The 576,716-nt window shown below is 37.6% G+C and overlaps 3 protein-coding genes and 1 pseudogene across 3 annotated transcripts; 2 read left to right on the top strand and 2 right to left on the bottom strand.

Annotated features, from left to right (window-relative positions):
* The first annotated feature begins 445,220 nt into the window (after positions 1-445,220).
* Positions 445,221-449,253, top strand: LOC143619051 (putative linoleate 9S-lipoxygenase 5). Its single transcript, XM_077091079.1, has 8 exons — positions 445,221-446,102; positions 446,232-446,518; positions 446,735-447,302; positions 447,402-447,487; positions 447,567-447,674; positions 447,754-448,058; positions 448,138-448,401; positions 448,468-449,253. The coding sequence occupies exons 1-8, from the start codon at positions 445,880-445,882 to the stop codon at positions 449,219-449,221; spliced, it is 2,595 nt and encodes an 864-aa protein (XP_076947194.1). The 5' UTR covers positions 445,221-445,879; the 3' UTR covers positions 449,222-449,253.
* Positions 449,254-449,775: 522 nt separating this feature from the next.
* LOC143619037 (F-box protein At1g55000-like) lies at positions 449,776-450,803 on the bottom strand. The gene is made up of 2 exons (XM_077091067.1): positions 450,411-450,803; positions 449,776-450,310 (listed from the first exon to the last, which is right to left on the bottom strand). The coding sequence occupies exons 1-2, from the start codon at positions 450,720-450,722 to the stop codon at positions 449,945-449,947; spliced, it is 678 nt and encodes a 225-aa protein (XP_076947182.1). The 5' UTR covers positions 450,723-450,803; the 3' UTR covers positions 449,776-449,944.
* A 115,195-nt stretch (positions 450,804-565,998) lies between these two features.
* On the top strand, positions 565,999-566,774 carry LOC143619040 (ubiquitin-like protein-NEDD8-like protein RUB3; annotated as a pseudogene).
* A 321-nt stretch (positions 566,775-567,095) lies between these two features.
* LOC143619050 (long chain acyl-CoA synthetase 7, peroxisomal-like) lies at positions 567,096-573,477 on the bottom strand. Its single transcript, XM_077091078.1, has 23 exons — positions 573,264-573,477; positions 572,679-572,739; positions 572,527-572,604; positions 572,380-572,451; positions 572,214-572,295; positions 572,031-572,136; positions 571,883-571,959; positions 571,759-571,803; positions 571,589-571,675; positions 570,858-570,947; positions 570,697-570,776; positions 570,394-570,487; positions 569,893-569,981; positions 569,730-569,818; positions 569,127-569,256; positions 568,917-569,035; positions 568,698-568,821; positions 568,525-568,611; positions 568,125-568,228; positions 567,960-568,045; positions 567,804-567,890; positions 567,633-567,719; positions 567,096-567,331 (listed from the first exon to the last, which is right to left on the bottom strand). The coding sequence occupies exons 1-23, from the start codon at positions 573,412-573,414 to the stop codon at positions 567,236-567,238; spliced, it is 2,121 nt and encodes a 706-aa protein (XP_076947193.1). The 5' UTR covers positions 573,415-573,477; the 3' UTR covers positions 567,096-567,235.
* Positions 573,478-576,716: the final 3,239 nt, after the last annotated feature.

The following is a 576,716-nucleotide window of genomic DNA, read 5'->3' as shown; positions in this document are numbered from 1 at the left end:
TCTGTATAGATTTAAGGACCAAACAAACACAAGTGCATATCCTTCCAACTGGGCAAATGACATAATTTTCAGCAAAAAAACTACTTGAGTCTTTTCTTTAAAACTCCTTCTTTTAAGCTTCTTTAAAGCTTGAACTGAATAACCTTATCATATCTCAACACCATGAAACAACTTGCTCATGTTTTGACCAAAATAGAGTATTTATGTAAAATTCATTGGAAAATCTTCATTTCATCATTTAATTTTGACATAAAAACATATTTTGACACAAACAGTTGTAACATATTCAAATCTTAATCAAACATGAAATCATCAAGACAAGTAGACAGTACTAACAATTAAATTCCAACTTATCTTAATAACATCAGAAGAACAGATAAAGTACATATTCAAGCAATTAAGCAATGATATTAGCTAAGATTACATCAACAAGTAATTCATAACAAGAACACTTATCCTGACATCACAAATGCACATTAACTGAAAAAAATGCAAACATATAAATTCATTTAATCATTTCAAATTTTTCACACATAATCAGTCAAAGCACAAAGCAGTTAACATATTTAGTAGCATACTCAAGTAACATAATCAAGCATATTCACTAAATATTCAATATGTGTAATCTCTAGCAACATAATCAGTTAAAACAGAGAGACACACAGCTAGGCACACATCCTTAATCAGATTTCATCAGAGTTGATCATTCCTAGGGCTTTCAGAAGAAAGTTAAACCTGGTTCTATCAACTGGTTTGGTGAATAGGTCAGCCAAATTGTCACTTGTATCCACTCTTTGCATTTCAATCAAACCTTTTTCACTACAATCTCTGATGAAGTGATGTCTGATTTCAATGTGCTTAGTTTTAGAATGTTGAACTGGATTCTTAACAGTAAAATATGCAGCAGTATTGTCAATAAGAATAGGGGTGTTCAGAAAATTCAAACCATAGTCCAGCAACTGATTTTGAATCCATAGAATTTGTGAACAGCAGGCAGATGCAGCAACATATTCAGCTTCAACAGTAGAGATTGAGACTGTAGTCTGCTTTTTGCATTGCCATGACACTATCCTTTCGCCCAAAAATTGGCATCCTCTAGAGGTTGACTTTCTGCTCATGTTGCAGCCATCATAATCACTGTCTGTATATGCAATCAGATCAAAAGCTTGGTTCTTTGGATAGCAAATCCCTAAGTCTGGTCTTCCCTTCAAATATCTGAATATTCTTTTAACAACATTCATGTGGGAGACTTTTGGACTTGTTTGGAATCTTGCACACACACATACAGCAAACATGATATCTGGTCTTGTTGCAGTCAGATACATCAGAGATCCAATTTTGGCTCTATATTCATGTTCATCTACAGTCTCCCCCTTTTCAACTGCAATCATCTTTTCTTTGGTGTCCATTGGAGTTGAAGCAGTCTTGTACTCATGACAGTTGAACTTGTTCAAGATGTCCTGCACATATTTGTTTTGGTGAATGAAGATCCCTTCATCTTTCTGTTGAACTTGCAATCCAAGAAAGAAGTTCATTTCTCCCATAGAACTCATGCTGTATTTGGACTTCATTACCCCTTCAAACTCCATGCACATTTGTTCATTTGTAGATCCAAAGATGATGTCATCCACATACACTTGTAACATAAGCAAGTCTGATTCCTTTCTTTTGTAGAAGAGTGTTTTGTCAATGGCTCCTCTTTTGAAACCATTTTCAAGAAAATGATTTGACAGCTCATCATACCATACTCTAGGGGCCTGATGCAATCCATAAAGGGCTTTGTTTAGTTTAAACACCCTGTTTGGATACATTGGATCCTCAAAACCTGGAGGTTGATCTACATACACCTCTTCATCAATCTTTCGATTAAGAAATGCAGACATAACATCAAGCTGGAACACTATAATGTTCTTTGAGGCAGCATATGCAAGAAAAATCCTGATTGCTTCAAGTCTTGCAACAGGAGCAAAGACTTCCTCAAAGTCTATTCCATCTTCTTGAAGACATCCCAGTCCTACAAGTCTAGCTTTGTTTTTAATTACCAATCCCCTTTCATCCCTTTTGTTTCTAAAAACCCATTTGGTTCCTATTGCATATCTGTCTATTGTCCGATCAACAAGATCTCACACATGTAGATCTCTGAACTGTGCCAGTTCCTCTTGCATTGCTTCTACCCAACTATTGTCTTTTAGTGCTTGAGCAATGTTCATTGGCTCTATTTGGGATAGAAAGTAGGAGTAAAGACAGATGTTTGCAATTTCAGAATGACTTCTTGTAACTCTTTCATGCAAATCACCAATGATGTTTTCAGAAGGATGATTCTTTTCCACATAAGGAGTTTGTATAATCATATTTGTAGACAAATTTGTATCAAGATTTGTTTCATTGAGCTCTGGTTCTTCAATGATAAAATCAGCTTCTGCATCATGAAATTCTAGTACTTCATCATTATGTTTTCCTGAAGTAGATGCACCATTGTTTTCTAAGTTCAATCTTTGAAATAGATCTTGAAATCTTGCTGTAGATGCAGTTTCTTCTCCACTTGCTTGGTTGCTTGTGTCACTCTCATTCTGAACTTGATCATTCTGTACATCTTGATTATTCTCAGTATGATCATGTTCAACATTGTGATTGTTTTCTTGATCAGGTTCACCAATATCACATGAGGAATTCTTCTCAAAAGTATACTTCTTTTCTTTTCTAGCAACCTTTTTCCATAATTCTTCCAAGTCCAATGATTTCTTCTTTTTCTCTTCAATTTCACTGGTCTTGTAGAAAGATTCATCAAAGTCTTCAGGATAAATCTTGAAAGACCTTATTAACTTTTCATGATCAAACAGCCATGATGCACCATCAACTGTATTGAATTGGTTCTCATTAAAGATAATATCAGATGATTCTATAACATTTAAGTGGTCTTTCACATAAACTCTGTAAGCCTTTGAGTGTATAGTATATCCAACAAAGAAACAATCTAGGGACTTTGTTTGAAACTTGTTCAAATAGTCTCTTGTGTTTAGTAGAAAACATTTGCATCCAAAGGGCTTGAAAAACATGATGTAAGGCTTTCTGTTGTGAAATATTTCATATGGAGTTTTGCTATGCCTTTTGTTGACAAGTACCCTGTTCTGAACATAGCAGGCTGTATTTATGGCTTCAGCCCAAAACGTGACATGCAAATTTACTTCAGCTAACATGGTTCTTGCAGCTTCAATCAAGGTTCTATTTCTTCTTTCTGCTACACCATTTTGTTCAGGAGTTCTAGGAGCTGAGAATTGTTGTAGTATATCCTTTTCTACACAGAATTCTTTCATAACTCCATTCTTGAACTCAGTGCCATTGTCAGTTCTCATCATTTTGACTTTCTTATTCAACTTGTTCTCAATCATTGTCACACAACCTTTAATCAACTCTGTAGTCTCATCCTTGGTACTTAGGAAATAAACCCAAGTGTATCTTGAATAGTCATCAATGATCACAAGACAATATCTTTTCTTCCCTATACTTGGTACACTTACAGGACCAAAAAGATCCATGTGAAGTAATTTAAGTACTTGATCAATTGAGTTGATGAGCTTTGGCTTATGAGTAGATTTGTGTTGTTTTCCTTTTTGACTTGAACTACAGTGATCTTCCAATTTGAATTCTCTTGTGGGTAAGCCTATGACATGCTCACCTTTAACAAGTCTGTTCATGTTCTTCAAGTTCACATGACACAGTTTCCTATGCCACAATTTTGACTCATTTTCAGTTGTTTGGAAACAAAACATGCACCTCCTCTTGAAACAACATATTTCATATTCAATTCATACAAGTTACCCTTTCTTGGTGCCATCATCCTAATCATTTTAGATGGAATCACAAAATCAGGTTTTAGAATGAAATAGTGTGAATCATCAAAACTAACTTTGTATCCTTTATCACACATTTGTGATATACTAAGCAGATTGTATTGAAGACCTTCAACATGAAATACATTATCAAATGAGACTTTCCCATTTGTCAAGATTCCTTTTCCAACAATCTTTTCACCATTCTCATCACTCCCAAAAGCTACTGGACCTTCATACTTCTCTTCATAATTGACAACTTGTCACATGTCATGTGCCTAGAACATCCACTATCCATGTACCATATGTCATTCAGAGGAGTGGACTATTCCTGCACATACAAAGAAAGTTTGATTAGTTGAGTGATGAAGTGCAAGCCTTATCAACTTGCAGCTCATCAGATTCAGTTTCAGACACAGCTTGGGAAGTGAGTGTAGTTGGTTCCGGATCTTCTTGAGTGATTTCTAGGATCTTCTTGAGTGATTTCTAGATTGTCTGAATTGTCTGTTTCATAACAACACTCTCTTGGAGTTTTAACTAGTGATGTTGAGTTCTGATACTCAGCTGAGTCAGTGTCACACTCTTTTATCACATAGTCCTTCTTTTCAGAGTAGTCTCTTACATCAACAACTATCTCAACCTTAATCTCAGGCTTAGGTTTCCAAAGAAAACCTTGTGGTTCATATCCATACTTTAACAGAAACTTCTCATCACCAGTGAGTTCTGTTGGTTTCTTTTTAGATATCACATGTCTTTTTGTATTCTCACTGCTTGATGATCTTTGAGAACTATCAGATTTGACAAACTGATTATCCCTTTTTGGGATTGTTCTCAATGGATGAGAGTCCTTCTTAACAGTTTTCACATGCTTCACTGTAGATTTAACCTTGTTAACAAGTTTGTTTACATGTTTCTTGACTTTTAGTGAAGGCCTTTGGCTCTCTTTTTCCAGAACTACCTCTGCACAATCCTTTCCCATTCCCAAATATTTTTCATATTTCATTTTATATGCCACAAAGTCTTGTCCATATTTTTTTTCATCTGGGACATGAAAAGGCTTGAATTTAAGTCTTTCATTACAGTCTGTATGATAACCATATTCATCACACTTCTTGCACCAAACCTTTCCTTTGAATACTTCATGTTTTTTTGGTTTCTTGAACCTTTCACTTGGTCTTGGTGAATCAACTCCAATTGTCTTTTTAGATTTTAAACTGTCAAAATCAATTGAGAAGGGAACAAATTCAGCTATCGTTATGTCACTTCTTTCCACTTTCCCTTTAACAAAAACAATTTCTCTTATACTTAAAGGTTCTTCCTCTATGCTTTCCTTTTGTCTTGATTTCCTCTTTTCATATTCCTCCATTGTTTCTACTTCTCCAATGTCAAAGTCTTCAACACTTGAGAAAATAGGGTAAACAGGAATAAAATTTTCACATGCAACTGTTTCAACTTCTTTCAATTTTTTATTCTGTTTAATTCTTTCCAATAGAGCTTTGCTTGGAGGTCTCACTGCATTAGAACTTGGTTTTGATCCTTCACACATATCAAACGACAGATGTCCACTCTTGGTTATTTCATTTTGTTTCTTCATTCTTGATGTGACAGGTGGATACTTTGGGAGTTTTTCAATGGATTCTGGTTTCTTGAATCTTCTTCCTTATTCAGCAGCTTTAATTTCCTCCTCAGTAATTTGATCACTTAAATCACTCAAGTCATCTTGATTCAAGTCAATTGACTCAAGGTCATCTTCAGAGACTTGAACTCCAATTGACTTTTCTTTTTTCAGTTCTTTCATCACAACAAACTCTCATTCTTCACTCACCTCAACATTCTTATACAAATCCACAAGTTCTCCTTTATCTTGAAAGACATCTTTGAATTGTTGTAGATATGCATTTCTTTTCTCTTTATCAACTTTTGGCATAAAGTTTTTGTTAAATGATGGTGGTACTGCTTTGTATCTGTCTTCTTTCTTGACTTGATTCAGAATTCTACAGACGTTTCCAGTGGATACCAAGTTCTTCAAGAATTCATTTTCAGTTTGTAGTTTTGTGTTCAGTACCTTTTCTTCTATAATCATTTTCTTCAACCCATCAATCTCAGTTGTAAATCTTTTCTGAGCTCTGTAACTGTTCATGCAGTCATCTTCCAAGCTTTTCATCCTTTCTTCACTTATTAGTTCACTAGCATCATATTCATTGATGATACTTTGTTTCTTAAAACACTCACTTTCCAGCTTGCCTACCTTTGTTTTCAAATCATTGATAAGTTCATTTAAATCAATAGTAGGAGCAGAGTGTACCTGAGAAGTTGATCCAGTTTCTTTCTCTATTATGGCCATGAATGCTACATTTGCCCTCTTGATATCATCTGCAATGTCTTCTTCATGATTGCTCCAATCAAAGTTACCTTCATGTTGTGTAGTCACTGCCACATTTCCTTGATTTCTTGGTTGATTTTGGTTGACTGGAACAGTGTTTTTTGGAGCGTTTTGAACTGCTTGAAGGTTTTGATTGTTGTTCATTTGAAAACCATGATTATGTTGCATACTTTGATTAAGATTATTCATTTGAGGCTGAAATTTGTTGAAGTTGGGATTGTAGTTGTTGTTGGGATTTAAGTTGTTGTTGAAGTTTTGGTTGTTATTTCTTTGCGGATTTTGCTGATATTGCTGCTGACCTCTTGGTTGTTAATTCTTGAATTGATTCATCTGATAGTTCCTTGGCAGGTTGCATTCTCTTGCAAAATGTCCTGGCTGTTGGCAATTGTAGCAGATTGCCTTTGACTTGTCAAATCCAATCCTTTCAATAGGACAAGAAACCAGAGATATACCAGTTCTATTATACAACCTCTTACTTCTCAATGCTAACATGGCAGCTTGCCACTTCAAATCCATGTCTTCCAAATCATCAGCATCTATCTGCTCAAGATCATCTTGCACTACACTTGTGTGAATTAAATTCTTTGCAACAAATGCATTATATGACTCAGTGAACATTGAAAGCAAAGCCTGTGTATCACTGCTTTGACCATGTCCACTACTAGTGTGAGGAACATTTCCACTTGCCATAGAGGCAGAATCAGTGTCATCAATCAGATGCACATTGAATCTTTGCTGATTTCCTTGATTACTTGTGCTAACACCAACAAATGATTTTGGAGTATCAGAATTGAGTTCAACAGGTTCTTCAATGGTTGGAATCTGTTGTTGATTCTTTGTAGTCAAGTTACCCATAGGTGCAATCAATGCATTTGAAACATTAAAGCAGGGTCTTTCCTCCTTAATCATTTCATTTTCTATCATCTCTATTTCTGCAGCTTGAAGAAAACACACTACATCATCTACTTTTAGCTCATTGAAGTTGTGCTTTGTAAGAATGAACTTGCAGGCAGTATACCATTCCTTTGGCGTAGAGTTCAGCAACTTGGTGTTAAGATCAAAATCAGTCATGACTTAGTCTGTGGTACTGAGCTCATTCACAATTCCCAGAAACCTCTCTAGAATGGATTTCAACCTTTCTCCTTCTTTATACTTGAATCTTTCTAACTGCCGCTTCAGTCTCTGCTTCTTGATGTTCTTGAGTTCAACATTTCCCTCAAACATTTCAAGTATTGCATCATACATTGCCTTGGCATTGGGATGATGTGCCACCTTGGTGAGTATTTCCCAAGAAAGACCTAGCTTCAACATAGCTAAAGCCTTTTCATCAACCTTTCTCATTCTTTCTCTTACAGCAGCAGTTGCAGCTACATTTGCATCTTCTACAACTTCTCCTTGTGGACCATTCTTGATGGAGTTCCACATATCAACATCGTTGTAGCAAACGGCTGCCTCAAACAAAACGTTCCATTTTGTGAAATTTTCCTGTCCATACAATTTATGAATCTTGTTAGTAGACACCACTTGTTCCTCGTAACCAGACATTTTTTTGAAAACAAAAGTAATTTCTTAATAAAAACAGAGTTTTAAAAATTTTCAGATCTGAGACTCGATTGTTGTAACGATTCCGGCAAATTCAGGTATACCCTAGCCGGAATATACTATTTACGTGTTATTCAATACTGAATATATGAATTATAATGTGTTAATACGAGTATATAAGATTCACAGTACGAATTATACTCGAATGAACAGTTAGTCGTATTAGAATTACGATTAACCGATGAACGGTTATTGAAACCCGAACGAATCGGGGATTACGTCATAGATGAAATATATGATGTTTAGTAAGGTTTACGAAGTATTAAGGCTTCGGGATAAGTGAACTATAGCACAGAAAAAGGATTTCGATTTATTAGTGCGTCGGTACGTTAAACGAAACCCTTAACATCAAACCAAGCAAGAGACGATCGATCAAGCCGAAAAAAGATGCACAATGACCGACAATATGATGTGTTGAGTCAATAAATGTCATGGTTTAAGTTTTTAAAGATTTTAAATCGGTTTTATATAAATTTTATTTTTAAGCCGAAAAACGACCGTTTTAGCCTCGTTTTAAGCCGAATTAAGGGTTTAACCGAAAAACGAACTGAACCAGATTATCCACAACATTATCCGGATTACGCAATCCAAGTTTGTGGCCAAGAATGAAGATGTGGGTCCCACCCCACCCTCCAATATGGACCGATCGGTCCTTTGTGCACACACACACCTTTCATTTTCTTTTTTTACAAACAACCAACTCTTGATCATCATCCTCTCTTCAACATTCATCCAAAAAACTCAACTTTTTAAGCAAGAACACAAGGTAAAAACCGAGTTGTGATCGTGTTTATCTTCTTTTCTTGGTTCATTTACAAGGAAATGAGGTTTCAAATGAAAAATGGGTGAAAACCCGAGATGAAACCGATTCTTGGAGGATCAAGTGATGTATACAAGTTATACAAAGGATCTTGGTCCAAGAAAGTAGTTAGAAGAGTCAAAAACGAATTTTTACGGTCAAAATCTTTGTTTTGATGTTTTAATCGAAACCATGAAAGAAATGGCTTGATTTTGGGTATAACTTGCTTGGTGTCGTGTTGTTGTGCTTGTAAGTGTTGTATCTAGTGGCTAGCAAAGGCTAGAAACCAAGATCTTTGCGATCTAACGCTAGAAAACACAAGATAGTTCGGTTTTCGTGTGGTTTAGATAATTTGGACAGATTGTGATAGACTTAGAGTTGGGTCATGAAATTTCACAGAGATAATCTACACATAAAAATATGAGATCTGTGAATTTTTGGTAATTTTTGGATGAAGGATGAATATTTGGTGAATTTAATGCTCGGTTTTGGCCAAAAATGGTGAAAAATAGCTAAACATCATGAAAAATTCTGGAACATTTAAGATAAGCTTTTTATAACATATAAAAGTCACACACAAAATTTCAGGTTCATTGGAGAAGTCTAAGTAGGCTTTTCGGTAAAACGAGTTCTAGGGATTTCTAGATCGGTTTTGGTAAAAATGGCATGAAAAATGAGTTTTTGGTTCTGGAAAGATTACAGGGAACTATGTGGGTGACAGGGGTCATCCCAGAAAAAATTGGGATTTTTCGAAGGTCGTTTGGTATTTTCGACATATTTGGTGTTTAAATGACGTTTAAAAATGGTTAAATAAATTTTAGATATAAAAATTAATTCTGGAAAAATTATATAAAATTCCTTACTGTCAAAATATGGTTTGTACAAAATTTCAAGGTCCGAGACTAAACGGATATTTATTTGTCCTAAATGGAACTTAAAAACAAACTTTTAAAGCTTAAAACGTGTAAACCGGCAACTTTCGCCTAAGCGAGCTGACTGGTGCATAAAAACCTTAAAAATGGACTATTTTCATGAAACTAAGTTAATCAAGTAAAAATAAATCATCCGAAAATAATTCGGATGATTTGGGTAATTTTACCCGATTTAACCGTTTCCGGTGTATTAAAGGCGGAAACGGGCCTCGCGGCCAAACGGGGTGTCTAACCGAGCTCTAATTTCACAACTTTAATGAAAATATCAATAATAACTATTTTCGGGTCGTGTGTGGTCAAACTCATTTTGTAAACATAAAGACGGATAACCGTGCTAGGCACGCAAAACGAGAAAACAAACTAACGGTAGTTTTGACTTAAGAACTCTAGGTGATATCACAATCTAAGTCCTGAAAAGTATTTCGGGGTTAACATTGTCCCCGGATCGTGTACGGTACTGGGTTAACAGTGTCCCCAGACGTACCGGTTAACACGAATTTAAGTTATATTGATAGAAATTGTGTAGTAACGATTTGGGGATCGTATTACAGATCTGTACCAGTAGCCGTGCACCGTAGTACATCTTGCTCACAAGAAGGTGAGTTTTCACGAGCCCCTTTTTACTGAACTGTTTTAAATATTTTCCCGGGGCGGAAAGCATGTTTCTATTAAAGTGTTTAAGTACATGCCGATCGCATGGAAATGAATGTATTTATATAATGTTTATTGTACGGAAATCGTACGGTAATGTATTAAGATGGTAATTTACTGAGTTGCTAATATTGTAAGGCCCGAAACAGTGTGCTGGGTTAACAGTGTCCCCAGAGGTTATTAAATGTATTTCTGGGTTAACAGTGTCCCCAGAGGATATTGGAAATGTTCTGGGTTAACAGTGCCCCCAGAGGTTATTAAATATGTTTCTGGGTTAACAGTGTCCCCAGAGGTTATTAGATATGTTTCTGGGTTAACAGTGTCCCCAGGGGTAATTTGATGTGTTTCGGGGTTAACAGAGTTTTCACTTGTGAACTCAGTATAATTACATCGCTTATTTATGATTTTTATAATGATTTGTCATGGTTTATTTAAATTAGTGAAACTCACCAACTATTCGTAGTTGACCCGTTTTCTTTACATGCTTTCTAGGTACACTCAAATTGGAATGAGTGCGTGTTCGATGCCGTGTGCTATTTTGTGGAAGTCTAGAGATCTATATTTTGCATTAAATATGTTACTGTACTATCGGTAACACTTATGTGATAACGCTTAGATGGTTATGAAACTCAGAACAATGTAATACGTTTAAATTAATGTAGTGGTGTTTTCTTTATAAACAATGCTGTTGATTTCAGATGTGTCTGTTGCATCCCGTGTACGTTTCCGCTGCGGTTACTGGGTGTTACAGAACTTGGTATCAGAGCCATTGGTTAAAAAGAATTAGGATGTCTTTAAAAGATACCTAAAATATAACCAGTAGCTCAAGTATTATAGGATCTGAATATCAACTAATAATTTATTGTGACGAAATCGGGATGAACTTGGATGGACAAGTGGGTTATTATGGTCCGGAACATAATAACAGACTTGTCTGCACGAGGGAATTCGGGGAAAGTCACGGGGGACTTTAATAGGTAAAATTGGCAACATACGTGCAAATATGTGATAATATTGTTATGTGGTCAAGTTGTATAAGTAAGTGTATATTAATTTGATTATGATTTACACTATGGAAAGAACTATATGTTTGTTAACTTGTGTACAGGTAAACATGTCAAGATCACGAAGTTTATCTGTAGAAGAGGACCCGGAGGAGGCTAGTTCCGGGGACTCTAGGAGTGTACGCTTAGCTTCCAGCACCGAGCCTTCTGAGACTAGCCTTAGGAGTGCTAGCTTGTCCTCCCCTGCTAGGGTTACCAGGTCTCCCACCCCACCCGCACCTCAGGTCACCCTCACCCCTCCCAGACCCGGTCCCCGCCTCACGGCGCGGATCAGTGTCCCGTATGTTTCACCTACCTCTACCCCACCCAGATCCACTTACCACAGAGGCGAGTCCTCTCGCCCCCAGCCCGGGCCTGTGCCGCCACCTATGTGGGGTACCCCCAGGCCAGTGAGGGATGAGCGTCCCTCCACCGAGGCGGCGTGGCTCCGGGTGCTCACCGAGCGGATGAATGAGCACACCACCGCCTTGACGGTGGGTATTCAGAGGAGGAACCTCTTGGTGGATTGCATACTGGACAGCCAGCATGCGATCGCGCAGCTGAGGAGGGAGGACGCCTACTCCTTGGGGTTGATTGACCGGATGGAAACACGAATCCGGGGTTTAATGGCAGTGATTGTGGGGATGGCGGCGGTGTTGGTGTGGTTGGTATACCACCGTGTTTAGATCATGTTAGGGTGGTGGTAGTCAGGGACCGCATTTTGGATACTCTGTGTAAGCAGTTAGTGGTGATGCTAACATAGAGTGAATCTTGGGTAGTTATAATACAACCACTGGCCCTTAGGGTGGGTCTCTTTTGGGGCATATCAGTATAGATACTTTTGGGTATCATTCAAGCACTGACCCGTTGCGGGTTATGTCGAGATGATGCCGACATAGGCCCTATGTAGGAAAACTTATCTAATGTAATAGTGACAGGAAAGTAATATGAACGGATGTTTGTGTAATATGTATTAACGTTTATTAATGAATGGAATGTTTGTTGTGTTTTATGATTGGAACTTGTATTGATTATATATATTTTCTTGATGTTGTGTAGAATGGCACCAAAACGTTCAGCCCAATTGTCGGAAGTGGACGTGAGTCGTTTGATTGCTCAACAGTTAGAGGCGGCGATACCGGATATAGTATCGCGCATCGCCGCTAGTATTAACAATTCGACCAATCCAACCCCTCCGAGCAATCAAACGACCACCAATAATGACGGGGAACGAAATACCGATCCTCCGCAGAATGATAACACGATTCCGAGTAATGACGCACCGCCTAGGGTGGTCGTTACAGACAGTAATGGCCCTATACCTACGGTAGAGACGAACCGTACTGAACCGATTCGTGCATCCAGGGGATGTTTGATCAAGGACTTTATGTTGTGCAAATCTTTAGAGTTTAGCGGGTCTGAAGGACCAAATGGATTAGTTAAATGGATCGAGAAAATAGAATCAGTGGTGAATATCAGCAACTGCCCCGAGGATTGTGTTGTTAAGTATGCTGCCTGCACATTCACGGACCATGCCTTGACATGGTGGAACACGATAGTGCAGACCCGGGCCAGGCGGCGACAAACCGCATGACCTGGACGGAGCTCAAGGCTCTTGTACTGGAACATTTCTGCCCAAAAAACGAATTGCAAAAATTAGAAAATGAATTGTGGAACCTGGAGATGCAGGGGGCAGACCATTTGGGTTATACGAACCGGTTTAATGAGTTGTCGCGATTGGTACCATGGTTGGTCACCCCAGAGTCGAAGAGGGTGGAACGTTATATTTGGGGGCTAACTCCAGTTGTAAGGAGTATAGTCAATTCTGGGGGACACCAGACATATGAGGGTGCGGTGACGCAAGCGGGTATCGTAACGTACGATTTCGTAAGGAGCGGGTCACTGAAGGTGGCGGGAGAGTCCGCTGGAGGAAAGCGGGGTACACATGACCATAGGACCCAGGAAAAGCAGCAAGGTAAACGTGCTAGACCCACTGCCCAGAACTACGCCATGACTAGTTCGGGCGGAAGGCAAGAACCGCAGAAGGGAACGTTTCCTAAGTGTGGGAAATGTGGTTACCACCATGGTGGCGTGTGCAAAGAGGTGGTGTGCCACCGGTGCGGCAGGATTGGGCACTACGCACCGAGCTGTAGGACAAACCTGAACAACTTGAACCGGCAACCGCAACCTATCCGTGCGCAGCCATTTAGGACCCAATCAGCCCGACAACAAAACCCACAAGGAAATCAAGTGATGACCACCAGTCGTGCTTGCTTTGAATGCGGTAGCACAGATCACTTCAAGAAAAACTGTCCGAAGTTGAACCAGGGAGGAAATGGGCGGCAACCCGCGGGTCAGGCATCGTCGTCCAATCCGGCGCGAGGCCGAGCATTCGTGATTGGGGCGAACGAGGCACGCCAGGACCTCAGCGTAGTGACAGGTACATTCCTCGTCTCTGATCATTACGCTTCTGTATTATTTAATACAGGTGCCGATAGAAGTTTTGTCTCCGTTAGATTCCTTTCGATAGCAAACCTTTCTATTGGTGAAACCATAGAACCTTACACCGTAGAAGTCACTAACGGTAAAACCATGATAGTTAATCAGATAGTTCGGAATTGCCCTTTTATTCTGAACGAACAATCCTTTCTGATTGACTTGTTACCGGTAGAATTGGGTAGTTTTGACGTGATAGTGGGAATGGATTGGTTAGCACGTAACAGGGTAGAAATAAACTGTGAAAAGAAAATCGTCAAGATCCGGGTGTCGGATGACGAGGAGGTATTAGTGCAAGGAGAAAAATCCGGCACCATGATACCATTTATATCCCACCTCAAGGTGTTAAAATATATACGTCAGGGATGTGTGCCGTATCTAGCGAGCCTGACGGCCACTGATTCTGAGGAAAAACTGGTGGACGATATTCCCGTGGTACGCGAATTTCCACAAGTTTTCCCAGAGGAACTTCCTGGATTACCGCCAACCCGACAGGTTGAATTCAGAATCGATCTGTTACCTCAAGCTGGCCCTGTTGCTAGGCACCTTACCGACTTGCACCATCTGAGATGCAAGAATTATCCAACCAGTTGCAAGAATTGTTGGATAAAGGATTTATTCGTCCTAGTTATTCCCCGTGGGGTGCACCGGTACTATTCATGAAAAAGAAGGACGGGAGCCTTAGAATGTGCATCGATTACAGGGAATTGAACAAGTTGACAATCAAAAATAGGTATCCTCTACCCCGAATCGATGACCTGTTCGACCAACTACAAGGTGCGAGCTACTTCTCAAAAATAGATCTTAGATCGGGATACCATCAGGTTAGAATTCAGGAGGAGGATATCCCGAAAACCGCATTCCGGACTCGCTACGGTCATTACGAGTTCTTAGTTATGCCTTTTGGGCTAACAAATGCGCCAGCAGTGTTCATGGATCTCATGAATCGAGTCTGTAAACCCTACCTCGATAAATTCGTCATCGTGTTTATTGATGATATTTTGATATACTCGAAGAATAAAGAAGAGCACGAGCAACACTTAAGATTAATTTTAGAGCTTCTAAATCAGGAGAAGTTGTATGCAAAATTCTCCAAGTGTAACTTCTGGTTACAAGAAGTGCAATTCCTTGGTCACGTTATAAATCACCAAGGAATACACGTTGATCCAAGTAAGGTTGAAGCGGTTAAGAATTGGCAAGCGCCTAGATCGCCAAAGGAAATCTGCCAATTCTTAGGCTTAGCTAGATACTATCGTCGATTTATAGAGAACTTTTCCAGCATCGCCCAACCTTTAACCCTCCTGACTCAAAAGGATCGAAAGTATGATTGGGGAGAAGAACAGGAAGTGGCGTTTCAAACGCTAAAACAAAGATTGTGCCAAGCGCCGATCTTAAGTCTCCCCGACGGAGACGATGGTTTCGTCGTGTATTGTGACGCATCCCGTAGAGGATTGGGATGTGTGTTGATGCAGAATAATAAAGTCATAGCCTATGCTTCCCGACAGTTAAAAGTACACGAGAAAAATTACACTACTCATGACTTAGAACTGGGAGCAGTTATCTTCGCACTTAAAATCTGGAGACATTATCTCTACGGTACAAAGTGCACCATCTTCACCGATCATAAAAGTTTGCAACACATATTCGATCAGAAAGAACTGAATATGAGACAACGAAGATGGGTCGAACTTTTAAGCGACTATGACTGTGACATCTGTTATCACCCTGGCAAGGCTAACGTCGTAGCCGATGCCTTGAGTAGGAAGGATCGGGTTAAGCCATTGCGAGTGCGAGCGCTGGGGATGATAGTCCAGTCGAACCTTTCGGATTTGATTCGAGTCGCTCAACGCGAGGCGTTGGAAGAGGAACAATTGGAAAAAGAGGGACTTTACGGTAACGAGAAGAATTTCGAACAGCGCGTGGACGAAATTCTCTATTTCAAAAATCGGATTTGGATCCCGACCCTCCATGACCTTCGTGAATTAATCATGGACGAAGCGCATAAATCGAAATATTCCATACATCCGGGATCGGATAAGATGTACCAGGATGTGAAGGAGTTCTACTGGTGGCCGGGTATGAAAAAGGAAATAGCCACATACGTCGGCAAGTGTACGACGTGTGCGAGGGTTAAGGCGGAGCACCAGAAACCTTCGGGAATGTTACAACAACCGGAAATTCCGGAATGGAAGTGGGAGCAGATCATGATGGATTTTGTGACACATCTCCCCAAGACGTCCCGAGGACATGATGCTATTTGGGTAGTCGTGGATCGATTAACCAAATCGGCACATTTTATTCCGATTAGAAATAATTATAACACTGAGAGACTTGCGCAGATTTACATAAATGAAATTGTGTCTCGTCATGGTATACCCATCTCGATCATCTCCGATCGGGATAGCCATTTCACCTCCAACCTTTGGAAAGCTGTCCAAGAAGCGTTGGGAACGCGTATTGATCTAAGCACAGCTTACCACCCTCAGACCGACGGTCAGTCTGAGAGGACCATCCAAACACTGGAGGATTTGCTTCGTGCATGCGTACTGGATTTTAAGGGAAATTGGGATCAACATCTCCCACTCGTTGAATTTTCCTATAATAACAGTTACCATAGCAGTATAAAGGCAGCGCCTTACGAAGCATTGTATGGACGGAAATGCCGATCGCCACTCTGCTGGACTGAAGTGGGCGACACACAGGTTATTAGATCAGATCTGGTCCAGGAAACGACCAGCAAAATTCTTGAAATTAAAAACAATCTGAAGGCCGCACGGGATCGGCAGAAGAGTTATGCCGATACCCGTAGAAAACCGTTATCATTTGAGGAAGGTGATAAAGTGTATTTGAAAGTATCACCTTGGAAAGGAGTAGTCAGATTTTGAAAGGCGGGGAAGTTAGCCCCTAGATATATTGGACCATTCGATATTACTGCGAAAATCGGTCCTGTCGCCTATCGATTAGAACTTCCTGATGAACTGAGTGCAGTTCACAACGTGTTTCACGTGTCGAACCTGAAAAGGTGTCTGTCGGATGAGACATCGGTGTTACCCTTAGAGGGTGTCCAAATAAGTGATAAGCTCAACATTGTAGAGGAGCCCATAGAAATAGTAGACGGGAAAATCAAGCAACTTAGACACAATAAGATCTCGTTGGTCAAAGTTAGATGGAACTCGCAACGAGGCCAAGAATATACATGGGAACGAAAGGACGAATTTCGGAAGAAATACCCCCACCTATTTCCTCAAAAGGAAGTAGTTGACGCGTAAAATTTAGAGGACGAAATTTTTATAACGGGGGGAGAATGTAACGATTCCGGCAAATTCAGGTATACCCTAGCCGGAATATACTATTTACGTGTTATTCAATACTGAATATATGAATTATAATGTGTTAATACGAGTATATAAGATTCACAGTACGAATTATACTCGAATGAACAGTTAGTCGTATTAGAATTACGATTAACCGATGAACGGTTATTGAACCCGAACGAATCAGGGATTACGTCATAGATGAAGTATATGATGTTTAGTAAGGTTTACGAAGTATTAAGGCTTCGGGATAAGTGAATTATAGCACAGAAAAAGGATTTCGATTTATTAGTGCGTCGGTACGTTAAACGAAACCCTTAACATCAAACCAAGCAAGAGACGATCGATCAAGCCGAAAAAAGATGCACAATGACCGACAATATGATGTGTTGAGTCAATAAATGTCATGGTTTAAGTTTTTAAAGATTTTAAATCGGTTTTATATAAATTTTATTTTTAAGCCGAAAAACGACCGTTTTAGCCTCGTTTTAAGCCGAATTAAGGGTTTAACCGAAAAACGAACTGAACCAGATTATCCACAACATTATCCGGATTACGCAATCCAAGTTTGTGGCCAAGAATGAAGATGTGGGTCCCACCCCACCCTCCAATATGGACCGATCGGTCCTTTGTGCACACACACACCTTTCATTTTCTTTTTTTACAAACAACCAACTCTTGATCATCATCCTCTCTTCAACATTCATCCAAAAAACTCAACTTTTTAAGCAAGAACACAAGGTAAAAACCGAGTTGTGATCGTGTTTATCTTCTTTTCTTGGTTCATTTACAAGGAAATGAGGTTTCAAATGAAAAATGGGTGAAAACCCGAGATGAAGCCGATTCTTGGAGGATCAAGTGATGTATACAAGTTATACAAAGGATCTTGGTCCAAGAAAGTAGTTAGAAGAGTCAAAAACGAATTTTTACGGTCAAAATCTTTGTTTTGATGTTTTAATCGAAACCATGAAAGAAATGGCTTGATTGTGGGTATAACTTGCTTGGTGTGGTGTTGTTGTGCTTGTAAGTGTTGTATCTAGTGGCTAGCAAAGGCTAGAAACCAAGATCTTTGCGATCTAACGCTAGAAAACACAAGATAGTTCGGTTTTCGTGTGGTTTAGATAATTTGGACAGATTATGATAGACTTAGAGTTGGGTCACGAAATTTCACAGAAATGATCTACATACGAAAATATGAGATCTGTGAATTTTTGGTAATTTTTGGATGAAGGATGAATATTTGGTGAATTTAATGCTTGGTTTTTGCCAAAAATGGTGAAAAATAGCTAAACATCATGAAAAATTCTGGAAAATTTAAGATAAGCTTTTTATAACATATAAAAGTCACACACAAAATTTCAGGTTCATTGGAGAAGTCTAAGTAGGCTTTTCGGTAAAACGAGTTCTAGGGATTTCTAGCTCGGTTTTGGTAAAAATGGCATGAAAAATGAGTTTTTGGTTCTGGAAAGATTACAGGGAACTATGTGGGTGACAGGTGTCATCCCAGAAAAATTTGGGATTTTTCGAAGGTCGTTTGGTATTTTCGACATATTTGGTGTTTAAATGACGTTTAAAAATGGTTAAATAAATTTTAGATATAAAAATTAGTTCTGGAAAAATTTTATAAAATTCCTTACTGTCAAAATATGGTTTGTACAAAATTTCAAGGTCCGAGACTAAACGGATATTTATTTGTGCTAAATGGAACTTAAAAACAAACTTTTAAAGCTTAAAACGTGTAAACGGGCAAAGTTCGCCTAAGCGAGCTGACTGGTGCATAAAAACCTTTAAAATGGACTATTTTCATGAAACTAAGTTAATCAAGTAAAAATAAATCATCCGAAAATAATTCGGATGATTTGGGTAATTTTACCCGATTTAACCGTTTTCCGGTGTATTAAAGGCGGAAACGGGCCCCGCGGCCAAACGGGGTGTCTAACCGAGCTCTAATTTCACCACTTTAATGAAAATATCAATAATAACTATTTTTGGGTCGTGTGTGGTCAAACTCATTTTGTAAACATAAAGACGGATAACGGTGCTAGGCACGCAAAACGAGAAAACAAACTAACGGTAGTTTTGACTAAAGAACTCTAGGTGATATCACAATCTAAGTCCTGAAAAGTATTTCGGGGTTAACATTGTCCCCGGATCGTGTACGGTACTGGGTTAACAGTGTCCCCAGACGTACCGGTTAACACGAATTTAAGTTATATTGATAGAAATTGTGTAGTAACGATTTGGGGATTGTATTACAGATCTGTACCAGTAGCCGTGCACCGTAGTACATCTTGCTCACAAGAAGGTAAGTTTTCACGAGCCCCTTTTTACCGAACTGTTTTAAATATTTTCCCGGGGCGGAAAGCATGTTTCTATCAAAGTGTTTAAGTACATGCCGATCGCATGGAAATGAATGTATTTATATAATGTTTATTGTACGGAAATCGTACGGTAATGTATTAAGATGGTAATTAACTGAGTTGCTAATATTGTAATGCCCGAAACAGTGTGCTGGGTTAACAGTGTCCCCAGAGGTTATTAAATGTATTTCTGGGTTAACAGTGTCCCCAGAGGATATTGGAAATGTTCTGGGTTAACAGTGCCCCTAGAGGTTATTAAATATGTTTCTGGGTTAACAGTGTCCCTAGAGGTTATTAGATATGTTTCTGGGTTAATAGTGTCCCCAGGGGTAATTTGATGTGTTTCGGGGTTAACAGAGTTTTCACTTGTAATTACATCGCTTATTTATTAGGTACACTCAAATTGGAATGAGTGATACGTGTTCGATGCTGTGTGCTATTTTGTGGAAGTCTAGAGATCTATATTTTGCATTAAATATGTTAATGTACTATCGGTAACACTCATGTGATAACGCTTAGATGGTTATGAAACTCAGAACAATGTAATACGTTTAAATTAATGTAGTGGTGTTTTCTTTATAAACAATGCTGTTGATATCAGATGTGTCTGTTGCATCCCGTGTACGTTTCCGCTGCGGTTACGGGGTGTTACAATTGTTCAAATCTGAGGTGTCTGATTTGATAAGAACAAGATATGAATATAAAGATTATAACTTTAAATAAAACAAGGAAGAGAAAACACCAAATGATTGTAGATCTGGAAGAAAAAATGAAGAACATAGCTGCTGACGTCACAAATCAATGGAACTGTAGTCTGCTTACGTCATTCTTCTTCAAATCTTCAATCAGCAACAATCTTTCTAAAATAGCAGTAATAGAGCTCTAATACCACTTGTCTTGTCCCTCGATTTCAGCTGGATCTTATTCAAATCATGTCATAACTCACAGAGATTGATGTATCGACAAGGGAGTTAATGACGGGTTGCTATATTTAGAAAGATATCCGTTTGTTAAAGGCAGAATCAATAACAAACATACGTTTGCTTAATAAGTATTCAACGATAACCAACACAAACAAGATTCACTCAAAAGATTCCCATTTATATAACATTCATCATACAAATAGGATAATCGATTTAGGGTTTCTTGAAGGAGGGTTATATCCGTACGAATCCTAGGACAGCCGTCACTTTCAAGAAATATTCTTTCTTATCCGAAAAGTGTAAAGGCTCAAAATCCGTCTTAGGCGGCGTGCCCTAAAACATTCTATTTATAGGCCCGCCACCCTAGGACAGCTGCCATTCCTTTAAGAAACCCCAAACATACATACATATTCAAATTACATAATCAGAAAATATTCTAATTGTAAAACACGTCTTCCGGGTAGTCTCTGGATAAGTAAACTTCTCCGAGTAGACTATGTGCTTTGCCTGCCTTAGACTTGGTAATATAGAAGTGTGCTCGGGATCAGTTTCCGGGTAGACTTTACTTGAAGAGTATTTTACCAATGGTCCAATCAACTCCTTTCTTTGCCAGACTTTTCCTGACAAACCCTTACGAGCAACCTTGTTCTTCAATGGTCCAATCAACTCCTTGCTATACAATAACTTATTAGCAAAGTGTACTCGGGAGTACAGTTCCTTGCTTGAGTTTAACCTTGCCCGATGTTACTTAGAGATATTCAATTTATACATCAAGCTTGCTCGGACCATAATTATTAAATAATACCTTGCCCGGTCTTCCAATCACTTGGCTTCATGGACTTGGTTAGCCAAAAGCTTTCTCGGGAGTGAACCTTACTTGGCTATGAAGAACAGACTTGTTTGATAAAGTGAACCTTGCTCGGATTTACATAAACTAGTGAACCTTGCCCGGCAATGCACTAATTTGCAAACCCTGCTCGGTTATTCACTAAAGAAGACTACTTGAAGTAAACATTGCCCAACAGACAAAATATCGTACCCGGCTAAGTAAAAGCTTGCTCAGAAGTCTAAGGTGTGCCCGGATCCATACTTAGCGAATTCTGAGGAGGTTGAGAAGATTCCAATCTTCCATGTACTTCATTTTGGTTAAATCTTTGACTCAATACGTTAAGTAAACTTAGTGATTCGCTACTTTGATTCGTTACTTAGATTCTTGTTTCGTTAACTTGATTCATTAACCTATTTAGTCAAACTGATTCGTTAATTTGACCTGATTCGTTGACTCAGTTCGTGTGACATTATTTCAGATTCGTTAACACTATTCCTGATTCGTTACTGTCAATTTGTTATCTTGATTCGTTCTAAATACTGTTCACAATTCGTTAAAGGTACTATTCATAGTTCGTTAATATATTTTCAAGATTAAACATTGAAGTTTGATTGTCTTGTTACGTATCAAGATTGTCGGTTTTAACGCGTTAGCTTCTCAAAACGTGCTAATGCAGCAAACGTTTCAATTGGACACGGAAATTAGATCTCATTCCAAGTGTCCTAGATTGATGAAATTTAGTGACTTTGCTAAATGGGAACCTCGTTTTCGCGCTCATCTAGGTTCTGTTCACCCTATTTGTTCTTACTGTTTGAATGATCGGTGATCAGACAATTGGGTTCACACCTAAAGCTATCTCATAGTATTCTCAAGAAGAAAAGAAAGCTTTGGAGATTGAAACGAAAGCATACTCAACGCTTACAATGGCATTACCTGAAAATATATTACATCAAGTTGGTAGCATCAAAATTTGTGCTTCGTTGTTTCAACACATTCGTCTGAGAAGTATGGGTAACACTACAGAAAGCAAGAAAGTTATGTTAAAGTTTCAATTTAGAAATTTTAATTCGCTTAAACGTGAGACTGTTGAAGAAATGACAACACGATTTAATCATCTGTTAGCCAAAATGGACAAGATGAAGTTAGAAACTTCTGAAATTGATAAGATTGATACCATCAAGAGTGCTTTACCGAGTTGTTACTCAACTTTCTTAATAGTGTTGAAAGAAAATAATTATTTCAGTAATGAAGATTTGACTGCGACTGAGTTATGCAAAAGATTGAAGCTCGTGAATATGATCTTAGGTGTCAAAAGTCTTCAAAAGAGAATTAAGATCCAACTTTTTATGGTGGAAGTATGCCTTTGAGTTCTACAATTTCTCCAATCACCGCATTTCTGACACAAAATGCAAGTGACAATGCTACAACTATCTATAGTGATTCATGTGCTTGTTTCTACACTGCTGGAAGATCTGGGTCACCTGGTGCTTCTGGAAATTCAACTCCTGCAATTCAATTCTCATCACAACCAAATATGAACATGAGGGAGGCTGAACAAAACTTTGCTTTCTTTGATTCCTTCATGACTTCTTATGAGAATTTGGTTAGTAGTAAAATTGCCGCAAGTGATTTAACTGATGAAGATTATGACCTAATCGATCCTGATGATTTGGAACTCATGGATTTGAAATGGAATATGGCAATGATCGTCAAAAAGGTGAAAAAGTTCATGCAAAGAACTGGCAAAGATCTTCCTTTTCAAAACAAGAAATTGGGATTCGATAAATTGAATGTTAAGTGTTATAATTGTCAAGAGTTGGACATTTTGCCAAAGAATGTGATAAGACAAAGAAGGGGTATACTGGTCCTAGAAAACAAGATCAAAGTTCATACAGGAAAAATGGAAAAGATGTGGGTAAGTCTTCTCGAACTAAACCATCTTTTTCTGGATCACAAGCTATGCTGTCCAACATGGATGGAACTGATTGGTCACATAGATTGCTTTGCAATGATAATCAAGCTAATCTTGCTATGTTTGGGTTAAATGAAAATTTCCAACATGCAAGTGGGAGTGAGCTATCTTCTGATAATGATATTGAGTCTGATTCTGATGACTCATGTGAACAACTTCCAACTACTTTAATGATATTAGTACTTCAGTTCCTATTGCTGTTAATGTTTCTTCTAATGTGTCTTGTGTTGAATGTGAGAAAAACAAGCCTAAGTTAGAATCTTTGAAAAAGCATAATGACTGTTTAGTGAAAGAAATTTCTTCACTTAAAGACACTTATCGGCAATCTTTAGACTCTCAAATGAAATCTAGGGAAAAGATTGAAGCGTTGTCGACAAGTAACCATGATCTCAAAGCTGAATTGTCTGTTAAAATGACAATCAATGATCAAAATTTACAAGAAATCTTGAAACATAGTTCTAAGATAACCGAGCCTGAGAATGAAGTTCTTGAGTTGAAAAATAAGTTGGGCAAATTCAGAAACTCATCCTTTTTGCTAAATGAGATAATTGAAGTATCTGGTAAGCAAAAAGATTCAAAAAAGGGTATATGTTTTGTTGAGATACCACCACCATTTCAAAATGATTATAGAACAAATCCGTTTGCTAGAAAAGAAGAAGAAGTGTTTGTGAAAGAACCCGTTGTTTCTGATAAACCTAAACAAGTAAAATCTGAAAATGTTAAAGCCCAACCACCAACTCAAAAACCTCATGTTGAAAGGAACAATGTTTTTGTTGAGAATGTTGATAAAGTCATCATTGAGGATGTGTTTGATCCTGAAGTGATACACAAAAACCAGAACATTCCATGTTCTAATCACATTCTTTGTGAACCTCGTGAATTTGAGGAGGCCGTGTATGGTTCACACACAACTCATGCGAGAAAAGAAGATCAAGTTAAAGGTAAACTGGTGAAGGTTAAGAAATCAGAAAAACCCAAAATTTCTGATGAGGATTTGATGTGTTTTATTAATCCTATTGTTTCCAAGCCATCAACTGGTTGTGTGTTTAACTTAAAAGGAATAGACACGATGTTCACTGAGAAAGAGATTCCGATTAGCATTATCAAACCGGAGCTGATTGAAAATGTTTTTCAAAATGAAACTTCCAAGATACAAGATCCTGAACGTCAGTATACTTTTGCCAAAACATCAAACACCTCTAACCCATTGATTAGAGCTAAACAAGTATTAAAAAATTCTAAGAAAGTTCAATTTGTGAAATCAACTGGAACTTACACTTTGCAAAGCTTTTCAAACTGCTCTAATCTTGATATCTATTTGAAAAAGAAATCGGTGTCATATGATGATTTGGTCAATAGTTTTACTAAGAATGTGAGTTATCAACCTTCTGTGGCATCTGTTTTTGCTGAATCTCAAAATTATTGTGTGGACATGCGAAGTTGTTTTCTTTGTGGTCAACAAGGTCATGTTGTGAGAAACTATGGACAGAAGAAATCTCAGAATCTTCCTCCATTTGTCAATGAACAATCGAAACCGATTATTGTGATAAAGGAGATTTTGAAGCGACCTTTGTCGTGTGATGATGATACTCACATCATTCTTTCAAATGTGAATCCACGAAAGGTAGTACATGTGAGTGAAACTTATAGTCATATTAAACAATAGTTTGTTCCAACTTAGCCAATATGCAAGAATGTGAACTCAAATGTAGTTCAAGCAGCCTATCTGAGACGAAAGTCTATAAGGCCTGTAACTTATTCTCAAGTTGCTGGACAACAATTGAATTCGGCTAAATTTGTTTCTTTTAATGAAACTCAAAAGGTGCCCAAGACTGAGGCCTGGGCTGCCTTTTTGAACTAATCACCTTTACTTTGTGTGTAGGGTACATCCAAGACCGTGTCATGTGAAAACTGGATAATGGATAGTGGATGTTCTCGTCATATTACTGGAAATCTCGACCTTTTAACAAATGTCAGAAATATTCAAGGGGGTTATGTGGCTTTTGCTGGGAATTCTGGGGGTATGATTACACAAGAATGTGAAGTTTCAAATGGTCACATTACATTTGAAAAATTCAATTACTGTGACAAGGTGGACCATAATTTATTAAGTGTGTCACAAATCTGTGACAAGAAGTACACTACAATATTTACCAATAAAGAATGCCTGATTCTGAAACCGGGATACGTAATTCCCGAGGACATGGTTGTCATGCGATCACCTCAATCGAATGAAATTTATGTTTTAAATATGAGTTCTAAATTATCAACATCGATCGAAACATGTTTTGTCTCAAAAGCAACCGAGAAGGACTCTACTCTATGGCATCGTAGAATAGGTCACATTCATGTTTGAAAGATGAATTATTTAATAGCGATCGAAGGTGTTTCTTTGAAGAACTTTAAATTATCTGACCACTGTGTTGCGTGAAAGAAAGGCAAGCAGAAGAAAAAGTCACAACTGTCTAAGTTATTGAATTCCATTGATATACCTTTAGAACGACTTCATATGGTTCTTTTCTGTCCAGTGAATCGTGCTAGTATCTCGGGAGAATGGTATTGTCTTGTGGTTACCGATTATTATTTTGGATATTCACGGGTCTTATTTATGAGCTCGAAAGATCAAACACTCGTTATTGTTCAAAATTTAATCACTAAGATCGAATCACTATACGAGCAAAATGTGAGGAGAATTCGAAGTGACAATGGTACTGAATTTAAAAATACTGTATTGGATTTCTATTGTATACAAAAGGGAATTCATCGAGAATACAGTACCCCATATGTACCATAACAAAACGGTGTTGCTGAAAGGAAAAACAGAACTTTGATTGAAGCCGCTAGAACTATGCATGCCGATTCTAAGCTTCCTGTTCAATTATGGAATGAGGCTGTGAATACTGCTTGCTATACGCTTAATCAGGTTCTAACTGTTAAGAGACTCAAAAATACGAGTTATGAGCTTTTGAACAAACGAAAGCCTAACATAAAGTACTTGGAACCATTCGGGTGTCCTAGTACGATGTTGAAAAAGGATGTGGGTAAGTTTGAAGAAAAATCCATTTAGCAGTATTTCTTGGGTTATGCTTCTCAAAAGAAAAGGGTATTTAATTTCACTTTCGGTTGTGTTGAGAAGTGGTACATTTGGACTGTCAAAAGTAAACAACACCTTCTCAAGAGAAAGGTCCCGACTAAATGTTTGATTATGATGGTTTATTTAATTCATTTACTTCAACAACTAAGCAACCAGATGAAGAACTGGTTCGTGCATATTTTGAAGATCAATTGGCAATTCCACGATTTGCAAGTTCTAATGATGTTGAAGCTCCAAATGTTGCTCCAAATGAAGATCTTAGTGATGATCCTCCGGCTTATTTAGATAATGCTTCTACTTCTTCTGATGATAGTCAAGTTGTTGATCAGGTTATTGAACTTGATAGTGATGATTCATATCATGAGCTTGGAGAACATGACACTAACTTATTCGAAAATGTTGTTGTTCCTAAGAATCCCACTCTTAGGATTCATAATTATCATCCAAAGGAAAACATCATTGGAGAACATGATGTGGGTATTCAAACATGTCATCAAGTTGCTTCTTCGAGTGAGAATAATGTATTGTGTGCTAATGCAGATTTACATTCTTCTGGAATTGTAAATGTTGCCAATTGCACTTTTTTTTTTATACCAAATTGAGCCAATAACGATTAGTATGGCACTTCAAGATCGTTCTTGGGTAGAAGCCATGCAAGATGAATTGCAACAATTTGCACGTTTGGGTGGTTGGGATCTTATCGACAAACCCGCTAGAGTTAAGAAACCAATTCCAACTAAGTGTGTATTTAAATGCAAAAAGGATGATCGTGGGGTGATCGTGAGAAACAAGGCATGACTAGTGGTGCAAGGTTTCCATCAGCAAGAAGGTATAGGCTACACTGAGGTGTACGCTCTGGTTGCAAGATTGAAACTATACGAATTTTTCTGGCTTATGCGGCATACAAGAATATTAAAGTCTATCAAATGGATGTTAAAAGTGTTTTTCTCAATAGCGAATTACACGAGGAAGTGTTTGTGTTACAGAATCCTGGCTTTGAAGACCCTCATTATCAAGACCGAGTTTATCGCTTAAACAAGGCCCTTTATGGTCAACATCAAGCCCCGAGAGCTTGATATAGCACGCTTGCCGACCATCTGACTGATAACGGCTTCAAACAAGGGACTGTTGACTGCACTTTATTTTATAAAAATATTGGTGATGATCTTCTTCTCGTTCAGATTTATGTCGACGACATTATTTTTGGGTCAACAAACGACGCGTTATGTAAGGAATTCGAGATGTTTATGAAAACTAAATTCGAAATGAGTTTGATGGGAGAGATGAACTTCATTTTAGGGTTGCAGGTTCACTAGTCTGCGAAAGGAATCTTCATTCACTGGACTAAGTATGTGAACGATGTCTTGAGCCGATTCAAGATTACTTCCGGAAAAATCCCTTCAACTCCTCTCCCTGTGGGTCACAATTTTTCACCGGATGAATTGGAGGATATCGTCGATTCTATCCTCTATCGAGCGATAATTGGTTCATTGATGTAACTCACTGCTTCTCACCCTGATACAATTTTTGCTATTTGTTTATGTTCTATGTACCAAGCTAGTCCCCGAGTGACTCACCTGGCAGCGGTGAAACGTATTCTTTAATATCTGAGGGGCAATCCAGACATCGGGTTATGGTACCCCAAGGACGATAATTTTGAACTTACCACCTATTCTGACTCAGAATATGGAGGGTGCAAGATTAACTTCAAATCGACCTCAGCAGGGTGTCAATTCTAAAGAACCCGGCTTGTTACCTGGTAGTGTAAGAAGCAGACAACGGTCTCCACTTCAACCGCCGAAGCTGAATATGTTGCAGCCTCGAGTTGCTGTTCCCTGGTTTTGTGGATACAACAACATCTTCACGACTACGTTTTGAAGTTTCTTACTACTCCCATTGTAATTGATAATTTTGCTGCCATTAGCATCACCAAAAATCCCGTACAACATTCTTAAATGAAACATATCGAAATTGGATATCATTTCATACGGGATCGTTTTGAAAAAAGTTAATTGATCTTGAGAAAGTACATACTGATTTTCAAAAATCCGATCTATTTACCAAAGCTTTTGACAAAACACGTTTTCAATTTTTGCTTGGTTTAAATGGATTAAAAACTCTTGCTGATATCCTGAAACAAGGACGACTATATTTATTTTCGGTTTATTTTTATTTTAAATTTTGGTTTTGGATTTTAGGGGGTGAAAAATAGAAAATACAAAAATATTGTGCTTTTTTTTTTGTATAGATAAAACCCAAAAACATTGCAAATTTTGAAAAATCAAAAATATTGTGTTTTCTTGTCGTTAATGTTTTTGCTTTAAAATATTTTGAAAATCCACAAACATTTTAAAATCTTGAAAAACAAAAAAGATTGTGTTTTTCATTTTGTATAGAAAAATCCGAAAAATCAGAAAGATTGTGAACTTTTATTTTGTTTATAAGAAAATTGAAAAAGACAAAAATATTGTGTTTTAGGTAAGTAAAGAGAAAAACAAAAAAGATTTTTGCATACGTTCGCTGAAAAGTATGTCAATTACTCATATTTGAAGGACATATACTAGCATATGTTTGTCCTTATATTTACTCGTAAATGTTCGGGATAGCCATTTACCTGACAATGGAAAGTAGTTGGGGCGTTTGTTATAAGTTTTTACTTTATTTTCTCGCAGAAAATTATATCTGTTATTTAAGTTTGTGGAGCATGCTTGCATGTATTGGTCATGTTTTCTACTTGTAGATTGATAGGATAGCCATTAATCTATTGACTGAAAGTGACTGGGGCGATTAAATTCATTTTGTTTTATGCTCCTCAAAATTTTTAGTTTTTGAAGCAAAAAGAGAAAATGATAGTACATTGATTGTTTGACCCCATATCCAGCAAGAAATAAGCTTAAAAGACTTAGTGCTTAATTACATTGGCCCATTAGAATGTCTTAAACACGCTAATAGAGTAAAGTATGTGATATAAACATAAAGAAATGTCAAATTGAAAGAGGTGTTAGTCTCTTGCAAAAATCTCGGTGAGGATAGCAGAAATGTAATAACCTGTCATACTCAAACCTTATAGTTGTTTGATCACCCAAAAATAAAATAAAGCAAATAACAAGCGTTAGGCTTCTGGACACTGTGAGTCTTTATGCGACTTAATCATCTGGGTATTCTTATGCATGAATATTTCACTCGCTTTTAGAGCAAACCCAAAGTCATTAAACTTGATCACCTCTGTACTTCGTACAATTTAAACTACTGACTTGATCAAATCCGTTGTTGGTCATACAATTGTTCCTCCCTTGTGCGCGTCTCAATACCAATAAGAAACGGACCCCAGGGGATACAGTGTATGTAAGCCGACAGATGGACTCGTGCATACTCACTCACAGTAAAGGAAACTTGATGCATTGCTCAAAAGTTCTAAAAAACTTCAAAAACTTTGATCAACGCTATAATGGTTAAAGTCAAGTTGGGGTGATATGGCAAAAATCAAATTAAGCTTGAACCGAGATTAGAGGCTGATAGTTTCTGATATTCTATGCGCTAATTGAACCATTAATCACATCACAAAAACTCTTGAAAGTTTGTTATAAGATTTAAGTGGATAACAATATCAATGACCGACTTAACGCCAGTCACGATATCGCTGAAATATAAAACTGTGACCGATCCAGTGTATGTAAGCCGACAGATGGACTCGTGCATACTTACTCACAGTAAAGAAAACTTGATGCATTGCTCAAAGGTTCTAAAAAACTTCAAAAACTTTGATCAGCACTATAATGGTTTAAGTCAAGTTAGGGTGATATGGCAAAAATCAAATTAAGCTTGAACCGAGATTAGAGGCTGATGGTTTCTGATATTCTGTGCGCTAATTGAACCATTAATCATATCACAAAAACTCTTGAAAGTTTGCTATAAGATTTAAGTGGACAACAATATCAATGACCGACTTAACGCCAGTCACAATATCGCTGAAATATAAAACTGTGATGGAAGGGCAATTTAGTTAATATAATTCTCTGCTTAAACTCACCAAAAATCCAGAAATATGTACTGCTTTTGAAAAATCATGGAAAAACACAAAAACATTTTCTGTTTTATGTTTTTATTTTCGGATATTTTTTCTTGTCAATACATTCTTTCAAAATTTCAAAATACAAAAAAGATTTTGTTTTTCAGTTTACGTATTATTTAATTCTTTTTAAGTATTGTGTTTCAAAACATAAAAACACGTTAAGGTATTTGGTAATCGAGATATGGGTTCTCGTTGAGTTAATTTTATTTAAATAATTGGTCTTAATATTTAATTATCCTTTTATTTAATTATTTAATTTATTTATTTATTTATTAAATTTAAAATTACATAAGTGTAATTCGTTAGTCATGTATAACGAATCAAAGTCATTGATAACAAATTGGATTCTAATTCGTTAGATTGATTCGCTTCCACAACTCTATAATGAATGACTTCTAATTCGTGAAATATAACTTAACGAATCAAACACTAATTAAAGCTAATCCGTTATTGTTTTGTCTTAAACTTTAACGAAATGACTCTAATTTGTTATGCTACGTGTGCATTATAACGAATCACCTGATTTGTTATTTAAAAATTCAAACGAATCAAATGATTAGTTGCATTGAAAACCATGTCGTGTCAGACTATATAGGGATTAGTGAAGGCAGTTCGTCTTCACTATTCACTTTCTTATTCACTTTTGCTACTGTTACTCTGGCCAAATTTTTCATAAATTTCCACCATCGTTATATCGTGTTTTGATCATATATTTTGAATCATAAAGTATTGACGGTCATAACGTAATGTTTTCATCATATTTGATGACTGTTTGATGGGTTAATTGCTTGATTTCGTTATCCGGTTGTATGAGTTTAGTAAAACCTTAATTTAGTTGATTTGTACTACGATTTGGTACATAAGATTAATACCATTATAATCGCGATGTGTTTCCGAGATCTCAGTGATCACTTGTTCGGCTATACAGCGTTGATTATGATAGTATTGAATTTTCAGATTGACGTTTTGACTTTTGTTGTTCTTGGTGATTTTGACCTTGACCAAATTAGTCAAACATTAAGCTTAACAGGCCATTCGTTGCTGTGTAACGAATTGGAACTCATTCGTGTCCAATTCATTATACAAATCACACGAATCAGGATAATGAATCCTAATTTATAACGAATCAGATTTTCATTCTTTATTTATAACGAATTAGAATATAATTCGTTAACCTTTATTCTTGATTCGTTAGACCTAATTCGTTAATTATTTACTTGATAGAAAAGTAGCTAGTTCGCTATAACGAATCACCATTCGTTATAACGAATCAGAATTCTTAACGAATGACAATTTTTAACAATTATTTTAAATTAAAAGTTTATATATGAGTTAAATTTTATACTTTTAATTATATGATATAATTGTTATTATTATACATTGTTGTTGATTCTCTGGTTTATCTATATAGTGCAATGGCCGATAATATGGATCAAGATCCTCCGGTTGCTGATCAACAACAACAACAGCAAGAACAAGAGATTCCATTGCTTTCGTATGACAAAAGCATAACATTTACGCTTTTGTCGATACGAATTTTGCTGATGACGACGTATTTGGGGATATATTGACTATTATTAGATGTTCGGCTATTATTATGTTGTGACTACACGACTGAAAGTCTACTTCAGCATCATACGTCAATTTTGGAACTCATCACAATTTATTGAAGCTGAGAATCACATCACAGCTACTATCAACGGGACTCCTATCACTATCACACGAGGTATTATAAGAAGAGTGTTGCGGTTTGGGGATACTATAGATGATCCTTTTGAATACAATCGGAAGTTGATCCGTGGCTTATTTACCCGTGTTCGTTATACGGTTGATTTGGGCAAGTCCATGTATAAAAAGGCGTACTTGTGCCCACAATACAAGTACTTACTTCATGTATTAATTCATTACCTTGGTGGACGTAAGGGTGTCTTTGATGAATGTCGTGTCATGTTACAATCAGCATTTGTTTCCTTGACATTGAACAAGACCTTCAACTTCTCTGAGCTGATTTTCTATCACCTTAAGGAACAATCCCTTACGGTGATTCAACGAAGAAGTTCTTGATGTATCCTCGATTTCCTCAACTTATTATTGAAGTTCTGATTACCAACCTAGTGATTGATCAAAATCTACGAGATGATGTGATGGTGATGGATCACATGACTGCAGATACAGTTCATCGAATTAAGAGTTATAGGCAGACTCCACATCCACCATTCAAAAGATTGATTGGTCATCTGGTGAATCCAGATTATGTATGTCCTCCCGATGATCGCTGGATCCACGATGACTCGGATTCTGAGCATGAGGAAGGAGCAGGTGGGAACGAGGGTGATGATAATAATGATGATGGTGATAATAGTGGTGATGGTGACGCTCCAGCTCAACAAGAAGCTGTGGTTGAGGCTGCTTTAGCTGCTGCTATAGCTGCTCAACGTAAAAGGAAAGGGAAAGAGTTGGTTGGTGAAGGTTCGTCTAAGCGGCGTGTGTCGGCTGGTGCTGGTATCTCATTTGGAGTTCAACCTCCAAGGTAGTCCATTCCTCAAAGACCGGTGGTGCCGCTTACTACTAGCACCCCGAAATTAACTTTGACGACCACACTTACGTCGGATCCTAGGCTTGGTATGATCCCTCAATAGGTTCTATCTACATTACCAAGACCTACAACTTCTACATCGGTGGTTTCTCCAACACCGACGATGATGCCTCCCCAACCGATGGAATTTTCATTTCTGAGGCTTAACCGACCTCAAGATCCTGTTCAACCAATCCCGGCTTCGTTTCTTGCTATGTCACATGATCAAAAAATGAATATGGTCTTGATTTTACTTCATTTGTATGAAAAAAATGTTTGCTAACCGAATGACTCAAGAACGTATGATGGACAATCAACGAAAGCTGATGGCCAACATCTCCTATTACTAGAAAGAAACGAAATATCTTCGTGAGATTGTTAAGTCTCAGGGGGTGAAAATCAAAGGGCAAGAGGATCTTATCTTGCAGCTAACATGCAAGGATGATGCACTTATGAAGATCAAGAACGATGATGAAGATCCAAATGCTTCGGGTGCTGGAGGAAGTGAGCCTAAACAAACTCACGGCTCGTCCTCAGGTGCTGGTACAAGTGCTGTAGGTGATTCGGGAAAGCAGATAATTGTTTATCGTGATTATACAGCTGCTAAACCCATTGAGATGATCAAGGCTGATTCTGTCATATTTGTTGATGGTACGGGGGTGGTTAGAAGCATTGTTAATGCTGGTGAGATTGAAGAAGGAGAATTTGTTGAAAGGTCCCTAACACAAGAGCAGATTTCCATACTGCTTGGTCGAAACGATGATGAGTTAACTGTGTTAGAGGCTGAGGACGATGTGGAGGTTGAGAACGATGAAGAGATCTTAAATGAATCTACTATTGAGATGAACACGCCCTTTATTTATGAAGATGAGAAGGTGGAGATTGAGGACATGACTACTGAAGAATACCCTTATTTATTTCAACACACTAATGTTGATCAGGGTGCTCCTATATTTACTGAAGAAACCATCAAAGAAGCAGAAGATCATCTTGAGAAGGTTTCAAAGGCAAAAGCGTAATTGATACAAGATTTGATTCGATACGAGATCCGACTATTGCTGATATTCAGAGATGGTTTGCTTATCGGGACAAGAAATCTCGTAAGATTAGTGAGGCATACAGATACGTGGATAAAGAGCAGAAAGTTCAAGCTGTCGCTCGCACTCAAGCAAATCAGTTGGCATCCTTCAAAGCTGTATCTAAAGTTCAAGGTGATATGATTTCTTGTCTCTTTGATACTGATTTGAATGTTTGTACTATCAAATGGGATAAAAGGCGTTCAATATTATGAGAAGATTACTGGTGTTCTTTCGTTACCAAGCTGGGACGTACGGACCCTGGCGTACCGTCCTTTTATAAACCATGGGAGAAATCGACACGCAGAATGGTTTCATCAGCATCTGCTTTTCGAGGTCAATCACGGGTTTTAAGTTCTTTAAACCTCAGATTCCAACCCGTAAGCGTCTCGATGAGATTGATCCAAGGACAGGTTGGAGGAAGTTGGAACTTAAGGCAAAGACGCCAAAAACAATGAGGCGTGTACCGGTGTAGACGCTGAATCAACACATGTATTTATCTTTCAACCGCTGGTTCTACGACAACCGAACTGGCGAGGCAGTTATTGTGATGGGTAAGGGCTTATAGACCGAGCTGATAAAGATCATTGTTCCGATGTGGCACGTGAACTTGACAGAGACCTACAATAACGTGATATTCAAGAATAAGATATTAATTGAGCGTCGTTAAGAATATGACCGAGCAATGCAATTTCAACGCGTTCTTCGTGTGAGTCATTAACATGGTATTCACAACTGCAGAGATTGGCCGTCTAAACGCTTCAAGTAATTTAAAGACAAAGAACTCAAAACGAGGTGGTGTCAGTTAGTTCACGGTTTTGTGTCTCGAGTCTTTGTAATTATCGTATTGTATTTATCGTTTATTTTAATATAATATTTATTATTATTATATTAAGTTAGTTCGTTAAAGGAACAGTCTAGTTACTTAAGGATGTTTAACGAGTTAGACATTAAGTTAAGTTTCCTCCTAATTCGTTTAGGATGTTTAACGAATCAGGGGGTTCGTTATCATTTGTTATTTAATGTAATGTATCGAAGCAGGAGTCTAGTTCGTTACGGAATGTGTAACGAGCTAGATCCGTCTTCTATATATAGTGGGTTCGTCCATTGTTTAATTTAAGTTTTGAGATAAACTATTGAACCTCTGTCCGTTTATCCTCTCAATCAAAGGTTCACATCTTTAATCTATTACTTAATATATACACACCTAATACAATAATACTAATATATATGTAATCGAAAATCTATAAGAGTAATCATGAACTAGATCCGTTAAATCGTTTATTAGGCTCTAGATGTGATATCTTAGGCTTTCTCAAAGATAGATGACCAAGGAACTATTTAGTGGAAATAACGAAAGGGAAAAAAAGATATAACATGTATCATACATTCGGATTTTTGTGGTCCTTTTAAGTCAATGATAAGGAATGGTGGAAGATACTTCATTACCTTTATCGATGATTGTAGGCGTCATGGGTATGTGTACTTGTTAAGACACACGGATGAAGATTTTGAAATGTTCAAAGTCTTCCAAAATGAATTAGAAAAATAACTCAATAAAACCATAAAAGTACTTCGTTCAAGTAGAGGAGGTGAATGCCTTAGTTATAACTTTCAAGATCCTTTTAGGAGTTGTGGGATCATCTCACAACTCGCTCCACCCGGGGCACCACAACATAATGGTGTGTTCGAAAGGAGGAATCAGACTCTATTGGATATGATTCGATCTATGATGGCTAGAAGCACTTTGCCTCTATCATTTTGGGGTTTCATATTGCTCTCTGCTGCCCTTATTTTAAATATGGCCCCAACCAAGAAAGTTGACAAGTCAACTTTTGAAATATGGCCTGGAAGTGCTCCAACATAATCATATTTAAAGGTATGGGGTTGTGAGGCCTATGTTAAGCACAACACCCAAAACAAATTAGAAAGCCGATCCACAAAGTGTATCTTTGTAGGATATCCCAAAGACTATATAGGATAATATTTCTACAACTCAACCGAGCAAAAGGTGTTTATGTCACACCCCGATCGTGATGGCGGAAAAATCGAGGTGCGGCGACTAAGTCGTGATTGTTGAGCACAATAGTATAAAAGTCTAAATGCATAAACATAACCAAAATGTCAAATATTACATCAACCAGGTAACATGAAACAAATTGTTTTAATACAAAATATCAAGTTTCCAACAACTCCTAGTCTAGCCTTCATCTTTTCTAAGGCCTCTAAACTTGCTAGGGATTTCTTGCTGCATTATTTCCTGAAAACATGTAACAAACTGTCAACTACATAAAGTAGATGAGTGAATTCATAGGTTTAAAGAAAAGAGTTTTATACACAAACATACTAGTATAGGTTGTAGGGGTTTATATATAGGGTGTACCTGCGGCTAACCCACCACTCCTACAACTTATACTACTATGTTTGGGTATAATTCCCAGTTTTTAAAATGGTTTGTAAGAAAAGATCTCTTGGTTTTCCCACAGAGGTTTTTGTAGTAAGTCAAACATGAAATGTTCTCCTGGGCTCTCAACGGGCTTATCAATCTCCCATTAGAGTCGTATGTGATAAGATTACTCAAAGATTGCGGTCTCCCAACGGTACATGTAGCACATAACAGTTAAGCATAAACAAGGACATATAGATTTGAGCATGCTAAGTTTACTAGATAAACCAACACCAAAATCCCATTGTTTACTAGTATCCAAGATGATGGTGAACAAATGATGATGATGATGAATGATGATGAAACCCAATGATCACACAAGACTTGATTGAACTCACGCAAGACTTAAACCAAGACTACCTCGTTCTTGCCATCCAGGACTCAGCTAGGTTCTACCGAGAGTAGGATAGACACCCCAAAGAATCCTGGGTTCCCTTGGTCCCTACCGAGAATAGTATAGGTCCTCAAGAGTTATGGATTTCACCGAGACTAGTATGAAATCCCATGAGTTACGAGTGCCACCGAGAATAGAATGCCACTCATGGTCGTGAGTTCTACCGAGAGTAGAATAGACTCTCGCGTCCAATTCAACTCATGATGTTTTGATCTCTAGATTTCCATGCTGACACAATGACTATGATGATATGAATTTGATTCCCGTTCCCATGATGTCAATGTTCACAGAATTTCCCATACTCATTGATTTCCAATGTTCTTAGATCTCCATGAGTTAATGGGTTTTCCCCATGTTCATAGATTTCCAAAGTTTATAGATTACCAAGAAGCTCGTGGATTTCCGCACGTGTGTAGAAATCCAAATGTTTATAGTTTAAAGAATGTTTGCATAAATGATTTTATCCAAACGTGTAAAGTTACCATGTTTAATCCAAATGTTTATAGTTTAAAGAATGTTTGCATAAATGATTTTATCCAAACGTGTAAAGTTACCATGTTTAATCCAAATGTTTATAGTTTAAAGAATGTTTGCATAAATGATTTTATCCAAACGTGTAAAGTTACCATGTTTCCACCCCATAGTTTTGAAAAGCTTAAATAGGGGCTATGAACTCACCTTGATCTTGGGTTAGGATGGTGCTACAATAGATCTCCTTAGCCTAGAGTTGGACATATATATAAGGTTAACAACGTGCTATAAGTCTAAGAAAACAAGCTTACGTGACCTCGAGCAAAAACTGGGTTTTAAAGACGAAAACAGCTTGGTTCTGGCTTGATTCGATCGAATAGGAACACGTTCGATCGAATAGGAACTTGTTCGATCGAATAGACACACATTCGATCGAATAGACACACATTCGATCGAATAGACACACATTCGATCGAATCTGAGGCACACTCGATCGAACTAGAAACACATTTGGTCGAACCAGTTGGGAAAACTCGTTCGGTCGAACATGGAACTTGTTCGATCGAATAGACACTCGTTCGATCGAATACGAAACTCATTCGGTCGAATGAGTTGGAGACCATTCGGTTGCTTTCCTATTCGGTCGACCGGACTGGTTCGATCGACTGGTTCGATCGAATGGGCTGATTCGATCGACTGATTCGATCGAATGAGTCTGATTCGACTCCTTCAAGCTGGGCGACGGAGAAAACTACGGGTTTTTCAGATTTTCCAGATTTTTGACCCAAAATCGAAGTTTTTGACATGGAAATGCTCGGGATTGAAGGGACTATCGATTCCCAGTGATTTTAAACACAAAAGCCTGCATTTTGACACCAAAACAAGACGGTTTTTGACCCGAAAACTCAAGAAACGAAAATGGGTGTTTTTGCTCGATTTGAGGCCGAAAATGGTTATGAAAATGGATGATTTTCAAGAAGATCTTACCAAGAACAACAACAAACAGATTTGTGGACTCGGATTTGAAGTTTGAAGACTTTCTCTCTCTAGTTTCTCTCTCTAGAATGAGAGTGTTTGGGTGGGAAGTGTTGGTGGAAATGAAAGAGATGGTGTAAGAATACTTGATTTTCCGCTTAAATACTCGGGTGACTCGGGTTCGGGTTTAGGCTACCGACGGGTCAAGACTAGTCGAGTTCATAAGTTTTTAAACAAACTAAAACTTTTTCAGCAAAACTTTTATAAAACCATTTTCCGAATAATTATTTGAAATCTTTTTAAATAAGAATATTTAATTTTTCGAAAGCATAAAAATTAATATTTTTCAGGCGTAAATGTCGTTTTATAAAATAAACATTTTAAATGATAAAAGCAGATTTTTCCAATGATATGGGTTCCGAACTTATCGTCCAGAATCCCAAAGTCTATAGTTTCCGATGATTTCACGATCCTAGTTTACCAATCGAATTTCAGGGCGTTACATCCTCCCCAATTTAGAGGAATTTCGTCCCGAAATTTAGAATTTAGTATAGTTGATGCAATGATGTTTTAGATTAAATGATCCCATGATGACCACTATGCGCCACTACCCCTAATATTCGTCTTGGATACCACCCAAATCAAGTTGAAGGGGTTTATATATAGGGTGTACCAGCGGCTAACCCACCACTCCCTCAACTCCACTTGGGTGTTTCTTTCGACTCCTATTAGTTCAATGACACACAGGACGACACACTATTTTCCACTACAAGGCATCACCTTCAAGCTTTACATCAGACATATTCATTTCGGATTGAAGGGGTTTATATATAGGGTGTACCAGCGGCTAACCCACCACTCCTTCAATCTCCAATGAATAATTCCCTCAATAACTCTTGAATTTAACGCCTCACAGCTGCCACGCTAACTATGAGTCCCTAATTCCAAGTCTCGCTTCAGACATAATCAACTTGTGCCGAAGGGGTTTATATATAGGGTGTACCAGCGGCTAACCCACCACTCCTTCAACATTCATTGATTAATTCCCTACACGAAGCTTGAGTTCACGACTCATAGTTACACAATAGCATATTGTTTATACACGTATACACCTGTGAACTTGATGTTATTATATTCCGGACTATAATTACGAGTTCACCTTGTATCAATGTATAAACTCCATTGTGTGCGGCTAGAAAAATCGACACGACACCACACACACACACACAACCATGCTTCATGAATGCTAGAATGATGACAAATTTTGGCTCAATGATACATAGTTTACCCCAATGTTTACATGATTAAGTATGCACAACTTGTGTTTTCCAGCACGAGTCATGGGTAGCCAAACTTGGTGTTATGCAAATAAGAGAATATTTATAAGCAAATAAGAACAACATGATACTTCATTGATTGATATTGGTCCCTGATTACATGATTACGATTACATAGACTCCAAGATTTCTAGAATTACAAAGATGATGACTATGCGAACAGATGAGGGTATTCCTCCTTCATCTTATCCTCTCGTTCCCATGTGAACTCGGGTCCACGATGGTTGTTCCAACGTACCTTGACTATAGGTATCCGGCTTCGCTTAGTCTTTTTGACTTCTCGATCTAGGATCTCGACAGGTTCCTCAACAAAGTATAGTTTGTCGTCGATGTGAACCGTGTCGATCGGGATTTGAGCGGTCTCGTCAACGAGGCACTTTTTGAGTTGCGACACATGAAAAACGTTGTGAACACGGCTGAGTTCTGGAGGCAATTCCAAGCGATAGGCTACAGGTCCGACCTTTTCGATGATCTTGAAAGGTCCTACGTACCTTGGAGCAAACTTTCCCTTTTTCCCGAAGCGAACAATGCCCTTCCAGGGGGAAACTTTGAGCATTACGTGATCGCCTATTTGGAACTCCAGAGGTTTGCGGCGTTTGTCAGCGTAATACTTGTGTCGACAGCGGGCGTCCTTAAGTCTTTGCTGAATGATGGCGATACTGTCAGTGGTTTCCTGTATCAGTTCCGGGCCGAGGATTTGAGAATCTCCGGTCTCGGACCAACACAGTGGAGAACGACATTTCCTGCCATAGAGTGCCTCGAATGGCGCGCATTTGATGGTAGCATGATAGCTGTTATTGTATGAGAACTCTGCAAGAGGAAGGTGAGTCTCCCAGCTACTACCGAATTCAAGGATACAGGCTCTGAGCATATCCTCCAGGGTTTGTATGGTCCTTTCGCTCTGTCCGTCCGTTTCAGGATGATAGGCAGAGCTAAGTTTCACACTTGTCCCAAAGGCTTTCTGAAATGACTTCCAGAACCTTGACGCAAAAGAGGGGTCACGGTCAGACGTGATGCCCTTAGGCACACCGTGACGGGTTACGATCTCACGAATGTAAATCCGCGCCAGCTTCTCCGTAGTGTAGTCCTCGCGGACAGGGAGAAAGTGGGCAGACTTGGTCAAGTAATCCACGATAACCCAAATCGTGTCATAACCGCTGGGTGTCCGCGGGAGTTTGGTAATGAAGTCCATAGCGACTTCGTCCCACTTCCACTGCGGTATGATCGGTTTTTGTAACAGGCCAGATGGTCTCTGATGTTCAGTCTTGATCCGCGAGCATGTTAGACACTTACCGACGTATAAAGCTATGTCTTTCTTCATACCCGGCCACCAGAAATGAGACTTGAGATTCTGATACATTTTATCACTGCCCGGGTGAATAGAGTATCTGGATTTGTGCGCTTCGTTCAGGATAAGTTCTCGAAGTGGTTCAGAGTTTGGAATCCACATGCGATTTAAGTAGTAAAGTATACCATCAGACTTGGTTTCAAACTTCCGTTCGGCACCGCAAGATAGCATATTCTTGAGATCACCACCAGCAATCGCTTGCTTTTGAGCTTCAAGAACCAAGGAGGGAAGATTGGACTGAATACGGATCGCATGCAACTGGGTCCTTTCCTTGCGACTTAACGCGTCAGCCACTACGTTAGCCTTTCCAGGGTGGTAGCGGATTTCGCAGTCATAGTCACTTAGGAGTTCAACCCATCGACGTTGTCGCATATTTAGCTCCCTTTGGTTGAGGATGTGTTGTAGGCTCTTGTGGTCGGTGAAGATGACACATTTCGTACCGTATAGGTAGTGTCTCCATATTTTTAAGGCAAAGACCACAGCACCCAATTCCAAGTCGTGAGTGACATAATTCCTCTCATGACTCTTGAGTTGACGCGAGGCGTAAGCGACGACCTTACCGCGTTGCATTAAGACGCAGCCTAGACCTTGGCTCGAGGCGTCGCAATAAACAACAAAATCATCGTTACCCTCAGGAAGCGACAGGATTGGTGCATGGTAGAGTTTATGTTTCAATGTTTGGAAAGCCTCTTCTTGCTCTTGGTTCCAAATGAATGGTTCCCCTTTTTGAGTTAACAATGTGAGGGGCAACGCGATCTTTGAAAAGTTCGAGATGAATCGACGGTAGTACCCAGCCAAACCAAGAAATGAACGAATTTCGGTTGGCGTTGTAGGCGCTCCCCATTTTTTTATGGCTTCAATCTTGGCAGGGTCGACATGAATGCCTTCCTTGTTAATGATGTGACCTAAGAATTGAACTTCCCTTAGCCAGAATTCGCATTTGGAGAATTTGGCGTAGAGTTGCTCTTTCCTCAGCAGATCCAAGGTAAGCCTGAGATGAAGCTCATGGTCGGCTTTAGAGCGGGAATAAACGAGAATATCGTCAATGAAGACGATAACAAACTGGTCCAGGTATGGACGACAAATGCGATTCATGAGATCCATGAACACTGCAGGGGCATTCGTCAAACCAAAAGGCATGACTAGGAACTCGTAGTGTCCATATCGAGTTCTGAAAGCGGTTTTCGCGATGTCGTCCTCCATGACACGCACTTGGTGATAACCTGAGCGTAGGTCGATCTTGGAAAAGTAGGTGGCTCCTTGCAGCTGGTCGAAAAGATCGTCAATCCTCGGTAATGGATACCGATTCTTGACTGTGAGTTTGTTAAGCTCACGATAGTCTATGCACATCCGGAAAGATCCGTCCTTCTTCTTGACGAAGAGGACTGGAGCTCCCCATGGAGACGAACTAGGGCGAATAAAACCCTTGTCCAGTAGTTCCTGCAGCTGGCTCGATAATTCCTGCATTTCAGACGGAGCCAAACGATACGGAGATTTTGCCACGGGGGTTGCACCGGGAACTAACTCGATGTGGAATTTGACTTGTCGGCTAGGAGGAAGTCCGGGTAAGTCTTTAGGAAAAACGTCTGGAAATTCACGCACGACGGGGACATCAGAGAGCTTCTTCCCCAAAGATTTCTTGATGGAGACATGAGCTAGGAAGGCGAGACACTTCTTTCGAAGGCATCGCCGAGCTTTAAAGCAGGAGATTAATTTCAGACATCTGCCTGATCTTTCTCCTTGAATAATTATGGACTCGCCAGAAGAACAAGGAACGCGAATGAGCTTCTCAGCACACACCACTTCCGCGTGGTTGATGGACAACCAATCCATCCCAACAATTACATCGAAACTTCCTAAATGCATAGGGATGAGGTCAATGTTAAGAGACGTCCGATCAAACGTAAGCGTGCAATTGCGAACGATTTTGTTCACTTGGGTAGACTCTCCGTTTGCCATTTCGACAGAGAAAGCGGGGTCTAAGACAGAGGTTCCTAGATTAAGCAATGGGACCAACTCGCTAGAAATAAAACTCCTATCTGCACCCGTGTCAAATAGAATAGAAACCCAGAGATTGTTAAGGATGAACGTACCAGTAATGACGTCAGGATTTTGGCGAGCTTCAGCAGCGCCAATAGTAAAGGCTCGGCCTCGGGCCGGAGGAAGATTTGCAAGACGAGGACACCTGCTCCTGAAATGGTCCATGGCTCCACACTCGAAACAGCTTCGAGAGTTGCTGGGTTGGGAACTGCTGCTCTGTATCGCCAGTTGATTACCTTGAAATCTGCAGCGTTCCGCTAGGTGCCCCAAACGTCCACAGTTCGTGCATTTCCAGCACGGGGTTCCGGCAGGATGATGAAATTGGCAAGTGCCGCACTTGGGGTGAACCCCAGTGTACTCCCTCTTTGGCCTTCCTGAAGGGGTGGGAGCAGGAGCGACAGAGCTGATTGGGGTTGCGGGAGTAACCATCGCGTAACTGCTAGTCTTACGCTTTTTGATGCGGTTGATCTTTTTGGATGAGCCTTCAGCGGCCTTGCCCGTACCTTTGGCTAGGACCCCAGTCTTAACCTGGTCCTGGGTCAGTCGGGCAGCTAGTTCAATGGCCGCTTGTAGGGTTGATGGGTCAGCCCCGATAACGATTCCACGGACAGTGTCAGGTAGGCCATTGATGTAAAGCTCAATAGCCCGGGAGGGAGGGGTGACCAAGTGTGGTACGAGAAGGGAGAGCTCGTGAAAACGCTCCGTGTACCCTTGGTGATCGGCGCCCTTCATTTTGTGTACCCAAAACTCAGCTTCAAGTTTCTGCACCTCACTGCGAGGTACGAACTCGCGGGTAGCCAATGCTACAAATTCCGACCAGGTCATGGCCAAGGCAGCCTCACGCCCACGGGTTCTTATCTCGTTGTTCCACCAGGTCAGCGCGCGTTTAGACAACATGCTTGCCGCGTGCGTGACTTTCAGTGTCTCAGGGCACGAGCTAATAACAAAGGCTGCCTCCATCTTTTCGATCCACTGGAGGAGACCAACGGCGCCTTCTGTGCCGCTGAAGCTGGTGGGTTTGGTAACCATGAAATCCTTGTATGGCTTATTAGCTGGTTCATTTGCGTTCTGAGCTGGAATTTGGTTGGCCCCAGAGGTTCCTTCTTGCCTCAGCCCTTGGCTGATGGTTGTTACCATGCCTGGTAACACAGCCGCGATCTGCTGGGCTATAAGGTTGGCTAATTCAGCGGAGTCCATGGAAGCGGGTGCACGTCTGGGAGGCATTCTTCGCAAAACGAAAAACGAGCGTTAAATAGAATCAATGACACGCCAAAGATTATGAATAGAGGACATAGATTATACCAAGAACACATAATGACATGACTCAAGAGATTAACAGTTAATATGCAACACATAAGCACGTAGCACGTATATAAGTGTAGACATGTGATTGTGATGCATGAGCTATCTAGAGTCAAGGATCCTAGGTTATAGTCTAGGTCGGTTTCCTAATTCCCTATAACCATTGGCTCTAATACCAATCTGTCACACCCCGATCGTGATGGCGGAAAAATCGAGGTGCGGCGACTAAGTCGTGATTGTTGAGCACAATAGTATAAAAGTCTAAATGCATAAACATAACCAAAATGTCAAATATTACATCAACCAGGTAACATGAAACAAATTGTTTTAATACAAAATATCAAGTTTCCAACAACTCCTAGTCTAGCCTTCATCTTTTCTAAGGCCTCTAAACTTGCTAGGGATTTCTTGCTGCATTATTTCCTGAAAACATGTAACAAACTGTCAACTACATAAAGTAGATGAGTGAATTCATAGGTTTAAAGAAAAGAGTTTTATACACAAACATACTAGTATAGGTTGTAGGGGTTTATATATAGGGTGTACCTGCGGCTAACCCACCACTCCTACAACTTATACTACTATGTTTGGGTATAATTCCCAGTTTTTAAAATGGTTTGTAAGAAAAGATCTCTTGGTTTTCCCACAGAGGTTTTTGTAGTAAGTCAAACATGAAATGTTCTCCTGGGCTCTCAACGGGCTTATCAATCTCCCATTAGAGTCGTATGTGATAAGATTACTCAAAGATTGCGGTCTCCCAACGGTACATGTAGCACATAACAGTTAAGCATAAACAAGGACATATAGATTTGAGCATGCTAAGTTTACTAGATAAACCAACACCAAAATCCCATTGTTTACTAGTATCCAAGATGATGGTGAACAAATGATGATGATGATGAATGATGATGAAACCCAATGATCACACAAGACTTGATTGAACTCACGCAAGACTTAAACCAAGACTACCTCGTTCTTGCCATCCAGGACTCAGCTAGGTTCTACCGAGAGTAGGATAGACACCCCAAAGAATCCTGGGTTCCCTTGGTCCCTACCGAGAATAGTATAGGTCCTCAAGAGTTATGGATTTCACCGAGACTAGTATGAAATCCCATGAGTTACGAGTGCCACCGAGAATAGAATGCCACTCATGGTCGTGAGTTCTACCGAGAGTAGAATAGACTCTCGCGTCCAATTCAACTCATGATGTTTTGATCTCTAGATTTCCATGCTGACACAATGACTATGATGATATGAATTTGATTCCCGTTCCCATGATGTCAATGTTCACAGAATTTCCCATACTCATTGATTTCCAATGTTCTTAGATCTCCATGAGTTAATGGGTTTTCCCCATGTTCATAGATTTCCAAAGTTTATAGATTACCAAGAAGCTCGTGGATTTCCGCACGTGTGTAGAAATCCAAATGTTTATAGTTTAAAGAATGTTTGCATAAATGATTTTATCCAAACGTGTAAAGTTACCATGTTTAATCCAAATGTTTATAGTTTAAAGAATGTTTGCATAAATGATTTTATCCAAACGTGTAAAGTTACCATGTTTAATCCAAATGTTTATAGTTTAAAGAATGTTTGCATAAATGATTTTATCCAAACGTGTAAAGTTACCATGTTTCCACCCCATAGTTTTGAAAAGCTTAAATAGGGGCTATGAACTCACCTTGATCTTGGGTTAGGATGGTGCTACAATAGATCTCCTTAGCCTAGAGTTGGACATATATATAAGGTTAACAACGTGCTATAAGTCTAAGAAAACAAGCTTACGTGACCTCGAGCAAAAACTGGGTTTTAAAGACGAAAACAGCTTGGTTCTGGCTTGATTCGATCGAATAGGAACACGTTCGATCGAATAGGAACTTGTTCGATCGAATAGACACACATTCGATCGAATAGACACACATTCGATCGAATAGACACACATTCGATCGAATCTGAGGCACACTCGATCGAACTAGAAACACATTTGGTCGAACCAGTTGGGAAAACTCGTTCGGTCGAACATGGAACTTGTTCGATCGAATAGACACTCGTTCGATCGAATACGAAACTCATTCGGTCGGATGAGTTGGAGACCATTCGGTTGCTTTCCTATTCGGTCGACCGGACTGGTTCGATCGACTGGTTCGATCGAATGGGCTGATTCGATCGACTGATTCGATCGAATGAGTCTGATTCGACTCCTTCAAGCTGGGCGACGGAGAAAACTACGGGTTTTTCAGATTTTCCAGATTTTTGACCCAAAATCGAAGTTTTTGACATGGAAATGCTCGGGATTGAAGGGACTATCGATTCCCAGTGATTTTAAACACAAAAGCCTGCATTTTGACACCAAAACAAGACGGTTTTTGACCCGAAAACTCAAGAAACGAAAATGGGTGTTTTTGCTCGATTTGAGGCCGAAAATGGTTATGAAAATGGATGATTTTCAAGAAGATCTTACCAAGAACAACAACAAACAGATTTGTGGACTCGGATTTGAAGTTTGAAGACTTTCTCTCTCTAGTTTCTCTCTCTAGAATGAGAGTGTTTGGGTGGGAAGTGTTGGTGGAAATGAAAGAGATGGTGTAAGAATACTTGATTTTCCGCTTAAATACTCGGGTGACTCGGGTTCGGGTTTAGGCTACCGACGGGTCAAGACTAGTCGAGTTCATAAGTTTTTAAACAAACTAAAACTTTTTCAGCAAAACTTTTATAAAACCATTTTCCGAATAATTATTTGAAATCTTTTTCAATAAGAATATTTAATTTTTCGAAAGCATAAAAATTAATATTTTTCAGGCGTAAATGTCGTTTTATAAAATAAACATTTTAAATGATAAAAGCAGATTTTTCCAATGATATGGGTTCCGAACTTATCGTCCAGAATCCCAAAGTCTATAGTTTCCGATGATTTCACGATCCTAGTTTACCAATCGAATTTCAGGGCGTTACAGTTTAGTTCTCAAAAGGTCGAGTTCTTGGAGACTAAGTTCCTTAAGGAAGGGACTAGTAGAACGGTGGAACTCGAGGAGGATGGAGAACCACAAGCCAATACATGTTTGGTTGGTACTAGCAATCAACAAGAGGTTGTTGAGAATGATCAAATGGATGATCAAGACACACAAAACGTTCGCTGATCTGGTAGAATTGTTAATTCACCAGAAAGATATGGATTTTTCATGAATGGATGATGTTTCATAGATTCGGATAAACCCACCACATACCATGCTGCAATGTCACAATCTGATTGTGACAAATGGCTTGAAGCCATGAACGTTTAGATGCAATCCATGCAGGGTAACGAAGTATGGGATTTGATTGAACCACCTTTTAACACCAAACCGTTTGGAAGTGAGTGGGTTTCCACCAATAAAACTGATATGCATAGAAACTTGGATACTCAAACTCAAGGGGTTGAGTATTATGAGACCTTCTCTCTCGTGGTAATGATAATGCCGATTAGGATATTATTTGCCATCGCCGCATATTATGACTATGAGATTTGGCATTCGTCTCAATTCCATGCTCAAAGGATGAGCAAGAGAAAATGAAAGGAGTCCCATATGCGTCAGCTATAGGATCCATCATGTATGCAATGATATGCACTAGACCAGACGTCTCATGTGCTTTGAGCATGACAAGTAGGTACCAACAAAAGCCGGGAAGCAGCCATTGAAACATCTTAGAAGGACTAACGATATGTCTCTAATATACGGTTCTGATGAGGAGGAACTCATTGTAAAAGGTTACACAGATGAGAGTTTCCTAACAGATCGAGATGATTCTCGATCACAATCAGGATATGTTTTCATTATGAATGATGGAGCAGTCTCTTGGAAAAGCTCGAAACAAGATGTGGTAGCGTTGTCCACCACCGAACCGGAATACATCCCCGTCTTATTGACAGCACAAGAAGATGCGTGAATAAAGAAGTTCTTTGTCGATCTAGGGGTTGTCCGTACCATTCAGGACCCTTTAGAGATCTTTTGTGACAACGAGGGTGCGATTTCTCAAATCAAGGAAGCTCGCGCGCATCATAAGACAAGGCACATTAAGCGGAGATTCAACTACAGAAAGGATGAAGTTGAAAAGGGAAATATATTTATTCGCAAGGTTCACACCAATCAAAACATTGAGGATCCAATCACGAAGCTCCTTGAAACGTCGAAACATGGAACTCATATTTGCGCCTTAGGACGTCGATATTCTAGTGATTAGAATTGATCTACTTTGTATTTGTATATCGGAACAAATGAAACTCATATTTGCGCCTAAATCACAAGGATTTCATGCAATAAATTTGAGGGCTGGTCAATCCGAAATTTATCCCATAAATATCTATGAAACTTGTAGCAAAACCTTTGCTATATTCATACCTTATGAATATCTACCAATCCAAGTTCATAATAGTCTTACATTCATATTTGTTCCCACAAGTATGATCGACTACGGACGTTTAGAATAATTCAATTTTTCTCGGATTTAAACATGCAAAAATGGAACATAACTCAAAAGTCATAATCAAAAACCATAATCATATGAATATGTCAAAATAACAATTGTTCCGATATCCAAATACAAAATAGATCAAATCCAATCACTAGAATATCGAAGTCCTAAGGCGCAAGTATGATCCTCATGCTTCGGCCTTTCAAGGAGCTTTGTGAGTGGATCCGCATTGTTTTGATCAGTGTGAACTTTGCGAATTCGTATATTTCCCTTTTCAACTTCATCCCTTATGTAGTTGAATCTCCGCTCAATGTGCCTAGTCTTTTGATATGCACGTGGTTCCTTGATTTGGGCAATCGCACCCTCGTTGTCACAAAATATTTCTAGAGGGTCCTGAATGGTACGGACTACCCCTATATCGGCCACGAACATTCTAATCCATGCAGCTTCTTGAGCTGCCAATGAGGCGGCGATGTATTCTGATTTAGTGGTGGACAAGGCTACCATGTCTTGTTTTGCGCTCTTCCAAGAGACAGAACCACCATTTAGAACGAAGACATATCCCGATTGTGATCGAGAATCATCTCGATCAGTTTGGAAACTCGCATCCGTGTAACCCTTTACAACGAGTTCCTCCTCACCAGAGCCATATATTAGAGACATATCCTTACTCCTTCTAAGATATTTCAATATGAGTTTCATGTTCGAAGTTTCAAGGAACTTCGTGAGTGGATCCGCAATGTATTGATCGGTGTAAACCTTGCGAATACATATCTTTCCCTTTTCAACTTCATCCCTTATGTAATTGAATCTCAGCTCAATGTTCCTTGTCTTTTGATGCCCACGAGCTTCCACTAGCTTTCTTGAACTTCTTTATTCAAGAAGCTTCTTGTGCTGTAAATAAGACGGGTATGTATTCCGATTTGGTGGTGGAAAACGCTACAACATCTTGTTTGGAGATTTTCCAAGAGACTGCTCCATCATTCATAATGAAAACATATACTAAATATGATCGAGAATCATCTCGATCAGTTTTGAAACTCTCACCGTGTAACCTTTTAGAACGAGTTCCTCCTCATCAGAACCGTATATTAGAAACATATCCTTAGTCCTTATAAGATATTTTAGTATACTCTTAAACAACATCCAATGGCTACTTCCCGGATTTTGTGGGTATCGACTTGTCATGCTCAAAGCGCATGACACATCCGTTCTAGTGCAAATCATGGCTTACATGTTGGATCCTATAGCAGATGCATATGGGATTCCACTCATTTTGTCTTGATCATCCTTTGAGCTTGGACATTGAGAAACACTCTAACATTGAAAAGGTACCAAACATTTCTTAGAGTTTTCCATCTTGAACCTTTTCAAGATTTTGTCAATGTATGCACTTTGATTCAAACCTATCAACCGCCTTGATCTATCCCTATAGATCCTTATTCCTCGAATATAGGCGGCCACACCAAGATCCTTGATGAAAAAACAGCTTCCAAGCCAGGCTTTTACACCTTCAAGTTTGGAATGTCATTTCCAAATAGTAATATGTCATCGACATATAATACCAGAAAGGTAATGATGCTCCCACTAGCTTTCTTATACACACAAGCTTCATCAGCGTTTTTGATGAATCCAAATTTCTTAACTTCATCATCAAAATGGTGATTCCAACTCATAGATGCTTGTTTCAATCCATAGATTGATTTCTTCAGCTTGCATACTTTATTAGGATGTTGTGGATCGACAAAACCTTCAGGCTGAACCATATAGACATCTTCTTCAAGGTGTCCAATTAGAAAAGCAGTCTTGACATCCATTTTCCATATCTCATAGTCATAATATGCGGCTCTGGCAAACAATATCCTTATAGACTTTAACATCGCTACGGGCGAGAAAGTTTCATCATAATCAACCCCTTGAGTTTGAGTGAAATCCTTTGCTACAAGTCTAGATTTATAAGTATCCAAGTTTCCATGCATATCAGTTTTCTTCTTGAAAACCCACTTACTTCCAACCAGTTTAGAACTAAGAGGTGGAGCAACCAGGTCCCATACTTGGTTTTCATGCATGGATTGCATCTCAACGTTCATGACTTCCAGCCATTTAACACAATCAGATTGTGACATTGCATCTCGGTATGTGGTTGGTTCGTCAGAATCCACCACATAGCATCCATCCATGAAAAATTCATATCTTTCAGGTGGGGGTGCTAATTTTACCAGATTTACGAACGTTTTGTGTAGGTTTATCAACCAATTGATCATTATCAACAACCTCTTTATGATTGCTAATGTCAAACAAACGTGTATCGGCTTGTGGTTCTCGATCCTCCTCGAGTTCCATAGTTCTATCAGTTCCTTCCATAAGAAACCTTCTTTCCAAGAACTTAGCCTTGCGAGCTATAAACACTTTAGCTCATTTTGTGTGACACTTGACAATTTCAGGTTAACTCCGTTAATCCAAACTCCATCAATTCAAACCTAAGATCATTAGAACTATAACGCACATCTCATTACATTTAAACTAGGGTTTTAAATGACGCTTGACAATCACTACACATGTAGTCTTTCGGGATTGCACCGAAACGCAAACGAGTTGACTCAAACCATTGGTGAACAAACGACAAACATCAAAACAATAAGTATTTGATAATTATGTGTTAGGTTTATGTATTATTTGATATTTATACATAGAAAACTAAACACAAGAGACAAGGGTTATTAATTATACTAGAAATTGAATAACAAGAAGTAGAGGGACTTAAGTATAACAAGTTAATATATAATATTAACAAAAACCCTAACCTCCCTCCCTCTCCCCATAACTGATCGCCCCCCCCCCCCCCCTCTCACACCCCCTTGGCTGCCGTCACATCACACAAACATACATACAACCTTGTTTCAAGTTTTGTTGAAGAATTAAGGTGCTAGGAAGGTAATTAACAACTACTCTATGCATTCTAGAGTAGTTGGTATCAGATCCATTGGTTATAGCGAACTAGAATTTGCATGCATACTAGACTATAACCACAACGACCCATTAGTTATAATCTCTACGCACTGCATATATATTTTATTTAGTCTTTCGTTATCTTTATCTCTTTACCTCATTCACTCATACGCGCGCATACACGACTTACCTGTAGGGATGTCGACGCCACCATCATCATCATCCGACCAGGTGACTCATGCCCGTGGAAAGGAACATCAGCTACCTACCTCGTCGCCACCCCGAGTAACCCCGGAACTAGAAGCCCCTGCACCGAAGAGGTATCGCCTATCTGGAGGCATGTATGACGACGACGTTAACTGGGATTGGTACCCGGGTCTGATCAGGCGTATGGTTTACCGCAAGCAAGTTCCCCCACTACCTCACCCGACCCGTCCTGTATACCCCAACACCCTGCCATCCATAACCGAACCAATAGAGCGTGTTCTCGCAGCTGTTGTTTCCTGTTTAGAGTGTGACGCGGGTTTTATGCGCTCGGCGAGAGCGAACGTTTCGGATTGATAAGAGATGGAATCGAGGGTAGGGAGGAAATTTCCCGCCTGACAGCGGCTATGAAGGAAGTGCATGATGCTAATGATCAGCAGATGAAAGTTATGAGAAAAATGCAAGCAGAGATGATAGATTTGCAAGAGCAAACTCCTTGTGGCGAGATCCCGGACAGAGATAGCTCTAGAGCATTGCGATATCTTACAAACGCAAATTGCCCAGAATGCAGCAGAACCCGAGGAAGAACCTGAGGAAGAACCTGAGGAGGAACCCGAAGAGGAACCGGAGGAAGAACCGGCTGAGCCGGAGGCACACTCAGAGGTGTCCTCAGACGATGACATCCGAGAATGATAACACCTAGATGGAGGGGTTGTCTCCATCCAAACTATTATTTTCTATGATTTTAAGGATTGGTTTTAAATACTTTGTAGCGAATACAATGGTTTTAATCATGAATTATTATTTGGATTATTATATGGTTGTGATGTGATGTTTGCTTCTTTTTTTTTCTTTCTTACATACCTTTTATTACATGTATGGTGTGTTGCATATGAAACCGAGAATTCATGTCTAACATTTTATGCTGTGATTCTAGGAGATGGCTGGAAGAAAAGCTGGGCATGGTCGCGGTAACATCAACCTAACCGCAGCAGAACTCCAAACCCTATTGAATGACCATGCGGCGGCAGCTCTAGCCGCACATGTTCAGAATCAAGCCGGAGGTCCAGCCGGAGCCTGTACTTTCAAGAACTACCTGGATTGCAAGCCCAATTCGTTTAAGGGCACTAAGGGAGCCATAGGTTTCCTTCTTTGGGCTAAGAAGGCAGAGTCAGCTTTCGAGATGTGTTACTGTCCACACGCCCGCAGGGTCAAATTTGCTGCTGGAACACCGGAAGATTCTGCTCTCACTTGGTGGAACTCCAACGTGCAAATTTTCTTGGATTGGATTTAGCGAACGCTATGAACTGGGAAGAGTTCAAGAATATGATGCGAGAAGAGTACTGTCCTAGAGAGGAAATCGCAAAGTTGGAATCTGAGTTTTGTTCGTTGAAAATGGTGGGTTCCGAGATTGAAGCCTACACCACCCGTTCCCATGAGCTAGCAGTAATGTGTCCACGGATGGTTGACCCGCCGAGTTAGAGAATCGAGATGTATAACGATGGGTTGGTACCGCAAATTCAGGGTATGGTGACGTCTTCCAAACCGGCTACAATTCAACAAGCGATCCGAATAGCTCACAAACTGACGGACCAGGCAGTGACACAAGGTGCGTTACCACCTAGAGGTTCCACCTCTAAAACCTGAGACAACTCAATCACTGACAACAACAACAACAACCCGAGTAATGGAAAGAGAAAATTCGATAACACCAGGTCCTCATCATCGAACCCCTCATAGCAACAACACTACCGTAAGCCCGAACTCACTCGGAGCTTCAATAATCAGGGTTCCAACAATAACAACAACACTGGCGGGAAGGGTTCGAGTGGCTATGCTGGGAAGTACCCGAAATGCAACAAGTGCAACTATCACCATCCTGGCTCATGCGACAGTATGAAGTGTCTGAGATGCGGAAAAATGGGTCATCAGGCCAAAGAATGTAGGGGAGACCTAGCGGCAAAGGGTTCTCCTAAACAGTCTACGGCGACAAAAGGGTGCTTCGAGTGTGGTCAAGAGGGTAATTTCAGGAAGGATTGCCCCAAAATAAAGCAGAATGAGAACAATGGAGGCAGCAACAGTAGCGGAAGCAGTGGTAAAGGTAGATCTTTCGTCATTGGGTCGGGCCAGGCCCGCAACGATCCGAATGTGGTTAACGGTATGTTTCCTGTGAACGACTGTTTTGCTTCTATTTTGTTTGACACTGGAGCTGATAGGAGTTTTGTATCGAAAGCCTTTATTAAATTTTTAGACTTAACTCCAACCCCATTTGATGCTAAGTTTCCTACAGAAACAACTCATGTACTTGCGGGATGTAAGTTGAAACTGTCGGGTCATACTTTTGATACCGACCTCATACATTTTACACTGGGTAGTTTCGATGTCGTTGTCGGCATGGACTGGCTATCCTAGAACCGAGCGGAGATTATATGTCACGACAAGATAGTCCACATCACTACCCCTTCCGGCGAAATCATTTCGATCCAGGGCGAGAAGTGAGGCATGACCACCAGCATCATCACCCTCATGAAGGCGCAGAAATATTTACCAAAGGGTCATCCAGCAATTTTAGCCCATATTGTCGTGAAACCCGCGGAGGAGAAGCGAATCGAAGACATACCGATTGTGCGAGATTTTCCGGAAGTCTTCCCGGAGGACTTTCCTGGACTCCCACCAATTCGACAAGTCGAGTTCCAAATCGAATTGACCCCTGGTGCAGCACCCATAGCACGAGCCCCGTATCGGCTCGCACCGTCAGAGCTTCAGGAGTTGTCCACTCAATTGCAAGACTTGTTGGATAAAGGTTTTATTCGACCTAGCTCATCACCATGGGGAGCCCTTATGTTATTTGTTCGAAAGAATGAAGGAACTTTCCGCATGTACATCGACTACCGAGAGCTGAACAAGGTGACGATCAAGAACCGTTATCCCTTACCCCGAATTGATTACCTGTTCGACCAGCTTCAAGGATCGAGTTACTACTCGAAGATCGATCTGAGATCTGGTTACCATCAATAAAGAGAGCGCGAAGAAGATATTTCAAAGACGGCATTCAGAACTCGGTACGGTCACTATGAGTTTTCAGTAATGCCTTTTGGCTTAACCAACGCACCAGCCGTATTCATGGATCTCATGAACAGAGTATGCAAGTCGTACCTCGACAAGTTTGTAATTGTTTTTATTGATGATTTCCTCGTCTACTCCAAGAACAAGGCTGATCATGAAGAACACCTGAAGTTGATCCTAGAATTGCTAAAGAAGGAACAACTGTACGCTAAACTCTCGAAATGCGAATTTTGGCTTCGCGAGGTTCACTTCTTAGGACATGTGATCAATGAGAATGGTATCCATGTCGATCTCGGCAAGGTAGAGACCATCAAAAACTGGGAAGCACCTAAGACTCCGACTGAGGTGCGACAATTCCTAGGACAGGCTGGCTACCACCGACATTTCATCGAGGGATTTTCAAAGATTGCTCAACCCCTCACCGCCTTGACGCACAAGGGTACTAAGTACAATTTGGGTGACGCGCAGGAATCCGCTTTCCAACTGTTGAAAACCAAACTCTGCAGCGCCCCTATCCTAGCCCTTCCCGAGGGAACAGAAAATTTTGAGGTGCATTGTGACGCATCGATACAGGGTCTCGGTTGCGTGTTGATGCAACTCGAGAAGGTTATAGCGTATGCCTCTCGACAACTACGGATTCATGAGAAGAACTACACGACCCATGACTTGGAACTCGGAGCTGTGGTGTTTGCTCTTAAGATATGGAGACATTACTTGTAAGGTACCAAGTTTACCATTTACACCAACCACAAGAGTCTCCAACATATCTACGATCAGAAGGAGCTGAACATGCGACAGCGTCGTTGGGTCGAGCTGCTTAAGGATTATGATTGTGCCATCAAGTACCACCCTGGCAAGGCCAATGTAGTGGCCGATGCTCTCAGCAAAAAAGAAACCGATAAACCTAGACGAGTGCGAGCATTATAACTCACGATTCACTCTAACTTACCCGATCAGATTCGCGATGCGCAACTCGAAGCCTTGAAAGACGATATTCTCCCATCAGAACTCATGCGAGGCATTAACAAGCAACTTGAAACCAAATCGGACGGGGTCCGATATTTCAAAAACCGGATTTGGGTCCCTCGATACGGAGAGCTGAGAACCCTAGTGATGGACGAAGCACACAAGTCCCGATATTCCATCCACCCTGTCTCAGATAAAATGTACCATGACCTAAAAGCACTTTACTGGTGGCCAAACATGAAAGCCGACATTGCCATCTACGTGAGCAAATGTTTGACTTGTGCAAGAGTCAAAATAGAATATCTGAAACCATCTGGTCTACTACAGCAACCGGAACTTCCAACGTGGAAATGGGAACACATTTCCATGGATTTCATCACGGGATTACACAAAACACTGACGGGATGCGATACCATCAGGGTGATCGTTTATCGGTTGACTAAGTCTGCACACATCTTAGCAGTCAAGGAATCAGACAAATGGAAAGACTGACTCGCATCTATGTGAAAGAAGTAGTGTCTAAACACGGAGTGCCTGTCTCAATCATATCTGATCGATATTCCCGTTTCACTTCGCACTTCTGGAAGTCAATACAAAGTGCACTATGCACCCTCCTTGATATGAGCACAGCATACCATCCTCAGACGGATGGGCAAACTGAGCGCACCATTCAGACCTTGGAGGACATGTTGCGTGTATGCGTGTTGGATTTCGGAAAAAGTTGGGAACCTCACTTACCTTTGGTAGAGTTTTCGTATAATAACAGCTACCACGCAAGCATTAAAGCAGCACCGTTTGAAGCGTTGTACGGAAGAAAGTGTCGATCACCTCTCTGCTGGGTAGAGGTGGGTGATAGCCAAATCACTGGTCCAGAAGTAGTACTTGAAACCTTTGAAAAGATTGTCCAAATCTGAAACCGCATGGCAGCAGCACGAGATCGGCAAAAGAGTTACGCCGACAAGCGCCGAAAGCCTCTTGAATTTCAAGTGAACGACCAAGTATTACTCAAAGTCTCACCTTGGAAAGGTGTAGTTCGATTCGGAAAGCAAAACAAACTCAATCCATGATACGTTGGCCCTTACCGGATAACTGAGCGCATTTGTCCGGTAGCGTACCGACTGGATTTACCAACGGAACTCAGTAGCGTACACAATGTAATCCATGTATCCAATTTGAAGAAATGCATTTCCGATGAAACCCAAGCAGTTCCTTTGACGAGTTGCAAGTTGATGAACAGCTACGACTCATCGAAGAACCGGTCGAAGTTTTGGATTGGGAAACCAAAACACTCAAGCACAGCAAAATTCCAATCGTTAAGGTTCGTTGGAACTCAAGACATGGACCAGAGTTCACGTGGGAACGCGAGGAACAAATGATGAAAAAGCATCCTCACCTTTTTGAAGGGTTGACCAAACACCGAAAACCGCGAACGCCGTCAAACCGTCAGAAGTCACCAGAGGTATGAATTAAATTTCGGGACGAAATTTCTTTCTACTAGGGGATGATATGACAAACTGAAAATTTTTCTTGCTTTTTCAGATACCCATCGCGAATTGACTCAAATTTTTGCGACGAAAATTCTTTCAACATGGGAATGATGTGACACTCGACAATTTCAGGTTAACTCCGTTAATCCAAACTCCGTCAATTCAAACTTAAGATCACTAGAACTATAACACACATCTCATTACATTTAAACTAGGGTTTTAAATGACGCTTTACAATCACTACACATGTAGTCTTTCGGGATTGCACCGAAACGCAAACGAGTTGATTCAAACCATTGGTGAACAAACGACAAACATCAAAACAATAAGTATTTGATAATTATGTGTTAGGTTTATGTATTATTTTATATTTATACATAGAACACAAAACACAAGAGACAAGGGTTATTAATTATACCAGAAATTGAATAACAAGAAGTAAAGGGACTTAAGTGTAACAAGTTAATATTTAATATTAACAAAAACCTTAACCTCCCTCCCTCTCCTCATAACCGATCGGCCCCCCCTCCTCACACCCACTTGGCTTCCGTCACATCACACACACAAACATACAACCTTGTTTCAAGTTTTGTTGAAGAATTAAGGTGCTAGGTAGGTAATTAACAACTACTCTATGCATTCTAGGTGTTTAATTTTAATATTGAATGGGTTAATTAAAACCCTAATTCTTGAAATTGATAACTAAGATGAGTTAGGGTTTGATTGTATGTTTGATGATGAATTTCTAATGAAATTGATAACTAGTTGTGTTATTGTTGCTTGTTAATCACTTGTTGTTTGATTTTTAAACTTTAAAGAAAAACCCTAACTATATGTGTAATGTGAAATTGATATGCATGGTTGGTTAATTCTTGTGTCTAGAGTGTTATATGCATGGATTATGATTCATAGATTGTTGTTATGTTGAATTTTGATGTAAACTGGTACATGACAGATTGTTAAGTCAATGTTTAGACAACTGTAACTGAATGTTATTGTGGTAATTGGTAGAAATTATTAACACTACAGTGTACTAGGTTGAGTCTAGTTTCTAAAAAGTCCAGGTTTGTAATTTTTGGACGTGTAAAAGTTAACTTTTATTATTTTACAAAAATGTCTTGCAAGTCCGAATTGTGGGGTCTGCTGTTAGGCTGTTTTGAAATTATCATGTCTCATAAAATACAAGACTAAATAGGTTAGTTCTACTTCTGGAAGTTAACATATTGAGTTAAGAATCTAACCCAATTGGTCTTGTATTAATTGAATTTACCATTTAACGGGAATAACAAATATCATTCTGTTACGCATGATTTTGACTGCGGTGAGTTTACTGTAATGTTTTGGTCTTTGTGAGAAAACTATGTGGAATAAAAATACAATAAAAATAGTTCTGGAAACCTAACTCATGTGTGTTTTCGTGACGATAGTTGGTGAATTAATTGATATGTTATGATCTATTGAATAGAGTTATCTTTCAAGTAATATACAATGTTAGTACTTGATACTTAAGTAGTTGTTTACACATGTAACGTGTCACCAATGTGTTTATCGAGTCACACATAATTGACAAACGAAACACAAAACGTATCTCATGCATAGGTATTATGTGCCGAGTCTAGAGACTCAATAATAATTTAAATACTTAGAAAATCTCATTTCTGTTTTAGAGCACTAGTGAGGATTTTCTGTGACGCGCATCTCTCGGAATTGTTTTAGAATTTTTCGCAAACAGTGAGTTTCACGTTCCCCTTTTACTCATTTAAACGCTTTTTATTTGGGGGAGATAACATACTCCAAAACGCATTAGATTTTGTTATTAGTTATATATCACTTGTAAGGCTAAGTTGCAAACGAACCAACTAAAGTCCTTCATAACATCGAACCGTTTAGTATTTGTATAATAGCGAGTCACTGTTGAGTAGTACTACTGGGTTTGACAAACCCCACCCAACTCTAAACTCGACGGCAGTTCGAGTGGGTGTAATCTTGGCTAACACATTTTCCATGGTCGTGGTAGACATGGTGGCAAGGCAATTGATAAACAGTCAGCTTCGGTGTCGAACACTTAGTAATACTTGTTTTATAGGCTAGCTACCTATCGATATATAATTGACATTATCTGGTAACGCAAACGCAAACACTTAAACGTAAACATTCTCTTTATTTATATATGTGAACTCACCAACCATGTGTTGACACTTTTAGTATGTTATTCTCAGGTAGCCGAGGCGGGCGCGCGGTATAGGAACATGCATTTCATTGAACTCTATCGTTTTTGCAAACTTGTTTTTAAACTGTTATTAATTGGGTTTTAAGTCGTCCTGCGTGACGTAACACTTGGTTTATGAATTTACGCTTCCGCACTTATTTAAACTTAAATGTTTCGTGGTTTGGAAACTTTATTTATGGTGTTTGATTATAACTAATGATTCCGATCCTGTTAGTTCACACCCTCTGACGGTAAAACTCCGTTAGTGGATTTTGAGGGTGTGACATTTGGATTGTAGAAGTAATATCCCATTGAATCTTCGGGATATCCTACAAAGATACATTTAGTGGATTGGTTTTCAAGTTTGTCTGGGGTGTAGATCTTAACATAATCCTCACAGCCCCATACCCTTAAATGCGATAATTATGGAACCCTTCCATACCATATTTCAAAGGGTGTCGTTTCTAGTTTCTTGTTTGGTGCCATATTTAAAATACGGGCAGCAGAGATCAAAGCGAAACCCCAAAATGATAGTGGTAATGTGCTTCTAGCCATCATGGATCGAACCATATCCTATAAAGTTCGATTCCTCCTTTCAGACACACCATTATGTTGTGGTGTTCCAGGTGGAGTAAGTTGTGAGACAATCCCACAACTCCTAAGATGTTCTAGAAACGCATCATTGAGGTATTCACCTCCTCTATCAGAACGTAGTTCTTTGATTGTTTTGTTGAGTTGATTTTGTACTTCATTTTAGAAGACTTTGAACATTTCAAAGGCTTCATTTTTGTGTCTTAACAAGAATACATACCCATAGCGACTATAATCGTCAGTAAAAGTAATGAAGTATCTTTCACCACTTCTTGTCATTGTCTTAAAATGACCATATACATCCGAATGTATGATACCTAATAAGTCTTTCGCCCTTTCGTTAGTTCCACTAAATGGTTCTTTGGTCATTTTTCCCAATAAACAAGATTCGCATTCATCAAATGAATCTTCTCTTGATTTCAAAAGACCATTCTTTTGAAGTGTATGAATGCGATCCTTGTTTATTTGACCAAGGCGACAATGCTAAAGAAAAGTTTTACTCAAATCCAATTTGAGTCTTTTGGTGTTAGCTTGGTACAACGAGCTATCAATGGATGTATTATCATGAACCAATTCATAAATGCCATTAAACGGCGTTGCTTTAAAATAAAAAGACATCATTCATGAATACATAAAAACCATTGTTTACAAACTTGAAATCATAACCAAATTGTCTTAATACAGAAACAGAGATAATATTCCTAGTCAAACTAGGAGGGTACAGAATGTTTTTCAAAAGAACTTCCAAACCATTTGGAAGCTTCAAAACATAATCTTCTCGGGCTTGGACGTCAACCGTTGCTCCATTTCCCATGAAGACACTTATATCTTCTTTCTTGAAATCATTTCTTCTTTTGAACCCCTGCAATGAATTGTAGATATGAGTTCCACATCCGGTATCCAATACCCATGTGTTAGAAGAAACAATATTAAGATCAATATGGATTACGAAAGTTGTACCTGAGGTTTGCCCCGCATCCCTCTTAGCTTTAAACTCTTTGAGATAGGTCGGACAATTTCTCATCCAGTGACCTATCTCCCCACAACCAAAGCACGGATCTTCAGCTCTAACCTTTAGCATCTAGGTTTGGGTTTCGCCTTTGCCTTTCCCTTGAACCCCTTCTTGAATTGCACTTTACCCATGGCACCTTTGCCTTTGGTTCCGGGTGAAGCCTTTTCTTCAAGCCACCCTCATTGATCGCAAGAACGGGTAAAACTTTTTTACCCATGCCGGCTTCGGCTGTCATAAGCATTGCGTGAAGCTCATCAATGTTTTTTTCCCATCCGTTCATGTTGTAGTTCATGACGAATGTCTCAAACCTTTTAGTTAGGCTGTTCAGGATCAAATCCATGGCTAACTCTTTTGAGACGAGACACTTAAGCCGTTCAAGTCGATCAATGTGGCTTTTCATCTTAAGCACATAAGATGATACAGATTGGGTTTCTTCCATATGACATGCATGAATACATAAAAACCGTTGTTTACAAACTTGAAATCATAACCAAATTGTCTTAATACAGAAACAGAGATAATATTCCTAGTCAAACTAGGAGGGTACAGAATGTTTTTCAAAAGAACTTCCAAACCATTTGGAAGCTTCAAAACATAATCTTCTTGGGCTTGGACGTCAACCGTTGCTCCATTGCCCATGAAGAGACTTATATCTCCTTTCTTGAAATCATTTCTTCTTTTGAACCCCTGCAATGAATTGTAGATATGAGTTCCACATCCGGTATCCAATACCCATGTGTTAGAAGAAACAATATTAAGATCAATATGGATTACGAAAGTTGTACCTGAGGTTTGCCCCGCATCCCTCTTAGCTTTAAACTCTTTGAGATAGGTCGGACAATTTCTCATCCAGTGACCTATCTCCCCACAACCAAAGCACGGATCTTCAGCTCTAACCTTTAGCATCTAGGTTTGGGTTCCGCCTTTGCCTTTCCCTTGAACCCCTTCTTGAATTGCCCCTTACCCATGGCACCTTTGCCTTTGGTTCCGGGTGAAGCCTTTTCTTCAAGCCACCCTCATTGATCGCAAGAACGGGTAAAACTTTTTTACCCATGCCGGCTTCGGCTGTCTTAAGCATTGCGTGAAGCTCATCAATGCTTTTTTCCCATCCGTTCATGTTGTAGTTCATGACGAATGTCTCAAACCTTTTAGTTAGGCTGTTCAGGATCAAATCCATGGCTAACTCTTTTGAGACGAGACACTTAAGCCGTTCAAGTCGATCAATTTGGCTTTTCATCTTAAGCACATAAGATGATACAGGTTGGGTTTCTTCCATATGACATGCATGAAGTGCTCAAACCGTTTCAAAGCGTTCCACCCTTGCTTGAGTAAGGAACATTTCCTTAAGCTGGGTTATCATGTAATACGCCCCATGATTCTCGAAATCCTTTTGGATCTCAGGAATCACTGTTCCCAACATGAGGCAAGAAACTTGCACCTAATATTCGGTGTATTTCAGCCAATCCGCATAGGCATCCAAGTTATTGACATCGGGTTCATCGGGAATAGGATCATCTAAAATATATGACTTTTTTCTCTTGTTTATGAAAAAATCTCAAGTTTCGATACCAGCCCATAAAGTTGTTAAAGTTTAGACAATCCTTTTCCAGAATCGACCTAAGTGATAGATTATGCACATGAGGGATAATAGCGTTATGTTGATTGTTTGCGGCCATCTATAAAGAATTTAACAAAGTTCAATTTAGTATTTTCGATATCAATAAATTTTAATCTTTAATACCCTTTAATTTCTCCAAGACAATTAATGATTAAAATCTAGAATCCAACGTTTCATTCAAATAGTAGTTAGGTGACCTTTATCCTACTATTCAAATTAACAAGGTAGTCAACGTTTGACAATTGCAACCCTTTGCAACTTCTAGTTTTATGGGATCGGTTAAACATCATATGTTTAGTTGGCATGTTTAATCCCATCAACACCTTTGAACGTCATGTGTCGGTGACCCTATTCACATGGTTTCAAATCAAGTCGTCCTACTTACACACATGTGTGATTTTACACATACAAGTGGTTAGGTAACCCTTATCCCAAAAATATTGTAAAACCACCTTAAGATCACAAGTTTTCTTAAATGTGGTTAGGTGACCCCATTCCACGATTCAAGTCTACAAGTGACTTAAGTGTCGTATAAAAGGATGGTGTTCAACTTGTTAGAAAGGGATTTTAGTTTTCAAAATTCTAGATTGAAAAACTATATAATGTACCTTCCATTTGCATGCACTCAAATGTATGGTACCTTTGAAAACTGACTTTCAAGTTCCTTTTAATAAAACCCATTTTATTGTGAAATCATTAACCTTTAATAAAACCAATTTTTATTACCTAATGATTTCTATGGAACCAATTTTATGCAAGTTGTTGATATTAAGTTTGTTAATTATCCTTATTCAAATAATATAAACAAAATATAAATCAACCATGCAAGCATAAATAAACAACCACAAGTTCATAACTATAGCTACCTAAGATGACAACACTTGTTGACCGAAACAAGTGTGCCAAAAGGTCTCTCCTAAGGGACGAGAATGACACAAGGCATGTGTCGGTGAACTCCAACTTGATCCCGCATCCATATGATTCAAGTGTCCACCTTGTGTTGTGAGTCTTCCACCTTATTTGGGCTTCCAATTGGGCTCCTACTTCAGCTCCTTGCTTCCCATGGGCTTTCAAGTTTGGGCTTTGGTCATTGGGCTAGAATCCTATCTTGGACTATGAAGTCCATTAAGGCCCAAAACCAAAACCGTAACTTTGTTGCTTCTTCTTTTACAAAAAAAATATACGCTAATACATTTTTCTGTAGTAAAAGAAACACAACTAATCTACTTATTGTTACAAACCAATATGAATAAATAAATAAATAGGTTACGAATCCAAATAAAATAATACTACAACCAAATTGAATATTGAATAAATCACAACACAAACACACATCCAAACACAAGGTCATGGCTAGGTTATGAACATCCAAATGCACATCAAAATATGCAAGTATTACATCTCTAAATAGTTCCCCTTGTGAACCTCAAACTATCTAGAAGATAACCTTGCCCAATAGACAAAATACCTGGACAAGTAAAACCCTGCTCGGATGTCCAAGTGTGCTCGGTTTCCATACTTAGCTGTTTCAAAGGAGTGTTGGGAAGATTCCAATCCCTTAATCTTCCTTAGGTCATTTCAAGTCAAATCTTTGACTCAACAATCTCCCCCTACATTGGAGAACCTTAGCTGTCCAAAAACACCTCTAAGGTTACTTACACTTAGTCAAAATACACATCAAATCAAAATCAAATTTACATATCAAAATCAAAATATTACATAGTTGAAAATTTTGTCCGTAGACTTTACAAAGAAAACCTTATACTAAGAAACATCTACTTCTGGCATTGTGGGCTGCTTGTCTTTGTTCAACTATTACTGTTCCCGCCCTTTGCTGAATGATAGATAGAATTCGATAATGAGGGTGATTCTCAGGAATCGTCATTTCTATTATAACCCTCAAATCTTCTCTATGCAAAAAGGTCAGGTATTCATCATTTCTGATTAACGCCAAGATAATTACATCTAAGTTTCGAAGAATGTAGTGGCCATAATTTTCTTTGTATTCAATTTCAGCAATTTGGTCATTCTTCTGGACTTCATGGTTTAGGTGTGTCATTCTCCTTCTCATACTTATAAAGATGTTCATGTTGGACAAGGGATTGTTGTTTCTGACTTTTGAAACATAATCATACTCAACATCCCTTATACTCCTCATAGATTTTAATCTTTTGTTCCTCTCATGCTTGGTCAGTTCCCATTTCTTCATTTGATTAAAGAGAGGAAATCCCTTTTCAGCTTCACTTTTCAAATACTTTGACAAATCATTTTGTTGTCTCCCTGCCAACTTTCTACTATCGTGATAGTCATACAATTCAAGATTGGGCATTGCCTCTAGTTGCTCTCTCCTACACACTGCAAAATGATCTTTGAAAATTATCTCCCTTAGCTGTCTGCTCTGCATGATCACTTTCAAAGTTTGAGAGACTGAGTCATAATAGAGTGTCATAGGTAGATCCACATCTGGTTGTGGTCTTGCTTCTCTTTGAGTTCCAGAACTACTTGACTCACCCCTGGTTGTTGAAGTGTATCTCTTTGAAGCAAAGGGCCTTGTAGGAATAGACTTCATTGGTTTAGTAGGCCCTTTGACTCCAAAAGCATTTCTGTACATCCCTACAACCAACTTAGTAGGCAGTCTAATCAGTTCAAACATGTTTTCACCTGCATCCCTGTGTAATCTTCCAATCATATCTAAGATTTTCTCATCATCAAGTCTTCTTGCTGGTACAAATCTTCCACCAATAAAACTTCTTGGGTTCACACCTTCCAACAATACCTTTTCCCACTCAGCTTTTTGTTCATAGAATAGCTGTTTCAATTGTGCTTGACCCAATTTGTCAAAGACATTTTCATTCATTCCCTTTCTATTCACCATTACCTCCTTCATGATTCTTATCATTTCCTCATTATCCCATGGATATGTAGGTTCATCTGGTTCGTGTTTCACTTCCACTAGGATATGGATTTTTGTTCTGCAGTTCTTTTCAATTCTTCTTTTTCAATTTCAGCTTTTGTTTCTCTCTCAGAGTCATTAGCCTTCTTTTCTTGACAGGGGGTTCCCGTTGATCTTCCCTTGATTGTCTAACAGAGGGTTCAGGTTGATTTCTCTTTGATTTATCTTTCTTTGGGAGTCTGTTATAATGAGATTCAACAGCAGCTTTAGACAAGTTGTCCAACATTTTAGGTGTCATTCCCCTTTTAATCAAATATCCACACTTACCAGCATATCTTTTCTTTAATTCTTCAATTTTATCATGCAATATTTCCCTTTCTTCTCTTTCCCTTCTTTCTCTATTTGCATGATAAGTTCTTTCAAGAACTTTGAAGGTCATCTTGGTTAAACCTTTTTCATTGAGTCCACAACCTCTCAAATATTCTTTATATCTCAAAGAATCATGATTTTTCTTCTGCGTTATTCTTTTCAACTCATCATGTTCTTTCTTTATCATCCTCTGCAACTCCTCATCTGTGAGTGGAGCCAGGTCTTCAAACTTATGACCAAATGTGGTCAGCTTCACTATCAATGGATTTTTCTTTTGAGCTTCATTTAAACTTTGTTGAATGTTTGTCCTTTGCTCATCAGTCATTTCCACTTGTGGAGACAAAACATCAATCTTGTCAGATGTATCATCCTGGTTATCATCATCATTTTCTTCATATGTATCATCCTCCTCATTTAATTCATTCACAGCCTCAATCTTCTCTTCCTCAGGATTGAGTAAGTCCTCAGGCCTAAAAATCTGTATTGGACCATGCCTTATTAGACTTGGTTGACCTTCATAACTTGCAGCAAAGTATTCAAATTCATCATTCCATTTTGCTTCTTTCAGATTTGGTACATCTTCAGGCCTTTGAGTTTTAAGTGGAACATGCTTTAAGGCCATTGAGTTTAAGTTTCTTTTTCTGGTTGTTTTTGTGATTGACTGAACATGCTTACAACCATAGCCAATGAATTATCGATCTCTTCAGCCCTTTTCATATTAATCAGGGTCTCAATCACCTCCTGATCTTCAACCTCTTCTTAATCAAAGACTTTAGCAATGTTGGCCTGTTCAATTAGGTTTTCCTGCTCTGCCAGCTCTTCTTCAGATAAGGTTTGGGCAAAGTACTCCCTCTCCCTTGTTTCTTTTAAGACTTGCTCAAGCCTTTTGGCAGCAGCAGTATCCTCATCATCTTCTTCTTATTCATCCTCATTTGCCTTACCTGGCTCTTCTTCCTCCTCATCACTATCAACAACAGCTTACCTTTGTCCAATCTTCTTTTCATTTCTTCCTTTGTTTCTGGAGGAAAATCATCAATATCCTTTTCCAAATCATCCAACTCATCATCCTACTCTACTCTCTTGGAACTTACTTGATTTGTTTTTGGTTCTGTAAGTACCAGTTCCTCAGTAGCAGCTCCCTCATCCATCACAATATTTGTCTATACATTAGTGGCTTTCATCACGTCAGTTGGTACATCATCAGTAGCAATATCTGTCGTAGCCACTTAATCAGCATTCAGATTTTCCACTTTATCCTCCATATCCTTCTTCTTTCTCAACATATCATCATCAACATCTTCAACTACAGTATTCATTACTTCATTATGCACATTGTTGTTCTATTCACCCTCATCATCAGATCTATCACCTTCATAATCTTCATCAAATATCATCCTTTCACCACTATCTTCCTCATCTTCACTCTCCCCATAGGCACTCAATATGTTTTTCAATCCATCAACATCAACTACCTTATCAACTGTCTCCACCATCTTCTCATTATCAGCATCAGTTGCCTCATTCAATGGAATATTCTTCCCCTGTTTTGGGCAGCTGAGGTCTTCTCAACCTCCTGCTCCAGGGTTTGAATTCGTGAAAGTGGCTAGGCTAACTGATCTTTTAAGTCAATATTCTCTTTCAAAACCTCCTCATTCCTCTTCCTCAAAGTGTCATTTTCCAACAAGAGATCCAAATTTCTATCAAACAGATAAGTATCAGAGGGAGGGGTTATAGGTGGCGATGTAGAGAAATGTTCTGGTATAGGATTTGTGGTTTGGATTGTCGGTTGTGTCTGGGGTGGAGGAATTGGGTTGGTGAGAGGGCTTAAGTCTTCAATAATATTTTCACTTATTGAAGGTGAAGGATTAATGTTTGGTATTGTAAAGGTTTTGGTTTGAATAATTCTGAATGTAGGTTGAATGGGTTGGTCTGAGGTTTAGGTATGGGATGGGGATGTAATTGGTGAGTATGGAAGGTTTGTAAGTTTATGGGAAGAGGCTCTGGAATATAAGGTTCATGGGTAGGCTGAGATTGTGTATTGGTTTCAGTTAAGGGTTGGGATGTGGTTTGTGGTGGTGATTGGTGTAAGGATTCAGGTGGGCTTTGGGTTAGAGTAGGTGGGGTTTGAATGGGTGGAAATTGGGTGGTTTGGTCATTTGATGGTGGTGGGTAAGGTGGTGTTTATGGTGGTGTGTCTAAGGGTATGGTTGGTGGTGTTGATATGGGGTTGGAACTCCCCCTGAACTTGTACATTCTTAACAAAACTCCTTCTCCACCTCCTTCATTATCTTCTCCTTCATCTCCTCCATCATTATCTTCTCCACCATTTCCTCCATCATTATATTCTCCACCATTTCCTTCATCATTATCTTCATTACTACCTTTATCCTCAATCTCACCATCCTTTTCATCCTCCTCTAAGATTAACTCAGTACAGGAACAATCTCAAAATCTTCAATTAAAAGCCATGGTAAAATTTCAAACTCTTCCTCAGGATTGAACCTGCTTGTGCTACCCAGAGTTGCAATCTGTTTATAGGTATATGGATCTTGCAGCACATGTGTTGTACCAACTGTGGGCAATCCTTCCAACCCTTGGATGAAAATAATATGTAGAAACCTGGGATAGGCCTAATATTTATCTTTGTTTGACTGTTTCAAGTTGTTCACCATTCCTTCAAAGATCATCTTGGAAAAGTTTAATGGCAGATTAAACATAATAGCAACTGTAGCATTGGCCAAATCCCGACTCATAAGAGTCCATGAGCCTTTTCTTGGGGAAAAGCCCTGAATAATCTGGTGTATCAAGAATCTGTATAAATTGGGGAACATTCCCTTTTGGAATTGTCCTTCGTGCACTGTCCCCTGATATCCCATTGTTTGCACAAATATCTTGAGTAGATGTTCTGTTGTGAAGTGAATAGGGTTGGGATTATCATCATGTAGTTGGAGACATTTTCTTATAAGACCTTCAGTTATCCGTATCTCCTGGTTAGCCACGGTAGCATCTATCCGCCTACCGTTTATATTGTCATATAATCTGGCTGAGCGCCAAAAATCAAGTGAATGATTCCTGTAAATCACCGGACACTCTGTCAAAGCGAGACTTATATTTGACCATTAAAGCCATATAATCATCAGACCTATATCTTCATTATCAGGAATAATCTACAACAAGTCACACATGTTGTGCTTGTGCTCAAACGGATATCTCGGTTGATTGTTCGCCATTTCTGTTCAAACAAAAGCATATTCAAAGTATACATTAGTAATAAAGTTCAGAACATTGAATGATTTAGGTTAATAATTTGAAGAAAGAGAAATGAAATGCCCTTTTTTAACCTCATCTTTGACAAATTAATAACCTACACAAGAAACAGAGAGTTAGTAAAAATGCATAATCAAAGCCTGTTATCACATAATCGTGGTCGGGAAACACTTAATTGATGCTTACCAAGTCGGATTGTGTGTGCTAACAATCTAGGGTTTGGATTATTAGATGAAAGCGATAAGTCGGCTGTTTTTTCTAAAACGAGAGGGAAAGTGGAAGGAGAGAGAGAAATGAAGTGTGAAAAATTTCTCTAACTCCCTCTCTTATATCTTTTTGAATGTGGGTTTTAAAAGCATTTTGGCATGTAGTGAGTTAATAGCTATCATACAGTAACATTATCCATTAAATATATTCACATTTAAAACCTTGCATGATAAGGTTCATTTTCATTTAGCAAACCTCGCTCGGAAAAGTCGGTTTTTACAAAGCTTGCTAGGTATATTCCACTTTCACAAAGCTTACTCGTTTCAGAGTTATTTTATAACACAAAGTAATTTTTAGAAATAAATCTAAGTAAAATGACGGAAGCTTACTCGAAATACATGATTGCTCGAGAGACAAATTACAAGACTAATAATCAAGCATACATATCTGATAAGCAACCTTGCTAGGAATCAATTATGAATCCCAAAATAATCTCACACATATTCCTATTGTTAACCTTGAATGAATGTCTGACAAACTCAAACCTTACCCGAAAACGTATAAACAGTTAGCAAATAATCAGTCAAATACAATGTTATACATAGTATGACCGATACACTGTTGTATAAGAAAATTGTGCTAGAAGTGAGTTCTAGACACAAAGTGTACTCGAAAAGTAAAAATTTGAATGATTACCATGTCAAGAGAACACTTTAGGATTTCAAAGTATACTCGAAACATAAATTGTGCCTGGGAAACTAGGTTTGCCCGAAAATACTTGTAATTTCAAAGAAAAATATTCAAATCCACATAATCATTAAGTGTGCTAGAATTAAAGTTTTCTTGTACATAATAGGTCAAATTCACACTCAAAATCACAAAGCTTGCTAGAATAAATTCAAATAGTCAAACAATCACATAAGTGTGCTAAATAGTTTAAAAACATTAAAGCTTGCTAGAAGTAACATATTCATTCACAGAGTTTGCTAGATTGACTTAATCAACCTATAAAACAATTAAGTTTGCTAGAAAGTTTAAAGATCACAAAGCTTGCTAGTAAACACTGTATATCAAATAGCTTGCTAGAAACAGTTATACTTTCAATCAAAACACTAAGTATGCCCGAAAATCTTAACTATATAAAAGCTTGCTAGTAAACACTCAAAACATAATCAGATATCAAGCCTGCTCCGAGGGTTGGAATTTTAGATAAAATGGTAAACTCTACCTGAAAAGTATAAAAACTTCAAAGTAGGCTCGATAAGGATAAACTTAAGACAAAAATGACTAATATGCTCATAAAGGTTATAAATTATCAAACCTTACTCAAAAATACATATTCAAACCTTTTGAGGTAAAATGCAACTCTTTTTGACCTAAACCAATTATCAAACATATTTTTCATTAAAGATAATTGTTTAAGAACAAATGGTGCATTTAGAGATCAAATTTAAGTCATGATTCATTTCAAAACAGTTTCTTTCTTTTTCTGAAAAGATTTTAAGTATGGGATCATATTGACTAAGTAGTTTTCTCAGTACTTCATTCTCAGCATTATTATGACAGTATAAACAGGTTAACAGCAGGTCTAGACTTAGCATGAATTTCATTTCTATGGTGATATGATTAATGTTAAATTAAGATGCATAATACTCAATGGATAACACATATTGTTTTCTGATGCTCCATATTAATTCTCAAGGCGTATTTGGCTTTCTCTAGATCACCCCGATTTGACTTTGACCCCCTGGTTTTGGTTTAAAAACTTTTAATGAAAGAACCTATGGTTATTTTTTTTATGGTTGTGAGCACATAACAACATTGTGTTGTTTAAACTGTACTTCTTTTTTGCTCATCATTTGTTGTTTGTAATTTTCATATAAATACTTCATTTTGGGGACCAAATACCAACGGGCTCCTGTGTGACTGGATAATTACTCTGCTGCCTATCATTCGGAAAGATTTATCTTGGAACATGCATATACAACAATGTAACTCCACATAAAGCTTAGCAGATTATTTATGTTTATATCACCTTAGATTTTACACATTATGAGAAAGCAACCATGCATGTTAATGACTGTACTAAGTGCCCTTATATCCTATTAAATCCATATGATTGGCTAAGTAGTCAATGCACTACCATTTCCCAAATATAACAAATTCAATCACCCAGAGTACTCTTAGCTTCCAGGTTAATGGCTATCCTTTATGTCTACATGTAGTCAGCAGCACCACGCACATAAATAAATACATGTCCTTTTGGCTTAGATTCAATGGTATAATTTTAAGTGAAAGAACAAATTACTATTTCCCCAAATGCTTTCAGTCTTTGGACTAATGGCTATCCTTTCAAATCTACAAGTAGATGACAGGACCAAACATATACAAGTATATGCTCCTCAGACTTGGGCAAATAACATAATTTTCAGCAAAAGTAATTCTTTTGAGACTTTTCATTGAAATCCTTTTATGCTTCTTTAAAGCTTGAACTGAATAGTATTATCATATCTCTACACCATTAGCAACTTGCTCTGTGTTATCAAAAATTGTTTTGATCAAAAAATTTTCTTAGAAGTTTCAATTAAGCATAACATCTTGACACGAAAACACATTTTGACACAAAGACAAGCAAACATATTCAAATCTTAAACATAAATGACATTATAAAAAAAAAGCAGACTTTACATCATATATAGTCTAGTTCATCCAAACAACATCATCATATTAGATTACTTACATATTCATCAACTACATCAATTCAAAATGCTTATCATAACATCCTACAAGTCACTGATTGTCATACCCTCAAAATCCACTAACGGAGTTTTACCATCAGAGGGAGTGAACTAACAGGATCGGAATCATTAGTTATAATCAAACCATAAAAACGTTTAAATGAAAATAAGTGCGAAAGCGTAAAAACCAAAAGACAAAAGTTACGTCATGCAGGATGACTTAAAATCCAATGACAATAGTTTAAAATCAGTTTGCATAAACAAAAGCGTTTTCAACAATGCATGATCCTATACCGTGCGCCCGCCTCGGCTACCTGAGAATAGCATACTAAAAGTGTCAACACAAGGTTGGTGAGTTCACAAGTTTATGTAAAATAAAGTTTTTAGCGATTTGCGTTCAGCGTTCAGCGTTTTGCGTTTACCAGATAGTGTTAAATCAATTATATATCGATAGGTAGCTAGCCTATAAAACAAGTATTACTAAGTGTTCGACACCGAAGCTGACTGTTTATCAAGTGCCTTGCCACCAGGTCATCCAGACCATGGTAATGTGTTAGCCAAAATTACACCCACTCGACCTCCAGTCGAGTTTAGCGTTGGATGGGGTTTGTCAAACCCAGTAGTACTACTCAACAGTGACTCGCTATTATCCAAATATTAACCGGTTCGATGTGTAGGACTTCAATTGTTTCGTTTGCCACTTAGCCTTTACAAGTGATATATAATTTCCTAACAAAATCTTAACTGCATTTTTCGGAATATGTTATCTCCCCCAAGTGAAAAGCGTTTAAAGAGTTTAAAAGGGGAAAGTGAAACTCACTGTTTGCGAATAATTCCCAAAAATAAATAACCAAGTGATGCGAGTCACAGAAAACTCTCTCTAGCGTTCTAAAACAACAAAGAGATTTTCTAAGTGTCGGAACTATTATCGAGTCTCTAGACTCGGCACATAACACCTATGCACAAATTACGTTTCGTGTTTCGTTTGTGAATCGTGTGTGACTTAACAAGTACATTTGTGATACGATACATGTGTGAACAATTATTTACGTGTCATGTATTAATAATGTACATCACTAGCAACTATTCCCCGCAGGGGCAATTTGGTCAAAACACCACAACCATTTAGCAAGTATTCCCCGCAGGGGCAATTTGGTCAAAACATAACAATTAACTAGCAATTATCATGTTTCATGCATTTTCACAAAATTCAGCAGCTAGTTTCACCGAGACAGAAATTCTACTTGAAAGATTGTACTATTCCACCGATCATAGCATCTCAATTAATTTACCAAAAATCATCACAAGAGTATACATGAATTAGGTTTCTAGAACATATTTTATTATATTTTTATTCCACATATATTTCTCACATTGATCAAAACATTACAGCAAGCTCATAACAGTCAAATTCATGTGCAACAGAATTTTATTTGAAATTCCCGTTAAATGAAAAATCCAACAAATGCAAGACCAATTGGGTTAGGTTCTTAACTCAACAAGTTAACTTCCAGAAGTGGAACCAATCCATTTGGTCTTGTAGTTCATGAGATATAATATTTACAAATCAACCTAACAGCAGGTCTCACAATTCAGATTTGCATAACGTTTTTGTAAAATCATAAAAGTTAACTTTTTCACGTTTAAAAATTACAAATTTATATTATTTAGAAAGTAGACTCAACCTAGTTCACTGTAGTATCAATTATCTCGACCAATTTTCAAATTCACACCCCGTTACAGTCAATTGAACATCAATAACACAATCTGTCCAGAAACTGTTTGCATCCAAACTCAACATATTAACTATCTATGGACCATAATCCGTTCATATGACCTTCTAGACACCATAATCACTATCCATGCACATCAAATACACACCACATACATGATTAGGGTTTTACTTGAACTCAAAATCAAAGAAAACAAGCAATTAACATGCAATAACATCAATTCTAATTATCAAATCAACAATCAATACATAATTAACCATCATCTAATCAAAACAAGTCATATGAACATTATATGAAATTTTTCGGAATCTAGGGTTCACAATTAACCCATTAAAAATTGAAATTAAGCATAAAGGATGCATATGATAGTTGTTTATACCTTCCTAGCACCTTATTCTTCAATGAAGAGCTTGAAAATTGATTGTATGTATGTGTGTGTAGGTCGACGGCTTCCAAGGGAGTGAGAGGGAGGGCCGATCGGTTTGGGAGAGAAAGAGAGAAGAGAGTTTAGGGTTTAGGTTAATAATAATAATAATAATATATTACACTTAAGTCCCTCAACTTTCAAATGCTACTTTTCTAGCTTAATTAACTTAGTTTGCACATTAGAAATGTATAGTCTTCACCAAGCGCCTCGGGCGTGGTATGCAACTTTGACGGCTCATCTTCTAGGGCATGGTTACAAGAGATGAACCATCGATCAGACTGTTTTCCTTAAAATTGTTGGGAAATATTTTTGATCCTCATTCAGATATATGTGGATGACATCATCTTCGGGTCTAGTAGTACTGCACTATGTTATAAATTTGAAGAAGTCATGAAAAGAGATTTGAAATGACTTCGTTGTGGGAGATGACAACTTTCCTGGGATTAAAGGTTCGTCAGAGTTCAACAGGGAATTCTGCTACATCAAGGAAAATATGTTGAAGACATACTTGCAAAGTTCGAATTTCAAGATTCTAAGAGCATAGCAACTCCTATGGCCGAAAGACCTCTTCATGCTGATCCTAAAGGGAATCCCACGGGACAAACTTACTATCGGTCAATGATCGGATCGCAGATGTGTCTCATTGCCTATCACCCTGACATCATGTTTGATGTCTGTCAATGCACCCGTTTCCAGGCTAATTCTAAACTCTCTCATTTAATTGTTGTTAAACGTAATTTTTGATATCTGATAGGGTAACCGAAGCTACGTATTTGGTATCCCAAAAACTCACATTTTGACTTATACGCTTTTGCTGATAGCAATTACGGTGGAGATGATATTGACGGGAAACCTACATCTGCTGGATATCAGTTATTGGGTAATCGACTCATTTCATGACAGTGTAAGAAACAATAAACGGAGTTCACGTCCACTAACGAGGCTAAATATGTTGTTGTGTCGGCCTGTTGTTCACAAGTCATCTAGATGCAACATCAATTGCTGGATTACGGTTTGGAATTTCTTGACACCCAATCTTTTGTGATAATGATGCTGCTATTAATATTGTTAAAAATCATGTTCAGCATTCAAAAACCAAGCACATTGCAATTAAAGTTCATTTTATTCATGACTGTTATGACCGTAAATCGATTCATCTTGTGCAAGTTCACATTGATAACAATATGGCGGACTTATTTACAAATCCGGTCGGAACAGCCAGATTTAATGTGCTTGTGGAATTTCTTAAAATGCTTCGTTTCGATGATTGAGTCTTTTTTAGATTAAATTTTTACATAAATATGTGATTTTTCTTTAAAATTTTTGTTGCACAAATTTAGGGGGGAGAAAATAAAAAAAATCAAAAAGAGTGTGTGTGTGTGTGTGTGTGTGTGTGTGTGTGTGTGTGTGTGTTTTATTAAAAAAAATCTACACTTTCGCTTAAAATTACATCGGTTACTCAAGTTTGAAGGACATATACTTGTATATGTTTGGTTCTGTCATCTAGTTGTAGACATACATGATAGCCACTCACCTAAAGACTGAAAACAACTAGCGCGATTTTGGTGTGTTTTTGTTTTAATTCTTTTGCTTAAAATTATGTCAGTTACTCAAAGTTTGAGGGACACGTATTTCTATACATGTTTGGTCCTGTTATCTACCTGTAGACATACGGGATAGCCATTTACCTAAAAACTAAAAGTGACTAGGGCGACTGAGTGTTAAATTGTCTTCATTAATTCAATGGGGAAGTGATATGATAATTCAGTTAAGAGTTTTTTAGAAGCTTTATATATTTTCAATTTACAAATGAAAATTGATCCAACCTTTGGAAAATGATAGTAAAATTGAATCTGAATGCCTAACGTGTGAAGTTACTAGGCTTAAAAGGCTTTAGAACATCAATGATTTGCATGATAGCTTTCCATAATGCGTAAAAGTTGAAGTGATATGAACTAAATCTGCTAAACTTACAGTGGAGAGTCATTTTGAAGAAATGTGCATGTCTCTCAAATATATCTCTTCGAATGATAGGGAGAAAAGTAATTACACGGTCATACACGAGCCCGTTAGTGTCTTGATCTCCAAAAATATTATGCCTTTGCTATTGTTTTAATATATATATATAAGATTGTGTTACTAAATTTCATTTTTCAAAATCTTAAAGAGTCAAACTAGAACTACAAGGGTGGGGCATTCAAATAATTCCTAAACACTCTGAATGTAAGGCATGTAAGTCTGGATGTCTTGTAAACGTTCAACCTTAAAGCTTAAAATTTTTGTTTACACATAAAAATCTTTTGATCAAGTACGAGGGGGTTGGAGTCAAATTGGGGTGATCTGGGAAAAACAAAATATATTTTAAGAAGAGATAGGAGGCATCGCAAGTCCATAAGTGATGTCCATCTAAGATTTATGTCTAATTGAACATAACTCGTATCACTGATGAAAAGAAAATCATGCTTTGTTTATTATATCTACTATCAACCTTTCACTTTATGTCATAATAATGTTGAACATGAATCATTGTGAAAGCATCTTAATCAATATGATTCCATGTTCGGATCTTTTCTTAAGAGGTTGTGCGTTTATCGAAACTGAAATCTGGTCCTAAAAAATTTGGTAAATTACAAGAAGACCGAGTGATTAAATATTTTCTTGTATCATTATTTCTATTTTGTTTGATTTTAATCATTATTTATTTTTATTTTTACCTCTTAATTACTATTGTCGAAACGGATGATATAAGAGATCGGCTTTAAAATCATGGATCAAGCCCATGTTTGGGTATAAAAAAATTGTTCTCAACTCTTGCCTTTATTGCACATGTTGGCCTGGCCCATGTATTGCACATGTTTTTGGCCCATCAGGTTTTCAGGCTGATCTAAAGTTCCGAAATATAAAAGATTCTCATCTGCATTATTGGTTTTATTATTTTGAATATCAAATCTACAAACACTCTCCAAGCCGAAAATCCTTAAAATTCTAAGATTTCAAGTCATTCAATCTTCTTTTCTTAAAGATTTTACCTGATTAATGTTAATAAATAGGTAAATGACATCTTGGGTAAGGGGTTTTCGGGTCAATGTTGGACGTAACAAACAATTTGATTATTCTTTGTTTTGGTTAATTAAGTTGTGAAAACTGTTTTAGATGAAGAATTATGGTGGTGGAGAGTTTTATGCTTAACATTTTATGAGTGATTAAAGTTGCAGGTTTTGATATCAATGGTGATTTTGGTGTTTTGGAGAAGATGATTCATATTTCGAGAAGAAACCCAAGGATTTTCTTGGTCGAGATCTCCATAGATTGTCAGTCCCGTAACGATCACTCAAAATTCACAATAAATGTCACAACCCACACAGATAATTGTGTCGACAAGAAGGTTGGTGAGTGTGCTATTTAGTGTAAGAACAAATGTTTGTTAACAACGGAATTAGAAACAAATAGAAGTGTTGCTTAATGACTAATAAATGTAACAAACACAAACAATAACTCAAAAGATTTCCAAATATAGAAAGGCTTCATAGAAATATAAATCGATTAGGGTTTCTAGTAAGGAATGTTTATTTTTACTAATCTTAGGACAGCCGTTACACTCTATCAGGAATATTCGATTAGGTCTGAAAAGTGTAAGTGGCAGAATTCGTCCGTAGTCTCGTGTCTCTTATGGTAGGCGTGCCATAAATTATTCTATTTATAGGTCTGCCACCACCTGACAGCTGTCATTCCTTTTAGAAACCCTAATAATTGGTACATAATCATATTACATAAGAAAAAACATTCTAAGTGTAAAAACAGGTCTTCGGGCACACTTTGTGCCATTTGTCTTCTTCGAGCAGACCTGGTAACCTTGAAGTGTGCTAGTGAACAGTTCTCCGGGTAAACTTTACTTAGAGTATTTTCCTTAGAAAATACTCACCTAGCATACTTCAATCTTCTTGACCATAGCAAACTTTGATCGTTATGGTCAGACGAGCAAACTGTTCTTCATGAATCCCTTCAACTCTTTGTTAAATAATAACTTATTAAGCAAACCAAAGTGTGCTGGTAACACTATTTGAACTGTGTTGGTAGCACTGTAGCTTGCTAGGAGTTGAACCTTGGTGGAGAAAGTACTTAGAATATTTCTTGATCACTTTCAACAAGCATTCTCGGACTACTGTTTATTAATCAAACCTTGATAGATCTTCCAAATACTTGGCTTCAAAAGCTTGGTTTAGTCAAGGGTTTGCTGGTAAGAAAAATGTGCTTGACTTGAAGAACACCTTTACTAGACAAAGTGAACCCTGCTCGGATCATCACTTAAGAAGACTTCAAGAAGATAACCTTGCCCGATAGGCAAAATACCTTGCTGGGACAAGTAAAACCCTGCTCAGATGTCCAAGTGTGTTCAGTTTCCATACTTAGTCGTTTCAAAGGAGTGTTTAGAAGATTCCAATCTACCTTAATCATCCTTAAGTGATTTCATGTCAAATTCTTGACTCAACAATCTCCCCCAAGATTGGAACACCTCAGCTGTCCCAAGACACCTCTAAGGTTACTTACACTTAGTCAAAATACACATCAAATCAAAATCAAATTACATATTAAAATCAAAATATTACATAGTTGAAAAATTGTCCAGTGGACATTACAAAGCAAACCCTACACTAAACATCTTCATTTCCTTGCATTGTGGGTTGCTTGCCTTCTTCCAACTATTACTACACATTCCCTTTGCTGAAAAATGGATAGAATTTAATAATGAGGGTGATTCTTAGAATTGTCATCTCCATTATATCCCTCAAATCTTCGCTATGTAGAAAGGTCAGGCCTTCATCATTTTTGATAATCCCCAATATAAGTCCATCTGAGTTACGATGAATGACTGGCCTTCATTTTCTTTGTAGTCGATCTCAGCAATACTACCATTCTTCTGGACTATATGGTTTGGACGAGTCATTCTCCTTCTCATACTTATACAAGTGTTCATATTGGACAAGGGATTTTTTTTTCTGACTTTTGAAACATAATCATATTCAGCATCCCTTATGTTCCTCAAACGCTTGGCTCGTCTATTCTTTTCATGCTTTGTCAGCTCCCATTTCTTTATTTGATTCAGCAGTGGAAATCCTTTTTCAGCTTCATTCTTCAAATACATTAACAACTCATTCTGTTGTCTCCCGACCATCTTGTTTTGATCATGATAGACATATAAGTCAAGATTTGCTATTATCTCTAGCTAATATCTTTTGTATTCAGCAAAGTCATATTTATAAATGATCTTTCTTAACCGTCTGCTTTGCATGATTACTTTTAAAGTTTGAGAGATAGAGTCATAGTAGAGTGTCATTGGTATGTCTATGTCAGTTTGGGGCCTTTCTCCCCTTTGAGTTCCACCTCTACTTGACTCTCCACTGTTTGTTGAAGTATATCTCCTTGAAGCTGAGGGCCTTGTGGGAATTGACTTCAATGGTTTCGTGGCCCCCATTATTGCAAACTTCTTCTTATACATCTCCACAATCAACTCAGCAAGCATAGTCAACATGTCAAAGAGATTTTCTCCTCCTTCCCTGAACAATCGTCCAATCATCTCTAAAATCCTTTCATCTTGAAGTTGACCTGCTAGTACAAATCTTCCTCCTATAAAGCTTCTTGGATTCACACCTTCTAACAACTCCTTTTCCCATTCTGCCTTTTGTTCATAAAACAACTATTTCAACTGTGCTTTACCCAACATATTAAAGGCATTTTCATTCATTCATTTCTGCTTTACCATCACATCTTTAAAGATTTTTATCATTTCATTATTTTTCCCATTGGTCTGTTCTTTCAAATGGCTCAGGCTTTATTTACATAGGAATATCTTGGACATTTGCTCTTTTCAGCTCTTCCTTTTTCATGTTCAACCTTTTTCTTCTCTCTCAAAGTCATTATCCTTTGCTTCTTGGCATGTGGTTCAGGTTGATCTCTCTTTGATTTCTCATTCTGTTTCAGTCTATAGTAGTGAGTTTCAACCGCTTGCGTTGACAAACTATCCACCAATTCAGGTGCCATACCTTTATTAATCAAGTAACCACATTTTCTCGCATATCTTTTCTTTAATTCTTCAATTCTTTCTTTCAATCTTTCCCTTTATTCTCTTTCCCTTAATTATCTATTCATATTGAAATGTTCTTCAAGGTCTCTGAAGATCATCTTAGTTAAATCCTTTTCTGAGAATCCACAACGTCTCAAATAGTCTCTATATCTTATACACTCACGGTTCTTTTTCTGCATTATTCTTTTAATCTCATCATTTTCTTTCTCAATCAACCTCTGCAAATCCACATCATAGAGTGGAGCCAGATCTTCAAACTTGTGCCCAAATGTCAGGTCCCCGATTTCAGGTAGATCTTACTCCAATCATGTCATAACTCACACAAATAAATGTGTTGACAAGGGAGTTAATGACGGGTTGCTATATTTAGAAAGATTACCGTTTTTTAAAGGCGGAATCAATAACAAACAGGGTAATTGCTAAACAATAATCAAAGGTAACTAACACACACAAGATTCATACAAAAGATTTCTTGAAGGGAAAGTTTATCCGTACGAATTCTAGGACGGTTGTCACACTCAGAAATATTCTCTCTTATCCTAAAAGTGTGAATGCCTTTTTCCGTTCTTAGCGTCGCCGCAGGAGTTGTGACCTAAATTATTCTATTTATAGGCCTGACACCTCCTTCACACCTGTCATTCGTTCTAGATACCCTAAATGCTAAAATATATTCAAATTGCATATTCAGAATTATTCTAAGTGTAAAACAAGTCTTCCGGGTAGGCTGTGTGCTCTGCCATCCTTCAGAACTTGGTAACATAGAAGTGTGCCCGGGATCAGTTTCCGGGTAGACTTTACTTGAAGAATATTTTACCAAGTAAAATACTTACCGAGTAGACTTCAATCTTCTTGACTTTGCCAGACTTTGCCCGACAAACCCATACGAGCAACCTTGTTCTTCAATGGTCCCTTTCAACTCTTTGCTAGAAAATTGCTTATTAGCAAAGTGCTCGGTAGCACTGTTCCTTGCTTGAGTTGAACCTTGCCTGATGTTACTTTGAGGTAACCCATTAAATCATCAAGCCTACTTGGGCCACTGAATTATTAAAGAATACCTTGCCCGGTCTTCTAATCACTTGGCTTCATGAGCTTGGTTAGCCAAAAGCTTACATGGGAGTGAACCTTACATGGTAATGAAGAACAGACTTGCTTGATAAAGTGATCCTTGCCCAGATTTGCATAAACTAGTGAACCTTTCCCGGTAATACACCAATTTGCAAACCTTGCCCGGATATCCACTAAAGAAGACTTCTAGAAGATAACCTTGCCCAATAGACAAAATATCATGCATGGCTAAGTAAAAGCTTGCTCGGAAGTCTAAGGTGTGCCCGGATACATACTCAGCGAATTCTGAGGAGGTTTAGAAGATTCCAATCTGCCATATATCTCTCTTAGGTCAAATATTTGACTCAACAATCTCCCCCTAGATTGGAACACCTCAGCTGACCCAAAACTTTCTACAATTACTTACACATAGGTAAAAATACACATCAAATTAATGTCAAATTACATATTCATTAAACAGATTACAGAATCAAAATTCTGTCCGAAGACATTACATAACAAAGCCTATTCTAAGAATCTTGTCTTTTTCTAGCATTGTAGGCGGCTTGTCTTCTATTGACTATTACTGATGCAGCTCTTAGCCTAAAGATATCAAGGATTTGGTAGTGAGTGTGACTTTCTGGAATGACCAAATCCCTTATATCCATCAGATCTTCATCATGCAAATAAGTCAAGTCTTCATCTCTTTTGTTAGAGAATAGCTTATTAGCAAAGTGTGCTCGGTAGCACTGTTTCTTGCTTGAGTTGAACCTCGCCTGATGTTACGTAGAGATATTCCATTAAATCATCAAGCCTACTTGGACCACTATATTATTAAAGAATACCTTGCTCGGTCTTCCAATCACTTAGCTTCATGAGCTTGGTTAGCCAAAAGCTTACTCGGGAATGAAACTTACTTGGCTATGAAGAACTGGCTTACTTGATAAAGTGATCCTTGCCCGGATTTGCATAAACTAGTGAACCTTGCCCGGTAATACACCAATTTGCAAACCTTGCCCGGATATCCACTAAAGAAGACTTCTAGAAGATAACCTTGCCCAATAGACAAAATATCATGCATGGCAAAGTAAAAGCTTGCTCGGAAGTCTAAGGTGTTCGGGGATCCATACTTAGCGAATTCTGAGGGGGTTGAGAATATTCCAATCTTCCATATATCTCTCTTAGGTCAAATATTTGACTCAACACCAAATGTGGTAAGTTTTATAATTAATGGATTTTTCGTTTGAGCTTCATCCCGACTTTGTTGAATATTTGCCCTTGTTCATCTGTCACTTCAACATGTGGGGACACAATATCAACTTTTTCAGCCTCAGCACATTTAACGCCTTCAGTTGTATCTTCCTGTTCAGCTTTCTCAGTCTCCTTCTCAGGTTCCTTGTCAGGTTGTTTTTGGGATTGACTGAACATACTCACAACCATGGCAAAGGAATTATCAACCTCTTCGTCCCTTTTCATATTTATATATGTTTCAATTACCTCCTGCTCCTCAACACCTTCTTCATCAAGAACTTTTGCAATATTAGCTTGTTCAATCAATGTTTCCTGCTCTGCCAGCTCTTCTGCAGTCAGGGTTTGGACACTGTATTCCCTCTCCCATGTTTCTTTTATAACATTATCAAGCAATCTTGCAGCAGCAGCATTTTCATCCTCTTTCTCCTCATCAACATTTGCCTTAGCAGGCTCTTCATCCTCATCATCAGCAATAATAACTTTCCCATTTTCTAATCTTCTTCTTTTTTCCTATTCTGTTTCAGGGGGGGAAGTTATCAATATCCTCAACCAAGTCATCCATCTCCTTATCCTGCTCTACTCTCTTGGAACTTACGTCATTTGTTTCTTGTTCGGTAAGTACAAGTTCCTCCGTAGCAGCTCCTTCATCCATTAGAATATAAGTCTGTACATTAGTGGCAGTCATCACATCTGTCATGACATCAATTTGTACATTAGTAGCAACATCTTTTGTAGCCACCTTATCAGTATTCAAATTTTCCATTTCATCCTCCATGTCTTTCTCCTTCCTTAATAAATCATCATCATCATCTCTTTCAACAGTATTCAACACTTCATTGTTCACATCATAGTTCTTTTCATCATCCTCATATCTATCACCTTCATAATCGTCATAAAAAATCACTCTCTCTCCACTATCCTCATCATCACTATAAGCATAAGCACTTAATATACTTTTCAAACCATCATCAACATTCTCCTCATCATCCACATTTACTGCCACGCCACATTCTCCTCATCAGCCCTAGTTCTCTCATCAGCTGGAATATTCCCCCCCTGTTTTGGAGCAGCTGAGGTCTTCTCAACCTCCTGCTCCAGGGTTTGAATCTTTGAAAGTGCTTGGGCCAACTGAGTTTTCAAGTCATCATTCTCTTTCAAAACCTCCTCATTCCTCTTTCTCAAAGTAGCATTTTCCAACATAAGGTCCAAATTCCTGTCAAAAAGATAAGTACCAGAGGGAGGGGTTATTGGTGGTGAAGTAGAGAAAGGTTCAGGTATTGGATTAGCGGGTTGGTCTGTGGCTTGGGTCTGGGGTGGAAGGATTGGGTTAGTAGGAGGGCTTGTATCTTCAATAATGTTTTCACTTGTTGAAGGTAAAGTATTGATGTTTGGTATTAAAAGGGTTTTGGTATGGATAATTCTAAATGTAGGTTGAATGGGTTGGTCTGAGGTTTGGGAATGGGTTGGGGATGTAATTGACGTGGATGGGAATGGTTGTAAGTGTGTGGGAAGTGTTTCTGGAATATATGGTTCATGGGTAGGATGGGTTTGTTCTAAGTTGAAGGTTTGGGTAATAGTGTGAGGTGCACTTAGGCGTAAGGGTTCAGGTGGGCTTTGGGATAGGGTAGGTGGTGTTTGAGGTGGGGGTTGGTCATGTGGTGGTGGTGATTGGTTCAATGTTTCAGGTTGTGATGTGTCTAAGGGTGTGGTTGGTGGTGTTGGTATGGGTTGATTCTCCCCCTGATCGTGTACATTTTCCACAACAACTCCTTCTCCTCCTCCTCCTTCATTACCATCTCCTCCATCATTATTGTCATCACTATCATCATCCTCCATCTCATCATCAACCTCCTCCTCTGAGGTTAAATCAGGTACAGGCATAATCCCCAAATCATGGTTGACTAACCATGGTAATATTTCAAATTCAGCCTCATGGTTGAATCTGCTAGTTCTGCCCAGATTAGCAATCCGTTTGTAAGTATTGGGATTCTGCAACACGTGTATTGTACCCACTGTGAGTAGATATTACAACTCTTGATTGAAAATTATCTACAGAAATTTGGGATAGGACAAAAAAGTTTCTTTGTTTGACTTTTTCAGAATGCTCACCATTCCTTCGAAGATCATCTTAGAGAAGTTGAATGGCAGATCACAGACAATAGCAACTGTGGCATTGGCCAAATCCCGATTTATAAGAGTCCAAGAACCCTTTCGAGGGTAAATCCCTAAATAATATGATGAATAAGAAACCTGTAGAGGTTTGGGAACATTCCCTTTTGGAATTGTCCTTCTGCACTATCCCCTGGTAGCCCATAGTTTGCACAAATATTTTCAGCAGATGATCTGGTGTAAAGTGAATCGAATTGTGATCATCATCATGTAATTGCAAGCATCTTCTGATGAGTCTTTCAGTAATCCGTATCTCTTGCCTTGCCACGGTAGCATATATCCGTCTACCGTTTACATCATCATATAATCCTGATGAGCCCCAAAAATCTAGTAAATGATTTCTGTATATCACTGGGCACTCGGTCAAGGCAAAGCGTATGTTGTATCGTTGTAGCCATCTAATCATCAGAGCTATATCCTCATTCTCAAGAGTAACTTGTAATAAAGAACACATGTTGTGCTTATGTTCGAACAGATATCTTGGTACATCACTGTCAGCCATATCTTATCTTCGACAAATTGATAACCGAGTTGGATTGTGTGGGCTGATAAACTAGGGTGAGGAATTTTGATGAATGCGATAAGTCGGTTGGGTGTCTGAAACTAAAGCAACTTGGAAGGAGAGAGAAGTGAGAGTGATGAAAATTTCACTAACTCCCTCTTTTATACCTTTTTTGAAAGTGGGTTTTAAATGCGTTTTGTCATTTAGTGAGTTAATAGCTGTCAAACAATAACATTATCCATTAAAAACATTCACATTTAAAACCCTGCTCGATAAAGTTCATTTAGCAAACCTTGCTTGGAAAAGTCAGTTTTACAAAGCTTGCTAGGTATATTCCACTTGTACATAACATTCTCGTTTCAGAGTTATTTTAGTTAATCAAGAATTTTTAGAAATAAATCCAAGTAAATTCAATGAAGGAAGCTTACTCAAAATACAAGATTGTGCGAGAAGGAAATCACAAGAGTAATAATCAAGTATAACATATCAAATAGACAACCTTGCTAGGAATCAATTAAGAATCCCAAAATAATATCTTAGACATATTCCTAATTGTCAATCTTGGTCGAATATCTGACTAACTCAATCCTTACCGGAAAATGTATAAACAGTTAGCAAATAATTATTCAAATAAACTTTTATACATAGTATGCTCGAGACACTATTGAATAAGCAAAGTGTGCTAGAGATGAGTTCTAGACACAAAGTGTACTCAAAAAGCAAAACTTTGAATAATTACCAAGTATGTTGAGAGAACACTTGAGATTTTCAAAGTGTGCTCGAAACATAAAGTGTTCCCGGGAAACTAGGTTTGCCCGAAAACACTTGTAACTTTCAAATAAACATATTCAATTTCACATAATCATCAAGTGTGCTAGAACTTATGGTTACATAATCAGAATGACACATTCAAAGACACACTCAAAATCACAATGCTTGCTAGAATGAGTTCAAACAGTTAAACAATCACATAAGTGTGCTAGATAGTCTAAAAACATTAAAGCTTGCTGGAAGTAACATGTTCAATTACAAAGCTTGCTAGACTGACTGACAACAACCTATAAAACAATTAAGTGTGCTAGAAAATTCAGAAAGTAACAAAGCTTGCTAGTGAACAGTATAATCATACATATCAAATAGCTTGATAGTAACAGTTATACTTTCATTCAAAGTACTAAAGTATGCTAGAAAGTCTTAACTGTATAAAAGCTTGTTAGTAACCATCATATTCAGACATAATCAAATATCAAGCCTGCTCAGAAGGTTAAACTTCTAAGTTAAGTAGTAAACACTACCCTCAAAGTGTAAAATATTTAAAGTAGGCTCGATAAGGATAAACTTAGACCAAAATGTCTAAGTATGCTCGAAAAAGGTTATAAATCATCAAACCTTACTTGAAAATACATATTCAAACCTTTTGAATGTAAAATGCAACTCTTTTTGACTTAAACCAATTATCAAACATATTTTTCATTAAAGATCATTGTTTAAGAGAAAATGGTGCATTTAGAGATCAAATTTTAGTTATGTTTCCTTGCAAAAAATTTTCTTTTCTTTTTTTTTTTTGAAAAGATCTCAAGAATGGGATCATATTGACTAAGTAGCTTTCTCAATACTTCATTCTCAGAATTATTATGACAGTATAGACAGGTTAACGGCAGATTTAAACTTAGCATGAATTTCATTTCTTTGGTGATATAGTTAAGGTTCAATTACGTAGCATAATACAAAAATGGTTAAAACTATGTTATGATGTCTCATATCTCTTCTCAAAGCTTATTTCGCTTTCCCCAGATCACCCAATTTGACTTCAACCTCCTGATATTAGGTCAAAATTTTGTTTTTGCATGACAAAACTTATTTAATATTTTTGTATTTTTGATTTCAAACTTATAGAGGTTGAACAATGGACTTAAATGCCATCCGGACTTACATGTCTTTCATTCAAGATGAGACAGATTATGCCATCATCTCTGTAGTTCTAGTTAAAAACCCTGTTTGTTTGATAAAATATTTAAAACATATATCAACTTTTGGTTGATTTATTCTTGTTTATGACATTTTCTCAAATTTTCTCATGCTTGTTCTTTGTCATATGTAAAGATATTTCATTTTTGGGTTAACCAAATAGCAACAGGCTCGTGTATGACTAGGTAATCACTTTTCTGCCTATCATTCGGAGAGATGTATATTGAGACATGCAAAGACAACTATGAATCTCCATATAAAGATTAGCATTTGCATTATGTTAATATCACCTTAGATTTTACATATCATGAGAAAGCAACCATACATGTTAATAACTGTACTATGTGCCTTTTTAGCCTATTAAATCCATATGATTGGCTAAGTAGTCAATGTACTATCATTTCCTATATTTAAAATTTCAGTCACCCCAATTACTCTTAGCTTTCAGGTTAATGGCTATCCTGCCTGTCTAGAGGTAGTCAGCAGGACAAAACACATAAATAAATACATGTCCTTTTGGCTTAGAGTCATTGGCATAATTATAAGTGAAAGAACAAATTACAATTGCCCTGAATGCTGTCAGTTTTTGGATTAATGGCTATCCTTTTAAATCTATAAATAGATGACAGGACCAAACATATACAAGTATATGCTCCTCTGACTTGAGCAAACGACATAACTTTAAGCAAAAGTAACTCTTTTGAGTCTTTTCATTGAAAATTTTCTTTTAAGTTTCTTTAAAGCTTTGAACTGAATAGTATTATCTTATCTCTACACCATAAACAACTTGCTCTGTTTCATCAAAAATTGTTTTGATCAAACCTTTCCTTAACAAATTTCATTTCAGCATAACATTTTGACACAAAACCACATTTTGACACAAAGACAAGCAACACATTCAAATCTTAACCATAAGTGATATTATCATAATCAAGCAGACTTCACATAAAACATAGTCTTACAAATCCTAGAAACATCATCAGATCAGATTACTCACATATTCATATATACTAAATTATGACATCAGATAAGCAAATAAACAAGTATTTCAATTCAGAATGTTTATCATGACATCCTACAAGTCAACTAATAAACAAGCATAAGCATCAAAGATACCTAATTTGCACAAATAGTCAATTAAGCACGTATCAGTTAACATCAAAAGTAACATATTCAAACACATACACATAACATCCATTGAGACTTTGAAAAGATATTCAGTTTGCTCAACAAGCACACATCATTAATCAAACTTCATTGGAGTTGATCATTCCCAGGGCTTTCAGAAGAAAGTTGAACTTGGTTATGTCAAGTGGTTTTGTGAATAGGTCAGCCAAATTATCACTGGTATCAACTCTTTCACTTAAATTAAACCTTTTTTACTACAATCCCTTATAAAATGATGTCTGATTTCAATATGCTTAGTCTTGGAATGTTGCACATGATTCTTAACAATAAAAGATGTAGCAGTATTATCAATGTAAATAGAGGTGTTTAAGAAATTTAGACCATAATCCAGCATCTGATTCTAAATCCAGAGGACTTGTGCACAGCTGGCAGATGCAACGATATACTCAGCTTCTGCAGTTGAGATTGACACTGTGGTATGCTTCTTGCATTGCCATGACACCAATCTGTCACCCAAAAATTAACATCCTCCTGAAGTGGACTTTCTGATCATATTGCACCCATCATAGTCACTATCTGTGAAGGCAATCAGAACAAAATAATGGTTCGTTGGGTACCAAATTCCCAAATCACGTGAGAAACTTTAGGACTTGACTGGAATCTTGCATAGACACACACATCAAACATGATATCAGGCCTTGAAGCAGTCAAATACATCAGTGATCCAATTTTTGCTCTGTATTCATGTTCACCACTGGCTCCCCCCTTCATCATCTATCATCTTTTCTTTTGGATCCATAGGAGTTGAAGTAGTCTTAAGATAATTACACTTGAATTTGCCTAGTATGTCCTGCACATACTTAGATTGGTAGATGAAAATCCCATCAGTCTTCTGTTGAACTTGCAATCCGAGGAAGAATTTCATTTCTCCAATTGAGCTCATACTGTACTTCGATTTCATTACCCCTTCAAAGTCCATACACATCTTTTCATTGGTTGACCCAAATATAATGTCATCCACATAAACATGAAACAAAAGCAAATCTCTTCCTTTCTTCTTGTAAAAGAGGGTCTTGTCAATAGCTTCCCTTTGGAAACCATTTTCAATTAGGAGATTTGATAACTCATCATACAAATCTCTAGGAGCTTGATGAAGTCTATACAAGGCTTTATTTAGCTTATACACCTTGTTAGGATAAATAGGGTCCTCAAAACCTGGTGGTTGAGATACATACACCTCCTCTTCTATCTTTCTATTTAAGAAAGCAGATTTGATATCCAACTGAAATACCCATATATTCCTAGAGACAGCATAAGCTAAGAAAATTCTTATTGCTTCAGGTTTTGCAAGTGGTGCAAAGACTTCCTCAAATTCAATCCCTTCTTCTTTTAGGCATCCCAATGCAACAAGTCTAGCTTTGTTCTTAATCACAATACCTCTTTCATCCCTTTATTCCTGAAAACCTATTCGGTTCCAATTGCATACCTATTTCTTGGCCTGTCTGCAAGTTCCCATACATGTAGATCTCTGAATTAAGCCAACTTCTCTTGCATAGCCTCTACCCAACTGTTGTCTTTCAATTCTTGAACTATGTTCTTTTGTCACACCCCGACTAGGTAGTTGCGGAAGCGTAATACGGGAATGTAACAGATAACACTGGTATCAACCACATTGTTTATAAAGAAAATTCAACAACTAATTTACATCATATTACATGGGTAGGTACTATGTTTACAAACTTGGTGAAAAACACATAACCGGTTTACGAGCTTCTTAAACAGTATTATATCAGCGTCTATTCACAGCTATTCAACTTTCTTCCTAACACCAAGCATGTAAGCAAATCATTCCACTTTTGCTTTACCTGAAAAGCATGTTAAAACGGGTCAACTACGTCTAGTTGGTGAGTTTCAAGTTTCACGAGTTTCAATGAAATCAGTGCACGAGTTTGTAAAGTTTACAGTGTGTATGTATATATGTCTGTGTATGATGCATTATACTAAGCCACAAGTGAAACCGAAACGAGCTATACTGCATGGCCTCTCCTGCCCATGCACTCCTGTTGGCATTTAACAGCCAATTTTGCCCCATGTATGTACTATGTCTAACACCACATAGCAGTATGTAAATATATAATGACAATGTGCAACTGGTTTTACATATGTTCCGGCTTACCCCACCGGCTCTGTCACAGTTGGGTTTGTCAAACCGATAGTACTATCCACACGCCACCGGCACGAAGTTAATCACTTGTGTTTGTGGGGACTTGTCAAGTGTTAGTACTTAGATAATCCACATCATCACACGTTTTCAAGTATAACAGTTTATGTAAACATGCTTTTCACCCCAAAAGTTCGTAAAACAGTTTAGAAAGTGGGGGTCGTGAAACTCACCTTATTGTAGTTCGCACAGAATTTACGTGTCAGTAAATCAATTGCCTCGTTTATAGCCTGATTCCTATAAACGGTATCGTATCGTTAATACTAGTACAGTGTTCAAGCTAAGTCGGGCTGTATAGATAATCTGGGTATAGCTGTTAGGCCCAGAACATGACCATAGTCTTAGATTGTGACGTTGTATACTATAAAATGTTTAAAACTGGATTTGGCTCAGTTTCACCGTTTTCCGAGCCTAGCTCAGTTGATCGTTTATACGTTTCGGGATTAGGTAAGATCATATAAACTTAAGTAAATATATTGATTGATAAAATGATTTGATTTATGAAAGAATTTTAAAGTTTCGGTGTCTGGTTTGATTGCAGGGTTCGTTTCCGATTTTACACGGTTTTGATTATACAAAACGCGCACAATTCACCCGAATTGTCCGGAATTCTCGTAAAAAGTTCGTTTTTATTAATATCATTCAAAAATATGATATTTGACCACTTTTGATATTTTGACATACCAGTCAGTCCGTTAAACACAAAACTGTCGGTTTCGTTAAAACAATTATAATTTAAATCTTTGATAAATCATAACTAAATATGTAATTATATATAAATTATGCAAATTTTTGTAAAAATACATTAAGACATGGAGAATTTTATAAAAATATTTCCAGAAATTTTATGATTATTTATTTATTTATAAAAATTCATTTAATAGATTATAATCATGTAATAAATGGCCCGTTTATATTAAACGACCTCCAAAAATTCCCATAATTTTTACCAATGGCCTCAATGTGACTACATAGCCCCTGCAAAATTTCCAGAATCTAACTCTTTTGAAAAAATGCCTTTTGTGCGTTTTTCGGCTGTTAAAACTCAGTTAAACCATGGCTGCACAAACCATACTTAGACATTTCCAATGATTCCCAAACTTTACCAGTGATCTTACCATCCCATATCAAGCTCCAAAACCAAGTTTCATAATTTTTCAATAAGTTTAGCTATTTTTCCCAAATAAACGCTCATAAACGGGAATAAATTCACCAAATATTCTCCGTTTATCGAAAAATTACCAAATTTGAACAGGAACTCATTTATATGATCCCTAATGTCCCTGCAAATTTTCACAAGCTAACAATAAGCACGTCACAACCTAATACTAAACAGCCCCTAAACGAGTATTACGGGTTTACCTTGTCGGTTTTCGATGAATTTTGCTAGCTTAAACGACTTTCCGGGTCTCGGGTTGCAAACTCAGTATATCTACATATCATATAACATCAAACCAAGCATAAATCATCCATGTAACAGCCTTGATAATTAGGGTTTCGGTTTTGGGTTCAAACCGAACTTTCTAACCGTAAAAACGTTGTATTCATGTTCTAATCCGTGTTTTTGACCAAAAAAAGTATATGTTCCAGGTTTGTAAACATGTTTAACATCAAAACATAATTTTACTTGATTTTTAGGGCTTTTGGATGGTTAAACATGTTTAACACTAATCAAAACATGTTTATATGATAATCATATGGATCAAACTTTGTTAAAACTTGTTAGAATTGAATCTTACCTTAGGGTTTTTGAAAGGAGTTGATAGAGCAGAGGTTGGGAGCTGCTTGGACTTGAAAATGTGTGGTATCTTAAAATGAATAAGGAAGCTTGTGAAGTAAGCTTTATAAAAGAAAAACATGTGGGGGGGTTTAAGGGGCTGCGATCGGAACTGCTTGGAAGCCCTTAATGGGCTGTTTTGGCCCATTAAATTATACATACAAGCCCAAACATGAAAAGCCCACTTCAAGTTTAGTTCGGGTTCGGTTTTTCGCAAAAAAATTAATTCGGGTGTGAGAAATAACGTAAAAACGTGTGTTTTTCAGCTTGTTTTTGTAAAATAAGAAAAACGTACTGACTCGTTGTAAAATTCCAAAATATTTTCACGGATGGCTTAGAACATGTCATATAAGTGTTTTATAAATCTTTTTCGGCTTAACGGATGCTACAATGCTTGTTTTGATATTAACGATTGCGTTTAAGCTTATAGCGTATCGATAAACGAAACCTTTTTCGTTTAAAGAGTTTTAAACGTACCGAGGCCTAAATATCAATATGTTAGCCTCTATAACATATATATAACTCGCATATGACCCCTCAGTATGTATACGGGTCATAATTAGTATCGGTCGGTCACTCGTTTAAGCACTACGAATTAACCGATTTATCGTTTTCTTGTTACGTAAAGAATATAGTGTACCTCGTTTTGTCATGAATGTCACATTCTCCCCCCGTTAAGAAATTTCGTCCCCGAAATTTAATGTGTCATCGGTTTTCTAGTGAACAGGTGTGGGTATTTCTTTCGGAATTCGTCCTTTCTTCCCAAGTGTATTCGGGTCCTTGTTTTGAATTCCACCGAACTTTTACCAATGAAATTTTGTTGTGTCGTAACTGTTTGGTTTTCCCGTCTACAATTTCTACCGGTTCCTCTACGAAGTTGAGTTTTTCGTTGATCTGAACATCTTCCAGTGGTACTATTATCGTTTCATCAGTCAAACACTTTTTCAGATTCGATACATGAAACACGTCATGAATAGTGCTCAGTTCTAAGGGTAGTTTTAATCGGTAAGCTACGGGACCAATTTTTGCAATAATCTCAAAATTTCTTTCATTTCCATGTAGTTCTTCTTTTTCTAGCTGATCTGCCTTCAAGGCCTCATCTTGTGCAACGCGAACTTGTTCGGTTAGGCTACTTTGAACAATCATTCCGAGTGCTCGTACCCTTAATGGTTTGATTCTGTCTTTTCGGCTTAAAGCATCAGCTACTACGTTGGCTTTACCCGGATGGTATTTAATCTCACAGTCATAATCATTTAACAGTTCTACCCATCTCCTTTGTCTCATGTTTAGCTCTTTCTGATCGAATATGTGTTGTAGGCTTTTGTGATCAGTATAGATGGTACATTTAGTGTCATACAAGTAATGTCTCCAAATCTTCAATGCAAAGATAACTGCTCCCAATTCCAAATCATGGGTCGTATAATTCTTTTCATGTACCTTTAATTGTCGGGAAGCATATGCTATTACTTTCTTTCTTTGCATCAGTACGCATCCTAAACCTTTACGAGATGCGTCACAATATACCACCAATTCATCAGTTCCATCTGGAAGGCTTAATATTGGAGCCTCACATAACTTCTGTTTTAACATTTGGAAGGCCATTTCTTGTTCTTCTCCCCATTCATATGCTCGATCTTTTTGAGTTAGGAGGGTTAGAGGTTGTGCAATACTTGAAAAGTTTTCAATGAATCTTCTATAATACCCGGCTAGTCCTAAGAATTGACGAATTTCTCTTGGTGACTTAGGCACTTGCCAATTCTTAATGGCCTCAATTTTATTTGGGTCTACATGGATCCCTTGATGGTTCACAATGTGTCCCAAAAACTGTACTTCTTGCAGCCAAAACTCACATTTGGACAACTTTGCGTGTAACTTCTCTTGTCTCAATAATTTTAAGATTTCCCGCAAATGTTGTTCGTGTTCCTCCTTACTTCTCGAATATATCAAAATGTCATCGATAAACACTATAACGAACTTGTCAAGGTAAGGTTTGCAAACCCGGTTCATAAGGTCCATAAACACTGCAGGTGCATTTGTCAACCCAAACGGCATAACCAAAAATTCATAGTGACCATACCGAGTTCGGAAGGCTGTTTTTGGTACGTCTTCTTCCTGAATTCTCACTTGATGATAACCAGATCTAAGATCAATTTTTGAAAAATACTTCGCACCTTGGAGCTGATCAAACAAGTCATCAATTCGAGGTAAGGTGTATCTATTCTTTATAGTCACTTTATTCAATTCCCGATAATCAATACACATTCGAAAACTCCCATCTTTCTTCTTTACAAACAACACTGGTGCTCCCCACGGTGAGTAACTAGGGCGAATAAAACCCCTGTCCAGTAATTCTTGTAACTGGTTGGACAGTTCTTGCATTTCAGAAGGCGCAAGTCTATAAGGTGCCTTAGCAATGGGTGCTGCTCCCGGTATCAAGTCAATACGGAATTCAACTTGTCGGGTCGGTGGTAAACCAGGCAAATCATCGGGGAATACATCTGAATACTCGTGTACCACTGGGATGTCTTCTATTCGTTTTTCCTCGGGTTCCTTAACTGTTACACTCGCCAAGTATAACGTACAACCTTGGCGTAAATATCTCAATGCCTTAAGTTGAGATATGAGAGGCAGTACTGTACCAGAGTTCTCACCTTGAACAATCATAGCTTCATCATTCGAAAGAGGTATTCTAACGGTCTTATCCTTACAGACAATTTCAGCTTTATACTTAGATAGCCAGTCCATACCGACTATAACATCGAAACTTCTCAATTCCACTGGGAGTAAATCAATAAGGAATGGGTGGTCGTTTAGGATAAGGGAACAGTCTCGGACTATTCGGTAAACAAGTATAGACTTACCGTTAGCGAGTTCTATAGTATATGGTTTTGTTAGTTCACTAACCGGCATATTTTCTAAAGGTAAGACATTAACAGATAGGAAACTTCTATCGGCACCCGTATCAAACAAAACTGAAGCATACTGACCCGAAACTAAGAATGTACCTGTCACCACATTCGGATCATGACGCGCTTCACCCGGTCCTAATACAAACGCGCGTCCCTTAGCTGTGTTTGAGGTTGATGCTTGTGCTTGGTTCTGCCTTCTCACTGTACTCGGGTTCAAATTGGGGCAGTATCTCCGAAAATGTCCCATACTGCCACATTTATAACATGTATGAGGGTTCATTGTAGATGGAGTTTGCTGATTAGATTGTTGTCGGATTGGTTGGTGACTAGGTGTTTGTGAACGACGGGGTTGGGTTGTTTGAAACTGTCGGTTTGAAGTATTCATTATTGTTCTACCACTTGGGGTATTATGCCCAATATTTCCGCTTCTCTGACATATGATCGTTTCACAATTTCCAGTATGATGAAAATTACACTTTCCACACTTCGGAAATGACCCCTTGTATGTATCATGTTTCATGTCGAAACTGGTCATAGCATAGTCCTGAGTTGTAGGGCATAATCGTTTATTCTGAGATTTCACTTGTGTTCTAGAGGTATAACTAGTTCGTTTCAAACTGGCACTCCTGGAACTCTTAATACACCATTTCTTGTAAGGTCAAAAGTAGCGATGCTGGCTTGTAACACGGCACTCTCTAAAGTTGGGTGGGCTGCGGAATAGACTATACTTCTCACAGCTGGGGTTAGTCCCCAAATATAACGCTCAATGCGCTTGGATTCCGGAATAATTGACCATGGTACCAAACGAGTCAATTCAATGAAACGATTTACGTAACTTCGATGATCAGTGCCTCTCATTTCCAAATTCCAAAGTTTGTGTTCTAATTTCAGAATCTCATCTCTTGGGCTAAATTGTTCTAACATAAGGGTTTTTAATTCAGCCCATGACATACGATTAATGGCATCTTGTCCCCTTATTTGGACTACCGTGTTCCACCACATCAGCGCTTGGTCTAGAAACATACTGGTAACAAATTTGACCACGCGGTTCGGTGGACACTTACTGATATTAATTTCTAATTCGGTGTCTTCTATCCATTCGACCAGTCCACCAGGTCCTTCAATACCCTTAAACTCAATCGATTTACATGATGGAAATTGTTTGTATGAGTACTCCTGATGCGAGGGTTCTCGGTTATTATTATTAGTTGTGTTAACAACCGGTACAGGGTTCGGGTTCGGGATATTATCAGGGTGCACAACAGGTTCCGGGTTCCCAGTGACATTCATAGTTGGGAGAGTGTTATTATTATTTATGACATTATCAGTATTCACCGGGGTAGTAACACCCGGGGCTACATTAGTGTCCGGCGGAGGTGTATTAACAGTGGCCGTGGTGGTGCTCGTAGGTTGATTAACAATATTGTTAGCACGTATGCCTGCAGTGACTTGGGCTACAATGGTTGGTATCACTGCTTGTAGTTGACGAGCAATCATCGCGGCCACTTCCGCCTCAGACGAAGTGTTTGTTTTCTTCGGGGCCATTCTATAGAATAATCAATTATATAATAATCAATATCGTTTCACTATGATCAATACAACTTTACAATATTACACCTTCACAACACATAACTATGCCAAAAAAAAAAACACGTTTGTATTCTACATATGCATCCAAAATTAGCGCATAGGCTTAACATGGTATAGGCCAGCGCTTGTATATGCGTATCAAAATTTGTCACCAAGTGACATGTAGACTTAACCCGATAAGGGCCAGTGCTTGAGATAGTACTAAACCACAAACAACTTCCAAGCCAGCCCAACACGCTGTAACAAAATGCTGCTTGGGATATCAAAAGACTATATACATAAGACCAGACTACTAGGTCCCATCCATTCTTTGCAACATGGAACCACAACCAAATCACAGCAGCCACTAGGGCCGCATTAACCGCTAAACACGCCCCCAGTAGTATCATCGCTCGATCCTGACGCCCGTGGCTGTCAGCACTGGATCTTTGTACAATTCTGATTTCCTGCTGCATATACCTCATGTGATCATAAATATCGTGTCTATGCTGGTTTAGGCTATTTATCGTATGTGAGTGTTCTAAGAGCTGATCAGTTGCTAAACCAAACCATGCTGAATCAGAATGACGAAGTGGCTCGGGTACCGGGGCGGGTAAACCCCAAGTAGGAATAGGTATCTCTGTTACCCGGACACGCGATGTTTCTCCCCTATGGTACGTAGATCGAGGTGGGAAAGAAGTGTGCTCAGGTGGACGCACTGAAATACGAGCGGTCTGACGGTTTCTAATAGTGGGTGGGGGTACTGGTGTATACTGTACAGGTGGAGTAGGGGATCTGGGTGCTCTAACAGGTGAACGATAAGCACTAGTAGCTCCCTGTCCTGTAACATTCCTAGGGGATTCCCTAGGGGGATAGGTGTCACAACGATAACCCGATAAGTCGGGTTGATCCGCGGGTACCTCGTAAGGAATTACCGCATCTGTACCTTCTTCTATTTCCTCTGGGTCCTCCTCCGTTTCTTCTTCCGGATCCTCCTCCTCCTCCTCAGGCCTTGTTGGTAGGGTAGTAGGTAAACGATCAGTAGATCTTGACATATTCCTGCACAATTGTTAGTGATAAGAATAATATCCTTCTATATTAATCATAGTAAGATACGTGCAGGTATTTATACACATAAGCACAAATAATCGTTTATATACACAAATATTTATCTATTATTATATTTTATACACATATGTTGCTGTTTTTACCTATTCGATTGTTTATCGACTTCTTCTCGAATTTCCTCGTACAAACAAGTCCGTTATTACGTTCCGGACCATAATAACCCACTTGTCCATTCGCGTTCATCACGAGAATCATTCGTGTATATAATTTAATATTATTTTATTCCCAGAGTTAATCGAGCCTACGGTTATCTTAGGGTATCCTAAGGGACATCCAAATTCTTTATAACCAATGGCTCTGATACCAACTTCTGTCACACCCCGACTAGGTAGTTGCGGAAGCGTAATACGGGAATGTAACAGATAACACTGGTATCAACCACATTGTTTATAAAGAAAATTCAACAACTAATTTACATCATATTACATGGGTAGGTACTATGTTTACAAACTAGGTGAAAAACACATAACCGGTTTACGAGCTTCTTAAACAGTATTATATCAGCGTCTATTCACAGCTATTCAACTTTCTTCCTAACACCAAGCATGTAAGCAAATCATTCCACTTTTGCTTTACCTGAAAAGCATGTTAAAACGGGTCAACTACGTCTAGTTGGTGAGTTTCAAGTTTCACGAGTTTCAATGAAATCAGTGCACGAGTTTGTAAAGTTTACAGTGTGTATGTATATATGTCTGTGTATGATGCATTATACTAAGCCACAAGTGAAACCGAAACGAGCTATACTGCATGGCCTCTCCTGCCCATGCACTCCTGTTGGCATTTAACAGCCAATTTTGCCCCATGTATGTACTATGTCTAACACCACATAGCAGTATGTAAATATATAATGACAATGTGCAACTGGTTTTACATATGTTCCGGCTTACCCCACCGGCTCTGTCACAGTTGGGTTTGTCAAACCGATAGTACTATCCACACGCCACCGGCACGAAGTTAATCACTTGTGTTTGTGGGGACTTGTCAAGTGTTAGTACTTAGATAATCCACATCATCACACGTTTTCAAGTATAACAGTTTATGTAAACATGCTTTTCACCCCAAAAGTTCGTAAAACAGTTTAGAAAGTGGGGGTCGTGAAACTCACCTTATTGTAGTTCGCACAGAATTTACGTGTCAGTAAATCAATTGCCTCGTTTATAGCCTGATTCCTATAAACGGTATCGTATCGTTAATACTAGTACAGTGTTCAAGCTAAGTCGGGCTGTATAGATAATCTGGGTATAGCTGTTAGGCCCAGAACATGACCATAGTCTTAGATTGTGACGTTGTATACTATAAAATGTTTAAAACTGGATTTGGCTCAGTTTCACCGTTTTCCGAGCCTAGCTCAGTTGATCGTTTATACGTTTCGGGATTAGGTAAGATCATATAAACTTAAGTAAATATATTGATTGATAAAATGATTTGATTTATGAAAGAATTTTAAAGTTTCGGTGTCTGGTTTGATTGCAGGGTTCGTTTCCGATTTTACACGGTTTTGATTATACAAAACGCGCACAATTCACCCGAATTGTCCGGAATTCTCGTAAAAAGTTCGTTTTTATTAATATCATTCAAAAATATGATATTTGACCACTTTTGATATTTTGACATACCAGTCAGTCCGTTAAACACAAAACTGCCGGTTTCGTTAAAACAATTATAATTTAAATCTTTGATAAATCATAACTAAATATGTAATTATATATAAATTATGCAAATTTTTGTAAAAATACATTAAGACATGGAGAATTTTATAAAAATATTTCCAGAAATTTTATGATTATTTATTTATTTATAAAAATTCATTTAATAGATTATAATCATGTAATAAATGTCCCGTTTATATTAAACGACCTCCAAAAATTCCCATAATTTTTACCAATGGCCTCAATGTGACTACATAGCCCCTGCAAAATTTCCAGAATCTAACTCTTTTGAAAAAATGCCTTTTTGTGCGTTTTTCGGCTGTTAAAACTCAGTTAAACCATGGCTGCACAAACCATACTTAGACATTTCCAATGATTCCCAAACTTTACCAGTGATCTTACCATCCCATATCAAGCTCCAAAACCAAGTTTCATAATTTTTCAATAAGTTTAGCTATTTTTCCCAAATAAACGCTCATAAACGGGAATAAATTCACCAAATATTCTCCGTTTATCGAAAAATTACCAAATTTGAACAGGGACTCATTTATATGATCCCTAATGTCCCTGCAAATTTTCACAAGCTAACAATAAGCACGTCACAACCTAATACTAAACAGCCCCTAAACGAGTATTACGGGTTTACCTTGTCGGTTTTCGATGAATTTTGCTAGCTTAAACGACTTTCCGGGTCTCGGGTTGCAAACTCAGTATATCTACATATCATATAACATCAAACCAAGCATAAATCATCCATGTAACAGCCTTGATAATTAGGGTTTCGGTTTTGGGTTCAAACCGAACTTTCTAACCGTAAAAACGTTGTATTCATGTTCTAATCCGTGTTTTTGACCAAAAAAAGTATATGTTCCAGGTTTGTAAACATGTTTAACATCAAAAAATAATTTTACTTGATTTTTAGGGCTTTTGGATGGTTAAACATGTTTAACACTAATCAAAACATGTTTATATGATAATCATATGGATCAAACTTTGTTAAAACTTGTTAGAATTGAATCTTACCTTAGGGTTTTTGAAAGGAGTTGATAGAGCAGAGGTTGGGAGCTGCTTGGACTTGAAAATGTGTGGTATCTTAAAATGAATAAGGAAGCTTGTGAAGTAAGCTTTATAAAAGAAAAACATGTGGGGGGGTTTAAGGGGCTGCGATCGGAACTGCTTGGAAGCCCTTAATGGGCTGTTTTGGCCCATTAAATTATACATACAAGCCCAAACATGAAAAGCCCACTTCAAGTTTAGTTCGGGTTCGGTTTTTCGCAAAAAAATTAATTCGGGTGTGAGAAATAACGTAAAAACGTGTGTTTTTCAGCTTGTTTTTGTAAAATAAGAAAAACGTACTGACTCGTTGTAAAATTCCAAAATATTTTCACGGATGGCTTAGAACATGTCATATAAGTGTTTTATAAATCTTTTTCGGCTTAACGGATGCTACAATGCTTGTTTTGATATTAACGATTGCGTTTAAGCTTATAGCGTATCGATAAACGAAACCTTTTTCGTTTAAAGAGTTTTAAACGTACCGAGGCCTAAATATCAATATGTTAGCCTCTATAACATATATATAACTCGCATATGACCCCTCAGTATGTATACGGGTCATAATTAGTATCGGTCGGTCACTCGTTTAAGCACTACGAATTAACCGATTTATCGTTTTCTTGTTACGTAAAGAATATAGTGTACCTCGTTTTGTCATGAATGTCACATCTTTGGTTCTATTTAGGATAGAAAGTAGGAGTACAAACAAATGTTTGTAGATTCAAAATGACTTCTTGTAACTCTTTCATTTATGTATCCAATGATGTTCTCAGAAGGATGATTATTTTCAACATAAGAGGTTTGAACTATCATATCTGTAGACACAGTAGTGTCAAGATTTGATTCATGGAGATCTGGTTCATCAATGACCAAATCAGTTGTTGTCTTATTAATTTCATGTGCTTCCTCATATTTTTGCTGTGAGGTTGATGCACCATTGTTTCCTAAATTCAATCTATCAAACAAATCTTGAAACCTTGCCCCTGTGGCAGTTTCCTCTTCACCAGGTTGGTTGCTTGGATCTTCCCCATTTTGAACTTGATCATCTTGGACTATTTGATTGTCTTGATTACTATTTGCCTGATCTTGTTCCGGACTCTGATTGTGTTCTTGATCATTGTCTTGAACTTGCTCTCCGTTTGCACTTGAGGGATCCTTTATGAATGTATATTCACTTTCTTTACTTGCAACCATGTTCCACAATTTTTCCAAGTCCAATGTTTTCATATTTGTCTCTCAATCATTCTAGTCTTGTAAAATGATTCATCAAAGTCTTCAGGATAGATCTTGAAAGACTTGATCAATTTCTCAAGGTCAAATAGCCATGCTGCACCATCAACTGTGTTGAAATGATTTTCATTAAAGATTACATCAGAGGACTCAATCACACTCAAATGATCTTTAACATATACTCTGTAGGCCTTTGATTTTGTAGAGTAGCCAACTAAGAAGCAATCCAAGGATTTTGCTTGAAATTTTTTTAAACAATCCTTGGAGTTCCAAAGTGAACATTTGCATCCAAATGGCTTGAGAAACTTAATGTAGGGCTTTCTTTTAAACAAAATCTCATAGGGACTCTTGTCTTGATTTTCGTTGAGAAGCACTCTGTTTTGAACATAGAAGGCTGTATTGATTGCTTCTGCCTAAAAAGTAACAGGTAGATAAGCATCTGCTAGCATGGTTCTTGCAGCTTCAATGAGTGTTATGTTTATTCTTTCTGCAAAACCATTTTGTTCAGGAGTTCTAGGAGTTGTGAATTGTTGAAGTATTCCTTTTGTACTGCAGAATTCTTCCATAACTCCATTCTTGAACTCAGTACCATAGTCACTTCTCATTACTTTAACCCTTGCATCCAGTTGATTCACAATCCTGGTTGCACAATTCATAATCTACTCAACAGTCTCATCTTTTGTACTTTGGAAATAAACCCAAGTGTATCTTGAGAAATCATCAATGATCACAAGACAGTATCTTTTCTTTCCAACGCTTGGTACACTCACAGGACTAAAGAGATCCATGTGAAGCATCTCAAGCACTTGATCAATTGTATTGATGAGTTTATTGTTGTGCTGCTTTCCCTTTTGACATGAGATACAATTTTCATCCAACTATAACTCCCTAGTGGATAAGCCAATGACATGCTCACCATTGACTAGTTTGTTCATATTCTTGAGATTGACATGACACAGCTTTCTTTGCCACAATTTTGACACATTTTCAGTGGCTTTTGAAAAAGAACATGTACCACCCCTTGAAACAGCATCTTTCATGTTAACTTCATAAAAATTGACATTCCTTGGGGCCATCATCATAATCATATTTGGTGGAATAACAAATTCAGGTCTTAAGATAAAACAGTATGAGTCATCAAAACCAACTATATAACCTTTATCACACATCTGTTATATGCTCAAAAGGTTATATTGTAGTCCCTCCACATAGAAAACATTGTCAAATGTGACCTTTCGATTGGTCAAGATCACTTTTCCAACTATTTCTCCACCATTTTCATCACTACCAAATGCTACTGGACCCTCAAACTTCTATTCATAGTTAACAAGTGACCTCTTGCCACATGTCATGTCCCTAGAACATCCACTATCCATGTACCATACTTCATTCAGTGGAGTGGACTGTCCCTGCATATATCAAAGAGTGTAATTAGTTAGATGATGAACTGCAAGCTGACTCAACTTGCAGATCATCAGATTCAGTAACAATAGATGCATTGGTTGTGAGAGGAATGGGCTTAGGATCTTCATGTACAACTTCATAATCTTCAGATTTGTCAGTTTCATAACCACCTGTTGCTTGACTTTGCACACTAGGTATTATGCTTTGACAGTCTTGAACTACATAATCCTTTGTGCTTGAGTAATCTCTCACATCAAATTCCTTTTTCTCCCAAACCTCACCTGTTGGTTTCCAAAGAAATCCTTGAGGTTCAAATCCATGATTCAATAAAAAATTTTAATCACCAGTTAGTTCTTTTGGTTTCTTTCTTGAGAATACATTCTTTTTTCCCTTCTTATCATTGGTTGGTGATTCTTGAGAATCTTCATACTTAATTGATTTTGAGTCTTGATTGGGGATAATTCTCAAAGGTAGAAAGTTCTTCTTGACAACAGTTTCAAATTTCTAAGGAGATGTGCTTCTTTTGACTTGTTCAGCCACATTTTTCTTTGGTTTGTCTTCATCTTCCCCATCCTTCTTAACACTATTGTCAGCTTTCTGATCAGTTTTGCTCACATTTTCCTTTTCACACACTTTTCCTTTTCCCATTTATTCATTATACTTCTGTTTGTAAAGCTCAAAGTTTTGACCGAACTTTGTCTCATTGGGAACATGAAAAGGTTTGAAGTTGAACCTTTCATTGCAAGAATCAGTGTGGTGACCATATTCATCACACTTTTTACAACACACTTTTCCTTTGAAACTTTCATGAGCATTCCCTTTCTTGAATCTCTCACTTGTTTTAGGTAGTTTAATCCCAAGTGTTTTCTGAGTTTTCAAGCTATCAAAATCAATTGAAAAGGTAACAAACTCTTCAATCTTGATATCTTGTCTTTCAGTCTTGCTTTTCACAAAAATAATTTCGTGCATATTCATAGGCTCTTCATCTAGGTTCCCCTTATGCCTTGACTGCCTCTTCTCATATTCTTCCATAGTTTCAACCTCTCCTATGTCAAACACTTCATAACTAGAGAAAGCTGTTTCACCAACAGCTGTTTCAGTGACCTTTTTCTTGTTGTTGTCATTTATCCTTTTCAAAACAGCCTTGCTTGGTGGCCTTACTACATTATAGCTCACGTTTGTCCTTTCACATATGTCAAAGGACACATTTTCTCTCTTCATTCTTTCATTTTGTTTCTTCATTTTCGGTGTCATAGGTGGCAACAATGGAAGTTTATCAATTGATTCAGGTTTCTTCTGTTTTCTGTTTCTCTCTGCAGCTTGAATCTCATCATCTGTGATCTGATCACTTAAGTCACTTAAGTCATCCATATTCAGTTCAATATCATCAAATTCATCCTTAGAGACTTGCACACCAATAGACTTGTCATCTCTAATTTCTTCATTTACTACAAACTCTCCCTCTTTACTCACTTCAACCATTTTGTACATGTCAATGAATTCTTCTTTATCTTGAAAGACATCTCTGAACTGTTGAAGGTACCCTCTCTCTTTTCTTTGTCAACCTTTGATAAATAATTGTTATTGAATGGTGGTGGAACAGCTTTGTATTTATCTTCCTCTTTTACTTGGTTCAAAATACCACAAATGTTTCCCGTATATACCAAGTTCTTTAAAAATTTATTTTCAACTTGTAACTTGGTATTTTTCACCTTTTCTTCAACAATCATTTTCTTTAGACCATCAATTTCAGTCACATATCTTGACTGAGTTCTATAGCTGCTCACACAATCATCTTCAAGGCTTCTTATCTTTACTTCATTGATTAAATCACTTGCTTGATACCCATTAATTATGCTTTGTTTTCTAAAGCATTCACTCTCCAACTTACCTACTTTCACATTCAATGCATCAATTGTTTCAAGTAAATCGGTTGTAGGGATTAAATGTTCCTGTGAAGAAGAAGATTCAGCCTCATTCTTAATCATTTCCATCAATGCAACATTAGCCTTTGTGATGTCATCTGCATGATTACTCCAATCAAAATTCCCTTCTGTTGTGCAGCAAGTGCTACATTACCTTGGTTTCTGGGTTGATTTTGATTGTTTCTATTGGGGTTATTTGGAGCAGCTTGAGGGTGTTGGTTTTTTGGTAGTTTTGGTTCTGAGGCACAACTTGTTGATTATTCATTTGTGCTTGTTGATAATTGTTGAAATTGTTGGGGTTGTTGTTGTAATTGTTGTTTCTGGGTTGATTCTGCTGGTATTGCAACGAATTTCTTGGTTGTTGATTCTGGTACTGATTTACTTGGAAGTTTCTAGGCTGGTTGCATTCTCTAGCAAAGTGTCTTGGTTGTTGGCAATTGTAACATATTGCCTTGGACTTATCAAATCCAATTCTCTCATTTGGACCAGACACTAGAGATCTCCCAGTCCTGTTAAACAGCCTCTTGCTTCTGAGTGCAAGCATTGCATCCTGCCACTACAAGTCCATATCTTCAAGATCATCAACATCAATATGTTCTAAATCATCTTGAATGATATTTGTGCGGATCATGTTTTAGGCCACAAATGCATTGTAAGAGTCTGTAAACATAGAAAATAATGCTTGAGTTTCATTTTCTTGACCATTGTTTACACCATATTAAGGTGAATGTTTTTTGCCGCAAATGCATTGTAAGACTCTGTAAACATAAAGAATATTGTTTCCACCATAATAAGTTTCATTTCCTTGATCATGTTTTTGGCCACAAATGCATTTTAAGACTCTATCTCAGCAGCTTGTAGAAAGCAAATTACATCATCCAACTTGAGTTGTTCAAAATTTGTTTTCTGAAGGATGAATCTTCTAGCTGTATACCACTCCTTTGGCATTGAAGTAAATAATTTGGTGTTCAAATCAATTTCTGTCATTACATAATCAGTGGTTCTCAGGTCATTCACAATTGCTAGAAATCTATCAAGAATTGATTGCAGTATTTCTCCATCCTTGTACTTGAATCTCTCAAGTTGTTGCTTGAGTCTTTATTTCTTGATATTTTCCAGCTTAGAATTCCCAACAAACATCTCAACCTTGGTTAAATCTCCCAAGACAGACCTAGCTTGATCATAGCTAGAGCCCTGTCATCCACCTTCCTCATTCTATCACAATGTTAGGATTTGCAACATCAGCTACATGTGGACCGTTCTTGATTGAGTTCCACATATCAACGTCATTATAGCACACAGCAACCTCAAACAATCCCTTCCACTTGGTGAAATTTTCCTGTCCATACAACCTAGGAATTTTTTTAGTGGAAACCTCTTGCTCTTCAAAACCAGACATATTTTTGGTATTTTGTAAAATGATTTTAAAGAAAAATAGATACAACTTAAAAACAGATTCAAAGATCAAATTTGAAAATCAATCAGATCTGAGAGGTAATTCTTCAAATATGATGTTTCTGATTCGATTAGAGCAAGATCTTGTAATAAAAATACAAACTTTAAGTAAAAACAAGTGAAAGAATACACCAAAATTTGCAGATCTTGAAGAATAACGAAGAACAGAGTTGCTGACGTCATAAATGAATGGAACAGTACTCAGGTCACGTCATTCTTCATCTACAATCAATCAACAATAAGCAACGATTCTTCACCCAAAACAGCAACAACAAGCTCTGATGCCACTTTTTGGTCCCGTAACGATCACTCAAACTCACAATAAATGTCACAACCCACACAGATAACCGTGTCGACAAGAAGGTTGGTGACTGTGCTATTTAGGGTAAGAACAAATGTTTGTTAACGGCGGAATCAGAAACAAATAGAAGCGTTGCTTAAAGACTGATAAATGTAACGAACACAAGAAATAAGTCAAAAGATTTCCATTTATAGAAACGCTTCATACAAACGTGTGACATTCGTGACAAAACGAGGTATACTATATTCACTACGTAACAAGTAAACGATAACTCGGTTAATTCGTAGTGCTGAAACGAGTAACCGACCGATACTAATTATGACCTGTATATATACTGAGGGGTCATATACGAGTTATATATATATTATAGAGGCTAACATATTGATATTTAGGCCCCAGTACGTTTAAAACTCTTTAAACGAAAAAGGTTTCGTTTATCGATACGCTATAAGCTTAAACGCAATCGTTAATATCAAAGCGAGCATTGTAGCATCCGTTAAGCCGAAAAAGATTAATAAAACACTTATATGTCATGTTCTAAGCAATCCGTGAAAATATTTTGGAATTTTACAAAGAGTCAGTACGTTTTTCTTATTTTACACAAAGAAGCTGAAAAAGACTCGTTTTCGCGCTGATTTTCGCACTCGAACTAGTTTTCTTTTGAAAAACCGGACCCGAATTAAATTTTGGACAGACTTTTACGCGTGGCACGAAAACCGAGACACCATTGGGCCAAAAAAAAGAGGCCCAATGGGCCCTTATTAGTTGCGGCCGCAAGAAGGAGGGATGGACCCCCCTTTGTATAGCTTGTTAAATAAGCTAGGCCTTAAAAATATAAGTTATTCCAAATACATCCTAGAAACCTCTCAGCTGTGTTCTTCAAGTTTTAGCCAAACTTTTGAGGTAAACCCTCTAATTTTCATTGATTTCATACTTAATTAACATAGTTTAAACATGAAAAATTAGTTCTTGATTAGTTTTAAACATGTTTAACCATCCAAAAACCATAAAAATAAAGTAAAACCATGTTTTGATGTTAAACATGTTTACAAACCAGGAACATATATATTTTTGGTCAAAAACGCGGATTAGAACATGAATACAACGTTTTTACGGTTTGAAAGTTCGGTTTTAACCCAAAACCGAAACCCTAATTATCAAGGCTGTCACATGGATGATTTATGCTTGGTTTGATGTTATATGATATGTAGATACACTGAGTTTGCAACCCGAGACCCGGAAAGTCGTTTAAGCTAGCAAAACTCATCGAAAACCGACAAGGTAAACCCGTAACACTCGTTTAAGGGCTGTTTAGTATTAGGTTGTGACGTGCTGTTTTTTAGATTGTGAAAATTTTCAGGGACATTAGGGATCATTTAAATGAGTCCCTGTTCAAATTTGGTAATTTTTCGATAAACGGAGAATATTTGGTGAATTTATTTCCGTTTATGAGCGTTTATTTGGGAAAAATAGCTAAACATATTGAAAAATTATGAAACTTGGCTTTGGTAATTAATATGTAATGTTAAGATCATTGGTAAAGTTTGGGGATCATTGGAAATGCCTAAGTATGGTTTGTGCAATTATGATTTAACCGAATTTTAACAGCCGAAAAACGCACAAAAAGGCATTTTGTAAGAAGATTTAGGTTCTGGGGATTTTTCAGGGTCTATGTAATAACATTGAGGCCACTTTTTAAAATTATCGGATTTTTTGGAGGTTTTTTGATATAAACGGGCCATTTATTACACGATTATAACCTATTAAATGAATTTTGATAAATAAATAATTAATCATAAAATTTCTGAAAATATTTTTATAAAATTCTCCATATTTTAATGTATTTTTACAAAAATTTACATAATTTATATATAAGTACATATTTAGTTATGATTAATCAAAGATTTAAATTATTGTTGTTTTAACGAAACCGGCAGTTTGATGTTTAACGGACTGACTGGTACGTCAAAATATCAAAAGTGGTCAAATATCATAGTTTTAGATGAATTTGATAAAACGAACTTTTTACGAGAATTCGGAACAATTCGGATGGATTGTACGCGTTTTGTATAATCAAATCCGTGTGAAAACGGAAACGAACCCTGCGATCAAACCAGACATCGAAACTTCAAAATTATTTCATAAATTAAATCATTTTATCAATCAATATGTTTACTTAAGTTTATGTGATCATACCTAATCCCGAAACGCATAAACGATAAACTTGGCTAGGCCTGGGAAACGGTGAAACTGAGCCAAATCTGGTTTTAAACATTTCGTAGTATACAACGTCACAATCTAAGACTATGGTCATGTTCTGAGCCTAACATCTATAACCAGACTAGTTATACAACCCAATTTGGTTTAAACATTGTACTAGTATTAACAGTACGATACCGATTATAGGATACGAGTTATAATCGAGGCATAACACTTATTGACGTATAGTACCTGCTCAAACTACGATAAGGTGAGTTTCACGACCCCACTTTCTAAACTGTTTTACGAACTTTTGGGGTGGAAAGCATGTTTGCATATACTTATATACTTGAAAACGTGTGATGATGTGAATTATCTAAGTACTAACACTTGAAAGTCCCCACAAACACAAGTGATTAACTTCGTGCCGGTGACGTGTGGATAGTACTATCGGTTTGACAAACCCAACTGACAGAGCCGGTGGGGTATGCCGGAACATGTTAACCCAATTGCACATTGTCATTTAAACTTGTTACATACTGCTATGTGGTGTTAGACATAGTACATACTTGGGACAAAGTGGCTGTTAAATGCCAACGGGAGTGCATGGGCAGGGGTGGCTATGTGTTTTAGCTCGTTTCGGTTTCACTTGTGGCTTAGGATAATACATCATACACATACTTATATACATATGTATTGTGAACTTTACGAACTCGTATACTTATTTTGTTCGTACTCGTGAAACTTGAAACTCACCAACTAGACGTAGTTGACCCGTTTTAACATGCTTTTCAGGTAAGCCGAAGTTGGAATGATTTGCTTACGTCCTTGGTGTTATAAGGAAAGTTGAATAGCTGTGAATAGATGCAAATACGTAGTAATGAATAAGAAGCCCGTGAACTGGTTATGTGATTTTCATCTAGTTTGTAAACTTAGTACCTACCAATGTAATATGATGTAAATTAGTTTGTTGAATTTCTTTATAAACAATGTGGTTGATACCAGTGTTATCTGTTACATTCCCGTATTACGCTTCCGCAACTACCTAGTCGGGGTGTGACAGAAGTTGGTATCAGAGCCATTGGTTATAAAGAATTAGGATGTCCCTTAGGATACCCTAAGATAACCGTAGGCTCGATTAACTCTGGGAATAAAATAATATTAAATAATATACACTGATGATTCTCGTGATGAACGCGAATGGACAAGTGGGTTATTATGGTCCAGAACGTAATAACGGACTTGTTTGTACGAGGGAATTCGAGAAGAAATCGATAAACAATCCGATAGGTAAAAACAACAACATATGTGTGTAAAATATATTATTATATAAATATATATATAAAGGATTATTTGTGCTAATGTGTACGAATACATGTATGTACTAAATCGTAATTAATATTATACATTATTATAATTAATATTATTAAGAATCGTTATTATTATTACTAACCCTTGTGTAGAAATATGTCAAGAACTACAATATCGTCTGTCTAACAAAATACCGGTATTGCATGATGACTAAGAGGACCCCGAAGAGAAATCAGAGGAGGAAACGAGTGAACGCTTAGGGGATGTTATGGTCCCGCTCGAGGTACCTACTGACCAACTTGATTTATCGGGCTATCGTTGTGACACTAATTCCCTGAGGGAATCCCCTAGAAATGACTTAGGAGAAAGAGCCACCAATACTTACCACTCTTTTTCTAGATCTCCGAGATCTACCACACCATTATCACACCATACCCCGGTGACTACACCCACTCATAGAGCTAGTCAGACTGACCGTACGTGTGTACCATCACCTGATAGTATGCCTTCCTCACCCATAGTGACTTATCATAGGGGAAGAACCTTCAGTATCTATGTTACCGAGATACCTTTCCTTACATGGAGTATACATGTACTTGATCCAGAACCTTCCCATTTAGCCGACCCAGCCTGGTTAGCTGTATTGACTAATCAGATACTAAAGCACTTAGTATCTATAATCACCAACATATATAGAAGACGTGAGCTATATGATTACATGTTGGATATACAATAGGTAGTGATGAACACACATTGATCCGATACTCATTATTGACGGCTCTTATACAAAGTGACAACCAAGACATGCGGTTGTCAAGCAATTATTGCAGCTTAAATGGTTGTTTGTGTTGGTTATTGTATTATATACATATGGTTAAATATAAACAAAAGTAGTATGGTTTGTTATACGTAATCTTTTGATATCCCCATGCAGCACTAGTAGTAGCATATTGCACTGACATGGAGGATGTTTTTAATCTACTATTGTTACCAGCACTGACCCATACTGGGTTAAGCCTCTATATAGTGACAAATTTTAGCATATCTATTTAAGAGCTGGCCTACACCAGGCTAAGTCTATGTGCTGGGTTTGGATTACATACGTACAGTAACAATTATGTGTAATACAAATGTGTTCTTTGGCATTGTTGTGTGTTTATGATTATGTTATAGAATGGTCCCAGAGAAAACTAATACTATATTTGAGGCGGAGGTGAGCGAAATGATTTCTCGCCACCTACAAGCAGTGATACTGACTATTGTAGAACAAGTCACTGCAGGCATAAGTGCCAACAATATTGTTAACGAACCTACGAGCACCACTACGGCCACTGCTAATATACCTCCGCCGGACACTAATGTAGCCCCAGGTGTTACTACCCCGGTGAATACTGATAATGTTATAAACACTAATAATACTCGCCCGACTGTTAATGTTGTTGGGAACCCTGAAACCGTTTTGAACCCAAATAATGTCACGAATTCAAACCCCGTATCGGTTATCAACACAACTGCTAATAATAACACCCAACCAAATACTGGTAATGATCTTAATAATCCCGAACCCCAACGTCAGGATTACGCGTATAAACAGTTCACATCGTGTAAACCAACTGAATTCAAAGGTATTGAGAGACGGAACGGATTGGTCAAATGGATTGAAAAGACCGAGTCCGTGATAAATATTAGTGAATGTCCACCAGACCGTATAGTCAAATTCGCTACGTGTATGTTTCTAGACCAAGCGCTGATGTGGTGGAATACGGTAGTCCCAATAAAGGGACAAGATGCTATTAATCGTATGTTATGGACCGAACTTAAAACTCTTATGCTAAAACATTTTTGCCCGAAAAGTGAGATTCAAAGACTGTAACATGAATTGTGGAATTTGGAAATGAAAGGTGCTGACCACGTGGGTTACACAAACCATTTTAATGAACTCTCTCGCTTAGTACCGTGGTTGGTTACTCCATAAGCTAAACGTATTGAACGCTACATCTGGGGATTGACTCCTGCCGTGAGGAGTATACTTAATTCAGTAGCCCACCCAACATTGGAAAGTGTTGTATCTCAAGTGGGTGTTGTTTACTTTTGATCTTATAAGAAGTGGTGTGATAAGAATGCTGGGGGAAACATCGAGTTTGAAACGATCTGACTATGGGACAAGGATGCAAGAGAACCCTCAAAATAAACGATCCCGTCCGAATACCCAAAATTATGTTATGACCAGTTCGAATGTGAAACAAGAGACTTATAAGGGAACTTTACCAAAGTGTGGGAAATGTAATCTTCATCATACGGGTGATTGTAAATCAGTAGTTTGTCACAAGTGTGGAAGAACGGGACATTATGCCCCAAATTGCAGAACCCCCACCAACAATGTAAACCGACCACAACAACCAACCAACTACGACCTCACCCAACCCGACCACGACTCAATCAACAAACCCCACCCACCATGAACCTCCGTACTTGCTACAAATGTGGTAGTACGGATCATTTTCGGAGATACTGCCCCAAGCTGAACCAGGGTGCAGTGAGAAGGCAAAACCAAGCACAAGCATCAACCTCCAACCCAGCTAGGGGACGCACGTTTGTATTAGGATCGGGTGAAGCTCGTCATGATCCGAATGTGATGACAGGTACATTCTTAGTTTCGGGTCAGTATGCTTCAGTCTTGTTTGATACGGGTGCCGATAGAAGTTTCATATTTTGTTGGTGCATAAATGTCAGTAGTTCATATGTCTAGTGTCTGTAATCGAGTCTGTAATATTGTTTATGTATTTGTTTGTTTAAAGCGAAGTTGTTGACAAGTTCGCCTATGCGAACTTGTTAACCAAGCGAAGTTGTTGACAAGTTCGCTTAGGCGAACTTGTTAACCAAGCGAAGTTATGGACAACTTCGCCAGAGGCGAAGTTGTCGTGTATTTATATAGGTTACGGATTATGGTTTAGGAGTTAGTTCAAGTTCGTGTAAATCAGTGAGTCAAGTGACGTGAGGTCGAGAGTCTGTAACTGTGATTATATCACGTGTTGAGTTATTAATATAACGTGTGTTTGTTCGTATCGTATTCGTGTGTTCGTGTGTTTGTGTTCTACGTCCGTAACGATCTACACAGGGATTCCGAACCTGTGTATATCAGGATATCTCGTGTGATCCGTCCAGGGAACCTACAATTGGTATCAGAGCTTTTGCTCGATTGTGTGGTTCGGGATATTCACGCGGGTGTAGAATTCGTCCCGTTTCGACTATTCACGAGACGAGTTTTTGGTGTTTTTGCTCATTCTAGCCTCCTACTAGTGTGTTCAAGCCTTTAAACCGTCAAAAACCTCGTTAAAATCCGATTTTCAGATCTGCAGAAAGTTTGAGTTCGTCAGGCGAAGTTTCTGTTCATCAGGCGAAGTTGCCGTCAGCATACGTAGGGTTTCGGCGAAGATATAAGGAGAAGCGAAGTTATTTACAACTTCGCCTACCTCCTCAACTTCGCCTAACTCAACGAAGTTCTCATCAAGTTCGCCTAGCTCAGCGAATTTTTCTTCAAGTTCGCTTACTTTCTAAGTTCGCTTACCCTAAGCGAAGTAAGAAAGATCCAGCGAAGTTATTACTTAAGCGAAGTTATCCTTAACTTCGCCTACAGTACTGTTCAGAGGAAATTTTTTTAACTTCGCCTACTCAGAATTTTTCGGGTTTCTTAGTCTTCAAGAAGGATGTCATCGATCAACATTTCGGAGCTTGTAAAGATGGAAGTTGAAGCGGGGTCAGCTACAAAGGCCCCAAGGTTGCTGAAGGGAACCGATTTTGTCGCGTGGAATGATCGGTTCATACAATACGTTAAGTACCAGGATGCGAAAATGTGGGTATGCATCCAAGATGGATATATTCCACCAGTCGTGGAGTATGAGGGTCGAGACCAAATCAAGAAATACAGTAAAATGGAAGAGGAGGAGAAAAAGATGTATGAAGCCGAAAGTAAGGCTCATGCTGCAATCACAATGGCTCTTCCACAGGAGATCCTCCATACGTTCAGAAAGTATACATCAGCTAGAGAGCTTTGGGAAGCTCTTGAGAACAGATTTGAGGGGAATGTAGGTATTCGGGCTTCAAAGATAAAGTTGCTCAAAACTCAATTTTCAGTCTTTAAGTACTTGAAGAACGAATCTCTTGATGATATTATCACTCGATATTATCATCTAATGACTGAATTGAGTAACTACTCCATTTCTTACCGAGAAGAAGAGATTGTGGAAAAGCTTCTCGATGCCCTCCCACCAAAATGGGAGATGTATACTGTATTGATGAGGGAAGACAAGGACTTCCCTACTTATGATCTTGAAACCACTGTCAACAAGCTCAGAACTTTTGAGCTTAATATGGTAAGAAAAGAAACATCTATGGATCAGGTTCAAGATCCAGGCATGTACGGTGCTAAAGTAAACTCCAATTCAAGTTCAAAGACTAATTCTGCCGCCTACTACTCGAAGGGCGAGTCGGGTGCCAATTCTTCACATGAGAGGCATGTGTCAGTAAACTCAAATGGGGATGTTTGTTTTGTTGCGGGTGGATCAAGTGGTACTCAACAGACAGCAAGCAAGAGTAGTGGATCTTCAAGTTCCTCAAGAAATAATTACTCCAAGATGCCAATGAGCGTCAAATCTGCTGAAGAGCAGTTTGGCCTCTATGCTTCGTTTATTGCTTCATATGAAAACTATATTCAAGGAAAGGTTGTTGATCCAGCGATGCTGGATGAAGACTATGACCAGATCGATGCTGATGATCTAGAGGAAATGGATTTACAATGGCAGATGGCCATGATAGTGAGGAGAGTGAAGAAGTTTATGAGAAAGACGGGGAGAAAGTTTGTTGGTGGCAGGCCAGGGTTCGACAAGTCTAAGGTGAGGTGCTATAACTGTCAACAAAACGGGCACTTTGCCAAAGAGTGCAGAAACGAGCGAGTTGAACGTGGTCTAGGCCGGTCTGCACAGCACACTGGGAGTAGTAAAGAAGTCAATGCCATGATGTCCAGAGAAGCAGGTGAATACAACTGGAACCTGCATTCGAATGAAACTAGTGAGCAGGCAAATATGGCTAAGGTTGAAAATGAAGAATGTGAGAAGATTACCGGAGAAGAGAAAGCTACTGGTAAGGAAAAAGCTTTCATGGCAGATAACAAGGATCAACTCTCCGAGGTAAGTTCTAAACCTATTTGTACTAAATGTGAGAATTTGTCTGAGCAACTTGCAACCATAACTGATCAGTATGTTCGTTTAGATGCTGAATTTAAAACTCTTAAAGAAGATCATCACTTTATGAAAACAAGAGAAAACAGTTACAAAGTTAAAATAAAAGCGTGTGAAAAAGATGTTAAAAGCTTAAAAACAAAACTTGCTGAAAAAATTGAAGTAATTGATCTAAGTTATGAGGTTTTAGAAGAAAAGACTAAACTGATTGCTGAACGAGAAAAGCAGATTGCTGACCACCAGGTGAAAGTGGTGGAACTGAACCGAAAACTTGAGCAGTTCAGAAATTCCTCAGCTATTCTTGATCACCTTGTTAGTGGTCAAGATTCCTCTGCGAAGAGGGGAGGAATTGGTTATCACGAGGTTCCACCACCTTATAACCACAATTACACTTTTAACCCTAGTGTTCAGAAATCTGTTGATTTTGAAGTTCCACAGACAGTTCCAATCAAGGTTACGAGTAAAGAACCAAGTGTTAGTAGTGGCGAAACGAGTTCGCCTGTTTCAAGTGTGAAAATTTCTGTTACGAGTCCAGTCTCATCAGATTCGGATAAGTTGTCCGAATCGGGTAAGACAAAAGAGAAGGTAGTGTTACCCACTGGTGGAGAAAAAGATAAAACTTATAAAAAGAGTACTCCACTCAACCCATACGTCCCACCTTATGTGAGACGACCGGCCGGTAACACAGCCTCGACATCCAAAACAACCTTTGAAAAGAAAAAGGAGCATAGGTGTTGTTTTAGGTGTAATAAGTTAGGACATCTTGTTGCAGATTGCCCTCTGACGCCGAAATTCAGAGGTGTGAGGCCTATTAAATCTGAGCATAAGCCTAATGGTAATTTTAATACTGCTAAAAATGAAAACCCTTCAAAGTTCCGAAATGTAACTAATTCAGGTTTTCACAGAAACAAACCTCAGTTTAACAATGCTAATAACCAAACCACAAGATATAATACTTTCAATATACATAGGTTTGGAAGGCCTCACACTCAATTTCCAAGGAGATTTCCTAATAGGACTGACAGGAATTATCCAGATGCTAACTTTGGAAAGCAGAAGTACGGGATGTATAGATCCAAGACCAATTGGTCTTGGGTCCCTAGATTCTAATCCTTTGCTTTATTGTGCAGGAACAGTTGAACAGGGCTGCCCACAGTCTTTGGATTGTAGATAGCGGCTGTTCCCGGCACATGACGGGTAACAAATACTTGTTGCATGACTTAAAACCTGTTCAAGGAGCGAGAGTTAGCTTTGCCGGTGAAAGTGGAGGAAGAATTACTGGAAGAGGAACGGTGTCCAATGGAAAAATGACTCTTGAGAATGTGAACTTTGTAGAAGAGTTGAAGCACAATCTGCTGAGTGTGTCGCAGATTTGTGATAAGGAGTACACTGTTCATTTCACGAAGAATGAGGCGATCGTGTTGAAGCCTGGTTTTCAGATACCAGACGAGTGGATAGTGATGAAAGCTCCACGTGATACAAATACTTATGTGATGGATATGAGGTCTACTGAAATGGCCACGGAAGAATCATGTTTAATGACGAAAGCAAGCGAATCGGAATCCAAACTGTGGCACAGGAGGATGGGGCACATTCATCTTCGGAAGATGAACCACATTGTCAGGAATGGACTTGTGATGGGCATTCCCTTGAAAAGTTTTAACTTTGAAGACAAATGTATAGCATGCAAGAAGGGAAAGCAACACAAGAAATCCCATCTCACCAAGAAGGTCAACTCTATTGCCAGTACTCTAGAACTGCTTCACATGGATCTCTTCGGTCCCGTGAATGCAAAAAGTCTAGGAGGTACTTCTTACTGCTTGGTGATCACTGATGACTACTCGCGATATTCGTGGGTATATTTTCTGAAATCGAAAGATGAGACGGCTCAAATGGTGAAGAATTTGATTACCAAAGTTGAGAACGTCATGGGTAAAACAGTTAAGTTCATCAGGAGTGACAATGGAACAGAGTTCAAGAATTTTGAGATGGAGATCTTCTGTCTTCAGAAAGGAATTGAACACCAATACAGCGCTCCGTATACTCCGCAACAGAATGGAGTGGCTGAAAGGAATAACCGAACTTTAATTGAAGGAGCCAGAACTATGCTGGCTGATTCGAAGCTTACTGTGATGTTCTGGGCTGAAGGAGTTGCTACAGCCTGCTATGTTCTGAATAGAGTGTTAACAGTTAAGAGACTTGGTAAAACGTGTTACGAGCTTATGCAAGGAAGGAAGCCCAACTTGAGTGGTCTTGAACCATTCGGGTCCCCTTGTTCGATCTTGAAGACAAATTCTAAATTTGGCGAAGTAGCCGATGAAGGAATCTTAGTCGGTTATGTTGTTGGTACACCCAACAGACGTTTCTTCAATACTTCGACCTGCAAGGTGGAGGTGGTGTGTAACACCGACAGCACAAGTTACCAACCGCCAAAACCAAGCAATGGACCTGCTGAGCTTTTCGACTATGTTAAGCTTTTTAAGTCTTTTAACATACCGGATTTGGAAATTTCTGAAGAAGAAGAAAGAGTTGCGACGAAGATGATACTTGATGAGGAAGAAAATCTATTGCAAAGACAGCTGATTGATAAATGTCAACCTTCCTCATCAAACTCTACTGGTACCCCTGCTGCCTCGACTGAAGAAGAATTTTTCAATCCATTTCACTCTCAGCCAGAAACAACCATTGACGAGATCTCTTCTAATTTGGAAGATAATTTGCATGTCGGTTCTGTTCCGACCACGAGAATTCATAAAGATCACCATTTGGATAATGTGATTGGTGATGTGTCCTTAGGTGTACAAACGAGAAGTAGCTTGAATGAACACACCTGTGTTTATACAAGCATTAAGGAGACAGGAATAATCAATGAATGCCTGTACACCTGCTTTATAAGTCAGATTGAACCAAAGAATTATCAAATGGCTTTAAAGGACAGCTCGTGGGTCGAAGCCATGCAAGAAGAGTTGGCTCAATTCGAGAAGATGGAAGTTTGGACTTTGGTTGAAAAACCAAAGAATGTGCATGCGATAGGCACAAAATGGGTGTTTAAGTGCAAGAGAGATGATAAGGGGATTATTATAAGAAACAAGGCGAGGCTAGTTGTTAAAGGTTTTAATCAACAAGAGGGGATTGATTATAACGAAGTGTTCGCTCCTGTCGCCAGGTTGGAAGCCATAAGATTGTTTTTAGCGTTTGCTGCTTATGAAAAGATGAAGGTGTTTCAGCTAGATATGAAGAGTGCGTTTTTGAATGGGAAAGTTGATGAGGTTGTGCATGTTGAGCAACCTCCGGGTTTTCCTGACCCAGACTTTCCAGATCACGTGTACAGGTTGAGCAAGGCGTTGTATGGATTACATCAGGCACCTCGTGCCTGGTATTCAACTTTATCGGATTACTTGCTCGAGAATGGTTTTGAAAGAGGGAAAATTGATAGCACGTTGTTCTTCAAAAGAGATGGAAGTGACTTCCTGCTGGTGCAAGTCTACGTGGATGACATTATATTTGATGCATCAAAAGTCTCCATGTGTCAGGAGTTTGAAGCCGTCATGAAGAAAAGGTTTGAAATGAGTGCTATGGGTGAACTAACTTTCTTTCTAGATTGCAGGTTGATCAGAAGAAGGACGGGATGTTCATTCATCAGACGAAGTATGTTCATGATGTGCTCAAGCGCTTCAAGATGGAGGACAGTTCTCCATATGATACTCCAATCTGCGTCAATCACAAATTGGGTGCTGAAGTAGACGGTGATGCAGATGTGGACCCAACTCAATATCGGGCAATAATAGGTTCTTTAATGTACTTAACTGCATCTAGGCCTGATATAATGTTTGCTGTTTGTCTTTGTGCACGTTTTCAGGCAAATCCAAAAGAATCTCATTTGAAAGGTGCAAAGAGGATACTGCGGTATCTAAAGGGCAAGCCGAAGCTGGGGTTGTGGTACCCGAGAGGAGGAGACTTGGAGCTAGTCGCTTACACAGATTCTGATTATGGAGTGTGCAATCAGAGTCGGAAGTCAACAACTGGAGGATGTCAGTTTCTTGGTGGCAGATTGGTGTCGTGGCAATGCAAGAAGCAGACTTCAGTCGCAATTTCAACCTGTGAGGCAGAATACATGGCAGCATCCAACTGCTGCTCTTAGGTTCTTTGGATTCAACAACAGTTGCGCGACTATGGTCTGAATTTCTTACTTACTCTTATTTGCATTGATAACACAGCTGCTATCTCAGTAACTAACAATCCCGTGAAACATAGTAAAACTAAACACATTGACATACGTCATCATTTCATACGGGATGTGCTGAGGAGAAACTGATAGTGCTTGAAAAGGTGGATACGCTTGATAATTTCGCTGATTTATATACTAAAGCGTTTGACAAATCCAGATTTCAAAACCTTATTGAACTGAATGGGATGATCAATCCCGAGTAACCATGCTTTTATTGTGATATTTAAAAAAAAAAAAAAAAAAAACGTCACTAATCGCTTAAAATTATGTCGGTTACCTCAGTTTGAAGGACATGTCTTAGGATATGTTTGGTCCTTATTTCTACTTGTAGAATATGAGGATAGCTATTAACCAGATGACAGATAGTGACCGGGGCGGTTATGATGGGTTTTTATTCTTTCGCTGAAAATTAGTCGATCATAATTAGTTCGAATGACACATACTAGTATGTGGTCGGTCCAGCTGATCCATTGGATCTTCGGGATAGCCGTTTACCTGAAGACTTTGTTTTGGTCGGGGCGATTAATGTTAAAATTTTGAAAGAAATGGGAAATGAAATTACTTTTCAAGTCTACTACTTCGTAAGAAGTTCATTTGCTATGTTTAACAGAAAATTGATCCAACTTTGGAAAATGATAGTTATACTGATTCTGTGTGCTTAACTAGTGAAGTTATTAGGCTTAAAAGGCTTTAGAACAGTCATTGTATGTCATGGTAACTTTTTAATGGTGCGTAAAAGTAGATGTGATACAAACTAAATTTACTTGATTTTACGTGGAAACTCCTTAAGAGTTTTGCATGTCTTCATATATATCTTTCCGAATGATAGGCAGAAAAGCGATTACCCAGTCATACACGAGCCCATGTGTGTTCTGATTCCCGTGAAGATAGCGTCTCAAGATACTGCAGTGATCCAGATTCGGGACTTGCAGTTAATTTCTACTTTGAAGTCTATGTTTATTCAACAAAAAAAAAAAAAAAAGGTATTTGGAGTTAATTGAAACATATTAGAGATGACAAAATCAAGACTTCACAATCATTGAGTAAGAGAGAAGAACGGGAAGCAGATCAAGAATACTTACAAGTTTAATCAGACACTATGGGTCGAAGTCAATTCGGGGTGACTTGGGGAAAGCCAAATACGCTTTGAGAATAGATAGGAGGCATCAAAATCTCTGAGTTGTTGCCCACTTAAATTTTGAGGCTTAATCGAACCTAACTCGTATCACAGACACGATGAAAACCACTTTAAGTTATACCTGCTTACAACCTGTCTCTATATGTCATAATACAGCTAAACACGGATCTATGTGACAGTCACGTAGTTAGTATGATTCCTGTTCGGATCTTTTCTAAAAACGTGGTAGTCCCTAACTAGACTGAAATTTGATCCCTTATGCTTTAAATTTTTTAAGTTTTTGTACTTAGATAGTTTTATGATTTTTTAACTGGTTACTTAGAATTGATCATGTCATTTATTTCTTAAAGGAAAGTTTTATAACTTAATTGAAAAAATGTTAAACTTATAAGGTTAAGTTCTGTAAATATATAGGCGATGTAGTTGAACAGGCGAAGTTGTGGATAACTTCGCCTCCGTAACTTCGCCTGTATAACAGATCCCCTATATAAAGAATACTTAGAGTCAATTTGTTCATTATTCAGCGAACTTATATCCACCGTTATTTCACAGCGAACTTGTTATTACAAATCAATACTTGTTAACTTGTTCTTCGATTTCAAACCGATCTAAAGGTTGTTTGGGTTCTTTTATCTGATGTTATATGTTCTTTGATTAATCTAAGGTTGTTTCGACAACCGGGTAATAACCTCGGACGACCGACCATTAAACCCGATTTCAAAACTCGTTTTCACGTGGTCATGTACAAACTGATCGTCACCCTATAGTTAAAAGCTTGAGTTTAAAAGTCCTAAATCGTCAAAATACCCAGAAAACCTCAGATCTTCATGCTTGAATCATTCAAACTGTCGCCGTTTCAGATTCAGGCGAAGTTATGGTTTAGGCGAAGTTATCAGTAACTTCGCCTGAAGCTTAAGTTCGCCTGAGGCGAAGTTATCCGTAACTTCGCCTGAAACTTAAATTCGCCTGAGGCGATGTTGTGATGAGGCGAAGTTAACATTAACTTCGCCTAGATCATTTTTACTTAATATTAATTAGACGAACTTAAAGCTGAAGCGAAGTTGTTCCCAACTTCGCCTCATCTTTAACGTCGCCTATACAGAGTTTATCACAACTTCGCTCATGGTAACTAGCGAACTTGGGTTATTCATTAACGTTTATCTAACTTGGTTGGTTTGTTGCAGATATGGCTGCAGTAGCTGGTGCTGGAGGTGCAGGAGGAGACGACGGTGATAACCAAAGGCAATTTTTCCCGGGTCACAATATGTAGATCACCCTTGACCCGGAAGCGAGCGGCGTTGAGGATTACCGTGAGATTATTACTTTCCTCATACGCTCGAGGATTTTTCATGCTATCACGAACACTCTGCCGATATCCTTACCAAATATTGAAGACTTTTGGCAGATGGTAGAATACGATTGTCGTGTTGAGCCCCCGGTCATGCGAGCGACTGTGAACAATCAACAGGTTCAGTTCAATTCTGAAAATATTCGGGTGGCGTTACGGTTTGGAGAAGAGACGAGGGACGACCCAACTGAGTTTGTGGCTCCGTTTCGTGATGGAGCGTTTCTCCGAATGGGCTATTCTGGTCCATTAGGTGATAGTCAGAGGAGGAAGAGTTTTCTACTTGATCAGTGGCGCTTCCTTATGCACGTCATGATAGTTTGCATGTCAGGAAGGAAGGCGGGCACTGACGGTATGGGTGCGACCATGCAGTCCGCAATGACTGCACTGACTTACAATAAATGCTATAGTTTTAGTCAGATGGTCTTTTACGAGATTGACAGACAGAGAAGGGCGATGGCTCGGGAGCGGTTCATTATGTATCCACGTTTCATCCAGATGATATTGAACCATGTGGCTCCGAATCTACCTCAGAGACGACCGATCAGATACGTGGAATCTGTGAGCAAACGTATCTTTGCTCAATGCCGCACTTCGAGTGCGAGGAGCAACCCTGAACGTCGTCCAAGGCATACTCCACTGTTTGGGTTTTTAATCATCCCAGAGTATGTTCCTGCTGGTGGGGACGAGTTCAGAGATCCTCAACCGCGACAGGCAAGAGCAACTCAAGCTGCATCTGCTGTGCCTGTTGTGTCGGCTGCAGAGGATATAGATCTTGATGCTGTCTTTGGAGGTCAAGGTTATTTCGATATGGATCAAGTTGTTACACATGAAGAGGTGCAGGTCTCTGCTGCACAAGGTTCGGGTGTGAGTGTTACTAGAGCAGCTACGTCGATGGCTGACTCAGATTTGGATGAGATCATGGATGAGGGGAGACGGTTGATGGTGTCTCGAGAGAGAACGTTTGGGAAGAGAAAGAGAACGGAGGATGATGATGAGTCAAAAGAGGAAGAAGATATACATAAGCTGATAAGACGATCAAGACGGGAAAGGACAGGTGCTGGTATGGGAGCTGGAGAGACTTCAAGGATGGTACGTTTCGCTCCGGCTGCACTGTCTGGTATGTCTATCGTTCCTACTTATGTACAGGTTACAAATACAAGCGCTGCCGATGTTCCCGTGGTGGCTACATCATCTGCTGGCATTCCATCTACCACTACTATCCAGATGTTGACTCCGGAGATTGTGTCTCTACCACCTCAAACGCTTACTCAGTCGGTGGTAGCTGCACGATTTGTAGAGTCAACGGTTGTCACTACTGCAGGGTTATCAGGTATGGTACCACCTGCGGTTACGCCTGCTTCTGATGTCTCGCTTACGCCTATGTCAGACTCAGAGAGAATAGCTTCACTAGAGCGGATCGTGGCAGAGCAATCGAAGACTATTCAACGCCTAGTAGAAGCAAATCAACTACAGTCATCCCTCCTGGTTGAGCATGGGAAAATTATAGATGCCTTGAAGGAGTTCTTGGCATCTCAGGGGGAGATGAGCTGTAAGGGCGACGAGCTAAGGACGAAAAGAAGAAATGACCGAGACGATGATCCCAATGCATCGAAAGATGCAGGTGGTGAGCTGCCAAGAACTTCTCAAGCTCTTGGTACTTCCACAGCTGAGGGGGAGTCTGCCGACGCCGCTGGTGGTTCTGGTGGTGATGATGTGGTGTTGGTTAATGATGACGTGATTGATGCGTTGAAGGAACTTGACGATGATATGTTCAGCGATGATGTGTTGTTTGATGAAGATGTGCTGCCGAGTGATGTGATTGAGAAGATCGGTGAGCAGATTGAGATTGAGAATGAGATTGAGGAAGGAGAGATAGTAGAGGAAAATGTCGAACATGACATTCCAGAGGTTGAGATGGCCGATATGGGTGATCAGACGGCAGTTGAAGATACTGAATGGGAAGAGCAGCCGAGGTGTAAGGAAGGATACGCTCAATGGTTCGTCAAAACGAAGAAACCGGCAGTCCCTACCATGTTCAAAAAGAGTTACAATATTAAGGGCTATGCTGAAGCAAAGAAAGGGATTATATGCTGGATTTATGATGAGCAGTTGCGACTCTTCGTGATTAAACGATATGATGGAATTCAGTACCTTAGAAGAATGTTGAGATCGTTAAACACACTGCCTGAATGTGAGGTTAAAGACTTAGCCAGATTGGGGTTGATCAATCGAAGTGACGATAATATGGCTAGAGTCATAGGGAAAATCGTATGGAAAGAGAGCATAAAGGAAAAGAAGTTTGAGCTATTGAAATCATAGAAAGGGAAACTTGTAGAAGACAAGGATAGAGGTTTGAGAGCTGATGGAAAGCCTTGGATGGTTATGAAGTATAAACCAATCCGGTGCCTTAAAGAAGTACCGATGAAGCTTATGCCCAAGGATGTGCTCAAAGACCTAAATAGGTGGTTCGTTGATTGTGAGACAGCGGAGGCAGTGATGGAAGATGAGGATGAACAAGAGATCCTTAGAGTTTACGATCCGATGCATCTTGTTAACTTATCGCAAGCTGATTTGAAGATGGTTAACGAGAAAAAGATCTTTTATATTCCAGCTTGGAAGGACGAAGTAAGAAAGTATCAACGAGTTGTGCCGGTGTGTGTTAGAGAAGGAGTGCACGCGTGAAGATACAGGATTACGAGACAAGAGCTGAAAGATCAAGATATGAAGCTACTGCCAAGGGGGAGTCTGTTGGTGCATAAATGTCAGTAGTTCATATGTCTAGTGTCTGTAATCGAGTCTGTAATATTGTTTATGTATTTGTTTGTTTAAAGCGAAGTTGTTGACAAGTTCGCCTAGGCGAACTTGTTAACCAAGCGAAGTTGTTGACAAGTTCGCTTAGGCGAACTTGTTAACCAAGCGAAGTTATGGACAACTTCGCCTGAGGCGAAGTTGTCGTGTATTTATATAGGTTACGGATTATGGTTTAGGAGTTAGTTCAAGTTCGTGTAAATCAGTGAGTCAAGTGACGTGAGGTCGAGAGTCTGTAACTGTGATTATATCACGTGTTGAGTTATTAATATAACGTGTGTTTGTTCGTATCGTATTCGTGTGTTCGTGTGTTTGTGTTCTACGTCCGTAACGATCTACACAGGGATTCCGCACCTGTGTATATCAGGATATCTCGTGTGATCCGTCCAGGGAACCTACATATTTGTTAACTTCTCACCTTTAGAAAATATACTTGTGAGTGAGCTAACAAAACCATATACTATAGAACTCGCTAACGGTAAGTCTATACTTGTTAACCGAATAGTCCGAAACTGTTCCCTCATCCTAAACGACCACCCATTCCTTATTGATTTACTTCCAGTGGAATTGGTAAGTTTCGATGTTATAGTCGGTATGGACTGGCTATCTAAGAACAAAGCTGAAATTGTCTGTAAGGATAAGACTGTTAGGATACCTCTTCCGAATGATGAGGCTATGACTGTTCAAGGTGAGAAATCTGGTACTATGTTGCCTCTCGTATCCCAACTTAAGGCATTAAAGTATTTGCGCCAAGGTTGTATATTATACTTGGCAAGCGTAACAGTTAAGGAACCCGAGGAAAAACGAATGGAAGACATCCCAGTGGTACACGAGTATTCAGATGTATTTCCCGAAGAGTTGCCTGGTTTACCACCGATCCGACAAGTTGAATTACGTATTGATCTGATACCGGGAGCAGCTCCCATTGCTAAGGAACCTTACCGACTTGCACCTTCTAAAATGCAAGAACTATCTAACCAATTGCAAGAATTATTAGACAGGGGCTTTACCCGACCAAGTTATTCACCATGAGGAGCACCGGTGTTATTTGTGAAAAAGAAAGACGGAAGTTTTCGGATGGGTATTGATTCTCAGGAATTGAATAAGGTGACTATAAAGAATAGATACCCATTACCCCGAATTGATGACTTGTTTGATCAGCTCCAGGGTGCAAAGTATTTTTCGAAAATTGATCTCAGATCGGGTTACCATCAAGTAAGAATTCAAGAAGAAGATATCCCAAAAATAGCCTTCCGAACTCGGTATGGTCACTATGAATTTTTGGTTATGCCGTTTGGATTGACAAATGCACCTGCAGTGTTTATGGATCTTATGAACCGAGTTTGCAAACCCTACCTTGACAAGTTCGTGATAGTGTTTATCGATGACATTTTGATATATTCGAGAAGTAAGGAGGAACACGAACAACATTTGCGGGAAATCTTGGAGTTATTGAGGCAAGAGAAATTATACGCAAAGTTGTCCAAATGTGAATTCTGGTTACGAGAAGTACAGTTCTTAGGACACATTGTGAATCAACAAGGAATCCAAGTAGACCCCGGTAAAATTGAAGCCACTAAGAATTGGCAAGCTCCTAAATCGCCGAAAGAAATTCGCCAATTTTTGGGATTAGCCGGGTATTACCGACGATTTATTGAAAACTTTTCAAGTATTGCTCAACCTTTAACCCTCCTAACTCAGAAAGATCGAACGTATGAATGGGGAGAAGAACAAGAAATGGCCTTTCAAACATTAAAACAAAAGTTATGTGAGGCTCCAATATGAAGCCTTCCAGATGGAACTGATGAATTGGTGGTATATTGTGACGCATCTCGTAAAGGTTTAGGATGCGTACTGATGCAAAGAAAGAAAGTAATAGCATATGCTTCCCGACAATTAAAAGTACATGAAAAGAATTATACGACCCATGATTTGGAATTGGGAGCAGTTATCTTTGCATTGAAGATTTGGAGACATTATTTGTATGGAACCAAATATACCATCTATACTGATCACAAAAGCCTACAACACATATTTGATCAGAAAGAGCTAAACATGAGACAAAGGAGATGGGTAGAACTGTTAAATGATTATGATTGTGAGATTAAATACCATCCGGGTAAGGCCAACGTAGTAGCTGATGCTTTAAGCCGAAAACACAGAGTCAAACCATTAAGGGTACGAGCACTCGGAATGATTGTTCAAAGTAGCCTAACCGAACAAGTTCGTGTTGCACAAGATGAGGCTTTGAAGGCAGATCAGCTAGAAAAAGAAGAACTACATGGGAATGAAAGGAATTTTGAGAAGAAAATTGATGAAGTATATTATTACAAAAACCGGGTCTGGATTCCAACAATTCATAAACTCCGAAAGTTGATTCTTGATGAAGCACATAAGTCCAAATATTCTATTCATCCAGGTACTGATAAGATGTATAAGGATGTTAAAGAATTTTACTGGTGGCCTGGCATGAAAAAGGATATAGCCGTGTATGTAAGTAAATGTGCAACGTGTGCAAGAGTTAAAGCCGAATATCAAAAACCTTCGGGAATGTTACAACAACCCGAAATCCCACAATGGAAATGGGAACAAATTACTATGGACTGTGTGACGCACCTTCCTAAAACCTCCCGAGGACACAATGCTATCTGGGTAATTGTGGATCGATTAACCAAATCCGCACACTTTATTCCCATCCGTAACAACTACACCACCGAAAAACTTGCTCAAATTTACATCGATGAAATTGTATCCCGACACGGAGTACCTCTTTCGATTATTTCAGATCGAGACAGTCACTTTACTTCACATTTCTGGCAAGCAGTACAAGAAGCCTTGGGAACCCGAATCGACCTAAGTACGGCTTACCATCCCCAAACCGATGGTCAATCCGAACGAACCATCCAGACCTTAGAAGATTTACTTCGTGCTTGTGTACTGGACTTCAAAGGGAATTGGGATCAACACCTCCCGCTCATTGAATTCTCTTACAATAACAGTTATCACAGTAGTATACAAGCAGCACCTTATGAAGCCTTATACGGGCGAAAATGTAGGTCACCACTATGTTGGACGGAAGTGGGTGATACCCAAATTTCAAGGTCAGATTTAATTCAGGAAACCACCGATAAGATTCACCAGATTAAGCAAAAATTGAAAGCTGCCCGCGACCGACAAAAGAGTTATGCCGATGTTCGCAGAAAACCGTTATCTTTTGAAATAGGTGATAAAGTGTTTTTAAAAGTATCGTCGTGGAAAGGTGTTATAAGATTTGGAAAGACTGGTAAACTAGCCCCGAGATACATCGGACCTTTTGAGATTATTGCAAAAATTGGTCCCGTAGCTTACCGATTAAAACTACCCTTAGAACTGAGCACTATTCACGATGTGTTTTACGTATCGAATCTAAAAATGTGTTTGACTAAGGAAACGGCAATAGTACCACTAGAAGATGTTCAGATCAATGAAAAGCTCAACTTCGTAGAGGAACCGGTAGAATTGTGGACGGGAAAACCAAACAGTTACGACACAACAAATTATCTCTGGTAAAAGTTCGGTGGAATTCAAAACAAGGACCCGAATATAATTGGGAACGAAAGGACGAATTCCGAAAGAAATACCCACACCTGTTCCCTAAAAAGAAAACCGATGACACATTAAATTTCGAAGACGAAATTTCTTATCGGGGGGACAATGTGACATTCGTGACAAAACGAGGTATACTATATTCACTACGTAACAAGTAAACGATAACTCGGTTAATTCGTAGTGCTGAAACGAGTAACCGACCGATACTAATTATGACCCGTATATATACTGAGGGGTCATATACGAGTTATATATATATTATAGAGGCTAACATATTGATATTTAGGCTCCAGTACGTTTAAAACTCTTTAAACGAAAAAGGTTTCATTTATCGATACGCTATAAGCTTAAACGCAATCGTTAATATCAAAGCGAGCATTGTAGCATCCGTTAAGCAGAAAAAGATTTATAAAACACTTATATAACATGTTCTAAGCAATCCGTGAAAATATTTTGGAATTTTACAACGAGTCAGTACGTTTTTCTTATTTTACATAAAGAAGCTGAAAAACACTCGTTTTCGCGCTGATTTTCGCACTCGAACTAGTTTTCTTTTGAAAAACCGGACCCGAATTAAATTTTGGACCGACTTTTACGCGTGGCACGAAAACCGAGGCACCATTAGGCCAAAAAAGAGGCCCAATGGGCCCTTATTAGTTGCGGCCGCAAGAAGGAGGGATGGACCCCCCTTTGTATAGCTTGTTAAATAAGCTAGGCCTTAAAAATATAAGTTATTCCAAATACATCCTTGAAACCTCTCAGCTGTGTTCTTCAAGTTTCAGCCAAACTTTTGAGGTAAACCCTCTAATTTTCATTGATTTCATACTTAATTAACATAGTTTAAACATGAAAAATTAGTTCTTGATTAGTTTTAAACATGTTTAACCATCCAAAAACCATAAAAATAAAGTAAAACCATGTTTTGATGTTAAACATGTTTACAAACCAGGAACATATATTTTTTTGGTCAAAACGCGGATTAGAACATGAATACAACGTTTTTACGGTTTGAAAGTTCGGTTTTAACCCAAAACCGAAACCCTAATTATCAAGGCTGTCACATGGATGATTTATGCTTGGTTTGATGTTATATGATATGTAGATACACTGAGTTTGCAACCCGAGACCCGGAAAGTCGTTTAAGCTAGCAAAACTCATCGAAAACCGACAAGGTAAACCCGTAACACTCGTTTAAGGGCTGTTTAGTATTAGGTTGTGACGTGCTATTTTTTAGATTGTGAAAATTTTCAGGGACATTAGGTATCATTTAAATGAGTCCCTTTTCAAATTTAGTAATTTTTCGATAAACGGAGAATATTTGGTGAATTTATTTCCGTTTATGAGCGTTTATTTGGGAAAAATAGCTAAACATATTGAAAAATTATGAAACTTGGCTTGGGTTATTAATATGTGATGTTAAGATCATTGGTAAAGTTTGGGGATCATTGGAAATGCCTAAGTATGGTTTGTGCAATTATGATTTAACCGAATTTTAACAGCCGAAAAACGCACAAAAAGGCATTTTGTAAGAAGAGTTAGGTTCTGGGGATTTTTCAGGGGCTATGTAATAACATTGAGGCCATTTCTTAAAATTATCGGATTTTTCGAAGGTTGTTTGATATAAACGGGCCATTTATTACACGATTATAACCTATTAAATGAATTTTCATAAATAAATAATTAATCATAAAATTTCTGAAAATATTTTTATAAAATTCTCCATAATTTAATGTATTTTTACAAAAATTTACATAATTTATATATAAGTACATATTTAGTTATGATTAATCAAAGATTTAAATTATTATTGTTTTAACGAAACCGGCAGTTTGATGTTTAACGGACTGACTGGTACGTCAAAATATCAAAAGTGGTCAAATATCATAGTTTTAGATGAATTTGATAAAACGAACTTTTTACGAGAATTCCGAACAATTCGGATGGATTGTACGCGTTTTGTATAATCAAATCCGTGTGAAAACGGAAACGAACCCTGCCATTAAACCAGACATCGAAACTTCAAAATTATTTCATAAATTAAATCATTTTATCAATCAATATGTTTACTTAAGTTTATGTGATCATACCTAATCCCGAAACGCATAAACGATAAACTTGGCTAGGCCTGGGAAACAGTGAAACTGAGCCAAATCTGGTTTTAAACATTTCGTAGTATACAACGTCACAATCTAAGACTATGGTCATGTTCTGAGCCTAACAGCTATAACCAGACTAGTTATACAGCCCAATTTGGTTTAAACATTGTACTAGTATTAACAGTACGATACCGATTATAGGATACGAGTTATAATCGAGGCATAACACTTATTGACGTATAGTACCTGCTCAAACTACGATAAGGTGAGTTTCACGACCCCACTTTCTAAACTGTTTTACGAACTTTTGGGGTGGAAAGCATGTTTGCATATACTTATATACTTGAAAACGTGTGATGATGTGAATTATCTAAGTACTAACACTTGAAAGTCCCCACAAACACAAGTGATTAACTTCGTGCCGGTGACGTGTGGATAGTACTATCGGTTTGACAAACCCAACTGACAGAGCCGGTGGGGTATGCCGGAACATGTTAACCCAGTTGCACATTGTCATTTAAACTTGTTACATACTGCTATGTGGTGTTAGACATAGTACATACTTGGGACAAAGTGTCTGTTAAATGCCAACGGGAGTGCATGGGCAGGGGTGGCCATGTGTTTTAGCTCGTTTCGGTTTCACTTGTGGCTTAGGATAATACATCATACACATACTTATATACATATGTATTGTGAACTTTACGAACTCGTATACTGATTTTGTTCGTACTCGTGAAACTTGAAACTCACCAACTAGACGTAGTTGACCCGTTTTAACATGCTTTTCAGGTAAGCCGAAGTTGGAATGATTTGCTTACGTCCTTGGTGTTAGAAGGAAAGTTGAATAGCTGTGAATAGATGCAAATACGTAGTAATGAATAAGAAGCCCGTGAACTGGTTAGGTGATTTTCATCTAGTTTGTAAACTTAGTACCTACCAATGTAATATGATGTAAATTAGTTTGTTGAATTTTTTATAAACAATGTGGTTGATACCAGTGTTATCTGTTACATTCCCGTATTACGCGTCCGCAACTACCTAGTCGGGGTGTGACAAAACGTATATCAATTAGGGTTTCTGGTAAGGAATGTTTATCCGTACTAATCTTAGGACAACCGTCACACTCAATCGGGAATATTCGATTAGGTCTGAAAAGTGTAAGTAGCAGAATTCGTCCGTAGTCTCTTGTCTCTTATGGTAAGCGTGCCCTAAATTATTCTATTTATAAGCCTGCCACCACCTGACAGCTGTCATTCCTTTTAGAAACCCTAATGATTAGTACAAAATCATATTACATATTCAAAAACATTCTAAATATAATATTTATATATAATATATAGGTGACCAAGACGACAAATTCTAAACAATTAGTTCAATTATATGAAGGTTACCATCTAAGATCAAGAATGCACTCCATTTTCTCTTTGATAGTTAATATGTAAACATGTAGTAAACTTGTCGTAATAATATATGATACATAGCTCCTCATTTCTAAGCGAGCATCTATGACAAAAAGGGAGTAGCATGCGCATTTTAAAGCGACCTTTTCCTAATGTCATGCTACCTCGAGAATTTCAATTTAAGTTGTCGAGTAGTTTCGTAAAACAGAAAGGTTAGGATTGACTTCGATTTCTCAAATACCAATTCTAACAACTTCGGGTGGTTGTAGTTTTGTCACATAACCTCCGCTTGGTTGATTTAAATAGGTTATAATTACACACTCCGTTTACATGTGATTTCTTTAACTAGCACGATATCCTAAGCAATTGCGTTAGCGATGCCATTTTCAGATTACCAAAACTTAGAGAAATAGATCATAACTCATATATCATCATTTCTAAGTATAATATAAGGATCCATGTTTCGATAAGTTATCAAAGTATTTTTATCTTTCAAGAACATGAATTGATCATGAATGATTGCCTATAGATTTGACAATCACCAACTATGAATTGTTGAATTAAGATGGTGAAACATTTCTTGTCAAAAGATAATTGTAAGATAACCATGTACTTTACTATTCTAAACCACATTTTATATAATTATCAAGTAAAACAAAGCTTCTTCATAGATATTAGATGGTAAATGGAGTTTAGCTCATAATGAGCATAGTGATTAACATTAAGATGGATGATAATAACCAACACATGATTAAACTAGAACAATCTAACCAAATGTGGATGAATCTTCCTTCTTAATGATGATGATGATGGTCGATGATGATGACCTCCAAGCCTTCAAACTCTTCGCTAGATCTTCAATATGAGTGTTGGTGGGTGTTTTTATAAGTGAAAACCTGGCACACCAAATGAGTGCAACATAAGCCACTATTTATAGGCAATCTGGAGTGAGAAGCGCGGCTATGTGCCTTGGTGGGCATGCCACCGTCTTTTATTATGACATGTGCCAAATTTGTTTTGTCGTTTCTTGTAGATGACCACAGCCTCGTGGGAAAGGGGCACGACCCCGTGCTTTTGTTCCCAGTTTTTGTTTTTCTTGTAGATTTTCGTCTTTTCTGGTGTTCAGAAGCATGGGGGTGTGTTTCTTACTTTTCTTGTGTTTTCTTCCGTTTTTCTTCATCTTTTCGCTTTTTTCTTCGTTTGGGGCTTGGTTTCACCTGAAATTACATTTTATTACGATAAGTAGCCTTCTGTGCTATGTTATTTGATAGAAATTACAGTTTTTAGAGTTTATTTGATGCTAAAAAGATGTATAGTTTTATGTACATCAAACATCCCCACACTTGAACATTGCTTGTCCTCAGGCAATCTATTAATAAACATTCTCTAAAAATAGCAAGTTTGGATTATAGCCAAAACATACCCTAAAAGAGTTCCAAGAAAATGGAAATAAAATAACCAATCTTAATTCATAGGAATATATGTAGTGATAAATAAAAAGGTAATTTTGTTTTTATGAGCTTCTGTTAATGCAGAACGTCACGTTCTCACAATGTTCACTCACACTCGGGTTTGTATCTGATCATACCTGTGATGTATGTAAGTGAACGCTCTTAGCCAATATGTAACCTGTGATAAATAAGCTTGTAACAAGTTAAAATCTCCACCTTTTTGAAGAGTTGCATAAATCAGAAGGTAATAATGGTTGGCTTTGGGTAAGTAGGGATTTTGGTGTTTTGTGGTGGTTCAAGGGTTTAAGTTAATGATGGTGAGGATGATAAATACAACTTTTTGTTGATTGTCGGGAGTCTTAAGATGTCTTCAGTGATTAGCACTTTCTCCCAATTGTTGAATATATATATATATGTATGTATATATTTGAGTTTTACAAACCTAGTGACTCGTTTAAGGTCAGATCGTCAAGACTAGTTTTGTCGAGGATGTGGATCAATTCTTCCTCAATCCTGTTCTGAACATAATTTCAAACTCTAGTGGATCGTTCGGCTTTGAGCCTAATAGCTCCCACCTTTTTTGAAGGGTTACATAAATCCCAAAATATGGCGTTTATACCCAATCAATCCGTTCAGTATATTCACGCTGAGACTGAGTTTGACTTTTTCTACATCTTCCTTCGTGGGACCAGTTTCCGCAACCTAAGCATCGTTCGTATCTTTTTGCTCTTCTCTTCATTGCGCTTTTGGAAACTCCACAAAATGGTAGTCTTTGTTCGTTTTGGCACCACTTTTTCCTCACCTCATTGCTCAAGAGAAAGATTCTCTCCCTAAGTTCTGGAGGCAACCTAGGTTTTGCTAAATGTATGCAACAAAGGAAATTGAAATCGAAAGAATGAATTTCTAGTTATTAGGGTCTGCCGGTAAAAGATCAGTGTTGTATATTACCGGTGAGATGGATAAAGTTACGATTTTGGTTATGGTTTTTTTTTTTTTTTGAGTTTTGGGAAATGGTTTGAGTGAATTGTGGTAATATTTCCTTCTTCCTTATACAACGCTTCACGCTTTCTTGAAACGAATATTAGTGACAAGTTCTAAATTACATGAAACATATGACTCACTCAAAGCTTCCGAAATAATATTATACGGCATGAGGTTTTTTTCACTGTAACGGAAGGATTGGGTATAAACGTCATAGTTTGCATAAATTTCTTCTCAATATTACAAAACTTCTTTTTGCTTTTTCATCTTTTTAGTTATAGTAGATTAATAATTGGTTATTTGCAAAAAAATTTCTTGGATTTTTCTTTAGGTTTTGTTATAAAAATAATCCTTGTTTGCTGCAAAAAATTTCATTGATTAGAGAATTATTATAATTATTTGAACAAGCAATTGGTCAAGTAATTTCCCCTCCCCACACTTGAATCTCACATTGTCCTTAATGTGCAAATATTCATTGAAAGATAAAAATTCTAATGAAGTATGGTGGGTTAAAATGGAGAGGTAATTCCCTACGGGCTAACGAAATTTCGACAGAGCGTCCCCTGTATATCGTCCGTTTTCCTATTTTGTACCTGTAGATTAAAAAACTGCAAACAACCACAAAAAACCAAGCATAATTTGCTGAAAATTGGGTATGGAATCATCCATCCCTTGCCCTAATGGGCTAAATATGTACCTACTAATAATGTTTTGGCACCCACGGCCATAAAAAGTTTCCAACCAAACAAATAAACAAACAAATAAATGACAGAATGTAAATTGTTCAAACAGACATAATAATAATAATAAAAGTGTCATGAAACTACTACCAACTCATGCCCATGTCCGTACCCAACCTACCAGTGCCACGGCTCATCAGTTACCCGTATCCGGGTTAAATGATCACCACTGCCTGTCCATTCGATAGCCCAAACGATCAATCTCTCGCCTTGTCTCTGCATATTCGGCTGCTCGTTGTGCACCTGAGGCAACCATTTGTTCTGTTATTCTCTCAAATGAGGCAGTGAATCTTTCTGAGAACTTATCAATTAGGTCGTACAGCCCCTCGAATGATCTAATAGGCTTATTCAACCATAATAATCAAAACACCAAGTAAAGATTAAACATAAACCCTAAATCTAAAGAACACAATCAAAAGATAAAAGATCTATGTGAAGCAATAGTTAACAATCAATCAAGATAATAAATACTTATACGCATCATGAAAACAAAACCAAGTCTTTTACTATTAAATTAACAAAACCATAATCAAACAATTGTCCAAAGCTAGAATCAAGTATTAAACATGTTCATCAAACCTAGGTAGACATGAAGTCTAGCCTAGCATAACCATAATCAAATAACTAAACCAAAGAACAAAAGGAAACATCATGAAAGATAATGAACAAGAACAAAGATAAAGAACGAGAGAACCCGTCTTAATCGATCCTTGAACACTTGGATGAAAGCTTAATAATCCTCCTTAATTCCTAGCTCCAAGTAACCTTCAAACCCTTGGAAACCCTCTCAATTTCGGCTGCAATATGTTGTATATTCGGCTAGGAATGCAATAGTATATATATATATAAACGAGTTGGGCTTGGAATTGCGAAGATGGGCTGATCAGGAGGCCTAGGCCCTGCGCGGCCCCTTCCATTGTGTGCGGCGGCGCCCTCCAAACATAGCCTATGAAATTTTGTTGTTATTTCTTGTTAAATCTTGCATAAACTTGATAAACATCTCCCTTGATCTCCAAGTAATGATGAGAAGCTTCTAGAACTTGCTTCCTTTGCTTCTCCAAGCCACCATATATATGAAAACATAACAAAATATTAGTGAAGCAATCACGTAACCGTTTGACGAACAAAACGAACATAAGCACGAACTTAACCTTCACATGATATGATAGAAAAATTAAAGCTTAACACTCAAGACACCAAAAGATATAAAACATAACAAATAGATAAAACTTGACTCAAAACCTTAATTAATAAAAGACAAACGAAAACATGAACTAAACCGAACTCAAAACATTAAATAAACATAACTTTACACAGGATTTGAGATGTATAAATAGACGTATATCAGGGTGGTATGGTGTTGCCAGCCGGTGGTGAACTCCATATCGCGCTAAGACTTTGTCCATTAAAGCATTACGTAAGTGAGTACCTCTGTCGCTGATTAGGGCTTTTGGGGTACCGAAACGTGAAAATAACTGTTTCAGAAATCTTATTACAACCCGAGCATCATTAATGGGAAGAGCTCGTGCTTCTACCCATTTAGACATGTAGTCGACTACTACAAGGATGTACTTATTTCCGAATGAGTTAGGAAATGAGCCCATGAAATCTATTCCCCATACATCAAAGACTTCACAAATTTGAATGCCTTTCTGAGCAATATGATTCTTGGCTGAGATGTTTCCGACTCTTTAACAAGCATCGCATGCTTGGATCAAGGCATGTGTATCTTTGTATATGGCGGGCCAGAAGAATCCTTCATCACTTTTCTAATCGTGGTGGCGGTACTATGGTGTCCACTAGTTGGTCCTTCATGGCAGTGTTTAAGAATATCTAAGGCTTCCTTTCCTGATACACACCTACGAATAACCTAATCGGCACCTATCCTAAACAAGTACGGATCTTCCCAGGAGTAGAACTTAAGGTCGGAAAAGAATTTCTTCCATTGTTGATGAGTAAGCCCTTTTCATAGTATTCTACAAGCTAGATAGTTTGCGAAGTCGGCAAACCAAGGACTTTCGTCTTTCTGTTGTATGACTTCCAAGATATGCATGAGAACTTCATGTGGAAAATTATCGTTGATAATTTCCTTGTGATGCTCTTCTGCTCCTTTCTTGTCTTTGACTTCAATGTCAAATTCTTGGAATAGTAGGATCCATCGGATAAGTCTGGGGTTGGCATCTTGCTTATTGAAGAGGTAACATATTGCGGCATGGTCAGTGTAAACTATGGTTTTGTAAAGAACTATGTAAGATCTAATTTTTTCAAAGGCAAAAACTACTGCTAGAAACTCTTTTTATGCTGTGGTGTAATTTTCTTGTGCATCATTGAGAGTTTTACTGGCATAGTAAATTGGGTGAAAGTGTTTTTCTTTGCGTTGTCCGAGTACGGCTCCAACTTCAAAGTCACTTGCATCGCACATGATCTCGAACGGAAGGGTCCAGTCGGGTGTAGTCATAATTGGTGCATTGACAAGTTTTTCTTTCAATATGTTGAATGATTCAACACATTCTTCAGAGAAGACAAAAGGTGCGTCTTTCTCCAGAAGTTTGGTCATAGGACAAGCAATTTTTTAGAAGTCTTTTATGAAACGTCAGTAGAAGCCTGTGTGACCTAAAAACTTCTATTGGCTCTGACTGAAGTTGGTGGTGGAAGTTTGGATATGGTTTCTATTTTGGCGCTATCAACTCCTAGTCCTGCTTGGGATATCTTGTGACCTTGATCGATGCCTTCTTTGACCTTAAAATGGCATTTTTCCTAGTTGACAACTAAGTTTACTTCTTCACACCTAGCCAACATTTCGTTTAGGTTTTTCAGACAATGATCGAAGGAATCTCCAAAGACTGAGAAGTCGTCCATGAATACTTCCATAGAGTTTTCGATAATTTCATGAAAGATGTCTATCATGCAAAATTGGAAGGTGGCTGGAGCATTACATAATCCAAATGGCATTCTTTGGTAGGCGATGGTTCCGTATGGACATGTAGAAGAGGTTTCCTCCTAATCTTCAGGAGCAATGGGAATTTGAAAGTATCCGGAGAATCCATCAAGAAAACAGTAGTACATTTTTTCAAATAATCACTCAAGCATTTGGTTGATAAAAGGAAGTGGAAAATGATCTTTTCTTGTGGCGTCATTAAGTTTCCGGTAGTCAATGCAAACTCGCTAGCAGGTAATGGTTCTCATTGGTATTAGTTCGTCCTTCTCGTTCATTACAACTGTCATTCCTCCCTTATTGGGTACTACTTGAACTGGACTGACCCAAGGAGTTTGATTACTCCTTTCTTTACCACATCTTGCTTGTTGGGATTGAGACGTCTTTGATGTTGGACCACGGGTTTGTATTCTTCCCCTATGAGAATTTTGTAAGTACAAAAGGAGGGACTGATGCCCTTGACATTAGAGTTTAGCTCATAATAACCATAGTGCTTAACATTAGGATGGATGATAATAACAAACACATGATTAGACTAGAACAATCTAATCAAATGTGGATGAATCTTCCTTCTTAATGATGATGATGATGGTTGATGATGATGACCTCCAAGCCTTCAAACTCTTCATTAGATCTTCAATATGAGTGTTAGTGGGGGTTTTTATAAGTGAAAACCGGATAGAACTCTCTTCAAGGCACACCAAATGAGTGCAACATGAGCCACTATTTATAGGCAATCTGGAGTGAGAAGCATGACCTCGTGCCTTGGTGGGCACGCCCCCGTGTTTTATTATGACATGTGTCAAATTTGTTTTGTCTTTTCTTGTAGATGACCACGGCCCCATGGGCCAGGGGCATGGCCCCATGCTTTTGTTCCCATTTTTTGTCTTTTCTTGTAGATTTTTGTCTTTTCTGGTGTTCAGAAGCATGGGGGCGTGTTTCTTGCTTTTCTTGTGTTTTCTTTCGATTTTCTTCATCTTTTCGCTTGTTTCTTTGTTTGGGGCTTGGTTTCACCTGAAATTACGTTTTATTATGATAAGTAGCCTTCTGTGCTATGTTATTTGATAGACATTGCGGTTTTTAGAGTTTATTTGATGTTAAAAAGTTGTATAATTTTATGTATATCAAGCACCAAGAAGAAGAGACTGTACCTACTGCTGATCGGGTGAAAGATTTAGAGATGTTTAAAGATCAGCTCAAGTCGACTGCATTGAAACCTCCTCAATCAGTCACTGCGACACAAGATGAAGATCTTCCTGAAGAACCAGCGACCGATCTCATTCCACGAAAGCGAAGAAAAAAAAATCTGAGACCAGGTGTGATGGATACTGAAACTACACCAACAAGCTAACAACAGGAACGTGAGTCTAAACATACCGAGACTCAAGTTGATACAAGTCCATCTACTGCTAAACCTCAGACTCAAGACCAGATCTTTGATGATATTGCTCATGAATTTGTGTTTGAGGCTAATATTCAGTCCACTGACGAGCCAACAGGATCGTCTAACCCGATTGGTCAATCAAGTTCCAGCGATGCTGATTAGATTGCTCACATTCTCGCAATGCAAGATAAGTGCAAGGGGATCACCTTTGACGCTGAACCTGTCGATGTACAGTCCTTACAACGACGAGTCTTTGAACTTGAACAAGACTCGGTTGTGAAGGATGTACGCATCCAAGAGCTTGAAGTTAACAACACTAATAAATATTTGGAGATCAATGAACTTCAAGCTAACATAGGTGGTCTCACCACTATGTAGTTGGACCTCCAGCAAAAGGTTATTCAGAAGTTTGAAGATGAATTTAAATGCGGTGAGAACGTTGATGCAAAGACTCCTACTGATAGTCAAGGTAGTTGTTCCAGTTCGCATCCTGCTTCAAACATTGATGCTTCTGAAGCACTGGAACAATACCTTGATGCCCCTACAAAGACAACCGATGTAACGATTCCGACGAAACCAGGTATACCCTAACCGGTAGACGTTAATTACGTCATATGTAATGTCGGGTACATGAGTTACCATGGTAATTATACGAGAATACATGGTTCATTGTATTGATTGTACGTGAATATATAATTCACCGTATTGAATATGCGATCAATCGATCGATAGTTATTGAAACCCGAATGAATCGAGGGTTCAATTATAGACGAGATATATGATATTTAGTGATGTTACGAAGTATTAAAGCTTCGGGATAAGTGGATTATAGCACAGAAAAAGGATTTCGATTTAATAGTACGTCGGTACGTTAAACGAAACCTTTAATACCAAACCGAGCAAGAGACGATCGATCAGGCCGAAAAAGATGCGTAATAACTAATAATATGACGTTTTAAGTTAATAAATGTCATGGTTTAAGTTTTTAAATCGGTTTTATATAAATTTCAATTTTTAGACCAAAAACGACCGTCTTAGCCTCGTTTTAAGCCGAATTAAACATTTAACCGAGAAACGAACTGAACCAGATTATCCAAAACATTATCCGGATATCCGATATCCAAATGAGTGGCCAAGAATGAAGAGGTGGGTCCCACCCCACCCCCTCACTACCTCCGGTCGCAACTCACCCCCCAAACACACTTCATTTTCTTTTTTTCACAACACAATCCATCAAACCTTTAAGTCTCTCAAGATCTTAAATCAAAAACCGACAATTCTAGCAAGAAAAACCGAGGTAAAATCATGTTATATACGTTTCCATCTTCGTTTCTTGAGTTTGTTTGCAAGAAAATGAGGTTTCAAAGATGAAAACCGATTCTTGCATGATCAAGTGATGTTTACCAGTTATACAAGGGATCTTGGTCCGAGAAAGGAGTTAAACGAGCCAAGAACGAATTTTTACGGTTAAAATCTTTGTTTTAGTATCATAACCGTAACCATGAAAGAAATGGCTTGATCGTGAGTGTAACTTGCTTGTTATTGTGGTATGTTGTTTGTAGGCTCTGTATTTAGTGGTAGATAAGACGGAAAGACGAGTTTGTAGCTTGTAGTGGCGGAAAACGAAAGGTATATTCGGTTATGTTCGGTTTTGGGAAATTTGGACATATTGTTGATGCTTTAGAGTTAGGTCATAAAATTTTACAAAGGTGTTAAACACATGAAAATATGAGTTCTGTGAAATTTTGGTAATTTTTGGATGAAGGATGAATATTTGGTGAATTTAATGCTCGGTTTTGGCCAAAAATGGTGAAAAATAGTTAAATATCATGAACAATTCTGGAAAATTTTAGATAAGCTTTTCATATCATGTATAAGTCACACACAAAATTTTAGGTCCGTTGGAGAAGTCTAAGTAGGCTTTTCGGTTAAACGAGTTCTAGGGATTTCTAGCTCGGTTTTGGTAAAAAGGGCATGTGAAAGAAGATTTTGGTTCTGGAAAAATTACAGGGGACTATGTGGATGGCAGGGGACATCCAGGAAAAATTTGGGATTTTTCTAAGATCGTTTGGTATTTACGACATATTTAGTGTTTAAATGGTGTTTATAAATAGATAAATAAATTTTTAATATAAGAATTAATTCTGGAAATATTTTTATAAAATTCCCCACTGTTATAAAGTAGTTTGTGCAAAATTTCAAGATCCGAGAGTAAACGGATAATTAATCGTGCTAATTATCAAACTTTTAAAGTTAAAACGCGTAAACCGGTGAAGTTCGCTTAAGCGAGCTGACTGGTGTATAAAAACCCTAAAAATGGACTATTTTCATACAAATTGAGTTAAACAAGTAAAAATGAATCATCCGAAAATAAGTCGGATGATTTGAGTATTTTTAACCGATTTTAACAGTTTTCGGTACGCCAAAGACGGAAACGGGTCCCGCGGCCAATCGGGACGTCTAAACCGAGCTATAATTTCACATTTTAAATTAAATTATCAAACAACCACTATTTTCAGGTCGTGTGTGACCAAACTCATTTTTGAAACATAAAACGGATAATCGTGCTAGGCACGCAAAACGAGAAAACGACTAATAGCAATTGTGACCATGAAACTCTAAACGACATCACAATCTGAGTCCGGAGAAGTGTTTCTGGGTTAACATTGCCCCCGGAACAGGTACAGTACTGGGTTAACAGTGTCCCCAGATGTACCGATTGATAAGGTTAAAGATTATATAAACAATAATTGTATAATAACGATCGTAGGGATCATATTACAGATTGGACGTGTTAATCGATAATGATTGTTGTTACCTGCTTGCATGTGCTAAGGTGAGTTTCACGAGCCCCCTTTTTACTGAAATGTTTTAAATATTTTCCCGGGGCGGAAAGCATGTTTCTATCAAAATGATTAAGTACATGCTGAACGCATGGAAATGAATGTATTTATATAATGTTTATTGTACGGGAATCGTACGGTAATGTATTAAAACGGTAATTGTTTGAGTTGTTAATATTGTAAGGTCCCGCAACAGTGTTCTGGGTTAACAGTGTCCCCAGAGGTTATTGGAAGTTTCTGGGTTAACAGTGTCCCCAGAGGTTAGTGGAAGTGTTCTGGGTTAACAGTGTCCCCAGAGGTTATTGGAAGTTTCTGGGTTAACAGTGTCCCCAGAGGTTATTAAATGTATTTATGGGTTAACAGTGTCCCTAGATAATATTATATTATGATATGGATTTATCAGAGTTTACTAAAATTGTGAAACTCACCAACTATTCGTAGTTGACCCGTTTTCTCACATGCTTTTCAGGTACAACTAAGATAAAATGATTGATTACGTGCTAAGTGCTTGATGTGTGTAAGGTTTGCGTGCTGGACGTTAGGATACATTATAACAGATAGAATTATGAACCGTATTGTATGATGTGTGTATCACCTAGACGGTAATGAAAGATGAGATAATGTAATTTTGAAGTATATTAATGCATTCGGTTTTCTTTATAAACAATGTGGTTGATATCAGAGGTGTCTGTCGCATCCCGTTTACGTTTTCGCTGCGGTTACAGGGTGTTGCAGAACTTGGTATCAGAGCCAGGTTATAAATGAATTAGGATGTCTTTAAAAGATACCTAAAATATAACCAGTAGCTCCAGTATTATAGGATCTGAATATCAACTAATAATATATAGTGACGGGATCTGGATGAACTTGAATGGACAAGTGAGTTATTATGGTCCGGAACATAATAACAGACTTGTCCGCACGAGGGAATTCAGGGGAAGTCACTGGGGACATTAATAGGTAAAAATGGCAACATATGTGTAAAGTATATGATATTATTTATACGTGCTAATGTGTATATATATATATGTGCGTATCTTGTGGGTACAAGTATTGAGAAATAGGACCCGGATAAGGAACCGGGGGATGAAATAATAAATGTACCAAGGATGCTGAAATTTCTAGAGCATCGGTTGATGATAAGTCCGACTTATCGCGCCATAGTTATGATAGTACCAAGTTAGATCTCCCGTTTGACATTAATCACAAATATTGAATAACCGTCACTCCCAACCAAAAATTAGTAGATCCCTTACCCTACCAACACCGGTACCGTATATCCTAACAACCCCCTGTGTTCACCCACACCGCCGACCCTCACGTACGGATGGACCTGTACCTGACCCCATTCTTATTTCATTAAAGTAAAGGAGTAAATAAATAAAATAAAATAAAATAATATATTGAAATATATATATATGTATTGCTCACTCACAAACATATGAGACGGACCAACTTCAGATCGAGAATTACCGATTTTAGCAAACCTAGAACGCCTGAGGACATTGACTGAGCGAGTGTAGAGTTTCCCATAATAGTAATTAATAATATTTGAAGGCAACCCATGTTGCGCAATTACCTTGAACCTTGCAACTCCCTTTGTTATCCTTACATTCGTTAGATGTCTACACCCATGTATGCTCGAATAGAATGATTACCGATACACAAAGAAGTGTTGGAATCATTATAGTATAGTTGGTTGTTCGTTCGTAGGTGGTATACTGTGTATGCCGGATATACGAATAGACACGGATATTATAACTCCGTGGTATGTAATCGTTTGGTGATCACGGTGAGCATGCATCGGTTATGCTGGTATGCAGAAGGATATTGAAATCAAGTATATTAAACAATAATCTTTGTTGAGAAAAATCTATATGTCAGTTGGTGACAAGGGTTATGAAGCATATTTAAACATTAACCGACGTCAGGTTAAGTCCGTATGTTATTATATTTATGGGACATATATATGCTAGATGCCGGTATGTGTAATATATATGATAATATTTGGTGTGTATGTGTACCTGTTGTTATGATTGAACTGGCAACGAGCGATACGGTGAGATTAGTATTGATTACTGCGTACGGGATGAGTACGGCAGAATGACATAAAAAGAGTAACTCCAATAATGGAGATAGATATGATTCAGTTGATTGCTCAAAGATAGCAGATGATGATACCGAATGTTGTATCATAGATCACTGCTAGTGTTGATGCAAATGTGATCGCAAGATTGTAGACCGAGCATTCACATGATTATGAATATTTCAATTCTTAGTGGTATTACTAAGAGTGATAATGTCCCACCGAATGCTATTATGACTACAAGTATTAGTTATATACTAAACATGAATAGTAGTCGTAATGAATTAGATCCGGTGTGAAGAATATGTTTATCGGTTGTGTTAAAGGGATTATTAATAGTTGACTGATGGTAAAGGAAGGAATAGATTAGCAAGTGGATAGAAAAGATCGAAATGGTTAAGGATATTGGTAAGAGTCTAGAACATTGTGTAGTGAAATATGCTACAGATATGTTGGTAGAATATGTTGTATCGTGTTGGAACACGATGGTACAAAATTATAGTTAGAAAAATTATTGCTCAGATAATATGGTCAGGATTTAAAATTCTTGTGCCAGAGCACTTTTATTCGAGTAATTAAACTCAGAGATTGGAAAATGAGCTATGAAAGATAGAAAAGTTGTGTGCTGATCACTTAGAACACGCTAATCGTTTGAAGGAATTGTCATGTCTGGTAACTTGGCTGATTACTCCTGAAATTAAGCGAAGTGAGCACTAAATTGGGAACGAACTCCATCGATAAGGAGTATAGTCAACCCTGTAAAATATGCAACCTTTGGAAGGGTTGTGTCACAAGCCAGCATTGATATATTTAATTCTATGGGAAGCGGAATGGAAGGACGTTAGGTGAAACGTCGAGTGTTAAAGAAGGGAAATGATAAAGGTATAGTGCAAGATAGACTTGCGAATCAGTAGGTATGTCCTATAACCCAGAATTATACTAAGACTAGTTCTGGTGCGGAAACATGAACCGCATAAAGGGTCCTTCCTTAAATGTGAAAAATATAGTTATCGGCAGAAAGAAGAATGTCGGGTGATAGTAGGCCACAGGTATGGTAAAGATGGACGTAATGCCTCATTCGTAGAACCAACTGAAGCCATGAGAACCGGCAACCCCAACCCATTCATGTACAACCACACCGAACCCAACAACTTCAATAACAATCCACCCGAAGAAATCAAATTATGCCAAACAGTTGTACTTGCTATGAATGTGGCAGTACAGAACGTTTCAAGAGAGATTGCCCAAAGTTGAACCAAGGTGTCGTGGAAGATGAACCTCATAACAAGCATCAACCTCTGATCAAGCAAGGAGCCGTGCTTTTGTGAGTAATTCAAATAAAGCACGTCATGATCCAAAAGTGGTATTAAGTACGTTGTAGTTTTAAACCAATAGGCTTCAGTGATATTTTTACGGTCGTCGATAGAAGTTAGTTCCTGCTAACCTCCTACCCTTTGGAAAGGTACCGATTAGTGAAACTATAGAACCTCATACGGTAGAATAGCTAACGGTAAATCCCTAATGGTTAACTAAATTGTATAGAATTGTCCTATTATTCTGAACGATTAACCTTTCCTTATTGACCTACGACCAGTAAAGCAAAGAAGTTTTGACGTAATAGTTAGCATGGATTGGCTAACTCAACATGAAGCTGAAATCAAATATGAAAAGAAGATGATTAGAAGCTCTCTTTCGGACGATCAAGCGATTAGATACAGAGAAAAGTGTACGGTATCATGTTGCCACTCAAATCTCATCTTGAAATGTTATAATATTTACGACAAGAAGACATGGTGTATTTAACAAACGTGATTGCCAAAGTACTTAAAAGAAAACATATAGAAGATATCCCGGTGGTGCGCAAATTTCCACAAGTTTTCCCAGAAGAACTCCCTGGATTACCGCCAACCCGACATGTCGAATTCAGAATCGATTTAATGTCTCAAGCTGGCCCTGTTGCTAAAGCATCCTGCCGACTTGCACCGTCAGAGATGCAAGAATTATCCAATCAGTTACAAGAATTGTTGGATAAGATTTTATACGACCTAGTTAGTCACCATGGGGTGCACCAGTTTTAATTGGGAAATGAAGGACGGAAGTGTTAGGATATGTGTTGATTAGGGAGAATTGAATAAAGTGACAATCAAGAGTAGGTGCTCACTTCTTCGAAGTGAATGATCTGTTTAACCAACTGCAAGGGACGATTTATTTTTAGAAAAATTGATCTTAGATATAGTTATCACCAAATGAGAGATCCAAGAGGAAGACGTTGCAACAACAGTGTTTCGGACTCGCTACGGCCGTTATGAATTCTTAGTTATGCCTTTCGGGCTAACAAATGCGCCGGCAGCAATCATGGAACTCATGAACCGAGTCTGTAACTTTATTTTGACAAATTTGTCATAACATTCATTGATGATATTTTAACATATTCGCAACGTAAAGAAGAACACGAACGACGGATAAGGAAAATTGTGGAAGTGTTAAAGCAAGAGGAGTTGTACGCGAAATTTTTGAAATGTGATTTTGAATAAAGAATGCATAACCCCTTGGTCATGTTGTAAAGCAACAAGGATTTCACATAGAACCAAATAAGATAGAAACCATTAAAATTGTGCCAAGCGCCGATTTTAAGTCTCCCCGATGGAGACGATGGTTTTGTCGCGTATTGTGACGCATCGCGTAGAGAGTTAGGATGCGTGTTGATGCAGAATAATAAGGTTATAGCCTATGCTTCCCGCCAGTTAAAAGTACACGAGTAAGATTACACTACTCACGACTTAGAACTGGGAGCGGTTATCTTCGCACTTAAGATGTGGAGACATTATCTCTACGATACGAAGTGCACCATCTTCACCGATCATAAAAGTTTGCAGCACATATTTGATTAGAAGGAACTGAATAGGAGGCAACGAAGATGGGTCGAGTTGTTAAGCGATTATGACTGTGATATCCGTTATCACCCTGGAAAGGCTAACGTCGTAGCCGATGCCTTGAGTAAGAAAGATCGGGTTAAGCCATTGCGAGTGCAAGTGCTGGGGATGATAGTCCAGTCAAACCTTCTAACCTGATTCGAGTCGCTCAACGTGAGGCGTTGAAAGAGGAACAATTGGAAAAGAAGGAACCTTACGGCAATGAGGAGAATTTCGAACAGCGCGTGGACTAAATTCTCCACTTCAAAAATCGGGTTTGGATCCCGACCCTCCATGACCTTCGTGAATTAATCATTGACGAAGCGCATTGATCGAAATAATCCATACATCCGGGATCGGACTTGACTATTGATGATACGGATATCTGAAAGGATTTTTATTAATGGTCGAGTTTGGAGAAAGTAATGGTCACGTGTATTGGTGAATATTGAATTATGCAAGAGATAAGGCTGCACACCGAAAACCCTAGGGAACGCCACAACGACAAAAATTCGCCAATGATAGTGGGAATAAATTACAATGAATTTTTGCCTAAATTCCTGATGATGAAATGGTAACTCGTCTTGAAGTACCACTTTCAATAATCTCAGATCGAAATAGTCATCCTACTTTCATTATTGGAAGGAGGGGAAGGAAGCATCGAGAGCTTGAAGCTTTCTAGGGGTGAAGTAGTTATCACCAATTTGTTAAATTGAAAATGAGCGTCGATTGAGCCATAAGATTTGAATTGATCCGAGAAACAACCAATCGGGTTTATAATGTTTAAGAGAAGTTGAAAGTAGCGCGAGGATTGGCAAAGAATTTATGTCAACGTTCAAAGGAAACCATTGTCACTAAATAGTGGTGACAAGGCATTTTAAGGCATCACCTTAGAGAGAGGTGATGTGAGGTTTGGCAAAACTGAAAATAGCTTCTTAATATATTGGACTCCATGAGAACTATCTCCATGGTTGGTCATTTAGTCTATCAATTAAAGTATTCCAGGGGCTAAGTACTATACATGATATTTTGCCATGTACACGGATTGAAAAGTGCCTAAGCGATGAGGCAACGAGAGTACTAGTAATAGAGGTACTCATAGAGGACATGCTTGATATCATAACTAATTCCGTAAAGATAATAGAAGGGAAAACTAAACAGTTTGGTCATACCAAGCTTTATTAATTAAGCTTAAGTGGAATTCACAGTGAGGACCAGATTATACTTGGTAACGCGAGGGTGAATTCTGAAGGAAAAACCCCCCACCTTTCTCTCGAAGGGAGATTGTGGGCGTGTAAAATTTCGAGGACGAAATTTCTTAACGGGGGGAGAATGTAACGATTCCGACGAAACCAGGTATACCCTAACCGGTAGACGTTAGTTACGTCATATGTAATGTCGGGTACATGAGTTACCATGGTAATTATACGAGAATACATGGTTCATTGTATTGATTGTACGTGAATATATAATTCACCGTATTGAATATGCGATCAATCGATCGATAGTTATTGAAACCCGAATGAATCGAGGGTTCAATTATAGACGAGATATATGATATTTAGTGATGTTACGAAGTATTAAAGCTTCGGGATAAGTGGATTATAGCACATAAAAAGGATTTCGATTTAATAGTACGTCGGTACGTTAAACGAAACCTTTAATACCAAACCGAGCAAGAGACGATCGATCAGGCCGAAAAAGATGCGTAATAACTAATAATATGACGTTTTAAGTTAATAAATGTCATGGTTTAAGTTTTTAAATCGGTTTTATATAAATTTCAATTTTTACACCAAAAACGACCGTCTTAGCCTCGTTTTAAGCCGAATTAAACATTTAACCGAGAAACGAACTGAACCAGATTATCCAAAACATTATCCGGATATCCGATATCCAAATGAGTGGCCAAGAATGAAGAGGTGGGTCCCACCCCACCCCCTCACTACCTCCGGTCGCAACTCGCCCCCCAAACACACTTCATTTTCTTTTTTTCACAACACAATCCATCAAACCTTTAATTCTCTCAAGATCTTGAATCAAAAACCGACAATTCTAGCAAGAAAAACCGAGGTAAAATCGTGTTATATACGTTTCCATCTTCGTTTCTTGAGGTTGTTTGCAAGAAAATGAGGTTTCAAAGATGAAAACCGATTCTTGCATCATCAAGTGATGTATACCAGTTATACAAGGGATCTTGGTCCGAGAAAGGAGTTAAACGAGCCAAGAACGAATTTTTACGGTTAAAATCTTTGTTTTAGTATCATAACCGTAACCATGAAAGAAATGGCTTGATCGTGAGTGTAACTTGCTTGGTATTGTGGTATGTTGTTTGTAGGCTCTGTATTTAGTGGTAGATAAGACGGAAAGACGAGTTTGTAGCTTGTAGTGGCGGAAAACGAAAGGTATATTCGGTTATGTTTGGTTTTGGGAAATTTGGACAGATTGTTAATGCATTCGGTTTTCTTTATAAACAATGTGGTTGATATCAGAGGTGTCTGTCGCATCCCGTTTACGTTTCCGCTGCGGTTACGGGGTGTTACAACCGAACAATCCGAAAGGCTTCAAAAGAAGACTCTCATCATGAAGAATTCAAATCAGAACGTGGAATCTTCCGATCACCCAGATAAGTTTATTGTTGAATTCAAGAAGGGCTTTTCAGACAAGTATGGTGATAGATCGAGTGTCTTGTCTTGGGGATTTGATGTTGATAAAGCCATCTAGTGGGTGAAAAGAAGGTCTGGGACTACCGAATATTACAGGAAAATAAAGGATTTTGGATCCGGGACGAGGGTATATCTCAGTGACCTTATTAATGCTCCTTTTCACAACCCTAACAATGACAAGAAGGCTATAGACTTCTGGAACTTCTTGAGGAATCAAGTTGATCGAGGATTCCCGAATATGACTACCGCTGAGTCATTTTTAAAGAAAGCCAAATGGGTCCGAGATCCGAAGACGGGGAAGACGATGGTCAACGTTATGCAGCCTGCAACTAAGAAGGCAACTCGCATTCCCCTGTCTACTAGAATTCCATATGGGACTTTAGATGAGATGACGTTCTGGACGTTTGACGGTGAGACGGTGTGACACTCCGTAAGTTAAGTCATTTTCCGTACAATTACTAAACATGATAGTTTACGTTAATTCCCTTTAGATTAATTTTGGTTAAGTTTAATCACAACATGTCTAACACGGGACCACACATGCACGATACATTGCATCTAAGTAAAAATTTTTTATAAAGTAATTATTCAAACTTTCGAATTTATCTGACGAATACAGACGTTGGTGATAAGCTATTTAAATGGCTCGAAGCATATGTATTGAACCTATATATATATATATACAATAGTCATTTTATAAAATATTGGCATTGAATACGTGACAAGTTCGAGTGTTTATTATTGGTATATCAAGATTCTATATTCGTGAAATATTAACGAGATACAAACATATGAAAATTTATTTATCTAATCTATGTGTGCATGCAAATAATCTATATTATACTAAAATACGTATAGGGAGGACGAAATAATTATTTCATCAAAAACTCTTAAATCTAAGAGTTTTACAACTCTTTAAGCTACAGATAAAGCATATGGATGATTTTGGTGAAGGTCGGGATTCAGAATTCAAAAGGAGATTTCAAAATTCATATCTCAAAAGCAGGTTTTAATAATTTGAGAATCCAGATCCGATGACTATGTTCGTATGCTACTCTCATTATTCTTTCTTTTGCTCCCGTAGACTACCTGCTTTGTGGGCTCGCAATCCTTCAATTGATTGCAGATGTTAAGGTAAATGCTCTCAATCTTGATATCTAAATTAGTCATCTGCTACAGTCTCTACATTAATTTCTTCATCATAGATCTTGTTCGATTGCTGCTAAAAACCGGCAATTAAGATGGTGCAGCGGCGGTGGGGGCTTTACCCACGAGGCTGGCACTTTCCTCCAACATTTCAGACAAGCTACAAAGCAGTATACGATGAGGACATTAGGGTTCCAGTGGCTGCCGGCAGCCACAAACATTGGAGATGTTCAATATTTGGTAAATTATTTTAATTTTATGTCATGATCTTCTTAACTTATTTTTGATTTTTTTTTTCTTTTTTGTTTGTTAGGACACCAATGCCAAGTTTGTGGTTGGTAGTGAGTTGGTTGTTTCTAATTCAACTGGCAAGGTTAGCTTATTCACCATTATTAATTAAGCAAGTGTTGTTTTGTTGAATGTGGATTGCAATGGGTGTGGTTGTTGCAGATGGAAATCTTCCAGTTTTCTTGGACCTTAGGGTTTAATTCTAAAGGAGTTGTGGTGGCAGAAAATAATTATAAGTTTAAGCGAGTTGGAAATAGTTCGTTAATCTGCATCTTCTTATTCAGGTATTGTTTAATTCATTGCAAGTGATGCTAATATATGATGGTACTATTAGTTTAAGCGAATTGAATTTATCTTTACTTGAAAGGCTGAAAATTGATCATCAAACCCGTTTTATTTTGGACATGAATTTGTTCTCTTTGATTATATAGTTGTTAAATGGGTTGCGTTTGCGGGTTAACGGGTCAAACCCGACATGAACCCGAACACGACAGTGTAATCGTGGATTGACACAAACACGGCTTGTTTAATACGAAAAAAAAATTATTAAAAATTTCTTTGCATATTAGTTATTTAAAGTTATAATTTTACATATTATTTTATTTGTAAAAGTAGTCATATTTAAAATATGCCAATTTGATTTAAAATTCCAAATTTTTTACATGAAAGCACCCTAATAATTTTTATGTTGTTACATAAAAATATATTTAAGAAATAAATAAATGGGTCTACCCGTGATCACGTCACACGAACACAACTTGTTTCTATAGTTATCATCTGGCTTATGCTTTACATAGGTGTTATTTCTTTTTTGCTTACATTAGTATATAGTGTTTAATAATTAATAGTGTCTACTAAGCTACTAAGATTATTATTTATTTCAATGGTTTTAAAGGTTGAAGTTCATCTTCATCCGAGGCTTATACATATGCATCTTTTCACCCTGGTGGTCTCATTCTCAAAACCGGCACCGCTGGGCGTGTTGGGGATGCTACTACAATATCAAATTGTTGGTCAAGATGGTGCTAATTTGTGGGATCTTTGAAATCATATCACGAGAATACCCCTACACAATTTGGTAATTCTTTTGCTTGAAAAGATAGCTTTTGAGGTTCATTTTATGAACATTAGATTTATAGTATTGCTTTTTCAGGTTCATTTGCTTGAAAATATGTTTTAATGTATATGTTTGTTTTTTGTTTTATCTGCAGTGGATTCTGATCATAGTGAAAGTTACTTGGCGAAGTTTCAGACGACATAAGGTGATTCTTTGTTACAGTCTTTGCTGGCAATTATGTTTTTTTTTCATGATAATCTAATTTAAAGTAGATGATAATTACATCGAATATACGAAACTTATAATGATGTTGTTGATTTCTAGCGGTGCGTGTTCAGGTTCTTGCTTACACATATGGAAATGCTTCACTTTGGTGAGAGTGACTTCAGTATACATACAAGTACAAAGGTTTAAGTTTTTCACTCATGAAACATGTTTTTACATTCTAAATGAATTTGAAACAATATTTATTAACCGAGATACTAAAGTGTTATTATAACAGAACCCGTATTAAATTTCATTGCTTTTGCAGAGAAGAAACCAAAAGTTGCTTGAAGAAACATCCTAGCCAGCATTAACCTCGGAAAGGAAAGCCATTGGTGATGCAGTAGTTGCTGCAGCAGCCTCAACCATGAGACATTCAGCTCTCGGAAGGTAGCCACTCTTTAAAATCATTAGTTGTTACTTATTGGGTACATTTTAATTAACATGAAAGGCTTATGTATGCATGAATATGAACTTTTGTATATTTATTGATTATTAAAAGTGTGATATTTATGTAAATCTGAAAGGCATTTTTTATAGGTTGTTTATAATTTCAAACGAGTCGAATTGTTCAATCGGGCTGAAAACAACCAAACATATGTTTTTAATGCATACAACATAATGGCTTGCCCTAAATGATATACATGCAAATTCTTTAAGTTTATGATTGGGAAAATGGAATTAGGGAAATATCTTTTTATTATATTTTGGTTTCATTGATTTGTAAAAGTTATTTATTCTTCAATATAAATAATAAATTAACCTTTCGTACAAAAAATAATACTAAATATGAAAAAAAAAAACGATCAGATGGTCATTTTTATTATGCATTGATTCAGCTTTTGCTTTTCCAGATTTTGTGTTTAAGCAAATTTTATTACTATAGATTTTTGTTACTGCAGTTTAAAGTATATTTTATTATTCGTGAATAGTTTGATTTGGCTAAGAAGAGGTTTCTCAAGATTCTGAAAGCGTTGGAGAGAATGTCTAAAATGAACCGCAAAGGTATACGCGTTTGTTTATATATTTAGTTTGTGAGATTTGAGATGGTATAAAGTTTAACAAGCTTTGAATGTGATTCACATTTTGTGTTACTTTTGTAAATTTCAGGTACACATGTTAATACGAGCCTTAGATTGGACAATATACAAGTTTATAGTTTTGACTGACAATAGTTTGGCACATTACTCTCATAGCTTACAAAACTTTATCAATGGTCAGGTTAAACAACACTTAGTAAACGAGGTATGTCTTGAAATTTCTATAGATGCACTTTAATTATGTCGTTTTATGGCTCACTTTAATTGAACAAGTTTTTGTGTTCATTTTCTCTGCAACTTAATATTCTTCTTTTGAGTCGTGGTGCACCAGAGTCATACTCTTCTTTTGATTTATAAGTTGTGTTAGTAGTATCGGTTTGGTTCTTGTCAAAAAGGGGCGCTTTAAGAAGGTATCGGTTTGGTTCATGTCAAAAGAGAGCGTTTTAAAAAGGTATTGATTTGGTTCTGGCCAAACAGTTTTAAGAAGGTATTAGTTTGGTTCGTGTCAAAAGGGGCCATTTTAAAAAAGGTGTTTCAACGGGCCATTTCAAAATGGTATCGATTTTGTTCGGCTTCAAACTTGACATTTTTAAAAGGTGTCTGTTTGCTTTAGGTCAAAACGGGCTTTTTAAAACGGTGTCGGTTTGGTTTGGTTCGGTTCATTTCAACCCGGGTTGATCAGGAGGTCTGTCAAAACGTAAATCAGTGATACACTGCAAACCGAACCATTTTCTACCGTTTGAAAATTTTATAACCGTACGACCGAAAGTAAAAGCAAAAGCCAACCGTGAAATCAAATCGATAACCGGTTTTACGGCTTTAAACTGAACTGTGAACACCACTAAAAATAAGAAATATGTAAGTCTGATTTATGCTACTTTTACCCCTTTTTTGTTAGGTTGTTATATGATACGTTTTTAAAAATTATGATACAATATCTATCGTTATCATTTTTCTTTCATCATCACTATGATTTTTTTTGTGTGATTTTTTCATTCAAAAAGGATGTGAACACAATAGGCTAATTGCTCTTCAATAGTTTGTTCGGTTTCTTTTTGTTACCAGGTTTTTTAATTATTATAATCATCTTCTTATAAATTGTTATCATTTTTCTTTCATTATCACTAAGAGACTTTTTTTGTGTTTTAGGTTTTTCATTCAAAAAGGATGCTAAAACAAAGACAACTGCAAGGAAAAAGGTCATAGATCATGCAAAGGAAAAGGTCACAAAAGAAGGCCATGAAATGGTTAAAGTCGTCGTAGTAGTTTGAAGTGTTCATTTATATTGTCTTTTGTTTAAGTGTTACAATGGTTGTTTTTTGAATGCTTTATGGTTGTAAATAATGAACATTATGATGATTTTTATGCTTACAAGCAAAGTATTTATATTCAGGGGCATAATTGATAATTTGGTAAATTTTAAATTGCACTAGCATGAAAAGTTTGATATCACAATCTGTTTTGTATTGTACCATTTTCATATTTGTTTTGAATTTAGGAGTAAGAGAATGGTTTATTTTGGATATTACCATTAAAAAATGCCGATTTGACTCTACCCTTAAAAAACATAGTTTGACTTGGCCTTTAAACATAACGGCTAAACACTGGCTACGTTTCATTAACAAAGATGTAGTACGAGATTACATCATTAGCAAAATCGGTTACATTCAATTAACAAAAATGTATTACATGCTTACATCTAATACATTGTAAACATGTAGGGTCAATTGGTGGAAAAAAATAGATGGAAAACAACCATGTAACACCTAAAATAAACTTCATATTATGATTCGCAACATTTCAAGCCAATTTGTCATGACTATTGATGACTTGTAAAATGCCCTAATGATTTCAACAAATCTTTTGCTCAAGGGAGAATCAACCCATCCAACAAACCACAGTTTGGTAATTTATGAATTAAGTCAACAGTAATACAAGATTAAAATTGAACAATTATCACTCTTTTGTGACTAAAGAATCTCCCCACCGCATCGCGCGGGCACCTACTAGTATAAATATATACATATATGGGAGTATGCATATGACACGCATAAATTGAGAAACATATATATAACAAAGTTTGTTAGATGTATACACACATCTATTTTCACTCCAATAAACAAGTGACCATCTCCTTAAAGCATCAAATTTAGACGAATGCCGACATATATATGCATGCATACCCGTTAAAAACCAAGCTGTAAAACTATAACCATCACCATACACTAAATAAATTCACCACCTTACAATAAAAGCCCCTCCCTGGCTTGTGCATATGACAAATAAATACTTATCATTTATATTATTCAACCCAAAGTTCAAGAAGTAAGGATGATGAAATCAAGTGAAAGGCTATGGTGGGTCATAGATTTGTAAACTAAAAGATATTCATCATGTTTTTTTTGTCATTTCCTATGCTCGTCCCAGGCACCACACCACCCAAAACAAATTGTTTGTCTAAATAATATTGTAAAATAAGGATACCTACCTTGCTTGTTGAAGTAAAGAAAATCATTACCATCAAACCCCTACCATGCTTGTCACCAGCTTATCCTTTTCTTGTCCTTGATCTTCGGCCAATACATATCACAACCACCATTCTCATTTCATTATAAATTTTTTGTTTCCATGAAACTTACTATTTCCTTTTCATTTGTTTTGATATTGTCGACATTCACAGTCCCCATTTTCACCCTTTCACTTCAAATCCTTCAACCATGATATCCATCCTTTATAGATGATGTGATCTTGCTTGCAAATCCACCCGGTATCCAACCTTTGAACAAGATACAAACTACACCTAAAATCATGACTTGAAGCAAACGATAAACGATAACCCACAATAAATATCAATCCTCGATCTCTCTCTCTCTGCTCATGATGCACTGTTCACGTTTGCAATCCTCCACCACCAACAGTCACACCAACATCCATCATCACCACTATTATCTTCATCATGGCAGCAGTAGCACCATTGCACACCACCACTCCGGAGCCACATACTAACATCAGCTGCCACCTTCCTCTATCACAGCCTCTAACTCACCCTCGCTTCACTTGCGTTACACCGAGACACCACCAATATTCATCACTCTCTTGGTATACACTCACTTGCGATCTTTCGTCTCCTCCCCTCTCGGTTAACCAACGCCATAAACAACCAGAGGAACCACAACCTTCCAACGCCACCTTCACCGGTACTCCACCCAATACCAATGTTCTGCCCTGTTATACCTCAAAATCTGACTCGAAACACTCTTTGGCTCTTCCTGTACCGGTTTCCAAGCTAAAGCAAGGATTTGGAACTTTAATTTGTCGAACCGAAGTGGAGCCAGAAAGCATTTTGTCTGCCTCATCCCTAAACATAATCCTAATGCTAAGTGAGCTAAACTCCTTTACATGTATCTTTATATTTTTATAAGTTGTGTTTATGCTAAGCTACACACCCAAGAGTTATCCTCACGTAACTTGTTAAAAAAAAGTGGATTTATAAAGGAATGTGTACATGCTTATAAGTTAATGAAATTTGGGAGAATATGACGTTTAAATGGGTATATTGGGTTTGTGATATGAAATCAAACTTATTTGTGAAGTTAAAATCATATTATATATGAAAATCGTTTTTATAAACTACTTTGTTAAAAATATGTTTGCTTAAACATACTTGCTAAGTAAAAACTATATAAGTTTGGTGTTTGAAATAACTAATAATAACCATCATGTATTTATTATTGAAATACAAAGAAACTGAAGTAAACATTGAGATATTACCCGAGAAGAAAAATGTAACATTTAGACCAAAAAAAATAGTAATTGCTTTATGATATATGTTTTGGAAAATATATATGATTTAAACATAAAAATAATAAATTTTACAAGATAAACGACCAAAATGATATATGAACTCCGTTTTGGAAATTTATGAACAAATATGTAATAATATTATATTCATCAAAATATCCGTCATAACTTTGCAAATTAAATATATCATTTTATTACATGTTTATCTGTACCCAACCGAGCGAAACTATTAAACAAAACCACTATTAAACTAAAAGCCGACACGAGTGAATCAGAAATGAATGGGATAAGTCATATTCTTGACATTTATATAGTCATATAAATAATTATTTTCAAAAAGGACATAAAGTATATCATCAACGGGTCGTCCCAAAACTAACATGTGAAACATTATTTATGAAATAAACGAAACGATCGGTAGGGTGAAAGCAACCAACACCCTAAATGAAACGATCGGTTGGTGAAAGCAACCGACACAATAAACGAAATGCCTGGTTGGTGAAAACAACCGGCACAAACAACGAAACTACAAGTTGGGTGAAAGCGACTAGCATAAACCGACTTACGAGTCGATAACCAACTAACTGACCTTACGCGTTTAGTGCGTTTGAAGGCAACGAACTATGATTAATCTGAAATTGCTAGCGAACGACCACTGAACTCACAAGATGAGTTTCACCACCCCCTTTATACGATTTTACTGTTTTATTTATTCGGGGGTGGAAAACATACACAACTGCTTTTATATACGATAATTAGAAACAAAACACACAATCCTTATGCGAACATGAGTTGAACTATGTAGTGTTATAAGTCCCTTGCTTGCATACTATAACCATTAGCTAACGGAGTTAGCCACATGAATATACGAATAGTACTATTGACGTTGACATTTCCCACTACTGTTAGGTTAGTCGCGCTAACCTCCGATATTGCATCGAAATAGGGTGCGTATATTCCACCTGTGAGATTTGAACAGGGAAAAAAGGATATAAGCCGTGGTTTGGTTATAGGCTCAGGGTTCGTCATATTAATTCGTAGATTTAGCTAGTCTACGGAGGATTATCGTATTTGTTTCAACAGTTATCATATACTTATTTGTGAACTGATACAACGTTTTATGAATAACGTGATTTCATATCGAGTCTCAAAACCTGTGAACTCACCAACCATTGTGTGGACTTTTTAAACGTAAGGTTTTCAGGGAATTAACAACGCTCATAAGGAATTATGAAGACGGGACCTCAATGCATAATTAGGATACCATTTTAGAGGATTTTTGCTTGTATAACCCTATCGATGTTTAGGGTCATATACGAGAAATCTTCTAATTGTTTTCAATAAATTTTGTTTGAAAATAAGTTATGATTTGTAAACGCTTTTTAATGCTATTGGTACCCTAATACATGTATGTTGGCGATAATAATATGCTTACGGTATGCATGACGTCACTCACCTGCATTTCCGTTTTGGCGGGGTGTGACAGACGGCTACGGTCATCATATGTTTACGAAAAGGGCAATTTCGATTTGTCGACCCACGTGATCAGCTAAAGTTCGGTGAGAAAGAAATTAAAACTCTTAGCATATTTCAGATTATGGCTGAACCATTGTTCGAGCCTGCTGCTAAAGAGTATACAGGATGGTGGGGTCGATTATCACAATAGGTCTATGGGTTGGTTCTTACATGGAAGCAGAAGCGAATATTGTTGAGCACGATTAAAGATGAAGATACAAACCAAGGGGGAGATTGTTGGGCTAGTATTAGTATGGTTTGTACTTGGTATTGGGCTTATATTGTAAACCGAGATCTCTTGGATCTCGGTGGGCTTTTGGATTTTTTTGGGCTTGGGTGTAGTGCCTATATAACTACGTATCTAGGTTTATCATAGGTTGGCCGTTCATAATATAGAGAACGAGATATCGGTGTAACCATTGTGCTTAAGCACCAGACGTAATATACGTGTGTTTTCAAGCATATTATTTATGTTCTTCGTGTGTTTGTTTGAATAACATTGAATCATCTCTTGTTAGTTTCCGCATAACAATGAGATCGTGTGATGTCACATTGAAAAATCCGTCTAAACGACTTACAGTTTCCTATGTTCAAGAGAAGACTTAATGTTGATTAAAATGTTGAACCATATCTTGCTATAAGAAAAAGAAAAGAAAAAAAAGGAATAAGTGTATGAAAAGGAAGAGTCAAGGTTTTCTCCTTTTAACTAGTCTTTTATCAAAGCATTAGGATATTGAAAATACATGAGAAGACGTTCAAGAACTATCTATAGTTTGAAGTTTATGCCAAGCACTGGTAAGATTTTGATGTTCAACACAAAAAGGGTAGTGGGAAGAATTCACAGCAATGATCAAATCAAGTTTATTCATAAAGAAGACTTGTTGGATATTCTTAGCATCATCTTAATTTTCTTCTATCCACACTACACTTAACTAAAAAAATTCTAGGACAGAGTGAGAGTCAGACGGGAAGATATTGAATTATTTGAAGTTCAAATATTTGAATGGGAAGAAGAGTACTTCATAAGAGAGCTTGAGGAGAAGGATAGAAGATGAATTTGGTTGCGTATGTGTGCTTAGTTATAAAATCTTTTTTTACTTTCTTTTGGTGTAATTTGTTTCTATTTTCCCTATGTAATTTTCAAGTTTGAAATTAACGTAATTTGGACTTTAAGAGAAATTTACGGTGTATTTCAAAACTTGTAAGTATCTACTAAAGTTTTGGTCGCATCATCTGGTATTTCAATCAAGTGGGGACATTTTTAGGTCAAATGAATGATTGAAAGTATCTCAAGTTCCCTAAGACCACTAAGTACGAGCCTCGAGTACATTTATGTAAGCCAAACACTTGAACAACAAGAAGAAATGGTTAAGTGAAAGTCACGAGTACTTTCCTAACATGAATACATGGTCAAGATATGAAATAACCTCTTTAAGTTCCGAGTACTTGCACCTTACCGAGTTCATCTAAAAGTAATCCAAGAAAGTGTCATGAAATTATCCTTGCTTAACAAGTGCATGATCTATGTTGAAGAGTCATCTAAGTATGAACCTCGAGTACTTCACACTTAAAGAATAGATGATGAATTTATGTATAATTGCTAAGGATATGATCCAAGTCCATCGTGTACACTAGTAGTAACAGGGAGTTGATATATTGTCTTTGGTGATACTCCGAGTACATGATTAATCATGAATACTCATGGGTCTCGAATATATCTTAGACATGATGGATATTAAGTGAATATTAACCCGTGAACAACGGTTCACAGGTAGACGACCATATTTTCAACTCGTAATGGATATTGACTATATGTACATCAACTTGTGAACAACGGTTCACGATTTCAAATCCATGTGTTTTCTGAACGTATATTTGACTAAGTACTGGTTCTATTCGTGATAAGTATGATCTATTCATGAGGAATATGATATGTTCATGAACCAAGTTCCAATCGAAGGTATTTCTGACAGGTAATCAATATGTTCGAAAAGGAAAACTTGTGTTTGTAACAACACATGTATTTGAGAAGAAAATATGTGAAGTACTAGATGAGTTCAAGAATAAGTGATCGTGTGTTTGTAGACTCCTGAATACCTTAATGAAGAACCAAGTGTTCATAGGGTAGAATATGTGTTCGTAGTTGATACTTAATGATATTTAGTGAATGTTTGCTAGGGTTGACATGGCTCATTAATGTGCCTATAAGTAGAAAGCGATAGGTCAAATGTTAGAATGCTTTTGAGTGATTTCTTAGACATTACCAAGTATTCACAGCCACACGAAACCCCATAAATATTTTAAGCATTTATTGTAATATTCAAGTTTGTTAATGGAAATTATTGAAGTGAATCGTCTTTTTCTTTACTTATTACTAGTCTAGCTTAGTTATATTGTTTGTTTTGTGGATTTCGTCTTCGTACCAACAAGATCTTCAAAGTAGTTCACATTTATTCTGGTCGAGTTAGAGCACGAGACGTGACACCGACCTCTCATAGCCCAAGCCCATGTTACCCAACAACAAACATCAAGAACCACCCAATGACGTCAAACTCATAATCGCAAACCAAACTCATGTTATCATAATCCTACTTAGTTATACACAGCAAGTAACGATCCAATTACCAAACCCTCAACTATATCCCAAGAATTATAACATCCTCTATAGAGAAATTATATGACAGAAAAACACAAGGCCTTAAAGAAAAATAATACTTGGACTATAGTTCCCACCAACCATGCTTTAAATCTTGCCAACTCCAAACAGGTCTTCCTTACGAAGTATAAACCCGGCGGCTCCATTGACCTTCTCAAGGCTCTCCCCGTAGCAACGGCTTTCATAAATGTTCGTGAAATGACTACGCAAGATTTTTAGTTCGTTTGTAAAACCCTTTACCCTTTGTCTCATTTTTTTCTTAGTCGTATCGCAAAATAGGACCCTTCCTCAACTTGACGTAAATAGTGCCTTCCTACAAGGCACATTTTCCAAAAGCGTAGACATCGATCAACCACCCCTAACATAAACCTATCTTTTCGTTCTCATATAAACACCCTAAATAAAGCTATTTATGGACTTCGAAAAGTATCATGTGCTTTGTATGAAGAATTATAATCTGAGTTCCATCTCAAAGGTTTTCAATATACCTTCTCGGATCCTTCCTTGTTCATGTGAAGTTCTAGTTCCTCTCCCATGTATATCTTAGTCTAATGATATCATCAATATCGGCCCAACTAGTTCATTTCTTCCCTTGCCACAAAGTTCTCACTTAAGGTCCTTGGACCCTTATCCTACTTTCTTGTTGTTGAACCCCCACCCCAAGACTCATGGCATCTTATTCTCCCAAAGTAAATACTTACATGACATTTTTCATTGAGCCAATATGAGTGAATGCATGCCAATGACCACACCAATTACTTGCTCTTAGGCCATCACACTTCATAGTAGAACACCTCTTCCATCCCTCATGAAATATAGAGCGTTACTCATTGTTATACAATACCTCTCACTTACACGGCCTGACGTAGCATTCACAATCAACTAGCTTTCAAAATTTATGCATGTTCCCACCAGCATTCATTGGGATGCCCTTAAACGTCTACTTAGTGATCTAAACGAGTTGATAAACAAAGGTATTATACTTTACTACAAATCACCAATCAACTTCATGTTTTAAAGATACAAATTGGGCAAGGGAGAAAGACATCAGGTTATATAGTCCACCTAGGCTCTGATTCAATCACGCGGAGCGCTAAAAGACAACCCACTATAGCCGGATCCTCAATTGAAGCCGAATTCCAGGTTGTTTCATCTACAACTATAGAAAATTTTGTGGATAAAATCCCTCTTACACGAACTCGGATTCAACCCCACAATCACTATAACCTAAATGCCACACAATATTCCGACATTTCCATTTTTGACTCCCATGTGAGGCACCTTGAACTTAACTACAGTTTTGTGTGAGAATTAGTATCTGGTCAATCTATTCGGCTTACACGCATTGCTAGGGACGTTCAGTTAGTCGATGCTCTAACAACTCCACGTTCAAGATTTCATATTTTAATTGCTAATATTTGACTAACTCCGAGACCGTCTATCTTTTGGTGGAATATAAAGACTTGAAATATAATCATATTAATTCAAATATTTTGAGTTGATATTGTGACATTCGTGACAAAACGAGGTATACCTTATTCCTTACGTAGCGAGTAAACGATAAATCGGTTAATCGTAGCGAATAAACGAGTAACCGATTGATACTGATTATGACCCGTATATATACTGAGGGGTCATACATGAGTTATACATATATTATAGAGGCTAACATATTGATATTTAGGCCCCAGTACGTTTAAAACCATTTAAACGACAAAGGTTTCGTTTATTGATACGCTATAAGTTTAAACGCAATCGTTAACATCAAAACGAGCATTGTAGCATTCGTTAAGCCGAAAAAGATTTATAAAACACTTATATGGCATGTTTTAAGCAATCCGTGAAAATATTTTGGGTTTTTACAACCATTTAATATATATTTATTATTTTGCAAAAATGAATCGAAAAACGTCCGTTTTTGCGCTGTTTTTCACACCCGAACATATTTTTCTAGTGAAAAACCGGTCCCGAACTAAACTTTGGGCTCGAGATTTCACCCGGCATGCAAATCGAGGCAAGATGGGCCAAAAGAGGGGCCCAAAGGGCCTCCCCCTTTTGGCGGTCGCAAGTTATTGAAAACCCCCCTATTCACATTTTGGTTAAAATATATATATTTCCCTTATCCCTTTTCTCACAAACCTCACAACAACTCAAATTTTCTGCTGATTTCTTCAATTTAGCAGCCAAAAACATAAAGGTAATTTCTATTCTTATGAGTTTTGGACTTGATTAAAATGATTTAAACATAGAAATTTAAGGCTTGATTACTGATAATCATGTTTAACCATCCAAAAACCCTAAAAATCAACAAAAAATTTGTTTTGATGTTAAAAATTTTTACAAAGCAGAAACATATAGATTTTTGACCAAAAACACGGATTAGAACATGAATATGACGTTTTTACGGTTCAAAAGTTCGGTTTGAAACCAAAACCGAAACCCTAGTTTACAAGGCTGTTACATGGATTATTTATGCTTGGTTTGATGTTATATAATATGTAGATACACTGACTTTGTGATCCAAGACCTGGAGAGTCGCTAAAACCATCAAAATCTACCGAAAACCGACAAGGTATTACCTGTTAACTCGTTTAGGGGCTATTTGTGCTTCGATTGTGACGTGCTTGTTTTTAGGTTATTAAACTTTTCAGGCACATTAGGGATCACATAAGTAAGTCCCTGTTAAAATTTGGTAATTTTTCGATAAACGGAGAATATTTGGCGAATTTATTACCGTTTATTGTCGTTTATTTTGGAAAAATAGTTAAACTTCATGAAAAATTATGAAATTGTTTTGGGAACATGAAATGTGATGGTAATATTACTGGTTAAATTTGGGGACAATTGGACATCTCTAAGTATGGTTTGTGCAAGGGTGTTTATATCTCGTTTTAACAGCCGAAAAACGCACAAAACGGCATTTTGGCCAAAGAGTTAGATTTTGGAGATAATTCAAGAGCTATGTGATGATATTCAGACCACTTGGAAAAATTATTGGATTTTTCGGACGTCGTTTGGTATAAACGGGCTATTTATTACTTAATTATAACACAACAAATGAATTTTTATAAATATATAATTAATCATAAAATTTCTGAAAATATTTTTATAAAATTCTCCATATTTTAATTTATTTCTACAAATATTTTCATAATTTATATATTAGTACATAATTAGTTATGATTAATCAAAGATTTAAACTATATTTGTTTTAACGAAACCGGCAGTTTTGTGTTTAACGGACTGACTGGTATGTCAAAATGTCAAAATGTCAAAAGTGGTCAAATATCATAGTTTTAGATGAATTTGATAAAAACAAACATTTTACGAGAATTCCGGACAATTCGGGATGGATTGTACGCGTTTTGTATAATCAAAACCGTAAGAAAACGAAAACAAACCCTGCGATCAATCCAAATACCGAAACCTTAAAATTCTTTCATAAATCAAATCATTTTATCAATCAATATGTTTACTTAAGTTTATGTGATCTTACCTATTTCCGTAACGCATAAACGATCAACTTGGCTAGGCTCGGAAAACGATGAAACTGAGCCAAAACCAGATTTGAACATTTCATAGTGTACAACGTCACAATCTAAGACTATGGTCATGTTCTGGGCATAACAGATATACCCAGACTAGTTGAATTAGCTTAAACATTGTACTAGTATTAACAGTACGATACCGGTTATAGGAGTCAAGCTATAATCGTGGAACATTACTTACTGATACATATTACCAACTTGAACTACGATAAGGTGAGTTTCACGACCCCACTTTCTAAACTGTTTTACAAACTTTTGGGGTGGAAAGCATGTACTTATATACTTGAAAACTTGTGATGATGTGAATTATCTAAATACTAACACTTGAAAGTCCCCACAAACACAAGTGATTAACTTCGTGCCATTGACGTGTGGATAGTACTATCGGTTTGACAAACCCAACTGACAGAGCCGGTGGGGTATGCCGGAACATGTTAACCCAGTTGCACATTGTCATTTATACTATTACATTCTGCTATGTGGTGTTAGACATAGTACATACTTGGGGCAAAGTGGCTGTTAAATGCCAACGAGAGTACATGGGCAATGGTGGCCATGCGTGCGAGCTGTCTTGGTTACACTTGTGGCTTAGTATAATACATCATACACATAGTTATTTACATACGTACTGCGAACTTTACGAACTCGTATACTAATTTTGTCCGTACTTGTGAAACTTGAAACTCACCAACTAGACGTAGTTGACCCGTTTTAACATGTTTTTCAGGTAAGCCAAAGTTGGAATGAATTGCTTACGTGCTTGGTGATAGAAGTAAAGTTGAATAACTGTGAATAGACGCAAATACATAGTAATAAATAAGAAGCCCGTGAACCGTTTATGTGTTTTTCATCTAATTTGTAATCTTAGTACCAACCAATGTAATATGCTGTAAATTAGTTTGTTGAATTTCCTTATAAACAATGTGGTTGATACCAGTGTTATCTGTTACATTCCCGTATTACGCTTCCGCAACTACCTAGTAGGGGTGTGACAGAAGTTGGTATTAGAGCCATTGGTTATAAAGAATTAGGATGTCCCTTAGGATACCCTAATGTAACCTTAGGCTCGATTAGCTCTGGGAATAAAATAATATTAAATAATATATACCGATGATTCTCGGGATGAACTCGAATGGACAAGTGGGTTATTATGGTCCGGAACGTAATAACGGACTTGCTCGTACGAAAGAATTCAGGATGAAATCGCTGAACATTCAAATAGGTAAAAACAACAACATATGTGTATAAAATATAATATTAACTATATCTATATAAAAGATTATATGTGCTAATGTGTACGTATATGTGTAGGTACTAAATGATAATTAATATTATACATTATTATTACAATTAATATTGTCAAGAATTATCATTATACTAACCTTTGTACAGAGGGATGTCGAGAACCAGAGATGATGCAATTGATCAAGTACCAATACTATCTCTTGAGGAGGAAGAACCGAAAACAAACCTTGGGGAGAATGAATATGTAGAAATATACGAAAATGAGAGAAATGACGTGATTCCATATGAGGCGCCAATTGATAAGCCTGACTTATTAGACTATAGATGTGATAGTTATTTCCTTAGGACATCACTTAGATATGAAGTAGAAGCTACCAATACGTACCACTCTCTTTCTAGAGTTCCTAGATCTACCACACCATTATCACACCATACCCCGGTGACTAGACCCGCTCATAGAGCTAGTCAGACTGACCGTACGAGTGTACCATTACCTGATAGTATGCCTTCCCCACCCATATTGACTTATCATAGGGGAAGAACCTTCAGTATCTATGTTACCGAGATACCTTTCTTTACATGGAGTATACTTGTACTTAATCCAGAACCTCCCCATTTAGCCGACCCAGCCTGGTTAGCTGTATTGATTAATCAGATACTGAAGCACTTAATAGCTATAATCACCAACATATAGAGAAGACGTGAGCTATATGATTACATGCTGGATATACAACAGGTAGTGATGAACTTACATTGATCTGATACTCATTATTGACGACTCTTGGAAAGAGTGACAACCAAGTTATGCGGATGCCAAGCAATTATTGTAGCCTAAATTGGTTGTTTGTGTGTGATTATTGTATTATATACATATGGACAAATATAAATAAAAGTAGTATGGTTTGTTGTACGTAGTCTTTTGATACCCCATGCAGCACTAGTAGTAGCATGTTGCGCTGACATGGAGGATGTTTTTAATCTACTATTGTTACAAGCAATGACCCTTACCGGGTTAAGCTTTATATAGTGAAAAATTTTAGTATACCTATTTAAGAGCTGGCCTATACCAGGTTAAGTCCATGCGCTGGGTTTGGATTACATACGTACAGTAACAGTTATGTGTAATACAAATGTGTTATTTGGCATAGTTGTGTGTTTATGATTATTGTTATAGAATGGCCCTGGAGAAAACTAATACTATATTTGAGGCGGAGGTGGGCGAAATGATTGCTCGCCACCTACATGCAGTGATATTGAATATTGTAGCGCAAGTCACTGCTGGCATACGTGCAAATACAAGAGTTAACCAACCGTTGAGCACTGATACAACCGCTAATACTACACCTCCGCCGAACACTAATGCAGCTACGAATTCTACTTCCCCGTTGAATACTAATAATGTCACAAATATAACTCCCCCACTGTATACTAATATTTCTGGTAACACGAATTCCCCGCGTCGAGAATGTTCGTATGAAAAGTTTATGTCGTGCAGACCTATAAATTTTAGTGGTACTGATGACTTAGCGGATTGGTGAAATGGATTGAGAAAACCGAGTCTGTAATCAACATTAGTGAATGTCCACCGGACCGTATAGTCAAATTCGCCACTACTATGTTTTTGGATCATGCCTTGATGTGGTGGAACATAGTGATACAGTTAAGGGGACAAGATGCTATAAACCATATGTCTTAGACCGAACTTAAAGTATTTGAACATTTTTTCCCAAGAAATGAGATCCTGAAATTAGAATACGAACTTTGGAATTTGGAAATGAGAGGCGCTGATCATTTAAGTTACATAAATCGTTTTAATGAATTGACTCGTTTAGTACCATGGTCAATTATTCCGGAATCCAAGCGCATTGAGCGTTATATTTGGGGACTGACCCCAGCCGTGAGAAGTATAGTCAATTCCACAACCCACCCAACTTTAGAAAGTGTTGTGTCACAAGCCAGCGTTGTTACCTTTAACCTTACAAGAAATGGTGTATTAAGAGTACCAGGAGAATCGTCCGGTTTAAAACGAATTATTTATACCTCTAGAACACAAATGAAATCTCAGAATAAACGAATCTGCCCTACAACTCAAAACTATGCTATGACCAGTTCCGTCTTGAAACAAGATACATACAAAGGGTCATTGCCAAAGTGTGGAAAGTGTAAGTTGCATCATAGGGTGAATGTCGAACGGCCATATGTCAAAGATGTGGAAAGATCGGGCATTATAATGAATACTTCAAACCGACAGTCTCAAACAACCCAACCTCGTTATCCATAAACACCTAGTCCCCAACCAATCCGACAACAATCTAATCAACAAACCCCATCTTCAATGAGCCTCCAGACATGTTATAAGTGCGGTAGTGCGAAACACTTTAGGAGACACTGCCCCAAATTGAATCCCGATGTAGTAAAACGACAAAATCAAGGGCAAACATCAACTTCCTATCCGGCTAGAGGATGCGCTTCCTTAAATGGATCAGGCGAAGCGCGACAAGACCCACATGTAGTAACAGGAAGTTTCGATGTTATATTCGGTATGGACTGGCTATCTAAGTATAAAGCGGAAATCGTTTGGAGGATAAGACTGTCAGGATACCTCTTTCGAATGATGAGGCAATGATCGTTCAAGGTGAGAAATCTGGTACTATGCTGCCTCTCGTATCCCAACTTAAGGCATTAAAGTACTTGCGCCAAGGATGTACATTTTACTTGGCAAGCGTAACAGTCAAGGTCCCCGATGAAAAGAGAATTGAAGATATCCCAGTGGTACACGAGTATTCAGATTTATCTCCCGATGAGTTGCCTGGTTTACCACCGACCCGACAAGTTGAATTCCGTATTGATCTGATACCGGGAGCAGCCCACATTACTAAGGCACCTTACCGACTTGCACCTTCTAATATGCAAGAACTATCCAACCAGTTGCAAGAGTTATTAGACAAGGGCTTTATCCGATCTAGTTATTCGCCGTGGGGAGCACCAGTGTTATTTGTGAAAAAGAAGGATGAAAGTTTTCGAATGTGTATTGATTATCGGGATTTGAATAAAGTGACTATAAAGAATAGATACCCCTTACCCCGAATTGATGACTTGTTTGATCAGCTCCAGGGTGCTAAGTATTTTTCAAAAATTGATCTCAGACCGGGTTATCATCAAGTAAGAATTCAGGAAGAAGATGTACCAAAACAGCTTTCCGAACTCGGTATGGTCACTACGAATTTTTGGTTATGCCGTTTGGGTTGACAAATGCACCTGCGGTATTTATGGATCTTATGAACCGAGTTTGCAAACCCTATCTTGACATATTCGTGATATTGTTTATCGATGACATTTTGATATATTCGAGAAGTAAGGAGGAACAAGAACAACATCTGTGGGTAATCTTGGAACTATTGAGACAAGAAAAGTTATACGCAAAGTTGTCCAAATGTGAATTCTGGTTACAAGAAGTACAATTCTTAGCACACATTGTGAACCAACAAGGAATCCAAGTAGATCCCAGTAAAATCGAGGCCATTAAGAATTGGCAAGTACCTAAACCACCAAAAGAAATTTGCCAATTTTTGGGACTAGCCGGATATTACCGACGATTTATTGAAAACTTTTCAAGTATTGCTCAACCTTTAACCCTCCTAACTCAGAAAGATCGAACATATAATTGGGGAGAAGAACAAGAAATGGCCTTCCGAACGTTAAAAAAAAAGTTGTGCAAAGCTCCAATATTAAGTATTCAAGATGGAACTGATGATTTGGTACAATTGAGATTTGGTACAATAGCTCCAATCTTGGAACTATTGAGACAAGAAAAGTTATACGCAAAGTTGTCCAAATGTGAATTCTGGTTACAAGAAGTATAATTCTTAGGACACATTGTGAACCAACAAGGAATCCAAGTAGATCCCAGTAAAATCGAGGCCATTAAGAATTGGCAAGTACCTAAATCACCAAAAGAAATTCGCCAATTTTTGGGACTAGCCGGATATTACCGACGATTTATTGAAAACTTTTCAAGTATTGCTCAACCTTTAACCCTCCTAACTCAGAAAGATCGAACATATGATTGGGGAGAAGAACAAGAAATGGCCTTCCGAACGTTAAAACAAAAGTTGTGCGAAGCTCCAATATTAAGTATTCAAGATGGAACTGATGATTTGGTAGTCTATTGTGACACATCTCGTAAAGGTTTAGGATGCGTACTGATGCAAAAAAAGAAGTAATAGCATATGCTTCCCGACAATTAAAAGTACATGAGAAGAATTATACGACCCATAATTTGGAATTGGGAGCAGTTATCTTTGCATTGAAAATCTGGAGACATTACTTGTACGACACCAAATGTAACATCTATACTGATCACAAAAGCTTACAACACATATTTGATCAGAAAGAACTGAACATGAGACAAAGAAGATGGGTAGAACTGTTAAACGATTATGATTATGAAATTAAATACCATCCAGGTAAGGCCAATATAGTAGCTGATGCTTTAAGCCGAAAGGACAGAGTTAAATCGTTGAGGGTACGAGCACTCGGAATGATTGTCCAAAGTAGCCTAATCGAACAAGTTCGTGTTGCACAAGACGAAGCCTTAAAAGCAGACCAGTTAGAAATGGAAGAACTACACGGGAACGAATTTTGAGAAAAAAATTGATGAAATATTCATTTTACAAACCGGGTCTGGATTCCAACACTTCTTAAACTCCGCGAACTTATTCTTGATGAAGCACACAAATCCAAATATTCTATTCATCTAGGTACTGATAAGATTTATAAAGATGTTTAGGAATTTTACTGGTGGCCTGGCATGAAAAAGGATATAGCCGTGTATGTAAGTAAATGTGCAACGTGTGCAAGGGATAAGGATGAATACCAAAAACCTTCGGGAATGTTACAACAACCCGAATATTCCCCAATGGAAATGGGAACAAATTACCATGGACTTCGTGACACACCTTCCCAAAACCTCTCGAGGGCACAATGCCATTTGGGTAACTGTAGATCGATTAACCAAATCCACACTTCATTCCAATCCGTAACAACTACACTACCCAGAGACTTGCCCAGATTTACATTGATGAAATTGTGTTGCGACACGGAGTACCTCTTTCAATTATTTAAGATCGAGACAGTCATTTCACTTCACATTTCTGGGAAGCAGTTCAAGACGCTTTGGGGAACCCGAATCGACCTGAGTACTGCTTATCATCCTCAAACAGATGGCAATTCTGAGCGAACTATTCAAACGTTAGAAGATCTACTTCGTGCTTGTGTACTGGATTTCAAAAGAAACTGGGATCAACACCTCCCGCTCATTGAATTCTCTTACAATAACAGTTACCACAGTAGTATAAAAGCAGCACCTTATGAAGCATTATATGGGCGAAAATGCAGATCTCCACTTTATTTGACAGAAGTGGATGATACTCAAATTTCAAGATCCGATTTAATTCAAGAAACAACAGATAATATTTATAAGATTAAACGAAAGTTGAAAGCCGCCCGTGACCGACATAAAAGCTATGACGATGTTCGTAGAAAAGCATTATCTTTTGATATAGGAGACAAGGTATTTTTGAAAGTATCTCCATGGAAAGGTGTTATAAGGTTTGGAAAGACCGGTAAGTTAGCCCCGAGATACATTGGACCTTTTGAGATTATTGCAAACATTGGTCCCGTAGCCTACCGACTGAAATTACCCTTAGAACTGAGTACCATTCATGATGTGTTCCATGTGTCGGATCTGAAAAAGTGTTTGACTGATGAAACGACAATAGTACCACTGGAGGAAGTTCAGGTAAATGAAAAGCTAAATTTTGTAGAAGAACCAGTAGAAATTGTGTACAGGAAAACCAAACAGTTATGACACGACAAGATCTCATTGGTAAAAGTTCGATGGAACTCACAACGAGGACCCGAATTTACTTGGGAACGAAAAGATGAGTTCCGAAAGAAATACCCACACCTGTTCCCTAAAAAGAAAACCAATGACACATCAAATTTTTGGGAAGAAATATCTTAACGGGGGAAAAATGTGACATTCATGACAAAAAGAGGTATACCTTATTCCTTACGTAGCGAATAAACGATAAATCGGTTAATTCGTAGCGAATAAACGAGTAACCGAATGATACTGATTATGACCCGTATATATACTGAGGGGTCATACATGAGTTATACATATATTATAGAGGCTAACATATTGATATTTAGGCCCCAGTACGTTTAAAACCATTTAAACGAAAAAGGTTTCGTTTATTGATACGCTATAAGTTTAAACGCAATCGTTAACATCAAAACGAGCATTGTAGCATCCGTCAAGCCGAAAAAGATTTATAAAACACTTATATGGCATGTTTTAAGCAATCCGTGAAAATATTTTGGGTTTTTACAACCATTTAATATATATTTATTATTTTGCAAAAATGAGTCGAAAAACGTCCGTTTTCGCGCTGTTTTTCACACCCGAACATATTTTTCATGTTTAACCATCCAAAAACCCTAAAAATCAACTAAAGATATGTTTTGATGTTAAAAATGTTTATAAAGAAGAAACATATAGATTTTTGACCAAAAACATGGATTAGAACATGAATACGACGTTTTTACGGTTCAAAAGTTCGGTTTGAAACCAAAACCGAAACCCTAGTTTACAAGGCTGTTCTACGGATGATTTATGCTTGGTTTGATGTTATATAATATGTAGATACACTGACTTTGTGACCCAAGACCTGGAGAGTCGCTAAAACCATCAAAATCTACCGAAAACCGACAAGGTATTACCGGTTAACTCGTTTAGGGGCTGTTTGTGCTTCGATTGTGACATGCTTGTTTTTAGGTTATGAAACTTTTCAGGGACGTTAGGGATCACATAAATAAGTCCCAGTTAAAATTTGGTAATTATTTGATAAACGGAGAATATTTGGCGAATTTATTACCGTTTATTGGCGTTTATTTGGGAAAAATAGTTAAACTTCATGAAAAAATATGAAATTTGGTTTGGGAATATGAGGTGTGATGGTAAGATTACTGGTAAATCTTTGGGACAATTTGACATCTCTAAGTATGGTTTGTGCAAGGGTGTTTATATCGAGTTTTAACAGCCGAAAAACACAAAAAACGGCATTTTGTCCAAAGAGTTAGATTCTGGAGATTTTTCAAGAGCTATTTGATGATATTTAGACCACTTGGAAAAATTATTGGATTTTTCGGATGTCTTTTGGTATAAACGGGCTATTTATTACTTAATTTTAACACAATAAATGAATTTTTATAAGTATATAATTAATCATAAAATTTATGAAATATTTTTATAAAGTTCTCCATATTTTAATTTTATTCTACAAATATTTTCATAATTTATATATAAGTACATAATTATTTATGATTAATCAAAGATTTAAACTATATTTGTTTTAACGAAACCGGCAGTTTTGTGTTTAACGGACTGACTGGTATGTCAAATTGTTAAAAGTGGTAAAATATCATAGTTTTAGATGAATTTGATAAAAACGAACTTTTTACGAGAATTCCGGACAATTCGGGATGGATTGTACGCGTTTTGTATAATCAAAACGTAAGAAAACGAAAACAAACCCTGCGATCAATCCAGATACCGAAACATTACTTACTGATACATATTACCAGCTTGAACTACGATAAGGTGAGTTTCACGACCCCACTTTCTAAACTGTTTTACGAACTTTTGGGGTGGAAAGCATGTACTTATATACTTGAAAACTTGTGATGATATGAATTATCTAAGTACTAACACTTGAAAGTCCCTACAAACACAAGTGATTAACTTCGTGCCAGTGACGTGTGGATAGTACTATCGGTTTGACAAACCCAACTGACAGAGCCGGTGGGGTATGCTGGAACATGTTAACACAGTTGTACATTGTCATTTATAATTATTACATTCTGCTATGTGGTGTTAGACATAGTACATACTTGGGGCAAAGTGGTTGTTAAATGCCAACGGGAGTACATGGTCAAGGGTGGCCATTCGTGTGAGCTGTCTTGGTTTCACTTGTGGCTTAGTATAATACATCATACACATACTTATTTACATACGTACTGCGAATTTTACGAACTCGTATACTAATTTTGTCCGTACTCGTGAAACTTGAAACTCACCAACTAGACGTAGTTGACCCGTTTTAACATGTTTTTCAGGTAAGCCAAAGTTGGAATGAATTGCTTACGTGCTTGGTGATAGAAGTAAAGTTGAATAGTTGTGAATAGACGCAAATACATAGTAATAAATAAGAAGCCCGTGAATCGGTTATGTGTTTTTCATCTAGTTTGTAAACTTAGTACCAACCAATGTAATATGCTGTAAATTAGTTTGTTGAATTTCTTTATAAACAATGTGGTTGATACCAGTGTTATCTGTTACATTCCCGTATTACGCTTCCGCAACTACCTAGTCGGGGTGTGACAGATATCCATCCAAATTCATGCAAATAGTTGTAGTTGTTCTATCATTTACTTAGCAACGTTAGTTCCTTAATTTTAGCATATGTTTATACTATATAACTGTAACTTTATTATCAATAATACAAGTCTTTTCAATATTCAATCATTATTTCATTCTCAAAATGCATAAAACCTATTTTAGATGGAGAACCAATAAAACTGAAGGCCCAAAGCCTTGTCCTGGTTAGATGGTCTAGGTATTTTTGATTAAATTTGAATCAACTTGTTGGTCTTATGATATATCTCCAAATACGATTCGAATCAAATGATTCAAGACTGCCAGTATATCTTGTGGGTCGAAGAGCTACCACTTTTTTCTACACTCGAAAGAGCTACCACTTTTTTGTTCTTTTAAGACCCATAGTACTTAGGTTAACCCCATTTCTGTTCTTTTAAATTCATTTTCTACACTCGAAAGAGCTACCACTTTTTTCTTTTTACTTCTCCATGTAATGAGATTTCCACCATCCAAGGTAAAGTATCCTTATGTTTACCTCCGGTTGCCTTTATCTCATGCCTTGTCTGCATCAGTGTACTTTTGAATCCTTAAATGTCCATTTGGTTTAAACAAAACTCAATGACCAATCATCCCCTTAAGATACCTTAACTAACCTACTATTCCAACAACGTATGCTATATCAGGACGAGTGTGTGAGAGATAGATCAGTTTTCCCATCATTCATTGATACATCTCCCTATTAGTTGACTCTGCTTTTTTCCTTCATATACAACTTCTTATTCACAATCAATCATACCAGTTTCTGCTATTAATTCGAGAATATACTTCTTTTGACACATGAAGATTCATTGCTTTAATCTATGGACTTCAATCCCAAGAAAGTACTTGAGTCTTTCTAGGTCTCTCTTTACAAATTCTGTAAATAAGTACTCTTTTAGTTTGATCGTTTCTTAATTATCATCTCCTGTAATGATCGTGGCATCAACACAGATTGTTACACATGTTATGAGGTTGTTTCTATGTTTAAGAAAAAAAGTATGATTGGTGTGGCTTTGTTTGAACGCGTAGCTTCTCATGGCTTGGGTGAATCTACCGAACCATGCTCTTGGAACTAGTTTAGCCTATAAAGAGATTTCTCTAAAATTATCTTTGAATCCATGTGGGGCTTCCATATAAACTTCTAATTTTAGCTCTCCATGTAAGAAGGTATTTTGAGAATCAATCTAATGGAGTGGCCACCCTTTATTGTTGCTACGGAGAAAAGAAATTTGATAGTATTAGTCTTTACACTGGAGAAAAAATTTTAGAGTAATCAATCACATATGTTTGAGTGAAACCTTTGTCTACTAACCTGGCTTAATATCTTTCTATCATGCCGTTGGGTTTATATTTAATTGTAAAGACCCATTGACACCCGACTGTTTTCTTACTTTATAGAAAGACACATTCCCCCCATGTGTTGTTTTTCGCCAATGCTTTCATTTCATATTCCTACCTCTTTACAGTGTTTTGACTTGAAAGCCTGATCTGTATTAGTAGGGCTCACTTGAGATTATCGCGATGAAGTGAAGGCTTTGGCTTCTTCGGATAGATTTCCTTTCACTATGTAAGCCAAGGATATCTACACCTCAAGATTCCTTTCCTAGAGAATAACATTTTGGTGGAACTCCTCGTTTTACTCTTGGTATATATCTTTCTGGCTTGTCTTATTGTATTTTCTCTATCGGTATGTCTTCCTCTGTGGCGGGGTTTTCTTGTTCCTATATACTCTCACCTTGTTCTATTGTATCATTGGTTGTAATTTCAAAATTCAACAGATTTAGGCATAGAACAAGGATGAGTATCACTTGCCTCGGTTATTAGGTTGGGAGTTGTTTATGGGGTGGCACTGATGCTTGTATCTTCTACTTTTTTAGATAGAGGGGACTGAAGTTGGATACTAGAGCTCTTTCCTTCTCTATATGAGACATGTTTTTTTGACAAACTTAATGTGTCAAGACTCAAGACATGTTTCCTCCTCCAGTCAATTGTTTAGGGAAACATAAAAGTACTCATTTTCAAGGAAGTCACTGTTCATAGTGGTGAACATGTGTTAGGTTTTTTAATTGTAGCATCGGTAACCTTTTTGATTCACATCATAATCTACAAAGAAATATTTTTCAGCACACACATCAAGTTTAGTTCTATCGTATTTTGGTATATGAACAAACATAGTGCATCCAAAAACTTGTGGTTCAAGGGTAAGGATGGAGAGAAGTTTAGTGATTTCTAAAAGGACTTGCAATGGGGTTTTTAATTTTCATCATAGTCGGAAGTCGATTGATAAGGTATGTGGCAGTTTTAAGGGCTTCTTGCTAAAAAATACTTTGGAACTCATGACTTTACTAAAGGAGCTCGAGTTATTTCTAATAGGATGTGGTTCTTTCGTTCAACAAAACCATTTTGTTTTGGAGTATGTGGACAAGTGGTTTGATGAATTATGCCTTTGGTTTCAAAAGAATTGCTTCATATTGGTGTTAACAACTTCTCCTTTGTTATCATATCATGAAATTTATTCTTCTGAATATGGATTTAGATCATATTGTAAAAAATGGTGAATTTTTCAAGAACATCATATTTTTTTATAAGTACACCCATATCATAGGTGTACAATCATCTACGAATATCACCAAAAAAGAAACCGAAAATCCCCCCCCCCCCCCCGCCACAATAATTGGGGCTACTCCCCACACATGTGAGTTGATTAATGAAAAAGGTAAGTCAACCATTGTCTTATTCGGTTTAAAGGTTTTTGGTGGCTTTTAGCTAAAGCACAACTTTCGCAATGTGACTTACAACTAGAAGGAAACAGTTAAGGAAAAGAATATGCAAATAACCCGTAGATGGATGCCCCAATCTTATGTGCCATATCCAAGCCTCACATTATGTTTTCCTATGAGAAAGCATTACCGTACCATTTTGAGTCACCTCATCCATGTAGTATAACCCTTGTTTCTCATTGTCTTACCCAATTATCGATCATGTCCTAATATCATGTAGGATCTAAAAAGTGGGTTGCATAAGAGCTTAACATTTTAACTCTTTTGTTAACTAACTTAACAAAACAAGTGTATGAGACAATGAAGGAACATAAAAGCAATTAGAAAGCCACAATGTTGGAGAAATTTCGATAGTCTCCCTGCTTCTCACATTCATTGTTTCTCCATTTGTTGTTTGTGTGTTCGTTTTAGTAGGCCTAGTTGATATTGCAAATGTTGATAATTCGTAAGTCATGGTATTGGTGACTTCACAATCTAATATCTATGATTGTTCCCGACTTTTGTTATTTTTGGAGCCACATTTTCCATCCCACTAAGTTTTGTGTTTTTTTTTTCAGTTTATAAAATTTTTTGATTATAAATGAGATAAAACTAGTGGCTTTTTATTCTTCAAGGGATAAACATAAAGGTTGTTCAAAAAAATACACCAGGGGTTTTTAGATCGCTTTTTCAACCCCAATACACGTACTCATAAAAAAAACACCCATCTGCTATCTGGTACCGACTGCTGCTGTTGTTGGTAGAATCACTCTAACCCATGGTGGCGGAAACACTGTTCTTTGGTATGTTTTCAAATGTGAGCATCTTTTGAATGACGAACCATTTATTTTTCCTTCAAACCCTTCTGTTTCGGTAGCAATTTAACTCACCGCTATGCCTTGGGTGTCATTGATAGTTGCTCGGAGAAGAATATTCTGGTGAGCATCTTTTATACGAACGGCGGTGTTGGATGCCTCTGCAGGAGGAAGAGGTTCTAACCAGAGTATTTCCCTTTCAATGGGTTCATATCTCCCATGTAACTAGCATTTAGGAATTGGAAAAGTCTTTTCTCTGACCTGATTTTCGAGTATGTTTTGATTTCTTCTAGACATTTCATGGGATTTGGATCGATTCTATCAATTTCACCCTGTATCCCCTGTAATGTGATCCATAAAATTTCAAGAGAGCTATCATTATGTTTGATTTCTTTAGCCTTGACATGAATGTCAAAAGTATCTCTTCCGCTTTTGTAATTAATCACCAGGTCATCCCACAATGCTTTCGCAGTGGGAAACTCGGTTACGTTTCCTGTGAGTACGGGTTCGATATTCTTCACTGTTTTCATTTGGAGGATTTAGGGTTAGATGTGAAAACAAGGTCTTGGATTTTCCGCCTATGGCTACTCGTTCGGGTCATAGAGTGTAGTTTTGACTGTGGAATTTGAGATTGATTTGTAGATTATCGGATAGTTTTGGGTTTTGAGGCTAGGAATTAAGGCCAATTTTAACAGATTTGTGAGTTTTAGAGATAAATCTGAACTTAAGTTGTTATCTCCGAACATGGTAGCTCGGTTTGGAACTGTTCGGTCAGATCGTTTGGGAGGTATACAAAAATTAAATGTTATGTGATGAACATACCCGCTTTGATACAATGATAATCAAAGTGATTTGGACAAAATATTTCTTATTGTATTTAAGTTATATTACAAAGAAAGGAATTGCCTATATATAACAATTTGACAATGTTCATAAAAATGCAAATACTACTGTATTCTGCAAATCTTTCTCAATTAAGAATTTTTCCTTTGATTTAACACTTATACTTTGATACCGTATTTAATAATATCATTTTTATTTAGATATCAATTACCGTATGTGTCGTGTAGGATTCATTATTTTCATAGTACTATCAAACTAGTAGGCATACCCATGCTACGCGACGTGGATGTACATTCACAGTTGTTGGTGTCGTTAGTTATTATGAGTTAAAGTTTGCCACCACTTGTACGTGTTATCGGAAAATTATGATAGATGTCCCAACTAGGGGTGTGCACGGTTCGGTTATTAGTATTAACCCAACCTAACCGATCGGTTATCGGTTCGGTTAATAACTAGTATCATGTTGGAATTATGGACCGGGTCTGTTAAGTCAACGCGGCCAACAGGGTTATGACCCGTGAGAGTTACACCTTGGGTAACGAATGTGAAATCCCCTTAGGTTAGTTAACTGGGATTGACATATTATTGAGATAATATGGAATGGGCTTTGGAGTTAGAGATGGGCTTTGTGGCCCATATTAGCTTTAGTCATTATAATTAGTTAACCTAATATAATAAAAGTAATACACAAGTAGAAAACTCTAGCCACCACAAGTGCTACCATCCTCTCTACCCTAGTCGCCGGCCTCCCAAGCTCCGCCGGACACCGCCGCTTCTTGCCAGGGGCCGCCGTCGCTGTTGTATGCTCTTTGCTCTTTGCTGTTGTCATATACCTGTTGTTATCGCTGCTGTCCCAGACCACCACAGCAGCAGCCACCGCTGCCGCAAGCCACCACCGCCGTTTTCGCAGCCCTGTGCACCGCCACCATTGGTTTAATCTTGTTTGGTCACCTAGCGTTGTTCGTTAGCTCTCTGTGTCTCACCGGTTATTTATTAACCGAGGTAAACTTAATTATTTTCAGTTAATATTTATGTTTCTTTGGTTGTTTCGTTTCGTGCTCGTATTGTTTGTAACCGGATCCTGTACGGTTCCTAAAAAGTGATGATTACTCGTTTTGTATTCCGTTGCATATTCATTTATTAATATGATTAATAATTATGAAATGAATTTTTTAAACAAGGTTTAAAAGTTAAACCATTGACTGATCACCATTGGAACCCAAAAGTGGTATCAGAGCTTTGGTTACAACATACGAGTCGAATCCGGTATTTTCACCGGGTCTACATCCTAAACTTCAAGCTAGGTGAAGTTTTTGATCTAGATAATTTTTAGGGCAATCTTAGTTTGGTCAAAGTTTTTGTTTATTTTATTTGACCAAAATATTGTCCGATTTTATTTTTTTATTGAATATGTAAATCTGGCTCGACCATTGCGTGTTTGGTTGGTTGGTTAATTGGTTATATGGATTATTAAAAGTTGTATTTAATTTTTCGGTTTTATTTTATGGTTTTTTTGAAACTTTGATGGTTCAAAATTGTAATAGATAGTGTTTGGTTTTTCATTATATGTATTTTATAATATTGTAATGAAGAAGACCCGAAGAAAAACCGAGGACGAGCTCACGGATTTTTTGAAGTCGGTGGGAGTTAACAAATATAACGGGATGCACCATGAGTTCATCCTTGTGGTCGTTTTGTGTTGTGACCCATTGACCCATTGGTCTTGCTAATAGGCTCTAGCAAGACCAATCAACTACTTTCGCTATTTAAGATTTACATATTCTTGTTTGATATTGTGGTTGCTTGCTTTATTATAATAGGATATAATACCACAAACCTAATACCAAATATATTAAAATAAATTTTAATTAACCAATTATGTTTTTTGCAAATTAAACATTTTTTAATTTCCAAAGACTTATAACTTAATAGATTTTCAATTAACTTAAAATTGGTTAGTCATATCGCGACAAACTTTGTTTTAATAGTTTATTTTAAACTAAGTGTCTTGAGAGATGAAAGGGTTCATCATATAGTCCCGATTAATACAGTAAAACTGGATTTTTACTCTATTCATTAAATTCTAAAATTAACCCCAATTTTAAAATAAATAGTCTATGTCATCCTACCGTAAGCCACATTTAAGGCATACTGCGAAATTTCGAGTCTTTGGAGCTAAAGCACCGAACTTGTTTAATAGCCTATCCCTTCAAGGTGAAAGGGTTTCGTTGACACATCGGGCCCTTTCACACGTGACTGTACTTGGCCGACTATTACATTACTCTTATGTTACGTGCTACAGATGTCTGATGATTAAAGTGGGCGTAGATGAGGCTAAACATATCTATTTAGGAAATTGTTGTCTTAATAGGCCTCATAACCGAGAGTTGTGCTTTATTCATAATTAGCAATCTTTGTCAGTTTGCCTTACCACTTACTAATGTTGTGTGCTACAACTGCCACTACTAAATGGAAGCCAGATTCTCAACTCCCTATTTTATTATTGTTAATTGGGTCATTAATAATAGGATTATAACATCAAAAATACCAATTAAATTACTTTTGCTTATTTAAACGGATGTCAACTGATAATAACTCATCATTCAACATCAAGACTACTATTGTGAATGAAAAGCTGAATGGCACTAATTTTCTTGAATGGTACCGCAATTTGAGACTTGTTCTCAAAATGGCAAAGAAGCTCTATATTCTCGATGGACCGGTTCCATTAGAGCCTAAAAACAATACAATTGCTGCTACAAAGGTTCTTGAGAAGCATGATGACGACTCTGCTGAAGTCGCTTGCATTACACTAGCCACCATGTCTTACAAGCTTGCTAAAGGCTTGGAAGATTTTGGTGCCTACGAGATGCTTGTCAACTCAAGGGTATGTTCTAGAAACAAGCCCGTTAAGAATGCTATGACACCATGAAACAGCTTATTAGCTGCAAAATGGAACATGGATCCCCTGTTAGTGCGCATGTCGTCAAGATGAAAGGGTACATCGACCAAATGAAGAAACTTGATTATCCCCGGTCAAATGAAATGGCAGCGGACTTCATCTTGAACTCTCTCCCCAGCTCTTATGACCAGTTTGTAATGAATTTCAATATAAAATTCCTGGGTGAAGATAGTGCCGGAGCATCATGGTATGCTCAAGACGATTGAGATAAGTATTCTTATTAAAATTAATCAAGATCTGATGGTTCGATCTGTCGGTGTCAAGAAGCCTATACCCAAGAACCGGGGTTATAACGGTAAAGGGAAGAAGAAGGTTAATGTTGTTGCCAAGCATGCCACCAACACTAACAAGAGTGTTACAAAGGTACCACCTCCACCTCATGAGGAGCGCCAGTGCTACAAGTGCAATAAGATGGGGCACTGGATGCGTAACTGTCCCGTGCATCTAGCTGAGCTAGCAAAGAAGAGGGCCAATGGTGAAGGCTCCTCTAAAGGTATTTCTATATACGTTATTGAACTTTTCACTGTTTCTAGCAACACATGGGTATTTGATACCGGATGTGGTTACCACATAGTTCATGTCTTGCAGGACCCTGAAAATTGGAAGAAACTGAAACAAGGCAGCATGGAACTCATCGTTGGTGATGGGAAGAGAGTCCCAATTCTTTCAACTCGCACATATATTTTTTCTTGTTTGCCTGGCCTTGTAGTTACTTTGAATAATTGTTTTTTTGCACCTGGTTTGACCAGAAACACTATTTCATTTTCTTTACTTTTTGAACAAGGATTTAAGTACGCTTTTAAAGGTATTGCTATTTCTGCATACTTGAATGATGTCTTTTATTTTAAGGCTAAACCTCGAAATGGTATTTATGAGATTGATGTTCAAATTAACAATAATGTATTTAATCTTTCTAAACGTATCAAATCTGACATCAATGATACGTTTCAATGGCATTGCCGACTTGGTCACATAAGCAAGGCAGGAGTTCACTCATAAAAATGAACGATCAAGGGATCTGTTAGGACTTATACATACTTATGTATGCGGCCCTTTCATAACTATGTCTATAAATCATGAAAGATACTTTGTTTCTTTTATTAACGAGTATAGTCGATATGCGTACGTGTATCTTATGAAACACAAACATTAAACGTTTGTAAAGTTCATAGAGTATCAAAACTGAGTGGAAAACGAACTCGGAAAAACAATTAAAATGCTTTGATTAGGTCGAGGTGGAGAGTATCTCAGCTCAGAGTTCATCAATCATCTAAAAGAGCGTGGAATTGTTTCACAACTCACTCCACCCGGAACATCCCAACATAATGGCGTGAGCGAAAGGAGAAATCGAACCTTGCTAAACATGGTCCGATCGAGGATGTGTAGCCTCACTCCTTTTGGAGCTTTGCCCTTATGACTGCCGCCTGCATTGTTAATCTGGCTCCAACCAAATAGGTAAATAAAACCCCATATGAGATATGGCATGGGCGTAAGCCCAGTTTATCTTTCTTCAGAGTATGGGGAGGCGGTGCATAGGTCACTAGTGATTCAAATGACAAACTCGACCCTCGCGGCGTAAAAGTTGTTTTCGTCGGGTACTATAACCAAAGCGGATATTATTTCTTCCACCCTAATACAAATTAGATTTCTATCGAAAGGAAGGGCCACTTCCTCGAGAAAGAATTTTCGATCGAGGAACTGGAAATAATATTTTCAACCTTGAAGAAATTCAAGAACCACAAACAACCGCTGAGGAAGTTGGAGCGTCTGACCAACAAGATGTTGTTGCTGATACATTAGACATAAACACGAGCATTCGCGGAAGTAGAAGGACTCGCATACCAAATTCTAAATACCTATGACATCTAGATGGTCCCGAAGGTCTATTAGTAGCCGAGTCAAATGACGAACCTACTAACTACAAATCTGTTGTCTTAAATCTGGAATAAGAGAAATGGCAAGAAGCCATGAACGCTGAGATGAAATCTATGAATGACAATCAAATCTGGAACTTGGTTGGGCTACCCCGAAGGTCGGGCAGTAGGGAGCAAGTGGATTTTCAAAAGAAAAACTGATATGCATGAAAATGTACAGACCTATAAAGCACAACTAGTAGTGAAAGGTTTTACTCAAACTCAAGGGGTTGACTATGATGAAACATTCTCGCCCGTTGCTATGACTATGTCAATAAGGATATTACTTGTCATAGCCACGTATTATGACTATGAGATATGTCAAATGGATGTCAAACCGCTTTTCTTAGTGGAAAACTTTCGGAAGATGTTTGTATAGTTCAGCCTGAAGGTTTTATCGATCCTAAATATCCTAATAGGGTGTGCAAACTGAATAAGTCCATTTATGGACTCAAACAAGCATCTCGCAACTGAAATCTACATTTTGATGATAAAATCAAAGATTTTGGTTTTATCAAAAATGAAGATGAGCCTTGTGTTTAAGGAACTTCTAGTGGGTGCACTATATCATTCCTCGTCCTCTATGTGGATGATATACTGAACATGGTAAACAACATTCCTATGCTTAAGAAAGTTAAGCACCGGTTATGATCTTTTTTCGCAATGAAAGATCTTGGTGAAGCTGCTTATATTTTGGGAATCAAGATCTACCAGGATAGGTCTAAGCGACTTCTATGGCTAAGTCAAAGTAAATGCATATCTAAGGTCATGGCATGCTTCTCAATGGAAAATTCCAAGAAAGGAGTTGTTCCCATGCTAAAGGAACCGTGTTAAACAAATCGCAATCTCTGGAAACGGACATTTAGACAAAGCACATGCAAGCATTTCAATATGCTTCAGCGATTGGCTCTATCATGTACGTGTTAGTGCATAATGTCAGTAGTTCAGTATCTTGTGTTTTGTCTGTGTCTGTAATCGTTTAGCTTGTTTGTAATATTTTGAATATTGTTTATTGTATGTTCGCTAGTGTTAGGAGAACTTGGAGGATAAGCGAAGTTATGACAACTTAGCCTAGTATGTTAGGCGAAGTTGTCGAGGTCTATTTAAACCTCCACTTCGGCTTTTAGGAAAAATTTTTTTCCAGAACGTGTGTTAGTGATTATTGATATCACGTGTTGAAGCTTGGCAATATATCGAGTTTAAAGTATTACCCTGTGTGTTTGTTCTACTGATTCAACGTGTTATCTATCTTACACTCGTATCGTATTACGTGGGGATTCCGCACCCTCGTACTACGAGATATTCCTGTGTGATCCGGCTGGGAACCTTCAATTGGTATCAGAACATTTGCTCGTGATTGTGTGGTTCAGGATTATCACACGGGTGTTAAGATCGTTCCGTTCGACTATTCGCGGAACGAGTTTATGTTGAAATACCTAGTTTTTGTGTCTTGCCCATCTTCCACCATCAAATATACCCCAAAACATCTTCGCATACCTCGCAATACACCCAACTAAAACCTGCAAAACCTCGTGTTCATCAAGCGAAGTTGTCGTCAACTTACGTATGGTTTAAGCGAACTTATAGGGTTTAACCGAAGTTACTGTGAAGCGAAGTTAATAAGAGGCGAAGTTAGGAAGCAACGAGGTTGAGTGATCAGCGAAGTTAAGCTTCAAGCAAAGTTGTAACAACTTCTCTATCTGCTCACTGTTCACAGAAAGTAAATTTTTTGTAATTTTGAGTTTTGTTTCTTTCAACTATGACTTCAATAAACATCACAGAACTGGTAAAGATGGAGGTTGAAGCCGGTTCAGCAACTAAAGCTCCAAAACTGCTTAAGGGTACCGATTTCGTTGCATGGAAAGATCGTTTTGAACAGTATGCGAAGTATCAAGACGCTAAGATGTGGGTTTGCATTCAAGATGGTTACATTCCACCAACGTCCTTGTTTGAAGGTCGTGAACAGATTAAAAAGTACAGTAAGATGGAAGAGGATGAAAAGAAAATGTATGAGGCAGAGAGTAAAGTGCATGCAGCTATAACAATGGCACTTCCACAAGAGATTCTCCATACTTTCAAAAAATACAAAACTGCTAGAGAACTATGGGAAGCACTAGAAAATAGATATGAAGGTAATGTTGGGATACGTACTTCCAAGACAAAGCTTCTAAAAACCCAATTCTCTGTATTCAAGTATTTGAAAAATGAATCACTTGATGATATCATCACACGATACTATCATTTGATGACCGAACTAAATAATTACTCCATTGAATACAAGGAAGAAGAGGTAGTAGAGAAACTTCTTGATGCTCTCCCACCGAAATGGGAAATGTACACTGTTCTGATGAGAGAAGATAAAGACTTTGCCAAGATTGATTTGGAAACAGTGGTCAATAAGTTACGAAATTTTGAACTTAACATGGTTCGGAAGGAGACACCAATTGATCAGGTTCAGGATCCGGGAATGTATGGTGCGAAAGTCAATCCAAGCTCAAGTTCAAAATCCGATTCCACTGCCTACTACTCAAAGGGAGAATCAAACTCAACTCAAGATGGTCATGTGATTCTCAATATGGATGGTGACGTATGTTTCGTAGCTGGAGGTAGTAATCCTTCAAAACCTCAAGCCACAAATGGAAATTTCTCATCAAATGTTCCAAGCTATAATTACTCACAGATGCCCATGAGTGTTAAATCAGCTGAACAACAGTTTTCTCTCTATGCAACCTTCATTGCATCTTATGAGAACTACATCAAAGGTAAAATAGTCGACCCTGGAACTTTGGATGAAGACTATGATCAGATCGATGCTGATGATTTGGAAGAGATGGACCTGCAGTGGCAGATGGCTATGATAGTAAGAAGGGTAAAGAGATTCATGAAGAAAACAGGTAGAAAGTTCGTTGGAGAAAGACCAGGGTTTGATAAATCAAAGGTTCAATGTTACAACTATCAACAAAATGGTCACTTTGCTAAGGAATGTACAAAAGAGAGAGTCGAACGAAGTCAGACCAGGCCTGCACAACAGAATGGGGATGGTAGTGAAAATAAGGCTATGGCATCTCAACAGAAAGGTCGATACAACTGGAATATAAAAGTTGAGGAGATGTTCGAACAGGCAAATCTGGTAAACATTGAAACTGGAGGAAGTGAGAGGGAGACGGGAGAAAATCAAGCATACATGGCAGAAGTGAACGATCAGCTCTCTGAGGTAATTTCTGAACTTCATTGTGAACAATGTGAAAACCTGTCTGAACAATTGAAAACATTAACTGATCAGTTTGTTAGTTTGGACACACAATTTAAAACCTTAAAAGAAGATCATCACTATATAGCTAGAGAAAACAGTTACTCGGTAAAAATGTTGGGACTTATATTTTAGACCGACGCATCGAATTAATCTTTGGGTGAAAAATATATTATTTTGGTCTCAACCAAGGGTGGATGGCTTGAAGACCAAGTCATGCTAGGCTAGTATAATAGATGTTTTTATTCATTTGTCTAGTATGAGTGACTGTATTGTGTATGTGTGAGATTTAGGGTTTTATCTCTTTGAGAGAGTCTCTGCCTCCAGGATGAGCTCTCCTGGTGGCGGCTGAGATATTTCTTAATTGATTGTATGTATGAATGTATGTATGAGTGTTTCATCTTAATGAGAATCATTCGGCTAATATTTCATACTATTGTTTCTATCTTGTTTGTGTTTTGATTACAATTGTTTATCCTACTTTATTGTTGATTGTTAATCAAATCAGGCTCTCTCCCAATACACCTCATCCGTCCAACTAACATCATTCAAGGGTGAATACGAGTTAGATTCGATCCTAACCCTAGATCCGAGCTTCACACCGTTGATTAGTATTGACTATTATTCATGCTTCCGCACCGGGGCTCGGACCTCACAATTGGTATCTGAGCCTGGGTTACCGAATCATTCAGACTAACCGCTGAACAGATTCATTTCGCTCTTGAATCCACCATGGACGTTAAACGATGAAGTTCGTTGAAATTATTTTTGGGGATTTTGAAATTATTTGATGATTCGGAGAAAAGTATATGGATTGATGTTTGGGTTGATGACTCGATTGGAGATCCAACATTAATTTCATGTTTATTTGGTCAAAATGGTCCAGATCTGATGTAACAGTGTTATTTGGCTCGTTTTTGGGCAACACTGTTCATCTGATTATTTCTAGATCTGAAAAGGTTGATTATGATATGAAGATAGGTTTCTTTGATTTCAAGATAACTTGGACAAGGCTATAGTGATTAATTTCAGATTACGAAACTTGTTTCTGGATTTGAAAAATTAGGGTTTTGTGTGCTCGTGCTGCAAAAACAGTAGATGTTTGTTGAAAAATACTTCCAATGTTACAAACTGATAAGAAGAATGTACAAGTCAAGAATGAACAGGTACTAAAGGAAATTTCATCATTGTTTGTTGCAGCAGATGCAAAGTGAATATTCGAGCAGGTTCTGCAAGGGAAAATTAGTGACTGATGACGCAGAAATGAAGTTTTGATGTCTTGAGCACACTATGAAAAAATAAGATTGGACTCGAGTATGGAAAATGACTAAGTGCTGCTTCGAGCACAGGAGGTGTTTTGCCCAAGCACATCTTTGTTTGGCTCGAGCACAGGTTATTTCGAGCACATCTTATATCGAGCACATCAAATTCGAGCACACTTTGTCAAACCCAGAGCATGTCCTTTGTCTTCTCAAGAAAACTATCTTTAAGTCTCTAGCACACTTTGTTATTTATTCGAGCAGACTCTTTCTCGAGCATACTTTGTTTTGCCATGAACAATTATGCTTGTGAAGAGAAAACTCAAGTTTGTGTCGAGCACACCCTTGCTCCCGAGCACACTTTTGCTCCCGAGCATGTTTGGTGGAAAATGAAAAAGCACTAAGTAATCCGAGCACACTTTTGTTTCCGAGCACTAAGTAATCCGAGCACAGTTGTACTTCCGAGCACACTTTGTGCTAGTTGAAAATTGAAAAATCACAAGTGTTTTGACTTCCGGGTACACTTTGTGCTAGGAAAGTGCTTCCGGGTACACTTTGTGCTAGTGCTAAAATTGAAAAAAATTACAAGTATTCCCGAGCACACTTAGTGATAGTAAGTACTTCCGAGCACACTTTTGCTCCCGAGCACACTCTGTGCTCAGTGAAAAATTGAAAAATAACAAGTGTTTTGCTTTCCGAGTACACTTTGCTTCCGAGCAAACTTTTCTTTCCGAGTACACTTTGTTTCCGAGTAAACTTTGTTTTCCGAGTACACTTATCTTTCTGAGTACAATTTGCTTCGGAGTACACTTTGTGCTTGGAAATTGAATCAGAGTATGCTTTGTGCTTGGAAATGAAACCAAGCATACTTTGTGCTAGGAAGGTGCTCCCAAGCACATTGTGTGCTAGGAAACAGAGTTTGTGAAACATTTCAAAGTTTTGAAGAAACTTTTGAGATTTTTGGTGCCGTTGACCATTTGACCAAGCTGTTCTCTATGGAAGATATATATCAGGGGTATTTTGGTAATTTTTCTCCAATCATCAACAAGCTTATGGAATTCAAACCTCATCCAATTTCACGACTTCATCAAAAGCTTTACAAGAACAAGTGTCGACCAAGCTTAAGGATTTAATCACTTTTAGTGTCAACCAACTTTTGAATATGTTCATTTGAGATTTTTAAAATCTTGATGAGGATGATCAAGATTGTTTCACCCACACTTGATTTGAAGACACATTTATTAAAGACAATTGCAACGAAATTGGGGGAGTAAAAATCTTTGAATTTCATTGCAAATGGCTAGCTTCAAATCAAGTAAAAGACTCAAGTTAAGGAAAAGTTGATCAAGATCAATAATCCAAGGTTTTTCAAAGACGTTTCATCATTTGTAAGTTTTCAGATTTCCTAGTACGGATGAGAAGATGGAGTCATCACGAGCAACAATGTTGAAAGGATGATCAGTAGAGTTTAACCTCCTATGAAAATAGTCACTTGAACAGTCAAGAACGGGTTATGGTTGACTTGAATGCTATCTTAATTCAGGGAATGGTTTGAAGATGATTTACATGGGAAGAAACAGTTTTGAAGAATTGAAGATTATTTGATGATCACAATGAGTTTATTTCTTTTTGTGATGACCTTGTTACTTGAAGTTGATCTTTGAAGTTCAAAGCCTAGTTCATATGCCCATACAACTATATTCAGAAATGATATAAGAGTGATGATTCGAAATGAACAATAGGAGAAGCTTAACGTGAGGGGGAGAATTTCAATGAAAGGCAACGAGTTATGAGGTGATCGTGAAAGAAATTCAATGGCATCGGTCTAAGGGGGAGATTGTTGGGACTTATATTTTAGACAGACGCATCGAATTAATCTTTGGGTGAAAAATATATTATTTTGGTCTCAACCAAGGGTGGATGGCTTGAATACCAAGTCATGCTAGGCTAGTATAAATAGATGTTTTTATTCATTTGTCTAGTATGAGTGACTGTATTGTGTATGTGTGAGATTTAGGGTTTTATCCCTTTGAGAGAGTCTCTGCCTCCAGGATGAGCTCTCCTGGTGACGGCTGAGATATTTCTTAATTGATTGTATGTATGAATGTATGTATGAGTGTTTCATCTTAATGAGAATCATTCAGCTAATATTTCATACTACTGTTTCTATCTTGTTTGTGTTTTGATTACAATTGTTCATCCTACTTTATTGTTGATTGTTAATCAAATCAGGCTCTCTCCCAATACACCTCATCCGTCCAACTAACATCATTCAAGGGTGAATACGAGTTAGATTCGATCCTAACCCTAGATCCGAGCTTCACACCGTTGATTAGTATTGACTATTATTCACGCTTCTGCACCGGGGCTCGGACCTCACAAAAAATAAAAGCTAGTGAAAAGGATATCAGAAGTCTTAAAGCCACTCTAGCTGAAAAAATACAAGTAATTGATCTCAGTTATGAAGTTTTAGAAGAAAAGACCAAACTAATTGCTGAAAGAGATAAACAGATAGCTGATTACCAGGTAAAAGTGGTGGAACTGAATAGAAAAATTGAACAATTTAGAAATTCTTCTAATATGTTAGATCACCTAATCAGCGTTCAACGTTCCCCGGTTAATAAAGGGGGAATTGGATTCTCTGATGTTCCACCACCATACAACAATAACTATACTTATGATCCTAGTGATCAGCAATCTGCGAATGTTGAGATTAGTCAGACAGTTCCAATCAAAGTTTCTACTAAAGAAACTGAAGTTAATAAGAGCAAAACGAGTAAGTCAAGTTCTAATGTTGCGATTTCTGTCCCTAGCTCTGTCTCATCAAATTCGGACTAGTCATCCGAATTGGGTGAGATAAAAGAAGATGTTGTGTTACTAAAACGTGGGGAGGAATATAAGCCCGATGAAAAGAAATCTTCCCTAAATCCGTTCGTCCCACCATATGTTAGACAAACGGGTAGTAACGCAACCTCGACATCTGCAACAACTGTTGAGACGAAAGTTCAAAACAGAAGTTGTTTTAGATGCAACAGAGTAGGACACATGGTTGCTGAGTGTTCCCTGAAATAGAGAAAATCTAGAAACATGAGGCCTCCTAAAACTGAGAATAAAACGAATACTAAGTATGATGCAGGTAAGAACGTGAGCACACAAAATTTCAATCATTGGACTAATTCAAGATTTCAAAGAAATCAGTCTCGTTTTTTCCCAGTAAATTACCAAACCAAATGTTATAATTCTGTTAATTCACGAAGGTTTGGATGGCCTCATAGCCAGTCTTCTAGAAGTTTTTCGTTCAAAACTCATAGACACTATTCTCAAACTGACTGTGGGCAACCAAGGTACTGGATGCCGGATAACAGGTTTACTCAACCCAAGACCAGAAGGTCTTGGGTCCCCAGATTTTATTCTATTTCTTTAATTGTGCAGGAACAGTCAAACAGGGCTGTAAACAATATGTGGGTTGTTGACAGTGGCTGTTCCCGGCACATGACTGGTAACAAGAAATTGTTACGTGACTGGAAATCTGTTCAAGGAGGAAGGGTTAGTTTCGCTGGAGAGAGTGGAGGAAGAATCAGCGGTATTGGAACTATGACGAATGGAAGAATAAAGTTAGAGAAGGTGAATTTTGTGGAAGAGTTGAAGCATAACTTGTTGAGTGTATCTCAGATTTGTGACAAAGAATACACGGTGCATTTTACTAAAAATGAGGCAATCGTTCTTTATCCTGGTTTCAAGATACCAGAGGCCTGGGTTGTGATGAGAGCTCCAAGAGAAAAGAACACGTATGTAATGGATATGAGGTCAACTGAGATGACAACAGAAGAGTCATGTCTTCTGTCAAATGCAACTGAGTCTGAGTCAGAGTTGTGGCATCGAAGAATGGGACATATACATCTTCGCAAAATGAATTACATTGTCAAGAATGGGCTAGTACTTGGGGTTCCCTTGAAGAATTTTAACTTTGAAGATCAATGCTTGTCGTGCAAGAAAGGAAAACAACACAAAAAGCCTCATCACTCCAAGAAGGTGAACTCAATTATCAGCACCCTAGACCTACTACACATGGATCTCTTTGGTCCCGTGAATGTAAAGAGTCTAGGTGGAACGTCATACTTCTTGGTTGTAACCGATGATTACTCTCGATACTCTTGGGTATACTTTTTGAAGGCAAAAGATGAGACAGTTCTGTTGGTAATTAACTTGATTACCAAGGTTGAAAATATTGTTGGGAGAAAGGTTAAGTACATCAGGAGTGATAATGGTACAGAGTTCAAGAACTATCAGATGGAGATGTTCTGCTTACAGAAAGGGATAAAACATCAGTACAGCGCCCTGTATACTCCGCAACAAAATGGAGTAGCTGAGAGGAAGAATAGAACGCTAATCGAAGGAGCCAGAACCATGCTGGCAGATGCTAAACTTCCCATGGTGTTATGGGCTGAGGCTGTTGCCACAGCCTGTTATATCCTTAATCGTGTTTTAACTGTTAAAAGATTAAATAAAACTTGTTATGAACTTATGCATGGTAGAAAGCCAAACTTGAATGGTCTCGAACATTTCGGGTCCCCATATTCGATATTAAAGACTAACTCTAAATTTGGTGAGAAAGCCGACGATGGTATCTTAGTCGGATACGTTGTTGGGACCCCCAACAGAAGAGTCTTTAATTTATCGAACAGCAAGGTTGAGGTGGTCTGTAACACTGACATTACGAGTTACAAATCACCAAGGCCTAGCATTGGACCTGCTGAAGCTTTCGACTATGATAAACTATTCAAATCTTTAATGTGCCTTACTTGGATTTTGCAGAAGTTGATGAGAAAATTGCTTCACAGATTCTGTATGACGAGGAGGAAAATATTGTACAACGTCCGCAATACGATGAAAGTCAACCAACCTCGTCAATTGCTGTTGATACTCCTGCTGTCTCTACTGAAGAAGAATTCTACAATCCATTTCACACTCAACATCAATCACTCACTGATGAACTATCTTCAAATTTAAAAAACAATCTGAAAGTCGGTCCGGTTCAGACTACTAGAATTCACAAAAATCACCCTTTGGAGAACGTGATAGGTAATCCATCTGACGGTGTTCGAACAAGAAGAAGTTTGGATGAACACACATGTGTTTACGCAAGCATTAAAGACACGGGTATTATAAATGAATGCTTGTACACCTGCTTCATCAGCCAGATTGAACCAAAGAATTATCAAATGGCTCTAAAGGATAGCTCGTGGGTTGAAGCAATGCAGGAAGAACTAGCACAGTTTGAGAAGATGGAAGTATGGAAATTAGTTGAAAAACCACGGGACGTGAATGCTATATGTACTAAGTGGGTTTTTAAATGTAAGAGAGATGAGAAATGGATAATCATACGCAACAAGGCAAGATTGGTTGTGAAAGGGTTTAATCAGCAGGAAGGAGTCGATTACAACGAAGTGTTTGCTCCTGTGGCAAGATTGGAGGCAATTCGATTATTTCTGGCATTTGCTGCACACAAAGAGATGAAAGTGTTCCAGTTAGATGTGAAAAGTGCCTTTCTTAATGGTAAAGTCTATGAGGTGGTGTATGTTGAACAACCTCCGGGTTTCCCTGACCCAGATTTTCCTGATCATGTGTACAAACTGAGTAAAGCTTTATATGGGTTACATCAGGCTTCTCGTGCCTGGTACGCAACCTTGTCCGACTACTTGCTTGAGAATGGGTTCCAAAGAGGAAAGATCGATAGTACGCTGTTTGTTAAGAGAAAATGGGGAGATTTTCTACTCGTTCAAGTCTATGTGGACGACATCATTTTTGCTGCATCAAAAGTCACCATGTGTCAGGAATTTGAAGCAGTTATGAAAAAGAGGTTTGAAATGAGCGCCATGGGCGAATTAACTTTCTTTTTGGGATTGCAGGTAGATCAGAAGAAAGATGGGATGTTTATTCACCAAACGAAATATGTCCATGATGTGCTCAAACGCTTCAAGATGGATGATAGTACCCCATTTGACACTCCAATCTGCGTCAACCACAAACTGGGTGCTGATTTTGACAGTGATGAAGATGTTGATCCCACCCAATATCGAGCAATCATAGGTTCTTTAATGTATCTAACTGCATCTAGACCTGACATTATGTTTTGAGTTTGTCTTTTTGCTCGTTTTCAGGCAAACCCGAAGGAATCTCATATGAAGGGAGTGAAGAGAATCTTGCGGTATCTCAAAGGCAAGCCTAAGTTGGGATTGTGGTACACGAATGGGGGAGAACTGGATTTGGTAGCTTACACAGATTTTGACTATGGAGGTTGCAATCAGAACAGGAAGTCAACAACCGGTGGATGTCCGTTTCTCGGAGGAAGACTGGTGTCGTGGAAGTGCAAGAAGCAGACCTCAGTAGCCATTTCCACCTGCGAAGCAGAGTACATGGCAGCATCAAACTGCTGCTCCCAGGTTTTATGGATACAACAACAATTGCGCGATTATGGTCTGAATTTCACTCAAACTCCTATCTGCATTGATAACACTGCTGCAATCTCAGTAACTAACAATCCCGTTAAACACAACAAAACTAAACATATTGACATTCGTCATCATTTTATACGGGATTGTGCTGAGAGAAAATTAATTGTGCTTGAAAAGGTTGATTCATTGGATAATTTTGCCGATCTTTTTACTAAAGCGTTCGACCGATCCCGTTTTCAAAATCTTGTTGAGCTTAATGGGATGACTAATTCCGAGTAATCATGTTTTTCGTTTTTATTTAAAAAAAAAACCATCACTATCGCTTAAAATTATATCGGTTGCTTAAGTTTGAAGGACATATCTTCGGATATGTTTGGTCCTTACTTCTACTTGTAGATTATGAGGATAGCCATTAACCAGATGACTGAAAGTGACCGGGGCGGTTTATGATGGGTTTTTATTCTTTCGCTGAAAAATAGTCGTTCATACTTAGTTAGAAGGACACATACTCGTATGTGGTCGGTCCAGCTGATCCATTGGATCTTCAGGATAGCCGTTTACCTGAAGGCTTTGACTTGATCGGGGCGATAGAATTTTAAATTTTTTTTTGGGAGATGATATAATTTTTCAAGTCTGTAACTTCGTAAGAAGTTTCAATGATGTTTAAAAGAAAATTGATTCAACCTTTGAAAGTGATAGAAAAACTGATTCTGTGTGCTTAACTGGTGAAGTTATTAGGCCTAACAGACTCTAGAACAGTCATTGTATGTTATGGTAGCTTTCTATGGTGCGTAAAAGTAGAAGTGATACAAACTAAATCTCCTCGATTTAATGTGGAGAATCATTCTGAGTTGTGCTTGTCTCCATATACATCTTTCCGAATGATAGGCATAAAAGTGATTACCCAGTCATACACGAGCCCGTGAGTGTTCTGATTCCGGCGAAGAGAGTGTCAAGTACCTGCAGTGATCTAGATTCGGGACTTGCAGTTGTCTACAATTTGAAGTTGTATTAATGTCTTTATTTGCAAAAAAAAAAAAAAACGTGTATATTGTTAAGCCTTCTGAAGCTTATGTTGTTTCAAATATCAAGAAAGGGGCAAGAAAGAATATTTCAAGCATAAGAAAGAACGAGAAGAAGACTCTAAAGATAGATATGTGCACATTGTTTAATCAGACACTACGGTTCAAAGTCAACTCGGGGTGACTTGGGGAAAGCCAAATACGCTTTGAGAATAGATAGGAGGCATCACAATCTCTCATGTGATATCCATCTAAATTTTGAGCTTAATTGAACCTAATCCGTATCACAGAAGCGATGAAAACCATACTAAGTTTTATACCTGCCTACAACCTGCTTCTTTATGTCATAATACCGCTGAACATGAATCTGAGTGACAGCCGCTTAATCAGTATGATTCCTGTTCGGATCTTTTCTAAAATATGCGGGTTCTCGTCATGACTGAAATTTGATCCTGTTTAATTAATTGTCTTTACTTTGTTTTATATTTTATACCTTGGTACGTTTTAATAAACACTTGGCTACTTGTTTTGATCCCTTTTTCTTTAATTTCACCTAAGGCGAAGTTGTTTTTTAAGCGTAGTTGGATCTGGCGAAGTTATCAATATAGCGAAGTTGACCAGCTGTTTGACCTTAGGCGAAGTTGTCAAAGGGGCGAAGTTAACCATAACTTCTGCGAACTTATACCCACGAATTAACCCTCGGCGAACTTATACCCACGAACCTATAACCCTCGGCGAACTTATACCCACGAATTAACCCTCATTATAATCTGATTTTTATCCGAGTTAAAGGTTTGTAGGATCATTGTGACCCGCAATTCGTAACATATGGTGAAAATCAGTGTCTTGATGATCCAATTTGTGGACTTGGTTGAACGGTTCTTTAAACCCTCGTTCAAAAATTCGTTGTAATAGTGTTTTAGTAAAAACATGGTCATCTGAGTCTTTATCGAACAACCTTTAACATGTTTTCATCCTCAGATTGGCCAAACCTAGCTACAATTGGATCATCATGATACGCCGGTTAATCAGCGAAGTTAAGGTTTAGGCGAAGTTGTTCTCAACTTCCCCATATGACTAACTTCGCCTGCTCAGGAACTTATTACTTAAGTAATCTGGTTTGATCTCAGGCGAAGTTGGGTTTTTACGCGAAGTTAACAATCAAATATATCATAACTTCGCTCCTGATAAAAGGCGAAGTTATGATCTGTCAAGCCGGCGTTCTAACTTAAACCGTTTGTTGTGCAGATATGGCAGCTGTGGCAGGTGCTGGTGGTGCTGGTGGTGATGAAGGTGGAGATAACAACCGACAGTTCTTTCCGGGTCACAACATGTATATCACTTTGGATCCGGATGCTAGTGGTATAGACGACTATCGTGAGATCATTTTTTCTCGTTCGTTCACGTATTTTTCACGCCATCACGACTACTCTTGCTATTTCGCTACCAAATATCGAAGACTTTTGGCGAACGGTTGAATATGACTGTAGAGTTGATCCTCCGGTTATGCGCGCTACAGTGAACAATCAGGTGGTACAGTTCTCAGCAGATCAAATAAGGGTTTCTTTACAGTTCGGGGTTGAAACTACAAATGATCTAACAGACTTTCCAGCTACATTCAGAGATGGTGCGTTTCTGCGTATGGGTTATTTGGGCCCGTTAGGTGACACTCAACGGAGAAAGGGATTTTTATTAGATCAGTGGCGGTTTCTGATGCACGTGATGATAGTGTTCATGTCTGGTCGTAAAGCTGGTACAGACGTTATTGGGGCAACGATGCAATCTGCAATGACTTCCCTGACTTACAACAAGCCCTACAGCTTTAGTCAGATGGTGTTTTATGAGATTGATCGTCAGAGACGCGCGGTCGCTAGGGAAAGATTTTTGATGTATCCAAGATTCCTACAGATGATTCTGAATTACGTCGCTCCTACGCTGCCTCAACGACGTCCTATCCGTTATGTTGAGAGTGTGAGTAAGAGGATTTTTGCGCAATGCAGGTCATCAAGTGCTCGTAGCAAACCAGAACTTCGTCCGCGGCACACTGCATTGTTTGGTTATTTGGTGAATCCTGCTTATGTTGCTCCTCCATGAGATGAATTTCTTGATCCGGCACCGCAACAGGCTGATGTTCCTCAACCACCACCGGTGGTACAGCAAGCACCGCCTACTGATCCTGTTGTCAATCCAGAGCAACAGGTTGATCTTGAAGTTTCCTTTGGAGGGCAAGGTTTCTTTGACATGGATCGGGTTGATCCAGCTACTGAAAGTCAAGCCTCTGTAGCTGAGGTGTCTGGGGTAAATGTGTCCATGGTCGCTACATCGATGGCGGATTCTGAGAGAACCGATTCTGACTACTCCACTGATGATATCGTAGAAGCACAACAGATTCTTTCCAGACAAGACAAAATACATGGAAAGAGGAAGAAATATTTAGATGATAGTGAATCTGACTATGAGGAGGAGTTAGACAAGTTGGTACGAAGATCGAAGAAGGCCAGAGCTGGTGAAAGTTTAGGAGTTGGTGAAAGCTCAAGGGTGGTTCGTTTCTCTCCACCCTCGTTATCTGGTATGACTATGGTTCGTACTACTACGACTGTTACAGTGCCGATTACCACCAGTGTTTCTTTGGCGACCACGTCGTCGTCTTTTGGTACTCCACCAACCACATTTCTGTTTACTGCTCCAGAGATAGTTTCCTTGCCGCCTTCTGTTCTTACTCCATCACAGGTTGTTGCAAGATTTGTTGAGTCTACAGTGGTTGCTACTGCGGGGTTACCTGTTTCGTCACCACCCGCGGTTACGGTTCAGCTTACCTCGGATATTCCAGTTAGTTTGGGCATTCCTCCACCGTATGCTCAAGACATTTCTCACATAGGGTTTGATTTTGATGCTACTTTATCAGATTCTGAGAGGATAGCAGCTCTTGAACGGGTAGTTGCTGAACAGTCAAGAATCAATCTCATCCAAACTCATGCCATCCAGAGACTTGTGGCAGAGAATCAGTTACATTCGTCCCTCCTTGTTGAACACGGTAAATTATTTGATGCCTTTAAAGAGTTCTTAGCATCTCAGGGGGAGACGAGCTGCAAGGGTGATGAGTTGAGAACCAAGAAGAGGCAAGATAGAGACGATAATCCCAATGCATCGGAAGGTGCAGGTGGTGAGTTGCCAAGAGCTGAACAAACTCTTGGGACTTCCACATCTCAGGGGGAGTCAACTGGTACATCAGGTGGTTCAGGTGGTGAGAATGTGGTGGTTGTGGATGATGAGGAAGTGTTGGGTGATGATGATGATTTAACAGATGATGTGTTAACTAGTGATGAGATTGAAAAGATAGGAGAATAGATAGAGATTGACAGTGACTTAGAAGAAGGGGAGATTGTTGATGATGGTGTAGAGCATGATATTCCGAATATTGATAAGGTGAACTTGAGTCAAGATGCAAATGTGTCTGATGAGTCTGAGTGGGAAGAACAGCCGAGATGGAAAGAAGGCTGTGCTCAGTGGTTTGTCAAGAAAAAGAAGCCTGCGGTTCCAACAATGTTTAAGAAGAGTTACAACATCAAGGGATACGCTGAGTCAAAGAAAGGTATCATTTGCTGGTTGTATGATGAAGAGATAAAGTTGTTTGTGATAAAACGTTATGATGGGATTCAATATTTTAAGAAGGCTTTGAGATCGCTCAACACCTTGCCTGAGTGTGAGGTGAAAGATTTAGCTCGTTTGAGATTGATTAATAGTAGTGATGATGATATTGCAAGAATAATTGGAAAGATAGTATGGAAGGAATCTATTAAGGAGAAAAAGTTTGAGCTTCTAAAGCCTCAGAAAGGAAGGTTGGTTGAAGAAAAGGATCGGGGAATGAGGGCTGAAGGCAAGCCTTGGATGGTGATGAAGTATAAGCCGATTCGGTGTTTGAAAGAAGTGCCGATGAAGATGAAGCCCAAGGATGTTTTAATGAGTCTCAAGTGGTGGTACGTTGATAGTCAGACAGCTGAAGCTGTTATGGAAGATGAGGATGAACAGGAGATTCTGAGAGTGTATGATCCCATGCACTAGGTAAATTTGTCTCAAGCTGATTTGTAGGTACTAAACGGTAAGAAGATATTCTACATTCATGCGTGGAAAGATGAAGCCAAGAAGTACCAGAGGGTGGTCTCTGTCTGTGTAAGACAGGGCGTTCATGCTTGAAGACGGGTGGCACGAGATTTTTGGGATTACTAGACACGAGAAAGAAGATAGAGATATGAAGCTACTGCCAAGGGAGAGTCTGTTGGTGCATAATGTCAGTAGTTCAGTATCTTGTGTTTTGTCTGTGTTTGTAATCGTTTAGTTTGTTTGTAATGTTTTGAATATTGTTTATTGTATGTTCGCTAGTGTTAGGCAAACTTGTAGGATAAGCGAAGTTATGACAACTTCGCCTAGTATGTTAGGCGAAGTTGTCGAGGTCTATTTAAACCTCCACTTCGGCTTTTAGGAAAAAGTTTTTTCCAGAACATGTGTTAGTGATTATTGATATCACGTGTTGAAGCTTGGCAATATATTGAGTTTAAAGTATTACCTGTGTGTTTGTTCTACTGATTCAACGTGTTATCTATCTTACACTCGTATCGTATTACGTGGGGATTCCTCACCCTCGTACTACGATATATTCCTGTGTGATCCGGCTGGGAACCTTCAGTACGCTATGCTATGCACTAGATCTGACGTCTCGTATGTTTTAAGCATGACTAGCTGTTTTCAACAAACTCCTAGCGTTGCCCACTGGACTGCTGTGAAGAACATTCTAAGGTACTTGAAAAGGACCAAGGATATGTTCTTAGTGTTTGGAGGAGTGGAAGAAGAGCTCACTGTAAGGTGTTACACTGATGCTAGCTTCCAGATTGACCGAGATAATTCTTGCTCACAATCAGGATTTGTATTCACTCTCAATGGAGGAGCTATTTGCTGGAAAAGCTCCAAGCAGAGTGTGGTGGTAGATTCCACCGTTGAGTGTGAATACATGGCTGTGTCAGATGCTGCTAAGGAAGCTGATTGGATGAAGAAGTTAATCACTGACCTCGATGTGGTTCAGAGTATTCATAGACCAATCGAGGTGTTCTGTGATAACACATGTGCTATTGCTCAGGCCAAAGAGCCCAGATCTCATCACAGAGCCAAGCACATTCTAAGGAAGTTCCACCTTATACGGGAAATACTGGAACGAGGTGACATCATAATAAGCAAAGTAGACACATATCAAACCCTAAACCCGTTCAGTAAGCTGATGACCAACATAGGAATGTTATCGGTCTTATATTAGCTAGTCATTTGTTTTGATTTAGTATTTGGATGTATTAACATTTAAACAATTATACTTTTGAGTTTACTTTTGATTTATTGGTTAAATGCAAACGTTGAATATTATAACTGGGTTAGTTTTAATACGTTCAATCCTTGAATACTGTATTCTAAATTATCCGTAATCAGTCAGACTCGTTGGAACGATTATAAACTAAGACTATTCTGACTTTGGACTCAAGGAGTTGACTTCCAAACTCACAGATCTCATTATGAATGACGTTGGATGTAACTGGCATCAAACCATCTTCATGAATCTTAGTCAAAAGATGTTTTGATATTGGTAAACTGATTTAGTATCCTTAGACCTAAGATACATATTAGAACTTTCGTTTACTAAAGGTTGTTCTTTGATAAGTGTCAACCGCTGTCGCGTAACTACCGGCTATAAAGGCATTGGTTGGGAATATTCTGAAGTTCAGTGGAAGTTGTAAGTAATCAAGATGGGATTCTGTAGTCGTACATGATGTGTAATAGTTAGACATCTTGATGCTTTCGTTGATTCAAACTGGTAAAGTGTGAGGCCTCACCCAAAATTACTGTGTGTTTGATTGGACCACTTTGACTCGAGAACGAAAACGATAATGATTAAACGCCATATGAGATTGATCAGATTCATGTCTCAATATTCATTTGGTGTCTTATACGGAAATGATAGATAATGATTACTATAAGTTCATTATCTTGCAATAGTGTATTCCATGATCTTTTGGTTAATGAATTTAAAATGGCATAACCTGTTGGGGGAAACTATGTGTAGCTAGAGCACTATTAGCTGTTAGCGTTGATCAACTTAACCAGAGACCATCCAAGTGGGAGATTGTTGGAATTATGCACCTGCTCGGTTAAGTCAGCGTGTTCGACCAGGTTATGACCCGTGAGAGTTACACCTTGGGTCAAGAACGTGAAACCCGCTTAGGTTAGTTTACCGGGATTGGCAAATTTATGAGATAACATGGAATGGGCTTTGGAATTAGAGATGGGTTTGGTGGCCCATATTAGCTTAACTAGTCATTATAACTAGTTAACCAAATATCAAAAAAAGTAATACACAAGTAATAAACCCTAGCCACCACAAGTGCTATCATCCTCCCATTCTCTCAAACCCTAGCCGCCGGCCTCCCATGCTCAGCTGGACACCGCCGCTTCCTTCCACGGGCCGGACCACCACAGCAGCCGATGCCGCTGCCGCAAGCCACCACTGTCGCTGCCACCGTGCACCGTCACCGTCGGTTTTAATTTCATTTGTGTTAACCAAGGTAAACTTATTTATTATAACTTAATATTTATGTTTCTTGGTTGTTTCATTTTGTGCTCGTATTGTTTTTAACTGAATCCTGTATGGTTCCTAAAAGGTGATGATTACTCATTTTTTATTCCACTGCGTATTCATTTATTAATATGATTAATAATTATGAAACCAATTTTATTAAACCGGGTTTAAAAGTTAAACCATTGGCTGATCACAACCGGAACCCAACATATCAAACTTGGGTTAAAAGTTTTCTTAAAAATACATGAAATGAATATTTAAATACATGAAATGAATGCATAACTACATGAAATGAATGTATAAATATATGAAATTGAGATATTAGTACATGAAATAGAGATGTAAATACATGAAAATGATAGTATTAAACTATTAATATATATATATATATATATAATATATGAAATAGAAGGAACAAAGCTTGAAAATAATAAAAAATAAAGAGTTCGGTTAATTTCGGTTAATTTGGTTTTCGGTTATATCGGTTCGGTTTCGTCGACTTTCGATTAGGTTTCGGTTAAGGATTCGGTTATTTCTCACCCCTAGTCCGAACAACAATTGTCCATAATCAAAATCCGCAAGTCTACAGCACACCACAACCACTCCTACCCTTGGTGTCTTTTTCAATCAAACCGCCATTTCCAACACCTTTTTTAGACATAATTACTAATATTGTGATCTATGTTCTTTTCTCTTACAATTGGTCCCCACACACAACAATTCATTATCAAACATCAAACATCAACTCATCTTCGTTTTGTTTTTGAAACAATCAGCGAATAAAGGACGGCTACCTGGGCCTAACTAATGCCAAAAGACGACTCCATACGCGCGATCACAGACGGTGTGTAGCTATTTCAAGCCCACCATCTCCTGTTCTGGAGAAAACCCACCATGGTAATACCTAGTTGAGATCGGATTTGAACTTGACACATTGCAGTCTACATGCCAAATCTTCATTTCCCCTCCAATGCTAGTTGAGGTAAAGCTCATTAGCACCAAATAATACCACTATAATGGGTCCTCTCTTTAGAAAACGTGCCCACACACATTATGTGTATCCAGTGTTTTACCGGGCGCATTGCGACAAGCGTGCCTCATAACGCATCGAGTAAGTCGAACCTGTTTATATACCAATCATGTGGAAGTGGGTTCGGTTGATTAACATATAAAAACATTAAAATATTTGAATCAGGATTTATTAGGTCAGTAAAACCTGGACGTTGTTAAATTATGTTCAGTACGAAATACTTGAATCTCAAATTCGATCGGTATCAGCTACATTCGTTATGAAATAAGAAACATTCGTAAAATTCAAGCTGTAAAACCTAAAAAAGTTCTTCAAATTAGCATACAAATAGAGTTACATATAAAAAAATAAGACATTTAAAAAGACATTTATTTGGTCGGTAAAACTTGGGTGTTTGTAAGACCTGAGCGTCGTAGGTCGTAGGTGTTACGATGGTGAGTCGACGCGAATTCAGACGGTTTTGGTTACGTACGTTACAGTACTGTATAAGCAACGGATACAATCCAAACATTAAAACCCAAAAAATAAATTCATCAAGTAACATATAAAAAGATTAAAATATAAAACCCAAAAAAAATAAGAGACATTGATTAAGTCGGTACAACCTAGGCGTTGATAAAACAAAGCGTTGTCTGTTCCAGGCAGTACGACGTTGATAATTCATCGTCCATGATGAATTACCTTTATGCTAGGCTTTAACATGTTATTGGAATGCAAGTTGTCAGGAAAAATAGTTCAGAGGTCCTCGTGAATCACGTACTAAATGAAGAGATCGATGGAATCAAGACACAAGAAACAATGGTAATTTTTTTGGTAGTCAATTAAAAAAGAGATATCATCGATTTTTGTACAAGTTCAATGTTTTTAATGAAAGAAACATAGTCAATCTTGATCAAGTAAAGCTAAAAATAAGGAGATAAACATGAATGAGATGTTGGAGAATAATTTTGAGTTCCAATATTCCCCTCAAGTTGGAGTGTGTAAGTCAATAACACCCAACTCATCAAGTAAAAAATCTTCGTTGCGGTGTCGCTAATCCTTTCGTGAAAAGATCAGCAATTTACAGCTTCGAATCAACATTGAAGGGACGAACGTCCTGACTTTCAACCCGTTCTCTAACAAAATAGCAATCCATTTTCACATGCTTGGTTCTTTCATGGAAAACTGGATTGATAGCAATATGCCATCCGCCTGGTTATCACATAAAACAGGTATCGGCTCATCAAAAAGCGCATCTAACGTTTGTAGAAGCCAACGCAACCACAAGACTTCCCTGACAGTGGAGGCCATATAACGATATTCCGTTTCGGCAGAAGAACGAGAAACAACAGCTTGTTTCATTGTTTTCCATGCGACAAGAGTACCTCCTAAGAGCAGTAAATATCCCTTGTGAACGGACAACCGAGCCAGTCTGAATCACAATATGACGAGAGGTGGTAACCTACATCACGTGGTAGCAAAATGCCTTGACCGGGAGAGGCCTTCAAGTAACGAAGCACGTGGTGAGCATCATCAAGATGATTGTCTTGGATCGGCAACAAATTGGCTTAGACGTTGACCGCGTATGTGATATCGGGTTTGGTATTCTGGAGACAAAGTAACCCACCGACAACCTAAAGGTACCAGTTGATATCGACCTTTGATTCATTTTCTGGCATTAGAACTGGTCATGGCATAACTTCGGGTATTCGGACGGGCCCGTTTGTTTTGAGGGTTTCCTTGCATCCTTGTCCCATAATCAGTTCGTTTTAAACTTGTTGTTTCACCCGGCATCCTTATCACTCCACTTCTCATCAGATCAAAAGTAACGACACCCGTTTGAGATACAACACTTTCTAATGTTGGGTGGGCTACTGAATTCACTATACTTCTCACAGCAGGGGTCAGTCCCCAGATATAACGTTCAATTCGCTTCGCTTCCGGTGTAACTAACCACGGAACTAAGCGGGACAGTTTGTTAAAATTATTCGTGTATCCCACATGGTCCACTCCTTTCATTTCCAGATTCAATAACTCGTGTTCCAACCTTTGAATTTCACTTTTAGGAGAATAATGCTCTAGCATGAGGGTTTTTAATTCAGTCCATGACGTACAATTAATAGCATCTTGTCCCCTTATTTGGACTACCGTATTCCACCACATCAGCGCTTGGTCTAGAAACATACTGGTAGCAAATTTGACCACGCGGTTCGGTGGACACTCACTGATATTAATTACTGATTCGGTCTTTTCTATCCATTTGACCAGCCCGCTAGGTCCTTCAATACCCTTAAACTCAATCGGTTTACATGATGTAAATTGTTTGTATGCGTACTCCTGACGTGGGGGTTCGGGATTATTACGATCATTACCAGTATTTGGTTGAGTGTTATTATTAACAGTTGGGTTGATAACCGGTACGGGGTTTGGATTCGTGACATTATTTGGGTTCAAAACGGTTTCAGGGTTCCCAACAACATTAACAGTCGGGCGAGTATTATTAGTGTTTATAACATTATCAGTATTCACCGGGGTAGTAACACCCGTGGCTACATTAGTGTCCGGCGGACGTGTATTAACAGTGACCGGAGTGGTGCTCGTAGGTTGAGTAACAGTATTGTTGGCACGTATGCATGCAGTGACTTGTGCTACAATTGTTGGTATCACTGCTTGCAATTGTTGAGCAATCATTTCGGTCACTTCCGCCTCGGATAAAGGGTTTGCCTTCTTCGGGGCCATTCTATAAAATAATCAATTATATAATAATTAATATCGTCTCACTCTAACCAGCACAACTTTACGATATTACAATTTCACAACACACAACTATGCCAAAGAAAACACATTTGTATTAATTATAATCATTACTGTACATATGTATCCAAAATTAGCGCATAGGCTTAACCTGGTATAGGTCAGCGCTTGTATATGCGTATCAAAATTTGTCACTAAGTGACATGTAGACTTAACCCGATAAGGGCCAGTGCTTGAAATAGTACTAAACCACAAACAACTCCCAAGTCAGCCCAACACGCTGTAACAAAATGCTGCTTGGGTTATCAAAAGACTATATACATAAGGCTAGACTACTATGTCCTATCCATTCTTTGTAACATGAAGCCACAACCAAACAACAGCAGCCACTAGGGCTGCATTAACCGCTAAACATACTCCTAGTAGTATCATTGCCCGATCCTGACGCCCGTGGCTGTGAGCACTGGATCTTTGCATAATTCTGATTTCTTGCTGCATGTACCACATGTGATCTTGCATATCATGTCTATGCTGGTTTAGGTTATTTATTGAATGTGATTGTTCTAAAAGCTGATCAGTCGCTAAACCCAACCATGCTGAATCAGAATGACGAGGTGGCTCTGGTACCGGGGCGGGTAAACCCCAAGTAGGAATAGGTATCTCAGTGACCTGGACACGTGATGTTTCTCCCCTATGGTACGTAGATCGAGGTGGGGGAGAGGTGTGCTCAGGTGGGTGCAATAAAATACGAGCGGTCTGACGGTTTCTAATAGTGGGTGGGGGTACTGGTGTATGCTGTACAGGTGGAGTAGGGGATCTGGGTGCTCTAATCGGTGAATGATAAGCACTAGTAGCTCCCTGTCCTACAACATTCCTAGGGGATTCCCTAGGGGGATAGGTGTCACAACGGTAACCCGATAAGTCGGGTTGACCTGAGGGTACCTCGTGTGGAATTACCACATCTGAACCTTCTTCCATTTCCTCTGATTCCTCCCCAGTTTCCTCTTCTGGATCCTCCTCCTCCTCCTCAGACCATGTTGGTAGGGTATTAGATAAACGATCAGTAGATCTTGACATATTCCTGCACAATGGTTAGTAATAAGAATAATATACTTCTATATTAATCATAGTAAAATACATGCAGGTATTTATACACATAAGCACAAATAATCGTTTATATACACAGATATTTATTTATTGTTATATTTTATGCACATATGTTACTGTTTTTACCTATTCGTTTGTTTATCGACTTCTTCTCGAATTCCCTCATACAAACAAGTCCGTTATTACGTTCCGGACCATAATAACCCACTTGTCTATTCGCGTTCATCACGAGAATCATCAGTGTATATTATTTAATATTATTTTATTCCCAGAGTTAATCAAGCCTACGGTTATCTTAGGGTATCCTAAGGGACATCCTAATTCTTTATAACCAATGGCTCTGATACCAACTTCTGTCACACCCCGACTAGGTAGTTGCGGAAGCGTAATACGGGAATGTAACAGATAACACTGGTATCAACCACATTGTTTATAAAGAAATTCAACAGCTAATTTACATCATATTACATTGGTAGGTACTATGTTTACAAACTAGATGAAGAACATATATCCAGTTCTCGGTTCCTTATTCATTAGTACCTATTTGCATCTATTCATAGCTATTCAACTTTCCTTCTAACACCAAGCACGTAAGCAAATCATTGCATCTCTGCTTTACCTGAAAAGCATGTTAAAACGGGTCAACTACGTCTAGTTGGTGAGTTTCAAGTTTCACGAGTATCAACGAAATCAGTATACGAGTTTGTAAAGTTTACAGTGTGTATGTATATATGTATGTGTATGATGTATTATACTAAGCCACAAGTGAAACCGAAACGAGCTAAAACACATGGCCACCCCTGCCCATGCACTCCCGTTGGCATTTAACAGCCACTTTGCCCCAAGTATGTACTATGTCTAACACCACATAGCAGTATGTAATAAGTTTAAATGACAATGTGCAACTGGGTTAACATGTTCCAGCATACCCCAACGGCTCTGTCAGTTGGGTTTGTCAAACCGATAGTACTATCCACACGTCACCGGCACGAAGTTAATCACTTGTGTTTGTGGGGACTTGTCAAGTGTTAGTACTTAGATAATCCACATCATCACACGTTTTCAAGTATATAAGTATATGTAAACCTGCTTTTCACCCCAAAAGTTCGTAAAACAGTTTAGAAAGTGGGGGTCGTGAAACTCACCTTAATGTTTTTCGAGCTGGTGGTACGTATCGGTAACTAGAATTTCTCGATTATAGCTTGACTCCTATAACCGGTATCGTACTGTTAATACTAGTACAGTGTTTAAGCTAAATCGGGCTGTATAGATAATCTGGGTATAGCTGGTAGGCCCAGAACATGACCATAGTCTTAGATTGTGACGTTGTATACTATGAAATGTTAAAAACTGGATTTGGCTCAGTTTCACCGTTTCCCGAGCCTAGCCAAGTTGATTGTTTATGCATTTCGTGATTCGGTAAGATCACATAAACTTAAGTAAATATATTGATTGATAAAATGATTTGATTTATTAAAGAATTTTAAGGTTTCGGTATCTGTTTGATCGCAGGGTTCGTTTCCGTTTTCACACGGGTTTGATTATACAAAACGCGTACAATCCACCCAAATTGTCCGGAATTCTCGTAAAAAGTTCGTTTTTATCAATATCATTCAAAAATATGATATTTGACCACTTTTGACATTTTGACAAACCAGTCAGTCCGTTAACCACAAAACTGCCGGTTTCGTTAAAACAATTATAATTTAAATCTTTGATTAATCATAACTAAATATGTACTTATATATAAATTATGTAAATTTTTGTAGAAATACATTAAGACATGGAGAATTTTATAAAAATATTTTCAGAAATTTTATGATTAATTATTTACTTATAAAAATTCATTTAATAGGTTATAATCGTGTAATAAATGGCCTGTTTATATCAAACGACCTCCGAAAAATCCGATAATTTTTACAAATGGCCTCAATGTTATTACATAGCCCCTGCAAAATCTCCAGAACCTAAATCTTTTGACAAAATTCCTTTTTGTGCGTTTTTCGGCTATTAAGATTCGGTTAAACCATAATTGCACAAACCATAGTTAGGAATTTCCAATGATCCCCAAACTTTACCAGTGATCTTACCAACACATATTAATCTCCAAAACCATGTTTCATAATTTTTCAATATGTTTAGCTATTTTTCCCAATTAAACGCTCATAAACGGAAATAAATTCACCAAATATTCTCCGTTTACCGAAAAATTACCAAATTTGAACAGGGACTCATTTATATGATCTCTAATGTCCCTGGATATTTTCACAATCTAACAACAAGCATGTCACAACCTAATACTAAACAGCCCTTAAACGAGTGTTACGGGTTTACCTTGTCGGTTTTCGATGAGTTTTGCTAGCTTAAATGACTCTCCGGGTCTCGAGTTGCAAACTCAGTGTATCTACATATCATATAACATCAAACCAAGCATAAATCATCCATGTGACAGCCTTGATAATTAGGGTTTCGGTTTTGGGTTCAAACCGAACTTTCTAACCGTAAAAACTTTGTATCCATGTTCTAATCCGCGTTTTTGACCAAAAAAGTATATGTTCCTGGTTTGTAAACATGTTTAACATCAAAAAATGTTTTTACTTGATTTTTAGGGTTTTTGGATGGTTAAACATGTTTAAAACTAATCAAGAACTAATTTTCCATGATTAAACCTTACTAATCAAGCATGTAATCTCATGTATTTAGATGTTTACCTCAAAACTTTAGCTGGAACTTGAAGAACACAGGTGAGAGGCTTCTAGGATGTGTTTGGTATAATTTATAACTTTAAGTACTAGCTTATATAACAAGTTATACAAAGGGGGGGCCATTTCCCCTTCTTGCGGCCGCAATTAACAAGGGCCCATTGGGCCTCTTTTTGGCCCAATGGTGCCTCGGTTTTCGTGCTACGCATAAAAGTTGGTCCAAAATTTAGTCCGGGTTCGGTTTTTCGCAAGAAAACTGGTTCGAGTGCGAAAAACAGCGCGAAAACGAGTGTTTTTCAGCTTCTTTTTGTAAAATAAGAAAAACGTACTGAATCGTTGTAAAATTCCAAAATATTTTCACGGATTGCTTAGAAGATGTCATATAAGTGTTTTATAAATCTTTTTCGGCTTAACGGATGCTACAATGCTCGTTTTGATATTAACGATTGTGTTTAAGCTTATAGCGTATCGATAAACGAAACCTTTTTCGTTTAAAGAGTTTTAAATGTACTGGGGCCTAAATATCAATATGTTAGCCTCTATAATATATATGTAACTCGTATATGACCCCTCAGTATGTATACGGGTCATAATTAGTATCGGTCGGTTACTCGTTTAAGCACTACGAATTAACCGATTTATCGTTTACTTGTTACGTAGTGAATATAGTATACCTCGTTTTGTCACGAATGTCACACTTTGATACTGAATCATTTGTCATTTTAATTTTTCAAGGATTGGATCAGATGACATGCATTGCCAACCGCAATAACATTGTTGACGTATATTGCGCAACCATAAAATTATCGTCTTGTTTTTGGGTAAAAAGTGAATGATCAGCCTTGCATTGTTTAAAACCAAGATCAAGAAGTGATGTCGTGAACTAGTGGTACCAATTTTGTGAAGCTTGCTTCAACCCATAAAGCGGTTTTTTTAACTTGAAAACTCAGGTCTCCTTTTCTTTTGAAAAACCTTGTGGTATCTTCATGTAGACTTCCTCATTTAAATCGCCATGAAGAAAGGCATTGTTTACGTCAAGTTGATTAATGATCCAATTTTTTTTAACTACTACAGGTAGTAGTGTTCTAATTGTAACGAGTTTAGAAACTGGTGCGAAAGTCTCATGATAATCAACTCCTTCTTGTTGTGTGAAACCCTTTGCCACAAGCCGAGCTTTATACCGCTCAACTTCTCCATTTGGTTTGTATTTCACTTTATAGACCCACATTGAGTCGATCACACATTTTCCTTCAGGAGTTGTTCGAGAGACAATGTCCCATTTTCTTCAAGGGCACGAATTTCATTTTGCATGACTTTTTTCCATCTTTTGTCCAGCATTGATTGGTGAAAGGTTTTTAGTTAATCATTTAACTTGATGGCCGCTAGAAAAGTTTTGTGAGCATTAGAAATATTTTTGTGAGATACAAAATTTGAAAGAGGGTGTACCGTTGACGAGTCCTTTTTCTGGTGAAGAACACGTGGGGATGGCGGATGGGGGAAGTTTGACTTGATAATCCTTAAGACGATTTGGTTGTGTTTTGACCTGTTTAACGCGTTCTGTTTCAGAATATTGTTGTTGAGCCTCGACACCATCATGTGGGCCAATATCTGGTTGTTGTATATTAGTTTTTGTTGGATCTTCCATGGAGTTTGGTGTTGGGATAGTAGGTTGATCAAGCCCATTCTCTATATTAGATATTGGATCAGTATATTATGCCTGCTCATTAATTTGTTTTTTGTTGCATGGGATATCTTATGTTTCTTCTTCTTTGCTTTCATAACTAAAATCCTCATAAACAGGAGGAAATTGTACTTCAAATAAGTCATCATCATGAGAATTAACAGTGACCTTGTCGAAAGGAAAATATTCGTCGTGAAATTTAACATCTTTTGACACAATAATTTTCTTGGTCTCCGTGTCATATATTATATACCCCCATTGTACCTAGAGGATATCCGAGGAAAACTCCAAGTCTCCCCTTACTTTTGAACTTATCACCTCTAGTATTAGTGTTTATGAAATACGTTAGACAAATAAAGACTCGCATGAAGTCATAGTCAGCCTTTTGGTTTTGATGCAATTGAATTGGGGTTTTATTACCAATGACCTTTGAAGGTAACTGATTAATCAAGTATGTGGAGGTTAGGACACCCCCCCTCCCCACCAAAAAAAAACCTTTTAGGTCATTTTGCCTCAAATTTTAAAGCTCGGGTTGTTTCGAGTAGGTGTCAATGTTTTCTTTCAACGACACCGTTGTGATGAGCTGTGTGTGGGCATGTAGTTTCGAGTAAGATTCCATTTTCTTTATAAAAGGTTAACATCTCATTGGATGTAAATTCCCCACCATTATCACATCTAATCTTTTGTATGTGTTTGTTAAATTGTATTTGCACCATTTTATGAAATCCCTTACGTGCCAACTAGTTTCATGGTTGTGTTTTAGAAGAAATACCCAAAAACATTACTAAAATCATCAAAAATAGTTAAAAGATAACTTGTCCCGTTAATAAAAGGCGTGCGATATTTTCCCCATACATCATAGTGCATTAAATCAAAAAATTCGATAAATTTGTTAATGTTATCCGAAAAAGAGTTTTTGTGTGTTTAGCCTTAGAACAAGAATCACATAAACTATTAAACTTCGCATTTTTAAATAAACTAATGTCATTGAGCTTTTCAGTTTAAGCGTTTCCCAACCTTTTTATGCCAAGTGTCGTTAGTCACAACCATTGACTTCCTTTGTTCTCTGACAATCCCCATCTGATTAAATCCTATTTCATGTCTACCCGCGTCAATCAAGCTCCTCATTTGGAGTTTTTTCATCACACAAAAATAAGGAAAGAAAGAGACAACCCATTGTAATTCATTTGCTAATTGTTCAACAGAAAAAAGGTTGCACCTAAAATCAGGAACATAAAGAACATCCTTAATTTTAATACCCCCTTCAAGGGTTCATTCGCCCCTTGATGTGCTCAACAGTCAGATAATTATTAACTAAATTACGATAATTACTCTAGACTCCTTAAAACTCGACTAAACTACTAATCGGCAAGTGATCCGATCGAATCTAGTAAAGCTAAGTAAGTCCGGATATCGAACCCACGAGACTCTTTAAATTACGTATATTAACTAAATAGATTCAACCGACTGACACGACTATTTATTTTATAATTACTAAAGGGGGTTTTAAATTACTAAGTATTAAACTAATAAATTAAATAATTAAGAAAAGACAAGTAAACAAAACACAAGAAAACCACCTAGGCTTGAATCCCCTAAGTTGCAGTTATCAATTAATTGGAAAATACTTGTTATGAAACTTGGATCATAAAATAGACACTTAAAAGAAAACCCGACCAAGACCCTTGACCCTTATCAGGAAGGCATCAATGGGTTTTTAATAAGTTTTAATACACGCCAGTTTTTTAAACTCCCTTATGGTTATTTAATTATTATTAACTAGTACCTTTATAATGAAATCCTACCTTACAGTGCGAATATCAAAGGTAATTTGATAAACTCAATTGACTCAATATACAAAGTTAATTTATTAAACCTAGACGGGCTCCTTACGAAGAACTAAATCTAGCAATCTTAGTCAACAAAGATCTAACAATAATCTATCACCTTACAACATTTTAGGTTAGCAACACACTTTTATTTGCTTGACTAATAATATTATGCTTATGATCTTATTGCAAATCAATCAAAACTAATCAAGAACACACAATAAATGACCTAACAAAATTCTATTATATGACAGACAATCATCAAAGATAATGTGGAATATTAAATTCATCAAACAAAACCAAGCACACATATGCATCAATTAAATAAAAATCAAAGAGTTTACTAATTCATAAAACCACAACTAAAAGCACAATCCAAATAAAATCAAACAATAACAAAGGTTCATCGATAGCCTACGCAGTCTTTAATGTTTAGCCGAATATCTTAAAATCAAACAAAAGAGTAATAAAAGAAATCATGGTGAAAATAATAAAATGCGAGAAAACCCGTAGTCTTCGATCTTGAACGTAAAGCTCTTCACCGAGTGATTCCTTTCCTTCAAACCGCCAAATAACTCCAATATAAGTTCCAAGAAATTCCAAATTCGTCTAGTGGTTGAAGGGAATCTGTTGGGTCAAAGATTTGACATGATATGACTTAAAGGAGATTGGAATCTTCTCAACACTCCTTAAATATGGCTAAGTATGGATACCGAGCACACTTAGACCTCCTAGCAAGGTTTTACTTGTCCTAGCAAAAATATTTTGCCTTTCGGGCAAAGTTATCTTCTTGAAGTCGTCTTAAGTGATAATCCGAGAAGGGTTCACTTTGTCTAGCAAAGGTGTTCTTCAAGTCGAGTATAGTTTGTTTACCAGTAAACCCTTGACTAAACCAAGCTTATGAATCCAAGTAATTGGAAGATCTAGCAAGGTTTCATTAATAAACAATAGTCCGAGCATGCTTGAAGAAAGTTGATCATGAAATATTCTAAGTACTTTCTCTAGCAAAGTTCAACTCTGAGCAGGCTATAGTGCCACCAGCACAAGTCAAACAGTGTTACCAGCACACTTGAGCTTGCTTAATAAGTTATTCATTAACAAAGAGTTGAAGGGGTTCATGAAGAACAATTTGCTCGTAGGACCATATCGAGCAAAGTTTGCTATGGTCAAGAAAATTGAAATCTGCAAGGTTAGTATTTTTTAAGGAGAATACTCTAAGTAAAATCTATCCAGAGAACTGTTTGCTAGCACACTTCAAGGTTACCAAGTCTGCTCGAAGAAGACAAAAGATACAAAGTCTACCCGGAAGACCTGTGTTTGAACTCGATTAATCCGATACACAGATCTCAGATCTGGTATATATATATAATTAACCTCTTAATTAGGATCTAGTTCATAGTTACTCTTGATTGTATGTTGTATTTATGATATATTAGTTGTATATATGTATGTGTATAATATTAATACTTAGATTGAAGCTGGGCAACAATTCGATAATATAACTCAAAACTTAAATAAAACGGTGGACTGAAGCCACTATAAATAGAATATGGATGTAGTTCGTTACACATTCCGTAACGAACTAGCACCCACTTCATTACATACACTTAAATGAAATACACTTAACGAATCACCCCCTGATTCGTTAAAAATCTTTAACGAAACAGGAGGGATATTAACTTAAGTCTAGTTCATTAAACATCCTTAACGAACTAGATGCTAAAGTAACGAACTACATTTTTAACTTAATATTTTATTACATAAATAAAAACGACAAATACATAAACGATAGATACAAAGACTCGAGATGCAAAACCGTGCACTAATAGACACCCCCTCTTCTTGAGATCTTTGTCTTTACTTTAATTGAAACGCTTGGGCTGCCAATCTCTGCAACTATGAATCCCGTTCTCATAAAATACACGCACAACGCGTTGGAATTGCATAGCCAGATCATAGTCTTCATTGCGCTTGAACAAAATCTTATTCTTGTGTAGCACGTCGTTGTCGGTCTCGATTAAGTTAACAAGCCACATTGGATCAATGATCTTGATTAACTCGGTCTTCAAACCTTTGCCCAGGACAATGACGGCCTCGCCAGTTCGGTTATCGTAATACCAGCGGTTGAAAGACAGATGTATGTGTTGATTCAAAGTCTTCACTGGTACCCGCTTCAAGGTCTTAGGCGGCTTAACCTTGAGGATCAACTTTCTCCAACCCGTCCTTGGATCAATTTCATCTATACGCTTTCGGGTTGGAACCTAAGGCTTAAGAAACTTGAATCCATGGTTGACTTCAAATAACATATGTTGTTGGAACCAATATGCTATCCAATCACCCCATGGTTGATAAATGGATGACACGTGACGGTACGAGCATCCCAACGCGGTAAAGTGAGAACATCCATTATCTTCTCATAATATTGAACCCCTTTTTCCCTTTTAACAATACATACCTTAAGATGGGAATTAAATAACCAAGAAATGATATCACCTTGAACCTTTGACACGGTCTTGAATGAAGTCATTTGGTTGGCTTTAGCACGAGCAGCAGCTTCATCCTTCTGTTTCTGATCCACATACCGATAAGCCTCAATAATCTTACGAGTTTTCTTGGTTCGATACACAAACCATCTTGCAATATCAGCATCAGTCGGGTTTTCAAGTGAATCAAATCTGGTATGAACCAAACGTTTACCCTTCGATTCCTTTTCCAAATTGTCCTCAGTGCTTTGATCGTTTCTTCAGTAAATACTGGAACGCCCTGATCAACATTAGTGTGTTGAAAAAGGTCAGGATACTCCTCACCTGTGACATCTTCAACCTCGACCTCCTCGTCTTCATATATAAAATCCGTATTCATTTGAATAGTCGGATCATTTAGAATCTCCTCATCATTCTCAACTTCCACATCCGGCTCTGCCTCTAATACGGTCAACTCATCGTCATTCAATCCAAGCAGTAATGAAATCTGCTCTCGTGTTAGAGACCTTTCAACAAACTGACCAACCTCAATCTCATTTCTATTCACCACACTTCTGACCACCCCCGATCCATCAACAAAGATAACTGTATCAGCTTCAATCATCTCAACTATTCATCTTCTTTCCATTATTGCACTGTTACTCTGGCCATTTTTCTCAGAAATTTCGACCTTCATTAAATCAATTTCTGATCATATTTTGGTGTTCCTAAGGTATACACGATCATATCTACGTGATTTTCGTCACAAATAATGATGATTTGTTTGGTTAATTATGATGTTTTGTTATCGGGTGTTTGAGGTTTATGTGAACCTTAAATCTATAAGCTGTATTACATGAAATGGACCATAAATCTGTTACCATTATCATCGGAATGTATTTCCGAGATCAATGGTGATCTTTGATCATGTTTTGATTACTGATTGATGGGTTAATTATGAATGTTTATTATCGGGATATTATACTTTGTTCAAAACCCTAATTAATTGACTTACACCATGTTTTTGGAACCCCAAATCAATACCACTCTAATCGCAATGTGTTTCCGAGATCCTTGTGGTCATTTGTTCGGATATCCATCGAGGATTATGGGGAATTGATTTTAGATTTGCGTTTTTGACTTTTGGTGTTCTTGGTTAATTTTGACCTTGACAAATTAAGTCAAAGATTAAGTTGGGTTTGGACATTCGTTATACTTAGCGAATTGGAACTCATTCATGTCCAATTCGTTAAGTAAATCACAGGAACTAGAATAGCGAATCCATTTTATTAACGAATCAGAAGTGTATTCTTTAAATTATAACGAATAAGTTGGTAATTCGTTATCTTTCAATAGTAATTCGCTACTTCTTATTCGTTAATAATTTACTTGATAGTTAATCAGATGATTCTTTATAAATTTTGTAACCAATCAGACTGATTCTTTAACGAATGACATATGTTTATAATAGTTTAAATTATTTAATTATACAAAATTTATTTTATAATATTGATGATTACTTATTCTCGACATTATTTATACAGTAGTATGGCTGATCAAATGGACCAAGATCCACCGGTTGCTGATCAACAACAATAGCAACAACAACAACAACAAGTTATACCGTTATTGTCGTACGATAAGAAGCATAATATATGTGCCTTTTTCGGTACACATTTTGCAGACAAAGCAGTATTTGGAGGATTATTGGAATTTATACAACGTTCACATATTCACTATTCTATCACTACAAACCCTGACGTCCGATTCAGTATCGTTTGTCAATTTTGGAATACAGCGAGATACGTTGAAGCTGAGAACCACATCGAAGACACAATCAATCAAACTCCTATCACTGTAGATACCGTTGTGATTAGACATGTTCTTCATTTTGAGAACAATATTGACAATCCCTGTGAGTTTGACAAGAAGTTGATCAAGGGTCTATTCCATCGTGTATTTTATGGTTGTGACATCGGAGAATCTATGTACAACAAGAATGGATTGTGTCCTACTTACAAGTATCTCCTACATGTTTTGATCCATTGCTTGGGAGGACGTAAAGGCGGGTTTGATGTATGCCTTATCATGTTGCAGTCAGCTTTTGTTGCACTAATTTTTAACAAGCCGTTCAACTTCTCAGAGATGATCTTCTACCATCTTAAAGAACAGTGTCTACAAACGGTTCAAAAGAAGAAATTTTTTATGTATCCACGTTTTCTTCAGTTAATTATTCACGACTTAATTCCAAATTTGGTCATCGATCAACAATTGGTAAATGACGTGTTAGAATTAGATCACATGACAGCTGACAGGGTACGAAGAATGAATATCTATCAAAAGGAGAGACCTAGGACCAAACGTTTGATTGATCATATTGTGAATCCTGATTATGAATGTCCTGAAAATGATCGCTGGATCAATGACGATTCGGGATCTGAGCGTGAGGAGGGAATAGGTGGGAATGATGGTGATGATGGTGGTGACGGTGGTAATGGTGGTGATTGTGATGCATCTATCCTTGAACAACAAGTTGCGCTTGAAGCTGCGTTAGCTGCTACAATTGCAGCTCAATGAAAGAGAAAAGGCAAAGAGTTGGCCACTGAGGGGTCAGCTAAGCGACGAGTGTCAGCTGGTGCTGGCGTTTCATTTGGAGTTTAACCTCCAAGGTCGTCCACATCTCAACGCTAGGCGGTGCCGCTTACTACTAGCACTCCGGAGCTTACTTTGACAACCACGCTTATGTTAGATCCAAGGCTCATCATGATTCCACAATCAATTCTATCTACCTTGCCAATGCCTTCTACTGCAACCTCGGTGGTTTCTCCAACACCGTTGATGTTGCCTCCACCACCAATGGATATTTCATTCTTGAGATTGAGTCGACCACAATGGCCTATGCAACCTATTCCTGCTTCATTTCATGCTATGCCTCCAACTCAGCAGACAAATATGTTGTTAAGTCTTCTTCATTTGTATGAAAATCAATTTTCTGCTGACCGTCTAAATCAAGAACGGCTAATGGAAAATCAAAAGAAATTGATGAGCTACGTTTCTTTTTGTCAAAAGGAAACGAAAGCTCTTCGTGAGATTGTGACGTCTCAAGGGGTGAAATTGAAATAACCAGAGGATCTCATTTTGCAACTCACGTGTAAAGACGATGCTTTGAAGAAGTTGAAAAATGATGATGAGGATCCTGATGCTTCAGGTGCTGGAGGAAATGAGCCGAAACAATCTCACGATTCTTCCTCAGGTGCTAGCACGAGTGGAGTTGGAGACTCGGACAAGCAGATCATCGTTTATCATGATACGACTGCTGCGAAACCGATAGGATGGTTCGTATGCACACCGTCCTATATACACTGACATTGCACGATTCCCAAAGTAACGAATCAGATGATTCGTTTGAAATTTGAATTAACGAATCAGGTGATTCGTTAGAGTTAATTTAACACGTGGCACAACGAATCAGGTTTATTATTGTCTAATTCGTTAACATATGCTTAACGAATTGAGGTCATTCTTACAGAGAGCGGAAGCGAATTAGGGTAACGAACTAAGATGTAGTTCGTTAAAATGACCTAATTCGTTATTCATATTTAACGAATCACTCATAAATTAAAATTTAAATGAAAAATTAAATAAATGAATTTAAGTAAATAATGAATACTTTAAATACGGTTTTATTGATAAATAATGAATTAAATAAATAATAAACAAAATAATTCATTAAGTAGCTCATTTAAATTAAAAGGATTACCGAGATCTCATACCTCGATAATCAAATACCTTATATTGTTTCACGTTTTGAAACATAACTTAAAAAAAATTAAATAATATGTAAAACGAAGATGAGAAAATATTTTTTGGTATTTTGTAATATTTAAAGAATGTATTTACAGGAAAATATCCGAACCATGAAATAGTCAATCTTTTTGTGTTTTATATGATTTTTCAAAAGCAATATATATATATATATGTGTATATATATATATATATATATATATATATATATATTACTGAGTTTGAGCAGATAATCATATTAACCAATATGCCCTGCCATCACAGTTTTATATTTCAGCGATATTATGACTGGCGTTAAGTCGGTCATTGATATTGTTGTCCACTTAAATCTTATAACAAGTCTTCAAGCATTTTTGTGATATGATTAATGGTTCAATTATTGCACAGAATATCAGAAACTATCAGCCTCTAATCTCGGTTCAAGTTTAATTTGATTTTTGCCAAATCACCCCAACTTGACTTAAACCATTATAGTGTTGATCAAAAATTTAGAGGATTTTATAACTTTTGAGCAATGCATCAAGTTTCCATTACAGTGAGTGAGTATGCACGAGTCCATCTGTCGGTTTACATACATTGTATCCCTTGGGGTCCGTTTCTTATTGGTAATGAGACGCACGCAAGGGAGGAACAGATGTATGACTAACAACAAATTTTGATCAAGTCAGTAATTTGGATTGTACGAAGTAAAGTAGTGATCAAGTTTAATGACTTTGGGTTTGCTCTAAAAGCGAGTGAAATATTCATGCTTATGAATACCCAGATGATTAAGCCGTATAAAGACTCACAGTGTCCAGAATCCTAACGCTTGTTATTTTCTTTATTATATTTTTGAGTGATCAACAGCTATAAGGCTTGAGTATGACCGGTTATTACATTTCTGCCATTCTCACCGAGATTTTTGCTAGAAACTAACACCTCTTTAAATTTGGTTTTTCTCTATGTTTATATCACATATTTTACTATAACAACTTGTTTAAGACATATCCATGCACCAACGATTAAGCACTCAGTCTTTTAAGTTTATTTCTTACTGGATTTTGGGTCAAATAATCAATGTACTATCATTTTCTCATTTTTCTTCAAAAACTAAAAAATTTTGAGGAGCATAAAACAAAATGAATTTAATTGCCCCAGTTACTTTCAGTCTATAGATTAATGGCGATCCTATCAATTACAAGTATATAAGAGGACCAAAACATGCAGGCATGCTCCGCAAACTTAAATAACCGACATAGTTTTCAGCAATAAAATAAAATAGAAAGACTACAAACGCCCCAAATACTTTACATTATCAGGTGAATGGCTATCCCGAATATTTATAAATAAAATTATTAGGACCAAACATATACAAGTATATGTCCTTCAAAATATAAGTAATTGACATAATTTTTAGCGAATGTAAGCAAAAAAAAAATATTTTTTTACATACTTAAAACACAATCTTTTTGTCTTTTTCGGATTTTTCTATACAAAGGAAAAATTCACAATTTTCTTGATTTTTTTTTTCAAACTTTCCTTTTAAATTAAAAATTTTACAATCTTTTTGATTTTTCAAAATTTGAAACTTAAATACATGAAAACTAAAGACATGAAAACACACTATATATTTTTTTTTTGAATTTTAAATTTTTCAATGTTTTTGGATTTTATCTATACAAACGAAAAGCACAATATTTTTGTATTTTCTATTTTCACCCACTAAAAGCTAAAACCAAAATAAAATTTAAAAATAAAATTAAACTCAAAATAAAGATAGTTATTCTAATTTTAGAACATCAGAAAGGGTCTTTAAGCCATTTAAACCAAGCAAAAATTGAAAACGCGTTTTATCAAATGCTTTGGTAAATAAGTCAGCTCTTTGAAAATCGGTACGTACTTTCTCAAGGTCAATTAATTTATTTTCAAAAAAATCCCGTATAAAATGATATCGAATTTCGATATGTTTCGTTTTAGAGTGTTGTACAGGATTTTTGGTGATGCTAATGGCAGCAGAGTTATGAATTAAAATGAGAGTAGTAAGAAACTTCAAACCGTAGTCCCGAAGATGCTGTTGTATCCAGAAAACCTGGGAACAACAACTCGAGGCTGCAACATACTCAGCTTCGGCGGTTGAAGTGGAGACCGTTGTGTGCTTTTTACACTGCCATAAAACAAGCCGCTTCCTAAGAATTGACATCCCGCTGTGGTAGACTTGAAATTAATCTTGCATCCTCCATGGTCTGAATCAGAAAAAGCGGTAAGATCAAAAGTATCATCTTTGGGGTACCATAACCCGGTGTCAGGATTGCTCTTAGATATTGAAGAATACGCTTGACCGCTGCTAGGTGAGTTACTCGGGGACTAGCTTGGAACCTAGCACATAAACAAACAGCAAACATTATGTCGGGTCGAGAAGCAGTAATTTACATCAAAGAACCAATCATAGCTCGATATAGGGTAGGATTGACAGTATCCTCCAATTCATCTTGTGATAAATTGTGACTCACTGGGAGAGGAGTAGAAGGGGTTTTTCCGGCAGTAATCTTGAATCGGCTCAAAACCTCGTTCACATATTTTGTCTGATGTAAGAAAATTTCTTTCGCAGACTGATGAACCTGCAACCCTAAAAATAAGTTCATCTCTCCCATTGAACTCATCTCGAACTTGGTTTGCATTGATTTCTCGAACTCCTTTCACAACACGTCGTTTGTTGACCCAAAGATTATGACATCAACATAAATCTGGACGAGGAGAAGATCCTCACCAATATTTTTATAAAACAAAGTGCAGTAAACAGTCCCACGTTTGAAACCATTATCCGTTAGATGGTCGGCGAGCGTGCCATACCAAGCTCTCGGGGCTTGATGTAGACAATATAATGCCTTGTTTAAGCGATAAACTTAGTCAGGATAATCAGGGTCTTCAAACCCCGGAGGCAGTAAAACAAACACTTCCTCATGAGTTCACCATTGAGAAAAGCACTTTTGACATCCATCTGGTAGACTTTTATGTTCTTATAAGCTGCTTAGGCTAGAAAGATTCGTATGGATTCCAATCTTGCAACCGGAGCATACACTTCAGTGTAGTCAATACCCTCTTGCTGATGAAAACCTTGCACCACTAATCATGCATTGTTCTCACAATTACCCCAAGATCGTCTTTCTTACACTTATATACCCACTTAGTCGGAATCGCCTTCTTGACTCAGACGTGCAAATTGCTGTAATTCTTCTTGCCTGGCTTCTACCCAAGAAGGTTGTTGAAGTGTCATACGAGGTCGTTGGCTCAACTTGAGATAGAAAGCAAGTGAATTTAGCAAGATTTACAATTCCAGACGAACGTAAATCTGCATAAGCACATATTACATTCACTTGACGAAGCAAGTTGATGACGTGTTTGAACTCCAACATCAAGTTCTCCAATAATGTTTTCTTTTGGATGATAATTATGAAACCTAAGAGTGGGATTCTCCAAAATTCTTCAGAGACTCACCTTCAACTAGGTCATTTGCCATTAGAAAGTTCATCTTACGAACATGAATGTGACCCATTCTACGATGCCATAGAATAGAATCTTTCTCGGTTGCTTTCGAGACAAAACATGTTTCGATTGACGTTGATGCTTTAGAACTCATATTTAAGACATAAATATCAGTTGATCAGGGTGATCTCATGATAATCATGTCCTCGGGAATCTCATACCCCGGTTTTAAAATCAGACACTCTTTATCTTTAAATATTGTAGTGTATTGCTTGTCACAGATTTGCGACACACTCAATAAATTATGATCTACCTTGTCACAGTAGTTAACTTTCTCAAAAGTAATATGCCCGTTCGAAACATCACCTTCTTGTGTAATCATACCCCCATAATTCCGAGCAAACGCCACATAACCCCCTTGTATATGTGTCACATTTGTTAAGAGGTCGAGATTTCCGGTAATATGACAAGAACATCCATTATCCATAATCCAGTTTTCACCAGAAATGGTCTTGGATGTACCCTACACACAAACAAAAATGATTAATTCAAAAAGGCAGCCCAGACCTCAGTCTTGGGCACCTTTTGTTTTCTTGAGAAAAGTTAAACTTAGTTGAATTCAAATGTTGTTCAGCAACTTGAGAATAAGTTACATGCTTCTTAGACTTTCGTCTTAGATAAGCAGCTTGAACTACATTTGAGTTCACATTTTTGCATAACGGTTCAGTTGTAACAAACTTTGGTTTAACAAAACCATGAGTTTCATTCACATGAACAACTTTTCGACGATTCACGTTTGAGAACATGATGTGAGTATCATCATCATACGACACTGGTTGTTTCAGAATCTCAGTTATCAAAGGTGCAAATTTTGATTGATTTTTAACAAATGTGTGAAGATTCTGAGAACTCTTCTGACCACAGTTTCTCACCACAGTTTCTCACCACATGATTGTGTTGAGAGTTAGCAGTAACATATGATACAGAAGGTTGATGATGACTCACATTCTTTGTAAAACTCTTAGATAAATCATCAGATAACTCAGATTTCTTTTTCAAATAAAAATCCAAATTAGAGCAATTTGAGAAACTTTTCAAAGTATCTGTTCCAGTTGACTTTACAAATTGGACTTTCTTAGCATGTTTTAAAACTTGCTTAGCTTTAGTCAAAGGATTAGATGAAACTGATGTTTTAGCTTGAGCATGCCGACGTTCAAGTTCTTGAATCTTAGAAGTTTCATTGTGAAACACAATCTCAATCAGTTCCGGTTTAATGTTACTTATTGGAATGTCTTTCTCAATGAACATCGTGTCAATCCCCTTTAATTTAAACACACGACCAGTAGATGGCTTGGAAACAGTTGGATTTATGAAACGCAACAAATCCTCATCAGAAATTTTGGGTTTTTTCTGGTTTCTTAGCCCTCATTGGTTTGACTTCAACATTAGTATCTTGTTTCACATGAGTTGTGTGTGAACCATACACAGCCTCCTCAAATTCATGAGGTTCACACAGTATGTGATTAGAACTTGGAATATTCTTGTTCTTGTGTATGATTTCAGATTCAAACACATCCTCAGTGATGACATTGTCAAAATTTTCAACAAAGACTCTGTTGCTTTGAACATGAGGTTTCTGAGTTGAAGGTTGGGTTTTAACAGTTTTAGATTTAACTAGTTTTGCTTTTATAGAAATCACAGATTCTTTAACAATCACATCCTCTACTCTTCTAGCAAAAGGATTTGGTCTGTAATCATTTTGAAAAGGTGGTGGAATTTCAACAAAACCTATTCCTTTCTTTGAAACTTTTTGCTTACCAGATACTTCAATTATTTCGTTTAGCAAAAAGGAAGAGTTTCTGAATTTACCCAATTTGTTCTTTAACTCAAGAACCTCATTCTCAAGTTCGGTTATCTTTGATCTATGTTTCAAGATTTCTTGAAATTTTTGATCATTGATAGTCATTTTAACCGATAACTCAGCCTTAAGATCATGATTACTTATAGCTAAGGCCTCAATCTTTTCTCTTGAATGCATTTGAGAGGTTAAGGATTGTCTATAAGTGTCCTTTAAAGAAACAATCTCTTTTAGCAAATTATCATTTTGAAGTTTTAAAGAGTCTATCTTAGGCTTGTTGGTTTCACAATCAGCACATAATTTAGAAGTTGAAGTACTAACGTCATTTTTCTTAGCCATGTAAGCAGAGGTGGTTGAGTCACTGATTTTTGCCATACACGCAAACGAGGTTGAAAGCTTTTCACTTTAATAATATGAATTAGACTTAGTATCAGCATCCGAAGATAGTTCACTTCCACTTACATCTTGAATGTTTTCAGGAAATCCAAACATTGCCAGATTTGCTTGATGGTTGTTGCACAACAATCTTTGTGACCAGTCATCCCCATCCAAATTAGACAACATTTCTTGACCTCCAGAAGATGATGGTTTCATTCCAGAAGAATTTCCTGCATCACTTCCACTTTTACCAGATGAATTCTGATCTTGCTTTCTGGGACCAGTGTACTCCTTCTTTGGCTTATCACATTCTTTTGCAAAATGCCCAAACTCTTGACAATTGTAGCACTTGACCTTTAATTTATCAAAGCATAATTTCTTGTTCAAAGATTGAAGATCTTTACCAGTTCTCTGCATAAACTTTTTCACTTTCCTGACTATCATTGCCATATTCCACTTCAAATCCATCAGTTCCAAATCATCAGGATCAATTTGGTCATAGTCTTCATCAGTCATATCGCTAGTAGCAATTTTACTACTAACCAAATTCTCATATGAAGTATTGAAGGCAGATAAGAAAGAAAAAATTTTTTCGGCCTCCCTCATGTTCACATTTGGTTGTGATGAGAATTGATTTGAAGATGATAAATTCCCAGATCCTCCAGATGAACCAGTATTTCTAGCTGTGTAGAAACAAGCACGTGGATCACTATAGATAGTTGTTGCATTTTCACTTGCAGTTTGTGTGAGAAAAGAAGTGATAGGTGAAATGGTTGAACTTAATGGCATGCTTCCACCATAAAATGCAGGATCTTGATTATCTTTCGAAGACTTCTGACATTTAAGATCATATTCTCGAGCCTCGATCTTTTGCAGAAATTCAGATACAGTCAAATCCTCATTACTAAAATAGTTATTCTCCTTCAACACTATAAGGAAAGTTGAATAAGAACTCGGCAAAGCACTTTTAATAGTATCAATCATTTCAAATTCAAATATCTCCAATCACATCTTGTCCATATCGGCTATCAAATGATTAAACCGTGTAGTCATCTCTTCAACAGTCTCACCCTTTAGTAGGTTGCAGTTTCTGTATTGAAACTTAAGCATAACATTTTTTCTTTCAGCGGTGTTTCTCATACTTCTCATATGGATATGTTGAATAAAGAAGCACAAATTTTAATACTTCCTACTTGGTGAAAGATGTTTTTAGGTAAAGCCATAGTAAGAGTAGAATAAACTTTTGTCTCAATTTCTAATGCTTTCTTCTCTTCAACCGAGTATTGAGAGATAGCTTTAGGTGTAAAACCAATTGTCTCATCCCCAATCATTGGAACAGTGTAAACCTCATCCAAACAGTATGAACAATCAGGGTGAACTGACCCTAGATGAGCACGGAAATGGGGTTCCCATTTAGCAAAATCGCTAAATTTCATCAAACGTGGACACTTTGAATGTGAACCGATCTCGGTATCCAGTTGTAACATTTGTTGCATCAACATGTTTTGAGAAGCTAATGCATACATTCCAGCCATTTTGACAAGTTTTGAACTTTAAGGGTTAATTTTGAAAATAAGATTAACGAATTGTAAACAGTAGATGTAACGAACTGTGAACAGTTGTAGAGAACTGTGAATAGTAATCAACAAATCAAATCTTAACGAAGTTAAGATTGATCTGGTAACGAATCAGATGGTCAACGAATAAGTAAACTAACGTATTGGCTAAACGAATCACTAAGTATTAGCTTAGCGAATCAGAAAGTTATCTTTGACGAATCACTAAGACAGGCCTAGCGAATTAGATAACGAACTAGCTACAGTTGATAGCGAATCAACTTATAGCGAATCAGTTTGTTAAAACGGTTTGTAACAAACTCTAACAACAAATGCCACATGGCAAAAGTTGTTATAACACAATTTCCAAGGTAAACACGTGTCACAAGAATCTGTTGACACGAATCAGTAAGTGTAGCGAATTGGTTAATGAATTAACCAAAATTTATAACGAACTGGCTAAATATGTTAACGAATCAATTTGAATAGGATAGCGAATCAGGTTGAAAACTTAACGAATCAGATTTAACTCTTCAAATCTTCAAATCTTCAAATGAAGATTCCCAGATTTATGGAAATGAAGAACACAAACCCAGAAACACAAATTTGTAATACAACTTCAAATCTCAACCAAATTGCACAAGTGAATTACCAAAATACTCGTCATTACAACGCGAAACCAAATCAATACTCCTCATAAAGCAAATATCCTTATTTCGAATCCAATTTGAACCAAAACTATCCCCTGTTTCGGCCAAAAACAGATCCAAACCAAATCTCAAACACAATCCAACAATCCTTCCCAATACCTTACCAATAACTTCCAATACCTTGCCAAACCACAAATTAACCAAACTCAATCCATATCTTAATCAAATTCACACTGAATTTGATCAAACTCAAACCGAACACTGAATAATACCAAATTAACAATTAAAAGTCCTAAATTAACGTATTAATAATCAAATCAAGAGCAATCGAATCCCCGAAAGCTCTTATACCACTTGTGAATGCCTAAATCAATCTCAGATCTAAGATTACTTAACCGATTATACGGATCTAGTTCACGATGCTATTGATTATATGTTATATATTAGTATTAGTATTAGTTGTATATATGTGTATGTATAATATTAAGATTGAATACGTCAATGAAGCTTGAGAGTAGATCTGGACAGAGGTTCGATAATATAATTCTCAAAACTTACATTAATTGTGAACAGTGTTCACATATAAATAAAAGATGGACCTAGTTCGCTAACATCCCCTAACGAACTAGAGTCCACTTCGTTACATACATTAAATAGAAATATCCTTAATAAATCACCCCCTGATTTGTTAAACATCCTTAACGAATCAGGAGGGATAATCACTTAGGTCTTAGTTCGCTAAACATCCTTAGCGAACTAGACATTACATTAACGAACTAACTTAAAGTCTTAATAATTTATTACATAAATTAAACGAAAAATACATTAACGTTAAATACAAAGACTCGAGATGCAAAACCGTGTACTAACAAATTTAGAGCTGAAGAACATCTAAAAGCAAAGACTCAAGCAACAACTTGAAAGGTTCAAATATAAGAATGGTGAGAGATTGAAAACAATTCTTGAACGATTTCTGGCCATAGTGAATGATCTCAGAACCACATATTATGTGATGACTAATTCTGATTTGAACACAAAACTTTTATCATTGATGCCAAAGGAATGGTATATAGCTAGTAAGTTCATTCTTAAGAAACCAAATTATGAACAACTCAAGCTTGATGATGTGATTTGCTTTTTTCAAGCTGCTGAAATAGAAATTATTGAGAACGAGGTGAAAAAGGAAGAAAATCCATGTTTCCAAGTGTCTAATGCACTTATTGCTCCTTTGGGAACTTAATCACTAAAAACCAACAACAGATCCCTATCATAGAAGAACCTACTGAACATGGTGTTGATACACCAAAAGCATTTGTTGGTGGTAGTTCAAGTAATCAAGGAAGTCAATCAAGGTTTAATGTCCAACTCATAGATGACATTGATTCTTCCTCTATTGCAAGTGGATATTTACCTTATGCTGGTGGAAACAGAGGTCAAGGAAGTGAGACTCAAGCATTGTTCTCTATGTTTACAGAGTCTTATAATGCATTTGTAGCCAAAAACATGATCCACACAAGTGTCATTCAAGATGATCTTGAAGACAAGGACTTGAAGTGGCAGGCTGCAATTCTGGCACTTTGAAGCAAAAGAATGTTTAATAGGATTGGAAGGTCTCTAGTGTCTGGTCAAAATGAGAGGATTGGGTTTGACAAGTCTAAGGCAATATGCTACAATTGCCAGCAACCAGGACACTTTGCTTGAGAATGCAATCAGCCAAGAAATTTCCATGTGAATCAATACCAGAACCAACAACCAAGGAACCAATATCAATACCAACAAAACCAGCCAAGAAACAACAATTACAACAACCCCAATTTTAACAACAACTACTAGCAGCCACAAATGAACAATCAACAAGTTGTACCCCAGACCCAGATTTACCAAAGAAACAACCAAAACCCTCCAAATGCTCCCAACAACCCCAACAAAAACAATCAAAATCAGCCCAGAAACCAAGGAAATGTAGCACTTGCTGCATAACAAGAAGGGAATTTTTATTGGAGTGATCATGCAGATGACATCACCAAGGCCAATGTTGCATTAATGGCGAAAGTTGAAAATGAGGCTGAATATTCTTCACAGGTACACTCAAACTCCACACTTGACTTACTTGAAATAATTGATGCATTGATTGTGAAAGTAGGAAAGTTGGAGAGTGAATGTTTTAGAAAACAGAGCATGATAAATGTGTATCAAACAAGTGATGCAACTTATGAAAAAAAGATGTAAAGCCTTGAAGATGATTGTATGACTAGTTACAGAATTCAGTCAAGATATGTGACTGAAATTGAAGGACTAAAGAAGATGGTAGTTGAAGAAAAGGTGAAGAATACCAAGTTACAGGTTGAGAATGAGTTTTTAAAGAACTTAGTATCTATTGGAAACATTTGTGGTATTTTGAACAAGATTAAAGAAGAAGAAAAAGATACATACAAAGTTATTCCATCACCATTCGATGACAACTATTCTCTTAAGGTTGATAAAGAGAAAAGGAAGACTTATATAAATCAATTCAGAGATGTTTTTCAAGATAAGGAGGAATTCATTAACAACTACAAAATGGTTGAAGTTAATGAACATGGAGAGTTTGTTGTGAAGGAAGAATTAAGGGATGATAACTCAATTGGTATGTAAGTTTCTGAAGATGACTTCAATGAATATGACTTGAACAAAGATGATTTAAGTGACTCTAGTGATCAAATCTCAGATGAAGAAATCAAAGCTGCAGAAAGAAATAGAAGACAGAAGAAACCTGATTCAATTGACAAACTACCTAATCTGCCTAAGATGACTCCCAAGATGACAAAAAATCATGAAAACATGCGAAGAGAACATGTGTCTTTTGACATATGTGAATGGTCAAAGTTAAGCTGAAATGTTGTTAGGCCACCAAGCAAAACTGTTTTGAAAAAAGATAAGTGACAATAACAAGAAAAGGCCAATGACACAGTTATTGGTGACAACTTCATTCTAGTGTACCTTATTTTCTCTAGTCATGATGTGTTTGACATTGGAGAAGTTGAAACTATGGAAGAGTATGAGAAAAGATAGTCAAGACACAAGGGAAACATGGATGAAGAGCCTATGAATTTGAAGAAAATAATCTTTGTGAAAAGCAAGATTGAAAGAAAGGACAACAAAATTAAAGAGTTTGTACCTTTTTCAATTGATTTTGATGGTTTAAAAAATCATAAAACACTTGGAATTAGACCACCTAGACCAAGTGAGAGATTCAAAAAGGGAAACTCTAATGAAAAGTTAAAAGGAAAGGTATGGTGTAAAAATTGTGATGAATATGGTCACCATACTGATTCTTGTAATGAAAGGTTCGCCTCCGAACCCATTCCTGTTCCCAATGAAACAAAGTTTGGTCAAAACTTTGAACTTTACAAGCAAAAGTATGATGAATATTTAGGAAAATGTAAGATGTGTGAAAAGGGCACATTGAACAAGGTTGAGCCAAAGGTTGTTAATAGTTTGAAGACAGATGGAAAGGATGAACAGAAACCAAAGAAGAATTTGACTAATCAAGTCAAAAGAAGCAACCTTCCTATCAAAACAAAAGCAACTGGGAAAAGAATCACACAGCCATTGAGAATTGCCCCCAATCAAGACTCAAGATCAGCTAAGTCTGACTCAGAAATCACCAACCAATGAACATAAAGGAAAGAAGAATGTTTTCTCAAGAAAAAAACCAATAGAATTGATTGGTGATGAAAAGTTTCTACTAAAGCATGGTTTTGAACCTCATGGATTTCTTTGGAAATCAAGGGGTGAAGTTCAAGCGAAAAAGAATTTTGATGTGAGAGATTTTTCAAGTACAAAGGATTATGTGGTGCATGATTGCAAAAGCATAATTCCTTATAAGCAAAGATCAACTGACAATGATGTGAAAAGCCCAACTAAAAGTGGTTATGAATCAGATGAATCTGATGACTATGAACTTATTTACGAAGATGGTACATGGATAGTGGGTGTTCCAGGCACATGACTTGTGACAAAAGGTCACTTGTTAATTATGAAGAAAAATTTGAGGGACCTGTAGCTTTTGGAAGTGATGAAAATGGTGGAAAAATTGTTGGAAAAGGGATCTTGACAAATGGAATAGTCACATTTGATAATGTCTTTTATTTGGAAGGGTTACAGTATAACCTTTTGAGCATCTCACAAATGTGTGATAAAGTTTATAAGGTTGGGTTTCATGACTCTCACTACTTTATTCTCAAACCTGATTTTGTGATCCCTTCATATATGATTACGATGATGGCTCCAAGAAATGGCAATTTGTATGAATTGAATATGAAAGATGCTGTATCAAGGGGTGGTACATGTTTTGTTTCCAATGCCACTAAAAATGAAACAAAATTGTGGCATAGGAAGCTTTGTCATGTCAATTTGAAGAATATGAACAAACTAGTCAATGGAGAGCATGTTATTGGTTTACCTACTAGGGAGTTCAAGTTGGATGAAAATTGTACCTCATTTCAAAAAGGCAAGCAGCACAAGTCTTCACACAAGACTAAACTAATCAACACAATTGATCAAGTGCTTGAGATGCTTCACATGGATCTTTTTGGTCCAGTGAGTGTACCAAGCAGTGGAAAGAAGAGATATTGCCTTGTGATCATTGATGATTTCTCAAGATACACTTAGGTTTATTTCCTAAGTTCAAAAGATGAGGCTGCTGAGTTGATTAAAAGTTGTATCACCAGGATTGAGAACCAGTTGGATGCAAGGGTGAAGGTGATGAGAAGTGATAATGGAACAGAGTTCAAGAATGGAGTGATGGAAGAATTCTGCAATGAGAAAGGAATACTTCAGCAATTCTCTGCTCCAAGAACTCCTGAACAAAATGGTGTTGTAGAAAGAAGGAACAAAAACACTCATAGAAGCTGCAAAAACCATGCTAGTAGATGCTCTTCTACCTGTCACCTTTTGGGCAGAAGCAAGACAACCTGCTATGTTCAGAACAAAGTGCTTCTCAACGAAAATCAAGACAAGAGTCCTTATGAGATTTTGTTTAAAAGAAAGCCCTACATCAAGTTTCTCAAGCCATTTGGATGCAAATGTTCTCTCTTGAACATCAAGGATTATCTCAACAAGTTTCAAGCAAATTCTTTGGATTTCTTCTTTGTTGGATATTCAACACACTCAAAAGCCTATAGAGTATATGTCAAAGATCATTTGAGTGTGATTGAATCTTCTGATTTAATCTTTAATGAAAATCAATTCAATATAGTTCATGGTGCAGCATGGCTGTTTGATCTTGAGAAATTGATCAAATATTTCAAGATTTATCCTGAAGACTTTGATATATCATTCTATGAGACTAGTGAGATTGAAGAGACAAATCAGAAGATATTAGATTTAGACAAGTTATGGTCCAAGGTTGCAGGAAAAGGAAGTGACTATACATTTATAAAGGATCCCTCAAGTGCTGATATTGAAAAAGTTCAAGATAATGATCAAGAACAAAATCCAAATCCATAACAGAATCAAGAAAATGGTATTCAAGACAATCATGAAGTACAAGTTGATCAAGTTCTAAATGATGAAGATCCAAGCAACCAAAGAAGTGAAGAAGAAGCTGCAAGAAGAGAAAGATTTGATGATTTATTTCAAAGTATGAATATGGGAAACAATGGTGCATCTACCTCACAACAGAAAAATGAAGAAGCATAAAAGATTCATGATGCAACAACAAATTTGATCATTGATGAACCAGATATCAATTAATCAAATCTTGACTCTACTGTGTCTATTGATATGATAGTTAAATCCTCTTATGTTGAAAGAAATCATCCTTCTGATAACATCGCTGGAGATATAAATGAAAGAATTACAAGAAGTCATTTTGAATCTACAAACATCTGTTTGTACTCCTGCTTTTTATCCCAAAATGAACCCAAGAACATTGTTCAAGCATTAAAAGATAACTGTTGGGTAGAAGCAATGCAAGAGGAGTTGGCACAATTCACAGATCTACATGTGTGGGAACTTGTAGACAGGCCAAGAAACAGATATGCCATTGGAACTGAATGGGTTTTTAGAAACAAAAGGGATGAAAGAGGAATTGTTATTATGAACAAAGCAAGACTTGTTGCTTTAGGATGCCTACAAGAAGGAATAGACTTTGAGGAAGTATTTGATCCAGTACAAGACTTGAGGCAATAAGAATTTTCTTAGCCTATCCTCCCTCAAAGAATATAAGGTTATTCAAGTTAGATGTCAAATCTGCTTTCTTAAATGGAAAAATAGAAGAGGAAGTGTATGTGACTCAGCCACCAGGATTTAAGGACCCTAATGATCCTAACAGAGTTTACAAACTGAACAAAGCTTTGTATGGACTACATCAAGCTCCAAGAGCTTGGTATGATGAGTTATCTAACCACTTACTTGATAATGGTTTCTCAAGAGGGAGTATTGACAAGACCTTCTTTTACAAGAAAAGAGGAGTAGATTTGCTTCTATTACAAGTCTATGTGGATGATATCATATTTGGTTCAACAAATGAACAAATGTGACATGAATTTGAAAAAGTGATGAAATCCAAGTACTCAATGAGCTCAATGGGAGAAATGAACTTCTTTCTTGGATTGCAAGTTCTACAAAAGGCTTATGGTATCTTAATATGCCATTCTAAGTATGTTCAAGACATTTTGAACAAGTTCAAGTGTCAAGATTTCAAGACTGCTTCAACACCCATGGACACTCATGAGAAAATGATAGTAGATGAAAAGGGGGAGCCTGTAAATGGGGATGAATACAGAGCCAAAATTGGATCCTTGATGTACCGAACCGCTTCAAGACCTGATATCATGTTTGTTGTATGTGTATGTGCAAGATTTAAGTCAAGTCCTAAGGTTTCTCACATGACATCAGTTAAAAGGATCTTTAGATACATGAAGGAAAAGCCTGATTTGGGGATTTGGTATCCAAAAAACCAATCATTTGATCTTATTGCCTACACTGACAGTGATTATGATGGATGCAACATGAGCAGGAAGTCAACTTCTGGTGGATGTCAATTTTTGGGAGACAAGCTAGTGTCTTGGTAGTGCAAGAAACAAACTATAGTGTCCATCTCAATTGTTGAAGTTGAGTACATTGCTGCATCTGCATGTTGTGCACAAGTTCTTTGGATTCAGAATTAAATGCTGGATTATGGTCTGAATTTCTTGAACACTCCTATTTTCATTGATAATACTACTGCATATTTCATTGTTAAGAATACAGTACAACATTTAAAGACCAAGCACATTGAAATTAGACATCATTTAATTAGGCATTGTAATGAAAAAAGTCTAATTGAAATGAAAAGATTTGATACAAGTGATAATTTGGCTGACCTATTCACAAAACCACTTGATAGAACTAGGTTCAAGTTTCTTTTGAAAGCCCTGGGAATGATCAACTCTGATGAAGTTTGATTAATGATGTGTGCTCTTTTGCAAATTAACTATTTTGATAGAAGGTCTAAGTAATTGTTGTGCATGATTGAATATGTTATTATTTATTGTTCACTGATGTGTGATTTGACTGATTAACTGCTAAACTTAGGTATTATTGATACTCAGGAAAATGATCAGTGAATGTGTGTGATGTCTAGATAAGTACCTGATTCGATCTATTTGAATGTATGCTTGTTTGATATCCTAATTATGTGATTTATCTGATGTGATATAGTTATGATTTGGAAGGACATATACTTTTATATGTTTGGTCCAGTCATCTATTCATAGATTCAAAGGATAGTCATTTACCTAAAGACTGAAAGCATTCGAGGCAATTGTGATGTGATTTTATTCTTTCACTTAAAATTATGTCAACAACTCTAAGTTGAAAGGACATGTATTCTCATATATGTTTGGTCCTTTTAACCACATGTGGACAAACAGGATAGCCATTTATATGACAAGTAAGAGTGATTGGGGTGACTGAGTTTTTAAAATGAGTTTTTCAATTAGGAAAATGATTCCATATTTACTATTTGGCCAATCATATGGATTTAACAGGCTAAAAAGACACTTAGTGCAGTCATTGACATGTATGGTTGCTTTCCCATGATGTGTAAAATCTAAGGTGATATAAACACAAAGAAACTGCTAAACTTAATGTAGAGTTACATTGTTGTCTATGCATGTTCCAATATACGTCTTTACGAATGATAGGCAGAAAAGTGAATATCCAGTCTTACACGAGCCTATTGGTATTTGGTCCCCAAAATGAAGTATTTATATGAAAATAACAAAGAACACAAGTGAACTAAATGTTGTTTAAACAACACAATGTTGTTATATGTTCACAACCTTGTGATATAAAAAAAATCATAAGTTCTGTCAATAAAAAGTTTTTACCAAATTTCAGGGGGTCAGAATCAAATCAGGGGGGTCAGAATCAAATCAGGGTGATCTGGAGAAAGCCAAATAAGCCTTGAGAATAGATATGGAGCATCAGAAAGCAATATGTGTTATCCATTTAGTATTATGCATCTTAATTAAACCTTAATCATATCACCAAAGAAATGGAATTCATGCTAAGTCTAGACTTGCTGTTAACCTATCTATATTGTCATAATAATGCTGAGAATGAAGTATTGAGAAGCCACTTAGTCAATATTATCCCATGATTGAGAACTTTTCATAAAAAAGGATGAAAATTATTTGAGGGGAAAGTTAACTGAAATTTGATCTCTTAATGCACCATTTGCTCTTAAACAATGATTTATAAAAATAAATATGTTTGACAGTTGGTTTAAGTTAAAAAGACTTGAATTTTACTGTAACGATTCCGACGAAACCCGGTATACCCTAACTGGTAGACGATAGTTACGTCATATTTAATGTCGGGTACATGAGTTACCATAGTAATTATACGAGAATACATGGTTCATTGTATTGATTGTACGTGAATATATAATTCATCGCATTGAATATGCGATTAATCGATCGATAATTATTTGTGACACCCGGTAATTTCCCAATCCCATAGACCAAGTAATCAACCTAATTATTAGGTAATTATGTTGTATGCACCCTGCGCGAGCGCGCCATGTTAGAACCAGCGCGTGCATATGTTGTATGCACCCTGCGCGAGCGCGCCATGTTAGAATCAGCGCGGGCATATGTTATATGCGCCATGCGCGAATGTTTTGGCTTTATGTTTTCATAACTTAATTTCATAGTGTCTAATGGGTTGACCACCCCGCTTGATGCTAAGGCGGGTGCATCCCAAATCATTTATGCGCGTGCGGAAAGGGAACTAACCTCCCCGCATGGCGGGAACATTGAGAGCTAGTTTGTCTGAAGCTCCAGGATGGAATTGACTTCAACATAACTGATCACTATGTTGAAATACCAAGGCCTCATGGAGAATCTACAAATGAAACTCAACGTCCCTGACTGCGAGAAGGTTACACACCTACCCGCAGCAAAGAAATAGCCTACACGCAGAAGGCTATACGCGCAAGGCTACACGCACAAAACACTTAGTCTATTTCTCAAATGTATGGGGATTTCCCCCGCCCAGAAGGAACCAGTTACGTGTTTCAGAGATTTTTACCTTTTGACTGCACACTGACAACAGTACCACGAAAAGTATACTGTAACACGAAATGTCAGCTGTCAGCCATACCTACTCCCACCAACCACAGTCCTGCATGTCCTGTCAAAATCAATCAGAATCTTTCTAACCACTCCCTAGGACCAATCACCTCCATTCTTTTAAATTTATAATAATAATTTCCATACTTTATCATCATTACACCTAGATATGAAAGGATTTCAACCCCCTAAAGCAAGGGATTGTGTTCCCTTGAGTTTGCCTATAAATATGTAACCTAAATTATCACCCAAACACACTACAAACCCTTAAAACTGCAAATCATCATCCATTTCATTTCCGTTCCTGTACTAGGTAAGCCGAGATTATAACCTTGAGATCTACTTTCCAACCCTTATATTCTCCGATTTCTTGATCATAATATATGTATTTCTTGTTATTTAATCATATTCTAGACTTTCAATTTCGAGCCTAACACCAAGAAACCCGAATCTCGATTAGTCTCTTAACAAGAACCACAGGTGAGTCTCACAACCCCTATTTTCACTATTTTCACTGTTTTAAACTGTTTTCGGGGCGAGGGACACGTACCTAAATTATGTTTTATCATGGTACTCTTACAAGTAATGCAAGCGATTATGTGTTTAAATTATGTTTCTTTATGGAATATTTTTCGACCAATGCAAACGGTTATCTATGGTTTTCGATGTGAGTGCGATACGAGTAAGTGATCACTTTACCATTGGAACTCTAAGGATAGGGACTGCTGGTTTGATCAACCCACTCGTAGGGGTCGCACCTCTTTGCATGGACGAGTGCCTAGTATGGTCATGGGGCAGTACTATGGGATTGAGCCCGCTCGTAGGGGTCGCACCTCTTTGCATGGACGAGCGCCTTGTTTTTCCGGCACAACGTCCGCGCGTAACCCGCGGGACGGTATTACTTTATTTTGCTCGTAGTGGCAGCGCCACTTTGCATAGACGAGCACGTTTTCCAGAAATGTTCGCGCGTAACCCGCGGAACGGTTTTATCAGGAATATGTTATCAGAACTATGTTTCAATACGAATTCACAAAGCATGTGTTTAATGATATGTTTTAGTATGGTTGTATCAAGATTATGATGCAATACGATTTATCAAGTTACTAAAACTTGTGAACTCACTTAGTTTATACTGATTCAAATGTTTTTACGTGTCTTTCAGGAGACAACTAGGTAGCGCATGGAGTCACACATAGAGCACCTCACGCAGAACATCTAAAATTAGCTTTTTGGAAGATTTTGGTTCTATCCCTTCGACGCGCGCGGTTGTTCCCGCCACGTAAGGGGATATGGCGCGGAAATCTTCAATGATTTTCATACTTGGATGTTTTTATGTAATTCTAAACAATGTAATGTATTTTGTACTAGACATTTCATGCGCAATGGAAATTTTATTTTTCTTAAATGTTTGCAATGACCCGTGCTTGACTATCAATCCCCACTCGCGTGCGCCCGGCTGTTTCCGCCGTTTAGGGCCGGGTAGGACAGATTGGTATCAGAGCACTGGTTATAGCGAACTAGGAAAAGAAGTTTTAACCTAGACTATAACCGTAGGGGAATCGCATGAAATATTTTTCAAAGAATATTTTCAAAAAAAAAAAAAAAAAAAAAAAAAAAAAAAACCAAACACGCACTTAGGAACACGGGTCACACAATGTCTAGTGAACGTTAAGGATAAAAACACTATGTGCTCAGGGTACATGCGCTAAGTTTGTTATATTCTCTTTTTTTTTAAGAAAAACGAGAATGCCTCCAACCAGAGCCAAGGGAATTACCATGACACCCGAGGAACTCGCAGAAATAATCGCGCAGGCGATCGCGACACATGAGGCCAGCAAGGCCGAATCAAGTCAGGGTCGTCAAGAGACCGGAACCCCAGAACCCGAATCAGGAGCTTTGGACAAAGGATGCTCCTATAAGACATTTATGGCCTGTAAGCCTTGGCCATTCAAGGGTACAGAAGGGGCCATTGGGCTCTACAACTGGATCGACAAGATGGAGACAGTTCTCTCCATTAGTGGATGTAGTGAAAACCAAAAGGTCCTTTACGCGACCTGCATGTTCCAAGAAGCGGCCTCGTCTTGGTGGAAGCTCCAAGTGAAGACATTGGGGCGAGAAGTTGCTCTCCACAAGACCTGGGAGGAGCTGAAAGAAATGATGATGAGGAAGTTCTGCTCTCGCGCAGAAATTCAGAGTCTGCAGCAGGAATTCTGGAACCACACCATGGTCGGAACTGATATCAACGCCTACAACAACCGGTTCAACGAGCTTTGCCAGTTGGTGCCAGACATGGCAAACACGGAGGAAAAGAAGATCGAGAGGTATATCTTTGGGTTACCTCAAGTTGTTAGGGTTCCGCTCAACGCCGCAGCGCCTCCAACCTTTGATGAGGCAGTAGCGCGGGCCATCACCCTTACAAGGGATACGGTCCGTGCGGGCATGTTAACTGCGCGCAAAATCAAGCAGCGAACCTCTGATCCCAAGAGGAAGTGGAACTCTCACCACCGAGGGTCCGACTCCAAGCAGCCACCGTTCAAGAAGCAAGAGAGCGTAAGGGCTTACGCGATTCAAGCCGCGGAGCCACCGCGAAAAGGGTACAGCGGGCCTCGCCCATGGTGCAGCAGATGCAAGTATCACCACGAGGGTGAATGCGCAAAAATCGAATGCGCCAAATGTGGCAGACCAGGGCACAAGACGATGAATTGCCGTAACAGAGAAGCTGGAGCGAGCGACAACTGCTACGCATGCGGGAAGCCAAGGCATTTTAGTCGGGATTGCCCGCAAAAGGGAAACCAAGCTCGCGGGAGAGCTTTTGTGATCGGCGCGGGCGAAGCAAAAGAAGAGCCGAATGTAGTAACTGGTACGTTTCTACTTAACGACCATTTTGCATCTGTCTTATTTGATACTGGCACTGACCTAAGTTTCATATCCACTGAGTTTAAAAACTCCCTAGGCCTAGCGACCAGTAGGCTAGACATACCTTATACTATAGAACTAGCCAATGGTAGGCAGATATGCGCAAACGAGAGGACTGAGCAATGTGTATTGGTCATGGGAGGTCACGGATTCAATATTAACTTGTTGCCAATAGACTTGGGAAGTTTTGATATTGTGGTAGGTATGGATTGGTTAGTCGAGAACCACGCGGAGGTTATTTGCCATGAGAAGCAGGTTCGGATCCCACTGTTGAGCGGAGAAACCTTGGTAATTCAAGGGGAAAGAAGTGGAGTTGTGACAAAACTCATTTCGTGTCTAAAGGCGCGCAAGTGCCTGAGGAAAGGATGCTACGCCTTCCTGGCGCACGTAGTAGAGAAGAAAGGAGATGAGCGAAAGATTGAAAACTTACCAGTGGTGCGCGAATTCCCAGAAGTTTTTCCTGAAGATTTGCCCGGATTACCGCCGCCGCGACAAGTCGAGTTTCGAATTGATTTGGTCCCAGGAGCTGCGCCAGTGGCTCGAGCGCCTTATCGATTAGCTCCATCTGAGATGCAAGAGCTATCCAACCAGTTGCAGGAACTATTGGATAAGGGTTTCATACGCCCAAGCTTTTCACCTTGGGGAGCTCCAGTACTGTTTGTAAAGAAGAAGGATGGTTCATTCAGAATGTGTATTGACTACACGGAGCTGAACAAGCTGACAGTCAAGAATCGGTACCCCTTACCGAGGATTGACGACTTATTTGACCAATTGCAGGGATCCAGTTATTATTCGAAGATAGATCTACGGTCAGGATACCACCAACTTAGGGTCCATGAGGAAGACGTGCCGAAGACAGCCTTCCGAACTAGATACGGCCATTATGAGTTCTTAGTGATGCCTTTCGGGCTAACTAATGCGCCGGCTGTATTCATGGATCTGATGAACCGTGTGTGCAAACCATACTTGGATAAGTTTGTGATTGTGTTTATAGATGATATTCTGATTTACTCCCGAACCGAAGCTGAGCATGAGCAACACCTGAGATTGATTTTGGAATTGTTGAGGAAAGAAAGTTGTATGCGAAGTTTTCCAAGTGTGAGTTTTGGCTTAGAGAGGTTCACTTTCTCGGTCACGTTGTAAATGAGAAAGGAATACACGTCGATCCTTCCAAGGTCAAATCCATCGAAAATTGGGAGGCGCCAAAAACCCCAACTGAGGTGAGGCAATTCCTAGGACTAGCTGGCTACTATCGACGTTTAATTGAGAACTTCTCCAAGATAGCTTTACCTCTGACTGCGCTAACCCAGAAAGATAAGAAGTTTGATTGGGGCGAAAACCAGGAAGCAGCGTTTCAAATGTTAAAGCAAAAGTTATGTAGTGCGCCAATTTTGTCTCTGCCCGAGGGGACGGATGATATCGTCGTCTACTGCGACGCTTCACATCAAGGACTCGGATGTGTCCTTATGCAGAGAAACAAAGTCATAGCGTACGCCTCTCGTCACCTCAAGGTCAATGAAAGGAACTATACCACGCACGATCTGGAACTTGGAGCAGTTGTTTTCGCGCTAAAGATTTGGCGCCATTATCTTTATGGTACTAAGTGTTTGATTTTTACGGATCACAAGAGCCTCCAACACATATTTGATCAGAAGGATTTAAACATGAGGCAACGAAGATGGGTTGAGTTATTGAATGATTATGATTGTGAAATAAAGTATCATCCTGGAAAGGCGAATGTGGTAGCAGACGCTCTAAGTAGGAAAGAGCGCGCAAGGACGCTACGAGTTAAGGCTCTAAGATTGACCATTCGCGCAGACCTCACTACCCGCATCCGAGAAGCCCAACAAGAAGCCTTGAAACCAGAGTTTGTCAAGAACGAATCCCTTGGGGGTATGGTTAAGGATTTGGAGCGCAAAGAGAACGACACTCGATATTTTGCTAACCGCATATGGGTCCCCTTCAAGGGAGGATTGCGCGAGCAAGTGTTAAACGAAGCTCACAAAACGCGGTATTCTGTACATCCTGGCGCAGACAAGATGTACCAAGATGTTAAAGCGCTATATTGGTGGCCCAACCTTAAGGGCAACATCGCGACGTATGTCAGTAAGTGCCTGACGTGTTCGAAGGTGAAGGCTGAATACCAGAAACCGTCGGGGTTGCTTCAACAGCCAAAAATTCCCATGTGGAAGTGGGAACAAATCTCTATGGACTTCATTACCAAACTGCCAAGGACACCTGGGGGTTACAACACGATTTGGGTTATAGTTGACCGGCTAACTAAGTCAGCACACTTCCTGCCGATCAAGGAAACCGATAAGATGGAGAAGTTAGCCCGATTGTATATTCGAGAAGTAGTTTCAAAACATGGAGTCCCGGTGTCCATCATTTCTGATAGAGATAGTCGGTTCACCTCAAGATTTTGGAGATCGTTACAAGGGGCTTTAGGTACTCGTCTTGACATGAGTACGGCTTATCATCCCCAAACGGATGGACAAAGCGAGCGAACAATTCAGACATTGGAAGATATGTTGCGCGCGTGCGCAATCGATTTCGGAGGTAGCTGGGATACTCATCTCCCATTGGTTGAATTTTCATACAATAACAGTTATCACACAAGCCTCAAGGCTGCGCCGTTTGAAGCCTTATATGGGCGCAAGTGTAGATCCCCACTGTGCTGGGCTGAAGTGGGTGACAAACAAATGACTGGTCCAGAATTGATCCAAGAAACAACGGATAAGATTTTTCAGATACGGGATCGCCTTAAGGCAGCGCGCGACAGACAGAAAAGCTATGCTGATGCGAGAAGAAAACCATTGGAATTTCAAGTAGGGGATAAAGTGCTTTTGAAAGTCTCTCCATGGAAAGGAGTCCCCTGTTTCGGCAAGCGAGGAAAATTAAATCCGCGCTATATTGGACCATTTGAGATTCTGGAAAGGATCGGTCCGGTTGCTTATAAACTCCGTTTACCTGCCAAACTTAGTGGAGTTCATGATACGTTCCATGTGTCCAACTTCAAGAAGTGCTTATCCGACGAAACGTTAATTTTACCGTTGGACGAGATTCACATCGACAAACGACTACACTTCGTAGAAGAACCTATAGCAGTAACCGATTGGAAAGAACAAAAGTTGCGAAGAAGTCGAATCAAGTTAGTAAAGGTTCAATGGAACTCGAGGCGTGGGCCTGAATTTACTTGGGAAAGAGAAGACCAAATGCGCAAGAAATACCCACACCTCTTTCAAAGCATGGCTTCTGCCAGCAACGTCTCCTAAATTTCGGGACGAAATTCTTCTAACAGGGGGAGAATGTGACACCCGGTAATTTCCCAATCCCATAGACCAAGTAATCAACCTAATTATTAGGTAAATATGTTGTATGCACCCTGCGCGAGCGCGCCATGTTAGAACCAGCGCGTTCATATGTTGTATGCACCCTGCGCGAGCGCGCCATGTTAGAATCAGCGCGGGCATATGTTATATGCGCCATGCGCGAATGTTTTGGCTTTATGTTTTCATAACTTAATTTCATAGTGTCTAATGGGTTGACCACCCCGCTTGATGCTAAGGCGGGTGCATCCCAAATCATTTATGCGCGTGCGGAAAGGGAACTAACCTCCCCGCATGGCGGGAACATTGAGAGCTAGTTTGTCTGAAGCTCCAGGATGGAATTGACTTCAACATAACTGATCACTATGTTGAAATACCAAGGCCTCATGGAGAATCTACAAATGAAACTCAACGTCCCTGACTGCGAGAAGGTTACACACCTACCCGCAGCAAAGAAATAGCCTACACGCAGAAGGCTATACGCGCAAGGCTACACGCACAAAACACTTAGTCTATTTCTCAAATGTATGGGGATTTCCCCCGCCCAGAAGGAACCAGTTACGTGTTTCAGAGATTTTTACCTTTTGACTGCACACTGACAACAGTACCACGAAAAGTATACTGTAACACGAAATGTCAGCTGTCAGCCATACCTACTCCCACCAACCACAGTCCTGCATGTCCTGTCAAAATCAATCAGAATCTTTCTAACCACTCCCTAGGACCAATCACCTCCATTCTTTTAAATTTATAATAATAATTTCCATACTTTATCATCATTACACCTAGATATGAAAGGATTTCAACCCCCTAAAGCAAGGGATTGTGTTCCATTGAGTTTGCCTATAAATATGTAACCTAAATTATCACCCAAACACACTACAAACTCTTAAAACTGCAAATCAGCATCCGTTTCATTTCCGTTCCTGTACTAGGTAAGCCGAGATTATAACCTTGAGATCTACTTTCCAACCCTTATATTCTCCGATTTCTTGATCATAATATATGTATTTCTTGTTATTTAATCATATTCTAGACTTTCAATTTTGAGCCTAACACCAAGAAACCCGAATCTCGATTAGTCTCTTAACAAGAACCACAGGTGAGTCTCACAGCCCCTATTTTCACTATTTTCACTGTTTTAAACTGTTTTCGGGGCGAGGGACACGTACCTAAATTATGTTTTATCATGGTACTCTTACAAGTAATGCAAGCGATTATGTGTTTAAATTATGTTTCTTTATGGAATATTTTTCGAGCAATGCAAACGGTTATCTATGGTTTTCGATGTGAGTGCGATACGAGTAAGTGATCACTTTACCATTGGAACTCTAAGGATAGGGACTGCTGGTTTGATCAACCCACTCGTAGGGGTCGCACCTCTTTGCATGGACGAGTGCCTAGTATGGTCATGGGGCAGTACTATGGGATTGAGCCCGCTCGTAGGGGTCGCACCTCTTTGCATGGACGAGCGCCTTGTTTTTCCGGCACAACGTCCGCGCGTAACCCGCGGGACGGTATTACTTTATTTTGCTCGTAGTGGCAGCGCCACTTTGCATAGACGAGCACGTTTTCCAGAAATGTTCGCGCGTAACCCGCGGAACGGTTTTATCAGGAATATGTTATCAGAACTATGTTTCAATACGAATTCACAAAGCATGTGTTTTATGATATGTTTTAGTATGGTTGTATCAAGATTATGATGCAATACGATTTATCAAGTTACTAAAACTTGTGAACTCACTCAGTTTATACTGATTCAAATGTTTTTACGTGTCTTTCAGGAGACAACTAGGTAGCGCATGGAGTCACACATAGAGCACCACACGCAGAACATCTAAAATTAGCTTTTTGGAAGATTTTGGTTCTATCCCTTCGACGCGCGCGGTTGTTCCCGCCACGTAAGGGGATATGGCGCGGAAATCTTCAATGATTTTCATACTTGGATGTTTTTATGTAATTCTAAACAATGTAATGTATTTTGTACTAGACATTTCATGCGCAATGGAAATTTTATTTTTCATAAATGTTTGCAATGACCCGTGCTTGACTATCAATACCCACTCGCGTGCGCCCGGCTGTTTCCGCCGTTTAGGGCCGGGTAGGACATTATTGAAACCCGAACGAATCGAGGGTTCAATTATTGACGAGATATATGATATTTAGTGATGTTTACGAAGTATTAAAGCTTCGGGATAAGTGAATTAAAGCACAGAAAAAGAATTTCGATTTAATGGTACGTCGGTACATTAAACGAAACCTTTAATACCAAACCGAGCAAGAGACAATCGATCAAGCCGAAAAAGATGCGCAATTATTAATAACATGGTATTTTAAGTTAATAAATGTCATGGTTTAAGTTTTTAAAGTTCTTAAGTCGGTTTTATATAAATTTCATTTTTTAGCCGAAAAACGACCGTTTTAGCCTCGTTTTAAGCCGAATTAGACATTTAACCGAAAAACGAACTGAACCAGATTATCCAAAACATTATCCGGATTTCGAGAATCCAAACTTGTGGCTAGAAATGAAGAGGTGGGTCCCACCCCACCCCTCCAAGAGGCCGATCGGACCCAAGGGGGTATTACCCCATCCCATTTCTTTTTTTTTACAACAAACATTCAACAATCCTCTTTTCTCTCCACACCAAGACCTAAAAACCGAGAGATCTAGCAAGAAAAACAAGGTAATGATCGAGTTAATCACGTTTCAATCTTCGTTTCTTGAGTTCATTTGCAAGAAAATGAGGTTTCAAAGATGAAAACCGATTCTTGCATGATCAAGTGATGTATACGGGTTATACAAGTGATCTTGTCCAAGAAAGGAGTTAAACGAACCAAAAACGAATTTTTACGGTTTAAATCTTTGTTTTTGAATCATAACCGAAACTATAGTGTAAGAGGCTTGATCGTGAGTGTAACTTGATTGGTATTGTGGTATGTTGGTTGTAGGTTCTGTATTTAGTGGTAGATAAGGCGGAAAGACGAGTTTGTAGCTTGTAGTGGCGGAAAACGAAAGGTATATTCGGTTATGTTTGGTTTTGGGATATTTGGACAGATTGTGATACGTGTAGAGTTAGGTCATGAAATTTTACAGGGATGTTCTACACTTGAAAATAAGAGTTCTGTGAAATTTTGGTAATTTTTGGATAAAGGATGAATATTTGGTGAATTTAATGCTCGGTTTTGGCCAAAAATGGTGAAAAATAGTTAAATATCATGAAAAATTCTGGAAAATTGCAGATAAGCTTTTTATACCATGTATAAGTCACACACAAAATTTGAGGTCAGTTGGAGAAGTCTAAGTAGGCTTTTCGGTTAAACGAGTTCTAGGGTTATCTAGTTCGATTTTAGTGAAAAGGGCATGTAAAAGAAGATTTTGGTTCTGTAAAACGTACAGGGGACTATGTGGATGGCAGGGGACATCCAGGAAAAATTTGGGATTTTTCTAAGATCGTTTGGTATTTACGACATATTTAGTGTTTAAATGTTGTTTAAAAATAGATAAATAAATTTTAAATATAGAAATTAATTCTGGAAATATTTTTATAAAATTCCCCACTGTCAAAAGGTGATTTGTGCAAAATTTCAAGATCCGAGATTAAACGGATAATTAATTGTGCAAAAACAAACTTTCAAAGCTTAAAACAAGTAAACCGGTAAAGCTCGCTTAAACGAGCTGACTGGTGTATAAAAACCCTAAAAATGGACTATTTTCATATAAAGGAGTTAAACAAGTAAAAATAAATCATCCGAAAATAATTCGGATGATTTGAGTAATTTTTGTCCGAATTAACAGTTTCCGGTACGCTAAAGACGGAAAAGGGTCCCGCGGCCAATCGGGGCGTCTAAACAGAGCTATAATTTCACATCTTTACCTAAATTATCAGTCAACCACTATTTTCGGGTCGTGTGTGACCAAACTCATTTTTGAAACATAAAAACGGGTAACCGTGCTAGGCACGCAAAACGGGGAAAACAAGCTATTAGAAAATTTGACTGTTGAACTCTAAACGACATCACAATCTGAGTCCGGGGAAGTGTATCTGGGTTAACCGTGCCCCCAGAACGGGTACAGTGCTGGGTTAACAGTGTCCCCATATGTACCGGTTAACTTAGTTAAAGTTATATTAATAATGAGTGTATAGTAACGATCGTAGGGATCATATTACAGATTGGACGTGTTAACTGATAATGATTGTTGTTACCTGCTTGCATGTGCTAAGGTGAGTTTCACGAGCCCCTATTTCTGAATTGTTTTCAAATATTTTCTCGGGGCGGAAGCATGTTACTATTGAAATGTTTATATACATACTGAACGCATGGATTTGCGTGTATTTATAAATATTTGATTGTACGGGAATCGTACGGAATGGGTACAGTACTGGGTTAACAGTGTCCCCAGATGTCTTTGGAAGTGTTACTGGGTTAACTGTGTCCCCAGATGTCTTTGGAAGTGTTACTGGGTTAACTGTGTCCCCAGATGTCTTTGGAAGTGTTTCTGGGTTAACGTTGCCCCAGAATGAGTACAGTACTGGGTTAACAGTGTCCCCAGATAATATTATATTATGATTTGGATTTATCATGGTTTACTCAAATTGTGAAACTCACCAACTATTCGTATTTGACCCGTTTTCTCACATGCTTTTCAGGTACAACTAAGATGAAGTGATTGCTTACGTGCTAAGTGCTCGATGTGTGTAAGATTTGCGTGCGGAATGTTAGGATACATTATAATAAATAGAATTATGTATCGTATTGTATGATGTGTGTATCACCTAGACGGTAATGAAATACAAGATAATGTAATTTGAAGTATATTAATGTATTCAGTTTTCTTTATAAACAATGTGGTTGATATCAGAGGTGTCTGTTGCATCCCGTTTACGTTTCCGCTGCGGTTACGGGGTGTTACAGAAGTTTGTATCAGAGCCATTGGTTATAAAAGAATTAGGATGTCTTTAAAAGATACCTAAAATATAACCAGTAGCTCAAGTATTATAGGATCTGAATATCAACTAATAATTTATAGTGACGAGAGCTGGATGAACTTGGATGGACAAGTGAGTTATTATGGTCCGGAACATAATAACAGACTTGTCCGCACGAGGGAGTTCAGGGGAAGTCACGGGGTACATTAATAGGTGAAAATGACAACATATGTGTAAAGTATATAATATTATTTATACGTGCTATTGTGTGTATATATATATGTACATATCTTGTGGGTACATGTATTGAGAAATAGGACCCGGATAGGGAACCGGGGGATGAAATAATAAAAGTACTGAGGATGCTGAGATTTCTAGAGCATCGGTTGATGATAAGTCTGACTTATCGGGCAATAGTTATGTTAGTACCAAGTTAGATCTCCCGTTTGACATTAACCAGAAATATCTAGTAACCGTCACTCCCAACCAAAATCGATGAATCCCTTACCCTACCAGCACCGGTACCGTATATCCTAATAACCCCCTATGTTCACCCGAACCGCCGACCCTCACGTACGGATGGACCTGTACCTTAACCTATTCCTATTCCATTAAGGTAAAATAAATAAATAAATAAATAAATAAAATGAAATAAAATAATAATAATAATAAATTTGATAGTAAATGAGCAGATAAAAAAATAATATATATAGAAATATATATATGTATTTCTCACTCTCAAACATATGAGTCATACCACCTCCAGATCGAGAATTACTGATTTTAGTAAACCTAGAACGCTTGAGGACATTGACTGAGCAAGTTATAGAGTTTCCCATAATAGTAATTAATAATATTTGAAGGCAACCCATGTTGCGCGATCACCTTGAACCTTGCAACTCCCTATGTTATCCTTACATCCGTTAGATGCCCATACCCATGTATACTCGAATAGAATGATTACCCATACACAAAGAGGTGTTGGAATCATTATAGCCTAGTTGGTTGTTCGTTCGTAGGTGGTATACCGTGTATGCCGGATATACGAATAGACACGGATATTATAACTCCGTGGTACGTAATCGTTTGGTGCTCACGGTGAGCATGTATCGGTTATGCTGACATGCAGAAGGATATTGAAATCAAGCATATTAAACATTGATCTTTGTTTAGAAAGATCTATATGTCAGTGGGTGACAAGGGTTATGAAACATATTTAAACGTTAACCGACGTCAGGTTAAGTCCATATGTTATTATATTTGTGGGATATATATACTAGATGCCGGTATGTGTAATATATATGATAATAGTTGGTGTGTATGTGTACCTGTTGTTATGATTGAGCTGGTAACGAGTTATACGGTGAGATTAGTATTGATTACTGCGTACGGGATGAGTACGGCAGAATGACATAAAAAGCGTAGCTCCAATGATGGAGATTGATTTGATTCAGTTGATTGCTCAAAGATAGCAGATGATGATACCGAATGTCGTATCACAGATCACTGCGAGTGTTGATGTAAATGTGATCGCAGAATTATAGATCGAGCAATCACATGATTATGAATATTTCAACTCTTAGTGTTATTACTAAGAGTGATAATGTCCCACCAAATACTATTATGACTACAAGTATTAGTTATAAACTAAACATGAATAGTAGTCGTAATGAATTAGATCCGGTATGAAGGATATGTTTGTTGTTTGTGTTAAGGGGATTATTAATAGTGTACTGATGGTAAAGGGAGGAATAGATTAGCGAGTGGATAGAAAAGATCGAAATGGTTAAGGATGTTGGTAAGAGTCTAGAACATTGTGTAGTGAAATATGCTACAGATATGTTGGTAGATTATGTTGTATCGTGATGGAACACGATGGTACAAAATTATAGTTAGAAAATTTTTGCTCAGATGATATGGTCAGGATTTAAAATTCTTGTGCTAGAGCACTTTTATTCGAATAATTAAGTTCAGAGACTGGAAACTGAGCTATGGAAGATAGAAATGTTGTGTGCTGATCACTTAGAACGCGCTAATCGTTTAAAGGAATTGTCATGTCTGGTAACATGGCTAATTACTCCTGAAACTAAGCAAAGTGAGCGCTATATTGGGGACTAACTCCATCGATAAGGAGTATAGTCAATCTTGTAAAATATACAACCTTTGGAAGGGTTGTGTCACAAGCCAGCATTGATATATTTGACGCTATGGGAAGTGGACTGGAAGGACGTTAGGTGAGACGTCGAGTGTTAAAGAAGAGAAATGATAAAGGTATAGTGCAAGATAGACTTTTGAATAAGTAGGTATGTCCTACAACCCAGAATCATACTAAAGACTAGTTCTGGTGTGAAACATGAACCGCATGAAGGGTCCTTCCCTAAATGTGGAAAATATATGGTTATCGGCAGGAAGAAGAATGTCGAGTGATAGTAGGCCACATGTGTGGTAAAGATGGACGTAATGCCCCAATTGTAGAACCAATTGAAGCCATGTGAACCGGCAACCCCAACCCATTCGTGTACAACCACTCCGAACCCAACAGTTTCAATAACAATCCATCCAAAGAAATCAAATTATGCCAAACGGTTGTACTTGCTATGAATGTGGCAGTACATAACGTTTCAAGAGAAATTGCCCAAAGTTGAACCAAGGTGTCATTGGAAGACGAACCTCATGACAAGCATCAACCTCTGATCAAGCAAGGAGCCGTGCTTTTGTGAGTAATTCGAATAAAGCCCGTCATGATCCAAAGGTGGTATTAAGTACGTTGTAGTTTTAAATCAATAGACTTCAGTGATATTTTTACGGTCGTCGATAGAAGTTAGTTCCTGTTAATCTCCTACCCTTTAGAAAGATACCGATTAGTGAAACTATAGAACCCTATACTGTAGAATCACTAACGGTAAATCCTTAATGGTTAATTAAATTGTTCGGAATTGTCCTATTATTCTGAACGATTAACATTTCCTTATTGACCTACGACCAGTAAAGTTAAGAAGTTTTGACATAAAAGTTAACATGGATTGGCTAACTCAACATGAAGCTGAAATCAAATATGAAAAGAAGATGATTAGAAGCTCTCCTTCGGACGATGAAGCGATTAGATACAAAGAAAAGTGTACGGTATTATGTTACCACTCTAATCTCATCTTGAGATGTTATAATATTTACGACAAGAAGACGTGGTGTATTTAACAAACGCGATTGCCAAAGTATTTAAAAGAAAACATATAGAAGATATCCCGATGGTACGCGAATTTCCACAAGTTTTCCCAGAAGAACTTCCTGGAATACCGCCAACCCGACAGGTCGAATTCAGAATCGATTTAATACCTCAAGCTGGCCCTGTTGCTAAAGCATCTTACCGACTTGCACCAACTGAAATGCAAGAATTATTGGATAAGGTTTCATACGACCTAGTTAATCACCATGGGGTGCACCAGTGTTGTTTGGGAAATGAAGGACAGAAGTGTTAGGATATGTATTGATTAGGGAGAATTGAATAAAGTGACGATCAGGAATAGGTATTCACTTCTTCGAAGTAAATGATCTATTTAACCAACTGCAAGGGCGATTTATTTTTTTAGAAAATTGATCTTAGATATAGTTATCACCAAATGAAAAGTCCAAGAGGAGGACGTTACAGTAACAGCGTTTCGGACTCGTTACGGCCATTATGAATTATTATTTATGGCGTTCGGGCTAACAAATGCGCCGGCAGCATTCATGGAACTCATGAACCAAGTCTGTAAACTTTATTTAGACAAATTTGTCATAACATTCATTGATGATATTTTGATATATTCGCAACGTAAAGAAGAGAACGAACGACGGTTAAGGAAAATTGTGGAAGTGTTAAAGCAAGAGGAGCTATACGCGAAGTTTTCGAAATGTGATTTTGAATAAAGAAGGCATAATCCCTTGGTCATGTTGTAAAGCAACAAGGATTTCACATAGATCCAAATAAGATAGAAACCATTAAAATTGTTCCAAGCGCCGATTTTAAGTCTCCCCGATGGAGACGATGGTTTTGTCGCGTATTGTGACGCATCGCGTAGAGGGTTAGGATGCGTGTTGATGCAGAATAATAAGGTTATAGCCTGTGCTTCCCGACAGTTAAAAGTACACGAGAAAAATTACACTACTCATGACTTAGAAGTGGGAGCGGTTATCTTCGCACTTGAAATCTGGAGACATTATCTCTACGGTACTAAGTGCACCATCTTCACCGATCATAAAAGTTTGCAGCACATATTTGATCAGAAGGAACTGAATATGAGGCAACGAAGATGGGTCGAGTTGTTAAGCGATTATGACTGTGACATCCGTTATCACTCCGGCAAGGCTAACGTCGTAGCCGACACTTTGAGTAGGAAAGGTCGGGTTAAGCCATTGCGAGTGCGAGCGCTAGGGATGATAGTCCCGTCGAACTTTTCGGACTTGATTCGAGTCGCTCAACGTGAGGCGTTGAAAGAGGAACAGCGAAAAGGAGGAACTTTACGGCAATGAGAAGAATTTTGAACAGCGCGTGGACGAAATTTTCTACTTCAAAAATCGGATTTGGATCCCGACCCTCCATGACCTTCGTGAATTAATCATGGACAAAGCGCATAGATCGAAATATTCCATACATCCATGATCGGAATAGACTATTGATGATACGAATATCTGAAAGGATTGTATTAATGGCCGAGTTTGGAGAAAGATATGGTTACGTATGTTGGTGAATATTTGAGTTACGAAAGAGATAAGGCTGCACACCGAAAACCCTAGGGAACGCCGCAACGACAGAAAATTCGCCAATGATAGTGGGAATAAATTACAATGGATTTCGGGACGCAAATTCCCAAGGTATAGCAAAGGCATGATGTAAATTGGGTAATCGCGGATCGATTAACCAATCCTCACATTTCATCCCAATTTATGACGATTACCACAATGAATTCTCGCCCAAATTCATGATGATGAAATGGTATCTCGTCGTGGTGTACCATTTTCAATTATCTCAGATCGAAATAGTCATCCTACTTCCAATATTGGAATGCGGGGAAGGAAGCATCGAGAGCTTGAAGCTTTCTATGGGTGAAGTAATTATTACAAATTTGTTAAATTGAAAATGGGCGTCACTCAAGCCGTAAGATTTGAATTGATTCGAGAATCAACCAATCGGAATTATAATATTTAAGATAAGTTGAAAGCAGCGAGAGATTGGCAAAGGATGTATGCCAACATTCAAAGAAAACCATTGTCACTGGAAAAAGGTGACAAGACATTTTTTTAGGCATTACCTTAGAGAGGTGATATGAGGTTTGGCAAAACCGAAAGTAGCTCCTTAATATATTGGACCTCATGAGACTATCTCCATGATTGGTCATTTAGTTTATCGATTAAAGTACTCCAGGGATTAAGTACGATACATGATGTTTTGCCATGTATACGGATTGAAAAGTACCTAAGCGATGAGGAAACGAAAGTACTAGTAATGGAGGTACTCATAGAAAACATGCTTGATATCATAAATAATTCCGTAGAGATAGTAGACGGGAAAACTAAACAGTTTGGACATACCAAGCTTTATTGATTAAGATTAAGTGGAATTCACAGCGAGGACCAGATTATACCTGGTAACGCGAGGGTGAATTCTGAAGGAAAAACCCCCACCTTTCCCTCGGAAAGGGATAGTGAGCGTGTAAAATTTCGAGGACGAAATTTCTTAACGGGGGGAGAATGTAACGATTCCGACGAAACCCGGTATACCCTAACCGGTAGACGATGGTTACGTCATATTTAATGTCGGGTACATGAGTTACCATAGTAATTATAAGAGAATACATGGTTCATTGTATTGATTGTACGTGAATATATAATTCACTGCATTGAATATGCGATTAATCGATCGATAATTATTGAAACCCGAACGAATCGAGGGTTCAATTATAGACGAGATATATGATATTTAGTGATGTTTACGAAGTATTAAAGCTTCGGGATAAGTGAATTAAAGCACAGAAAAAGAATTTCGATTTAATGGTACGTCGGTACATTAAACGAAACCTTTAATACCAAACCGAGCAAGAGACAATCGATCAAGCCGAAAAAGATGCGCAATTATTAATAACATGGTATTTTAAGTTAATAAATGTCATGGTTTAAGTTTTTAAAGTTCTTAAGTCGGTTTTATATAAATTTCATTTTTTAGCCGAAAAACGACCGTTTTAGCCTCGTTTTAAGCCGAATTAGACATTTAACCGAAAAACGAACTGAACCAGATTATCCAAAACATTATCCGGATTTCGAGAATCCAAACTTGTGGCTAGAAATGAAGAGGTGGGTCCCACCCCACCCCTCCAAGAGGCCGATCGGACCCAAGGGGGTATTACCCCATCCCATTTCTTTTTTTTTTTACAACAAACATTCAACAATCCTCTTTTCTCCCACACCAAGACCTAAAAACCAAGAGTTCTAGCAGGAAAAACATGGTAATGATCGAGTTACTCACGTTTCAATCTTCGTTTCTTGAGTTCATTTGCAAGAAAATGAGGTTTGAAAGATGAAAACCGATTCTTGCATGATCAAGTGATGTATACGGGTTATACAAGGGATCTTGGTCCAAGAAAGGAGTTAAACGAACCAAAAACGAATTTTTACGGTTTAAATCTTTGTTTTTGAATCATATCCGAAACTATAGTGTAAGAGGCTTGATCGTGAGTGTAACTTGCTTGGTATTGTGGTATGTTGGTTGTAGGTTCTGTATTTAGTGGTAGATAAGGCGGAAAGACGAGTTTGTAGCTTGTAGTGGCGGAAAACGAAAGGTATATTCGGTTATGTTCGGTTTTGGGATATTTGTACAGATTGTGATACGTGTAGAGTTAGGTCATGAAATTTTACAGGGATGTTCTACACATGAAAATAAGTGTTCTGTGAAATTTTGGTAATAGTTGGATAAAGGATGAATATTTGGTGAATTTAATGCTCGGTTTTGGCCAAAAATGGTGAAAAATAGTTAAATCTCATGAAAAATTCTGGAAAATTTCATATAGGCTTTTTATATCGTTTATAAGTCACACACAAAATTTGAGGTCAGTTGGAGAAGTCTAAGTAGGCTTTTCGGTTAAACGAGTTTAGGGTTTTCTAGTTCGATTTTAGTGAAAATGGCATTTAAAAGAAGATTTTGGTTCTGGAAAAAGTACAGGGGACTATGTGGATGGCAGGGGACATCCAGGAAAAATTTGGGATTTTTCTAAGATTGTTTGGTATTTACGACATATTTAGTGTTTAAATGGTGTTTAAAAATAGATAAATAAATTTTAAATATAGAAATTAATTCTGGAAATATTTTTATAAAATTCCCCACTGTCAAAAAGTGATTTGTGCAAAATTTCAAGATCCGATATTAAACGGATAATTAATTGTGCAAAAACAAACTTTTAAAGCTTAAAACGAGTAAACCGGTAAAGCTCGCTTAAACGAGCTGACTGGTGTATAAAAACCCTAAAAATGGACTATTTTCATATAAAGGAGTTAAACAAGTAAAAATAAATCATCTGAAAATAATTCGGATGATTTGAGTAATTTTTGTCCGAATTAACAGTTTCCGGTACGATAAAGACGGAAACGGGTCCCGCGGCCAATTGGGGCGTCTAAACCGAGCTATAATTTCACATCTTTACCTAAATTATCAGTCAACCACTATTTTCGGGTCGTGTGTGACCAAACTCATTTTTGAAACATAAAAACGGGTAACCGTGCTAGGCACGCAAAACGGGGAAAACAAGCTATTAGAAAATTTGACTGTTGAACTCTAAACGACATCACAATCCGAGTCCGGGGAAGTGTTTCTGGGTTAACCTTGCCCCCAGAACGGGTACAGTGCTGGGTTAACAGTGTCCCCAGATGTACCGGTTAACTTATTTAAAGTTACATTAATAATGAGTGTATAGTAACGATCGTAGGGATCATATTACAGATTGGACGTGTTAACTGATAATGATTGTTGTTACCTGCTTGCATGTGCTAAGGTGAGTTTCACGAGCCCCTATTTCTGAATTGTTTTCAAATATTTTCCCGGGGCGGAAGCATGTTACTATTGAAATGTTTAAATACATACTGAACGCATGGATTTGCGTGTATTTATAAATATTTGATTGTACGGGAATCGTACGGAATGGGTACAGTACTGGGTTAACAGTGTCCCCAGATGTTTTGGAAGTGTTACTGGGTTAACTGTGTCCCCAGATGTCTTTGGAAGTGTTACTGGGTTAACTGTGTCCCCAGATGTCTTTGGAAGTGTTTATGGGTTAACGTTGCCCCCAGAATGAGTACAGTACTGGGTTAACAGTGTCCCCAGATAATATTATATTATGATATGGATTTATCATGGTTTACTCAAATTGTGAAACTCGCCAACTATTCGTAGTTGACCCGTTTTCTCACATGCTTTTCAGGTACAACTAAGATGAAGTGATTGCTTACGTGCTAAGTGCTTGATGTGTGTAAGATTTGCGTGCGGAATGTTAGGATACATTATAATAAATAGAATTATGTATCGTATTGTATGATGTGTGTATCACCTAGACGGTAATGAAATACAAGATAATGTAATTTGAAGTATATTAATGTATTCAGTTTTCTTTATAAACAATGTGGTTGATATCAGAGGTGTCTGTTGCATCCCGTTTACGTTTCCGCTGCGGTTACGGGGTGTTACATTTACCTTCAAAAAGGTCTGAATATGTATTTTTGAGTAAGGTTTGATGCTTTAAAACGTTTTCGAGCAAACTTAGATATTTTGGTCTAATTTTAATCTTTTCAAGCATGCTTTGAAGTTTTTAAAATTTTCGGTTAGAGTTTTTACAGTTTTACTTGAAATTTAACCTTCCTAGCAAGCTTGACATTTTTTTAAGTCTGAAAATGATGCTACGAGCAAGCTTTTATATAGTTTATACTTTCTAGCATACCCTGTTGTTTTGAATGAGTACAACTGTTTCTTGCAAGCTATTTGATATGATTGGTTACCCTATTCACTAGCAAGCTTCATTAATTTCTAAACTTTCTAGCAAACTTAACTGTTTTATAGGTAGTTCAAGTCATTCTAGCAAGCTTTATGATTGAGTATGTTACTACTAGCAAGCTTTAATATTTTTGGACTTTCTAGCACACTTAGGTGTTTTTGTTTGACGGTTTGAATTCATTCTAGCAGGCTTTGTGATTATGGGTGTGTAATTGAATTTGTCTTATATGTTCAACTAAACTTTAAATTCAAGAGCACTTGATGATTATGTGTTACATGTAATATGAATATGTTTCTTTGAAATTACAAGTCTTTTCGGGCAAACCTAGTTTTCCGGGCACACTTTATGTTTCTTGTACACTTTGAAATTTTCAAGTGTTCTCTTAACATACTTGGTAAGTATTCAGATTTTTGCTTTTCGAGTACACTTTGTGTCTACACACTTTGCATTCCTAGAGTATTTCAAGCATACTTGGATTTAAAGTATACTTGATTGAATATTGATTAAGTGTTAATGAATATTGATTAAGTATTTCAAGCACACTTGGTAATGTTTGAGATATTTAGAAATTCAAGCAAGGTTGACATTTAGAAATAGGTCTAAGATATTATTTTAGGATTCTTAATTGATTCCTAGAAGGGTTGCCTATTTGATTATTTATACTTGATTATCTGTCTTGTGATTTATTTCTCGAGTAATCTTGTATTTCGAGTAAGCTTCCTTCATTGTATTTACTTAGCTTTATTTTTAAAACACTTTATATTTTCTAAAATAAATCTGGAACGAGCAAGCTGTAAAAGAGTGGAAAATACCTACTAAGCTTTATGGAAAACTCACTTTTCCGAGCAAGGTTTGCTAAATGAAATTTATCGAGCAAGGTTTTAAATGAGAATATATTTAATTGGATAATGTTACTGTTTGACAGCTATTTACTCATTAAATGACAAAATGCATTTAAAACCCACTTTCAAAAAGGTATAAGAGATAGAGAGTTAGAGAAATTGTTCACATCTTCATCTCTCTCTCCTTCCACTTTCGCTCTCGTTTCAAAATATCAACCGACTAAACTCAATCTCATAATCCTAATTTACCAGCCCACATATTTCGACTCGGTAAGCATCAATTAAGTGTTATCCAACAATGAATAAGTAATTATAGGCATTTAATATTCATCTTTGCTAAATCTTTGTTTCTTTTGTAGGTTATAAATTTGTCGAAGATCGGGTTCTTAAAGAAATTTCTTCTTATCTTCTTCAAATTATAGCTTAAAAATATTCAAAGTTGTGAGCTTTATGACTAATCTTTGCTTTGAATATGTTTTCGTTTCATCAATTATGGCGGATGATTAACCGACATACCAGTTTGAGCAAATGCATAACATGTGTGTTTTGCTTCAAGTAACTCCGGACAATGAGGAGATGGCATACATGATAAGATGGCTACAAAGATCAAACATCATATTTGCACTAAAAGAGTGCCCTGTTCTATACAGAAATCATTTGTTAGATTTCTGGCGCTCAACAACTTTATATGATGATATGAATGGTAGGCTTCTGGAAGCTACCGTGGCCTCCCATGAGATCACAATTACTGAAAGGCTGATCCGAACATGCTTACAACTACATGATGATGACCACAACCCAATAAACTTTACCACTGACCATCTGTTGAAGATTTTACACAAACAATGGGTTATCAAGGGAACGTCAAAGAAGGACAGTTCCAGAAAGGAATGTTCCCAAACCTTTATAGGTTTTTGATTCACCACATCATTCAGGGCTTTGCCCTCTGAAGGGATCTTGGACTCTTATGAGTCGTGACTTAGCCAATGCTACAGTTGCTGTCGTATATGATCTTCCGTTCAACTTCTCAAGAATGATTTTCGAAGGGATGGTAATTATGTTGAGGAAGCCTAACAAATAGAAGTTCTTAGCATATTCCAGATTTCTTCAAATTATTTTTAATCAGGAATTGCAAGATTTGCCAACCCTTGGAACAACACATATGCTTCAGAATCCTAATGTCTACAAACGGATTGCTACCTTGTCAAGCACAAGCCGATTCAATCCAGAAACTGAGTTTGATGTGCTACCATTGTTAGTTAATCATGATACTGATATCATGCATGTTCTTGAGTTAACCTCAGAGGAGGAATATGAGGAGGAGATGGAGGTTGATGATGATTCTGATAATGATGATGGAAGAGATGGAGGAGATGTAGATGACAAGGGAGTCGGAGAGAATGTTGATAATGTTGCACAAGTTCAGGGGGAGGATCAACCTTTACCCACACCACCACCAACACCTATCCCTACCCCACCAGTCACATCACCTTTTTCACCACCACCACATGACCAAACAATCCAATCCCCACCCTTCCAAACACCACCTGCATATACCCAAAGCCCACCTGAAACCTTAAACCAAACACCACCCCAAACCATTGACCAAACTACGTCCAAACCCTTAACCCAAACCCAAACCTTTACCCAAGACCCAATCCACACAATACTGAACCTTATATCCCACAAACGTTTCCCACTCACTTACAAACTTTCCCATCTACACCAATTACATCCCCAAAACTTAGACCAACCCAACCAACCTACATTCAAAATAACCCATTACATAACACTATTTGTACAAAACATCAATCCTCCACCCTCAACCAGTGAAAACATATTTAAAAGCCCAAGCCCACCCACTGACCCAATTTATCCACAATTCCAAACCACAAATCCACCACTAATCCTATACCTGATCCTTTCTCTGATTCACCAATTGATACCCCTCCCTATGGTACTTCTATGTTCAGAAGAAATCTTGATTTGATTTGTGAAAATTTGGAGTTAAGGGGAGAAACTGATGAGTTGAAGAAGGAAAATGTTGATGTGAAAGAACAGCTGGCCCAAGCTCTCTTGAAAGTACAAACCCTTGAGGTAGAAGTTGAGAAGACCTTAGCTGCCCCAAAACAGGGGGAGAATATATATATGGCTACTGTTTCTGATGCAAATGAGGTTCTTGATGAAGAAATGGTGGATGTAGAAGTGGAGGTTGAGACTGATGGACTAAAAAGTATTTTGAATACTAATGGTGAGAGTGATGTTGAGGATAGTGATGAGAAAATGGTTGTTGATGAAATTTATGAGGGTGATAAATCTGGTGATGATGAACATAATTATGATGTGGATGATGAGGTTTAGAATACCCTGTATGGAGACTTTGATGATGATTTGTTGAGGAAGGAAAAGGAGATTGATGCTGAGATGGAGAATCAAACCACAGATAATATGGTAATAACAGAAGCAATATCAACTGATGCTATTTCTACTGATGTAATTGCCACTGATGTGTTGACTGATGTAATGGATGAGGGTGCTGCACCTGAGGAACTGATTTTGATTGAACAAGAAAATAATGAAGAAAGTTCCAAGAAGATTGAGCATGATAAGGATATGGAAGACTTATTGGATGATATTGATAATTTCCCCTCTGAAACTGAAGAAGAAAAGAAAAGAAGGATGGAGAAAGGGAAAGCCATAGTTGATGATGAAGAAGAGCATGTTGATACGCAGGAGGTGACTGATGAGGATGAATAGGATGAAAATGTTAAGGCTGCCAAAAGGCTTGAAAATGTGATAAATGAAACAAATGAGAGGGAATTTTTGCACAAACCTTAACCGCAGAAGAGTTGGCTGAACAAGAAACATTGCAAATATTGTCAAAACTCTTGACCAAGAAGAGAATGTTGAGCAAGAAGTAATTGAGGTGCTAATTAAAATGAAACAAGCTGAGGAAGTTGACAACAACTTAGCAATGGTTATAAGAAAGTTTGCTCAGCCAGAAGCACCTACCACTACTGAAAAGGCTACTGATGAAACTGGCACACAAATGGTGGTAGATAAGGCCGGAGAATCGATTACTGCACAACTCAGCATGAAATGGCTTGAACATGCAAAGAAATTTGTTGTGGAAAATAAATGAAAAGATGAAGAGGATGATCAAAAATTTGGTAAGAAATATACAAGGAAGAGGTGCAGATATGATGGCCGTGATTATGGTGATGATGAAGTATAAAAGATAAAGGAATGATGAACTAGAATATACAGTAGAGAGTCCCAAGGAACATGAAAGCCCGGTGATGGTTGTTCCTATACAGATGATTATGTCTGATGCTAAACCAGACATGAATGAACCCAGAATAGAAGCACTTGATGACTCAACTGAACATGATGATGATACAGAAGCTGATGAAGGTGCTGAAGATGATTCTGATGATGAAAACAATGGTGATGACAATGATGATGATCAAAGTGATAAGGTTGAAAAGGTTGATATTATGTCCCCTCAAGTTGAAATGACAGATGAACAAAGGGCAAATATACAACAAATTCTGGATGAGGCAAGAAGGAATAACCCTTTGGTGATAAAATTGACAAGATTTGGATATGGATTTGAAAGATTGGCTCCTCTATCTGATGAGGAGTTGCAAAAATTGATTTATAAGGAAGATTATGAGATAAGGAAAAGGGTTGAAAAAAAATAAATAAATATTTCTTGAGGTATAGAGAGTATTTAAGAATACAAGGACTTAATGAGAAAGATGTGAGCAGAATGAGTTTCGATGATTTGCAAAGACATTACAATACAACCAGAGAAAAAATTGAGAAAGAGGAGAAGGAGAGATTTGAAAGAGAAACAAAACTGAATGAAAGAATAGAGGCTGTGATGAAGAACTATGGAGGGAAATGTAAATACTTGATAGAGAGAGGGATGGCTCCTGAGTTAGTTGACAATCTAACAAAAGAAACGGTTAAGTCTCACTTTAGAAGAATATCCAGGAAAGATCAACCATAAACCTCCACAAAAAGGCCAAGACTTGTAACTTTAGCTGAAAAGAGTAAAATTGATAAGAAGAAAAAGTGGGAAAATGAGTAGTTAGAGCTGTTAAACAGACTGATGGAGGCTAGAGGGAGACTCAATGAACTTAAAGGAATGAGCAGATCAGACAGACTATATCTGTATTTGTCTGAAATTGAAAAGGATGACTTGGAAGAGTAGAAGCCTCAAACACTCCTATTCCTGTGGAAGTCAAACCAGAAACTGTTGAACACAGAGATCCATGGGAAGATGAGGAGATACTCAAAACATGAAAGGAATAATGAAAAATAAGGGCATGAAAGAAAATGATTTTGATATGCTGGGAAAAGCACAACTGAAAGAATTATTTTATGAACAAAAGGCTGAATGGGAGAAACTATTGACTGAGGAAAGAAACCCCAGAAGCTTTATAGCTGGACCTGATGGAGTGAGGTTTGTGCCAGCCGGTTAGCTAGGGGATGAAAATGTAATGAATATGATTGGAAGACTTTTCAGAGATGGAGGTGAAAACCTTGTAGATCTGTTGAATATGCTAGCTGAAATGGTGATTAAAATTTATAAAAAGAAATTTGGAATAGTGGGGGCCACTAAACATATGAAGTCTATTCCCTCAAGGCCCTCTGCTTCAAGAAAACCAAGCACTACAATCAGAAATGATCCAAGAAGAGATGTACCACAAATACAAGAAAGGCCACCAACTGATATGGACCTGCCAATAAAACTCTTCTTTGACTCTGTCTCTCATACTTTGAAGGTGATAATGAAAAGAAGGGGATTGAGAGAGATTATCTTCAAAGATGTCTTTGCTGATTACAAGAGTGAACAACTTGAAGAAATGGCAACTCTGGAGTTGTATGACTACCATAACAGGAACAAACTTGCAGGTAGACAACAAAATGAGCTGTCCAAGTATTTGAGAAGTGAAGCAAGGATGAGTTTCCCTTTATTGAATCAAAAGAGGAAGTGGAAGTTAATAGAGCATGAAAAGACTAACAAAGGCAAGAGACTGAGTGACATAAAGCATGCTGAATTTGGCTACCTCTCAAGAATCAAGATCAAATATTCACTTACCAATTTGAATAATTGCATCCGTATGAGAAGACGAATGACAAGGCCCAATCATGAAGTCCAGAAGAATGATAAGATCACACAAATTGACTACAACAAAAATGAAGACTCCTACATTCTTCATAACTCTGATGGACTTATCTTGGGTATAATCAAGACTGATGAAGACCTTACTTTCCTGCATGATGAGGATTTGAGAGACATAATGAATTGGACAATTCCTGTGAATCATCCTCATCAACATCGACGATTTATCTTCAAAGAAAAGGCAGGAGGAGTGAGAGTGGATCGAAGACAAGCAGCCTCAAGCTCTAGAAGGTGATGAAGACTATTTTTGCTTAGGATTTGCTTTGTAATGTCCATAAGACAGAATTCCCAACTATGTAATCTTTTGATTTTATAATGTAATTTGATTTTGATTTAATGTGTATTTTTGACTAAGTGTATGTAACCTTAGAGGTGTTTAGGGACAGCTGAGGTGTTCCAATCTAGGGGGAGATTGTTGGGTCAAAAATTTGACATGATATGACTTAAGGGAGATTGGAATCTTCTCAACGCTCCTCAAATATGGCTATGTATGGATACCGAGCACACTTGGACCTCCTAGCAAGGTTTTACTCGTCCTAGCAAGGTATTTTACCTTTCGGGCAAGGTTATCTTCTTGAAGTCTTCTTAAGTGATAATCAGAGCAGGTTTCACTTTGTCTAGCAAAGATGTTCTTCAAGTCGAGCATAGTTTGTTTACCAACAAACCCTTGACTAAACCAAGCTTATGAAGCCAAGTAATTGGAAGATCTAGCAAGGTTTCATCAATAAACAGTAGTCCGAGCATGCTTGAAGAAAGTTTATCATGAAATATTATAAGTACTTTCTCTAGCAAAGTTCAACTCTGAGTAGGCTATAGTGCCACCAGCACAAGTCAAACAGTGTTACAAACACACTTGAGCTTGCTTAATAAGTTATTCATTAACAAAGAGTTTAAGGGATTCATGAACAACAGTTTGCTCGTAGGACCATATCGAGCAAAGTTTGTTATGCTTAAGAAGATTGAAGCCGGCTAGGTTAGTATTTTCTAAGGAAAATACTCTAAGTAAAATCTATCCGGAGAACTGTTTGCCAGCACACTTCAAGGTTACCAGGTCTGCTCGAAGAAGAAAAAAGACACAAAGTCTACCCGGAAGACCTGTTTTTACACTTAGAATCTTTTGTAATATGTTTTATGAATACCTATCAATCATTAAGGTTTCTAAAACTCAGGACAGCTGTCAGGGAGAAGGCCTTTAAATAGAATGATCCAGGGCATGCCTCCAAAGGACAACGGATATACCTTTACACTTTTCAGACCTATTGAATATTTTTGAATTGAGTGTGACGGTTGTCCTAAGAATTTTACGAATAAACATTCCATACAGAAACCCTAATTGATTTGCATTTGCATGAATCTTTCTATAAATGGATTTCTTTTGAGTTAATGTTTGTGTCTGTTACATTAAAGCAACAATATTGTATGTTAGTGATTCCGCCGTTAACATACATTAATTCTTTCTTAAAATAGCAAGTCGCTAAACTTCTTGTCGACACAGTTACTATGTGGGTTGCGACACTAATTGTTAGTGATTGAGTGATCATACGGGACCGGCAATATCTATCAGGTTAAGGTTAAGGGTGTTCATGTAGTGAACTGGGTCCAAAACCTGACCATATTTCGAAAATTCCTGGAAATATGAGCTCTAGACGTCGCACGACTAGGTCTGACCCCCCTTGCCGCGTGGCGTGGAGTCCTCCAAATGGGGGTGGGTCTGACCAGCCAGTCCGACTGGTCTCCCTTTGGTTCCTTCCTGATGTGTTCCGGCTTCTCGTTTAGACTTATTTTGACTCGATTTTGCCTTTTTCAACTATGATCAACTTCCAAAACCTACAAAACACAAATATGTTAGTAGTATACAAATTTTCACTAAAAAAATAATAATAAAATATTATATAAAATATACAAGGGAAATATATATATATTTATATATATACATACACACATATATATAGGTTTGATTCTTTTGAGAACCACTTTGAGTTTTAAGAACTCGAAAGAACACAACGTAGCAATTTTTTTATTTGAATTTTTTTTTTCACATATGTAATACGTAAGTGTAAGTAACTTAAAAAAATTACAGTATTTTTTTTACACACCTAACATTTAAATTTGTATAATCATCAAAAATACTTATACTCTCTCCTGATTAATTTTTTAATCAGATTTATTATCAGCCACATATTTCATACTCATTTAATTAAATGTGATGTTCATATTGAATTTTTAAAATTCTTACAACTCATTAAGGTTATCAAAATATCCCTCCTCTATATATATATATATATATATCAATCAGTATATCACCCCTACCTTTAACGGGTACCTTGGTTCTTTTAGCAACAATAACAGGAACCTCATATTGATTATGGGCTTTGTTATTGAGAAAGTTTGGGTCATAGGTGATGTGCTCGATGGCCCCGGAGTCAAGAACCCAGTCATTGCATGGTTCTCTTTTTCTTGCAAAATTAGTCATACGTGGATTTTCATTTTTTTGGTTTCTACCTTCTCCAAACATGTTAATAAACATTTGGTAGTCTTCATTTGAGATACGTGGAATAGAACTTGTGATTCATTCAACGTAACTTGCTTCTGAATCATCTCGAATCATCTTAGCAATGGGTTTTCTTGGTCCGCCATCCTTGTTCCCTGTCATGAAGCCGAAGCAGGGATGACATTGATTTTCCGATTAGGGTTGCGTTTTGAGTGAATTAGATAACCGCTCTGGTATCATGAAGAGATCGACGGAATCAAGGCATAAGGAACTGTGGTATTTTTTTCATAGTCTATTAAAAAAGAGATATCACATACGAGTTCAAGGTTTTTTAATAAAAGGAACATAATTAATCTTGATCATGTAAAGCTAAATATAAGGAGATAATATGAATGAGATATTGGAGAATAATTTTGAATTCTAATAGTAAATCAACTTCATAATTTAAAAGTAAAACATTACTTTTTATCGTATACTTAAATACGTTATATTATTATACTCGGTCGACAACAGTTTGGGCAATTCAATTTTGGAACTGGCTGGGCCAAACAAAATGGCTACCCGAAAGCGAAACTGATTAGTCCTGTGATATTAAATAAAATATTCTAGTTTTTTCATTAGTGGCAGAACAAATTATCGACTTAGTTTTGGGTTCACCAAAATTCATTATTATTTGGTATCCGAATGTGTCACTCTCGCCTAATTTTTCATTTGAGTTAAGTCAGGTCGTGTCACCCGTGTGAATGTGACTTTAGTTCAGTCCTGATGATGTTAATGGTAATTGGATCGATATTTAAGTTTCGAATCAATTTGATATTTTTACAAACCAAAATTAAACTAATTAATATAAATGGTCATTTATTTTTATTTTATGATTTTATGAAAATCTAGATGAGTTAATTTTTCCATCACTATCTTTAAGAGTGTATCGCTATTGAAAAATAGAAAGATGAACCGATGATGAGCGGAAGTTGTTATAATTTCTTATTTAAGGTGATATAGTTATAGAGGTAGGGTACCAAAAAGGCATAAATTTCCTTAAGAAGTACCCGCGGGTCAATCAGAAGTCATTCATAAGGCACCCGCGGGACATGAAGACCACCCGCATAGTTATTGGCGGGAGAAAAACCCTCACAAGGCATGCGGAAGTATCCTGGCATCCTCAAAAGTCATCCGCAAGATGGAACATCTGTCCGCGTAAATAACTATGAGGTAATGCCCCGTGACAGCTGTCATTAACCAGTAACATTCTAGAAGACTTACCAAGATGCTTTCTTGAGCAATACATAATTCCTCAACCGATCAGAAAAGGACACCTGGCAAGGCCGTTATAACCGTGCACATGGCCAGGGTTGTATACCACCCTATCAGATGAGGACGCGTGTCCAGGTTGTTATACATGCACATGCGACGTTTAAATTGAGCCTATCATAGGAGGACACGTATCCAGGTGGTTATAAGAGCATCTTCTAAAGAGACAGCTGGCCCAATCACCTTCCCACACCATTCGGCTATAAATACCCTCTCAATCATCATGAGGTATACATATTCACTCCCACTGTACTCTCACTATTTTACTTTATCTTCATCGGAATTGTACTTATTCTCACGCCGGAGGGTGGTTACGTGAAGACCCCCCCCCCATGTCCTTCCCGTAACGAGCTCACGGTGTCTGTTTTGCAGGTTCACGTCATTGGACTTAGGGAATTGAGTTCATATCGTGTCGACAGTTAACCGTATCCTACCTTGTAGACTCATTGGATCTAGGACCCGCCAAGGGGAGTAGATCCGTGTTTCTTCATTGGCGACATCCATGCTTTTGTTAGAACAACAAGAAATTTTTCCGTTCTCTTTACGATATGAATCAGTTACCTAAAGGGCCGACGGAAAACCAGATGCAGTCTTCACGTGATCTCAACCTTGAAACACGTGAAGGAGCAACGTCTGTGTTTGCTCGAATCGCTACTCCTGTTACAAGAACCGATGCCGTAAACCCTGGAGATTTTACCTTGGGTGGTTCGATGGCTCGAGGACTTTTTGATCAACAAGTAGGTGTTACTCTGGTAGACACCGGAAATGTTGTTACACCAACTACTGACTTGGGGTATGTTACAGCTCCAGGGGGTTCCAATCTTGGAGATCTGGAACGAATTATGAGAGATGCTCATCGAACTCACTCAGAGTTAGGCCTGGAAGAGAATTCTGGTGATTCTACTCCAAGAAGAGTTCGGCATCATAATTCCAAATCCGAAGGACTTCTGTCTCCGGATGAGTGGCTTCGTATCCAACAAGATAACCTGAAAGCTGAGTATGAACGTAGGGTACAGAACGAGCGTTTTCACGCTCATACCTTGACGTATGATGACTCTCCCAGGAGATCAGTTTCTCCTCCCATACGGGTAAGTCACATTCAATACAGTTAGCCACTAGAGCAAAACCTAGGTGAGATCCGGAGGTTACGTCCCCATCCCCGCATAGATATGTGGGTGCCGTCCTATGAGGAGGAACTTGACGGACATGATTCAACGTATCGTCCGGAAGGTAGTTATTACAGAGGGGACAGTCGTCTCCCTTCATATGGAGGGGCTAGTTATCCGCGACCAGTTGTCTGCCATGAGGAATACTACAGTAATGTTGAGCACAATTTTTCCAAACCTTACCGTCCAGAATCCTTTGCCGAGAAGTCAAAATTCATAGCAAGTATCACGACAGCTCCATTTCCTATAAATGCAAAAATCCCAACATCTGTCGGGACACATAACGGAATGACAGATCCCAGTGATCATTTGTTAAGGTTTGTAGAAGTTGGAGGAGTCAGTGGTTGGACTCTTCCATACTGGTGTCACATGTTTGCATTAACGTTTACTGGAGCCGCCCGGGAATGGTTCGAAAAATTGCCCGGCAGACAGATCGAGAGCTGGAATGATTTTATAGCAAAATTCTCTCAACATTTCAGTCAACAAAGAAAGCATACTCGCGATTCTTCGGAAATATTGGATGTTGAAAGGTGGAATAATGAGTCCATTGAGGACTTCATTACACGTTTTAACAACGAGAGCCTTAACATCGGAGGAGTTAGTGAAGATATGCTGAGGGGAGCGTTCCACAAGAATGTTCATAGCGACGCCTTGATTCGCACGCTAACAGGGAAAGACAGAATGCCCGAATCTTGGGACGAAATCATGAAGGTAGCTAAGTTATTTGCAAGAACCCAAAAAACATTAGGTTCCAGTAGCCAGAAGCAATTACCAAAGGTCGAGTTTCAAACTCCAAGACCGAATAGACAGGCCAAGGGAACAATTTGGTCGAGATTACAACCAACTACGGAACAACCAAAGCAATTTGATACAAGATCTCTGATTGGTAATAAAAACAAACATAATTTCTCAGCTCGGTCCTCCGATAAGAGTTGGACCCCGTTATCAAAGACTCCCTCAGAAATCCTCACAAAAAGCGTTACTCATACCATAACGATATCGGATACAACACGAACGATTGTGTGACCCTTAGAAATGAAATTGAAGCAGCCGTTAAAAATGGTAAACTTGAACATTTGGTCAAAGACACATGACCAGGGACTGGCAAGCCTCCCGCAAGGGATAGCCAGGGCCCAGCCAAAAGACAAGTTAAGGATTTGAATGTCAACATGATTCAGGGTGGACAATGGGTTGGAGGAAAAAAGAGAGAATAATTAGATGATGAATGGAAGAATGAGCCGTGATTTTTCCTCGAATCAGGGGCGGACCATGTAATAAGAATCCGTTGATAATCAATGCTCTTTTTGGCCATTACAGATAACAATATGTGTTCTTTGACACCGGCAGTATGTCTGACATCATGTACGAGCAATGTTTCGAACAGTTAGATGAGGAAGACAAAAAAAGGTTGAAGCCAATTCATGCCCCCGTTTCCGGTTTCGGAGGAGAGATAATGCATCTGCGAGGGGTGATATCGTTTCCGCTAACACTCAGCGACGGAATCCATTCAAGAACGGAAGAAGTTGAAATTTTGGTCCTGCCAGCAACTTCTAAGCATGGCATCATTTTAATACGGAAGGCGATTGGTGACTTCAACGCCCACCCGTCCACAGCCCACGGTGCAGTAGGAATCCCGACTCGCACCGGTGTGGCAATTATTCATGTCAACCGACATTGCTTTACAACTGAGAATTCAAGTCCCGACAAGGTACCAAATAAAACCTTAAGGACTGAGTAGGAAAAGTGGGTTTTGAACAAGAAATTCCCTGATTAAACAATTGTGATTGGACTTGCTATCTCCGAAATAGTAAGGACTTTTTTAAAGCAACTGCTGACCAAAAACGTGGACATCTTTGCCTGGCAGCCCGCGGACATGACTGGTGTCCCGCGGAGCATTGCTAAACATAAGCTAAGGGTGAACCCGATGTTTACCCCAATTGTCCAGTAAAAAGGAAAGATGAGCCCAAAACAAGCGAAAGCTATGAATGAGAAAGTGAAAGATCTTCTTCACGCCGAGATTATCCGGGAAAGCAAGTATCAGACATGGGTAGCTAATCCAGTCTTTGTTCCAAAAAGCAACGGAATATGGCGGATGTGTATTGATTTTAAAGATCTAAATAAAGCTTGCCCAAAGGATTGCTATCCATTGCCAGAAATAGATCTCAAGGTAGATGATGTAACCCCGTTTAAGTTTAAATGCTTCCTCGACGCCTATAAAGGCTACCACCAAATCTGCATGGCAGCTGATGACGAGGATAAGACAGCCTTTCACACTGACCAAGGGACATTTTGTTATAAAATGATGCCATTCGGATTAAAGAACGCGGGTGCCACATATCAGTGGTTAATGGATCATGCATTCAAAGGTCAGATAGGCCGTAACTTAGAAGTTTATATGGACGACCTAGTGATCAAAAGCATTGAAGAAGATCAAATGCTAAGAGATATTGAGGAAACCTTCAAAACACTGAGAAGTGTTAACATGAAATTGAACCCGGCAAAATGTTCGTTTGGGATGGAAGAAGGAATGTTCCTTGGAGTCATAGTTACGAATGCGGGCTTCAAAGCTAACCTTGACAAAGTCCAAGCTATAGCCCGCATGCCTTCTCTTTCTTCTCTCAAAGAGGTTCAGACACTTAATGGTAGACACGTGGCGCTAAACCGATTCTTAGCAAATCATTCGGCCAACTCTTACCCATTCGTGTCAACACTTAGAATCTGCCTCAAGAAGGCACATTTCAAGTAGACCGCAGAAGCTGAACAAACATTCTTAGAGGTTAAAAAATGCTTAATGGAGTTGCCTACTCTAACAGCACCATACGCGGGTGAACCCTTGACATTGTATCTATCTTCATCTGCTATTGCCATCGGTGCTGTGCTACTGACAAATAGAAAGAACGTCCAAACTCCAATTTATTATGTCAATAGGACGTTGTCAGATCCAAAGACCAGATACTCAATGTTAGAAAAACTTGTATTTGCACTGGTTTATGCAGCCCGACGACTCCGCAGATACTTCCAAGGACACCCCATAAATGTCCTGACCGGATACAAACTCAAGAATGTGTTGAGTAAACAAGAGTTGTCCGGACGGTTGGCAAAATGGGCTATTGAGTTGGGTGAACATGCGATCGAGTATAAGCCCAAACCAGCAATCAAGGGAAAGGTGCTTGTGGACTTCGTCCCTGAAGTTCCGCATCACAAAGAAAAAAAATGTTTGATTGAACAGCAACCCCAAGCACCTCCGGAACAAGGACAAATTTGGTCACTGTTCACGGATGGAGCTTCAAGCAGCGAAGGTTCCGCCGCAGGCCTCAGGCTAGTCAATCCTGAAGGACATGAATTCACATACGCCATAAAATTGGACTTTAAAAGTACCAACAATGAAGCCTTCCTTGCAGGCCTGTGGATAGCCAAAAAGCTCGGGGTGAAGTTTTTGGAGGCACGGGTGGATTCCATGCTAATTGCGGGGCAGATTAATGGAACATATGAAGCGAAAAATGACGTTATGGCTTCTTATCTCACGCAAGCAAAGGACTTAATCCGACAGTTCTCTTCCTTCAATATTATTCATATAAATAGAAGCGAGAACAAGTCTGCGGATGCTCTTAGCAAGCTGGCTTTGACAAACTTTGAACACTTTGCTAAAGATATCCGCGTTGAAGTCTTGGAGCACCCATCCATTTCACAAAGTCAGGTTTTGGTAATTCAAACGGGCATCGAATCATGGATGACACCGATTAAATCTTACTTATCATCCGGAGCCCTCCCAGCAACAAAAGCTGAAGCCCGAAAAATTAAGCACAAGGCTTTGAATTACCAACTGAATGATGGCGTGTTATACCGGAGATCATTTCTAGGACCACTGTTGCGTTGTGTAGACGCCGAAGATGCGAATTATCTAATACGAGAAATTCATGAAGGCATTTGTGGCCTACACGCGGGTCCTAGAATGACTGCTGCAAAGATCATGAACGCATGGTACTATTGGCCAGACATGCACTTGGACGCTGTGCAAGAAATCAGAAAGTGCGATTCTTGCCAACGTCACGCCCCCGATACCCTGTGTCCCAAGAACGAATTGATCCCGGTAACATCCGCCTGGCCGTTCCAGAAGTGGGCTATAGACATTATGGAACCATTCCCGGAAGCCCCTGGACGAGTCAAATTCTTGATAGTGGCCATTGATTACTTCACCAAATGGGTGGAAGCCAAACTGGTTGCATCAATAACGGCATCAAGCGTGAAAAAATTCCTTTGGGAATTCATCGTTTGCCGGTTTTGTCTTCCGCAGGAACTGGTAAGTGACAATGGGACCCAATTTGCTGATAGCGGATTACAGGAATGGTTGAAAGAACTTCAAGTTATTCAAAAATTCACATCTGTAGCTCATCCGCAAGCAAACGGTCAGGTCGAAAGAACCAACCGAACTATCAAGGAAGGGATTAAGGTAAGGTTAGGAACTAAGCGGACGTGCTGGTTGGATGAATTGCCCCATGTACTTTGGGCCTTTCTCACCCAAAGGAATTCTAGCAATTCCGAGACGCCGTTTAGTTTAACCTATGGCATTGAGGCCATGATCCCAGCAGAAACGCAAGAATTCTGTTGATCGATGATAATGATCACGAACTCCAGATGAATCTTGACTTACTGGAAGGAAGAAGAGAACTAGCATCGATTCACAAACACAATTATAAGCGACAGCTTCTGAAATATTACAACTTGCGGGTCCAGAAGTGTGAGTTCGATGCGGGAGACTTTGTCTTCCGTAATAACGAGGCTTCCGGCTAGGAGCCTCCGGGCAAGCTGGACCCAACTTGGGAAAGCCCTTATAGGATAAAGCAAGTCTTATCCAAGGGAGCTTACAAGTTAGAAAAGTTGGATGTGACAGGGGTCCCCCGAACTTGGAACATAGCACAGTTGAAGAAATGTTATATGTAGCAATCTCAATCGTTCTTTTATTTTGGCCTGCGTGCCCAAGTAAACTAGCAGAAATCTTGGAATTTCATCCTTTGTAACATGGCTTAGGCCTGATCTATGAAAACCTTTTGTTAGTCTCATAATTATTGTTGGTGCATGTTTTGTGGCCGTCGCTTGGCGAATAGTTTAGAATGTTTATGTTGTTTGCTGTTCACCTAGGTAGTGGTTCACGCTGAAAGTGATCCATTTGAAAGAGCATTTTCAAATGGATACTCATTCGATCGAATGAGTTTCTGATTCGATCGAATGAGTCTGCCATTCGATCGAATAGGACTCATTCGATCGAATGAGTCTTGACCGAATGGCAGCGGGTATAAATACCAGCTTTCAGGCGTGAACAGGTAAGAGTTTAAGGTTTTTGCATGCCCGGAGCCCAGGTGCTGTCCGGATGAGGGGGGAGGCCATGCTCGACCTCCCCCTGCCATAGATCGTGATTTCAGTGTTTAAACAAGCATGTAATCTTTCGTTTTTATCAATGAAATCGTTTGTTTCGTGTTTGTTTCTGTCGGTCTTTGGTCTTCAAACCTTCCGTCTCGAACGCGCTCGGATCGTCTCGGTCCCGGCTGAACCAACAATTATTTTGTTTTGTAATCTTTTATTGTCAAAGACAAAGTTCCGGAAAGACACTTATATTATAACATAAGATAAAGTGCACCGGAAGGAAGCAAACTTTTTATTATTGATCAAAAGAGATTACAAAAAGGAAATATTTACAAAGAAGATCCTCTACATCTATGGGGCGACATCTTCGCCTTCGGCATTCTTATCATCCGCCTCATTTTGATCTTCTTCTTCTTCCTCACCAAGGTCGAGGAGGTCTTTCAGCCTGTCTATGCTGTCCTCCTCGTCCGCAAGTTCTGATATCTGCTCCGCAAAAGAAAACTTTAAAGAATCAAAAGTTTTTGTCTTCTGAATAAGCATGGCAGCAGTATCCTGGCCAGCCAGGATCTATAACCTTCCTCGAAGCCCATCTGGCGGCCGGCTTGTTTGGACGCCTTCAAGAGAACGACCACACAATTCCCAAGCTCGTCACTATTCCGGACATCGGGGATATCCTATTAACATGATTAAATATGAGTACTTATGAGTAATTTAACTTATATAAATAGGAAAAAATACCTTGGGAATTGCTTCAGCCAGAAGCCACTTCTTGTCCGTCTTAGCCCGCAATAATTCCATTTTATGACCGGCACATTCCAAAGCTTGGCCGCGACTCTTGGTGGCAAGGTCGGACAAACGCTTATCTTTGACTGTTGAGTCAGCCTGAAGAGCTCTTATCAGCTCAGCTTGCTCTTCCAATTGATTCTGGAGAGCATTCTTGGTTTCCTCAACAGCAAGGCGACTGGCTTTCTCGGCTTTGTAGGCTTTGAAATTCTCTTGAGCCTCAGTTATAGCATTGAGAGCTTCTTTCTTCGACTCACGCTGTTTAAGCTCTAACTCATCCCACTCTTCGTTCATCACCAACCAATCCCGGGTGATCTCTTGATTGGTAGAAATAGTATTCGCCAGGTGATAGGAATTTGAGTTCAGCAATTCCTGGCGAATACGGCGTCGTTGCCACTCCCTTTCTGCGGGAGGAAGACTTTCCCGCAAATATTCAAAACATACGTCCACATCATTCAACGTCGAGTTTCGACGCAATGACAAATGTGGATTATGAGGGGCAGTGTCCTATTCCTCGGGAGGCGGAGAGGTCTGATTCCCATAATGGAACGTCACTGATGCCGCCCTGATCTCTGAATTGATGGACGTTAAAGTTTGGAGACATACAGAAGGCGTCAGGCTCACTAATATCTCTCTCCTTCAAAGGAGAAATATCCGTTAAATTGATCGGAATTTGAAGATTGTTTGATGGAGAGGATGGTGGGGTTGGAAGTTTTGGAGCACTTGAGCTCTTTCAACCCGAAACGTCTTCCGAAAAATCTTTCAAACCCACTGGCAAAATGATAATCATGCATCAAATACATTACTGTTTAAAAGGATGACAAATATAAGAGATATTGAAATTACCTAAATAGGTGTCCTCAGCATCACGTTGATGAAGGCGTGATTCCAAGCTGGTGATTTTAGTCTTCTTCTTCATCTTGGATGGAGCAGCCTTTATAGGTTGATCCTTACGCTTCCCGGCTGCCTTTGATCCACCCGCACCAGTGGCTTGCGGCTCTTCCTCAACGTGGGTGTCATCAGTTGCTTGATGATCACCCTCACCACCCGTCGATGGGTTGGTGGTAGCCTTCGATTCCAGCTTACGGGTGAGACCTACAGTTGAACGCGATGGGTTAATAGCATTAACTGTAAACCCTTCCTCGCAGAGTGATGACTCTTCACTGGATGAAAGAATCACTATCACTCCGCTGGAAGTAGCAGCAGTAATGGGTCGAGTTTGTGGAATGCCCTCACCTTTCAAGACGAACTCCTCACCTTGAGAATACATCGCCTCGAAAACCACAGGTTCCGGGCTAAGAGTAGTGGAGAAGAGAAAATTGTTGCGGGTACATTCCAAAAAAGGCACGTCCCTCGGATCGATGGGACAGTGTACCATCATCCCTCCCTCACGATCAAAAAAAGTATTGAACACAGAACCCTCATCTGTATAATGAGAAAATATAGGTTAAGAATGAGGGAAGGTGTTGAGAATAAAATTAGTAACGTTCTTACGTTTGTTGGAGTTCTCATAATAAGGTTCTAATTGAGAGAACGGCCACAAACGACTCATCTTCGAATATACTATCGCCCCTTGTGAATAGGGCGCATGGGCGTTGGCGTTTTGGTAAACCTATTGAACCATTGGTGACCCTCGTATTCAATGGTGGGGATCTCGGGAGCCGCATCTTCCGGTTTCTGTCGGGCCATTGTGAACGGAATAACATCTTCCCGGATCCAAAAGAACTTTGATTTCCACCAATGTATACTCTGGATCCATTCAAAGCCGATTGAAACCTTTCCGGAAGTGGCAAAACCAAACCACCCATCACGATATGTCATCTTGTAAAAAATAGCAAACATGTTGACGGATGGATCATAGTTATGAGATTGACAACAGAATTTGAGGTGTCGAATTCTTAACATCCCAAATGGATGATATTGGGATTAGTGGAGCCCATAGGCTGTCAGAACAGATCGGACGAACCTCGTCACGGGTAACCGGAAATTACCCGTGGTAAAATGGTCCACGTATACGACCATCTTCTTCGCCGGTGGCGCCATGGCAATTGCACCTTCTGCCGGGCGTTCAGCTCCCCATTCTGGTGCCAATCCGTACACGTTTCTCACGTCATCAACGTCCTTTTTCTTGATATTACATCCGACTTCATGGATGGCAGGAGGATTCTTCTTACGGCCATTGTAATATTAGTCACGGAATAGAAAGCAAAAGTCGTGAAGATTTCAGATCTGTTGGTTATTGAAAGAGAAAGTTTGAAAGTGATAAGAAAGGATTCAAGGCCATAAGTAGCTCATTTATTCTCATTGCAATAAATGCGACCGTCTGACTAATAGAAGAAAGAGGAAATACGGACCGTTGGATGATTGAAACGTCAGGAGGGAAATTCAAAAAAGCGTATACAGGCTGTCAAGAGGCGTCATGTACGTCCCTTCAGCCGCCGCTTAAAATTTCACTCTCCGCCACGTAACCGGTATCATCCAACTTGCATAATTTCAAAATTCAAAAACACTTTGAAAAAGATATTATTTCAAAGAAAAGTGAAGTATTAACAAGGCAAAAAGTTTTTTCCTTTACTATTCAAAGACGGTTACAAAACATGGAAAACATTTACAAAAGCCCTACAATCTAAGTATATTCTACGAGGTAGGGGCGGGCATATCCTCCGGAGCCTTTGGGGAGGTACCCTCAGATAAATCATCCTCAGATTCGTCATCTAGATAGACCCGCAGTTGTTTCACGCCATCACTGGCGGACGCAAACTCCGGGAGCATATTCTGTAATGCAAAAGTCAAACCATCATACTCCCAAACCCGCATGGTATATTCCTGTTTTGCATCAAGGCCGTGAAGTGGATGACTTTCAAAAGATTGACCGGATTGGGAAAATGTCATCCCTTCATTGAAACCATTCATCCGACCAACCCCTTCCGAAGCAGTCATCAAGTTCACAAAACAGTCAGTTAATTCGGTGCTTCATTTGATATGCCGGATGACCTGACAACGAAACATGTCAAACGTCTATAGTAGTGAAGTATAGAATAAACAACCAATGAGGAAAACTTACAGAGTCAAGTCCTCGGTTTAGGAACCATTGCCTATCACACTCCGCTATGTTCCAAAGCTCCTGTAATTCGGTAGAGGAGCGAGTCTCCGCTTCAGAACGAGACTGCAGCAAGGAATCATAGGCAGACTGCATTTCAATAACAGTCTAGTCTTTAAGCTCAGACTGTTCTTTCTGCATTTTCAATGCAGCCTCAAGTTCCTGAATCCGGTTAACCTGAAGGGTCACTTGGTTCTCCAAGGCTGAATTCACTTCTTGAGCCCGGGACAAATCATCTTTTTTTCTTTTGGGTCTCGGCCCGAGCAGACTCAGAAGGGAGTTTTGCTTTTCACAAGCTTCTTTCCAGCGTTGAGCAGCAACAGCACCTCGGTCCTTTTCCTGTTTTAGGGCAGCCTCGGCATCGGTTTGTTTCCACCTAGCCACGCTCACTGCTTTGCGGTGCTCTTCAGCAGCTTCTTTCCTCGCAGCATCGGTGGCTCGGGAAGCTTCCCCCAGTTTCTCGCCCATGGTACGCCATTCGCGCAAAATTTCTTGACAACAAGCTAAGCTGTTAGTCAGAGAAACGGATAAGTCGGTGTGAAGTTCATGGTGGGAACGGGTTTGCTGGTGCGCCATTTCGGCAGGCGGCACACAGTGTTTAATAAAACTCATGCAGGTCCTGGGGTCAGAAAACCGGGACCCGTTGACAATATACCAAGGAGGTACAAACAAGGCATAATCCCCTCCTAAAACGGAAACCCCAAAGTACTGGGAGTCTGAGGTTTCGAGACGAACGGGGGCCGCGGACGACTGATGCGGGGCACCTTGTGTTGAACCCCCCGACCTCAGGGACAGATGGTCCAAATTGAAAGTTACCTCATGCACCCATAGTCAAGGGTGATGAAGTAGTATAAAATTAGGGAGGAGATCGAGAAGGGGATTCGTGGATCTTGAAGCCCTCTGCGGTGACTTCAGGATTCTCACTTTTGAAAATCGGATGCCCCTCCAGCCTGGAAAAGATAGTCCAGAGATTTTTTATTCACCGCTTGAACATTGGACCCCTCCACATTTGATTCTGTAAGAGGGGTGGCAGGCTTGTCTTTCGCCTCCTTTTCCGGAGGAGGAGATGGTGGTTTCTCAATAGATGGAGCGGTCGTAGGTAACTTCTCGGAAACGTTGTCCCCAGCTATAGATGGATCTGTACAAAGGGAAGCAGGTTCAAATCATGTATCAAAGCAAAAAACAGTTAGTAAACAAGATACGTACCGGTTACCGTCTTCAGACGTTCCTCAAGACTAGGCTGAGTCGTTTTAGGACGACGTGTCCACCGTTTCTTGGTCACCGGTTCATCTGTGGAAGCTGCAACACTCGAACCTGCATCACCAGCCTGAACAGACCCAAAGGACCTCTTCTGCGCCAATTCTGCCAACAAATGCGAGACAGATGAAGCTTCAGAAGCATCATTAAAGCTCCATTCCTCTGAAGATGAAGAATCGTCACTTGACGACAGGATGACGATACCTCCCTCAGCGGTAAGCGCATTAAGAGGAGGAGGATTTAGAGTATACGCACCTTTTTGAAAGGTGGCGTCCGAAACCACAGGTTCGGTGCACACCTTGACCGGAAAAAGGAAATATTTCGCGGTCTTCTCGAGGATAGGAGTATCACTCGCCTTACGAATTCTCTTCATCACGTGACCTTTGTCACCAAAAAGGGCATTCAACATAGAACTTGGACCTGGAAAGACAAACATCAAAGTTAATCGTGTAATCCTCTAGTAAAAATAAAAAGAAAAATGACTTACGTTCATCTAGCCCAACAAAAATGGGTTCTAAGTAAACGGACGGCCGTAGTCGGCTCATGGCTTCCCACACGAGGGCTTCCTCGGGTAGTGCCTGCATAAGAGTTGGATTAGAAACCAGGACGCAGAACCACTCTTGCCCCTCGTGGGCAGCAGGAGTGATATCAGGGAGTGCCTAATTTACCGGACGACGTACCATTTTGTCCTGTATCACGTCTTCGGAAATCCAGAAGAACTTGTTCTTCCACTCTTTGGAGCCTTCCTCAGCCCCTTGGCCAATCCTTCTACCAGTTATAGCCTGACAAGTAAACCATCCGTTTCGGTTGACCATTCGGTAGAACACAACAAATCGGTCAATACGAGGCACCATGTCATGAGCTAGACATACAAATTCATAGTTACGAATTCGCATGACAGCACGAGGGTACGACTGAGACAAATGGATCCCAAAGCCACACAATATCCTCATAAAAAACTTTGTCATGGGAAAACGGAAGTTTCTATGGACGAAGAAGTCTGAGTAAACAACCATTTTCCCAAGAGGTTGGAAACTGGCTATAGAACCGGCAGAGGGGAACTCCGGCCCCCACTCCGGTGAAATACCATAGGTCTCAATGAGTTTCTGTTATAATTTCTTATTTAAGGTGATATAGTTATAGAGGTAGGGTACCAAAAAAACCCAAATATCCTTAAGAAGTACCCGCGGGTCAACCAGAAGTCCTTCATAAGGCACCCGCAGGACATGAAGACCACCCGCATAGTTATTGGTGGGAGAAACACCCTCACAAGGCATGCGGAAGTATCCTGGAATCCTCAAAAGTCATCCGCAAGACGGAACATCCAACCGCGTAAATAACTATGAGGTAATACCCCGGGACAGCTGTCATTAACCGGAACATTCTAGAAGACTTACCAAGATGCTTTCTTGAGCAATACGTAATTCCTCAACCAATCAGAAAAGGACACCTGGCAAGGCCTTTATAACCGTGCACATGGCTAGGGTTGTATACCACCCTATCAGATGAGGAGGCGTGTCCAGGAGTTATACTTGCACATGCGATGTTTAAATTGAATCTATCATATGAGGACACGTATCCAGGTGGTTATAAGAGCATCTTCTAAAGAGACAGCTAGCCCAATCACCTTCCCACACCATTCGGCTATAAATACCCTCTCAATCATCATGATGTATTCATATTCACTCCCACTGTACTCTCACTAGTTACTTAAGTACTTTATCTTCATTGAAATTGTACTTATTCTGAAGCCGGAGGGTGGTTACGGGAAGACCCCCCCTCTTGTCCTTCCCGTAATGAGCTCACGGTGTCTGTTTTGCAGGTTCACGTCACTGGACTTTGGGAATTGAGTTCATATCGTAGCGGCAGTTAACCGTATCCTACCTTGTAGACTCATTGGATCTAGGACCCGCCAAGGGGAGTAGATCCGCGTTTCTAAAATAGTAGATTTCGAAATAAAAAGAAGAGCTCCATAAGCCTAGCCAAGTGAGCAACCTACTTAAAAAAATCAATCCAAATAAATAATTATAAGGGAAAAAGTAAATATAGAGTGAGGCAACATGGTCAGCTCTAAGAGTTTAAATACCTTAGTCGAATCGAAATGAAAAGACGTGTAGGCCCTAAAACGACGACTAATGTTGTAGATAAAATATAGTTTTGGGCTCACATATATTTAATAATATGATTAAGATCCACATCAATTTTATAATTATATGTGTGTGTGTGTTGAGTCGAGATACTGTACAATAATGCCTTAATGTATGATAGGTATGCGAGACGCTCAAAGACAAAAAGCCAAAGGAAAAAATACAAAAACGCTCAGCCGAAAACCTAAAACGCTCAGCCAAACTAAAACGCTCAAAAACGGTTTTCGTGAATAAAAGTAAAAATTGATCGATTAACGATCCAAAAATTTTTATTTCGGTGAACCAATGATTAATTTGATATATATTGACGATTTCGAGATCTTGTGATGTGATTTCATGGATCGAGTTCATGAAGTACAAGTATTCTAGTATTCTTGTACGTTAAGCAATTATTGTATTGCACGTCTCTCTCTCTCTATATATATATATGGAAGTACTAAAATGAAAATCAAGTTGTGTGCGAAAACTATGAAAATTGATTTAATGGTTCTTAAAGGGCCATGTATTCCAACTGAATATCTTGATCAATGGGTATTTTTGTAAATTAACCCTAACACATCAATCTATACATATCAATATACTGACAATGTTATTCATTCACCTTTATCATCTCTCTCTCTCTCTCTCTCTCATTTTCTATATCTCTCTCTTTCTTTTATTTCTTAACATAATCAAGATTAAAAATATGATTTGAATATGAGATGAATGGATCTTGACATCAAACCCATCAACTAGGCGGAGTTTTGGTGGGTGGTCGCTAGAAGCTTTTAAGGTCGTCATTCGAAATGTTTGAAGGGGTTCGTTCTTTTAAGGTTACTAGATCTGAGAGCAAGCCACCACATCAGGCAACCTCCACCAGTGTCGCCTCCGTCCACCTTCTGAAACGCCTCGGGCCGTCACAGCATCGCTGATTGTTTCGCCTGTTGTTCATCTGTCCAGCGTCGTAACTAACTGCCGAGCATCACCATCACGTTTCTTTGAAAAACTACCACACCGTTGGGTTACAATTTAATCCTAAAATATCCAAATATCTAAAATCAAAACACCAATAGTCTTGTTATTAATTTATCCTAAGGTATCTCTATATGTTTCTTCACCTTAACTTCAAACCAAATGATAACCTTCAAATGCGTACAAAATTATATAACTTGACAATACGAGATTGAGTGAGAAAGTCACTAGTTTTTTTGATATAATAATAAGTAAATAAAAGAGAAAAACTGTATTATGAGTATAAATCAATCAAACCATGAGCAAATAAAGTGTGTCAGTTTACCATGCCTCACGAACACCGGATAAGGCTACTATGAAAGTCGCATGATCATACTAAAATGTGATTGTGTTGGATCTCTCCGAATGAGATAAAATAAAACAACTGAACAAGTAGTAGTTAGTCATTCAATTTATAAACATAAAACATTGACAGTTTGCTTGTGCGTAAATACTATAATATGTAAATACTTATAGGTAAGCATATGTACCCAAAACGTTTAAAACCAGTAAAATGTGGGGAATGAATTCTCACCTTGAGTATTATGCGAATAAACCGAGAGATAAAATATACTCGCAAATAGAATAAATGAGGAAAGTTAATGTGAAGAGTGGTCGGATCCAATCCAAAAAGACCTGAGACATGTACAAAATAAAATATAGTAAAAACTGAAAACATAGCAGCTAGAATTAATCCAAACGAGTGTATAGAACTCCGGTTATGAGATTATCTTTAAATAAGCGAGCTGGTACTGACCAGATTCCGAAATGCGAGTCGGGTGTCGGGTTTTGTTTAGTTACCGTAAATCTCAAATCAAACATAGAAGTCTTTTGGCCCAAAATCTAATTCCGACCAGAAGTGATAGAAATTGATTAGGCACCTTTGTTGACCAAATTGCCCTTGAACGGGTCGGAGTCCAATTGACCCTATAAATCTCCTTAATTATAGAAATTGATTGAGGGTTATTTATTATTGAATTAAATTGGATGAAAATACAGAAGACCACTTACCCGAAGACCACTTACCCGAAAAGTGCCTAAACGACAAGAAAACTTAGTCAATGGTCGCGAATAGTTAAAGTCAAACGGGAATTTGTTCTTGATGAAGAAAACACTTGATACACCAAAGAGAAAGGCTAGGAAAATGATGGAGGCTATTATCGCAGAGGTGGTTTAGGGTTTTAATATGTGTTTTAGTTAAGTATACATAGATTATACTTAACAATAGAGGGATCAACATGCTTAGGAAACGGGATAGCCAATGAATGACCAAGTTGGTTCTTAACTCAAATATTTTGGTGTGATCAACAAGAAATGTATGTAGACAATGATTAATAGCATATTAAATATCTTGGACCGAAATCTAAGTGATTTAGGTCATTTAAGGAGTGATTACGCATTAAAAAACAAATAACTAATTGAAAAACTAGTTGCAGATGAGATTTTGCTATATCTCACGAGAAATTTCAAATTCTCTTGAAATTCTTTGAGTTTCAGAAAATTTTGTTTTTAGTCACTGAACTTCAGTAAATGCATTTTTAAACGATTTTAGGAGTTTATAAGGACTATTTGGCATGACTGAAAGTTATGAAATCATAAATTAAGTCAAACACAATTAATATATAATTAATGCATGATTTTATTTATACGAAAGATCCGTATACATTTCCAAATCGGGTAAAAAAATACAAATACGAAAGATCCTAAATGTTAGAGTATCCCCTACTTTTGGAAATTTCATCCCGAAATTAGAGAATTATTTGTAGCGAAAATATGAGGATACTTCAACTTCATTTTATCTTCACGCTCGCAAGTAATCTCTGCGCCTTGTTTAGATTCCCAACGAACCTTAACCAATGGTATTCAGTTTCATTTGGTGACTTTGTCCATATGGTCCATGATATCAACAGGTCATTCCACAAAATGCATGGTTTTATCGATACGAACTTCATCGAGAGGTATTTGAATAATATCCTCGGCAAGACGTTTCTTAAGATTCGACACATGAAACACTAGATGAACATTTTTTTTGAACAGCAAGGCTTATATAAATAAAAAATCAATGAGTACAAGATAACAGATATTCGGCAAGAAACTGAGGAACAAGACCAAAGAGGACCAAAGAAACTAAAACAAAATACCTAATACATCATTCCTTCCAAGTTGAAACCAAACCATAAGCTCCACTTTCTTATAGAAATCTTCGACCGTATAGAGAGCCACAAGAAAGCCAATTCTTTTATATCGCACAATACTTTATGAATCAAAATAGCCTTGTCTTCAAAAATCTTCTTGTTAAGATTACACCATAAACTCCACAATGTAGCAAAGAATATGGTAATGAGCAATTTCTTTTTCCCTTGTTTGAACTCCAATCATTCCGAAAAAATATAATTGATTTGACATCTACAAAATTGCTTGGGCTAGGAATTTTGACCCACCTAAAACCTCTTCCCAAAACGGACAACTTTCCAAAAGATGACCCGCGTCTACATCCTCAATAGAACAAAAGGGACATAGCAAATTAGAAAATGACATACACCTATAGGCTAGGGCAGTCTTGGTTGGAATTCTACCATCGATTGCACGCCAAACAAAAATTTTACCTTGGTCAACAATCCCAAACAAAAGGATGAACTTGGTCAACAATCCCAAACAAAAGGATGAACTTGATACATATTGCATTTTGATTGCTCCAAGCCAAGACGAATCAATTTTACTTCGAACCCGCCGTGCAACCCATCATTCCAAAACCACTCATCTTCAACCTGTAAAATAGATTTATGAGCTCAAGCGTCCATAAGCTGTTGAAGTTGATTTCGTTCTTCAAAAGTAGATGGACTCTATTTCCACCGCCATCTCCAAGAATCGATCCCCCCTATAAACTCCCAACAATCCATAACCAAAGCTTTTATAAGAGCTGCCAATTTGAAAACAGAAGAGAAAATGTTACAAAACAAGCCTAATCCGCTAGAATTACCCCCCCCCCCCAAAAAAAAAAATTAACTTTTATCACCATTTCCAAAGTTGCAAACAAGATTTCTATGAAGGTCCAGGCCATATTAAAGAAAACTCCTTGTCTTTGTCAACTATAGACCTTCACACCCCTGAGAGACTTTTTTTACCGTAACAACTCTTATGGTTCTAGCGTTCCCATGGAGAGCGAACATTTGAAGAGGAAGTTTAAGTCAATAGAAACAGGACCAACTCTATCAAGGATTTCAAAAAAATAACAAATCGCGGAGATAGCTTTCCCTCTTTCCGAATCTAGCCACTCCCTTCCACATACACACTTTAAAAATAAATCGATCTTCAACATTTAATTCAAAAGGTTTCCTTCTCTTATCCGCATAACTCTTGATGGCTACAAGCGGCAAGAAGATTTTGATGAATTTGGGCAATACGATCGGCGTTTCTTGAACTGTGTCCGGACCGGTGCCTTGAGATCCTCCGACTTCGTTTCAACAAATCTGAGAACAACATTTAGGACCATAAAGGGTTAAGAAAGGTGTCATTCCAATGCTTGAATGAAAACTATTATTAAATGAGAACTCAATGAGCGGTATATGAGAATCCCGATTGCCCATAAAATGGAGGAGACAATAGCGAAGTATGTCTTCTAAAGTTTGTATCGTGTGCTCGGACTGACCATCGGATTGCGGATGTTAGGCGGTACTGAGATCCAAATGAGCTCCCAAAGATGATTGGATTTATTTCCAAAAGTGAGAGGTAAATCGAGCATCTCGATCAGAAATAATGGTTAACGGAGTTCCATGATGACTAACAATCTTATCCGCATAAATTTATGCCAACTGATCAAATGAATACGTGCCGTAATGGGTAAGAAATTAGCATATTTAGTTAAACAAAAGATGATCACCCAAACGATATCAAGTTGCTTACGAGTCAAAGGAAGCTTAGAAATAAAATCCATAGCGATAACTTCCCACTTCCACTCAGGAATGGGTGGTTACTCAAGTATACAAAAGGGTTGATGATGCTCAGCTTTTACTTTAGAACACGTGAGACATAAGAGCGATGTTCTTCATTCCGGGCCACCAGTAGATGGAACGATGATCCACATACATTTTATCCGTACTTGGATAAATAGAATACCATGATTTATGAGCTTCGTCCATAATGAATATGTGAAGATTTTCACAATCGGGAATCCATAAGAGATTAAGAAAATAGAGCAAACCATTGGGCTTAGATTCCAGCTAGGTTTCTACACCACACGACATCTCGTCATACATATTGCCTTCGATGATGGATTCATGTTGAGCATCAAGAATATGTTTTTTGAGATCACTTTGAATAAGAACACGTGTAAGAAGAACGTCATTGACTTGCCTCTTACGAGTGAGAGCGTTTCCCACGACATTCGATTTCCCAGGATGGTATCGAATTTCGCAATCGTAGTCGCTAAGCAACTCGGCCCATCGACGTTGTCTCATATTGGGTTCCTTTTTATCAAAGATGTGTTGGAGACTTTTGTAGTCGGTAAACACTACGCATTTGGTACCATAGGGATAGTGTCTCCAAATCTTCAAGGCAAATACGATGACACAAAGTTTTAGATCATGCTTCATATAATTCTTTTCGTGTACCTTGAGTTGTCTCTAAGCATATGCGATAACCTAACCTTGTTGCATTAGGACAAAACTGAAACCTTGATTAGAAGCGTCACAAAAGACGATGAAGTCTTCATTACCTTCAGGAAGAGCAAGGATAGGAGCATTGCAAAGCATGTCCTTTACAGTTTGAAAGGTTTCTTCTTGCTTTGACCCCCCACACATAAGGTTTACCTATGTGTGTTATAGCGGTGGGGGAGAACGTAACTTATGAAAAGTTTCGAAGGAAATGATGGTAATATCCCGCCAAACCAAGAAAAGATCGGACTTTGGTGGGAGAAGTCGGTGTTTTCCAATTCTTGACGGGGTCAATCTTTGCGGGATCAACATGGATACGTTTGTCGTTGACAATATGACCCAAGAAATTAACTTCTTTCAGCCAAAAATCGCACATGGAAAACATGGCATGCAGTTTTTCCTTCCGATGGAGGTCAAGAATAGCATGAATGCGATTTTTTGAACAGTTTTGGTCTTAGAGTGGATCAAGATATCATCGATGAAAACAATTACGAACTTATCCAAGTAGGGTTTACACACATGGTTCATGAGATCCATGAAAACCGCGGGTGCATTGGTTAGCCCAAATGGCATAACATAAAATTTGTAATGCTTATATAGAGTACAAAATGCAGTCTTAGGGATGTCATCTTCATTTACCCAAAGTTGACGATAACCCGAACGAAGATTGATCTATGCATGTGGCTCCTTGAAGTTGATCGAAGAGAACATCGATGTGAAGAATCAGATAACGGTTCTTGACAATCTGTTTATTGAGTTCGCCATAGCCAATGTACCTGCGGAACGAGCCATCTTTCTTCAGCACAAACAGTACTGGTGCCCCAAAGGGAGGAACTTGGGTGAATAAAACCCTTTTCCGAGAGTTCTTATAACTGATTTGAAAGTTCTAGCATTTTGGAAGGTATACGAAGAGGTATACGACCATCTTTGAGAGGTATACGAAGAAATTTCTCGAAACATATAACTTCATCACGACTTAAAGTGAGCCAATACATTCCAACAATGATGCTGAAACTACCCATTTGCTTAGGAATGAGATTGATACAGAACTTTACGTTATTAAGAGTTAAAATACAATTCCGAATAACCGAATCAATAATAATAGACTTCCCATTTGCTACTTCTACGGTAAAGGCTTAGATAACTTATCCTGAGGCTTATCAATAATATACGCAAAATCCAAGGAAATAAAACCCTTATTGGTACCAGTATCAAATAACACCGAATCAAAATGACCATTAATAAAGAGCATACCATTCACCACATCGTTGGAGTTTTGAGCTTGCTTAACATTCATCATAAAGGCACATCCATTAGAACTTTGAGGTGCTTAAGCAACTTGATTTGATGTAGGAGCTTGGATAGCAGGAACTTGAACTAGTGTAGTTGGAGGAGCCATGAACTAGGCAACTTGAGGAACATAGGCTTGAGGTGTAAAACCTTGACGAACATGGGGTTGATAGGTTTGAACTTGATAAGCTTGGGTGGTATAGTAAGGTGCGGGATAACTTGGGCTTGGTGAGAATGGATGGCATAGTAGGGTGCAGGCATAATTTAAGCTTGATGAGCATGGGTGTGCCGAGGACACATGTTGCGGAGATGGTTAGGATCTCCAAAATGGGAGCAAGCATGAGTGGTAGGTGCACCGGGTTGAGCATATGGTGTAGTAGCGGGTCTTGGAGTAAGCGACACAGACCGTTATGGGGCGGTTTGCGCACAAGGCAGGCTATGGCAAGAATTAGCAAGGTCATTGTAACAATGGCATTGGGTGCAAAGACGGCACGGGGATTGGGTAGGATGACAACAGTTGCAAATGGAGCATAACGGGTGAGGTCCGATGTGAGGTCTCTTGTTCAGGGCATTTTGATTTTGTTGAGGCTGGTGATTGGATTGATTAACGGCATGTTTTGATGGCTGGGTTTACGTTTGTTTTTGCTCTTTTTGTTGTAGCGGGAGAGGTATTATTGTTTTAAGCAGGTTTGGGTTTGGCCTTAGCATCAGTTGAGGACTCGGCCTTTGCCTTATCAGAGGTAGGTTTGGAATCATTTTGAGACAAGGTTCCCTCCCTTACATGATTATCGGAAAGGGAAGCAACAAGGTACATAGCCTCACCGATGAATAGAGAGTCACGACTAAGCACAACATCATGGAGGATCGTTGGCAAGCTATGAATATATTTCTGAATGCCACGGGACACGGGGGTAATGAGGTGGGGTACAATCGGCTAAGCTCCATGAAACTGTTGGAGTATGTAAAGTTATCACCGCCAATTTGCTTGAGTTCCCAAAGCTTAGTCTCAAGCCTTTGCAACTCATGTTAAGGGAAAAATTATCCTTTCATGACGTCCTTGAGTTCATCCCAAGGAGTGACCACTGCCAACTCGATTTCTTGGTTGGTTTTAAAAGTGTTCCACCAAGTGAGATCTCGTTCTTCAAATACGCTTGTTGCGAACTTTGTCCGTTTGGCGTCCGGACATTCGCAATGGATGAATACGTTCTCAATTTTCTCGAACCATTGGAGGAGTTTAGTGGCATTCTCCTCACCAAATTACTGAGGTGGTTTAGCACTAGTGAAATTCTTGAAGTGATAGTTGCTCGGATAAGCAAATGTAGCATAACCATTCGAATTGAAACTCTAGATATGTTATTGATGTAAGACAATCAGATGAGTGCATGATGTTAGTTAAAGAGTTAAAATTATTTAAATCAGTTATCTATTCTAATAAGTTAACTTCACAATTAAATAATGAAGCATACTATATGAGTTGGCCTCTCATGAGCTTTCATGACAGTTTAAATGACCAAACTAATTTATGCGACAAAACTTGTGAATTTGCCTCCCATGAGCGTTCCATGGCATTTTAATAGCCCAATTAAAATAACATAACACCAATTAATGTGTTGGGCCTCCCATAAGCGTTCCATGGCATTTTGATGGCCCACCTAATTAACGAATTATCAAAGCGATTGAGTTGGACGGTCCATGAGCTCTCCATGGCATTTTAATTTTCCCAACAAATAATGAATTAACGAGTAATAGTATGGGTAGTTGGAGAATCTCATAAACCACCACGGATGTTAATGTTCCAACAATATATAAAAATCAAAACAGGCTGAATTTTTTCCGAATTTAGCCACAAACCACCATGAATTCAATTTTAATATATAAAGAATGTAACTGTTTAATCAGTTACATTGACCACTAAAAGTTCCAGTCTTATGACATTTGTTCCGCTTTGGCCTATAAGATCGAAAAATGTTGTCGGGTTATCTTCCAGGTAAATAATAGCGTCTTACCTTTGATTCTCGAAATTGTTTTGCCTAGGCCCGACTCACAATTCTCTCCCCATTCTAGTTACTACAAGAACTTGTCATACTCCCTTGCTTTAAGATGGAGTAAAAACAACACAAGGAAATTTTTAATATATATATATATATATATATATATATATATATGAGTGGGTTCATTAGGGAACTCTAAAAAAGTGCGGAACTGGGGAACTGCCTTCCAAGACCTTGATCATTTCTCCACATCCTTATGGTACACTCTCGATCACCTACATCACATCATTTTTTGTAACGAAAAAAAACTATCCAAAAAAAATTTTTAAAATTATAAAACCAAAAAAAAATAAAAAAATCAAAATGTTTATCTAGCAACCCCGTTCCAAAAAAATGGGTTTAGCCTTCGAGTTTAGTTTAGGTTAGGGATAGATTCTTTTGGGGGTTTAGGTTATCCAAGTTGGGGGTTAGGTTTTCTAGGGGGGTGGCTTTTCTTGTATACGTGACGCTGGAAAGACAATTAGAAAAGAAAAATGTACTAATAAATTACACAATGAAACTCGCATTGTCTTGTTCACGCGTAAAAACATAATTCTTTTGATGTTCATGAACAATAAATTCCGTGAGATAACCGTAGGTTGGTTTTCTCGGGCGAGAAGTGGCTTTATTGTGAGAAGTGTGATAAGTAAATTACAACCACTGATTAAGTTTAATCTATGGTCTACATTCAACATGGCAATATTGTAATTATGTGCAACCTAGTTTTAATTTATTTTAATAGAAAAGGGTTTTTTAGTATTTTTTCCTTGTAGAAACCAACTTTGAAACGTTATTATCATAATCAAATGCCTAATTTTTAGCTATCATCATCTCTCAACGTCAAACATTCCAATATTATTAAAATTATCATCACCAGAAATTAATTTGTATTCGTCGATCTTTCGAATACGGATTGTTTCATAATATGGATTGTTTCAGTAATTTGGATTGTCCCGGATCAACTCGTCAAATGGGGCTAATTCATCATCTTTTAAATAATATATATATTGCGTTTTTAGTGATATGGATTCAATTTTGACATTTACTATTTTCCCTAATTTTACATCCTCCATAAATTAATTCAATAATGATTATTAAATACGTTTGGAAATCAAATTGCTCTATTCCATATCAATTTGGGTATTCTCATGTATATAATCTTTCTATGCTCAAACATGTATGTTTATGTGTGTTTATGTTAATATGGTTTTTTACATATAAAATGGTTATGATCATACATTCTATATTGTGTGGGCTGTTAAAAATTTATTTAGGTATGTGTTTATTTAGGTATTCAAATTTGTAGGTTGTTAAAAGTTTTTGTGAGGTGCGTGTGTGTGTGCGCGCGTGTGTGTGTGTGTGTGTGTTTGGGTTTTCAAATGTGTAGGTTGTTAAAACATTGTGTGAAGGTATACGTTAATTTTTTCTTCATATATACATGAATTGTGTTGGTTATTAAAACTTTGTGTGAAGGTATATGTTAATTTGGTTCTCGAAACGTATCAACTATGTAGGTTGTTAAAATATTTGTGTAGGTATATATTGGTTGTGTAGGGACCTACTATTTAACGATTGTGTATCAGTATGTTGGTTAAGTATGTGTTAAATGGTTGTGTAGGGATACAATTTTTTGTGTAGAGACATGTTATTTAATCTTAGTATGTGTTGTATATGTTATGGTCTTTTAGCTACATAAAAAGATGTAGATCTGATACAATTATTTTTGTGTAGGTTATTTCGGATTAAGTTCACAAGCTATCATAGTCAAATATCCATGAATCGCCTTTTCTTTGAATATGAGTATCATATCTTTGACAATCCACATGTTGTACTTGCACAATACGGTTGATGCATAACCCACAAAGAAACCTTCCAAAGACTTTGCACTGAATTTTCCGTCAGGATCCAAAACAGTACATTGAGATCCAAACGGCTCAAACCACTTCAAATTAGGCTTACGTCTATTAAGTAGCTCAAAACAGATTTTGCCATACTTCTTTACTGTCGGGACACGTTTAAGAGTGTAACAAGCTTAGGCAACAGCTTCAGACCAGAAACTCACAAGTAATTTCGAAGCTGCCAACATTTCCCTAGTTGTTTCAATCAGAGTACGGTTCTTTCGTTCAGCAACACCGTTTTGTTGTGGTGTATAAGGAGCGCTAAACTCAGGAAGAATACCCCGCTCATTACAGGTGTGAAGCATACGGTTGTTTCTGAACTCAGTACCATTGTCGCTTCGAATCCTTTGGATTGGCAAGTTATATAACATCTCAAGCTTTTTGAACAAAATCATCAAGTTGTCAAAAGTCTCATCCTTTGATTCAAGAAACATTACCCATGAAAAGCGTGAGTAATCATCGGTGACCACCGAACAAGAAAGTTCCCCGGTGATTGTATTTAACTCCAAACGTAAGTTGATTGTATTGATAGATTTTGTCAGGTGCAAATTCTTATTTTGTTTACCCTTCTTGCAACTCATACACTCAGAACTCAAATGAAAACTCTTAACATTTACTCCTTCAACCATTGATTATGAACAAGATAGTTCATTTTCCGAACACTGATGTGACCCATGTGACGATGCCATAACACAAACTCCTTTTCAAATGCTTTGGTGACAAAACACTGAATAGTGCCTTGAGTCGATGAAGCAACATTCATGTTAAGCACATAAAGATCATTTTACCTGGTGCTTTCATTAAAATCCACTCTTCTGGAATATTATACCCAGGCTTAAGAATCAAACAATCTGGATTTTTAAAATGCGTTGAAAAGCCTTTTGTCACAAATTTGAGATATGCTCAGCAAATTATTCTCAACCTCCGTGATGTAGTTCACATTTTTGAACATCACTTTCCCATTCGATAAAGTCCCTTCTCCAACAATTTGTCCTCCTTGATTTCCTGCAAAACCCACATACCCTACTCTAATAGATTGAACATTCTTTAGTAAATGGAGAGTTCCAGTCATGTGTCTAGAGGCTCCACTATCCATTATCCAACGTGAGTCACTGGATGTTGAAACCCCTACAAAAACAGGCAGTTAGTGAAACAAGGAAACCCAAGTCTTCTTGGTCTTAGTTTGTTTCATTTTTTCATTTAAAACATCCTCAAAATCATCATATTCATAATCAGACAATGAATCATCAAAAGAACATGAACTCGATGAAACAACAACTTGTTCATCAACTTGATTAACAAATTCATTTAAAGACTCAACAGCTTGTTCATCAACTTGATTAACAATTTCATTTAAAGACTCAGCAGCTTGGTTATTAGTTGGATCAACTTGTTCATTTGGTGGTTTAACATTTTCATTAATTTTAACCTTTGCCACCCAGTTCTATCCAACAAAACTTTTATTTTTATATAAAACCATCAATTTTCTTAGCAGTCGAAGATTCACCCAATTCAAAAATCTGTGTGACATATTCCTTATCTACACCCTTTATTAAAATCTTGACTGGTGGGGGTGTAGGTTTAACAAAAGGAACTTTAACATATGGTTTTTTGTTCCCTACATGTTTCTCTTCTTGAGAAAATCTTTTAGGACATGAATAAACCAATTGTCCTTCTTCATTATAATATAAACACTTCTTCCAATCAACAAATTTGTTAACAGGATGAACATGATTCTCTTGTTTCTCTCTTTCAACTATAAGTTTATAAAACTCATCATTTGATTGCCTTTTAAAGATGGCTTCTTTTTATTCCTCAGAGGTCTCACCTTTAACAAAAACAATCTTTTGAAAACCATCTCATGGTTTTACCGACTTTTCGTTATGCTCTTTGAAACTAATACCCTTTCTTTTATAATAAAAACTGGTTTTAGCAAATCTAGAATTATGATTAACACTTTTACCATGTGATTGGGATTTAAATTTCTCAAATTGATTAACAATTTTAATCTTTTCTTTATATGTACCTTCTTATTCAAACAGAGCAAATTCAGCAGCTTGTTTGCTTATCTCACTTTCATATTCAGAACTATGAACAGATTGAAAAAGTTGCACATCACATGAATTATCATGTTGTGGTGAATCAGAAACTACGTTCAACACCATAAAAAATCCTTCAGGTTATTTTGGAGCATAAGAACTCCAAATTGGTAGCGGAACAACATGATATTTTGGAATTTCTTTCAGAACAATGTGATCCAAAACATATTGAGAAGCAGAATAACTTTTCCGTTTTGTTTCAATTCTTTGAATCTCAATTTTAGTCAATTGCAATTCTCTTTTGAGTTTCGCTTTCTCATCCACATGTCTATTGATGGCAATTTGTTTATCTTCAACCGTGTGAGTGAGCATAGAAATCCTTTTTTCATATTGCTAAATTTTCATTAACAAGTTTTTCTCACACGATTAAAGCATATTATAAGCTTCTTTCACATTTTGATAATCAAGAAACATCTTGTTATATGTTTGAACTCGTTGATCTCTAACACAGATCTGATCTTTATATGATTAACCTAATACGGATCTAGTTCGTAATTACTCTTGATTGTATGTTATACGTTATAGATATATATTAATTGTATGCATGCAATAATATTAGTATGAAGCTTGAGAGTGAATCCGGGCAGAGGTTCGATAATTAAATTACAAAAACTTAAATTAACTGTGGACTTAAGCCACTATATATAGAAGATGGATCTAGTTCGTTAACATTCCATAACGAACTAGAGTCCACTTCGTTACATACACTTAAATGAAATAACTTAGTGAATCACCCATTGATTCGTTAAACATCCTTAACGAATCAGGAGGGTTAATAACTTAGATCTAGTTCGCTAAACATCCTTAGCGAACTAGACTATACTTTAGCGAACTAACTTAATAACATAATAGTTTATTACATAAATCAAACGACAAATACGTTAACGATAAATACAAAGACTCGAGACGCAAAACCGTGTACTAACAGACACCCCCTCGTCTTGAGCTCTTTGTCTCTACTTTTACTTGAAACGCTTGGACTGCCAATCTCTGCAACTATGAATCCCGTTCTCATAGCATACACGCACAACACGTTGGAATTGCATAGCCAAATCGTAGTCTTCACTGCGCTCAAACAAAATCTTGTTCTTGTGTAGCACATCATTGTCAGTCTTGGTTAAATTAACCAGCCGCATCGGGTCAATGATCTTGATCGACTCTGTCTTCAAACCTTTGCCCAGAACAATGACGGCCTCGCCGGTTCGGTTGTCGTAATACCAGCGGTTGAAGGATAGATGCATGTGTTGGTTCAAAGTCTTCACTGGTACCCGCTTAATGGTCTTTGGCGGCTTAACTTTGAGAATCAACTTTCTCCAACTCGTCCTTGGATCAATTTCGTCTAAACGTTTTCGGGTTGGAACCTAGGGCTTGAGGAAATTGAAGCCAGAATTGACCTCGAATAAAAATTGTTGATGAAACCAATCTGCTATCCAGTCCCCCCCCCGGTTGATAAATGGACGACACGCGAGGGTACGAACATCCCAACGCGGTAAAGTAAGAACGTCCATAATCTTCTCGTAGTATTGAACCCCCTTTTCCTATTTCACAATGCATACTTTAAGATCAGAATAATATAACCAAGAAATGATATTACCTTGAACCTTTGACACAGCTTTGAATGAAGTCATTTGGTTGGCTTTGGCACGAGCAGTAGCTTCGTCCTTCTACTCTTGATCTACATATCTGCATGCCTCATTAATCTTACGGGTTCTCTTGCTTCGATACCCAAACCATCTTGCAATATCAGCATCAGTCGGGTTCTCAATTGAGTTGAATCTCGTATCAACCACCTTTTTACCCCCTTAGACACCTTCTCCAGATTATCCTCAGCGGCTTTAAATGATTGCTCATTAAATACTGGAGCACCTTGATCAACATTTATGTGTTGAAACAAGTCAGGATACTCCTCCGCTGTCACATCTTCAACCTCCACTTCTTCATCTTCATAAATAAAATCCGTATTCATATGAATAGTCGGATCATTCTCTACTTCCATATCTGGTTCTGCCTCTAACATGGTCAACTGTTCATCATTCAAACCAAGTAGTAGTGAAATATGCTCTCGTGTTAGCGATCGTTGCACAAACTACCCAACTTCAATCTCATTCCGGTTCACCACACTCCTGACCACTCCAGATCCATCAACAAAGATTACAGTGTCAGCTTCGATCATCTCAATCGGTTTTGCAGCAGTCGTATCATGATAAACAATAATCTGCTTGCCAGAATCACCAGCTCCACTAGTACCTGCACCAGATGATGAGTCCTGAGCTTGTTTCATCTCACCACCTGCACCAGACTCATCAGGATCTTCGTCATCATTCTTGAGTCTTTTTAGTGCATCATCCTTACAAGTTAATTGTAAGATAAGTTCCTCCTGCTATTTTATTTTCACCCCCTGAGACGTAAAAATCTCACGTAGGGCTTTCGTTTTTCTGGCAGAAGGAGACATAGCTCATCAATTTCTTCTGATTTTCCATGAGGCGTTCTTGATTTAGGCGGTCAGCAGACATTTGATTTTCATACAAATTAAGAAGATTCAAAAGCACGTCTGTTTGACGATTCGGTGGCATATTATAAAGAGATGGATGAACTGGCTGGATTGGTCCCTGAGGCCGTGTAATTCTCATAAATGAGACATCACTAGATGGAGGGAGCCTCATGGATGGTGTTGGAGGAACAGTAGATGGAATAACAGAAGGCCTTGGTATTTCAACTAAAGCCATTTGAGGAATCATACCAAGCCTGTCGTGAGGAACCATCGTCGTCGTTAAAGTAAACGCCGGAGTGCTAGTAGTAATCGGCACCGCCGGGCGTTGGGAAATGGGAGGACGAGATGGTTGAACACCAAAGGAAACTCCAGCCCCAGCTGACACACGTCTCTTTGCTGAACCTTCAGTTGCAAGCTCTTTACCCTTCCTTTTTCTTTGAGCTGCGAATGTAGCAGCTAACGCGGCTTCAACTGCAGCTTGTTGTTCTAAGATAGCTACATCACCATCACCACCATTTCCACCATAATCACCTCCATCGTTCCCACCTTCTCCTCCCTCACGCTCGAAGTCCGAATCATCATGGATCCAGCGATCCTCGGGAGAACATAAATAATCAGGATGAATAATATGACCAATCAGGCGTTTGGTCTTCGGCTTATCCTTACGATAAATCGTCATTCTTCACACAGTATTAGCCTTCATATGTTCCAAAGGAAGTACATCATCGACCAATGATTGATCGATAACCAAGTTGGGAATCAAGTCTTGAATAATTAACTGTAGAAATCTTGGATACATTAAGAACTTCTTTTTCTGAGCCGTTTGCTGACATTGCTCCTTAAGATGATAGAAGATCATCTCAGAGAAATTAAACGGTTTATTCAGAACAAGTGCCACAAAAGCTGAATTCAACATAGTACGACATTCATCAAATCCGCCTTTGCGTCCTCCCAAGTAGTTGATCAATACATGGAGGAGATACTTGTAAGTAGGACACAGTCCATTCTTGTTGTACATAGATTCCTCAATGTCACCACCAAAAAATACACGCCGAAACAAACCCTTGATTAATGGTTTATCAAACTCGCACGGATTATTCATATTGTCCCCAAAACGGAGAACACGTATAATCACGTCTATATCTACGATGATAGGAGTTCAGTTGATTGTGGCTCGAATGTGATTCTCTACTTCAACATACTCAGTTGTATTCCAGAATTGTCTAATGATGCTCAGATAAACTTTGGGCTGAGCAGTTATAGCAAAGTGTATCACCGAACGACGTAAGAATGCTTGCAAATCCCAAAATACCGCTTCGTCAGCAACATTTGGACCAACAAAGGCACAAATGTTGTGTTTCTTGTCAGCAGAGGCACTTCTTCTTGTTCTTGTTGTTGTTGTTCTTGATGAGCAACATGTGGATCTTGATCCATTTGATCAGCCATAATACTGAATAAATAGTGTCAACTATCAGTAAGATGAAAATTTATAAATACAAGTTTTACACAATTGGAACATTTATATTTGATCAATTTTACAATATTTTACATTATTTAAATGTTTAAAGGTGAAATGTCATTCGTTAATGGAACAGTCTGATTCGTTACAATAGTGTAACGAATCAACTGATTCGCTATCAAGTAAATTGTATACAAAGAAGAAATAGCTAATTACTATTGAAAGATTAACGAACTAACCCTCTAGTTAGTTATAATTAACGAATACCCATCTGATTCGTTAATAGAATGGTTCGGTATCTTAGTTCGTGTGATTTACTTAACGTATTGGACACGAATGAGTTCTAATTCGCTAAGTATAACGAATGGCCAAAAATTGGCTTAATCTTTAACTTCTCAGGTCAAGGTCAAAATTAACCAAGAACATTAGAAGTCAAAATTACAACTCTGAATTCGATTACCCCATAATCATCGATGGATAACCGAATCATTGATCATAAAGATCTCGGAAACACATTGCGACTCAAATGATATAGATTTGAAGGTCCAAAACATGATATAAGTCAAGTAGGTTAGGGTTTAAACAAAGCATAAAAACCCGATAGTCAAAGTTCAAAATTAACCCAGCAATCAACAATCAAAATATGATTAAAGATCACCATGGATCTCGAAAATCCATTCCGATTGCAATGATATCAAAATAAATTTATTTAACAGAGTATTAATCAGATAAATGAAGGTTTTCATATACCTTAAAAACCCAATAACAAAATTGAATAATTAACCCATCAAATCACTATCATTTTTGACGAAAAATAGTATGGTTTGATCGTCAATACCTTATGAACACGAATATATGATCAAAACTCAGAAAAATGACGAGTAAGAATTCTGAAAAGTTTGAGCAGAGTAACTTTGTGTATAAGGAAGATGAAGAGTGAATAAAGTGACGAACCACCCTCACATTTCCCTATATGGTTTGACAAAACACGCATTCCAATGTAACGAATCAGATGATTCGTTTGAATTTTGAACTAACGAATCAAGTGTTTCGTTAACTTATATTATCACGTGTCATAACGAATCAGTATTATTATTGTCTTATTCGTTAAATTATGCTTAACGAATTGAATTCATTCGTTACAAAGTGCGGAAGCGAATTAGGATAACGAACTAGAATGGAGTTCGTTAGAATAACCTAATTCGTTAGTCATAAATTAACGAATCACACATAAGTTACATTTAATTTAAATTTAAATAATTAAATAAATTAATGAATTAAATTAATTAACAAATTAAATAATTAAGGATTACCGAGATCTCATACCACGATAATCAAATAACTAAACACCATTTCATGTTTTGAAACGTAACTTAAAGAAATTAAATAATATGTAAAACAAAAATGAAAAATATTTTTCGTATTTTGTAATACTTAAAGAATGTATATACAAAAAAAATATCCAAGACATGAAATCTTTTTGTGTTTTATATGATTTTCAAAAGCAGTACATATTTTTGTATGTTTACTGAGTTTGAGCAGAGAATCATATTGACCAAAATTACCTTCCATCACAGTTTTATATTTCAGCGATATTGTGACTGACATTAAGTCGGTCATTGATATTGTAGTCCACTTAAATCTTATTACAAACTTTCAAGCATTTCTGTGATATGATTTAATGATTCAATTAGCGCACAGAATATCAGAAACTATCAGCCTCTAATATGAATTCAAGCTTAATTTAATTTTTTCCAAATCACCCAAACTTGACTTAAACCATTATAGTGTTGATAAAATTTTGAGAATTTTACAACTTTTGAGCAATGCATTAAGTTTCCGTTATTGTGAGTGAGTATGCACGAGTCCATATGTCGGCTTACATACAATGTATCCCCTGGGGTTCGTTTCTTATTGGTTATGAGACGCGCGCAAGGGAGGAACAATTGTATGACTAACAGCGAATTTTGTTCAAGTCAGTAATTTAGATTGTACGAAGTACAGCAGTGATCAAGTTTAATGACTTAGGGTTTTCTCTAAAAGCGAGTAAAATATTCATGCTTATGAATACCCAGATGATTAAGCCGCATAAAGACTCACAGTGTCCATAATCCTAACGCTTGTTATTTGCTTTATTATATTTTTGGGTGATCAACAACTATAAGGCTTGAATATGACTGGTTATTACATTTCTGCCATCCTCACCGAGATTTTTGCTAGACACTAACACCTCTTTGAATTTGGCTTTTCTTTATGTTTATATCACTTACTTTACTCTAACAACTTGTTTAATACCTATCAATGCACCAATGATTAAGCACTCAGTCTTTTAAGCTTATTTCTTACTGGATTTTGGGTCAAATAACAATGTACTATCATTTTTTCTTTTTGCTAAAAACCTCAAAATTTTTGAGGAGCATTAACAAAAATAAAATTTAACCGCCCCAGTTGCTTTATGTTTATAAATTAATGGCTATCCTGTCAATCTACACGTAGATAACTGGATCAAAACATGCAATCATGCTCCACAAACTTATATAACTGACATAATTTTCAGCGAGAAAATAAAGTAGAAAGCTTAACAAACACCCCAAATACTTTTCATTGTCAGGTAAATGGCTATCCGGAATATTTACAATAAATTATCAGGACCAAACATATACAAGTATATGTCCCTCAAAAATAGAAGTAATTGACATAATTTTCAGCGAATGTAAGCAGAAATCTTTTTAGTTTTTCTCTTTACATACTTAAAAACACAATCTTTTTGTCTTTTCGGATTTTTTTACAAGCGAGAAATTCACAATCTTTTTGCCTTTTTCAAAAATTTCTTATATAAAAAAAATAATGCACAATCTTTTTGACTTTTTAAGATTTTAAATAGTTTTTGGATTTTTCAAATATTAAAGCATAAAAACTAAACACATGAAAACACACTATTTTTGAAGTTTTAAATTTTTTAATGTTTTTGAATTTTATCTATACAAACGAAAAACACATTCTTTTTGTATTTTCAATTTCACCCCCTAAAAGTCAAAACCAAAATAAAATTTAAAATAAAAACAAACTAAAAATAAAGATAGTTATCCTAATTTTAGGATATCAGCAAGGGTCTTTAGGCCATTTAAACCAAGCAAAAACTGAAAACATGTTTTATCAAATGCTTTGGTAAATAAATCAGCTTTCTAAAAATCGGTATGTACTTTCTCAAGGTCAATTAATTTCTTTTCAAAACAATCCCGTATGAAATGATATCGAATTTTGATATGTTTCGTTTTAGAGTGATGTACGGGATTTTTGGTGATGCTAATGGCAGCAGAATTATCAATTAAAATGGAAGTAGTAAGAAACTTCAAACCGTAGTCGTGAAGATGTTGTTGTATCCACAAAACCTCAGAACAACAACTCGAGGCTGCAACATACTGATCTTCGGCGGTTGAAGTGGAGACCGTTGTCTGCTTCTTACACTGCCAGGAAACAAGCGGTTTCCTAAGAATTGACATCCTGCTGTAGTAGACTTGAAATTAATCTTGCATCCTCCTCAAAAGTATCGTCTTTGGGGTACCATAACCCGGTGTCAGGATTGCCCCTAAGATATTGAAGAATACGTTTGTTCGTTGCCAGGTGAGTCACTCAGGGACTAGCTTGGTACCTAGCAAATAAATAAATCGTAAACATTATTTCGGGTTGAGAGGCAGTAAAATACATCAAAAACAAATCATAAATCAATAGAGGGTGGGATCAACAGTATCCTCCAATTCATCCGGTGATAAATTGTGACCCGCGGGAAGACGAGTAGAAGGGGTTATTCCGGAAGTAATCTTGAATCGGCGACGTCGTTCACATATTTTGTCTGATGAATGAAAGTTTCTTTCACAGACTGATGAACCTGCAACCCTAAGAAAAAATTCATCTCTCCCATCGAACTCATCTCGAACTTGGTTTGCATTGATTTCTCGTACTCCTTACACAACGCATCGTTTGTAGACCCAAAGATTATGTTATCTACATAAATCTGGACGAGGAGAAGATCGTCACCAATATTTTTATAAAACAAAGTGCAGTCAACAGTTCCACGTTTGAAACCATTATCCGTCAGATGGTCGGCAAGCGTGCCATACCAAGCTCTCAGGGCTTGATGTAGACCATATAATGCCTTGTTTAAATGGTAAACTCGGTCAGGATAATTGTCACACCCCAAAATCCACTAACGGAGTTTTACCGTTAGAGGGTGTGAACTAACAGGATCAGAATCATTAGTTATAATCAAACACCATATTTAAAGTTTTCAAAACCAACAAGACATCAAGTCTTAAATGAAATGCGGAAGCGTAAATTATAAACCAAAAAGTTGCGCCACACAGGACGAATTAAAAACCCATGTTATCAAGCTAAAAATTAAAGAAGTTTTAAAGCAATGGTGTTTAGCGAGTGCATGTCCTATAACGCGCGTACGCCTCGGATACCTGAGAATAACATACTAAAAGTGTCAACACAAAGGTTGGTGAGTTCACAAGTTTATACAGATAAATTAAAGCGTTTTCGTTTGCGTTACCAGATAGTGTTAACTCAATTATAAATCAATAGGTAGCTAACCTATCAAGCATGTGTTACTAAGTGTTCGACACCGAAGCTGACTGTTTTTCAATTGCCTTGCCACCATGTCAACCACGACCATGGTAATGTGTTAGCCAAGATTACACCCACTCGACCTACAGTCGAGTTTTGAGTTGGTTGGGGTTTGTCAAACCAAGTAGTACTACTCAACAGTGACTCGCTATTATCCAAATATGAACCGGTTCGATGTTATGAAGGACTTTAGTTGGTTTGTTTGCCACTTAATCTTACAAGTGATATATAAAGAATAACAAAATCTAAAGCGTGGAGTATGTTATCTCCCCCTAATAAAAGTGTTTAAAAAGAGTAAAAAGGGCCGTGAAATTCACTGTTTGCGAAGATAACAAAAAGAATCCAAGAGAGGAGTGCGTCACAGAAAACCTCACTAGTGCCCTTAAACAAAAATGAGATTTTCTAAGTATATATACTACGACTGAGTCCCAAGACTCAGCACAATAAACTTATGCATGAGATACGTTTCGTGTTTCGTTTGTGAAATAAGTGCGACTCGACAAACACGTTGGTGATAAGCTACATGCGTGAACAAATATCGTGTCAAGTGTTACTATTATACATTACTAGTAAACTAACTTTCACCAAGGTAATTAATTCATACACATAGCAAACATCGATCAACTATGCACTTTTCATGTTAACTTAAGTAATTCAGCAGCTATTTTATCCAGCCAGATTTTCACTCGACAAGATTACTCTATCTAATAAATCAATACATGTCCAATAAATCACCAAAAATCATCACAGAAGCAAACTTGAGTTAGGTTTCTAAAAATATTTTTATTATATTTTTATCATATAGGACAATACACTTTAGAAACTAGACTCGACCTACTACATCATCGAATCAATAATCACTTCCAAATACAATATAAATATCGAGTTACAGTCGTCTAAACACCAATTTAAGAATCTGTCCAGCATCCGTTTTTATCAAAACTCAACATACAATTAACCTATGAACTAGAAATCAGGCATACAACCCTAGCATATCAATAATCAACACATTTAACATCTAGGGTTTATGATTATCATGTTTAATCATGCAATTAATTCAATAGAATAGTCTAGAGAGGGTGTTAATTACCTAGTTAGCACCTTGGAATCTTTAAACAAGCTTGAAAGTATTTTGTGTGTGTATGTGTGTGTGTATTTCGGCCGTGAATGGTGAAGAGGGGAGGGGGCAACCAAGAGGGAGGGAGGGAGAAAGGGTTAGGGTTTATTGTTTAGTTTGTTTATATAATTAATTAGGTTACACTTCACCCCTTAACCTTCTAGTTAACCAATTTCTAGCACAAATTAGTTCATAATAAACTTTTTACACTTAAACACCAAGTAACACATAAACTTAACACTTTAATTATCAAATACTTGTTAATGATATTTATTGTTTGTTCACCAACGGTTTGAGTCGACTCGTGTGTGTTTTGGTGAAATTCCGAAAGACTACTTGTGTAGTGATTGTCATGCGTCATTTAAACCCTAATTTAAATGTAATGAGATACGCGTTACAGTTCGTGTGATCTTAAGTTTGAATTAACAGAGTTCGTATTAACGTAGTTAACCTGAAATTGACGAGTGTCACATCATTCCCTTGTTGAAAGAATTTTCGTCCCGAAAATTTGTGTCAAGTAGCGATGGGTGTCTGTAAAAGACAAAAATTTTCAGTTTGTCACATTGTCCCCCTGTAGAAAGAAATTTCATCCCGACATTTAATTCATACCTCTTGTGGATTCTGACGGTTTGTCGGCTTTTACGGTTTTCGGTGTTTGGTTAGCCCTTCAATAAGGTGAGGATACTTTTTCATCATTTGATCTTCGCGTTCCCATGTGAACTCTAGTCCACATCTCGAGTTCCAATGAACTTTAACGATGGGAATTTTTCTGTGTTTGAGTGTTTTGCTTTCCCAATCTAAAACTTCGGATGGTTCTTCGATGAAGCGTAACTGTTCATCAACTTGCAACCCGCCCAAAGGAACAGTTTGTGTTTCGTCAGAAAGACATTTTTTCAAGTTGGATACATGGAAAACGTTATGTACGCCACTGAGTTCCGTTGGTAAGTCTAATCGGTATGCTACCAGACCAATAAGTTCAGTTATCCGGCATGGGCCAACGTATCGTGGGTTGAGTTTGTTTCGCTTTCCAAAGCGATCTACACATTTCCAAGGTGATACTTTCAGCAAAACCTTGTCATCCACTTGTAATTCCAGAGATTTTCGGCGCTTGTCGGCGTAACTCTTTTGACGATCTCTTTTGACTTCGGATTTGGACAATCTTTTTTGAGGTTTCGAGCACTAGCTCTGGGCCTATGATTTGGCTATCACCCACTTCTGCCCAGCAAAGAGGTGATCGACACTTTCGTCCGTACAACGCTTTAAACGGCGCTGCTTTAATGCTTGTGTGGTAGCTGTTATTATACGATAACTCTACCAAGGGCAAGTGGGGTTCCCAAATTTTTCCGAAATCAAACACGAATGCACGCAACATGTCTTCCAAGGTCTGAATGGTGCGTTCACTTTGCCTATCCGTTTGAGGATGGTATGCTGTGCTCATATCAAGGCGGGTGCCTAGTGCGCTCTGTAGTGACTTCCAAAAGTGCGAAGTGAAATGAGAATCTCGATCAGATATGATGAGACAGGCACTCCGTGTCTGGACACTTCTTCTTTCATGTAGATGCGAGTCAGTCTTTCCATTTTGTCAGATTCCTTGATAGCTAGGAAATGTGCAGACTTAGTCTGCCGGTTAACGATTACCCAGATGGTATCGCATCCCGTCGGTGTTTTGGGTAATCCTGTGATGAAATCCATGGAAATGTGTTCCCATTTCCACGTTGGGAGTTCCGGTTTCTGATATTCCACCTTGACTCTTGCACAAGTCAAACATTTGCTCACATAGGTGGCAATGTCGACTTTCATGTTTGGCCACCAGTAAAGTGCCTTTAGGTGTGCTTCATCCATCACCAGATTTCTCAAGTCTCCGTATCGAGGGACTCAAATCCGGTTTTCAAAATATCGGACCCCGTCCGATTTGGTTTCAAGTTGCTTATCCATGCCCCGCATGAGTTCTGATGGGAGGTTAACATCTTTCAAAGCTTCGAGTTGAGCATCACGAATCTGATCAAGTAAGTTGGCATGAATCGTGAGTTGTAATGCTCGCACTCGTCTACGCTTATCGGTTTCCTTTCTGCTGAGAGCATCAGCCACTACATTGGCCTTACCAGGGTGGTACTTTATGGCACAGTCATAATCTTTAAGTAGCTCGACCCAACGACGCTGTCGCATGTTCAACTCCTTCTGATCGTAGATATGTTGGAGACTCTTGTGGTCGGTGTTAATGGTAAACTTGGTACCGTACAAGTAATGCCTCCATATCTTAAGAGCAAACACCACAGCTCCGAGTTCCAAGTCATGGGTCGTATAGTTCTTCTCGTGGATCCGTAGCTGTCGAGAGGCATATTCTATAACCTTCTAGAGTTGCATAACACGCAACCGAGACCCTGTATAGATGCGTCACAATGCACCTCAAAATTTTCCGTTCCCTCAAGGAGAGCTAGGATAGGAGCGCTACAGAGTTTGGTTTTCAACAGTTGGAAGGCAGACTCCTGTGCGTCACCCCAACTGTATTTAGTACCCTTGTGTGTCAGTGCGGTGAGGGGTTGAGCAATCTTTGAAAATCCCTCGATGAAACGTCGGTAGTAGCCAGCCAATCCTATGACTTGTCGCACCTCAGTCGGAGTCTTAGGTGCTTCCCATTTTCCGATGGCCTCTACCTTGCCTGGATCGACATGGATAACACTCTCATTGATCAATTGTCCTAAGAAGTGAACCTCGTGAAGCCAAAATTCACATTTCGAAAGCTTTGCGTACAATTGTTCCTTCTTTAGAAATTCCATAATTAACCTCAGGTGTTCTTCATGGTCGGCCTTGTTCTTGGAGTAGACGAGGATACGATCTATGAAAACGATAACAAACTTGTCGAGCTACACCTTCCATACTCGGTTCATGAGGTCCAAGAATACGGCTGGTGCGTTGGTTAAGCCAAAAGGCATAACCGAAAACTCATAGTCACCGTACCGAGTTCTGAATGCCGTCTTTGAAATGTCCTCTTCGCGCACTCAATTGGTGGTAACCAGATCTCAGATCGATCTTCGAGTAGTAACCCGATCCTTGAAGCTGGTTGAAAAGATCATCAATTCGGGGTAGGGGATAACGGTTCTTGATCGTCACCTTGTTCAGCTCCCGGTAGTCGATGCACATGCGGAAAGTTCCGTCTTTCGTTCGGACAAATAGGACAGGGGCTCCCCATGGTGCGAGCCGGTACGGGGCTCGTGCTATAGGTGCCGCACCGGGGGCTAACTCGATTTGAAACTCGACTTGGAGTTCTGGAAAATCGCGCACAATCGGTATATCCTCGATCCGCTTCCCTTATGTGGGTTTCTCAATTACCTGAGCTGAGATCGCCGGATGACCCTTTCGTAAATATTTATGTGCCTTCATGAGGGTGATGATGCTAGTGGTCATGCCGCTCTTCTCGCCCTATATCGAGATGATCTCGCCGAAAAGAGTAGTGATATGAAAAATCTTGTCATGGCATATAATCTCAGCTCTATTTTCGGATAGCTACTCCATGCCGATAACGACGTCGAAACTACCAAGCGTAAAGGGTATGAGGTCGATATCGAAAGTATGACCCGATAGTTTCAACTTACATCCCTCTAGTACATGAGTTGTTTCTATAGACTTACCGTCAGCTAATTCAACCAGAAACTTAGCATCTAACGGGGTTGGAGTTAAGTCTAAGAGTCTACTAAAGGCTTTCGATACAAAACTCCTATCAGCTCCAGTGTCAAACAAAATAGAAGCAAAAAACAGTCGTTCACAAGGAACTTACCAGTAACCACATTCAGATTGCTGTGGGCCTCGCCCGATCCAATGACGAAAGCTCTACTTTTACTACCGTTTCCATTACTGTTACTGCCTCCACTGCTCTCATTCTGCTTCAGTTTTGGACAATCCTTCCTGAAGTGACCCTCCTTACCACACTCAAAGCACCCTTTCGTTGTTGCAGGCTGTTTAGGAGCACCCTTACCCGCTAGGTCTCCTCTAAAGTCCTTGGCCTGATGACCCAATTTACCGCATCGCAAACACTTGATACGGTTGCATGGGCCAGCATAGTGATAGTTGCACTTGTTGCATTTTGGGTACTATCCAACATAACCACTCGAACCTTGTCAGCCATCGTTGTTGTTGTTGGAACCCTGATTATTGAAGTTCCGAGTGAGTTCGGGTCTACGATGGAGGTTCGATGATGAGGACCTGGTGTTGTCAAATTCCTCTTTCCATTCCCAGAGTTGTTTTTTGTTGTTGTCAGTGCTTGAGTTGTCGCGGGTTTTAGAGGTGGAACCTCTAGGTGGTAACGCATCTTGTGCCACTGCTTGATCCGTCAGCTTGTGGGCTATTCGGATCGCTTGCTGGATAGTGGTTGGTTTAGACGACGTCACCATACCCTGAATCTGGGGTACCAAACCATCAATATACATCTCGATTCTCTTACTTGGCGGATCTACCATCCGCGGGCACATCACCGCCAGTTCGTGGGAACAGGTGGTGTAGGCTTCAATCTCAGAACCCACCATCTTTAACGCCCAAAATTCCGATTCCAACTTCGAGATTTCCTCTATAGGACAATACTCTTCTCGCATCATGTTCTTGAATTCCTCCCAGTTCATAGCATTTGCCAATTCCAACCCAAGAATCTGTACATTAGAGTTCCACCAGTTAAGGGCGGAATCTTGCAGTGTTCCAGCAGCAAACTTGACCCTGCTGGCTAGTGGACAGTGACACTTCTCAAAAGCTTATTTTTCCTTCTCGGACCAACGCAGGAACCTATGGCTCCCTCAGTGTCGTCAAACGATTTGGTCTTGCAGTCCAGGTAGTTCTTGAAAGTACAGACTCCGGTTTGTCCTCCGGTTCTTCTTCGGGTTCCTCCTCGGGATGTTCTTTAGGTTCTTCCTTGGGATCTTCTTCAGGATCCTCTTCATGTCCTGCTGCGTTTGGGGCAATTCGCACCTCTAGTGTCTCGCAACGAGCTAGAGCTATTGCTGCAAGGTTTCTTGCTTTCCAAACTTCGTCCTGCAAGCCTATCATCTCTGATTGCATCTTGGTCATTACTTTCTTTTGCTGCACATGAGCATCCTGAACTTCCTTCATGGATTCTATTAGGTAGGTAAGTCTTTTCCTAGCCTCAGCACCATCCCCTATCAATCCAGTAACATTCGCTCTCGTCTAGCGCATAATGTCAACTTCACGCTCTAAACAGGAGTCGAGAGCTGCGAAAGCGCGTTCCATCGGTAGGGTTAAGGGTGGTAGTGTGTTGAAGGACATAGGACATCTCGGAGAGGTAGTGTGGGAACTTGCTCACGGTACACAAACCGCTCGATCAAACTTGGGTACGAACTCCAGTTACCGTTGTCCTCGTACACGACTCCAGATGGGCGGTGCCTCTTCGGTGCTGGGGCTGCTAGTGTCGAGACTACTCGAGGTTGTGATGGGTTGGGTAGCTGCGGTTCCTTTCCAGGGGCATGAGACACCAGGTCGGATGATGATGATGGCGTTGACATCCTTATAGGATAAGTCGTATATGCGCGCGTCTGAGTGAATGAGGTAAAGAGATAAAGAAAACGAAGGACTAAATATAATATATATATTTATATATGCAGTGCATATAATTATAACTAATGGGTCGTTGCGGTTATAGACTAGTATGAATGCATTCCTAATTCACTATAACCAGTGGATCTTATACCAATCTGTCACACCCTCAAAATCGACTAACGGAGTTTTACCGTCTGAGGGTGTGAACTAACAGAATCAGAATCATTAGTTATAACAAACTCCATATTTAAAGTTTTCAAACCAACAAGACATCAAGTCATAAATGAAATACGGAAGCGTAAATTATAAACCAAAATGTTGCGCCACACAGGACGACTTAAAAACACAAGTTATCAAGCTAAAAATCAAAGAAGTTTTTAAATCAAGGGTGTTTAGCGAATGCATGTCCTATACCGCGCGCCCGCCTCGGCTACCTGAGAATAACATACTAAAAGTGTCAACACAAAGGTTGGTGAGTTCACAAGTTTATACAGATAAATTAAAGCGTTTGTGTTTTTCGTTTGCGTTACCAGGTAGTGTTAACTCAATTATAAATCAATAGGTAGCTAACCTATCAAGCATGCGTTACTAAGTGTTTGACACCGAAGCTGACTGTTTATCAATTGCCTTGCCACCATGTCAACCACGACCATGGTAATGTGTTAGCCAAGATTACATCCACTCGACATACAGTCGAGTTTAGAGTTGGGTGTGGTTTGTCAAACTTAGTAGTGCTACTCAACAGTGACTCGTTATTATCCAAATATTAACCGGTTCGACGTTATGAAGGACTTTAGTTGGTTTGTTTGCCATTTAATCGTGGAGTATGTTATCTCCCCCTAATAAAGCGTTTAAAAAGAGTAAAAACGGCCGTGAAACTCACTATTTGCAAAGATAACAAAAAGAATCCGAGAGAGGTGTGCGTCACAGAAAATCCTCACTAGTGCTCGAAAAAAAATGAGATTTTCTAAGTATTTATACTACGAGTGAGTCCCTAGACTCAGCACAATAAACTTATGCATGAGATACGTTTCATGTTTCGTTTGTGAAATAAGTGTGACTCAACAAACACGTTGGTGATAAGCTACATGTGTGAACAAATATCGTGTCAAGTGTTACTATTATACATTACTAGTAAACTAACTCCCACCTGGGCAATTAAGTCATACACATAGCAAACATCGATCAACTATGCCCTTTTCATGTTAACTTAAGTAATTCAGCAGCTATTTTATCCAAGCAGATTTTCACTCGACAAGATTACTCTATTTCATAAATCAATACACGTCCAATAAATCACCAAAAATCATCACAGAAGCACACTTGAGTTAGGTTTCTAAAAATATTTTTATTATATTTTAATCTTATAGGACCATACTCTTTAGAAACTAGACTCGACCTACTACATCATAGAATCAATAATCACTTCCAAATACAATATTTACAGCGAGTTACAGTCATCTAAACACCAATTCAAGAATCTGTCCAGCATCAGTTTTCATCAAAACTCAACATACAATTAACCTATGAACTAGAAATCATGCATACAACCCTAGTATATCAATAATCAACACATTTAACATTTAGGGTTTATGATTATCATGTTTAATCATGCAATTAATTCAATAGAATAGTCTAGAGAGGGTGTTAATTACCTAGTTAGCACCTTGGAATCTTCAAACAAGCTTGAAAGTATTTTGTGTGTGTATGTGTGTGTGTATTTCGGTCGTGAATGGTGAAGAGGGGAGGGGGCAGCCGTCGACCAAGAGGGAGGGAGGGAGAAAGGGTTAGGGTTTATTGTTTAGTTTTTTTATATAAATATACACTTCACCACTTAACCTTCTAGTTAACCAATTTCTAGCACAAATTAGTTCATAATAAACTTTTTACACATAAACACCAAGTAACACATAAACTTAACACTTTAATTATCAAATACTTGTTCATGATATTTATTGTTTGTTCACCAACGGTTTGAGTCGACTCGTGTGTGTTTCGGTGAAATTCCGAAAGACTACTTGTGTAGTGATTGTCATGCGTCATTTAAACCCTAATTTAAATGTAATGAGATACGCGTTACAGTTCGTGTGATCTTAAGTTTGAATTAACGGAGCTCGGATTAACGGAGTTAACCTGAAATTGACGAGTGTCACAATAATCAGGGTCTTCAAAACCCGGAGGCTGTAATACAAACACTTCCTCATGAAGTTCACCATTGAGAAAAGCACTTTTGACATCCATTTGGTAGACTTTTATGTTCTTATATGCTGCATAGGCTAGAAAAATTCGTATGGACTCCAATCTTGAAACCGGAGCATACACTTCAGTGTAGTCAATACCCTCTTGCTGATGAAAACCTTGCACCACTAAACGTTCCTTGTTTCTCACTATCACCCCATGATCGTCTTTTTTCCACTTATATACCCACTAAGTCGGAATCGCCTTCTTGACTCTAGCAGGTTTGTCAATAAGATCCCAAACACCCAAACATGCAAATTGTTGTAATTCTTCTTGCATGGCTTCTACCCAAGATGAATCTTGAAGTGCCATATGAGGAGTCGTTGGCTCAACTTGGGATAGAAAACAAGTGAATTTAGCAAGATTTACAATCCCAAACCGAGTGCAAGTCAGCATAAGCACACAATACATTATCCTCACTTGATGAAGCAACTTGATGTCGTGTCTGAATTCCCACATCAAGTTCCCCAATAATGTTTTCTTTCGGGTGATAATTATGAATCTAAGAGTGGGATTCTCAGGAACATCAACAGTTTCATATAAATTAGTGTAGTGTTCACCCAGACGTGAGATGAAACATCACTATCAAGTACGATAAATTGATCAATAACTGGAGTGTCATCAGATGCGTTATCAAAGAGAACTGGAGAATCAATATCAGGATCTTCTGTTGGAGCATCGATTGGAACTTCAACATCATTAAAACTTGAAAATCTTGGAATTACCAATTGTTCTTCAAAATAAGTACGGACTAAATCTTCATCTGGTTGATCAGTTGTTGGAGTAAACGAATTAAATAAACCATCATAGTCAAACATCCAGTCGGTACCTTTCCCTTGAGAAGGAGTAGTGTACTTTTGACAGTACACATGGTACCATTCTTCAACACAACCAGACGTAAATTTAAATACTCATTTCTTAGGAGAAGCATTACCCAAGAAATACCATTTAATGGCTTTTTCATCGAACTTTCCCACATCCTTTTTCAACATCGTACAAGGACACCCAAATGGTACCAAGTATTTTAAATTAGGTTTACAATTATTCAACAACTCATAACTAGTCTTCTTGAGTCTCTTAACAGTTAGAACTCGATTGAATGTATAACAGGCCGTATTCACCTCCTCATTCCAAAAATGAATATGAAGCTTTGAATCAGCAAGCATAGTTCTAGCAGCTTCAATCAACATTCTATTCTTTCGTTCAGCAACACCGTTTTGTTGTGGTACGTATGGAGCACGGTATTCTCGATGAATCCCCTTTTGTAGACAAAAGAAATCCAACACGGTATTTTTAAATTCAGTACCATTATCACATCGAATTCTCCTCACTTTCTTTTTGTATAGTGATTCGATCTTAGTAATTAAATTTTGAACGAGAACCGGTGTTTGATATTTCGAGCTCATAAACAAGACCCATGAGTATCGTGAATAATCATCAGTAACTACCAGGCAATACCAATCTCCAGAAATACTCGCACGATTCACTGGACCGAAAAGATCAATATGAAGTCGCTCAAGAGGAGTATCAATGGAATTTAATAACTTAGAGGGATGTGACTTTTTCTTCTGTTTGCCCTTTTTGCAAGCAACACATTGACCGTATAACTTAAAGTTCTTCAAAGACACACCTTCAACTAGGTCATTTGCCATTAGATAATTCATCTTACGAACATGAATGTGACCCATTCTACGATGCCATAGAATAGAATCTTTCTCGGTTGCTTTCAAGACAAAATATGTTTCGATCGATGTTGATACTTTAGAGCTCATACTTAAAACATAAATATCATTTTATCGAGGAGATCGCATGACAACCATGTCCTCGAGAATCACATACCCCGGTTTTAAAATCAGACACTCTTTATATGTAAATACTGTAGTGTATTGCTTGTCACAGATTTGCGACACACTCAATAAATTATGGTCTACTTTGTCACAAAAATTAACCTTCTCAAAAGTAATATGCCCATTCGAAACCTCATCTTCCTGTGTAATCATACCTCCAGAATTCCCAGCAAACGCCACATAACCCCCTTTAATATTTCTCACATTTGTTAAAAGGTCAAGATTCCCAGTAACATGACGAGAACATCAACTATCCATGATCCAGTTTTCCCCAGAAATGGTCTTGGATATACCCTACACACAAACGAAAATGATTAGTTCAAAAAGGCAGCCCAGGCCTCAGTCCTGGGCACCTTTTGATTTTCTTGAGAAAAGTTAAATTTAGTTGAATTCAACTGTTGTTCAGCAACTTGCGAATAAGTTACAGGTTTCTTAAACTTACGTCTTAGATGCGCAGCTTGAACTACATTTGAATTCACATTTTTGCATGACGGTTCAGTTGGATTGAACTTTGGTTTAACAGAACCATGAGTTTCATTCACATGAACAACTTTTCGAGGATCCACGTTTAAGAACATAATATGAGTATCATCATCATGCGACACAGGTCGTTTCAAAATCTCTTTTATCAAAGGAACTGGTGTGGAATGGTCCTTGACAAAAGGGTGAAGCGTCTGATAGCTCTTCGAGTCACAATTTCTCACTAAATGACCTTGTTGACCGCAAAGGAAACAGCTTCGCATGTCTACATGATTATGTTGAGAATTAGTCGGAACATATGGCACAGAAGATTGATGATGACTCACATTTTTGGTAAAACTCTTAGCAAAATCATCAGATAACTCAGATTTTTTTTTCAGATAAAAATCCAAATTATAACAATTTGAGAAACTTTTCAAAGTATCTGTCCCAGTTGACTTTACAAATTGAACTTTCTTAGCCTGTTTTAAAACTTTCTTTGCTTTAGTCAATGGATCAGAAGAAGCTGATGTTTTAGTTTGAGCATACCGACGTTCAAGATCTTGAATCTTGGAAGTTTCATTGTGAAATACACTCTCAATAAGTTATGGTTTAGTGATACTTATTGGAATATATTTCTTAGTGAACATCGTGTCAATCCCCTTTAATTTAAACACACGACTAGTAGATGGATTGGAAATAGTTGGATTTATAAAACGCAACAATCCTCATCAGAAATTTTGGGTTTTTCTGGTCTCTTAGCCCTCACTGGTTTGACTTTCACATGATTATCTTGTTTCACCTGAGTTGTGTGTGAACCATACACGGCCTCCTCAAATTCATGAGGTTCACACTTATATGTGATTAGAATTTTGAATGTTCTCATTCTTGTGTATAATTTCAGGTTCGAACACATCCTCAATGATGACTTTGTCAACATTTTCAACAAAAACTCTGTTGTTTTGAGTATGAGGTTTCTGAGTCGAAGATTAAACTTTAACAGTTTCAAATTTAACTAGTTTTTCTTTTTCAGAAATCACAGATTCTTTAACAATTACATCTTCTTCTTGTCTAACAAAAGGATTTGGTTTATAATCATGTTGAAAAGGTGGTGGAATTTCAACAAACCTTATACCTTTCTTTTACCTTTCTTTGAATCTTTTTTCTTACCAGATACTTCAATTATTTCATTTAGCAAAAAGGAAGAGTTTCTAAATTTTCCCAATTTGTTCTTTAACTAAAGAATCTCATTCTCAAGCTCGGTTATCTTTGATCTATGTTTCAAGATTTCTTGAATTTTTTTATCATTGATAGTCATTTTAACCGATAACTCAGCCTTAAGATCATGGTTACTTATAGTCAATGCTTCAATCTTCTCTCTTGATTTCATTTGAGAGGTTAAAGATTGCCTATAAGTATCTTTCAAAGAAGCGATCTCCTTAACTAAATTATCATTATGGTCTTTCAATGCATCTAACTTAGGTTTAATGGTTTCACAATCAACACATGAAATGTTAATACCTACATTAGAAGAAGAATTACTAACCTCATTTTGCTTAGCCATGTACGCAGAAGTAGTTGAATCACTGATTTTAGCCATACAAGCAAAAGTGGTTGGAAGCTTGTCACTCGAATCATCAGAATCAGACTTAGTATCCGCATCCAAAGATAATTCACTTCCACTTGCGTTTTGAAAATTCTCAGGAAATCCAAAGATTTCCATATTTTCTTGATTGTTACCACATAGCAATCTTTGTGACCAATCATCTCCATCTACGTTGGACAACATTGCTTGAGATCCAGAAGACGATGGTTTAACTCCATAAGACTTTCCTGCATCATTTCCACTTTTACCCGATGAGTTTTGATCTTGCTTTCTGGGACCGGTATACTCCTTTTTAGGCTTATCACATTCTTTGGCAAAATGCCCAAACTCTTGAAAATTGTAGCACTTAACCTTTAGTTTATCAAACCCCAATTTCTTGTTCAAAGATGGAAGATCTTTACCCGTTCTCTGCATAAACTTTTTCACTTTCCTGACTATCATAGCCATGTTCCATTTTAAATCCATCAGTTCTAAATCAACAGGATCAATCTGATCATAATCTTCATCCGTCAGATCGCTCGTTACAATCTTACTACTAACCAAATTCTCATATGAAGTCATGACGGCAGACAAAAACGCGAAGTTTTGTTTGGCCTCCCTCATGTTTACATTTGTTTGAGACGAGAATTGATTTGTGGGTGATGAAGAACCAGATCCTCCAGATGAACCAGAAACACCAGAGAATCCAGTATTTCCAGCTGGGTAGAAACAGGCACGTGGATCATTATACATGGTTGTTGCATTCTCACTTGCATTTTGTGTAAGAAATGTAGTGATAGGTGAAATGGTTGATCTTAAAGGAATATTTCCACCATAAAATGCAGGATCTTGACTATCTTTTGAAGACTTTTGACATTTAAGATCGTATTCTCGTGCTTCGATCTTTTGCATAAATTCTGAAGCAGTCAAATCTTCATTGTTGAAATAATTATTCTCTTTCAGAACCATCAAGAAAGTTGAGTAGGAAATCGGTAGTGCACTTTTAATGGTATCAATTTTATCAATCTCACAAGTTTCCAATCTCATCTTATCCATCTCAGCTATCAAATGATTAAATCTTGTTGTCTTTTCTTCAACAGTCTCACCCTTAAGTAGGTTAAAGTTTCTGAATTGAAACTTGAGCATAACCTTTTTGCTTTCAGTGGTGTTTACCAAACTTCTCATACGAATATGTTGGAATAAAGAAGCACAAATCTTTATACTCCCTACTTGGTGAAATATGTTTTCAGGTAAAGCCATAGTATGAGTAGAATAAGCCTTGGTCTCAATTTCCAATGCTTCTTCTCTTCAACCGAGTATTGTGAGATGGCTTTAGGTGTAAAACCAATAGTCTCATCTCCAATCATAGGAACGGTGTAAACATCATCTAAACAATAAGAACAATCCAGGTGAACTGATCCTAGATGAGCACGGAAACGGGGTTCCCATTTAGCAAAATCGCTAAATTTCATCAAACGTGGACATTTAGATTGTGAACCGATCTTAGTATCTTGTTGTAACATTTGTTGCATCAACATGTTTTGAGAAGCTAATGCATACATACCACCCATTTTTGACAAGTTTCAAAGTTTAAAGAATTAAAATAAGGAAAAATGACAAATATTTCAAACTCTAAGGGTTAAAATTGAAAATTTGAATAACGAACTATGAACAGTTGTAGCGAACTGTGAACAGTAATTGACGAATTACAACTTAATGAAGTTAAGATTGATCAGGTAACGAATCAGAAATGGTTTTAACGAAACTCAAAGAAGTTAACGAACCTGGTCTGGTCAACAAAATTGATTTGACGTGTTGGGACTTATATTTTAGACCGATGCATTGAATTAATTTGTGGGTGAAATATATTATTTTGGTCTCAACCAAGGGTGGATGGCTTGAAGACCAAGTCATGCTAGACTAGCATAAATAGATGTTTTTATTCATTTTTCTAGTATGAGTGACTTTATTATGTATGTGTGAGATTTAGGGTTTTATCCCTTTGAGAGAGTCTCCGCCTCTAGGATGAGCTCTCCTGGTGGCGGCTGATATTTCTTAATCGATTGTATATATGAATGTATGTATGTATGAGTGGTTCATCTTTATGAGAATCATTCGACTAATTATATCATACTACCATTTCTATCTTGTTTGTGTTTTGATTACAATTGTTCATCCTATTATTGATTGTTAATCAAATGAGGCTCTCTCCCAATACACCTCATCCGTCCAAACATCTTTCAAGAGTGAATACGAGTAAGATTCGATCCTATCCCTAGACCCGAGCTCCACACCGTTGTTTAATACCGACTATATTCATGCTTCCGCACCGGGCCTCAGTTCTGTCAATTGGTATCAGAGCATGGGTTACCGAATCGTTCAGCCTAACCGCTGAACAGATTCATTTCGCTCTTGAATCCACCATTGACGTTAAACGATGAAGTTCGTTGAAATTATTTTTTGAGGTTTTGAAATTATTTGATGATTTGGAGAAAAGTGTATGTATTGATGTTTGGGTTGATGACTCGTTTGGAGATCCAACATCAATTTCATGTTTATTTGGTCAGAACGGTCCAGATCTGATGTAACAATATTATTTGGCTTGTTTTGGGGCAACACTGTTCATTTGATGATTTCCAGATCTAAAAAGGTTGATTATGTTATGATAATAGGTTTTTTTGATTTCCAGATGACTTGGATGGTGCTACAATGATTTATTTCAGATTACCAAACTTGTTTCTGGATCTGAAGAATTAGGGTTTTGTGTGCTCGTGCTGCACAAACAGTAGATGTGTGTTGAAAAATATTATCGATGGTACAAACTGATAAGGAGAATGTACAAGTCAAGAATGAACAGGTACTAAAGGCAATTTCATCATTGTTTGTTACAGCAGATGCAAAGTGAATATTCAAGCAGGTTCTGCAAGGGAAAATCAATAAATGATTATGCAGAAATGAAGTTTTGATGTCTCGAGCACACTATGATTATATAAGACTAGACTCGAGTATGGAAAATGACTAAGTGGTGTATCGAGCACAGGAGGTGTTTTGCCCAAGCACATCTTTGTGTGGCTCGAGCACAGGTTATTTCGAGCAAGTCTTATATCAAGCACATCAAATTCGAGCAAACTTTGGTGAAACCCAGAGCATATCCTTTGTCTTCTCAAGAAAACTATCTTCTTTAAGTCTCGAGCACACTTTGTTATTTATTCGAGCAGACTCTTTTTCGAGCATACTTTGTTTTGTCTTGAACAATTGTGCTTGTGAAGAGAATACTCAAGTTTGTGTCGAGCACACCCTTGCTCCCGAGCATACTTTTGCTTCCGAGCATGTTTGGTGGAAAATGAAAAAGCACTAAGTAATCCGAGCACACTTTAGTTTCCGAGCACTAAGTAATCCGAGCACACTTTTGCTTCCGGGCACACTTTGTGCTAGTGAAAAATTGAAAAATCACAAGTGTTTTGATTTCCGGGTACACTTTGTGCTAGGAAAGTGCTTCCGGGTAAACTTTGTGCTAGTGCTAAAATTGAAAAATCACAAGTGTTTTGCTTTCCGGGTAAACTTTGTGCTAGGAAAGTTACTCCGAGTACACTTTGTGCTAGGAAAGTTATTCTGAGTACACTTTGTGCTAGGAAAGTGTTCCCAAGCACACTTTGTGCTAGGAAAGTGATCCCAAGCACACTTTGTGCTAGGAAACAGAGTTTGTGAAGTATTTCAAAGTTTTGAAGAAACTTTTGAGATTTTTGGTACCGTTGACCATTTGACCAAGCTGTTCTCTACGGAAGATATATACCAGGGGTATTTTGGTAATTTTTTTCCAATCATCAACAAGCTTATGGAATTCAAACCTCATCCAATTTCACGACTTCATCAAGAGCTTTACAAGAACAAGTGTTGACCAAGCTTAAGGATTTAATCACATTAAGTGTCAATCAACTTTTGAATATGTTAATCTGAGATTTTTACAATCTTGATGAGGATGATCAAGATTGTTTCACCCACACTTGATTTGAAGACACATTTATTAAAGACAATTGCAACGAAATTGGGGGAGTAAAAATCTGAATTTCATTGCAAATGGCATGCTTCAAATCAAGTAAAAGACTCGAGTTAAGGAAAAGTTGATCAAGATTAATAATCCAAGGTTTTTCAAAGATGTTTCATCATTTGTCAGTTTTCAGATTTCCTAGTACGGATGAGAAGATAGAGTCATCTCAAGCAACAATGTTGAAAGGATGATCAGTAGAGTTCAACCTCCTATGAAATAGTCACTTGAACAGTCAAGAACGGGCTATGGTTGAACTTGAATGCTATCTTATTTCAAGGAATGGTTTGAAGATAATTTACAGGGGAAGAAACAGATTTGAAGAATGGAAGATTATTTGATGATCACAATAAGTGTATTTCTTTTTGTGTTAATCTTGTTACTTGAAGTTGATCTTTTGAAGTTCAAAGCCTCGTTCATATGCCCATACAACTATATCCAAAAGTGGTATAGGAGTGATGATTCGAAATGAACAATGGAAGAAGCTTAACGTGAGGGGGAGAATTTCAATGAAAGACAACGAGTTATGAGGTGATCATGGAAGAAATTCAATGGCATCGGTTTAAGGGGGAGATTGTTGGGACTTATATTTTACACCGATGCATCAAATTAATTTGTGGGTGAAAAATATATTATTTTGGTCTTAACCAAGGGTGGATGGCTTGAAGACCAAGTCATGCTAGAGTAGCATAAATAGATGTTTTTATTCATTTTTCTTGTATGAGTGACTTTATTATGTATGTGTGAGATTTAGGGTTTTATCCCTTTGAGAGAGTCTCCGCCTCCAGGATGAGCTCTCCTGGTGGCGGCTGATATTTCTTAATCGATTGTATGTATGAATGTATGTATGTATGAGTAGTTCATCTTTATGAGAATCATTCGACTAATATTATCATACTACCATTTCTATCTTGTTTGTGTTTTGATTACAATTGTTCATCTTATTATTGATTGTTAATCAAATCAGGCTCTCTCCCAATACACCTCATCCGTCCAAACATTTTTCAAGAGTGAATACGAGTAAGATTTGATCCTAACCCTAGACCCGAGCTCCACACCATTGTTTATTACCAACTATATTCACGCTTCCGCACCGGGGCTCGGTTCTGTCATGACGAATAAGTCAACGAATCAGATGGTCAAGAAACGAATTAGATAAACGAATCACTAAGAGAAGGCTTAGCAAATTAGATGACGAATCAGCTATAATTGATAACGAATCAACTTATAGCGAATCAGGTTGTTACAACGGTTTGTAACAAACCTCTGACAACAAATGCCACGTGGCAAAATTTGTTACAAAATAGTTTCCGAGGTAGGACGCATGTCTCACGAACTAGTGAACACGAATTAGAATTGTAAGGCCCCGTTACCGGTAGCCCTACTTTCGTGTTGGATTTACTCATAAACGCAGTTCTAAATATCAGAGTTAATTAAAACATTCACGGAATATAAAAGCTTTCATAAAACATTTCATAACAAAACACGTCTTGTCTTAAAACATCATTTTGTCAGTGCCACGTGTCTCCTTAAGCGAGCTGCCTCATCCTACTCACCTGCGTGCATACTAAAAGTCAGCTACACTGAGTGAGTTCTAGTTAATCATACACTATACAATACACATAAACTTATATTCTTTCATTCATACTTTCATACTTTCTTTTGTATTAACTTACTTTCATATCTTATGTTATAAAGAGCATTACGCCCTACATTCCTCGAGTATTATTAGGGCTCGGTACCCTCCTTCCTCGAGTATTATTAGGGCTCGGTACCCTCCTTCCTCGAGTATTATTAGGGCTCGGTACCCTCTTTCCTCGAGTATTATTAGGGCTCGGTACCCTCTTTCCTCGAATATTAGTAGGGTTCGGTTCCCTAGTTCTCGAATATTAGTAGGGTTCGATTCCCTCTTCGTTACCATACAACCATACATCATACCTCGAGTATTATTAGGGCTCGGTAGCCTCTTACCTCGAATATTAGTAGGGTTCGGTTCCCTAGTTCTCGAATATTAGTAGGGTTCGATTCCCTCTTCGTTACCATACAACCATACATCATACCTCGAGTATTATTAGGGCCCGGTACCCTCTTCATAACCATACAACCATCCTTTCCTTCTTTTATTAACTTTATCACATTCATACACATAAGCATACATATCATACTTACCTTATACTTAGCGTTACAACCTGACAGTACGTGCAATATCCGAAGATCGTTCACGTACCGTCAAGCCATCATTCATATATATCACATTATTGACATAAGGCATACACTTATCTCTTAGGATAAGCATATTAACAAACATATCGAGTATGCACACAGCCCCGAAAACATAACACATAAATGGGGCTAGAAACTCACCTGAATCCTGTTACGCTCTCCGTTAATAGTTATCCCTTTCTTCAGTTGTGCACGGCTGACTGTATAACAAGTATACGTATCAATTAACTACTACTACTCATGTTGTATTTCTATCTTTATATGACCCACAACGAACGGGGGTCCGGGGGCAGTGCCCCTGGCAGCGGGGTCTAGGGGCGGCAGCCCCTAGCAGGGTCCAAGGGGCAGAGCCCCTGGCTGGGGTCGAGCTTAACTTATTTTCTAAGCGAACTTAACTTTAGGTTTTTAATTTGTTTTCTAATCGAACTTAACTTTAGGCGAAGTTAAACCTTAAGCGAACTTAGCTTTAGGCGAAGTTATCAGTTAGGCGAACTTGGCCTTAGGCGAAGTTATCAGTTAGGCGAACTTGGCCGTAGGCGAAGTTATCACTTAGGCGAACTTGGCCGTAGGCGAAGTTATCAATTAGACGAACTTGGCCTTAGGCGAAGTTATCAATTAGGCGAACTTGGCCGTAGGCAAAGTTATCAATTAGGAGAACTTGGCCTTAGGCGAAGTTACCAGTTAGGCGAACTTGGCCGTAGGCGAAGTTAAGCTTTGAAGGTAAAGTTAAGCTTTGAAGGCGAAGTTATCAGTTTGCAGGCGAAGTTGCCCAGTTCGCAGGCGAAGTTGCCCAGTTCAGCTACGGGTTTGGTTTTTATCAAGCATTTTGGCGATTTTAATACCCTTGTTATGGTTCGACATCACCCACTAATGTTCCCTAACCATTTTCGGTCGTATATATATCCCGTATATACTATAAAGCTTGGATCTTTAAGCTTAAGGACATTCAAAAGGCTAAACGTTCAATAAAACGTAAACTTTAAAGGTCAAGAACATACCTTTTATACGTTCGGTGTGGTCGTGGTTTGCTTGGTTATCTCGTATATTGAAGATCTAATAATGGTCGGCTTGATTCTTGGTCTCGGATGTCTCTCTCTCTCTCTGCCGAATATGGTGTAGTGTATGTGTGTGTTTTTGAGTGTGTAGAGATTATGATGGAAATGAAATGAGGGTTTAGGGTTTTAGGTTGGTTTAGGGGATATTTATATCCCTTAAAGCCCATGGACCTAAGGCCCATTCTCATTTAACACATCTTAATTAATCTAAGTCCATTATCCGTTCTTTACTCGACATTAATTAATTAATAACGCGAAATCACTAAACGTAACTTTCTTTATTTAACATTATAAATTTTAGGATGTTACAAGAATACTCAGCGAATTGGTTCACAAATCACGAATCTGATGATAATATTAACGAATTAGCTACAGTTATCAACGAAATAGCCAAACGAATTAGCCAAACTGTTAACGAATCAAGCTAAAATGTTAAGTGAATCTTCAAATCTTCAAACCTTCAAATTCATATTTTCCAGATTTCTGAAAATATATGAACACAAACCCAGAATTTAAATTTGTAGTACTTAACCAATTCTTAACCAAATCATTCAAGCAAATTACCAACACACTCGTAATCACAAAACGAATCCAATACACCTCATTCCGTGACTAATAATCGATTAACACGTATCCGATCTAACCAAACACCATCCCCTGTTTCAGTCACAACCAGATCCAACTCACAAACCTTACAAACTCAATCCAATTACCAAATCCGAATCACAACAACCTCTCATATACCTTACCAAACACAAATCCAGTCCAATCAATCAATAATCAATCCAATTCACACACAATTCGATTCAAAATCAAACCGAATCTAAACTTAACACAAAATAACAATTAAACGTCTATTAGTAACGAATTAACTATCAAAATCCAGAGCAAAAGAGCACCGAAAGCTCTGATACCACTTGTTTGAACTCGTTTATCTCTAACACAGATCTGATCTATGTATGATTAACCTAATACGGATCTAGTTCGTAATTACTCTTGATTGTATGTTATACGTTATAGATTTATATTAATTGTGTGTATGCAATAATATTAGTATGAAGCTTGAGAGTGAATCGGGGTAGAGGTTCGATAATTAAACTCCAAAAACTTAAATTAACTGTGGACTTAAGCCAATATATATATAAGATGGATCTAGTTCGTTAACATTCCATAACGAACTAGAGTCCACTTTGTTACATACACTTAAATGAAATAACTTAGCGAATCACCCCCTGATTCGTTAAACATCCTTAACGAATCAGGAGGGTTAATAACTTAGATCTAGTTCGCTAAACATCCTTAGCGAACTAGACTATACTTTAGCGAACTAACTTAATAACTTAATAGTTTATTACATAAATCAAACGACAAATACGTTAACGACAAATACGTTAACGACAAATACAAAGACTCGAGACATAAAACCGTGTACTAACATTATAATCATCTTTTAGTGAGTTAAAATCTGTTATCAAAGAATTAATAACAAATTCCTTTTCTTCATGGGATTCGCAAATATGTTTAATTTCTTCAGAAGAAAATTGTACCTGACCAGCCATATTTGCTTGAAGAATAGGCGTCTTTCTCACATCATGAGTTATTTCTTGATCAGAATCTCCACTAGCTTCATTCTTTGATGTATCTTGAACTCCATCAATCTCACTATTCTCCTCCTCTTGCTCATCATCAATTCCAAAGTCAATCTTTCTCTGTGTAACTTCTTCACCATTGAACCAACCTACAAAACTCTCAAACACATTAGGCGGAAAAAATGACTTAGAGAATTCATTAGGAATCGATTCAGAAGGTTTAGGAGAATCCTTAATAGTAAAAGAAATTTCTTCTTCAGCATCACTCATTCTTTCAGCAACATCATCATTTTCTGTATCGTTCTTGTTTTCTTGTTCCTTAACTTGTGAACATTCACCAAATACTTCTGCCACATTAGCTTTATGAACAACAGAATTCTAGTTAAAGCCTTCATCAAGTTGATGACATGACTTTGAGGACGAAGCTTCAGGTTTCTTTGATTTCTTAGCTTGTGTAGGTGAACTTTGATGATATATTGATTGACGGTTGTAGTCTCGACCAAACGGATTAGGACTAGAATCTCCAACTTCAGGATTAGTACACCCTTTCTTGAAATGTCCCTTTTCTTTGCTCAAAAGCATCAGACCTTTGACTTATCAAATCCGAGTTTTGCAGTTGTTCCATCAAGACAATTCTTACCAGTGATCTCTCTAAATCTTTGAGCTCTCCTCACCACACTTGCCATAACCAACGAATGTCAAGCATTTCCATCTCCTCGGAGTCAATTTGATCGTAATCTTCTTTTGTCATATTATAATTACCCATACGACCAGCGATCAAACACTCATACGACTCCAAGATAGATCTTATGAAAGCCATGTGTTCTTGAACATTCTCCACTGTCAGTCCATTGTTGTTTTATATATTCATAGCAATATTGCATTACAACATCAGATGGTGGGGCTTTGATTAATTCTTCATTATTTGTTTCTTACAAATCTCAAGCTCATGAGCTTCCAATTTCTCAATAAATCGGCCAAAGTGAGTCTTGCATAATTTGTCGGGTTGGATTGTTGAATCCTTATGAATGTTTCCCAATCGTTAGATAAAGAATCTGCCAGTTATCAATGTATTTATACACTTCTTTATCAACTCCCAACCTTTTTATCTCATTCACAAGATGACAATATCTTTCAATCAGTTGAGGCATCGATTCTCCTTTTACCATGGTGAAAATGTCAAATTGTTTGTTTAACAAACCCATCTTTGACTTTCTCATGTCGGCATTCCTTCTATCTTTATTCAATAAAGCCTCCCATATTGAGTGACATGATCCATTGTGTTGTAGTAATTGAAAGATCTCTGATTTGATTGATTGTTAAAACAAATTCATCATCTTTTTCTCATGAATAAATATAGGCTTGTCAGCCTCAGGTATTTGAGATAATGACTTGTGCCATTTTCATTGCTCGGAATGATGTATTCAACTTCAACAGCTTTCCAAGTGTCATAGTTCACAACTTGTACATACGTTTCAAACTTATCTGCCCAACTAGGATAGTCTTCCATCCTAAGTAGTTTCGGGGGCTTGGTTGATGTTCCTATTTCATTTTCAAAGTTAATATTCTGAATGATCGGTGAAGCATGTGTCACAAAGGCATTTAAATCCTCCATATTATACAAAGTAGCAACATACGTATAACTTTTTCAAACGTATAACATTGTAACGTATATCCTCTTTACACGTATGACCTACTCTGTGTATATCCTCTTTAATCTTTATAACCAAAGTTACAACGTATAACTAACAAACTCCGTATAACACCTTCTCCGTATAACACCTAATACGGATAAATTCCACTGTATATCTCTCAAATGTATAACTCACTTAAACGCATAAACACCATAAATGGCCAAACACTCCGTATATCCTCTTATACGCCCGTATACCAACATATACGCAAACCAGAAAACTTATACGTCGAAGTTACTGTTCATCTTTGAGAATATAATCTTTAATTTTTAGCTTGAATTAACAAAAATCACTCTTGCAGAAACGATGAATAAGTGTCCATGAACATCATGTCCAAACAAATCGAAAAATTATCCATAATGAAGAAGGTGTAATCGAAGAAGTTGTAATCGGGTAATAAGTAGACTTCGAATCTTCAAATCTTCAACAATTAACCTCTAAATGCGTTATAATTAGTAGCAAAATGAGCCTCATGCTTTGATACCACTTGAAAGCGCATGATCCTGATCATGCATGGCATCATTTACGTGTAAACGTTATGATTCGTTTCGATTAACTAATCAGTAGCAAATACTCCCAAATTTGACCCATTGGTGGATAGCACACCCAACTTACGAAATATTCCTCAACACTACCAACTCTTAACATATTTTCTCATGGCACTCCCGGAGTAACGAGACACTAACGTCATTAGTGTTTTGGGTAAGATATGTCATTTTTCAAAGTTTAAGGAATACAATCAAATTTTTTTTATCATGTATTTCGCTATCCCTCGCCGGCCAACCACCACCCCTATTCCTTGCCGACAACCACCAACCGCCACTGCCACTGACAGCCACCAACCACCATTTCCACTGCCAACCATCAATCACCTTTTTCTTTAGTGTTGACATATGATTAGTTAACCTAAATTGAAACCAACTCCACCGTCGATCTCAACTCACCGGAATCAATAGAACCACGAATCCATTTATCCCCTCTTTCTAAATTGCCACCTATCAACAGACGTGTTTGGTAGTTCAAGGTGGCAGTTCACCCTACGATTCATGTTTAACCACCTGGAGGAGGTCACCAATGGCTTTTAGGAGATTTGAGGATGGTGGCAACTTTCTTGGTGGTCGTTGAAAAGAAAACGCAAAGGAGGCGGTGATGGTGCAGACGAGTTTGGATTTAGGTAACTAAATATTAAGGGAAGATGGTGGTTGGGTGGCGACTCAGGCGACTCCTGATTTGATTTGCAAGGTGTTTTCAGCAGTGGTGGTGGTAGGCGGCTGTGGTGGCGGTGTTGGTGTTGCTGGAATGCTAGTGACGGTGATGGATTTGAGCAGCAATTGGGAACTATGAGAGAAGATGGTTTGAATGTGGAGAATAGAGTTAATAATGTTCAAAAGTGGGAACAAAAGTTGAATGTTTGATGAAACCTTAGGGACTATTTGGCAGTTTATTCGCAAATAAACTAACGAGGTTAAGGTCCGTTAAGTTCGGGAGTGACATGATAAAAACAATTTACAAGTTGGGAGTGGTGGAAGACAAGTAGTTAGATGAGAGTGTTATTGAAAACCAATATCCCAAAAAAAAATATAAGCGGGTCATGGGTCTAACCAATTCGAAATAGTTTTAAACCAGATTATAACATCTAATTTATTTGTGAAACTCTTTCATCATCAAATACTAAGTATATCGTACAATAAATAAAATTAAAATCCAAAAAATGTGTAAATATTATAAACGAATAATGTAAAAACAACCTTCGTACTATACAATAAATAAAATTAAAATCCAAAAAATTTATAAATATTATAAACGAATAATGTAAAACAACCCCTGTAATACGAGGATAAAAGCTAGTATGTATGTATATATATATATATATGTATTGGATTATTTCAGAAGTTTTTTTACAGCGAGAAGTGAATGTGCAACTCCATTAATCTCTAATTTCACTCCCTTTCTTATTGGTTCATGCGAGAAGTGATATTACAGTGAGATTTACGAGAAGTGAACCTCGTCCATTGATTAAACACATCGATGGTTTAAAATAAAGGATGATAATTTGTAATTATCTTAACAACGTAATCTGATGATTTATGTTATAAAGGGCAAAGTTGTCTAAAGGTGTAGGATTAAAAGTTGTAACGTCAGCATTCCCTTCTTTCAAGCCCTAGCTTCACTCCCAAACCATTTCGAATGCTAATCGTGTAAAATCTTTCCACCGCAAGCAATGAATACAATAAATCAACGAGTTTCACTACACCGATTGTGTTTTCAAGTGTACAAGAAACGATCATCAGTGCTAGCATATTCCTATCAAGCATAATTTGGGTTCTTTTAATCTTAATGGTGACAATAAAGATGCAATAATTCAAGGTATGTAGGCTAATTTATGTACTTTTTTTGTTAGGAATAACTCAAAACATTCGGAATTTTATACTTGACATGGCTGCATTGAAAATTTTACTACTTTAAATTACTGATATGGGGAAAAATTAGGGCTTTTTGTGTGAGGTTATCTGCAAAATGTGTTTCCTGTTATGTGTTGGTGGTGTAGTTTTTATTGGTAAAATTTCTATTATAGGTGAAAATTTTCTGCAAATTGAGTGTTTATTCTGTATGTGCATGATGTGTATGTTAATTTGAATACATGTTATGTTATGTTTATGTGTAGGTTGTATAGGGTTTATATGCAAATCGGTAGTTGGTTTTTCTAATTATGAAACCCGTGCATGGTTCATTTAATTTGAAGTTATAATAGGTTATGTTATATGTAGGCTGTATAGGGTTTATATGCAGATTGGTAATTGGTTTTTCTAAAAATTGGTACTCTATTCTTCTACAAGTTGTGTAGGGTTAATCTAAAAATTGTGTATGGTTCATCTAATTTGAATATATGTTGTGTTATGTTTAGGCAGTGTAGGGTTTATATGAAAATTGGTAGTTGGTTTTTTTCAAAAATTGGTACTCAATTTTCTTTCAAATTATGCATTGTTCATCTAATTTGAATTTATAATAGGTTATTTTAAGTGTAGGCTATGTAGGTTTATATTCAAATTGGTAGTTGCTTTTTCTAAAAATTGGTTCTCGATTTTCTGCTAATTGTGTACGGTTCATCTAATTTGAATATATGTTATATTAGGTTATGTGTAGGTAGTGTAGGGTTTATATGCATACTGGTAGTTGAATTTTCTTAAAATTGGTACTCGGTTTTTCTGCATATTGTGTAGTGCTCATCTAAAAATTGTGTAGGGTTCATCTAATTTGAATATATATTATGTATAGGCTGTGTAAGGTTCGTCTAAAAGTTGTGTAGGGTTTTTATACATATTGTGTAGGATAGGTAGGTGTTAATTTAAGTATATTTTATTTTAAGTGTAAGTTGAGTAAGGTTTTTCTAAATTATATGTAGGTTGTGTACGGTTTATTTAAAAAGTTTATATTTGGTTATCTTCAAAATGGTACCTAGTTAATCCAAATATTGTGTGGGATTTATCTGAAAATTTGGTATTGGTAAACAACACTATAATATTAAGTGTGCAGTTTGTGTATGTAGGTAAATACAATATGTTGTTTTAACTATAAATAAGTCCTACACTGAACACAACTTCTCTACACTGTATATTACATCATACATAATATACATGTTCACTAAACTACATTCATATGTTGTTTCATTTACAGACTTGCAACATATACCAGAAACAAGGTGATGTGTTGACGCGTATCGTGACTTGACAGAGGGTTTCAATAAAAAGTCTAAGAAAGGAATGAAACAAAATGAAATGGTTGAGATTCTTGATGGTTATTATAAAAATGTTTGGGTGCGTGACAACTTTGACTGAATTATAGTGATGCAAGACTGTTTATCAAAACAACTAGCCAAAACATAAATGGTTCGGTTTTCACACTAGGTTCTAGCTTGTTTGCTAAAAGGTCAAGGCTTGAACTTTCCAGATAGGTGTTTAGATCTTGACCCTAACAACTTATTCAAGAGGATGCAAATGTAGAAGAGGAAAAGAAAGTGAAAGGGCTTTTTTATTCATTTAAGTGTGTGTGTGTGTAGATGATCATTACACATAGTGATGGAAGACAATTGGTAAGGAATGTAGGTAGCTGGAAGCAATTGTTGGTTAATTAACTTGTACTAGTTACTTATTGTAATTGTTTACAGTTTAGATGTATTAATTACGCTTATACCCCTTATGTATCAGTTGTTTGTGTTATCTATTATTCACACTGCAGCGCGAAAACTATCTTTCATTTCAATGTTATCCACCTTTTTGTTGAGTGATAGTAATATGTTCATAAACTTTGCAAACCGGTCTAAATGAAGAAAGCTGATTAGTGAAAATGGTAGATGTTAATGTACTTGCTTTGTATTAATTTTCTACTTAGTCTATGCAGGTAAATACATATTGTATTTACTTCTGTGTGGTGCATTATTAGGAATGTGATACACTTGTAATGTAATGCATATTTACTTTTTAAAATGTGTATACACTTCTTTTAATATGTATTAAAAACCTGAAAACCAAACCTTATCTGGGTATAATAAATAGTTTATGTGATGTTTTTATGATTGTTTTAAACCCGTTTTTACGTGGTTGATATGTTTTGGAGTCTGAGCAATGATATGATTTTATATAATTTCATAAGGATTTTTGTATAACTATTTTGTTTTTTGATAAAATAATGCATTCGCAACATTGTACACTAATTCATAAGTACACTGAAACTAATAATTTCAACTATTTGTCTTCACGTATAACATTGAATTAAAACTATGAATATATTATAAATACTTATGGTACAATTCAATATTTTTAGTTAGTTCAATATTGCGCTAATAATTGTGTTTCTTTTTGTTTGAGGTTTTTTATCGTACAAGAGAAGTAATGTTGGTGGACTGCTGTTGGGCTTCTTATTGGGCTGATAATTCTGCTAGGCTTCTTATTGGGCTGATAATTCTGTCGGGTTTCTTATTGGGCTGATAGGTTATTTATGGTCTTGAAGGTCTTGAAGGCCTTGGTTTCTTTATTCTGGTTTACAAGTTTTAGACTGGAGTTTGTAACAAGGGTTCGATATAAAATAACAACGAGTCAGTTAGATGATTATTCAAGATATTTTACATCACTCCATCGGTCTCGTTTTCTCTCTTGTACAGATCTATTAGGGTTTCAAGTTGAATCTAGATTTAGAGTTTTCTTGTTATCAGATTATCAAAATGATAATCTGAATCTATTTTTCTTTTGATTTGTATCTTAGTTCTTTCTGTGTAATTGATTAAAGAATTAGTTTGGTATTGCTTTGGCTTCTTGCTGTAGAAAAGCATATTATAGTTTTCTAACATGGTATCAGAGCCTTGATTTTCACGTATTTCTGCATAATCTCTAGTTCTCGTGTTCTAGGGTTATCATATCACAAACCCTAGATATTCGTTGATGCAACATCGGGTGATCTTGAAACTGTTATTGGCTTCTATTGAAGACGTTGCTGGTGATTAATTCTGTCGAGGTTGATTTCGTAATCCAAAGAAGGTTACGATCTATCTTCTTATTATTCGCTATTCTTGGAGAAACACTGTGAGATCTTTCTAAAACTCTCTTTAATTCATTGGTTGCTTTTTCTAGTTTAATTCTTTGTTGGCAATAGGCTTTTGTTGTTACTGGACTAGTTGGGCCAGTTATACAATTTGCATTCTATGTGCATCACTTGTGTGGTAGTATAATAGTTGTGTGTGCTTGTGTGTTGCATATTCTTCTGTGATTTAGATTTTTTGTGACTTAATCTTGTTGTTAAAATGGGTGAAGAAGTTAATAATGATACTATTATTAGTAAATTGGATGTTAGTCATCCATTATACCTCCATCCTAGTGACTAGCAATCTGACAATCATTAATTTCAAATTGAAAGGTGTTGAAAATTATTTTATATGGGCAAATGCTATGAAACTTGCACTTCAAGTTAAAAATAAGATAGGTTTTATAAATGGTAAATCTATTAAACCAACAGAAAATGAAGTTTTAGCTAATCAATGGGACATATGTAATTCTGTGGTCTTAACATGGATTCTTAATTCTGTAAGTGAAGAGTTATATGTGGGCCAAGTTTATTCCCAATCAGAATTTGAGGTTTGGGAAGAAATGAGGGATACTTATGAAAAAATTGATGGTTTAATTGTTTTTGGGTTATTTCAGAAAATAAATTTACTTAATCAAAATGGGTCATCAGTTTCTGAGTATTATCATAAACTAACTAGTATGTGGAAACAATGTGATGCAATGGTTCAACTTCCCTCGTGTTCTTGTCAAGCCTCAAAAGGGTTTAATGACTTTAATGCGTTGATAAAATGGATGCAATTTCTCATGGGTCTAGATGATGTATACCAACCTGTTAGAACAAATTTGTTAACTCGTGAGCCTTTACCTTCTGTTAAAACTGCCTTTTCTATCATATCTAGGGAAGAGTCACATAGAAATGCTAATAATGGATCTAAGAATCAGTCACAAAATGTAGGATTTGTTTCTAAATCTAATCAAAGTTTTTACAATAAAAAGAAATTTACACGTGGACCAAATCCAAATCTGAAATGTACACATTGTAATAAAATTGGGTACACTATAGATAAATGTTTTGAATGTAACAACTCGGTTTTACCAGTTTATATTACCCTACCCATTGCATGTTCGGGGAATATTATGAACAAAAATGACATGTATCTCGAGTAATTATTAATTTATTTTAACTACTTATTATATTTATTTATTAAATATAAATAACTTTGATAAATCTACAATTCTTACTCTAAACTATACTTTAATCGTATTTTGTTTCCATCCCCAATCTGGAAGGACCAATTAGCAAATTCTGGTTATTTTATCAATCCTTAACCCATCACCCATACCCAGTAACCCATATAGTAAACCCGTAACCTGTTTAGTTACTTGATGCTTAATTCTCGTCATAAAATTTGGTAATTGAATCGTCAACCTTGTTAATCTTACCATTTGAGGCCGACCGACACTGTTAATTTAGTAAATTGATCAAACGAGATATGAATTAACTAATACCTAGACCGTCCTAACCCGTTTCTTATTATTCAAGCAAACCAACATTAAATTTCAATTAAACCCTATTGTATCATCCTTACTCCGGCGCCGTCCTTAGCCCCATATTCAATTGCATTATAACCTGCTGTGTGAGCGTGTTCTTCAACCTCTCTAGCCGCCCCTGTACTCGTCAATTAGCCATCGAATAATCATCTCGGTAATTAAATTGTACAGCAAGTTGGTATTTAACCATGGATCAGTAACCCTAACCTTAATCAATCGATTATAACACGGATTTAATCGAATTGATTTCTAGGGTTTGTTCTAACTGGTTCTCTTTTTCTATCTGCTTATATTTCTGTTTCTGGATTTGTTATCATCTGCCCAGCTAGATCAGTTGGATGGGTGTTGCGTAAACCTTGTTGAGCCGCCCCCTAGCGCGGGTTCAAGTCCTGACCAGGCCTATTATTTTTAGAAATATTTTAATCTATTCATTCAATCATATTTAAACATCAAGTAATATTGTAAAATGTATAAAAACTCATAAGTAATTAGTTTTTATGAAAACCGACACTTAAACTATTTATTTTTACGAATCTTAGTTAAAATTATATACATATATATATATATATATATATATATATATATATATATATATATATATATATATATATATATTATGAAATTTGTTAAAAATGTTATTATTTAAAAGATTTTAAATATAAAATATGTGTTTATTATAATCATGTTAATCAACGTATTAAAGGTATAAGTTAAAGTATTTTTATGAAGGAATCATGTTATACCAAAATTATTATGTATACTTTATTATTTATAATATTAAAAATATTTATTAATAAATAAAATAAGTATTAACAGTATTTTAGTTTTAAATAAATATGTTAAAAACAATCTCTTTATATAATCTATTCAAAAGTTTTATAAATTTTATTTAAGAATTTTTATGTATTTTTTTATATATAATTAAATCATTTTATTTAAGTTAAAACCTCACTAATAAAATTTATAATAAATCTAAGTAATATTAAATTTTCGTTAGAATGTACTCGATCATCGAATCCTGAACCTTTATCTAATCTTAGTTCCGTTATTCAAATTATACTTATTTTCCTCAATTATTCGTCACTAGGACATCTCGTAGGTATTTTTCATGAAGATCTTGACTTATCGCTTTCTTACTTATTCTTTATCTCTTGCTTAATTGCTAAGGTGAGTACCACATTCCTCTATTTTACTTGTTTTCCACGTTTTGGGGACATATGCGTAAATTACATTTCTTATATATACTTATACTCAAAACTACAACTATTGTCTTATGTGTTAACAACTTATACTTTACTTGTTATGTGCTTATTTGCTTTGTAGCTTCCGCATTCGGAGAGGTCCAACATAATCTCAGTCTAGTATGATCATACGCCAATCGTTAGCCTTTGTGTTTCTCGACATCTCAGTTATACTTGCTCATTTGGTTAATTTGTTATTCTCATATAACTTGTTGCAACTACATATTTTTGCTATATACTATATGTACATTTAAACTGGTGTGTTGCTCACTCAACCTTGTGTTGACAAACTATATCGGGTGACGTGATTATCAAGATTGTTTGAAGCAACTTAGGATGCATGTTAGAGAAAAGACACAAGAACTTAATTTTGAATGTTTAATGTAATTGTTTAATTATAACTTTGATGTACATGAATATTTGTTTGAAATTATTAAATAGATATTAAATTTATAATGTTACATGATAGTAACCTTTGGAAAGTTGGGAGCAATCGGTTCGCCCCGGCATTTTCGCCATAGGTTGGGGTGTGACATTAAAATTGTTGGATATCCCCAAGGGCCTAGGCCTAAGTGGAATCAAAGATCACCATTCTCTAATTCTAGCTCTAATTCTAATTCTAGTCTTGTAAAGGTGTACCTTAAAATAATGGTATTGTTGCTTCTTTAACCTCTGATCAAGTTACTAGGCTATTAAGTCTTCTTGATGATATGGGTGTTGAAGGACAGCTTAACAATAACATAGGAGGTATTGCAATGTGTTGTTTTTCAAGTCATTTGTTTAAAAGTAAGATTTATTGTTTCAATACATCTTCATTTAATAAGGATATGGGTGTTGAAGGACAGCTTAACAATAACATAGGAGGTATTGCAATGTGTTGTTTTTCAAGTCATTTGTTTAAAAGTAAGATTTATTGTTTCAATACATCTTCATTTAATAAGGTTGATAATAGTTGGGTCATTGATTCTGGGGCTAACTAACACATGGTTATGAGTGAAAAAAATATTTCTAATCCAATAGATGTATCAGAATTTAATATTAGTGTTAAACACCCGAATGGTTTTAATGCCTTTGTCACTAAGATGGGAAGTATAAAGCTGAATGATAAAATAATTTTAAACGATGTGTTTGTTGTCCTTGATTATTATGTAAACCTACTATCAGTCTATAGGTTGGCTAGTGATAATAAATTGTCTGTTACTTTTAATGAAAATAATTGTTTAATTAAGGATGCACACACAAAGAAAACCCTGGTGACTGGTAGTCAAGTAGATGGACTTTTTAAGGCGTGTTGTAATAGTTTTGATGCTAGTAATCTTTGGCATACTAGGCTAGGTCACCCTGCTAGTCAAGTACTTAGTATTTTAAAAAATGATCTTAAAATACAATTTGTTAATGACTATTTTCCATGTGAAGTCTGTCATAAGGCTAAACAACATCGTGAACCTTTTCCGTTAAGTGATCACAAAACCACTAAAATAGGTGAATTAGTACACTTAGATACTTGGGGTCCATATAGAATTCAATGTAAGGAAAGGTATAGATATTTTTTAACTGTTGTTGATGATTTCTCTACCGTGTGGGTGTTTTTGATGAAAGATAAAACCGAGGTGTTCTATAATATTGAAACCTTTTTTAACTTGTTAAAAAATTTAATGTCAAACTATTGTAAAAGCATTTCGCAGTGATAATGGTACAGAGTTTATAAATGAACAACTTCAAAGATTTTTTAGATTAAATGGTATTGTTCATCAAACCACTTTCACGTACACACCCCAACAAAATGGAGTGGTAGAGAGAAAACATAGACATCTTCTTAATGTGGCTAGGTCACTTTTGTTTGAAATAGTTCTGTCCTAAAACTTGCTAATTTTCACACTGATAATGCACTAAATCATTAAAAAAAATTTTTTGACAAATATGATGACATTGATTGTTTCTCAAGTGACCCAAATCCCAATGATGAAGAGGGGACTAGTTTAGAAAGTATAAACCGTGAACAACCACCTGATGATGTTCCTGCGGGTGCAAGTGAGGCTAATAGTGTTCAGCAACCTTATAACCAGGATATATCGACTAGTGAGGTAGTTCATGATGTCAATAATAATGAAGAAAATCATAACGCTGAGGGTACTGAGACTAGTATACCAACAACTATGAGGAGATCAACTAGAAAATCTAGCTTACCTAGGAAATTACAAGACTATGTGATTTAGGGAAAGGTCAAATATGGGTTAGAAAAAGTTTTAAATTACTCATTCTGTCTAAAGATAGTTTATGTTTTGTGTCCTCACTAAATAAAAGTGTTGAACCAAAATTTTAACTTGATAATAATTGGATTATAGCTATGAATGAAGAAATGAATGCTCTTAATAGAAATAATACTTGAGAGCTGGTAGATTTACCCCCTAATAGAAAACCAATAGGTTGTAAGTGGGTATACAAATAAAATATAAATCAATCGGTGAAATTGAAAGATATAAAGCTAGGTTAGTAGCTAAGGGTTTCAATCAAAAAGAAGGTGTCGACTTTCAGTAGATTTTCTCTCCTGTTGTTAAGATGATAACTGTTAGAGTTGTTTTTAGCTTAGCTGTAGAGAATGGCTGGTCTTTATATCAAATGGATATAAATAATGCATTTCTTTATGGGGATTTAAATGAATAAATATACATGTCTTTACCTGAAGGATATTTTTCAAAAAATGAAACCAAAGTGTGTAAACTTAAAAAATCTTTATATGGTTTGAAACAAGCCCCTAGAATGTGGAATGAAAAGTTACTGAAAGTTTTGTTAAGTTTAGGTTTTGTTCAAAGCAAAAGTGATTATTCTTTATTTGTTAAATCTGTTGATCAAGTATTTATTGTACTACTTTTATATGTAGATGATATAGTACTAATTGGAAATAGTTTGAGTGAAATAGAATCAATAAATATAATGTTAAATGCAACATTCCTGATTAAAGATCTTGGTTTGTTAAAATATTTTCTTGGTATAGAAGTGTATAAAGTGAAAAAGGGTTGTGTTTATCACAAAGAAAATATTGTTTAGATTTGTTAGGAGAATTTGGCCTAACTGGGTGTAAGCCAGTTAGCACTCCTATAGAACAAAGCTATGTGGTGCCGTCTATTTGTAAAGATGATGATGTCGATATAGAGAATATAACCGAATATCAAAAACACATTGGCAAACTTATTTACTTGTCTCACACTAGGCTTGACATTTCGTTTGTTGTACAAATTTTAGGTCAATTTATGCATAGTCCAAAAATGGCACATTTGACGCTTGCACAAAGAGTGTTAAGGTACTTAAAAAAATGTCTAGGGCAAGGTGTTATGATAAGTAAAGATAATGGTCTTGATATCACTGCTTATGCAGATTCTGATTGGGGCAAATGCCTTATTAATAGAAGGTCTGTAACGGGCTTTTGTATTTTTTTTGAAAATCATTAGTTTCTTGGAAAAGTAAAAAACAATCTATTAAATCTCGATCCTCAGCCGAGGCTGAGTATAGAGCAATGTGTGCTGCCACATATGAGGTTATTTGGTTGATTAATGTATTGAAAGAGTTAAATGTTAATGTGAAGTTGCCTGTGAGTTTATATTGTGACAATAACGCTGTGATATGTATCATTGTTAATCCAGTTTTTCATGATCGTACAAAACATTTTGAAATAGATCTATTTTTCCTAAGAGAAAAAATTGATGCCGAGACTATTAGGGTTCTGAGAACTGGTTCAGCTGATCAACTTGCATATGGTTTTACAGAAGGATTGTTTCCATCTCAACATGACAATTTGTGTAAGTCGTTAGGTCTGGTAGATTTCTTTAAATATTGAATTGAGGGGGGATGTAAAAATATTATAAATACTTATGGTACAATTCAATATTTTTAGTTAGTTCAATATTGTACTAATAATTGTCTTTCTTTTTGTTTGAGTTTTTTATATTGTACAAGAGAAGTAATGTTGCTGGACTGCTGTTGGGCTTCTTATTGGGCTGATAATTATGTTTGGCTTCTTATTGGGCTGATAGGTCTTGAAGGTCTTGAAGGCCTTGGTTTCTTTATTCCGGTTTACAAGTTTTAGACTGGAGTTTGTTACAAGGGTTCGATATAAAATACGAGGCAGTTATATGATTATTCGAGATATTTTACATCACTCCATATGTCTCATTTTCTCTCTCGTACAGATCTGTTAGGGTTTCATGTTGAATCTAGATTTAGAGGTGTCTTGTAATCAGATTATCACAATGATAATCTTAATATGTTTTTTTTATTGTATCTTAGTTCTTCTTTGTTTGTAATCGATTGAAGTATTAGTTCGGTATTGCTTTGGCTTCTTGCTGTAGAAAAGAAGATTATGGTTTTTTGACAAAAATAAAACATGTCAAACTGGTCACAACATGCTAACTGGGAATACACACTTTGCAACTTACTACGTTACCCAAAATGTGACATCTGCCCCGATCCGACCCGACCCAGGTACCCGTTTCTCTAATCCGATCTCTTTCTGTTATGATTTAATATTTATTTATACTTATATTTTACTTTTTAATAATAATAATATGTTCTTCCCCGCCCCTCTCTCTTCCTTTCCGCCGTCCCGTCCCTCTCCTTCTCCTTCTTTCCGCCTTCTTTTCTCTCTTGTCGCTATCCCGCCCTTCTGTTTAACCTTTGAGCCTTGAACCCCCCCCCCCCCCCTCTTTAACTCTTTGCTTGCCCCTTTGGTTCTTCCCGCCTAAGGATGTCTGCGCAGCCTCGCGCGCTAGACTCCTTACAAGGAAGCCTGCGTGAAGATTGACTGTTCCTGCGTTACGCGCTAGGGACTGTAGTTCTTCCCGCGGCGCGCTAAGAACTATAGTTCTTCGCGCGGCGCGCTAAGAATTGTAGTCCTCCCGCGACGCGCTGTGAATTTGTAGTTCTTCCCGCGGCGCGCGCTAAGGTTTGTTCTGTCTGCCTTCGCCCTCGCGCGCTCAATCTTCTCGTGTGCGCAGCCTCTCGCGCGCGCAGCTTTCTCGCGCTGTCTTGTGTCCTTTCTTCTGTTTTAACTTGCTTGTTTGCTTTTGATATCTTATCTTTTGTGCTGTTGACCTAACCTGTCTTATGTCTGAAAAGCCACTTTTGGCGCAGCATGCGCACCAACCCCATTGGTTGGCAGGAAAAGTGACTGACATTATCTTTTGAGATCTGCTTTTCCCATGCTTGACCAGTACCTTTTCTGACACCTCCCATGCCTGTTTACTGTTCCCTGTCAGTCTTCCCTTTTGCTTTTTCTCTTTTCCTGCAGCCGTCATATCTTTTGTTATCTTTTGGTTTGTCTTGTTCTGTTTGCCTTGGAATATTTTCCCCTTTTTCTGGATTTATGTCTCCTAGGGTTTCCCCTATAAATAATAATGTTAATTTCCTAACACTACACACACAAAGCACTTCAAACTCTCCTGTTCTCTCTTGCTCCTTGCCGTTGTTCTTCCTCAGCCGCCTCCCTCTCTGCCTCCGTCTTCCTCCCTGTTCTGCCCTGCTTTTCCGGTAATATATATTATATATAATAATTTACTTATTAATTATGCTAACTTATAATCAAGACTTAAAACCAATCGTTAAAACGATAATCTTTAATTATAGGATAACTTTGCTTGTTAAGAGTTGGTTCTTGCTTTATCTTACACCGCACCGTTTATCAAGTGAGTAATCTCGTACCTAATCCCTTTTTATTTTTAATGTTTTGGGATGTTCATGTGTTCATACAAACTTAGAGTCTTAAACTTGTTTATGAACTATAGTCGCGCAGTATCCCATGTGTTGAGGACGTAGACTTGGCTGTTTATTTGTATGTGTGGATCATTAACCGTCTTGTCGGTCTATTCCGCAGTTCTCATGGTACCATTAGATGAACACGGAAGAACTGTCGTTTATGATTTTCTCTTTTGTTTACACCTGCACAGTTTTCTTGTTTTTGTGCTCAATTGGGAGCACGGATTGACTATGAGCTATGAATCTTAGACTTGGTCCCGATCTGATTACACCCTTGTTGAAAACCAGACATACACATGTTGCGCGCAGATTTATTGTTATCTATGTATGGTATTAAACTTGATTTCTCACCAACACGCAAGTGTTTGACGTTTTATTTTAACACATGTTCAGGTTTGCTGTAGCTACATTTGGAGCATGTGGACACGTAGGACGTTTTCACTTTTGGACCTAGATTAAAATGTATCAAGACAAGTTATTGTTGTTCGAATATTTTGCCTTATAATATATTGATTTATGTTGATTTATGTTATCTTGCGATTGCGTTGCGCGTGCGCGAATGAATACATTTATTAAATATTGACACCCAATAGTGTCACGAGTAATGAAACAATATGTGGCGCCCCGATGTATAATCCGCCTTTGGTCGGGGTGTTACAGATTGGTATCAGAGCTCGTTGACTTTAGGATAGGTGGTTAGACGTAACGGCCTAGAATACCTAAGAGTCCCTTCTCGCGCATGAGAGAAATCTCATGTTTGCGCGCTTATTGTTAATTACTCGTTGTTTATAAATATGCTTGCGCAGACGCAGCGTATGGTTTTATGTTTTATTTCGCGATATTTCGATTTTTGCTGAATTTCGATTTTTATTGGTTTTACTTACATATTCGTTTGTTGGATTTGAAAATCCGAAAAGTCATGGTGATACATGAATAGTTGATTTTCAAATTCCATTTACGATTATGTTCTGAGGTTGGAGACTTGAAAAGTCATGGTGATACATGAATCGTCAATCTCCAATACTCGTTTACTAGTCATTTTAAATTGAGAATTCGGAAAGTCATGGTGATACATGAATTGTCGATTCTCGATTCGAATTTGTTATCTGTATTAAGTTTGCATTCAAATTCATGTTTTACTTTAACTGTTTATGGTATCTAACCCCACGAAACCAAGCTTTATAAGATTATACTTTGCGCTAAGATATTAACCAAAATTAAAACTTTTATAGAATGCCTCCGCTATCAGCTCGTTATCAGAGGAGAGAAGCCTCGCGCAGGCGTAGACAGCAACGTTCCCAGGAAATGGCCGCCGCGATAGCCCAAGCCTTAAACCAAACTAATACCAACCCCTCCGGATACAGTATTAAATCCTTCAATGCGGGTAACCCTCCGAAATTCACCGGACTTGAAGGAGCCACCGTAATGCTCCAGTGGCTCGAGAAAATTGAAAACACTTTCCTCCATACCCAATGCCCTCCAGACCGACGAACCCTATATGCCTCCAGTGTCCTGGAAGCAAGGGCGCTTACATGGTGGAATGGAGTAGCTCATGCGCGTGGCGCAGAGGCTGCTTCTAGCATGCTCTGGGAGGAATTCAAGGAAATCTTGACGCGAGAATTATGCCCTCCCAACGAAGTTAAGCGCCTGGAGGAAGAATTTTGGAATCTTAAGCAGTACAGTGGCGAAGCGCGCGAGTACACGACGCGCTTCCATGAACTAAGCCTGCTTGTCCCTCACCTTGTTACCCCTTCCCGCCGAGCCATCGAGAAATTCCTTGGGGGTCTCCCCATGGAAATTCAAGATTCTGTATGGGCCAGAAACCCAGTAACCCTCTCTGACGCCATTGAGTTGGCCGCTGTGCTCAGCGACAACCATGTCAGAGCAGGAACCCTGTTCCTGCGGGGAACTGAAAAGACCAAACTCACCAAGACTATCCCTGAACCAACAGAAACCAAACCTGAACCCTCACACCATAACAACCCGAAGCGTAGGCGCAGACAAGTTTACGCGCTTACCAGCCCACCCATTGTCCAGCAACCCACCTACCTACCTCCAGTATACGCCCCTACCCCACTGTCAGCCTACCCAACTCCCCCTATAGTCCACAACTATGCCCTAACCAATCCCGCACTCCCTGCCCCGCCAACTAAGAAACCTTACACAGGAAACCACCCCTTCTGCCCAACCTGTAGACTTCACCACCCACCTCAAGTCCCATGTCGACTTTGTCACCGATGTGGCCGCGCTGGTCACATGGCGGAAAACTGTAGAGTTCTTCCCGCCAACCCAATCGCGCAAACACCACCAGCCTACCTGCAGAACCCGCAACCAGCATACCCAAACCCACGACCCAGGTCGTGCTACAACTGCGGTGATCCCATTCATTTCCGGAACGCGTGCCCGAGACTACAAGTGCAAATCACACAAGCGAATCCGGTGAACCAAATCTCGAACCAAGTGACGCGCGGACGAGCTTTTAACATAACCGCGCACCAAGCGCAAGCGAATAATGACGTAGTTAATGGTACATTTTTGCTTAACGGACATTATGCTTCCGTACTTTTTGATACTGGCGCCGATAGAAGTTTTATTTCTCGCGCGTTTGAGCAGAAGCTTGCGCGACCGCGCGATAACTTAAAAGAAAATTTTTCAGTTGAATTGGCTAATGGCGAAACTGTTTTAATTAACTCCGTGATTAAGGATTGCACGCTTAACCTTAACGAAAACGATTTTCTAATCGACCTCATCCCCATGCCTCTTGGAAGTTTCGATGTTATCATTGGTATGGACTGGCTCTCGAATAATCGCGCCGAAGTTATTTGCGCCAAGAAAGTGATTCGCATTCCTCGAGAAAATGGTGATCTTCATATCTACGGCGAGAAACCCTCCCGCGGACTTAAGCTTATGTCTTGCACCGAAGCCCGAAGACTCATGCGGAAGAAGTGTATTGCATTTTTAGCCCATGTGGTTAAACCTGCTCAAGGAAAGAAGAAGCTTCGCGATATCCCCGTTGTGCGTGACTTCCCTGAAGTTTTTCCCGATGATCTTCCTGGTATCCCTCCCGCTCGGGAAGTCGAGTTTCGTATTGATCTTGTCCCTGGTGCTTCCCCCGTAGCCAAATCTCCTTATCGTCTTGCACCCGCTGAGATGCAAGAATTGGCAAGTCAACTTCAAGAGTTGACCGCTAAAGGATTCATTCGCCCTAGCTCTTCGCCCTGGGGTGCTCCGGTGTTGTTCGTTAAAAAGAAAGATGGTTCGTTTCGCATGTGTATTGATTACCGCGAGCTGAACAAGCTCACCATTAAGAACCGGTATCCCTTACCGCGTATTGACGACCTCTTCGATCAACTCCAAGGTGCCTCTTGTTTTTCCAAGATCGATCTCCGCTCTGGCTATCACCAGTTGCGCATCCGCGATGAAGATATTCCCAAGACTGCTTTTCGTACTCGCTATGGCCATTTTGAATTCTTGGTCATGTCCTTCGGTTTAACCAACGCACCCGCCGTTTTCATGGATCTAATGAATCGGGTGTGTAGGCCTTTCTTGGATAAATTCGTGATTGTGTTTATCGATGACGTTCTGATTTATTCCAAAACCAAGGCCGAGCATTAGCAACATCTTCGGTTGGTGTTGCAAAAGCTTCGAACCGAGCAACTCTTTGCCAAACTCTCCAAGTGTGAATTTTGGTCGGATGAAGTACAGTTTCTTGGCCATGTTGTTAACAAGATGGGTATTCATGTCGACCCATCCAAGATCGAAGCAATCAAGAACTGGATTACGCCATCTACTCCTACCGAAATCCGTTCCTTTTTGGGCTTAGCTGGTTACTACCGGCGATTTATTTCGAACTTCTCAAAGATCGCATTGCCTTTAACAGCTCTAACGCACAAAGGTAAACCGTATATTTGGGGCTCGAAGCAAGAAGAAGCCTTTCTGACGCTCAAGCGATTGTTGTGTGAAGCTCCTGTTCTTGCGCTACCTGAGGGTAATGATGATTTTGTCGTGTATTACGATGCATCCAACCAAGGTCTCGGTTGTGTTCTTATGCAACGAGGCAAGGTTATCGCTTACGCATCAAGGCAACTCAAGGTTCATGAAAAGAATTATACAACTCACGACCTCGAACTAGGCGCAGTTGTATTTGCCTTGAAGATCTGGAGACACTACCTTTATGGTACTAAGTGTATCCTCTACACTGACCATAAAAGCCTTCAGCATATCTTTGATCAAAAGGAACTCAACATGAGGCAACGCCGATGGAACGAACTCATCAGCGATTACGATTGTGTGATCCGGTATCATCCTGGTAAGGCTAATGTGGTAGCCGATGCGCTCAGCCGCAAACCCTGCCAGCTTAACTGTATCTTGCCGCACACGCAGCTTCACTTCGCGCCGATCCAAAGCAACCTTGAATCGCGCATTCGTGACGCGCAGCGCGCATCCATCAGTAATGGTAACCTTCGCGCCGAGTTAGCGTGTGGCGCGGAAGCGCATTTTGTTCCTAATCTGAGTGGAATTCTCTGCTATCTCAATCGCATCTGGATCCCCAATGATGAAAATCTCCGATCTGTCCTACTGAGTGAAGTGCACAAAACTCGGTATTCCATTCATCCTGGCGCTGATAAGATGTACAAGGATTTGCGCATTACTTATTGGTGGCCCGGTATGAAAAAGGATATTGCTGTGTTCGTAGCTAAATGCCTGACTTGTTCTAAGGTAAAAGCTGAACATCAACGCCCATATGGTTTGCTCGAACAACCAGAAATTCCTACGTGGAAATGGGAAGGTATAGCGATGGACTTTATTACCAAGTTACCTTTGACAGCAAGCAAACATGATAGCATTTGGGTAATAGTGGATCGTTTGACTAAGTCTGCTCACTTTCTGCCCATTCGTGAAAACTACCGTGTTGAGCATCTTGCGCAGCTCTATGTCAAGGAGATTGTCTGCCGTCATGGTACTCCTTTGAGCATCATATCCGATCGCGATGGCCGTTTTATATCCCGCTTTTGGAAATCTCTCCAATCTGCGCTAGGAACTCGCTTGGACATGAGTGCTGCATATCATCCTCAGACTGACGGACAGTCTGAGCGAACTATTCAAACTCTTGAGGATATGCTCCGATCTTGTGTTCTTGATTTTGGAGGTAATTGGGATTCGCACCTGCCTTTGATCGAGTTCTCTTATAATAACAGCTATCATTCCAGTATCGGTATGGCCCCATTTGAAGCACTTTACGGTCATAAGTGCCGCTCCCCGATTTGTTGGAGCGAAGTGGGTGAAGCTCAAATCACAGGACCCGAACTTGTTCAAGAGACAACCGATAAAATCGCCAAGATCCTTGATCATCTGCTGACTGCCAGAAGCCGACAGAAGAGTTACGCAGATCGTAGGCGGAAGCCTCTCGAATTTCAAGTTGGTGATCTTGTTCTCCTCAAAGTGTCGCCCTGGAAGGGTGTTGTCCGCTTTAGGAAGAAAGGCAAGCTTGCTCCTCGTTATGTTGGTCCATTCAAGATTCTCGCGCGCGTAGGAAACGTTTCCTACAAACTGGACCTGCCGCCCGCGCTCAGCAATGTGCATCCAACGTTCCATGTATCCAATCTCAAGAAGTGTTTAGCCGACGAGAACCTTCACATTCCACTTGATGAAGTTCAAGTTGATGAATCCATGCATTTCGTTGAGAAGCCTATTGAGATTATGGATCGCGAGGTTAAGCAAACCAAGCGCAGTCGTATCCCTATTGTTAAAGTTCGCTGGGAGTCCAAGCGCGGAGCCGAGTTCACATGGGAAAGGGAAGATCAGATGAAGATCAAGTACCCGCACCTGTTCTCTGCGCAACCTACTTCGAGATAAATTTCGGGACGAAATTTCTTAAAGTAGGGGAGACTGTGACATCTGCCCCGATCCGACCCGACCGAGGTACCCGTTTCTCTGATCCGATCTCTTTCTGTTATGATTTAATATTTATTTATACTTATATTTTACTTTTTAATAATAATAATATGTTCCTCCCCGCCCCTCTCTCTTCCTTTCCGCCGTCCCGTCCCTCTCCTTCTCCTTCTTTCCGCCTTCTTTTCTCTCTTGTCGCTATCCCGCCCTTCTGTTTAACCTTTGAGCCTTGAACCCCCCCCCCCCTCTTTAACTCTTTGCTTGCCCCTTTGGTTCTTCCCGCCTAAGGATGTCTGCGCAGCCTCGCGCGCTAGACTCCTTACAAGGAAGCCTGCGTGAAGATTGACTGTTCCTGCGTTACGCGCAAGGGACTGTAGTTCTTCCCGCAGCGCGCTAAGAACTATAGTTCTTCGCGCGGCGCGCTAAGAATTGTAGATCCTCCCGCGACGCGCTGTGAATTTGTAGTTCTTCCCGCGGCGCGCGCTAAGGTTTGTTCTGTCTGCCTTCGCCCTCGCGCGCTCAATCTTCTCGTGTGCGCAGCCTCTCGCGCGCGCAGCTTTCTCGCGCTGTCTTGTGTCCTTTCTTCTGTTTTAACTTGCTTGTTTGCTTTTGATATCTTATCTTTTGTGCTGTTGACCTAACCTGTCTTATGTCTGAAAAGCCACTTTTGGCGCAGCATGCGCACCAACCCCATTGGTTGGCAGGAAAAGTGACTGACATTATCTTTTGAGATCTGCTTTTCCCATGCTTGACCAGTACCTTTTCTGACACCTCCCATGCCTGTTTACTGTTCCCTGTCAGTCTTCCCTTTTGCTTTTTCTCTTTTCCTGCAGCCGTCATATCTTTTGTTATCTTTTGGTTTGTCTTGTTCTGTTTGCCTTGGAATCTTTTCCCCTTTTTCTGGATTTATGTCTCCTAGGGTTTCCCCTATAAATAATAATGTTAATTTCCTAACACTATACACACAAAGCACTTAAAACTCTCCTGTTCTCTCTTGCTCCATGCCGTTGTTCTTCCTCAGCCGCCTCCCTCTCTGCCTCCGTCTTCCTCCCTGTTCTGCCCTGCTTTTCCGGTAATATATATTATATATAATAATTTACTTATTAATTATGCTAACTTATAATCAAGACTTAAAACCAATCGTTAAAACGATAATCTTTAATTATAGGATAACTTTGCTTGTTAAGAGTTGGTTCTTGCTTTATCTTACACCGCACCGTTTATCAAGTGAGTAATCTCGTACCTAATCCCTTTTTATTTTTAATGTTTTGGGATGTTCATGTGTTCATACAAACTTAGAGTCTTAAACTTGTTTATGAACTTTAGTCGCGCAGTATCCCATGTGTTGAGGACGTAGACTTGGCTGTTTATTTGTATGTGTGGATCATTAACCGTCTTGTCGGTCTATTCCGCAGTTCTCATGGTACCATTATATGAACACGGGAGAACTATCGTTTATGATTTTCTCTTTTGTTTACACCTGCACAGTTTTCTTGTTTTTGTGCTCAATTGGGAGCACGGATTGACTATGAGCTATGAATCTTAGACTTGGTCCTGATCTGATTACACCCTTGTTGAAAACCAGACATACACATGTTGCGCGCAGATTTATTGTTATCTATGTATGGTATTAAACTTGATTTCTCACCAACACGCAAGTGTTTGACGTTTTATTTTAACACATGTTCAGGTTTGCTGTAGCTACATTTGGAGCTTGTGGACACGTAGGACGTTTTCACTTTTGGACCTAGATTAAAATGTATCAAGACAAGTTATTGTTGTTCAAATATTTTGCCTTATAATATATTGATTTATGTTGATTTATGTTATCTTGCGATTGCGTTGCGCGTGCGCGAATGAATACATTTATTAAATATTGACACCCAATAGTGTCACGAGTAATAAAACAATATGTGGCGCCCCGATGTATAATCCGCCTTTGGTCGGGGTGTTACACAAAACATGCTTTAGAAAAATTAGTAGTATATATTAACAAAAAACTAATATAGTATATTTACATCATATAATGCACATGCACATATCATATATTCAAATCCACTATTCTCATATTCAAAAAAAGATGATCCATAAAGTTAATTAGGACGAAAACCAAGGCATATATTGATATAGCCTCATGCAAGACTCGTCCTAATTTAGTTAGCCTGTAATATTTTTATCATCCGAACCTCTCCCTTTTGTGGTGTAATTTGTAAGTGTCAAATTTCTATCAATATGTATCCACACTAAAACAAAACAAAATTATGAAACATATTTAATAAAAATGTTAATAATCTACATATACATACTACATTTCCCAAAATATCCATTTACATATATCTCTTATTGTAACTAACTACTTTTGGGATTATAGTTATGAAATCTAAAATATTGGTTTGAATCCAAAAACATCCATACACGCTTACAACACCTACGCCAATCACCATACACATTCTTAGCCGACGGTTTTAGGTGGTGAAGAAGGGTGTTGTTGCCACTAAAGTAGGATCACCCGCCATCATACTTATCCCAGTCAACTGGTTAATTTTCCACATAACATAATTAATAATAACACAATGAATAACCAACTTAGATAACTTTCATGAACCGTAAACAAGTTTCTTTAGCTAGTTACATACGTATACAAATAATGGAAATTCAATAGAGATCAAAGTGCTTACTAATAGAATTCACATTTGTCACACCCTCAAAATCCACTAACGGAGTTTTACCGTCAAAGGGTGTGAACTAACAGGATCGGAATCATTAGTTATAACCAAACCATAAAACAAAGTTTCAAAACCATGAAAACGTTTACGAGTAATTAAATGCGGAAGCGTAAAAACCTTTAACCAAAAGTTGCGTCACGCAGGACGACTTAAAACCAATGATAACTATTAAAAGTAAGTTTGCATAACAAAAGCGTTTTCAAGCAATGCATGTTCCTAAACCGGGCGCCCGCCTCGGCTACCTGAGAATAACATACTAAAAGTGTCAACACAAGGTTGGTGAGTTCACAAGTTTATATAAAAATAAATGTTTAGCGTTTGCGTTCAGCGTTTTGCGTTAAGCGTTTTGCGTTACAGCGTTTTGCGTTACAGCGTTTTGCGTTACCAGATAGTGTTATGTCAATTATATATCTATAGGTAGCTATCCTATAAAACAAGTATCACTAATTGTTCGACACCGAAGCTGACTGTTTATCAATTTGCCTTGCCACCAGGTCGTCCAGAACATGGTATGTGTTTAGCCAAGATTACACCCGCTCGACATCCAGTCGAGTTTAGCGTTGGGTGGGGTTTGTCAAACCCAGTAGTACTACTCAACAGTGACTCGCTATTATCCAAATATTAACCGGTTCGATGTTATGAAGGACTTTAGTTTACGCGTTTGCCACTTAGTCTTTACAAGTGATATATAATCTATATTAACAAAATCTTAAATGCGTTCGGAGTATGTTATCTCCCCCAAGAGAAAAGCGTTTAAAAAGTTTAAAAGGGGAAAGTGAAACTCACTGTTTGCGAAGAAATTCCCAAATTAAATCACCAAGATGCGCGTCACAGAAAAACTCTCTCTAGCGTTCTAAAACAACAAAGAGATTTTTCTAAGTGTCGGAATATTATCGAGTCTCTAGACCCGGCACATAATACCTATGCACGTAACATGTTTCGTGTTTCGTTTGTGAATCGTGTGTGACTTTAACAAGTGTATTTGTGATACATTACATGTGTAAGCAATCATATACGTGTCATGTATTCATAAAGTACATCACTAGCTATTACTCCCCGTAAGGGCATTTTGGTCAAATCATGACAATTAACTAGCAATTATTCCCCATAAGGGCAATTTGGTCAAATTATGACAATCAATTAGCAATTATTCCCCGCAAGGGTAATTTGGTCAAAACATAACAATTATATAGCAAGTATCATGTTTCATGCGTTTTCACAAAACTCAGCAGCTAGTTTCACCGAGACAGAAATTCTACTTGAAAGATTGTACTATTCCAACGATCATAGCATCTCAATTAATTTACCAAAAATCATCACAGAAGCATATATATCTTAGGTTTCCAGAACATATTTTATTATATTTTTATTCCACATAGTTTTCTCACAATCATCAAATCATTACAGCAAACTCATAACAGTCAAATTCATGCGTAACAGAATGTTATTTGAAATTCCCGTTAAACGAAAAATCCAATAAATGCAAGACCACTTGGGTTAGGTTCCTAAATCAATAAGTCAACTTCCAGAAGTGGAACCAACCCAATTGGTCTCGTAGTTCATGAGATATAACATTTACAAAACAACCTAACAGCAGGTCTAACAGCTCAGCTTTGCACAATGTTTTTGTAAAATCATAAAAGTTAACTTCTACTTGTCCAAAAATTACATGTTTATACTCTATAGAAACTAGACTCAACCTAGTTTACTGTAGTACCAACAATCTCAACCAATTTTCAACTTTACACCTCGTTACAGTCAATTTAACATCACTAACACATTCTGTCCAGAAACTGTTTGCATCCAAACTCAACATATTAACTATCTATGAACCATCATGCATTCATATAACACTCTAGACTCCAAAAACACCATCCATGCACATCAATTACATATTACATACATGATTAGGGTTTTTGTTTTGAACTCAAATCAAAGACACAACAATTAACATGTAACAATATTCATTCTAGTTATCATATCATCAACAAATCAATTAACAATCATATTAACACAACACCATATCAAAATCGGCACCTAGGGTTTGTAATTAACCCAACAAACATCAAAATCAAGTATAAAGGATGCATAGGATAATCGATTATACCTTCCTAGAACCTAATTCTTCAATCAAAAGCTTGAAATCCTAGTTGTATGTGTGTGTATAGGTGACGGCAGCCAAGGGCGATGGAGGGTGGGTTTCCGATCGAGGTAGGAGGAAAAGAAAAGAAAAAGTGTGTTAGGGTTTGTTTATTGTTATTATTTATAGAATACTATGTTACACTTTGGCCCCTCCACTTCTAAGTATTACTTTTCCTAGCTTAAACTAACTTGTTTACATCTTGAGTTTACGTTTATAACCATATTATCACATAACACATATGTCTAACACATAGTTATCACATAATTACTGTTTTGACGTTTTTCGTTTATTCACCAATCGTTTGCGTCAACTCGTTTGCGTTTCGGTGCAAATCCCGAAAGACTACACATGTAGTAAGTGTTAAGTGTCATTTAAACCCTAGTTTAAATGTAATGAGGTGTGCGTTATAGATTCAGTGATCTTAAGTTTGAATTGACGGAGTTGAGTTAACGGAGTTAACCTGAAATTGACGATTGTCACATCATTCCCATGTTAAAGAATTTTCGTCCCGAAAATTTGAGTCAAGTCGTGATGAGTGTCTGAAAAAGTAAGAAAAATTTTCAGTTTGTCATATCATCCCCTAGTAGAAAGAAATTTTGTCCCGAAATTTAATTCATACCTCCGGTGATGTCTGACGGTTTGCCGGGTTTCGCGGTTTTCTGTGTTTGGTTAGCCCTTCAAAAAGGTGAGGATACTTTTTCATCATTTGATCCTCGCGTTCCCACGTGAACTCCGGTCCACGTCTCGAGTTCCAACGAACCTTAACGATTGGATTTTTGCTGTGCTTGAGCGTTTTGGTTTCCCAATCCAAAACCTCGACTGGTTCCTCAATGAAACGTAGCTGTTCATCAACTTGTAGTTCATCCAAAGGGACTACTTGGGTTTCATCAGATAGGCATTTCTTCAAATTGGACGCGTGAAAAACATTGTGTACGCCACTGAGTTCCGTTGGTAGGTTCAGTCGGTACGCCACCGGACCAATGCGCTCAGTTATTCGGTAGGGACCAACATATCATGGGTTGAGTTTGTTTCTCTTACCAAAGCGAACCACACCTTTCCAAGGTGAGACTTTGAGTAACACTCGATCGTTCACTTGAAATTCGAGAGGTTTTCGGCGCTTGTCGGCGTAACTCTTTTGGCGATCTCGTGCTGCTGCCATGCGATTTCGGATTTGAACAATCTTTTCCGAAGTTTCGAGTACTAGTTCCGGACCAGTGATTTGGCTGTCACCCACTTCTGCCCAGCAGAGTGGTGATCGACACTTCCGTCCGTACAGCGCTTCAAGCGACGCTGCTTTAATACTTGCGTGGTAGCTGTTATTATACGAAAACTCTACCAAAGGTAAATGAGGTTCCTAACTTTTTCCGAAATCCAATACACATGCACGCAACATATCCTCCAGGGTCTGAATAGTTCGTTCACTTTGCCCATCCGTCTGAGGATGGTATGCTGTGCTCATATCAAGACGGGTGCCTAGTGCGTTTTGCAGCGACTTCCAATAGTGCGAAGTGAAACGAGAATCTCGATCAGAAATGATTGAGACAGGCACTCCGTGTCTAGACACTACTTCCTTCATGTAGACGCGAGTCAATCTTTCCATTTTGTCTGATTTCTTAATCGCTAAGAAGTGTGCAGACTTAGTCAACCGGTCAACGATCACCCAGATGGTATCGCATCCCATCGGTGTCTTAGGTAAACCCGTAATAAAATCCATTGAGATGTGTTCCCATTTCCACATTGGGAGTTCCGGTTGTTGCATTAGACCAGATGGTTTCTGGTATTCTATTTTGACTCGGGCGCAAGTCAAGCATTTGCTCACGTAGGTGGCAATGTCGGCTTTCATGTTCGGCCACGGTAAAGTGCCTTTAAATCATAATACATTTTATCTGAGCCAGGGTGGATAGAATATCTGGACTTGTGTGCTTCCTCCATCACCAGAGTTCTCAACTCTCCGAACCGTGGAACCCAAATCCGATTCTCAAAATATCGGACCCCGTCCGATCTGGTTTCAAGTTGCTTGTTCATGCCCCGTATGAGTTCCGATGGAAGATTATCATCTTTCAAAGCTTCGTGTTGCGCCTCGCGAATCTGGTCGGGTAAGTTTGCATGAATCGTGAGTTGCAATGCTCGCACTCGTCTGGGTTTATCTGTTTCTTTTCTGCTGAGGGCGTCGGCCACTACATTGGCCTTGTCAGGGTGGTACTTGATGACACAATCGTAATCTTTAAGCAGCTCGACCCAACGACGCTGTCGCATGTTCAGCTCCTTCTGATCGTAGATATGTTGGAGACTCTTGTGGTCGGTGTAAATGGTAAACTTGGTACCGTACAAGTAATGCCTCCATATCTTAAGAGCAAACACCACAGCTCCAAGTTCCAAATCATGGGTCGTGTAGTTCTTCTCGTGAACCCGTAGTTGTCGAGAGGCGTAAGTTATAACCTTCTCGAGTTGCATCAGCACACAACCGAGACCTTGTATAGATGCGTCACAGTATACCTCAAAATTTTCCGTTCCCTCGGGGAGGGCTAGAATAGGGGCGCTACAGAGTTTGGTTTTCAACAGTTGAAAAGCGGATTCTTGCGCGTCACCCCAATTGTACTTAGTGCCTTTGTGAGTCAAAGCGGTGAGGGGTTGAGTAATCTTTGAAAATTCCTCGATGAAACGTCGGTAGTAGCCGGCCAGTCCTAGGAATTGCCGCACCTCAGTCGGAGTCTTAGGTGCTTCCCAGTTTTTGATGGCCTCTACCTTACCGGGATCGACATGGATACCATTCTCGTTGATCACATGCCCTAAAAAGTGAACCTTGCGAAGCCAAAATTCACATTTCAAGAGTTTAGCATACAGTTGTTCCTTCTTCAACAATTCCAGAATTACCCTTAAGTGTTCTTCATGGTCAGCTTCGTTCTTGGAGTAGACAAGAATATCATCAATGAAAACAATCACAAACTTGTCGAGGTACGCCTTGCATACTCGATTCATGAGATCAATAAATACGGCTGGTGCGTTGGTTAGGCCAAAAGGCATAACCGAAAACTCGTAGTGACAATACCGTGTTCTGAAAGCCGTCTTTGAAATATCTTCTTCGCGCACTCTTAGTTGGTGGTAACCAGATCGCAGATCGATCTTCGAGTAATAACTCGATCCTTGAAGCTGATCAAACAGATCATCAATTCGGGGTAAAGGATAACGGTTCTTGACCGTCACCTTGTTCAACTCCCGGTAGTCGATGCACATGCGGAAAGTCCCGTCCTTCTTTCGGACAAACAAGACAGGGGCTCCCCATGGCGATGAGCTAGGTCGGATAAAACCCTTATCCAACAAATCTTGCAACTGAGTGGACAGTTCCTGAAGCTCCGCCGGTGCGAGCCGATACGGGGCTCGTGCTATGGGTGCTGCACCGGGGGTCAACTCGATTTGGAATTCGACTTGTCGTACAGGAGGGAGTCTGGGCAAATCCTCCGGGAAAACTTCCGGAAAATCTCGCACAACTGGTATATCTTCAATTCGCTTCTCCTCCGTGGGTTTCTCAACAATCTGCGCCAAAATTGCCGGATGACCCTTTCGTAGGTACTTCTGCGCCTTCATAAGGGTAATGACGCTGGTGGTCATGCCGCTTCTCTCACCTCGGATCGAAATGATCTCTCCGGAAGGGGTAGTAATGTGAACTATCTTGTCGTGACATATAATCTCCGCTCGGTTCTCGGATAACCAGTCCATGCCGACAACGACATCGATACTACTAAGCGTAAAAGAAATAAGGTCGATATCAAAAATATGACCTGACAGTTTTAACTTACATCCCGCAAGTACATGAGTCGTTACTATAGTCTTACCGTCAGCTAATTCAACTGGAAACTTAGCATCTATCGGAGTTGGAGTTAAGTCTAAGAGTTGGCTAAAGGCTTTCGACACAAAACTCCTATCAGCTCCAGTGTCAAACAATACAGAAGCAAAACAATCGTTCACAGGGAACTTACCAGTCACCACGTACGGATCATTGCGGGCTTGACCCGACCCAATCACAAAAGCTCTTCCTTTGCCATTGCTTCCACCACTACTGCCACTTCCATTACCTCCATTGTTGTCGTTCTGTTTCAGCTTGGGACAATCTTTCCTGAAATGACCTTCCTGCCCACATTCGAAACATCCCTTCGTCGTCATAGGTGGTTTAGGAGCACCCTTTGCCGCAAGGTCTCCTCTACATTCCTTCGCCTGGTGACCCATCTTTCCGCATCTTTGACACTTGACACGGTCACATGGGCCAATATGATGATAGTTGCACCTATTGCACTTCGGATATTTCCCAGCATATCCGCTCGAACCCTACCCGCTACCGTTGTTATTGTTGTTGTGACTTTGATTGTTAAAGCTCCGAGTGAATTCGGGCTTACGGTAGTGTTGTTGCGGTGGGAGGTTCGAGGACGAGGATCTGGTGTTGTCAAACTTCCTCTTTCCGTTGCTCGGGTTGCTGTTGCTGTTGTTGTCATTACTCGGGTTGTCACGGGCTTTAGTGGTTGAACCCCTAGGTGGCAACGCACCTTGGGTCACAGCCTGATCCGTCAGTTTGTGAGCTAAACGGATCGCTTGTTGAATCGTGGCTGGTCTGGAAGATGTCACCATGCCCTGAATCTGCGGTGCTAACCCATCAATATACATTTCTATCCTCTTACTCGGCGGATCTACCATCAGCGGACACATCACCGCTAACTCGTGAGAACGAGTAGTGTAGGCTTCGATTTCTGAGCCCACCATCTTCAGCGACCAAAATTCTGACTCCAACTTCGAAATCTCCTCTCTCGGACAGTACTCCTCTCGCATCATGTTCTTGAACTCCTCCCAGTTCATCGTGTTAGCCAGTTCCAATCCAAGGATCTGTACGTTCGAATTCCACCAAGTGAGGGCAGAATCCTCCAGTGTTCCAGCAGCGAATTTGACCCTACTGGCAGGGGGACAATTACACATCTCAAATGCCGACTCGGCCTTCTCAGCCCAACGCAGGAAGCCTATAGCTCCCTCAGTGCCCTTAAACGTACTGGGTTTGCAGTCAAGGTAGTTCTTGAAGGTGCACGTTCCAATTGGACCTCCAGCTTGATTCTGGACATGTGCGGCTAGAGCGGCCGCCGCGTGGTCATTCAGCAGAGTTTGGAGTTCTGCTGCAGTCAAGTTGATATTACCGCTACCGTGTCTAGATGTCATCGTCTGAGGACACCTCTGAGTGTGCCTCCTTCTCAGCCGGTTCTTCCTCCGGTTCTTCTTCAGGTTCCTCCTCGGGATCTTCCTCGGGATCCTCCTCAGGCTCTGCCTCAGGTTCCGCTGCGTTCTGAGCAATTTGCATTTGTAAGACATCGCAACGCTCTAAAGTTATCTCTGTTCGTGTCCTTGCTACTTGGAGTTGCTCTTGCAAGTCTATCATCTCGGCTTGCATCTTTCTCATAATTTTCATCTGTTGATCACTAGCCTCTTGCATTTCCTTCATTGCCGCTGTCATGCGGGCAATCTCCTCCTTAGTCTCGGTTCCGTCTTTTAATAGTCCGGAAACGTTCGCTCTCGTATAGCGCATGTAACCCACATCACGCTCCAAACATGAAACAACAGCTGCGAGAACTCGCTCTACAGGTTCGGTTATGGGTGGTAGGGTGTTGGGGTAAGTAGGGTGGTTCGGGTGAGGTAACGGGGGAACTTGTTCGCGATAGACCATACGTCTGATCATGTTAGGGTACCAATCCCAGCTAACGTCGTTTTCGTATATGCCTCCGGATAAGCGGTACATCTTCGGTGCGGGAGCTTCGAGTTCCGGGACTACTCGGGGTGGCGATGCGGTAGGTAACTGCGGTTCCTTCCCGTGAGCATGAGTCATCGCATCAGATGATGATGAAGGTGGCGGCGTCAACATTCCTATAGGTAAGCCGTGTATGCGCGCGCGTATGAGTGAAAGAGGTAAAGAGATAAGATTACAAGACTACACAAACCTATGCAGTGCGTATCATTATAACTAATGGGTCGTCGCAGTTATAGTCTAGTATGCATGCAGCTTCTAGTTCGCTATAACCAATGTCTCTGATACCAATCTGTCACACCCTCAAAATCCACTAATGGAGTTTTACCGTCAAAGGGTGTGAACTAACAGGATCGGAATCATTAGTTATAACCAAACCATAAAACAAAGTTTCAAAACCCTGAAAACGTTTACGAGTAATTAAATGCGGAAGCCTAAACACCTTTAACCAAAAGTTGTGTCACGCAGGATGACTTAAAACCAATGATAACTGTTAAAAGTAAGTTTGCATAACAAAAGCGTTTTAAAGCAATGCATGTTCCTAAACCGGGCGCCCGCCTCGGCTACCTGTGAATAACATACTAAAAGTGTCAACACAAGGTTGGTGAGTTCACAAGTTTATATAAAAATAAATGTTTAGCGTTTGCGTTCAGCGTTTTGCGTTAAGCGTTACAGCGTTTTGCGTTACAGCGTTTTGCGTTACCAGATAGTGTTATGTCAATTATATATCTATAGGTAGCTAGCCTATAAAACAAGTATCACTAAGTGTTCGACACCGAAGCTGACTGTTTATCAATTTGCCTTGCCACCAGGTCGTCCAGACCATGGTATGTGTTTAGCCAAGATTACACCCGCTCGACATCCAATCGAGTTTAGCGTTGGGTGGGGTTTGTCAAACCCAGTAGTACTACTCAACAGTGACTCGCTATTATCCAAATATTAACCGGTTCGATGTTATGAAGGACTTTAGTTTACGCGTTTGCCACTTAGTCTTTACAAGTGATATATAATCTATATTAACAAAATCTTAAATGCGTTCGGAGTATGTTATCTCCCCCAAGAGAAAAGCGTTTAAAAAGTTTAAAAGGGGAAAGTGAAACTCACTGTTTGCGAAGAAATTCCCAAATTAAATCACCAAGATGCGCGTCACAGAAAAACTCTCTCTAGCGTTCTAAAACAACAAAGAGATTTTTCTAAATGTCGGAATATTATCGAGTTTCTAGACCCGGCACATAATACCTATGCACGTAACATGTTTCGTGTTTCGTTTGTGAATCGTGTGTGACTTTAACAAGTGTATTTGTGATACATTACATGTGTAAGCAATCATATACGTGTCATGTATTCATAAAGTACATCACTAGCTATTACTCCCCGTAAGGGCATTTTGGTCAAATCATGACAATTAACTAGCAATTATTCCCCATAAGGGCAATTTGGTCAAATTATGACAATCAATTAGCAATTATTCCCCGCAAGGGTAATTTGGTCAAAACATAACAACTATATAGCAAGTATCATGTTTCATGCGTTTTCACAAAACTCAGCAGCTAGTTTCACCGAGACAGAAATTCTACTTGAAAGATTGTACTATTCCACCAATCATAGCATCTCAATTAATTTACCAAAAATTATCACAGAAGCATATATGTCTTAGGTTTCCAGAACATATTTTATTATATTTTTATTCCACATAGTTTTCTCACAATCATCAAATCATTACAGCAAACTCATAACAGTCAAATTCATGCGCAACAGAATGTTATTTGAAATTCCCGTTAAACAAAAAATCCAATAAATGCAAGACCACTTGGGTTAGGTTCCTAAATCAATAAGTCAACTTCCAGAAGTCGAACCAACCTAATTGGTTTCGTAGTTCATGAGATATAACATTTACAAAACAACCTAACAGCAGGTCTAACAGCTCAGCTTTGCACAATGTTTTTGTAAAATCATAAAAGTTAACTTCTACTTGTCCAAATATTACAAGTTTATACTCTATAGAAACTAGACTCAACCTAGTTTACTGTAGTACCAACAATCTCAACCAATTTTCACCTTTACACCTCGTTACAGTCAATTTAACATCACTAACACATTCTGTCCAGAAACTGTTTGCATCCAAACTCAACATATTAACTATCTATGAACCATCATGCATTCATATAACACTCTAGACTCCAAAAACACCATCCATGCACATCAATTACATATTACATACATGATTAGGGTTTTTGTTTTGAACTCAAATCAAAGACACAACAATTAACATGTAACAATATTCATTCTAGTTATCATATCATCAACAAATCAATTAACAATCATATTAACACAACACCATATCAAAATCGGCACCTAGGGTTTGTAATTAACTCAACAAACATCAAAATCAAGTATAAAGGATGCATAGGATAATCGATTATACCTTCCTAGCACCTAATTCTTCAATCAAAAGCTTGAAATCCTAGTTGTATGTGTGTGTATAGGTGACGGCAGCCAAGGGTGATTGAGGGTGGGTTTCCGATCGGGGTAGGAGGAAAAGAAAAGAAAAAGTGTGTTAGGGTTTGTTTATTGTTATTATTTATAGAATACTATGTTACACTTTGGCCCCTCCACTTCTAAGTATTACTTTTCCTAGCTTAAACTAACTTGTTTACATCTTGAGTTTACGTTTATAACCATGTTATCACATAACACATTAGTCTAACACATACTTATCACATAATTACTGTTTTGACGTTTTTCGTTTATTCACCAATCGTTTGCGTCAACTCGTTTGCGTTTCGGTACAAATCCCGAAAGACTACACATGTAGTAAGTGTTAAGTGTCATTTAAACCCTAGTTTAAATGTAATGAGGTGTGCGTTTTAGATTCAGTGATCTTAAGTTTGAATTGACGGAGTTGAGTTAACGGAGTTAACCTGAAATTGACGATTGTCACAACATTAAATGATCACTAATTGTTAGTGAAGTAAAATAATAGAATGTAAAGGTAATGAAATAAAATCCAAATTGTTAGACTCAAATCAAATTAACAAAAGTGTTTTTAACCAGAATATATCTAGATAGCTATACGAATTGGGAAAAGAAAAACGAACGCAGATATAAATTTGAAGCTGATATAAGTGAATTATATGAAACCTGATTTTGAAGAGTTTGATTCATATATCAACCTGTTGGTAAAATTAGGGCAGACTGAATTGGACAAAATCGAACTTTCGATTAAGATTAGAATGAAATTAGCCATTTGAGCTTCTATTGTGATGCTTGGAATCTGGAATTGTGGAAAGGGTACGATTACGTGTGTAACATCACAAAAAAATTCGAGTTAAAAACATCAAGTTTCCAAAGTCAAGGGACCAAATCGGCAAATTTTAAACTTCAAGGTTCAAAATGAAAATTCTGGTTTCCTGACCCATCGCGATACGCGATGGATCAGAAGGGAAACCTATCGCTTATCGCGTAGGGTTGTTTGACAACCTGATACATGGCATGCCACATGGCCACACGTGGCATGACGTTCGCCACGTGGCCACACGTGGCACACTGTTCACCACGTGTCAATACGTGGCACAACGCCTGCAACGTGGCGACACGTGGCTGGCCTACATTGTGACTGGCCAAGCCTATGTCGCGATGCGCGACAGGCCACAAAATTTGCCTATAAATAGCAAGTTACGGGATTATCCATTCTCACACCAAAATCTAGCTCTCAATTCTCTCTCTAACATATCTCTAGACAATACAAATTATACCCTCGATCCACCTCGAAGTTCGTGCCCCGATTCCTCGATTTCCGTGCCCATTACCTTGATAATCGTGCCATCTCCCGACAACGTAGCAAAGAAGAAGGTGTTACAATCCCGATGATCCGTTTTGTAAGGTGAGTCTACGTGAGAAGAAGTGTTGGTGCGTCTCGATAAGCGTGCCAAGATTGAGTGTTGATCAAGGAATGTCGAAAAAGAAAGAGATGTCGAAGTGTTGCTCGATGGTCTAGGGTTTGACAAGCCAAGTAAAGGTAGGCATAATGCTCGAATAAAATAATAATAAAATATTGAAGAGGCTTAAAACCCAAAGTCGAGGTTATACTCGATATCTCGATAAAATAAGAGAAAATATAACAAAAGAAAAGTAAAGAAAGAAAATTAAGAATCTTTATATATATACATATATATATACGTGTGTGTGTGTGTGAGATTATATATATGTGTAATTCTTTGTTATAGAAATATTATTTAAGTAATAAATAACTATTCTTAAATAATAAAGACAAGATAAAAATATGTTTCTTAGAGAAGAAGATATTGTATTACTTTTTAACTAAAGGTTTTATTGTATTACTTTTTAACTAAAGGTTTTAAAGTAAAAGAGATTTTTGAACTAAAGGTTCATCAAGGTAAAGATTATAAAAGACTAAATGTCTTAAGCCGGATTGTATATCCGACTAACAAAAGGTTATACTCGTACTATAGGTGCGAGATAGCAACGGGAAAGACCCTCGGACGGTGTTTGATGCCGATCCAAATTTAAAAGGTGAATACGCCCCAAACTTTACAAGTTTGTTTTAAAACAAATCAAATGTGTTATGTGAAAAGATTTACATGAGACCACGTGTCTCTAAAACATTTATAAACAAGAGTAAAAACCTAGCCTTCAGGCTGTAGTATACGTTTTTTTGGATCCTTACATATGTGGTAAAATGCGGTGGGCACGTCGCACCACGCTTGGTTATAGTACGCTCGCCCGCGGGGAGTAATGACTATGTGTATACCTATGGTACCTAAGTAATGTCGAACGCTGCGGTGTTTGCTGAGGTGCTATGAGTAGAGACTTGACTTTATAAATTCTATTGTTTTATAGCTTGATTATTCCTAAGCCGCGATGGGCCGGGCCTAAGTTATGTCTCGACAGGTAATCAAGTAAAACAAAATATTTTAGCGTCAGCATATTCACCAGCATTCGTTGCTGACGTATTTTCTAACATTTTGCAGGTAATCAAGAGTATAGCTTGTGGAGGCGAAGTACCCAAGAATTCGATGGCTCGAATATTTTGTTAAACTTAAATATTAATGAATGGTTGTTTTGTAACACTATAAACAAGTAAACTTAAATGAGACTTTTGTCTCATCTTTTGTAATGTAAATATTTATAACTTTAATCCACATGTTTTTAAAAGACTTCCGCTATTTAACCGTAACTCTGATTTATTTACAAATGTGATACCAACTATTGGTCGCACTCCTAGGCCTAAGATGGAGGTGTGACAACGTGGAAGTTTATGAACGATTGTGTTAATAGTAATAAGGGAATGTGAAGCAAGGTCGGTTATTTTGTTCTTGATCAATTGATGTTGGTGATAAACATATCATATTTTCCAAAGAAAATAATATTTGTAAACAGTCCTATAATTAAAAGTTACCAAAAGTAAGACAAGGATACAGATTAGCAATACACCCTTATATTAGATTTAAAGAAAAAAAAGATATCATTTGTTGTAATAATTTCTCGCACTTCTCGTACTAAAAATACTTTTGAAATCCTAATCCTATATATATGGATGGTGTTGCTAAGCGTAATCCCCTCCCCTTCATATTTAATAAGTGTACTCATTCCCTCAAGTTTTAAGTTAATACGATTTTAACCTTTCTGTTATTCTTTGTCATTTGATCATCTTTTATTATTATTGTTATTTAAAAAAGTTATTTTTATTTAAGGTGTTTTTTTTTCATACTGTAAAACATTATTTTAATAACAACAAAAAAATGTTTACGTATTTTAATTACAAAGAGAAAAAACATTTTTTTTCCTGTAAGTGTTTTAATATGTTTAGTGTGTTTTCATTCTTTTTATATAATTTTAAATATAGATGAATTTAAAAAAAACACATGTTTTTAATTAATAAAAATGAATAAATAACCTACGATTTATCAATAAGTTAATACTATTCTCATGTGACATTAATCTCATGTATCCGTCATATCAAAAAATATTTAAATAATGTTCTTTTTAACGGGGGAGAAGCATATTATAAGATAAATATATACAAAAGGTTTTATAAAGGCGTTATATCATTGTATAGTAAATACGTTTTATAATGAAAATAAATATTATTTTTATGATAAATAATGATAAACACAAAAAGAGAGAAATTGAAAACAAGAAAAAATAAACCTTATAATATTTGATTTGATAAGGAAGACTTGAAATGACTAAAAATATTATAGGGCCATAGTATGTCAAATAAAATTATCAAATGAATTGAAAGTATAGGGGAGGTGGTATGACAAGTACACGAGTGGATACGCTTAGCCTAAATATATATATATATATATATATATATATATATAGGATTGACTTCTTTTAAGAAACACTTTGAGTTTTAAGAACTCGAAAGAACTCAACGTAACAATTTTTTTTCGATTTTTTTTACACATGTGTAATACGTAAGTGTAAGTGATGTACAAAAAATTACGATATTTTTTTACACACCGAATCGACTTTTTACACATGTGTAACTAACGTTTAAACTTGTGTAATTATCAAAAATACTTATTCTCTCTCCTGCTTCATTTTTTAATTAAATTTAATCTCAGTCACATATTTCATATCATTTAATTAAATGTGTGGTTTATAATTGAGTTCTTAAAGACCTTAAAACTCACCATGGTTCTCAAAATAACCCTCCCATATATATATATATATGTGGAAAAGATCAAGAGAAAACTTCTCCTTAAAGAGATAACTAATAAAGAAGTATTTTTAATTTAGTTAAAAAAAATTAAATTTTTTTTTCTTTCATCTTTCTTATATATTGTTATTCTTCGCCACAAAAAAAAATAAAAAAAAATTAAAAAACTGGTAATGCATATATGCAGTACATCGACTTTTTTATAATGATATGTGCAATAATGTGTATTTTGATAAGTGAGATAGTGCTAAATAACATATATGTAGTTGTTTGTATTGTATATTTGCAATAGTGTTATATTATATATAAATATATATTACAAAAAATCGATATAGTGCATTAGTGTTGTATTTGTATATATTCAATAGTGTGTATTGTATGATGAAATTGTGTTGTATTTGTATATATATATATGCAATATACATTAGTGCATATATGCACTACATCGGCAAGTTTTGTTTTGATTTTTATTTTTTAAGTAACATTATCATCTTATTATTAGGAGGAAAGAAAAAAGAAATCACAAACATTTTTTTTAAAATAGTTAAAAATAATTTTTTACTAGTTCTTTAGTTCTCTTTTTAAGAGGAGTTCTCTATAGATCTCACTCATATATATATATATAAATTTATACATATAAAAAAACTAAAAATAACCAACTTTCATCTCCATTTGTAAAAATATACATGCATTTTTAAGTATGTAGAACTTATGTTTCATACGTAAAGACATGAATTGAACTTAGTTGGTTGACTCATAGAGGATTTTAGAAAGCTTGCATCTTGGATTTAGCATGGATTCGATTCCCAATTCCTGCAGTCCAATATTGATTTAATGGAAAAAACTGTTTTACCGGTTACATGCGGTTCACCGGCTTCAGTTGGAGCACAAACCGTCAACCGGGCCGCGTTATTAGAAAATGGATTGTATGATGCAAACCGGACCGGAATGCCTAACGGTTCCCGGTCGGAAAAACGCAAGAAAACAAATGAAAAAAAAAGCCTAGTAACAATTGAAATTAGACCAAAATAACTTAAGAAAACGTCCTAGTTCAGTCTATTTATGTTTAATTGAACAAAAAAAAAACTGTAAAAATGACCCGTAGTAAGTGGAACTGAACCCAAAAAAAAATTAGTATAAGGTCCATTTTTTTTACTCTTCTCGAAAACTTACGATATTTTGAAGACAACCATGCCACCGTTTACTCTTCATTAAGCAAACAATCAAACAACAAATCCACACCCAATAGTGCAAGCGAACAATCACATTCGTCTGCCACGCCCTGCTCCACCTTCTCATTTGCCACCAAACTTTTCGATGACAATGACTCACGGGGCATCCTCCACTGTAATATTGTCCTCAATTTTGATGTTACGGTTTCGATTTTTTTTTAACGGCCAACAAACATAGCATGCCTAAGTACTTCGTACGGGGCGACCTAATAGCAAAATGCCACCGCCGGCTGGCCCAACCTCAGCCGTACGGAGCCCTTAAGCACCTCTAAGTTATCTCCAGTTTTGGGGAAAATCCGCCCGCCCGTTGGCTCACTGGTGGTAAAACCTGGCCGCCCTCTAGATTAAACTAGAGATCACAAAGATCATAGTCTTCCTTCATTGAGTCACCTATGTCTCCCCTAAAGTGTTACGTTTTCGATTATTATGAGGTGGTTTACAGAAATATCTATACCTCTCAAAATGATTTATCCAATAAATAACGTAAGCCAAAATTATCACCATGCATATACATACTATATTATCATTGACTGTCTGGTAATTTTTATAATACCACGCTCGAAGTGTTAGAATGTGAAGTGTACAAAACATGCAATAGTTATATAAAAATAAGTTGTTTTTTTCCAACTGAGTACATCAAAGTAGAACTCCGTGTTGAAAATGTTGATGCGAATAATTAATTGACTTTTGGATGAACGAAAGGTACTTGTCTACCAAAATTATTGTGCATACATCATTGGTGGGTCATATTTTTACATTGGGGGTGTAAACGAGCCCAATGTGAGTTACTTGAGCTCGTCTAAGTGAAAGCCGAACCCAAGCCTCAAATAAAGTGACAGAACTGAGCCCTGGCACGGAAGCGTGAATAATCAGTTTTAAACAACGGTGTGGAGCTCGGAACTAGGGTTAGGATCGAATCTCACTCGTATTCACTCTTGAAAGATGTTTGGATGGATGAGGTGTATTGGGAGAGAGCCTGATTTGATTAACAATCAACAATAAAGTAGGATGAACAATTGTAATCAAAACACAAAAGATAGAAATGGTAGTATGATAATATTAGCCGAATGATTCTCATAAAGATGAAACACTCATACATACATTCATACATACAATCGATTAAGAAATATCAGCCGTCACCAGGAGAGTTCATCCTGGAGGTGAAGACTCTCTCAAAGAGATAAAACCCTAAATCTCTCACACATACACAATACAGTCACTCATACTAGACAAATGAAGAAAAACATCTATTTATACTAGTCTAGCATGACTTGGTCTTCAAGCCATCCACCCTTGGTTGAGACCAAATAATATATTTTTTCACCTACAGATTAATTCGATGCGTCGGTCTAAAACATAAGTTCCAACATAAAGCTTATGTGAGGGGATGATCGTTTAAGCTCCTCAAACCTTAACGAACTAAGTGTATTTTTTTTATAAGATTTAACTCTTTTAACTTCTATGTATTGATTTCGTACTGCACAGCGAAACTTTGACTCATTTAAGGTAAATAACACGAGCTTGAGCTCGAGCTGAGTTTAGGTTTGTTAAATTTTTTCTCAGTGATTAATTTCGTGTATACCATACTAAACATTAGAAATATCATATCCAAGCAAAACTAAAAATATCTTATATGCACTTAAAAAATAATTTAAAATATCGTATATACGCTTACCAAATAGTTCATGAGAGAACCTTTTTGAAATTGAGAATTATGAGAACCATTTTGGACTACAAAAAACCCAAATATAAAAAAAATCATAAAATAAAATAAAACAAAACACAAAAATCAAAAAATTAAAAAAACCAAAATTCTTATTTTATCATCCCGGTTTCATTAAAAAAAAACTCGGTTTAGCTAAATTATATACACATATGTATAATATATACATATATGTACATTTACATGTTTTTTTTGTACACATGTGTATAATTTAAGATAAATGATGTTGTGCATATGTGTATATTACGTAACTAAGATTAAATAAAATTATACATATGTGTATAATACAACCTTTTTTTTATTTTTTTTAATAAAACCGGAATGAAATATAATAATTTTGGTTTTTTTACTTTTTTAAAATTTTTATTATTTTTTGTTTTATGATTTTTTTAAATATTTTTTTAAAGGTGTTTTTAGTGGTCCAAAATGGTTCTCAAAGTTCTCAATTTGCAAAGGGTTCTCTTAGGATCCTTACCATATATATATATATATATATATATATATATATATATATAGGGGTAGGATCTAGAGAGAACTCCACTTAAAGAGAGAACTAGAGAACTATTAAAGATTATTTTTAACTATTTTTAAAAAAATATTTTGTGATTTTTTTTCTTTTCTCCTTCTAATAAGATGATATTGATACTAAAAAAAAAACCTTGTCGGTGTAGTACTGTAGTGTATATGTGCACTAATGCCTATTTCATATATACAATAGTGTTTTATTGCATATAATACAACACAATTGCATTATCCAATACACATTATTGAATATATGCAAATACGACACTAATAATTGTATGCAAAACACATTATCGCATATATGTAATACAACACTAATGCACATATGCACTATATCGATTATTTTTTATTTTTGTATATAATATAACACTATTGCAAATATACAATACAAACAACTATATATATGCTATTTAACACTATTTCAAATATCAAAATGCATACTATTGCACATATTCATTATATAAAAAGTCGATTTATTGCATATATGCATTACTCGTTAATTTTTTTTATTTTTATATTTTTTCGTGGTGAAGAATAACAACATATAAGAAGGATGAAAGAAAAAAAAATTAAAAATATTTTTTTAATTAAATTAAAAATACTTCATTATTAGTTTTCTAGTTCTCTCCATAAAATGGAGTTCTCTCATGATCCTTTCCCTATATATATATATATACATATATATATATACCTCCGTTCATTAATAACAATTTAATAAATGACATTTGACTGATATTTTTCTAAAAATTTAACTTTAATATATGTCATTTGTTTAACGAATAGACCATCATACCTCTAGGCCCTATCCGTTATATAATGTGTTTATACCCTATGTTTTTATGACAACCAGATTGTCACTCGTCACTGCTTCAAAATTACAAACCCTTCGAAGGTTTATCGCATCGAATGATCTTCAATGTAAACCTTTTTATCGCATCTAATCGAACCAAGGTAATATGGTGGTTTTAAAATGATTTTTAGTGAATTGGGTATATATGATATATTAATAACTTTGTTAGGGTATATATGATATTTTTAGTTTTACGTATATGATATTTTCAATATTTGTTAGGGTATATATGAAATTGTCTATCTTCTCATATATTAATTAAATTTTAAAATGTATTTAAACTAATTAATAACACTAGTACAAAATCGAATTTTAGCGACATACACCCCGTCAGGTCTATGTGACACTTTCGAACCGTATGTATGCTTGAAAATTCCTGGAATGTTTTAGTGATGATTTCAGCGGGTTTGTGTGACTATTGCATAGAGAATCGCCTCCTTAGTCACACTAAACATAGCATATGTCACAAATATTAGTGACGTTTAATCGGAATGTGAACAAATGTCACTATTTGGTCAAGTTTTTCGTGTGTCACAAATGTAAATTATTTTTGTGATACCATAGATAAACATATGGTCACATATGCAATTGTTTGTGTCACTATATAATGGCACACATTTAGTGACATAACATAACTGTGAGTAAATGTAATTTACAATCATGGTTGTAAAAGTAGGTCTACAAGGCCGAGCACTCGCCGAGTAATCGCTACAAGGTATGGTGTCGAGGCGACTTTGTCTAATTCCGCCGAGTTACTTGAAATCGGTCAAAGGTGGTCAACATTAGCCAAAATCAGATCTAGTCGGTTAACTTGGGCCGATTTCGACTTAAAAAGGTAAAGCATAATTCTCATATCAGTTAAAAGTCGGTCAAAAGTCAGGCAAGGCGGCGTTGAGTCGGCGAGGATACCTTTTTTACGTGAACTATGCTTAGTTTGACATATATATATTGCCCAAAAATTAATTTTCTTTACATTTAACATGTCCAAGTACTCTCCACGTACTCCCCGAGTACTCCGAGTAGACCCAACTCCCCTGTCGACCGCCTAAGGTCCGCCTAGCGACTTTTGCAACCTTGTTTCAATGACAGTAAACATTTGTTTGTGTGACATTAAGTTTATGTTTATTAGTCACACTAATTAATTGTGTTACCATATGTCAAAGTTTATGGTGACAGTTTAAATTACAGTGTGCCACTAATGATAACTAATAGTCATGAAAAATATAAAAAACATGTGACTAGAAGTAACAGATGGCCAGCTTCCATTTTATTATGCGTGACCACAAATTTAAAATAACAAAATAGTTATTGATGTATAAGAAGTTTATGGTCACAGCTCGAATATGGATGTGTGACTAGTTATATATTATGGTCATAGTTAATGGAAAAATACATGTGACTAGAATTACAATTTGGTGATCATCACCTTCACCTCCTCCTAATTACAAACCTAATCCATAAACATCGATTGAAGCTCATTACTCTTCTTCATCACTTTGCTTCTTGCTCCAAACTTCATCAACCATCCTGCGATAAAATCTAACGGGGGTTTTTAACATTATTAATTAGAACCCTAGAGGTGTCATAAACATGTTAGGGTTTCAGTTTTGTTGAGAACAGTTGGCTGACAGATTCATTCTCATTTATTGATTGGTGTGTAACTCGATGTTAAACAATGATTATTGATCAATTCTTGATTTTAGGATATATCATTCTGAGTCTAGTTTCCAGAAAGGTAAATGTTGTAATTTTTGGATGAGTGTTGAATATCTTTTATAATTTTACAAAAACATATGTCAAAGCTGATTCGGGGAGTTATATTCTAGTCCATTTTTCGAACAACATAACTCCTTAATGACAAACCCAAACGGGTTGGTTCCACTTCTAGAACTTAGAATTATGAGTTTAAAAGATAAACCAATTGGTCTTACACAATTTGGTTTAATGAGTTGATAGAACCATTAAACTTGTTTTCCTTGCGCAATCTACTGAACTGTTAGTACCTATTTGTAGTGGTTGAACTATTGTGAGTTTTCTATGCATGAAAAAAATATAATAAAATTTTTTTAAGAAACCTGATTCATATATCCTATGGTAAATTTTGTAGAATTTATCCTTAATCTTTTCTTTGTGAATAAAATCAGTTTGTACATGCCAAAATCAGTCTCGTGAACTGAATGATCATAAGTTAAGTTGTATGATGAATATTTAGTTGCTTTGCCATGATATGATGTGTGGATACATGTTTGGACTTTTGGTACTGTTTACATTACTTATTATCACTAACGATTCGTCGGGTCAAGTTTGTGTTTGTGTGTGAGTTTATACATGGGTCTTAGAGTCATATGTTGTTGAACATATGCTCATAACTTAAAACACTTGTACTAGGTAACAGTTAGCGAGTCAAATGCATTCATTTGGTTTTGAGAAACCTCTATTACACGCGACATAAGGTTTTGGATGAAAATACGGACATACTTACATACTGGTTTTGAAAACACTAAACGTTTGCCTATACTTGTTTTCTGGATTGAAAACACTAAACGTTTTGAAGTATTGGTTGTGTAACCTGCTGAAACGGGCAAAAACGAGCTGAACTGCTGATTTTGTTGCTGAATTGCTGCAAAACTGGTCAAAACGCGTTGAAACGATCTGTTAAGTGCTTAAACGGACTGAAAAATCGTTGAAATGAGCTGTTTAACATGCTGTTTGCTGTAAAAATGAGTTGTTTAGTGCTGAAACGAACTGGAAACTCGCTGAAACGAGCGGTTTAACATGTTGTTTGCTGTAAAAGCGAGCTGTTAAGTGCTGGAACGAACTGAAAACTCGCTGAAACGAGCTGTTTAACATGTTGGTTGCTGGTAAAACGAGCTGTTACGTGTTGAAATGATCTGAAAAATTGCTGAAACGAGCCAACACGAGTGTTTGCAATCGACGAGTTGGGTTTCGGTTTAGGCTCATTTCTTAGTTTTTTTTGCTAGCGTTGACACGAGAGAAAACGCTTTAGTTTTTTTTCGTTTTTAATTTATGATTTTTTTATTAATTTTTTTTGAATTTTTTCTAAGGTTAGTTAAGATTAAAAACACTCAAAAAAATATTCAAAAATAATAATAAAAAAATCATAAGTCAAAATATAAATAAAAATTGAAAAAAGTAAAAAAACTAAAACATTTCCTCCGTTGTCCTTGTTAAAAAAAACGACCCAAAACCCGTTTAGACCCGTTCCTACCTTAACCCATTTTGACCTAAACCGGTTATAACCCGAACCTTTTGACCCTGACCCGTTCCGACTCGAACCATAACAACCATTTTTTTAATTGGCCCGTTCCGACCCTCAAATGTTTCAACCCTAACCTGTTCTGACCCATAACCCTTTTTGACCCAACCCAACCCAACCCATTTGCCACCCTTATGTTTAATGTATATCGACGGGTTAGACGAGTTGTACCTCTTAAGAGACAATTTAAAAAAATATTCAAAAATAATAATAAAAAAATCATAAGTCAAAATATAAATAAAAAATGAAAAAAGTTAAAAAACTAAAACATTTCCTCCGTTGTCCTTGTTAAAAAAACGACCCAAAACCCGTTTAGACCCGTTCCGACCTTGACCCATTTTGACCTGGACCCGTTATAACCCGAACCTTTTGACCCTGACCCGTTCCGAGTCGAACCATAACAACCATTTTTTTAATTGGCCCGTTCCGACCCTCACATGTTTCAACCCTAACCCGTTTTGACCCATAACCCGTTTTGACCCAACCCAACCCATTTGCCACCCTTATGTTTAATGTATATCGACGGGTTAGATGAGTTGTACCTCTTAAGAGACAATTTAAAAAAATATTCAAAAATAATAACAAAAAAATCATAAGTCAAAATATATATAAAAAACGGAAAAAGTAAAAAAAAACTAAAACATTTCATCCGTTGTCCTTGATAAAAAAATGACCTGAAGCCTGTTTTGACCCGTTCCGACCTTGACCCACTTTGACCCGGACCCTTTATGACCTGAACCTTTTGACCCTGACCCATTCCGACCCGAACCATAACAACCCTATTTTTAATTGACCCGTTCCGACCCCGACCCGTTTCAACCCAACCCAACCCATTTTCCACCCCTATTTTTAATGTATATCGACGGGTTAGGCGAGTTGTACCTCTTAAGACATAATTTAAATATATATACATAATAGACCATAAGAGATTTCAAGGCCCAATATGGTCCATTAGGACATGTATGACTTGTTTTTGTCTATTATGATCTAATATGACTCCCTGTAACACGATATAACCCTTAAATATCTAATGTTACATATCTGATGTGGGCCCAAGTATTGAAGACCGGGCTATTATGTTTCTTGAGGCCCAAGATCGCGCAACAAAGGGTGGCCCACGAAAACGGGCATAACTTGGTCCACGAAGCTCCGTTTCAGGCCCATTACCAGTCAAATCGAAGCTTGAGACGAGGAGAACATTGTGGAGAATGCCGACGGCGGTTTGGCCCATGTCCGAAGCCCAAAAACGCCTCCCAAATAAAGTTTTGGGCCTTTTTATGTTTTTTTTGTCGGTTTTTATGTTTTTGTTTTTGGGTTTGTGTTTGGCCCATGGCCCATTTTAGGCCCATTTCGTATTTGAAACTCTATTTATATTATGTTGATGTAATCTGAAGAGATAGACTTGATTATTTATTAATTTGATTTTTCTCTTCATTTTCCCTAGACCTTTGGGTGGGATTTGGGGGTTACTTGAAGTTCATCACGGGAATTCGTAGAATCAACGTGATTTGATCTTCGTTATCATTTTACCGCTGTATCAATATCACATGTCATAATAGGCCACTAAGAGATTTCAAGCCCTAATATTGCCCATTAAAGCGACTATGACATGAAAAAGGCTATAATGGGCCAGTAACACCAAAAAGGCTCAATAAGACCTATTGCTGAAAGTATCACATGTTATCGGCCATTAACATCTAACTATGACTAATGACATTCCTATACAACCATCTTAGAGCAACTATGATGTGATAAAGGCTATAATGGGCCACAAACCCCAGTTAAGGTCCAATAAGGCCCATTGATGAAAGTATGACATATCATAGGGCGTTAACCAAACTATGACTCACTAAATTGATATTCAACCCTTTTAGAGCAACTATGAAAAGATAGAGTCTACAATGGGTCACAAACAACAATCAAGGCCCAAGACAGCCCATTAATGCAAAGTATGACGACCAACTATTACTCACTACACTCCTATACAATCTGTTAACGTAACTATGACATGATAGAGTCATACTGACCATTAACAACAATCAAGGCCCAATATGGCCCATTAATAAAAGTATGACATGTTATTGGGCGTTTACACAAGCATATGGCTCACTACACTCATATACAACCCTCTTGTAGCAACGGGGACATGACAGATGCTATAATGGCCACTAATACCAATCAAGGCCCATTGATGAATGTATGACATGTTTTGGGCGTTAACATCTAACTATGACTAATGATAGTCCAATACAAACTTCTTAAAGCAACTATGATGTAACCAAGGGACACTAACATCTAACTATGACTAATGATAGCCAAATAAGGCCTATTGACGAAATTATGGTGTGTTTCAGGCGTTAACACCTAACCATGACTAATGACACTCCTAAACAACTCTTTTAGAGCAACTGTTGGATGATAGATGCTATAATGGGACACTAACACCGATCAAGAACTAGTATGACCCACTAATGAATGTATGGTCTATTGGGCGTTAACACTGATTACTACACTCTTATACAACTCTTTTTGAGAAACTATAAATATCACTTGTATTTATTTTATATGTTTTTATATTTATTTATTATATTATTTAAGGCTTAATTTGTTGGAATCGATCTGCCCAAGACACATATTAAAGTTGATGTGGCTAGTACGTATTGATCCAAGTCGGGTCATACCCAATAACAAGCTAGACAACGCCACGATAATTATTATTAGATATGATCTAAGTAGTAATTATCAACACTTATATATTTGAAAATTGGTTTTCTAAATATTTTCACTTGTGTGTTAAGTAAATTATTTGGATAATTTATATTTGAGAAATGTTAATTATTTGGATAAATAATAATATGTTTAAAAGAAATAATAACAAAATTGGAAAAATGGTTTTGGGGGAAAAGACCCCATGGGGGGCCGACTCTCTCTCTCTCTCCTCTTTTCCTTTTATTATTTCTCACAACATGTCCATTGTGTGGTGGATTACTTTTGAGCTTACATCTTTCTCTCTCACACACTAGACACTCTCTTTTTCTCTCTTCCTCCTCTAGGCCGAAAAGAACAAAGAGCAAGAACAAGAGATTTGCATCAAGTGTTTGGACCCTAGCAACCTAGGCGTTTGTTGGAGCTTGTCAGGTATACAAGCTTGAGGTTTCCTTCTTTGGAAGCTCGTCATTCAACCTCATTCATCCCTTTCATTCTTGAACTTGAAGGTATGTTTGTTAAACACCCTATGGTTGGTTTTGATAGTGTGTACATCGTGTATGAATCCTGGATTGGGTTATACATAAACGGGTTTATGTGTTCGGTAATATCAAGATTTAAAACTTAATTTCCGCTGCGTTATCCTTAATAAAATGGTTATTTTGGACTTTGATAATCTTGTTAAAAACCCAACAATGGTATCAGAGCCGCTTATACGATTACATGTTTCAAAAATGGGTTCTAAAGTGCTCGGATTTGATGGTATTCTTTACCATCTTGGCCGAAGACTTTAGGAATTTTGGTTGCCCCTTGCTTTTCCATGTTTGTACCATACATGCATGTGGCAAAAACTGGAAAAATTGGTCATTTGGTTACCAAAAATTGTTCGGACAGATTCTGGGCTGTTTCAGCTCTGGCCGAAAACTCTTGGTTGGGACCAAGGTTTTTGGTCTGGCCGAAATCACCATATACCCGCGTTCTCGGTAGGCTGAGAACTCATGGTTGTAAACCATGGTTCTCGGTTGACCGAAAACATGTTCTCGGTTGGACCGAGAAATGATGGTCAAAGACCATAGTTCTCGGTGTTGACCGAAAACAATTATCGGTGTTGACTGAGAACAATATGTTCTTGGTGAACCAAAGCTTTCTGTTTGATCTCGGATTAACAGTCGATAACAATAAACAGATCTCAGATCTGTGAATATCCGATTACCACTATTAAAGATCTAGCTCATAATTAACCTTGATTTAATGTTACGTATGTGTAAATATTATCAATAGATTAAACGAATAATGTTAAGGTGAAGCTTAAGAGAGAGCAATTACTCAAAATTCCTTTTGAAAACTTTTCTCCAAAAACTTACATTAAAGTGAACAGTAGTTCACTATATATAGAAGGCGACCTGGTTCGCTAACATCCCCTAGCGAACCAGCTTCCCTTTCGTTACATAATTTAACATAGCGAACCACCTCCTGATTCGTTAACATCCCCTAACGAATCAGGAGGGAATACATTATAATGTCTTAGTTCGCTAACATCCCTAGCGAACTAGACTTAACTTTAACGAACTAGTCTTAGTTCGCTAACATCCCTAGCGAACTAGACTTAACCTTAACGAACTAGTTAATAATAAACATTAAATATTACATTAATTGATAAATAAAACATTAACGATAAATACAAAGACTCTAGACGCAAAACCGTGCACTAACTGACACCCCCTCGTCTTGAGCTCTTTGTGTTTAACTTATTTGAAGAGCTTGGACTGTCAGTCTCTGCAACTATGAATTTCATGTTCGTGACACACACGAACGACTCGTTGGAATTGCATAGCCAGATCGTAATCTTCTTAGCGTTCAAACAAAATCTGCTTCCTGTGTAGCACGTCGTTGTCTATCTCTGATAAATAAACCAACCACATCGGGTCGATTATCTTAATGAGCTTGGTCTGCAGTCCTCGACCACGAACAATAACGGCCTCGCCAGTACGATTGTCATAGTACCAACGGTTGAAAGACATATAAATATCTTGAGGAATTGTCTTCACAAGAACCTTTTTCATTGTCTTTGGCGGCTTCACTTTCAAGACAAGTTTCCTCCAGCCGGTCCTTGGATCAATCTCATCAATGCGCTTACGTCTTGGGACCTGGGGCTTGAAGAATTTGAAGCTATGATTGACCTCGAACAGTAAGTGTTGATGAAACCACTCAGCCATTCGGTGACCCCCACGATTGATAAATGGACGTCTCGCGAGGGTACGTACATCCCAACGCGGTAGAGTTAAAACATCCATTATCCTCTCGTAATACTGGACACCCTTTTCCCACTTGACTATACATACTTTAAGGTCAGAGTCATAAGCCCATGAAACAATATCACCATGTACCTTTGAAACAATCTTGAAGGTAGTCACCTGATTAGTCTAAATCCAAGCAGCAGCAGTATCTTTTCTTTCTTGATCTACATAACGATAAGCACTGATAATTTTACCCACTTTATGACGTTTGAACCATCTTTCTTCGTCATCATCAGTCACTTCTTTGAGTGAAGGAACTGTTCGCTACACAACTTTTTCCAGTTCATCCTCAGTCTCTTTAATTACATCTTCATGAAATACCGGAGCACCTTGATCAACGTTTGCGTGTTGATACAAGTCTGGGTACTCTTCAGCTGTTACATCCTCCATCTCAATCTCTTCATCCTCATAAATAAAATCCGTATCCATACACAACGGATCAACTTCCAATTCTTCCTCAGTGATCACTTCGACATCGGGCTCAATCTCTAAAGCAGTCAACTGATCGTCATTCAGCCCAAGCAGAATCGAGATCTGCTCCCGTGTCAAGGATCTAACCACAAACTCACCAACCTTTATCTCATCTCTGTTTACCACACTATGAACCACCCCTGATCCATCAATAAAAATCACTGTGTTAGCTGCAATCATTTCAATTGGCTTGGCAGCTGTTGGATCTTGATAAATAATTATCTGCTTGCTCGAATCATCACTGCCACTAACATTTGCACCAGAGGATAAACCATGCGATTGTTTAGTCTCACCTCCTGCATCATATTCGTCAGGATCATCATCGTTATTCTTAAGTTTCTCGAGGGCATCTTCTTTACAAGTTAATTTTAAAATCAACTCTTCTTGTTCCTTTAATTTCACCCCCTGAGACTCAACAATCGTACGCAACGATTTAGTCTCCTTCTGACAGAAAGAAATATAACTCATCATTCGTCGTTGATTCTCCATGAGTCGTTCTTGAGTTTGATGGTCAGCTGCCATTTGATTTTCATATAGATGTAACAGATTTAGCAGGTTGAACAGGTCCTTGAGGCCGAGTAATTCTCATGAAAGAGACATCACTAGGCGGAGGTGGAGGAAGAGTAGTTGTTGGTGGAGGAGGAGGTCTCATTGATGTGGTAGACGATACTGTAGACAACACAGCAGGAGGCCTCGGTATCTCGGTTAACGCCATTTGAGGAATAAGATCGAGCCTCTCATGTGACACCATCGTCGTCGTCAAGGTAAGCATCGGAGTGCTAGTAGTTAGCGGCACCGCCGAGCTTTGAGTAGTTGATTGACGTGGTGGTGGGGTTCCAATGATTACCCCAGCCCCAGCAGACACACGAGGTTTCTTTGATGGTTCACTAGTAGCCACATCTTTACCCTTTCTTTTTCTTTCCAGCTGAGCTTTCATGGTGGCAGCTAGAGCAGCATCGACTGCATCCTGTTGTTCTTTAAGAGCTCGTTCACCAGCTCCACCATCACCATCATTATCATCATTGTCACCATCATCATCTCCACCATCATTGTTCCGACCTTCTCCCCCTTCACGCTCGGAATCCGAATCATCGTGGATCCAGCGCTCATTAGGAGGACATACGTAATCCGGATTGATTATATGACCAATCATCTGTTTATCCTGTGGCTTTTCTTTTCTATAGATTAACATACGATGCACCGTTTCAGCTTTCATATGTTCCATATCAAGAACATTGTTCACCAATGATCGATCAATCACCAAGTTCGGAATCAAATCCTGAATAATTAGCTGTAAAAAGCGAGGGTACATCAAGAACTTCTATGACGGTAGCGTTTGCTGAACTTGCTCTTTCAGATGATCAAAGATGAGTTCTGAGTAGTTGAAGGGCTTGTTCAGGATTAGAGCAACAAATGTCGATTGCAAACTTAGTCTACACTCATCAAAACCACCGCGACGTCCACTCATACAATGAAGTAAAACATGTAGTAGATACTTGTATGGTGGACACAGCCCATTATTGTTCAACATAGATTTACGAATATCACCTCCATAATTCAAGCGTGTGAATAAACCCCTAACCAATGTCCTGTCAAATTCACTCGGGTTATCATCATTATCGTCAAATTGAAGTACCCGACGAATGACCTCAACATCAATCGTAATTGGAATCTGATTAATTGTAGCTCGAACCCAATTATCTTCCTCAACATATTCCACCGTGGTCCAAAACTGCCTGATTATACTAAGATACACTTTAGGTTTAGCAGTGATTGCATAGTGTATCTTTGAACGTCGTAAGAAAGTCAACATAGCTCCAAACGTTCTCAAATCAGTCACATCTTGATCAACATAAGCACAAATGTTGTACTTCTTATCGAACGGCAATAAGATCACTTCAGCTTGTTGATCTTGTTGTTGTGGTTGTCCTTGTGGAGGTTGTTCCTGTGGCGGTTGATTTTGTTGTTCTTGATCAGCCATGTTTTACTGTATAAATAAAACCTAATATGAGAATAGATATCACAATATATAATCAAAAGATATGTGTAATTAATCTAGTTATGCGTATTAGACGATTTAAATCTTTTAATTAAATTAAATGAATATTAAAATTAATTTATTTAATAAATGTCATTCGTTGAGAATCATACTGATTCGTTACAATAAGATAACGAATCAGGCGATTCGCTATCAAATAAATACCTTAACGAACTGAACATAGCGAATCACTATTTAATTTTGACGAACTACACACTAGTTCGTTATATTTTAAGCGAATCCAAATCTGATTCGTGTAACATCTTATTCGCTAAGCTAGTTCGTGTAAAATCTTAACGAATTGGACACGAAACAGTTCCAATTCGCTAAGACTAACGAATGGTCATAATTAAGACTTGTTCTTTGACTTCAAAAAGTCAAGGTCAAAATTAGGATGAACACAGATAGTCAACAATATGAACCCGGGGACGATTAGGCCATAACTATCGTTGAATCATCACAATAATGAGCTCGTTGTACTCGGAATTACATACATAATCGAAGATGTATGAGATTAAGACTCAAAATCTCTAAGTACATAGGTTAGACGAACCCACAGTAAACACCAATAACACGAAACAATAATTAACCCGGCAAACAACAATCAAAACATGATTGAAGCCCACCAAGGGTATCGGAATATGATTCCGATCACAATGACATCAAAAACATACAGTTATTAACATAAATTACACACAAATAGGTTTCAAAACTTCGGAAACCCTTAAACTCTTAAAAGTTTATAATTTAACAATCAACTCTTAGCCATTTTTGACGAAAATTATATCGCCAGGATCAGCTATAACTTAGATACCCAAATACATCTTTGAAATATCCAAAGAAGAAAGTCGAGATTTCAGAGAAAATTTGAACAAGATTTCTTAAAGATGAAGGAAGAAGGCGAACAGTGAACGCCTGTTCGTTTTCTTGTCTTATATAACTTAGCACGCAACCCAAGGTACAGCTTGGACGAATCAGACGATTCGTTTAAATTAAAGTTAACAAATTGGCCCATTCGCTAACTCAATTCGTTACCTTATGTTGGCAAATCGCTACTTGATTCGTTAAAATAAAGTAGCGAATCAAGTCTTGATTCGTGACGCAATTCGTTAAATATACATAACGAAGGGATGATTCGTTACAGAGTGCGGAAGCGAATTAGGTTAGCGAACCAGAAGCTAGTTCGCTAAAGAATCACCTAGTTCGTTATCCATAAATAACGAATTGGATTTTAACGAAATAAACTCTTTTATTTAATTTTAAATTAAATAATTAAATGAATTAATTAAATGAAATAATTAAAGAATTAAATAAATAAATAAATTAGGTTATCGAGAAACCCTTTTATCCCGACAACCAAATACGTTAAGAATGTTTCAGATTTCCGAAACATAACTTCAAATTATTTAAGTATTTTGTACAAAGAAGACGAAAATATTTTTGGTATTTTGCAAAAATTTAAAGAATGTATTGCCAAAAAAAAAAAATAATAGACAATCTTTTTGTGTTTTTCAATGATTTAATCAAAAACAGTTCATATTTTTGTATTTTTGATGAGTTTGAGCAGAGAATCATATTGACCAAATTGCCCTTCCATCACAGTTTTATATTTCAGCTATATTATGACTGGCGATAAGTCGGTCATTGGTATTGTTATCCACATAAATCTAATAACACACATTCAAGTATTTTTGTGATATGATTAAATAGTTCAATTAAAGCACAGAATATCAGAAACTATCAGCCTCTAATCTCGGTTCAAGCTTAATTTGATTTTTGCCAAATCACCCCAACTTGACATAAACCATTATATTGTTGATCAAAATTTTGATACCAATTTTGAAATTTTGAGCAATACATCAAGTTTCCTTTACTGTGAGTGAGTATGCACGAGTCCATCTGTCGGCTTACATACATTGTATCCCCTGGGGTCCGTTTCTTAATGGTATTAAGACGCATGCATGGGAGGAACAATTGTATGACTAACAACGGATTTTGATCAAGTCAGTAATTTAAATTGTACGAATTACAACGGTGATCAAGTTTAATGACTTTGGGTTTGCTCTAGAAGGCGAGTGAAATATTCATGCTTATGAATACCCAGATGGTTAAGCCGCATAAAGACTCACAGTGTCCAGAATCTTAACGCTTGTTATTTGCTTTATTTTATTTTTTGGTGATCAACAAATATAAGGTTTGAGTATGACTGGTTATTACATTTCTGCCATCCTCACCGAGACTTTTGCTAGAGACTAACACCACTTTCAATTTGGCGTTTCTTTATGTTTATATCACATACTTTACTCTACTGGGTTGTTTTAAGAATGCACCAATGCAATTAAGCACACAGTCTTTTAAGCTTACTTTTTGCTGAATTTGGGGTCAAGGTAATCAATGTACTATCATGTTCTCTTTTTGCTTCAAAAAACTAAAAATTTTGAGGAGCATAAAATAAAGAAAAGATATATTTAATCGCCCCAGTTAACTTAAGTTTATAAATAAATGGCTAACCATCAATTCACAAGTGAATCATAGGACCAAGACATGCAAGCATGCTTCACAAACTTAAATAACCGACGTAATTTTCAGCGAGAAAATAATCTAAAAACGTCTGCAAAATTTTTTTTGGTTTTTCTCTGTACAAACTTTAAAAACACAATATTTTTGTCTTTTTCAATTTTCTTTTAAACAAAATAAACTTCACAATCTTTTTGGATTTTCGGATTTTTCTGTACAAACTTTATATCACATTCTTTTTGGTTTTTCAAAACTTTAAAATGTTTTTGGTTTTTATCTATACAAACGAAAACACACTCTTTTTGAATTTTGAAATTTTTTTTTTAATGTTTTTGGATTTTATCTATACAAACGAAAACACACTCTTTTTGTATTTTCTAGATTTTCACCCTCTAAAACCAAAATAAAAATTAAAAGAAAGAGATGACAGAAAATAAAGATAGTAATCCTTGTTTAAGGATATCAGCGAGGGTCTTCAATCCGTTTAAATCAAGCAAAAATATAAAACGCGTTTTGTCAAAAGCTTTAGTAAACAGATCGGCTTTCTGAAAATCAGTATGTACTTTCTCAAGATTGATTAATTTCTTTCATAGCAATCCCGTATAAAATGATATCGAATTTCGATATGTTTCGTTTTAGAATGTTATACGGGATTCTTGGTGATACTAATAGCAGAAGAATTATCAATCAAAATTGGAGTAGTAAGAAACTTCAAACCGTAGTCGCGAAGATGTTGTTGTATCCACAAAACCTGGGAACAGCAACTCGAGGCTGCAACATACTCAGCTTCGGCGGTTGAAGTAGATACAGTTGTCTGCTTCTTACACTGCCAGGAAACAAGCCGGTTTCTTAAAAATTGACATCCTGCAGTCGTTGATTTGAAGTTCATCTTGCATCCTCCATAATCTGAGTCTGAGTAGGCAGTAAGAACGAAAGTATCATCCTTGGGGTACCACAACCCGATGTCTGGATTTTGTGACAATCGTCAATTTCAGGTTAACTCCTTTAACTCAACTCCGTCAATTCAAACTTAAGATCATTGAATCTATAACGCACACCTCATCACATTTAAACTAGGGTTTAAATGACGCTTAACACTTACTACATGTGTAGTCTTTCGGGAATTGCACCGAAACGCAAACGAGTTGACGCAAACGATTGGTGAATAAACGAAAAACGTCAAAACAATAATTATGTGATAATTATGTGTTAGACTTATGTGTTATGTGATAACATTCTTATAAACATTAACTTAATGTGCTAGAACGAATTATTTAAGCTAGAGAAGTAACATGTGGAAGTTGAGGGACTTGAGTGTAATATATTGTTATTAAATAATATTATTATAAACCCTAACTCTCCTCTTTCTCTCCCCTCATACCCGACGGCAGCCTCTAACCCCCCCCCTTGTGATCGGTCTTCATACACACACATACTACCATTGTTTGATCTTGTCTTTAACAATTGAAGAATCCTACATCCGTTTCTAGCCATCCTCTACCTTCCTATTGCTTGTATTGGTGTTTTTGAAGGTATAATTGCAAACCCTAGGTCCGATTTTCATATGTATATGTGTTCATATGTTTTATCTTGATTTGATGATGGATTGATTGTGATATGATAACTAGAATTGGTATTATTACATGTTAATTGATGTGTTCTTGATTTTGAATTCAAATAAAACCCTAACCATGTATGTATGGTGTAATTGATATGCAAGGATAGTGGTTATAGTGTCTAGAATGTTATATGAATGATTTGTGGTCCATAGATAGTTAATATGTTGAGTTTGGATACAAACAGTTTCTGGACAGATTGTGTTGTTGATGTTCAATTAAATGTAACGGGATGTAAATGTGAAAATTGATTGAGATAATTGATACTACAGTAAACTAGGTTGTGTCTAGTTTCTAAAGAATATAAATTTGCAATTTTTGGACGTGTAAAAGTTAACCTTTATGATTTTACAAAAACGTTGTGCAAAGCTGAGTTGTTAGACCTGCTGTTAGGTTGTTTTGTAAATGTTATATCTCATGAACTACGAGACCAATTGGGTTGGTTCCTCTTCTGAAAGTTGACTTGTTGAGTTAGGAACCTAACACAAGTGGTCTTGCATTTATTGGATTTTTCATTTAACGGGAATTCCAAATAATTTTCTGTTTCGCACAAATTTGACTGTTATGAGTTTGCTGTGGTAAATTGATCTTTGTGAGAAATATGTATGGAATAAAAATACAACAAAATATGTTCTGGAAACCTAACACATACATGCTTTTTTGATGATTTTTGGTAAATTAATTGTGATGCTATGATCGGTGGGATAGACTAGTTTTTCAAGTAGATTTCTGTCGTTAAGAAACTAGTTGCTGAATTTTTGTGAAAGTTGCATGAAACAACGTGATTGCTAATTTATTATCATGTTTTGACCAAATTGCCCTTGAGGGGAATGATTGCTAATTAATTGTCGTGTTTTGACCAAAATGCCCTTGCGGGGAATAATTGCTAATTGATTGTCGTGTTTTGACTAAATTGCCCTTACGGGGAGTAATTGCTAGTGAGGTACATTATTAATATATGACACGTAAATAATTGCTCACATATGTAATGTATCACAAATGTACTTGTTAAAGTCACACACGATTCACAAACGAACCACGAAACATACTGTGTGCATAGGTATTATGTGCCGGGTCTAGAGACTCGATAATATTCCGACACTTAGAAAAATCTCTTTGTTGTTTTAGAACGCTAGAGAGAGTTTTTCTGTGACGCGCATCTTGGTGATTTATTTTGGGAATACTTCGCAAACAGTGAGTTCACTTACCCCTTTTAAACTGTTTTCAAATGCTTTTCACTTGGGGGAGATAACATACTCCGAAAACGCTTTTAAGATTTTGTTAATATAGATTATATATCACTTGTAAAGACTAAGTGGTAAACGCAATAACTAAAGTCCTTCATTCACATCGAACCGTTTAATATTGGATAATAGCGAGTCATTGTTGAGTAGTACTACTGGGTTTGACAAACCCCACCCAACGCTAAACTCGACTGGAGGTCGAGCGGGTGTAACTTTGGCTAACACGTACCATTGTCTGGATGACCTGGTGACAAGGCACTTGATAAACAGTCAGCTTCGCTGTCGAACACTTAGTAATACTTGTTGTATAGGCTAGCTACCTATCGATATATAATTGATTTAACACTATCTGGTAACGCAAAACGCTGAACGCAAACTTATTTAAACTTGTGAACTCACCAACCTTGTGTTGACACTTTTAGTATGTTATTCTCAGGTAGCCGAGGCGGGCGCACGGTATAGGATCATGCATTGCTTGAAAACGCTTTTGTTATGCAAACTATTTTAAAAATGTTATCATTGGGTTTAAGTCGTCCTGCGTGACGCAACATTTATTTTATGGTTTTTACGCTTCCGCATTTAATTACTCGTAAACGTTTTTATGGTTTGATTATAACTAATGAATCCGATCCTGTTAGTTCACACCCTCTGACGGTAAAACTCCGTTAGTGGATTTTGAGGGTGTGACAGATTTCCCCTCAAATACTGAAGAATTCTCTTAACTGCAGCTAGGTGAGTCACTCTTGGACTTGCTTGATACCTAGCACAAAGACAAACAGCAAACATAATATCAGGGCGAGAAGCCGTTAAATACATTAAAGAACCAATCATGGTACGATAGAGGGTAGGATCAACGGAATCCTACAATTCATCCGGTGATAAATTGTGCCCTACTGGAAGAGGAGTTGAAGGGATTTTTCCGGCAGAAATCTTGAATCGTCTCAAGACATCGTTCACATACTTAGTCTGGTGAATAAAAATTCCATGAGCAGACTGGTGAACCTGCAACCCTAAAAACAAATTCATCTCTCCCATCGAGCTCATCTCGAACTTTGTTTGCATGGACTTCTCGAACTCCTTACACAATGTGTCGTTTGTAGACCCAAAAATAATATCGTCAACATAAATCTGGACTAGAAGAAGATCGTCACCAACAGTTTTAAAATAAAGTGCAGTCAACAGTTCCTCGTTTGAAGCCATTATCAGTCAGATGGTCGGCGAGCGTGCCAAACCAAGCTCTCGGGGCTTGATGTAGACCATACAGGGACTTGTTTAACCGGTAAACACGGTCTGGATAATCAGGATCTTCAAAACCAGGTGGTTGTTGGACAAACACTTCCTCGTGTAATTCACCATTGAGAAAAGCACTTTTAACATCCATTTGATAGACCTTGATATTCTTATAAGCTGCATAATCCAGGAAGATTCTAATCGACTCTAATCTTGCAACTGGAGCATATACTTCTGTGTAATCAATACCCTCTTGCTGATGAAAACCATGCACCACTAGACGTGCTTTGTTTCTGACAATCACCCCTCGATCATCCTTCTTACACTTAAATACCCACTTAGTCGGAATGGCTTTCTTGACTCTAGCAGGTTTGTCTATTAAATCCCAAACACCCAAACGTGCAAACTGCTTTAATTCATCTTGCATAGCTTCTACCCAAGAAGGATCTTCAAGTGCCTTACGAGCTGTCGTTGGCTCAACTTGAGATAGAAAGCAATTTAATTTAGCAATATTCACAATTCCCGAAAGAATGTAAGTTAGTGTAAGCACACAATATGTTATTATCACTTGACGAAGCAACTTGATGACGTGTACGTACGCCCACATCAAGTTCTCCAATGATATTTTCCTGTGGATGATATCCATGAATCCGAAGAGTGGGATTCTCAGGAACAACAACATTATCAAATAAGTTAGTGTAATGTTCACCCAACTCGGAAGATGAAACATTATCACTGTCAAGATCAATAACTTGAATTTCAGTTTGATCATCATCAGAAGAAGTAGAAACATTATCAATAGCAATTGGAGAAACAACTTGAGATTCTTCAGTTGGAGCATCTGGTTGAGCTTCAACTTCATTAGAACTTGAAGATCTTGGAATGGTCAAATGACGAAGCAACTTGAGATAGAAAGCAATTTAATTTAGCAATATTCACAATTCCCGAAGAATGTAAGTTAGTGTAAGCACACAATATGTTATTATCACTTGACGAAGCAACTTGATGACGTGTACGTACGCCCACATCAAGTTCTCCAATGATATTTTCCTGTGGATGATATCCATGAATCCGAAGAGTGGGATTCTCAGGAACAACAACATTATCAAATAAGTTAGTGTAATGTTCACCCAACTCGGAAGATGAAACATTATCACTGTCAAGATCAATAACTTGAATTTCAGTTTGATCATCATCAGAAGAAGTAGAAACATTATCAATAGCAATTGGAGAAACAACTTGAGATTCTTCAGTTGGAGCATCTGGTTGAGCTTCAACTTCATTAGAACTTGAAGATCTTGGAATGGTCAAATGATCTTCAAAGTATGCTCGAACCAGATCTTCATCGATGTGTTCAGTCGAAGGAGTAAAAGAATTAAATAAACTATCGTAGTCAAACATCCAGTCTGGACCTTTCCCTTGAGGAGGAGTTGTGTACTTTTGACAGTCCACATGGTACCATTCTTCAACACAACCAGATGTGAAATTAAAAACCCTTTTCTTTGGAGATGCATATCCCAAGAAATACCCTTCGATAGCTTTTTCATCAAATTTACCCGAATCCTTCTTCAACATTGTACACGGACACCCAAATGGTTCCAGGTACTTTAAATTAGGTTTTCTATTATTTAAGATCTCGTAGCTTGTCTTCTTGAGTCGTTTCACTGATAGAACTCGATTAAGCTTATAACAAGCTGTATTCACTGCCTCATTCCAAAATTGGACAGGAAGCTTTGAATCAGCGAGCATTGTGCGTGCAGCTTCAATCAGAGTTCTATTTTTCCTTTCAGCAACACCATTTTGTTGAGGTACATAAGGTGCACTATATTCTCGATGAATTCCCTTTTGAATAAAAAAGAAATCCAATATAGTGTTTTTAAATTCAGTACCATTATCACTACGGATTATCCTCACCTTTTGTTTATACAGTGATTCGATCTTAGTAATAAGATTTTGTACCAAAACCGGTGTTTGATCTTTTGAACTCATAAATAACACCCATGAATATCTTGAATAATCATCTGTCACGACAAGACAATACCAGTCTCCAGAAATACTCGTACGATTCCCTGGACCAAACAAATCCATATGAAGTCGTTCAAGTGGAGTATCAATGAATTCAATAACTTAGAGGGATGTGTCTTCTTCTTCTGCTTGCCCTTTTGCATGCAACGCAGTGATCAGATAACTTAAAATTCCTTAACGAGACACCCTCAAATAAGTCATTTGCCATTAAATAATTCATCTTTCTGACATGTATGTGACCCATAGAATCGAGTCTTTCTCGGTTGCTTTTGAGATAAAACATATTTCGATCGATGTGGATACCTTAGATCTCATATTTAAGACATAAATATCATTTGATCGTGGTGATCGCATGACAACCATGTCCTCGGGGATAACATAACCCGGTTTCAAGATAAGACATTCTTTATCAGTAAATATCGTAGTGTATTTTTTATCACAAATCTGCGATACACTCAATAAATTATGATCAACCTTGTCGCAATAATTCACTTTCTCAAACGTAATGTGACCATTTGAAACTTCACCCTCTTGTGTGATCATGCCCCCAGAATTCCCAGCAAACGCTACATAACCCCCTTGAATATTTCTTACGTTGGTTAATAGGTCGAGATTCCCAGTGATATGACGAGAACAACCGCTATCCATGATCCAGTTTTCACCAGAAATGGTCTTGGATGAACCCTACACACAAACAAAAGTGATTAGTTCAAAAAGGCAGCCCAGGTCTTAGTCTTGGGCACCTTTTGGTTTTCTCTTTAATCATTAACTTTAACAGATTTCAACTGTTGTTCAGCCACTTGTGAATAAGTTACCGGTTTCCTAGACTTTCGTCTTAAATAAGCTGCCTGAACAATGTTTGAATTCTTGTTTTGATATATAGGTTCAGTTGGAATGAATTTTGGTTTCACTTGACCGTGTGTCTCATTGACATGAAGAACCTTCCGAGGATTCACATCAGAGAACAAAATATGAGTATCATCAGCATACGACACAGGTCGTTTCAGGATCTCCTTGACCAATGGAATTGGCTTATATTTGTCCTTGATAAAAGGATGAAGATTCTGATAGTTCTGCTGACTACAATTCCTCACAACATGACCTTGTTGACCACATAAAAAACAAGTTCGCATGTCTACATGATGATGTTTTGAAGTAATTAGAATAAATGATGCAGATGGTTGATGATGACTCACATTTTTAGTCATGCTCTTGGCAAACTCATCAGATAATTCAGATTTCTTCTTTAAATAAAAATTTAAATTAGAATAGTTCGAAAAGCTTTTTAGTGTATCTGTCCCAGTTGACTTCACAAAGTTAATCTTCTTAGCTTGTTTTAAAAATTGTTTTGCCTTAGTCAATGGATCCGATTGAACTGATGTTTTTGTTTGAGCATACACGCGTTCAAGTTCTTGAATTTTTGAAGTTTCATTGACAAAAACACCCTCAATAAGTTCAGGTTTGATAATACTTATTGGAATATCTTTTTCAGTGAACATCGTATCCATTCCCTTTAACTTAAAAACTCTAGCCGAAGAAGACTTAGAACTCGGAGGATTAATGAAACGCATTAAGTCCTCGTCAGAAATCTTTGGTTTAACTTACTTCTTTGTCCTCACTGGTTTGGTTTTCATAGTTTCTTCCTTGTTCATTTGAGATTTGAATGAACCATACACAGCTTCCTCAAACTCTTGAGGTTCGCAAAGAATATGATTAGAACTAGGAATATTCTTATTCTTGTGTATTATCTCAGGTTCAAACACATCTTCAATAATCACTTTATCAACATTTTCAACAAAGACCTTTTTACTTTCCACATGAGGTTTTTGAGGAGCAACTTGGGGTTTGACAATTTCAGGTTTAACCAATTTAGGTTTTTCAGAAATCACAGATTCTTTTTGAATCAGATCCTCTTCTTTTCTTGCAAAAGGATTAATTTTATAATCATTATGAAAATGTTGTGGAATTTCAACAAAACCAATACCCTTCTTAGAATCTTTTTGTTTTCCAGATACTTCAATAATTTCATTCAACAGAAAAGATGAATTCCTAAATTTTCCCAATTTTTTCTTCAATTCAAGAACCTCATTCTCAAGCTCAGTTATCTTAGAACAATGTTTCAAAATTTCCTGAAACTGTTGGTCATTAATGGTCATTTTCACAGATAACTCGGCTTTAAGATCTTGGTTACTTGTCGACAATGCTTCAATCTTTTCTCGAGATCTCCTTTGAGATTTAAGAGATTGTCGATAAGTATCCTTAAGAGAAGCAATTTCTCTTATAAGATTATCATTTTGATTTTTCAATGCTTCTAACTTAGATTTGTTAGATTCACAGTCAACACATGATGCTTTAACAAATGAAGTAGTAGAAATAGAATTACTAACCTCATTGATCTTGGCCATGCAAGCAAACATTGATTCAGAAGGTTTGTCGGAAGAGTCTTCAGAATCAGATCCAGAATTATTATCGGAAGACATCTCACTACCAGTAGCATTTTGACAATCTTTATGTAACCCAAACATAGCCAAATTTGCTTGAACATCATTGCATATTAACCGTTGTAACCAATCAGTTCCATCTGCTAACATTGCTTGTGTTGTAGAAGAAGATGGTTTCTTTTCAGCATCACTTCCTCGTGGTGTAGAAGCATTTTGACTTTGACCACGAGGTCCAGTGTATTCTTTCCTTGGTTTGTCACATTCCTTCGCGAAATGCCCAAATTCATGACAATTATAACACTTTACTTTTAATTAGTCAAAACCCAACTTCTTGTTTAAAGCTTGTTGGTACATTATGTCAGTAGTTCAGTATCTAGTGTCTGTAATCGTGTTAGTTTGTTTTGTTTTGATTTGTATAGGTTGTCTCACAAGTTCGCCTAATATAAGCGAACTTGTGGACAAGCGAAGTTATTGACAACTTCGCCTAGTCTGTTAGGCGAAGTTGTCGAAGGCTTTATAAGCCTTGGCTACGGCTTGTTTTAAGGAAGATACCAGTACGTGTAATTGTGATTAAAAAAACATCACGTGTTGGAGGGTTGCAATACAACGTGTCTTTTGAGTATTGTAACGTGTGTTTGTGCTTGGTTTTAACGTATATCGCATCCTACGCTCGTATCGTCTTACATAGGGATTCCGCACCTACGTAGTACGAGATACTTCCGTGTAGATCCGGCTGGGAACCTACAATTGGTATCAGAGCATTTGGCTCGTGATTGTGTGGTTCGGGATTATCACACGAGTGTAGAAATCGTTCCGTTCGACTATTCGCGGGACGAGTTTACGTTGAAATACCGAGTTTTTGTGTCCTACCCATCTCCCACTATCAATTATAACCCATTACACCTTCGCATACCTCGCAATACGTCAAATTTAAACCTGCAAAAACCTTGTGTTCATCAGGCGAAGTTGCCGTCACTGTTCGTAGGGTTTAGGCGAAGTTATAAGTTTAAGCGAAGTTATAAGTTTAAGCGAAGTTATCAACCAACCGAAGTTGATCTCAGGCGAAGTTTTCATCAAGTGAAGTTAAGTAGCAAGCGACGTTAAGAGTTTCAGCGAAGTTAAGGAATCAAGTGAAGTTAAGCTTAAGCGAAGTTAAGCATAACTTCGCCTACTGGTCACTGTTCAAATTAAATTTTTTTTTTTTTGAGTTTTCAAGTCGTGTTTCTATCAGCGATGACCTCGATAAACATTACGGAACTGGTGAAAATGGAAGTTGAAGCCGGTTCAGCAACTAAGGCTCCAAAAATGCTTAAGGGTACCGATTTCGTTGCTTGGAAAGATCGGTTTGAACAGTATGTTAAATATCAAGATGCTAAGATGTGGGTGTGCATTCAAGATGGATACATTCCACCAATGGCCTTGTTTGAAGGTCGTGAACAGATTAAGAAGTACAATAAGATGGAAGAGGAAGAAAAGAAGATGTGTGAGGCAGAAAGTAAAGCTCATGCGGCAATCACCATGGCTCTTCCACAAGAGATTCTTCACACCTTCAGGAAATACAAAACCGCTAGAGAGCTATGGGAAGCGCTAGAAAATCGATATGAAGGTAATGTGGGGATACGTGCATCCAAAATTAAGCTACTAAAAACCCAATTCTCGGTGTTCAAATATTTGAAAAATGAATCACTTGATGATATCATCACAAGATATTATCACCTGATGACCGAACTTAGAAACTACTCAATTGACTATAAAGAAGAAGAGATTGTAGAAAAACTTCTTGATGCTCTTCCACCGAAATGGGAAATTTACACGGTCTTGATGAGATAAGATAAAGAGTTTGCCAATATTGATTTGGAAACAGCAGTCAATAAATTACGAACTTTTGAACTTAACATGGTTCGGAAAGAGACGCCAACTGATCAGGTTCAGGATCCGGGAATGTATGGTGCGAAAGTTACTTCAAGTTCAAGTTCAAAGTCAGAATCCTCTGCTTATTACTCAAAAGGAGACTCAAACTCAAATTCAACTCATGATGGTCATGTGACTCTCAATATGGATGGTGATGTATGTTTCGTAGCTGCAGGAAGTAATTCTTCAAAACCTCAAGCCACAACTGGTAACTTTTCATCAAATGTTCCAACCAACAACTACTCACAGATGCCTATGAGTGTTAAATCAGCTGAACAGCAGTTTGCTCTCTATGCATCTTTCATTGCATCTTATGAGAATTACATAAAAGGTAAAATAGTCGATCCTGCAACTTTGGACGAAGACTATGATCAAATCGATACTGATGATTTAGAAGAGATGGATCTGCAGTGGCAGATGGCTATGATAGTAAGAAGGGTTAAAAGATTCATGAGGAAAACGGGTAGAAAGTTCATTGGAGAAAGAACAGGGTTTGATAAGTCAAAGGTTAGATGTTATAACTGTCAACAGAATGGTCATTTTGCTAAGGAATGTACAAATGAGAGAGTCAAACGTAATCAGAACATGTCTGCACAACAGAATGGGGGAGGTAGTGAGAACAGGGCTATGGTATCTAGACAGAATGGGGGATACAACTGGAATCTTCAAGTTGAGGAAGTGTTCGAACAGGCTAACTTGGTAAACATCGAAACTGGAGGGAGTGAGAAAGAGACGGGAGAAAATCAAGCTTATATGGCAGAAGTGAACGATCATCTCTCTGAGGTAAGTTCTGAACTTCATTTTATGCAATGTGAAAATCTGTCTGAACAATTGAAAACAGTAACTGATCAGTTTGTCAGTTTGGACGCTCAATTTAAAATGTTAAAAGAAGATCATCATTACACTAAAACTAGAGAAAACAGTTACTCGGTAAAAATAAAAGCTAGTGAAAAGGATATCAGAAGTCTTAAAGCCAGTCTAGCTGATAAAATACAAGTAATTGATCTTAGTTATGAAGTGTTAGAAGAAAAAACCAAACTAATTGCTGAAAGGGATAAACAGATAGCTGATTACCAGGTAAAAGTGGTGGAATTAAACAGAAAAATTGAACAGTTTAGAAATTCCTCAGTAATGCTTGATCACATCGTAAGTGTTCAACGTTCTCCAGTTAACAATGGGGGAATTGGATTTTCTGAAGTTCCACCACCATATAACCATAACTATACGTATGATCCTAGTAATCAGAAATCTGTTGAAGTTGAGATTAGTCGGACAGTTCCTGTCAAAGTTTTGATTAAAGAACCTGAAGTTAGTAAAAGCGAAACATGTAAGCCTGTTTCAAATGTTAAGATTTCTGTTCCTAGTTCTGTCTCATCAAATTCGGACAAGACATCCGAATCTAGTGAGATAAAAGAAGGGGTAGTGTTACTAAAACGTGGGGAGGAATATAAGCCAACTGAAAAGAACTCTCCCCTAAACCCGTTTGTTCCACCATATGTTAGACAAACGAATAGTAATGCAACCTCAACATCTAAAACAACTGTTGAGACAAAAGTTGAACACAGGAGTTGTTTCAGATGCAATCAAATAGGACACCTGATTGCAGATTGTCCTCTTAATCAGAGATTCAGAGGTATGAGGCCTCCGAAAACTGAGAATAAGACTAATAGTAATTACTATAATGGTATGAATGCTAACTCACCAAAGTTCAGATATTGGACTAATCCAAGATTTCAAAAAAATCGATCTCAGTTTTTCCCAGTTAACAACCAAACCAACAATTATAACTCAGTTAATCCACTAATGTTTGGATAGCCTCATAGTCAATTCTCAAGAAGGTATCCTTTCAGAACTTACAGAAACCACTCTCAAACTACCTTTGGGCAATCAAAGTACGGGATGCCGTTTAACAGATTTAATCGACCCAAGACCAGTAGGTCTTGGGTCCCCAGATTTTAATCCTTTCTTTAACTGTGCGGGAACAGTTGAACAGGACTGTAAACAATCTGTGGGTTGTGGATAGTGGCTGTTCCCGGCACATGACTGGTAACAAGAATTTGTTACACGAATGGAAACCTGTTCAAGGAGGTAGGGTAAGTTTTGCTGGAGAGAGTGGTGGTAGAATTACTGGTATTGGAACTGTGACAAATGGTAAAATGAAGTTAGAGAAGGTGAATTTTGTTGAGGAGTTGAAGCATAATTTTGTGGATGTCAAGGAAGGATGGCAAATTTTGAGCCATTGTCATGTGGGACCGACCGGAGGTCACCACGGTGTGAATTCTACGGCAAAGAAAGTCTTTGATTCTGGTTTTTACTGGCCGTCTATCTTTAAGGATGCTCACCTGTTCGTTAAAAGTTGCGATCGTTGCCAGCGTGTCGGCAACATTTCTTCGCGAAACGAAATGCCCCAGAATGCCATTCAAGTTTGTGAGGTTTTTGATATTTGGGGTATTGATTTCATGGGACCGTTTCCATCTTCGCGTGGAAACAAGTACATACTCGTGGCCGTCGATTACGTGTCTAAGTGGGTTGAGGCAAAAGCTCTACCCACCAATGATGCCCGGGTGGTAGTCCGTTTTCTGAAAAGTCTATTTGCTCGTTTTGGAGTCCCGAAAGCCTTGATCAGTGATCGAGGTACTCACTTTTGCAACTCGCAGATGGAAAAGGCGTTGAAGCGTTATGGGGTCACCCATCGGATTGCGACCGCCCACCACCCACAGACTAGTGGGCAAGTAGAAGTGAGTAATTGGGGTACCAAACGTATTCTCGAGAAAACGATTGGTTCAAATCGTCGGGATTGGTCCGACAAATTAGATGACGCTCTGTGGGCCTTCCGTACAGCCTACAAGACTCCGACTGGTTCCACACCATTTCGGATGATTTATGGGAAGGTCTGTCATCTTCCTGTTGAATTGGAACACCGCGCTTCATGGGCTCTTCAAAGGGTTAATCTTTTTTACCCGCCCCAAAGGGTAATCGTTTCCATCAATTACATGAATTAGAGGAGCTCCGGGATCACGCATATGCACAATCATTTCGATATAAGGAGCATACGAAGGAACTGCATGACAGGAAATAGAAGGGTAATAAGCAGTTCAAGTGTGGGGATAAGGTTTTACTGTATAACTCACGATTGAGGTTATTCACGGGAAAGTTGAAATCCCGATGGTCGGGACCGTTCACGGTCACTAAGGTTTTCCAGTATAGCACGATTGAGATACAAGATCGAAGCGGGAAGTTTAAGGTGAACGGCCATAGATTGAAGCACTACATAGGAGAGTCGATAACTTATCAGACAGTCGAGGTGTTCTACCTTGACTCATTCACCGAGGAATAGTCGTGATGGATGCATCACTCGGGAGACAGCCCGAGCTGTAGAGTTTGTATTTTGATTCTCTTTATTATCTGTTTTTATTTGTTTTATTTCTATTTATATTTATAAAAACATAAAAATACAAAAAAAAAATAATAAATATTTAATAAAAATAAAAAAAAATAAAAATTCAAAAAACACAAAAATATGTTTATTTCTTATGTTTTTGTTTTCTGTTTCGTATGCCGCTACATGCGAGCGAGTTTGAGTTGTTACAGGTATTATTATGCGCATGGTAGCTCTGATGGCGTTTGGAACTGGTTCACCCGAGGTTGCGGCCGCGAATGAAATGCTATACGGTCGTTCGTTCGAATCATACACAGCTGATAAAGAATTTGCATCTAAACCGGGGGAGTAACCCGTTCTCTATTTTAATTTATGTTCTTTCAAGTTTTAGTTTTATGCTTTACATTTTATTTTTATTTTATTTTATTTTTTTTCCTTGTTCTCATCGAGGACGATTTCGTTCTAAGTGTGGGGATGGGAATTTATTTTACTTAGTTGTAGAAAAAAAAATAAAAAAATAAAAAATAAATAAAAATTCTTAAAAACAGAATAATAAAAAGTTTTCACTTGTTTTTCGTTTTCGTACGTTGTTTAAGTTGAAAAAAAAGAAAAAAAAAGAAAAATTAAAAATGTCCCTTGTTTTTAGTTTCTTTTGCATTAAAGTGGGAGATGATGATATTTATCGGAAATCGGTTTTTCAAACTACTAATAATATGAAATAAATAAAAGAAAACGCACTTAACTGGGGATGTGTCGGTAGGCTCAGCCTTGAAAATGAAAGGGCAAATTTGATAAAATGGTTAAACGGAAATCTTTTGTGGGTAAAGTGTTTTGTCCGTGGAAAATAAGCAATGAAAGGTCGGGCCATACTCAATCCTCAAATTTTGGTATGAAAAAGTGGAAATATCATGAGTTTTAAAAATCTGAATACGTTATCATATGATGCTCGGGTAGGTTTAACGTTAGAGTATGCCGTGTAGCCTGTGATATAAATCTTAAAATGCTAGTTTAGTGTTTTACACCTCATCGGCGTATGGTTTTATAACCTTAAATCCTGTATTGATGGGATGCTTCTCCGGAGACCATGGGTCTGTATGCAATCTATTTAGCTGGGTATTCACAATTCCTAAGTGGGGTTGTGGATATTTAAAATAAAGCCAAAGAGCAAACCCTTATAAGTCTATAAACATGATCACAAAAAGTACGAAAGTACAAATACATTACAGACTTGATCATCCACGCTGTTAGCCATGTGGGGTCCCCTTGCTCGAGTCTCACATTAAGAAACGGACCACAAGGGACACGCTACATGTAAGCCCTACAGATAAAATTTTGCATACTCACCTATGGTTATGGATTTGGGGTATTGCTTGATAACGGGGGTATGTCATGTTGTGGGGAGCACTAGCTATAAATAATTGAACCTTAATCATATCTAATGGCTGCTTGGTAGACTTTGATGCTTAAGCTTAGGTGGATAAACAATACCCTTGATCGTCTTTAACTATTCATAAATATTGAGCAACAAAGTTTTAAATCTGCTAATTTTGAGGTTTAAGTCAAGTTGGGGTGGTCTGGTCCGGTAAAAGCAGAAAATAAGCGGGTCTTAATTGTGTAAACCACTAAGTAATATTATTGTCGGATCTTATTTGTCCCGGTAAAGATTAAGGCATGGGTTTAGGTGGACAACAATATCGATGAACGCGGTTTTTGCGTTTTTTTGAGCTTTAAAATATAACCTATATATTTGATTTAACTTTGATTTTCCGATTCTGATCCAACTGCTGTCAAATCTTTTTCAGGAAACGAAAAAGACTTAAGTGTGGGGATGTTTGATGTGTTGTAAAACACATTTACTTTCCGTATCATTTTTATCATGTTTTAATTGCTTTTTAGTATAATTATTAAGTTTTATGGTTTGTTTATGCTTAATATTACAAAGATGATTGTTTTCTTGTAGGTTATGAAGTTTGATGGAAAAAAGAGTTAAATTTGAAGAGTTTAGGGGCTTAATTGGTCAACTTTCAAACTTATAAGTCAAGGCCCGACCCAAGCCCACATCTTAAAAGCCTTTTATGATATTATATTAAGTTAATAACAAGAGTTTCCAGCCATTATTCCATCAAGAATCCCGAAATCAAGAAGAAAAAAACCTAAAACCCTAGCTTTCTTCAGCTGCCGATCGGGGCAACTGTAGCAGCGGCAGAAAAGAAGAAAAAAGGAGGTGGCTGAGGGGCTGTGACGGCTGGTGAGGAAGGATAACATCAAGGGTGATCTTAAGCAGCTGCTAGGGATCTTTTACATCGTTTGTTTCAGCCATATAACTTAAGTAATTCATCCATAAACTTTGTTTATTTTTCAAGAACCCTAACTTTGTTAAATTGATCTTTTGCTTTGGATTGTTTTGCAATTGATTGATAGTTTGTCTTGTGATTGATAATGTTTGGATCTTGAATGAATATAATTATGTTTATGATGATGTTTATGATGTTTTTCATAAGTATGCATGGCTGTCCAAAATCAATGTTAGGCTAACTTGTTTGTTCTACCTAGGATAGATGATTGTTGAGTAGTTTAGACTTGTTTAAAGGATTGTTAATGTTCAAGACTTGAATTATTGATGTAAAGTTTAACTAAACCATAAATTAGATTGTGTGTGATGGCTGTGTTTTATTTGTTATTACTTATAATCCTCTTGCATTAGTTAATTGAATTGGTTTTGATTAATTGATTGCGTGTTAGACTCTTGACTTGGTGTTAGGGTTTATTTGCGGGGTGTACAACCGTAGGGATAAGTGGGTAATATAATCATCTAAAATCAGATAAAATACACCTTCTTTGAGACCGAGAGGTGATAAGAAGTAATATTGTCTCGTTGCTTTTACTTGTTAGAATTAAGACCGCGCGAGAGCGGGTTTTTGTCTTGTCAAGTTTGAGTGTTTATGTGCAATTAGTTGGTTTAATTTGGGTTAAGTTAAATTGTTCCTCTATCCTTGGTTGCGTAGTATTCGTTTCCATTAGGATAGTGTGTCGATGAGACCGAGAGGTGAGTCTTCATTTGAACACGTTAATAATTGTTTTTCCGGTTTATTCTTTAAAATCAATTAAAATAAGTTAGAGATTGTTAGAGAGACTGAGAGGTAATTTGACTTTGTTAAACAAGTTTTAGTTGTGTCATCTTTTATAACCGGTGTCGTGAATATTTTCAATCCATTGTCTTGTTATTTCTATCAACATGATTCATTCCTAGGTAGACGTCTTTATTCATTGAATTTAAACCAAAGTTTTCAAAGTTTTGTCAAACGTTTTCATTCAGTTAAGTTAAGTAGTTAAATAAATTCTAAAATAAATTAATTAAATATTTTGGTCAGTCTTGGTTAGAGTTTCGTAATTATAAACGTTTTCACGTGTCTTCGAGTTCGATATCCGGACTTTCCTCATCTGTGCTATACGCGACCGGTACACTTGCCGTTTGTGTGAACTAGGATAGATTGTTTGGTTTTTAAAGCATAGTTGCGACTTGTGTTTAATATTTATATATATTTTCGCACATCACAACTGAATCTGAGTCCGAGTTATGGCATCGAAGACTAGGACATATACATCTTCGAAAAATGAACTACATAGTCAAGAATGGGCTGGTGCTTGGTGTTCCCTTGAAGAACTTTAACTTTGAAAATCAATGTTTATCGTGCAAGAAGGGAAAGCAACACAAGAAACCTCATCACTCCAAGAAGATTAACTCAATTGTCAGTACCCTAGATCTACTTCACATGGATCTCTTTGGTCCCATGAATGTAAAAAGTCTAGGAGGAACGTCATACTGCTTGGTAGTAACCGATGATTACTCTCGATACTCTTGGGTATACTTTCTGAAGGCAAAAGATTAGACGGTTCAGTTGGTAATTAACCTGATTACCAAGGTTGAAAATATTGTGGGGAGAAAGGTTAAGTACATCAGGAGTGATAATGGGACAGAATTCAAGAACTACCAGATGGAGATGTTCTGCCTACAGAAAGGGATAGACCACCAGTACAGCGCCCCGTATACTCCGCAACAAAATGGAGTGGCTGAGAGGAAGAACAGGACACTAATTGAAGGAGCCAGAACTATGGTGGCTGATGCTAAACTTCCCGTGGTGTTCTGGGCTGAAGCTGTTGCCACATCCTGTTATATCCTTAATCGTGTTTTAACTGTTACAAGATTGATAAAACTTGTTATGAACTTATGCATGGTCGAAAGCCAAATTTGAATGGTCTCGAACCATTCGGGTCCCCATGTACGATATTAAAGACAAACTCTAAATTTGGTGAGAAAGCCGACGAAGGTATTTTAGTCGGGTATGTTGTTGGGACACCCAATAGAAGAGTCTTTAATTTATCGAACAACAAGGTTGAAGTGGTATGTAACACCGACATCACGAGTTACAAACTACCAATTCCTAGCACGGGACCCGCTGAAGCTTTTGACTATGATAAACTGTTCAAATCCTTTAATATGCCTTACTTGGATTTTGCAGAAGTTGATGAGAAAATTGCATCACAGATTCTGTTTGATGAGGAAGAAAATATTGTGCAACGTCCGCGATACGATGAGTGTCATCCCTCCTCGTCAAGAACCGCTGATATTCCTGATGCCTCTACTGAGGAAGAATTCTACAATCCTTTTCACTCTCAACATCAATCACCCATTGATGAACTCTCTTCGAACTTGGAAAACAATCTGGAAGTCAGTACGGTTCCGACTACTGGAGTTAACAAAAATCATCCTTTGGAGAACGTTATAGGTGATCTGTCTGATGGTGTACAAACAAGACGAAGCTTGAATGAGCACACCTGTGTTTACGCAAGCATTAAGGAAATGGGTATCATTAATGAGTGCTTGTACACCTGCTTCATCAGCCAGATTGAACCAAAGAACTATCAAATGGCTCTCAAGGATAGCTCATGGGTCGAAGCCATGCAAGAAGAGTTAGCTCGGTTCGAGAAGATGGAAGTATGGAAATTAGTTGCAAAACCAAAAGATGTACATGCTATTGAACAAAGTGGGTCTTTAAGTGTAAGAGAGATGAGAAAGGGATAATCATAAGGAACAAGGCGAGGCTGGTAGTAAAAGGGTTTAATCAGCAAGAAGGAATCGACTACAATGAAGTGTTTGCTCCTGTGGCAAGATTGGAGGCAATCCGACTATTTTTGTCATTTGCTGCACACAACCAGATGAAGGTGTTCCAGTTAGATGTAAAAAGTGCCTTTCTAAATGGTAAAGTCGATGAGGTAGTGTACGTTGAACAGCCTCCGGGTTTCCCTGACCCTGATTTTCCGGATCATGTGTACAAGCTGAGTAAAGCGCTATATGGTCTACATCAGGCCCCTCGTGCCTGGTACTCAACCTTGTCTGATTATCTACTTGATAATGGGTTCGAAATAGGAAAGATCGACAGGACGCTGTTTGTCAAGAGAAAATGGCAAGATTTTCTACTAGTTCAAGTCTACGTGGACGACATCATATTTGCTGCATCAAAAGTCGTCATGTGTCAGGAGTTTGAAGAAGTCATGAAAAAGAGGTTTGAAATGAGTGCAATGGGTGAATTAACTTTTTTTTTAGGATTGCAGGTTGATCAAAAGAAAGATGGGATGTTCATCCATCAAACTAAATATGTCCAAGACGTTCTCAAACGCTTCAAGATGGAGGACAGCACTCCATTTGATACTCCAGTCTGTGTCAATCACAAACTGGGTGCAGATTCTGACAGTGATGAAGACGTGGACCCCACCCAATATCGAGCAATCATAGGTTCTTTAATGTATCTAACTGCGTCTAGACCTTTATATTATGTTTGCAGTCTATCTCTGTGCTCGATTTCAGGCAAGCCCAAAGGAATCTCACATGATGGGAGTGAAGGGAATACTGCGGTATCTCAAAGGCAAGCCTAAGCTGGGATTGTGGTACACGAAAGGGAGAGACTTGGATTTGGTCGCTTACACAGATTCTGACTATGGAGGTTGCAATCAGAACAGGAAGTCGACAACCGGTGGATGTCAGTTTCTGGGAGGAAGATTGGTTTCTTGGCAGTGCAAGAAGCAGACCTCTGTAGCCATTTCCACCTACGAAGCAGAGTACATTGCAGCATCGAACTGCTGCTCCCAGGTTCTTTGGATACAACAGCAATTGCGCGATTACGGTCTGAATTTCACTCAAACTCCTATTTGCATTGATAACACTGCTGCAATCTCAGTAACTAACAATCCCGTCAAACACAGCAAAAACAAACACATTGACATTCGTCATCATTTTATACGGGATTGTGCTGAGAAGAAATTAATTGTGCTAGAAAAGGTTGATTCGTTAGATAACTTCGCCGATCTTTTTACTAAAGCGTTTGACCGAACTCGTTTTCAAAATCTTGTTGAGTTTAATGGGATGATCAATCCCGAGTAACCGTGTTTCTCGTTTCTATTGAGTTAAAAAAAAAAAAAAACCATCGCTATCGCTTAGAATTATGTCGGTTGCTTCAGTTTGAAGAACACATCTTCGGATATGTTTTGTCCTTACTTCTACTAGTAGATTATAAGGATAGCCATTAACCAGATGACTGAAAGTGACCGGGGCGGTTTATGGTGTGTTTTTATTCTTTCGCTGAAAAGTAGTCGTTCATACTTAGTTAAAAGGACACATATTCGTATGTGGTCGTTCCAGCTGATCCATTGGATCTTCAGGATAGCCGTTTACCTGATGACTTTGACTTGATCGGGGCGATAGAATTTAAATTTTTTTAGGGAGATGATATAATTTTTCAAGTCTATAACTTCGTAAGAAGTTTCAATACAATGTTTCTAAGAAAATTGATCCAACCTTGGAAAGTGATACACAAACTAATTCTGTGTGCATAACTAGTGAAGTTATTAGGCCTAAAAGACTCTAGAACAGTCATTGTATGTTATGGTAGCTTTTTATGGTGCGTAAAAGTAGAAGTGATACTAACTAAATCTTTTTGATTTAAAGGGAAGACTCATTCAGAGTTGTGTATGTCTCCATATACATCTTTCCGAATGATAGGCAGGAAAGCGATTACCCAGTAATACACGAGCCTGTGAGTGTTCTGATTTCCGAGAAGATAGTGTGTCAAGTTCCTGCAGTGATCCAGATTCGGGACTTGCAGTCGTCAACTGTCTGAAGCAGTGTTAATCTTTATTAAAAAAAAAGAAAAAGAAAATGATGATGTTAAGCCTTCTGAAGCCTATTATGTTATACTTCTCAATCAAGAGGCAAGAAAGAGAACGGGAAAAGACTCTAAAGATCAAGATGTACTTACTGTTTAATCAGACACTACGGGTCGAGGTCAACTCGGGGTGACGTGGGGAAAGCCGAATACGCTTTGAGAATAGATAGGAGGCATCACAATCTCTGAGGTGATGTCCATCTAAATTTTGAGCTTAATTGAACCTAATCCGTATCACAGAAGCGATGAAAACCATACTAAGTTGTATACCTGCTTACAACCTGTTTCTTTATGTCATAATACCGCCGAACATGGTTCTATGTGACAGCCCCTTAATCAGTATGATTCCTGTTCGGATCTTTTCTAAAACATGCTGGTACCCGTCAAGACTGAAATTTGATCCCGTTTATTTATTTACCAAAAAAAAAGTAAATAAATAAATAAATTAATTAAAGTTGCGTATTTTGATTTATGGTTTAAAACTTGGTTACTTGGTTCTTTGATCGTAAAGTTTAAATGTTTAACGGAAATTTTTAAAAGAAAGTTGAACGTTGTTCTAATGTATAAGGGCCTGTTTTGTAAGTTTAATACTAAGCGAAGTTGTGTTTGGGCGAAGTTGTTAAGAGGCGAAGTTAAGGGGTAAGCGAAGTTAACCTTAACTTCGCCTGTGCATATTCAAACCTATATAAAGGTCAACTTGGTCAAACTGTTTACATACTTTCACAAACCCCGGCGAACTTATCACTTTAACCCTCGGCGAAGTTACCTCTCGAATCAAACACTGTTATTTTCTCAAATTCAATATGTGTTAAAGGTGTGTAGGGTCGGGATGACTTATAATTCGTGTCAATGATGTTAATCAGCTGTCGTTTCGGTCCGATTTATGACCTCGTTCATGCAAACCTTTAAACACCCGCTAACCAAACTCTTTCTAAGTGTTCGTAACTAGTTTGATCGTCTAAATCTCTAAAGTATCATCCATTTATGTTGTTAATCACAAAGTTTCCTTTAAAAACTCTGATCAGTCATCTGTTTAATGCCGCTTCATATTCATGTGAAGTTATCTTTAGGCGAAGTTGTTCTTAACTTCTCCTTAGGCATAACTTCGCCTGCTCCTTTGTTTGGTTATTTAATCAGAGGCGAAGTTGTTAAGGGTTAGGCGAAGTTATCCCCAACTTCGCCTAATACTTAACTTCGCCTACTGTTTTAAGCGATGTTATTGTAAAGGCGAAGTTGTACTCAACTTCGCCCTTTGTCTAACTTCGCCTGCTCACTAGAAGTTATCTTAACTTCGCTCATGGTAATAGGCGAAGTTATGATTTGCTTTACGATTTTCTAACTTAGACCGTTTGTTGTGCAGATATGGCAGCTGTAGCAGGAGCTGGTGGTGACGAAGGTGGTGATAACAACCGTCAATTCTTTCCGGGTCACAATATGTACATCCGCTGGATCCGGATGCTAGCGGTGTTGATGATTATCGCGAGATCATCTCTTTCCTTATTCGCTCGCGTATCTTCCATGCTATTACTACAACTCTGCCCATTTCTCTGCCGAACATTGAAGACTTCTGGCAAACGGTAGAATATGATTGTAGAGTCGAGCCCCCAGTCATGCGTGCCACAGTTAACAATCAGGAGGTGCAGTTCTCATCTGAGTAGATAAGGGTCGCCTTGCAGTTCGGGAATGAAACTAGAGATGATCCTACAGACTTTACTGCTCCATTCAGAGATGGTGCATTTTTACGAATGGGCTATTTCGGTCCATTGGGTGACACTCAGAGGCGTAAGGGATTTTTGTTGGATCAATGGCGTTTTCTCATGCATGTGATGATCGTGTGCATGTCGGGTCGTAAGGCTGGTACGGACGGTATGGGTGCGACGATGCAATCGGCAATGACAGCACTGACTTACAACAAGCCTTACAGCTTCAGTCAGATGGTGTTTTATGAAATAGACCGTCAGAGACGTGCGGTAGCTCGTGAAAGGTTTTTAATGTATCCAAGATTCTTACAAATGATCTTGAATCATGTGGCTCCTTCGCTACCTCAGCGCCGTCCCATTCGATATGTAGAGAGTGTCAACAAGAGGATATTCGCACAATGCAGAACGTCGAGTGCTCGAAGTAAACCAGAGCTTCGTCCACAACATACTCCGCTATTTGGTTATTTGATAAACCCGGCGTATGTTGCTCCTTGTGGAGACGACTTTCGGGATCCGGCACCGCAACAGGCTATTGTTTCTCAACCACCACCTGTGGTACAGCAAGCATTGCCTGATGCTCCTGTTGTGGCACCGGAGGAACTAGTAGACCTTGAAGCTGCTTTTGGTGGCCAAGGGTTCTTTGATATGGAGCGAGTTGATCCTGAAGCAGAGATTCAGGTCTCAGTAGCGGAGGTTTCTGGTGTTGGTGTGTCGATGGTAGCTACGTCTGTAGCTGATTCTGAGAGAACCGACTCTGACTCCTCAGCTGATGATATTGCTGAAGCAAGACAGATTCTGGTCGCCGAAGAAAGAATTCATGGAAAAAGAAAGAAAGATACAGATGACAGTGAATCTGATTTTGAGGAGGAGTTAGATCGTTTGATTCGTCGATCGAAAAGGGTTAGAACGGGTGAAGGCTCGGGAGCTGGTGAAAGCTAGAGGGTGGTTCGTTTCTCTCCACCCGCCTTATCTGGTATGACTATGGTCCCTGCATCGATGACTGTGACAGGACCGATCACCTCGGGTGTTCCCGTGATATCAACATCTTCTTCCTTTGGCATTCCACCCACTACTTTTCAGTTTTCGGCTCCAGAAATTGTTTCATTGCCACCTCCTACTCTTACTCCATCGGAGGTTGTGGAAAGATTTGTTGAGTCGACTTTGGTTGCCACCGCGGGTATATCTGTTACAATACCACCTGCGGTTACTTTTCGGCCTGTTTCTGATGTCCCGGCTACCTTGGGAATCCCTCCACCGTATGCTCAAGACATTTCTCATATGAGATTTGATTTTGATGCAACTTTATCTGACTCAGACAGGATAGCGGCTCTTGAAAGGGTCGTGGCAGAACAATCAAGAATCAACCTGATCCAGACTCACGCTATTCAGCGCCTTGTTGCAGAAAATCAGATTCAGTCGTCCCTCCTGGTTGAGCACGGTAAACTTTTTGATGCTTTAAAACAGTTCTTAGCATCTCAGGGGGAGACGAGCAGCAAGGGCGATGAGTTGAGGACGAAGAAGAGTAATGATAGAGACGATGATCCCAATGCATCGAAAGGTGCAGGTGGTGAGTTGCCAAGAACTGAACAAACTCTTGGGACTTCCACATCTCAGGGGGAGTCAGCTAGTGCAGCAGGTGGATCAGGGGGTGATGATGTGGTGGTAGTGGATGATGAGGAGATGTTGGATGACGATATTGTAGGTGACGACAATATGTTATCGGTTGAAGAGATTGAGAAGATAGGAGCCGAGATTGTGATTGACAGTGAGATTGAAGAGGGAGAGATTGTGGAGGATAATGTAGAACATGAAATTCCAGATGTTGACAAGTCAAATGTGGGTCAAGATATGGGAAGTGATGAGACTGAATGTGAAGATCAGCCGAGATGGAAAGAAGGCTACGTTCAATGGTTCGTAAAGACAAAGAAGCCAGCGATTCCAACCATGTTTAAAAAGAGTTATAATATCAAAGGGTATGCTGAATCGAAAAAGGGTATTATATGCTGGTTATATGATGAGCAGTTGAGGCTATTTGTGATTAAACTTTACGATGGGATTCAGTACTTCAAGAGGTTGTTGAGATCGTTGAATACCTTGCCTGAGTGTGAGGTGAAGGATTTGGCCAAGTTGGGGTTGATAAACAGGAGTGATGATAATATGGCTAGGATTATTGGGAAGATCGTGTGGAAAGAAAGTATAAAAGAGAAAAAGTTCGAGTTGTTAAAGCCGCAGAAAGGGAAGCTTGTTGAAGATAAAGACAGAGGAATGAGAGCTAATGGCAAACCTTGGATGGTAATGAAGTATAAGCCTATCCGGTGTTTAAAATAAGTGCCGATGAAACAAATGCCCAAGGATGTCTTAAAGAATCTGAAATGGTGGTATGTCGATAGTCAAACAGCTGAAGCGGTTATGGAGGATGAAGATGAACAAGAGGTGATGAGAGTGTATGATCCTATGCACTTGGTAAATTTGTCTCAAGCTGACTTGCAGGTGCTAGACGAGAAAAAGATATTCTATATTCCTGCATGGAAAGATGAAGCCAAGAAATATCAGAGAGTAGTTTCCGTTTGTGTCAGAGAAGGCGTTCATGCTTGAAGACGAGTGACTCGAGATTTTTGGGATTACAAGACAAGTGATTGAAGATAGAGACATGAAGCTACTGCCAAGGGGGAGTCTGTTCCTCGTGGTGTAGAAGCATTTTGACTTTGACCACGAGGTCCAGTGTATTCTTTCCTTGGTTTGTCACATTCCTTCGCGAAATGCCCAAATTCATGACAATTATAACACTTTACTTTTAATTAGTCAAAACCCAACTTCTTGTTTAAAGCTTGTTGGTATATTATGTCAGTAGTTCAGTATCTAGTGTCTGTAATCGTGTTAGTTTGTTTTGTTTTGATTTGTATAGGTTGTCTCACAAGTTCGCCTAATATAAGCGAACTTGTGGACAAGCGAAGTTATTGACAACTTCGCCTAGTCTGTTAGGCGAAGTTGTCGAAGGCTTTATATGCCTTGGCTACGGCTTGTTTTAAGGAAGATACCAGTACGTGTAATTGTGATTAAAAAAAACATCACGTGTTGGAGGGTTGCAATACAACGTGTCTTTTGAGTATTGTAACGTGTATTTGTGCTTGGTTTTAACGTATATCGCATCCTACGCTCGTGTCGTCTTACGTAGGGATTTCGCACCTACGTAGTACGAGATACTTCCGTGTAGATCCGGCTGGGAACCTACAAAGCTGGAAGATCTTTTCCAGTTCTCTGCATGAATCTTTTAACTTTACGAACAATCATAGCCATGTTCCATTTCAAATCCATGATTTCTAGATCATCTGGATCTATCTGATCATAGTCCTCATCTGTTAAATCACTAGTGGCAATTTTACTACTCACTAAGTTTTCATATGAAGACATAAAATCCGTCAGAAAAGCAAAGTTTTGCTCAGCTTGCTTCATATTAACACTAGGTGGTGTAGCAAATGGATTATTATTAGTTGAATTTTCAGAGCCTCCAGAATTACCAGCAGAGTAAAAACAAACTTTTGGATCATTAAACATAGTTGATTCTTTTTCACTTGCCGCATGAGTAAGAAAAGCAGTGATTGGAGAGATTGTTGAACTAACAGGCATACTTCCACCATAGAAAGCTGGATCTTGATTTTCTTTGGAGGATTTTTGACACTTAAGATCATATTCTCTAGCTTCGATCTTTTGTAAAAATTCAAGTGCCGTCAAGTCTTCATTCATAAAATAATCATTCTCTTTCAAAACCATTAGAAATGTTGAGTAGGAACTTGGAAGCACACTTTTAATAGTGTCAATTTTATCTCTTTCAGAAATTTCCATTTTCATCTTGTCCATTTCAGCAATTAAATGACTAAATCTTGTAGTCATCTCTTCAACTTTTTCTCCTTTCAATAAATTAAAGTTTCGAAACTGAAACTTGAGCATCACTTTCTTACTCTCAGCTGTGTTTCCCATGCTTCTCATACGTAGATGTTGAAATAAAGACACACGTCTCTTGATACTACCAACTTGATGAAAGATATTTTCTGCTAATGCCATAGTCAAAGTAGAATATGCTTTTATCTCGATTTCTAAAGCTTCCTTATCTTCTTGTGAGTATTGAGAAACAGCTTTAGGAGTATATCCAATAGTATCATCACCAATCATTGGTTCAACATAAACTTCAGCAAGACAATATGAGAAGTCAGGATGAACAGATCCTAAACGTGCACGAAACCGAGGTTCCCACTTGGCAAAGTCACTGAACTTCATCAATCTTGGACATTTAGAATGTGAACCTATCTCGGTATCAAGTTGCAACATCTGTTGCATCAACATGTTTTGAGACGCTAATGCATACATACTAGCCATTTTTGAAAAATTTAAGTGTTTAACGAATCAAATAATGAAATAGCTTAACGAATCAGTGAACAGTTATAGCGAACTGTGAACAGTTGTAGCGAACTGTGAATAGTTATAGCGAATCAATCCTTAACGAAGTTAAGACTGATCAGCAACGAAGTACCTTAACGAATGAGGTGAGTATTTTAACGAATCAAAAGTCAACTTAACGAGTCAACTTAACGAAACACAAATAAGGTTAACGAATCACCCAAATGGCGAAAAAGATAACGAATGAGATGAAGGTTTAGCGAATCACAGGTCAACTTAACGAATTGACCAAAAGAATTGACCAAGTCAACTTAACGAATTGACCAAACGAATCACAAAGGATTAGTTTAGCGAATCACAAATCAACTTAACTAATTGACTTAATGAATTGACCAAGTCAACTTAACGAATTGACCAAACGAATTGACCAAATTAAACTTAGCGAATCACTAAGGAATGCTTAGCGAATCAGCTACAGTTGATTAGCGAATCACACTATAGCGAATCAGGTTGTTACAACCGTTTGTAACAAACTCTGATACCTTATTCCATGTGGCATAGGTTGTTATGACACAAATCCCAAGAAGAACACGTGTCACACGAATCGGTTAATCTAGATAGCGAACTAGATTACACGAATCAATAACTCACATGAATTGGTTAACGAACTAGGTAGCGAAGTAACACTGTTGATAACGAATCACCAAGAAACATATAGCAAATCACCAGAAAGATGATAGCGAATTACGTTCATCTTCAAATCTTCAAATCTTCAAACAAGTTTTCCAGAAATTTTGAAGATCAAACCCAGAAACCCAACAATACCAAATCTGTAATACTACTTCGTTTCTCAACCAAAACGCACAAATAACCAATCAAAATCCTCGTAATCAAATTCCGAATCCAATACACATTATCTCGTAATCGATTAACCTCAATAACCAATCCAATTTAACCAAAAACACACCCCTGTTTCGGACTTAAACCGAATCCAAATCCAATCCAAACCTCAATTCCTCTTAACCGAACCTCTATAATACCTTAATCAACACGAATTCAATCTAATTCGTCCATAATTCAACCAAATCAAATACAAATTGATTCAAAACAAAACAAAACCGAAAACTAACAAAAACGAAATAATTAAAACACCAAATCAAGTGTAAAACGAGCACCAATAGCTCTGATACCACTTGTTTGATCCCGGATTAACAGTCGATAACAATAAACAGATCTCAGATCTGTGAATATCCGATTACCACTATTAAAGATCTAGCTCATAATTAACCTTGATTTAATGTTATGTATGTGTAAATATTATCAATAGATTAAACGAATAATGTTAAGGTGAAGCTTAAGAGAGAGCAATTACTCAAAATTCATTTTGAAAACTTTTCTCCAAAAACTTACATTAAAGTGAACAGTAGTTCACTATATATAGGAGGCGACCTGGTTCGCTAACATCCCCTAGCGAACCAGCTTCCCCTTCGTTACATAATTTAACATAGCGAACCACCCCTTGATTCGTTAACATCCCCTAACGAATCAGGAGGGAATAAATTATAATGTCTTAGTTCGCTAACATCCCTTGCGAACTAGACTTAACTTTAACGAACTAGTCTTAGTTCGCTAACATCCCTAGCGAACTAGACTTAACCTTAACGAACTAGTTAATAATAAACATTAAATGTTACATTAATTGATAAATAAAACATTAACGATAAATACAAAGACTCTAGACGCAAACCGTGCACTAACACTTTCGGGCCGAAAACTCTGAAGCTTTCGTCTTCTAGCCGAGAACTATGTGTTCTCTGTTTTAGGCCGAGAACTAAGGGTTACGGGGAACCATTATGGTCAAGGGTTGACCTGCTTGTGTGGATGTACATAACCTAGCCATGACCTTGTGTATGTTGAAGAATTATCGTTTGTGATTTATACATTTGGATGTAATATTATTTATTCGGATTTGTAATTTATTTAATCTTTCAAATTGTTTGTAATAATAAGTAGATTAGGTGTATTTCTTTTATTAGACAAAGTGTATTAGGATATATTTTTTAAAAGAAGATGCAACTACAACACCATTTTTGAAGCCCAAGTAAAGAAAAGGGATCACAACAAGAAGTGAACGCTTGAAGCATAAGGATGCGAAGACAAGTGGGAGTTCACCATCTTCTACCTTGTGTAATGCTCGTCCCTTAGGAGAGAACCATTGACCCACTTGTTTCGGTTAACAAGTGTTGTCTATCTAGGTGGCTATGGTTATGAACATGTAGTTGTATTTTATGCTTATATGGTTGTTTTAACTTTATTTGTTTTGTCATGTTTGGATGTTAACAATTAAAATCGACAAGTAGCATAAACGTGATTCCTTTGAAATTATTAAGTTATAAAATTGGTTTTATTAACTAGTAATGATTTTATAATAAAATGGGTTTTATTAAAAGGAATTTGAAAATTGGTTTTCAAAGGTACCGTACATTTGAATGCATGCAATTGGAAGGTACTTTAAATTGTTTCCCAATCTAGAATTTTGAAAACGAAATCCCTTTATAAAAAAAACAAGTTGAACACCATTCTTTTATACGACACTTAAGTCACTTGCAAACTTGAATCATGGTATAGGGTCACCTAACCACATTTAAGAAAACTTGTGATCTTAAGGTGGTTTTACAATACTTTTGGATGAGGGTCACCTAACCACTTGTATGTGTAAACTAACACGTGTGTGTAAGTAGGACGACTTGATTTGAAAAACATGTGGACAGGGTCAGCGACACATGGCATTCAAAGGTGTTTATGGGATTAAACATGCCAGCTAAACATATGATGTTTAAACCGGTCCCATAAAACTAGAAGTTGCAAAGGGTTGCAATTGTCAAACGTTGACTACCTTGTTAATTTGAATAGTAGGATAAAGGTCACCTAACTACTATTTGAATGAAACGCTGGATTTTAGATTTTAATCTTTAAATTGTCTTGGAGACACAAAAGGTTATTAACGATTAAAATTTATTGATTTCGAAAATACTAATTTGAACTTTGTTAAATTCTTAGATGGCCGCAAACAATCCATAGAATGCTATTATCCATCACGTGCATAATCTATCACTGAGATCCATTCTGGATAAGGATTGTCTAATCTTTAATAACTTTATGGACTGGTATCGAAACTTGAGAATTTTTCTCAAGAAAGAGAAAAAGTCCTATATTTTAGATGATCCTATTCTCGATGAACCCGATGTCAACAACTTGGATGCCTATGCGGATTGGCTGAAATACACCGAGGATTTGGTGCAAGTTTCTTGCCTCATGTTGGGAACAATGATTCCCGAGATCCAAAAGGATTTCGAGAATCATGGAGCGTATGACATGATAACCCAGCTTAAGGAAATGTTCCTTACTCAAGCTAGGGTTGAGCGTTTCGAAACGGTTCGAGTGCTTCTTGCATGTCATATGGAAGAAACCCAATCCATGTCATCTTATGTGCTTAAGATGAAAAGCCACATTGATCGGCTTGAACGGCTTAACTGTCTCGTCTCAAAAGAGTTAGCCACGGATTTAATCCTGAACGACCTAACTAAAAGGTTTGAGACATTCGTCATGAATTATAAAATGAACGGATGTGACAAAAGCATTGGTGAGCTTCACGCAATGCTTAAGACAGCCGAGGCCGGCATGGGTAAAAAGGTTTTACCCGTTCTTACGATCAATGAGGGTGGCTCAAAGAAGAGGCATCACCTAGAACCCAAGGCAAAGGTTGCTATGGGTAAGGGGAAAGTCAAGAAGGGGTTCAAGGGAAAGGCAAAGGCGGAGCCAAAACCAAAGAAGCTAAAGGTTAGCGCTAAGGATCTGTGCTTTGGTTGTGGTGAGATAGGTCACTGGATGAGGAACTGTCCGACCTATCTCAAAGAGTTGAAAGATAAGAGGGATGCGGGGCAAACCTCAGGTACAACTTTCATGATTCACATTGATCTTAATATTATTTCTTCTAACACATGGGTATTGGATACCGGATGTGGAACTCATATCTGCAATTCATTGCAGGGGTTCAAAAGAAGAAATGATGTGAAGAAATGAGATACAAGTCTTTTCATGTGCAATGGAGCAAAGGTTGACGTTCAAGCCCGAGGAGATTATGTTTTGAAGCTTCCAAATGGATTGGAAGTTATTTTGAAAAACATTTTGTATTCTCCTAGTTTGACTAGGAATATTATCTCTGTTTCTGTATTAAGACAATTTGGTTATGATTTCAAGTTTGTAAACAATGGTTTTTATGTATTCATGAATGATGTATTTTATTTTAAAGCAATGCCGTTTAATGGCATTTATGAATTAGTTCATGATAACATAACCGCTGATAACTCGTTGTACCAAGCTAGCACTAAAAGGCTCAAATTGGATTTGAGTAAAACATTCCTTTGGCATTGTCGCCTTGGTCATATAAACAAGGATCGCATTCATACATTTCAAAAGAATGGTCTTTTGAAATCAAGTGATGATTCATTTGATGAGTGTGAATCTTGTTTATTGGGAAAAATGACCAAAGAACCATTTAGTGGAAATAATGAAAGGGCGAAAGACTTATTAGGCATCATACATTCGGATGTATGTGGTCGTTTTTAGACAATGACAAGAAATGGTGAAAGATACTTCATTACCTTTACCGGCGATTATAGTCGCTATGGGTATGTTTTCTTGCTAAGACACAAAAATGAAGCCTTTGAAATGTTCAAATTCTTCCAAAATGAAGTACAAAATCAACTCAACAAAACAATCAAGGTACTTCGTTCCGATAGAGGAGGTGAATATCTCACTGATGCGTTTCTAGAGCATCTTAGAAGTTGTGGGATCGTCTCACAACTTACTCCACCTGGAGCACCAAAACATAATGGCGTGTATGAGAGGAGGAATCGAACTTTATTGGATATGGTTCGATCCATGATGGCTAGAAGCTCGTTACCTCTATCATTTTAGGGTTTCGCTTTGATCTCCGCAGCCTGTATTTTAAATATGGCACCAACCAAGAAAGTGGATAGGACACCTTTTGAAATATGGCATGGAAAGGTTCCATCATTATCATATTTAAAGGTATGGAGTTGTGAGGCTTATGTTAAAATCTACACCCCAGACAAAATTGAATGCCGATCCACTAAGTGTATGGGATATTACTTCTACAATCCAAATGAGCATAAAGTGTTTATAGCTCGCAAGGCAAAGTTCTTGAAAAGAAGGTTCCTTATGGAAGGAACTGATAGAGCTATGGAACTCGAGGAAGATCGAGAACCACAAGCTGATACACGTTTAGTTGACACTAGCAATCAACAAGAGATTGTTGATAATGATCAATTGGTTAATCAACCCACACAAAACGTTCGCAAATCTGGTAGAATTAGCACTCCACCTGAAAGATATGGACTTTCCATGGATGTATGCTACGTGGTAGATTCTGATGAACCAACCACATACCGAGATGTAATGTCACAATCCGATTGTGATAAATGGCTGGAAGCCATGAACGTTGAGATGCAATCCATGCATGACAACCAAGTATGGGAACTGGTTACTCCACCTCTTAATTCCAAAATGGTTGGAAGTAAGTGGGTTTTCAAGAAGAAAACCGATATGCATGGAAACATGGATACTTATAAAGCTAGACTTGTAGCTAAGGGTTTCACTCAAACTCAAGGGGTTGATTATGATGAAACTTTTTCGCCCGTGGCGATGCTAAAGTCTATAAGGATATTGTTTGCCATAGCCGCATATTATGACTATGAGATATGGAAAATGGATGTCAAAACTGCTTTTCTAAATGGACACCTTGAGGAAGATGTCTATATGGTTCAGCCTGAAGGTTTTGTCGATCCACAACATCCTAACAAAGTATGCAAGTTGAAGAAATCAATCTATGGGTTGAAACAAGCATCTAGGAGTTGGAATCACCGTTTTGATGATGAAGTTAAGAAATTTGGATTCATCAAAAACGCTGATGAAGCTTGTGTGTATAAGAAAGCTAGTGGGAGCATCATTACTTTTCTGGCATTATATGTCGATGACATACTGTTATTTGGAAATGACATTCCAACCTTGGAAGGTGTAAAAGCCTGGCTTGGAAGCTGCTTTTCCATAAAATATTTTGGTGAAGCCGCCTATATTCTAGGAATAAGGATCTATAGGGATAGATCAAGGCGGTTGATAGGTTTGAATCAAAGTGCATACATTGACAAAATCTTGAAAAGGTTCAAGATGTAAAACTCTAAGAAAGGTTTGGTACCTATTAAAAGAGGAACAATGTTGAGTGCTTCTCAATGTCCGAGCTCAAAGGATGAGCAAGACAAAATAAGTGGAATCCCATATGCATCTGCTACAGGATCCATCATGTATGCCATGATTAGCACTAGACCGGATGTGTCATGCGCCTTGAGCATGACAAGTAGATACCAACAAAATCCGGGAACTAGCCATTGGATGGCAGTTAAGAGAATATTGAAATACCTTAGGAGGATAAAGGATATGTTTCTGATATATAGCTCTGGTGAGGAAGAACTCGTTGTAAAGGGTTACATTGATGCGAGTTTCCAAACTGATCGAGATGATTCTCGATCACAATCGGGATATGTCTTCGTTCTCAATGGTGGTGCTGTCTCCTGGAAAAGCGCAAAACAAGACCTGGTCGCCTTGTCCACCACCAAATCTGAATACATCGCCGCTTCCTTGGAAACTCAAGAGGCTGCATGGATTAGAAAGTTCATTGCCGATCTAGGAGTGGTCCGTACCATTCAAGACCCTCTAGAAATCTTTTGTGACAACGAGGGTGCGATTGCTCAAATCAAGGAACCCCGTGCACATCAAAAGACTAGGCACATTGAGCGGAGATTCAACTACATAAGGGATGAAGTTGAAAAGTGAAAGATATGTATTCGCGAAGTTCACACTGATCAAAACATTGCGGATCCACTCACAAAGCTTCTTGAAAGGCCAAAGCATGAGGGTCATACTTGCGCCTTAGGACTTCGATATTCTAGTGATTGGATTTGATCAGAATTTTGTATTTGATATTGGAACAATTTTATTTAGCTCAATCATATGGTTTTGGTTATGGTCATGTTCTTGAGTTATGTTCCTTTTTAGCATGTTTAAATCCATGAATAATTTAATTATTCTAAACGTCCGTAGTCAATCATACTTATGGGAACAAATATGAAAGTAAGACTGTTATGAACTTGGATTGGTAGATATTCATGAGGTATGAATATAGCAAAGCGTTTGCTGCCAAGGTTCATAGATATTTATGGGATAAATATTGTACTGACCCGCCCTCAACTTTACTACATGGAATCCTTGTGATTTGTGATCATAAGTAAATTTGAGTAAAGGCGAACATCATAGTATCCTCTGACCTGAGATGCATATAGGGTCTTATTATTCACCGACTATTATTCTTTGACTTGGTTCTTCGCTGTTCTGAAATATGTCAGTACATTAGGCTAAGCTCAAGAGTAATACAAGATGATAGTGAGAGACGTATGTAGTCAATAGGGGATTTGTCCCTCTTATTCGTTGAGAGTTAAATGTCTAAGGCCTGATAAGTTAAGTCAACAGAGAATGATCACTCTGTGTCTCTGGATTTAACATGACATTTGTGGCAAAAGGATAAATGATAGTTTTACCTAAATCATTTCAAGTATGAGACTTGAAGGGGATGATGTTATTGAATGGCACTTCGTCATGCGTATTAGAGATAGTAAACCGTTGTTAGGCGGTATTTACTATTTGCGTCAATCTTCTATGTATCTTGTGCAAGTGGGAGATTGTTGGAATCGATCTGGCCAAGACACATATTTGTAAGTCCCGAATCTGGATCACTACAATATGATATCAAATAAATGAGTATTGGTGCGGAAAACCAACACTCGGTGATTCAAGAACACGAATAACACAGTTAAAGTAACACGGAATTGCTTCAAAACACGCGAATATTATTGAATACGTCAGGTGCTTAAGCACTTACAATAATGCTCGGAATCAACAACGTTTACCCTATACATGATCGAGACTATATATAGGCAAAGCAAACAATAAGCCGGCCCAAACACCAAAAAGCCCACCGAGAACACATAAGTGTTCTCGGTTTACATATGCACCCAAAACCCAAGCCCAAATAGCTAGAACTAAGTACAAATCAAGCTCAAACCATAAAACCAGGCCCAACAATCTCCCCCTTGGTTTTTAGCTATATTTACTCTTCCTCCAGGTAATCAATATCCGCATCCTTCAATCCTCCAGCCCAAAACTTGTTATTGATGATAGACGCCACCATGCTTGTGTATTCCTTGGTAGCAGTTTCAAAAATACCATCAGCAACAATCTGATGCATGCTGAGTGTCTTGATATCATTCTCATGAAATTTCAACAAATCCTTAGGGTCAACAAAGCGGTATTGACCTTTCCCCTTTTCTAGTTTGACAACAGCTGTGGCAGTAAACGAATCATAGAACCAGAATCTCATGTTGTCCAACGTACCATCGGGAATTGCACTTGGTATGGGAATGTAAGTAGCTTTCTTTGTGGGAGGCCACATCACATTTACCATATTTTTCGCAGTTCTTGGATCAACGAATCCTTTAGCTTTCTTCAGAAAGGATTCAACAGTAGTCATGTGTGGAAAGCCTCTATCAACCTGACGCTTCATAAAATTGAAAAAATCTGTTCCTCTTTTGTCATTTGTTGGATTGGTAAATGGATCATTAATTAAGTCAATCAAATCAACCTTTGTCCAAGAACCAAAGTCCTTCATCTTTTTATAATACTCCATTGTCCCTGAATTTCTCTTAACCTACCACATGTTCTTATCTGCATCAAAACCCCAGGATAAAACTCCAGATCGATCACCATATTTATCAGAAAATCCCTTTTGAAGCGTAACAACATATCTCTCTGGGTGATCCGAAGACACAACATTCTAATCTGAGTTCTTCATTACCAGCAATTTCTTCTTTCCTTTTTCAAGCAGTTTCTTCTTAATTCTGTCAGATTTTTCTTTTGTGACAGATGGTGCATTCAAGTACTGGTTTAGAGACTCTGATTCTTCTTGTCAACTGACACAGTGCTATCATCTGGATGAACATCAGAATCTTTGTTTTGATCAGCAGTGGGAGCTTGATATGTCATGTCTTCATTACATTTGAACTCGTCTCCAAATTTTTGAACTAACTTTTGTTGGAGATCGAGATACATAGCTGTTAAACCTCCCATGCTAGATTGCAGCTCTTTAATCTTGGAGTCTTTATCTGAGTTGCTAGCCTCAAGTTCCTGAATACGGACATCTTTAATCACTGAATCCTGCTCCAGTTCAAATACACGACGTTGTAGAGCTTGAACATCTACAGTAACTTTCTCAAGAACCACTCCTTTTCCCTTGTTCTGAAGATAGTTTTCCTGCATAGCAAGAATTTGAGCAACCTTATCGGAAACACCGGAACTTGACTGACCTTGATCAAATTGGCCAGATGACCCAGAGGGAATATCTGCAGCATCAGTGTGTGGAATCTCTGTTTCAAAATCAAAATCATCACCGAAATCACTGGACAACAGCTCCATAAATGTTGGCTCAGTAGTAGGTGCAACTGGTTCAGTCTGCGATTCTGGAGCATGTGATTCTGATAGATCGGTGTTTTGTTGAGGGCTGGCAGTTGGTTCTGGTGCTGGTGCGAGTGTTGGTGTTGGTGTAGCTTTGGTTGTTTCAACTTCACTGACCAACTCGCTTGATCTCAAATCATCCCTTTTTCGTTTGCGATTGATGAGATCAGCAGTTGGCTCTTCAACATAGTCTTCCTCAGCATTTTCAGTAACTGTCAGAGGAGGCTTCCGAGCAGTTGACTGAAATAGGACTTTAGCAGCTTCGAGGGCTCTTAATCTTTCATCATCTGTAAGAGTACTCGGCTAACGGATCTCTTCTTCATCATCTTCATCATCGGAGATCTCAAATGTAGCAGCACGTGGTTGAGCGGGTACCACGTGTTCGTCAGCAACCAGAGCTATGACAGGCTCAGCTTCGGTCTCAGCAAAATGACCGAATTTTCCAGGGGTCTCAATCCCCTGTAAACCACTTTGGCTCCTTTTCTTGACTGCTTCATTAACCCAAAGGAATTGGGTCCCATAGATTTCATATCCAAAGTCTCAACAGTTTTAACCAAGTCGGTGTAATGAGAGTAAAAAATCATCTGCAAAAACCTTGGGTACATCAAAAACTCCTTCTTCTTTGCCCTTAGATTGCTCATCATTTCATTGAAGACGAACTTGGAATAGTTGTAATTCCAACCCATGATTAGAGCAGCGACGGCAGACATTTGGGTGTGACTGATTTCATCTGAACCCCCCTTTCTTCCTGAGATGCATGTGAAGAATGTGTGCAATAGGTATCTCCCACTACGTGAATATCGACCTTCGGCCACACATTTGGTCTAGGCTATTTGCCACACTTCGGCTTAAATGTGTGGCTAAAAGGTCTTTGACCATGCTTGAAAAACCTTCCAGAATGTTTTGGCCACACATATTATTTTTCACGTGACCATTCTATACCTAGTCAGGTACTTTTCGCCACACTTTGAAAAAAATTGTGACAAAAACTAGCCACATTATAAAAACGTGTGGCGAAATGTGACCTACAGTTATAGTTTGTTTGATCTTTGATACATGTGACCAAAAACACATGCATTAGCCACAAACTGTGACATTTAACTAGCCACATGTTTTAATAGTGTGGCCAAATTTGACAAACGGCTACTGTATTGATAAGAGATGCGTCTAAAAGGTAAAAGATATAGCCACTTATATTACGTTGTTTGACCTAATGTCACATTTTCTAGCCACATTTTTAATAAAATGGCGAAATATGACGAACAACCATTGTATTTATTTGTTATGTGGTTAAAACGCTTAAAATATATGGCCACTTACACGACGTTGTGTGACCAAAGAGTAGTTTGCTTTTATTTTTCATAAGTTTTTTATTGTCACGGATACACATATTATGTGTGGCTATAAGTAATAAATGGTCATACTAAAATATTTTTAAGTGTGTCCAAATGTATTAATGGCCACTTGTGCGAGGTTTTGTGACCAAAGAGTATCTTAGTTTTGCTTTTTATAAGTTTTTTATTGTCACGAATACACTTATTATGTGTGGCTATAAGTTATAAATTGTCACACTTAAATGATGTTTTAGTGTGTCCAAATGTAATTAATGGCCACGTATTCGAGGTTGTGTGACCAAAGAGTATCTTAGTTTTGTTTTTTATAAGTTTTTTATTGTCACGGGTACACTTATTTTGTGTGGCTATAGGTTATAAATTGTCAAACTTAAAGGATGTATTAGTGTGTCCAAATGTAATTAATGGCCACGTATTCGAGGTTGTGTGACCAAAGAGTATCTTAGTTTTTTTTTTTATAAGTTTTTTTAATGTCACGGATACACTTATTATGTATGGCTATAAGAAATAAATGGTCACAATATAATATTTTTAAGCGTGTCCAATCGTAGTTAATGGCCACACGTTGATTTGATGAGTGGTGACGTCATCATTGCCTTTAAGTTTCTTGTGCTGCCAATTTCAAATTGTCAGGGAGATGTACCGGCGGTTTCTGATGGTGTTTAAATACCAGTCACAATCACAATCACAATCCACAATCACAATCGCAATCCATAATCAGAATCCACAATCACAATCACAATCCACCTTTCTTCCGATTATAATTTCCGATAATGGCAGCTTGGCTAGAACGTGCACCGGGTGCTCATGCCCCCATCTACTACGACCCCACATTTTTCACCATACAATTCCACTTTTTTCCGGCACCGTCCGGAGAGGGTGAGGTATATTGACTATGTCAACCCTCAAGCCTTCACGTACCCACAACTTAACCAAATGGTTAGGTGGCTTGGGTACACGACTGCTGATTGTTTCAGCATTGAAATGGTAGTGCCGGGGATCGAGGTGGCGTACATCGAGTTGAACGACTTGGAGCACTTCAGGGCGGTGTCCGTTTATGGGGCATTCCATACACAGGTGAACCTTCACCTCCATAGGCTTAGGGACTCCACCTTCACCTCGGATGGCATGTGGAAGAGGATCATGCCCTCTCATACTCCAGAATCGGATGTAGATTCGGATACGGAATCGGATGTAGATTCCGATATGGAATCGGATGCTAGGAGTTAGAGTTAGTTTTATTAATGTAAATGTTATTATTGTAAATGTTATTATTAACTGTAAATGTGGGGAAGGTTCATGTACATTTTGATCTTAACATGAGTACGTAGGAAATAATGCCAATTTATTTAAAAATGTGAACGTAAGAAACAATAACAACTACAATATCAATCTACATAAACAATGACTTATAATAACAAAGAAAAGAACCTAAAAACTACAACAAAAGAATCAAAATCAAGAACAAAATAATAACGGCATATACCAGCAAATACTTATAACAGCAAAAGAAAACATCTAATAATAACAACAAAATATAAATAAGCAAACACTTATAACGTCTCATAATCGAAAATTAGCAAATACGAACAAAAAATAGCAGCAAACACCTATAAAAATAAACCTAATCATAACAACAAATTGGTTCTCACCGTTTTCATGTTAAGAATAAAATGTATATGATCTTGTTTCCTGTAAATGTTATTATTATATTTAGGTTGCGTTTTTGAAGCGTAGTTGATGTTGATTTTTTATAAATAACTTTAAAATAGATGTTAGTGTGAGTGAATAATAACAAAATAGACCTAAAATTTAATTTTTGATAGTTGAGAGTAATTTATTTTAGTTCAGTTGTTTGTAGCGTATCTAGTAAGATAAACTAGTTTTTTTATTTTAATTAACTTGAATGTAGGATATTATTACATAAATATATTTCAAAGATTTCTGACAGGTATTTAAAGCGTACAAAGCGTGTGATATACTAGTTTTTTTTATTTTAATTAACTTGAATGTAGGCTATCATTACATAAATATATTTCAAAGATTTTGGACAGGTAGTAGGTATAAATGTAATTAATTTCCTAAATTAATTAGCTTCTGTGCGTTTCCTAAGCGTGTGGAAACCATTTTGACAGGTAGTATGCAGTTATATACACTCAACAACCAACTATATAACAAGAGACTTTAATGACTGCAATAAAACTGGTGATTGAAATTTATTACACTTCTATATATGTTATGTGAATTCCAAACTTGGCCAAGCAGAAAATATCTAAGGTTTCCACAGATCTTAAACTTCACAAAGATGTTAGATTTTGATAAAATCCTTTCCAAAACTAAATGCCGTCACCAAATCTTAAATCTAAGGTTACTGGTGATGGCATTGAGTTTGGAAGCGGTTTTTCAAAACTGGATTCAAAGGCTTCTTCAAAGTCTGGAGGGTACAATTTTGGTATGCAGGTTAGTGAAAAGAAGGGCATAATGGTCTTTTTTTATAAAATGAGTTGATAATGTTTTGTAGGAAACCAGCTGTTAAAAAGTATGTTGAAACAAAACCATCAGACGAGAAATGATGCATTTTTGGGCTTCCTTTGTATTAATGTAACTTTGATATAGCACGAGTCAGCTATGAGTGTAATGACTTTATTGATCTTATTATGGTACACTACAAGTCAATTGTGACTTTTATCGATGTAACATGATGTATGTTTGAACTTGACACCAATTGACCAAAATAGCCAGAAGATGAATTGAATTCAACAAACCGGCCTATACGTATAAGTAGTAATAGTATTAAAAACAACCAATATTTATTTAGTTTGAATTAATAAGTACAAAGTAAAGAAGGAAGATAACATGTATCACAACTATATTTAAACATTATTTACATCTAACTAGCCGAACGAACACAACTGCTGGGTCGACAACCCCGACATCGGTGTCAATCTCTATTACGAATAGTTGTAGGCATTTTCCCGGGCCGCCAGTAATCATCCGGGGACTCATTACGAAGCAGTTAATTTGGTTGTACAAGTGGCAATGTATTACCCTCATGAGGGAAAGTTACCTTACTAAATTCCTCATTGACCTCGTCATACGAATGCCTATAATTCTTGGGTGGAGTCATGAGGACAACATGCTTTTTTCTATCCAGCTGATCTTGAACATAAAACACATGGTGTTCTTGCGAGGCCAATATGAACGGATCATCCTTGTGGCCAAATTTGTTTAGGTCGACCGACGTGTAACCAAGAATATCATGTTTGACATGTTTACGGTCAACCCATTGGCACATGAAGACCGGAATTCTTTTAGTATGATAATATAGGACCCATATCTCTTGCAAAACCCCAAAATAAAATTTTATCCATACGTCACCACGTCTATTGATGTGCATGTCATCCGCCTCTACACCAACCCCGTTGTTCTGGTAAACTCTACCATCATGAGATTTTGTATGAAATTCATAACCGTTGATGTAGTACGAGTCATATTTGTAAACGTTGCGGTGTGCTCATGTGCAATCCACTTTACAGTTTCCGATACATAACCTTGGGAGCCCTCTAGCTCTCTTTCAACCTGAATTTCATTACAATGATTAGATTCTTCACCTACATTGCAAAAACTATAAAAGAATTTTAAAAATTATAGAAGACTTAATAAATTGATCTACCCTGTCGCGTAACCAGTCACCAAACTTTAAAGTATGCTCCTTCTCCTGCAATGCTTGTCGTTTACCAGGCATTTGGTTTTTCAAAGAGGTCTTGTGTTGTCTGCAAGTAAGAGTATAATATATTTCGAATTAATATATATATATATACATATATATATATGTATATATTAATTTTGGGTGCGTTTGCTTAGAGTTTTAGGTTTTTAGCTTTGTTTTTTGCCTTTGAACGTCTCGCGTAACTACCGTACGTTAAGGCATTAGCGTACAGTAAATGCACCCTATATATATTTATATATATATATATATAATTTAGAGTATATATCTTAGTAATACTTACTCGATATACGGAGCTATTTCAGGCGTATTCTGCAGCACATAGAAATGTGCTCTCTTGAAAAGATCAGGAGAAACTTCAACTAATTTAACGCCAGTGATAGGTATTGTCTCCCCATTATCATCATGCTTATCATGTGGAATACCAACGGTACACTTGATGTTTTTTTAGTATTCACTCAGAAACTCGATTGTTTCTTCCGCAATGTTCTCCTCATCAATGCACCCTTCTGGATAAGTTTTGTTTCGCACATGCCCTTTGATAATCTTCATACACCTTTCAAAGGGATACATCCAATGAAAGCATGGTGGCCTACATAATTTTATCTCTCTAACAAGGAGCACGGTTAAGTGAACCATGACATCAAAAAATGATGGCGGAAAGTACTTCTCCAGCAGGCACAGTGTAACTATTTGCTCTCCTGCATCGTATCAAGCTCTTCTACAATGATTTCTGTGCTACAAATTGACTTAAAAAAAAAAAACAAAGCCTGATTATAGCATTTCTCATTGGTTCTGGCATGATGGACCGTATTGCAAGGGGTAGAAACTGTTGCATAAGCATGTGATAATCATGTGATTTAAGGCCTTGTAGCTTCCTTTCTTTAAGATTCACCAAACTAGAGAAGTTAGAACAATACCCTAGTGGAGCCTTCAGTTTATACAGTGTTTCAAGAAACATGTCTTTTTCTTGAGCTGATAATGTGAAGCATGCTGCAGGCAGTTCTGTATTGTTGCCTTTTGCTTTCAGTTGCAACTCCTTTTTAATCCCTAAAAACTCCAAATCCTTTCTTGCTGCCAATCCGTCTTTTGTCCTACCGGGAATGTTCAGCAACGTCCCGACAATACTTTCTGCCACATTCTTTTCAACATGCATCAAATCAATACAATGTTGGACAGGTAAATACTTCCAATAGCTAAGCCGTTGGTACCATATGTTGAACTTCTTCCAATATTGGTGCGGCGTTGTGTTATCCCTTTTCCTCTTACTCCCACTTAGGGATTCAGATCCCTTTCCCCATTCATTGTTAATGTTTTTGACCTTGTCGTATATCTCTTCCCCTGTAATAGGCTCTTTAGCGGTTCTCATCTCCTCTTTTCCGTTGAACGTCTTTGTTTGTTTTCTGAAAGGGTGGTCATGTGATAAATACCTTATGTGGGCAGCATAACTCTGCTTTTTTGTGTGATAAAGTCGAACACACTGAGTGTCGCCCCGACGCACCACACAACCTTTGAATCCACTGTTAGGGCAACCACATAGTGTACCAAGAGTAGGGTAATCATTAATCGTCCATAACACAACTGCACGTAGTGTAAACATTTCTTTTGTATATGCATCATATGTTGGCTTCCCGACCTCAAATAAAGATGCTAGATCGTCAATTAAATGCTGTAAAAACACATCAATATTGTTTCCTGGCACTCCGGATATTAATAAGGAAAGCATGATGAATTTTCTTTTCATACACATCCAAGGTGGAAGGTTGTAAATGACTGCTAAAATAGGCCAGACACTGTGGTTTCTGTTGCCTCTATGTACGTCAACCCTATCAGTGCAAATCCCTAGACGAAGATTTCTTGGATCGCTTCCGATGGTATCGGAGTACCTGTCATCTATGGCTTTCCATGCTGGTGAATCTGATGGGTGGCGTAAAACACCGGGTTTATTGGTACTCGTGGCGTGCCATGTTAAATTCTCTACTGTGGTATTTGATTGAAAGAGGCGCTTGAATCGTGGAATAATGGGAAAGTACCACAGTACCTTAGCGGGCGTGTTTATGTAAGTTTTGTTAGTATTCTCATCCACCTTCCACCTTAACTTGTTACAAACTGGACATGCTTCCAAATCCTTTTAATCCTTATAGTAAATAATGCAGTCATTGATACACACATGTATCTTTTCGTATCCTGAGCCCATTGCCTTCATCATCCTTTTGCCCTCATACATATTATTTACCATTTCGTTATCTGCAGGTACCATCTTTTTCAACAATTTCAGAAGTTCATCAACGAACTTATGAGATACCCCGTGCTTGCTCTTCAAGTTGAGTAGTTGTACTAATGCAGACAACTTGATGAAGTCAATACATCCTTTATATAGGGGCTTCTCAGCGTCAACAAGTAGTTGTAGAAACTGTTGATACTTCTTGTCGCCTTTGAAATTGTCTTTTGTAGCATTTACCATTTCTACAGTTTCACAGGCATCTGTTGGAATGTTGGTGTCAACAAACCCATTATTATTATCATAATTAGTTGGAAGGCAGGTGCAGGCAAACCCAATATTATCAACATAATTAGTTGGAATGTTGGTGTCGGCTTCTCCATGTTTTATCCAAGTAGTATAATTCGTATCAATTCCAAACCTATACAAGTGATGTTCTACCTCGTCTACACTAAGAGATACGTGGTTCAAACACCGAACACATGAACATGAAACATAAATTAGTGGTGATGTCTCCTCGCAATTACGAACTGCAAAATGTAAATGCTTCAACACCATCTCTATATGCTTTACTGCACATGTCGCCTACTGACATCCAAAACTTATCCATCTTCCAAGAATTTTTTTATTAACTGTGTCATCAACGATATACTAATTAACGCCAATAAATGTAACTGACTAAAAGCAAAAATATTTGGTGCTCACCTGAGATTAATGAAGCTGTTTGTTAGGATTGAGATTGATGAGAGTTCAATAAATACACTAGCAGATCATTTATTAGGGTTTGGTGAGATTGTGAGATTTTATTTGGTCAATAACTCGATTAATTGGATGGTAAAAATGAAAATTTTAAACTTCTAAATTTCATTATATAAATATTAGAAGAGGTTCTATTACGTTCTCAGGGTGTAGCTCAAACGGTTGAGGCGCTTGTGATTTAACATAGATTGCAAATATCGCGGGTTCGAAACTCAGGAGGGACATATTTTTATTGATTTTTGATAATAACCGCTTTTTAATGAAATATTATAATAACCTCTTTTTAATGAAGTAAATACACTGTGATTTTGGAAACACTCAAACTAAACTACGGAAACACTCAAACTAAACTACTCATTAAGCCTTTAAATGCGTTCAGAAACATAAAAATACATCATAATAGCTGGTCTAAAATCATAACAAAGTTTCTTTGCTTTTAATTACAAAACTAATTAAAAGCCCTAAAAACAACAAGAAGCAAATAAAATACAATATCTTCACTTTTTTTTCTGATTCAATCCTTGAAGCTACACTCCTTGCAAGTTGATCCTCTAATGACTTATTTGCCCTTATCAAGATAGGAATTATGTCTGTACATCTTGTGCACACATCAGATCTTGTGGACGAAACACAATCAGACCATATAACGAAATCACATTTTTTGCCCTAAGTTGAAAAAAATAAAGGGTTTATGGTCAACAATTGTAGATGAATTCCAACTTTATTTGCAGTTTCACTAACCTGAGATGCACAATTGTAGAACCTCCGACCTGGATTTTTGGTGGTGCTTGATGTTCTTTGAATGGCTTCAACTCCACAAAAATAATAAACCTGAGATCGATTGCTTCTGTTACTGGATGTGGTGGTCCTCGATGAGATTTCTTCCATGGTGAAGAAGGAGTTTTTATTGAAAACATAACTAGGTATATAAGTATATATATATAGGTGGGTTTAGAAAGGAGGAGTTGTACACATGATTTTTATTACCGTTTAAGGATATATATATATATGTCTTTGTACAGTAGCGGGTTGCAAGCGTAACATACTCTTTTGTACAATTATATTACATATTTTAACCTAATTGATTACAGACATTTTTAACAAAGAAAGATGAGAACCATTAATCTATATTTACAATTCATCAAAAGATGCATCACAAAAAGTACCCTTAATTACAATACATAAAACATGTTAAGAAAGCATTTTAAGATAATATATATTTACCATTCATCAAAAGATGCCATACAAAAAGTACCATTAATTACAATACATCACAAAAAAACCAAGACCAGCAAAGCTAACATCACCATCACTCCGCCTTGTCCAGCAAAGCTATCTCCTTAAAACTCATGTTAGTTGACACCGTAGTTATCGTGTCAACCAGGGTCTCACACACTGAGTCGTAGCATTCAGACTGTTGTTGCTGATAATCAGCAACCATTGCTCGGAACTCAATGCCGTCTTCCCACAACATGAGGTTACAGGATTGGAAGGTGTTTGTTTTTTCGGCTGCGAGTTTAGCCCTAATCTCTTCCACTTTCTTCAACAAAGAGTCGTCTTTCTCTTTATGAAAATCCATCGTTTTTTTTTTCACTATGGCATTCAAGGTTTTCTCAGAAGAATTCATTTTGAGTATATCTTTCTGAAACTGTTAGTGTGATTGAATAACCAAACTTAATGTAATTAAGTTTGATTTGTAGTAAGATATAGCTTAATGTAGGCTATCATTACCATAATATTTTTCCCGACATTTTTGACAGGTGACGTATAATTGTGATCAATTAATTCTGACAGGTGATATAAATGCAAGTAATCTCTAGATTAAACAAAAACACATGAGACAATTTGGTGCGTTTCCCAAGCGTGGGACAACCTTTTGTTTTTTTATTACAGTTACTATTCGTCTGTGAGCATTTTGGTTATATATACCTACAACACATTTGTGAAACTCATATACCTACATAATTTTAAATTATTATTTTTAGTTAATAATGGATTGCTCGTCATCATCATCATCATCCAGATCCTACAAGGCTGCCCTCAGAAGGCGAATAGAGGCTCAAATCGAGGTAGATAAAGCTTGTCGAGAAACTCTTACTGAAGAATTTGTAAAGACTAGCAACAGCTTGGATGCCAGGGATCTCATTAAAAAAGTCCTTACTCGGATTCCTGCTAGTTGTATCCGAGATCTTGCGGTTTTGTTTATGGTTGATGTAGGACAGAGAGAGCTTGACGAGTTAAAACTTTTGGGCAAGGCAATTCCTGAACTGAATTGCTCAATGGAATTGAAGTTGAAGTTTCTTATGTCACTCAGAAATTAGTAAGTGATGGTGTTTCATTGGGGGGTTTTTATGTGTGTCACTCAGAGATTAGTAGTAATAAAATTTGTATCTTTGTGATGGTGTGTCTATATGTGTGTTTTGGTAATAATAAAATTTTTATATTTGTGTTAAAACATTGATTCTATTATCTTAAAGTGGTAATGTACATAGCATAACATAAAAAGTATCTTAAAGTACATAGCAGTCAGTTTTGAAATCATTCAAATTTTTTGTTGCCTTTTCATAAGTTCAAATCAACTCTTCTCCGGTTAAACGAGTGTCGTCATTTTCATGGAAAAGCAGTGCTTTCTTGATAAGAGTATTTCTGTTTCGGTTTATATCCGAGAGGAGGATTTTGCACAAATACTTGAACCTCAAACGTTTTAGCTGTGTTTGTTGTATAGGGCCTTCCTTTTTGAGATTACACCCCCATGGTCTCTTCCCATCATATTTCTCCATGTGTCTCATAGCAAAAATACCACAATCTATTCCATTACTTGTTTTTCTCCATGTCATCTTCAATCTATTAATTGTTGCTACTTGGATTTGCTGAGCAATGGGGTGTTTGATTGTTTTAAGATACATGCAAAAGACGTTTCTCTACACAAAATATAAAGCAATTTAAGTATTTTGACAATTTTTATAAAGGTATATATGTTTACCAGTATATCAGGAGTCTTTCCGTATCTTTATTCAAAATTCTCTCTAATTGCTTTTGAGTTGTCTTCTACGCTTTTAAACTTTGCATCAGCTGGTATTTCTTGGTTTGCACTGTTGTCAAGTAAGTCTATCACTCCTGTTTGAAGATTGAAGGTAACCACAACGAAATAATCGTGTTGTAAAATTGGCACGAGCACTATATCAACCTACTTGAGTGATAGAATTCCACTCCTTGCCATTTTTCTTGTCATGTTGTCTGAAAACACATCCAGTCTTTCTTTGTCTGTGTAACCCCTTGATTCAGAATAATGGTCACTTGTCTGTATATTAATTAAAATGCAGATGATTAAAGCGTTTATTCAGCGTTTTCTAATAGTACAAACAAAATAGATTAATTTGTACCAGCACATTGCTTGAAGCAAAGAATCTGAACGGTGATGCTGTAGATTTTTTATTTTCTTCATAGTTCATTACTTCACTGAATGCATCCATTGCATTGGCGGCTATATAAATCCCAGGACAAAAGCTTCAAAGACCACCTTGAACGATTCTGTGTGAGTGGACTTATATACCTCCTCCCAAATGTCTACAAGATAAAAAAATATATACTCTGAAAGTATTTCTTCATCTTCTGTGACACTAGCGGATACGTCAACCTCTCTCAGAAGATATGTAGAGTTCAGTGTAATGAGGCTATCACTTATTGACAATCCGGTGTCAACTGTTAAACATAAAATAACTCACATTAAATTTGACTGAAAATAATTGTAACTATAAGTAAATACCTAATTTTCCCTTTTGGTTTTTATTTGTAATTACATACCCTCTTTTACCCACGCAACCACTGTATTAACAACTTCATCAATATCTGCGCACGAGACATTGTTTTCTTGACCTGCATCACATGCATCATTTTTTACGACAGCCAAAGATGTAATATTTTCAACTGTGATTATAATTAAGCTGGTATATAATTAAGCTGGTACATATATGATATACCTTTCTGAGCAGCCACTGGACCACCAACACCAACATCTGAATCAACTGCATCACACAGATGTAATAAGTTTAAAAGAACAGCATAAGTGTTTTAAGAGCGTTTTAATTATACTAATAATTAATTTAACCCAGATACCTTTTAGAGCAGCCACTGGACTAGCAACACCAACACCAACATCTGAATCTTGTGTTTTAGGGACCACATTATTAGTGAATCTGTTTTCCCATTCACAACATCTAGCAAAGATATTCTCATTTGATGGATGTCTATCCTTTCCTTGACGGACCAACTCGTTGATCTCGGAGCAAATTTTATCAAATTTCTTCAACTTGTTATCCATTGCCTTATTCCAAGACTGTAAAAAGAAAATATAGTTTAGGTTAATTCAAAAACATTTTCAATTTATCCCAGCCAGTTGCAATAGAGTTAAATAATAGTCAACAAGCACGATAGACATTTGCAAACTTAAAGGTGAATAATCGCTTACATAATCATCCAAATCTTGTTCAGCTGTTTGATCGGCATTATCTGTTTCAGATGCACTTTGACCATCTGTTTTTTAATTCTATATAATGTTGTATTACATAAAATGCATGTAGAGATAAGAGGTATGCGAATTTTTTACAAGAAAATAACAAGTTTAATACCATGTTCTTGTTTCTCCTCAGCTGCAGTGTTTTCTTCAACTTCAGGCTTACCAGCAGCACTAACCGTCACAGCAGCAGTAGCAGCAGCAGCCGCAGCAGCAGTCTCATCAAGTCTCTTCCCGGCAGCACTAACTGTCACAGCAGCAGTATCACCAACAGCAGCATCAGCAGTCTCATCAAGTCCCTTCCCGGCAGCACTAACGGTCACAGCAGCAGGAGCAGCAGCAGCCGCATCAATCCCTTTCTTGTCAACACTAAACGTCACAGCAGCAGCAGCAGCAACCTCAGTAGCATCTTCTTCTAAGGGAGGACCATTATTCGACAAGTATTTTTTCCATCTTATTAAGAGTAGTTGTTATGTAGTTGACTGTAGGCGTTGTGACGGGAGTCCCAAATGGACCATATTTTTTCTGGTATTCATGCGTGTAAAGCATCACAAGGAAGGTGATCGGACCGTTGTATTGAACGTTGATACCTCTCCATTCTTCCTTTGTCGTTTTCAAGTTTTCAATAACATAGCTGCACCGGTCCATATTTGGAATATCGGAGGTTTTATCAATTGCGGCGATGAATCGTTGATTGACTGTTGTTGATTTTGTCACAAATCCTATACAGGTGTTGACCAACACAAGGAAATTAATATTAAACAGTTCACCAACTCCTTGATCCGCGGCCAGTTTGTCTTTCACATGCTTTATACTTATTCTTGCATTTTTCGGGAATTGAGATTTGAACAAATCTGTAGTAAACTCTTCCCCCAATCTTGGTTTATTCTTGCCTAAAACAGGAATCTTACCCATTGGTATCCCCAACACTTCATGTACTTTTTGTGGTGTTATCTTAATAACACTGCTCCCAATGTTCAATTCATTTACACGATTATTATAGTTCATGAGCAACGAATATCCCAAAGTTGTTGGAGTTTGGGTTACTTGAAGTCTTAACATTGACCCAAAACCCATTTCTTCTACACAAGTTTTTTGGGCAATGGTCATTGCCTTCACTGCATCAACAATATTAATAGGTGCAGACCTATTCATCAATTTTTTGTCTACAAATTCAACAAAAGGTTGCCCCCTCTCGGCTGGCTTCTTTTCTTTAACGACTCTCTTTTTCGGACGCTGAAAGTTCGTGCCAGAGGTGCTGGGTTCCACCTATTTCCGCTTTGACAACAACCTGTCGATTTTTGTGTCAAGGTCAGAATCAGAGTCTGCTTCCACAACATGTTTTGTTTTCCCCACCGGAGCAACTTTTTTAGTCTTCGTTTTATCAGTCATGTTTTTTTCTTTAACGGCTCTCTTTTTCGGACGCTGAAAGTCCGGGCCAGAGGTGCTGCGTTCCACCTGGTTCCGCTTTGACAACAACCTGTCGATTTTTGTGACAAGGTCTGAATCGGAGTCTGCTTCCACATCATGTTTTGTTTTCCCCACCGGAGCAACTTTTTTAGTCTTCCTTTTATCAGTCTTGGTTTTTTCAACAACTAAATCACATACATAAAATAAAACACGGGGGTAGGGGATAACAACACGAATCACAAGGAAACAGAAAACTCTTATAAAACATCACAGTGATAAATTCTCATACCAAAGCCATAACACGCTAATCATACGCATATAACATGCTTTAATATTATACATAGATTTAAAAAAACAAAGATATGTATTACAACAACAACACGCTTATCAAACGTATTAATACATAAGAAGATTCAAACAAATGCTTATATTTTAAGATTAAGTAAACCTAAAACGCTAAAAAAATCATAAAGTAACACCTATTCCATCTTCATTCTGAGACCTATCGTGCTTTTGCTTCGTCCTGGTTCTGTTCCAGAAGTAGATGAGTTAGGGTTCTTCATTTTGGTTCCGTTTTAGAAGTAGATGAGTTAGGGTTCTGAGACCTATCGTGCTTGTACTTGTGCTTGTGCTTCACAGTAGAAACGAATCGTCGATGGTTCCAGAAGTAGATGAGTGACTTACGAGGGGAATTATTTGACCCTTTTAAAAGAAGGCGCGTGCTTTTAAATTTTAATCGTACGGTAGTTATTTGATCCTTTTAAAAGAAGGCGCGTGCAAAAAATATATATATATATTATTAGTGGGTGGTGGTGGGTTCAGGTGGTCATGATGATGGTGGACGGTGGCGGAGGTGCGGTGGTTCGTGGTGGCGGATGTGTGGTGGTGGGTGGTGGTGGTGGGCAGTGGGTGGTGGTGGTGGTGGGTAGTGGGTGGTGGTGGTGGATAGGTATAAATAAATGTATATATATTTATATATAATATTAGTGGGTGGTGGTGGTGTGGTGGGTGGTTGTGGTGGGTGGTGGTGGAGTGTGGTTAGTGGTTGGTGCTGGGGGTAGTCGTGGCGAATGTGGGCGGTGGTGTGTAGTATGATTGCGAATATGTAATACATGAGACAATGACGGTGCTATCCCGTATGATGACCATGATGATTGGCCCAATTATGACGAGACGATGCTAATATAACTACCTGGGTTGGTGGTGGTTATCATATTGATGCTGCTAACCTATATATACTGTTTGCTTACGCCAACCCATATGATGGCGACTGTAGCTCGTACGATGAGCATGACGTCTATGATGATGATCACACACATATATGATGAGGACCAATTATATGTACCTATATGACAATACGCCACACAGGGGCGCGCGCACACACACACACATATGTTGATGATAATGGTGACACCGATGTTTAATGACATGTAACCCGTATGATCGACGACGACCATGATAACGTATACGATGGTCATACTGATGGTAGCATGTACGACTGATGATGTCGTTTGATGAAGACAACAATTCCTAAGATGGTGTCGACAGTGATCGCTAGCTAATATTGGGCGTTTTGTTTATGATAACCCATACGATGCTGACTACATCCCGTACATGGCAATCAGATGATGATGATGATGCTGATGATGATGATGATGGAGATGTGTGATGATGATGACGACACTGATAGCGAGATATATGTTACCCGTATGATCAACGCCGACTACGATAGCCTATACAATGACCACGTTGATTACCCGCACGTCTGATGATGATGTCGTTTCATGGTGATGGTGATCGATGATTATGATGATGATAACCACTATAATACATGATAACGATGATAACTTTATGATGTTGATCATCATCATAACACATATGGTGATGATGATAACCTAGAAGATGATAATGATACAAAACTACATATTTGAAATGATAACACTAGAATATTATGAGCCTCTCTATTACGAAGTTGTAAATCTTATTTAGAAAATCTTACTAACGGTTAAGATAATACTTCAATAATGGATAAAATTTTAAATTTATTTTAAAAATACGATTTATTAAACGAACTCCTCTTTTAACGAATGTAAATGTTTTTATACTACTTTTAAAAAGTTATAAAACAAAAAACCAAAATATATAAATAATTAAATGTGTAGAAATAAATAAAACCAAAATTCAAAACCCTTTTAACTTCAAAACCCTAAATCGACTTCTACTTCACTTTACTGTAATTCGTAGACATCGCTTATCTGGTAAGAACATAAAAATGTCACGTCTCAATAATGGAGTTAAGTTCCTGGTAGATATCGACAACGATTCCATGAGTAGGATGGTATGTTAATATTGTTATCTGGTTAATTTTTTTTATGAAACATTTTACAGTTTTGCAACATATACATTCTAAGAACATTTTTTGTGTTACTTATAGCTCATTCCTAAAGCTGTTCAACCAATGTTTGCTGACATGAAATCGAATACCGACTGTTGTTTGATTTACGATCAAAGTGGTAGAACGTTTTCTGTTGTTATAATCAAAGTACTTGATGACTTTTATTTTGGAATCGGTTGGACTGAATTAATCAGAGAATGTTGTATAGAAGCTGGAACATATGCTGTTTTTGAGATTAAACCAAGATCTATGTTGAATATGTTTACTTTCAAAAGAAACGTAAATGATCAATCCGGTACTATGATATGTATTCCAGTCAGAAACCTACACGTCCATTACTTGGTAAGTTTTAATTTCTGTTTTTAATGATTCTTTCCAAATTCAAATGACCTTTAATTAACATGTTTAATAGGATTTCCCTGAGTGGTACGTGATTTAAGAATTGGTGACAATTACATGAATTCACTTTTCGAGCTTATTGCTCCAGATAGATATATGTTTAAAGTTTCATGTCTTAGGGATGGAATGGGTTGTAGGCTAGAGGATGGATGAAATTAGGTTTTTAAACAAACCAACTTGAAAGGTGGCTCGTTTGTTGTGTTTGAAATCATATCAGATAAGACATTTCATATTAATGGCTTTCATGAAGATGTCATAGAATTTATCCTTCCTAGTCCAAATCAGCTGTTTCTCAACTATCAATCAAGCAATCAAGGTAGTTCCTCCCAAAACCCAATTCATCTTGATGAGCAAAATGATGACTCTAAAATCGTCTTCCACATGAACGTCACCAAGAAATTGGTAAATTGAATTTTTAAATTTCTTTTTTATTTAAAAGTATATTTGAAATTTGCTTTTCACGGCGGCTTTTGCGTCACATTGCCACCAAGATTGATGCCTATGATGGAATGCCAATCACTTTGGTCAATCCCGAAGGTCGTAAAAAGAAAATGAGACTTCATGGTGAACTGTCGGACCTGAAATTCAGATATCGGTTACCAAAATGGAAAAATTTCAAGGTGGAAAATGAAATACAGATTGGTGGTAAGTGCAGATTTGAATATGATTTCAATGAAGCTACTTTGTTAGTTTCAAAAGTTGATTAGTGATTTGGTGATGTTTGGAACATTTGTGATTTGGTTGGTTATTTGTATGTGTATGGTTGTATTGATACACTTTTTAGTTTATTGTGTTGAATGTTGGTTGGTTAATTAGCTTTTAAATGCTTTAATTTTATAGTTTCTTGTATCATCTATTTTGTTATTCACTCTTATTTTTGTTTCATGGAATGTATTGTAATGGCGCCTTTTGTATGAAAACTTTTAATGAATGGTAATTATGGTTAAATCTAAAAATAAAACAAAAAACACTTTCTTAAAAAACACTATTACACTTGTCACGCGCTAATGTACATAAACATATATAGATATCCTAATACGCAATGCACGCTTATCCAACCATATTCTGGCAAAGTGCCTATTTTCAGCCACAGGTTCTCTGCCGTAAAAACTATGCCAATAATTAATCTATTGGTTCTTAAGTAAAAGGGAGGAAAAGCTCAAAAAGCTCCAAAATATTGGCTCCAAATATTCAAAAACTCCAAATTACATTTAACACTCCAAAAATCAAGTTACACTCCAAATTATTAAAAATTTTCCACTCCACAAATCAGCCAAATTATTAAAAAAACAATCAAAGATGAAGCTTATAGATGAAAGAATCGAAGAAGAACGCTACTCCGATGAGGAAGCAAACTACGACGACGACGCTCAATCAGACGACACTGAAGGCTACTCCAGCAAGGAAGCCAACGACGACGACGGTCAACCAGAGGATGTTATAGGGACGATGGTTATCGAACACCTCAACAGTTTGGAGGCTATCGAACCCCTCAACAGTTTTGCTACTACGAAAAAACCTACAAGGGGGTTGATGAGGTTACCTAAACTGCATACCCAATATGCAAACTCTGGTGGTGTCAAACTGGCAGTGGATTTTGATAATCTGGGTAGGTTCACTGGCCAAAACAGATCAAAGTTTGCAAGTTTTTTAGGGGATGTTGTAAGGGAAATAGTTGGCTTGAGACATTTAAGTTGGAGGGAGGTCACAAAGGAGCTTAGAGATAAACTGTGGGAACAAATAACGGTTATTCTTTATTTCTATTTGTGCATTTTATATTTTGAGATGTTATTTACCTTTACTGTATTATATTATGCAGAAATATTTTGAGATTGAGGCTTGTCGAAGGCCTTCTGTGATGAATCGGCTCAGACACCCTCTTCGGGATTTCAGAAGAAAAATGTATGCCAAATACATTGTGCCGAACATCGGTAAACCTATGAAGCTGAAGGCGATACCCAAGGGACACAGGACGATGATCAGGCAAGAAGACTGGGATCGCTTAATTGAGTACACACAATCAGAACAGTTTCAGGTATAAATCCTCTACTCTGCAAACGTAGATTGATCGACTATATATGGTTTATGTTTTTTGTTTAAATATAATGAAATGATTATAATGTGTGGTTGAAGAAAAAATCGGCTTCATCAAAGGGAGCTCGAGCAAAGAATGTTTTTGATCATCACATGGGACGAGGGTGTTATACCTACCTTCGAGAGAAACTGTTAATCACCATCAGCTGCTTTCTCTCTAGTTCAATGATTTGTTGGTTATGTGTCTAACGCATGACCGTCAGCTGCTTTCTCTTGAATATTTTACAGGGTCAAAAGAAGGAAATTGGACCGGATGAGATCCCCGGCCGTGCATTAATGTGGATGAAAGGAAGGGAGGATAAAGATGGTGCATACAAGAATGCTGTTGTCGAAGGCGTGGGAACCAAATTAGTATGTTTTAGTATTAAACTTTTTAAATCAAGTTAAAGTCAATTCATTGCCTTATATTGGTGTCAAAAAAACTTGAGTCTGTATAACTTGTCTCAACACTTTATGTGGATACATAAGCGTGTTACAAGTGTATTAGAATATTTGTTTTCTTGCAGGTTCAGCATGAGGAGCAGATCGCCTCCGGAGCCCTGGCACTTGAACCGTGCACAGATGCCGTCACCTTAGTGCTTGGCAAAGAGAAAGGTGGGTTTTTAAAAGGGATTGGGTACCGATTGACAACAGGTAAATATAGGGGTGTGTGTCGGGTAAAAGGCTCGTTTAAGCAACGGATTGCCCAACTTGAGTATGAGGCGGTGCAGAGAGATGTAGTGGTGAACAGGTTGACGTCTCTACTTGAATCCACGAATGCTATGCTAGCAAGCCGTGAGAAGGAACGGTTGGCATTTGAGGCCAGGTTCAGACATCTCGAAGGATTGTTGCCGGAAATGTCGGCAAGTCAAGTAAGTGACATATGCTACATATTAATTAATGCATTCGACATACATAATTGGCACTGTTTTTGTCACAATTCGTAGGTAAATCATGTTCCCAACCAGGTTGGTTCTAACCAAAGTACTAGTGCTGTGGCGCAAAATAAAATGCCAGTACCAGTAAGTATCTGACAGTTTCTTTGTTTTTTACAACTTTCCATGTGATTTTTCATTTTCCATAACCTAATAAATTGATTTGTAGGCCAGTTCTGTGGGAAACATCTTAACCTCAGGTGAGGCTGTGCAACAAGAATCCGCTTCTAAGGTAACCATTTGACAGTTTGATTGATTTGTTTTAATAATTAACTTTCCATGTGAGTGTGCTGATTTTTTGCATAAGTTAATTGTAGCCCAAGTCTGCGGATAAAAGTTGTCGAAACGGTACCCGCTCCCAATATCGCGACATCAGTAAGTATTTGACAATTTCAGTACTTTTTTATAATTCGTTTCCAATGTGAGTGTGCTCATTTTCTATTACCGAATTGCAGGCCAAGTCTGTGGAAAAAAGTGTTGACCAAACGGTACCCGCTGCCCATATCGCGACATCAGTAAGTATTTGACAATTTCAGTACTTTTTATAATTCATTTCCAATGTGAGTGCTCATTTTCTATTTACCGAATTGCAGGCCAAGTCTATGGAAAAAAGTGTTGACCAAACGGTAGTCGATCCCCAAAGCGCGACATCAGTAAGTATTTGGTAGTTTCAGTTTTTATATTTTATAACCTAATAAGTCCAAACAATTCCAATTTCTGTTATATTACCAATGAAGCATGTAGAGAACAATGTTGACCAAGCATCAACACAACTACACCACACTCCGGATAGTAACGGCTCGAAAAAACCATCAGTAAGTATTTGGCAATTTTAGTTTTTCCTTTAATTGTTGATTGATTCATTAAATGGTTTTTAGGTAAAACAGAGAAGCCGTAAAAGAAAAGTTAATGTATCTACGGATGAAGCTTCCCTAACCTGCTGAAATAAAGGTATGTGCTGGGCGAAACATTGTAAATTTCCACCAACATGGGTATATACTTATATATTGACTTCAACTAAGCCATCTTAATTTCACATGCTGGTTTATAGGTGTATAAGTGTCGTTTCTGTGTGCATGACAAGCGTCACAAGGTAGAAAATGGTAAAGTTTATTGGTCACCGGTTCCACAACAGTTGCATGGAAAAGCAATCCCGGAGGGTTGCTATAAAGTTAGTATTGAGGAGCCATAAAGGAACAAGCAATTATTCCATGTGAGGCAGGTGAAATTACGACTGTTGGCAACGCAATTGGTACTTTCATTGCTTGGCCAGAACACCTAATCATATGTGACCAGGAGGTTTGTTCCCTTTTACCTTAACCGAACAAATATCAATGCTCTTTTTGATTTAGTTTAAAAAATGAACACTTGTGTTCGTTTATGTTCGTTTGTTTATAATCTAAACTAACGTAATTGAACAAAGATAAACGAACATAAACGAACTTCCAGTCGAAAGGTTCACGAACAGTTAAACGAACGTTCGGTATGTATATATGCATACTATTTTGTTCTATTCGATTACAAAATACGACATTAATTATACATATTTGTTTTTCATATTCTATTGTTCCAGCTACCACCACTCCTGTCCTCTAAAGAACCAGACAGAGCTGGCAAGAAGACAAAGGCACAAAAAATAATTTTGTTTTGTTGCTTATAGCTATTTTATATTACTGCACAAAAAATAAAAATAATTATGTATTGCCTAATTACACATAATTTGGCTAAATAGAACATATTAAATAGGTATGGCCAAAAGTAACACATTAAATAGGTGTGGCCACACCTGAAATTACAAAAATTAGAGTCTATAAACGACCATTAGCCACAACATAAACATTTTTGTGTGACAAAAAGTTTGACAATAGCCACAGTTTAAATTACGAAAAGCATTATGTGTGACAAACGGTAAGACAATGGCCACACCACAAACTACAAAAGAGTGTTTGAGTGGCAACTTAACAGTTTTAGCCACATTGACAACAACCTAAAATGTGTATATGACATTATTAGCCACATAGTACCTAACTATGTGTGACGAAAAGTTTAACAATAGCCACACTTTAAATTACGGTAAGACAATGGCCACACCACAAACTACAAAAGAGTGTTTGAGTGGAAACTTCACATTTTTAGCCACATTGACAACAACCTCCAGTGTCTATATGATATTATTAGCCACACAGTACCTCACTATCTGTGACGAAAAGTTTGACAATAGCCACACTATAAATTCGGAAAAGCATTATGTGTGACAAACTGGCCAAACCACAAACTACAAAAGAGTGTTTGAGTGGCAACATCACATTTTTAGCCACATTGACAACAACCACCAGTGTCAATATAATATTATTAGCCACACAGTACTTCACTATCTGTGACGAAAAGTTTGACAATAGCCACACTTTAAATTATGAAAAGCATTATGTGTGACAAACGAGAAGACAATGGCCACACCACAAACTACAAAAGAGTTTTTGACTAGCAAGTTCACATTTTTAGCCATATTGAGAACACCCTCCAGTGTCTATATGATATTTTTAGCCACACAATACCTCACTATGTGTGACGAAAAGTTTGATAATAACCACACTTTAAATTTGGAAAAGCATTATGTGTGACAAACGGTAAGAAAATGGCCACACCACAAACTACAAAAGAGTTTTTGACTAGCAAGTTCACATTTTTAGCCACATTTACAATAATTCCCATTGTCTATAAGATATGATTAGCCACACAGTACTTGACTATGTGTGACCAAAAGTTTTACAATAGCCACACTTTTTAGTAGGAAAAACATTTTGTGTGACAAACGGTAAGACAATGGCCACACTATAATCTACGAAGGAGATTTTGAGTGGCAAGTAAACATATTTAGCCACTTTTAATGTAATATCTAGTGTCTATATCATATAATTAGCCACACTATTATTAAATTTAAGTGGCCATTTCTTTGCTATATTCACACGGTATAGGTCACAATGTAAGCTTAACACAACCCTATTGGCCACATTAATATAAAATGCATGTGGCTGAAACATAAATTCATGTGGCTATATAGATGCAATGGTCACACATAGTAAATTGACATGTGGCCATTTTTTACCATTTAGCCACACTTATTGGAGAGGCTTCTTGATGGGCAGCAACTAATGTCTTTACCCTTTAGCCACACTTATTACCACATAAGGCCACTAAAAATTGTGTGTGGCCATATCATACCCACGGTGTCGCGACCTTTGGCCACATATGACCTGAACCAAATGTGTGTGGCTAAAGGCCTACGGCCACATTTTTTTCGTGTGGCTGAAGGTCAATATTCACGTAGTGTCCATTAAGGGTGAAACAGTTTCTTGATTGCCGGTGGATAAGTGCCTTCGTACCCCATTCTTGTAATTACTTCAGTAACTTCTGCTGTAGAGTACTCTGTTGGGTAGTCGGGTTGATCCCCAAACAAAAGTACCTCTCTGATAACGGCTCCCGTAACAGTAACCGGCTTCATCTGTATTTTAAATAATTTGTCTCTAACATATATATATGGTCACATTCATTAAAGATAGTGTCACTACAAGTGCCACTAAATGGTATATATTGGTAATTTTGTGTTAACAATTGTGTGATAACTAACTACATATAATCACTGCCTATATAAATATTTGTGTCTACATCCCATAAACAGTCACAGTCTTTAGAAAAGACTGTGACTACAAGTATGTTATAAGGTCACGTAACTACGTAATATATGTCACTAAAGGGAAATGTAACAACAAATATTCAAAGATAGTGTCACTGAAGGATACACAACAATGACACTTAAAATAAGAGATGTCACTTGAAGGTATGTAATAGTCACAACTTAGATTAACAATTGTGTGATAACTAACTACATATGATAAAAACTCACATTTATTTAATAATAGTGTGACAACAAGTGTGTTAGGGTCATGTAACTACGTAATATATGTCACTAAATAAAATGTAATAAGAAATTTTCAAAGTTAGTGTGACTAAAAGATACACAACAGTGACACTAAAAATAAGACAAGTTTATATTAAACGTTTTCGGTCGCATTTTCATTTTTGTTGTGTCAATAGAAAGTATGTAATAGTCACAACTTAGATTAACAATTTGATTTCTAATTGTGATCGAAAACCAACCAATAGTCACACTGAACATAGTGTAATGTGACAAATTTCAAGCAAAACGTCACATTGAAAAAAAATTCATGTGACCAATTGTTGATATATTGCCACTAACCAAAAAAACATGTGTCACTGAAAAGGGTTTATATTAACATTATTTGATAAAATTGGAACAAAAATCACTGGTCTATAGTGATAACTCTACTCTACGGTGACTGATTTTTATATGCTATAGTGACGATTTTTTGTGTGTCACCAAACAACATCTACAATGGCGTGACCTTTGGTGACATATTTAACGGAAAAAAATCATCACAAACTACCTACGGTGACGATTTTTGTGTGTCACCGAAGCCCGATTTTGTACTTGTGTAAGTAGCGTATGAGTTGAGCCTGAGCTCCTGCCAGTTGGGCTCGAGCTCGGTTAGGCTCGACTTGTTTACACCCCTAATTTTTAGTAGCTAATGTTGAGCATGAATTATTAGTCTCACTTTACCTTAGAGCACTCACAATAACAAACCTCCACAAATCGTCATATCATATACTACACTTTATTTAATAGCACCAATTGTCTCCTACATCAACGAAACTTTGCAAACACTATTAGAAGTTATTAAAACTTCACAAAACCTATTTAGGGTTTAGGATTTTTAGTTAAGGTTCAATGAGACGGTTCAAACGTTGCTATAATTCGTTCATGCGTAGTTCGTTTGTATGATGCATGATACGATCATACTATTATCCATGCTTAACATCTTAATTTTGATACAAAAGACTTTTCTTGCAAGCAAAGTAATAGTTAAATTTATTTGTTATTTAGTTTCTTTATTATATTCTAATTAGGTTTCCTTATTGTTTATCCTTTTCTATCTTTATGTTTTGATTTTTCTATAAATTGTAATCTTCCGTTGAGAAAAAGAATACGAAAAATGAGAATAAAATTGTTCCATCTCCGGTTTCTCTTATTCTCATTTGATCTTGGAGACTAACCCGTTCTACAGGTCTATCGGGAGATTAACATCTCGAATCGGTTACTACCAATGCTTAGGTACCCCACTTTTTGTGTGTGTGTTTCCCCAATGAACCCCACCATATGTATATGTGTGTTTGTGTGTGTGTGTGTGAGAGAGAGGGGGGGACATTGAAAGATACATAACAAAATCCCAGGGTAACGTTTCAAACTTTTTTTTACATGTTTATGTAAACATAACAAATATAAAAACACAATAAATAAATTTATTCACATGGGTTGCAAAATTCTCCTCTTCGGTTTTTGAAAGTTTGAAATCGGGCCATTACATAATCTTCTATTGCATTATCAAGTGTTTTTATTTCGATCGCACAAATTAAAGCACTGTTCAAATAATCATCACTATTTGATTGCACATCTCGTCTTCATAAGCTTTATTTTAGAATAAAACCTTTCAACAGTTGCGGTTGCAACCAATAAAACCAATGTTAGCTTCAATGTTTGGTAAACCAAAAAGCATGCCATTTTCCTTAAGGTTTATCGAATATTAAAGCTAGTGTCGGTTTTACGGTTGCAACCATTAAAATGTTTTTTTTTATCTTCTAAAATGAAGCTTATCAAAACGGATTTGTGCAATCAAATAGGTGATGAGTATTTGAACAATGTTTTAATTTGTGTGGTCGAAAGAGGCACGTTTGATAAGGGAAAAGAAGAAGTTGTGATGACTCGATCTTAAGCTTTCAAAATCCCAATATGAGAATTCTACACCCCATATGTTTAAACTTATTTATTATCGTGTTTCTTTTTTGGTTTATTCTCATTCCATCCCCTAAAAATATGTAAGAGAATTTTGCAAATTATAGGGTTGGGTTGTGAATTGTTGTATGGAAGAGAGAAAAGTTAGTTTTAAAAAAATATTGGGGAAAGTTTGTTTGTCCTAATTTGTTTTTAAATATTTGTTGAAATTGGTTGTAAGTAAAAAAGAGAGAAACTGTAATGGTAATTATACAAAAAGAAATACTTAATTGAACATGAGAGAAAAATGTAGCGATATTTGGTATAATTATAGAGATGAAGATGAGGGATGGGCTGAGAATACTCTTAAATTGTATGAAAGACGGTAAAAGAAAAATTAAGTTTTGAACTCTAAATTAAACAATGAAACATAAAAGAAATATGGTTAATGGGTTAGTTGGTTTAGGCTTTAAACTTTGGTTGGGTTTTATTTATTTTGAACTTTTAATTTGATAGGCATTAAACAAGCAGGAGTAACATTATATATTTTTTTCAGGGGTAGCGAAATATAAAAACCGACAAAATAAAAAAAAATTGCATTGCTGACGAAAAGTTCAGTGTGTGTGTGGGGGGGTGGGGGGGGGTTCATTTATCTGCTAGTAAACATAAGCAAATATGTAGACGTGCTCCATAACGGTAGAGTCTGCTTTTAAGTTTTTCCGCTTAGTCCACATTATCCGTGCGCATGGATGAATTTCGAAATCATTAAGAACTTGATTTTGATCATCCAAAGATAAAATGAGTGTAGTCTAAGGCTATTATCGCACAGCTCAACAAGAAAATCACCGTCAGTATATTAGAATGTGACTTGTACGAAACATAAAATATATGTCAACTACATACAGTACCTTAGGATCTATTTTGCGAATTGGAATTATTTATTCCGTGTTGAAATAAGAATGATGCAAACAAAGGATGAGTTATCTGATGATCACAATAGCCAAACCTACTTACGTACCAAACTTAATAATTAATTAATGCCATCATGCCATTTATTTAATTCAGTGGGCAATATTTCAACCCAACTTTTAGCAGCCAATGAATAACTAGTCTCCCTTGCCTTGCCTATCCATCATTTGATATTTTCTTGACCCGAACAAGCATTCGTCAAAATGTTTAATAATACCATCATGGAGTCTTTTAGATTTTCACATTAAGGGTGCTAAGGACTTTAAAATGAGCACAATCATCATAAATAATTAATATTAAACTGCTTGCCTCCTCTATAAATACCTACACCATGGCATCAGAAAATCCACCACACTGAAAACTATATATCTGTGTACGTGATTTGGATTGATAGACTGATATGCAAGGTACGTCGCAACAATCAGAGAGACTGATCGCGAACATGTTTGTTAAGACGGTTATGCCGGAGGATGGGAAGACAATGATGAAAGGAAAAGTAGTGCTAAAGAAGAAGAATGTATTGGATGTGAACGACATAGGCGCATCAGTTCTTGATGGAGTGCATGAGCTTTTTGGCCAAAACATCTCATTCCAGCTCATTAGTGCCAGTCATCCTGAATCAGGTTTTTCTTATATATGTATCATGAGCAAATTAATTAGTTTAATAGTTTTTTTATTTAATTTATATAGCATTAAAAGGTAATCATGTTAATTAATTCATACAATAAGTAGTTATTTTGTTTTGTGATCAGAAGGAAAGTTGAGAGGGAAGGTAGGTAATCCAACGATCCTTGAAGACTGGAGTACGACGACTCAGCTATCAGTCAAGGATCTGGAGTACGGAGTTAAGTTTGAATGGAACGCGGAGATAGGACTTCCTGGGGCACTAGTTGTAAAAAACAATCACCATAGTGAATTCTTTCTTAAAACCCTCACCCTAGAAGATGTTCCTGATTATGGCCAAATTCATTTTGTGTGCAATTCATGGGTTTATCCATCCAAACGCTACGAGAAGGAACGCGTCTTCTTTTCCAACAAGGTGACTTTTGCTATATATATATATGAGTTATCCTAACTTTATCAAACAAATTAATGTACCTATTAAAATCCCACTCATAGCAAACTATTGGTATGTGGGAGCCTGCGAAAAGTAGGATAGAGCAAACTTTTTCTTTATCCTAAAATCGCACTTTATTTTAATCGTTTTAAGTTTAATGAGAAACATAAGTTTCTACTAACACATGAACTGTTGTAGGCATATCTACCGAGTGAGACTCCAGAATTAATACTTCCGTATAGACAAGAAGAATTAATCATTCTGAGAGGCAATGGATCCGGGGAGCTCCAGGAATGGGACAGGGTTTATGATTATGCGTTTTATAATGATTTAGGAGATCCTGATAACGAAAGGCCAGTTCTTGGAGGGTCTTCTGAGTACCCGTACCCTCGTAGGGGGAGAACTGGCAGACCGCCGACTGAAACAGATCCTAAAACCGAGAGCAGGCTTCCACTTCTTAGGAGCTTAGACATATACGTCCCTAAAGATGAAAGATTTACACAGTTGAAACTCTCTGATTTTCTTGGTTATGGTTTTAAATCCATTTTTCAATTCCTTGTGTCTGAGGTTCAGGCTCTAGACACAACCTATGACGAATTCGACTCGTTTGACGATGTGTTCAAGACTTATGGAGGGGGGATCAGTTTGCTTAAAAACCCTTTGCTTGAAAAAATAAGAAAAAGCATCCCTTTTGAGTTGTTGAAAGATTTTTCTCAAACAGATGGAGAGGGGCTTGCCAAACTCCCCTTGCCAAAAGTTATTGAAGGTACCATGCATATCTATAACTCAAGACTCATGTTTTCTTTCTTTGGGGCATAACTTTCTTTATTTATTGTTAATGATACGTTACATGTTATCCAATCAGAGGATAAATCTGCATGGAGAACAGATGAAGAATTTGCAAGAGAAATGTTGGCAGGTGTCAACCCAATTGGCATCCGTCTACTCAAGGTAAACTGAAATTGCATGATACTTTGCAAGTTTAGAAATTCAACTAACAGTTGATGATTGCTTCAACGGTTACTTGCAGGAGTTCCCCCCAACAAGCAAGCTCGACTTCAAAGTATATGATAACCAAAATAGTTCAATAAAGCCATCCCACATTGAGGCAAATCTTGATGGTTTGAATATAGAAGAGGTACAACACTACATTAATTAGCAGGTTAATTAGGATATAATAAAAGGTTCTAATATGTTTAAAAATTTTGGTCATACAGGCAATCAAGGCAAACAAGCTATTTATATTGGACCACCATGATTCCTTGATGCCATACGTTAGACTGATAAATGCAACATCCACCAAGATTTATGCCACACGAACTTTGTTGTTTTTGCAAAAGGATGGAACTCTAAAACCGTTGGTAATTGAACTAAGCTTGCCTCATCCACAAGGAAATCAATTCGGTGCTGTTAACAAAGTGTACACTCCAGCTGAACATGGCGTTGAAGGTTCAATTTGGCAGTTAGCCAAAGCATATGTAGCCGTTAATGACTCCGGGGTCCATCAACTCATAAGTCACTGGTAAACACTTTTAACAAGATTTTATTCAAGTACTTATAAATGCCATGTTATCGAGCCATTTGTGATTACACTTTCACAGGTTAAACACGCATTGTGTTATCGAGCCATTTGTGATTGCAACAAATAGGCAATTAAGCGTGCTCCACCCGATCCATAAACTTCTTCACCCTCACTTCCGGGATACAATGAACATAAATGCTTTTGCAAGGCAAATCCTTATCAATGGTGGTGGAATTCTTGAGCAAACAGTCTTCCCGGGAAGATATGCAATGGAATTGTCATCTGTAATATACAAAGATTGGGTGTTCCCGGACCAAGCACTTCCTGTTGATCTTGTCAAAAGGTATACGATTATCATTTACTATTATTCTATGCATTATTAATATATACTAACTCATTTAACAAATAGGGGAATGGCGATTGAAGATTCAAGCTCTCCACACGGGCTTCGTTTGCTGATTGAAGACTACCCATATGCTGTCGACGGTCTTGAGATTTGGTTTGCTATTAAAACATGGGTTAACGATTATTGTCGTTTCTACTACAAGAGTGATGAAATGGTTCATAACGACACCGAACTCCAATCATGGTGGAAGGAGGTTCGTGAAGAGGGTCATGGCGACAAGAAAAACGAGACATGGTGGCCAGAAATGCATACTTTTCAGGATTTAGCCGACTCATGTACAACAATCATATGGTCGGCTTCTGCCCTTCATGCCGCAGTCAACTTCGGTCAATACGCTTATGCTGGATTTCTCCCTAATCGTCCAACTCTAAGTCGTCGTCTCATGCCTGAACCAAACACACCAGAATATGATGAACTTAAAGAGAATCCAGATGGCGTGTTTCTGAAAACAATAACCGCTCAGCTGCAAGCACTTATTGGTGTATCTTTGATCGAGTTATTGTCAAGGCATACATCAGATGAGGTTTATCTTGGGCAAAGAGAGAGTCAAGAATGGACTAAGGATTCGGTGCCTTTAGAAGCTTTTGAGATGTTTGGCAAGAAACTGATGAATATTGAGGAAAGAATTGTAAAGAGGAACAATGACGAAACTTTGAAGAATAGAGTCGGACCGGTTAAAATACCATATACCCTTTTGTACCCATCAAGCAAAGAGGGTCTTACAGGAATGGGAATCCCTAACAGTGTGTCCACATGAATCAATATTCAGTTTACGTTTGTTATATTATTATGATTTGTTTGTTGTAAATTTCTCTGGATTACAAGAGATCTGAATTATGTCATTTAAATATGATTTGTTTGTTGTAAATTTCTCTTGATTACAAGAAATCTTAATTATGTTATTTATATATGATTTGTTTGTTGTAAAAAGTTCTGTTGATAACAAGATGTTTGAATTATGTTATCTTAATATGATTTGTTTGTGGTAATTACAGCAGTTTTGATTAATAAGTGAAACAATGATTGATTGCTAGTTATAAGGTTATACATAAACATACTTAAAACTAGAGGTGAACAGATAAACCCCGTTACTGACCCGAGATACAAACCGGTTTGGAACCATTGGTTCAAGACCGCTTTATAATTCTCACCATTGAAACCGGTTCCAAATCGGTTTAAACCGAAACGGGTAGTCAAAAATCAACTAAAACTAGTTCAGAAACCGATCATAGCCTGGTAAAGAAACCGGTTTTAAAGCGAACCGGTTTGTGCACCTCTACTGAACAACCAACTAGTAAAATAGCACATAATGTTTTATATCATATTAACAACAGAAAGCATTAAAACAAGCATGTTTCCTTCTTTGAAACTCTAATTTACATTCAGAGTAAACAAAAGAAATCTTATTACAGACCAGCATTGAGAATGAAACTTATGTAAATCAGAAGATGGAGCACAAAAGGTCAACTCTGCGACCACTCTAGTTCAACCGATTGTGTGTCTCCCACCTAATATCCTCAGAAAACTCCATTAGAGCAGCTCGGGGATCACCATTTGATAAAGATAAGTAGTAGTGTGCGGTAGCATCATCAACATGCATGCTTCTCCTTAATGAATCAATCACCCTTCTTTTTCCAGGTTCAGATGTAACCTTATTCAACACAGGTGTCGGCGTTCTCTCTTCAGGATACAATACTGCAACTTCCCTTTTAGCATGGGTATCTAATTCTATATAGCATGTGCCATCGATCAGAATGTCGGGTGTGCTTACAGGGATCAGCAATCTGTCCCTTGAATGTATCCCATGGTCACTCATCATGTTGTTGAGGCGTTTTATGTCAGTAACCTAAAGAAGAAACCACATGGCTTATGTGTGATCAACTAGTTTTAATATTATTATTATTATCCCTGTGAAATAAAAAAAAAAAAAAGAGATCGAGGATAACCTGAAGGGAATAGTTGAGGGCGAGGCTAGCAAGAGTATCGGCGCGAGCCAAGCGATGTGAAATAGCGAATCGAGAGAGGCTATTATTATTATTATTATTATCTCTCCAGAAGGCAGCAGAAGTAGGATTCCCAATCAATTGCTTGAGTTTCCAAGGGGCCATGAAAGCCCTAACGTGGATCTCCCTATCGGAGGCCAGGGACCGCCACAGCCTGCATACGCATGCGGATCGTGCTAGGTCTGCCACCGGAAGCTTTTCGAAGATGGTACGCAAGATATCTTTGCAGATTAGAGCCTCGAAATTCGAATTCATCGCACTGCCATAGAAGATGATGTTTGTTGCTGGACTGGTTGATTGATTGATGGATGTCTTCCTCCTATCCCATTTCTAGATTCACAAGTACTAGTCGTCTTACGTGGATAACTAATTTACCTTTCAACAAAATTAAAAAACAACTAAATATCTCCGGTTCTTTGAAAATATGTTAGGAAACTTTGGCTTTATGTTTATATTATATAAAATCTTTAAATATTTTCTGAAAATTTTTGTAAAGTAGAAGAGAATAAATATAATGATAAATGTATAAAATGCATCATTTTATCGAGCATAACAGAAAAAATGCAGTGATTTTTAATATGAATAACATTCTCAACCAATTCTTTATCGTATATTCATATTTGTAGGAGTTGTTTTAAATTATTCGTTTTTAGTTGTTATATAGTTTTTTGTATTAATTTTGTTTATTGCAAAAAATTTAAAAATATACTTAAGGTTTGATAATTAAATGGTGAAAGGGTTTCACAAATAAATAAACGAGATGTTATAACTCGATTTAAAATTTATTTGTTTTGATGATAACCATGACCTGCTTATTTTTACTATAAAATTGTTACTTAATTATAAATAGTATCTTTTAGAAAATCGGATCTTAATTTTTAGTACATCTCTATTTTATAGGATTTCATATCAAATATATGGTGAGATTAATTATTAATTTAATGAGATGTTATAACCCGTTTAAGGGCTATCTTGGTTTAGTGAGACCCATACCTGTGAAGTCGGGTCAAATGCATGAGAAGCCTTCATTTACAAATAAAACAATCTGATGGCCTGATATGAGATGGGAAGTAACCAGCGAGCTTTTAAAGGTTTCGTTATATATATATATATATATATATATATATATATATATATATATATATATATATATATATATATATATATATATATATAAGATTAAGATTACACTAAAAATCATTGTATTTTATCTTTCTTATTCAATTAGAAAATATTTTTTATACGTTTATCATTATATTTTCTCTCTCCTTGCAAATAACTGTTACATATTTGTATGGAATGGGTATGTTCTTAGTCATTATTTCTTTTTCTTTTTCATGTCTAACCCAAACCCCTGATTTTGATATATTTTTTCTTAATATCATTACTTCAATATACAAGTGAGTCTTTCTAAGACATGATGTCAACTGTTTATGCTTATTTTCACGCTCCAGCATTCCCCCCCCCCCCCTTGAGTCGAGTTTTGAACTTGAGACCTTAAGATTCTAAGCCTTAACCATCACCACATGCCATTAGATCAAAAGGCAACACCTACTTTTAAAGATATACCCACCCATGACAAATTGGTCTAATGGTTGATATCCTTCCTCACAAATGTGAAGTTGGATCAGGTTCGGATTCCCGCTTTTTGTTGGATAACTGAACCAGCTTAGGGCCTTTGAGTGTTAAGTTTGATCGGTTGCTAAATCTCCCAAGTTGCAAGAAAGCTAAGGTGGCTGGTTATTACATATGGGTGGGATCAATAGTCTCATGGTCATGTGTTGGAGGGGTCGTGCAACAAGTATTCAAAGTACACGGGTTTAACCTGACAATGGTTGAAATTAATTAGCAAATGGCAATAAGGGTAATGTGGCCTTTTCTCTGTTCTAGTTGGCTAACGGTCACAGGTGGTTAGTTATGTCTAACAAAATTGGGGATTGGGGCTCAGATTAATTTTTCAGTTCTCTTGCACTTCTGTTTTCTTTCTCTGCCTAATTCGTTATGAATTAGGGTTTCATATTGTAATTGTTTTTCTGGTTTCATAATTGTAATCATACGATTTCGTTTGTTGAATAAGATTGAATCATCTGGCTTCCGCTTATCTTCTTAATTTCATCTTTAATTCTTTGGGTGTTCTTGCAACAATCGGTATCAGAGCTCGGTGACGGCTCTTGATTCAAAGAATTCTGTCGATTGTTAATCGAGAAATTGAAGATGGTTTCAACAAAGTTTAATTTTGAAAAGTTCAATGGGAAAAAAGATTTTGGATTATGGCGATTGAAGATGTGGGCATTATTGGTACACCAGGGGGTTGTAGATGCTCTCGTCGGTGAAGCAAATTTACCAGCGGCTCTCACGAATAGGGAGAAGAAAGATATTGTGGAAAAAGCACATAGTGTTATAATTCTTTCACTCGGTGATCGTGTGCTGAGGGAAGTCTCTAAGGAGACCACGACTGCCGGAATTTGGGCAAAATTGGAGAGTCTCTATATAACGAAATCACTCGCGAATAGGCTGTACCTAAAGAAAAGGTTGTATACTTTGCATATGTCATCCGGTAAATCTTTAGATGATCATACTGATGTGTATAACAAATTGGTGCTTGATTTGGAAAATATTGATGTTAAACTTGACGATGAGGATCAAGCCATCATATTCTTAACATCTTTGCAAAGTTCTTATGAGCATTTCTTTGACACCCTAATGTATGGTAGAGAGGATCTCTCTATGGAATAGGTGTTGGCTGCAATGAATTCTAAAGAATTAAAGAAACGGACTGATGTTCAAGAGGAAGCAGGGGATGGGTTGTTTATGAGAGGAAGACCAGAACAAAGGGTTTTAAGAACAAGAATCCTTCAAGATCAAAGTCAAAGTCCATATTCAAGAAAAGATGTTGTCTCCGCAATTATGAAAAGCATTTTAAGAGGGATTGCCCTGAGAGGAATAAAAAGAATGGTGATTCAAACTCGTCAAAAGATAATGGGAATTACAATAAAGAAGGATCATCTAATGACTTTGATATAGCAGATGTATATGTTGTATCTAAGGAAGGGACAGGGGATGAGTGGGTGTTGGATTCAGGTTGTTCATTCCATATGACACCCAATAAGGAATTCTTCCAAGATTAACAACAGGAAGATAAAGGTACAGTAAAACTTGGTGATGATAGGCCATGTAAAATAATGGGACATGGTTCAGTATCATTTAAACTTGATAATAGTATTGAGGTGGAGTTGAAAAATGTGAAGTATATTCCAGAACTAAAGAGGAATCTGATCTCTTTAGGGACTTTTGAAAAATCTGGTTATCACATTGGGGTGGAATAGCCAATGTTATAAAGGGATCCTTGGTGAAGTTGAGGAACCAAGAAGGACAACAACATCTATTTGTTAGATGGAAGAGTAATCATGGGATCTATGTCAGTTGCATCTTCAAAAGGTGATCTAACAGATGTGTTATGGCACAGGAGACTTGTTCATATGAGCAATCAAGGTATGCTAGAGTTAAAGAAGCAACTAGTGATTACTGATTTAAAGAGCTGTGACTTCGAATATTGTGAACATTGTGTTTTGGGGAAGGCCAAAATGATGAAGTTTAAAAGGGGGCAGATATACAACCAAAGGGATTTTGGAGTATGTTCACTCAGATCTTTGGGGACCTTCGAAAGTTCCAACACTTGGTGGTTCAAGGTATTTTCTGTCCATAATAGATGACTTTTCTAGAAGGGTCTGAGTATATGTGTTAAAAACTAAGGATGATGCTTTCAATAAGTTTAAGGATTGGAAAGTACTAGTTGAAACTCAGACTGATAGAAAGGTTAAAAGCTTAGGACAGATAATGGTCTTGAGTTTTGTTGTCATCTATTCAATCAATTTCTCAAGACTAATGGGATAGCTAGGCATCTAACTGTGCCTGGTACCCCACAATGTCAGGTCGTTTCGGATCGGATATTAATCAATCAAGTCATAACTCACACAAAATTAATCGTGTTGACAAGCGAGTTAATGACGAGTTACTATGTTTAGAAAGATGACCGTTTGTTAAAGGCGGAATCAATAACAAACATACGGTTGCAATGAATATTCAAAATACGAAGACACACGAAGGATTCACTCAAAAGATTTCCATTTATATAATGTTAATCATACAAAAGGATAATCGATTAGGGTTTAGAAGGAATCCTATGACAGCCGTCACACACAAAATATTCTCTTAATTAATGTGTCGGTCTTATCCGTATTGTGCTCTGTCTCTTCTTTTGGCGGCGTGCCCTAATTATTCTATTTATAGGCCTGCCAACCTAAGACAGCTGCCATTCCTTCTAGAAACCCTATCCGATAGTACATATTCAATTTACATATTCAAAAATATACTAAGTGTAAAACAAGTCTTCCGGGTAGGCTTTTCATTAAACTTCAGTCTCCGGGTACGCAGTGTACTCGGCCTTCCTTCAGACTTGGTAAACATAGAAGTGTACTCGGAATCAGTTTCCGAGTAGACTTTACTTAAAGAATATTTTACCAAGTAAAATATTCACCGAGTAGACTTCAATCTTCTTGGACTTATCAAACTTTGCTCGACAAATCCTTACGAGCAACCTTGTTCTTCTATGATCCTGTTCGGCTCATTGTCAGTTGAACAACTTATTGATAAGGCGTACTCGGGAGTACATACCTTACTTGAGCAGAACCTTACTCGATATAACTTAGAGATATTCCATCAACTCATCAAGTATACTAGGACCATAATTATTAAATAATACCTTGCCCGGTCTTCCAATTACTTGGTTTCTTGGACTTGGTTGACCAAACCTTACTCGGAAGAGTAAAATACTTGGTCTTGAAGAACAACCCTGCTTGACAAAGTGAACCTTACTCGGATATGCCAAATTAATGAACCTTACTCGGAAATCACTAAAAAGCATACCTTGCTCGGATATCCGCTTAAGAAGACTATTTGAAGTAAACCTTGCCCGGGAGGCAAAATCTCGTACTCGGCTAAGTAAAAGCTTACTCGAAGGTCCAAGGTGTGCTCGGATTCAATACTTAGCAGTTTCTGAGGAGGTTGAGAAGATTCCAATCTTTCATATTCTTCGTTTAGGTCAAGTCTCCTTATTTGGGTCAAACTCTTGACCCAACAATCTCCCCCTAGATTGGAACACCTCAGCTGACCCAAAACACTCTATGGTTACTTACACTTAGCAAAATACACATCAAATTTCATAATCAAATTACATAAGTAAAAATTACATAATCAAAGGTTTGTCCGAAGACATTACAAAGCAAAGCCTATTCTATCTATTTTGTCTTTTCCTTTCATTGTAGGCTGCTTGTCTTTTCATTTGGATTACAGATGCTACTCTTTCTCTGAAGATATTAAGCACTTGGTAGTGAGTGTGTCTTTCTGGAATCACCAAGTCTCTAATATCAGCTAGATCTTCATTGTGCAAGCAAGCAAGATCTGCATCTCTCTTTATCACAGCCAGCACCTTTCCATCAGAATTCATCAATGCATATTCTCCATTTTCCTTGTATTCAACTTGAGCAATGATGCCATTCTTCTGTACAGTGTAGTTTGGCCTTTTCATTCTTCTTCTTAAACTTATACACTTACTCATGTTGGACAGTGGGTCTTCATCTCTGACATACATCTTAAAGTTTCTTTCAGCAATATCCATCTTCTTTATCTTTGCAGATCTTCTTGCTTTGTTCATTGAAGCTGCGCCTCTGCTTATGTTGTCTTTTAAGAACCTAAACCCATTTCCAGCTTGCTCATACAGGTATTTAGATAAGTCATTCATTTGTCTCCCTGCAGATCTGCTTCTGTCCCTGAAATCATAAAGATGAAGTGACTCCATTCTCCTCAGTTGCTCTTCATTGTATTCTCTGAAGTCACTTCTCACAATAATTTCCCTCAACTGCCTACTTTCCATGATCACCTTCAGAGTATCAGTTACTGAATCATAGTAGAGCTCTCTTGGTAGATCCACATCAGACTGTGGTCTTGTTCTTTGTTGTGCTGAGCTGCTTGATTCTCCTCTTCCTCCTTGGCCTCTTCCTCTTGGTAATCTTTGATGGATTGGAGGTCTGAATAGAATTGATTTCTTGGGCTTTTGAGGTCCCAAGTTGAATGTTTTCACAAATATGGCTTCCACCATCTCAGTAGGAAGATTTGCTATTTCCACAATGTCATGTCTTGCTGCCTCCAATTCAGTTAACATTTTGATCATTCCTGGAGTTCTTGCTAGTCCAGCAGGTACAAATCTGCCATCAACATAGTATCTGGGATTTTCTCCCTCCCTTAATGCTTTTTCCCACTCATCTTTTTGTAGATAGAAAAGAGTCTTCAAATCCTCTTTCTCCAAAACATTGAAATCTGCTTCAGTCATCCCTCTCTTGTTGATCATTATGTTTCTTAGGATGCTGATCATTTCCTCATTCTCCCAAGGCATGAATGGTTCAGTTTCTTGTTTAGGTTTGACATCATCATGAGGGATAGGAATTTCAACAGGTTTGACTTGCTCCTTATCCTTCTCCCTTAAGGTCTGAATTCTTCTTTTCTTCTTTGGAGGCTCATCAGGTAGTTCAGTTTGAATTGTGCTCTCAGTATAGACCCTTTTCAACTCTTTCTCTTTCCTTTTGGAATATTGGTCAAATACTGCCTCTTTGCTCAGATTTCTCACAACCTCAGGCTTCATGCCTTTCTCAATCAAATATCCACACATACCATCATATTTCTTCTTTAATTCTTCCAGTTCAACCTTATCATCCTGTTTTACAAACTTTTGTGAAACTATCTCTTTCTCACTGTTGTAGAGATCTTGAATTTGGTCCATAGTGTATTTTTCCAGGGCAGCTTCAGGATAACCTCTGACTTTCAAATAGTTCTTATAATTCTCAGTATTTTTCTTTCTCTTCTCAACCTTCTTTAAGACTTCCTCTGCATTAATTTCAATAATGCCCCTTTGAATATAAGTCTCTTTAGCTTGACGGGTCTCAGCAGTGGAGCTTGTACCAACTTTCTTACCTCCTTGATCAGGGTTGTCATCACCCTCTTCATCAGACTCCTCAGAGTCATCCTCCTCATCATCTGATAGATCAACCATGGCATCTATTTTGGGTTCATCAGAGGCAGGATGCTCTGGTTCAGTAACATTAACATCAGGAACATTAACATCAGGGACCCGTGGTAATTTTTCTCCTGGTTTCAGTGTTTGCAAGGGAATTGCCCTGATTGGTTCATCATTAGTCTGCTCAGAAGATCTCTTTCTTCTTTGATAAGTCTTTTCAAATCTTCTTTCTCCCCAGTTACCAGTAGGGTTCTTTTTCATGTCTTCTTTTACTTGTTCAACCCATTTCTTGGCAGCCATAGTTGCAATTGACTCACCAATTTCTTCTTCAGGAATTATATCAGTAGTTGGTTCAGCAGCAGTTTCTGATGTTTGACTTTTAGATTGAAACATGCTGACCACAGTGCCCAAGGAGTTGTCCACTTCCTCAACCCTTTTCATCTTAATCAATACCTCAATAACTTCTTGATCAGCCTCATCTTCAGTCAGTTCTTTTTCAATGTTGGCTTGTCTGATCAATAAGTCCTGCTGTGCTAACTCTTCTTCTGTCAAGGAATGGGCAATTGCTTCCCTTTCCATTGACTCTTTAATCAGTCTTTCTTTCTCAGCAAGAGCAGCAGCAGCAGTATCTACAAAGGATACATATTTTTCAACATACACAGCAGGCTCTTCCTCTGTTGCTATCCCTTTACCCTTTTCTTTTCTTTTTCTCAACTGCTCTTCATCTTCTTCTTCATCAGAAGTTTCATATTCATCAATTTCCTTGAACAGTTGATCTAATTCGGAATCATGCTCTGCTCTCTTGGAACTAACTTCTTGATCATCTTCAGGTTCAGTGTTTATCAGTTCCTCAGTAGTAGCATTCTCATTCACATTCTCTACAGTCATTTCCTCATCCACAATATCAGTCAACTCTTCTGTTAGCACATTCTCATCATCATCATTGATTACTTCTTCTCTCACTTCCATTTCAGATTCATCACTAACATCATATTCATTCATAATCATTTTCAAACCATCAATATTATCAATACTTTCTGCATTAGTCATACCCACATCATCATCATTTATATTCTCCCCCTGTTTTGGGGCAGCTGAGGTCTTCTCAACCTCCTGCTCCAGGGTTAGAATCAACAATTCAACCTCTACTAGTCTCTGCAACAACATCACATTCTCTCCAGTCACTTCCTCATTCCTCATTTTCAACTCCTGATTCTCTTTCAACACCTCCTCAATTCTCATTTTTAACTCAGCATTTTCCAACATTAGATCAATATTTCTTTGAAGTTTGTTATCTTGTTGGCTTGAGGGTGGGGTTGTAGGGAATGGCTCATAGGTGGGTTGTTCAGTGATGGATGGGGATTGTGTATGTTGTGTGCTAGGTATAAATGGTTCTGATTGGATTTGGCTTATAAGTGGTGAAGTATGTGGTTGTGGTGAGTGTTGTGTGTAGGTTTCAGGTTGGTCTAAGTTAAATGATTGAGGTGGTGTTTGATGTGGTGAGGTTGGTGGTGGTGAGTGTGGTAGTGTTGGGATTGGTTGTTCAATTTCTTCTCTTTGCTCCCCCTGTTCAGGTGCCATCATCTCCATCTCCAAACCATCTCCACCGTCATTTCCATCAACATCATCATCAGAGTCTCCTTCAGCACTCTCATCATCACTCCTTTCTTCCTCCTCTGAGGTCAGCTCAGGCACAGGCATAACAGCCAGATCATGGTTTAGTAACCAAGGTAAAATTTCAAATGGAATGTTTGCATCAAAAGTGTTAGATACACCAGGATTCTTTATTCTTTTGTAAGCATCTGGATCCTGCAGTTTATGAGTGATTCCAATTGTTGGTAAATCTTGTAATGTGCTGTTGAATATGATCTGCAGGAATCTTGGGTACTGCAAAAATCTTCTTCTCTCTGGTTTCTTTAGATTCCCGACTAGCCCATCAAAAATCATCTTGGAAAAGTTAAAGGGCAGATCAAAGATAGTTCCAACTGTGGCATTTGCTAGATCATGACTCATCAGAGTCCATGATCCCTTCCTCGGAGCAAATCCATGAATGATATGATGAATAAGGAATCTGTATAGCATCGGAAACAGACCCTTCTGAAACTGTCCCTCATGGACATTTCCTTGATACCCCATTGTTTCTTTGAAAATCTTCAATAGATGCTTTGTATTGAAGCTGATGTGATTGTGATCATCGTCATTCAGTCTTAAACATCTTCTGATCAACCTTTCAGTGATCTGTATCTCCTGTCTGGCCACGGTTGCCTCTATTCGTCTTTCATTACTGTCTTCAACTAGCTCTGCTGATCTCCAGAAGTCCAAGGAGTGATTTCGGTAAATAGTTGGGCATTCAGTGAGAGCGAAGCTGATATTTGACCGCGCCATCCATAAAATCATACGAGCCATCAATTCATTTTCTGGTGTAACTTGTAGTAACGCACACATATTGTGCTTTGGCTCAAAAACATACTTTGGCTCGTTATCTGCCATATCTGTAATACATAAACAAACACATTCAAAGTGAAATTGGACATAAAGTTTAATACTTTAGACAATTTCAAGTTATAAAAATGAAGAAGAAAGAAAGAATTCTTCAAGAACCTGTTCTTCGACAAATTAATAACCTAAACACATAAACAGAGTGTTAGTACTCGAGTACATAATCAAGTTATATTACAATCTAATCGTGATCGGAAAACATAATTTTTTATGCTTACCGAGTCGGAATTAGTGGCTGATAAAAATTAGGGTTTGGATTAATCTTGAATTCGATAAGTCGGTTATTTTTCTTAGTAAGAGAGGTTTTGCAGCGGAAGGAGAGAGATAGAGGGAAATAATGTAGAAAAATTTGCCTAAGTCCCTCTTTTATACATTTTGAAAGTGGGTTTTAAATGCTTTTTGTCTTCTTGTGAATTACTAGCTGTCAACCAGTAACGTTATCCACTTGATATATTAAAAACATTTAATCTCATTTAAAATCATAAGACCTTACTCGAAAAATTAATTTATTCAAAGTCTACTCGGTCTACTTCCACTAACAAACCTTACTCGGTCAAACTTTACTCGAAAAGATTTTCATTTTGAATATACAGTTTGCTCGAATTCTTTAATTTCAAACCATGCCCGATCAAGTAAATTAATTTAAAGTTAAGACATAATGAAGAAAGCTTACCCGAAATACTTGATTTCTTGAGAAATTAATCACAAGGCAAATAATCAAATATTGTTATCAAATAAACATTCTCACTAAGAATCAATTAAGATTCTCACAAAGATTTCTCAAATTCAAATTAAAACTTATCTAGCATGAGCCCTAAAAATCATAATCACATTTTGTTATATTAACTAACATATTCAAACAACATATTCATTCAAGTATGAATCTAAAGAATTTCGTCATACCAACTCACATATTCAATCAATGCATTCATTCAAGTATGATTGTATGAAGATTGTGCTTCGAACACTCTTTCAAATGTAAAGTGTGCTCGGACAACAATCTTATGCAAAGTATACCCGAATAACTTTCATATAATACAAAGTGTGCTCGAAACCAAATTCTAGCAGACAGTGTACTCGGAAAGTTAAGTTTTGAATATTACCAAGTATATTGAAGGAACACAAGTGTACCCGAAATATAAAGTGTGCTCGGTAAACAAAGTTTGCCTGAAAAGACTTGTAATTTCAAAGAAATCATAAACACACATATCACAGAGCATGCTCGAAATGAAATTAAACACAGACATTTAAGTGTGCCATAATCTAAAATTTCATAGAGCTTGCCCGAAAATCCTAAGTTAGCACTAAGCTTGCTAGGATAAACACATTCAATCATCAGGTATGCCCTTGCTCGAGGGAACTTATCATATCAAACCATACCCGAAAATGACAAACTTAAACAGTAACATCTAAGCATACCCGGAAGATTAACAAGTCTTTTCTAACAACATATTCATACAAAGCTTACTCGGTATACTTACTTAAGTTCACAAAGTTTGCTTGAAAACACAATCAGCATATAACATGCATAGCTTACTCGAAGCTAACATATAACATGCATAGCTTACTCGAAACAAGAGTTTCTTGTTAACAGTTAGCTATTTCAACACATAATCATCTCAAGACTTCAAGCTTGCTCGGGAAGTGAGTACAACAGTGTACTCTACCCGTAAAGTGTAAACACTTCAAAGCATGCTCGAAAATCATAAAGTTAGTCAGAAATGACTAAGCTTACTCGGAAAGATTGAAAACTATCAAACCTTACCCGAAACAACATATTCACACATAGACAACTGTTTTGTACTCGGAAAGGTTAACCTTACCCGAAATACATATTCAAACAGTTTGTGCTCGAGAAGGTTGATAATTATCAAACCTTACTCGAACTTACATAATCAGACATAATCAACTGTTTTGTACTTGGAAAGGTTAAACCTTACCCGAAAATACATATTCAAACAGTTTGTGCTCAAGAAGGTTGATAATTATCAAACCTTACTCGAACTTACATATTCAACCTATTTTAGGCAAAATGCAACACTTTTTGACTTAAACCACTTGTCAAAGACATTTCTAAGTTATGTATCATTGCAGAACATAGTTTAAGAGCAAATGGTGCATTAAGAGATCAACTTTCAGTTATACTTCACTTCAAAACAATTTCTTTTATAAACTGAAAAGATCTCAGGAATGGGATCATATTGACTAAGTAGCTTTCTCAAAACTTCACTCTTAGCATTATTATGACAACTTAGATACGTTAACAACAGGTATAAACTTAGCATGATTTTCATCTCTTTGGTGATATGATTAAGGTTCAATTAAAGCATAATGCATTAATGGTTAACACTGTGTTCTGATGCCTCATATCTCTTCTCAAAAAGCTTATTTGGCTTTCCCCAGATCACCCCAATTTGACTCCAACCTCTGTATTTGGTCAAAATAGTTTTTGTATGACAGAACTTATTGTATTTTTGGACTTTTGATATTCAAACATGTATAGAGGTTGAACGTTGGACTTACAGTTATCAACATGCCTTTCATTCAAGATGAGACAATTTTTGTCAACATCTTTGTAGTTCTTGTTGAAACCCTCTTGTTTGATAAAATATTTAAAACATTTATCAACTTTTGGTTGATTTATTCATTCTTCCCCTTTTTTTGATATTTTCTCAAATTTTATTAAAGCATGTTCTTTGTCAAAAAAAATGTTTCATTTTGGTTGACCAAATAACAACAGGCTTGTGTATGACTGGGTAATCACTTTTCTGCCATATCATTCGGAGAGATCTATCTTGAGACATGCAAAACAACTATGCATCTCCACATAAAGATTAGCATATCCATTGTGTATATATATCACCTTAGAGTTTACATCATCATGGGAAAGCAACCATACATGTTAATGACTATACTAAGGCCTTTTTAGCCTATTAATTCCATATGATCAGCTAAGTAGTCAATGTACTATCATTTCCCAATAAACACAGTTTAATATTCAATCACCCCAATATCTCTTCATTGTCAGGTTAATGGCTATCCTGTTTGACCAAAAGTGGTCAACAGGACCAAACATACATGTAAATATATGTCCTTTCAAAGTCAGAGCTATTGACATAGTTTTAAGTGAAGGAATAAGAAACAAGTCATAATTGCCCCAAATGCATTCAGTTTTCAGGTCAATGGCTATCCTTTGAATCTGAGAGATTTAAGGACCAAACATACACAAGTGCATGTCCTTCCAACTAGGCAAATGACATAGTTTTCAGCAAGAACAACTATTTGAGACTTTTCTAAAAAAAATCCTTCTTTTAAGCTTCTTAAAAGCTTGAACTGAATAATCTTATCATATCTCTACACCATTAATCAACTTGCTCATGTTTTGACCAAAATATAGTATTTATGCAAAATTCATTAGAAAATTCATTTTATCACTTAATTTTGTCATAAAACACATTTTGACATAAACAGTTGCATCACATACTCAAATCTTAATCATTCTTTCATCATCAAGAAAAACAGACTGTACTCACATTCAATGTCTATTCTATCTTAACAACTTCAGAAGATCAGATTAAGAACATATTCAAGTAACCATAAACATGTGATTACTCATGACATTATATAAGCAGTTAATCTCACCTAAACAGATCAAACTACTTATCATAACATCAGATTAGTTAACATGATAGTCAAGAATTATCATCAATTTAAACCAAATTGCACATATAGTTACTCAAGCACCTATCAGTTAACATCAAAACAGTGACATAATCAAAACATATTAAACAACATATTCAGCAACATATTCAACTTGTGTGACCTCTTCTAAAATATTCAAGTAGCACATAGAGGTACACAACCAAGCACACATCCTTAATCAGATTTCATCAGAGTTGATCATTCCCAGGGCTTTCAAAAGAAAGTTGAACCTGGTTCTATCAAGTGGTTTGGTGAATAGGTCAGCCAGATTATCACTTGTATCAACTCTTTGCATTTCAATCAAACCTTTTTCACTGCAATCTCTGATGAAGTGATGTCTGATTTCAATGTGCTTAGTTTTAGAATGTTGCACAGGATTCTTAACAGTAAAATATGCAGCAGTATTATCAATGAGAATAGGGGTGTTTAGAAAGTTCAAACCATAGTCCAGCATCTGATTCTGAATCCAGAGAACTTGTGCACAGCAGGCAGATGCAACAACATATTCAGCTTCTGCAGTTGAGATTGACACTGTGGTCTGTTTCTTGCATTGCCATGACACTAGCCTCTCACCCAAAAACTGGCATCCTCCTGATGTTGACTTTCTACTCATATTGCATCCATCATAATCACTGTCTGTATATGCAATCAGATCAAAGGATTGGTTCTTTGGATACCAAATCCCTAAGTCTGGACTTCCCTTTAAATATCTGAATATTCTTTTCACAGCATTCATGTGGGAGACTTTTGGGTTTGATTGGAACCTAGCACATACACAAACAACAAACATGATATCTGGTCTTGTTGCAGTCAGATACATTAGTGATCCAATCTTGGCTCTGTATTCATGTTCATCAACTGACTCCTTCTTTTCATCAGCTATCATCTTTTCTTTGGTGTCCATTGGAGTTGAGGCAGCCTTGTAATCATGACAGTTGAACTTATTCAAAACGTCCTGCACATACTTAGCTTGGTGAATGAAGATTTCTTCATCCTTTTGTTGAACTTGCAGTCCCAGAAAGAAATTCATTTCACCCATGGAACTCATGCTGTACTTGGACTTCATCACCTCTTCAAACTCCAAACACATATTTTCATCTGTAGATCCAAAGATGATATCATCAACATAGACTTGTACAAGCAGCAAATCTGACCCTTGTCTTTTGTAGAAGAGTGTCTTGTCAATGGCTCCCCTTGTGAAGCCATTTTAAAGTAAATGAGTTGATAACTCATCATACCATGCTCTAGGAGCCTGATGCAATCCATAAAGGGCTTTGTTCAACTTATACACCCTGCTTGGATACATGGGATCCTCAAAACCTGGTGGTTGAGCCACATACACTTCTTCATCAATCTTTCCATTAAGGAATGCAGATTTGACATCAAGCTGGAATACTTTAATGTTCTTTGAGGCAGCATATGCAAGAAAAATCCTTATGGCTTCCAGTCTTGCAACTGGTGCAAACACTTCCTCAAAGTCTATCCCTTCCTTTTGAAGACATCCCAGTGCTACAAGTCTAGCTTTGTTCTTAATCACCAAATCCCTTTCATCCCTTTTGTTTCTGAAAACCCATTTGGTTCCAATTGCATATCTGTCATGTGGCTTGTCTACAAGATCCCATACATGTAAATCTCTAAACTGGGCCAATTCCTCTTGCATTGCCTCTACCCAACTATTGTCTTTTACAGCTTGAGCAATATTCTTTGGTTCTAATTGGGATAGAAAGCAAGAGTACAGACAGATGTTAGCTATCTCAGAATGACTCCTTGTTACTCTTTCATGCAAGTCACCAATGATATTTTCAGTAGGATGATTCTTTTCAACAGTAGGAGTTTGTATTATCATATTTGTAGACAAATTTGTGTCAAGATTTGTTTCATTGATTTCAGGTTCTTCAATGATCAAATAAGCTTCTGCATCATGAAACTCTGGTGCTTCATCATTGGTTTGTCCTGAAGTAGATGCACCATTGTTTCCCAGATTCAAACTTTGAAATAAGTCTTGAAATCTTGCTGTTGTTGCAGCTTCTTCATCATTTGTTTTATTGCCTGTGTCACTCCCATTATGAACATGATCATTTTGTACATAAGGACTATCTTGACTTGTCATTTCCTTGTCTTGTTCAATGTCATTGTTTGAGAAGCTATTCACAAAAGTGTATTCCTTTTCTTTCCTAGCAACCATTTTCCACAATTCTTCCAAGTCCAGTTCTTTCTTCTTATCTTCTTCAAGTACACTGGTCTTGTAGAATGTATCATCAAAGTCTTCAGAATAAATCTTGAATGACTTTATTAATTTTTCATGATCAAACAGCCACGTTGCACCACTGACTGTATTGAATTGATTCTCATTAAAAATAATGTCAAATGACTCTATCACACTCATATGATCTTTCACATAAACTCTGTATGCCTTTGAGTGAGTAGAATATCCAACAAAGAAACAGTCTAGTGACTTAGTTTGAAACTTGTTCAAATAGTCTCTAGTGTTCAATAAGAAACATTTGCAGCCAAAGGGCTTGAGAAACTTGATGTAAGGCTTTCTATTGTTGAAAATCTCATAAGAAGTTTTATCATGCCTTTTGTTCACAAGCACTCTGTTCTGAACATAACAAGCAGTGTTGATTGCTTCAGCCTAGAATGTGACAGGTAAGTTAGCATCAGCCAACATGGTTCTTGCAGCTTCTATTAGTGTTCTGTTTCTCCTTTCTGCAACACCATTTTGTTCAGGAGTTCTTGGAGCTGAAAATTGTTGCATTATTCCTTTCAGAGCACAAAATTCTTCCATAACTCCATTCTTGAACTCAGTACCATTGTCACTTCTCATCATCTTCACTTTCTTATTCAATTTGTTTTCAATCATTGTAACACAACCCTTAATCAACTCAGCAGTCTCATCTTTGGTACTTAGGAAATAAACCCAAGTATATCTTGAATAGTCATCAATGATCACCAGACAGTATCTCTTCTTTCCAATACTTGGCACACTCACAGGACCAAAAAGATCCATGTGAAGTAACTCAAGTGGTTGATCAATTTAGTTGATGAGCTTTGTCTTATGAGTAGACTTGTTTTGTTTTCCCTTCTGACATGAGTCACAATGATCATCTAACTTAAATTCTCTTGTAGGTAAACCAATCACATGTTCACCCTTGACCAGTCTATTCATATTCTTCAAGTTCACATGACACAACTTCCTATGCCACAATTTAGATTCATTTTCAGTGGCTTTGGAAACAAAACATGCACCACCTCTTGAAATGGCATCTTTCATATTCAACTCATACAAGTTTCCATTTCTTGGTGCCATCATCATAATCATTTCAGGTGGGATGACAAATTCAGGTTTTAAGATGAAACAATGAGAATCATCAAAACTGTCTTTGTAACCCTTATCACACATTTGAGATATACTCAACAAATTGTATTGTAGTCCCTCAACATGAAAGACATTGTCAAAAGACACCTTCACATTTGTCAATATCCTTTTACCTACAATCTTTCCACCATTTTCATCACTCCCAAAGGCAACTGGACCCTCATATTTCTCTACATAATTCACAAGTGACCTCTTGTCACAAGTCATGTGCCTAGAACAACCACTATCCATATACCATATATCATTCAATGGAGTGGCCTTTTCCTGCACAAAGAGAAATTTGATTAGTTCAGTGATGAGATGTAAGCTTCTTCAACTTGCAACTTATCAGTGTCAATTTCAGTGGCAGCTTAGGAAGTGAGTGTAGTAGGTTCAAGATCTTCATGAGTGATCTCCAAGTTGTCTGAATGATCAGTTTCATATCCACACTCTCTTGGTGTCTTGTCAAGTGAAGCTGAATTGTCAAGCTCAACTGAGGCAGTTCTCTTTTCTTGTAAGACATAGTCCTTAGTTTCTGGGAAGTCTCTTACATCAGTCACAGCTTCAACTTTAGCTTCAGTTCTAGGTTTCTATGTGAAACCTTGTGGTTCATATCCATGTTTTAACAAGAACTTTTCATCACCAGTGAGTACAGCTTGTTTCTTTCTTTGATATACAGTTTTTCTTCTTGATTTCTCACTGCCTGATGATTCTTGTGACTCATCAGACTTGACTGAATGAGCATTTTTGGTAAATTTTAATGACTGGTTCTCCATTATCACCTGCTTTTGCTTCTGAGGTGATTTACTTCTTCTCACATTCTTAGTCATTTGCTTCTTCTTCTTTGTCTCAGCCTTTACTTCAACTCTTGTCTCTATGCTATTCACATTTCCCTTTCCCAAATACATGGCATACTTCTCTTTGTACAAAACAAAGTCTTGACCAAACTTTGTTCCATTTGGGACATGAAATGGCTGAAACTTGAGTCTCTCATTACATGAATCAGTATGGTGTCCATATTCATCACACTTTCTACACCACACCTTTCTTTTGAACATCTCATGTTCTTTTGGTCTCCTGAATCTTTCACTTGGTTTGGGCTCTTTTATACCAATTGTCTTTTTGTTTTTCAGATTGTCAAAATCAATTGAGAATGGAACAAACTCAGCCATTCTGATATCACTTCTTTCCACATTCCCTTTAACAAAGACAACCCTTTTCAAATTCAGTGGTTGATCATCTTTATTCTCTCTATATCTTGACTTTCTTCTTTCATATTCCTCAACAGTTTCTACCTCACCCACATCAAAGTCTTCAACACTTGAAAAGATAGGATAAATAGGAGTAATATATTCTATTTCCATTTCTTCCTTATTTATCTTCTTTTTCTTGTTCTTCTCTAATTTTTCCAAAAACTTTTTGCTTGGAGGTTTGACAGCATTGTAACATGTAACACCCCGTAACCGCAGCGGAAACGTAAACGGGATGCAACAGACACCTCTGATATCAACCACATTGTTTATAAAGAAAACTGAATACATTAATATACCTCAAATTACATTATCTTGTATTTCATTACCGTCTAGGTGATACACACATCATACAATACGATACATAATTCTATTTATTATAATGTATCCTAACATTCCGCACACAAATCTTACACACATCAAGCACTTAGCACGTAAGCAATCACTTCATCTTAGTTGTACCTGAAAAGCATGTGAGAAAACGGGTCAACTACGAATAGTTGGTGAGTTTCACAATTTGAGTAAACCATGATAGGTCCATATCAAAATATAATATTATCTGGGGACACTGTTAACCCAGTACCGTACTCATTCCGGGGGCAATGTTAACCCAGAAACACGATGTAATTATGCTGAGCCCACAAGCGAAACCTCTGTCTGGGGACACTGTTAACCCAGTACAGTACTCATTCCGGGGACAATGTTAACCCAGAAACACTTCTAGGGACATCTGGGGACACTGTTAACCCAGTACTGTACCCATTCCGTACGATTCCCGTATAATCAAATATTTATAAATACACGCAAATCCATGCGTTCAGTATGTACTTAAACATTTTATTAGTAACATGCTTCTGCCCCGGGAAACTATTTGAAAACAATTCAGAAAAAGGGGCTCGTGAAACTCACCTTAGCACATGCAAGCAGGTAACAACAATCATTATCAGTTAACACGTCCAATCTGTAATATGATCCCTACGATCGTTACTATACACTCATTATTAATATAACATTAACCACGTTAACCGGTACATCTAGGGACACTGTTAACCCAGTACTGTACCCGTTCCGGGGGCAATGTTAACCCAGAACACTTCTCCGGACTCAGATTGTGATTTCGTTTAGAGTTCAATGGTCAAAATCATTATTAATCGTTTTTCTCGTTTTGCGTGCCTAGCACGGTTATCCGTTTTTACGTTTCAAAAATGAGTTTGGTCACACACGACCCGAAAATAGTTGTTGACTGATAATTTAGTTAGAGTTGTGAAACTTGAGCTCGGTTTAGACGCCCCGATTGGCCGCGGGACCGTTTCCGTCTTTAGTGCACCGGAAACTGTTAAATCGGACAAAAATTACTCAAATCATCCGAATTATTTTCGGATGATTTATTTTTACTTGTTTAACTCATTTATATAAAAATAGTTCATTTTTAGGGTTTTTATACACCAGTCAGCTCGCTTAAGCGAACTTCACCGGTTTACGCGTTTTAACTTTAAAAGTTTGATAATTAGCACAAATAATTATCCGTTTAATCTCGGATCTTGAAATTTTGCACCAATCACTTTTTGACAGTGGGGAATTTTATAAAAATATTTCTAGAATTAATTTTTATATTTAAAATTTATTTATCTATTTTTAAACACCATTTAAACACTAAATATGTCGTAAATACCAAACGATCTTAGAAAAATCCCAAATTTTTCCTGGATGTCCCCTGACATCCACATAGTCCTCTGTAATTTCTCCAGAACCAAAATCTTCCTTTTCATGCCATTTTCACTAAAACCGAGCTAGAAAACCCTAGAACTCGTTTAACCGAAAAGCATACTTAGACTTCTTCAACTGACCTCAAATTTTGTGTGTGACTTATACATGATATAAAAAGCTTATCTGCAAGTTTCCAGAATTTTTCATGATATTTAACTATTTTTCACCATTTTTTGGCCAAAACCGAGCATTAAATTCACCAAATATTCATCCTTTGTCCAAAAATTACCAACAATTCACAGAACTCTTATTTTCATGTGTAGAACATCCCTGTAAAATTTCATGACCCAACTCTAAACCATCAACAATCTGTCCCAAAACACATACACCGAACATAACCGAATATACCTTTCGTTTTCCGCCACTACAAGCTACAAACTCGTCTTTCCGCCTTATCTACCACTACATACAGAGCCTACAATCAACATACCACAATACCAAGCAAGTTACACTCACGATCAAGCCTCTTACACTATAGTTTCGGTTGTTGCTTTAAAAACAAAGATTTAACCGTAAAAATCCGTTTTTGGTCCGTTTAACTCCTTTCTTGGACCAAGATCCCATGTATAACCCGTATACATCACTTGATCATGCAAGAATCGGTTTTCATCTTTGAAACCTCATTTTCTTGCAAACAAACTCAAGAAACGAAGATGAACACGTGAATAACTCGATCATTACCTTGTTTTTCTTGCTAGAACTCTCGGTTTTGGATCATGATCTTGAGAGAGTTGAAGATTGTTGGAGTGTTTGATGAGAAAAAAGAAAATGAAGTGGGTTTGTGGGGGTGGTGTCCGATCGGCCTCTTGGAGGGGTGGGGTGGGACCCACCTCTTCATTTCTAGCCACAAGTTTGGATTCTCGAAATCCGGATAATGTTTTGGATAGTCTGGTTCAGTTCGTTTTTCGGTTAAATGTTTAATTCGGCTTAAAACGAGGCTAAAACGGTCGTTTTTCGGCTTAAAAATGAAATTTATATAAAACCGATTTAAAAACTTTAAAAACTTAAACCATGACATTTATTAACTTAAAACATCATATCATTAATTATCGCGCATCTTTTTCGGCTTGATCGATCATCTCTTGCTCGGTTTGGTATTAAAGGTTTCGTTTAACACACCGACGTACTATTAAATCGAAATCCTTTTTCTGTGCTTTAATCCACTTATCCCGAAGCTTTAATACTTCGTAACATCACTAAATATCATATATCTCGTCTATAATTGAACCCTCGATTCGTTCGGGTTTCAATAACTATCGATCGATTAATCGCATATTCAATACGATGAATTATATATTCACATACAATCAGTACAGTGAACCATGTATTCTCGTATAATTACCATGGTAACTCATGTACCCGACATAAAATATTACGTAACTATCGTCTACCGGTTAGGGTATCCCTGGTTTCGTCGGAATCGTTACATTCTCCCCCCGTTAAGAAATTTCGTCCTCGAAATTTTACACGCCCACTATCCCCTTTCGAGAGAAAGGTGGGGGGTTTTTCCTTCAGAATTCACCCTCGCGTTACCAGGTATAATCTGGTCCTCGCTGTGAATTCCACTTAATCTTAATCAATAAAGCTTGGTTTGTCCAAACTGTTTAGTTTTCCCGTCTACTATCTCTACGGAATTAGTTATGATATCAAGCATGTCTTCTATGAGTCTATTACTAGTACTTTCGTTGCCTCATCGCTTAGGCACTTTTCAATCCGTATACATGGCAAAACATTATGTATAGTACTTAGCCCCTGGAGTACTTTAATCGATAAACTACATGACCAATCTTAGAGATAGTCTCATGAGGTCCTGTATATTAAGGAGCTATTTTCGGTTTTGCCAAACCTCATATCACCTCTCTAAGGTGATGCCTTAAAAATACCTTGTCACCTTTTTCCGGCGACAATGGTTTCCTTTGAATGTTGGCATAAATCCTTTGCCAATCTCGCGCTGCTTTCAACTTATCTTAAATATTATAAATCCGATTGGTTGATTCTCGAATCAATTCAAATCTTATGGCTTGATTGACTCCCATTTTCAATTTAACAAATTGGTGATAAATACTTCACCCATAGAAAGCTTCAAGCACTCGATGCTTCCTTCCCCGCCTTCCAATATTGGGAGTAGGATGACTATTTCGATCTGAGATAATTGAAAATGGTACTCCACGACGAGATACCATTTCACCAACATGAATTTGGGTGAGAATTCATTGTGGTAATTGACATGGATTGAGATGAAATGCGAGGATTGGTTAATCGATCCGCGATTACCCAATTTACCTCATGCCTTTGATATATCTTGGGGATTTGCGTCCCGAAACCCGTTGTAATTTATTCCCACTATCATTGGCAAATTTTATGTCGTTGTGGCGTTCCCAAGGGTTTTCGGTATGCAGCCTTATCTCTTGCATAACTTAAATTTTCACCAACATACGTAACCATATCTTTCTCCACACTCGGTCATTAACAAAATCCTTTCAGATGTTCGTATCATCAATAGACTAATCCGATCCCGGATGTATGGAATATTTCGATCTATGCGCTTCGTCCATGATTAATTCACGAAGGTCATGGATGGTCGGGATCCAAACCCGATTTTTGAAGTAGAGAATTTCGTCCACGCGCTGTTCGACATTCTTCTCATTGCCGTAAAGCTCCTCCCTTTCCAATTGTTCCTTTCTCAACGCCTCACGTTAAGCGACTCGAATTAGGTCCGAAAGGTTCGACTGAACTATCATCCCCAGCGCTCGCACTCGCAATGACTTAACCGAACCTTTCCTACTCAAGGCATCGGCTACGACGCTAGCCTTGCCGGGGTGATAACGGATGTCACAGTCATAATCGCTTAACAACTTGACCCATGTTCGTTGCCTCATATTCAGTTCTTTCCGATCGAATATGTGCTGCAAACTTTTATGATTAGTGAAGATGGTGCACTTCGTACCGTGGAGATAATGTCTCCAGATTTTAAGTGCGAAGATAACCGCTCCCAGTTCTAAGTCATGAGTAGTGTAATTTTTCTTGTGTACTTTTAACTGTCGGGAAGCATGGACTATAACCATATTATTCTGCATTAACACGCATCCTAACCCTCTACGCGATGCGTCACAATACGCAACAAAACCATCGTCTCCATCGGGGAGACTTAAAATCGGCGCTCGGCACAATTTTAATGGTTTCTACCTTATTTGGGTCTATGTGAAATCCTTGTTGCTTTACAACATGACCAAGGGATTATGCCTTCTTTATTCAAAATCACATTTCGAAAACTTAGCGTACAACTCTTCTTTCTTTAACACTTCCACAATTTTCCTTAACCGTCGTTCGTGCTCTTCTTTACGTTGCGAATATATCAAAATATCATCAATGGATGCTATGACAATTTGTCAAAATAAAGTTTACAGACTCGGTTCATGAGTTCCATGAACACTGCCTGCGCATTTGTTAGCTCGAACGGCATGAATAAGAATTCATAATGGCCGTAGCGAGTCCGAAACGCTGTTGTTGCAACGTCCTCCTCTTGGATTTTTCATTTGGTGATAACTATATCTAAGATTAATTTTCTAAAAATAAATCGCCCCTTGCAGTTGGTTAAATAGATCATTTACTTCGAAGAAGTGAATACCTATTCTTGATCGTCATTTTATTCAATTCTCCCTAATCAATACATATCCTAACACTTCCGTCCTTCATTTCCCAATTAAAACTGGTGCACCCCATGGTGACTAACTAGGTCGTATAGAACCTTATTCAACAATTCTTGTAACTGATTGGATAATTCTTGCATCTCGGACGGTGCAAGTAGGTAGGGTGCTTTAGCAACAGGGCCAGCTTGAGGCATTAAATTGATTCTGAATTCGACCTGTCGGGTTGGCGGTAACCCAGGAAGTTCTTCTGGGAAAACTTCTGGATATTTACGTATCACCGAAACATCTTCTATATGTTTTCTTTTAAATACTTTGGCAATCGCGTTTGTTAAATACACCACGTTTTCTTGTCGTAAATATTATAGCATCTCAAGATGACACTAGAGTGGTAACATAATACCGTACACTTTTCTCTGTATCTAATCGCTGCATCGTCCGAAGGAGAGCTTCTAATCATCTTCTTTTCATATTTGATTTCAGCTTCATGTTGAGTTAGCCAATCCATGTTAACTATTACGTCAAAACTTCTTAACTTTACTGGTCGTAGGTCAATAAGGAAAGGATTAATCGTTCCGAATAATAGGGCAATTCCGAACAATTTAGTTAACCATTAGGGATTCACCGTTAGCGATTCTACAGTATAGGGTTCTATAGTTTCACTAATCGGTATCTTTCCAAATGATAGGAGGTTAACAGGAACTAACTTCTATCGACGACCGTAAAAATATCGCTGAAGCCCATTGATTTAAAACTACAACGTACTTAATACCACCTTTGGTTCATGACGTGCTTTATTCGAATTACTCACAAAGGCACGGCTCCTTGCTTGATCAGAGGTTGATGCTTGTCATGAGGTTCGTCTTCCAACGACACCTTGGTTCAACTTTGGGCAATTTCTCTTGAAACGTTCTGTACTGCCACATTCATAGCAAGTACAACTGTTTGGCATAATTTGATTTCTTTGGATGGATTATTATTAAAGTTGTTGGGTTCGGAGTGGTTGTACACGAATGGGTTGGGGTTGCCGGTTCACATGGCTTCAATCGGTTCTACAATTGGGGCATTACTTCCATCTTTACCACACCTGTGGCCTACTATCAATCGACATTCTTCTTCCTGCCGATAACCATATTTTCCACATTTAGGGAAGGAACCTTTATGCGGTTCATGTTTTCACACCAGAACTAGTCTTAGTATAATTCTGGGTTGTAGGACATACCTACTTATTCAAAAGCCTATCTTGCACTATACCGTTATCATTTCTCTTCTTTAACACTCGACGTCTCACCTAACGTCCTTCCAGTCCGCTTCTCATAGAGTCAAATATATCAATGCTGGCTTGTGACACAACCCTTCCAAAGATTGTATATCTTACAGGATTGACTATACTCCTTATCGATGGAGTTAGTCCCCAATATAGTGCTCACTTCGCTTAGTTTCAGGAGTAATTAGCCATGTTACCAGACATGACAATTCCTTCAAACGGTTAGCGTGTTCTAAGTGATCAGCACACAACATTTCTATCTTTCATAGCTCAGTTTCCAATCTCTGAGTTTAATTACTCGAAATAAAGTGCTCTAGCACAAGAATATTTAAATCCTGACCATATCATCTGAGCAATAATTTTCTAACTATAATTTTGTACCATCGTGTTCCATCACGATACAACATAATCTACCAACATATCTGTAGCATAATTCACTACACAATGTTCTATCCTCTTACCAATATCCTTAACCATTTCGATCTTTTCTATCCCCTCGCTAATCTATTCCTCTCTTTACCATTAGTAAACTATTAATAATTTCCTTAACACAACCAACAAACATATCCTTCATACAGGATCTAATTCATTACGACTACTATTAATGTTTAGTTTATAACTAATACTTGTAGTCATAATAGTATCCGGTGGGACATTATCACTCTTAGTAATACCACTAAGAATTGAAATATTCCTATTCATGTGATTGCTCGATCTATAATTCTGCGATCACATTCGCATCAACACTAGCAGTGATCTGTGATACGACATTCGGTATCATCATCTGCTATCTTTGAGCAATCAACTGAATCATATCAATCTCCATCATTGGAGTTACTCTTTTTATGTCATTCTGCCGTACTCATCCCGTACGCAGTAATCAATACTAATCTCACCGTATAGCTCGTCACCAGCTCAATCATAACAGCAGGTACACATACACACCAAATATTATCATACATATTACACATACCAGTATCTAGTATATATGTCCCATAAATATAATAACATATGGACTTAACCTGACGTCGGTTAACGTTTAAATATGTTTTATAACCCTTGTCACCAACTGACATATAGATCTTTCTCAACAAAGATTAATGTTTAATATACTTGATTACAATATCCTTCTGCATGTCAGCATAACCGATACATGCTCACCGTGAGCACCAATCGATTACGTACCACGGAGTTATAATATCCGTGTCTATTCGTATATCCGGCATACACGGTATACCACCTACGAATGAATAACCAACTATGCTATAATGATTCCAACACCTCTTTGTGTATGGGTAATCATTCTATTCGAGTATACATGGGTATAAGCATCTAACGGATGTAAGGATAGCATAGGGAGTTGCAAGGTTCAAGGTAATCGTGCAACATGGGTTGCCTTCAAATATTATCAATTACTATTATGGGAAACTCTATCATTTGGTCAGTCAATGTCCTCCGGCGTTCTAGGTTTGCTAAAATCGGTAATTCTCGATCTGGAAGTGGTATGACTCATATGTTTGAGAGTGAGAAATACATATATATATTTCTTTGTATTATTTTTATCTGCCCATTTATTATCAAATTCATTATTATTATTATTATTTTATTTATTTATTTATTTATTTATTTATTTATCTTAATGGAATGAGAATGGGTTCAGGTACAGGTCCATCCGTACGTGAGGGTCGGCGGTTCGTGTGAACATATGAGGTTATTAGGATATACGGTACCGGTGTTGGTAGGGTAGGGGATTTATCAATTTCGGTTGGGAGTGACAGTTACTAGATATTTCTGGTTAATGTCAAACGGGAGATCTAACTTGGTACTATCATAACTATGGCCCGATAAGTCAGGCTTATCATCAACCGATGCTCTAGGAATTTCAGCATCCTCGGTACCTTTATTATTTCATCCCCCGGTTCCTTATACGGGTCTTATTTCTCAATACTTGTACCCACAAGATACGTACATATATATATATACACATTAGCACGTATAAATAATATTATATACTTTACACATATGTTGCCATTTTTACCTATTAATGTACCCCGTGACTTCCCCTGAATTCCCTCGTGCGGACAAGTCTGTTATTATGTTCCGGATCATAATTACTCACTTGTCCGTCCAAGTTCATCCAGCTCTCGTCACTATAAATTATTAGTTGATATTCAGATCCTATAATACTTGAGCTACTGGTTATATTTTAGGTATCTTTTAAAGACATCCTAATTCTTTTATAACCAATGGCTCTGATACCAAGTTCTGTAACACCCCGTAACCGCAGCGGAAACGTAAACGGGATGCAACAGACACCTCTGATATCAACCACATTGTTTATAAAGAAAACTGAATACATTAATATACCTCAAATTACATTATCTTGTATTTCATTACCGTCTAGGTGATACACACATCATACAATACGATACATAATTCTATTTATTATAATGTATCCTAACATTCCGCACGCAAATCTTACACACATCAAGCACTTAGCACGTAAGCAATCACTTCATCTTAGTTGTACCTGAAAAGCATGTGAGAAAACGGGTCAACTACGAATAGTTGGTGAGTTTCACAATTTGAGTAAACCATGATAAATCCATATCAAAATATAATATTATCTGGGGACACTGTTAACACAGTACCGTACTCATTCCGGGGGCAATGTTAACCCATAAACACGATGTAATTATGCTGAGCCCACAAGCGAAACCTCTGTCTCGGGACACTGTTAACCCAGTACAGTACTCATTCCGGGGACAATGTTAACCCAGAAACACTTCTAGGGACATCTGGGGACACTGTTAACCCAGTACTGTACCCATTCCGTACGATTCCCGTATAATCAAATATTTATAAATACACGCAAATCCATGCGTTCAGTATATACTTAAACATTTTATTAGTAACATGCTTCCGCCCCGAAAAACTATTTGAAAACAATTCAGAAAAAGGGGCTCGTGAAACTCACCTTAGCACATGCAAGCAGGTAACAACAATCATTATCAGTTAACACGTCCAATCTGTAATATGATCCCTACGATCGTTACTATACACTCATTATTAATATAACTTTAACCGCGTTAACCGGTACATCTGGGGACACTGTTAACCCAGTACTGTACCCGTTCCGGGGGCAATGTTAACCCAGAACACTTCTCCGGACTCAGATTGTGATTTCGTTTAGAGTTCAATGGTCAAAATCATTATTAATCGTTTTTCTCGTTTTGCGTGCCTAGCACGGTTATCCGTTTTTACGTTTCAAAAATGAGTTTGGTTACACACGACCCGAAAATAGTTGTTGACTGATAATTTAGTTAGTGTTGTGAAACTTGAGCTCGGTTTAGACGCCCCGATTGGCCGCGGGACCCTTTTCCGTCTTTAGTGCACCAGAAACTGTTAAATCGGACAAAAATTACTCAAATCATCCGAATTATTTTCGGATGATTTATTTTTACTTGTTTAACTCATTTATATGAAAATAGTTCATTTTTAGGGTTTTTATACACCAGTCAGCTCGCTTAAGCGAACTTCACCGGTTTACGCGTTTTAACTTTAAAAGTTTGATAATTAGCACAAATAATTATCCATTTAATCTCGGATCTTGAAATTTTGCACCAATCACTTTTTGACAGTGGGGAATTTTATAAAAATATTTCCAGAATTAATTTTTATATTTAAAATTTATTTATCTATTTTTAAACACCATTTAAACACTAAATATGTCGTAAATACCAAACGATCTTAGAAAAATCCCAAATTTTTCCTGGATGTCCCCTGCCATCCACATAGTCCCCTGTAATTTCTCCAGAACCAAAATCTTCTTTTACATGCCATTTTCACTAAAACCGAGCTAGAAAACCCTAGAACTCGTTTAACCGAAAAGCATACTTAGACTTCTCCAACTGACCTCAAATTTTGTGTGTGACTTATACATGATATAAAAACCTATCTGTAATTTTCCAGAATTGTTCATAATATTTAACTATTTTTCACCATTTTTGGCCAAAACCGAGCATTAAATTCACCAAATATTCATCCTTTGTCCAAAAATTACCAAAAATTCACAGAACTCTTATTTTCATGTGTAGAACATCCCTGTAAAATTTCATGACCCAACTCTAAATCATCAACAATCTGTCCCAAAACACATACACCGAACATAACCGAATATACCTTTCGTTTTCCGCCACTACAAGCTACAAACTCGTCTTTCCGCCTTATCTACCACTACATACAGAGCCTACAATAAACATAACACAATACCAAGCAAGTTACACTCACGATCAAGCCTCTTACACTATAGTTTCGGTTATTGCTTTAAAAACAAAGATTTAACCGTAAAAATCCGTTTTTGGTCCGTTTAACACCTTTCTTGGACCAAGATCCCTTGTATAACCCGTATACATCACTTGATCATGCAAGAATCGGTTTTCATCTTTGAAACCTCATTTTCTTGCAAACAAACTCAAGAAACGAAGATGAACACGTGAATAACTCGATCATTACCTTGTTTTTCTTGCTAGAACTCTCGGTTTTGGATCATAATCTTGAGAGAGTTGAAGATTGTTGGAGTGTTTGATGAGAAAAAAGAAAATGAAGTGGGTTTGTGGGGGTGGTGTCCGATCGGCCTCTTGGAGGGGTGGGGTGGGACCCACCTCTTCATTTCTAGCCACAAGTTTGGATTCTCGAAATCCGGATAATGTTTTGGATAATCTGGTTCAGTTCGTTTTTCGGTTAAATGTTTAATTCGGCTTAAAACGAGGCTAAAACGGTCGTTTTTCGGCTTAAAAATGAAATTTATATAAAACCGATTTAAAAACTTTAAAAACTTAAACCATGACATTTATTAACTTAAAACATCATATCATTAATTATCGCGCATCTTTTTCGGCTTGATCGATCATCTCTTGCTCGGTTTGGTATTAAAGGTTTCGTTTAACACACCGACGTACTATTAAATCGAAATCCTTTTTCTGTGCTTTAATCCACTTATCCCGAAGCTTTAATACTTCGTAACATCACTAAATATCATATATCTCGTCTATAATTGAACCCTCGATTCGTTCGGGTTTCAATAACTATCGATCGATTAATCGCATATTCAATACGATGAATTATATATTCACGTACAATCAGTACAGTGAACCATGTATTCTCGTATAATTACCATGGTAACTCATGTACCCGACATAAAATATGACGTAACTATCGTCTACCGGTTAGGGTATCCCTGGTTTCGTCGGAATCGTTACATAACACACATTTTTCTTTTCACCAATGTCAAAAGAAACATGTTCTCTTCTCATTTGCTCATTCATTCTTTTCATTTTATGTGTAACTGGAGGATACTTTGGAAGTTGATCAACAGATTCAGGCTTTCTATATTTTCTTCCTTTTTCAGCAGCTTGAATTTCCTTTTCTGTAATTTGATCACTCAAATCACTCAGATCATCTTGATCCAACTCATCTGAATCAAAGTCATCTTCAAAGACTTGAACTCTAAATGACTTTTCTTGCTTTAGTTCTTTCTTCATAACAAATTCACCATATTCACTCACCTCAACATTCTTGTACAAATCTGCAACATCTTCTTTGTCTTGAAACACATCTTTGAATTGTTGTAGATAAGCACTTCTCTTTTCTTTATCAACTTAGGCATGAAGTTGTTGAATGGTGGTGGAACAGCCTTGTACTTTTCATCTTCTTTTACTGTATTCAGAATTCCACAAATGTTTCCAGTTGAAACTAAGTTCTTTAGGAATTCATTTTCAGTTTGCAGCTTTGTATTCAGCACCTTTTCATCAATCACCATCTTCTTCAACCCACTAATCTCAGTTGTGAATCTTGTCTGAGCTCTATAGCTATTCATACAATCCTCTTCCAAACTTTTCATTCTTTCCTCACTAACAATCTCACTTGCCTCATAAGCATTGATAATGCTTTGTTTCTTAAAACACTCACTTTCCAGCTTACCAATCTTTTCTTTTAATTCATTGACAAGTTTAGATAAATCAGCATTAGGATCAGCATGTACCTTAGATGAAGATGCAGAGTCTATGGCCATGAATGCCACATTAGCTCTTCTGATATCATCTGCTATATCTTCCTCATGGTTACTCCAGTCAAAGCTTCCCTCATGCTGAGTAGTTACTGCCACATTGCCTTGATTTCTTGGTTGATTTTGGTTTGCTGGAATGTTGTTAGTTGCAGGGTTTTGAACAGCTTGATTCTGATTGTTGTTCATTTGATATACTTGATTCTAATTCATACCCTGTTGGTTGTTCATCTGAGGCTGATAGTGGTTGTTAAAATTGGGATTGAAGTTGTTGTTTGGATGGAAGTTGTTGTTGTTGGGATTGAAGCCTTGGTTATTGTTGAAGTTCTGCTGGTTGTTGTTTCTATGCACATTCTGCTGGTATTGTTGTTGGTTTCTAGGCTATTGGAACTGATTGACTTGAAAGTTCCTTGGCATATTGTACTCTCTTGCAAAGTGTCCAGGCTGTTGACAGTTGTAGCAGATAGCCTTGGACTTGTCAAATCCTATTCTCTCATTTGGACCAGAAACTAGTGATCTACCAGTTCTATTGTACAGTCTCTTGCTTCTTAATGCCAACATTGTAGCTTGCCATTTGAGATCCATGTCTTCAAGGTCATCAGCATCTATTTGTTCCAAATCATCCTGCACTACACTTGTGTGAATCAAGTTTTTGGCCACAAATGCATTGTAGGATTCAGTGAACATAGACATTAGGGCTTGTGCATCACTCCCTTGAACATGCCCTGCACCAGTACTTTGGGCATTTCCATTTCCCACAGAGACTGAATCATCATCAATCAATTGAACATTAAACCTCTGTTGACCACCTTGACTGCTTGAACCACCTCCAATGAATGACTTAGCAGTCTCATTGTTGTGATCACTTGGTTCTTCAATGATGGGAATTTGTTGTTTATTCTTTGTTGTAAGATTCCCCATTGGAGCAATTAAAGCATTTGACACATTGAAACTTGGTTTATCTTCCTTGATCATTTCATTCTCAATCATTTCAAGTTCAGCAGCTTGAAGAAAACTTACTACATCATCCAATTTCAATTCATTGAAATTTTGCTTTTGAAGGATGAATTTGCATGCAGCATACCATTCTTTTGGCATTGATTTGAGAAACTTTGTATTCAAATCAAAGTCAGTCATTACATAATCAGTTGTTTTCAACTCATTCACAATACTCAGAAAACGTTCTAGTATTGACTTCAACCTTTCACCATCTCTATACTTGAATCTTTCTAACTGTTGCTTCAGTCTTTGCTTCTTAATATTCTTCAATTCAGTGTTCCCTTCATACATCTCAAGGATTGCATCATACATTGCCTTAGCACTTTGATGATGTGCAACCTTTGTGAGGATTTCCCAAGACAGACCAAGTTTGAGCATAGCCAATGCTCTGTCATCAACTTTTCTCATTCTCTCTCTGACAGCAGCAATAGCATTTGCATTAGCACCTTCTTCAACGGCAGCTTGTGGACCATTCTTGATAGAATTCCACATATCCACATCATTATAACAAACAGCAGCCTCAAAAAGCACTTTCCACTTTGTAAAGTTCTCCTGACCATACAATCTAGGTATCTTATTAGTAGACACCTCTTGTTCCTCATATCCAGACATTTTCTTAAAATAAAAGTTAAGTTCTTATCAAAAATAGATTAAGACAATCAGACCTGAGAATAAATTCTTAGATCTGAGGTGTCTGATATGAATAGAACAAGATTCAATCAATAAAAATCAAAGCTTTAAGTGAAATAAGGAAAAGAAAACACCTAAAACTTGTAGATCTGGAAAGAAAATGAAGAACAGAGCTTCTGACGTCACAAATCAATCAACAGTGCTCTACTTACGTCATTCTTCTTCAAAACTTAATCAGCAACAATCTTTCTAAAAATAGCAGCAACAAGCTCTGATACCACTTGTCAGGTCGTTTCGGATCGGATATTAATCAATCATGTCATAACTCACACAAAATTAATCGTGTTGACAAGCGAGTTAATGACGGGTTACTATGTTTAGAAAGATGACCGTTTGTTAAAGGCGGAATCAATAACAAACATACGGTTGCAATGAATATTCAAAATACGAAGACACACGAAGGATTCACTCAAAAGATTTCCATTTATATAATGTTAATCATACAAAAGGATAATCGATTAGGGTTTAGAAGGAATCCTAGGACAGCCGTCACACACAAAATATTCTCTTAATTAATGTGTCGGTCTTATCCGTATTGTGCTCTGTCTCTTCTTTTGGCGGCGTGCCCTAATTATTCTATTTATAGGCCTGCCAACCTAAGACAGCTGTCATTCCTTCTAGAAACCCTATCCGATAGTACATATTCAATTTACATATTCAAAAATATACTAAGTGTAAAACAAGTCTTCCGGGTAGGCTTTTCATTAAACTTCAGTCTCCGGGTACGCAGTGTACTCGCCCTTCCTTCAGACTTGGTAAACATAGAAGTGTACTCGGAATCAGTTTCCGAGTATACTTTACTTAAAGAATATTTTACCAAGTAAAATATTCAGCGAGTAGACTTCAATCTTCTTGGACTTATCAAACTTTGCTCAACAAATCCTTACGAGCAACCTTGTTCTTCTATGATCCTGTTCGGCTCATTGTCAGTTGAACAACTTATTGATAAGGCGTACTCGGGAGTACATACCTTACTTGAGCAGAACCTTACTCGATATAACTTAGAGATATTCCATCAACTCATCAAGTATACTCGGACCATAATTATTAAAGAATACCTTGCCCGGTCTTCCAATTACTTGGCTTCTTGGACTTGGTTGACCAAACCTTACTCGGAAGAGTAAAATACTTGGTCTTGAAGAACAACCCTGCTTGACAAAGTGAACCTTACTCGGATATGCCAAATTAATGAACCTTACTCGGAAATCACTAAAAATCATACCTTGCTCGGATATCCACTTAAGAAGACTATTTGAAGTAAACCTTGCCCGGGAGGCAAAATCTCGTACTCGGCTAAGTAAAAGCTTACTCGAAGGTCCAAGGTGTGCTCGGATTCAATACTTAGCAGTTTCTGAGGAGGTTGAGAAGATTCCAATCTTTCATATTCTTCGTTTAGGTCAAGTCTCCTTATTTGGGTCAAACTCTTGACCCAACACACAACAAAATGGGGTGGTAGAAAGGATTAATAGAACTTTGTTGATGAAGGTGAGATATCTGTTATCAGACTCTGGTATGCCAAGATAGTTCTGGGGTGAGGCTGTGACCACTGTGGCCTATTTGGTTAATCTGTCTCCAGCAGCTGGTATTGACCTTAAAACACCTATGGAGGTATGGTCAGGTATGAAGCCTAGTTATGAGCATTTAAGAGTGTTTGGATCTTTGGCTTTTGCTCATATTAATCAGGGAAAATTAGAACCTAGGGCTCAAAAGTGTGTGTTCTTAGGTTATACTAAAGGAGTTAAAGGCTATGGGCTGTGGAGAGTAGGTAATGTTAGTCCAAAAGTAATAGTAAGTAGAGATGTTGTACTATTCAAGGAGGATATTTTATATAAACACCTACTAAAAGATAACGAAAGTGGTGAAGGGATTGTTCAGATGAATTCTCAGGAATTTCAAATTGAGGTGGAGACGGGTGATTTAAGTAATCCATATAAGGAGAGTGAAGATCCTATCCAAGCCTCTCAAAGTAGTACAAGAGAGTATAACTTGGCATGGGATAGGACGAGAAGGAATATCCAACCACCGTTGAGATATAGGAATGAATAGACATTTCAGCCTATGTGTTTATGCTGCTGAAATGGAAGCTTCTTATGAACCATTGACCTATAAAGATGCTGTAAATTCTAAGCATAAGGTGCAATGGTTAAATGCCATGAAAGATGAAATGAAATCACTTCATCAGAACGATACTTGGGAATTAGTTGAAAAACCAAAAGGGAAAAAACTTGTTGATTACAATTGGATTTTCAAGCTTAAAGAGGGTATTAATGGTGTGGAGGCTCCTAGGTTCAAAGCTAGGTTGGTGGCTAAGGGTTTTACCCAGAGAGCAGGAATAGATTGCAATGGAATCTATTCTCTTGTGGTAAAACATGCTTCCATAAGAGTCATCTTAGCTTTAACAGCTTATGAAGATTATGAGCTGGAACAACTTGATGCAAAGATTGCTTTCCTTCATGGAAGTCTTGAAGAAAGCATTTACATGAGACAACCTGTTGGCTTTGAGGTGGAGGGAGAAGAGGATAAGGTATGCTTACTTAAAAGATCTTTATATGGCCTTAAACAATCCCAAGGCAATGGTATAAACGATTTGATGAATACATGGTATCCCATGAATTCAAAATAAGCTCGTTTGATAGTTGTGTGTACTATAAAGAGTATTCCAAGGAAAAGTTTGTTTACCTGCTTCAATATGTTGATGACATGCTTGTTGCATGTAAAGACAAGCATGTAATAGAAGAGGTTAAGAACTTATTGATGTCTGAGTTTGACATGAAAGTTCTTGGAGCTGCTAAAAGAATTTTGGGGATGGAAATAAACAGGGATAGGGGTAAGAGAATACTGAAACTGACTCAGGGTAAATATGTCAAAAAGGTGTTGGATAATTTTAATATGAGTGAAAGTACATCAGTCACTACTCCTATGGGCCAACAATTCAAGTTATATGCTCAAGATTGTCCTAAAGATGATGAAGAGCTTGCTGATATGGAGAAGATCCCTTATGCTAATGAAGTAGGAAGCCTTATGTACCTTAAGGTTTGTACCAGACCCGATATAAGGTATGGTGTGAGCAGATACATGGCAAACCCTGGAAAGCTTCATTGGGAAGTAGTAAAATGGTTATTCAGATACTTAAATGGTACTAGAGAAGTGGGTCTGATCTTTGGTGATTGTAATGATAGTTTGGTCAATTCTGTTGAGGGATTTGCAGACTCAGATTTTGCTAAAGATCAGGATAAGGGAAGATCCCTTTCTGGTTATGTGTTTAAGTTTTGGGAAGTGAAGTTAGTTGGAAAGCAACTTTGCAAAGGGTGGTTGCTTCATCATCTACTAAGGCCGAGTATATTGCACTAACCGAAGCTGTGAAGGAGGCCTTATGGCTTAAAGGATTTGTATCTGAGTTGGGAGTTAAAGTGGACAGTGCAGTTGTGTACTGTGATAATCAGGGAGCAATTCAGCTTTCTAAGAATCAGGCTTATCATGAGAGAACTAAGCATATCAATGTTAAATTTCATTTTATAAGAGATATTGCTAGTTCTAAGCAAGTGTTGATTAGGGCTGTTGATACTGAAGATAATGATGCAAACATGTTGACTAAAGTTTTGGCTGGTCCTAAGTTTCAGCAGTATCTGAGAAGGTTAAAGATTAGATCTTGATTACTTGATTACGCGAAGGTGGAGATTGTTGGAGGGGTCGTGCAACAAGTATTCAAAGTACACGGGTTTAATCTGACAATGGTTGAAAGTAATTAGCAAATGGCAATAAGGGTAAAGTCCAACAAAATTAGGGATTAGGGCTCAGATTCGTTTTTCAATTCTCGTGCACTTTGTTTTCTTCCTCTGCCTAATTCGTTCTGAATTAGGGTTTCATCTTGTAATTGTTTTTTCTTGTTTCATAATTGTGATCATACGATTTCGTTTGTTGAATAAGATTGAATCATCTGGCTTCCGCTTATCCTCTTAATTTCATCTCAATTCTTTGGCTGATCTTGCAACATCAAGGAAGTGAAAGAAATCCCTGAACTCATATTTGGAATGAAAGGAATTCAGGGAGGTGATGGAGATCGTCAATAGTTGTCTGATTGGAGAGGGCGTGAATTGTTAGAAGTGGAGATATGATGTAAATAATAGAGATTATAATACTAAAATGGTAAGAAGGAAATTTGAATAAAGTTTAGGGATAATGGGCTCCATTAAAAGGAACTCCTTCGTGTGATGGGTGAAGCTCGATAGGATTGCTTCAAAATATGTGTTGGCTTATCATGGGGTTCTATTGACAGATCTTGGTTTTTTGTTTTTTTTAGGAATCAACGAAACACCTGTTAACTTTATGCATGAAAGCAAAACTAATTTGGTGTCTTGTGAGTGTGTGGCAAAAAATTCTAAGCCATATGGGCGTCATATCAGTAAGAGAAGTAATCGATTATGGAAAGCATTATGGAGTATGAAAAGGAAAAGAGCTATTAGTGTGTGTTTTTAGGCGCTCTTTTGAATTCATGGAAATTGAGGAATGAAGTTTTATTCAACAATCTGAAAGGCTCATCATGTAAGGTGGTGGCAACTATTAAGGAGGAAACCTTCTTCTAGATGTTGGTTCGCTCAAAATTTACTCTTATTAAATAACGTGTCTGTAGATTTTTTCCTTTATATAATTCATAAGTTTTGTATCTGTTTGGTCTTTTAGTTATGTGGTATAAGCACATCTTTAGGCTATGGGCAATTTTAAGCCATTACAAAAAAAAATTAACAATTTAACTAAAAAAATAATAAATAAAAAGTTTTTGGGTTTAAATCTTTACAAATTTGAATCAAAGTTGTTTCCTATTTGAGGGACCAGCTCCAGGCCCTATAACACCGGCATTCATTAACATATATCAAAAAAATAATCACTTTAGGTAATATAAATTAGATAAATGTAAGTGTCTAGTTTAGCTCAACTTTTTAACAAAACATCAAATGTATCAATTGTAATGAGATACGTATCATCTTGCATGCACATTTAACATGAGTTCATAGCTGCCATGCATTACATTGTCTTCTTCTGCCTAACTTTCATAGCATCATGATTTACATGTGGATCCTTACACGATGGTATTAATTACCGAACCGTCCTTAATTATTGTGGTACAAGGAATGAGTCTTGGAAATAAAGTAAGTTATTTAAGGATTAGAGTATCAAGTTTGTATTAACTATCTGATTTAATTATTTGATTAGCAATCCTAGTTATAGTCTAACGAGTCTAAGTTAGATTGAAAATACTGAGTTAGGGTAAGGTTTGTAATTCAAGTTTTTGAGTTATGTTGGTGCATAAATGTCAGTAGTTCATAGTCTAGTGTCTGTAATTGAGTCTGTATTGTTATTTATGTTTTTGTTTAAAGCGAAGTTGTTAACAAGTTCGCCTAGGCGAACTTGTTGAACAAGCGAAGTTATGGACAACTTCGCCTGAACATATCAGGCGAAGTTGTCGTGTATTTATATATAGGTTACGGATTGTTTAGTAACGGGTTGTTCAGTGAATCGTGTGATAGTTGTTAGCAGTTTTGGTTAACGAGTCTGTAATAGTGATATCGTATCACGTGTTCGGTTATCAATATAACGTGTTCGTTTATTGTATCGTGTTTGTTTGATTTGCTTTCTACACTCGTAACGATCTACGCAGGGATTCCGCACCTGAGTAGAACGCGATATCTCGTGTGATCCGTCCAGGGAAACTACAATTGGTATCAGAGCATTTGCTCGATTGTGTGGTTCGGGATATTCACGCGGGTGTAGAAATCATCCCGTTTCGACTATTCGCGGGACGTGTTTTTGGTGTGTTTGATCATTCTTACCTCCTACCATCGTGTTCAAGCCTTTACACCGTCAAAAACCTCGTTAAAATCCGATTTACAGATCTGCAGAAACTTCGTGTTCATCAGGCGAAGTTGCCGTAACTGTGCGTAGGGTTTCGGCGAAGATATAAGGTTAAGCGAAGTTATTCACAACTTCGCCTACCTTCACAAGTTCGCTTAACTCAAGCGAAGTTCTCTACAACTTCGCCTACCTCTTAAGTTCGCTTACCTCAAGCGAAGTTAAGAATCAGCGAAGTTAATCAGCAGTGTTATCAGCGAAGTTCTTCAGCGAAGTTCTCTACAACTTCGCCTACTTCAAGCGAAGTTATCCGTAACTTCGCCTACAGTACTTAAAAAAAAAAAAAAAAAAAAAAAAATTAACTTTTCAGGTTTCTTACTTTTCGGGAAAGATGTCGTCGATCAACATCTCTGAGTTAGTGAAGATGGAAGTTGAAGCAGGGTCGGCTACCAAGGCCCCAAGATTGCTAAAGGGAACCGATTTCGTTGCATGGAAGGATCGGTTCATACAGTACGTCAAATACCAGGATGCGAAGATGTGGGTATGCATCCAGGATGGGTATATTCCACCAATTATGGAGTATGAAGGTCGTGACCAAATCAAGAAGTATAGTAAAATGGAAGAAGAAGAGAAAAAGATGTATGAGGCCGAGAGCAAGGCTCATGCTGCTATTACTATGGCTCTTCCACAAGAGATCCTTCATACGTTTAGAAAGTACACATCAGCAAGAGAGCTTTGGGAAGCTCTTGAGAGCAGATTTGAAGGGAATGTAGGAATCCGGGCTTCAAAAATAAAATTGCTCAAAACCCAGTTTTCAGTCTTCAAGTATTTGAAGAATGAATCTTTAGATGATATTATCACTCGATACTACCATCTGATGACTGAATTGAGCAACTATTCCATTTCCTACCGAGAAGAAGAAATAGTTGAGAAGCTTCTAGATGCTCTCCCACCAAAATGGGATATGTACACTGTGCTGATGAGGGAAGACAAAGACTTTCCCACATATGATCTAGAAACGGCAGTCAACAAGCTCAGAACCTTTGAGCTTAACATGGCCAGAAAAGAGACCTCTATGGATCAGGTTCAAGATCCAGGTATGTATGGAGCTAAAGTCAACACTAGCTCAGGATCGAAGACTGAATCGGCTGCCTACTACACAAAGGGAGAGTCGGGCCCCAACTCATCTCATGAGGGGCATGTGTCAGTTAACACAAATGGGGATGTTTGCTATGTAGCAGCTGGATCGAGTGGTTCTCAACCCCAGGTAAGCAAGAGTAGTTGCTCTTCAAGTGTTCCCAGCAACAACTACTCCAAGATGCCTATGAGTGTCAAGTCTGCTGAAGAGCAGTTTGGTCTCTATGCTTCTTTTATCGCTTCCTATGAGAACTATATTCAAGGGAAGATTGTTGATCCAGCTATGTTGGATGAAGATTACGATCAGATTGATACTGACGATATGGAAGAAATGGATCTACAATGGCAGATGGCCATGATTGTGAGGAGGGTGAAAATGTTTATGAATAAGACCGGTAGAAAGTTTGTCGGAGGAAGACCAGGGTTCGACAAGTCAAAGGTGAGATGCTACAATTGTCAACAAAACGGTCACTTTGCAAAGGAGTGTAGGAATGAGCGTGTAGAACTTGGTCAAGGAAAGTCTACACAGCATAATGAGGGAAGAAAAGATTATAGTGCCATGATTTCCAGAGGAGATGGTGAATACAACTGGAACCTGCTTTCTAAAGAAACTTTTGAGCAGGCAAATTTGGCAAAGGTTGAAACTGAAGAAAGTGAGAGGGCTACCAAAGAAGAAAAAGCTCTTATGGCAGATGACAATGACCAGCTCTCCGAGGTATGTTCTAAACCTATATGTTCAAAATGTGAGAACTTGTCTGAGCAACTAGCAACCATAACTGATCAGTATGTTAGGTTGGATGCTGAATTTAAAACCATAAAAGAAGATCATCACTTTATTAAATCAAGAGAAAATAATTATAAAATTAAAATAAAAGCTTGTGAAAAAGATGTTAAAAGTTTAAAAACTAAACTTGCTGAAAAAATTGAAGTGATTGATTTAAGTTATGAGGTTTTGGAAGAAAAGACCAAACTAATTGCTGAGAGAGAAAAACAGATTGCTGACCACCAGGTGAAAGTGGTGGAACTGAATCGAAAACTGGAGCAGTTCAGAAATTCCTCTGCTATACTTGATCACCTTGTTAGTGATCAAGGTTCCTCAGTCAAGAGGGGAGGAATCGGTTATCATGAGGTTCCACCACCGTACAATCACAATTACACTTTTAACCCTAGTGTTCAGAAATCTGTTGACTTTGAGGTTGCTCAGACAGTGCCAATTAAAGTAACCATTAAAGAACCAAATATTAGTAGAGGCGAAACAAGTTCGCCTGTTTCAAGTGTTGAAATTTCTGATCAAAGTCCAGTCTCATCAGATTCGGATAAGTCATCCGAGTCTGGTAAGGCAAAAGAGGAGGTTGTGTTACCCAAGAGTGGAGAAAAAGATAAAACGAATAAAAATAGTACTCCACTAAACCCGTACGTCCCACCTTATGTGAGACGAATGGGCAGTAATATAGCCTCGACATCTAAAACACCTGTTGATAAAAAGGTTGAACATAGGTGTTGTTTTAGATGTAATCAATTAGGACATCTTGTTGCAAATTGCCCTCTGAAGCAGCGATTCAGAGGTGTAAGGCCTACTAAAGCTGAGAATAGACCTAATAGTAATTATTATGCTCCTAAAAATGAAAACCACTTAAAATTCAAAAATGTGAATAATTCAGGTTTTCATAGAAACAAATCTCAGTTTTACACTTCTAATAACCAAACCACAAGCTATAATACTTTCAATTCTCAAAGGTTTGGAAGGCCTTACAATCAATCTTCAATAAGATATCCTAATGGGACTTACAGGAGTTATCGAGATACTAACTTTGGAAAGCCAAAGTTTGGGATGTATAGATCCAAGACCAATTGGTCTTGGGTCCCTAAATTCTAATCTTTTGCTTTATTGTGCAGGAACAGTTGAACAGGGCTGCCAACAATCTTTGGGTTGTAGATAGCGGCTGTTCCCGGCACATGACGGGTAACAAATACTTGTTACACGATTTGAAACCTGTTCAAGGAGGGAGAGTAAGCTTTGCCGGAGAAAGTGGAGGCAATATTACTGGAAGGGGAACGGTGTCGAACGGAAAGATGACATTGGAGAATGTTAACTTTGTAGAAGAATTGAAATACAATCTGCTAAGTGTGTCACAGATTTGTGATAAGGAGTACACCGTTCATTTTACAAAGAACGAGGCGATTGTGTTGAAACCAGGTTTTCAGATACCTGAGGAGTGGATTTTGATGAAGGCTCCACGTGAAAGAAATACGTACACTATGGATATGAGATCAACTGAAATGGCCACGGCAGAATCATGCCTTATGACAAAAGCGAGTGAAACAGAGTCCGAATTGTGGCATAGGAGAATGGGGCACATTCATCTTCGGAAGATGAACCACATTGTCAGGAATGGGCTTGTGCTGGGCGTTCCCTTGAAAAATTTCAATTTTGAAGATAAATGTATAGCGTGCAAGAAGGGAAATCAGCACAAGAAAACCCATCTCACCAAGAAAGTCAATTCAATTGCCAGTACTCTGGAGTTTCTTCACATGGATCTCTTCGGTCCAGTGAATGCAAGAAGTCTTGGAGGAACTTCTTATTGCTTGGTGATCACTGATGACTACTCACGATATTCGTGGGTGTATTTCCTGAAATCAAAAGACGAAACGACTCAGATGGTGAAGAATTTGATTACCAAAGTTGAGAACGTTATGGATAAAAGGGTTAAGTTCATCAGGAGTGACAATGGAACGGAGTTCAAGAATTTTGAGATGGAGATCTTCTGCCTTCAGAGAGGGATTGAACACCAATACAGCGCTCCGTATACACCGCAACAGAATGGAGTGGCTGAAAGGAAGAATAGAACGTTAATTGAAGGAGCCAGAACTATGCTGGCTGATTCGAAGCTTCCTGTGGTGTTTTGGGCTGAAGCTGTTGCTACAGCTTGTTATGTTCTGAATAGGGTCTTAACTGTTAAAAGACATGGTAAAACGTGTTATGAGCTTATGCATGGGAGAAAGCCCAACTTGAGTGGTCTTGAACCATTCGGGTCCCCTTGTTCGATTTTGAAGACAAATTCTAAGTTTGGTGAAGTAGCCGATGAAGGAATCTTAGTCGGTTATGTTGTTGGGACTCCCAACAGACGTGTCTTCAATACATCGACCAGCAAGGTTGAGGTGGTGTGTAACACCGATATCACAAGTTACCAACCGCCAAAACCAAGCAACGGACCTGCTGAGTTTTTCGACTATGTTAAACTTTTTAAGTCTTTTAACATACCGTATTTGGATATTGCTGAAGAAGAAGAGAGAGTTGCTACGAAGATGATCCTTGATGAGGAAGAAGACCTATTGCAAAGACAGCTGATCGATAAATGTCAACCTTCCTCATCAAATGCTGTCGATACCCCTGCTACCTCGACTGAAGAAGAATTTTTCAATCCGTTTCACTCTCAGCATGAATCAACCATTGACGAGCTCTCTTCTAACTTGGAAGACAATTTGCATGTCGGTTCTGTTCCGACCACGAGAATTCATAAAGATCACCCTTTGGAGAATGTGATTGGTGATGTGTCCTCCGGTGTACAAACAAGACGTAGCTTGAATGAGCACACCTGTGTTTACATAAGCATCAAGGAGACAGGGATAATCAACGAATGCTTGTACACCTGCTTTATCAGCCAGATTGAGCCGAAGAATTATCAAATGGCTTTAAAGGACAGCTCGTGGGTCGAAGCTATGCAAGAAGAGTTGGCTCAGTTCAAGAAAATGGAAGTATGGGATTTGGTTGAAAAACCGAAAAATGTGCATGCGATAGGCACAAAATGGGTGTTTAAGTGCAAGAGAGATGAGAAAGGGATTATCATAAGAAACAAGGCGAGGCTAGTTGTGAAAGGATTTAATCAACAAGAGGGTATTGATTATAATGAAGTGTTCGCTCCTGTGGCAAGGTTGGAAGCCATTAGATTGTTTTTGGCATTTGATGCATATAAAAAGATGAAGGTATTTCAGTTGGATGTGAAGAGTGCGTTTCTGAATGGGAAAGTTGATGAGGTTGTGTATGTTGAGCAGCCTCCGGGTTTTCCTGACCCAGACTTTCCTGATCACGTGTACAAGCTGAGCAAGGCATTGTATGGACTACATCAGGCACCTCGTGCCTGGTATTCAACTTTATTAGATTACTTGCTTGAAAATGGTTTTGAAAGAGGAAAGATTGATAGCACGTTGTTCGTTAAGAGAGAAGGAAGCGACTTCCTGCTGGTGCAAGTCTACGTGGATGACATTATTTTTGCTGCATCTAAAGTCTCCATGTGTCAGGAGTTTGAGGACGTCATGAAGAAAAGGTTTGAAATGAGTGCTATGGGTGAACTAACTTTCTTTTTAGGATTGCAGGTTGATCAGAAGAAGGATAGGATGTTCATTCATCAGACCAAGTATGTCCATGATGTGCTCAAACGCTTCAAGATGGAGGACAGCACTCCATTCGACACACCAATCTACGTCAATCACAAATTGGGTGCTGAGTCAGACGATATGGCTGCTGTTGCCGGTGCTGGAGGTGCTGGAGGCGATGACGGAGGAGACAATCAGAGGCAATTCTTCCCGGGTCACAATATGTACATTACCTTAGACCCGGAAGCGAGCGGAGTAGAAGACTACCGTGAGATCATTTCTTTCCTCATTCGCTCGAGGATATTTCACGCAATCACGACGACTCTGCCGATATCCTTACCCAATATCGAGGATTTCTGGCAGACGGTGGAGTATGATTGTCGTGTTGAGCCCCCGGTCATGAGATCAACAGTAAATAATCAAGAAGTTCAGTTCTCCTCTGAACAAATTCGGGTGGCGTTACGCTTTGGAGAGGAGACTCGGGACGACCCGACTGACTTTGTGGCTCCATTTCGTGATGGAGCGTTTCTGCGAATGGGCTATTCTGGTCCATTGGGCGATACCCAGAGACGGAAGGGGTTCCTGCTCGATCAGTGGCGCTTCCTCATGCACGTTATGATAGTATGCATGTCTGGGAGGAAGGCGGGCACTGACGGTATGGGTGCGACCATGCAGTCAGCAATGACTGCTCTGACTTATAACAAACGTTATAGCTTTAGTCAGATGGTCTTTTACGAGATCGACAGACAGAGGAGGGCGATAGCTCGGGAGCGGTTCATAATGTATCCAAGATTCATCCAGATGATCTTGAACCATGTGGCTCCGAATTTGCCTCAACGACGCCCGATAAGATACGTGGAGAGTGTGAGCAAACGTATCTTTGCTCAATGTCGCACATCCAGTGCGAGGAGCAAGCCTGAACTTCGTCCAAGGCATACTCCACTCTTCGGGTACTTGATAAACCCGGGGTATGTGCCAGCTCGGGGGGACGAGTTCAGAGACCCTCAACCACAACAGGCAGGAGCAACTCGTGATGTACCTACTGTGCCTGTTGTATCGGCTGAGGAGGATGTTGACCTTGATGCTGCATTTGGCGGCCAAGGTTTCTTTGACATGGATCGTTTTGATCCACATGAAGAAGTGCAGGTCTCTGCTGCACAGGTGAGGGAAGTGATTGTGACTAGAGCAGCTACGACGGTGGCTGACTCAGATCTTGACGACGTTATGGATGAGGCGAGGAGGATGTTGGTGACTAGAGAGAGGACGTTGGGGAAGAGAAAGAGGACGGTGGATGATAGTGAGTCAGAGGAAGAAGAGGAGGACATACACAAGTTGATCAGACGTTCGAGACGTGAAAGGACAGGTGCTGGTATGGGAGCTGGAGAGACTTCACGTGTTATACGTTTTGCTCAATCCGCACTGTCAGGTATGTCAATTGTTCCTACTTCTGTACAGGTTACAAGCGCTGCAGATGTTCCTATGGTGGCTACATCAGCTGTTGGCATCCCATCCATCACACTACAGACGACGACTCCGGAGATTGTGTCGTTACCACCTCCAACGCTTACTCCTTCAGAGGTGGTGGCACGGTTTGTAGAGTCGACGGTCGTCGCAACTGCACGGTTGTCGGTCACGATACCACCTGCGGTTACGTCCACAACTGCTTCTGAAGTCCCGGTTACATTCGAGATCCCTCCTCAGTATACTCAAGACACATCTAACATGAGGTTTGATTTCGATGCAACCCTCTCAGACTCGGAGAGAATAGCTGCACTTGAGCGGGTCGTGGCAGAGCAATCAAGGATAAACTTTATCCAGACCCAGGCTATTCAACACCTTGTAGCAGAGAATCAACTACAGTCGTCCCTCCTGGTTGAACATGGGCGTATTATAGATGCTATGAAGGAGTTCTTGGCATCTCAGGGGGAGACAGGCTGTAGAGGCGACGAGTTAAGGACGAAGAAGAGAAACGACAGAGACGATGATCCCAATGCACCGAAAGGTGCAGGTGGTGAGTTGCCAAGAACTACTCAAGCTCTTGGGACTTCCACAGCTCAGGGGGAGTCTGCAGGTGCAGTTGGTGGTGATGAGGTGGTGATGGTTGATGATGAAGATGATGTGATTGATGCGTTGAGAGAATTAGATGATGATATGCTAGAGGATGATGATGTGTTTGATGATGATGTGCTGCCGTTTGAGGAGATTGAGAAGATTGGCGCACAAATTGTGATTGAAGATGAGATTGAAGAGGGTGAGATAGTAGAAGAAAATGTTGAACACGAGATCCCAGATGTGGAGAAAGCCAATATGGGTACTGAGATGGAAAACGATGAGACTGAGTGGGAGGAGCAGCCTAGGTGGAAGGAAGGCTGTGCTCATTGGTTTATTAAGACCAAGAAGCCTGCTGTTCCAACCATGTTCAAGAAGAGTTATAACATCAAAGGCTATGCTGAGTCGAAGAAGGGAATTATCTGTTGGATATATGATGAACAGATAAAGTTGTTTGTGGTGAAGCGTTTTGATGGTACTCAGTACTTCAAGAGAACCTTGAGATCTCTCAATACATTGCCGGAATGTGAGGTGAAGGATTTGGCTAGGTTGGGCCTGATTAATAGAAGTGACGACAACATGGCAAGAGTTATTGGGAAGATCGTGTGGAAAGAAAGCATAAAAGAGAAGAAGTTTGATTTATTAAAGCCACAGAAGGGAAAGCTCGTGGAAGATACAGAAAGGGGAATGAGAGCAGATGGCAAGCCATGGATGGTGATGAAGTACAAACCGATCCGATGCATTAAGGAGGTTCCAATGAAGACTATGCCTCAAGATGTGTTGAAGAATCTTAAATGGTGGTATGTTGATTGCCAGACTGCTGAAGCCGTGATGGAAGACGAAGACGAACAAGAAGTGCTGAGGGTGTATGATCCGATGCATCTTGTTAACTTATCGAAAGCTGATCTGCAAGTGTTGAATGAAAAGAAGATATTCTATATTCCTGCTTGGAAAGACGAAGCAAGGAAATATCAGCGAGTAGTCACGGTATGTGTTAGAGAAGGAGTGCATGAGTGAAGATACAGGATTACAAGACAAGAGCTTAAAGATCGAGATATGAAGCTACTGCCAAGGGGGAGTCTGTTGGTGCATAAATGTCAGTAGTTCATAGTCTAGTGTCTGTAATTGAGTCTGTATTGTTATTTATGTTTTTGTTTAAAGCGAAGTTGTTAACAAGTTCGCCTAGGCGAACTTGTTGAACAAGCGAAGTTATGGACAACTTCGCCTGAACATATCAGGCGAAGTTGTCGTGTATTTATATATAGGTTACGGATTGTTTAGTAACGGGTTGTTCAGTGAATCGTGTGATAGTTGTTAGCAGTTTTGGTTAACGAGTCTGTAATAGTGATATCGTATCACGTGTTCGGTTATCAATATAACGTGTTCGTTTATTGTATCGTGTTTGTTTGATTTGCTTTCTACACTCGTAACGATCTACGCAGGGATTCCGCACCTGAGTAGAACGCGATACCTCGTGTGATCCGTCCAGGGAACCTACAAGTTAGTTTCTTGAATAGTAAAATATTGGAGAGTTAAGTCCAAAACATCTACGCTCGTTAAATAATCTGTTTTATCAATTCACATGCGTCAATTGGTATCAGAGCGTCAGATCATTCGAACACATATTGCAGAAGGAACAAATCAAAATAACCATACAAGTTGTTCAAGAACGTGATCGAATTGTTAATCGAGCAAGCACTATTTCAAATTGATTATATGAAACAACAATCAGAATCCTATGGAGCTAGGAAACAAGGTTTTACCAATTAGCAGATTGCTCAAACCAAATATGAAAGGTTTGATCATCAGTTGATTAATTAAACCAAGAGCCATGGTTTAATTACAAGAGGACCGATTAATTAAACCAAGAGCCAAGGTTTGATCATCCGTTGATTCAAGAACTAGGGTTCATTTCAATTTTGCAAAGGTAACAAAAGACACGCTTCAACATGACTTCGTTCTTATCAAACCAAGAACATGGATTGACTAATACGGGTCAATTTCAAGAACTAGAGTTGACCAAGGTGTCGTATAGGGCTAGAACAAGATCAAAGGTTTCAAATCAGGTACAACAGACAAAGAAGATCGAATACCATAGGTGATAAAGGTAACAATACCTGAAACACGAAAGAGAGTAACTCAACATCGTTAATTCATCTTATGCTAACCTCTGCGAATTACACGATTTGGGAATGAGGTTACAACACATCTTTAATGCTCACGGGGTATAGGGATGATCGACCTGGGAACGAGTACGGACGCCAAGAAGAACCACACAGGCCACGACGATTTCCATATTATTCCAATCGATCCCGGAGGAAATAAACTTTGAAGTGGGGAATCTACCGACCGCTAAGGCGATGTGGGACACGATTAAAGCCCGACATCTAGGAGTTGAACCGAAAAGGGAAGCACAACTTCAAACTCTCAAAGAGAGTTCGATAGTTTGAAAATGTAATTAGCACGTATGGTGGAGGAGTTTGCAAGCCAAATAAATACTCTTACCTCAAAAGCAACCTCTCTTGGTGAAACACTCGAAGAATCTGAGATGGTTAAGAGGTCTCTTAATGGGCTACCAAAGGAAGTTTCAATACATATGGAAGTCTCGATCGCACAACTCGTTAACTTGAAGAGAGTTGGTTTCACTGATGTGTTGAATGCTTAAAAAATTATAAAGAATGGGTTAAGGACAAGATGGGTCAATACAAGAGTCAAGGGAAGCTGATGTTCCATAAAGCCGAGTATTCGAACCATGGTTAGTTGATTACACACTAAGAGAGCGAGGTCGAGGCGGGCCTAGTTCACGGGGTCGGGAAACTGGAGTTGAGTAAGAAGAATGGGTCAGATCCAAACCGAAGGACTAGTTAAGGTAAACAAGTACAGTTCTCAAATCATATGTTTTTGTTTTGATAAGATAGGACACTTCGTGTCCTCTTGTCCTGAACAAAGACGAGAAAATAAGGAAGCAAACGTAGCCGAAACAAATGAACCAACCGATCGTAACCCGACTGGTTATTTAAACCATCACGAAACTATTTATTTAAATGACTAACGAGTCAACCTGAAGAGCTTAAAAGTTGAGAAATTAGAAGAAAGCACTCAGTACCTCGAAAACAGAGTGTCGAACCACATGACATGTAACCGACCATATTTATCAAAACTCAATAATATTATAAGTGGTAAGGTTAAAATTTGATTAAGCTCGTGCGCTGATATAGTCGATAAAGAAATAAGTTTGTTTACTTCATAACTGGAGATCACTAGGTCATATCCAATGTTTATTATGTACCGAGTATAAAAAGCAATATAATTAGTATCGGTTAAGCAACCTAGAGCGGGTATGATGTTCGAATGAAGGAGAATTAGTAACTCTTGTACGATGGCAAGGTTAAACTAATGATGAAAGTGTTTCGAACAAGAAACCGATTACACTGTTAAATTAACTGTGGGATCTCTGGTTTATTTATTGTCAAAACTGGATGATCTGGCATGGCTACGTGTAACAATCACAACATAGTTAATAGAGAATGTAAACTATGGGAGAGTTGGTCTGTCCCACATTTGTGAAATAGAAAAATGGTTTGGCTCACATTGCTAGAAAGATAAACTTGTGAGTTCTTTATAAGGGAGGGAAAAGCACCGACGTGCATGGGCACGGTCTCAGGCGAAATGCGATGGGCGCAATGTGATGCTTTAATAGCGCACTTGGAACTTTACACACTCACATCACCACGAGCCGCTTAAGAGTCGCCTTAGTATTTTTGTTGGTCACGCTACGCGATGGATAAATACAAAGCTCGTCGCAATACGCGACCAACCTAAAAGTTAGCTATAAAAAGGGTTTAACAAGGCTAGCATTTCGCGTCCAAAATTCTATCAATCTCTTTTGTTTTCTCATGCATTAGAGGTGGTATGGTACCAATCGCTGCAACAGTACCTTATCCGATCGATCGATCCTTTAGTATACGAATCCAAATCTCGGCCTAAACAAGGTGAGACTTTGTGCTATCGTGTTAGTTTCTGTTGGAATTACGTATGCCCGAGACACATACTTATACTAATGTGGCTAACTGTGTTTGATCCAAGTCGGGTCATACCCAATAACAAGCTAGACGACACCAAATGTATTCTTTTAATGATTTGATCATTTAAACGAATACCGAACACTACGTGTTTAGAAAATTGGTTTTCTAAACAAACACACTTGAGGATTTAAATGAATTATCTGGATAATTTGTTTATATAAATTAATTATTTAATTGGTTAAATAATTACATAAATGTATGTGCATTTTATAAAAATGAGTTTTATAAAATAATTGGAGATGTTTTAAATGGTTAAAACAAAAACACAAAATAAAATAAAAAAAAATAACAAAACCGGCCACCCCATGTGGGTGGAAGGTTTGTCCAATCATGGTTTTGTCCTTTTGTGTTGACAACCTCTTTATACACCTCCAATCACAAGACATGCAAACATGATCCTCTCTCCATTTTTGAATTCAAGTGTGAAAAAAAAATAAACATCCTCTCACACTCTCTCAAAACCCACGGCTCATTTGAGCATTTTGGGAGAGCTTGGTGAGCTTGTTTTGTGTTCATAAATCCTAGCAAAACAACTTGGTGTTGTCACAAATAGCTTGGGGTATCACACTCTTGAGGTCTTCTTCTTTGGAGTCTTGTCATTCATCCACCATCTTTTTCAACAACCCACTTGTTCTTCTAAAGGTAGAAGAAGGTACAATTTACATTTTGTGAGCATTTAGTTCTTGTAATTTTGATCCTTGTTCTTTGGGTTTTAGTTTTAACATATTGGTATGTTCATAACTTGTTTTAAAATCTTAGCTTCCGTTGCGTTTTCTTGTTAAATATGGTTAACTTGAACTTTGATAATCTTGTATAAAACCCAACAATGGCATCAAGAGCCGGTTACAAGGACTTATGCTTCTTTTATGTTCATAAATTTCGGGTTTTTCATGGGTGAAAAGGGAGGTCCGAAAATTTGGTGGATTTTACCCCTCATGGTTTTGTAAGATCTTGACATGCATGGAGAGATCTTAGGAAACCATTTAACATTTGGATGATAAGATTTCAAAATTGTAAAAATTTTGGGGGTGGTGGCCGTAGCCTCTTGGGGGGGGGGGCCGCTTTTTCTTTGGTGAATTTTAGGCATTGGTTGCTTAGGTTGCATGCTTAGAACATTTGGTATGTTTGGATGTGCCATAACCGAAACCTAGACCTTGGATGTGTTGATTGTTGTTTTGTGTATGTTGATTATGTTTATTATTCAATATGGTTGTAATAATTCATAATTTTAGGCTTGTGTAATTTATTTGTTCATAAATGGTATGTAATAAGTAGATTAGTTGCATTTTCTTCATTTTAGAAAAATATGTATTAGGATACATGTTGTAAAAATTGAAGATGCAAGAATTGGTGGATTTGGGCCTTGGACCGAAATTTTGGGCTTGTTGGGCCTCACCGGCCCATCATGGGATTCAAGCCCATTAGGCCCATAAATTTCACTCTTGGGCCCAAGAAGACTTTTGGAAGTTTGGAGCCCATTAAGAAGCCCAACAAGAACACAACAACTTGGAGAGGATACTTGAAGCATTTGGATGCAAGATCAAGTGGGAGTCAACATTACATCCTTGTGTCATGTTTTGTCCCTTAGGTGTGACTTATGACCTATACTTGTTTCGGCTAACAAGTATGGTCAAATTTAGCGGTTTTCGGTTATGACTATATTTTGCATGTGTATGCTTGGTTGTTTGTTTTACTTTATGTAATGTGTGGTTGATAGATATTAGGATATCCAAACCGTCACATAGGAACGACAACAAGCATAAAACGGGTTCTAATATATACTTGGTAATATCGCGTCAATTAGTTTAATTAAATGGGTTTATTAAAACTAAGCGATCACTCACTTATAATAAAATTGGTTTTATTATAACTAGAACCTTGAAAATTGGTTTTCAAAATCGCCATATTTCTAAATGCATGTTAGGATATGGCATAATGTTTTTCAACTAGAATATTTGAAAAATTTAAAAAAAAAAAAAAATCCCTTTTTCATTATTACCAAGGAAACAAGTCTAACACCATCCTTTTGTATGAAACTTAACGTATTAGGGAACTTTAAATGGGATAAAGGTCACCTAACCATTTTGAGCAAACTAATATACTTAGGGTAATATTAACATATTTGTGGGATAAAGGTCACCTAACCACTTGTATGTTAATCTTACATGTTTATACAAGTAGGACGACTTGAATTGGAAACCATGTGATAAAGGTCACCTAAGCATGAGATCCAATGGTGTTGATGGGATAAACATGCCAACACGAAATAAGGATTTCGAATGGTCCCATACCTCTAGAAGTTGCAAAGGGTTGCAATTGTCAAGGTTGACTACCTTGTTAAATCAAATAACGGGATAAAGGTCACCTAACCGAAGTTTGATTTATCGTTGGATTCTAGAATTTAATTATTATTTTAAAATCTGGAATAAAAGGGTATTAATAATTAAATTGTTTATAATACTAAAATAAAACTTTGTTAAATTTTGTAGATGGCCGCTAACAATGCAAACACCTCTACCCATAACACCCGGAACCTATCCTTAAGAACCATCCTTGAAAAGGATCGTCTAAACCATAATAACTTTATGGATTGGTATCGCAACTTGAGAATAGTTCTCAAGCAAGAAGAGATATCATATGTCTTAGACGATCCCATTCCCGACGAGCCTGACGTGGAAAATGAGGAGGCTTATAACGATTGGGTCAAGTACACCAAAGATTCGGTGCAAGCCTCTTGCCTCATGTTAGGGACTATGATTCCCGAAATCCAAAAGGATTTCGAGCATCATGGGGCATACGACATGATAACTCAATTGAAGGAAATGTTCCTTCAACAAGCTAGAGCGGAACGTTTCGAAACGGTTCAAGCGTTTCATGCATGTCGTATGGAGGAAACCCAAAGCGTCTCATCTTATGTCCTAAAGATGAAAAACTACATTGAAAAGCTTCGTAGGTTGAATTGTCCCGTATCTAATGAGTTGGCTACGGATTTGATCCTCAACTCTTTGACCAAAAGGTTTGAAACCTTTGTCATGAATTATAACATGAATGGATGGGACAAAAGCATTGGTGAGCTTCACGCAATGCTAAGAACGGCCGAAGCGGGAATGGGTAAAAAGGTTTTACCCGTTCTAACAATCAATGAAGGAAAAAGGGGACATAACTCCAACCCCAAAGCAAGTGTTGCTAAGGGCAAGGGCCACGTCCAAGGAAAGGGAAAGAGGAAAGCCATCACGCCCACCAAACCGAAGGAAAAGAAGCAAAAGGTTGCGGCGCAAGATCCATGCTTTGAGTGTGGAGAGATAGGTCATTGGAAAAGGAATTGTCCGACCTATCTCAATGCGTTAAAAGATAAGAGGGATGCGGGGCATACCTCAGGTATTATCTTTACTATACATATTGAACTAAATGTTATTTCTTCAAATACATGGGTACTTGATACCGGATGTGGAACTCACATTTGCAATTTGTTGCAGGGGTTCAAAAGAAGTAAACAACTCAACAAAGGGGACATTAGTCTCTTTATGGGCAATGGAGCAAGAGTTGAAGTCCAAGCCCAAGGAGACTACTTGTTAAAGCTTCCAAGTGGTTTGGAAGTAATTTTGAAGAATGTTTTGTATGCTCCTAAGTTAAGGAGAAACATTATTTCCGTGTCCCTTTTAAAACAATGTGGCTTTGATCTTAAATTTATAGATTATGATATTCATGTTTTAATGAATGGCATGTTTTATTTTAAAGCTATACCCATGAATGGTATATATGAAATAGATCAAATTGGTGCGTCACATAGTAGTTCAATGTACAATGTCAGCACCAAGAAACTCAAGAAGGACTTGGGTGATTCCTATCTTTGGCATTGTCGCCTTGGACATATAAACAAGAATCGCATGCAAACTCTTCGCAAGAGTGGTATTCTAGAAACAAATGAGTATGACTCATTTGATGTATGTGAATCTTGTTTACAAGGCAAAATGACAAAGCAACCCTTTAATAAAACTTTTGAAAGGTCAAAAGAATTATTGGGTATCATACATTCGGATGTATGTGGTCCTTTTAGACCAATGACTAGGAATGGTGAAAGATACTTCATTACCTTTATTGACGATTATAGTCGATATGGTTATGTGTACTTAATGAAACACAAAGATGAAGCTTTTGAAATGTTCAAAGACTTCAAAACTGAAGTAGAAAGACAACTCAAGACCACAATCAAAGTACTTCGTAGTGATAGAGGAGGTGAATACCTAAGTGGTGTTTTTCAAGATCATCTTAAGAGTTGTGGAATTATTTCACAACTTACTCCACCTGGAACACCACAACATAATGGTGTGTCTGAAAGGAGAAATCGTACCCTATTAGATATGGTTCGATCGATGATGGCTAGAAGCACTTTACCTCTATCATTTTGGGGCTATGCTTTACTTTCCGCTGTTCGCATATTGAATATGGCTCCAACCAAGAAAGTGGAGAAGACACCTTTTGAAATATGGCATGGAAAGGCTCCATCGCTATCATTCTTAAGAGTTTGGGGTTGTGTAGCTTATGTAAAGCAATACACCCCAAACAAATTAGAAGTCCGATCCACTAAATGTATCTTTATAGGTTATCCTAAAGATGATATAGGATATTACTTTTACGACCCTAGTGAGCAAAATGTTATTATTCCTCGAAAGGGTAAGTTCTTGGAAACTAAGTTCCTTGAGGAAGGAACTAATAGTAGAACAGTGAAATTTGATGAGGATCAAGAATCACAAGATGATACACAATTGGTTGATACTAGCACTCAACAAGAGGTTGTTGAAAGTGATCAAGTGGTTGATCAAAACACACAAAACGTTCGCAGATCTGGTAGAGTTAGCAATCCACCTGAAAGATATGGATTTTTTGTAGAAGGTTGCTACGTGGTAGATTCGGATGAACCAACCACATACCGTGATGCAATGTCCAAGAATGATTGTGACAAATGGCTTGAAGCCATGAACGTTGAGATGCAATCCATGTATGACAACCAAGTTTGGGAATTGGTTGAACCACCACTCAATTCCAAAGCTGTTGGAAGTAAGTGGGTTTTCAAAAGAAAAACTGATATGCATGGAAACTTGGATACTTATAAAGCGAGACTTGTAGCTAAAGGTTTCACTCAAACTCAAGGGGTTGATTATGATGAAACTTTTTCGCCTGTGGCAATGCTAAAGTCTATTAGGATATTATTTGCCATAGCTGCACATTATGATTATGAAATCTGGCAAATGGATGTCAAGACCGCTTTCCTAAATGGATATCTTGAGGAAGATGTCTATATGGTTCAGCCTGAAGGTTTTGTCGATCCGAAACATCCTAATAAAGTATGCAAGTTAAAGAAATCAATCTATGGATTGAAACAAGCATCTAGAACTTGGAATCATCGTTTTGATGAAGAAATCAAAAGTTTTGGGTTCATCAAAAACGCTGATGAGGCTTGTGTGTATAAGAAAGCTAGTGGGAGTATAATTACCTTCTTAGTATTGTATGTCGATGACATTCTACTATTTGGAAATGACATTCCAACCATGGAAAGCGTTAAGGCTTGGCTTGGAAGTAGATTTTCCATCAAGGATCTTGGTGAAGCTGCCTATATTTTGGGAATAAAGATCTATAGGGATAGGTCAAGGCGCTTGATAGGTTTGAACCAAAGTACATACATTGATAAGATCTTGAAAAGGTTCAAGATGGAAAACTCCAAGAAAGGTTTTGTACCTATTCAAAGAGGGACCATATTGAGTTCAGCTCAATGTCCAAGCTCAAAGGGTGAGCAAGAGATGATGAAACAAATCCCATATGCTTCTGCTATAGGATCCATCATGTATGCGATGATATGTACTAGACCGGATGTGTCATGCGCTTTGAGCATGACAAGCAGATACCAACAGAATCCAGGAAACAGTCATTGGATGGCTGTTAAGAACATATTGAAATACCTTAGGAGAACTAAGGATATGTTTCTGATATATGGATCTGGTGAGGAGGAACTCGCTATAAAAGGTTACACGGATGCGAGCTTCCAAACTGATCGAGATGATTCTCGATCACAATCTGGGTATGTGTTCACTCTTAATGGAGGAGCTGTCTCTTGGAAGAGCTCAAAACAGGAAGTGGTAGCATTGTCCACTACAGAATCAGAATACATCGCCGCTTCATTGGCAGCTCAGGAAGCTGCATGGTTGAAGAAATTCATTACTGATCTAGGGGTGGTCCCTACCATTCAAGACCCCCTAGAAATCTTTTGTGACAACGAGGGTGCGATTGCACAAATCAAGGAACCTCGTTCGCACCAAAAGACAAGGCACATAGAGCGAAGATTCAACTACATAAGGGATGAAGTTGAAAAAGGAAAGATATGTATTCGCAAAGTTGGAACTGATCAAAATCTTGCGGATCCATTCACGAAGCTCCTAGAAAGACCGAAACATGAGCGTCATGCGAGTGGCTTAGGACTTCGATATTCTAGTAATTGGATTTGATCTATTTTGTATTTACGTTTAAAAGACTTTTGTAATTTAACTCTTTTATATGATTATGGAATCTTGAGTTAAATTCTAATTTTGCATGTTTAATCCATGAATAAGTTATCTTATTCTAAAAGTCCGTAGTCGATCACATTTGTGGGAACAAATATGAAGCAAGACTATTATGAACTAGGATTGGTGGATATTCATAAGGAATGAATATGGAGCATAGGTTTGCTGCCAAGGTTCATAGATATTTGTGGGATACGAATATTGGACTGACCCGCTCTCAATATTACTACATGGAGTCAATGGACCTGATCATTAGTAATTTTGAGTAAAGGAGAATTTCATATTATCCTTAGACCTGAGATGTATACTGGGTCTTGATTTTCACCAAGTATTACACTTTGACTCTCCCCTTCGCTATTCGTAAAAGATGGTACATAAGGATGAGCTCAGGTGGAGTATAAAGTGATAGTGAGAGGCGTATACAGTCAAGATGGAATTTGTTCCTCTTATGTGTTGAGAGTTTAGATGTCTAAGGCCTGATAAAGTTGAATTGTAAAGAGAATGATCGCCTATGTCTCTTAGATCCAACATGACATCTAGTAACAAAGGGATATAATGATAGATTCACCTAAATCATATCAAGTAAGGGACTTGAAGGGATGATGTTATTGAATGGCACTTCGTCAAACACATTAGGGGTGGTGAACTGTTGTTAGGCGGTATTCACCACTTACATTAATTTTCTATGTATCTCGTGCAAGTGGGAGATTGTTGGAATTACGTATGCCCGAGACACATACTTATACTAATGTGGCTAACTGTGTTTGATCCAAGTCGGGTCATACCCAATAACAAGCTAGACGACACCAAATGTATTCTTTTAATGATTTGATCATTTAAACGAATACCGAACACTACGTGTTTAGAAAATTGGTTTTCTAAACAAACACACTTGAGGATTTAAATGAATTATCTGGATAATTTGTTTATATAAATTAATTATTTAATTGGTTAAATAATTACATAAATGTATGTGCATTTTATAAAAATGAGTTTTATAAAATAATTGGAGATGTTTTAAATGGTTAAAACAAAAACACAAAATAAAATAAAAAAAAAATAACAAAACCGGCCACCCCATGTGGGTGGAAGGTTTGTCCAATCATGGTTTTGTCCTTTTGTGTTGACAACCTCTTTATACACCTCCAATCACAAGACATGCAAACATGATCCTCTCTCCATTTTTGAATTCAAGTGTGAAAAAAAAATAAACATCCTCTCACACTCTCTCAAAACCCACGGCTCATTTGAGCATTTTGGGAGAGCTTGGTGAGCTTGTTTTGTGTTCATAAATCCTAGCAAAACAACTTGGTGTTGTCACAAATAGCTTGGGGTATCACACTCTTGAGGTCTTCTTCTTTGGAGGCTTGTCATTCATCCACCATCTTTTTCAACAACCCACTTGTTCTTCTAAAGGTAGAAGAAGGTACAATTTACATTTTGTGAGCATTTAGTTCTTGTAATTTTGATCCTTGTTCTTTGGGTTTTAGTTTTAACATATTGGTATGTTCATAACTTGTTTTAAAATCTTAGCTTCCGTTGCGTTTTCTTGTTAAATATGGTTAACTTGAACTTTGATAATCTTGTATAAAACCCAACAGTTTCATCTCGAGATGATCATTAAACGTTTTTGGTTTATACTAATACAGAGTATAATGTATTAAATTTGGTTCTTAACACCAAAAGGCTTGTAAATTGTAAAACTTGCTATGTGAGACATTCGAGTTTTTGTAGAACTCACATTTTTGTGAGATAACCATTTTTCCAAACCTATCATTTTGATTTTAAACTTGTATAACTCAAGACAAAGATAGTCCAAATGTTCTCAAAATGTATTCATGGTTTTCAATAAATTAAAGTGATTAAGTCTTTGTAGACTTACATCATAGTTACTTCTGGTATTGTTGTTGGGTCAAAAGTTTGACCCAAATGAGAAGATTTGACCTAATTGAAGAATATTTAAGATTGGAATCTTCTCAACCTCCTCAGAAACTGCTAAGTATTAAATCCGGGTACACCTTGGACCTTCGAGTAAGCTTTTACTTAGCCGAGTACGAGATTTTGCCTTCCGGGCACGGTTTACTTCAAAGAATCTTCTTAAGTGGATATCCGAGCAAGGTATGCTTTTTGGTGATTTCCGAGTAAGGTTTATCTATTTGGCATATCCGAGTAAGGTTCACTTTGTCAAGCAGGGTTGTTCTTCAAGACCAAGTATTTTACTCTTCCGAGTAAGGTTTGGTCAACCAAGTCCAAGAAGCCAAGTAATTGGAAGACCGGGCAAGGTATTCTTTAATAATTATGGTCCGAGTATACTTGATGAGTTGATGGAATATCTCTAAGTTATATCGAGTAAGGTTCTGCTCAAGTAAGGTATGTACTCCCGAGTACGCCTTATCAATAAGTTGTTCAACTGACAATGAGCCGAACAGGATCATAGAAGAACAAGGTTGCTCGTAAGGATTTGTCGAGCAAAGTTTGATAAGTCCAAGAAGATTGAAGTCTACTCGGTGAATATTTTACTTGGTAAAATATTCTCTAAGTAAAGTCTACCCGGAAACTGATTCCGAGTACACTTCTATGTTTACCAAGTCTGAAGGAAGGCCGAGTACACTGCGTACTCGGAGACTGAAGTTTAATGAAAAGCTTACCCGGAAGACTTGTTTTACACTTAGTATATTTTTGAATATGTAAATTGAGTATGTACTATCGGATAGGGTTTCTAGAAGGAATGACAGCCTGTCTTAGGTTGGCAGGGCTATAAATAGAATAATTAGGGCACGCCGCTAGAGACACGAAATAGACAGAATATACGAGTGGATAAGACCGACACATTAATTAAGAGAATATTGTGTGTGTGACGGCTGTCCTAGGATTCCTCCTATACCCTGAATCGATTATTCTTTTGTATGATTAACGTTATATAAATGGAAATCTTTTCAGTGAATCCTTCGTGTGTCCTCGTATTTTGAATATTCATTGCAACCGTATGTTTGTTATTGATTCCGCCTTTAACAAACGGTCATCTTTCTAAACTTAGTAACCCGTCATTAACTCTCTTGTCAACACGATTAATTTTGTGTGAGTTATGACATGATTGATTAAGATCCGATTATAAGCGCGACCTAACAAATGGTATCAGAGCTTGTTGCTGCTATTTTTAGAAAGATTGTTGCTGATTAAGTTTTGAAGAAGAATGATGTAAGCAGAGCACTGTTCGATTTATTTGTGACGTCAGATGCTCTATTCTTCATTTTTCTTCCAGATCTACAAGTTTTAGGTGTTTTCTTTTCCTTATTTCACTTAAAGCTTTGATTTTTATTGTTGAATCTTGTCCTATTCATATCAGACACCTCAGATCTGAGAATTTATTCTCAGATCTGATTATTTTACTTTATTTTCGATAAAAGCTTAACTTTTGTTTTAAGAAAATGTCTGGATATGAGGAACAAGAGGTGTCTACTAATAAGATACCTAGATTGTATGGTCAGGAGAACTTTACCAAGTGGAAAGTGCTTTTTGAGGCTGCCGTTTGTTATAATGATGTGGATATGTGGAATTTTATCAAGAATGGACCACAAGCTGCAATTGAAGAAAGTGCTAATGCAAACGCAATTGCTGCTGTTAGAGAGAGAATGAGAAAGGTTGATGACAGGGCATTGGCTATGCTCAAACTTGGTCTGTCTTGGGAAATCCTCACAAAGGCTGCACATCATCAAACTGCTAAGGCAATGTATGATGCAATCCTTGAGATATATGAAGGGAACACTGAATTGAAGAACATTAAGAAGCAAAGACTGAAGCAACAGTTAGAAAGATTCAAGTATGGAGATGGTGAAAGGTTGAAGTCAATACTAGAACGTTTTCTGAGTATTGTGAATGAGTTGAGAACAACTGACTATGTAATGACTGACTTTGATTTAAATACAAAGTTTCTCAACTCAATGCCAAAAGAATGGTATACTGCTTGCAAATTCATCCTTCAAAAGCAAAATTTCAATGAATTGAAATTGGATGATGTAGTATGTTTTCTTCAAGCTGCTGAACTTGAAATGATTGAGAATGAAATGATCAAGGAAGATAAACCAAGTTTCAATGTGTCAAATGCTTTAATTGCTCCAATGGGGAATCTTACAACAAAGAATCAACAACAAATTCCCATCATTGAAGAACCAAGTGATCACAACAATGAGACTGCTAGGTCTTTCATTGGAGGTGGTTCAAGCAATCAAAGTGGTCAACAGAGATTTAATGTTTAATTGATTGATGATGATTCAGTTTCTGTGGGAAATGGAAATGCTCAAAGTGCTGGTGCAGGGCATGTTCAAGGGAGTGAGGCACAAGCCCTAATGTCTATGTTCACTGAGTCCTACAATGCATTTGTGGCCAAAAACTTGATTCATACAAGTGTAGTGCAGGATGATTTTGAACAAATAGATGCTGATGACCTTGAAGACATGGATCTCAAATGGCAAGCTGCAATGTTGGCATTAAGAAGCAAGAGACTGTACAACAGAACTAGTAGATCACTAGTTTCTGGTCCAAATGAGAGAATAGGATTTGATAAGTCCAAGGCTACCTGCTACAACTGTCAACATCCTGGACACTTTGCAAGAGAGTGCAATTTGCCAAGGAACTTTCAAGTCAATCAGTTCCAACAGCCTAGAAACCAACAACAATACCAGCAGAATGTGCATAGAAACAACAACCAGCAGAACTTCAACAATAACCAAGGATTCAATCCCAACAACAACAACTTCCATCCAAACAACAACTTCAATCCCAATTTTAATAACCACTATCAGCCTCAGATGAACAACCAGCAGGACATGAATCAGAATCAAGTATATCAAATGAACAACAATCAAAATCAAGCTGTTCAAATCCCTGCATCTCAAAACATTCCAGCAAACCAAAATCAACCAAGAAATCAAGGCAATGTGGCAGTAACTACTCAGCATGAGGGAAGCTTTGACTGGAGTAACCATGAGGAAGATATAGCAGATGATATCAGAAGAGCTAATGTGGCATTCATGGCCATAGACTCTGCATCTTCATCTAAGGTACATTCTGATCCTAATGCTGATTTACCTAAACTTGTCAATGAATTAAAAGAAAAGATTGGTAAGTTGGAAAGTGAGTGTTTTAAGAAGCAAAGCATTATCAATGCTTATGAGGCAAGTGAGATTATTAGTGAGGAAAGAATGAAAAGTTTGGAAGAGTATTGTATGAATAGCTATAGAGCTCAGACAAGATTCACAACAGAAATTAGTGGGTTGAAGAAGATGGTGATTGATGAAAAGGTGCTGAATACAAAGCTGCAAACTGAAAATGAATTCCTAAAGAACTTAGTTTCAACTGGAAACATTTGTGGAATTCAGAATAAAGTAAAAGAAGATGAAAAGTACAAGGCTGTTCCACCACCATTCAACAACTTTATGCCTAAAGTTGACAAAGAAAAGAGAAGTGCTTATCTACAACAATTCAAAGATGTATTTCAAGACAAAGAAGATGTTGCAGATTTGTACAAAAATGTTGAGGTGAGTGAAGATGGTGAATTTGTTATGAAGAAAGAAACGAAAGAGGAAAAGTCAATTGGAGTTCAAGTCTTTGAAGATGACCTTGATTCAGATGAATTAGATCAAGATGATCTGAGTGATTTGAGTGATCAAATTACTGAAAAAGAAATTCAAGCTGCTGAAAAAGGAAGAAAATATAGAAAGCCTGAATCTGTTGATCAACTTCCAAAGTATCCTCCAGTTACACATAAAATGAAAAGGATGAATGAACAAATGAAAAGAGAACATGTTCCTTTTGACATTGGTGAAAAGAAGATAGTGAGTTACAATGCTGTCAGACCTCCAAGCAAAAAGTTTTTGGAGAAGTTAGAAAAGAACAAGAAAAAGAAGGTAAATAAGAAAGAAATGGATATAGAATATTTTACTCCTATTTATCCTATCTTTTCAAGTGTTGAAGACTTTGATGTGGGAGAGGTAGAAACTGTTGAGGAATATGAAAGAATGAAGTCAAGATATAGAGAGAATGAAGATGATCAACCACTGAACTTGAAAAAGGTTGTCTTTGTTAAAGGGAATGTGGAAAGAAATGACATCAGAAAGGCTGAGTTTGTTCCATTCTCAATTGATTTTGACAATCTGAAAAACAAAAAGACAATTGGTGTAAGAGAGCCCAAACCAAGTGAAAGATTCAGGAAACCACAAGAACATGAGATGTTCAAAAGAAAGGTGTGGTGTAGAAAGTGTGATGAATATGGACACCATACTGATTCATGTAATGAGAGACTCAAGTTTAAGCCATTCCATGTCCCAAATGGAACAAAGTTTGGTCAAGACTTTGTTTTGTACAAAGAGAAGTATGCAATGTATTTGGGAAAGGGAAATGTGAATAGAATAGAGGCAAGAGTTGAAGTGAAGGGTGAGACAAAGAAGAAGATGCATATGACTGAAAATGTGAGAAGAAGTAAATCACCTCAGAAGCAAAAGCAGGTGATAAGGGAAAATCAGTCATTGAAATTTACCAAAAATACTCATTCAGTCAAGTCTGATGAGTCACAAAAATCATCAGGCAGTGAGAAATCAAAAAGAAAAGCTGTATATCAAAGAAAGAAACAAGCTGTACTCACTGGTGATGAAAAGTTCTTGTTGAAACATGGATATGAACCACAAGGTTTCACATGGAAACCCAGAACTGGAGCTAAAGATGAAGTTGTAATTGATGTAAGAGACTTCTCAGAATTTAAGGACTATGTCTTACAAGAAAAGAGAACTGCCTCAGTTGAGCTTGACAATTCAGCTTCACTTGTCAAGACACCAAGAGAGTGTGGGTATGAAACTGACCATTCAGACAACTTGGAGATCACTCATGAAGATCCTGAACCTACTACACTCACTTCCCAAGCTGCCACTAAAATTGACACTGATAATTTGCAAGTTGAAGAAGCTTGCATCTCATCACCAAACTAATCAAATTTCTCTTTGTGCAGGAACAGGCCACTCCATTGAATGATATATGGTATATGGATAGTGGTTGTTCTAGGCACATGACTTGTGACAAGAGGTCACTGGTGAATTATGTAGAGAAGTATGAGGGTCCAGTTGCCTTTGGGAGTGATGAAAATGGAGGAAAGATTGTGGGTAAAGGGATATTGACAAATGGGAAGGTGTCTTTTGACAATGTCTTTCATGTTGAGGGACTACAATACAATTTGTTGAGTATATCTCAAATGTGTGATAAGGGTTACAAAGTCAGTTTTGATGATTCTCATTGTTTCATCTTAAAACCTGAGTTTGTGATCCCACCTGACATGATTATGATGATGGCACCAAGAAATGGCAACTTGTATGAGTTGAATATGAAAGATGCTATTTCAAGAGGTGGTGCATGTTTTGTATTCAAAGCCACTGAAAATGAGTCTAAATTGTGGCATAGGAAGTTGTGTCATGTGAACTTAAAGAATATGAATAGACTGGTCAAGGGTGAACATGTGATTGGTTTACCTACAAGAGAATTTAAGTCAGATGATCATTGTGACTCATGTCAGAAGGGAAAAAAACACAAGTCTACTCATAAGAAAAAGCTCATCAACTCAATTGATCAACCACTTGAGTTACTTCACATGGATCTTTTTGGTCCTGTGAGTGTACCAAGTATTGGAAAGAAAAGATACTGTTTGGTGATCATTGATGACTATTCAAGATATACTTGGGTTTATTTCCTAAGCACTAAAGATGAGACTGCTGAGTTGATTAAAGGTTGTGTCACAATGATTGAAAACAAGCTAAATAAGAAAGTGAAGATGCTGAGAAGTGACAATGGTACTGAGTTCAAGAATGGAGTTATGGAAGAATTTTATGCTATGAAATGAATACTTCAACAATTTTCAGCTCCAAGAACTCTTGAACAAAATGGTGTTGCAGAAAGGAGAAACAGAACACTAATAGAAGCTGCAAGAACCATGTTGGCTGATGCTAACTTACCTGTCACATTCTGGGCTGAAGCAATCAATACTGCTTGTTATGTTCAGAACAGAGTGCTTGTGAACAAAAGGCATGATAAAACTCCATATGAGATTTTCAACAATAGAAAGCCTTACATCAAGTTCTTCAAGCCCTTTGGCTGCAAATGTTTCTTATTAAACACTAGAGACTATTTGAACAAGTTTCAAACTAAGTCACTAGACCGTTTCTTTGTTGGATATTCTACTCACTCAAAGGCTTACAGAGTTTATGTGAAAGATCACATGAGTGTGATAGAGTCATCTGACATTATTTTTAATGAGAATTAGTTCAACACAGTCAGTGGTGCAACATGGCTGTTTGATCATGAAAAATTGATAAAGTCATTCAAGATTTATTCTGAAGACTTTGATGATACATTCTACAAGACTAGTGTACTTGAAGAAAATAAGAAGAAAGAACTGGACTTAGAAGAATTGTGGAAGAAAGTTGCTAGAACAGAAAAAGAATACACTTTTGTGAATAGCTCCACAAACAATGACATTGAACGAGATCAGGAAATGACAAGTCAAGATAATACTGATGTACAAAATGATCATGTTCATAATGGGAGTGTCACAGGCAACAAAACAAATGATGAAGATGCTGCAACAACAGCAAGATTCCGAGACTTGTTTCAAAGTTTGAATCTGGGAAACAATGGTGCATCCACTTCAAGACAAACCAATGATGAAGCACCAGAGTTTCATGATGCAGAAGCTGATTTGATTATTGAAGAACCTGAAATCAATGAAACAAATCTTGACATAAATTTGTCTACAAATATGATAATACAAACTCCTACTGTTGAAAAGAATCATCCTGCTGGAAATATCATTGGTGACCTGCATGAAAGAGTAACAAGGAGTCATTCTGAGATAGCTAACATCTGTCTGTACTCTTGCTTTCTATCCCAATTAGAACCAAAGAATATTGCTCAAGATTTAAAAGACAATAGTTGGGTAGAGGCAATGCAAGAGGAATTGGCCCAGTTCAGAGATTTACATGTATGGGATCTTGTAGACAAGCCACATGACAGATATGCAATAGGAACCAAATGGGTGTTCAGAAATAAAATGGATGAAAGGGGTTTGGTGATTAAGAACAAAGCAAGACTTGTAGCACTGGGATGTCTTCAAAAGGAAGGGATAGACTTTGAGGAAGTGTTTGCACCAGTTGCAAGACTGGAAGCCATAAGGATTTTTCTTGCATATGCTGCCTCAAAGAAAATTAAAGTATTCCAGCTTGATGTCGAATCCGCATTCCTTAATGGAAAGATTGATGAAGAAGTGTATGTGACTCAACCATCAGGCTTTGAGGATCCCATGTATCCAAACAGGGTGTATAAGCTAAATAAAGCCCTTTATGGTTTACATCAGGCTCCTAGAGCATGGTATGATGATTTATCAACTCATTTACTTGAAAATGGCTTCACAAGGGGAGCCATAGACAAGACACTCTTCTACAAAAGACAAGGGTTAGATTTGCTGCTTGTACAAGTCTATGTTGATGATATCATCTTTGGATCTACAAATGAAAATATGTTTTTGGAGTTTGAAGAGGTGATGAAGTCCAAATACAGCATGAGTTCCATGGGTGAAATGAATTTCTTTCTGGGACTACAAGTTCAACAAAAGGATGAAGGAATCTTCATTCACCAAGCTAAGTATGTGCAGGACATTCTAAATAAGTTCAACTGTCATGATTACAAGGCTGCTTCAACTCCAATGGACACCAAAGAAAAGATGATAGCTGATGAAAAGGGGGAGCCAGTTGATGAACATGAATACAGAGCCAAGATTGGATCACTGATGTATCTAACTGCAACAATACCAGATATCATGTTTGCTGTGTGTGTATGTGCTAGGTTCCAATCAAATCCAAAAGTCTCCCACATGAATGCTGTGAAAAGAATATTCAGATATTTGAAGGGAAGATCAGACTTAGGGATTTGGTATCCAAAGAACAAATCCTTTGATATGATTGCATACACAGACATTGATTATGATGGATGCAATATGAGTAGAAAGTCAACATCAGGGGGATGCCAGTTTTTAGGTGAAAGGCTAGTGTCATGGCAATGCAAGAAACAAACAACAGTGTTAATCTCCACTGCAGAAGTTGAATATGTTGCTGCATCTGCCTGCTGTGCACAAGTTCTCTGGATTCAGAATCAGATGTTGGACTATGGTTTGAACTTTCTAAACATCCCTATTCTGATTGATAATACAGCTGCATATTTTACTGTTAAGAATCCTGTGCAACATTCTAAGACTAAGCATATTGAAATCAGACATCACTTCATCAGAGATTGTAGTGAAAGGGTTTGATTGAAATGCAAAGAGTTGATACAAGTGATAATCTGGCTGACCTATTCACCAAACCACTTGATAGAACCAGGTTCAACTTTCTGTTGAAAGCCCTGGGGATGATCAACTCTGATGAAATCTGATTAAGGATGTGTGCTTAGTTGTGTACCTCTATGAGCTACTTGAATATTTTAAAAGAGGTCACACATGCTGAATATGTTGCTGAATATGTTGCTGAATATGTTGTTTAATATGTTTTGATTATGTCACTGCTTTGATGTTAACTGATAGGTACTTGAGTGACTACTTGTGCAATTTGGTTCATTTTGATGATAATACTTGACTATCTTGTTAACTGATCTGATGTTATGATAAGTAATTAGATCTGTTTAGGTGAGATTAATTGCTTATATAATGTCATGAGTAATCACATATTTATGATTACTTGAATATGATCCTAATCTGATCTTCTGAAGTTGTTAAGGTAGAATAGACATTGAATGAGATTACAGTCTGTTTTTTCTTAATGATGATAGAATGATTAAGATTTGAGTATGAGATGCAACTGTTTGTGTCAAAATGTGTTTTATGTCAAAATTATGTGATTCAATGAATTTTTTAATGAATTTTGCATAAATACTAGATTTTGGTCATACATGAGCAAGTTGATTAATGGTGTAGAGATATGATAGGATTATTCAGTTCAAGCTTTTAAGAAGCTTAAAAGAAGGATTTTTAAAGGGAAAGATCTCAAACAGTTGTTTTTGCTGAAAATTATGTCATTTGCCTAGTTGAAAGGACATGCACTTGTGTATGTTTGATCCTTAAATCTCTATAGATTCAAAGGATAGCCATTGACCTGAAAACTGAATGCATTTGGGGCAATTATGACTTGTTTCTTATTCCTTCACTTAAAACTATGTCAATAACTCTGAATTTGACAGGACATATATTCACATGTATGTTTGGTCCTGTTGATCACTTTTGGTCAATACAGGATAGCCATTAACCTGACAATGAAGAGGTATTGGGGTGATTGAATATTAAACTGTATATTTGGGAAATGATAGTACATTGACTACTTAGCTGATCATATGGAATTAATAGGCTAAAATGGCCTTAGTATAGTCATTAACATGTATGGTTACTTTCCCATGATGATGTAAAATCTAAGGTGATATAAACATAATGAATATGCTAATCTTTATGTGGAGATGCATAGTTGTTTTGCATGTCTCAAGATAGATCTCTCCGAATGATATGGCAGAAAAGTGATTACCCTGTCATACACAAGCCTATTGTTATTTGATCAACCAAAATGAAACATTTTTTAAATATGACAAAGAACATGCTTTAAGAAAATTTGAGAAAATATCAAAAACAAGGGGAAGAATGAATAAATCAACCAAAAGTTGATAAATGTTTTAAATATTTTATCAAACAAGAGGGTTACAACAAGAACTACAAAGATGTTGGCAAAATTTGTCTCATCTTGAATGAAAGGCATGTTGCTAACTGTAAGTCCAACGTTCAACCTCTATACATGTTTGAATATAAAAAGTCCAAAAATACAATAAGTTCTGTCATAAGAAACTATTTTTGACCAAATACAGGAGGTTGGAGTCAAATTGGGGTGATCTGGGGAAAGCCAAATAAGCTTTGAGAAGAGATATGAGGCATCATAGCACAGTGTTGACCATTATTGCATTATGCTCAAATTGAACCTTAATCATATCACCAAAGAGATGAAAATCATGCTAAGTTTATACCTGCTGTTAACCTATCTAAGTTGTCATAATAATGCTGAGAGTGAAGTAATGAAATAGCTACTTAGTCAATATGATCCCATTCCTGAGATCTTTTCAGTTTATAAAAGAAATTGTTTTGAAATGAAGTAATAACTGAAATTTGATCTCTTAATGCACCATTTGCTCTTAAACTATGTTCTGAAATGATACATAACTTAGAAATGTCTTTGAAAAGTGGTTTAAGTCAAAAAGTGTTGCATTTTGCCTAAAATAGGCTGAATATGTAAGTTCGAGTAAGGTTTTATGATTTCTAATCCTTCTCGAGCACAAACTATTTGAATATATATTTTCGGGTAAGGTTATTGAATTATAACCTTTCCGAGTACAGAACAGTTGATTATGTGTGAATATGTTGTTTCGGGTAAGGTTTAACAACTTTCAACCTTTCCGAGTAAGCTTAGTCATTTTTGACTAACATTATGATTTTTGGGCATGCTTTGAAATGTTTGCACTATTGCACTCACTTTCCGAGCAAGCTTGAAGTCTTGAGATGATTATGTGTTGAAATAGCTAACTGTTAACAAGAAATTCTTGTTTCGAGTAAGCTATTCATGTTATATGTTAGCTTCGAGTAAGCTATGCATGTAATATGCTGATTGTGTTGTCAAGCAAAGTTTGTGCACTTAAGTGAGTGTACCGAGTAAGCTTTGAGTGAATATGTTGTTAGGAAAGACTTGTTAATCTTTCCGGGCACGCTTAAATGTTACTGTTTAAGTTTGTCATTTTCGGGTATGGTTTGATATGATAAGTTCCCTCGAGCAAGGGCATACCTGATGTCTGAATGTGTTTATCCTAGCTAGCATTATGCTAACTTAGGATTTTCGAGCAAGCTCTATGAAATTTTAAACTATAGCACACGTAAATGTTTGTGTTTAATTTCATGTCGAGCATGCTCTTTGATATGTTTGTTTATGATTTCTTTGAAATTACAAGTTTTTTCGGGAAAACTTCGTTTACCGAGCACACTTTATATTTCGGGTACACTTGTGTTCCTTTAATATACTTGGTAATTTTCAAAACCCAACTTTCCGAGTACACTGTCTGCTAGAATTTGGTTTCGAGCACACTTTGTACTATATGAAAGTTATTCGAGTATACTTAGCACAAGATTATTGTCTGAGCACACTTTACATTTGAAAGAATGCTCGAGCACAATTTTCATACAAGCATACTTGAATGAATGCATTGATTGAATATGTGAGTTAGTATGATAAAATTCTTTAGACTCATACTTGAATGAATACATTGTTTGAATATGTTAGTGATTGTGATTTTTAGGGTTCATGCTAGATAAGTTTTAATTTGAATTTGAGAAATTTTTGGAGGATCTTAATTGATTCTTAGTAAGAATGTTTATTTGATAACTATATTTGATTATTTGTCTTGCGATTTATTTCTCAAGAAATCAAGTATTTCGGGTAAGCTTTCTTCATTATATCTTAAACTTTAAATTAATTTACTTGATCGAGCAAGGTTTAAATAGAGAAGTATTCGGGCAAACTTTATATTCAAAATGAATATTTTTCGAGTAAAGTTTGACCGAGTAAGGTTTGTTAGTGGATGAGGACCGAGTAGACTTTGGATTAATTAATTTTTCGAGTAAGGTCTTATGATTTTAAATGAGATTAAATGTTTTTAATATATCAAGTGGATAATGTTACTGGTTGACAGCTAGTAATTCACAAGAAGACAAAAAGCATTTAAAACCCACTTTCAAAATGTATAAAAGAGGGACTTAGGCAAATTTCTTCTACATTATTTCCCTCTATCTGTCTCCTTCCACTGCAAATCTCTCTTATTAAGAAAATTAACCGACTTATCGAATTCAAGATTAATCCAAACCCTAATTTTTATCAGCCACTTATTTCCGACTAGGTAAGCACGCAATTTTATGTTTTCCGATCACGATTAGATTGTGATTGTGACTTGATTATGTATTCGAGTACTAACACTCTGTTTATGTGTTTAGATTATTAATTTGTCGAAGAACAGGTTCTTGAAGATTTTTATCTTTCTTCTTCATTTTTTTATAACTTGAAATTGTCTAAAGTTTTAAACTTTAGGTCTAATTTCACTTTGAATATGTTTGTTTATGTTTTACATATATGGCAGACAACGAGCCGAAGTATGTGTTTGAGCCAAAGCACAATATGTGCGCACTACTTCAAGTAACACCAGAGAATGAACCGATGGCTCGGATGATCCTATGGATGGCACGGTCAAACATTAGCTTTGCACTAACTTAATGCCTGATTATCTACAGAAATCACTCTTTGGATTTCTGGAGATCAGTAGAGCTTGTTGAAGACGGTAATGAAAGACGAATCGAGGCAACCGTGGCTAGACAAGAGATTCAGATTACTGAAAGGATGATAAGAAGGTGTTTAAGACTGAATGACGATGATCACAATCACATCAGCTTCGATACAAAGCCTCTGTTGAAGATTTTCAGAGAAACAATGGGGTATCAAGGAAATGTTCATGAGGGACAGTTTCAGGAGGGTTTATATCCGATGCTGTACAGATTTCTGATTCACCACATTATTCATGGATTTGCTCCAAGAAAGGGATCATGGACTCTGATGAGCCTTGATCTAGCAAATGCCACCGTTGGTACAATTTTTGATCTGCCATTTAATTTTTCCAAGATGATTTTTGATGGGCTAGTGGGGAATCTGAAGAAACCAGAAAGCAAAAGATTTTTACAGTACCCGAGATTCCTGCAGATCATATTTAATAGCACACTGCATGATTTACCAACAATTGGAACCACCCACAAACTGCAAGATCCCGATGCATACAAGAGAATAAAGAATCCTGGTGTTTCTAACAATTTTGATGCAAGTATTCCATTGGAAATTCAGCCATGGTTGTTAAACCATGATTTGGCTGTTATGCCTGTACCTGAGCTGAGCTCAGAGGAGGAAGAAGGGAGTGATAATGAGAGTGCTGGAGGAGACTCTGATGATGATGAAGATGGAAATGATGGGGGAGATGGTCTGGATATGGAGATTATGGCACAAGTACAGGGGGAGCAACATGAAGAACTTGAACAACCTATCCCTACACTACCACAATCACCACCACATACTTCACCACATCAAACACCACCTCAATCTTTCAACTTAGAACAACCAGAAACCTCCACACAACACACACAATCCCCATCCATCACTAAACAACCCACTTATGAACCATTACCTACAACTCCACCCTCAAGCCAACAAGAAAACACACTTCAAAGAAATATTGAACTAATGTTGGAGAATGATGAGCTAAAGAGGAGAGTTGAGGAGGTTAGGGATGAAAATGCTGAGTTGAGTAGAAAGAATGAAGAGCTGACAAATGAAAATGAAATATTGTTGAAAAAGCTAGCTGAGGCTGAACTGATGATTCAAACCCTGGTGCAGGAGGTTGAGAAGACCTCAGCTGCCCCAAAACAGGGGGAGAATATGGATCAAGAGACTGATGCTGAAAGTGCTGAAAATATTGATGGTTTGATGAGGATCATGAATGAATATAATGAAAGTGATGAATCTGTAATGAATGTGAATGATGATGTTGAGAATGTGCTGACAGAAGAGTTGACTGAGATTATTGATGAAGAACTGACTGTTGAGAATGTGAATGTGAATGCTGCTACTGAGGAACTAGAATACACTGAGCCAATTGATGATCAAGAAGCTATTTCCAAGAGGGTAGAGCATGACTCTGAATTGGAAGACTTATTCAAAGAGATAGATGGGTTTGAAAGTGATGAACAAGAGGATGAAGAACAGGTGATGAGAAGAAAAGAAAAGGGTAAAATGATAGCAACAGAGGATGAGCCTGCTGTATATGTTGAGAAAGATGTATCCTTTGTTGATACTGCTGCTGCTGCTGCTCTTGCTGAGAGAGAAAGACTGATTAAAGAGTCAATGGAAAGGGAAGCAATTGCCCTTTCCTTGACTGAAGAAGAGTTGGCACAACAGGACCTATTGATCAATGAAGCCAATGTAGCAAAAGAAATATTTCAAGATGTGGCAGATCAAGAGGTTATTGAAATACTGGTGAATATGAACAAAACTCAAGAGGTTGATGACTCTTTGAGAAAGGTGGTTATCAAGTTTCAAGAGCAACAAGAGCAAACTGCTGAACCATCAATCAATCTTCACACTGACATGATTATACCTGAAGAGATTGGGGAGTCAATTGCATCTGAAGCTGCTAAGAAATGGGTTGACCAAGTAAATGAAGACATGAAAAAGAACCCTGCTAGTAACTGGGGAGAAAGAAGATATGAAAAGACCTATCAAAGAAGAAAGAAATATGCTAAACAGACTGTTGATGAACCAATCAGGGCAATCCCCTTGAAAACACTGAAACCAGGAGAAAAATTACCATGGGTTCCTGATGTTGATGTCCCTGAGGTTGAGGTTCATGATATTGATATTGTTCAACCAGAGCATCCTGCCTCTGATGAACCAAAGATAGATGCCATGAATGATCTATCAGATGATGGGGAGGATGACTCTGAGGAGTCTGATGGAAAGGGTGATGATCACCCTGATCAAGGAGGTGAGAAAGTTGACACAAGCTCCAATGCTGAGACCCCTCAAGCTGAAATGACTTATATTCAAAGGGGCATAATTGAAATAAATTCAGAGGAAGTCCTAAAGAAGGTTGAGAAAAGAAAGAAAAACACTGAGCACTATAAAATCTTTTTGAATGTTAGAGGGTATCCTGAAGCTGCTTTAGAAAGATACACTGTTGATCAAATTGAAGATCTGTACAAAAGTGAGAAAGAGATAGTGTCAGAAAAATTTGTTAAAAAGGATGACAGGGTTGAGCTGGAAGAATTAAAGAAAAATTATGATGGAATGTGTGGTTATCTGATTGAGAAAGGGATAAAGCCTGAAGTTGTGAGAAACTTAAGCAAAGAGGCAGTATTTGACCAATATTCCAAATTGAAACAGAAAGAGATGAAAAGGGTCTATACTGAGAGCTCAATTATGAAAGAAACTGATGATGAGCCACCTGTGAAAAGAAGAAGAATCAGGACTGTGAGTGAGAAAGAGAAGGAACTAGAGAAAATTGCTGAAACTTCTATCCCTCAGCCAGAACAGCCTGAGCCTGAGTCTGATGAAGAGAAGTTCTTGCCATGGGAAAATGAGGAAATGATAAACATCCTCAGGAACATAATGATACATCAAAGAGGCATGACTGAAGCTGATTTCAATGCCCTGGAAAAGGTTGATCTGAAAGACTTATTTTATATCCAGAAGGCAGAATGGGACAAGGCCTTAAAGGAGGGTGAAAACCCTAGGTATTATGCAGATGGCAGGTTTGTACCAGCAAGATCAGCAAATACAGTGGGGATGGCAAAGATGTTAAATGTGCTTCACAAGCATGGGGTGAATGTGAGAGAGCTTGAAAATTTACCAACTGAAATGGTGGAGGCCACATACAGAAAATTCTTTAATTTGGGTCCTGAAAAGCCAAGAAAGTCAATTCCTATTAGACCTCCATTTCATCAGAGATTCCTTAGAGGAAGAGGTCATGGTGGAAGAGGTGAGTCAAGTAGCTCTGCACAACAAAGATCATATGGACCACAGTCTGATGTGGATCTACCAAGAGAGCTTTACTATGACTCAGTTACTGATTCTTTGAAAGTCATAATGGAAAGTAGGCAGTTAAGGGAGATTGTTGTAAGAAGTGATTTCAGAGAATACAAAGAAGAACAACTAAGAAGAATGGAGTCACTTCACTTATATGATTTCAGGGACAGAGACAGATCAGCAGGAAGACAAATGAGTGACTTATCTAAGTATCTGCAGGAACAGGCGGCTGATGGCTTCAAAATTTTAAAAGGAAAGAGAAGTTGGAGACTGATCCAACTTCACAAGTCAAGGAGGTCAGAAAAACTGAAGAAAATGGACAGGGCTGAGCTGAACTTCCAGATGAGAGTCCGAGATCAAAATCCTCTGTCCAACATGGAGACTTGTATAAGCTTGGGAAGAAGGATGAGAAGGCTGAATTACACAGTGCAGAAAAATGGTGTCATTACAGAAGTTGAATACAGAGAAGACACTGGCCACTATGTGCTGAGGAATTCAGATGGGAAGGCCTTGGCAACAATTAAGAAGGATGCAGATCTGACATGCCTACATAATGATGATCTTGCTTATATAAGAGACTTGGTGATACAAGAAGGACACATTCACTACCAAGTGCTCAATATATTCAGAGAAAGGGCAGCATCTGTGATCCAGCTGAGAAGACAAGCAGCCTACAATGAGAGGAAAAGACAAATGAGATAGAATAGGCTTTGCTTTGTAATGTCTTCGGAAAACCTTTGATTATGTAATTTTTTACTTATGTAATTCAATTACGAAATTTGATATGAATTTTGCTAAGTGTAAGTAACTATAGAGTATTTTGGGTCAGCTGAGGTGTTCCAATCTAGGGGGAGATTGTTGGGTCTAAAGTTTGACCCAAATGAGAAGATTTGACCTAATTGAAGAATATTGAAGATTGGAATCTTCTCAACCTCCTCAGAAACTGCTAAGTATTGAATCCGGGTACACCTTGGACCTTCGAGTAAGCTTTTACTTAGCCGAGTACGAGATTTTGCCTTCCGGGCACGGTTTACTTCAAAGAATCTTCTTAAGTGGATATCCGAGCAAGGTATGATTTTTGGTGATTTCCGAGTAAGGTTCATCTATTTGGCATATCCGAGTAAGGTTCACTTTGTCAAGCAGGGTTGTTCTTCAAGACCAAGTATTTTACTCTTCCGAGTAAGGCATGGTCAACCAAGTCCAAGAAGCCAAGTAATTGGAAGACCGGGCAAGGTATTATTTAATAATTATGGTCCGAGTATACTTGATGAGTTGATGGAATATCTCTAAGTTATATCGAGTAAGGTTCTGCTCGAGTAAGGTATGTACTCCCTAGTACGCCTTATCAAATAAGTTATTCAACTAACAAAGAGCCGAACAGTATCATAGAAGAACAAGGTTGCTCGTGAGGATTTGTCGAGCAAAGTTTGATAAGTCCAAGAAAATTGAAGTCTACTCGGTGAATATTTTACTTGGTAAAATATTCTCTAAGTAAAGTCTACCCGGAAACTGATTCCGAGTACACTTCTATGTTTACCAAGTCTGAAGGAAGGCCGAGTACACTGCGTACTCGGAGACTGAAGTTTTATGAAAAGCTTACCCGGAAGACTTGTTTTACACTTAGTATATTTTTGAATATGTAAATTGAGTATGTACTATCGGATAGGGTTTCTAGAAGGAAAGACAGCCTGTCTTAGGTTGGCAGGGCTATAAATAGAATAATTAGGGCACGCCGCCAGAGACACGAAATAGACAGAATATACGAGTAGATATGACCGACACATTAATTAAGAGAATATTGTGTGTGTGACGGCTGTCCTAGGATTCCTCCTAAACCCTGAATCGATTATCCTTTTGTATGATTAACGTTATATAAATGGAATTCTTTTGAGTGAATCCTTCGTGTGTCCTCGTATTTTGAATATTCATTGCAACCGTATGTTTGTTATTGATTCCGCCTTTAACAAACGGTCATCTTTCTAAACTTAGTAACCCGTCATTAACTCTCTTGTCAACACGATTAATTTTGTGTGAGTTATGACATGATTGATTAAGATCCGATTCTAAGCGCGACCTGACAATTGTGGCGTTATGTATACAATTATTACTTATATCGATACTTACTGGACGAAGAGTTAGGCAATAAGTAATATGATCGTAGTCACGGATATTGTCTAGTGACAAGTACCTTTCGGCAGTTTGTGAACAGACAAATGTAAAAACATCTTAATTATGTAATTGTAAAAATGTGTCATTTACAAATGAATGCGCTCACAAGTATTTCCCGGAGATCAAATATTTTTAAACATGTTTCAGGTGACTTGTTGTGCGAGGAATAGAAACAATGCTACAGAGCACTCCATCTTAAATAAGCGGCTTGTCACCAGAATAAAAAAATATGTTTTGTATATTATGAAATCATTATAAAACTTATGTTTATATAAATATGGGTTTTAACCCCATTTTATGAAATAAGAATCACGGCGTTTTTACACTCTGATGATTTTCTAACTATGGTCCAGATGCATATTTCCGCTGTCAAATATTTGAATAAACACCAGTACATTGATTGCGTTTGCGGCTTCCGCCCAGGATATAAGGTCGAGGGCTATGACAGACGAAGTTGTATCAAAGCCACTACTTTAAGAAAAACTGTAATATGATAATACTTAGTTTTAAACATGTGAGTTAGGGAACATATGTATTAACCGGTGTTTTAATTATACGAATATGATTCTAACCATATGTGAATATAAACATATAATTATTTATGAAGAATTCATTGTTTATTGTTTTTGATTAACTGTATGAGTGGGTTGGTGGAGGCTTCCAAAACATATATGTTACCAACATTTATATGGACATATTAGAACAAACAAATGACTTCCGAATAGAAAATGGAAGAAACACAAATGAACCAATGATATTCTGAGCTCAAGCATCAACAAAACAGACACCAAAGAAAAGAATATATCTGAAATGAAAATGGTGGATTACAATATACGTGATATAATGTATAACACATATGTAGTTTCATTTATTCGTCGCATCGGTGTGGTCTAACTATGTCATAAGCCTGACATAATCTCAGTTAAATAATAACGAACACAATAAGAAAATATTAGTCATAATACTCATAATCATATTAATTTTAAAAAAAAACTAAACACACAAAATAAAAAAATATTTGTTATAAACATATCAATTTATAAATATAAACCATATGTCAACTGCTGCATTCACAAACAAATGTCAAAACATCAACAAAATTCCCTACTATGTGACTGACGTTAGTGCACGGTTTTGCGTCTAGAGTATTTGTATTTATCGTTAACGTTTTTGTTTATTAATTAATGTAATAATTAATTTATTTATTAGTTAGTTCGTTAAGTTATAGGCTAGTTCGCTAGGGGATGTTAGCAAACTAGACTGTTAATGTATACCTTCCTGATTCGTTAGGGGATGTTAACGAATCAGGGGGTGTTTCGCTATATTAATGTATGTAACGAAGGAGAGGCTGGTTCGCTAGGGGATGTTAGCGAACCAGATCACCTTCTATATATAGTGAACTACTGTTCACAATTTAAAGAAAAGTTTTTGAGAGTTAATTAACGAATGGCTGTCAAATCTTTCTCTCTCAAGCTTCACCTAATATTATACAGATAATATATTGATAATAGATATACATATATAACACTGAATTGATGTTAATTATGAGCTAGATCTAGTACTAAACGGATATTCACAGATCTAAGATCTGTTATTGTTATTGATTGGTATTCCGGGATCCAACAACTGATAATTAAGTATCAGCTGTCGAATTCACATACATGTTTATTTGGCCCATATCTAGTGATGTAAGTTGCAAACATACATGTTTAAACAAAATATGCACATCATATGTAGATCACATCAAGTAAATCGAAGACAAAAAAGGTATTCTACAAAGATTTTACATCATATTCGGCATTGTTGTTGGAAAAAAAAACATTTGTCAAATTCAACAATTACCATGCAACGGTAGCTAAAAGTTAGTTTTTTGTGCAACTAACTTTCAGATTTACAGGTCCAAACATCCATTGGTTGGAGTGCTAACCTATTTCCACACGTAAAGCACTTACAACAACATCATCAATCTATACATAAACACGTCGCTTTTAACTCGGTAACTTCATATGGCTGAATCCTTCAAGCTTCCTAAAGAAAGTTGATTATACATATATCAAACATAAGAATTAAAGAAGTTTAATGCATATATGCAGAGCGATATTCAGTCAACCGTTTTCTTTCCGCTCAAAATATACAAGCTGCAAAAATAGATATCTTATTAGTTAAGTTATGCATACTAACTTAAATACATAGATAAATCATTAACTCGTATATTTACGAACCTTTAACTTGCTATAGCGGGCACACCCAAAGGCTCCATTAAAGCTGAGCAATATTCACATAAACACCTTCAATTAGGGATCCATGTATTTTTCGTTTTGCCATGCTTCGGGGATGATCATCATAACGGCCTCCAGAAGACTTCGGCCCGCTTTTATTTTGTTAATAAAAATAAAAATTGAACCGATATGTATTCTGTCAAAAAGAAACTTTCCAGTTTTACCCTTGATCTAACTGCTCTGTATAAATTGGTTGTAAAACCCAAGATCTATTTGACCCCGAATATATATTTAATAAGGCCCTTTTATTCTTGCGAGCCAACTTAAACTCCAAAAGTGAAGCTCGAGCTCAGCTCATTTATTAATTCAATTAATAACATTCATCACTTACTTTATACAAATTTTAATTATAAATTTTATGAAACATACTATAGTGGCGTGCATGAAACCGGAAAAACAAAAAAAACAATTAAGCGAAATAACCGAACCCAAACAAAAACGGATAAGTTGGTTTCAGTTTTACATGTAATAGATGTTGGGTTTTATACAAGATTATCAAAGTTCAAGTTAACCATATTTAACTAGAAAACGCAACGGAAGCATAGATTTTAAAACTAGTTATAAACATACCATTATGTTAAAACTAAAACCCAAAGCCAAGGATCAATATTACAAGAACAATATGCTTACAAAATGTAAATGGTACCTCTTCTACCTTTAGAAGAAGATGTAGGTGGATTAAGAAGATGATGACTTTGAATGGCTAGGTTGCAAAGGAGAAACCCTCAAGCTTTTGATACCCCAAGCTTTGAGCAACAACACCAACTAGTTGCTAGGATTTTGAACACTTGAACTAGCTCACAAAACTCCCTATTTTCTGCCCACTTTGAGCCGTGGGTTTTGGAGAGAAAAAGAGAGAATATGAACTTGATTTTTACACTTGAAAATTCTAAAATGAAAGATCACTTTTTCATGTCTTGGATGTGGAGATTAATAAAGAGGCATCACATGGACCAAAAGAAAGCTTTGAACTTGATTGGACCAAAACCTTCCACCCACATGGGGTGGACGGCTTCTTCTTTCTTTTTTTTTTTTTTTTTTTTTTTGTTATTTTGTTTTAACCATTTTAAAACCATCTCCATTCATTTTATAAAACTTAGTTTTATAAAATGTACATGCATTTACATAATTATTTAACCAATTAAATAATTAGTTTATATAAACAAATTATCCAAATAATTTATTTGAATCCTCAAGTGTGTTTGTTTAGAAAACCAATTTTCTAAACACGTAGTGTTCGGTATTCATTTAAATGATCAAATCGTTAAAAGAATACATTTGGTGTTGTCTAGCTTGTTATTGGGTATGACCCGACTTGGATCAAACACAGTTAGCCACATTAGTTTAAGTATGTGTCTCGGGCATACGTAATTCCAACAATCTCCCACTTGCACGAGATACATAGAAAATTAATGCAAGTGGTGAATACCGCCTAACAACAGTTCACCACCCCTAATGTGTTTGACGAAGTGCCATTCAATAACATCATCCCTTCAAGTCCCTTACTTGATATGATTTAGGTGAATTTATCATTATATCCCTTTGTTACTAGATGTCATGTTGGATCTAAGAGACATAGGCGATCATTCTCTTTACAATTCAACTTTATCAGGCCTTAGACATCTAAACTCTCAACACATAAGAGGAACAAATTCCATCTTGACTGTATACGCCTCTCACTATCACTTTCATACTCCACCTGAGCTCATCCTTATGTACCATCTTTTACGAATAGCGAAGGGGAGAGTCAAAGTGTAATACTCGGTGAAAATCAAGACCCAGTATACATCTCAGGTCTAAGGATAATATGAAATTCTCCTTTACTCAAAATTACTAATGATCAGGTCAATCGACTCCATGTAGTAATATTGAGAGCGGGTCAGTCCAATATTTGTATCCCACAAATATCTATGAACTTTGGCAGCAAACCTATGCTCCATATTCATTCCTTATGAATATCCACCAATCCTAGTTCATAATAGTCTTGCTTCATATTTGTTCCCACAAATGTGATCGACTACGGACTTTTAGAATAAGATAACTTATTCATGGATTAAACATGCAAAATTAGAATTTAACTCAAGATTCCATAATCATATAAAAGAGTTAAATTACAAAAGTCTTTTAAACGTAAATACAAAATAGATCAAATCCAATTACTAGAATATCGAAGTCCTAAGCCACTCGCATGACGCTCATGTTTCGGTCTTTCTAGGAGCTTCGTGAATGGATCCGCAAGATTTTGATCAGTTCCAACTTTGCGAATACATATCTTTCCCTTTTCAACTTCATCCCTTATGTAGTTGAATCTCCGCTCTATGTGTCTAGTCTTTTGGTGCGAACGAGGTTCCTTGATTTGTGCAATCGCACCCTCGTTGTCACAAAAGATTTCTAGAGGGTCTTGAATGGAAGAGACCACCCCTAGATCAGTAATGAATTTCTTCAACCATGCAGCTTCCTGAGCTGCCAATGAAGCGGCGATGTATTCTGATTCTGTAGTGGACAATGCTACCACTTCCTGTTTTGAGCTCTTCCAAGAGACAGCTCCTCCATTAAGTGTGAACACATACCCAGACTGTGATCGAGAATCATCTCGATCAGTTTGGAAGCTCGCATCCGTGTAACCTTTTATAGCGAGTTCCTCCTCACCAGATCCATATATCAGAAACATATCCTTAGTTCTCCTAAGGTATTTCAATATGCTCTTAACAGCCATCCAATGACTGTTTCCTGGATTCTGTTGGTATCTGCTTGTCATGCTCAAAGCGCATGACACATCCGGTCTAGTACATATCATCGCATACATGATGGATCCTATAGCAGAAGCATATGGGATTTGTTTCATCGTCTCTTGCTCACCCTTTGAGCTTGGACATTGAGCTGAACTCAATATGGTCCCTCTTTGAATAGGTACAAAACCTTTCTTGGAGTTTTCCATCTTGAACCTTTTCAAGATCTTATCAATGTATGTACTTTGGTTCAAACCTATCAAGCGCCTTGACCTATCCCTATAGATCTTTATTCCCAAAATATAGGCAGCTTCACCAAGATCCTTGATGGAAAATCTACTTCCAAGCCAAGCCTTAACGCTTTCCATGGTTGGAATGTCATTTCCAAATAGTAGAATGTCATCGACATACAATACTAAGAAGGTAATTATACTCCCACTAGCTTTCTTATACACACAAGCCTCATCAGCGTTCTTGATGAATCCAAAACTTTTGATTTCTTCATCAAAACGATGATTCCAAGTTCTAGATGCTTGTTTCAATCCATAGATTGATTTCTTTAACTTGCATACTTTATTAGGATGTTTTGGATCGACAAAACCTTCAGGCTGAACCATATAGACATCTTCCTCAAGATATCCATTTAGGAAAGCGGTCTTGACATCCATTTGCCAAATTTCATAATCATAATGTGCAGCTATGGCAAATAATATCCTAATAGACTTAAGCATTGCCACAGGCGAAAAAGTTTCATCATAATCAACCCCTTGAGTTTGAGTGAAACCCTTAGCTACAAGTCTTGCTTTATAAGTATCCAAGTTTCCATGCATATCAGTTTTCCTTTTGAAAACCCACTTACTTCCAACAGCTTTGGAGTTGAGTGGTGGTTCAACCAATTCCCAAACTTGGTTGTCATACATGGATTGCATCTCAACGTTCATGGCTTCAAGCCATTTGTCACAATCATTCTTGGACATTGCATCACGGTATGTGGTCGGTTCATCCGAATCTACCACGTAGCAACCTTCTACAAAAAATCCATATTTTTCAGGTGGATTGCTAATTCTACCAGATCTGCGAACGTTTTGTGTGTTTTGATCAACCACTTGATCACTTTCAACAACCTCTTGTTGAGTGCTAGTATCAACCAATTGTGTATCATCTTGTGATTCTTGATCCTCATCAAATTTCACTGTTCTACTATTAGTTCCTTCCTCAAGGAACTTAGTTTCCAAGAACTTACCCTTTCGAGCAATAATAACATTTTGCTCACTAGGATCGTAAAAGTAATATCCTAAATCATCTTTAGGATAACCTATAAAGATACACTTAGTGGATCTGACTTCTAATTTGTTTGGGGTGTATTGCTTTACATAAGCTTCACAACCCCAAACTCTTAAGAATGATAGCGATGGAGCCTTTCCATGCCATACTTCAAAAGGTGTCTTCTCCACTTTCTTGGTTGGAGCCATATTCAATATGCGAACAGCGGAAAGTAAAGCATAGCCCCAAAATGATAGAGGTAAAGTGCTTCTAGCCATCATCGATCGAACCATATCTAATAGGGTACGATTTCTCCTTTCAGACACACCATTATGTTGTGGTGTTCCAGGTGGAGTAAGTTGTGAAATAATTCCACAACTCTTAAGATGATCTTGAAAAACACCACTTAGGTATTCACCTCCTCTATCACTACGAAGTACTTTGATTGTGGTCTTGAGTTGTCTTTCTACTTCAGTTTTGAAGTCTTTGAACATTTCAAAAGCTTCATCTTTGTGTTTCATTAAGTACACATAACCATATCGACTATAATCGTCAATAAAGGTAATGAAGTATCTTTCACCATTCCTAGTCATTGGTCTAAAAGGACCACATACATCCGAATGTATGATACCCAATAATTCTTTTGACCTTTCAAAAGTTTTATTAAAGGGTTGCTTTGTCATTTTGCCTTGTAAACAAGATTCACATACATCAAATGAATCATACTCATTTGTTTCTAGAATACCACTCTTGCGAAGAGTTTGCATGCGATTCTTACTTATATGTCCAAGGCGACAATGCCAAAGATAGGAATCACCCAAGTCCTTCTTGAGTTTCTTGGTGTTGACATTGTACATTGAACTACTATGTGACATACCACTTTGATCTATTTCATATATACCATTCATGGGTATAGCTTTAAAATAAAACATGCCATTCATCAAAACATGAATATCACAATTTATAAATTTAAGATCAAAGCCACATTGTTTTAAAAGGGACACGGAAATAATGTTTCTCCTTAACTTAGGAGCATACAAAACATTCTTCAAAATTACTTCCAAACCACTTGGAAGCTTTAACAAGTAGTCTCCTTGGGCTTGGACTTCAACTCTTGCTCCATTGCCCATAAAGAGACTAATGTCCCCTTTGTTGAGTTGTTTACTTCTTTTGAACCCCTGCAACAAATTGCAAATGTGAGTTCCACATCCGGTATCAAGTACCCATGTATTTGAAGAAATAACATTTAGTTCAATATGTATAGTAAAGATAATACCTGAGGTATGCCCCGCATCCCTCTTATCTTTTAACGCATTGAGATAGGTCGGACAATTCCTTTTCCAATGACCTATCTCTCCACACTCAAAGCATGGATCTTGCGCCGCAACCTTTTGCTTCTTTTCCTTCGGTTTGGTGGGCGTGATGGCTTTCCTCTTTCCCTTTCCTTGGACGTGGCCCTTGCCCTTAGCAACACTTGCTTTGGGGTTGGAGTTATGTCCCCTTTTTCCTTCATTGATTGTTAGAACGGGTAAAACCCTTTTACCCATTCCCGCTTCGGCCGTTCTTAGCATTGCGTGAAGCTCACCAATGCTTTTGTCCCATCCATTCATGTTATAATTCATGACAAAGGTTTCAAACCTTTTGGTCAAAGAGTTGAGGATCAAATCCGTAGCCAACTCATTAGATACGGGACAATTCAACCTACGAAGCTTTTCAATGTAGCTTTTCATTTTTAGGACATAAGATGAGACGCTTTGGGTTTCCTCCATACGACATGCATGAAACGCTCGAACCGTTTCGAAACGTTCCGCTCTAGCTTGTTGAAGGAACATTTCCTTCAATTGAGTTATCATGTCGTATGCCCCATGATGCTCGAAATCCTTTTGGATTTCGGGAATCATAGTCCCCAACATGAGGCAAGAGGCTTGCACCGAATCTTTGGTGTACTTGACCCAATCGTTATACGCCTCCTCATCTTCCACGTTAGGCTCATCGGGAATGGGATCGTCTAAGACATATGATATCTCTTCTTGTTTGAGAACTATTCTCAAGTTGCGATACCAATCCATAAAGTTATTATGGTTTAGACGATCCTTTTCAAGGATGGTTCTTAAGGATAGGTTACGGGTGTTATGGGTAGAGGTGTTTGCATTGTTAGCGGCCATCTACAAAATTTAACAAAGTTTTATTTTAGTATTATAAACAATTTAATTATTAATACCCTTTTATTCCAAATTTTAAAATAATAATTAAATTCTAGAATCCAACGATAAATCAAATTTCGGTTAGGTGACCTTTATCCCGTTATTTGATTTAACAAGGTAGTCAATCTTGACAATTGCAACCTTTTGCAACTTCTAGAGGTATGGGACCATTCGAAATCCTTATTTCGTGTTGGCATGTTTATCCCATCAACACCATTAGATCCCCATGCTTAGGTGACCTTTATCACATGGTTTCCAATTCAAGTCGTCCTACTTGTATAAACTTGTAAGATTAACATACAAGTGGTTAGGTGACCTTTATCCCACAAATATGTTAATATTACCCTAAGTATATTAGTTTGCTCAAAATGGTTAGGTGACCTTTATCCCATTTAAAGTTCCCTAATACGTTAAGTGTCATACAAAAGGATGGTGTAAGACTTGTTTCCTTGGTAATTATGAAAAAGGGATTTTAAGTTTTCCAATATTCTAGTTTGAAAAACATTATGCCATATCCTAACATGCATTTAGTAATATGGCGATTTTGAAAACCAATTTTCAAGGTTCAAGTTATAATAAAACCAATTTTATTATATGTGAGTAATCGCTTAGTTTTAATAAACCCATTTAATTAAACTAATTGACGCGATATTACCAAATATATATTAGAACCCGTTTTATGCTTGTTGTCGTTCCTATGTGACGGTTTGGATATCCTAATATCTATCAACCACACATTACAATAAGTAAAACAAACAACCAAGCAAACACATGCAAAATATAGTCATAACCGAGAACCGCTAAGTTTGACCATACTTGTTAGCCGAAACAAGTATAGGTCATAAGTCACACCTAAGGGACAAAACATGACACAAGGATGGAATGTTGACTCCCACTTGACCTTGCATCCAAATGCTTCAAGTATCCTTTCCAAGTTGTTGTGTTCTTGTTGGGCTTGTTAATGGGCTCCAAACTTCCAAAAGTCTTCTTGGGCCCAAGAGTGAAATTTATGGGCCTAATGGGCTTGAATCCCATGATGGGCCGGTGAGGCCCAACAAGCCCAAAATTTCGGTCCAAGGCCCAAATCCACCAATTCTTGCATCTTCAATTTTTACAAAATGTATCCTAATACATAATTTTCTAAAAAAAAAGAAAATGCAACTAATCTATTTATTACAAACCAACTTATGAATAAATAAAATACACAAGCCTAAGATTATGAATTATTACAACCATATTGAATAATAAACATAATCAACATACACAAACAACAATCAACACATCCAAGGTCTAGGTTTCGGTTATGACACATCCAAACATACCAAATGTTCTAAGCATGCAACCTAAGCAACCAATGCCCAAAATCACCAAATAAAATCGGCCCCCCCCCCCAAGAGGCTACGGCCCAAATTATTATTATTATTATTATTTTTTTTTTATTTTCAACATCCAAATGTTATTAATGGTTTCCTAAGATCTTTCATGCATGTCAAGATCTTACAAATCCATGAGGGGTAAAATCCACCCAAATTTCGGACCCCTTTTTCACCCATGAAAAACCCGAAATCTATGAACATGTAAGAAGCATAAGTCCTTGTAACCGGCTCTGATACCATTGTTGGGTTTTATACAAGATTATCAAAGTTCAAGTTAACCATATTTAACTAGAAAACGCAACGGAAGCATAGATTTTAAAACTAGTTATAAACATACCATTATGTTAAAACTAAAACCCAAAGCCAAGGATCAATATTACAAGAACAATATGCTTACAAAATGTAAATGGTACCTCTTCTACCTTTAGAAGAAGATGTAGGTGGATTAAGAAGATGATGACTTTGAATGGCTAGGTTGCAAAGGAGAAACCCTCAAGCTTTTGATACCCCAAGCTTTGAGCAACAACACCAACTAGTTGCTAGGATTTTGAACACTTGAACTAGCTCACAAAACTCCCTATTTTCTGCCCACTTTGAGCCGTGGGTTTTGGAGAGAAAAAGAGAGAATATGAACTTGATTTTTACACTTGAAAATTCTAAAATGAAAGATCACTTTTTCATGTCTTGGATGTGGAGATTAATAAAGAGGCATCACATGGACCAAAAGAAAGCTTTGAACTTGATTGGACCAAAACCTTCCACCCACATGGGGTGGACGGCTTCTTCTTTCTTTTTTTTTTTTTTTTTTTTTTTTGTTATTTTGTTTTAACCATTTTAAAACCATCTCCATTCATTTTATAAAACTTAGTTTTATAAAATGTACATGCATTTACATAATTATTTAACCAATTAAATAATTAGTTTATATAAACAAATTATCCAAATAATTTATTTGAATCCTCAAGTGTGTTTGTTTAGAAAACCAATTTTCTAAACACGTAGTGTTCGGTATTCATTTAAATGATCAAATCGTTAAAAGAATACATTTGGTGTTGTCTAGCTTGTTATTGGGTATGACCCGACTTGGATCAAACACAGTTAGCCACATTAGTTTAAGTATGTGTCTCGGGCATACGTAATTCCAACAATAGAAACTAAAAAACAAAATCGAACCGAGTATATGTATTATAATCATGAAACTTTCTTTATCATTTTGAAAGTTTTAATACAAGCTAACAATATTGTGAACATAACGGTCCATCCAGACCGCCAAGAATTTATTTTAACAAATAATCACAACATATAATTTATAATCATTATATTCAAAATCTCACTATATAAGTACCAAATCTAAGAAAATCAAAGAAAATAATAATGTATACCTTGTTCTCTATGGTGAGAAGCTTCCTGGAAAGAAATCCCAAGGAACCATGTCGGGGGTGCTTGAACTTCCTGTGTGACATCCTCACATATGCACACCAATTAAATAGAACAGTTATCTATAAACACACAAAATGTAATAACATTTATTTTGAATGCACATGTAAATGCAGATCGTGAAATCGTTAAAAACAAACATCTTTAGCTGAGCATGTGTGTGGTTATAAATTAAATTGCTTTCTTTTAAGCAATATTAAGTCATGATGTTATGACAAAAATTATAATAGACAACATCATGTTGGAATTTTTATTTTATTTTATTTTTTTTTTTTTTTTTGAAAATTGACTTTCATTAAAAAAAGACACAACCAACGACTATCACCAAGACGGAGAAAGACGCTGAAATCCAAAAACCAAAAACCAACAATCGCGTTACATCAAATAAACACCAACTTTTCCAATCCACCACCCCTATCTTAGATCTATTTTTGTACCAAAGAAAACCCAAAGATTTTATATCCGCAACCATTTCTGCCACGTTAGTGCTTTTGCCCGAAAAAATCTTTTCATTCCTAGCCCGCCAAATCCTCCAACAAGTAATGATGACAATTCCATGAATAATCAACCTTTTATTCCCCGTCGCACCACAAACCTTATGCACTTCCACCAAATCATTGACATGAAAAACAGATAGTCTAGGGATGTTGCACCATGAACCAATCGCATTCCAAACGGCCATAGAAATGGAACACCCGGTTAACAAGTGCTCGAGCGATTCCTCATTACTCTCACATAAAGCGCAACTATGATCATCACAATACAAATGACGTCTAGCTAAAGCCTGCTTGGTTGGAAGGCTATCCAGAACGGCCCTCCACATAAAAATATTACATTTTTTCGGGACCCAATCGCTCCATTGGAAACTGGAACTCCCAGCGTCCACAACGGACCGCACCATCCATCTTTTAATCGCCGAAACCTCAAACTCTTTGCAGCTACCAGCCGCCCAAGACCATGAATCTTCACGGTCAACCATCACCACCCCTTGAAGGAGATTTTCCAACTCCTGCTTCTCGCTCACCTCCTGATGGGAGCAAGGAGCTCTAAGCCAATCCCACACAATGCGACGAGAAGATCCAGTGACCACCAACCGATCAGCTAACAAGACATTTTTATGTTTTTCTACCGCATATAAGGACGGATACTTGTCCATAACCGGCGCCGAGCCCAACCACAAATCCGTCCAAAACCTAACTTGGCGACCATTCCCGACTGTGGCCCGGATCACTCTATTAAAACCCACACCATCAACCTTAAATTTGTTCCAGAACATAACACAATTCTTCCAAACCCCGGGAACCCCATTATTAACCGGAGCAAGCCCCCAACAGCGCGAGGTCCCGTGAATAGACAACACTACTCTTCTCCACATCGCGTGCTGATCATTTAGAAATCTCCCAAGCCATTTAGTAATCAGCGCTTGATTATTAACCTCTAAACGAGCGATACCTAAACCCCCTTCTTTTATAGGTTTGGTGACTACCTCCCAAGCCACCCAAGACATCTTCCTCACTTCATCCGAACCTCCCCATAAGAACCTTCTCATCAAAGCTTCTAAATCATTGGTAACCTTCTTGGGTGCCTTAAAAAGCGAAAAATAATAAGTGGGAAGACTATCCAGCACCGATTTAATAAGGGTTAACCGACCAGCAATAGATAACGAATTAACTTTCCATTTAGAAAGCCTCTTCTTGAACTTGGACACAACCGGTTCCCAATTAACCACCCTATTCATGTTAGCTCCAACCATAATCCCAAGATAAGTAAACGGGATTCTACCCGGCTTACAACCCATGAAACCGGCTTGGATATCTATCTCACCATCTTCTACACCTACTCCAAATAACACTGATTTATGGAGATTAATCTTTAGCCCCGAACACAAGTAAAATATGCGAAGAATACGTTTCAAGTTATCAAAATTAAAAGAAGACCACTCTCCCATAATCATAGCATCATCCGCATAAAAAATATGGGATAAAGTAGGACCTTCGTTAGGAAGAGTAATACCGTGAAACTCACCTATATCACAGGCTTGTTTCAACATACCTGAAAAAGCCTCCATCATAATAATAAAAAGAAAAGGCGATAGCGGGTCACCTTGACGAATGCCTTTATGACATCCAAATTCGAAAGTAGGAGATCCATTAACAAGAACAGACGATCTGCTCGCCAACAAGATACCACTAATCCAATCGCACCAGACCGAAGGAAAACCCATCTGAGAAAGAACCGACAACAAGAACTCCCAATTCACATTATCAAAGGCTTTATCGAAGTCAATCTTGAACATAAAAATTCTTCTTTCCCTCTTTTTAGCCCAAGCAATAACCTCACTAGCCACCAAAGGGCCATCAAGAATATATCTCCCGGATAAGAAAGCCGACTGATGCTCTGAGACAATCTTATTCATAACCGTTTTGAGTCGATTCACTAACACCTTCGACACAGTCTTTAAGATACAACCAATGAGACTTATCGGTCTAAAATCCCCCAAAGAAGACGGATTGTTTACCTTAGGAATTAAGGTGATAAAAGACGAACCAACCCCCGAGCAAAAACTTTTAACCTTATGAAAATGATCAAGAATATCCACAAAATCCTTCTCGAACAACTCCCAAAAAAACCGAATGAACCTAAAATTAAAACCATCCGGCCCAGGAGCTTTGTCACCACCGCAATCAAAAACCGCCTTCTTGATCTCATGCACGGAAAAATCACTGATAAAAAAATCCGCCTCCACCGAAGACAAGACCGAAAACCCATATCCAATCAACCGAGGCCGGAGAGTAATAGATTCTTTAAACTTACCAGCAAAGAATCGCAAAACTTCCTTTTAAATGAGAACCGGGTTTGTTTCCCACGCCCCATTCACTTCGAAACCCAGAAAATAATTTGAAACTTTACGTTTATTATTAAAACCGTGAAAAAATCGAGAATTTTCATCTCCATGAATCGCCCAATTACAACGAGCCTTTTGCTTCAAATCCCGGTAATAATGATTATCCAACTCGCCTAGCCGTCTTTTAATTTCGCTTAAAGACCATGTCTCTTCTTCCAACAAATCCCGGACCTCCAAGGTTTGGTCCAAGTCCCGCAACTCTTGCTCCAATAAAACCCTTTCCTCCTTTTCTTTGGCTTTACAATCGATCGCCCATCTAGTAATAGCAGCACGCAAAGCTTTAAATTTATACAGCAATCTCGCGTCCGGAGAACCATGAAACGAGCCATCAACAAGCGTCTTCTTAACCAACGTCCCAAAATCCTCTCTACCAAGCCATGAATTGAAAAACCTAAACGGTTTGGGACCATAGTTCTTGGAAGAACCAATTTTCAAAACCAACGGACTATGATCCGGCTTATTCCTCTCGAGAGCAATATACTCCGCACACGGCCATTCCATAAAAAAATCCCAATTAACGAAGATTCTGTCAATACGGCTTAATTTATTTCCTGCGACAAAAGTAAAACGCCTCCCTTTCAAGGAGTACTCGTGAAGATTCAAATCATCAATGAAGTCGTTAAACTCATTGGCCTCACCCACATTAAACAAAGAATTCCGCCTATCCTCAGCACACCGAACCGAGTTAAAATCTCCTGCCACAATCCACCTCCCATTACCCTCCTCGATCAAATCACGAATTTCCCCCCAAAGAGCTCTTTTAGTAACTAGATTTTGAGGAGAATAAACATTGAGAATATGATATGAGCTACTCTTTCCTTTCACAGTGCCCGAAACAAGAAGCCAATTATTATTCTTGACCACCCTTTCCATACGAAAGACTTGAGAATCCCAGATCGATAATAACCCACCCGACCTTCCAGATGAAGGAACCCAATCAAAAGAATACTCACCATAACCCCAAAACCGACCCACATCCACAGAATCCATGGAAACAAATTGCGACTCTTGTAAGACAATAAAACTAATCTCGTGATGGACTCGAAGACCTCGAATCCAATCGGCTTTGCTAGAACTCCCTAACCCACGGATGTTCAGAGAAAAAACATTCATTGAACACCATCTTGATAGCCTTCGGAAACAAGAACCTCTCTAACATTAGAAACAAAATCTTGCAAATTCTCAACGCCTAACGCCTTACTCAGCTCAATGGTCTTCTCCAACTCCACCTCAATCGGACCTTGATGTTGCACCGGATCTATACCTCTACCAATCATCGAGGCCTCCTCAGACTCTCCCTCGATGTCTCGAACCACCTCCGTATTAGTAGACATCCCTTTGTTAAGATCCGGTGTTAAGAACTCTCCTTCAACACCTGTCTCGATACCCCTAGTAACATCCGAAGGCACGTGCATAATACCGATAAACCTATCAAGATCAAACATATCTTTATCCTCCCTTGGTCTCTTCTTAGGACTCTCCCTAGAACCACTACCCCCACTTCGATTAGAAAATAAAGACTTCCGTCTGAACTTCTTATGTCCCTTGCCTTTCAACACAGAAACGTTAGTGCTATCAACGTTACCATTCTCAACCGCCTCCTCATTAGAAAGATCATAGGAGTTCGAAAATTCACCGACCATCACGTTAGAATTATCGTTCACACAACCATCCAACCCATTAACAGCATGCTCCCTGACAGAAAACTCGTTAGCTTGAGAACCTTCGCCCTCTTCACGATGCACATTATGGGGCTCATCCTGCACGATATTATCATCACACTTATCCTCCTCCGGTAAAACAGGACCATCATCCTCTTCAAACTCTACTACACATTCCGGTATCCATTCCCCTACATCTTCATCCACCCACACTTTAAAAATTTTTCCCCTCCAATTAATGTCCACCCGGTCCACAATCCGTTTGCACTGTTTACTCAACACACCGATGAGAGTATACGATAAGTTGTTCTCTTCACCTGATAAGGAAGCCGGTTGAACCACCTTGCCAAATCTGCTTCCAATCAAATCAAAAACCTCGTCTAACACCAACTGAGCCGGAACCCCATGAACTTTGAGCCAGGCGATCCGACCCTCCTCCACTCCATTTCTATCAGACCAAGGTTCTAAAAACTCAAACCAATCTGACCATTTGTCTTTGTTATTCAGAAAGGCATCCCTATCCCCACTAACATAGAATACCAACACCACTGAAAGCCCTCCCAGATACTTAATCTCTAATGATCTCCAACCATGCTTCCGAACCAACATTTTCAGAGACGTTAACGTGTGAAGATTCACCACCCTCCCCGTAAGAGCACGTCCCTTCCAATGAGAAAACCGTTCCACCGAATCATCCACCTTAATCTCATCTACTTTGTTCCGATTTAACAAGGAATCAACAAAGGAACGCCCATTACCAACTGATGCATAGGGAACCCCATTCCTATCGGAACCTTCGGAACTAGGGTTTGTTTGACCACTAGGATTTGCATTCCTATAAACAGGGACCGAGGCCGTCTTCCTCCTATTACCAGAATCGGGTCTATGTAGATTCCCACCATCCACAAACCGAGCAATCGCAATAAACAACTTATACGAACCGATCCATACGTCTGATAACTCATCTTCCAACCGTTTGACATCTTTCACCTCGGAAAACGATACGAAAGCAAACCTCTTGCCCCATTTATCCAGCTTCCTAGCAATATAGGAACCTTCGTAACGACCAAAGCTACCCATAACATCTTTTAAGTCTTGCGAAGAACACTTTGGGGAAAGATTTGAGACAAAAAACTTCGATAAAACCTTGTTATTACCTTGAGCCTGATGACCATTCCGTTTCCCTTTCCGATTACGTGGACGTTCCCATTCTTCTGAATCCATGCCGCCAAGGGTCGTGGTCAAAGCAGCAGGGTGGGGGACTGGGGTGACTGAGGTGAGGCGGAGAGAGGGAATAGTGGTGGTGACTGAGGTGAGGCTGGGTCGGGGCGGCGACTGTGGAGGGTGGTGGGCCGGGAGGTGAGGTGGAGGGGAGAATTTCCGGTGAGAGGGAATAGTGGCGGCGGTCGGGAGGAAGGGTTACGGGAGAGAAACTGGCCGGGAGGTAGGGTTACGGGAGAGAGACTGGCGGAGACTGTCGGAGGTGAGGCGGGCGGAAGAGAGGCGGGGTTACGGGAGGTGAGGCGGGCGGCCGGGAGGTAGGGTTACGGGAGGTAGGTTACGAGAGAGAGGACGAGGGCGAAGTTGTTGTGTGAGTCACTTTCTTCGCATGGAGGGTTACGGAGGTGCGGCTGGCTGAGGTGAGGCGGGCGGAGGTGAGGCGGAGGTGAGGCGGGGGCCGGGAGGTAGGGTTACGGGAGGAAGGGTTTAAAGGAAGGGTTCATAGATCTAGTTGATTTGCTGGTGTAGTTGGAATTTTTATTTGCATCCTTCAAATTATTAACAAAGAATATTCCATATGCAAATAAAGACACAAAATAATAACCAAAAAATTATGGTCAAAGATCCCCCAAATTAACAAAAAAAAGTCAAAATAATTCAATAACAAAACCGTAAATAAACCTAATTCTTATCCAAAACACACTATGAGTTACTGTTGACCCGTTTGAGCTATTTGAATTGTTTCCTTGTAACATCTAAATTAAATCTTTGGTTAATACATCTCCGTTAGACGTAAAACATACCCCGCATTAACCCATTCACAAGTACACTGTTCGAAAGGCAAAGATTACCTTGGATAAACTTAGCTAGCAGAAACACTTCGATGACGTTCCTCATAAATTTGTGCATCAAGTGAATCAACAAACATTCTGCAAAATTGGGTAAATGGGTTAATAACCTGCATTTGTCGAACAAATAATGCAACAGGAGATTTAATAATTAGCATAAGTGATAAAATTCCAATAACAACTGAAAAGTCCGAAGATAAAATAGGTTTTGGAATTTGGTTTAAGGGGAAAATGGGATTTTGATTATTGTTCTTCTCTACTTTGGTTTCCTTTATTCGTGAGTTGTGTTTGACATGGAATAAGCGTGGAAGATGAAGAAATGTGTTACTTAGACGACTGATGATGATTTTGTGATGACTGTTTTTCCACCCATCGTTAGTTTTCAGCGATGACTGCCCTTGACTTTCGCATCCAAAAATCCTTGTTCGTTTGAATGATTTTTGGATGCAACTTCATCTTCTTGGCCTTAGCTTTACACAATGGAGGTGAGTTTCAAAAGAATGGGTAAGTTAACAAACATGGAGAAAGAGGAGATGAGATGTTTTACATCTGGTTAGGGTTAGATTTTGAATTTTGAAGGCTTTAGTGGACCGCCATTTCTCAAAGATGCATCAAGACTTGTATAGGATGCATTATATGTTATAGAATTCTTAATTTCAACACTCTCTTTCTTATATGTATTATATATAGCAATATATATGTTGGTGCACGGTTTTGGTGTCTCGAGTCTTTGTATTTATCGTCTTTGTATTTATTATTATAATGGAAAAGATATTTAAGTTATTAAGTTAGTTCGTTAATGTAAGGCTAGTTCGTTAAGGATGTTTAACGAACTAGCTAGTTTGTTTAATGTAACACCCATTCGTTAAGGATGTTTAACGAATGGGCTTGTAGTTCGTTATGTATGTTCCCATTCGTCATGGGGAATCTTGACGAATGGGCATAACGAATCAACTGGTTCGTTATGTTTCCTTTAGAGTCTGTAATGTTAACGAACTGGATCCTAATTCGTTACGGGATGTTTAACGAATTAGATCCATCGTCTATATATAGAGGCTTAGTCCTCTTCTTAATTTAAGTTTTTGATTTAACGTAACAACACTCTGATAAAATACTCTCTCTCGATCAAATCTTCGTTAATCTATTAATATACTACACCTAATACAACTAATATATAATACATATATAACCTAATTAAGAGCAATCATGAACTAGATCCTATTACGGTTTAGATCTAGGTTAATCTGTTATAGATCTGGATTGATCCGTTGGTTTTACATATATATATATATATATATATATATATATATATATATATATATATATATATATATATATGTATATAAAGTCGCAATGATCGAGGGTTTTGGCATATTCTATGCTTATGTATTATTATCTAGCGCGCTTTAGTATTTAATTGTGATATAATATTTTCTTTCCTATTTATAACACAGATATCGAATGAAGTCGCGCCTAGCCAGTTGAAATATAAAAATCATGAAAATTCCATTCAAGAAAATCCTCTAAATATGAATGCTATTAAAAATTTGATAGCGTATAGAATTGCTGTTTAAATCCCTCTAACTGCTAAAGAAATTAGGAAACCAGTAACTATAATTGGGGATAAGACAAAGAATAATAAACGAAAGCCTTGCAACGAGGCTAGTAACCTTGTAAATGGAGAAAATAGTAATGATCTTAAAACTCCATTACCTCAAAAGCTGAAGACAAAAGCTAATGGTTGTACTTACAAGGATTTCTTGGCCTATAAACCAACCGAATTTGTTGGAAATGAAGGAGTCATTTCAGCACTGCGTTGGTTAGAAAAGACGGAAGTTGTCATAAGAATTAGTATATGTGATGAAAAAGACAAGATATTATAGGCTTCTAACCTCTTTAGTAATGAAGCATTAGAATGGAGGAACACAGTCTGTCAGGCAAAAGAAAGTGACATAGTAATTTTTTCCTCCCCATAAAAGGGAAAATATTGTTGCAATGTTTCTAATCCACCAAATGGTGGATGTGAATTATCGTGACTACTCGACAAAATTCTTTGAATATATTTGGGGATTAGTTAGGGAATCAATATCAGTACTAATTTCATACTGTATTTGGGGATTAGTTACGGAAATTTGTGATCTGGTAAAGGCAGCTATACCTCAGGCTATTGGGGTAACTGTTAAGCTAGCCAGTACCATGATTGAAGGATTAATCTAAACACCGAAAGATAACAAATAGAATGAGCTAGCCCAAAAAATTACCCATGAGTTTCTTTCGGATAATAGGAAGAAAGGAGCACGCAAGTCCTATGCTCACCCTTTCTATAAAATCTGTAAAAAGAGGCATTCAGGAAAATGTGCTTTTAAGAGGACTCAGTATTGCAATTATTTCAAGATACATTGTTATATAGAGAAGAAGTTTAAAAGGAAAGAAACCAATGTTTTCTACAACTGCGGAGAACATGGTCACATTCATCCAGAATTCCAAAGCTGACAAAGATGTCTGACAACAAAGCAAAGAATGCAGAAGGACCTGCGAAGAATGCATAAGCCTTTTAGCTTACTGCACAAGAAGCAGCAATGATTCCAGACGTGATTGCAAGTACGCTCCTTATCCATGATCTTTAAGCCAAAGTATTATTTGATTGCGATGAAAATTATAGTTTCATAAATATGACATTTTGCCAAGGCCTTAATCAATCGTTAATCAAACTTCATCATGTCTGCACTGTAGAAACAGCCAACGGGAATTCCACTCACATTCGTGAAATACTTCAATAAGAAAATATAGACTTACTAAGTCATAATTTTAAGGTAAGTTTACTTCCAATGAATCTGGCTGGATTCGATGTCATATTAGAAATAGATTGGTTGGCAGCCAGTCATGCTTGAATCTTATGAAATAAGAATTATGGTAAGATTTGTACGCCAACAGGAGATATGATCAAATTTCAAAGAGATAAGACTTCTAGACCCACAAAGTTCATATCAGTAATGAAAGCGGAACACTATCTAAGGAAGCAAGGCGTAGTATGTATGATATCTATAATCATTAGCATCAAAGAAAAGAAGCAAAAGGAAATTCTAGTAATATGGAAATACTCACTTTTTTCAAGAAGAGTTACCTGAACAACCGCCTGACCGTGAAGTAGAATTTGCTTGATACCTAGAACAACGCCAATTGCTAAAGTAACGTATCGATTAGCACCAACAGATGTTAGTTTTAAAAGAATTTAAATGAATTGCTAGAAAAAAGATTCATACGACCAAGCTAATCACCGTGGGGAGCACCTGTGTTATTTTTCAAAAGGAAATATGGGTTGATGCGTATGTGTATCGATTATATTGAATTGAATAAGGTCAGAATTAAGAATCGGCATCCATTACCAAGAATTGATGATATATTTGATCAACTTCAAGGAGCTCGATATTTTTTTAATAATTGATTTACGCTCAAAATATCATCAACTTAAAGTACATGAAGAAGACATTCCTAAGACTGCATTCAGAAAAAGATATGGTCAGCACGAGTTACAGTTATGTTGTTTAGTATAATCAAGCCCCACCTTCATTTTTGGATATGCCGAATCGGATATGTAAACCGTATCTGGATAAATTTGTAATCGTTTTTATAGACTATATGCTTATTTATACTAAAAATAATGAGGATCGTGTCAAACATCTTCACATGCTTTTAACACTATTGAGAAAAGAGAAGCTTTATGCTAAATTCTCTAAATGTGAGTTTTGGTTACAAGAAGTTCAATTCCTAGGTCACATGGATCATGCCAAAATAGAAACTATCACTAAATGGGAAATTCTTAAAACTCCTACATAAATTCGAAGTTTCTTAGGTTTAGCAGGTTTATATACATGTATTTATACATCTCAGATCCCTTGTAAAGTTGTGTTTATTTAATGTTTCGAGTTCGTTTTAGTTCGTGTTTTGGTTTATCTTTTATTATTTAGGTTTTGAGTCAAGTATTATATGTTATTCATGTTTTATATCTTTTGGTGTCTTGCATGTTAAACTTAATTCTTTCTATCTTTTCATACGAAGTTTTAAGTTCGTTTTGTTCATCATTGGTTACGTGATTGCTTCACTTAGAGTTTTTATTTGTTTTCATGTAGATGATGGCTTGGAGAAGCAAGGGAAACAAGTTCTAGAAGATTCTTTTCGTTACTTGGATTTCAAGAAAGAATATTATCAAGATTTAACATGAATAAACAAGAAATAATAAAAAAAATTAGAATTTTCACTTTAGAGGGCGCCGCCGCCCGCGAAGTCTAGAGGCCATTCCCTTCGCGGGGCGCCTAGGCCTTCCTGGTCACTCATTTTTTCAAAGCCCAAGCCCACCTCGTTTATATATATACTATTGCATTCTTAGCCGAAGATAAGCTTAAGTGCAGCTGATTTTGAGAGGTTTTCCAAAGATTTGAAGGTGATTTGAAGCTAGGAACCAAGGAGGATCGAGAGAGCTTTCATCCGGGTGTTCAAGGATCAATCGCAAAGGGTTTTATCGCTCTAACTTTCGTTCTTTGTTCATTATTTGTCATGTCTTGCTTCTTCGTTTTAAATACTTGTTTGGGATTATTTAAGGATGATTCTAGGCTAGACTTCATGTCTACCAAGGTTTGATGAACAAGTTTTTGACTTGATTCTTGCTTTGGACAATTGTTTGTTATGGTTTCATTAATTTAATAGTAAAAGACTTGGTTTTGCTTTCATGATGCGTATAAGTGTTTATTATCTTGGTTGATTATTAACTATTGCTTCACATAGATCTTTTATCTTTTGATTGTGTTCTTTAGATTTAGGGTTTATGGTTAAATCATTACTTGGTGTTTTGATTATTGTGATTAAATGGGCCCGTTAAATCATAGAAGCTTGTTGATTGTTGATTAGGATTATGAATTCTTTGCCTAATTCCAATAGCTGTAAGGTGAGGAGTTGTTCATGTGTCTTGGTCAATTGCATGCTAGAATAGTTAGTGACAATATTCTTGCTTATTGTGTTGATCCATGTTCATGATGTCATGATAGCTTATCAAGTTATCTAGAGTTTAGTGTTTCGTAAGATTGCTTGCTTTAGATACTATTAATTAACCCTAATTGATGACTTTGCGGAAATCAATAATACTGATTGCTTAATAATTTAATAATTGTTCTTTGGGATTTCGTTTGATTCAGTCAAGGGTCCTTTAGGGTTTATTAGATGAATATGTTTAGAAATCAGTTTCCATAATCATGTTATTTGTCCATTGCTTGATGATTGTTGATGCATGGGATTCTTACCTAGGTAGATTCCTTCTCTATTTGGTTCCGATCTTGTGTTTGGTTGTTTGTTTCTCGTTTACTTGCTTATTTGTTTTCTTAGTTTAATATTAGATTAATATTAGTTTTAAAATCCCCCTTAAAAGATTAATAATAAATACTCGAGTCTAATTAGTTAATTAACGTAATTTATAGAGTCCTGTGGGTTCGATATTCCGGACTTACTTAGCTTTAATACAATTGATCGGTTCACTTGCCGGTGTTTTGTTTAGTTGAGTCTTAAGTCTAATTTTTATTACTTGTTTAATTTAGTTAATATTTAATTGATTGTTTTTAGCACATCACAGGATATTATAGACGCTTCATCTAAGATTTTTTTTCCGGGATAGTAGTTTCGTTAACAAAATTAGCATGTAAGTCTGTAAGTTTGAATTAGGACCCAAACAAGAAAAACTTTTGTAAATTTAAAGCAAAAGTTAATAAATTCCCCAATACTAGCACTACTAGAAGGAATTGAGGATTTCATAGTTTGTTGTGACGCCTCCAAGTCAAGGTTGGGATGCGTATTCATGTAACGTGAAAAATTAATTGCCTACGCATCCAAACAACTAAAGAGGCACGAGGAGATTTACACAATACATGACTTAGAATTGGGAACAATAATTTTGCCCAAATATCTAAAGACATTATCTGTATGGCAGTAAGTTTACTGTATTCACATATCATAAAAGTTTAAAAATCTTTTTGGGGAAAAAAGCGCTAAACATGAAGCAAAGATGTTGGATGTAAATTCTTAGTGATTATGATTCTGAAATTCAGTATCGTGAAAGTAAGACTAATGTAGTAGTAGATGCTTTAAGCCTTAAGCATCATGAGAAACCAAAATGAGCATGTGCTTCAGATTAAATCTGCAAATTAATTTAATATAGCAGTTGAGAAGCACTCAAGAAGCCGCTATTACTAATGATCTAGAAGGATTAAAAGGAATGATAAAAGAACTGGAAAAATATGAAAACAGAATTTGGAAATTCCAGAACATAAGAAGATGGATACCAATCCAAGGAAATCTACCAGAAAAGATTTTTGAAGAAGCTCATAAAGCTAAATACACGATGCATCTTGGAAGTGATAAAATGTATAAACATTTGAAGAATATCTATTGGTGGATAGGATAGAAAAAGGACATAGCTAATTATGTTTCAAAATGTTTAACTTGTTCGCAAGTTAAAGTTGAACATCAAAAGCAATCAGGATTACTTCTACAGTTAGAGATACCAGCATGGAAATGGGAACTAATAACAATAAATTTTGTTACTAGATTACCTAAAGCATGAAAAAGCCATGACATAATCTTGGTGATTGTGAATAGACTAACAAAGTCAGCTATTTTCCAACCATAGAAGGAAACTTTTAAAATGGAGCAATTATCAATGCTATATGTGGATAAAATAGTTTCATTACATGGAGTTTCATTATTCATCGTATCTGATTGATATAGTCTCTTCACTTCTCATTTTTAGAAGAGTTATCAATTAGCCATGGGTACAAGAATAAACTTGAGTACATCATACTATCCACAAACTAATGGTCAACGTGAAAGGACTATACAAACATTGGAAGACATGCTAAGAGCACGTGTAATACATTTTTTTAGAAATTGAGATGACCATTTACACTAATAGAATTCTCCTATATAAGCAGTCGTCATACAAGAATAAATGCTACCCCATATGAATCACTTTATGTATGGAAGTGCCAAACCCCGGTGTGTTGAGACAAAATTAGAGAAAAGCAATTATCATGTCCTGAAATTGTGCAAGAAACTACCTACAAGATAATTCAAGTCAAGGAAAGATTAAAGACTACACGAGATCGTTAGAATAGTTATGTGAACCATTGACACAAACCGTTTTGGAATTTCAAATTGGAGATAAAGTGCTAATGAAAGTATCTCCATAGAAAGGAGTAGTTCAATTCGGCATGAAAGGAAGGTTGAGTACAAGGTTTGTTGGACCATTTAAAATCATTAAACAAATTGTAATAGTAGCCTATCAGTTAAAGTTACCAGAAGAAATGGCTGGTATAGATGTTGTATTTCATGTAAGCAACTTAAGGAAGTGCTTAGCTGATGAATCATTAAAGTTACACCTTCAGGATATAAAGGTAAATGAAAATTTGAAATTCGTTGAGAAACCTGTACAAATCGAAGATAGAAAATCAAGAATCTCATTAGAGACTCGTTCTGGTCAAAGTGAAGTGGAATTCAAGATGCGGACAAGAATATACTTAGGAATTCGAATTAGAAATGAAACAGAAGCATCCACACTAATTCCAATAAATATCAAGGACGATATTTAAAATATGGAAGGGATAATATAACAATCCCAACCAATGTATTAGAGAATGTACTTTATGGGATAGTGGGTTTGTCCCGCATTGATGAAATAGGAAAATGGCTTGTCTCATGTTGCTAGAATGATAAACTTGAGAGCTTCTTATAAGGAGGAGGGCTCACAAGCTAAAATTCTTGTTAATAAGACACGCTTGGTAGCCTTAGAGAGGGTGCAAAGCAGTCGATGCGTACGAGCACGGGCTTAGGCTCGAGCGAAATGCAATGGGCGCAATGTGGCGCTTTGATGGCGTACTTTTCATTTCACACACTCACATCACCGCAGGCCTCTTGAGAGCCACCTTAGTATTTTTGGTGGTCGCACTACACAATGGATAAATACAAGGCTTATAGTAATACACGACTGAGCTAAAAGTCAGCTATAAAAGGGGTTGAACAAGGCCAACATTCCTCGTCCAAAATTCTCTCAGTCTCTCTCTTTTTCTGAAGCATTAGAGCTGGTATAATTCCAATCGCTGCAACGATAACTTATCCGATCGATCGACACTTTAGTACATTAATCCAAATCTCAGCATGAACAAGATGAGGCTTTGTTCCATCGTGTAAAGTTTTCCAACCCTTGATTATCGTTAAAGATTTTTGGTTTATACACCAGGAGGCTTGTAAATTGTAAACTTGCAAGGTGAGCCATTTGAGTTTTTGTACAACTCACATTTTGTGAGATAACCGGTTTTCCAAACCTGTCATTGAAATTTTAAACTTGTATAACTCATGACAAAGATAGTCCAAATGTTCTCAAAACGTTTTCAAACAATTTCATTAAATTAAAGTGATTAAGTCTTTGTAGACTTGCAGGATGATTACTTCTGGCATTGTAGCGTTTTGTATACAATTCTTACTTATATCGTTACTTATTGGACAAAGAGTTAGCCAGTAATTAATATGACCACAGTCATGAATACGGTCGAGTGACAAGTACTTTTCGGCAATTTATAAGTATACAAATGTAAAAACATATTAACGTTGTAATGGTAAAAATGTGTCATTTACAAATGAATATGCTCACCAGTATTTACCACATATGAAATATTTATAAACATGTTTAAGGTGACTTGTTGAGCAAGGATTAGAAATAGTGCCATAGGGCACTCCAGCTTAAATAAGTGGCTTATCACCATAATAAAGAAATATGTTTTGTAAATTTGGGTTTATCCCTATAAAAGTTATGTTTGTATAAATATGGGCTTTATCCCTGGTTTACTAAACTAGAATCACGGGTTTTTACACTCTGATGATTTTCCTATCTACGGTCCTGTTGAATTTTTCCATTGCCAAATATTTTAATAAACTCCGGTACCAATGCTCGTGTTCGTGGCTCCTACTCGGGGTATATGGTCGGGGGCTGTGATGCTATGGCAGCCTGAATGTTCCATCTAAATGTTGAGGCGATTAAGGCGTTAGGCACTACAAGCATGGTATGTGGAATTCCATTCATTGCGCATTATATTGATGTGTGTGCTTCTTGTTTAGTAGTGAAACAAAAGAGCAACCCATACCCGAACCAAGTCAAGTATCAAGATACAAGGCCACTTGATTTGATTCATGGTGACTTTTCTATCTCAGAACACCTGCTAGGAATAGGTATATGTTCCTAATTGTTGATGACCTATCCTTCTACATGTGGTATGTATTCAAATCATCTTTCAAAGATGTTTGACATCGTTTGTCCATTTAGTTTAATAATTAAAAAGTCATGAGTCAAACTTGCACTTTCCACTGATTCACTGTGGAGACGACCTTACTTACCCGTACTAGTTATAGGTACTCAAGTGATTGAAATACTTGTTTTTTATTGTGAACGACATCTACCTCAAAATGGTGTCGTTGTCGGGGAATCAACGCGCAAAGTGCTAGTTTAGTATTTCGTTTAATTTTTGGTTTCAGTTTTGTCTGTTTGATATTACTCACGGTATTCTTGTATTTCATGTGTGCAAGTAACTTGTTTCTCATGCATTCTAGACTTCACGAGAGTTCACAATGATTAGGAATTGGGTTTATGACCCATACGATGGATATGAGGTCGTGGAAGATGTTGATTTGTACCATTCATCTCCATATCATGAACCACCTTCACCTGATTATCAGTGCTATTATGAGTCAAGTGAATATGATAGTGATAGACCTAAGACACCAACTTTTGTAAGTTACTGAGAGGAGGAAGACTACTCTTATGATGAGTCCCTTTATATTATAATCATGGTGGTACCTATCAAAGGATATCAGAAAAATCAAGAAGATTCGTCGAGTAACAAAGAAGAGTCTATGTTAGGCATTATGGACTTTCTAAAGGAGATGAAGGGAGATCAAGAAGCTCAAAATAAGGCTGTAAACCAAAGGTTAGAGCTTTAGGAAACGTCTAATGTTGCCCAAGATGAACTAATGAGTCAACTATTAGAAGAGGTGGCCCAAATTAAATGACAGCGGAAGAAGTTGGCTAATGGTGATGTGGTAGATGATGAATTGATAGATGATCAGGTTTAGGGGCTTTTGGAGAATGAGGTTAAAAAGGAGGTTGTGGAGACTAATACCACACCAATTCCTCCAGTTATTGAATGTAACATCTCGAAATTTCTAGAATAACAATAAAATATACTATTTGCGTTGGAAGAATTAAATTGAGTTAGTAGAATAATATTAATGATATAATACTAAAGATAGAAGGTTAGATGGTATTAATTATGGACTTGAAAGGAAAGATGGGCCTAAGGTCCATGGGCTTAGGGAGTATAAATACCCCTAAACCTAATCGTTTCCATCTCCATTCATTTTACACCATAGCCTACACCATCAAAAACACACACTTAAGCCAAACACTCTCTACACTATTATATTCAACGATCCAAGACCAACCGAAGGTAAGAAATCATTTGTCTCAGCTGACCCAATACATTAGATACCGACACCGCAACCCCGCGATGCCGAATGAGCCGTTTAAATCTAGATCTAGCTTTATTCGGGTGTTTAATCAACCAAAAATGAGCTTAAGGGTCGCCTTAGCTCAGATCTGGACACCCCGAAGCTACCAAGGTCAAAAACAATCAAAACCCGGACAACCATGGTGGTTAACGGCAGCTGACAGCGCCAGAATCGAAGAAAAAACCCAAAAACGCGTAAAGAGAAAGCTGATCTGAACATACGGCGTATATGTATATACAACGTATAAGTATGTTCAGTGTATAAGTATGTTAAGCGTATAAGTAGATGTTCACCGTATATGTATATGTAACGTATAAGTATGTGCAACGCATATGTATATGTAACATATAAGTATGTGTAGAGCATAAGTGTATGTAACGTGTAAGTATGATCAGCGTGTATGTATATGTATGCCGTATATGTACGACTGACACGCTAGGATGACTTGTACGCTAGAAGGACTTATGCGGGTGTTTAATCAACCAAAAATGAGCTTAAGGGTCACCTTAGCTCATATCTGGACACCCCGAAGCTACCAACGTCAAAAACGATCAAAACCCGGCCAACCATGGTTAACGGCGGCTGACAACGCTGGAATCGAAGAAAAATCCAAAAAACGCGTAAAGAGAAAGCTGGTCTGAACATACGGCGTATATGTATATACACCGTGTAAGTATGTTCAGTGTATTAAGCGTATAAGTAGATGTTCACCGTATATGTATATATAACGAATAAGTATGTGCAACACATAAGTATATGTAACATATAAGTATGTGCGGCGCATAAGTGTATGTAACGTGTTTGTATATGGAGTACATAAGTATATGTAACATGTAAGTACGATCAGCGTGTATGTATATGTATGCCATATATTTATGACTGACATGCTAGGAGGACTTGTAAGCCAGAAGAACTTATGCGCTAGAGTGACTTACACCCTATAGGGACTTATGCGCTAGAAGGACCTATACGCCCAAAACTTATACGGACTAAAGTGATTTTCCATTATAAACAAAAAATAAACAGTGTATACGTACGTAAACGATATATATGGACTTATATGATATATGAGCTAAAGATAAGTAATTAAATAATAAGGAAAGGTAACGTTTAAAATGAGGATTCGATTTGATTAAATAATTGAACTTCAGTTTTTCAGATGAGGTTTTTGGTAAAGGCTTATTAAGGAAAATAACCCAAGGCAGGGGCTCTGCCCCTTGGACCCTGCTAGGGGCTGTCGCCCCTAGACCCCGCTGCCAGGGGCATTGCCCCCGAACCCCCGTAGCTAGGGGTTACAATAACTTATAAGTATGGTATAGCTAGAAGTAGATAATTGATACTATAATTATTAAATAGTTAGCCGTGCATAGCTCAATAAGGGCATACCCGAAAAATTATAAAGGAATCGATTACAGGTGAGTTTCTAGCCCCACTTCCTTGTTATGTTTTTAAGGCTTTGTACATACTCGATGTGAATAGTTAATACACTTAGCCTATGTGGTAAGTTTATGCCATATGTTATTTATATGATAGTTAATGAGGTTATGAATGAATGTTTGTCGATACGTGAACGATCTTCGGATATTCCACGTATCGCCAGGGAAGGTAATCGTTAGAAGATGTAATTGTTTTAAAAAGTATGTATGAATGATATAGCAGGGTATGTATGAAATCGTATGAATGATAGTATGAAGGTACGGTTATACGAATGTAGGGAACATACCCTAATAATATCTGCGAATGAAGGGAACAGACCGTAATAATATCTGCAAATGTAGGGAACAGACCCTAACAATATCTGCGAATGTAGGGAACATACCCTAATAATATCTGCGAATGTAGGGAACAGACCCTATTAATATATTCGAATGTAGGGAACAAACCCTAATAATATGTGTGAAATTTATAGGGCGAAATGTTCTTAAAAACACATATAACTTTGCATGTATGTAAGTACGAAAGAAAGAATGAAAGTGAAAAACTGTGAAAGAAAGGTAACAAGCTAAGTATGATATATGTATCTTTGGATACGTATATATGTAAGTATGTGAATGTATTGTATGTTGCCTAATTAACTAGAACTCACTCAGCGTAGCTGACTTTTAGTATGCACGCATGTGAATAGATTGAAGCAGTTGACTTGAGAGAGGGACACATGACATGATTTGAAAGGACTGGCATCCAAAGAATATTTGTCATGATGTTTTGGACCATACATTAAGTTAGGTTTTAAAGACAAGTTATGAATGTTTTGTAATGAATGGTTGACTTTTAATTATTTCGCGAAAGTTTTAACTAACTCTGATATTTATAACGGTAATTATGAGTAAATCCAACGCCAAAGTAGGACACCGAGAACAGGGCCTTACACTGAAGATCCAATGACTATGTCGATTGGGGTTGTTGATTACAATGTTGAATGAGAGGGTATAAACCTTTTGGAGTATATTATTAAATATTTATACCTTGTTCGAGTCAACATACCTTCAAAGAAATCAGAGACTGAAGTAGTCCCAGGTTGTCTTGACCATTCCCGGTTACTTATTCATAAAATTAATAAAGTTGGGGATGTTTATATGAACTCACATAAGAGAAAGGTAGTGATAAAGAATAAAGGGGAATGACCCATATTGGTTCTACTGATGTGTCAACTACAAAGAAGAAGGTGTGGACACAACACCTCAACTACCAAGCATGGACCGGAAACTCAGTCGGAAAATGCTCGGTTCACCCTCGATCAACATTTGACTCTTCGAAGATAAGAATGAAGGAGATGGCTAAACTTGTTAACTATTGAGCACATGTTGGAAACTCTGAAGATAAAAGTGCATTCACCCCTGTTGGTATTTGTTTAGTAGACATGTTGAGCATGACAGAAGAAGCCGAACAACCTAACTACCGAGCTTATATGGGAAATTCGGTAGGTAAATGTTCCATTCTACCACCATAACCGTCAAATCAGGTAACGATCTGCATGAAGACCTTATAAAAAACTAAGCACTGACCAAGAGATAACCCGGATTTTATTTTCAGTTTGTATTTTATTTTCGTAATTGTTTAACTGTTTTATTTCAAGCTTACCACTGTAGCAAAAGCCAAGTGTGGGGATGCCATGCAGAAAAAGTGTTTTGGTTAAAGAACTATAAGTTACGAGGTTCCGGTTGTTCAGCATGCTTTCATGTTCCTTTTTCTATGGTTAATTCAGGTATGTGTATATTTTGTTGTACTAAAAACTTTGTGGGTGTAGTTTCCTATAAATCCTCACGAGACCTTACTCGTCCACCCGGACTACGAAAGTCAATTAGGTCTTTTAACATTTTTACTCATTTAACAAATTTAATTATAAAATTTATTTAACTCGGCTTGGTAGTTAAAAATAATAGTTTTGCAAACTATTTAAAAGACCTTATCTACTAATTGTGAGAAACATGCTTCTACACCTTTTGACTATTTGTAGATAAAATTGAGTCTTTGAGGAAGACGAATTTTTCTAGGCCATCAATACTGCACATGTGTTACCTATATCAAGTGATTTTGTTTTCATAATTTCTTTTGTTTTGATAGTTAATTTGTTAAAAGTGTAATTGTATATCTTGTTATGACCATCATATTGGGCCCAAATTTAAAATTAAAAATCAGTATATTTTAACCCCATCTTGTTAATGTTCTTTTAAAAGCTAAATCTTTAACATTGAGGACAATGTTAACCTCAAGTTTGGGGATGTTATTTAAAAGCTAAAGCTAAATTTTTATCGCTTTTGAGTACCTTGATTATGCGCAAAGAATTGTAAATTGCAAATTGATGTTATTTATGTCAAGTTAGAGGTCTTTGGTCATGGTCATTTTTTAAGCTTTTCAAAAGTATTCTCATCTAATGTTTTTCAGAAAGGAAAAATTAAAATGGGATCATTTATACGGGGATAATAAGTTAAGGGTACGAGTACACACGTTTCTTATCGGCAACCCATTTCCTCCTAGTGCGTGTGAGTTGGCTCTACATTTAATACACATATTTATATATATATATACACACACACACACACACACACAGTCATATGAGTGATTTGAGTGTAACCAGTATGTTTTACGATATCTAGAACTTGTTTGGCATATGCATCTTGAGATCTTAATAGCACTACATGAATTAGGACTGTTGAAACCCACATATATTGACGTTTACATAAATAATACCCCCTACCCTACACTATCTTATAGGAACCAAGTTTGACCATTTTCCCTTTCGTTTGTTAAACCCTTTACAAGCCTTGTTCACCTTTGCATTTTTATTTTAACCCTGTGTGAGGAAATCTGGTAAATTAGATTTGAATATAGTCAGTTTATAGATCATTGTACACAATGTAAGTATGTCTCAAGTTAGTTATTTGTATGTATTGATACTTGCATAAAAAAATCATAAAAACTCAAAAAGAGTCAATGTTTAAAGTTAGTATTGGTTGTAAATTATAGTCAGTGAGTAGTTTTGATTGTTTGTTTAGTTGTTTGAATAAATTGGTTTTCATCCACCATAAGTCACTATATAATTCCTATTCCATACCCGAGCATAAGCCACAACAAAATCCATAGTCCTAGTATTTATGCAATTGGTGGTTAATGGTGGAGATATGACTGGCTTACAAGCTTATTACTTTGTGTTCATACTTTGTATAGAGGCAGGGAGTTACTATCACACTTTTTGTTGGTCCATATATTAAACCGAGATTAGCGATATATTTGTGAGGGGTGTGATCATGTGTGCCGTTACCAGAAACAAAGTAAACTTGTTCAGGTGGTTTCATTGTTTTAGATGCATCATTAAATTGTATGTTGAGTTGTCAATCTTGACAGTATAAGTCTTGCGAATTGGATATGACCTTAGACCTTACTAGCACTAATGATAATAATTGATAAACCATCGATCAACATGGGTGTTGTTAGGATTCAAGATTTAAATCTAAGCTAATGAACATGATTCACAACCAATGAAACAGTAACATCTGATCTAATTCTTTGTATTAGTTAATATCACTTTAATTGAAATTATATTTGAACTTTAATTCAATTAGTATACGAATTAAACAAATTATGCAGCGGAATTCATTTAAGCTAAAGAACAGATTTCATATGGAATGACAATTATGTATTAACTATAATCAAAAGATTACAATCTATTCTCCCCTGTTGGATCTTATATTTTAGACCGACGCAACGAATTAATATGTTGGTGAACAATATATTTCCTTGGTCTTATCCAAGAGGCGGATGGAGTGAAGACCAAGGCACAAGACCACTACAAATATATGATTAGGTCATGTGTTTTATTTTTACGTGTTTTCATTAGAGAGTTTTCCCTCGGAGAAGAGCTCTCCCTTAGTGGCTGAGCGTCTCTGATTATGTATGTATGTATGTATGTATGTGTGTATGTATGTATGTATAAGTGTATGTATGTATGAGTGTTCTTCAAGTAAAACATTCGGTTAATGGAATCATACTACTACATCTATTTATTTGTGTTTCGATTGCAATTGTTCATCATATTATTGATTGTTAATCGAAACGAACTCTCCACATCCGTCCGTTAGATCTTTCAAGAGTGAATACATGTTATAGATCGTTCCAAGATCCAAGCTCGTTTATCACCGTTCGACACGCTTCCGCACCGAGGCTTGGGTTTTGTCAATTGGTATCAGATCGAGGTTACCGAATCGTTCATACTAATCGCTGAATTTGATTCAATTCGCTCTAGAATCCGCCATAGACGTTAAACTTGAAGTTTGATGAAGTTTTTGTGGGTTTTTGAAAGTATTTGGATTAAATTTGAAGATTCGAAGATGGTTTCTTTGAATTGGTGCTTGAATTGATTAGTTCGGATATTCAACATCAATTTCACGTCAATAGGTTCAGTTTCGTTCAGATTTGTTGTTTTCGGTTTGCTTATGCTGAACTCGTTTATATTTGATTTTCTAGATCGGATTATTTGGTGAAATTGATGAGATGTTGTTAATAGAATGTTGATTTGGAGATGATATGATAAGATGTCCTTGATAAATTCCGTGTATCAAATGTTAATTTCAGATCTGAGGCCTTAAGTTCGTCTAGGTCAAAATTGGGGAAAATTAAAATTCGAGTTATATTGTTCAAGTTGAAGGATGATTTATGATTGTTAATGAATTTTGATGTGGTTTGAAGCGATCTTAGTAATCTATTTAAGATTATAAATCTTCAATGTTACTGATGATTCACGAACAGATAGTATGTGACATGTAATCGAGCAGACTTGTCATAATCAATTAAAGAATTTGCAGGTCATGGACAGATGATGAGCTTAAACAGATAATTCATTCAATAGCGGATGATTATTACAGATTATGATGTTAATGTCATGAGTATTGCATTTGTTCTCGAGAAGATATGGAATATGTCATCGACAAATATGATTTCGTTTGAGTAGTTAGATGCTGATATGGATTAATTGTGTGTTCAAATTGGTTTGATCATTCATGAACAGTGCTGCATATTTCAGATAATGCATGCTAATATTATGTCTTCGAGTAGTAACTTTAGTCACGAGTGGTTGCTGCAACAGTTCATCGAGGCAAACTAAAATTTGAGCAGTTATGGATGTGCAAATTGGTAAAACAGCAGGGATATTCAAGTACTTTTGCTGTTGTTTGGTACAATTTGTTATTGCATAACAGCTCCAAAGGGTGTTTGGTAACTTTCAATGCTGAAATTTGATTAAACGAGCATATTTACAGCAACAAGGACAAGGGTAAATCAATAAATGTGCAGCTTGTACAAATTCTTGTATGTAGAAGATGTTAAGTGTTTGAGCAGATTCATAATCGTCAATCCTGATGCTTCACGAGTACATGGCTGTTGTTGAAATATTATTTCATGAACAGGGGTAACAAGGGCAAAATGGTCACTTCAGAATGTTAGTTTTGTAAGAGTACATTTGATGCTGTCACAAGCAAATAGAGCCATTCATGAGCAGAACTTGTTCTCGAGTACTTAGTGTTGAAGATGTACGAGCTGTTGATGCAGATTTTATTGTTGCAGATCCATACACAAACAGTTGTTGATCATTTACTTGGTTGTTGTTATGCGTTTTGCTGATGTGCTGATATGAACAGAGACAGTTTTGCTTATATGAGTTTAATGGTTCACGAGCTGATGTAAAACTTTATTCAGAAATAGAAGATAAATGTTCGACAATTTGTTGATATTGAAAACATTTTTTTTTGCTGTTTGCTGCTGAAGTTTTGGTTACAAAGAGATCGGTTGCTGTTATAGGTTATTCATGTGTAGCTTCAGGGGCATTATTATACATACACAAACAACTAACATGATTTCCGAGTAGACGAATTGAGTTAACTCAGTTGATGCACAATGTTGCTGGGGTATTTTCGTCTTATTACTGCTGGTGTATTCATGTCAGTTGTTTTGATTGAATCATCAGTTGTTTTTGAAACTACTGATTGGCAATGGTCAACACTTGAATTTTGACCAGTCAATGTTGTAATGGTAATTGTTTGATCCCATTCAATGAGTCATTTGTTTGATGTCAATTTCTAATTTTATCTTGAAACAAAAATTTGTTTGAATCATTCAAGTTTTGAGAAATAATTGAATGGTTATGATTAAAAAAACTGAGTTTTACCACTTGGATCAGCAAATGAAAGTGGTTTGAATCCTTGTGATGCATCAGTTGTTTGATACCGGTTCTCTATATCATCTTGACTAACAAGTTTTAGTGAAACAACTGATGAAACTTATTTTTGAAATATTGCTTCTTCTACTTCAAGTTCATCAACACAATTGTAAGGGGTAATTGGAGTATAATTCTAAGGTTTCTCAATATGATTATATCCAATACCAAATTTCACATTATTGCTGGGTTTTGCTCAACAGCATTTGAAAACCCTTACTGGTTTTAATCCATTTGTGGCAGTTTACTTGACATTGTCTAATGATTTCTTGCACTAATTGCATTTGTTTAACAGGTTGTCATCATAAGCGTATTTATCTGATAAGTCATGCTTTAATTTCAAAAACTTTCATTTAATTTGACATTCAAGTCATCTTTAGATATTGAAACTACTTAGTCAAGTTCTACAACTTGATTTATCAATTTTAACTTAGCAAGTCTTATGTTAGCAAATGCAATAATGCAATTATTTGAACACAATTTTTGACAAATCTTAGAAGTTACCTCATCAGCAGCCGTTATAAGTGCTTTGTCATCAGCTGTTTGTATATCAACTATTATATCATTTGTCATAAGCACTTTCACGATTTCATTATTAAAATCATCTTTCAATTTTCTTTTCATCATTTGATTCAACTTCCACAACCACAAGAGCAAGATCTTGTGTGCTCATATTTTAGGCAAGCTGATCCAATTTACAAATTGCTGAAACGAACTGAAAAATCGCTTAAACGAGCTGTTAGGTGCTGAAACGCGTGCTGAAACAAGCTGTTAATTGCTGAAACGAACTGAAGAATCGCTTAAACGAGCTGTTAGGTGCTGAAACGAAATGAAAATTCGCTTAAACGAGCTGTTAGGTGCTGAAAAGAACTGAAAAATCACTTAAACAAATTGTTAGGTGCTGAAACGAAATGAAAAATCGCTTAAACGAGCTGTTACGTGCTGAAACGAACTGAAAAATCGCTTAAACGAGCTGTTAGGTGCTGAAACGAACTGAAAAATTGCTTAAACGAGCTGCTAGGTTCTGAAACGAACTGAAAAATCGCTTAAACGAGCTGTTAAGTGTTGAAATGAACTGAAAAATCGCTTAAATGAGCTGCTAAGCGCTGAAATGAACTGAAAAAACGCTTAAACGGGCTGTTAGGTGCTGAAACGAACTGAAAAATCGCTTAAACGACCTATTAGGTGCCGAAACGAACTGAAAAATCGCTTAAACGAACTGTTAGGTGCAGAAACGAACTGAAAAATCGCTTAAACGAGCTTTTGCTGTTAAAACGGGCTGCAACGTGTTAAAAACGCGCTGATCCGTTTGTCAAAAAAAGCTGACCCGAAACTCGTTTTGATCTGTTCCGACCTTGACCCGTTCTAACCTGAACCAGTTAACCCTAACCAGTTCTGACCCGAACCAAAACAACCCTTTTTTTAAGTGACCCGTTTCGACTCTAACCCGTTTTAACCCTAACCCGTTCCGACCCATGACCCGTTTCGACCCAACCCAACCCATTTGTCACCTCTGCCTGACAATATAACTAAAAATATTGTAATTTATTGCAATTTTCATAAATAAAAGTTGGACATTTTTGCTTTTTCTTTCAATTTTTGCAATTTATTGCAATTTTCTGAATTTTGTTTTGCAAATTTTCGGAATTTTAAAATTATATTTCGCATTTTTACGCAACCTTTGAAAGTTTAAAAGTTATTATGCAAAGTAAAAAACATTAAAAAATAAAAAAAAAAAAACCTATATTACCTGCTATCCAGGTAAAATATCTAGGCTCGGAACAAAAATAAAAGTTCAATGACCTGATTGGAAAAAAGTTTTTATCAGTGACCTAATTAGAACAACTTTCAAAGTTGGTTACTATTTTATGGAGTAATCCCCTAAATTAATTAGTAAAATTAGTAAAAAAAATTGATTATAATGATTATGTTTATCTTAAATTGAAGTATAAAATTATATATACAACAGAAATAAATAAAGGTATATTTTATTATAAAGATATTTTTAATTTAATTATTGTTTAAGTTACATTTAAAGATTTTTTAGTTAAATGTATTAAGTTAAATCAAAACAATAAAATTGTATTATGCTAATTTTACTAATTAATTCTACTTTTGACTGAGGATGATATGACAACATTGTTATTGTATAATAGGGAAATATGTTCTAATTATCTTAATTTCTTATGCAGGAAGCACATCTCAAAAAAATGATTTAATAGTATGTTCATTGGGAGCATGCAAGTAAAGCTATGAACTTTAACTTTTTATTATGTAACACTCATGGGGTGATCTGTTAAAAAAGTGTTGAATAACCATTAAGTCTTAATTTTCTCTTGTGCTTTTTATGTTGATTTAACTAAACTCGATAAAGATTGTGAGTCGTGCGGGTTTGGGTGAGGATTTATTTTGAATGGTACAACTAATGTTCAACAATAATTTTCCTAATGTCTTTGTCTTTTGACTTCTCGTGTTATATATTTGTTTCTATTTCAGTGATTCTGTAAGAAATTAGACATTTTGGATGTTGTAAAATTTTTTTGGCATATAACACATGACTTTATTAGATGATGAAGTTTCTATTAATATGTCTCTTTTGTTTCATGGTTTAAGTTAAAAAAATGTTTTAAGTTATCATTTTATATTGTTTGCCTTTGTATGATTTTTTTTTTCAATAAACAACAGTGTATACCTTATAATTAATGTAATATTATTCGTTATTAAAAATAAAACATTTTTTAAAATATTTATTTTAAAATATTCAGCATACATATATATGACGTTTTTTTTAGATTTTTCACATGTGTATAACACGGGGTACTAAGCTAGTTTATATAATATAGTAAGGAGAGCCACATATTTTCTCCTAAAATTTACACTAGTGGCACATGCTACAACGAAGTGCCAAAGGACCACAATTCCTTGCATTTTCTCCATATTTCAACCATCAAATCGGTAAAATTCTTTCTCTCACACACACAAACAAACAACACAATAGATTGAATGCAACATTTTCTAACACTTTGTTCTTGAATTTCTTATCTTCATGATGCGGACAAAGGCATGTCCTTCACACTTGAAGTTGGCTACTTTGATACCACTCAAGAAATCAAACAAAAGGTGACAAACTACATGGCATTCCACTTCAACAACAAACCCAAAAATTTGACGGCAAAACCCTACCAGATGATCTCAACATTCAATCGCCCCGACATCTTAGACGGCTCACGTCTTAAGCTTATCATTGCCACCACTGATCTTCAACAGCCGTCACAAGCCACCATCGAAGAAACCCATTCACCACCTTCTGCCGACAAGATGAAAATCATTGTGAACCCGTCTGGTGTGTCAATGGAAATGGACAAGAATGATTCAGTTCTAAAGATTAAAGAGAAGATGAATGAAATGGAAGGGATCCCGTTAGGCAGAATAGTTGTTTATGCAAATGGGAATGGCATGATCACAAGAGTTTGCATGAGTGCCAAATATGGTTCGGAAGTGGATATGACATGCACTGCCTCCTCGTGGTTTAAACATGAAGAAGATGAAGGTGTATGTTATGTAAAAATGTGGGGAAAAGATTGCACCGGAGGTGAATCCATCTAGCAATGTGAGCGAGTTGACAAAGGAGCTGGAGAAGGTAAGACATCAAGGGGTGGGATTTAAGTTCTTCTGGAGAAGGTAAGACATCAAGGGGTGGGATTTAAGTTACTTGAAGAAGGATATTTCTTCATATACAAACAAAATGTGATGGAAGATCACGAGTTGGACAAGATGATGTCATTGAAATCTTTAATGGATGTATCACCTTTGGATCTTGAAAACACATCATCATTTATATTTACTTTGGGGCCGACTGACTTTGGAGCTACCTTGTAAGCTATTATGCGACCTGGAACGGCGCATGGGTTCAAGTGACAAACACAACCCTTACATAAATGCAGATCAGATGCGTGCATCAAGCCCAAAGTTGGTCCGACTTACCCTTGACGCAAGTGAGGGCATCATGCACCAAGTTTGCTCATTTATTTTACTTTTCCTTCATCATTATTTCTAATAAATTTTTAGATTTAAGGTGATTTAATATTGAGGCTAAAAACGTGAGAACCTACGAGATCTGAGCCATTTGAAGGATGATCAAATAACTCTCTAAAAAAAGCATTTTTTTTTAATTCCCTTTTAAACAGCAAAAACAAATGCGAGTGAGTTACTAGAAACAAAAAGAGAAGGTTCACTAATAAAAATGGTCCTTTACAAGATAGCATCCAAATGTAATTCAACCTCATAGCGGTTTAAGGGTGGGATCCGTTGTTGAGAGCTCTGCATACATGTTCGATATTTCCTTTGCAAAATACGCCTTTGCCTGCGGTCTCTTCACCTGAAACAAATGCATACCCCAACTCCTTAAAAATTTATTTCTCTTTTATTTGCTTGTGATGAGTATTGGATTATATGATTATTTAAGGTTTATTAGTATGAGCCCACGGCCCTAGTTAAAGTTTTATTGGGTGGCTAAGAGACTTTGTTTATGATGATTGCTAAAGATTGTCTTATTATTGTGTAAAGATCATAAGAAACACTATAAACCTAAGTTGGACCCCGTGGGCTCATACTAATAAACCCTAAATGATAATATATTCCATTATGTAAAGATCTAAGATAAACAATGATAACAATACCTTGAAGGTTGGAGTAAGAAGACCATTCTCCACAGTGAATGGCTCTGGCGCTAAGGTCACAGCTTTTGCAAACTCAAAGCCTCTCAGCTGCAGAAAACAAGATACTTATATCAGATGTGATAAAAATATATTAAACTCAAAAGTGAGACTGAAACTAACTGTCAAAATCACCTGAGCTTCTCTGGCTACAGCGTCCATTTCAGCTAAAACAGCTGCCTTTGCCCTTGGATCATTACATAATTGTCCTAAATCATCATACTGCATAAAACGCATTTCCATAAATCTTACAACCAAAAACTATTTTTAAAGCAGTAGAGCTGAAAGTACCTTTATGCCCTCAGATGCCGCCCATTCCTTCATTACGTCTGGATCAACAGATATGATTGCTACCAAAGATGAGTTCAAGCTGTCACCTATATCAGACATGAACAGTCCGCATTATAAAAGTAGCTAACGAGTGTTTTGATAGCAATATGATGATTAGTTTCTTACCATACACAAAACACTGAGCAACAAATTTACATTTAGCATATACATTTTCAATTTTATCAGGTGCTATGTACTCTCCTTGTGCCAGCTTAAATATGTTCTTTTTCCTGTCGCAAACAAAAATAAACTTTGAATAGATTATCAAAATTCAGTGCACAAACACCATCATTGCAAATAGGGGTGTAAACAGGCCAATTAATTATGTAAATATAATCACTTTTTTTTTGGATATTAACACGTATCCTTTTATTTTATAGAATAGATATATAACTACGTGATATACATTATATGTGGGTAATGTGGTATTATCTTATTAAAAATAACAATATACGTTATGTTGGATATAAAACTATAATCACAAATACATACCTCAAATTATTTGAGAGTTTATAATGAGCTTTACCTGTCAATAATTTTAAGGCGGCCTCCAGGTAACCACATACCAATGTCCCCTGTATGAAGCCAGCCCTCATCATCAATTACTTCTCTTCTGCTCAATCATTTCAAACATCAAATCAGTTAAACAAACCAACACAGTTTCATTTTCCAAAACAGAAATTTAAGTTAGTTACAAACGTTTGGACTTCATCTTTGTAGTAGCCTTGAAAAACACTAGCCCCCCTCACACAGATTTCTCCTCGAGGGTTCGGTTGATCATCAGAAGTGTAATTCATTTCAGGAACATCAGCTAGTTTTACTTCTGAAAAGATGCTCAAAATTGAAAAAAAACAGAGTTAGAAAATACTGCATTTGCTGGTTTATTATAAAAAAGAATAGGAAAAAGAAAAAACTGACCGCATGAAGGATTAGGAGAACCAACATGGCCAGTCAAGTTATCAGTATCTTCCATGACAGTTATGATACATGCAGTTTCAGTCATGCCATAACCTTCAATAACTTGACACCCAAAGCATCTGTAATATTTAATTCAATAATGACAAATGTTCACGATTATTAGTTAGTAAAGTAAAAGATAGTATGAATAGAATAGATTATTTAACTTACACTTTTAGAAAGTCCATGATATCAGGAGATAAAGGTGAAGCACCTGAGCCCAAGAAACGAACCCGCCCTCCCATTTTTGCCTTTATTTTATTGAATACCAATCTATCCCAAATTGGTGATGGCTTTCGACCTACACATACACAATCATATTCTTAACGTCTCAAACTTTTAACAGTACCTTAGATATGATTACAAATATTATACTATTTCAACAGTAATAATTTCTTTTTTAAATAAGTGATTTGAGATGATTTCTGTTTAATAAACAGGCCTGATTTTGTATTTCGTTTGCATCTCTTTATTGTTATTAACATTATCATCATAATTATTATTTTGTTAGGGATTTAAGTTCTAAGTAGCTAGAGTTTTGCTATAATCATAAAACCTAGAATCCTAGATAACTACATCTTAAGATATTAAAGATTAATTGCAAGTCTATTTTAAGCTAAACTGCAAATTCGATAGGTACTGTGATATGCTCCCTATGTGTATATATTTACAAAATTTGATCAATGAAATTGAAAGCTGAAGAAATATTTCATGATCTTCAACTATTTTTAAATGCAATGTTGCTAGTATAGACATATAGAGATGAAAGCATACCACTCATTATTGCCTGCTTCTTGGAATTGTATGCAGCATTAAATAATCTTTGCTTTAAAACCCCTGACGTGTTTACAGCATTCACAATCCTATACGAAAACAACACAGCAAGCTTTAACATTTAGAATAAAATGGTTTAATTGTGTATTTGAAATGGGTGTACCCGGCATATATTCTATTGTGAAGACGAGGAACACTGCAGAAAATTGTTGGTCTGAGAACCGCCAAGTCGTCCATCAATTTTAAATTATCCTACACACAACACAGACAAATAAGAAAAAGTGCCAAAATATATGTACAAAAACTTTATTATAACATAAACAATCTAATCTGTTTTAGTAAAACCAAAAGACTGCCTGTTTAAAATGGTTAAACAAGTTTCGTGTGAGTTTCGATTCGTGACAGAAACTGTCACCTCCTCATTTATGCATTTGAATACACTTGTGATAACTTTCAACCTGTTTGGCCCCTTTGACCCATTTTCTTTTTAGCTAAATCCATAAGATCCACTACAGATAAAACATAATCCTAATAGACCAATGTATATGGATCAAAATTGGCATCACTAATGCACACCATCATATATATTTAACATTTATGCAAACAGAAGGAATAGTAGATCTCAATTATAAAACTAAAATCAAGCAACAAATGTGACACATACCCCTTGGTAAAAACCAACAGCAAGACCACAGTATACTGACATAATTTGATTAGCTCGCTCGTAGATATGCGCCAACGGAAGATAAGATATATAACTGTCCAAAATAGCAATTAAAATAAACAATTAATAAAGCAAAAGGCTGTTATGCATTTTAAGTACATTGAAAGCGACTTTCGACCCGTTTTCATTTTAACAGGTTAGAATTCAACTTTCACCAATCAATAATTTAACTCATACACAGATCTAACTTGCCAAACTTAATAAGCAATGATCAATATATTTAGTAATGAAATAGAAGCACACATGTCTGATGAGTAGAACTTAATCATCAGGGTCGAGGCTGCAACACTTGCAATCAGATTTTCATGTGTAAGAACCACACCCTGCACATATAGCATTAGTAAAATGATATAAATTTTTCTCTAGTCAAGCCTGTAAATATAAGTAAAACTAAAAAACGCCACCTTTGGTGTTCCAGTAGTGCCACTTGTGTAGCATATCGTAGCAATTTCAATTGCTTTTGGAGGACAAACAGGTTTCAAATTACTATGACCCTACATGAAAATCAATTGCAAATAATATTAGAAAGGTTAACACTTATTAATCATCAGTTAAAACAATAAAAGTTGTGGAAATGGTCCCCGTTGTATGAGAGCATATTGCAAGTTTTTGTTCCAAGATATAAATATTGCAAACTTAGTCCAAACATTTGTGAAATGGTTGCACATTTACCCCCCACTGTTAATCTGAGTTAGTTTTAATAAAAATGATGTCATGCGCCATTCATGTGAGGGTAATTGTGTCTTTTCAAACATTCCATTCATGTGAGGATACTCTTATCAAACTCCAGAACTCCCAAAGTCGCCGTTACCACCTTTGATTATGCATTAAACCTTCGATTTTGCACTGATAGAAGGTGATGAAGTTGACACTAGGAGTTGTGTAGTTTGAAAGAGTATTTTATTAGGGTTACAAATTTGAAAAGACAAAATTACCCTCACACGAATTCCTCATGATATTACTTTTTCGTTAAAACTAAACAGGAGTGACGGTTGGGAGTGGGGACTAAATGTGAATGTATGGACTAAGTTTACCGTTTTTAAAATAAGGGGACCAAGCTTGCAATATGCGCAAACCACGGGGACCATTTGCACAGTTTTCTAGTTAAACAAATATAATAAAACTTTGAACTAACCTGGCTGACAAGTTTTGAATATGATACAAGTTGAACACCCGATGTTGCTGGAAGTGAGGGAAGGTGTTCATCAGTCCCCCCAACAACCTGCCACATGGATATCAGAACTTAATATTATTAAATAGCAAAGTGACATTTATATCAACAAATGATTGATTTAGAAAACATACCACTATTATGCGTACACTACTAATTTCAGATAAGAAGCTCAACAACTGCAAGTTAAGAAAACAATCAACTCTTCAAGGAAGAAAGTTTCATACAAATGTGATCTTGGATATAAATCTAACTTACAACATTCAATGTATTTGGCACACAAAAAACGGCCTGCACATCAGCATGATTTATGATATACTTAACAGCATCAGGACCTACATAAAGCAGGAGTATTAAACGATTTACATTTAATTTGATTTTTATTTACCAAAGCACACTTACACACCAAGAGTGTCATATAAAGGCACCGAAACATACGAGTATGCTGAACATGCGTGATCAACAACCAGCCACTCGGGTCTGTTTATAAAATAAAGTCCTACACGTGCTCCCTGCACCAAAACAACCACTCAGTATATATGAGAATAAGTAAATTAAGAGAAAAAAAAAACAAAACAAATGTACATACTTTTGATAATCCATGATACAGGAGACCAGATCCTATTGCAGATTGAGCTGTGGCTGTTTCTCCATATGTCATCCACTTGTACCTTCAGGTACAAGTTTAATATATATGTTAATAGCTACTTTAACCACCAATACCGGAAGTATATGTATATCATTAATACACTCACTCTCCAACAGTTCCATCTACTCGTACACGTGAACCTAGGTACTTGTAATCCGGGAATGTATCAACGGCGTGTCTGAAAACAGTAGGCTTTATGTGAATACAACAAATGTTTAATCTAATTTCAACAGGGAATATGATTGAGGCTCACACAAAGTTATCATGCAACGTTTCAATCTCGGGATGATTAGGGAATCTGGTAACAAGCTTCAGAGGAGAATGTGCAGATCTGCCATGACTCTGATGTCAGTTACATGAATAATATAAAATTGTTTACTGGTATGTATGTATGTATCTAACAACCTGTACACATTCCACTTTCCGGACTTTAGTTTTTCCGGAAGAACAACACTATATCTCCGATCTGCAGAACATGGTATATTGAAGGTGAATCTTAAGTAATCAATTTGTGTAAGTCAAAGGGTAAAAGAAAGTCAAAAGATAGGTTTAGTTTACTAGTATGTCTATCTAGTTGTTTGAATTAGTAGATATTAAGTCACAGTATGTTTGCGAAGTTGTTCAACTTAAACTGATCAAACAGATAGTCGGTCCGCAAGTTTTAAAATAAAAGAAAAGAGTCGTGATCCGGAGATATTCATGTGTTTGCTATTGCTATGACTGTTGATTAGTTGGTTATATTGTTCACCTAAAAGTACCTAGGGCACTAACTAACTAACTAACTAACTAGCATCAAATAAAATATAATAAATAGCTCACTTTTACTTGTTCACTGGGTATGATTGATTGATTGATACTTGTTCACAACAATTAAGTTGAAGACGGACGGATCTCTTTATGATAAACATAATTTGCAATTTCATTACTATTATTATTATTATTACTGGTAGTTGGATAGAGTAATCAGAAAGGAAAGAAATTAATGATTACCGTCAACGAATTCACCGGCAGTAGCATTAAGTTGAATCTGCGAGGAGGAGGAGGAGAAGAAGGAGTTGGTGGAGTTCCGAATATGAGTTTGAATTGCAGTAAGGCGTCTGCTAGCAACTGAATTTGAATTTGAATTTGAATCATCCTCCATTATTATTAATATGAATATGAATATGAATCAGTTAAGGGTTTTGGTGGTCGAAATGAAATGATCGTCGGTTAATAATGATAATAATAATAATAATAATATAAAGAGTAAGGGGCACGCAAGTCTATGATGAAGGTGACTGAATAAATAATAATAATAATAATAATAATAATAATAATTGTGGAGGAGGAGGTGAAGGATATAGATATACATTGAGTCGAGTGAGATTTGGGGAATTGGATAAGCGTTAGGTTAAAAAAGATGAACCAACAAACAATTACATCACAGGGATTGAATGATGAGCCGTGTGGGGGTGTGTGTTCATGGGTGGGTATATTTGCATTACTAAACCAAAATGGGAGGGAGGAAAATCCAAATCCAAATCCAAATCCAAATCCAAATCCAAATCCAAATCCAAATATTAGTTCACTAATTGTCTTTTTCTTTTTAAAGATAAAGATAGAATATATTATTACTAGAATATATTATTACTAAATATATTGATCTAACTATTTTATTTTTATAGTTGACTACATGATGTGCAAGGCCACATAAAATACTCATGTCTCTTAGTATCACGTAAACATCGTATTATTCCCTTCATTTATTATTACTCCATCTCGACTAAGGAAAATAGTTTAACCCCGTTTAACTCTTTTAGTTATATTTAAAAAAATTCTTAATATTGTGTGTGAGTGTAGAAGATTTTACAGCCTTTTAAAACTTTAACCCCATCATGCCTTAACATCCTTTACCCCATGAAGAGAGTGGCGTTCCATTCAACCTTTATCAAATCAGCTTTAACGCCCTAGATATACCTCAGGACCTAACTAAACCACAAACACTTAAAAAGAAAATTGAGTCAATGTCTAACTAGGAGTTGAACGTATTTTATTTTGTTGTCACCAAACTAAACAAGAGAAGGTGAATACATTTGAGAAACGGGAATGTAATACATTTGAGAAATGGGAATGAATAAGTACACAAAAGATACGAGACATGGACTTAACGATTAAGTTTTCAAAGTGTTTGAACCACAGCCACTTATATATTCTCTCCCGAAGTTTATGGTTTATGTAACACGAATAATAGAGAGGTCCACAACTGTATAAGTTTTACTTAAAGCATTCCATGAGCCAGATTCCAAACACAAGTAACCACTTTGGGGACCTAAAGAAACACTAAGTCTAACCTGATATGGTTAAACATAATATCTCACCTAAGAAGGATTAAGGACGATAATGAGTTCCAACAGGCGATTCACCTGCAAAACCGAACATCGTGAGCTCATTACGAGAAGGGGAATAGGGAGTCTTCTCATAACCACCCTCCGGCGTGAGAATCAGTATGGTAAGTGGTCGGAATACATTTAGAGAGTTTAGAGAGTGTGGAATCGGATCCCTTTACCGTAAAACCTCATCTTCTATTTATAGCCGAATGCAGGAGAAGGGTTGGGCCAGCTGTCCCACTCAATAGAAGCTTCTATTCTCATGGTTGAGCATGATGGTCTTTCCTGATTGGTTGGACAGTCTGGCCAGTGATATTCTTTCTTTCTGTGCAAATATTGTGCTGGCCCATTCTCATTGGTCCATAGTGCATCCATACAATTGCCAGGTTATTGAGCATTGGTATCGTGCCACGTAACTTGCCTGTGGTGGTACTCCCGCCGTGTTTTGTTACTTCTTATTATTATGAGTGTGTCCTTCGCGGTGGGCTTGTGGCGCCTTTGCGGACGATGGTGTTTCTGCGGGTTCTTCCTTTTGACTTGTATGGTGTGTTTGGTACCGTACCCCACAAGTCCCCCCCAGTCCATTGTTGCTTCCGCGATTCATTCTGTGGGTGGAATATTGGACTTATTATATGTCTTTGTTTTTTGTTTTCGACAGTTATGCATGTGGGTACTTTTGGGAGTAATTACTGGTTGTCTTGTCTACATCTAGCTATGATGATGTCATCGTGCAAGTTGGATTGCTGCTCATTTACTTCAGGTGGGTATAAATGTTTTTGCATGCCGGCGTATTGAATTCTCTGTTTCCGCACCTCGTGCCCGCTTTTTATTGGTTACCCATGGATCGAATCTCCAGTTGTCCAACTACCGTATTTATTTCTCTGGGTATAAATAGGTGATAGATGAATACTTTCATTCATTCTATTTCTGGGTGCTTCTTTTCTTTCCTTTTTTTTCCTTCTTTGGATATCAACTTCTTTGAGCAATTTGACTATCTTAACTGGTTTGTTGCTTGGTCCAAAATTATTGTGTGTATTCCTCGGGTCTCCCATGGTGAGTTATCGCGGCATTTTTGGACAAGGCTTCATCCCCATCAAGTGTCTTTGCTTAGGTTTTATTTGTAAGAATTGGTATTCCGAGTATTTCTTGGGGTATTATTCCGCAATGTATTGAAAACCTTTGGGTTAAAAATCTCTTATACTTATGTATCATCCTGGTGGATATTTCCGTGATGTTTTCCTCACAACTCTACCATTGTGTAAAATTCTGTTAAGTCTGAGTAGTAACTGAGTGGTAGCTGGATCTTTTGATATGGATAAGATTTTACCGCAAGTGGGCCTGACTGTACAGACGTCAAACGGGGCCTTTGTCAGTGAGGTCTTTTCAACTGTGCGCACGTGTTGTCTACGCGCCCACTTGGTTTGGATTTTTCAACTTCCCGCTTGACGTGTCACTTTCTTATTGGACCTTCGGTTTTTCTGGAAATCTCAATTTTAACCCTAACCGCCACCGGCGATTAGTATAAAATAGGTTGTTTTCTCTACTTCCCTATCATTCTTCTCTTATTCCTTCTTTTTTCATACTTCTCTCATATTTTCGTGTATTTTATGTACTTAATGGCTTCTTCGTCAGCCGGTAAGAATTCCGGCAAGAGGAAGGGTAAGAAGAAAACCAGTGGGGTCCTCTATTCATGATTTCGTCATTAAGTGGCATCGGTCCAGCTATGAAACTATTATCTCGTCGTATCATATATCTCCATTGTGGGGGCCGAAGTTCCCACCTAGAGGTAGCACTACCATGAATGCTCCTCCGGGCAACCTAACTCTGTATTCTGAGTGTTTTGGCCATGGGAATTTCCGTGTTCATGTTACCACGTTTGTTCGTGATGTTTTGTTATACTACGATTTGCATATTACCCGGGTTCATCTGTTGGGTATGATGTGTTTACTTCATTTCGAGTATTATTGTCGTAGTCAGCTTATTGTGCCTATTGTTGATAAGTTCTTGGTATTCTACAAGATGTATACCAAGGGTGGTTGGTATGGTTTCCTTCTCCGTGACAAGGAAGTAACTTTCG

This window comes from Bidens hawaiensis, unplaced genomic scaffold, assembly GCF_021521415.1.
Source record: "Bidens hawaiensis isolate Kalapana, Puna unplaced genomic scaffold, B.hawaiensis_p1.1 tig00002380_1, whole genome shotgun sequence".
Classification (NCBI taxonomy): Eukaryota; Viridiplantae; Streptophyta; class Magnoliopsida; order Asterales; family Asteraceae; genus Bidens; species Bidens hawaiensis.
This window is presented reverse-complemented; position numbering and strand designations above follow the sequence as displayed.

What these genes read in the sequence shown, in the direction of transcription:
- LOC143619051 (XM_077091079.1), top strand. Translation starts at nt 445,880, where the DNA reads ATGCAAGGTACGTCGCAACAATCAGAGAGACTGATCGCGAACATGTTT. An exon ending in TGCCAGTCATCCTGAATCAG is followed by an intron (nt 446,103 to 446,231) that starts GTTTTTCTTATA and finishes TTTTGTGATCAG; the next exon opens with AAGGAAAGTTGAGAGGGAAG. An exon ending in CTTGCCAAAAGTTATTGAAG is followed by an intron (nt 447,303 to 447,401) that starts GTACCATGCATA and finishes TTATCCAATCAG; the next exon opens with AGGATAAATCTGCATGGAGA.
- LOC143619037 (XM_077091067.1), bottom strand. Translation starts at nt 450,722, where the DNA reads ATGAATTCGAATTTCGAGGCTCTAATCTGCAAAGATATCTTGCGTACC. An exon ending in CCCTCAACTATTCCCTTCAG is followed by an intron (nt 450,311 to 450,410) that starts GTTATCCTCGAT and finishes TTTCTTCTTTAG; the next exon opens with GTTACTGACATAAAACGCCT.
- LOC143619050 (XM_077091078.1), bottom strand. Translation starts at nt 573,414, where the DNA reads ATGGAGGATGATTCAAATTCAAATTCAAATTCAGTTGCTAGCAGACGC. An exon ending in GCACTACTGGAACACCAAAG is followed by an intron (nt 570,777 to 570,857) that starts GTGGCGTTTTTT and finishes CTATATGTGCAG; the next exon opens with GGTGTGGTTCTTACACATGA. An exon ending in CTGTAGCCAGAGAAGCTCAG is followed by an intron (nt 567,720 to 567,803) that starts GTGATTTTGACA and finishes TGTTTTCTGCAG; the next exon opens with CTGAGAGGCTTTGAGTTTGC.